Source organism: Staurois parvus, unplaced genomic scaffold (genome assembly GCF_062004578.1).
Source record: "Staurois parvus isolate SC_StPar_1 unplaced genomic scaffold, SC_StPar_1.0 ptg000361l, whole genome shotgun sequence".
Lineage (NCBI taxonomy): Eukaryota > Metazoa > Chordata > Amphibia > Anura > Ranidae > Staurois > Staurois parvus.
In genome coordinates, this window is record NW_028318157.1 from 5,579,080 (window position 1) to 6,155,795 (window position 576,716).

The following is a 576,716-nucleotide window of genomic DNA, read 5'->3' on the forward strand; positions in this document are numbered from 1 at the left end:
TATTATTTTGTATTTTATTCTTTTATTTTCTATTCTATTCAAGTTTATTTTATCTGAACTTCGGAAGACATATTCTTTCTATTTTATTCTATTCTTTTATTTTCTATTCAAATATGAATTTATTCTATACGAATTTCAGAAGCTGATTATATTCTTTCTTTTTAATTTTATTCTGTCTAATTTTTTTCTTTTCTATTCTATTCAAATTTATAAACTTTCTATTTTATTCTTTTCTATTGCTTTTTCTATTCTTTTGATTTTTGTTCTAATCTATTCTTTTTCTTTTTTTCTATTCTATTTTATTTTAATCTTTTATTTTCTATTCTACTGTGATTTTTCTCTATTCCAGGGTTTTTCTGACCAGGGTGCCACGGCACCCAGGGGTACTGTGGCAAAATGACACATAGCCCTTTACAGTGATGTTTTTTTTTTTCAAATTTCAGAAGATGGTTACATTTTTTCTATAGTTTTTTTTTCTACTCTGTTCTATTCTTTTGTATTTTATTCTTTTATTTTCTATTCAAATTTATTTTATTCTAATTTCGGAAGACATATTCTATTTCATTCTATTATATTGTGTTCTCTATTCTATTCAGTTTTTTTCTATTCTATTTGAATTTGACATGGTGGTGGCGGAAATACCGGACTGGTCACTTTATATTCGCCTCATAAGACGCACTGACATTTTCCCCCCTTCTTTGAGGGGAAAAAAGTGCGTCTTATGGAGCGAAAAATATGGTATATATATATAATCATGTATTTCTGTATAATCATGTACTTTCTATAGGTCGGTCGGGCATTAATTTTTATGTACATTTGCACCCACTAAAATGCATGATACCACTGTACCAAACATTTTGGTGGGGTGCGTTTAAAAATCATGCCAGCACCTTTTTTTACATGTTTCTCAAGCATAGAGCAGCCTATTAAAAAAAGCAACATGCGGGAACATGCAAAAAAATCACTCACACTTGGACGCACCTCCTTGTGTGAACAAGCCCTGACACTGATGTGCCCCAGGATTGTACGCAATTCTAAAGGGTGGCTTGACTGAAAAAAGGTTGAAAAGCACTGCTGTATTCTTTTCTATTCTTTTATCTTCAATTTTATTCCTTTATTTTATATTCTATTCTTGTTTTTGAATTGGATTCAAATTTTGGACAAAATTTCATTTCGTTATTTTGGATTTGTTTAAATTCATTACTATTGGAATTCAGAAATTCGGATACATCCAAATAATGAAAAATGTGTCTGAATTTCAATTTGGAAGGAAACAAACCACACAAGTCAAACACAAACAACAGTTTTGACAATCCAATATAAGCTTAGCTGAAAAATGTTTCTTTTTTTTTAATTAAACTTTTATTTGGTTGTCATACAAAAGGGACATCAATTCAGTTATAAAAATATTTCACATATACATCCATTAACCCCAAACATTTACCCCTGTCCCCCCCCCCACATCACTCAACCTGTCCCCCCGTCCACAACCTCCTTCCCGGACTAATTCTTCTCTCATACTTATCTGTCTGTATCAAATTCTTCTCTTGGATTTACCACTGAAACTCTCCTAGTTTCTAAACTTCCCCCTTTAATCAATTCCATATATCTTTCCGAGGTTTTAAATTTCAGCCAACTAAACCATGTAGCTGAAGAATGTTTCTGGTTGTGATTGCTGCTTGTCTATCTCTTTTTTCAACTTCTTGGATTCCCTGCATGCTTTGCAGCTTCTCCTCTGCGGTTTACGTTCCATTTCTATGGACTACATATCCCATGGTACTGTGATTCCTGAACTGACTCCGCCTCCTAAAACTCCTCTTCTCGGTACCTTTGTAATTCAGAAGACAGGCTCTGTGAAATGTTCAACACAGCAGTGCTAGTCACAGAGCTGCTGATCGCGGGTGCAATGCTCTGCAGGATCCATAGCAAAAAAATAATAAATGTACATTTTTTTTACCTGGAAAAAGGTGAACTTATTCTTTGAGATTCTCTTGTTCAGCCCCAAAGGCTGAACGAGAGAAAAACAATCAATTCCCCCATCTACACTAAATGACACAGGAATATCACCTGTCTGCTATTGTATTCAGTAGCCTCCACTCCCATAGTCATCAGAATACCTGAACATTGACTGCTGATTGGCTGTGCTCACTATTTGGCCAACTATTTTTCACCCAGCTCTTTCAGTTTTTAGATCAGTTTGTCAAGGTAAGTGGTGCCTGCAGCTTACACATATATTTGCAAATGTGTGCAAATAAAACCCTGTTTTTAACATGAATTGTTAGGGTCAGTTTGGTTGTTTTGCAGGTTGGCTGGTAAGTGTGCTGGGAAATGTTTGTTTGTGATGTGCGTTGCCCTTCCATGTGCACCTTGCTGCAAAGGCTAGTTATAGATTGGGATGGTTGCCACTTTTTTGTCCATTTGGTTGAATTGGTTATGGGGATGCAATGAATTCAGCTGCCATTGTGCTCAACTTGCTGGGTGTCACATGCATCCCTGTACCTTTAAGGGGGGGTGGGCTCCCTCCAGGCATATCTGCCCTTATCTATCCACTGCTATATGTGCTTCAACTTGGAGAAAATTATAGAAATAGAACCACAGTACACGGAGGAGCCTTGACGTAGGCACTGCAACTTACACATATACTGTATTTGCAAATCAGTGCAAACAAAACTCTTGTTAACGTGAATTGTTAGACAGGGTCAACTTAAGTGTTTTGCAGGCTGGCCGGTAAGTGTGCCGGGAAATCTTTTGTTTCTGGGGTGCCACCAAGACCATCCACAGCTCCAATTTCACCAGATTCTGCAGGAATAAGCCATATTTTGAACCATGTATGGCTAGCCTGAGGCTAAATTCACATCTCCGCAAGTGGCTCCTGACCCACAAAGACATGTGCTGCACTTTAGCTGACTTACAGGGATGCCATTAATTCTAAATGGCACCCCATGCATCAACAGCCGTAGAACAGTTCCATGTGCATTAAACCACATGGTGCCACAGCACCGTGCAATTCGGTGCAGCACAATTTCTAAAAAAAAAAAAAAACAGGATCAGGGACTTCTTTCCACTCATTTCTTGCTGGTAGGACAGTCTATTGACTCAGGAACTTGGGGACATGCAGGTGGCATCTTTGATGGTCACAGGAGGCCAGAAAGTTTCCTTGGAGGAGGGAACTGACTTGGTAGATTCTATATGAGTGAAAGCATTGAGCCCTTTCAGTTCCAAAATGAGGTGAATCCCCACTTTCACTTTGGGAACAGTAAAATGTTTGTGTAGAAACCCTGAAACCTTTCTTTTCCTGGATCAGAAACAAATCACTCCTTGGGGAGAGGAGCTGGGCCAGGTCAGTGTGGAGGTTTGCTAACCATTGTAGAGACATTGGTAGATATCAGAATAAAAAGATGAGGAGGTGGTAGAGTGCGAAATTCTAGCTCATAGCCCTTGTACACCACATCCCTCACCCATGCATCTGATAGTCTTTGGTCCAGGTGATTGCAAAGACTACTTTTGAAAATGGTGGCATCCTCTCATTGTACATAGACGCTTGTGGTGCTCAAAGCTCCTATCATGCCATCCATTGTATACAATTACGTTGTTAGCTGCAACTGGTCAAGGCAGTCACATGATACAGACAGGACCAATCACAGCCCATCTGTATCATGTGGTCAGCTTTGCCAAATCACAGCTAATCACAACAAAAGACTGAAAGAATCAGTTTAATTCAGTAACATTGATTGCAAATATCAATGAAATACAATGGTATTAGCAATTATGTGTTTAAAAAAAAAGTCCTGATCACTTGCCCAGAGTAGTTCAATATTACTATACTATGTAACATTGTATTGCTTTGGTCATAGTGTGCTGAAAAAATAAATAGTAAAAAAAAGAAAATATGTAATAAAAAATATAAGAAATAATAGAAACAATTGAAAAAAAAATACAAACTCAATTATTATTATTATTTTCACCACAAAAATGTAGCAGAATACATTTTGACCTAAACTTATGAAGAAATGTTATTTATTTGCAAAATTTTATAACAGAAACTAAAAAAAAGGTGTGTTTTTTTTTTTCAAAAGTTTCAGGTGTTTTTTGTTTTATTTAGAAAAAAAGTAAGACTCAGTGATGATTAAATACCACCAAAAGAAAGCTCTATTTGTGTGAAAAAAATTATGAAAATTTCATATTGGTAGTGTTGCATGACTGCGCAATTGTCATTCAAAGTGCGACAGCGCTGAAAGCTGGCCTGGTAAGGAAGGGGGTATAAGTGCCCGGTATTGAAGTGGTTAAAAAACAAATCAAAAGCGAGGCAAAAAAGCATATGTGTTTTTACGGTGGATCATTGTGAAAGTGCCCTTAGAGGGATACATGCACTAGGCAGTGTACATGCGCCCAGGCTCTCTAGAAACAAAAAGGTGGAGAAATTCTCCCACTTACAAAAAGACTGGTCTGGAGAGCATCCTATGGCTAACAGACACTTTTCATCCCTCCAGTTGGCATAATCCAAGGCAGTACCCAAGCCGCAGTTTGGAGATCACTGGTCCCATCCCATGTCCTCCTGCAACAGTTGCTTTAGGCCACCACTCTGATGTGTACCTTTTCTTCTCTGCAGCGCCCTCTAATGGAGACCAGGAGCAGTAGTTGCAAGAAGAGAGGACGTATCACAGAGCTTCCAAGTTGGGAGGGGGTTGTGTCTGATGGCTGGGTATCTACAGGTACTCTTTAACACGGGTTTTGGGGACAAGCTAGAATAAACACAAAGTACAGTTGTCCAGTTTTCTGTGCATGTGCCCATTAATGCATGTCATTTATGTGCCTTGTAGTGTGTTGTCATCCCTTCTACATTGCACTCCACACACTTATGTAGTATAAAGCAACATGCCCTCCACCACACTACAATGCACAGATTGCAAGTGCATTATTTGGTGTAAACCTAAGGCTTACGTGCCATAGATGTCTGTGTGTAATGAAATGAATGAGGCCTTAAACTGAACTCTCCTCCCATCCATCAGCATCCTCTTTGCACTGCAACACACCAGATTGGCTCTTTGTGCTCTGCTTCTTGACCCCCCGTAAGCTCTGCTGTATAGTGGACTGCAAGGGGTCATTACTGGATCAAATTTGGGTATTTACACTACTTGTAGCTCAGTAATCAACTGCATTTTATCAATGTGTGCCTTTAATATCTGCCTGATGTTAAAGAGGTTCTTAAGTCTGTTAACAATGAAAAAAAAATCAGCTACAAATACTGGAGCTGCTTTTTAACCATTTCAATACCGTGCAATTTTACACCTTCCTGCCCAGGCCAGTTTTCAGGTTTCAGCGCTCTCACACTTTGAATGACAATTGCGCGGTCATACAACATTGTACCCAAACTAAAATTTTATCATTTTCTTCACACAACTAGAGCTTTCTTTTGGTGGTATTTAATCACTGCCGGGGTTTTTATTTTTTGCTAAATTAACAAAAAAAGACCAAAAATGTTGAAAAAAAAACACGTTTTTCTTTGTTTCTGTTATAAAAGTTTGCAAATAAATAATTGTTCTTCATAAATTTAGGCCGAGATGTATTCTGCTACATGTCTTTGGTGAAAATAACCCAAATTAGGATGTATTTTTTAGTTTGTAGGAAAGTTATAGAGTTCACAAACTATGGTATAGATCTGAAAATTGATCAATCCTGAAGTACTGACAGCCAATCTAATTTCTTGAGGTCCAAGAATGTCAGAACAGTACAGATATCCCCCAAATGACCCCTTTTTGTAAAGTAGACAGTCCGACATACTTCATAAGAGGCATGGCGAGTTTTTGAAGTTGTATTTTTTTTGTCATAATTTTTCGGAAAATTAAAAAATGAAAATATTATTTTCACTATTTTTTTTTTTTAAATAGTGCAGTACAGCGTCATCATATAACTGGCATGGCGGTGAACAGGGACACTGACTGGTGACAGTATGAAAAAAAAAATATATATATTTTTTAATTTTTTTATTATTTTTAATTTTTTATTACATTTTTTTAAAGATTTTTTTTCATATTTTACTATGACCAAAGTAGTACAATGTTACCATAGTAACATTGTACTACTTTGGGGAAGTGATCAGTATTTTCTTTTTTTTTTTTTACACAATTTGCTTATAGCAAAGAATTACTTTGCTATAAGCAAGCATTTACCTGAATGACATCAATTCATTCAGGTTTTTTTTTTTTTTTTGTGCTTAGCTGTGATTTGACCACAGCTAATCACATGACATGTGCATGTGACCTGCTGTGACCATTCACAGCTAGACACTAGTATACAATGGATGGCATGAATGAAGCCATCCATTGTATACAACTGTCATGTGACCTGCTGTGATTGGTCACAGCAGGTCACATGGTACCGACAACGGTACTCAGATCTGTCATCGACCGTGTCCGAGATACACGGCCGGTGACAGATCACGCCGCTGCGCGGCTCTGCAACCGCGCATATGCGGGTGGACGCCAAATGGAGTACACCCTGGAAAGCTAATGCATTTTCGCAGCCGCCAACTGGCTATAGGCTGGGTGGGAAATGGTTAATAAAGGGACCATTTCCTGTCCAGGGATCCAGTCTTCACGGAGGCCGGTTCTTTGCTGGACTTCAGGTCCCTGGAGCCACCATCTTGGATGTGGAAAGCCAGATGTAGCACCCTGTGGCTTCACAGCCAGCTTCCCACTGTGCATGTGTGAGACACCCGGTGCTTTGCGAATGGACCAACAGCCTCCCGGGATCTGTAACCTATCCAAGGAGGTTGCAAAGAGAGGGGAAGCGGAACAGTGTTTTGGTAACCAGTCATGGGCCATAATGAAATGAAATGGTTTTGAATTTAAAATTTATATTTTCAATAGCATAGTGAACATTTTCCTCCTGCAGCCACTGAATGCTGGTGGGAGGAAAAGAAGCTGGATTTCAGCAGTTGCAAGAGGAAAATGGAGAGGATTGGTTCAGGTATATGCCGCCCCTCCTGTCCAAATGTAAAACAAAACCATGACAGGGAGGCCGCACGGGCCCCCTGGAGCATGGGACGGGGTCATCATTGTGACCCGATGCTACAGCAGTGGTTGGAGGGGTTTGATATAAACATGTCTCAACTATGGGATTTTACCCACCCCCAACTGCAAATGTAAACAATCCCTTACTGTCCTGAGCGCCCTATAAAACTGCTTTCACACTGATCGGCTGCGATTTACCTGCGGGTTACTGCACTTTGCCATACACTTCTATTATATCTTGCGAGCATGGTTCACTTTCAGAAAGCGCACCAAACCTGCAGTATGTATTAGAAGTCTATGGCCCTAAGGAGCCTGGAAAGCATTATGCCAATGATCAGTGGATCAGGAGTGCAATGCCAGACTCCTGCAGCTTTCAGCCTGTACCTTCATAGGGCTGACTGATTACAAGTTGCAGGGCTTGTGAATGAACTACAAAGCTGCTCATCAGTGACCCCGCAGTCCATTTACAATCTGCAAACGCTGACGCTAGTTGTAGCTAGGATATTCACAGGAAACTTTGAATGAATGACACGGCTGTGTGGGTACAGCCCCGCACGGCCGAATTTTTTTTCAAATAGTGACAGCGGATGAGGGGAAAAGATCCCCACTCGTTGTCACAGGGAGGGGGGAGAGGCTGCAGCTGCTGCAATATGGTACAAGTTCCACCCATATTTAGTTCCAAAAGGTGAACTTATCCTTTAGGGCTAGTTCACAATAGATGCAGTTCATTAAAAAAAAAATTCTGCATCAAAAATGCAAGCACAGGGTTTTCCATGTATTCCAATGGCCCTTGTTCACACCAGTGCAGTCAGTTTCCGGGGCAGAAAAAAAAAAGTAGAACATGCTGCATTTTTTCTGCACAGAACCATATTGGAACATAGCAAACTGCACAGAAACTGCGTATGGTGCGAACTGTATGCAAAAACAAATCCAGAAAGCATCCCGAGTGCATTTTTGTAGTGTGAACTGGCCCTTAAGCTTTAAACAAGGCTCAGTGATTATGTAAAACTCAAACATCTGTATCTTGTAAAGATGCACAACACAACTTGTTTAGTATATATGGATTTATTTATTTTCCTTTTTTTTAATCACTGTATATATCAAAGGCCATACAGGTTTAGAAAAAAAAAAAAACACATTATAGACAGTTATTAATGACTAGGCAATGCAAATGTTTACAGAAGAAAACTCTGCATATTCAGATGAATATTCCTACACAGAACATTTGCTGTATCAGCATGCCTGTACTGTGAAAAGATTTCATTTTGAATAAAATACACCATTTACCAAGTAAAGACAAATGTATTCACTTGCTCTCTGCATCGGTAGCTGCAGGCTTGGTTTCTAGTAGAGAAACTGCAAAGCTGAATATAATCAGCATTTTATGGCAAACCACATTGTTGATACTGTTGAGATTTGGGATTGACAGGTCCTCTCTGCAGAAATGAACAACCTTGTGGAAAGAATCTGGCTGTAAATCTGTGTAGACACTGGCAAAATATGGATACCGAATATATATCTAGTAGCACCACTAGACTGATCCTACAGCTACCAAGTGACAAAGAAAAACAGCAGTTGTATGCATGCATGGCTTTTAGTTAAAGCTGCACTGCAGGTTTACTTTCCCTTCAGTTTGTTTGAGCCAAGCTGGCCAAAACACATTTCCTTTAGGTCCCAATCACATCTGGCGTTTTGCAATCTTGGGCAGAGTCGCTGCGATTCTGTCCGTGATTCCAAATCGCCCTGGAATAATGACAAAATGCACCAGGCCTGTTCAGGTACCATTTGTTTTCAGTGACATCTATATGTGGAAAGAATCTGGCTGTAAACCGGTCTAGACACTGGCAAAATATGGATATCGAATATATATCTAGTAGCACCACTAGACTGATCCTACAGCTACCAAGTGACAAAGAAAACACAGCAGTTGTATGCATACATGGCTTTTAGTTAAAGTCACACTGCAGGTTTACTTTCCCTTCAGTTTGTTTGAGCCAAGCTGGCCGAAACAAACATTTCCTTTAGGCCCCAATCACATTTGGCGTTTTGCAATCTTGGGCAGAGTCACTGCGATTCTGTCCGTGATCCCAAATCGCCCTGGAATATTGACAAAATGCACCAGGCCTGTTCAGGTGCCATTCATTTTCAGTGGCATCTATACGTGGTATGGGTTTGTGGCAGTTGTTTCGCTGCAAACTGCAGCACACTAAGCTTGTTGTCCAAAAGAAGCTTCTGTTCCTTTCTGGGCAACAAGTTTCATGTGTTGCGGTTTTCCACAAGATTTGTTGCATGGCAAAACCGCACCATGATTAGGTGGCATTGAAAATTAATGGCACCTGAATAGGCATGGTGGGTTTTGTCATTAATCGCAGTGCAATTTGGGATCACGGGCAGAATTGATGTTCTGACGTCACTTACTACATGCTTGTTCCAGGTCAGTGGCATAAAGCATGAAATAACGAGATCACCACGTCAGCCAGGCCTCATGTTCTGTCAGTACAAGTTACTTATAAATGGTTCCCAATATTGAAAGTTTCATCTGCTTGAATTCTGTCTTCCCTGGTTCCGCATTGCCCACACCAACATGCCAATTAAATTTATTTCATTTTCATTACACCCCCTATTTTAGGTCCAGTGATATCATTGGGTCTCTGTTTTTCTATATGCAATGCAGACAGACAATAGGTTGTAAGAGGGGGCTGTATATAGGTTCCTGAAAGTTTCCTGCTGCAGTACTCCCCTTAAGAGCCCTCAGCATTTATCAAAGTGTCTGGTCAGTCTGGAGGAGTGAGTTTTCGCATGCAGACTGTATTTGCATGCACACTGCCCTAGGTACAGGTGAAACTCCAAAAATTTGAATATCGTGCAAAAGTTCATTTATTTCAGTAATGCAACTTAAAAGGTGAAACTAATATATGAGATAGACTCATTACATGCAAAGCAAGATAGTTCAAGCCGTGATTTGTCATAATTGTGATGATTATGGCTTACAGCTCATGAAAACCCCAAATCCACAATCTCAGAAAATTAGAATATTACATGCAATCAATAAAACAAGGATTGTACATAGAACAATATCGGACCTCTGAAAAGTATAAGCATGCATATGTACTCAGTACTGGGTTTGGGCCCCTTTTGCAGCAATTACTGCCTCAATGCGGCGTGGCATGGAAGTTATCAGCCTGTGGCACTGCTGAGGTATTATGGAAGACCAGGATGCTTCAATAGCGGCCTTCAGCTCTTCTGCATTGTTCGGTCTCATATCTTTCTCTTGGTAATGCCCCATAGATTCTCTACGGGGTTCAGGTCAGGCGAGTTTGCTGGCCAATCAAGCACAGTAATCCCACGGTCATTGAACCAGGTTTTGGTGCTTTTGGCAGTGTGGGCAGGTGCCAAGTCCTGCTGGAAAATGAAGTCAGAATCCCCATAAAGCTCGTCTGCGGAAGGAAGCATGAAGTGCTCCAAAATCTCCTGGTAGACAGCTGCGTTGACCCTGGACTTAATGAAGCACAGTGGACCAATACCAGCAGATGACATGGCTCCCCAAATCAACACAGACTGTGGAAACTTCACACTGGATTTCAAGCATCTTGCAGTGTGTGCCTCTCCATTCTTCCTCCATACTCTGGGTCCTTGGTTTCCAAAAAAAATGCAAAAGTTGCTCTCATCAGAAAAGAGGACTTTGGACCACTGAGCAACAGACCAGGTCTGTTTTTCTTTAGCTCAGGTAAGACGCTTCTGACATTGTTTGTTGTTCAGAAGCGGCTTGACAAGAGGAACATGACATTTGAAGCCCATGTCCAGGATCCGTCTGTGTGTGGTGGCTCTTGATGCACTGACTCCAGCCTCAGTCCACTCCTTGTGAAAGTCCCCAACACTTTTGAATGGCCTTTCCCTGACAATCCTCTCCAGGCTGCGGTCATCCCTGCTGCTTGTGCACCTTTTTCTTCCACACTTTTCCCTTCCTCATAACATTCTATTAATGTGCTTTGATACAGCACTTTGGGAACATCCAACTTCTTTTGCAATTACCTTTTGAGGCTTTCCCTCCTTATGGAGGGTGTCAATGATGGTTTTCTGCACAACTGTCAGGTCAGCAGTCTTTCCCATGATTGCGATTCCTACTGAACCAGACTGACACCATTTAAAGGCTCAGGAACCCTTTGCAGGTGTTATGGCTTAATTAGCTGATTGGAGTGGGACACTTTGAGCCAAGAATATTGCACCTTTTCACAATATTCTAATTTTCTGAGATTGTGGATTTGGGGTTTTCATGAGCTGGAAGCCATAATCATTACAATTATGACAAATCATGGCTTGAACTATCTTGCTTTGCATGTAATGAGTCTATCTCATATATTAGTTTCACCTTTTAAGTTGCATTACTGAAATAAATGAACTTTTGCACGATATTCTAATTTTTCGAGTTTCACCTGTAATGTCCACATGTAATGCTGACCCTCTGAGATTAAAGGAACTAAAACCCGATGAAAGGACTAGATGTTGCTTGATACCCTCCAGGGAGGATATGGCTGGCACCAGCTTTTACTGCACACTGTGAGCAGCCTTGCGGTGATAATGGAGTAAACAGTCTCAGTACAGGTGTGGAGCCTGCACAACTGTGCAGGACTAAAGGGAAGGCTGGAGTCCAGCTTTAAAGCCATCTTTATTAGATTATTGCAGTCAGTTAATTAGTAATCAACCTTTAAACTTGCTATGTCACTGCATTTCATTAAAGCATTTTAAAGTGCACCTAAACCCTAGACCAAAATTATTATGTGTTGCAGCTTACTAGTCCTTAGATATGGCTGCATTAGTTTCTCTTTCTGACTTTTCACCTGCTTATCCTGCCTGTAACACACCTGCTATCCTGGGGTGACAACACTCACTGTACTCTCTCCATATAGGAATAGCATTGTCACCTTAGGAAAGGACTACAGAACACTTTACCCTTTCATCTTCTTCATAAAACGATGGGAGGCATTTTAAAGTCCACATATAAAATTGAGGACAAGAGAGCAGCACAGAAAGTTAAAAGCTCACAATATTTCTGTCAGGATCAACAGTTGTGTTTGAAATTCTCAAACAGATACAACAAGACTCTTAAAAGTATGTTTAACAGACCAGAAGTTCATTGTTTAAAAATGGGCGGCTCTGTTTACATAATGGCTACCATTACAGCAGGCTAGCCAGCGCGCACATAGCAGAAACATACGTTTTCTAGTGCATAGCTTATTAAATTTGAAAATAAGCAGTGACAGCACTGAAGTACAGTCTGGAGACCATATGGCCAGTTGTGTCTATGAGTTAAAGATCACCATTTTAGAAAAAATGAAAAATGTGAACAACCTACACCATCCCCTCCACTTACCTCTGTGGATGACGAGCTGTCAGTGTCCACAAAGCCAGTGTAGCGGCCTGAGGATCTGAAATCCCCTTCTTTCTGCAGGGCTTCCAGGACAAATCAGAGTTCTCTGATTGGTCAAAGAATTGCTCTGATCTGTCCTGGAAGTCCTGCAGAAAAAATATGGGAAGAAGAGCAGGGATTTCAAATCCTACATCACCCACAGAGTTAAACTACAGCAGGGATTTAGTTCACCTTTCAATTTTTTTTTTTTTTTGGAAAAGGTAAACGAACCCTTTAATGGATCCCCAATGAAATCATTAGCTGCACACCTATATCTGCAAAATGAAGACAGTTATCTTCAGATGTAAAGAATTTACTATACAGAAGTAGATGAAGGTGATTTATGCAGAATAAGTTTAAATTACCAGATTTGCCTGTTTTAGTTAGAGTGGACAACATGTCATCCAAACAGAAAGGGAAACAATATAATGAATACATATATTAACATGTGCAAATGTCATCTAAATACATACAATTTTGTCAGGTTTAAAAATACAATAAGCTATGCATGATATCCTATTTTGTTACTGCATTTATATCCAGTACTGTATGTACAAAACTTTATTATGATTATCTTTTATACTACCCATTTTTTGTATAGGTATTACATAACTCTCTAAACCTTTACAATAATTTACAACCTAAAAACATAAAAATTCCTGAAACATCCCTTCAAATACTGTAATAAAATGAAGAGTTTACATGGGGAGACATACCTGAAACATCTAATAAAAATGTAGCAAACATACCTATAAATGTCATGGATAGTATGATATTTAGTGCACAGAAACACTGTTAATACAATATGCATCATACCAATTGGCTAACTCAGGGATAGTTGGAAACAGTATGGCTTCCTGGTCAAACTCCTGAAAGCGAAAACGGGCAAAGTAATCAGATCATGCTGACACATACAGCAGGTTGTACACTAGCAAACAAACATAAAGCCATCCCCTCTAACCATTGTATGAGCAAGCAGTACATAGGGCCAAAACCAGAGGGGTGCGACCTGTGTTCCTTAATGGATCCAATGTAAAGTTTTTCAAGGTAATTACAAAAATCCTATTTTCTTTATCGTCCGCTGAGGGACACACAAATTCAGGGATTATGAAACAGTTGGGATGTCACAAATCAGTCTGAGGGGTGCAAAACGGCCACAGAGAGGTCCAACAGATGTGGGGATCATTGCAGGAGAAAACTGTCAATAAGGAAGAAATACTAGAAAACAAAAAGGCAAGTGAAAATAATGGCCTAAGCAGAGCTAAGGCAGCACACTAGAAAAAAGGCATGGCTTTTACAGGGGCTGGTCAAGTTTATGTAAAAAAAAAAAAAAAAAAAAAGTCTTCCTGCTCCACCCCCCTCCTAAGAATCAAAAAATGACATCCATCTGCCCATCCTCTCCTCCATTTATATATCCTTTTTCATACAAGCTATAGTACAGTTTCTATAAATGGATGAGGGGGATGGAAACCTTGGGCATAGTCAGCACTCTTGATGAGAAGGGACACATCACTTATATAGGAATGACCCATGTGCTTATTTCTTTTTTACTAAATTTAGGCTTTCATATATTTTTTTTTTCGTTTGTCAGTGTTCCAAACTCATGTTGGCGACAGTACAACCAACTCTTTCACAATCCTTGGAATACCTTTGTCCCTCAATGGACAGTTTAATAAATATTAAAGATTAGTAGACAGTTTCAACAGGCTTTTGTTTGCATCACAACGGCTTCTGTCTGTATACAAGTCTATGGGAATGCAAAAGCAGGTTAACTCCACTTGGAAGTCAAATGCACTGATCAGTGAATTCTGCATGATCCCAAAAGGGTCTAATGTCAAATGCAAGTGAAGTGCATCTGTAAACATGCTGCATTGTGCATGTCTATGGACACAAGCCTTAATATATACTTCTCCAGCAGATGACTTCTCTGATCTTCACTCTGTTTAGGAGCTACAGCCCCTGAACAATGTTCTGCATCCAGCACACTTCCGGGTGCACTGGGTCCTTGCCCCCAAAGTGCTGTGGTTCAAGTCCACCAGCCTTGAATACAGAGGGAACGAGGCATCCAACACTCTCAAAGGATTCTGCAGTGCCTATAGCTCTGCAACAGAATGAAGATTTCTGCTGAAAAGATGAGCGTTACACTTGCTTTATTGCAGGGCATTTTTTTTAAAGGGTCACTTCAAAAGGTTTTTAGGTGGTTGTAGACCAAATCTGCACAGGAGGGGAAATTGCAGTATCTATGGGCACCTTCACATGTGAGCAGAAATCTACATATGGACATGAGCAGCTAGCTCATCAACCAGGTTGGATTTTCCTGACCAGTCACCACTGTTGTCTAAAATTTAGGCTAACACTATCTTCTCAGTTTATAGACAGACAGCCACTTGCCCTCCAGAGGATTTACCTCCCTTCCTGAGCAGGCCATTTTTTGCGATACAGCACTGCATCACTTCAACTGAGAATTGCGCGGTCATACAACGCTGCACCCAAATTAAGTTTACACCCTTTTTTTTCCCCCAACAAATAGCACTTTCAGTGGTATGTGATCACCTCTACTTTTTATTTTTGTGTTATAAACAAAAAAAGACTGCCAATTTTGAGAAAAAACATTTTTGACTTTTTGCTATTAAACATGTCCAGTAAAAAAAAAAAATTTAAAAATCAAATTTCACTATAAATTTAGGTCAAAATGTATTCTACTACATGAAAATATAATCCCAATACGTGTAAAGTAATTGGTTTACGTGAAAGTTGTAGCGTTTACAAATGGTGGTATAGATAATGGGAATAGTTTCTTTTTTTTTTTTTTTTTTTTACTAGTAATGGCAGCGATCAGCGACTTATAGCGGAACTGCGGCAGGCATTCTGACACTGGGGGGGGGAACTGATTTGGTGTCACTGACACCAATACAGTGATCAGTGCTAATAAAAAGCACTGACACTGTACTAATGGCATTGGGCAGAAAGAGGTTAACATGTGGGGCGATCAAAGGGTTAACTGTGTGCTGTTTTACTACATGGGCGGTGTCTGTTTCACTGTAAGCACATCGCTTTGTATGGCTCTTCTATGCAAAGCAGTGTGCAGGAGCCGACGGGAGAGATTGGTGTTGTTTATACACAGGTCTCTCCCCCGGAGATACTTGGCTGCTGGCAGCGGCGGGTAGGGCACATGTGCACTCCTACCCAGAAATGCAATGCGCACCCCTGCCGCCCTGTAGCAGTATTTCTGCTCTAGGGCGGAGGGGAAGCGGTTAATAGAAGTACAGATTCATGCACTGGGTAAATATTTGTCCATCGGTTACATCTTGCATGCTGTCTAATATCTATGACCAGCTTTAAAACTCAATTTCACACAGTGGAAGTATGTCAGTTTTGGCAGATTCCACATAATGTAGAATAGATACAATGTTAGAGAGTCCAGCTGTATAAGTTACCTACATTAAGGCCTTTCTGAAGGGTTGTGGAGACACCAGTGCAGAATAACCTTGGCCTTGGGTTCCAGAGATATAAGAAGCTGTGGGCAATGAAGCACATCAGGGCCCACAGAAAATAATATATATCTCAGTAGAGATGGTTGTGTGAGACACAAACCACTTTACTATGAATGCTTTTTTTTTGCATACAATACCCAGTTTTTTGGTAAAATATAAAAGATGGTGTTGTGTCGAATAACAAACATGTCAAGCCTTGAAATTATGCCCCAAAAGTGTCCATATTTGACACTTTAAAAGCCTTTACAGGTTATCAGTTAAGGGATAACCATGAATTACTGTACTAGAATTATTGTTCTTACTCACGCGTGGCTCAGTTTATGTTTACATACATGTATGTCCTATGCAGATGTTTGCATTCTGGAGTGTACAGAGGCAATGAGGGTGCTTTTATGTTTTTGTTTAATTTTCCCATGATTATTTTTCATTTAATTGGCATCACAAGGGAGCAAAGACCCCAAATGTATCCCCTGCACCTAATAAAGCACAGATTGTTCTTGATTAGCAGCTTCTCTAGCTACAGTAGCTGGGGAATGACAGCACTGAATTTGGTTTATAAACGTACCATGGTAAAAAAAAAAAAAAATGTTTTTGCCCAATCATACATGCAGTCCGATGCTGCATCTGTCCCCCCACCGGCTCTAAGGGTGAGAACTCAGCGTTCACATGACCATGAGTTCTCACAGCCGCTCTGAGCAGACAGTGGGACTGTCAATCACCACTCTCTGCTCTGCGCCCCCCTGTGCTTACTGAAGCACTGGGCTGTGGAGGGGGAGGGAGTGGCTGGCTCAGGCTCTTAGCAGATCACCAAGAGGCTGAGCCAGGTGCCACTCAAGACTCGAGTGGATCCCGAATTTCAAGAGGTATCTTTCCCCAGCCTGGACCGGCTGAGTGACTTCAGCCGACAGCGGATTTCAGCCCGCTGTCAGCAGAAACCGGGTCAGAGTAGTGCAGAACGAACTGCACTAATGTGATTCACAGATGTAGTACAGCCAAAAATGCTTTGGCTGTGCTTCTGCTTTAACAAATGGCATTGCTGTACATAGGGATATCGTATGTTAGAGTTTCTCATATAATTTTCCATTCTTCTCTAATAGACTGGTGAACAGAGAACCCTGGTATTGGTAGACAGGCTGGGTTGTCCTGCACCAAGGACTAAATATATGTATGCTGGAGGAGAATATTGGATTTCAGCAAGAGTGGTTCCTTACATATAGATACCTGTGTTTACACCATCTTTACCTGGCTCCAGGATGCAATTTTCAGATATACATCATTCCTTTACAGACTATTCCTATACAACTGGGTATTCTTTAGTATACACAATTGTTTTAAAGGAGAAGTATAGCCAAAGCTTATTTTTAGCTATAATTCTCCTATGGATCACAGGAGTGCAGTTAGTTCTGCACTCCTGTGACCTGGTTTCAGCCAACAGTGGGCTGAAGCCCGCTCTTAACTGACATCACAGAGCTGGTCCAGGCTTTGTAAGGATCCTGACCATGGACTGGCACCTGGCTCAGCCTCTCAGTGCTCTGCTAAGGGCCTTAGTCAGCCCCTCCACAGCCCAGTGCTCCAGTGAGTGCTGAAGGGGCAGAGCAGAGCATAGAGTTGGAGACTGATAGTTATGGCTCTGTCCTCAGAGAGAAGGGGAAAACTGAGCAGTCAGTGGTGTTTAATCGCTCAGTTCTCTGTGTAGAGCAAGAGGGGAGAGATGTAGCATCGGATCAAAGCTGCATCCACCTAGGTGAGTATAATTTAGTTTTTTTTATAAAGTCCACACGTCTTTTTTTTAAAGGGACAATGAAGAAAAGTCGTTACTAGTCTTTAGTATGCCTATAAAATGGCTCCTGAAAGGTCACCATCTTGTAATAAATATAACAGACTGTATTTACAAAGCTGTAAATTATAATTCTAAACTGTGGCACTATTTTGACAGAAACAAGTAGTAACTAGGTGGTACTGCTGGAAATAGCAATCTAATTCTCACTTACACATTCTTTAATTCAGGTGCGTTTTCTTTAAGATGATTGATGTAATGCTTTATGACATACTATCACACCACACACCCCAGAATGCTTTATAATGGAAAAAATATTGGACAGGCCATCTTTTAAGAATCACACTGCAAAACAGTGCAAGGATGTGAACAGTGCATATTTATGACATCAGGGCTATGTGTACATTTGTTATACTGCATTGCAGCGTTACATATGAATGGGCCCTTAAACAGTACATCAACAGTCCTGTTTTCTGTTTGTCACCTTCTTAAAGGTGTTGGATTTTTAAAACTGTACAACTACCTAAAGTCTCCCTTTCATTGGGACAAGGAAACATTTTAGAGCCACAATTATTTAGAGTTAGTATAAAAATCTGTTCATAAATATACAGTAGGTGTGGATGTACAAACTAGACTGAATGCAGACAATAGGCTTTCCCGATGTCCTACAGGGAAGAAGAATGGCTTAGTTTAAAATGAACCTTTGTGTAGAGGACATATATTTATAAGGCTCCATGCACACTGGGTGTTTTAATAACACTGGTAACATTAGCTGTGTAAAGTCTTTTTGAGTATTTCAGCATTTTTGTATTTGCGTTTTGCCAAGTTTTTTCATGTTTGTGTTTTTTAGTTTTATTTGACCAAAATAAAAAAAAAATTTTTGGTGAAAAAAAAAAAACACGTCCAAAAACACTGGTTTGCTGCATTTTTCAGCTAAAAAAAACTCCTTGAGAAACCCACTAATCCTAGGGTTTTTTTCCAGCCAAAAAACGTTGATTACAGTCTATGTGTACAAGGACACATAGGATAACATGCTGGGGAGTTTACTGGCTGTAGAAAAAAACTGTCAAAAGCCAAAAACAGCCGCTGTAAAAACGTCCAGTGTGCATGAGGACTAAAAGGCATCAACCACAGAGCAGCTTGACAGCTGGAAAAAGCCAGAAGCCAAAGCAGCATATTTCATCTACACTATGATTTCATGTAAACCATCCAAAATCCTTACTCACACCCAAAGGAACAGACAAGGAAACGATCACAAATGTTCAGTTTTCAGCACAGGTCTAAGGGAATCAAAAGGAGAGGCTTATTTTTTCAGAAGCGGTGTGAACAGCTACTGTATATGTGACATTGAATGTATTGCCAAGTGATGTCTTGTGAAAGTCTTTAAGGGCCAACAATCAGCAATTCCAGATGGCTTACTTGGTACTATAATCCTTATAGGTTAAAAAAAAATAACTCCCTGTCCTCAATGTAAACATTTGCTTTGCAGGACAAATTCATACACCATACTTGGATGCCTACAGAACGAAGACAATTACATTACACACTGATTTTTCTGTGTAAGCTGCAAAGAAAAAGCTACAGTGAGAGTAGTGTACAGATAGAGGTCCTTAGCATGAATAAATGTATTTAATGGAACACTATAACCAAGAAATAAAAATTAGCACAAAGTTTGCCTAATATCATGCTAACATGAAAATTAAAATTCCCAAGATCATGCTAAGGTGCACTTACGGTTTCTTATTTTCAGTGTGTTACAGCAGTACCTGTAACATCTAGGTCTAACATGGGAAATACACTGCCATGTTGTTGCCCTGAGCCTATACAATCCCCTACTGCAGCCATAAATAAAATGCAAACACAGATAAGGGTAGATTTACCAGAACTGGAGCACTCAATCTGGTGCAGCTGTTCATGGTAGCCAATCAGCTTCTAACTTCAGCTTGTTCAGTTAAGCTTTGGCAATAAAACCTGGAAGCTGATTGGTTTCTATGCAGAGCTGCACCATATTTTGCACTCTCCAGTTTTCGTAAATAACTCCTATTGTGTCATTTCCACATTTTGGAGTCATACCTCTGGGCTTAAGGGTGCTCTTTAACATGGGTAAATGCAACAAGCACAATAATTTGAAAACCTTGCACTTCAGATACTAAATTCTTAAATTTAAATATATTTAACCAGCATTCTGAAGTTTGCCTGTGGCAGCAATATGTAGTACACAACATGAAAATGCAAAATTTTCAGGATCTCTAGCACTTAAAATGCTAGATGACTTACATAATAGCTAAGTGTTAAATCTACGGGAGCTACATTTAAAAACTATAAGCCCCCTACTTTTACTTTTTGCACTTCTACCAGTACAAAAAAAAAATATTTGTTTTTCTTAGCTTGTGGGGAGCATTAATACTGAGAGGTACTGCACAGCTTTACAACATAGAGGTTGGCTTGCCCTGTGTGGCCTGCACAAGGAACATGTGACTCTGGTACACACTACAAAGGAAGACGAGGGCTGTTGAAGAGAAAATTCGAAGACAAGTATTTTGGGACTAATGGCAATTGTTCTAAAACAACCTGCAATTTTCTTCTTCAGTTACTAATGTGTATTTCAATACCAACAAACCTGATCTTGTTAACAGCTATCCCAAGTGCTTTCCTACATATTGTATAACAAGCTCTGTATACCAGTGCAACATATAAAAAGAGGACTATTTCAAGATCTTAAAAAAGGCACATTTTTGTTCAACCACGAAGATTCCAACTTCCTTCAAATAAGGCATCATTCAAAATGGCCTTCTGAAAAATAGCACAGCCGGTATCTATACTTCATACAAAGTTTATTTTGTTCAAAATGGAGTTTGCATTATTCGTGACGGTGAAGGCGGAGAGGTGGAGGAATTGTTCATTTTTGGTGAATTGGAGATTTGAAGTTCTTCAAGTTTCCTGACATAATCGTCACGTATTGCCAGCAGCTCCATGTAGCGTTGTTCTACAGGGTTTGGCTGCTGTCGATTGAGAGACAAAAACAGGAAGAAATCAATCAAGCTAAAGGGAAGATAAAATGCCTCATACTATGCATTCAACATTATTAGTATCTAACAAGCTCCCGAGTGCCTGAACCTACCATTTTTTAGCCTTCTTTAGAATTTTGGGAATTCAATCAACCATGTTCCTGTTTGTTGCCCTCTTCCTTTGAGGCCATCCCACATTCAAAAGAAATCTCTTGTGTTGACCGTGCTTATATACTTTTGAGTCAGAGACCTGGAACATGCATATAGATATAGAGGACTATACTTTTGTCTAACGATCTTAAACTGTATACTTGTTTCAGGTCAAAGACATCAAGCACTCAAGCCAGGAAGTCAGAATGACAGGCCCCTCCTCTATGTATACTCCTGGAACCAGTCAAACCCCTCTTTAGTCTGTCTGTACACTATATTATACTGTATACTCTCCTCATTACACTGTACAGTACATTGGAAACTGCTCAGCTATCCACTATATACACTGTACTATAGGATGTGTGTACCCTATGGAGTCCCCGCTGTCAGAATACAATTGCACAGCAGGGAAGATTTCGGCATCCATATCACTTGTGTGGGTGCAGGGATTTGCAAGTTTTTTCTTGTTCAACCTGCTGGTTGAAAAACAAAAAAAACCTATGTGTATAACCAGCTTAGGAATGGCTCCTCACAGGATAAGTCAGAGACCCTCCGCTCAGAGGCGATAGCTTCTAAAGAGCAGAGAGAACAAGATTTAGGTCTCAAGGGGACATAGGAGCATGTACAGGTGGGAGAAATGTGAACTACACCCTGAACACAGTCCTTAACTAAGGAGTGAGAGGTCAAAGGTCTCCAAAACAGAATGGCAAAAGCCAAGATTTGTTCTTTGATGGTACTCCAAGCCAGATGCTGATCCAGACTGAAGAGAAGATAGATACGTACCATAAAGAACTTTCTAGGATGAACTAGCACCAAATGACAGACCTTCCAGGTGCTAAGGTAGACTTTACGAGATGTCGACTTCCCAACCTTCAAGAGCACAAGTATGACAGAATCCCTTAGGTTGGTGGATTCAACAGCTATGTCGTTATAGCCAACAACCAAGAAGCAGGATGGAAACCACCCAAGTCGGAAGGGCCGCTGAACATCTACTAGGATTCAGAGTATGTCTGAGTACTACGTCGTCCTGGGTCAGTTTGGTGCAGTTAGCATTGCCGGAATGTCCTCCATCTCTGCAGAGCAGACAAGACTGATCCTTGTGGGGCAGAAAGCATAGTTCAGGCTGAGCCGATACCATGGTATCACCAAAGCATGCATTGCAAAGGTCTGAAGGCCTGGCAACAAACCTGTCCAGTTTGTTGATGACTCTGGATGCCAGCAGTTCCATGTCTGGTGTCCTCCACATGTAGCAAAAGACTTGAAACACCATTCCCCTGGATCCACACATTGCTGGCTGATGATGTCCGCATCCCAAATCTCCATGTCTGGATGTGGACTGTGGACAGGGCCAGAATGTCAAGTTCTGCCTCAGAGAAGATTAATTCCATATTCTGCTTCCTTGATTGATGCTGGCTGCTGGATTTTGTCTGGCATCTGTGCAATAGAGAAGCTCAACATTGAAAGGCCAATCAAATTGTCCTGAGTTCTATAATGCTGAAAGGAAGGCAAGTTTCCATCAACAAACGACTGCCATACACTGAGAAAGTGTCCAGGACTGCTTCCCAGCCAAACAGGCTGGCATCTGTTATGAAAACCTTTCAAGTCTGTGACGGAAAAGTCTTCCTTAACTCTAGTGCTGGACTGAAAAGCCACCAGGCTAGAAATAGCCTGGCTTCTGGGCCAGAGCATTGGGTAGTCTAAGGACTGAGTCAGTGTCCCATGCTGCCAGAACGTTGAGCTAAAACAGTCTGGAATGAAAGTGGTCTTATGGTACGGTCTTGAAGGAGGCAACCCTTAGACCCAAGTCTTTTATGTTAACAAAAAATAAGTGCCCAGGCATGAGAGCAAAGGGTCAGAAGCTTTTCCCACGGCTGGAATATCTAGAAGTGTTTTTCAGGCCCAAGTACCCCAATCTCAGATAGGTCCCGGGACAACTTACTCAGATTGAGGATCCAACCAAAGCTCTGCAGAGTCTGCACTGTCTGTTAGATGTCTCTAACAGTGGAGATCATCCAGGTACCCCACAACATGGATTCCCCGTGCGAGGAGCAGAGTCAAGATCAGGGAAAGCACCTTGATGAAAACCCAGGGAGGCATGGACAGGCCAAAGAGAAGAGCGAAGAATTGGTAATGTTGGTTATCCACAGCAATGTAAAGATAGCAATGATGAAACCGAAAGATGCGTATGTGCAAAGTAAGCATCCCAGATGTCTATTGAGGCCAGAAAATCCCCAAGAGGGAGGGACCAATCTGGCAATTTCAATGCAGACATTTTGAGCCTGTAAGAACAAGCTGAGCGTCATCAAATCCAAAATGGGCTGATCTCTTTTCTTTTGAGAACTGTACGTTAGAATAAGAACCTTGAAAACGATTTTCTGTTGGTACAGGGGTAGGACCCCTTTTGACTAAAGCTACTGGACTTCAGGAAGCAGATCTAGCAGTTGTGACTGGGTAAGGAGACATATTTGACAACATGAAGTGGGAAGGAGGCGAAGTTTAAAAATCCACTTTTTAGGCCCTGTAAATGACACTGAATTCAAGCGTCTGAGATTTTCTGGGGCCAGAAGAATGACAGTGTCCCCCCAGTTATAAAAGTGTGGGTGGCCCATCACTGAAAAGAAGCCATGGAACCAGTCTTGGCTTGTTCGGAGGGCCATGTTCTCTTACAAAAATATGTTCCAGTCTTAGACTTGGCATTGGAAGTCTGGAAGGGATGAAAGGAACTATTCCTAACCTCGGGAGTAGAATAACTACTAGTAGAAATGCAAGTCTTCTTTTTGTGGGGGAGGAGAGTACTCTTACAACTTTAATCTCCTTGATGTAATTATCCAAGGAGGGACCAAACAGACATTCACCTTCAAAGGGTAATCAGTCAAGTTTCCTAGGAGCTCAGCTGACCAGCATTTAAGCCAAAGTGGCCCAAGCATGGGGCAGGAAAGAAGATTCATCCTGGAGATATAACGTAGTGTACCCACCAAGCATTTACAAAAGCACAAGGTTGTAGGTAAAAGGTGCAACTGACTGTAGCCAGATGCATCCATAGAGATGACACTAGGGTTTAGGGCCATGTGCTTAGTCTAGACAGCACTTTTCTGGCAGACTGCCATAGATGCAAGCAAAGGTTGCATGGCGTGGCCTACCAATATAAGGAGAGCTCTAGAGAGGGCATCTAACTTCTTGTCTATCAGATCTATAAACATGCAGGCTGTTTAAAGGGCTTCTGCCCTGTACTCACCATAGCAGATCTAGTAGGCAGGAGTGACAGGGCATATACTCCATCCTCACCTCGCCCTTCACAATGTGCAAATCTTCACAGAGGTCTTGAGGGACAGGGCTCTGCCACAGGGAGACCACAGTCCGGGAACGGTAAAGTACCCTTCAGCTAACTCCACACATTGCACTGTGTGTCAAGGAGAGTGCCCAAAATAGGGTCTAGTGCATGGGCGCAAAATTACAGGACACTCCCCACATTTTACACCCATTGTGGAGCCTGTGTCCTGTACTATATCTAACCATTACCATTGTCACTTCACATTATAACTTTTCATTGTACCTGTTGTCTTATCCTTGTGTTCCACCTGATGTAGTAATTGACCCAGAGCTCCAGGTGGCGCATACTCGCTACAGGATACAGCACTCGATTCAACTCCTTTGTGTAGAATGGGTTGATGTACTTCGATTTCTCACTGTTTAACCAAGACCACAGAGACTGCGTTTTTTCTCTTAGTTTCTGAAATAAGACATGACATTTTAAAATCAGACAACACGGTGACAAAGATAAGCAATTGGTTAACACGGCTGCTAAAGGTATACTAACAAGTCAGTTTACCTCTTTTTCCCGCAAAGACTCACAGTTATACAAGAAAGATCCAAATCTGCAACTGTATAGATGATCCAGGATTGTAATCAAAAAGTGTTCATTGAACTCAAACGCTGTTGGAAACTGGAGGAAGAAAAAAAGTTTTACAGCTGGGCTTAAAGCAACCCTAAGGCAATACTACATTTTTTTTAAACCAAGCCATAAAATTCTCATTTTCTGCTGCCCATGCTGCTGAACGTCAATGCGATCCTGGGAAATCTTCAAGTGAAGTCTGGTGTAAAACTGTAGACTTCCAGGTCTTAATTTCCTGGGTTGTTCTAACCTCTCACTTGTTCCTCCTACTGACCTCCATGTAAATACCCTTTCTGTGATGGGTGGAGACCAGCAGAAAGAACCAGCAAGAGTGCAGGAGTCCCAGGAGAGTGACAATCTCAAAAGTATAATTTTCCCACTGGACTGGCATGAGGTCTTCAAAAATCGAAGTGGCATTCGGCTGTGTGGGCAACTTTAATGATAAAACTGTCTTTTAAAGGTATAGCGATAGGGTCCTTTTACAGAAAATATGACTTGCAAGAAAAACGTCATTCATTTCTGAGCTCTTTCGGGAAATCATAGTTCCCTGGCTTTCACCCAATACACTTCTCTTCCAAAATCGCCTTACTCAAATGAGCTTCGGCTTGTATAGCGAAGTGTACTTTTGCAAAACTCTTCTAAATCTTTTAGGCAAACTACTAGCATCTTTGCTGCTACCTTTAAAAGAAAGCCTCAGGTCCAATATAAAGTTCTTAAAGGGTGTGCTGACTGTCACTTTGAAGAAGCAGCTAGCATGCTGTCAACAAGCCTCGTGTAGTTTGGATGTTTGCTAGCAGCTTGTTTAAAATGACAGCACTCCTGTTATGCTTTCTACTTAATATAACCAAATTGGAGATAGATTGTGTTAGAACAAAGCATCTTGAGCTCTGCCTTCGTAAATATTTGCTGTACACACTGGCGTTATACAAGCTGAAGTCCGTGTGAACAAAGACAACAGGAGCAGAGATCTAAGCACTAGTACTTGCTGTGTTAGGTTTGCACACACATATACTGGATACTGAGCAGAACTCAAGATCTGTACAGCAAGTTCCCCAGTTTACAACAGTGGCATGAAACAAACATTATAACTGAAAATAATCATACTAAGAGTCTTCAGGAAATGCCTCAGGAGGACAGGCCTCTTGAGGACCATGGACAAAACAGGTTCACAAGACCAGACCAGCTAGCTTACAAACAAAAGGCTCAAGCCTCACAATACCAACCCTTGGAATCAGGGTTGGAATATAACCATTATCTACCTGCCCAATCTTAAACAGAGCATAGGTCTAGGAGACATGTGGCCTGCCTCAAGTGAAGCATCCACAACTGTGCAGTGAAGGGCATGAACCTTAACCGAACAGCCAAAAGCGTTTGCCTGAGAAGGGTCAGAGCGGAGGAAGGGATCAGGAGAAAACTTCAGGAGACTGCAGACCAGCCATGGAAAAGGACTTAAAGGCACTGTAAACATTCCTACTTGCTCCTTGTTTTTCACCCACATGATATGCATGGATCATATATTTTCATGGCGTCATTGGCCATGACGGAAGATGGGGCTTCTAGTCATTTCATTCACAGATCCCTGTGAATGAATGATGTGGTTGTACAGGTGAAGCCCCACACACCTGTGCCGATTTTACATGTGATAGTTCTGGCAGGGGAGCAGTTTTATGGTGGAAGGGGAAGCATTTGACCCATGTTACACCCTAAATACAGTGCAGAAGGTGAAAAAAACACCACAAAGTCATGAAAGGTTGGTAAAAAAAAAAAATGGTTAGACTTGTTTCAGTAGATCAGGAGAAAAGATGTCCAACCTTTAAAGAACATCAGCATAAAACTGAGACATGCTGGGCTGAATAGGGGTTATGTGGGGGCAACCTTATAACTTTTCTGTTTGCGAGTGGCCCCACCTCCTGTAGGCAGCAGTAAAGCCAACGGTTTCTGAATTCCTGTGTCCCTTAATGGTGAATGGAAAAAATATTTTACTTGTTGCCTGGCATCACCTGCACAAGGAAACTCAGGGATGACTACTATAAAGAACTGGTACACATTAGCTGTATATTCAAAGCTTACCTGCTTTGACATCTGCCACACACAGTCAATGAACTGGAGGAAGATGGGAGACCTGTCAGCATCAGCATGGTTCTTATCACCATGTCCAATTCTCTGCAAAGGAACAAGATGACATCAGATTGATCTAACAGGTGGATAAATATTTTAGGAAGAAGCAAGGAAATAAGGAGCTGCCTTTAATTACACATTACATAAAATTATTTTACCAATTTTCAAGCTGCAGAAAAGCATCACCTTATCTCCCCATTTTTTTTTTTAGACTATTTGGTTATAAAGAGTAATGGTAAATCTGCCACAAACCTGGGCAGCACAACCAGACTAACGTTACCTTTAGTGAAAGCCAAATGCATAAATGTTAACATACAGAAATCTGAGGTTTCCTGAATTTTTAAACTTTTACTGAAGATTGGTCATATCTCTTCTCTCCTCTAAAGGGTCCATTAGGGTTCTTTCAAGTGAAGAGTGAATCAATTACTTAAGAATCTGTAAGTTATTTTTCTGAACAATCTTTACCAAATAATGCACCCATGGGGACATGGCTATATTTGCCAAAAGACAAATCTAGTCTGTGCTTAAAGAAGTTGTGTACTAAATGGCAACACCAAAATACATAATATAGGGCTTATACACATCAACCCACATGCCTAAATGCATGAACACTACTGTATGCTGTGAAGAAGCAGTGGTGAAGCGGGTGGTGCAATGTGTTGTTACACTGCATCACACTTAAACTTTTTGCGCACTGCAAAATGACACTTTAATCAAGATTTTGCACTCCAGCGCATTGCGACATGCGATGGTGACGTGCTACACTGTATAAAAATGGAAACATGCTTTTTTTTTTTTTAATGGGAACTACATGGTTTTTGTCTACCCAAAAACAGCACAGAATTACAAATATTATTTTGTTACCATGCAGTCTCACCGTTAAAAATAATTATGTGAAGAAAAAGAGCTTATTGATACACAGTAAGCTAAAAACCAAAATCCATCATGAAAAAAAAAAATAAGTGATCAAAAATCTTTTCTATGCTAGAAAAGTATGTCTAAAACTATCTTAACCAAAAAAAAAAATAAAAAAAAAATTAAAAACAGATCCAACTAGTAAGTAAAATAAAATAGATATAAATGGCCAAAAAATGACTGCCTTGGATTCTTTTATTCATAATAAATTATTAGTAATGAGGACAACGCACATTTTTGTGCAAGTCAAAAGCGTTATGGTGTGAACTAAGCAGTTTTTTTCTTTGTGACCTTGTGTGGATCTACTAGATCAATAGAGCTTGACAAATATGGTGTGAACGAGCTCTTAAGAGTCTTGCCCTGTTTCTAAAGTAAACAGCTGTCAAAAATGCATGTCAAAAAATGCATGCAAGTCTAGGAGGAGGATTTTATACAGATGTTATGGGAAGTTTCAAGGTTCTTTACAGTAACAGGTGACCATCATCTTTTTCTCTTAAAGTTATTTGTGCACAGCCTGCTAGCTATACATATACATCAGACAATATGTTGTCTTCAACACTTAGTGATTCTAACGGTTCAATTTAAAAAAACAAAACCAAAAAAACATTATACTCATCTGCTCTGTGAAATGGCTTTGCACAGAGCAGCTCCAATCCTTTTCCTTTTGGGTCCCCTGCTGGCGGTCCTGGCTCCTCCCCCCTCCTGAGTGGCCCCAATGGCAAGCCTCTTGCTATGGGGACACTCAGGCAGGCTTGCTCCCAAGCCATGCTCCTGTGAATGGACATTGTCTGTTCACACACAGTGTGGCTCGGCCCTGCCACCTGCTCTCTCGCTGGCTGTGATGGACAGCAGCAGGAGCCAATGGCTCCCGCTGCTGCATGAGCCAATGAGGACCGGGAGTCCCAGGACAGCCGACGCTCCCCTGCACATCCGCGGATCGAGATGGAGCTCAGGTAAGTAGTGGGGAGCTGCACCCAGGTTTTTTACCTTCATGCATAGAATGCAAGTAAAAAACATTCTGCCTTTAGAACCACTTTAAAGTATTAAAATTCTTTAACCAGATAACAAAAGGTTGGCAACCTGTAAACACAGCTATGGCAGAGAGACAGCCTGTAAACTGAGTTGACCAAACACCATCCTTCCTTTAAGTTACTTACCGATGAGAACTTGTGTCCAAAGCTAATCCACTCCTTTTGTAGTAACACTTCAAAGCCAACTATAGTCCTGTAGTAGCTGTCCAGCATCAGCATGGACAGAGAAGTGAGCTGGGCTGTCCTGTCCCAGCCATCACTGCAATGCACAACCACAGAGCTCTTTCCAGAAGCCACTTTATCTGCAACCTGAATGGCTCCTGTTAAAACCAACTAAAGAAAGAAAAAATAATAATGTCACAAGAGCCAAAATAAAACAAATTTACAAGCTCATTTTCAAGCAGCAACTGGAAACATTCAAGAATATACCAAGCCACAATTTAGAAAAAAAACAAAAAAAACAAACAAAACATCCACAATTTCACCTTAATATGTTCCAGCCAGTGTGTGGACTCCAAGCTTGACAGCCAGTGAGACTCTTCTACTTGTGGAAACACTATATCTTTCAGTTTCTTCAGAGATTCCCTCATCACATGAATGTTGTGTATGTCCAAGAACACTAGCTCTGCAAAGGGGTAAGCGTCTTCACTCTCATAACCTCCTCCTGTGGCCTACAGAGAATTTAAATGTGGTACAATAAATAGGATGCATTAATGGTGTCCACTCAGGGGAAGTAACAAGATCTTTCGGGGGCTCTTCACCTCTATTATTTTCTTCACATTGCCCCACCACCTAGTTCTCTACAGTTGCAAGAAAAAGTATGTGAACCCCTTGGGATTACGTGGCGTTTTGCATGAATTGGGCATCAAATGTGCTCTGAACGTCATCTAAGTCACAACAATAGAAGAACACAGTCTGCTGAACATAATACTACACAAACATTAGATGTTGCCATGGTTTAATTGCACACAACATGTAAACATTCACAGTGCAGGGAGGAAAAAGTATGTGAACCTTTGGACTTAACTGGTTGACCCTCCTTTGGCAGCAATAACCTCAAACCAAACGTTTCCTGTAGTTGCAGATCAGACCTGCACAACGATCTGGAGTAATTTTGGACCACTCCTCGTCACAAAACTGTTTCAGTGTAGCAATATTCTTGGGATGTCTGGTGTGAATCGCTCTCTTAAGGTCATGCCACAGCATTTCAATCAGGTTGAGGTCAGGACTCTGATTGGGCCACTCCAGAAGGTGTATTCTGTGCTGTTGCAGCCATTGTTTTGTTGAATTACTTGTATGCTTTGGGTCATTGTCCTGTTGCATCACCCGTCCTCTGCGGAGCTTCAGTTGGCGGACAGATGGTCGTACGTTTTCCTGAAAAATGTCTTGATAAACTCAGGAATTCATTTTCCCATCAATGACAACAATCCGTCCAGGCCCTGAGGTAGCAAAGCAGCCCCAAACCATGATGCTCCCTCCGCCATGTTTTACAGTGGGGATGAGGTTTTGATGTTGGTGTGCTGCGCCTTTTTTTCTCCACACATAGTGTTGTGTGTTCTTCCCAAACAACTCAATCTTGGTTTCATCTGTCCACAGTATATTTTGCCAGTAGTGCTGTGGAACACCCAGGTGCTCTTTTGCAAACTTCAAACATGCTGCAATATTCTTTTTGGACAGCAATGGCTTCCTCCGTGGCGTCCTCCCATGTACTCCATTCTTGTTTAATGTTTTCCTTATTGTAGATGTGTAAACAAAAATGTTAGCATGTGCCAGAGATTTCTGTAGGTCTTTAGCTGACACTCTGGGATTCTTCTTTACCTCATGCAGCATTCTGCGCTGTGCTCTTGCAGCCATTTTTACAGGACGACCACGCCAAGGGAGAGTAGCAACAGTGCTAAACTTTCTCCATTTGTAGACAGTCTGTCTTACCGTGGACACATGAACATCAAGGCTTTTGGAGATACTTTTGTAACCCTTTCCAGCTTCATGCAAGTCAACAATTCTTGATCATAGGTCTTCTGAGAGCTCTTTTCTGCGAGGCATGGTTCACATCAGACAGTGCTTACTGAAACCAGTAAACCCAAAACAGGTGTGTGTTTAAGGGCAGGACAGCTGTCAGCAACACATCCAATATCATCACACTGATTGGAGTCAAGGTTGGCTCACTCCTGGCTCCAATTAGCTCTGGGAGAAGACATTAATCTAGGGCCTCACATACTTTTTCCTCCCTGCACTGTGAATGTTTACATGTTATGTGCAATTAAACCATGGCAACATCTAATGTTTGTGTAGTATTATGTTCAGCAGACTGTGTTCTTCTATTGTTGTGACTTAGATGACGTTCAGAGCACATTTGAGGCCCAATTCATGCAAAACTCCACGTAATCCCAAGGGGTTCACATACTTTTTCTTGCAACTGTAGCTTGAGCTCCTGGGAACACGGTTTGCTTTAGTTATGGGGGAATGTTTGATCCTTTCCCCTGTCTGCCACTATGCAGGTACATGCCAGGCCTGAGCAATTTAAAAGGTGTTTGCTGCATATAAAGGTTCTTTTTAAGCACAAAATGCTTATTTCACATAAACAGAAACCATGCAGAAGGACTGGTACTGGATTTTCTTTTTCGGGTGCACTAGCTGCCTGGATTTCTTTAAAACAGATCGTATGTATATTAAAATAATGAAAAAATTGATTCTTTATATAAACTTCACCCATGTAGAATACAAAATAAGCGTTTATGAATGCACTATATATACAAGTTATTTTATGTCAATTTGCATAAAGTATTCGGACCCCCTTCACTTTTTTCAAAGCATTGTCAGCTGTGAGGCCTTTAATAGAGAGGTGTGTGCTTTTCCAAATCATGTCCAATTTAATTTACCACAGATGGACTCTAAACAAGGTGTAGAAACATCTCAGCAATGGTCTAGAGAAATGGGAGGCACCTGAGCCAAGTTTCAAATGTTGTTTCAAAGGGTTTGAATACTTACACCAATGTGATATTTCAGTTTTTCCTTTTTCAAACATTTGCAAACATTTCTAAAATTCTGTTTTCACTTTGTCATTCTGTGATATTGAGTATAGATTAAGGAGGAAAAAAAAATAATTTAAACAACTGTAGTATTAGGCTGCAACATAACAAAATTGTAAAAAGTGAAGGGGGCCTGAATACTTTTTGAATGCACTGTAGTTTATTTCCACTAAAACAAATATAGACTGCAGTATATAGCTTTAAAAACAACTAGTAAGAATACAAGACAAATATAACTTCACATAACATGGGAACATCCTCCTGCATTGTCATAACATATTGAGCAAGCTGCTCAAGAACCTCCTACCTTATTGGCCACTGCATTAACGTTGGGCCTAGCATCATAGATGGTCAATTTGGAAGTTTGGCCGTTGGCTTCTTTAATAATCTCCAGGTATCGCTCATCATCTTTGTTCCGTTTGCCACTCATGCCTACTAGCGGCTGGCTGCATCTCATAATGACAGACTGGTTTTCTGGATGGACCCAGGACAATACCTGTACAAGAAAAAGGATGTTCAAGCTAGATCTAAGTTACCATGCAAGTATGAAAAAAAAAAAAAAAGATATAAAAATGTCTCTTTATTTAATTACATATCTTTTTCTAAAGTAGATTCCAGGAAAAGTGGAAAAATCACCATTAAAAGATAAGTTCACCTTTGATATAAACATAAAAAAAAATAAATAATAATAAACGAACATCTTTTTGCAGACTCCTGTCGACTGTCAGTGTACCTGTCTACCCATGCCTTGTACAGGCAGGCAGTTTCCGAAAGACAGGAAGCATCAATGAACTGCCTAGAGCGCTCATCAGTGCTCTAGTAGTTCATTGAGAGATACAAGCCGCCAGCTACAATGGCTGATGGTAGTTGTAGTTCTCCCATTCACAGTATCCTGTGAATAATGTGGCCGGCTGGGTGGAGCCCCACATGGCTGCATTTTAAAAAAAAAACTGTGACAGCTCCAGCCCGCTGCATTGAAGGGGTGTGGGGGCTGTTGCAACAGTAACATGTTACCCCCTGATAATGGGTATAACGTAACGTGTTTACAAAAGGTGAACTTATCTTTTTTTTGCTTACAAACGATTTTATTGAGTATAAGTAGACAATAAAATAACAGCACATTTTCAAATATTAACAGCAAAAACAAGGCACTGAAGAGTACAATTCAGAAAAATATATCATAATAAGGAAGAGAAGAAACAGAAGAAAAGTAGATTGCAAGTACATGAAATACGTTAATAAGAGAAATTGAATGATACGTCTGCCAACAGCATCTGTCAGTCATTGTTTACTGAAAACATTATCAATCATGCAATAAATGTCTATAATCCCTCCATGACTCCCATTTTTTATCAAATAAGTGCATCTTATCCAGCAGAGTATAATGAATGCGTTCCATCAGCATTACAGCATCAATTCTGTGTAGGATGGAGGCCAAAGGTACAGCATTGGATCTCCAGTGTAAGGCAATAGACCATAAAGTGGCAATACAAATAGTATGTATCAATCTCATAATGGCATCAGGGACCCCTGGGATATGAGCCCCCAATAGACAAGTTTGAATAGATAAGCATACTGGGGTGCCCGCCAATGAGGTAGCCACCTCGGATATCTTGCGCCAAATCAAAGATATGGACGGGCAATCCCAAAATATATGCACCAAAGTGCCTGTAAAACCACAGCCCCGAAAACATAGAGGGGACGTTTGTGGGTACAATCTATGTAGTCTTGATGGGGTATAATACCATCTAGTTAAAACCTTAAGGGCTGTTTCACGAACAGAAAGAGATCGAGAGCTTTTACAGATATTATCCACCATGGAATCCCAATCCTCATCCGAAAAAGTGGTACCACTATCCTCCTCCCACCTCTGTCGGTACAACGGAGGCGTATGAAAGAGACAAAGTAAAGATTGGTGATAAAAATTGGAAATAAGACCCCTACCCCTGGGAGAGTCACGGCTGGTACGTTCAAAAAAGGAAACCGGAGAAGACGGTGTAAGGCCAAATTGTGATTCAAAAAAGTGTCTAATCTGTCGGTAACGATGGTACTCGCGAAGGGGAATATCAAAAAGCGCGCGCAGCATATCAAAGGTAATGTAAGATCCTCCTCTTTGAAAATCAGATAAACTGATAAGAGATTGATCATACCACCAACGAAACAGTTGAGAAGAAAAAGCTGGTGCAAAAGTTGGATCACCAAAAAATGAAAAACCGGGGGGAATAGGAGAGACCAAATTTAATTTAAATTTGAATGTGGACCAAAGTGTCATTGAATGGGTCACTATGGAGTTATAAAAGGTAAGTGAACGTGGAGAGATCCTGGACCACAAAATACTCGGTAAGTAGAAGGGGCGTATAGACTGAGATTCAAACTTGACCCATGGGATCTGAGAGTTAATAGTTGCCCACTGTGATAGCTGCGCAAAACGAGCCGAAAGGTAATATAGCCAAAAATTGGGAAGACCGAGGCCTCCAGTCCGTTGTGAGCGGTATAAAATCGCTGAGGCAAAACGTGCACGCTTATTACCCCAGATAAAATTATTAATGGTCCGCTGAAATTGGTTCAAAAACGTTTTTGAGACTGGAACTAGAAGTGCTCTAAAAAGATAAAGAAGTTTAGGCAAAATATTCATTTTAACAGCCGTGACTCTACCCAAGAAGGAAATAGGATAACCATGCCAAATCCTCAGTAGCGTAGATAGACGTGATATACACGGTGGATAATTAGCAGCAAACATATCTGAATAACTGGGAGTGAGATTAATACCTAAATAGGATATCCGGTCTGTAGACCAGCGGAATGGAAAAGAACTGCGGAGAGATGCACTTAGGGAATCAGGAATATTAACCGGCATAACCACCGATTTGGTAAAATTAACAGTAAGACCTGACGTCATAGCAAAATCATTCAGTATGGCACATAAATTAGGCAATGAAGTCAACGGGTTAGTAAGAAAAAGCATAACATCATCAGCATACATGCTCATTTTAAATTGTGAGACTAAAATGGGTAGCCTGAAATATCCGGGTGTGATCTGATCGCTACTGCCAAAGGTTCCAACACCAGTGCAAATAAAAGGGGTGAAAGGGGACAGCCCTGACGGGTACCTCTACCCAATGTGAAAAAGTCTGAATTGCAGCCAGGGAGCCGAATTCTTGTCTTCGGAGAGTCATATAGGGTGTGTATACCGGCTAAAAATTCGTCATTAAAGCCCATTTTTCGTAGCAAGGAAAACATATAGGGCCAAAGAACACTGTCAAAGGCCTTGTTTATATCCAGACTCATCAGCAGGACCTCTTTAGAATGTAAATTGGCATCTTGAATAACATTGAGCGTGTGGTGAATATTATCAGTGATAAATCTGTCAGGGATAAATCCAGATTGGTCCGGAGAGACCAAAGAGGAGATAATAGGGGCCAACCTGTCCGCCAAAATTCGGCTAAATATTTTCAGATCATTATTCATTACTGAGATAGGTCTATAATTTTGTGGTAAGCTGTGGTCCTTCTGTGCTTTGGGTATTAAAGACATGTTAGCCAACAGCATCTCCTCCGGGAACCTACCCCCCTGCAAAACATCATTAAATAAAGTTATCAGATAGGGAGCCAAAGTAGAGGCAAAATGTTTGTAATAACTAGCAGTGTACCCGTCCGGACCTGGCGCAGTAGAGCTTTTCAGGGCACTAATTGCACGAGTTATCTCCTCCAGAGTGCAGGGGGTATTAAGAGAAGCAACTTGAGAAGGTGTAAGGGCAGGGAGGGGTATAGAATCCAGCCACGAGGCTGCTAGTGAAACAGAGTCCGACCGTGGAGGGGCTAATAGGTTAGAATAAAAGTTTTCAAAAATGCCCAAAACCTCCTGAGGCAGAGATGAGATAGTACCCGAGTTAGTACGCAATTTATAAATATGTGGGGGACGCATGGAGTGATTCAGTTTCCTAGCAAACATAGTGGAAGCCGAGTTGCTATGTAACAAAAACGAGGCTTTTGACCAGCGGAGAGCTTTTTCAGTTTTTTGGGATAGCAGAGTATTCAATTCTAAGCGCTTTTGAGATAATAACTGTTTATTAAGAAGAGATGGGTTGGCAATATGACTTCGGTAATGTGCTTCCAACTCACAGGTAAGAAGCAGAATTTGCTGCCATCGTTTTCTATTTCTGGATGAAGCCATAGAAATAAGGCGGCCTCGTAGGACCGCCTTATGGGCTACCCATAATGTGGCTGGAGAAATATCAGGAGTCGAATTAGATTGAAAATATTCCAAAATAGATGTAGCCACTTCATGGCGGGAGTCTACATCCGTAAGCATAGAATCATTGAGTCTCCATGAGAAGGGAGTGGGTGCAAGTCCCATACATGTGATAGACAAGGCTATAATATTGTGATCCGACCAAGGACTCAAGTGGATGTTAGCTATCCTAGAGTTTGCTAATAAAATAGGGGTGCAATAAATATAGTCTAATCTAGCATAAGAGTCATGTGGGTGAGAATAAAATGAATATTCCCTAGCTCCTACATTACGCGCCCTCCAGGCATCTACTAACTGGAGGGCCTCTAGTCTTTTAGTAAGTGATTTTGGGAAGGCGTGGGAAGAGTGCAAGGGTGAGCTACGGTCTAAAAGAGGATTTGCTACCAGGTTGAAATCACCACCCACCAACAGATGGGGTGACAAAAATCTATCAAGAACATCAAAAAATTTTGAGAAAAAGGTAGCTTGTGCCGAATTCGGTGCGTAAACATTTGCTATTGTAAGTTCTCGGCCTGAAAGGGTGCCCTTAAGAATAATAAACTTACTGTCTGGATCACGGTACACAAGTTGAACCTCAAAGGGGATTGAATTATGTAGAAAAATGGCCACCCCTCTACTCTTGGAGTGTAAAGTATAATACCCTTGTCTATAGGATTTATGGAAATATGTCGGGTGTTTTGCGGCTGCAAAATGTGTTTCCTGCAATAAAATAATTTTAGCCCCTAATCGCCTATATTGGAGAAAGGCTGTTTTGCGTTTGGCGAATTGAAACCCTGGACATTATGCGAGATACATTGAATCACCATAATATGCAAAAATTATTACTATCAGCAAAAAAAATACACATTGACAAGACATATACTCGAATTATTTGGCTAGATGTAAGGACCTTCAAGTCCGTAACAAATAGACTTACGGGTAGCATTACCAGTCTGGGGGACATCCAGACCCCAAAATGGGGGTCGTGATGTCCGCACACCGGCATCAAGCCAACATCATGTACTAAAGTTTTGAGGAAAAAAAAGACAAAAAACAGTAAAAGTGAAGCAATGATAGCTTCTACAATGAAAAGAGTAACTGAGAGACATGGATCAGGCAGGCAATTAGCCATACCTGAAAAAACAAAAAATTTCAACATCAAAGGGCCAATCGGGCCCAAACCCTGTCTCCATAACACATGAAAAACGGAGCCGTCACCCCACAATCGGGCGCTGACTCCTCCGGTCATGTCAGGAGGCAGGGTGGGGTAACGTGTCCAAGAGTCATGAGACCATGAATCAGTGGGCGATATTCAGAGGGCCCGAAGACCCTTGTTAGGCTTAAACACATCCAGTTATCAACGAGAGAGTATACATAGTCTATAGAAACACAGAAACAGCACAATAGCGTCCACAAAAAAACACACATCCCCAAGGTGTAGGGGGATGATGAAAAATAGAAACCCTGTGGGTTGCCTCCTATCCCAATCAAGGGAAACAGCAGACCAGGAACATCGATACAAATAATAATAGGCAGGAAGGCATGGTCCCATCAGCCTAGTTCTTGTCGGGCCCTCCTCCTGTCCCTCCGTGGAGATGGAGTGTGCCAGATAGGAGAGACACGAGGTGTAGAAGGAGGACGCTGAAGCGATGGGGCACCTGCCAAGCCCAACTTGGTCAGGATCTCTCTGCCTTCAGGAAGGGATGTAGCAATATATGTGCTCCCATTATGTGGAACTATCAACTTAAAAGGGAAGCCCCATTTATAACGGATACGAGCTGAAAAGAGAGCCGTTGTAACCTCCTTCATTTTCCTGCGCTTCTCCAACGTAGACGGAGAAACATCTGGAAAAATTTGTAAAATCGAGCCTTCAAAGGAGATCGTTGGAGTATTGCGAGCAGCTCTGAGTATGTCTTCTTTGGTCAGGAAATCCTTTAGACATAGAACAATGTCCCTAGGCGGTTTATCACTAGGGGGTTTAGGGCGCAGGGCTCTATGGATGCGATCACAGGCAAAGGACCCGGGGCTGCGATCCGGAAGGAGAGATTTGAATAGCTTGGTAACGGTATGTGAGAGATCAGATACAGATTCGGAATTCCCCTGACTCGCAGATTATTTCTGCGGTTGCGATTATCAAGGTCCTCAACCTGTGCCTGCAATTGTAAAAAGGCCGTGTGTAGATGATCATGTTCTCTGGAAAGGTCCCCATAGGCTAGGCTAAGTTCATCATGTTTAGTTTCCAAGCGATCGGTTCTAGAGCCCAATGTGGCTATTTCCTGAGAGAGAACATTAGTGCTTTTGTGTAATTCTGATTGGAATTTGGCGGCCAGTTTGGTGTACATGGTTTCCAAGCAAGATTCCAGGTCACCCTTTGTAAGTTGTTGTGCATCTTCACTGACCAGAGTTAACGAAGGAGCTGTGATATCCTGCATGGGTTCGGATGGGGATGCTCGTTCCGCGTCACCTGGAGACATGTTGCAAATCTCGTGTGTCTTAAGTAGATATGTCGTGAGGGACTTTTGAGCTTGTCCCTTCTTTTTCTTGGTGGACGGCATACAGGGAGTCTCCTGGGGGTGATCAACTGAAAAGTGGATAACAAAAGGAGATATTGACCCCAGGGGACCTATAACGCCCGAATCAGGTCTAGGGTTGTAATTACATAAACGCGATCAAGCTTATCCGAAAAAACTTTATATTGTAAATACAGTTAGCAAGCTGTGAGGATGTAGAGTGGACATAGGCCGTGGTGCACCCCATTAATAGCTCCAGGATCTGGGAGGAACGGGGGGGCAAGCACAGATCAGAGGAGCCCTCATGATGGCCCAAGAGTCCTCCAGGGCAAATCCAGTCAGCCCATGCACCCCTCCAGGGCAGTATATAGGCCTCAGTGGGCTTCTGGGCCCAGCAAAGGCTGCAATCACAGATGAAGGGGGTCCCTGGAGTGGTGGGCGGGAGTCCCGTCTCCCGAGTCACCGGAGGGGGACAGGATGGTCAGTATCCACCAGCTTCCTGCACTCACCGTGGCTCGGATGAGGGGGAGGAGGTCCAGACCGGATCCAATAGGCCGCAGCCACAGGGAACGGTAATATGCTGCGCCGCTGCTCCCCCAGGCCCAGGGGATGCAGAGGGTGTCACCGATGTCCCAGGGAGATCCGCCACCGCCCGGATGGCAGCGGATGCAGACACAAACCTCCGGAGTCCCGGACCATGCGGCCGCGCGCATCCGCCGCCACAGATGGCGGAGATATCCTCCAGGGCCTCTCTCCCAGGCACAGGGGAAGCACCTAAAGCTCCAGCCGCTCCGCCGTAGTCCTCAGCAGCACGGATGGCGGCGGATTGTATGGGTCGGCGACGGAGCTCCGGATTATGCGGCCGCTCCGGTCGCCATCTTGGACACGCCCCCGTGAACTTATCTTTTAACCACCTTCAGCTCCGGAAGACGTACCCAGTTCCCGACCAGGCCATTTTTTGCGATAGGGCGCTGCATTGATTTACCTGATAATTACGCGCTCATGTACCCAAATTAAGTTTATGTCCTTTTTTTCCCACAAATAGAGCTTTCTTTTGGTGGTATTTGATCACCTCTGCAGTTTTTACATTATAAATAAAAAGACCGTCAGTTTAAAAAAAAACAAAAAACAAAAAAAAAAAAACGAATAATATTTTTTAGTTTCGACTAAAAAACATCCAATAAAAAAAATTTTAAAATCAAATTTCTTCATAAAATTTAAGCCAAAATGTATTCTGCTACATATTCTTGATTAATAAAAATCACAATAAGTGCACAGTGATTAGTTTGCACAAACGTTATAGCGTCTACAAACTTTTTTTTTTTGTTTTAATTCTAGTAATGGAAGCAATCAGCAACTAATAACGGGACTGCAATATTGTGGCAGATATTTTTACACTAACAGTTTGTGGGAACCAGTGACACGAATACAGTGATCAGTGCTAAAAATATACACTGATTACTGTACCAATGACACTGGTTGGGAACGGAGTAACATCTAGGGTGATCAAAGGGTTAAGTGTGTGCCAGCTATGTGCTTGGTGTAGACTAGATGGCGGTGGTGCAAGGGTAAGTGATGGATCATGTTCCCAGCTCTGCAGGGACACAGGATCCATCACTTTTCCCTGTCACAAGAGAACTGTGCCTTTGTAAACATAGGCACAGCTTTCTTCTTCCTCCCTACCAGGCGATCTGCAGGTGTCGGCAAAGATCTGTTAACCTGGACTTGCATATCGGCTTCACTGTTCACTGCAGAAGCGATCTGCTGGCGTGATTTATACGTGATTTTGCACAGGAGATCCACCCTGTAGCAGTAAAACTGCTATAGGGCGGATCTAAAGTGGTTAAGGACCCTTGTACCACTCCCTATTTTCTCTAGACCCAAAGTTTCAGTTTAAAGACTACACAATCAAATTTCTTTGGTTAAACTTCAGTTTTGCAAGTTCGTTAGCAAACTCTGGAAAGAGCATCCTGCTGAAATTAAAATAGAGCGAGGGCAATCTCAGGAACAACCTTATAATGCCTGGAACATCTTGGAATTCCCTTAAAGGGCAAATGGACCGAAAAGTACAACAGATACACGATTCCCGACTTCACAATAACTATTTTTGTACATTCCTTCTAGCTTCACTGATTATTTATGTAAATGGAACCTCTTATAATACAAAAGCTAACTAAAATTTCCAGTAGGCCCAGAAATAATTCATCTAGGTCATAAAACATTGTAACTCTGACAATTCTGTTTTCCCTTCCCATGATCCAGTTGCCCAAAGGGCCAGTGCTGACTAACTCCATGTCTTTCTGCTGTCCAAATATGCATCAAAGGTGGTTTCTCCATAGAAGTATTTTACAAAGGCCATAACGCTGACACTAAGCAGTAAGACTCAGGGTTCAGTTTATAAAAGGTCAAATGTCACCTTCACCCAAGATTCCCCCACATATTCACATTCATTGATTTATCATTACCGTGAATCAAAAACCATGTATATTGTTCACTACTATAGTAGTTACTGTTCCAAAAAATATCCAGCCTACAATTTTCTGATAAAACTATAGCAGTAATGTGTAAATTAAATGTTTAAAGCTGAAATGTAAAGCTTAAGGTTATTCAAAATATATTATAAAATCAGCACAAGGGACAGTACTTTCAATCAACGCAAGGTGTCCCCTGCAAATGTAGTTGAAAGCTTCAGTCTACTGGTTGACCCTTGCAGCAGTAATCTTCCAGTACAGAGGGTGGGGGGTGTTAAAAGGAGCCAATGGACCCATCATATGTACTCGACAAGAGTGCTGAGTTTGCCTGCTCTTTCTGTCCCTAGCTATATCTATTGTAGCTATACTACAGCTTCCATGGATGAAAAGCACTCTATGAATGTAGCACGGGTGGATGAATGAAAGTTCCCCTCCACCATTCATAGATTGCTTTTCATCTATGGAAACTAAAAGTACAGCTTCTACGAATAGAAGAGGGGGGGGGGGGGGGGGGAGGGGCAAAAAATATGGGCATAGGCAGCACTCATGTAGAAATCTTCTGTGCAGTGAAGACTGAGAAAGCCAATACCTCAGGGTCTTCTTTAAAGCTGCAGCTCCCTCAGTTGAGAAAAGCAGATGCACTGATTGCACTGTATGCATCACAATCTGTGAATATTGGAGAGTCTGGTGAACTACAAAGATTCTCTCCCTCATTCAGAGATCCTGTTATAGGCAACGTAATCAATGAAAGCAAGGGAAGGGAGAAAACAGCTCAGACCCCTGGTGACGTAAAAGGATCAAAGAGCTTTATGAAAACATATTATATGGTCACAAAACAAAGTGAAAGAGCACATATTGTCAACGAGAAAGAGCCCACTCAACACAAAACACAGTCACAAGGAAAGGATGGATGAGCAGCTAGTGTCTGGATCACTTGAAACGCATCCTGTGACTCCACTTTTACAGACCACCGTCCATTGAGTGTGGTCCTTGTAATTCAGCGAGCCGAGCGGGATCACCACACAGTGATCTGGACGCCACGGCTGCTCATCTATCCTTTCCTTGTGACGGCATTGTGTGTTGAGTGGGCGCTTTCTCGTGGACTATATGTGTTGTCTCACATCCTATCTTGGAAGTATAAATATGCGGTTTTAATATAGCCCTTTGATTCTTGTAATACACCAAAGGTCTGAGCCGTTTTCTCCCTTCCCTTGCTTTTGTCTTCACAGGTGGAGTTCCCTCTCTCTGGTTACAGCAGTACTCCTCACAGTGTTTCCAGCCCCTTGAATTTGCTCCCTCTACAGACTTCCAGATTCCTCCAGCTCCCTGGACCAGCTAGCCGCCTCAGCTTTCTTGGCCTCCGAGAACTGCATAGCTGTCCTGACTTTTCCAGTCCTTGGGCAAGGAATCTCCCTCACAAAGGATGTAGTCTCAGGCAGGAACTCCCAGGCGAATTATAACAGCCCGACACTTACACAGACTGCAGGTGTCTCGCAAAGTCTGGACACAGGATTGAAGGTTCCTTCTCACCCAAGACTCTTCAGAACCTTCAAACTCCAGGCCCCAATCTGGGATTAGCAAATCTGGAGAAAACGTAAAAACAGAGCTTTCTCTGCACACATCCGGAATCCGGTTTCATCTCTATACTCATTTATTAAACTCATGCCATGGCAGGGCCTCACACTGTCACACTACTAAGTTAGGTAATTAAAGTTAGAGAAGATATTTCTTTTAGCTAAAGTTCAGCTTTAATACCTCCAATAAACCCCCAATATGCTTCATGTCATTATTTCTGACTCATGACAATTTTCAGATAAAAGAGGAACCAATTTGGTATTGTGCTACTACAAAAAGGAGGAGATTTCGAACAGCTTTTGGGCTTCCCATTCTCCAAGAGCGGCTACTACAGGCTTCACCTCCTAGCAAACACCCCACTACTACACAGTAATATGGTAATTTTTTACCTGCTGTTTACAAGGAAACATTTACATTTTTCAGATAAATCAATGTTCCTGTTGTGACTGGCCAAATTATTATTATACAGGATTTCTATAATGTCAGCATATGCAAAGAGTTGGGGATGGTTTTGTATTTTGTTGTTAGCATTTTGAATTGTAGTATATTAGGCAAGCAGAAGCCAGTGGAGGGACTGGTAGAGTGGGGCAACAGAATGGTTGGCAACCAGTCTGTAAGATGACAGTAGATGGGTCAAGCAGCAACACTGACGATACATTGAAAGGAGGATAGTCTGTAGAGGTAGGCCAACAAGGAATGAGTTTCAATAATCAAGATCACATGGGAGTGAATCAACAATTTGTTGTGTCACTGGTTAAGAAGGTGTGTATTTTAGAAATGTTACAGAGGTGAAGGCAGAAAGATTTGGACAGTGAATGGTTGTGGTGCTGAAAGCAGATTTCATAGTTCCCCCATGCCATGAGGGGACTCCCCTTACACCTGCCATGAGGGGAGAGAAGGATAGGTGTGCTTCTGAACTCAGTAGAAATGTCAGGGGGGGCATCATGAGCTCATTTCTGAAGGATTGAGTTTCTTAGTACAGTGATATCTATACGGATATGTCACTTCCTTGTTTATGGTCGTGTGAGGGACAAGCTGAAAAGTAGAAAGATCGATTTGCAAATCATGTCACTGGCATAGAGATGGTGCTGGAAGCCAAGGTTATTAACTGACCAAAGGGAGGAGGTGTAGATAGAGAATAGAAAGGGTTAGAGCCTTGGAGGACCCCCCCAATGGAATGAGGGAGAGGTGACAAATGTTTTCCTAGACATGCCCAGCTGAGCTGTAGTACAAATGTCCTAAACTTGCCCAACTAAACCTACTTCTATCGTCCCCCACATTTTTGCAAGTAGAGTAAATGACAAGTGATTTTAAAAGGTTTATCTTTAATGTGATTGCATGCATTTTTATGTAGACAGAAAATATGTCATCTATTTGATCTTCCTCTAATGAAGACATTCTATAGAATCATAATTTCATAATTTCTTTCACAGATGCAACAAAAGACTCACAAAATAAGAATTCCCAATTCAAAAAGAGTGAACCATCAGAAAACTACATACCGGAATTCTGTTCCTTGACCTGAAGGTGGCAACCTTTTTGAGGTCATCTTCTGTGGCATTAAATGGGACCATCAAATATCGGGGATAGGTATCACAGAATTCAAACTGCTCATTAATGAAGGTTAATCTCCAGTTATTATTTGGCAAGCCCTTGGTAAAAGAAAGAAACAGGTTTAGCCCTCTTTCTGCATACTGTTATCCTTCCGTGCTGCACTTCGATCAAGCAACCACAAGGTGGTGATCAAATCTTACAATTGCAAGGACATTTATATGAAGGACATGCAAAAGATTGTAAGATAAAGAGAAACAAAAGATGTAAATAGCAGACTCTGTGTTTAACATTATGCTCAGCCTAGCACCTTAGGAGCAACACAAGTCAATCACGTAATGCAGATTTGGTGGTCTACCTCAGTTCTAAGTGGAAATGTACAGACACAAAATGGCTGTAATCTATTTAATGATATAACGATTGGAACTGTAAAGAGGGCGGAGTGGGCATTCAGCTGGCAGCTGTCGTGCTAACAGGCTGACTCAACCTGGGCAGGAAGCCCAGAAGGCCCGCTCATACCACATGGAAGTTTTCATAAAATAATACAAACTACTTAATGCTTTGCACATCAGGCTGACACTGGTGAAACGAAAATCGGGAGCTTTGTAAAGAAATGAAAGTATTAATTTGCAGACTGTAATGATGGCATTAGACTAACCTTGGGCTGAACACACTCCTAAGAAATTGTCCACCAATTTGCTCTTTGCAGCAAATTAACCATGTAGCTCCCTTACCCTACATGTAACCTGTAGCTCTAGACCATTCAATACATAAAATGTCTCAGGCTGTCTGACATATGACAGCTGTCACACTGGGCAGCATGCACTGATTTTTCTGTTGATTCGACAAAAGCTGGTATTTGGCTGCTCTTCAAACTACTGCAAAGCTCAGTAGAAAGACTGCAATATATTTATGTCCGTTTATATAATTGTTCATGTGCTTTCCTGATAAACAGCATAAAAGCAGAGGCGACCTGATGTCTAAAGAGCGGCTCTTACTAGAACTGAGAAGTGAGGACAGAGAAAACAGACAAAATCCCCCAACAGTACTGCTGGACTAAGGATGAGCATAGAAAAGACCAGCCAATTGCATTATAGCTGTGACAGGCATAGCTCAGCTTTGAAGCCAAGCTACTTTTTGTTACTGGCCTATAAACATTATATATTTCAGTATTGCCAAATTCACATGGGGCAGACTCTGCTTATGATCCACTTGCTCAGCAGGGAATCTGTCTGCTGATCCCCATTGAGCAGGTGGATGACAGGTCTGTGTCCACTGCTTATACAGAGTGGACACAGACACAGTCCATTCTCCTCAATGGGCGGTCAGATGTAAACTGACCATTTACGTTTACCGTTTACGCCCGACTGCCATCCGATCCACTTGTCTGAAGAGGGAACAGATCCCATCCCATCTGTTTTTGGTGAATCAGATTAGATTACATGTCAGTTTACACCCGCCGCTCCATAGAGGAGAAGGGAAGTTCCGATCGGGTCCGCCTGAAAAACGGACAGGAGGTTCTGATCAGAATGTTTGTGTGAAATGGGCCTAGGTCTGTGTCCTGTTTATTTAGTTTGAGGGAGGACACCAAACTGCAAAACTCTATAACAAGTAAGATACCAAAGTTTATGCATTTAATGTTTAGATGCATTTTTGCAACCTAAAAAAAAACCCCTAAAGGTCAGAGTGTAATATAAAAGAATTCCAATCTTAATATATAATTTGTGGGTTTTTTTAAATATTTTAAATGGCAGATCTGTGTGGCTACCTAACCATAAAACTGACAATTTGTTTTGAGTATCTGAAGGTGGGATGGCTGTCAGTATTCAAATGAGCCGATACCCTAAACCAGAAACAAGAAATGATGATTTGTACATATTGCTCTAGGGCCAGTCCACACCAAAATCCTTTTCCTGTGTGATTCCTGTACGTTCCCCTGGAGTGCAGTGCTATTTAACAGTCCATTTATTTCAACAAGGTACCATGCAATCTGGGGCCCACAAATGCACTTTTTGCAATCTGCATCTGGGGTTACGTTAATGTACTGGCAACTGCAGTAGATTGAAAAGGCAGTGCGTTTGGAAGTAATGCGGGAATCAAGAATGGATTGTGACTTTCACCACATCGCATTCTAGTGTGAACTGGCCCTTCCTGCTTGAGAAAAATTAACATGTTCCCGTTAGAAGTTTTACAATACATTTCTCAATACATTGGACAATCAGTGTTTTTCATTAACAAGACTCCCATACCTGTCTTTGAAACTCAGCAATAGGATCATACACATTCCAGCCATTGGTTGGAAATCTTTCTTCATTTACAAAGGCAAAAATAGGCTGTGGAAAAAAAAACCCAAGTTTAGGTAATGTCAAATATTAAATTGCAAACAATCACTTGTCTCCAACAAGGGTTTATTCAAAGTCAGATCCCCAGACATGGTATCAAAGTCATCAGACCACGAAGGACCTCATGGCAACCTTAACAATAATTCCTTTGACACCAAACCGGATTCTGGTGTTTGCTAGAATTATCCTACTTGTATACAGTTACCTCCTTTCCATACTTGTGGCTTTCCTATTCTCGTTTCACCTAAAATGAACTACAGATATTCAGATCACAGATTAGCCCACTATAAGGGAAATTGTCTTCAAACGTCAGTGGAACGTGCTGTGTTTTTAAATATAGTGATTCTTATTCATCAATTGCTTAAGCCAGCCATAGATGGTTCCAATCTTGGCCAGTTGAGCATGGACCGGCCTGAGATTTCAAACTTCTATGGGCAGGCTGACTGTACCCAATTCGATTGTTGTACGACTGGGGTACAGCCAATATGTTGGATCTATACATGCGATTATTGCCAGCGGATATAGCCACTAGCAATAATCACTGTGTTCTCCAAGCAGGGATGGCTCCCCACATCCACACCCCTGGAGAACACAATAGCTCAGAGGGAGGAACTCCCCCAACAATACTCGGTTTACGGGGGGTAAAATCGAGCGATTCTCCTTCCTGTAACCCATGGTTGCAGGAAAGAAAATTGCATTGTCTATGGCTTGCCTTACTTAAAAAGGACAGTTTTTCTTTTATAGTCTATTTAATACACCTTACCATATCCTTAGAAAAATCTACAAATTTAATTTTGCGGAGGTCATTCTGCCTTGTTGTATATAAAAACAAAAACACAACATCTATGGAAATATTGTAGCTAAATAATGACATCCTGAATGGGGTTATGGCTTTCATATTACAGGTTTCTCGGCCTATGTTCCAAACGCAAATAAAAACATCAATTTATCTATAACAATGAATGACAGATATAGCACTGCTCATAGTCTCCTGCATGTCATCCCGACAGCCCTCTCTCCATCCAGATGCCGGGCCCTCCATCCACAGTAACAGATTCTGAATATATCAACCAGGTCTCAATTTGAAATCATTGGCTTCAGATGTAGTCCCCACTCATTGATCATGTCCCTGTGACGTGTTTCACCCAGACTGGTCTTATTCATAGCCGAAGCCAGATGAATTGCATCAGAGGGCATGTACAATTGGCAGGGACAGTAGCTGAAGCCAGTGCTTTCACTTGAAACCTGGTTGACATTTTCAGAGTGCGGCCCAGGGCTTTATATTACCAATTTACCTACTCATGAATTCAACTGTTGTGGACCAGTTCACACTTCCAAAACACATTTTTAATGCACGCTACTACAATGCTTGACAAGTGCTTCTTATGTCTCGTGCGTCACACTGCCATTCATTGTGGATAACACACAAATTAAATTGCATAGCACAACAGTGCACCAAAACGCATATACCGTGGGTGGTGGTGCGCTGTGTTTTGATAACAGGGTCCTGTACATTTGTTCATCTGTTTTGGTGTGCTGGCAGCCCATTGTGGATGGGTGGCTTGAAAACACAACACAATAGGATGTGCATTAATGCACGACAGAATGATTACATGTAAATGGGCCCTCAATGCATTTTTAAATGCAGTCAAGTACATTAATGTGCCTTCTGGTAAATTGCTGCCTATACTAGGCGAAAACCAAGCTCTGCTGAAATGCAGATCTGCTGTCAATTGGGAGGAATGTAAGTAAGCAGAAGGATGCCTTTATCAGTATGCTTCAGCTCCTTCAGTGGCCAACCAACAGAATAGGTTGCATTTTCCACCAAGCAGGCATCCTGCTTCAAAGGAGATCAAGAATCTGGCCCTGCTGCCTGGCAGAGGCGCCCAGGAAAGAAAATATAAATTTCAGTTCTCAACCGTGGATTGCCAAGCATTAGTTACCTACTCTGACCTGGAAAATCATACCAATGGCTTAACGACCTTGCTGCCTTTAGTAAATTTGTCTTTAATCTACTTTTCACACAGAGTGAACAAATGAATACGCTAGCTGTCACTCAACTTTACATGTGAAAATTAGGATTTCATTAAAGTATCACTAAACCCACATCATAAAAACTATCAATAAATGCTGTATTACATGTTGTTGATACTCATTCACTATGGAATTTGTTTTCTGTATTCTGCAAAAACCCTGGTTGATTTTGCTGTTCTTTATCTCCCCCTTCAGTCCACGTCCCCAATGCAGTTGGAGATTTTCATTTGCCAGCTTCTGCAAATGCTCAGTTTTTCCAGTGAGTTTCTATGCTGAGAATTTCTTTCCTAGCACATCTGAGCAGCCCATGTGACTACAGAGCAGTGGTCTTCAAACTGCGGTCTGTGGGCCAAATGCAGCCCTTTGCTTGCCTCCATCCGGCCCTCGGGGTACTATTCCTCCCACTGACACCAACAAGGAGGCACCATTTCTTCCACTGGCACAAATTATGGGGCACAATTCCACCAACTAACACCAAGGATGGGGCACTATTCATCCCACTGCCACCAATGATGGGGCACTATTCATCCCACTGACACCAATGATGGGACACAATTGCTCCCCGACACCAAAGATGGGGCACAATTGCTCCCAGACACCAAAGATGGGGCACAATTGCTCCCAGACACCAAAGATGGGGCACAATTGCTCCCTCTAAAACCAATGATGGGGCACAATTGCTCCCACTGACACCAATGATGGGGAACTATCAGTAATACACTGATGGGGCGCTGTTCCTTCAACTAATAATGGGGCACTATTCCTCCTAGTAATACCAATTATGGGGCACTGTTCCTCCAACTATTACCAATGTTGAGGCACTATTCATCCCTCTGACACTAATGATGGGGTACTATTCCTTCCACTAATACCAATGATGGGGCAATATTCCTCCCACTAATACCAATGACTGGACACTATTCCTCCTTCCACAGACTACAATCACTATGTCATTTTCTTTTTACTCCTGACGCTGGGACATTTTCTACTCCCACTGGGTACTCCAGCCCTCCTAAAGTCTAAAAGGACAGTAAACCTGCCCTTTGTTTAGAAAGTTTGGAGACCCCTGCTATAGAGTCACACATGTGGGCGTATACACAGTGGTAAAGGACAGTCTGCTCCCTCCCTTCTCCTCCATGCACACTAACCAGCTAAACACAATGGGCGTGGAATATTACATCTTGATTGATGGAGGCATCACCTCCCAGTTATTCTAAGACACAGGGGCGTGACACAGCCTGTGACTGGCAGAAATCCGCTGACACCATGTTATTGCCAAAAAAAATAATAAAAAATAATAAAAATTTGACTTCAAATATATATTTGCCTGGCAATTTAAAACAGTTTGATAATATTTTTGCTCTGTACCCCAAAGGCTGTTTAACATGTGACCAGCAGCAGAGAACTAGAAATTCCCCCTGCTTATGTTTCCCTGCAAAAAGGCTGGGAAAGAGCTGGGTCAAGTGACAGCTGTATACCGATTAGGAAAAAGGTACTTAGATTTTTTATTTAATAACAAGAATTGTAGTGCCATCATCCACATACAGAAAGAGAATGTAAATTAAACAGTGTGTGTTTAGTATCACTTTAAGGCCTCATGCATACTTAGCATTTCACCCACTGCATGAAATTCTGGCATTTTGATGCGGACAAAAGGCACAGGTGAACGGTCCAGCCCCACTGTTGGCAGCCTGTAAAAGTTTAATGAGGTTTGAAGGCTGTTGCAGTTGAATTTGGCACTAACATTTAGGGCAGTATGTGCCGTGAGATGAATGCCTAGAATGCAAGGTCTGGGCACATCCCGCCCTAAACTTTAGTACCTCTCGGTACACTGTCCAGCCCCGTCTAGCCACAGCAGTTTTAAGCCTCTCTCAGCCTTTTACAGGAAGCTGGCAAATAGGGTTGGATGGTGCATATGTTCCTTCTTCCCATACGAAAATAGCAGAATCTCATGTCGTTTATGAGGCCCAAGGGTCAGTGAATGCAGATTTTGTTTTAATAATTTTTAAAGGCGGAGGAGGAGGGGGGCGGGAGCTGCCAAAGTTTACTATTCCTATTACCAAGCTGGTGATTGGTTGCTCGGACTAGCTTGTTAATGAAAAAAAGTAAACTTTGGTACCTCCTGTTCCCCTGTCCAGTTCTGTGTTCCGCTGCAAGTCTCTCCGCATCTTAAATCAGTCAAACTGGTATTATAGGTTATTCATGGTTTTTTCCCTTTATACTACAGCACTAAACTATTTTCTTAACAAGGCATTAGTAGTGTGTACAGTGCCTATAGTAGCCAATCATAGTTTATCCTCTTTTTTTTTTTAATTACAGTCAGATCAATTAAATATGATTGCCGATTGCTGGTGATGGTTATTTTTTATTTTTCCTTATCCAGTGTAATTATTAAGGAAAAAAAAATAAAAACAACCAATACCAGCAATCGGCAATCATATTTCATTGATCTGACTGTGATAAATAAAATAAGGATAAAATATAATTGGCTACTATACTGTAAGCACAGTGAACATCATTACTGCCTTGTTAAGAAAATATTTTAATGCTTTATTGATGTAAAGCAATTATTTTCCTTGCTTTATGCTTTATGTTAATATTGTTAAAAGTTATTTATTTTTGTAACTTTATTCTGCATAAAACATTTAAACAGTGTAATTTCATGAGGTAATTTACGAGGGAGTGTTTGGTGGCGGGATTATAGGCGCGGCAGGGGTTGGGTGGGGCAACTGGTGGCGAGTAACACTTCAGGCCTGGCTAGTAGCTCAGGACTTGAAATTTTGAGCCCTGGTTATGTATATAACACAGCAAAGTTGTTATCAATCTACTTTAAGGGAGCACCCAGTAACTTTTTGTAAGAATTTCTTACACACGTACAGATAGATGTACAATTCAATGGCCTTCAGAGGAGTAAAGTAAAATAAAAACTAACAGTTCTTTAACCACTTCCCGACCGGCCGTTGCATATAAACGGCCGGACGATAGCACTGCAGGGTCGGGTGGCCGTTTATAAACTGCCTCCCCGCACCCTGCTTGTGCGCGCTCCCTCGGAGCGCGCAGCACCGCGATCCGGTGCCTGCTGTGTCCTCCGGACACAGTGAAACACCGATCGGACGGGACCTCTGTACGAGGTCCCGATCATGTGATCACTGATTGGCCAATCAGTGATCACATGAATAGTAGTAAGCAAGATGTCACTTGTGACATCATTGCTTACTACGTGTGAAATCTGTGAATGATCACAGAGGTCACATGGTACAAGGCTATTCACAAAAGCCTTGTACCATGTGACAAGCTGTGACCAATCACAGCTCACTCAGTACTTCTCAATGAGTGCAAGAATGCACACAGAGAGAAAGAGAAATGATTGCTTTTACATCCTATATGGGTGTAAAAGCAATCAGTGTAAAAAAAAAAAAAAAAAAATCTTCATCACCCCCCCCCCCCACAAGTAGTAGTGTCACCATGGTGACACTGTACTGCTAGGGTGACAGTATGTAAAAAAAAAAAAAAATTAAAATAAAAAATATAAAAAAAATAAAAATGTAAAAAAAAAAATGTTTAAAAATTATAATTTTTGGTTCTAAACTAATTTGGATTTTTTTTTTACTAAAAAGATAACGCAATAAATTTTGGCAAAGATTTATGATGAAATATTATTTATTTGCACAATTTTATTAAAAAAAACACTTTTTAAAAAATTTTTTGGACTTTTTCATTTACATAGCAAAAAAAATAAAATTCCCAGCGGTGAATAAATACCACCAAAATAAAGCTTTATCTGTCTCAAAAAAATGGTAAAAAATTCATTTGGGTACAGTGTTGCATGACCGCGCAATTGTCATAGTGTGACAGCGCTGAAAGCTGAAAATTGCCCTGGTCAGGAAGGGGGTAAAAGTGTCCGGTCTGGAAGTAGTTAAGCATTTCTATTTTTTCCCAAACAGTAGAGTAGGACATCAAAGTGTGATTCTGTGAACATGAAGTTTTCCTGATGCAATGTGTCTAGGCTTATCCATTTAAAATTCTATACCAAACATCGTCTAGCAGGTGTTCAATACTGAATAGCAGTTTTTCTCATAATATACAATGTACTTTAGGTTTTCTTATTTAAAAAAAAAAAAAGGCTTTTATTGAGTGATTTTTGACTTGTCCAGTACAGACTTGAAGCATAACACAAATGTTTCTTTAGCCCTGTCATAGCATGGGCGTGCAGAAACACAAGAAGTGAGAGGATGAAAAACAAAAGGATGCATTGAGCGAACACCTGCAAACAGCTCTGATCCTTGCTTACAAAGGATTTTCTGTTCCTAACCGAATGGCTTCATCTGCTCAGAGCGCTATAAATCACTAACCTTCTATTCAGTGAAATGCCTGCCACTTTCACTGCACAAACACTTAAACAAAACAGTTATCCTTTTCCCCGCAGCCGCCACTTCTTCTGGATCAAGCCAGCACATCGGATAACTGGAGGCTATTCAAAGAATAATTACTTTTTGGTTTCAAGATCATGCTTCCTCAATTATCTTTATGTTGCTAGATAATATTGCAACAAACTCCAATAAGTACACTATGAATAAAAAAGTCACAAGACCCAACCACAAATTGTATTTTAGAACGAAACCCATTTCTGTTTAAAAAAAAAAAAAAAAAATGAAATTGTATACTTCCTCTAACTTTTTTTTTTCTTCTAGTCTGTGGTCACTGCTACGCCTCAGCATTTAAGAATAGGTTAGGTGTCAGAGAAAAGCAAAACTCTGCTGCTGGAGGGAGCTTTTACTTCACTGTATGCAGTGGTGTATTTAGGTTTTGTGAGGCCCTAGGCAACACAAAAATCGCACCCCCCTCCCGCCCGGCGGAGAGAGCCTGACACCAACCAACACCAGCCCCCACCCGAGAGAGCCTTCCACTAACACACACATCCAGTAAAAGAGAGAAAGACACTCACCTTCACAGCTCTGGACATCCCCAGGAGCGACAAACGGGCTCTGCATACACCAAACAGCCCGCAACCTCTCTCAGATCCCACCTGGTCCCTATGTCGCATATATCCCTTCTTCCAGGGGCAGTGCTGCCCCCCTATAAAAAACGCCGCCCTAGGCAAATGCCTTGTTTGCCTTGTGGTAATAACACCCCTGACTGTATGACCTAAGCCAGGGGTGCTCAACCTTTTGAAGAGCAAGGGCCACTTAAGTGATTTGATAACGGTTTGATGGCCACAATGAAATGAAACGGTTCAGAATTTAAAATGGTTTATTATGAATAGCATAATGAGCATTTTCCACCTACAGCTGCTGAATGAAGGCTGGCAGGAGGAAGAGGAGGAGACGCGATTGCAGGAGGAAAATGAAGTGGATCAATTCCTGTATATGCGGCCCCCGCCGCCCCACCTATCCAAGTGCAAAACAGCATATGATAGGGAGGGTGCACGGGCCCCCTGGAGATAGGGGCGGGGTTACTGGGGGGTAAAAACAAGTCTCAACTATGGTATTTTACTGCCCCCCCCCCCCCCAAATTCCAAATGTACATAAGCCTTTACTGTCTTGTGCCCCCTATAATACTGCTTTCCCACGGATGCGCTGCGGTTTGCTGTGCTTTGCCATAGACTTCTATTAAAGCGTTCAGGCGTGGTGCACTTTCTGAAAGCACCAAAATGCCTGCATTCAGGCGTGGTGCACTTTCTGAAAGCACACCAGACCCGCAGGATATAATAGAGGGCTATTGTTCAGTGCAGCTAACCTGCAGGAGCACTGTGCTGCATCCATGGATCAGTGTGAAAGCAGCCTAATAATCCATTATCTTTTAAACTGCTAATCTGCCCATTGCAAAAACCATAAGATGTTTATTAAAATGAACTTTTTCTCTTCCTGCTTCGGCTGGCATCGCAAGGCTGCTAGAATGATCCCAGGCAAAATGCACATTCTGCCTGAGACAGGGGCTGGTGTTACAGAGACTCCTGCTCCCTCTGCTACTGGTGCTGGCTCCATGTGCTCTAATGCTGTGGGACGGCGGTCAGCAACCCACGATCTGGGCTTGCCGACCCACCATCCCAGAGCATGAGGTCGGGATCAGAGGGCTCCGTGGGCCACAGGCAAAGCACCCCTGAGCTGAACTGTCAGCTAGAATGATCTATTAGACACTATGGGCTGCAGAGTTTATAAAGCGGTCAAAGATTTTTCTTTGATGAATAATAAAAAAGTGAATTTGGCAAATTTGGTAGTTTTAAAATCAACCTCCTATAGGAAGAACTGCAGGTTGTCCTACAATACGAGCTGCAAGGCTGATTCTACACATAAGAGTTATTTCCATATATTTCCATTATGTCTGAGGAACATTGGCAGAGCTCCTGTAAGCAGAATAAGCTGAGCCTTGTAATTAAAGTGTGAGGAAAAGAGGATGGTGTATAGAAACCAATCTGAACAATGTGTCTATTGCTGTGCCTTGAATGACACATTTGCTGTGATCAGTATCTTTTCCCTACACAGCAGTTTCTACACAAAGAACTCCTTTCCCTACATATTCACCTAATAATTACTCATTGGTCGCTCACTTAACAAGTTTAAATTAAGGTTAATTATTAAACAGAACAAGGAAACAAGAATAGTTCAATGATCTCTCACACAAGTAGCAAGGCAAGAGTCACAATGTACGTAAAGGCAAATGTTGTATAGAGTGGGTAACAGTTGAACTGCCTGACCATTTTATTTTTATGTTCTCAATGTCTCTTCTTGGGAAATTCTCCCTCTCTATTTGTCCTGATGAGCACCGTCATTGAGACAACAACTGAAGGGAAATACAAGATTTTTAGAATTATAACCAAAACAGAGGGAGAGTTATATTATCCAATGGGGCAAATGTGCAGGTGACAGCTGTCCCCTTCACATTAGGCTAGGTTTATATCTATGTGTGTCAGAAACAAGCACAAAATTGCATGCTTTTCCATCATGCTAAGAAAACATGCTGCCCCTTAGATGCACAACAGTTCTATTAATTGTTAATGACACTTTGGTGCATCTTCAAACGCATGCATCAAACTGAATGGTGCTGCGGCACCATGTGCTCCACTGCTGAACATTTTTGAAAAAAGTCAGGGGCTTATTTTCTGTGTTTCCTGTGTGTAAAGCAGACCACTGAAATTTATGTCATATTTGAAAAAGAATGGTATAGAGCTAAAAACATAAATAGAATACTCCCTACCTCTAACATAAACAAACATTAAAATAATAAATCTCAGTCTGTGCTATTATCATTTGCATTGTTCTTGTTTAGCTGCGGAGAACTAAAGAAGCACGCCCCCCTGTGTTACAGACAATAGGTTAACTGCAGGGTTCTGTGGTCTTATTGCATATCTATTATCCTGAAGGTTGAAAGAGTGTCATCATCCTTGGATGAAGGTTTTTTTTTTAAAATATAACTAAAGGTAAAAAAAAACTTTTTTTTTTTAGTTTTCAACAAAGTGGGAAGTGATTAGAATACCTGACAATTTTTATTGCTGTCTGTGCCCCTGTTAGGGAGATTCAACCTCTTCATTTGTCCTGTTTACGGTTATCAATGCAAGTAAAAGTCCCAAATTTGGGTTGTCCCTAGAAAAGTGGGAAATATTCCAATGGGGACCCAAAGGATTTCATTCATTTGAAGGAATTTCCTCTCACTTCCTGTTTTGGGACAGATGTGAAGGTAAATCTCTCCAATGGGACACAAGTGCAAATGACAAAAAAAACAAAAACGGGCAGGGGTTAGAACCCTCCCTTACTCTATCCAAAATTTTAAAAAACAATCGAAAAAAAAAACCGTTTTGCCTATAGTTCTATGTTACTGGCAGAACCATCAGGCAAAGATGATCTCCAAAACAAAGTACTGATAAGCTGTGATACATTACATTTGTTTTGTTGTTTTATTTAGATAAGCTTTGACAGTGTATAAAGGTATAGTATACCAGTTTTTATGACAATGACCACTTTTGTTACTTTCTGAGGTAAGTAGCATTTACCTCATGTATGGTTCGCAGAAGGTTCAGAGGTCTACTTTATCTGCTAATGATGGCAGCAATTGCAGCAGGACTAAAAACAAGAAAAAGTAGACTAAGTGGTGCCAAAACTCTGATTAAACCACCAATTAAAATAAGAAAATATCTATCTTCAGCTCCCCCATGAAGTCGCAGCCCAATTTGACCTTTGGGAAGTAGCTCTTCAAACATCCACACTGGAGGCTGCTTTGTTGATGAAGGAATACTCCAAGTTGATACAGTGAAGGAAATAAGTATTTGATCCCCTGCTGATTTTGAATGTTTGCCCATTCACAAAGAAATGATCAGTCTAAAAATTGAATGGTAGGTGTATTGTAACACAGAGACAAAATAGCAACAAAAAAAATCTGAAGAAACGCATGTTCAACAAATAATGCACTGATTTGCATGTTCATGAGGGAAATAAGTATTTGATCCCCTTCACAAAACATGACTTAGGACTTGGTGGCAAATCCTTTGTTAGCAATTACAGATGTGAGACATTTCCTATAGTTGGCCACCAGGTTTGCACACATCTCAGGAGGGATTTTGACCCACTACTCTTGGCAGATCCTCTCCAAGTCAATAAGGTTTGGTCGCTGACGTTTGAAAATCTGTGGAGGGAGTTCGAGTTGCCAATCTGATTAAGGTCTGGAGACTGGCTAGGCCACTCCAGGACCTTAATGTGCTTCTTCTAGAGCCACTCCTTTGTTGCCTTAGCATGTGTTTTGGGTCATTGTCATGCTGGAACACCCATCCACAACCCATTTTCAATGCCCTGGCTGAGGAAAGAAGGTTCTCACCCAATATTTGACGGTACATTGCCCCATCCATCATCCCTTTGATGCGGTGCCGTTGTCCTGTCCCCTTAGCAGAAAAACACCCCCAAAGCAGAATGTTTCCACCATGTTTGATAGTTGGGATGGTGTTCTTGTGGTCATAGGCATTCCTCATATTCAAAACACGGCGAGTTGAGTTGATGCCAAAGAGCTCGATTTTGGTCTCATCTGACCACAACACTTTCAACCAGTCCTCCTCTGCATCATTCAGATGTTCAGTGGCAAACTTCAGACGGGACTGGACATGTACTTTCTTGAGCAGAAGGACCCTGCGGGCACTGCAGAATTTCAATCCCTGTCGGCGTAGTGTGTTACCTATTGTTTTCTTGGTGACCGTGGTCCCAGCTGCCTGGAGATCATTGACAAGATCCTCACGTGTAGTTCTGGGATGATTCCTCACTGTGCTCATGATCATTGACACTCCACGAGGTGAGATCTTGCATGGTGCACCAGACCTAGGGAGACTGAAAGTTGTTTTGTGTTTCTTCAATTTGCGAATGATTGCACCAACTGTTGTCACCTTCTCACAAAGCTGCTTGGCGATAATTTGGTAGCCCAGTCCAGCCTTCTGTAGATCTACAATCTTGTCCCTGACATCCTTGGACAGCTCTTTGGTTTTTGCCATGGTGGAGAGTTTGGAATTTGATTGTTTGATTGCTCCTGTGGACAAGTGTCTTTTATACATGTAACAAAATGACATTAGCAGCACTCCCTTTAAGAGACTGCTTCTAATCTCAGCTTGTTACTTGTATGAAAGACACCTGGTAGCCAGAAATCCTGCTGAATGATAGGGGATCAAATACTTATTTCCCTCATGAACATGCAAAAAAAAAGTGCATAATTTGTTAGACATGCATTTTTTTTGAATTTTTTGTTGCAATTCTGTCTCTCAGTGTTACAATACACCTACCATTTGATTTTTAGACTGATCATTTCTTTGTGAGTGGGCAAGCATTCAAAATCAGCAGGGGATCAAATAGGTATTTCCTTCACTGTATCTACATATCAGCTACTGTTACCCCTCCAAACTCCCTGTGCAGACAAATTTAACCTCTTCTCGTCCGTCCATTCTACACAGACAGCGGACAGGAAGCGATACGGGCTGACGTTCCTGATCACGGCCATACACCATACCAGCACCCTGATCACCCCATATGCCATACCAGTGTCCTGATCACCCCCATATCAGCGTTCTGATCACTGGCATACCCCACACCAGCGTTTTGATCACCCCCCTACCCCATAACAGTGCCCTGGCTATCTGCCATACAAGCGTCCTGATCACCACCATATCGGCGTCCTGATCACTGCCATGCCAGCATCTGCCATTTTAGGATCTCAACTGATCAATTTTCAAATATATATCCCACAGTCTGTAGCCTCTATAGCTTTCACAGAGACTAAATAATATAAACTGTTTTTGGTTATTTTTACCCCAAAAATGTAGCAGAATATATTTTGGCCTAAATTTATGAAGAAAAATGATCTATTTGCAAAATTTTATAACAAAAACTAAGCAAAAAATTATTTTTTTTCCAACATTTTCGATATTTTTTCATTTTTATAGCAAAAAACAAAACCCAGTGGTGATCAAATAGCACCAAAAGAAAGCTCTGTCTCAAAAAAAAGGATAAAAATTCATATGGGTAGTGTTGCATGAAAACTGAAAATTGGCCTGGACTGGTGTCCGGACTTGATGTGGTTAAAGCGAAGTGGCCATCTGATCTGCCAAAACTACAGGATGACTCCTGTTATTGCTGCACGGATTCACAGGATCTACTACACCCCACTCCAGTTATATATAATGGGTAGGCTAACATTTTCCAAGTGTCATAGGTGTTCTGTTGCCATTGGGGATTTCTTTCATATGGTATGGGCCTGTCCCGAGGTCGCATCCTTTTGGTCTTCTATTACTAAATTTATGGGGTACAAATTAGCCTTACCTAATATCTGTAATCCTAATAGAGGTTTACTTGGCGACTTTGGGGAGGAGGACCTCCGTGAACCCCAAAAGGTATTGACAAGTTTCCTGTTCTTCTATGACAAAGAAAATGTATTGCACTACACTGGAAAAAACCTGAACCTCCCAGTTTATCAATGTGGATCAGATTGGTTCATGAATCCGTGCCACTATATAAAGTGACCTACATTGCTAAAGGTTGTCCCCGTAAATTTGATAAAATTTGGACTACCAGGACCACCTCGGTATGGGGAGATATTGAGGTTTAGAATGTGATTAATTTCCTGTAGCTCATATTAACAAGCCACTGCTTAGGGGGGAGTCGTATGGGAAAGGAAGGAAAAAGAGAAAATGTCTTCTCCCTTAACCCCCCCAAAAAAAAACCTCTGCACACAGTAGGTAAGTATAACAGGTTTGTTATTTTACAAAAAAAAAAAATTAACCTAAATAAATCGCTTTAACCTGGGTTCTGTAGAATCCTGGGTTTCCCCAAGAGGTTGTCTTTGTGAAATTTCTGACTCTCAGGTAAGTTACCACTGACACCAAAAAGATTTTTAGCCATTTGTAAAGAGGCATTCTTCCTACTGACCACCAATTAAGGGGCATTCTTCCAACTGAGCACTGCGCTATGAGCTCTGGATGTAGTAACTATTGGAAGGAGTTCCTTGAGATCTGAAAGTTATATCGTGGAACCGCCGTGTTAAAAAGGCTGCATTAGAAACTCAACAAAACTCTGTTCTGAAATTATACTTTGTAAGGTTAGATTCATTCACCTCCTCTCACTGCTTGTGCCTCCTGTAACAGTTCAAGAGGTTCCACAGGAATGTTTTTATAAAGCTTGCATAACTCAGTAGTAATGCGTTAATGACTGATTACCCACACACAATGCATAGCTGAAATGTTTTTGTGCCATCATATACTTCAACAGAACATAGTCACCATGACAAGTAAAAGCAGCTTTTAATTGAGTGATAGTGCAGCCTAGTATGGCTACAGCACTTAGTAGGGGTGGAGGAAATGCTGCACAGCTTCCTGTCTCACATAGCAATATATCTGCAAACTGACAGCTCATCGTAAAGATCTGTAGCTTTAGCAAAATGCTGATGAAGCACTAAGATTTTTTTTGATGAATGTGTAAAGCTACTGTGACAACGTTTTCTTACAAATTCAAGTTGTTATATAAAAAAAAAATATTGTTCCTCTTGCTGTTTTAGCATACCTATACTACTGCAGACTCTAGGGGGGCAACCATGTGAAGCTAGAATGGATCAGCACCTTGAGCAGTATGAATTCAGAAGACGTTCCTGCAAAGTTTAGGAGTGCATTCTTATGGGATTTCTAATCCCCAGCTTTCCAGGGACCCCATAAGGAAGCTGAATTATATGACCAGCACCTAGACAAGCTGGCTGGAAGTTTTTTTGTTTTTTCTTTTAGGGCTTGGCATTACACATTGCTGCCCAAATATTAAAATTTTGTGTCAAGCACAGTCACAGATGTGTGACATCTAATTGGTCTTTTTGAGATATGCAACATGTCACAAAGCCAGGCAGGTGATTAGTTAAGAAGAGAAGTAGGGCTTCCCCCCCATTTATACTTACCTAGGTGGATGCAGCATCGTTCCGATGCCGCATCTGTCCCCTACCGGCTCTAGGGGTGAGAACTCAGCGATCACATGATCGCTGATCACCAAGTTCTCACAGCCGCTCTGAGCAGAGAGTGGCGACTCCCCCTGGAGGGGGAGGGAACAGCTGGCTTAGGTTCTCAGTGCTTCCTTGAAGAGGAGCCAGGTGCCGCTCCAGACTCTGGGGTGGATCTTTCCCCATCTGGAACCGGCTGAGTGATGTCAGACGACAGCTGACTTCAGTCCACTGTCAGCTGAAACCAGGTCACAGGAGTGCAGAATGAACTGCACTCCTGTGATCCAAAGGAGAAGTACAGCCAAAAAAAAAACAAAAAAAAAAAAAAAACACAAAAAACTTTGGCTGTACTTCTCCTTTAATAAAGAACAGTACAGTGCAATTTTTGTAGTAAAGAATAGCCAACCAATGAAATCTCAACTTTAATTTATGTAAAGTTTTGAGCTATGTAAACTTAAAGTTTTATATAAGCTGTAATGGTACTGTAAACTCAACTCAATAATCAACTTCATGACTGCAGCTTTCAATAAAATCTGCCAATCCTGTAATGAAGGGCCATGTTCAAACGCTTCCTATTACAAAGTGGCAGCATTCTGTCCCTGTCTCCTAAGTGTGCATTGTCACGTCATACATGCTTCTGATGAAGACTACAAGTGGTTGTTTTCTACACAGATATGCTCTACTGTTGTCACCGACAGGAAACCTGTCATGCAGCCATCACTAGAGTGCATGGAAATAAGCAAAAGTGACTGCAGGAGATCAGCAGCATTGTCATGCAAGAAAGGATTAAAAAATAAATAAAAAAAAAAAGGTGAAAGCAAGTATTTTTAAAAAAAAGTAAATTGTTTGCTACACAATGCTTTGGAAAATTACATTTCATTCCGTTAGAGTTTACACCTACTTTAAAAAAGGAGAAGTATAGGCAAAGCTATTTTGGCTATACTTCTCCTATGGATCACAGGAGTGCAGTTAGTTCTGCACTCATGTGATCTGTTTTCAGCCGAGAGCAGACTGAAGCCCACGGTCGGCTGCGTCACGGAGCCGCTGCAGGCTCTGAAAAGATCCCGACCAAATGGTCGGGATCCACACAGAAGCCTGGATGGGCACTTGGCTCAGCCTCTCAGCAATCTGTGGAAAGCTTGAGCCAGCCGCTCCCTCCACAGCCCAGCACTACAGTGAGCGCTGGAGGGGCAGAGCAGAGGGCCAGTGACTGACAGTCACCAGCTCTCAGACTGCTGATCAGTGGTCTTCAGCTCTCAGTGGTCTTCATTCGCTCAGTTCTCAGAACAGTGCCGGAGAGGACAGATACAACATCGGATCGATGCTGTATCCACCTAGGTTAGTATAAAGGGTTTTTTTTTTTTTTTTTAATTCCATACTTCTCTTTGATCTAAAGTATGCATGCTACAAAACCTGGCCTAAATCCCGCTAATGCTAAATTTAGACATTAAAAATATTCTTTGTTTTTGTAAGAAAATTGGGTCCTATGATTTCTTTAACCGATTAAAAAATGCCCTAGTGAATGAATGAGTGTACTGTAGTCACCATCTGCTCATTAGTGATTCACAAATTACAATTCACAACATGCATTGCATCACTGGTATGTCGAAAGAGGTGAAAGGGTGGTAAAAAGGGTGTTGGTGCAGGTGAGGATTGCCCTTAGCAGACAAATATTTTGTAATTTAAGTGCTTTACCTCATCTGTTTATCTGGTTTTCTGGCTTTTACATTGTAACTCTGTGGCATATATGAACTATATCGGTGCGGCAAAATTATTTACAATATCTTATCTGGGGTATAAGGCAACAATACAGAAGGCGAAAGAGCAATGCAATTTTTTCTGCTGGCCACACAAATTGGAAAAAAAAGAAAAAAGAAAAAAAAGAATAAGTCCGAATGGCCCAGCAAAATGACCAAATGCATCAATGCAATCTACTTCCAACTGTTTCTATCAAAACTGGAAGAGCACAGTGGCAGGTAGCATTCATGTTTGGTAACTTCATGGGATAAGTAAACATAAAAAAACAGAACAATGTACTCTTCAGATTACAATATGATTGTGAAATCTCTTATAGAGCAGTGCAATGTGAGAGACTACCTGCAGGTCATTCAGGCAAAATGTATTTTTGTTAAAATCTGCTGTGGAAAAAAAAAAAAAAAAAAAAAAAGTATGAGGTGTATGCCACCTTATAAGATTGCAGGAATTGTTTTAAATATTCAGGCCTCCCTCACATGGCCAGTTTGTTGAGGTTGCCAGATTCCTGCAGCAAGAAACTGCAGATTCTGGCTGTTGGAATGACCAGGTTATGCGATCAGCAGTGGCTGCTCAGTTCATTTAAACTAATGGTGGGCAGACAGTGGCTGCTGCTTATCGCATGTAACTCCACACAGAGCGGTTAGCTATGATTTGGGACAGATGTCTGAACCTAGGGCCTCATTAGTAGTCTTAAAGCAGTATTACCCCACAACCAAAATGTAATACTTTGCAACTTACCAATCATTAGCTGTGGTGGCTGCATTTAGGAGCATTAGCGTTTTTACAGTAGATGCAGAAAAAAGCTGTTAGAAGCAGTGTAGGAGCATTCAGCACTTTTTTTATGCTGGAAAAACGCTCCAAAAACAATTTTTTTTTCTGCTCCTAGATGCTGAAGCTCAAAAAACGATAACAGCCTAAAGTAGTGTGCATGGACACATAGGATAACTCTATTTAGCTTCTAGAAGCAGAAAAAAAATGCTGACAGCTTCTAGGAGCTTAAAAAAACCACTAGTGTGCCTGGAGCCTTAGGATTTTGCCAAAATACGGTGGGTAGGCAGCGTTCCACATCTGTTTAAGTGTTAGCATGTCCTTTCTGTAGTAAAAATGTTTTGAGTTAGACCTCTGGAGTTGATACTTAATAATTACAGCATTCTTTGGGCCTCATTCCGGTCATCTTTCTCTGCTGGCAATTCCACATAGGCCTCCAGTGCTTTCCTTCTCAGCCCTGACATCACTACCACTGCAATAAAGAACAAAAGAAAGCACACCAACCTTGCGCATTACCTCAGCGATAAAAATGTATTGAAGGATAAACAGATGTATATTCACAAACGTCACAATTCTAAAAATTTTATATCCAAAGCTGGACAATCAGACCAGAGTCGTGTGCAAATCCCAATTAAAGGAAGGCTCTATAGAATGGTTGACGCGTTTCAAAGGGAGATCCCCTCTTCCTCAGAGGGGATCTCCCTTTGAAACGCGTCAACCATTCTATAGAGTGACACATTTCAAAGGGAGATCCCCTCTGAGGAAGAGGGGATCTCCCTTTGAAACGTGTCAGAATTCTATAGAGTCTTCCTTTAATTGGGATTTGCACACGACTTCTGGTCTGATTGTCCAGCATTGGATATTACATGCTTTTATAATGACGTTTGTGAGTATACATCTGTTTATCCTTCAATAAATAATTTTTATCGCTGCGGTAATGCACAAGGTTGGTGCGCTTTCTTTTGTTCTTTATTGCAGTACTGTTATAGGCTCCCCCAGCCTTTCTTAAGAGCTGCACAACTTTTTATCTTTTGGTGGATAAGTTGTCATGGAGGATGGTCAATCCACTAATTCCTGATCTGGGTCTCTGAGCGCAGGAGGTATCATCTTGTATTCTAGAAATCAATACCACTGCATCTGTGACAAGTGGCACTGACAACATTTTTGCTCAAAGCAGAGTAAATAGTTATTATTGTTACTGTTCATATTTATGACTGGAAATGTGGTCGCATGACTTACAAGAAAAAGGTGCTCCTGTTCTATGGGAAACCAAGGGACTGATATTATTACTGTTGCTGAAGCTTAGCCATCCATAATTTATGCCGATGGGCAGCTTCCCTCTGTGTAGCCTCCATTTCAGCCTGATGCTCTGTATCCCGGTCCTCGAAAAACTGCAGGTATGCCATAGGATCTGTAGCAACTGAGCAAATGCTGGAAACAGCCTAGTGCTGGCATCATAGGCTGAGGTTGCATTCGTTTGTACAGGTCCCCTTCCTGTGTCATGACTCAGCTAGGATGTACCAGAACCAATTGTACCTGAGACTGGCAGAGTCCCTTCTGCTGCAGGCTCTCCCAGGATCTGCTGTTCCTGTATATCTGCCTCATGTAAATCACAAATAAGTTTTTAGATTTCCCATATGTTGCAGTCTGCCTTCATCGTATCATCTTTGCTCACTTTGTTGTACTCTACTATAAATGATTGCAAAGATAGTTAATTACTTAGCTCTTGCGTTACAAGCAGAACAATTCCAACAAGCTACCAAGCAGAATGAAACAATTACATTGTTGGACCTCACTGTTGCCACCAGAATGTGATAATTACATTCTCAACCTTACCATGCACAATGATTTTCCAGCTAACAGGACAACAATATAAGTGTTAGTAGAAAGTGATAATTACAGGGACAGGTTAAAGCGGAATTCTAGGAATTCAGCTACTTTGCAAAAACTGCAGGCACGCTATACAATTTAGTCCAAACAGGTGCAGACTTATTTTTACTACTTATTTGTTACAGATTTACTGCAATCCCAGAGGATATACCCCAGCTGTGAGAAGAGAAGCACACAGAGCAGCTATGCTGGCCCCTCCCCTCTGCTGCCCATTCACAGAAGCCTTTGTATTTTGTGAAAGAGTACACCTAATACAAAAGCTTCTGTGAACAGGTAGGAGGGGAACTGTGAGCATAGCAATTCCAGAGACTCTGCTCTTGGAGGAACTGAGACTACAGTGAACAGTCTCTAAGCTCTGGAAGTTAGCTTGTCAAATGTGAATATTAGGGGTGCACTGAAATACAAATTCTGGTGCTGAAACCAAAAACAAAAATTCAGGATGCACTTGGTCGAAAACCAAAAATGGGCACAGACTCTGGCAGCGGGCCGGTGTAGTGATCGATCCACGGGACACAGCCAGTGACAGATCATGCCGGAGGATTTCTGCCCAGCTGTCATTGTACAATAGGCCTGGTGGGAAGAAGTTAAAGGGTGTCAAAGTGAGGTGCGCAGGCTGTGCATGGGATGGGTGTCAAGTGCACAGGTGACACCCATCCCATGCACAGCCTACACACCTGACACCCATGCCATGCACAGCCTACGTCCCGACACCCATCCCATGCATAGCCTGTGCCCCCTGACATACATCCCATGTAGAGTCTGTGCGCCCGACACACATCCCATGTACAGTCTGCACGTCCCAGACACCCATGCCATGCACAGCCTACACACCTGACACCCATGCCATGCACAGCCTACGCCCCTGACACCCATGCCATGCACAGCCTACGCCCCGACACCCATCCCATGCATAGCCTGTGCCCCCTGACATACATCCCATGTAGAGTCTGTGCGCCCCGACACACATCCCATGTACAGTCTGCGCGTCCCAGACACCCATCCCATTCACAGCCTGCGCACCAGACACTGGGCATGGGATGGGTGTTATGACCCCACTGTCACCCATTTTATTCATAGCCTGCGGCCCTTGACACCCATCCCATGCACAGCCTGCGCACCTGACACCCATCCCATGCACAGCCTGCGCACCTGACACCCATCCCATGCACAGCCTGCGCACCTGACACTGGGCATGGGATGGGTGTCACGACCCTCTGGACACCCATTTTATGCATAGCCGGTGGCTCCCGACACCCATTTTATGTATAGCCTCCAGCTCCTGACACCCATTTTATGCACAGCCTGCTCCCCTGAAACCAGTTCCATACATAGCCTTCTCCCCTCACCGTATAGTAAACTTAAAAGCAGCCAGCTCGGTCCATCAAGCAGTGCAGCCACTAACACTGGCCATGCGCCAAGGCATCACTGCATAGCCACACCTTCCTCCTATAGGAGGAGGGATCAGCACAACCCACATTTCTCTCCGGTCAAAATGGAGCAGGGCAGAACCAAGATGCAGCAGCACCTACTCTCTCAATCTCCTCTACTGCACGGGTCAAAGGACATTTTCGGCACCTGTATCAGTTTGTTTTTTTATACTGGCAAAATGCTGATAGGGCTTATTTAAGCTGAAACAATTCGGCAACTGAAATTTCAGTGCATCCCTAGTGAATAATAGAGAGACGTTTATGAGGTAGTAGGCACCTCGTTAGGCTTACCTCATATTAAGCATTTAGTTTTTACAAAGAAGCTGAATTCCTTGAATTCAGATTTAACTGAACAGTTAAACCCTTTATACACACACACACACACAAGCCACTACCCGTTTACAGCTTCTGCTATTGAAATCCTTTCGAAAAAAAAATATCACTCGCTGCCACACCCAAACAGGTATGGACCCATGTTTACATCACAGTAGTTCTTCACTGAGGCAAAACCCCTTCATTTTCGAGATTTTCCTTCTCACAAAGTTTCACAATTCTACAACCAGCATATTATTTAGAATGAAATGACCATTTGTTAGATATGAAATAGAACGTATTAATTTTTCTCTCAGGGGGTCTGTGTCTTATTAGTCTCCTGGACCTTACAGGTTCATAGGCAGGTTCAGAGTCTTATTGATATTGTTGAGGGTTAGGGACTGATGTGAATGTACAATATATATGTAAAGCGCTGTGTAAAATGACGGCGCTATATAAATACCTGAAATAAATAAATATCCCCTTATACATTCTTGTAGCCACAATTTAGAGAGAGAACTCCATTACAACAAGAATTATGGAGATTGTATGAAATTTCTGTGCAATTTAGCTGTACATCAGAATATAAATAAAAACCGTAGCATCACCAGTGCATATTGTTCATTATTTTGTTTAAAACAGAGCTTCATTAGGAGTGTGTCTTCTCAAAGTGGAACTTCACTCTCTCAGTCAAAATTGACTATTTGTAATCCTTATGCTGCTAGCACTAGTAAATAGATAGTAAAGTAGATCATATTTGTTTTATACTTTTTTTTTTTTTTTTACATTCTTTCAGTTACTTCCTGGTTTCCATGCCTAGGCAAATTATATCATACATAAAAGGAGTCTTTAGGAGGGGCTCTTTCAGCTAAGCTCACCCCCCTGCCTGTTTACCTGAAGGGCAGATGGATTACAGGAAGTAAATGCTACATAAATGATCTGCGCTCATTTAAGATGGCCACGGCCAGATATGCTAGAGGCTGTTTTTCAAAGTGATTTATCAGTAAAATAATGCATGGAGACATGGATGGATGGATGGGGGAGTTTGCTTTAAATATTAAAAATGGATTAAATAGGATTTTTGAATTGTAGCGATTAGCTGCAGTGTAGTGATACACAGAGATGAAACAAATCCTACATGAATTGTACCTGTTTTTCTAAAGCAGTCTGTCCCCTACATCCATTCAAAGTGCAGAATTTACACAGGATCTTTCAGTTCTGAAAAGTATGGGGCGGAGAACTGAAGTTACATCAGAAAGCTTTGAAAGCCGATTGGAGGGAAGGGACATACCCTTCTTAACGCAGCTCACAAGAACAGAGCTGATAATCTGCTGGAGGTCCCTCCCCTGTCCCCATTTCTCTCTTGATGTCAGGAAAACTCATCAGAAGTGACCTATGCTGATAGAGGAACGAGGCAGCAGACAGAAATGACACTTAGTGCTCAGGACGGAGACAACCACACACTATATATTTACACACAGAGCTTTCTTTTTGGTGGTATTTGATCACCACTGGGTTTTTTATTATATAAATGAAAAAAGACTGAACATTTCAGGGGGAAAAAAAATCTATTTTCTTCATACATTTAGGCCAAAATGTATTCTGCTACATGTCTTTGGTATTTACAAAATTCAATTAAGTGTATATTAATTGGTTTATGCAAAAGTTGTAGCATCTACAAAAAATGGTATACATACTGGAATATAGGATGCTATACTAGTACTGGCGGTGATCAGTGACGTCTAGTGGGACTGTGATATTGTGGTAGGCAATCTGGCTCCAGCTGACCCTGGCTGGGAGGTACACTGACATCAATAGTGACACTAACACAGTGATCAACACTAATACTATACACTGTCACTGTCCTCATGACAATGGCTGGGAAGGGTTTAACATCTAGGGGCAAGCAGGGGGTTAATTGTGTGCCTAACAATGTGTAATGTGTGTACCGTATTTGCCGGCGTATAAGACGACTGGGCGTATAAGACGACTGGGCGTATAAGACGACTGGGCGTATAAGACGACCCCCTACTTTTCCTGCTAAAATGTAGTGTTTGGGCTATACTCGCCGTATAAGACTACCCCTCTTCCAATGCACACCAGTGGCAGGAATAGTGCCCCATCATTGGTATCAGTGGCAGGAATAGTGCCCCATCATTAGTATCAGTGGGGGGAATAGTGCCCCATCATTGGCATCAGTGGGGGGAATAGTGCCCCATCATTAGTATCAGTGGGGGGAATAGTGCCCCATCATTGGTATCAGTGGGGGGAATAGTGCCCCATCATTGGTATCAGTGGGAGGAATAGTGCCCCATCACTGGTATCAGTAGCAGGAATAGTGCCCCATCATTGGTATCAGTGGCAGGAATAGTGCCCCATCATTGGTATCAGTGGCAGGAATAGTGCCCCATCATTGGTATCAGTGGGGGGAATAGTGCCCCATCATTGGTGTCAGTGGGGGGTGGAATAGTGCCCCATCATTGGTGTTAGTGGGGGGGTGGAATAGTGCCCCATCATTGGTGTCAGTGGGGGTGGAATAATGCCCCATCATTGGTGTCAGTGGGGGTGGAATAATGCCCCATCATTGGTGTCAGTGGGGGTGGAATAATGCCCCATCATTGGTGTCAGTGGGGGTGGAATAATGCCCCATCATTGGTGTCAGTGGGGGTGGAATAATGCCCCATCATTGGTGTCAGTGGGGGTGGAATAATGCCCCATCATTGGTGTCAGTGGGGGTGGAATAATGCCCCATCATTGGTGTCAGTGGGGGGTGGAATAGTGCCCCATCATTGGTGTCAGTGGGGGGGGAGGAATAGTGCCCCATCGTTGGTGTCAGTGGGAGGAATAGTGCTCCATCATTGGTATCAGTGACACAAATGATGGGGCACTATTCCTCCCGCTGACACTTGCTGACCCTGTTCTCGTATGGTGCTGCTGCAGCCAGTATATGTGGTTGCAGCAGCACCTCTACACTGACCACTTACCTGCTGGTCCCGCACTCGATTTTTGCGGGGCCGCTCGGCTCCGCCCCCTCGCCGGTGATTGGTCGCCTGTGTGCCTTTCCTGAGCTACAGTTCTGGCGGCCAATCACCGGTGAGGAGGCGGAGCCGAGCAGCCGCGAGAACATCCAGTGGCCGAACTGAAGGAGCAGCCGCGCTTCCTGGACCGGATCGTCGTGGGACCGGAACCAGGTAAGAAACAGCCCCTGCCCACCCCTGTACTTAGTGTCCCTTCCGTTGGAAGGGGGGGGGGGGCGGCGGCGGCACCGCGCCGCCCCCCTAAAAAGTGTCAGTATGCCGTATACCGGCGTATAAGACGACCCCCAACTTTTGAGAAGATTTTCAAGGGGTAAAAAGTCGTCTTATACGCCGGCAAATACGGTAATATGTACTGCTTTTACCTTGCTGTGTATTCTCCCTTTGTGCAGGGAGAACAAACAGCAAGATCACTGTTTCCTGTACACAGAGTTCTGTGTATTGTAAACACAGAACTCTGTGTGATTGGACACAGCTGATCAGCTTATTTCTGCTAAAATCTCTGGCCGAAATCCAATGCCAAACTCATACAGAATCCAATCACAGTGCGGGTTGGCAGGGGGCAACTGCATGTGTGCTCTAAGCCCGAAAGAAGGCCGATCATATACAAGTACATCATTGTTCCTGAATATGCCGCCCACCTGCAGTAATTGTACTGTGGGCAGATAGGCAACTAGTTAAACACACTGATAACCTGGCTTTTGTGCATTGTCAAGACCTATTTACAATAAGACTAAAGTTTTGTTATGGTTCTAAATTCTATTTTTATTGTATCTGTGTAATATTATTGCTACAGCCCCTTTATGTAGCCTCAGTGCATAACCGTGTGAAACACACTGGTTTCATATCAATGGTAGGTATGACTTTGGTTAGTTGTATTACAATAGCTCCTCTGTCACACTTGCCTAGATTTTAAAGACTAAGGTGAGCGCTAAATATGTGTTAAATAGTGACATATTATAATAATGTAAGCCCTGCAGCTAAAATATGAAGATGCATGTCATAAACCCCTTATAAAACATTCCTAAACAATTTCAAGCACAAACACTGTAAAATACAGTTCTGACAATCTGTTAGCTACCAAGGACAGAACCATTACAGATCAGCCCAGATGACTTGCTTGCAATCTTACTTTAGAACTACACGCAAGAACATTTCCAGAAAGTGAACTGTGAAAACAGCAGTCAGGATATAATGGAATAGCGGGCTGAACTGAAACAGAAAAGCCATTTGTCTTGGTCAACTGAGAAGATGCAGGACAAGGTTATACGCATCAAAATGCAGCACAGTTCATCAGAGCAAACCTGCTGGAAGAGGAAGAAATGTTTATTTAGCTGGACACATTACTGATGTATAGTGACTGCAGCTTCTTGGCACAAAGCAGTAAAGACACCGATGTTATAAATAGTCTACTGGAATGCTGTTATGCAACTCGATTTTTATATGAGGTTCACAGTACAATTGGGAGAAATGAAAAAAAAGAAAGAAAAGAAAGAGTGCAAGAGCAAAAGCATAGAAAGCAATTAAGGCTGGCATGTAAAACCATCAGCATCAAGACAGCAACACAGTAGGTAAAACATTGAAGTTGGGAAAGGGTCTATTTGCTGTGTGAAGAAAACCAGCCTATTAAATAAGCTAGAACTCCCTGATTAAATTGATTGAAAATAGGCAACACATTGATGTAGTTTACTGTGAGTTTCATTCTAACCACATCTGTACAACTTAGAATGTAAACCTCTCATTATGTGAAAGCCTTTGCATGCATTTTTTATATTTTTTATTAATTTTACAAGTACCCTTGGATCCTACATACTCAGAACACTCTGATAAAAAAAAAAAAGCTTGACTTTCTCTGCAAAAGTCAAGGACTGTCCTGCCCCTTGCAACCACCCTGGCTGTTCAAGTCATAGAAGCAAAAAGGTATTCTGGGACGTGGAAAGCCAGTTCTTGGCTATTATAGATTTTTTTTTTTTAAAGTGCTGTCAATTTGGGTCTGAGTCCTAGCAACTTGATGAATGCGTTATAAAAATGTCCGTTTTGTGCTAGCCTGGAGAGATCTTTTATAGTGCGATTCCCAGAGTTGTAGTTAATGAGTCCAACCATGTAGTAGCTGGTCTCCCTCTTCGCCTAGTGCCTTGAATCTTCCCAAACATTATTTCCCTCTCCACGGACCTCTAAAAATGTGACCAAAATAGGACAGTCATAACTTCATCATTTGGGCTTCTAGTGACATTGCCAGTTTGATCTCTTTCAAAATTGATCTAATAGTTCTATGGGTTGTCCATGGCATGCCTAAAAACTTCCAATACCAAAGCTCAAATGAGTCAATCTTCTTTCTGTCCCGTTTTCCTTGTGTCCAGCTTTCACAGCCATAATTGACAATTGGGAAGATGAGTGCATGGATGAGTCCGATCTTGCTTTTGAGTGTAATTTATTTACCTTTGAATACTTTAAGAGTCTTCATTGTGTGGCTACCATGTGCTATTCTGCGGAGTACTCACTACTAGTTGCTTCCTTGTTTATGAGAGAGCACTGGAGACTAAAATGCTTTACAACTTCTATTCTGTCACTGTCAAGATCAAAATCATCATTTACTGTGTCTATGATCTTCGTTTTGATTATATTCAATTCTAATCCCATGTTTCGACTGACTTTTCTCACTAAATACAGCATATATTTTTTTGCTGCTGGTGATGAGCATTGTGTTGTTTGCAAAGCACAGGTAGTTTATGTTTCAGCTGCCAACTTTGACACCAACAGACTCCTCTTACAAATTTGCATTTCTGAAGATGGCTTCACCATATAGGTTGAACAGGTAAGGTGACAAGATTTGTACATAATAACATCCTATCTTACACAAAAGTACAAAAATTGTATGTAGTTAGTACATAGAATGGTAGTATTCAGTACATTACTTTTTTATCTTTTTAATTTAGGATGCCTCTTTGTATTTCCTCAACATTTACATAGAGACCATGCTGAATCGCAAAAGTGACAGTTGGGACAAACTATAGCACCAGATGCTTACAGTGGTCACCATTTATTCATATGTTTATTTTTTGTTGCTTATCTAAAAAGTGGTTGTAAACCTCAGATATGAATGTCCATAAAACACAGATTGCAGTTCAGTCCTGCAGAATACTCCATCCTCACTGGCTGTCATTGTTTTTGAGCACATGAGGAAGGAGAGAGCCGGAAGAACGGCTGCTCTTGTGCACATCGTTGGATCAAGATCGGGCAAAGTATTAGGGAAGCTGAGGGGAAAGCTGCACACTGAAGGTATTTTACCTTTGTGCATAAAATTGTAAACAACCTAAGCATTTGTCAACCTCAATTTTATTTGTTTGGGCTTCGATATGCATTAAAATTCATTTTAAAGTCCATTTACATCTTTGTAGTGTGTTTCGTATACACTTGTTAACATGCATTATACATGTGTTATAACTAACATGAATGGCACTGCAGTGCACTAAAATGCATTACTGCAATACAACAGTATAAATGGATCCTAAACATACATACAGTATCCAGAGAGTAACAGCTCTGCAGTGATTTCATTGCAGAACAAACATCCTCACCCTGCTGAAGAAAGGTAAAAATTAATGGATCTACTGTCTGGATTACTAGGTAAACCATGTTACAGGGTGGTGCAGATAAATAAAAGGTTATTGTGCTATTACTGTGTTATTACTACTGACAGAATTTCATCACGTGTCTTTTTTTTTCCAAACGCAATTATTTTGGAAAAATATACTTGAATGAATTTTAACACAATACCCATTTTTTTTTCAAAATATAATGTTTCGCCTGGTAAACAGACACATAACATATGGCGCTTTAAAACTGCATACTCTCGGAGAATGATGGCAAAGTACGATACTTAAAAATCTCCAAAGGCAACACTTTAAAAGCCTTTACAGGTAATCAGTTTAGAGTTACACAGGAGATCTGGCACTAGAATTATTGCTCTCGCTCTTGATGTTTGCGGCAATACCTCGCGGGTGGTACGAATACCATTTATAAATGCATGCGGGACAAACGTGTGCTGTAAGACAGGGGCGCTTTATATTAAATAAAAAAAAAACATCCCTTGTGATGGCAATAAGCTGTGACAGGTTATGTTTGTGGAGAGATCGAGGGTCTATTAGACCCCAGATCTCGCCTCCGCCCTTATAAGCATCTAATCACACCAAGATTGGTGTGATCAGATGCTTTTCACAAGTCAAAAATGATTCGTCTGTCCTGGATCCCTGTATTTGGTATACTTAAAGCTGGTGGCTAACTGATAGCACGCTGAAGGTAGCAGTGTGGGCGTAGGCGGGTAGGGATTGTCACCCTATTCATTTCCTCCCCCTATTTTCCCTTCCCTCACCCCCTTTTTTCCCCTCTTCTCCTTTACCTTTTTTCCTCATCTTCCCAGTATCTTAGTTACCCACATTCCTCCATTGAGTGCACTCATTGCTCCGAGTGCCCCCACATAAATGTCCTTTTTACTAACAGACCTAAAATCAGAACTCCCTCATAGGCACATTTATCAAGAGGCTTCAGATAGACAAGTCTACAACATGTGGCTTCTTGCTTACGTGCTATATACCAGGACATTTCAGTACAAGTTCAGGTAGACTTTATGCTCTATCAGAACTTGCCTGTTCTACCAACCTGCTGTGCATGTGCTCCCTCTTATTTCTCATGACTACATCATACATATTGTCTGAACATGTTGTCAATTATCCATTCTGTTGGACATTACTGAAGTTGTAAACAAGCTCTACTTTGTTGTATTTTGTTAAAAACTTAAAAGACTTTACAGAAAAAAAAAAAAGACTTGTGTTCATGCCGGGGAAACCGGAAGTGACAAAATACTTGACGCTTCCTATTTCTAAAACCATACAGATGACTAGGGAAGATCTGGTCCCCCGATCACTGCTATGGAAAGCAGACGGAACTGCCTCCTTCAGTCTCTGTCTCCCTGGTAGAACAGAACAGGAGAGCCTGAAGAGGCACTGGAAGGGGGGGGGTTATCTGCCACCTGCAAAAGCAATCCAGCAGCTAATTAGCTGCTGGATTGCTTTTACTTGAAAGAGCATTGCTGGCTCTAAAGAAAAGATACAAGGATGATGCCTGTAACTGCAGTCATCACCTTGGTACAACCACTTAGGTGTACGTGTACGTTACCCGATCTTAAAGTGGTTAATCACATTAGATCTTTACTACATGCAAAAAATAAAACACATTCTTTCATTTGGCACTATATCTTGCAAAATTGTTGTGCAAAGGCTCTAAAAAACACAGGGTTAAAAGAGAAAATCCTTTAAAATGTTTGTGCCTGAGTTCTTGGTTGCACACAAAGGAGGTTCCCTGTGTGATGACCTATGTACATTACAGAAATTGTATAATGATGAAGAAAACAAACTCCACCAAAAGTTTCAATCAGTGAGAGTCTAAAGGAAAGCAGCTTCTAAAAAACAAAGCAAAAAAAAAAAACTTCCATAAATAACACATTAAAAAGGCACAAAACCATAATTGTCTCCTAATAATAATTTAAAGACAAAAAAAGCAATGCTGCAAAGTGTACTAACACTAGTAAAGAGAGATTGTCATTTGTACCCTGAAAAACATTACACTGCTGGAAGCTGACGGATGAGGTGCTGCTGCAGCAGTTGACTGCATATAACTGCACTTTACAACCGATTAATAAATGAAAACAATAATGTCAATGACCTCCGGACAGCTCTGCGAATTTAAGGAGCAGCAAAAGAAAAAAATGCAACCTGTGATCAGAACACCAAGAAATTCAATATCCTTATATCCAGTTTTCAACATGTTTTGTTTATATATACTACTTCTAAATAATGAATTGTGATATTGGAGACAGTCGTATGTATTAGATGGATGTGTCATTATTGTTGAACTATTAATAGCACAGCAGGTCAAAGAAAGGTACTCTACACCTGAACTGGTCTCATTTCACAGACTAAAAGCACAATAGCTTCCTGGAAAGTTTAAAATTGGATCAGAGCAATATAAAATTAGACAGCAAACATCCAGCATGCCTCAGTTCTTTAGCAAAGCAGTACCAAGAGCAGGATGATAAACATAGGGGTGGGACCAGTGTTCCTCAATAGACTCCAAGAAAAGGACTTTACTAAGACTACAAAAATCTTCTTTCCTCCTCAATGAGGAGAAACAATATCTTCAGGATGTCCAGAAGCAGTCCCACCGAGGGGTGGGGGCAAACAAATGCTAGCAGGCCAAAGGAAAGAGAAAACTAGGGGCTACCTGCATCTCGAAAAGCCATTTTAAGGACCTCATGCCTGAAGGTCAAAGTTCCACCTGGTAGTACTAACAGAACATGCAAACAGAAGACCACAGACCACACAGCATTGCAAATATGGAAGGACGTGCAGATGTTTTTCAAATGCAATTATTTTGGAACAATATACTTGAATGAATTTTAACACAATAGAATACCCATTTTTTTGTAAAATATAATGTTGTGCTGAGTCAACAGATGCATAACATATGGCACTTTAAACCTGCGCATGCTCGCATAACAACAACAAACTGCGATACTTAAGTATACCTTACATGTGGTACGAATACCATTTACATATGCATGCGGGACAAACGTGTGCTTTTGCCTTTGTGTGCAAGCAAGGTAAAACAGGGGTGCTTTAAAAAAAAAAAATAACAATAATCCCATGTGATAGCTAAAAAATGTGACAGATTATCTTTATGGAGAGATCTAGGGTCAGATCTCTCCTCTGCCCTTATAAGCAGGAAAACAGTTGCTTCGTTTTGAAAAGCTGAAGAGGCACTCACAGGTCTTATAGTGTGTCCCTTGACAGGAAACTATGAAACCCGATTCTTGAGACCATACACTTGGATGATTGTCTCTCTAAGTCACCAAGGGTAGGCTGAAAGTTTTTTTTTACCTTAATGGATTCTTTACATGAAGGTAAAGGAAAAAAAAAACCTGTATGCTGCTTCCCCCACAGCCCCCCAATACTTACCTGAGCCCGATCTTCATCCACTGCTGTGCACAGGAGCCTCAGCTCTCCTGGGTCTCTCTCTCTTCACTGGCTGAGACACAGCAGCACTGCGGTCAATCACAACCAGTTAGGAGTGTGCTGGTGGTGGGGCTGAGCCACACTTTCACAATCTTATAGACACACAGAGCAGGGCTCAAGAACAGGCCACTTGCTCTGGGGGCATTCAGCATATGGGGGGGGGGGGGGGGGTGGAAGGAGCCAGGAGCTCTGGTGGGGGACCAAAGAAGAGGAGGATTAGGACTGCTATGTGCAAAACCATTGCATAGAGCAAGTACGACATAATTATTCTTAAGTTTTTTTTTGTTTTTTTTTTAAACCAGAGCCTTTAATATCTTTAAAATTCTACACCAACTTAGCAGACAAATGGATGGCAGATCATACAAGCAGTAACTAAGATTTCTCGAACATCCTGTTAATCTCCTACCAGCAGAAATCTGCTTCAACAGCAGAAGGGGTATTTTTTTTTTGTCAGTAAACAACAAAAAAAAAAAAAAAAAGAAAACAAAAAGAAAAAAAGGAAACCTGTACCAAACAATATACTTGCTGCCATGCAGTGTGAGAGACCCAGGTAATGAAACATTTATATATAATGTCATGCTTTAGACAATATGGTTCCGTTACAAGTACACTTTATGCCAGAATAATAAAATAACATTTTGGTAAGCTTAAAAACATAATGAAATTCTTGATCAAAACCCATATGTGTGTTGTGTTTTCAACGTGACTAAAAAGTTGGCTTTCACAGAAACAGTCAGAAAAAGATAATTGTGGTTTCTTAGCAATTAGTGTACATACCAAGCCGTGTGACAGGGGAAAGGCATGTCTTGTTAGATCCTCAAATATCTGTTTTCTGCTATGCGTTTCCTGTTTCAGAGCAAAACGCAGGTTCCTCATGTCCTAGATTGGGGAAAATAAGATGTAGAAGCCTTCTCATAATAGCACAGAAACACATGCAAATACCCTGGCATTTTCATACACATAACATAAAAAGGTAGGGCTGCCAAATAACTCGTACAGCACTTTCTGTGCTGCCCCATTCGATTTTAGCATGAACTGACAACCATTATGCTATACAAAACTATTTTTATTTTTTTTTTTTGCAAAGTTGAAGTGGTTCTAAAGGCTTAAGGTTTCTTGTCTTAATGCATTAAGGTGAAATCTAAAACCCTCACTCTTTTTTGCAGAATTATGCACCTGAATAGCAGCACTATAATGAGAAGTCTAACCTTTTGTGTAGTGGTGCACCAAAATGAAAATTCTGCTGCCGAAACCGATACCGAAAATTCAGAATGCATGTGTGCGAAAACAGAACCGAAACCAAAATGTCTGTACGTGGGGGTGGGGAGGCTCCAATTTTTTTTTTTGTATTTTTTTCTACTTTCATGTATATTTTTATTTATTTTTTTTAACTTATGATTTTATTGCTATCACATAGAGGACCAATAGTCCCCTATGTGATAGCATATAAGTGACAGGTCCTCTTTGTAAGGGGAAGGGGGTGGGGGCACTGTGTGCAAGGAGGGGGCAGGAGAGGAGCAGTGTATACAGAGAGACTCCCTCACTGGCTGTCACTATATGTCAGTGCCGGTTTTTAAATGCAACTGGCGGCTTTTTTCTTCACTATAGCTCACAGAATTAGCGGTCACTTTCCCCTGAGCTAAAGGAAACTTTTTTCTTTTATCTCAGGAAATAAACTTAAAGGAAACTTTGTATCTTTTAGTTGGGGGAAAAGTAACTAATTCTGTGAGCTATAGTGAAAAAAAAACAAACAAAAAAAAAACAAATCAGGTAATTACACTTAAAAGCCGGCACTGACATATAGGGGTTTATTTACTAAAGCTGGAGAGTCCAAAATCAGACTCACTTCTGCATAGAAACCAATCAGCTTCCAGGTTTCATTGCCAAAGCTTCATTGAACAAGCTGAGGTTAGAAGCTGATTGGTTTCTATGCAGAAGGGAGTCCGATTTTGGACTCTCCAGCTTTAGTAAATAAACCCCATAGTGACAGCCAGTCACTGTATACACTGCTCCTCTCCTGCCTCTCTCAGACCCCCCCCCCCCCCTCACGTCTGCAGTACACAGTCTCCTTTATCAGCTAAATTTTTCCTATCATTTTCTACCGATATGTTCCAGTGGCTGAAATTTTGGTGCATCCCTACTTTTGTGTCATTTTCACTTCTAAATTCTTTTTTTTGGATCAGTTTTCTCCATTTCCAGCTGTCTTCAAGGTGGAAAGGTCCCTCCCAGCAAAGTCTGATCACCTCTCTATATAAGTTGCTTCTTAATAAAGAATCTATGGTTGAGAAGCCACACCGGTGTATGAAGAGATGGGAAGATGAACTTCAAGGTCCAATTTCTTTAAAATGTTGACAGGTGATATAGGACTCGGCTGCCAAGTCATCTCGTTGTGTAGTATACAAAGAAAATATATATAAGGTGTTGATGCATTGGTATAGGACTCCCGAAGTACTTCATGCAATTAACCCAAGTTTATTAGATAAATGCTGGAGAGGTGTAGAAGGAGTGGGTACATTGTCACACATCTTTTGGTTCTGCCCGCAGATTAAGGGATATTGGGTTATGGGTCAAAAGATATTGGAACAAGTACTTAAATTTTTTCCTGCCCCTAGATTCGCTACATTATCTCCTGGGTCTACCCTTTAGGGGTATCCCCAAATCATCTAAAGGGTTGGGAGTTCACTATTTGACAGCTGCTAGAAGGGTGATACCACGTTTTTGGAAATCAGCAGATATACCATCGCAAAACCATCTCTTAGGAGAGATCTCTGAAATAAGAGAAATGGAATATCTTACGGCTCTAGTGGGTGAACATTCTGGTATTTTCCACTCTATTTGGGGAGCATGGGATCACTCTCCCTTTGGTAAATGCTTTCCTTCCCCTCCTCTATCATCCCCTTTTATATAGTCTGGACACTATTATAAGTACTATGCCTTTGACTAATAATGCAAACCACTGTAATATGAAGATGTGCAGGTTTATAATAATTCATGTTCTTAAAGAGTACTGAATGTCATGCTGTTCATATATGTTCCTGTTTTTGTTTTTTTTTAACCTTGCTTATTTTTAAGCCAATGATAGATTTCTGTCACTGTAACGTTTATACACAATATGTTCTTGTTGAAATTGTGTACAGTTTTAAAATGTAGGCTCTGGCCCTCAATAAATATTTACAATAATTAATAAACAAAAACCAAAAGGAAAAAAAAAAAAAAGTGTTTGCTAGAGTTCAGCTTTAAATTTGTCAAGTTCTGCGAAATCCCACCAAAAGACAAGGAAAAATGCCTGGTCCCCAATGTGACCAGTTCATACCACCACGCTGCAGTGGAGTGCAGGAAGTGTGTGCTGAAAAAAGTATGACTGACAGTAACTTTTTTCAGCAGAGTGGGAAGCAGTCCACCACCTTGTACCACGCAGCGGCCAACAGAACTTTATGAAATGTAACTGTGTGACATTTAAATAAAGGTTGTTTAAAAAAATAAATAAATATTCAGCATATTGGCACTGCAGTATCTAGCCAGATTGTGCCACACACTAGCCGCCACAACGTTGTAATGCAGTGGCTGGTGTTAACAGATACTTGTAGTAAATAGAAATGGCACCATGGATAAATATATAAAATATTAATCAAAGATGAGCTGCAAACCTAACCTATAATGTATATAGGATATGCAAAATTTCAGAAATAGGCTGCGCTTAGATGTATGCAAATATATATCAAACAAAATGATGATCATCGCTCCCAGAGCAACAAGCGCTATATGCTTGTCTATTATACAATCAGCATATTTCTCTGGTGAGTTTTATTTAACCGATTTTGGTGGTGGATTCACTTGGTGATATATTTTTGGACACAATTGATTATTTGAACACCACAAGCACTTTGGATTTTTTGTTGCTGGACTTTGTTAACAGATACTTACCTTGCCTAACAAATGCAGCCACTGTCAGTGCTGTATAAACTGTATGTAGCATCAGCAACATACAGTATACAGCACTATGTTCCAGCAGCAGGACAGAATTTGCCATCCCATTCCCAGATCAAAACCGAACCTGGCTCAGCATTGCTCAGCCACTCACAGACCAACTCCCATTTTCTCCTGAATGGGATGGAAGGTTTTGTCCAGCAGCCAGAACACAGCTCTGTATACTGTATGTAGCAGATGCTACATACAGTCTGTACCGTGCCAACAGCGGCCGCATCTGTTAGGGAAGACAATCATTTGGACAAACTTGGCCCAAACAAATTATTTTAAAGTGACAGAAAACTGGAGTTAGGCTCTAACATAGAATTTACACCGCAAAATGCACTTACTTTGCAAGTTATATCTAGGCCATAGGCATTTTCTCCTCTGCTTGAGGCACCACCCATCTTTTCAATTCTTGCTATGACACCAAGAGGTACTTCCAATACTATCAATGGCTCCTACATGAAAAGAGACAACATAAATAAAAATCTACAATTCTACAATCAGACTTAATTCTCAATAATTTGGAAAGCATCAGCCCACTTGCCAAAGTAGGAAAGGGTTACATCCCACCAATATCTGAAATATCACAACTGAGATTTTTTATTTACAGCGCTAAAAAACTAGTCAGAACACATGGTTGCAGTTGTAAATCATGCACAGTATATTGCAAAAGTGGTCAGATTTTTCCTAAGGCCACCTTTACATTGTAGACATCTTACTAGTTTTATAAATAAAGTCACAGGGCCCCACTGAGAAAAAAAATAAAGCTATATTAATATATATCCACACACAGCTCAGCATAAAACGAGCACACCCCAACAGATTTGTCAGAAAACCTTTACTTTCCTTTCAGAATCAACATTTGGGACATGGGACACTATAATACAAAGCTTTACTTATCAGTCAGAATACTGTATACAACAAAGATGGACCTGCAACCATCTCACAGAGATGTCCAGGCTGTCCACAGAAGTTAACACCTTAACAGGAGCTTCTTCTGATGAGAAAAGTTGAAGACAATTGCCATGCAAGTTCACTGCAGTTAGCTGAAGAAGAAGAAAGCCAAACTGGGGTGACTGTTTCCTGTGACACAATATGGTGTACACTGCAGAGGAATGGCATGCATGAGTGTCATCCACAAAGGAAGCCTCTCCTAAAGCCCATGCACAAAAAAGGCCACCTAGAATTTGCCAGGAACCATGCTGAAAAAGAAGACAACTACTGGGACTGGAGTGATGAGACCAAGATAAATGTTTTTGGAACCGATGGTGTCGCAAAAGTGAGGAGTACAAAGAAAAATGCATGGTGCCTACAGTGAAACATGGTGGTGGCAGTGTACGTGTGTGGGGCTGCATAAGTGCTGCTGGTGTTGGGGAGCTGCATTTTACTGATGGTATCATGAATTCACAGATGTACTGCTTTATATTGAAAGAGAAGATGCTACCATCACTTTGTGCCCTTGGTCATCGTGCAGTTTTCCAACATGACAATGATGCAAAACACACATCTAAAGCCACTGTTGAATTTCTGAAGAAGAACAGCGTGAAAGTGGCCAAGTATGTCTCCTGATCTGAACTCAACTGCGCCTCCATGGGAAATTCTGAAGAGACAAGTTGAGCACCACTGTTCATCCAGCATCCAGGATCTAAGAGAGGCCATTCTTAACCGCTTTTCTGCTGCCCTATAGTAGAACTACTGCTGCAGGGCTGAGCAAAATCAGGTGTATATACGTGATTTGCATTTCCGGGTAGGGGGTACGCCTGATGTCATTGGCAGCAAGGGATGTCAATCACCAGGTCTCAGCTGGAGATTCCCCACCTACACCTGGCGATCGCCATGCAGAACTGACAGGGGAGAGACTGTGTATAAACAACATAGGTCTCTCTCCTGCCATGTGAAGGACATGCTGCTGTGTATTTCTCTGCACAGCAAAGAAATACACAGCAGCAAGTCTCCCTAGTAAAACACACAGCACAATATGTAAAACAGACACAACACATTGTTAACCTTTTGATTGCCCCAGATGTTAAAACCTTCCTGCCCAGTGTCATTAGTACAGTGTCAGTGCTTTTTATTAGTACTGATTACTGTATTACCGTCATTGGCAGTTAGTCAGTTCCCACCCAGTGTCGGAATGCCCACCACAGTCCTGCTATAAGTCGCTGATTGCTGCCATTACTAGTATATTAAAAAAAAGAATAAAAATTCCAGTATATACACTGCCAATTGTAGACGCTATAACTTTCATGTAAGCCAATTAATTTACATGTATTGGGAATTTTTTTTTAGCAAAGACATGTGGCAGAATACATTTTGGCCTGAATTTATGACACAATTAGATTTTTTAAACATTTTTTACTGGATATGTTTTATAGCAAAAAGTAAAAATGTTTTTTTTCCCCAAAACTGTTGGTCTTTTTTTATTTATAGCGCAAAATATAAAAACCGCACAGAAATACCACAGAAAGAAAGCTCAATTTGTGAGAAAAATGGACATAAATGTAATGTACAGCATTGCATGACTGTCCGTTAAAGTAATGCAGCGCTGTATCGCACAAAATGGCCTGTTCAGGAAGGGGGGGGGGGTAAATCCTCTGGAGGGCAAGTGGTTAAAAAAATGGAAAAAGATGTTGCAGTATGTCGCCAACTTGTTCATTCCATGCCTAGAAGACGTGGTGCTGTCCTTACAAATCATGGAGGTCATACAAACTAATAGATGGAGTAGTTCTTGTTGTGGGGTGTATTTATTTTTGCATCAACTACAGTGGGGCAAAAAAGTATTTAGTCAGCCACCAATTGTGCAAGTTCTCCCACTTAAAAAGATGAGAGAGGCCTGTAATTGGCATCATAGGTAGACCTCAACTATGAGAGACAAAATGAGAAACAAAATCCAGACAATCACATTGGCTGATTTGGAAAGAATTTTTTTTTCTTTCCAAAGACATTAGGCACCTTATATGGCACCTGTTTGAACTTGTTATCAGTATAAAAGACATGGACAGTACTTATTAAACCTCACAAAAAAAAAAAAAAAGAAAAAAAGTTTTTATGAACTAGAATGTCAAGACCATTTTGAAGCAACGCATCACACAGTTCAAAAAATACCTTAGGTATAGTAAACCAAATCTAATAAAGTAAATTATAGAAAAGTATATCTCTAACAATTGTAACAACAAAAGTGAGCTGGGTAAACAAAGTTTTCCATCACATTTCCATGTGCTATACACAGGAAATACAGTCATGGCCAGAAATATTGGCAGCTCTGCATTTCTGTCAGATAATGCACCACTTTGCCCAGAAAATTGTTGCAATTACAAAATGTATAGGCAAGCTCATGTTTTTTTCTTTTGTTTGTATTGGTATGACAGCAAAAAGTGGAGAAAAAGCCAAATCTGACACATTCCACACAAAACCCCAAAAATTCACCCCTACAACCAATGGGAGAGGGCTCTGACAAGTGCGGTTGTTTTGCCTCACCTGCCCTGGCAGTGGAAGACTCGGTTGACTGACAGCTATCCACCAACACCTGTGGAACCCTTCTCCCTTGCCTGAGTCGCTGACCTCAGCTGGGTGACAACCTGTTCTTGCCCTAATGGTCCGATTGACCCACAAGTATAGCCCCTTGATTCCCCCCAATGTCTTTACAACCCTGCGCCTAATTCCCATGTGACAGCTTACTGTGAACACGGGTAACCTGTGTTCAATACCCCTCGTCTGCTCCTTTTATATAGGCGGCATACCCCCCCCCTTTTAATCCCTGTCCTGCCATCCTTCCCTCTTCCCAACCCCCCTACCGTCCCTGGTTTTCCCATCTGCCTTCACATGGACATACCTGACCTACCACCAGGCTACAGAGACTTGAACGTTGGACACTTGGAATTGTACCATGAACCGGTCTTATTTCAGTCGGGGCATCCTACACATCTCCCAACCCTTTTAATTGAATTTTTACCTTTTTGGTTCCCAAAAGGCCCTGCTTACCAGTGTGTATTGCATGGCTAGTAGGTTTCACTCTAATTGAGATGTATTTACTCATGATTGTTTTAACACTCAATTATTGTTCTGTACTGGCGGTTGTATTTTGCTTTGTTTTTTTTTCTTCTATACTGCCCAACTGAGCCTGTGCTTGTCCTCTCTTGCTCAAATGGCCACCCCCCTCCCTTTTTTTACCCTCCCCATCATTTCCCTGCCCTCCCTACCCACCTCCTGGTCCTTTTATTTCCCTGGTATCCTCCCTTGGAGCAATAAAACTCAATAACCAAATCCGGCCCTGAAATCTTACTCTGCCAGAGATTTCTATTTGAAGCTTGGGTCCCTCCAGGACTGTTCCTTGCGTCCTCACTCCGATACTCTCGGCTACCTGCCCTATTTATGTGGGCACTCGACAGTATCACCATTGCCTTTGGAGTGATGCCGGTTTTCCCTCCAAAAGGACTGCAATTGTTGGCACACAGTTTTTTTTCTTAAGGTTATAATTTGTATGTTGTTGTTTACTATGTCTCTTTTTCATTCTCCTGGGTCTCTTCACCTGGTCTCTTTCCCTTGAGGGCTGGTGCAACTTCCATGGTAAGTGTGCTTTTTCACATTCTATCTCTCACAGTTCATTAACATGGCCCCCTTAAACATTCTCTCCGTGAATGTTCAGTGACTTACATCCCCCAAAAATGCACAAAAGCCTTCCATTCTTTTGCAGCTATGGAGCCCCACATACTCTGCCTACAGGAAACACATTTTTTGACTCAAGCTACACCCACATTCTTCAGCTCACTATATCCCCAAGTCTACACCTCCTTAGCCACAACTAAAACGGGGTGTTTTGGTAGCGTTTCATCGCACCACCACATTCATTCTCTCAGACGAAATTAAAGATCCTGACGGGCGCTATATAATCCTCACTGGTCAACTCATGGACACTGCTGTTAAGATTGTGTCATACTATGCCCCCAACAGGCGACCTACATCCTTTCTGTCACATCTCCTCCAGTTGGTAGTCATACTCTATGGAGACTCGAATCAAGTCCTACTGCCATTCCTAGACAAAATCGTCCCCTGCACTAGTCTTGCAAAGCTTCCCTTTAGCCATCTTCTCACTAAATACAACTTGGTGGACTCCTGGTGTGAACTGCACCAGACTAGAAAACACCATACTTACTACTACCATCCACATAAGACCTTCTCGTGAATTGACCATATCTTCGTAACCGTAGGCATGGTTCCTGAAATTCTGGCATCTAAGATATTGCCATTCACATGGTCGAATCAGAATGCGGTGCTATCCACTATAGCTTCCTCTATCCCGACAGCACACAATTCCTCTTGGTGCCTCAATGATTCCATGCTTAAAAATCCATTTCATTGTGCAGATATTGAAATAGCTCTTAAAGAATAATTATTACACAATTTCACCCCTGACACATCCCCACTCACCTTATGGAAGGCATGTAAATCTGTGATTTGCGGGGCGATCATACGTCAAATGGCTTTTCTCACATGTGAACACAAAACTCTATACCAGAAATTGGAATCAGATTTTAACCCTTGCTGTGTGACATTTAAAACTAACCCGTCCAACAACTAAACTCCAACTAGACAAAGCCCACTTAGAATTTGACCTGTTCCTCACTGAACTGGCAGATAAATCCTTGCGGTACTACAGGCATAAATACTATCTCAAAGCCAACAAACTGAACACTCTGCTGGCGCATACACTTAAATCATTGGACAAGCCCTCTAAACCCATCTGACTTAAGGTACCACAGGACGCTTACACAAGTAATCCGGTCAAGATTCTACGCAAGTTGCAGTCGCACTTAGCCTCCCTATATACACCCGATTGTGCTTTAGACACCACGCAGGCGAATGCCTTTTTCTCGCATATTACATTGCCAGAGCTCTCTCAATCTCACTACGCCCAACTTAAGTCCCCTATCACCAAAACCGAGGTGTCCATTGCCATTCGTGATCTGAATAAACTCCCAGGTCCGGATGATTACTCTGCCACCTATTACAAAACTTTTACAGAGCTTGTAACCCCTCTCTTAACTACAGCCTTTAACACCCTGCTCGAAGGACATTTTTCGCCCAGAAATTCTAATGGCAATCATATGCATGCTCCCTAAACCCCATTCTGACAACTCCACCTGAACTAATTACGTCAAATATCTCTATTAAATCTTGTTATCAAGCTTTTAGCCTAAATCCTCTCAACCCGACTTAATAAAGTCATTGGGGGCCTAATTCGCTACAATCAGGTAGGGTTCATTCTAGTTTGCAGCAAAAAAAAAACATTGTATCCCCCTCCTGCTACCTCTCCCTAGACATAAAAAAGGCATTCGATACTGTGTCATGGCCCTACTTACACTATACTTTGCAAAAATGGGGCTCTGATCCTCACTTCTTGCGCTGGGTCTCAGCCCTTTACAACTCGCCAAGAGCGTATGTCGAATATGCCAGCTACAAATCAGATCTATTTCACATTGGAAGGGGCACACGCCAAGGCTACCTGCTTTCCCCTTTATTTTTCTCCCTTTTATCGAATGGTTGGCACAACACATCCGCTCTGACCCCAAAATCACAGGTGTTGAGCTAGGTGGATATCATCACAAAAACATGCTTTTTCGCAGATGACATCCTGCTGTTATCTTCCCCGCATATATCGGCGCCAAATTTGCTGGCCACACCCAATCTGCTCTTCTTTCCGGTTTCTCAGTAAAAGTTCATAAATCTATTTCACTTAATAAATCTATGACTGAGGAAGAGCTGCATCTAGCCCAAGAAACCATTCACATAGGCTCACCATTGCCGTCCTTATCTGGGCATACAGTTAACTGCTGCACATACTGATCTCTTTGCCTCCAACTACCCACCAATGCTTAAACAGGTGACGGGATTAACGTCGCAATGGTCACTCCTGCTTTCTTGGATAGGCACAATTAATGTCCTTAAGGTGTGTATATTGTCCACACTTTTATACCTTTTTAGAGTTTTACCAGCCCCTGTCCTAGCCTACTACTTGAGGATTTTGCAAAGGAGAGCCATGGCATATGTTTGGGGCCCGACTAAACCAAGGATACCCAAGTTGACCTTGTATCTCCTCAAACCCCACAGTGGATTAGGTCTTCCCAACTTTTCCTACTATTACGCAGCCCACCTAGCACACCTGCCCAAATACCATGCGGTTGGCGAAACCCCATTGTGTGTGTCCATAGAATCAGTTGATTGTGACCCTCTGATGGTGGATAATTTAATGTGGCTCCGACCAGTGGATCGAGCTTTCTTACGTAATCCGATTACAAAACATTATCTATCTGGGATAAACTTAAAACGGTGTATGGTTTGCAATCTTTGCATAACCCGCTCCTTCCTTTCTTCACAAAACTAGCCTCCCAGCCTGGGATAGTCATACATCTTTCCATGCACGGAACGCAACAGGCCTTATCCGCTTTTACAAGATGGTCAATGCGGCCTCATTTCTTTCTTTCCCAAATCTGTGAATCTTTTAGTCTCCCCCATTTGGAGCTATTTTTTGTTATCTACATATAAATAGTCTACTCCCCCTACGTTCATAGAATTAGTGTACTGAATCATCTCTCTCAGTTCGAACCAATTTGTTCTAAAGACCCTCATGCCAGAGGCCTTATTTTGACTCTCTACTATGAGATTCTCTTTAGACCTAACCAAGTCACCCTGTCCTACGTTGCAAAGTTGGAGAAAGACTTAGGCCGCTCATTCGATACAGGTGAATGGTCAAAGATTTGGCAAGCTACCAAGTCCTCTTCGCCCAACGTTGTTGCGGTGGAAGCCAACTACAAAGTTTTGGCCAGATGGTATCTAGTGTCCACTAGAACCGCTAAATTTACACCAACTAGCTTGGCACTGTTTCCACGGCTGTTCGGAACTAGGCACGCATTTGCACATTTGTTGGGAGTATCCAGTGGCCCAATCATTCTGGAAAGAAATTCTTGCACTAGCCTGTTTTTTTTAGGTAACCCTCCAATCAGACCCCTCCACCGCTGTTCTCAATCTGAAACCAGCGTCCTTGATGCACAGACAATTCAAAATTTTTATCCAGCTTCTGACGACCGCTGAACAGACCATAGCCAAGGCGTGGAGATCGCCATCTTTAATTTTGTTTTCTGTATTATCGCTACAGCTGAGTCTGAGATTTGGTAGTTGGCTCCGCTGGGCAACTTTACTACCCTGGCCCCCCCTTCTCCTTCATACTTTTTCTTTTCTGTTTTCTCCAGACCATATTCTCAAGCCAGTCTTCATCAGACTAAGCTTTAGAGTACTCTATTGCAGCGTTTTTCAACCACTGTGCCGCGGCACACTAGTGTGCCGTGAGATATTGTCTGGTGTGCCGTGGGAAAAATTCCAATTTCATCTGTAACATGTGGCTTCGGCTCACAAATAGACCAATCATTAGAATCTAATGATTCAGTGGTCGGCAAGCCGCGGCTCGCGAGCCACATGCGGCTCTTTACCCAGTCTAATGCGGCTCTTCTGTGTGCCGGGCGCCTGCTCCCCTCCCTCCTCTCGGTCGGCCGCTCCCCTGCCTCCTCTCGGTTGGCAGCCCCAAAAGTCCGCGCGGACCTTTTAATCCGGCTTGCGGATGTGGCTGTCAGGATGTGTGTAGGCGGGGCAGCGTGCCGAACGTGAGGGGAGGGGAGCTAGGCTCCTCTCACAGTCCGCCCTGAAGACCCGAACGGCGCGGGAAGACAGCGAGAGGAACGCAAAAGGTAAGTGAATTGACACGGGGGACTTGGCTTACTAGAAGGGGGGGGGGGAATAGTACTGTGGGGGATGAAATACTATATGAGGGATGAATTACTTTATGAGGGATGAAATACTATATGGGGGGATGAAATACTATATGGGGGATGAATTACTATATCAGGGATGAATTACTATATGAGGGATGAAATACTATATGGGGGGATGAAATACTATATGGGGGGATGAAATACTATATGGGGGGATGAATTACTATATGAGGGATGAAATACTATATGGGGGGATGAAATACTATATGAGGGATGAATTACTATGGGGGATGAATTACTATGGGGGATGAATTACTATGGGGGATGAATTACACTATGGGGGATGAATTACACTATGGGGGATGAATTACTATATGGGGGATGAATTACTATGGGGGATGAATTACTATATGGGGGATGAATTACTATGGGGGATGAATTACTATATGGGGGATTAATTACTATATGGGGGATTAATTACTATGGGGGATGAATTACTATGGGGGATGAATTACTATATGGGGGATTAATTACTATGGGGGATGAATTACTATGGGGGATGAATTACTATATGGAGGATGAATTACTATGGGGGATGAATTACTATATGGGGGATTAATTACTATGGGGGATGAATTACTATATGGGGGATTAATTACTATGCTTACTATGGGGGAATATTACTATACTTACTATGGATGACACATACACATCATTCATCTACTCTTGGTCCGGCCCCCGGGTCCAATTATAAAATACTTTATTATTTCATAATAAAGTAATTATAAAATAATTTCTTTGTGTTTGATTCCTATTCAAGAGAATTACTTTATATATAGTCAATATAGGCACAGAGGTAAATTTTTTTAACATTTTCTAATGGTGGTGTGCCTCGTGATTTTTTTCATGAAAAAAGTGTGCCTTTGCACAAAAAAGGTTGAAAAACACTGCTCTATTGTCTCCTGCCTAAGCCATCCCTCTGCATTTAAAGCCATAGCCTACCTTACCGGTGCTACCTTGATTTATCTGTGTTTTAGGGTGTATTTTTTCTTCACTCTATTTGTAGTGCCTATCTGGCCCAGTTGCACATACCTACATACTATTTATATATATATATATATATATATATATATATATATATATATATATAGATATAGAGAGAGAGAGAGAGAGAGAGAGAGAGAGACAGAGACAGAGAGAGACAGAGACAGAGAGAGACAGAGAGATACGTACACATACATGTATGTTTTCCTATGCAACCAATAAATTTTAACAAGGGGGGAAAAAAAAAAAACCCTCAATCACAGGGGTAGACTAACCATTCGGGCACTTCCTGAGGGCCCAGGGTCAGTAGGGGACCCCATGAGATGCCCCTAGTACCTTTCATAGGCTTTTTTGGGTGTGGTTTGAGTGTGGGCGAGGACACAGGGGCCCCGTGATCCCCTATTGCCCAGGGGCCCCATGAGATCTCAGTCCACCCCTGCTCCATCAACTTACAGACAAATTTAAGCTGACCTTCAGGCACAGGGTAAAACAGTCGGCTTGCACTATACTGTGCCATCTGAATGAAAAGGGGCGCTATGTTAGGAGACCCAGGAGGATCCCACTGCTAACACAGAAACAAAAAGACAAATTGGTGTCTGCCAAAACTTGCCTGAAGAAGCCAAAATTCTTTTGGAAGAAAGTGCTGTGGACAGAAAAAGTTACAGCTTTTTGGTAAAGCTCATCATTCTGTTTTCAAAAAAAACAAATAAGGACTATAAAAAATAAAATAATAATACAGTCCATACAGTTAACCATGGTGGAGGTTCACTGATGTTTTAGGGTTGCTTTGCTACTTCATGTGCTGGATGTCTTGACCGTGTGCATGGCAGTATGAAATCTGAAGACTACCAAAGATTTCTGGGGTGCAATGTAGGGCCCAGTGTCAGAAAGCTGGGTCTCTGTTTGGAGGTCATGGGTCTTGCAGCAGGACAATGACCCAAAGCACACGTCAAAAAAGCACCCAGAAATTGTTTCAGAACGCGCTGGAGAGTACTGAACTGGCCAGCAATGAGTCCAGATCTCATTCCCATAGAGCACCTTTGGAGAGATCTCAAAAACGGGGAAAAGAAACCCTTCCAATCTGAGAGACATGGAGCAGTTGGCGAAAGAAATGTGGTCCAAAATTCCAGTAGACAGGTGTAAGAAACTCATTGATGGTTACAGGAAGCGACTGATTTCAGTTATTTTTTTTCCAAAGGGTGTGCAACCAAATATTAAAGTTGAGGGTGCCAATACTTTTGTCCAGTCAATTTTTGTGGTTTTGTGTGGAATGTGTCAGATTTGGCTTTTTGTTTCTCCCCTATTTTGTGGTATACAAATACAAAGAAATAAACATAAGAATGTCTAAAACATTTGTAATTGCAACGGTTTTCTGGGTGAAGTTGTGCATTATCGGACAGAAATGCAGGGGTGCTAATATTTTTAGCCATGACTATATGTACCCATCTAATTAACCAAAAGGAAATAAATTTTAGTCCTTCAGTAAAAGCCAAAAAAGTGATTACACAACACATTTGTCCCAAATAAAGAATAGTGTAGTTCATGTATGCTTTGAATGGAATGGTTGCCTGCCAAATCAAAACTCAAAAAAATAAACAAAAAAAATTAAAATAAAAAACACTTGCAAGATGTTGCAGCATGGTTGTATGGTGGTTGGTAACAGTGGTTTTAACTTACCGGCTCCTCACCTTTGAAGTACAGTTTATAGTTTGTGACAAATAGCCTCCCTTTTACTGGCCCATTAAATGGACACATGTAAATGACATCTTTATCTGTTGAAAAAAAAACAAACAGTACATATAACCTGAATTAGAAGATACGTCAGAGGTAATTTTGGGTTTTGTTTAAAGCAATGATGAAGAAGGTACACAACTGACACGCTTCTTGTTCCAGTGACAGCACAATAGGGTACATCAAACAGTACATCAAAGTAATAGCATATGCAAATTAAACCTTATATAAATTCCTGTCTTGTGGACTTCCACAGACCATCGTCAAAAAAACCTCTCAATATATAGAGTACATAGGAAATAGAAATGTAATAATCTCCCTATACGATCCAGAGTTCATATGTGTATGTATATCATCTTTTAGGGATATGATTAGAGGGGGTGTATGTGACTCGGTATTCATCATACTTCATTGGGTTGAGGTTTTATTAATGTATGGGACCCGTGTGAAGGAGCACGCCACAATTGTACATTTTGTTTAATGGATTTACAATTTTGTTGTACGCATACGGTTCATGAGAGACCAACCATTTTTTGGGTGGATAAACATTACAAAGTTTGGGGGCGTAAAGGGTTGCAATTGTCACTACATCAATTTTTTTTATATTCCATTGTTGGCTTTATATGGATGGGTGGGCTCCCCCAGAGAGGATCTTTGTAGATTTGTGGTATGAACAGTGCTCCAATAAGAGGATAATGTATAATTTGTGTACATTTTTATGTAGGTAGGCAATGCCTTAGAGCAGTGTTCTCAAAACTGCGGCCCGGGTGCCGGCTGTGGCCCTTTGCCCACCTTTATCTGGCCCTTGGGGCATTACTTCATCATGATGGAGCACCAATCGTCCTATTAACACCATCAATGGGGCAGTATTCTTCTCATTGATATCAACAATGGGGAGCTTTTCCTCCTGTTAAAACCACTAATGGCACTAATGCCGGGGCATTTTCTACTCCCACTGGCCACAATCCGACCCCCCTAAAGCCTGAAGCACAGTAAACTGGCCCTTTCCTTAGAAAGTTTGGAGACCCCTGCCTTAGAGGTACATTTATATTTACAGTGTCCAGCATAAATGAGTACGCAACTTTTGAAAAGTAAGATTTTAATCAATCTCTCAATGAACACAAGAACAATTTCCTAAATTTTGACAAAAATGAGTTTTATAGAAATTTTGTTTAGCTCATTACATGAAAATAAGGTTAACAATATAACTTAGATTACAAAATCTTCAGTTTTACTCAAATAGGTTGATGCAAAAATGAATACACACCACAACAAAAACTACTACATCTAGTATTTTGTATGACCTCCATGACTTGTAAAGACAGCACCAAGTCTTCTAGGCAAGGAATACACAAGTTGGAAACATAGTGTAACATCTATCTCTTTCCATTCTTCAAGAACAACCTCTTTTAGAGCCTGGATGTTGGATGGAGAGTGATGCTCAACTTCAGAATTCTCCATAAGTGTTCGATAGGGTTCAGATCAGGAGACATACTTGGCCACTGAATCACTTTCACCCTGTTCTTCTTCAGAAATGCAAGAGTGGTCTTTAGATGTGTTTTGGATCATGGTAATCTTGGAAAATTGCACAACGACCAAGGGCACAGAGTGATGGTAGCATCTTCTCTTTCAATATAGAGCAGTATATCTGTGAATTAATGATACTATCAATGAAATGCAGCTCCCCGACACCAGCAGCACTCATGCAGCCCCACAGAAGGAGACTGCCACCACCGTGTTTCACTGTAGGCACCATGCATTTTTCTTTGTACTCCTCACCATTGCAACGCCATCAGGATTTGAAGCCATCAGTTCCCAAAACATTTATGTTGGTCTCATCACTTAAGAGTACAGAGTCCCAGTAGTCTTCTTTTTCAGCATGGCCCTAACAAATTCTAAGTGGGCTTTTTTGTGCATGGGCTTTAGGAGAGGCTTCCTTCGTGGATGACACCCATGCAAGCCATTCCTCTGCAGTGTATGCTGTATTGTGTCATGGGAAACAATCACCCCAGTTTGGCTTTCTAACTCTTTAGCAAACTGTAATGAACTTGCATGGTGATTTTCTTCAACCCTTCTCATCAGAAGATGCTCCTGTCGAGGTGTTAACTTCTGTGGATGGCCTGGAAAACTCTATGATGGTTGCAGTTCCATCTTTGTTATATTTTTGTATCATGTTTGCAACAGTATGCTGACTGATAAGTAAAGCTTTGCTGATATTCTTGTAGCCTTCACCTTTCTTGTGTAAAGAAATTATTTTCTCAGTCCTTGTGACATTTCTCTTCCATGTGGTGCCATTGCTGACAGCATGAAATGGGAAGGGGTTTATTAGGTAACGCCCTTTATTAACTAACTGTCTGCTGGACACCTGCTTAATGAATAATTAGACTCACCTGTATTTGAATTCTTGTTAATTGGGATTTCATTGTCTTTAGCTTTGCTCCTAATGCAGGCCATAGATGGTTCGTTTATCGTCCGATTTTTGGTCCAAAAAATGAAACATTGTTCGTTCTGTAAACCGATGCGGCCAACAATGATTGTGAAAATTGGCCGTTTTTCACAAATTTTCCAGCATGACCGATAAACGAAATGAGGAGGAACCGTGAAAATCGGCCAATGCCATTGCCCCACTAACAGTGCGAAAATAGTCCGTATACTGTTTTGGATGAAAAATCAGCCGATAAACGAACAGTCTATGGCCTGCATAAGACTAATTTGGGTGTATTCATTTTTGCAACATGGTCTTGAATGAATGTTAGGAAAAATACTCTATTGTATGTACAAATTCACAAGTCTTGTTTGAAATCAATGGCCATAATTGTGGGAGTATTTTGTAGTATAGCATCCCACAGAAATATTGATTCTGAAAGGAAAGGTTTCTGAAAAATTTGTTGGGGTCAACTCATTTATGCTGAGCACTGTATGTGATGTGACAAATGGAACTCTAGGCACCCATTATACCTGACCTTTTTTTTTTCCTTAAGGGACCCATGGTATATTTTTATTCTTATGAGTAGAGGTAAAACAATTTTCAAAAAGGCATTGCACTTCATGCCTTTGTGTTTTGAGTACTAGGAGGATTTCCTTTTAGTTTTATACAGTGGATCAACAAAAAGTCTGTCTTGTGGATGGTCAGTAGTAGTCCAAAAGACAAAGAATATTTATAAGGTTTAATGATTCTTACCAGAGACTCTAGAGCACAATAGAGTTTGATATTAAATGCAGGGAATAAGCAAATGTAAACAAAATACTGCTACTTCAGACTATGGAGTGGTGCAGATTTAGACAATTTTGGATGTCACAGTGAAGTGACAACGGACGTTGCATTACACCAAAACTGCTTTTTGTTGTTTTTTTTTTGGGGGGGGGGGGGGGGAGGGGTTAGCAGTCTCAATATTAATACCTAATATATTCTACTTTTACAGCTATATCATAGTTTTATCAAAAGGTACTGTCAAGTTAATTCATCTCTTGATTCGCAGTCCCTGATCTTAAAAGGAAATCTAAAATGTGGAGGCTGGTACAGCTGAGCCTGCAAATGCCAGCTCTCTGGCTGTCAAGCTGGTTTAGTGGCTTCACTACCAAATAATATGTAGTTCTGATTTCAGCCAGACTTCCCTGATACAAATGCTTGTTCCAGGTCAGTACTAAAAGGCAGATAAAACCTAGCAACTACAATTGAGGCCAGCAATGTCAGCGTCTCTATTTTTTTAATAGATGTTTTATTTAAGGAAAAACTATGGTGTATTTAAAGCAGTTACACATTTGAAAATCTAATTTATAACATGAGCATTAAAGAAGAAGCAAATACAATTTTTGTTTCCATTTTGGATAGAGTAAGAACATTATCCACTTCAGTACTGGGCACTTTCACCCCCTTCCTGTCCAGATCAATTTTCATCTTTCAGCGCTCTTGCACTTTGAAAGACAATTGTGCGGTCATGCAACACTGTACCCATAGGAAATTTATACAATTTTTTTTTCACATAATTTTTCTCCTTCACTGATGTGCACTGATGAGACTGCACAACAGGTGTCACTGATGGGTACTGATAGGTGTCACTGATATGCAGAACTGATAAGCATGGATTGAGTTGCCCTGATTATCAGTGCAAAACGTCCCCTCACAATTGCCAGTTATCAGCTCTCCTCATGCTGTTACAGGAGTGCCAATAACAGGCAAGTCTATTTACAATGTGATAAGCTGTGATTGGACACAGCTGATCACATGGCAAAGCGCCACTGTGATTGCCCCGTTACCATAATCTGTGATAAGCTGTTCTGGGAGGAAGTCTACAGATGCCCTCCCAGAACTGGATGACTGTGCTGTAGCTGTCTTTTGGCTATAGAGCGGTCAAAAACTGGTTATACGCCCTATCAGGTTTTTTTGCCATCTGTGTAATATTGGGGGATTCCCTTCACTTTCTATCCCATAGCCACAACACAAAGAAAGGATATCCATCTTCACTCTATCCAAAACCAAGAAAAAAAGATTTGCACTGTAAATACTAAAGCAATTTCAAAAACACACACACACAGAATTTGATGCTTCCAATCAATCTGAGCAGAGTTTTCCTGAATGATGCACAGCTAAACACAATTAAAAACTATTACTTAGCAGTACTAATGAGCATGAAACACATCATTTGTATGTGGAAACAAATGGAAAACAAGACTGAACCTTGTTCTGCAAAATTAACCATAGTGGCTCTATAATACGAAGGTCTGGCGACTGTGCCGCCCGAGGAAGGTGCGAAACTTCGACTGCAACACCGCCAAACTACGATTTGACAACACCAGCTGTATGAAACGAAGCATTATCATCTTGGTGAATGGCGCGGTTTTCAGGAAATGTCTGCGCCATGTGGTGCACATGGTCGGCCAAAATTTGTACAAAACCGCTGTCAGTGACACTACTTTAAAAGGTGATGATGGGGCCTGCAGAATAAAAAAAGATATGGCTGCGCAAACCATTATTGCAGAGCCATCATGCTTTACTGTTGGGACAAGAGAGCAAAGACAGTGTTAGCCACACGTAAACATGTCCGGTGGTTGGGAACAGTGTGAAGCTCAATTCATTGGACCATATTGAAGACTTCCATCGATTGATAATCCACGATTTATGGGTGTTGCACTACTCCCTCCTCTTCTGAGCATTAATATCGGTCACTAGTGGTTCGGTAATTGCAGCTTGCTTGTGAAGGTTTTGCTTATGGAGCTCCTGTAACAGCATATACCCAGAGATGGACGAGGTTCAACCATTTTGGCTTCAACCTCCATCTTGGCAAAGGGATTAACCATTCTGACAAACATATTTCTCCCTCATTCTTCCCCCTTCCCTCTCTGAGAGGCCCAGCGACATTTGGCCAGTATGTGTGTGAGTTAGGAATGTCACAGGAGGGCCATAGGAGCTATAAAGCCCCCCAAGGGAGCTGGGTCTCTCTGTCCAAAGAACCTGCAAATTGTAACACCTTGGAAGAGATAAGGCAAGCTTTCACAGGAGTTGAAAGAGATTCCAACCTAATAAACCTAACTCAGCGTATGTAACAGAATCAGATAACCAATTTTCAAAATCCATTTTTCCCCTATGTCTCATATCTTAAAATATGAGACTTACATAAAAACCGGACATATCGTCAGATTGGCCATGAGAAGGCGAACAGTTTGGTAGGTCACTCGCATTGTCTCGTATACATATGAAAGCCGAAAAATAGATCTCGTGAACCGTTCAGTGTATAATTTCATAATTCATATCTAATCAATCCTCAGACGTGTCTGCCTAATAATCTACCTGCGGGTGGAATGTCACTTGTGCATAGGAAAAGTTATGGGCCAAAATATGAGTTATGGGAGATTTTGGCTCTAGTTGAGGTATCCACCCATACCTACATGCCCTAAACGGGGTATTGGTCCTTGACTTCAGAGACACCCCCTGCTGGGGACTACAAAATAGGCTGTCAGGCCTAAGAGTGTGAGTAGAAGACGTCTCCCGTTTTAACATCAATACCACCTGGGGAGACCTGTGCCCTTTTGCTCTGAAACTTGGATCTGCTAACCCAGGACGTTGGAAAGTACCTTAACCCTTTCACCTCTCTCTGATATCTCTTTGCTGTGCTGTTGGTGTCTCTCTCTCTCTCTATATATATATATATGTTACATCTTTCTCTGTAAATATTTTTATTGCACCCGTTTGACCCTTTTAGTAATACATCTTTCCTTCTGAAATTTGTTGAAATGTTTCTATAGCACTTTATTGCAATTTACAAATTCCTGCCTCTAAAGAGAACACTACTGTGTTTGTTTAATTCTCTGCATAATCGGCCTGCGGTGTCCGTATTATGCAGAAATTATCTCAACCATTATAGTGTTTTAGCTGATTATGCCGAGTTTCCTCTTTCTCTGTACAAAAAGGAGGTGGTGGCAGTGTGAAGGGTTAATTGCGTAATTAACCTGACCCAGTAACAATCGCTCAGGCTGCCGGTACATCGATTGTGGTCCAATTAGCTGGAAAATCGTTGTGCAGGGTGCAGCTGGGTGTGGCATTGTTACGCACGTGACATCGCGGTTTTAGATCAGCTAGTCCTTCGGTCACGAGTTTGGTGAGAAGGTCTGGGGTCTGACGCCGTGATCGTGACAGCTCCCTCTGTACAGTTTTTGTGAACACAGGCTTTGGAAAACTGAGATTGAGCTGTGCAGTCACTTTTGCAGCAATTATTTTCTTACTCTGGGTGACCATCCTGTGCAGTGTCCTTTTGTCTCTTTTGGTCACTCACCTCATGACATGGCAAATTAATTGGCAACTTCAGTCACAGAGGCACCAGCTAAGAGAGCACCAACAAGTTGCCCTCTTTGAAGCTTAGTAAGCTCTGACATGACTCAGTATATACTAGCAGTGCACGTAGTGAATGACAAAAAGTGAGGCTTCCCACCTGTTAGCTAGGTGTCTCATCGCACAGCGGAAGCAAAAGAATGTTACATCACTTCCACTTTCAACACGAAACATGTCGTCACTGTCACACCTGCAAATCATGTAGTGTTTTCATATTTTTGGTCAACCCCTGTATATGTGATCTCTCACCTTATAAAACAACCCCATTCAGTTTAAAATAAAAATGCAAAAAGACATTTAAATGTTTTGAATACTTTTTTTTTTAATGTTTTTAATAAGCGATTACATAACCTCTGTTCTCAGCTGCATAAGAGCTGGGGGTGGAGACACTGATCTTCTCAGTAAAGAGCTGTGCAGGGGGAAGTGTCGGAACACGTCATGGCCATCAGAAACAGGCAGGCTGTGCACCCAGCACAGCCAAAAACCTGACCACGCTGGGATGATTGAGCTCTCATGCCAAGCTTGGTCAGTTTGGAACAGAGAGAATGACAGGATCACCAGAAATTTCACACGAAGGAAGAAAAACAAAAGGAACAGGATATTTTTTTATTTTTGAAACACAAGTGCTGTACATAGCACAACAGGTACATATCAGGAATATGAAGTGCAGGGGTAACATACGACTTAAGAAGGAACGGGCTCCCCCAGGCATACTTGCCCTTCAATGAATCTATTGCTATATATGCTCCAACATGGATACTCAAAGATTAGAAGGGACTTGATGAAACAGCATGGCTGTATCTGTATCATATACAGTATGGGCAAATGTTATGCAATTAAAACCTCTGTTTTAAACACAAATCGTTGGATACTGCAGTTTGTATTTTGCTAGCTAGCTGGTAGGTGTGCTGGGAAATACATTTTGCTTAGTTGACATACACTGTCCATTCTGTAAACGCATTGTAAAGGTAATTTTTTTCTCTTAAATAATAAATATGTCCTGCTTACCTGCTCTGTGCAATGGTTTTGCACAGAGCAGCCCGGATCCTCTGCTGCTCCTGGCTCCTCCCCCCTTCCGATTGCCCCTATAGCAAGACACTTGCTATGGGGGCACTCATGCAGGCTTGATCCTGAGCTGGGCTCTGTGTGTCAACTGGGGGGAGCTGAACACAAAATGTATTAAAGTGTTACTAAACTCACAACAGTCAATCTGTATATGCAGTAAAGCACGCTTGTTAATACTCATTGTGGGACTTGAAGGGTTAAACCTCTGAATTGTGTAAAAAGGATGTTTAAGTCTATCTTCTCCGATCCTACCCTTTTTCTGCTGTCCCCAACTCATCTCCTTATGGAACAGAGCCTTGGGGGCAAGCTGCACATGCTCAGCTTGGTGAGTATTGCTAGAGTTTTTTTTTTTTTCTTGGGAGAATGCATGTGATCAGCACAGGGCCAATCTGCACTGCCCAGACAGAGGGTCAGGGGTCCTGCAGTCTCAAAAGGACAGTAAGAGGAGAATGAAACTCCTCCTACAAGCTTTAACCAGTACTCTGCTGCACACATAGAAGTCACAAGACTGCTCTAACTGCTGATGAGAAAAGGTATTTAGCAGTTTATAGTTACTAAAATAACTGCATTTCCATGCTGTGTACTGTGGGAGACCAGATATAGTGTTACTAAAGTCAGGATCCTGCATTCACTATAAAAGGTAAAAAACCCTCTGCCTTCACATCAACTTTAAGCAATGGCACTTGTTAGGGCCTACTTTCTGTAGAATTGTTGATAATTTATGTAAAGATGCATAAAAGCACACACACCAGTAGCCCATTGTCAGCATTTGGTCTGTCAGAAATTCCATCATCCTCTGTTGGAAAACTTCTACTAGTCAGACACATGACAGAAAAAAGCCTGCCAGGCAAGTTGATCTTTCTAAAAAAATGCTGCATGTCTGACAAGATTAGAGTGTTTCCAATGGATTCAGAACTAGTGAGGACAAAAAAAAAAAAAAAAAAAAAAAAAAAAAAGAAGAAGGACTGTGGTATACACTAAAAGGAAAAGAACAAGCCTGGACTGGCTGAATATGCCCCATTCAATGGTAGACATATTTGGCAATGGAAATTTTGACCAAATTACAGGATTAGTGACAGAGATATGCTACATTAACACCTGACTTCCTAGGCTGCAGCCACTGATAAATGAAAATTTTCTAACATACCCCTTCCACAGAAGTCAACCAAATGATCCACTTCTGTCATGGATAGCTGACACTGATTAAATGATACGTTCACCTTTTAACAAAAAATAATAAATGCACATTTTTTTGCAGGTAAAAAAAAAAAAAAAAAAAAGGTACATTAAAGCTTGGGAAACATGGTTGCAGAGGCTCGGAGGGCAGGACTTGGCTGGCAGTTCAATCTATGTCTGAACAATTAGATTACAACTAACAGAGAACAAGCGCTTCTCCTTACAGCAGAAGCATTTAGAAAAGCATGAAACTACAAGGCATGTGCTGGTAATGTTGGTACGTACCCAACAGGCTTCATCCTATATTCCTGCCATAAAGGATACTGAGGGCTCCCTACACTGCTCTACCTCAGATATCCATCAAGTGTTTCACACTTTTTATATGTGGATATGTATTCAACTAAAGTACAGCCGACTAAGTCAGACATTATTGGCTTCCTCGATCCTTGTTCATTGCGTCACCTGTCAGACTCAGATGTGCAGAAGTTTAATGCTCCGCAGACTGAGGAGAAACCGCTCTTGGCTTTAACACACTCCCCTAGTGGGTAATCTCCTGGGGCTGATGGTCTGCATCAGGCGTTATGCTGAACACCTGAAACCAGTCCTGTTAAATGTTTATAATGCTCTTTGGGCAGGGACTTTACCTACATCCATGAATGAAGCACTTATTATTCTACTACTGAAACCTGGGAAGAATGCTTTATTGCCCGATTCATAACGGCCTATTTCACTCCTAAGTCTGATGTTAAAATTTTAACCAGGGTATTGGTGTCTAGATTAGCAAAGGTTGCGCACAAGTTGATTCATAGGGACCAGTCTGGGTTTATCCCTTCTAGACCTACTGCTCAGAACCTTATACAATGTCTTTTTTTGAACATACCTGATGACCACCCTGGGAATAGGGCAATTTTCTCCTAAGGCCAAGGCCTTTGACAGTGTCGAATTGCCCTATCTTTGGGAGGTCTTGGAACATTTTAGTCTGAGCAGCACATTCAATAAGTGGATCCGTGTACTCTATGCAGCTCTCTCTGCTGGGATCTGGGTGAATGGGGAACTCTCTGAACCTTTTGTCCTACATTAGGGGCACTTGGCAGGGGTGCCCATCGTCACCCCTGCTGTTTGCCTTTGCTTTAGAGGCCCTGACTGCACGTATTCGTGCTTTGGCTGATGTCACTGGGTTCCTTAGAGGTCCTCGGACTGATGTCTTATCGCTGTATGCTGGTGACCCTTACTGTATTTGGGAGATACTCAGGGAACCCTGCAGACAGCGCAGGCTCTAACTGAAGATTTTGGTGTCCTATCTGGCTTCTCCAGTAATTGGAATAAGTCAGTCCTTATGCCACTGGACCCCTTGCTTTCACCCTTGCCCAAATGCGCTAGCTCAGTGCAGAGTTTCCTCCTTCCGCTAAATAGGTATTCAGACCACCACTGACCCCCAATCAATATATAGTGCTAAACTTGCTCCCAATGCTGTGTAAATTTTGAGCAAAATACACAGCTTGGTGCAAACTCTCATTATCAGCGGTCAGGGGGGTTAATCTCATAAAAATGGTGTGGGCCCCACAGTTTTATGTATTTCATAATTTCCCAATTTGGATACCTGTAAGTGGCTCCTTCACATAGGCTCCCAGTTTAGAGACCTAATCTGGCGTTACAAAAAGGGCCAGAATTATCCTGCTTTGCAACTAGGAAAGGTACAGGGGGGTTTAGATGTCCCTCATTCTAGGTCATAATATATTGTCTCACTATTGCAGCAGTTGGGGGCTGAGGACACATTGACCCTTAAGCTTCTGTCCAGGCCCCTCTTCTACCCTGGGACTCTATAGCTATTCTGCCCTTACTCATCTGAAGGCGGGGTTCACCCACTTAGAGACCGCCACCACAACAATTACCTTATTAAAAACATTGAGGATCTATGTTAAACCAGCTCGGCAATTTAGGGCTTCTTACTTTATATCTCAATTAGACATAATTCCAATCATAAGTAGCTGCTCAAATTGGAAGGTTTTCAAGATTGGGAAAAGGCAGGGGTTAGGTATATGACTCAATTATATGATGGCACTGTGCTGAAATCCTTTTCAAATTTACACAAGTTTGACCTTCCCAGGGGTCAGTTTTATAGAGATCTACAGCTGAGACATACACTTCATTCACAATCCCGATTCTCTAGACTCATTCTAACTGACCACCACATTGTAAGAAATGCCTTGATGGAAACAGATAAGAAGGGTATGATTTCACAGATTTACTCAATCCTACTCAAACTCAGAATACGTCTGTGATGTTTTTCAGGTGGGAATGGGAGAAGGATCTAAGTAATATTGATGGGGGCATTTGGGCACTTTGCTTAACCTCTGCATCGTTAGTCTCAGTATTGGCATCTGAAAAATTCTCCCATCGATTTCTGTTGCATAGGATATATAGAACACCAGTCCAGTTATTTTGATGGTGAAGCAGGTCTACCCCTCTGTGTCCAAAATGTGTACGAGACCATGGAGATCTTCTCCATATAATCTGGAGATGCTCCAACCTCTTCCATTATTTGACGGATGTCATAGACACCAGTTCACAAATGTACATGTTCCAGCTTTCAAGAGATCCCATTGTCTGTTTACTGGGTGCGCTGGAAGAAGGAATCTCTTACCCCCACACGCACATGTAGCAGTCATACACTTATTATATATTGCTCTTAAACTAATTGCATGCTTTAGGATTACCCCCCACATACCAACTAAGAAACAATGGGTGGAACAGGTGAATAATGTGCTTATATGTGAAAAATTTACATAGGAAGATAAAAATGTTCCCCGTAAATTTTACTCTATATGGAAACCTTGGCTAGATATCCCCGGCCTAGCACTATATCAGTTGGTAATGGATAGGCTTCTTCAGGGTTGAAGTACCAAAGGGGGATCTGTGCCTTATTGTGGATGATTTAGGTTAGGATGCTCTACTTCTTTGTACATTGGAATATTTTTCTTTTCCTTCTCTTTTGTGTTTAAAGTTTTTCTTCCTTGCAAAACTGAGGGATTTTACTGGTTCTTCCTTTATTGGAGTATTTTGAATGCCAACTGAGACTACTTTTTAGGTTTTTGTCACTTGACACTATATTGCAAATACTGTACTGTATGTGTTTACAATTTTTTGCCTTTATTGGAATCTGTTTAATTGCTGAAATGTAGCTCTTGTTTTTTTCTACAATAAACTCATTTCTGGTAAAAAAAAATAAAATAAAAAGCAAGCTCAGCTAAAAGTGAAATTTGTAAATTACTTTACCTATAAATAAAATTGTTTTTACTACTTATGTTAGTTTAATGCTACTAAACAATTACAAATGTCATGTGAACGTTAACTAAAGATGCTGTCTGCTCTGGCAAAATATATTATTTTCCAACAATCGTACTTGCTAGGATGCTGCCCTTGCTAGACAAAAATGCAGAAAAGACAAGAAGCCTAGTCTGGACTGAATTACAAGCCAGCACACGGACAAGTAAAGAATAGCAATTTAGGCAACTGTAATGGTTACTATATAATAGGCTGCTAAGTTTTCATAGTTCTAGGAGGATACTGTAAAATTTTGCATACATGGCCTTTTTGCACAAACTCACCTGTCACAAGTGTTTCTCCAGGGAGAAGGGGGATTTCATCACTGGGCTCTTGGTTTAAACCATCTCTTGGAGACTGCATAAAACAATAACTTATTTTAAACAGGTGGATGGAATGACAGATGTATGTTAAGGCTTACGACACACTAAAGATCCTGTTGCCAGGATCAATATAGACGTATAATACACACACACCTGTGCAAAAGTTTCTGGCAGGTGTGAAGAAAAGCTTAAGTAAAAATGCTTTCAAACATATTTTCCTTAATTTTTTCAGTTTACAAAATGGAAAATGAAGGAAGATAAGAACAATCTAAATCAAATCAATATTTGGCATTAATACCCTTTGGCTTCAAACCAGCATCAATTCTTCTAGGTACACTTGCACACAGTTTTTGAAGGAACTCAGCAGGTAGGTTGTTCCAAACATCTTGAAGTGCTAACCACAAATCTTCTGTGAATGTAGGTTGCCTCAAATCCTTCTGTCTCAGCTAATCCCAGACAGACTTGATGGTAATTTTCTTTTCACTTTGTCTGCGGTCCTCAACGTAGCCTGATTAATGGTGTCCTCAATGCTGAGAAATACAGGCAGATACTTATAGCTCTACATCGCCTGAAATCGAGCTGACAGAACCCAAAACAAAGCAGTTGGTAAAATAATTCGATAAATCGTATAAAATTATCCACTAGAAAAACAAAAATTACATAAAAACATAAAAGTAAAAATATCAAGAAATGATAGAAAAAGTCCCAGTGTTACTGTGTAATATGATGGGAAGATCTGTCTGTGTCCACGCGTCTTCTAAAAAGCAGAGTGCACCATCACCCTAAAAATTATGTACTCATACCAGAGCGTATGGACTTTTTATTTTTTGCCTAAAGAGTGAAAAAGGCATGTAAAAGCAGATACTTATCCAGCATGCCATACCATTAGGGAGGCGTGCAATTGGCCCCAAATATATTTGCCAGAAGGACAATGACCCCAAACATACAGCCCATGTCATTGAGAACTATCTTCATTGGAAAGAACAACAAGAAGTCCTGGAAGTAATGATTTAGCCCCACCCAGATCCCTGATCTCAACATCATCATGGAGTCTGTATGGGGTTACATGAAGAGACAGAAGGATTTGAGGCAGTCTACATCCACAGATTTCTCTTCTGTTCATTTACTTTCCATTTTGTTAATTGATAAAAATAAACTATTAACACTACTATTTCTGAAAGCATTCTCCTTTGCAGCATTTTTTCACACCCGTCTAAAACCTATGCACAATACTGTATATATAAAACAAAAATTGCACGGAATAATATGGCCAGAGCAACTGATTAATTATTAACTGATCTAAATGCAAAGACCTTCATGTTAAAAAAACCCAAAATGAATGCAACACTTACTGTCCTGTGCTTTGTTTAGGGTAATGTTATTCTCATTCACATCTTTATTAATCACGTCACCGCCAGAGTTCCACCCACGCTTTCCTACAGACAGCAATAACAACCAGCAGAGTAATGATAATGTCTGTGGGAATGTATTGGCGGAACCCTGGTGGTCATGTGATTCTTTAACCCTCTCGCTGCCAGAGCTGTTTTTGCACATGTATTTAACAATCATTTTAGGCCTGAAGGTTACACAAAACCCCCAAAACATTACATATTTTCTGAAAGCAGACACCCTAAAAGAATAAAATAGTGGTAGTTTTGATTTTTTATGTCAAACAATAATACTGTAAAGGTCTAGGAAATGCAACATTTCAGTAAAAGTCACACTAAAGTAACTTTTTGGGCAAACAAATGCAATACATTACCCAACGTTTTGTTAAAATATAGCAGTCAAGGTTGTGCCGAGTAAATAGATACCCAACATGCCAAACCTTAAATTTGTGTACGTCTATGAAATTGCTTCAAACTTCAGTACCCTATATTTCCTATAGGCCACACTTCAAAAGCCCCTATATGTCATCAGTTTAGCATTATGGAGGAGGGCTGGTGCTAGAATTATTGCTTTCACTCCAGCTGCATGGCGATTTGTAATATGTGTATCGCAATCAACATTTTCACGTGTAGGGTCCCAATGTGTGTGTTTGCGTTCGTACATGTGTATATGCAGGAGTGGGGGAGTGGGCCTCAAAATGGGAGTGTTGGACGGGGCTGGGTACTGGAACCGGGGGCTGTGGAAGCGATCTCCTGACCGCTTCCCCCTGACAAGCAGGAGTCTGTTCATTGCACACAATAGTGTTGCCGCTCATTAGGGAACAGGCTAGATCACCAGGTAATTACAACCACACATCACATTTTGGAGAAAAACAGCACACACAGACAGATGGTATAATTTCCCATACTTGGTAACATTAAACCTTATACATAAAATATTATCTAACAGGATGCCAGAAGGTGCTTATTCAATGTCAGGAAAATCCTGACATTGAACAGTTGACATAAGAACACGTCTCCATTGCAAAATATCCCCACTATAATTGTCATGCTGTAAACTCAAAAATATGAATTTACCCACACTTTTTCTGTCACATTTCTGATCAGATCAGTTAGAGTGATCTCTAAAGTCTAGTACACATTATGAGAAAATTGGATGACCAATTGTTCAACTTTCCACAAAAGTGCATATCATGATGTAGTCAGAATGGTACTGACTTGTATGAAAATTGTCAGCCGGCAAAGGCTAAAGCAGCTATGTACTAGCGTAGTAGAAGAGGAAGTGTAGGGTTGTTCTATGCTTCTGAGCATGCACATTTTTTTTTTTAATATTCGATTTGCACATAGTAAACGTAAATCAGAAGTTGTGTGCACTTAAGATAACAATTTTCTAGTTTGCACCTTCAGTTTTTGCTGTCCGAAAAGTCAGAATTGGCTGTCGAAAGCACTATACAAAACGATCAAATAAATCAGCTGATTGTTTGTCGTACAAATTTTTTCATCCGATTTTCTTATGGTTTGTATGGACCTTAAATAGGCACACAGACAGCAATAAAAACCCAACAGTGGTTTTACGCACAAGTCAGAAAACCCCCCACAATGTTTCGCCCTTAATTATACTTTAAGACTGTTCAGATTAAAGCATCTTGAACAAAAATAATGCCATTTCTAGTGCGTGTGGTAGCTCAATGCTACATACAATATGAAGCCTTGGTGTTAAATATTTCAAAAGCTTTGTGTAATCCTGCTACAAACCCCTGCATAGTTCACATCCTGCAAGAGACTGCACTAAAACATTCAGCTGTAAACATTAACTGCGAGGCAAGACTTACCCTTCGGATTGAGGCATTTTCCAAGGAGTTTGAAGTGAACCTTGGAACCGAGGATGAGGCCATGATCAGGAATCTTTATGAGAGAGAGACAGAAAAGATTTATACTTGATGATGGGAAGACACTGTACACCAGACAATTCCTTACAGACGGGTATTTTAAAGAAATGCTGCTGACAGCCAGGTACCACTTGTGAATGAGAAGAAAGTCTGCCAATAAATAGAGCTAGTTAACAACCCTGTCTACAGAGGATTTTATTTCAAATGCTACAGATAACAGTAGTGAGGAGAGTGAAGAATGGAACTTTTACTGTATTACAAGGAAATACTAAAGTAAAATGTCACCAAGCCAAACTAGAGTCAGGGTTGTGGAAATTTTGAAAAAACTACTTGTCCAGAGACTAAATCGGTGACCCAATCTACTTGTCCCTCATGACAATCTACTTGTCAAGATAAAAAAAAACAAAAACATTTTTTAACCAAAACTGTATTTAAAAACAAAAAAGGGGCTTTATGGCAACTTAAATGATTAATATGTTTAACATTGCACTGTTTATCTCCTCCTCCCCTTGCACTACCTTGCAGTGTAATGAGCACAGATTGGCTGCTCCTCAGGAAGGGGGGGGGGGGGGTCAGGGCTTAATCTTTATCCCTTTCACTGCTAGTTATTTTTGCATTTTTTTAATTTTTTGCACAAGTTTAAAAAATCATTTTAGGCCTGAAGATTACATAAAACCCCCTAACATTATAGGTTTTTTAAAAGCAGAGACCCTAGAGGATAAAAGAGTGGTAGTTCCAACTTTTATGTCGCATTATATTACTGCAAAATGTCAGTAAAATATACAAATAAATTAATTTTAGGGCACAAAAAAGTAATAAATTATCCTATTTTTTGTAAAAAAGATTAGGTTGCAAGTAAATAAATATCCAACTTGTCAAACCTAAAATTTGAGCGTGCTCGTGAAATGACAACGAACTTCAGTACCCTATATTTTCTATAGATCAACACTTTTAAAGCTCCTTATAGGTCACCAGTTTAGCGTTACGGAGGTCTGGTGCTAGAATTATTGCTTTCATTCTGGTGTGCGTGGCGATATGTAACATGTGTATCAAAATCAACATTTTCATGCGCAGGCGCCCCAGCGTGTGCTTTTATGTTTGTACATGCATATATGTGGGGGTGGGGGGCATGTGCTTGGGAGAAACTTTCATCTTTTACAATTAAAAAAAATGTATTTTTTTTTACATCACATAGAGGACAAAGTCTAATATGTGATGATTTGTTGGTGACAAGTTTTCTTTAGAGGCATCCAGGGTCTAATAGACCCTGCATGTCTCCCCTGTGGTCCGCTGAATGTAACCGCATTACATTCTTCCTGGCTTCCATGACTGGGAATCTCTCAATGGGACCTGGAAGTGACATCGTAACATAATTTCCGGGTCAGGACAAGAAGGGGAGCCTCCCTCTCCTCTAGCAGACGGTGGTGAGCTGGTCCCACAGATGGGCAAGAGGAGCCCAGGAGACTTCACGGGGAAGTGGAGGCTGGCACGGTGTATAAGGAGTATAAAAGAGGTGGTGAGGGGCCAATACCAATGCCTAAATATGTTTTACCTTAATGCAAGGAATACATTAAAGAAGAACTCCAGGATAGGCAAAAAAAAAAAAAAAAATCACTCATTAGTACACTCCCCTGCACAAAACACTAAATCGTTAATAAAAGTTTGAAGATCCTTACCATTTATGAGAAAAGTCTACTTGAATTTTCATTACCTCATCTCTGTAATTCAAAAGAGAGCAACATCTGCTCTGCCAAGGAGGAGGTGTACAGAAGGGATTACATCATATACTCTCATCTCTCTGCAGAAGGAAACTACAGTTCCCATCAACCATGGGGGAATTGTAGTGAAGGTAGGCGGGTACACTAGGCCTGTACATGTTGAATGTGTCTGAGCGTCTTGGTTCACCCACCCTGTGAGTGGGCCTGAATTACATAACTGCTTCCTGAGAAACTACAGAAGGGATGTGGCAAGACCAGTGGCTGGAGGAATAGGAAGAATAGCAGCCACCGATCTTACAAACAGGAAACCAAAGAGTATTAACTGTTTGATTTTAAAATGATTATGCTATTTCAAAAGCAACTACTGAGTGCACCAAAAGATGAATGACATTCAGTGAAGGTATGAAATCAGCAACAAGGACACGTAAAGACGTTGTTGCCCGGAGTTCTGCTTTAAGGTAAAAACTTTAGAACTGCTTTAAATACGCAGTAAATACTTAAAGATGTTTCTTGGGCATCATGTCCCCACAACTTCCTCCAACTAGTCCCAATCTAAAAGTTTCTCTTATTTCATCTGTTTTCACATGATGCACCTTCTCACTTCCTGCTTAACCAGACGATTTTCAGCCTGTGTATAGCAGGCTTTACACCCCCCAAGAAAAAAAATTCCCCACCCCCATAACCTAAGGTAGAATGCCCCAGGTGCGTACTTCATTGTGATTCCTTGAAGACATGTTTATTTCCTGCATTCTGATATCTCCTGTAATAACTACCTATATATCTACAGTAGAAACAACAGAAGTAGGGCGCGATTCAGGTTTATTGGGTCTTATGCCAACAATGGAGACAAATCAAGGAGACCAAAGTACCTGGGGAGGGGGCTTTAAATTTAAGGTTGGAGGGCTAGGTGTTTTGGGGTTTTTAATGCAATTGTCCCTTCAGCCAAAGTGCTGCAATGGACAAGATGTCTGCTGTTTATTTGGACCTGTGGGAAGTAAGTATTACTACAGGAAAGAGTCCCAGGGAAATGGTGAAGAGGGATTTATATTTTTTAGCATTTTTCTTTAATTATTATAGGATTTGCTAAAGAAAACCGGTACAATCACAAATGCTAAAATAATAGAGTTTCATCCATACACTTTAGAAATAGAGCCAATATTGTTACAAGTATGATGTCAAATACTTACATTTCTGTAAAATTAAAAGAAAAAATGCTGAAGGCCAATTATGAAATATGGTTTATCATTCTAGACAGACTACAAATAGATATAATTTGATTTCTAGACTCTTGCAGAGTAGGGAAAACAAATTTAAGATTGGAGAATCCCCTAGGGCAAACTGACTACAGCAGGGCAATGGAGTAGAACAGGCTAACATAAGCAATAAGTGAAGGATGTTCTCACTGAACAGGCTGTTGCTTGCCCATATGAGCAGGAATAGTTTGCAGGTTTGGTGAACCCAGGAAAAAATTTGGTAAGCCTGTTAATAGAGCAAAAACCCACTGTCCTTTTCCTAAATGGACAGTATGCTATTTTGGGTAAACAATATTTATTGCTCTTTCACAAAAAAAATAAATACAATTTTTTATATCTATATCTATCTATATAAAAAAAAAAAAAAATATATATATATATATATACAGTATATATATATATATATATATATATATATATATATATATCTATATCTATATCTCTATCTATCTATACAGTTCCCCTTTGTAATGTACAGCGCTGAGTGAACTATCGGCGCTTTATAAATACTGTATAATTATATATATATATATATATATATATATATATATATATATATATAAAAATATAAATATAATGTGGGTCCCCCTAAAAGTTCAGATGTTATTTAATCACTAAAGAAAAAAAACAAAAACTATAAAGACACACATACCAACAATCATCAGCCACAACTACTCCCACTGCAAATTAAAAATCCTCAGTGCTGACCATACTTGGTCAATGATGTCACGCAGGATCCACAAACAGAATCCACCAGGAATCATTTAGTAGTTGTAGTGTTACTGGCACCAATTACGAACTTCAGGATACATAAACCAGAGGTTCCACAGGAGGCCAAACTGACCAAACATAGCCAGTATGTTCATTGAACCATAAATAGGCTGGAATGGGGTGGAAGCTTTAGTGTTCTGCCTGAAGCTCATCCTTAGAACTGAATACGTTTTATGTTTGCAAAGTGCCTGCAATTATTAATAAATTGCCTGGAAAAATCACAGCTTACAAACATGCTTGGTAATAAGCAAGCAGGTGCAGGCATCATCCCAGTATAACCACTGCAACCCCAGGACATCATGACATCCTACAGACAAGAAGTGGTTAAAAAAAAAAACCCCTGTGACCTCACTGAAGTCTGTGTGCATATGTGAGGCCGCACACCTGCACAGTCCCAACACTAAGACCAGGCTCTCACCAGAAGACCCGAATCTTATATGAACGATCAGGACCTGGGACTCCCTGTTCCGGGTCACCTGATCGCTGTGGTAGCCTCTGATTGGCTCAGTGATCAGTCACTGTGCAGTCCCACCCCCGTTGTTTCGGGGCCTTATTACGGGCACAAACAAGAAATAATCGTCAAGAGCAGAGGAATTTATTTTGGGTTGTCTTTTGGTGGTAAATTGTGCAAATAGCAAGAAATATACAGCAAAATGTTTTTTTTTTTTATTATTTTACGATTTTTGGGCCAGTTTTAATTTGATAATAAAAATAAATCAGGGGATATCCATTATGATTTTCTACCAACAGAAAGCCCAATTTGTCCTGAAAAAAAAAAAGCAAGGTATAGTTCAGCAGGATACACTAAGTAGTTGTGATGATATATACGAAAAGATTGTGTTCACATTTTACCCTCCATTCCTAAGGGGTTAATACAGAGAATGCATTACGGTAAAAGAAAATAAAAAAACCTTCTACCTTTAAAACCACTTTAATCCTACGCTCACCTATCAAAGAAACACAACATGAACATTAGTGGAACAAATGGAAATGGAAGTACAAATGTTTCAGTACCTCAATAGAACTTCTGCAGTTAAATTTTGGTTTTCGAGTATGATTACCACTGCAAAACCTGGGTGTGCGTCAGACTGAAGAGGGAAAAAAAAAAAAACACAACATGCCATACTCCTGTGCAATCCATGAACAACTCCCCCCAAGCTTAATTCCTTTAAAAACTCTGCAAGTACAGAAAATTGTTGATATGTCAGATATCTTATGTCAGATATCTACTGTGATCTAAACTTGCTGCTGCTTCACTCCCAAGAGCCTGTCCACACACTTTCTGCAAGGGAAAAAGGCTCTTGGGAGATGCAGTTCTGGGGTGCATGCCTACATCTAAACAAACTGGCCTCACAGCAACTGCTCCTGGGAGAATTTTACACGCCTGGTGATGTTGCAGAAAGCAACAGAAGCAATCTCTCACTAGAGGCCGAACGTATTAGGTAACACAGGCAATATCAATTTAAAGAATATGTAAGGGGGGGGGGGGGTTTACAACAGCCACTGCACACTAAAAACTAAAATATTGGTTTTGGTTCAACAGAAGTGAGTTGAAAATAGACTGGGATAATTTATTTTGGCAGAAGGCTAAAAGTGTGTTTTAGCACTAAAGTGTTCCTAAACCCACAACAGTAAAATCAGTCTGTATATGCAGTAAATCATGCTGGTTATACACACTGGAATCTGAGGGGTTAATCCTCTGCATTGTGTAAAAAGGCTGTTCGATCCTGATAGCTCTGTTCCTCCCCTTGTTCGAGTGACCACCCCTTATCTCCTAATAAGACAGACTGAATGTCATGCATTTTGCACATGTTCAGTTTGGTGTTTATCGCTAAAAAGGTTTTTTTTTTCTTGGGAGAGTTCATGTGATCAGCACAGGGCCAATCAGCACTGGTCAGAGGTCAGGGGTTCTACATTGTCCTAGAGCTGAAACACCTCCTCCTCCAAGCTTTAGCTAGTGTTTGGCTGAACACTGATAGAAGCCACAAGACTACTCTAACTTCTGATGAAAAAAAAGGTATTTAGCAGTTTATATTTACTAAAATAATTACATTTCCATGTTCTGTGTACTGTGGGAGACCAGATATAGTGAATGCAGGGTCTGGAGTTTAGTAACACTTTAAAGAAACCTGTCACCAGACTTGAGTTTATATATCTAAGTATAACTAAAGGCAAAATGTTTTTTTTAGTATTGGACATCATGGAGAGGGATTAAAATACTTGTCAGTTTTTATTGCAGTCTGCACCCCCATTAAGGCGACTCATCCACTCTATCTGTCCTGTTTACCATTACGATTGGAAACGAAAGTAAAGAAAATCCAAAATTTTGGGTTGTCCCCAGAAAAGTAATAGAGGCAATATTTTCCAATGGGGACACTAGTTCTGGTGACCTGGGGGTCTCCAAGAGATTCCATTAATTTGCAGGGGTTTCCACTCACTTCCTGTTTGGCTATAGAGCAGGAGGTGAAGGAAAAACTCCAAAAATTGAAGACAGATGGTGAAAACAAATCTGACAGGTGTTGTTATAACCCTCCCTTACTCTATTCAAAATGAAAAAAAAAGAAGTTGTGGCTTTAGTTCTACTTTAACCCATGCTGTAATATACACCTCGATAGATTACCTCTGGTTCTTTAGGCTCCATTCACACTTATACGACTTGTCATGCTACATTGGGGTCCAAAGTCACATGACAATTCGCCCTCCATGTTTCCTAATGCATACCATTCATATCTGTGCGACTTCAAGTCGCAGGGACTTCAAACTAGTTCCTGCACTACTTTGGTCCAACTTTCCTGCAACTTAAGGGCCACAGACGTCATGTAAACCCTCCAAAGTTGCAAGAAAATTGCACCTGAATGTTGTACATGCGACTTGTGTGCGACTTAGTACAGCAGAAACCATTATCCTTGTTCAAAGTCACACCAAACTTGCAGAAAGTCGCACTGTAAAGTCGTAATGAAAATCACAGGGTTTTGAAGTCCCACAAGTGTGAATGGAGTCTTACACTGATGCTTTCCAATCATGGTCATAACTGTCTTTTGGATCCGAGATGGCGACAGATGGCTACCAATTAAAGTGACTGTAAAGGCTCAGCTTTTTGTCTATTAAAATAATAAACGTGGTATAACTTACCTGCGCTGTGCAATAATATTGATTGATAGACAGCAGTAGGAGCCAATGTCTGTGAGGGGGAGAGAGAGAGCAGTGATGCTACTCTTGGGCCCAGCACTAGACTGAAAGAGTATTGGGGGGGGGGGGTACTTACCCACAGTTAAGCCTTACCTGAAAGTACAGCTTAATAAAATGTGTTTACAAGCACTTAATATCCATTTAAAGAATACGTAAGGGGGGGGGGTTACAACAGCAGCTCCTGTATCTAGTAACATAAAAATGTCCTGTCCCTGCATCATCTCATTAAGCAGCATATCTGCCATTTCACCCTAAAAACTAAAGTATCGGTTTTGGTCCAACTGAAATGTACTGAAAACAGACTGGGATCATTTATGCGGGAGAAAGCTAAAATGTGTGTTTTAGCATTAAAGAAATGGTCACCAGACTTGAGTTTATATATTTAAGTACAACACAGTGTGCTCTCCTCCAATATTCAGACTTTTGCTGATACATCCACCTCCCCTTCCTCCCCCCGCACAGCCATTCACTGGAAAGTTCAGTGTTTTGTCATTTTTCCTCCCGAACTCCTTATGCATCTAACAGCAAAGATTATGTGATCAATTCTAAAAAGTAAAAAAGAGGGGGGGAAAGGTATTTATAAATGTTTTTATATGTATGCATAAATATTTTGTCTTTCATTTCTATTTTAAATGGAATGGGTTATTTTGCAGGCTTACATATTATTTAACGAGAGCACCTCTATATAAAACATCCACACTTTGAAAAAAAAAGAAAAAAAAAAAAAAAAAGTTTCTAGTTACACACATACATATTTATAAATTAAGTGAAATAATGGCTATACACTAGACGCAAAATCTGTCATTTGGCCAGTTTGCTCCTTTTTCGGCCAGTTAATGGGCACACATCACAGGAAGAAAAAAAAAACAAAGGAAAAGCTTGGAAAACTTCTACCAAATGGACAATAACTTGAAAGGTTTCTTGCCTGTTAAAAATCTAACTGTTGTACTGCGCATGTGACCCAGAAGCATAAAGCGGATTTGTGTCAATTGAACAATTTATCCTTCAAAACTCATTACATGATGGCATTATTGCTTGCAATCACGACCATGCGTTTGTTTTTTGAAAACTTACTTGAACGATTTTTCGTTCGTAATGCACCAAGACCCAATATATCTCCCATTTCGAATACGTAAAGCCTCAAAACCTTCAACTTCGTAACCTCCCTGCATTCTAGGTGGGGAATACTTGACAAAGACAATCAGTATATGAAACCTTTATCACTGTTCAGTGTTCCAGTATCATCCAAATACAAAATTGATGGTGGTGCTTGAAGAGTTTAAAAACAGAGAGCGGATTCACTCAGGTGAAAACAGTTACAGATTGTTGAAATAGAAATATAGTCTGGTTGCCTGGCAACCCTAACAAACAGTCATTTTCATGAATCAATGAATCTAGTACAAAGATGCAAGGAAGTGGAAAAAGAAGATCATTTTAGGTTTTCTTCACAGAGCATTAGAAAAATCGGGCTACACCTTTACAAGAAAAACTGCATAATAATACAGCAGTTTGTGAGTTCAATAGAAACCACACATGTAGAGCAGTCTGCATATTTTTTCCCCATCGCTGCTTTAGACTCTAACCTTTCAGTGTCAGTCACTGAGATTTTACTTCAACCCTGTTCAACTGAGAAGTTCCATGTTGTACTATCAAATGTGCAATACACACACGAGTGATGGTGTTAATATGGTATACAGATTTCAGCCTGGGTTCACACTGATGCGGTGCGGAATTTGCACCGGTTTCTGTGCGAATTCCACACCGTATCATAATCACACCCAGTTCATTCGAACCGCTGCAGGTGTGTAAGTTAACAACACCCTGAAATCAGTTTAAAAAAATGCGGATGTGCAGAATTGGATCACATGGGTGTAAATACCCATGCAATCAGATTATAGTGCGGACAAAAAAAAAAAAAAAAAAGGGTCCTGCACCTTTTTGATACAGATGCGGTATGATTTGAGCCATACAAAATGTATAGCAGAATTCACATGTGATCTGTACAGGAATGCGGTATGGTTCCTGTGCGAACTACATGTGATGTTCCGCACCGCAAAAGTGTGAACCCAGGTTCCGCACCGCAAAAGTTCAAATTCACACTGACAAAAATCCTGGATTCCTCACCTTCCAAACACATCTGTCACTAATGCTAGCCATACACTGCCGCTCATTTTCTCTCACTCCGCCCACAGGATAAATTATAGAAGATCAGTCGATTTCCCCATACGTGCCAATTGCATAGATGAAGGAATCTTCCCTAACAGCTATTGCATTCTGACAGCTGAGACACTCGTGGCTGCCTCAATACCCAAAATAAAAGTAGCGATGCACCGATATATCAGCCGCCGAAAATAGTGAGAAAAGGTGACTTTAATGACTTCAATGCGAAATTGCATCCCATTGACTTCAATGCAAAAACACCTCTTATTACATTTAATTTTAGATTATATTTCATTTTACTTTCTGTCCAATTTTTATTATTTTCAATAAGTTATTTTATGTTACTGGATTGTATTTTTTAACTTCATATTTATTTAAATTCATGATACCATGAAATGAAAAAGTCAAATATAAAGAGAGCTGGGAAAGCTGATAACATTAAGATTTCAGGAAGCACACTTTAAACACAAATGTAAAAAGTTTGTTTAGACTATTGCCTTCTATTACCGTGCAGCGATCAGTCACTGATGGTTAGGATGCTGGTGGGTGGCAGCTCCCTGACAACCAGCATCTCTGAGCCGGGGCTATCATGTTTTGTTTTTTTTTTTAAAGTAACAATAATGCTGATTAACCACTTGCCTACCGGGCACTTATACCCCCTTCTTTACCAGGCCAATTTTCAGCTTTCAGCGCTGTCGCACTTTGATTGACAATTGCGCGGTCATGCAAGATTGTACCCATATGAAATTTTTATCATTTTTTTCTCACAAATAGAGCTTTCTTTTGGTGGTATTTAATGGGCGCTTTACTTTTTGCACTCTAAACAAAAAGTGTGCAAAAAAATTTGAAAAAAAAAAAAAAGTTTCTTTGTTTCTATTATAAAATTTTTCAAACAGGTAATTTTTCTCCTTCACTGATGTGAGTTGATGAGGCAGCACTGATGGGCACTGATAGGCGGCACTGAGGTAGCACGGATAGGCGGCACTGATGATGGGTACTGATAGACAGCACTGATAGGTGGCACTGATTGGCATCACTGCTGGGCATTGACTGGTGCAACTGCTGGGCACTGACTGGCAGCACTGCTGGGATGCACTGGTGGGCACTGGTGGGTGGCACTGGTGGGCAGAGCTGCTGGGCACTGATCAAAAGGGCACTAATCATCAGTGCCCTGATGATCAGTGCCGATCCCTGCTCTGACAACTGCCGGTTCTCTCTGCAGTACTTTCCTCACGCTCTGACAGCATGAGGAAAGTGCAGCCGAGAACCGGCAATTGCATTTCCCGGAGATCAGCGTGTCACTGGACACGGCTGATCAAGTGGTAAAAGGCTGCTGTGATTGGCTTTTTACCACATATACCACATGTGTCCGTAGGACACAGCGATCACGGAGATCGCCGGGGGCGTGCAGGAGAGCGTGTTCTGGGAGGACGTCATATGACGCCCTCCCAGAACTAGCCAGCCGCCGTGTAGCCGTCATTCAGCTATCTGCGGTTGGCAAGTAGTTAAGGTTTCAACTCTTCTTTTTTTTTTTTTTTTTTTTTTTTACAAAAACACGAACTCCAGGCTAGGCAAAAATCACCCATTAGTACACCCCCTACATAAACCACTAAATCACTAATATAATTTTGAAGATCCTTACCATTTAGGAGAAAAGTCTAATTGAATTTTCATAACCTCACCTTTGTAATTCAAAAGATGACCACATCTGCTCTGCCAAGGAGGAAGTGTAATAGCTGGGATACATCTCTGCAGTAAGAGGAAACTACAGTTCCCATCAACCACAGGGAATTGAAGTGAATGTGAGCGGGTACACTAGGACTGTACATGCTGAATGTGTCAGAGTCTGAGAGTCTTGGTCTGCCCCTCACTACAAGTGGGGATGAATTATATTATCACTGCTTCCTAGAGAAAGAACTACAGAAGGGATGTGCCAAGACCAGTGGCTGGGGGAATAGCAGGCACAGCAGCCATCGGTCTTACAAACAGGAAACGAAAGATAATTAAACGGTTTGATTTGAAAATGAATAGGCCATTTCAGAGCAACTAAGTGAACCAGAAGATGGATAACATTCAGTGAAAGTAGGAAATCAGCAACAAGGACATGTAAAGACGTTTTTGCCCAGAGTTCTGCTTTAAACAGTGAGTGGCTAGACCATAAGATAATTAATGCATTTTTTTTTTTGTGAATAGACCTTTAAGGCTTCATGGACACTGGCTTAAAAAATGCCAGTGCTCTTGGCATGGGGAAAAAAAAAGCCAATTTTTAGCATTTTGTGTACTAGCATTTTATCTGCCAGAAAAAGGGGTGGGTATAAGCTTGATTTTTTCCAATCAAGTTCAAATTTCTACTAAAGAGTTTTCAGGTCCATTCTCAGTTACCATAATATAAATCATTTAGTAAAGAACGAATAACTCTGGCGCACAGGAGTAAAGTAGTGCACGGGTAAAAAGTATAAAAAATAAGTAAAAGATGATAATGGCAATGTTGGCATACAAGTACTTTAAAACAGGGTATGTAAATGCATTGGTGTACAATAAGTCCTTATTAGAGTCTCAGGCAATCTGCCTGGAATCTTTTAGCACAAAAAGACGGCAGCCATCCTCGGAACAAGCCAGCTTCGTATGCAGGGACAGAAGAAAAGAGACAGGAGGCGCCCATCTGAGTGTAGTAATAACACTGTATTTAATAGCAAAAGATTAAGAACACTCACAAAGGAAGTAATAAAACAAGCTCATCTGTGTATATGAGAGATGACCGTTCCTCAAAACGTCCTGCAGGCGCCACCAATGGTTAGTGCAATAGCAGCTGGGCTGATGGAGATGGTGAGAGACACTGTAGTGGTCAATCCTGCAGAGTGATGACGTTTGTGCAGGAAGGAGCCTACTAACCAGCCTGGAACACACTGGCAGGATGTGACATCACAGGAAGAGGTGGAGGGTCAGTGGGGAGGAAGAGCATAGATGTGGGACAGTAAGGCTACGAGCTCAGAGCCTCTAGCCCCTTCTATAGGCAAGTTCTCTGCTCTGCCTGGCATAATTTAGTGCCTCATCTTAAAAACAGTGCCTCGACGTGTCCCCCCATGACCGGAAGTGCAACGCCACACCGCGCCAGAAGTGCCGGTGCCACCATCCTGGTGCACCTTTTCGGCCACTGGAATTCATGCACTGCAGCCATCTTGGAGGGACCCGGGAGAGAAACCACAGAGACCAGACCCAGGAGAGCCTGCTCAGCCTTCTTGCCACAAACCTCCATAGACCCCCACCTCTGGACCATAGGCATGTCTCCAGGGAATGCTAAGGACCAAGAAGGTGTATCCGGAGTCGGTCCCTGAAACGAAAAGGGGTTTCAAATCTTCTCCTGTGCCAAAAAAACTTCCCTGGGACGCTACCCACAAGCAGGATCCCCAGGACAAGAGAAGATAAGCAGGCAACCACAATCACCCATACCAACAATAAAACAACAAACCTAGAGATGTGTTCACCTGGAGGTCGGAAACACAATTACTGAGGACGAGGGGGAGGAAGGGGCTTATTAAATTGTGTCAGTATTGTTTTTTCTTTAAGGGAAGAGCTGGTATCTCACATAGCTGTCCTGGAAGACGCTTTGGGAAAAAGGCTGTAAAACAAATGCTACCTCTCTCTTGAAAAGTCAACCCAAAGGCAAGTATTTAGCTCTTGTTTTCAGGTAACACAGATATTAGTGATTCCTTTCACAACAGGGCTGGTTCACAACATGTCAGCATGTGTTACAAGTGGGCAGCAGCAGACAGAACAGCTCAAAGCTTGGCCATTAGCAGTGCCAAGTTTGTTAACGTCAACATGTAAAACCATAAATTCATTTCCACAAATATATATATTTTAACCTCCTTGGCGGTATTCCCGAGTGTAGCTCGGGGTAACATTTCAGTACCAAAAGCGGTAACCCCGAGCTACACTCGGGAATACCATGCGGCGCTGCTCCGGCATGTGTTCTTCACTTACCTTACCCTGCGCTCCCACGATGTGTCCCCTGCAGCGTACCCGGCCATCTCCTCCGGCCGATGCCGGCATCCGGCTTCTGTGTCCTGTCCCTGTGACGTCGGGACGTACGGGCGCCGCCGGCGGCGGGAAATTTAAAAATTTTAAAAAAATGTCATTTTTTTTTTTTTTCATTTTACACAGTAAAACATTGCTGTTTCAACCTATTTCACATACATATTGTCCCTAGTGCTTTGTCCTGTGCCCTGCCTGCATTTGGTCTGTTCTTTCTGCCTGGAAACTGAGAAATGTCCATGGCGTCCAAAAAGTGTCCCTTTAGGTCAAAAGCGGTTTAGATCAGCTAGAGAACAGCGATAGTAAATCAGAACCACTTACAGAATTGAGTGATAATGATTCGTGGGGGAAATTCGTCATCAGAAACTGAAAACGATTTTGCGACTGAGCTCAGCAATGTGCGAACTTGGCGCTATATTTCACATTTCAGTGTTTTTGGTTTGATTATATTATTGAATTAAATTTTTTATTATTTTTATATTATTTTTATGATTATTTATTAAATTATAATTTATGATTTTGTGTTTCAAATTTTATCATACCCGGGATGTTTACTAGACTCTTGTTTGGACAGATTTCAGTGAGTTTTTCCTAAAAATTACAGCCTACAATAAAAAAAATACATATTTCCATGCAAAAAAATGGTACCGCTTTCAGCACCAAAAATCTGAAATAATCATACCGCCAGGGAGGTTAAGAAACAGACTGTCAGCCCCTTCCTCCTCACACTTAGTTTCACTTTCTTCTTGTGCAGATCTATTCCACTCAAAACAATCAGAAAAATATTGTTTCTATTCTATTCACTAAACTTCTTGAAACTTAGCACTGAAGGGGTTGATTCTGTATTCATAGGTTTGTAGAAGTTAGGATTCAGGTCTTTTTCTTAACTCTGTTCATGTTATAACATTTTTGCTGTGAAGAAGAGGCATGTGATCACCGCTGAGTCAAATTCAGTTTTGAGAACTGCAAAAGTAAACCAAGCATCTGTGATAATATCTTGTAGGCAGAGAAACTGCCCAATAATCTTACAAAAACCTCTGGAAGAGCATGACATTGTGAATGGATTCATGGAATTTATTTACCAAAAAAATTAAACGTATACAGCCTTATTCTACATAATTAAAAAACTAATCTTTATTTCATGATGGAATAACCTTTGGATGGCAATATATTTTCCTCAAAAAGCATTTTATTTAAAAAAAATCCGATTTAAATTAAAAAAAATCCAATTTAAATCCAAAAAATCTGATTTTTTTTATTTTTTTTTAAAAAATCATTAATTTTTATCCACCCTGCTGACAGTTATCATTCATGGCATGCCTACAATGTAATCTTTTTGGGAGACAGTTAAATGAATGGGTTTAGTTCTGCTTAACACAAATGCTTTTGAAGTTTGTAAACTTACTTTGTGAAGACCCCCACACATTTATTTCTTTTATAATTCTGTGACATTTAGTCACTGTGCCATGTGAGTAGCACTGCTGTGTCACACATTTCACACAGCCTGCCTTCGGAAATACAGAGCTGCTGAGAGAAGGAGCTTCAGGAATCACTGCTTGGGGCAGCAAGGTACCATGGGATATGTAATCCTTAGGAATTAAAGTGGGTGTAAATCCAAAAAAAATAAAAAATAAACTGGATAAGTGTAACTCACTGTAAAGCATAAGAAAGCATCTGTCCCTAGTCTCAACTACCAAAGAGCAGCCAGTCATTTTTAAAATCTTGCCCACTTTACTACATAAAAAAAACACTACATTAAAAAAAAAAAAAAAAAAAAAAGTGTCGCCACACACTCTCACCTGTGATCGACTAAGCATTGTCATGAACGAGCAGTGGGCATGTGTCCCACAACTGTGCACTACACATCCACCTAGATCGCTCCCCCTACCTCCTCCAGCCCCCCTATGTTTGGATGGTCCTCACTGCAGCATAGTTTGTCAACATGAAGTCAGGTGTCACCCTCCTGGATATTCTATTGGTCGGGTAGCCAGGTAGCTTTGACATGTGCACTTTGCTTGGGCTGTGTGCCCACAATTTCTGAGCCATGAGTGCTGCTAAGCTATGCTACTGTGCTTGTGGGGAGTGTACAGGTGGGAGGGGAGTCAGTGATGTCATGATTCCGCGTCCTGAGCTCCGACCCATGGACCGGAGACATTCACAGGGCTGCGACGGGAGCAGAGATTACAACAAAGAGGTACAGATAATGTGATTTAGATGGTTAGAAGACAAAAGCATAAAAAGGTGCATGTCTTTTCATATTACTTATTATGGGATTTACGACCACTTGAAAAGTAAACAGCAGATGAGAAGCTGCATGCAGAGAATCGGGAAGTTGTGGAATGAGTTCAGCAGCAGACAAGAAGAATTCACAACATAAAAGAAGAGTTTTCATATAGGCTTGTATTAAATATAACAGTTGTTTGTATTGCTATCACAATGCTGATGTTATAAAATGGAAGTGTACACTGTGACCATAGAACTCCTTTAATCGCAATGTGTCAGCATGTCCTTGCCGGCACTGAAGATGCAAGAGTGACAACGCTGCCCTAGTATCAGAAGGTGGGTTAGTGTTGTCACTCCATTACAAGAAGTTGAAACCTATGCACTGATCCAGCAGGCTCAGTGAGTAGGTTTGTGTGTTCACACTGAAACATCACTTTTAGGAATCGTTTACACTTTCATTACTCTTTGAAGAGCGATCTGCATACAGATTAGACTTCAGAGAGCATTTGACAGGCCGTGAGTAGGTGCTGTATCACCTCCTCATCACCAGTTTTAATCCTTTAAATGTCAGACAACCACATGTATTGTGTGAAGTGGCAGCGTGGCCTCACTTGAATGGGCCATGTTTGGCAGCCAGTAGTACCTGCTAAATGCGACGGGTGTAATTCCTCCTGCAACTGTGACATATGTGCACACACGGCTCCTGCCTTTGCAGCTAAAGTGGGAGTGATTAAATGATAGTAAAATGTGTCTAAACTGCATGATTTTACCGCCCATCAACCCCTAGTGTTGACAAAACCCTTAAAGCAGAATTTTGCACTCAACGTATGAGCAGGAAGAATGTTTACTGTGGAATAGACATGCTATGTCTTCTCTGCAGTAAAGTCCAAGCTGTGCCCCCTCAGCTCTGTGTACAGCAGTGGTGCTCAACCTTCTTGATATATAGAGCCTCAAGTGCAGCCCTCAACATCACCAAAGGTCCACGCAAAGTCAGTGAAAATTCAGTGTCAGATACAGCAGACACACAACAAGAGAAGGTCAGAGACTGCAGAGGAGGAGGCGGCGACCCAGGGAGACGGGCAGGGACTGCGCAGGAAGAGTTGCAAGAGATGATCAGATACCGTGCAGGAGGGGACACAAGAGATTGTCAGACTATGAACATAACACATGAGATGGTCAGACTGGGGACATGCCACAGGACTTGCGGGAGACTGGGGACATGCCACAGGACTTGCGGGAGACTTGGGACATGCCACAGGACTTGCGGGAGACTGGGGACATGCTTCAGAAGGCAATCCTAGACTGTAAACATATGACATGAGATGTCTTGAAATCACAGCTACAATGGGGCAACAGAGGAACACCGGCTAGTGTCTGTAGAGACCCCAAGGACCATACAAAGTTCCAAAGAAGTGAATGCAGCAAGGTTGCACACAAGGGGTGTACAGGATCAGCATGTCCCGGTACCCGGATGAATGAAGTCCTCTGTGCAGGGGCGGGAGTTACTTCCTTCTGGCCAATCAAGGTTACAGACTGAAGCGGGGGGGGGGGGGGAAGGGGCGGGAAGATGCTTACAGGGGGCACAGAGGACATGACTGGAAGGTATTGGGGGGTTAGTTCTGCCCTGATGCTGCAGAACATATAGATCTGGTGGCTGTGATTGGACATTTTGGTGAACATTGGAGCTCTTGAAGATGTTCCTGAGAGCCCCACATCCCATCTAGAATCACAGGGAGGGCGGTGACTGCTCTGCCTGCCCCCAATCACTACAGAGGATAACAATAATGATGATAATTTGGGGGGGGGGGGGGGTGGAGGTGTGACATGTGCTCAGTATACAGAGAGGAGGGACACCTCCAGGGACTCAGCCTGCTGAGCCCCCCCAGTAGAGCAGTCATTCTGAGCCCCACCCCCTCACTTCCACATAAGGACAGGTGCAGGAGGACACAGAAATCCGACCCCTCCCTCCCCCCAACACTGACAGCCGGGTACTCCTCCCAGCCCCGGGTGGCTATCAGTGGGCACCGTGCCTTCCCGGACCAGCCCGCCCTGTCCCAGGCCTGAGCAGGCCCCCTCATCCCCGCTCTATGCTGCATACCTGTACGGACCAGATCCGCCTCCGGGGCCGACGAGCCTGACAGGAAGTTCTGATGCCACAGCTCACCTCTATCCAGAGAGGGGGAGGCCTGGGCCGCCTCACGTGACGCAAACAAGGGCGAGGTTTCGGTCAGGCCGCACTTCGGATTGGATGAGTTGTGGCTCCCCGGGCAGTGCATTGTGGGAGTTGTAGTTCCGGGAGATGCCGGGGGATACAGAGGGGGGAGAGGTCTTTCGAGGCGATGGCTGAGTTATATTTAGACTCGGTGGATATCAGTGAGCATTTGGACGTGTTCTTCCCCCGGCCAGTCTCACACAGGGCAGACAACTACCCATACAACGTGTCCCCAAAGAGGGACAACTTCCCAGTGACACCGGCTTCCTGTGTCATGTCCAGCCTGACTTCACACCTACATCAGGGCTCCTCAGCATTACACAGAAAGTCTTCCTGCCCCAACAGTAAGACTCCATTCATACTTGTGCGACTTACCATGCGACTTTGGACAAGGTTGCATTCAAGTTGATGAGCCCATGGATTTCAATATATGCGGCTTAAGGTCACAGGGACTTTAAAAAGTTTCCCGCACTACTTTGATGCGACTTTCATGCAACTTGAGTGCCATAGATGGCAATTTAGTTGCATGAAAGTCACATCTTAGGCTCCATTCACACTTGTACGACTCTAAAGTTGTGCGACTTTGGATGGGTGCAACTTGGATGTGATTTGCCCCTCTGCAGGCCACTGTTGCATGTAAAACACTCAGGTATGACTTTCATGAAACGTTTGAGGGTTAACACAGAATCTATGGCCCTCAAGTTGAATGAAAGTCAAATCAAAATAGTGCGTAAACTACTATGAAGTTGCTGTAACTAAATCGCACATATATGAATGGTTATCATTGGAATACATGGGGTATGACTTGTCATGCGACTCTGATGTCCAAAGTCACACAAGTGTGAATGGGGTCTTAATGTTATCAATGCGATAGATGTGCCAAAGTCACATCCGAGTCGCACCCATCCAAAGTTGCATTAAAGTCGTAATGGAGTTGCAAAAGTGCGAATGGAGATTAGAAAACAAACTTTATACTCACGCAGAAAGGCTGGACATACATTATACAAATTTCTTGAGAATTTTGCTTTAGAATTACCAAAAACTGTTTAATATGAGGTCAAACCTAAATAACACTTTCAATTGTTTCCAGTTAGACAGGCCCCTGCACTACATAGTTCAAGGTAAATCTAAAGGAAATTGGGCAGAAATCTGTATAGTGTATGGCCAGCCTAAGTCTGGCTTCACCAGGGGCGGACTGACAACTCATGGGGCCCCCGGGCAATAGGGGATCATGGGGTCCCTGTGTCCTTGCCCAAACTCAAAAAAGCCTATGAAAAAGGTACCAGGGATATCTCATGGGCCCCCTACTGACCCCGGGCCCTCAGGCAGTGCCTGAGTTTCCAAATGGTCAGTCCGCCCCTGGGCTTCACATCTATGGGGTGGCAGTACTGTGCAATTTGGCACATGCTAAAACATGCTGTGTGTTTGTGTGTGATACACCTCAATCCACACTGCTCCTGCGCCTGCGCCTGCCATCCTCGCTTCCTCCTGTGGGACCCGCCTAGAGCGCCAGCCACGCAACACCTTGGCATTACAGCCATCCATTTGTGAGGTGCAGCACAGATGACATCCTCCTCCTTATATATTGATGCCGGATATCTACCCACGTCTTGTGAGTTTTTATAATCTTGTGTGCAATAAACTTTTATATTCATACTGCACTTAGTCTGGCGCACTTCTCTTTCTTCTCCATTTACCAGTGTCATCCATTCAGTCACAGAAAAAAGGGATTCAGTTTACTTCAGTTAACATCTGGTTTTGCATCCATCTCCAGTTCAGTTTGCATCAGTGTGCATCCCTTAGCATTTCAGTTCCAGTCTAGAATGGTCCCTTTCACACAAATGTTCTGATCGGGTGGGACCAAAATGGGAAGGCCCAGGAAAAAAATAGAAAAATTAGAAAAAAACTTTTTTTTTCCAAAGCAGTTTTCTGGAAAAAATGAAAAAAAGGAGTGCAGAATATGTTCTTTTACAATTAAATATAATGTATCTATGACATGGTATTCACACTATAAAACATGAAGACCTTAATAAAAAAAATGTCTGAGACTTTATGTAAAGTCATAAATTATTGCAAGTTCTCTCTGCTGAAGATGAGAAAATCCTGGAATACAATTCAAGTAACTCTGTACTTCTCAATGCAGTTCTCAAACAAGAAAAATAAGTGCTTCTGCCATTAGGTGGCACTGCAGAGGAAGGCTCCAGTTTAGTTTGCTTGTAGGCTCCATCTTGTTCCTCCTACAGTTGGGTGATTGTTGGGATACAGTAGATGTTAGTTTCTGTCCTTTCAGGCCTTAACTGACAGGTAAGAGAGTACATTTATCTGACAAATGCATTTATCCTTATAACCTTTAATTGATTAGTATTAATGTTTTCCACCATCACAGCATAATGTCTCCCTATAGTCTCAGTAAATTGGCTTTTTTTTCCTCCTCTCAGTAAAATAGTGAGACCAATATCTAGAGTTTGGAGACATTTCCATAGTGCAGTTTCTGCTGAGAGCAAAGCTGCAATTTGCGAATATTGTGAGAAGAAATATTCTTTTCCAAATGCTACAAGGATGACAAAACACATCCTAGCATTCCAGAGGTGTCCTAAGGACATTGAAAAATACTTTATGAAATGATGAGGACCAGAATGAAAGTGCAAATAACTTTTCTCTCCAGAGTTCTCATTCCAGAAACACGCTTTCTGCTGCTTCTGGATCATCACAAAGTGTTTCTTCACCATCAGCATCTTTAAGTAAAGAAGGGTTACAAACCATGGCCTCCCAAAAATACACAATCGCTTCATTTATAGATAAAATGACACCTGAAGAGGACACCTGACAGGAGAACATTGATCAAGCTCTTCATAGAGCAATATACAGTGAATATAAAAAGTCTACACGCCCCTGTTAAAATGTTAGGTTTCTGGGATGTAAAAATTTGAGACAAAGATAAATAATTTCAGAACTTTTTCCACCTTTAACGTGACCTATAAACTGTACAACTCAGTTTAAAAACAAACTTAAATCTTTTAGGGGGGATGTAGCTGTGTTCAGAATTAAGCAATCATATTCAAAATCATGTTAAAAGGAGTCAGTACACACCTGCCATCATTTAAAGTACCTCTGATTAACCCCAAATAACGTTCAGCTGTAGGTCTTTCCTGACATTTTCTTAGTTGCATCTTACAGCAAAAGCCATGGACTGCAGAGAGCTTCCAAAGCATCAGAGGGATCTTATTGTTAAAAAGTATCAGTCAGGAGAAGGGTACAAAACACTTTCCAAAGCATTAGATATACCATGGAACACAGTGAAGACAGTCATCATCAAGTGGAGAAAATATGGCGCAACTGTAACATTACTATGAACTGGACATCCCTCCAAAATTGATGAAAAGACGAGAGGTCTGTAACTGAGAGGTCTGTAATTGGCATCATAGGTAGACCTCAACTATGAGAGACAAAATGAGAAACAAAATCCAGACAATCACCTTCATTGCCCGGGCAGTATGTTTGGGATCATTGTCATGTTGGAAGACCCAGCCACGTTTCATCTTCAGTGCCCTTGCAGATGGAAGGAGGTTTGCACTCAAAATCTCACGATACATGGCCCCATTCGTTCTGTCCTGTACATGGATCAGTCGTCCTGGTCCCTTTGCGGAGAAACAGCCCCAAAGCATGATGTTGCCACCCCCATGCTTCACAGTAGGTATGGTGTTCTTTGGATGCAACTCAGCATTCTCTCTCCTCCAAACATGACAAGTTGTGTTTCTACCAAACAGTTCTATTTTGGTTTCATCTGACCATATGACATTCTCCCACTCCTCTTCTGGATCATCCAAATGCTCTCTAGCAAGCTTCAGACGGGCCCGGACATGTACTGGCTTAAGCAGGGGGACACGTCTGGCACTGCAGGATCTGAGTCCCTGGCGGCGTAGTGTGTTACTGATGGTAGCCTTTGTTACGTTGGTCCCAGCTCTCTGCAGGTCATTCACTAGGTCCCCCTGTGTGGTCCTGGGATTTTTGCTCACCGTTCTTGTGATCATTTTGACCCCACGGGGTGAGATCTTGCGTGGAGCCCCAGATCAAGGGAGATTATCAGTGGTCTTGTATGTCTTCCATTTTCTAATTATTGCTCCCACAGTTGATTTGTTCACACCAAGCTGCTTGCCTATTGCAGATTCAGTCTTCCCAGCCTGGTGCAGGTCTACAATTTTGTTTCTGGTGTCCTTCGACAGCTCTTTGGTCTTCACCATAGTGGAGTTTGGAGTGTGACTGTTTGAGGTTGTGGGCAGGTGTCTTTTATACTGATAACAAGTTCAAACAGGTGCCATTGATACAGGTAATGAGTGCAGGACAGAGGAGCCTCTTAAAGAAGAAGGTACAGGTCTGTGAGAGCCAGAAATCTTGCTTGTTTGTAGGTGACCAAATACTTATTTTCCACCATAATTTGCAAATAAATTCTTTCCAAATCAGCCAATGTGATTGTCTGGATTTTGTTTCTCATTTTGTCTCTCATAGTTGAGGTCTACCTATGATGCCAATTACAGGCCTCTCTCATCTTTTTAAGTGGGAGAACTTGCACAATTGGTGGCTGACTAAATACGTTTTTGCCCCACTGTAGGCTCTGCAGGAATATCTGGCAAATACTGGCTGTGTGGCACATGTGACAACAATCTCCTGTATTCTTCATATGTCTGGACTATGGAGTAGAGTGGCAAGAAGGAAATCTTTTCTTACAAAGAAAAACATCCAAGCCCAGCTAAATTTTGCAAGAAACATATCTGAAGTCTCCCAAAAGCATGTGGGAAAATGTGTTATGGTCTGATGAAACCAAGGTTGAACATTTTGGCCATAATTCCAAAAGATATGTTTGGCGCAAAAACGACACTGCACAAAACCAAAACAACACTGCACATCACCAAAAGAACACCATACCCACAGTGAAGCATGGTGGTGACAGCATCATGCTTTGGGGCTGTTTTTCTTCAGCTGGAACTGGGGCCTTAGTCAAGGTAGAGGAAATTATGAACAGTTCCAAATACCAGTCAATATTGTCACAAAACCTTCAGGCTTCTGCTAGAAAGCTGAACATGAAGAGGAACTACATCTTTCAGCATGACAACAAGCCAAAGCATACAGCCAAACCAACAAAGGAATGGCTTCACCAGAAGAAGATGAAAGTTTTGGAATGGCCCAGCCAGAGCCCAGACCTGAATCTGATGGAAAATCTGTGGGGTGATCTGAAGAGGGCTGTGCACAGGAGATGCCCTCGCAATCTGACAGATTTGGAGTGTTTTTGCAAGGAAGAGTCGGGCAAATACTGCCAAGTCAAGATGTGCCATGCTGATAGACTCATACCCAAAAAGACTGAGTGCTGGAATCAAATTAAGAGGTGCTTCAACAAAGTATTAGTTTATGGGTGTGCACACTTATGCAACCATATTATTTTACTTTTTATTTTTACTTCCCTCCACCTAAAAGATTTCAGTTTGTTGTTCAACTGGGTTGTACAGTTTATAGGTCACATTAAAGGAGGTAAAAGTTCTGAAATGATTTATCTTTGCCTAATTTTTTTTACATCACAGAAACCAAACATTTTAACGGGTGTGTAGACTTTTTATATCCACTGTATGCTTCTAGTTCAGCATTGGCGATAACTGAAAATGCATTATGGAAGGAAGCTTTTACATTATTATGAGGGAAAGGGGGGTCCTTTTCTCATGTATAGTTGAAACATTCTTAACATATACAGTCATTGTTATTCTATTTGTAATAAAAAAAAATTTAAAAAAACAAAAGTTTAGTTTAATTATTGAATAAACTGTAGTTTTCTTTCAGGGGAAGTTCATACCACATGCAATCCAGTTCATTTTTTTCTGCATCAAAAACGCATTGATAGTAGGTTTTATGTTTTCCAATGGCATAGTTCACACCAGTGCGGTCAGTTCCAGTGAGTTCCAGTTCCAGAAAAATAGAACATGCTGCATTATTTCTGCACTGAACTGTAGTGGAAGGCAGTATAACACACCAAGCATGTACAGGAATGAACATGTGCTTATTTAAGTTGAAGAAAAAGAGATGGGAAAAATTAAATGGAACACATCATAAACGCAACAGGAAACATAAAAAACGTGCATACAGAAACGCAACCGAACTGCATCTCGATGGTGTGAACCTGCCCTCAATCATAATACTTTTATATACTCCTGTGTAGCGCCCTCTTGTTTGCATAGTTCATTGGTGTAGTTAGAGGCTTGCTAGAAGCCCGGATGTAAGTCAGAGGGTTTACTTCATGGCTGGGTGGAGGGCTGTACAGGTTAGTCCTCTGGTACCTCCCCCTGCTCTAGAATCTTAAAGAAGTTGCTAGAAGCCAGTAGGTGGAGGCCAGGAGGAACTGATCTGCATATTCATGGGAGTCTGACCAATCCCAGGCAGGAAGCCTGGCAGTGTGGCAGACTGGCCCATAAATATGAGAGAGCCAGGCCAGCAGGGGAGTCGGGTGGAAGACAGAGTACCGAAGAGTGTTGCTGATAGCCTGGGCGGGGACCCTGGAGGAGGCAGACTCTGTTTCCAAGCTGGAAGTCAGAAGGAAGCTGACAGAGGGAGCTCCACTGCCTTACAGTCCACCAAGTAAGGGCAGTCTGTTAGCCTGGAAGGAAACCAGCCCAGCAAAAGCCTGATAGCAGTTCATCCAAAGCTGCAGGACACAAGGACAGTGTGAGTACCTCTACATCCCCGGGGCCTACAAGAGAGAGGGCTGCTAGGTGCTATACCCAACCAGTTCTCCCTGGGACAGTGCTGCAAGCCTGTTTCAGAATCTCTTGCTTCAGGATACTCTTAAAAAGACATCCAAGTGGATGGGTAGTTTCTAGCTGGGATCTGAAGAGGTTCATTTAGAGGGGACCAAATGCTTCTAGAGACTGTGCTACTGATTTGTGAAGAGACTGTTGCCAATCTGGAGGGAGTAGAAAGTCCAGGATCCTTCATTTTTGTGACGTTTGTCCTCAGAGTTTCTGCTCTATTCAAGTTGGGCATCCCATATACCCCTAGACCCTATCCAAGTTGTTTATTCCCAAAAAAACAACAAAAAACAAGCCCATGGAATGGTTACTGATTCTGCATGAAATCTGAAAAATGCATGTTGCCTGGCTGGGCAGGTAAATAGGGGGACCTAAAACCAATGGCTCTCAAGTGGATAGCACTACATCTGCATTTCACCTTCCCAGTGTAACCAAATTACTTGCAATTTGTAGAACTACTCCACATTCATTTTTTCCCCCAATTTTTCCAAAATGTAAATTTTTTTCCTGGAAAAATAGGGTTTTTTTCCAATGGCTTCAACATTTCTGGAAACTTTACATCTCTTTGCCTGTCCATTCTCCTCTATGGAGTGGCAGGTGTAAAATGATATGTGTCCCTTTACACCAGTCTACTGTACGTCCAGTCTGATCCACCAAAAACAGATAGATGGGGATATGTTCCCCTTCTGTCCAGCGGATCAGATTGGCAGTTGGGTGTAAATGCACAGCTGTTCTGTTTACATCCAACTATGTCTGTGCCTGTTCTGCATAAGGCTAGGTTCACACCTATGCAGTTTGTGTTTGATCAGTTTCTGCAGTGCGTTTTGCATTTTTGGTGCGTTTTTGATGTGTTTTGCATTTTGGTTTTGGTTTTTTCTTGTTGCTAGGCAGATTTAAAATGCAAAATGTATCAAAACCATGGCAAACACACACTACATGCTTTTCTGCAGCGTTTCCATTGAAGTCTATAAAACCAAAAACGCAACTTTTTGCATTAAAACAAGTCCCTGGCTCTTTTCAAAAAACGCACTGGGTGAAAATGCGGAGATGTGAACCTGTCTCTGCATTTTCACCTGGACTGTAAATGGACTATAATGCAAAATGCAAAACGCTGCAGAAAACGCTTAGGTGTGAACCTAGGGTAAGCGGAGCAGACACGGACCATTTCGTCCACTTGCTCAGTGGGGACAGGTGGAGTCTGCATATGTAAAAAGGGACTAACATCTGTTATTAGACTAGGTTCACACATATGCAGTTCATGTTTGATCTGTTTTTGTGGTGCGTTTTGCACATGCGGTTTTTACATGTTTTTGATGCGTTTTTGCATATTTTTTCTTGTTGCTAGGCAGATTTAAAAAGCAAAAAGGCAGCAAAAACACAGCAAAGATGCACTACATGCTTTTCTGCAGCGTTTCTATTGAAGTCTATAGAGCCAAAAACGCAACTTATGGTGTTCAAAAAAATCCCTGACCCTTTCCAAAAAAAGCATCGGGTGAAAATGCGGAGATCCAAACCTGTCCCATAGCAAATCATGCTAAATGGACTGTAGTGCGTTTCTACAAAATGCTGCGTAAAAGGCTTAGGATGAAAGTATATTGAAAAAAAAATTGCTGAAAAATGGATCTTAACCTTTTCCCACTGGCTTTACATGTGTATGCAGTCTTTGAGCTGGTGGGCTTTAACAGCAAGCAGCTGGGCATATGTGGTACTCCCAGCACAGCAATGGACATGTACCAGTAAGCTCTCCATTCATACTTGCAATCAGGATAGCGTATGTACTCTCCAGCGCCTCAGGGTATGCACAGCCAAAAGGGAAGCCAAGGGTACCAGGACAGCGACAACCAAAAGGAAATGTTCCAGGGGTGCAGCCCTCCTCAGACGGGGAAATCAGCCACTGGATAGAGAGAAAACACAGGTGGCGCACACACCTAGTGCATTATCCAAGGTTTATTGCAGGAATTAAATCATAAAAACATACTCACAGACGAAGCATGTATCTAAAAAGCATAGAAAAATGACAATGGCCACAACGGCGGGCAAGGTGTTCTCACAGTCAGTGCGGTCAAATGGTTGACGCGTTTCAAATTGCTGACGCGTTTCGGGGACGAATCCCTTTCCTCAGAGCTGATGACCAACCTGCTCATTAGATTGATGACCCGCCATATTGGAAGCAGCCTCTGAGACACCACTTGATAGGGGAAGTTACCTCTATGTCACTGTGACATAGAGGTAACTTCCCCTATCAAGTGGTGTCTCAGAGGCTGCTTCCAATATGGTGGGTCATCAATCTAATCAGCAGGTTGGTCATCAGCTCTGAGGAAAGGGATTCGTCCCCGAAACGCGTCAGGATTTGACCGCACTGACTGTGAGAACACCTTGCCCGCCGTTGTGGCCATTGTCATTTTTCTATGCTTTTTAGATACATGCTTCGTCTGTGAGTATGTTTTTATGATTTAATTCCTACAATAAACCTTGGATAATGCACTAGGTGTGTGCGCCACCTGTGTTTTCTCTCTATACTTGCAATCAGGAACTTTCCAATCATGTGACTGTTGTGACAGACAATCAAAGCGGTCACATGATCAGTATGCCCACCTCCGCCTCCTGGTATTTATATATTTTTAAATAACCAGGAGGTAGCAGTGAGAAGGAGTTAAAGGAACGGACATCTGTTTACAGATCTTCGTTTAACCCTTTCCTTCCTGGTCTTTAAGAGGTTCTGAATGCCAGGAGGTGATAATATTGTGTGACATAAAAAAATGGAACTACCACTATTTTATTCTCTAGGGCAGTGGTTCTCAACCTTCCTAATGCCGTGACCCTTTAATGGTTCCTCATGTTGTGGTGACCCCCAACCATAAAATTATTTACCCAGTAATTATAATTCATGAGTGTCGTTTTACCTCCAATACTGCTGCTTTCAACACAGTAGCTGCTTTTAACAGAGTAGCTGCTTTCAACACAGCAGCTGCTTTCTACACAGTAGCTGCTCTTTACACATCGGAAATATGTGTTTTCTGATGGTCTTAGGGGACCCCTGTGAAAGGGTCGTTCGACCCCCAAAGGGGTCGCGACCCACAGGTTGAGAACCACTGCTCTAGGGTTTCTGCTTTCAGAAAATATATAATGTTTGGTGGTTTATGTAATCTTCAGGCCTTAAATGATTTTTTGCAAAAAACGCAAAGAAGCGAAAGGGGTAAAGGATAAGCCCGAGACTCCCCTTTCCTGACAAGCACCCAATCGGTGCTCATTACACTGTGAGGTCTCTCCCCTCTCTGCTAGTTGGCGGGTGCAGTGCTGCAGACAGGCAGGGAGGGGAGGAGGAGATAAACAGCGCAATGTTAAAAATATTAAATGTTTAAGTCACCATAAAGCCCCTTTCATTGTTAAAAGCCCAATTACATTACTTAAAGCAGATTTAAATACAGTTTTGGTTAAAAAAAATAAAAAATTGTCAGGACAAGTAGATTGTCACGAGGGACAAGTAGACTGAGATACTGATTTAGTCCCTGGACAAATAGTTTTTACAAAAATTTCCACACCCCTGAGTGTACAGTATTATCATGTCACTATAGTAGTATCACTAGCGATGTCAACGTCAGTCAGTTACTGTCCCTCCCAGACAGTGTCTGTTAGCTCCAGATTGCCCGCTACACTATCACAGTCATACTATAAGTCGCTGATCACTAGTAAAGTGTCTATAGCTGCGTAAATTCCAGTATGTACACAAAAGTAGGTAGATGCTTTAACTTTCACACAAACAAATAAATATACACTTATTGGGATTTTTTTTTTTAACCAAAGAATACATTTTGACCTAAATGTATGAAGAAATTTGATTTTATTAACAGAAAGTAGTAATTATTGGTCTTTTGTTGGGGGGGGGGGGTCTTTTTCCATTTATATATTAAAAAATAAAAAACCCAGTGGTGATCAAATACCACCAAAAGAAATATTTGTGTGAAAAAAAAAATTATATACATTTCTGCAACAGCCTCTTTTCTACTTGCTCCTTGTTTTATACTCAGATTTACATATTATTGTATTCTTCGCGCCTTGCTGTATACTTTTTTGCACATGTGTGTCATCTGTAAGTCTTCTTTGTATAACTCCAATAAAAAATGTTGGTTTAAAAAAAATAAAAACAAATTATATAAATTGAATTAGCATACAATGTTGCATGACTGAGCAATTGCCAGTTAAAGTAGTGCAGCATTGAATAGCAATAAAATGCCCTGGTCATGAAAAAAGTAAACCTTCCGGAGGTCAGGTGGGTAAGATAGTCTGTAGTTGACAGGTTCATGTACCTGCTATAGACAAGTAGATGAATTTGGGCAGACACTGCATGTAAGGCAGACTGATACCAGAGTGTCCATATCAATACTGCACCCTCAGTGTAACTGTGCTTCCACCTGTCAGACAGCACAGTGGTAGGGAGTTTTGTAATGGGGGGGTGGAAGCTGATGAGGGTTTTATAGACTCTGCTTGCCTTGTGATTGACAGCAGGAAGTGGTCAGCTCCTTAGCCAATAGTCTGCCTGCTTTTGGCTATCAGACTCCACCCACTGCAGTGTCACTGGTTGCTTAGAGGCTAGGTGTACTGGCCCCAGGATGATGTCCATTGTGACGAAACACGTAAAACGGAGCTAGCATTGATATCATCATGCCCACTCATGATGACACCTGTCATTTTTTTATTGCTGTCTTTGTCCCCTTTAGGGAGATTTTCCCTCTCTATTTTTTTTTCGTTTTGTTTTTTTTTATCCTTATCATCAAGAGTGAAATAAAACAGGAGGAGAAGGGAAATCTTCCAATGGGAACGTCAGATCTGGTGACCACCAGACATCCTCTCACTTCTTGTTTTGGCTATGGGACTGGAAGTAGAGGGTAATCTCCCCAATGGGGCACAGAGGGAAAAAAACAGGCAGGGGTTATAACCTCACTCCATTCAAAATAAAAAAAAAAGGTTTTGCCTTCAGTTCTGCAAATAGGTTCCTGCAAATTGTTCTAAACTGAGATGGAAGTGAGTTATAGTGTTGCTAGTATAATGAGTAAAGTAACGTAAGACGATCACTTTCACAGGTACGGATAATGACTTCTAATAGCTGGTTATAATGATAGAGGAAATATAAATTTTAAGTAAGTATTAGATGACACAGAAGATTACTTGAGCTACTCCCAGTGTAAGTCACAGCAAAGCCTGACTCCTATCTACAGCGGAAATATTTCAGATTGGAAGCCATTTACTAATAATTTCTCATAAATAGAACTCCTTAACCCTTTTATTGTCACATACTTTTTTTACTCGCACATTATTTATACAAAAATATACTTAAAGCGGAACTCCATGCTAAATAAATATTGTCTATATACAAGGGACACGTGTATTCTTACTTGGATCCAGACGTGCTTTGTATTTCTTCCAGATCTGTGCAGTAATCCAGTGTGAGACTTTGCCTCTGTGCAGGGGCTTCCTGTAATAAAGACCGATCACTGATGTGCCATGTACAAGATGATTGGTCTTGTCTCTGCTCCCTCCTGTAGTTTTCTGCAGTCAACCTGTAGTGGGTGAAGCTACTGTGCCTCTCTCCCCCGTAGGGCAAGTCTCTACAGGTGCCGTCCTGATGTCACTGCTACATTTACAAGGAAATGACTGGGTTTGCAAATGCATCTGGTACAGGTTTTTTTTTTAATTTACTATCTGTGTTCCATTGGGGAGATTTCCCTTTACTTTCTGTCCCCCAGCCAAAATAGGCAGTGAGAGGAAATTCCTCCAAAATTAGGTTATCCCTGGTTGTCACCAGCATCACCCAAACTAGTGTTTCCATTGGAAGAGCTCTCCTCTATTCCTGTTCTAGTGTCAACCCAAAATTTAGATTTTTCTTTCACTTTCATTTGCTGATAACAGCAAAAAGGACAAATGGAGAGGGTGACAGCCCTTCACAACAAACTCTTTTACGAATTTGATAACAAGAGCGGTAGATATCTGGCTTGAGCACCATAACCACGACTATGAGTGCCTATCACATTGCCGATGCCCTAGGCACCAAGCTCATCAACAACCTTGCTATAGCTGACCAAGTTCGCCTCTATTATGAACCACTTTATAACCTCCATAGCTGATATGGTAGCTCTCACACCCCGTCCGAGTGACTTCAAAAGTTGCGATCTCTCCATACTCGTTATGGACTGCCCAAACTAACCAGTGGAACAGCCAAACAATTGGAAAATCTTATCTCTCCAAAAGAGGTACAAGCTATGATCTCCCAACTTAAACCTGGCACGAGCCTGGGACCTGATGGTCTCATACCACAATACTATAGGGATACACTTGCCATCCATGCTCTCTGACCTTTACCCACCTAATTTTGCTAATCTGACTACTGCTCTATACTCCGACTTCCATGCTTGGGACAGGATACACTTTTTATGGTTTGGCTGCGCAACCATAATCAAAATGAAAGTACTGCCATGCACACTGTACTCCTTATTTAAGGAATAGGGGGCACTAGAACAGTTATTCGAGTCCACTCCACTATAAGTATGGCCTTGGCTTAGTAAAATCACCATCCCACACAAGTTGACTCCCATCTATTGCTTAAAGCTACCCTACCGCTCTTGAAGATGCTTTGCTTTAGGCACTCCTTGACAACCAAATATTTCCCACTAACACCAATCTGACACAACCCAGAATTTCCACCTGGGAATGCACCCTCTTTTCTCCAACACTGGTGGACTTCGCCATTACTGCCAGAAAAATAATTCTTTGACTATCAAATGTTTTGCTCTCTCAAAGACTTTCTAGAATTGGATAGCCTAAAACCTTTCCCCAGATGGACCTACTTTCAGATCCGACATTTGTTAAACGCCACACATAGATGTGAATACCCTACCAGAACCTTGACAGATTTGGAATGCCTCTGCAATATATTGAAATTAAATTTAGTGCATAGAGAAACAATACAATCTCCAAATTTTCTGTAAAATAAAAGAGATACCAATAAATAAATACCAAATATTCCATATAAAAACCTTAACAGCTCATCAGCTTATAAATGCGCAGTGATTGATGGCCCTATCATTATTACTGTCACTGACATGTGCAGCTATGTGTTGCACAATTGTCATTTATGTATCTGTGTTGTACACATGCATGTATAGCTATGCTTAGGTGTGGAAATGCTTTAGATTTTTCTTTGTTTTCATTTATTTTTATATATGTTCATATAACTTAAGAGGAGTGCCCTGAAGTCTCATTAATCCCTTTGCGCTGGTGCCTCCTAGCCCTTTAAGGGATTTAAGGTGCTGGGAGGTGGGCCGGTGTTTGTGATCATGTGGCCGCCGTGATTGGCTGTTACAGTGGTCACATGATCAGAAAGCTCCAGATCACAAGTAGAGATAGGGTGCATGGTGCACACTCTTGGCACAGTTCTATTTTTTGGGGCACACATATATGCGGCCTCTCTGTATTAAGGCCCACCCACCAAGAGGCCGCATATATGCGTGTGGCTGGTGAAAGGTGTTAAAGTGGTTGTGAACCTCAGGCAGGAAATATGAACAAAGCATATCCCCCTACAGTATGTACTTGCCTTGATTAAGAGCGATAAGTGTCATTTCTGTCTGCTGCTTCATCAGCAAGAGTCACTTCTGATGAGTTTTCCTGACACCAAAAGAAAAATGGTGACAGGGGAGGGAGTTCACGCAGATTGACATCCTCAGATCTGTTCCCATGAGCTGTGTGGAGGGGCTGTGTGTCTCATCCCTCCAATCAGGGGCGGACTGACAACTCATGGGCCCCCCCAGCAATAGGGGATCATGGGGCCCCTGTGTTCTAGCCTAAACTCAAAAAAGCTTATGAAAAAGGTATCAGGGGCATCTTATGGGGCCCCGTACTGATCCCGGGCCCTCGGGCGGTGCCCGAGTTTCCAAATGGTCAGTCCGCCCCTGCCTCCAATCAGCTTTCAGAGCTCCTCTCACTGAGCTCTGTATAATTTCAGCTCTCTGTCTCCTTTTTTCTGACAGCTTTAAAAATTCATCACTGAACAAATGTAGAGGAGAGAAGACCACAGATAAACAGGTTCAACTTATGTAGGATGATTTGATTCATCTCTGTGTATCACCTGAGGCCAGCCACTTCACTGGGTATATGGAAGGGTGTACAACCACTTTAAAAAGAACCTTTCTCTGTACGGTGAAACAGATAAGAGGCTATTTGTCCCTTATGTGATAGCAATAAAATTAAGTGTAAGTTCACATTTTCACATAAAATAAAAAGGTAAACTAACACCATACACAATCTCTGAAGATTTTGTCAGTGGCCATAGCTCTTCTGCAAACCGAAATGAAGAATTGCTCCCCCTCCTGGGAGGAAAGTGTTCAGATACTTTTTTGTAGGGCGTTTCTTTTAGAATTTTACAGGTTTAATTAAAATCAGGCTGATAGCTAACTGCAGGTCAACCCATCCAAAATGTAACAAATGTGATTTTTTTTTTAATGACTTCAATGCAAAGTATGGGTGGGAACAAACTCTAAAGAAAACAATGTAAATCTTTTAAACTGTGTATGTGTCTGTGCCTATATTAAAAAAAAACCACACATGAATATCAGATAGTAGAACTGACAGAAAAGAAAACTATCAATGTATGTAACAATGAATATAACTTGCAAACTGTAATGTAAATAGGAAGCAGAAAAGATCTTGTTTGCTTCTGTTTTGCCATCTGCTGGCTACCTGCAGTACTGCAGCAGGTGTGTTAATGTATCTAGAGCAGAGGTCTCCAAACTTTTGCAACAAAGGGCCAGTTTACCTTCAGTCTTTACGGGGGCCAGACTGTGGTTAGTGGAAGTAGAATATGCCATGGGCTTGGTTTACTAAATGGGAGTACAAAAAAATACATAATTGTCAGTGTCATTGGGAAAAATAGTGCTCGATCATTGGTGTCAGTGGGAGGAATAGTGCCCCATAAATGGTGTCAGTGGAAGGAATAGTGCCCCATAATTGGTGTCAATGGGAAGAATAGTGCCTCATTGTTGTCATCAGTTGGAAGAATAGTACCCCATGATTGGTGTCAGTGGAAGGAATAGTACCCCATAATTAGTGTCAGTGGGAGGAATAGTGCTCCGTCATTGGTGTCAATGGGGGGAATAGTGCCCCATCCTTGGTGTCAGTGGGAGGAATAGTGCCCCATTGTTGGTGTCAGAGGGAGGAATAGTGCCCTCTCTTTGCTGTTAGTGGAAGGGATAGTGCCTCGTATCAGTGGAGTGCCCCAAGGGCTGGATAAAGGGAACCAAAGGGCCACGTTTGGCCCAGGGGCCACAGTTTGGAGACCCCTGATCTATAGGATACCATGCAACATATCAGAAGAATCAGATGTTTATATACTGTATCACAAATGATTGTGGTTAGCACAGGATTCTTGTGTTGTTCCCCCTGTACATGCAGTCCTAACCAACCGACTGCAACACTTTTGCAAATATCTGGAGCAGATTTATCAGTGTGCTTGAAATCCCTTTTACCCAAAGTGTGTGAACCCCAATAATGAACTTTTCTTGTTTGCTTTTTGGTCTGTTTTGAATGTCTTTGGAAGTAATTTGATATATCTGTTTGATAACTGCAAAATAAACCAGAAACACTGGAATTTGAAATATAGCTCCAAGTTTGCACATCACTGAGCAAAGTCGCAGAATCGTTTTCAGTGTCTGATGACCAATTTCCCCACGAATCATTATCACTCAATTCTGCAAGTGGTTCTGATTTACTATCGCTGTTCTCTAGCTGGTCTAAAATCGCTTTTGACCTAAAGGGACGCTTTTTGGATGCCATGGACGTTTCTCAGTTTCCAGGCAGAAAGAACAGTAAAAATGCAGGCTGGGCACAGGACAAAGCACTCGGGACAAAATGTATGTGAAATGGTTTGATACAGTAATGTTTTACTATGTGATTTTAGTGTATTGAGTGAATGTCACATTTTAACATTTTTTAATTTCCCGCCGGTTCCACCCCCCGTACGTCCCGACACTCACAGGGAATGGAACCCGGAAGACGGATGCCGGCATCGGCCGGAGGACATGGCCGAGGACCCTGCAGGGGGGACATCGCAGAAGCGCAGGACAAGGTAAGCGCCGGAGGGAATCCCTGAGCAACACTGAAGTGTAATCCTGAGTGTAGCTCGGGGTTACCGTTTCTGGTACTGAAAGTTAACCCCGAGCTACACTCGGGAATACCGCCAGGGGGTTAAAGTGCTTCTAAAGGCAGAAGGGTTTTTTTTTACCTTCATGCATTCTATGCATGAAGGTAGAAAACTTTCTGGGTGCAGCTTCCCTCTCAGCCCCCCCCCCCCATACTCACCTGAACCCCATCTTGCTCCACCAACGTGCATTTAGAGCAGTGGTTCTCCCAGGTCTCTTTCTCCTCATTGGCTCACACATCAGCAAAAGCCATGGGCCGGTGAGCCAATGAGGAGAGAAGGGAGGGGCTGAGTAGTACTCTGTGTGTGACTCGAGTGTCCCTATAGCAAGAGGCATGCTATTGGGGGCACTTGGCAGGGATGAGGAACCAGGAGCGCCAGCAGGGGACCTCAAAAGAAGAGGATTGGGGCTGTTCTGTGCAAAACCATTGCACAGAGTAGTTAAGTACAACATGTTTTTTTGTGGAGGGGCTTTTGTATTACAACCTTTAGAATCACTTTAAAACAGAGTTTCAGTCATTTTGAGTTTATTAAAAGTCAGCAGCTAAACAAACTGCTGACTTTTAATAAACACACAAACACACCTGCGCCATCCATTCTCTCCTTCTTCTCTCCCTGGCGCCGGCAGCTCAACTGTGGGCCCCCAGCTGTGACAGCTTGCAGCTTCACAGCCGAGTGCCCTCTCGCATGCTTGAGTAGATCTGCAACTCCTGAAAGGTCCGGCAGTCTTCTGGGACCTGTGAAGGAGAGTGCCGAACTGAGCCGGAAGTGGGAGCGGGTACCTGTCAAAACCAGGTCCTCGCTCCCCCCCAAAATGTGCCGAATGTGGCAGTGGAGGTTAAACTGGTTGTAAATGCTATCTATTAATTGGTACCTACAGGTAAGTCCATAAGGCTTACCTGTAGGTACAGCGAATGACTCATAAACTTGCAGTGTTTAGGAAATATTCCCACTTGAAGCAGCCAGACATCACCGGCGCATGCACACTGCGCTCTGAATTGATAACATACTGAGTGTGCGGTAAGTCCAGAGTGCTAAGCCACGGATGTGACTCCCACGTGCATTGGAGCCTGGCCAATCAAATGACCAGAGCCCACGAACCTGGAAGGAAGACCGGGTTAGGATGAAAGCGTCGACAGTGGTGACAGTGTGCTGCTGGAGGGCTCCGTTTTAAGGTAAGCCTGCCATAATATGCTAATATCCAGTACATACTAACACATTATGGCCTTAACTGCCTGGGGTGCCCACGTATTTTTTTTTTTTTTTTATCCAGCAGTTTACTACCACTTTAAAGTTTTGCTATAATGGCCCGATGATTGAGCACCCAAACCGCAAAGTACAGTTTTGTCCTTCGTAGAAATAAAAGATCTCAGATGTAATCATTTCAAGGTGAACTGCATAATGATTCTCTACATATGAATTGGCACTGGGACCACATGTAACCTGCTGTCTGAGAGCTAGTGCATACCCCCATCTGTCCACGGTTTAGTTCCAACAGTTTAGTAGAAAAAAAACTCACACATTTTAGTTTAATACTTAATGGAGCAACTATCCAGTTCAATGATGAAAGAAGATTAGAATAGCTTAAAGGTATTTCATAGGCTAGCTGCAACTGACTAATGCGGTAGCAAAATGACCACTGTAAACCTTGATTGATAGAGGGAACACTGTACACTGTCTAATCTGTCTTTGACATAACTATGTGTGGCATTGCTTCTAACTTCACAGACAAATCATGAGTGCTATTAATGGGTATTACAATACACTTCCAGGGTGGTTGCATGATACTATAATTATAATCACTTAGCAATTCTGTTTATTAGATGTGTTTAGAATTTATTATGATTAACTCTTTAAATATTCTTTTTTTTTTTTGATCTGTTGATCTATCTAATCTGTTGGAACCTCAGATTCAAGTAATATTACTCTGAATTATAGGATTTGAAGGTCTTAAATTTTTTTTCCTCCTTAATCAAACGTAATTACCAGCTTCCAAATGCGCCATGTTTGAAACACTGTTCTCCAGCTCTGCTGTCCTTAATGATCAGAAGCCATCTGTTAATCGTACCCTTAGACTGTACAAAGGCAATATTTAATCTAAGGCGATTACTTCTCACAGTAATCGTCTTAATTAAAATATGGTGCATTTTGGACAAGTCTGTCCCTCAATCCAATTGCTGTCCTCCTGCTGTACAATTGATGTCACCGCAGGGGCCTGAAATTCTGATGTTTGTACAGAATAGAATTTTATTTTTAATTCCGCTTGCCTCTTTTACATGCATTACAAGCTAGTAAAGCCCCTGGATGAAAGGAGCAAAATTAAGAGAGGAACTGGCTCATTTAAAATTAGATATAATTTGTTAGCTGTTATTTTCAATGGGAGATTTTTTTCATTTGAATATATAAAGAATTTTTTCTTGTTTTAAAATAAATATTTGAATGCACAGCTATTAACTGTGTTTGCATTTTCTCAGCTAAATCATTTTTCAAACAGCATTGTTACACATAGGCATTAACTGAAAAAATAGACAGTCATTTCATGAGACAAAATGCAATAGTCTCAATTCAGTATCTTTCAGGGTTTTGAGTCCATTTTATTTTAATTTGTCTTACAGTTTATATATTTTTAAATTCATAATTAATTTTTTTTCACATTTTTAGGAGTTTTGTTTACCCATAAGAATTTCCCATATATCTAAACCCAATCTCTTAAAGGAGACGTAGGGCCAGCTATCATGGCCCTACTTCTCCTTGGGATCACAGGAGTACACTTCGTTCTGCACTCCTTTGACCCACTTGCCCTCCACAGGATTTACCCCCCTTCCTGGCCAGGCCATTTTTTGCGATACGGCACTGTGTTACTTTAACTGACAATTGCGTGGTCATGCAACGCTGCACCCAAATGAAATTTATGTCCTTTTCTCCCACAAACGGAACTTTCTTTCAGTGGTATTTGATCGCCTCTGTGGTTTTTATTTTTTGCACTATAAACAAAAAAAGACAGACAATTTTTTGAAAAAAAAAACAATATTTTTGACTTTTTGCTATTAAACATGTCCATTAAAAAATCACATTTCGTCATAAATTTAGGCCAAAATGTATTCTGCTACATGTCTTTGCTAAAAAAAATCCCAATATGTGTAAATTAATTGGTTTACGTGAAAGTTATAGCGTCTACAAATGGCGGTACAGATACTGGAATTTTTATATATTTATTTTTTATACCAGTAATGGTGGCGATCAGCGATTTATAGCGGGACTGCGGCGGGCATTCTGACACTGGTGGGAAACTGCTTAACTGTCACTGACATCGCCAGTGACACTAATACAGTGATCAGTGCTAATAAAAAGCTCTGGAACTGTACTAATGACACTGGGCAGGAAGGGGTTAACATCTGGGATGATCAAAGGGTTAACTGTGTGCTGTTTTACTGTGTGCTGTTTTTTACTATGTAAGCACATTGCTTTGTATTGCTCTGCTATGCAGAGCAATACAAAGCAGTGTGCTGGAGCTGACAGAGGGGAGATCTGTATTGTTTACATATGGACCTCTCCCCTGTCAGTGATACTCTGCGATCGCCAGGAGCTGGCAGGGAATCACCGGACCTGGTGATTGACAGCTGAAGCTGCCAATGTTGGTGCAGATAAGAGCTCGCATGAACCCCCTACCTGGAATTCCAAACAAACACACATGTATATATATATATATATATATATATATATATATATATATACTGTATATATATAGATATATACACTGTATATATCTATATATATATAGATATATACTGTATATATGATTTTTCACTGCCCTGCGCCTCTGTAGCAGTATTTCTGCTATAGGGTGGTGGGCAAGCTGTTAATGTTGGCATCAACCCAGATCCCTGGACCAGCAGTTGGTTCAAGCTCTCAGTGAGTCACTAAAAGCCTGATGGAGCTGCTCCCACCACCTCCACAGCCTGGCACCCAAGTGAGCTCCAGAGGGGCATCAGGAATTTTTAAATTTTGCTCACTGAAGACCGAGAACTGAGCAATCAGCAATCTTTGATTGCTCTGTTCTTGGTGTGAGGGGGTGGGGGGACGGGGCACAGTTGCAGTGTTAGGTCCATGCTGCATCTTCCTAGGTGACTATAAATTATGTTATTTTTGTAATCCCAAACTTTTCTTTTAAATCTTTTAACTTGTTCCTGTAATTTCAAATGTAACTTTTATTTATATAATACCTGGAACCTACCATGCCTGTCCTTGTTCAGGTGCTTTCTGCACCAGGGTGACAACACTTTGTTCCTGTCTCCCAGTTGTGCCCATGCCTTGTCACCCTGTCACAAGTGTTTCTGAGAGAGACTGCATGTGGCTCTTTTAACACATTTTACACATATCCAGTTCATTGTTGTGACCAAAAGGAGACCCACCACTCCATGCAGATCTCATTGAAGTGCGTAGATGTATACAGCAAGTAATCCAAAAAGGTTTCAGGAGATCAGCAGGACTGAGATGCATCAGCTGATGAAAAAACAGTGAAACTAAGTATTTGATTTACTAAAAGACCAGTTTGTTTGACACACTGAATGTGTTTTCTTAGGGCTTCTTTCAGACTCTCTGCTCAAAAATTGTTAACAGGACAATTGCACTTACTCATTCACTTATGTACATAAATAGCTTCTTTAGTTCTGTAAATATTAGGCTTTTAAACAAATGGGCTAAAGAGAACCTGTAAAACACATTAAAAGGGTTTAAATGCTCCATCTGCAGGCTGAACTGAGAACTCACATTATCAGTATGCAAATGTTTACCTAACTGCAAAAAGGAACTCAATAAATATTTTATTGGTATATATTATATTATTAATTAATTGTTATGTATTGTTTTATATTTTAAATGTTTTAGTTCTATGAACAGTAAATAAAGAAATATATGTAAAAAAGCGATGTATTCCCTTTAAAGGACATTTTCACTTCACTTTAGTGTAGTTGAAGGACAGGCTGGCTTGTTATATCTTCTGGGAAATTCAGTGGTGACATATGTCCACCAAAAGTTCCTGTTCTGCATTTTTCGAAGCTAAACAATGATGTTGTGCTCTTCTTATGGATTATTCTGGAATGAATTTGGGTTTGCAGGTAGAGATACCTACTGTTTTCCAACAGATATATACTAGTGGACAATTCATTCCAACAGTGTGCGCCCAAACCCTGAAATATCAGTAAAATATGGTTATTCAAAGAAATATAGCATATATCACTACTCCGCACTTTAAATAATAAAAAAATACACTAACCAAATGCTTAGTATCAATACTGATACTAAGCATTTGCACAAGTATCAGTACTCATGCAAATGCTCCAATACTACAGGTATCTTACCGATACTTTCAGCTGTCAGACAGATCCCACTGTTGACAGCTGAAACGGAAACAAAAGAATGCCGGCAATAGTTATCTATCCATCCATCAAAAAGATTACCCCTTCCCAATTATCTAGTGTCCCAGCACTATCTCCCCTTTCTCTTTCACACTCTCCACCAGCATCATTCCCGCTGTAGCCATTCACCCCTCTCCCTCATCTTGTTACCACTGCTCAACCCTGGTTTTGTCCATTCATCATCAATCCACTTCCCCTGCACCACTTTTCATGTCCAACCCTGCCATCCTCCTCTGCAACCACAAGCTGGCTGGCTCCTCACATCTCTTTCCTGACAACTGTCACCTCTGCCTGATGCCGTCCCCACCTCCTCTTCTCTTCCCGCCAGCTGTCACTTCTACACAATGCCTTCCCGCCTCCTCCTCCCCACCCAGCAGCTGTCACTTCTTCCTGGTGCATTCTCAGTCTCCTCCTTCTCTCCACCAGTGGTCACCTCTGCCCCCATGTCTTTTCAGCTCCCTCCTCTACCCCCATCGCTCTTAACCCTACAACAGCCCCCATCCCTCCCAACATTGTCCTCAACTCCCAAAACCTCCTACTGTGTTTCAACTTGGTGTTTCAGCAGCTTAATCTTTACTTTTTAACGCTAAGGGTAGCGCTCGCTTAGCATCCTTTTATTGTACTCCTACTGTTACTGTTCATGTCTTGTGTTCACAGCCACCAATACATAGCCCAGCCCCCCCCCCATGCTCTATCCTCTACCACCCCAAATTAACACTTTAGAGGTCCCTTCTGGCCATCCAGCGATCTCCCAATGACCCTCCCACCCTTCCTTCTTCTCCTCCCCAGTGATCACAACCTTTTCCATCCCAACCACCCCAGCCCTCCCACCCCACAATCCCTATACCACCCCACCCCACCCTCAACTAATCTGCCCTCACTTTCCCTCGTACTCACCCCCCATCCCACCCTGCCCTCACCCCAGCCTCACACCAGCCTCACCCCATCCTCACCAAACCTCCCAAACCACCCCTTCACCTACTCTTCCCAGGCAATAGGTATCGGTAATTGGTATCGGTGACTACTTTAAAAAAGTACCGGTACTCGTACTCAGTGTTAACAAAATTGTATCAGTGCATTACCACAAACCCAAAATTTCAAACCATTACATAAAGCCAAACTAATGCAGCTGAAGTATTACACCACCCAAAATTACACTATATGATGAATACCATTATCAATCACCACTGTGCAGTGCTGCACAGTGGTGATTGATATTGATATTCATCATATAGTGGAAATCTGATTATTATAGGTTTTTGCACATTTTGCCCAAGCAACCATTTTACCTTAATTCTTTCCTCCCTAGCTGCATACTCACTGTTTCTTCACTTCTTTCTGCCCCTTGCAGTTTATGAGAGTGAATAGACAGTAAAGAGCAACAGTCTCAGATGGAGTGAGTCTCATTCTCCTCCATACCTGTAAGTACTGAGTATTTCCTTTGCATCTGGCATCTAAACAGAGAAGCGAGGTGGCAAACAAATGTATAGGCTGCTAGGGAATGTACAAGCTTGCTTTAAATCTCTGCAGGCAATCCCCAATTCTCTGCAGTATTTTCACAAAGGGATGCTAGTGTCCTAATTTAAAATGTTATGCTTTCTGAACTAGGAGGAATAGAGCAAATGTTACCTGCAAGTTAATGCATCTTTAACAAGAACGACTGCTGTTGTAAAATTATCTGAAGATTTTAATAGACACCTAAAATCTCTTCCATGTGTAAGAAGGAAAAAAAACCCAGTTATGACAGTTTCCAGTTTACATAAGGATACCGCATAGCCAATAAATGCTCCAATTAAGTCAAGATTTCCTTTAAACTGCTGTGGATAATTCTTGACAATTTCATTAACACTAGACTCTTATTAGTACCTATACCAACTTCACTTAGCGCCAGCGGCAGACAGAATTACTGCTGAATACAAATTATGCAGACACCTCAGTAACGAAAATGACTTTTCATGCATCTGCAATGAGAATTAAATGCTGACAGCACTTTGCAATTTGAAATGATATTTTTCTAAAGAGCCAAATTATCACATGACTTGTTAATCTGCATGAGAGCTGTAAAGCAGAACTTCAACAGTAAAAATGGATGTGGTAATCGAAACATGAAAAAAAAAAATCTTGTAAAAAAGAAATAAAATCCTCTTCAAAGGCTATGCGTTTTTCACTACTGCTATCACTGTTTTACCAATTTGACTCTTTAAAATTTAAATTTCATACAATTCTTTATGCCATATTATTTTGTTTTATGTTCAAAAACACATTCCTGAAAAGAGCTTCCCTTAGATGAACACCAGGCAAAAAGCTAAATACACAGTGGAAATACATACACTGCTCAAACAAATTAAAGGAACACTTTGAAAACACATCAGATCTCAATGGGGAAAAATATCATGGTGGGTATCTATACTGATATGGACTGGGTAATGTGTTAGGAACGCAAGGATGCCCCATCGTTTGATGCAAATGAAAACGATCAACCTACAGAGGACTGAATTCAAACACCCTGAAAATCAAAGTGAAAAAATGATGCAGTAGGCTAGTCCATTTTGCTGAAATTTAATTGCAGCAACTCAAAATGGTACTCAGTAGTTTGTATAGCCCCCACATACTTGTATGCATACCTGACAATGTCGGGGTATGCTCCTAATGAGATGATGGATGGTGTCCTGGGGTTTTTCCTCCCAGATCTTGACCAGGGCATCACTGAGCTCCTCGACAGCCTGAGGTGCAACCTGGTGGCGTCGGATGGACCGAAACATGATTTCCTAGAGATGTTCTATTGGATTTAGGTCAGGCGAGCGAGGCGGCAATTCAGTGGTATCAATTCCTTCATCCTCCAGGAACTCCTGCATACTCTCGCTACAAGGGCGGACTGACAACTCATGGGGCCCCCGGGCAATAGAGGATCATGGGGCCCCTGTGTCCTTGCCCAAACTCAAAAAAGCCTATAAAAAAAGGTACCAGGGGCATCTCATGGGGCCCCCTACTGACCCCGGGCCCTCGGGCAGTGCCCGAGTTTCCAAATGGTCAGTCCGCCCCTGCTCGCCACATGAGGCTGGGCATTGTCGTGCACCAGAAGGAACCCAGGACCCACTGCACCAGCGTAGGGTCTGACAATGGGTCCAAGGATTTCATCCTGATATCTAATGGCAGTCAGGGTTCCATTGTCTAGCCTGTAGAGGTCTGTGCGTCCCTCCATGGATATGCTTCCCCAGACCATCACTGACCAACCACCAAAACGGTCATGATGAACGATGTTACAGGCAGCATAATGTTCTCCATGGCTTCTCCAGACCCTTTCACGTCTGTCACATGTGCTCAGGGTGAACTTTGCTGTTATCTGTGAAAAGCACAGGGCGCCAGTGGTGAACATGCCAATTCTGGTGTTCAATGGCAAATGCCAGTTGAGCTCTATGGTACCAGGCAGTGAGCACAGGGCCCACTAGAGGACGTCGAGCCCTCAGGCCACCCTCATGAAGTCTGTTTCTGATTGTTTGGTCAGAGACATTCATAACAGTGGCCTGCTGGAGGTCATTTTGTAGGGCTCTGGCAGTGCTCATCCTGTTTCTCCTTGCACAAAGGAGCAGATACCGGTCCTGCTGATGGGTTAAGGACCATCTACGGTCCTGTCCAGCTCTCCTAGAGCAACTGCCTGTTTCTTGGAATCTCCTCCATGCTCTTGAGACTGTGCTGGGAGACACAGCAATCCTTCTGGTAATTGCACGTATCGTGGAGGAGTTGGACTACCTGTGCAACCTCTGTAGGGTCCAGGTATCGCCTCATGCTACCAGTAGTGACACTGACCCTAGCCAATTGCAAAACTAGTGAAAAACAGAAAAGATGAGTAGGGAAAAAAATGTCAGTGGCCTCCACTTGTAAATCCATTCCTGTTTTAAGGGTCATCTCATTGTTGCCCATCTAGTGCACCTGTTGTTAATTTCTTTAACACCAAAGCAGCTGAAACTGTTTAGCAACCCCCTCTAATACATAACTGACCAGATCAATATCCCGGGAGTTTTATTGACTTGATGCTATACTCTGATTAAAAAGTGTTCCTTTAATTTCTTTAAGCAGTGTATATGTAAATATGTATACAAGACTTTGTGTGAGCTGGGTGCAGCGTGGTGTGGCAGCGGCACAGAACACACAGAGCCAGATTGTGGTTAACTGTATATTGTAACATTCCAAGAAAAGGTACAACTAGGTCCAGGGGCAGAGCACAGCTGTATGGAGCCACTTGCAAACTCACAGCAGCGATCCTGCAGTTAGAGTGATGCTGACAGCTTCGCCAACGAGGAGTGAAAGTGCAGCCTGACCGGTCCAACCAAAATAAGAAGCCTCTCTGAAGAGTAGGACGTAGTCCCTGCACTTTTCCTTACTTCACGGGAACCTAAGTGCTGTCCCTAACAAGCAGGGAACTTGTCCCGACCCTAGCCACTTGCAAAATGCTTGCCAAATCAGGGAGCTTAAATAAGCTCTGCCCTCAAACAAGATGACCGCAGAGGTCAGGAGGGGATCAGAAAGCTGCTCCCAGGTGATCATAGGAAATCATAGAGGTATTAAGTTCCCCAAGACTTCTTTCCCCTTCTGTACTGCCACTTTGGTCAAGCGCCACCTACAGTGGGGAGTACAGACTGCACCTTTCTACTCGTGCAACTAGTCTTGTGAACCAGACACCCCTGCTGGACAATAGAGACAAATCCTTGACCTTCATTGCAGCATGAGCACAGCTTGTTCAAGAAGACACCTCCAGCCTGCTAATTGGACAATAATAGAGCTGCAGCACACTGATAATGCCATCTGTCTCTTCTCTCTTTTTGGGTCCATTCACACCAGATGTCTTGGCACATTTGTTTCAATATCTGCCAACGCAGGAACCTGTAAAGAATAAGGTATGTGAATGAGAGCAGTTTACATTGATGTGTTTTTCTGGTATATGGTGGAAAAAAAATGTAGCGCAAGTCCTACTTTGTTTCAGTGCAGCATGATACAATGCATGATACACATCAACACACACAAAAAATGGATGGACTTTGTCTTTGTCCAAAGCAGTTCACTCCTTCAGTCGAGTGACCCTGATGTATTATAAACAACTGAACTGCTTTCTTGGTGCCTGTTCTAGAAGCTTAAATTGTTACTAAACCCACAAAAGTAAAATCAGTCTGTATTTGCAGTAAAGCATGCTTGCTATACTCAATGTGGAACCTAAGGGGTTAATCCTCTAAATTGTGTAAAAACACTATTTGATTCTGTCTTCTCTGATCCTCCCCTTCCAGTGTCCCCTCTTATCTCCTGATAAGACATATCGTTTGGATTCACCCTGCACATGCTCAGTTTGGTGAATTGCTAGAGAGGTTTTTTTTTTTCTTGGGAGAGTGTGTGTGATCAGCACAGGGCCAATCAGCACTGTCCAGACAGAGGTCATGGGTCCTGGATCCTCCTAGAGCAGAATTAAATTCCTCCTACAAGTTTTAACCAGTGCGTGGCTGGACACTGATAGAAGTCATAAGACTACTTTAACTGCTGATGAGAAAAGGTATTTAGCAGTTTATATTTACTAAAATAAATGCATTTCCATGTTCTGTTTACTGTGGGAGACCAGATATAGTGAATGCAGGCTCCTGGGTTTAGTAACACTTTAAGGCTCCATGCACACTAGCAATTTTTTTTTTAAGCTCAAAAGACGCTGGAAAATATGCTGGATAAAAAAAAAACTGGTAATAGCATTTATAAGTAGCGTTTTAGTAGCGTTTAGAAGCGCCTAGGAGCGTTAGTGTTTTGTTAGCATTTTTACAGTACATGTAGAAAAAAAAAAGGCTAGAAAAAAACTGTTAGTTGTGTTTTGGGAGCATTTAGGAGTATTTAGAAGCATTTAGCGTTTTTTTTCTGCTGGAAAAACACTCCAAAAAACTATTTTTCTGCTCCTAGAAGCTGAAGCTCAAAAAACATTAATAACCTAAAATAGTGTGTATGGATACATAGGATAACACTATTTAGCTTCTAGGAGCAGAAAAAAATGCTAATAACAGCTTCTAGGAACTTAGCTAGTGTACATGGAGCCTTAATCTTTCTACCACTGTCTTTAACTGGGTCATGAAAAATCTGGGGGTTACACACTGTCTGGTAACTAATTGAATTGTCTAAATGGGTGACATCTCTACCTCTGAAAAGTAAGACAAACACACCTATTTTGTTTGGACGATTGTGAACTCACTGCTGTATTCAATACAGTTCAAAACTGTCCCACACATTTTGGTGTACATATTCTTGTAAGCTAAAATATACTGTATATACTCGAGTATAAGCCGAGTTTTTCAGCACATTTTTTGTGCTGAAAAACGGCCCCCTCGGCTTATACTCGAGTCAACGTCAAGGGGGGCGCGTACAGGGGTGGGCAGAGGGCTGCTGACTCTTACCTGGCTCCCACGATGATCCATCCAGGAAGCGCTGCTCCTTCCGTCACTCCGGCCACTCCCTCACTCCTGCCACTCGGCTCCGCCTCCTCACCGGTGATTGGCCGCCAGAACTGTAGCTCAGGAAAGGTACACAGGCGGCCAATCACGGGCAAGGAGGTGGAGCCGAGCGGACCCGCGAAAATCGAGTGAGGGAAAAGCCGGTAAGTGTGCAGTGCAGAGGTTCTGCTGCAACCACATATGCTGGCTGCAGCAGCACCATACTGCAACAGGGGTCAGCAAGTGTCATTGGTGTCAGTGGGAGGAATAGTGCCGCATCATTGGTGTCACTGATACTAATGATGGGGCATTATTCCTCCCACTGACACCAACGATGGGGCACTATTCCTCCCACTGACACCAATGATGGGGCATTATTCCTCCCACTGACACCAACGATGGGGCACTATTCCTCCCAGTGATACCAATGATGGGGCACTATTCCTCCCACTGACACCAATGATGGGGCACTATTCCTCCCACTGATACCAATGATGGGGCACTATTCCTCCCACTGACACCAATGATGGGGCACTATTCCTCCCACTGATACCAATGATGGGGCACTATTCCTCCCACTGACACCAATGATGGGGCACTATTCCTCCCACTGATACCAATGATGGGGCACTATTCCTCCCACTGACACCAATGATGGGGCACTATTCCTCCCACTGATACTAATGATGGGGCTTATACTCGAGTCAATAGTTTTTCCCAGTTTTTTGTGGTAAAATTAGGTACCTCGGCTTATATTCGGGTCGGCTTATACTCGAGTATATACGGTATGTGAAACCTCACCTTGTAAACCAACCCATTCATTTTAAAATCGAAATGAAAGACAAAACATTTGCATGTGTATATATATACAGTGCTCAGCATAAATGAGTACACCCCAACAGATTTGTCAGAAAATGTTTACTTTCCTTTCAGAATCAACATTTTCTATGGGACACTATACTACAAAATACTCCCACAAATGCGGGCCATTGATTGCAAACAAGATTTGTAAATTTGCACACACAAAAAAGTATTTTTCCTAACAAATTCATTCAAGACCATGTTGCAAAAATGAATACACCCCAGTTAAATTCTTAAGAGCGTGGCTAAATGTTAGACAACAGAATCTTAATTAACAAGAATTCAACTACAGTTGAGTCTAATTATTCATTAAACAGGTGTCCAGCAGACAGTTGATTATAAAATGGTGTTTATTTAACAAAGAAAACCCCTTCCCATTTCATGCTGTCAGCAAATGAAACCACATGGAAGAGAAATGTCACAAGGTCTAGGAAAGAAAATAATTTCTTTACACAAGAAAGGTGAAGGCTACAAGAAGATCAGCAAAGCTTTACTTATCAGTAAGAATACTGCAGCAAAAGTTATACAAAAATTTAACAAAGATGGAACTGCAACCATCTCACAGACGTGCAGACCATCCATGGCAGTCAACACCTTTACAGGAGTGTCTTCTGACGACAAGGGTTGAAGAAAAGAAAAGATTGGAATCTTTTGACTTTCCTGGGCCATATTGGAAGAAGAGGATTTGTCTCGGGCCACACATTACATACACATAAAATACACTAACAATAGGTATAGCTGATGAGCAGAAAAAGTCAGGCAGATCACAAGTTAACGATCACTGCTGTAGATAATGTACCCATCTAAGTAATAAAACGTCATTTATTTGTAATATTTGTAGTTGTAAAAGAGGGCAAAATAAAACTAGTGCAATATTTGACACAGTTGTTGATTAACTGATGTATCAATATCTGGATCGATAGATGTAGTAGCAATTCTCAATGAATGCTTAAGGTGCTCACAAAATATTTTGGTTCATGTGCTTCATCCTTAAAGCGGAATTCCACTCAAAAGCGGAAGCTCCGCTTATTTACCTCCTCCTCCCCTCCACTGCCATATTTGGCACCTTTTGGGGGGGGATGTCAAATCCAGGTACCCGCTCCCACTTCTGGCTCAGTTTGCCATGGCGAAATGATCCGGAAGTTCGGCCCCCTCCTTGCTCCCGCAGTCTCCTGGGAGCTTTCACAGATTCCAGGAGACTGGCGGACCAATCAGGAGGCACGGTGCGACTTGCGCATGCACAGTGGGCACCAGGCTGTGAAGCCACAAGCTGTCACCGCCTGGTGCCAACAGTAGAGATGCTGGTGCCATGGAGGACAGAAGGAGAGATGAGACTGCGTGGGTGAGTACACCGCTGGACCCCGGGACAGGTAAATGTGTGTTTATTAGAAGTTAGCAGCTACTGTCAGGGCTCCAGGTATGACTAGAGGTGTGTGGACTGACACAGGGAAAAGCAGACTTCAGGTATAGTGTGTAAATAAGATTATTTATTAAGGACAACATAAACAAACGCAGTACAACAACCAAACGCAAAGCTAACACAAATATATACAATAAGGTGAAACGAACCCCAACCTAAACTGATATATAGGAAGCACAATGTAGTCAGGCAGGCCGGGTCAATAACTGTCGGGTCAGTATGGTACTAGGCAGCAGGCAGAAGAGTAGTCAGGTCACTCACTGGGGTCAGGAACAGGATTTCAGATCAAGTAGGGATGTCCAGGAGAGTAGTCAAACAAGCCAGGAATCAAGCAGGAGAAGTCGGCAGAGGTCAGGATCAGGCAGGGTCGGCAACAAGTCAGACAGGAACAGGAACAGAAACAGGAACACAGGATACAAGGTACAGGGGCCCATGGAAAGCACACACCAAGGCCTTGACTGTGAGTCTGGCCATTCCTTAAATACAACCCCTGCAATCAGCTTCAGGTGTTTGGCTGATTGCAGGCGTGAGTCTCTGATTGCTGAGAGCACCCGCTGGCCAGCCCTGGTACTGCAGCCCACAAGGCAGATGAGGCCCACCATTATTGGCAAGTCCAATCCCTGACAGCTACAGTTTTTGTAGCTGCTGACTTTTAATAAACACAAAAACGGCTGTTACTCCACCTTAATAATAGTTACTCACAAATATACTTTAGGTACTGCCAAAAACTGATGACATGAATAAGGCGTGATTGTTAAGAGTGGAAGATTTTTCTTTGGGAAGATAAAACTTATAAATTCCACTTCAGCCGCATGTGTTTGTTAAGTGTAAATGCATTTAAAAAAATATATAATAAAATAAATTAATTAATTTATATATATATATATATATATATATATATATATATATATATATATATAAATTAATTTATTTATCGTAAAATTTATTTATCGTAAATTTATCGTAAACTTAATTCAATATATATATATATATATTTTTTTTTTTTTAATTAAGTTTACGATTTTGTGTTGGGCCACATTTGTAGCTGTCATTGGCTGCGGGTTGGACACCCCTGCATCACATATTTAGGAATATATAAAGGTACTCTTTTTGATTCACAGTTAATAAAGAAGATAAACAACATAGCAGGACATAAAACTGAATGCAAAGTTTTAATAAACCCAAACCACTGAAGGTTTAAAGTTGTGAAGGACCAGTTTATCAGATTCTTCAATTTCCTTTTGTCCACCTCAATATATTACTCTTAAAAACTGTTAACTTTCTCTTAGAAAACACTTAGAGTTTTTTTTAACATTTTATGAATGGAATGTAGGTGTACAATTTTAAATATTCTATAAAATAGAAACATCTTCTTTAACTGTGTTTTCTTCCAATATAAGAGAGAGGCAACAGTAGTTGGCTGGAACCCAGCAATGCTTGTGTTAAAGCTGACAGGTCTTCAGATTGAATAAGCCATGTCCTTGGATAGGCTCAGAGGGAAGCCCTGTGTAATTCCCTAGCTGGCAATGCCCTGCGTTGTTTGTGAAACGTCTTACAAGAGATGTGAAAACAGTTTATCTAAAGTCATGTTCTTGGCAAACCATCTTGTTTTCTTGAAAAGCAGAGGGAAAAAGTCATTAAGATTTTATTGACATCCTACAGGGTAAGACAAGCAAAACCACATTTTCCCATGATCCTTATACACTATGTGTTCCTGGCTGGTGGTGTTTCATATTATGGAATACCAATTATGGTTGTCCTTGCAGAGCTTTTACACACTAAGGCTTTTGATGTCCATGGATCAGTTATTTTAAGGCATTATGAAGATGATTTAGACTTTTCTACTGAAGAACTAATCATATCGATAAAGCTCTTATTTCTGAATAAAGCAAATTTGAAAACAGTATGTTTTTGAGAGTCTGAATACAATGCAGTTGTAAGTGTAACGGCATTCAGTTGAGCTGTGCAAAGTTATATCTTTATTTCTGGATAGGCTTTGAAAGATTAACACCCATACTGGAGTGCCATGATGAAATTTTGGAGATCCATAGTTTCACTGTTAATCTATATAGTGCTCACTAGTCCCAAGTAACCATTGCACAGGATTAATTGCTCATTTTTTTCTAGGGAAGTAGTCTCCAAACTGTGGCCCGCGTTCCAGATCTGGCCTTTTGCTTACCTTATCTAGCCGTTGGGACATTATGCCATCCACCAGAGTTCTAGCTACCAGTGTTCTAGCAACAACAAGACCTGAGCAAGAAGTTGACATTCCTTTAGTGGCAGTATTACCACTACTAGTGAATTACGTTCTGCACAGCCTGAGGTTTGCTGCAGCAGGTGCCAGAACAGGCCATTTAGTTAACCCTTTTGATGAAAAACAAACGGCTAGAGTTTGGGGTTAAACCTGTATTGCTCAAACTCAAACCTCATTCATCCCAGAAGAGAAATGGACAACAATGGCAGAAGAGGAAACAGATGGCAATGCTGAAGCATGGAATGGGTGAGTAGTACTTCATAAACATTTTCGAGAGAGAGAGAGAGAGAGAAAGAAAGAAAGAGAGAATACTTTAACAATTATAGTTGGGCTTTAAGCTTTATTTTTATTTTAATATACATAGTTTCAAGAGGGGAGGGACTGAGGAAGCCTTTAATTAAAACTGTATGAACTGCATGAGTGAATAAGAACAATCCTGAGGGCACAAACATGCATTTATTTATTTATACCATCCAAGGCAGATCTTTTATAGGCTGTGCTAAAATTAACATATTTTCAGAATATAAATGAATGAATTCCTTAGTCTTTTCCCAGGGTTAATTCTTGTGCATTATTATGATAATGTTAGAAAAGTCCAGCAATTAATAAACAGGCAATTACTCAAATACTGGGCCTGAGTTTTCAGAACTGGAAGAAAAATCAGTGTCTGTGTTGCCTGTAGCAATCAGTCAGATTCCATCGCTCATCTTTCTGGGCAGATAAGAAAACAAAAGCCTATAGTACAGTTGTGTATAGCACGTCTGTTTGAGTTAATGTTTCATTGTTATAATTCAGTTTATGTGTTTGCAGCCATTTTGAACAGTTATCTGCAGTGTTCAGACATAATGTCATGCAGCTTTCCTGTATGAACTATATGTGAATTATGCCATTCCTACAATGTCACAGTCTTCTATTCAACAATCTGTTCTTTCCTCGTGCATTCAATTTTTGATTATGAAAGTATACACTACATATAGGGTATACAGTATAAATGTGTGCTCTAGATCTGGGCAAAACGAAGGAAACCTGAACTAAAAGAAATTTGTAGGCTGCTGTTTCTGACTTCTACAAAGCACAGCAGAGACTTCCTAAAACAGAATGTATGCATATATTTCACTTCCATTACAAATCCTGAAAATAAAGGGGTTATTCTTCATTTAAGAATAGTGGGCTGAGCCATGCAAATCATTACTTAATGCCCCTTTGTCCAAATGTGCATCTACAATCTCTGGTTTGTAGCACAGATACAGACTTATATTATACAGCCAATTGTTCCAAAATACAATCCTCTGTTTACGGTTTGTTGGCCATCATCAGTTTATCAGAACTGCTTTACTGACCAACTCTTTAAAGTGTTGAACACCAAAAACCAAGAACGCTATTTAAATAATTTTTAATATTCAAAGTAAACTCCCCCATCCATCCATATCTCCATAGTTTATTTTGCTGAGAAATCACTTTGAAAAACACCCATTAACATATCTGGCTGTGGCCATCTTAAGTGAGCTCAGATGATTCATGTAGCATTTACTTTCTGGAATCCATCTACCATTAGCTCAGGCACACAGGCAGGAGGGTGTGCTTAGCTAAGAAAGCCCATCCCTCCTCCCAAAGACTCCTGGGATATATGACATAATTTTCCTAGGCCTGGAAACCAGGAAGTAACTGGAGAAATGTAAAAATAAAAGTTTAAAACAAGTAAATATAATATTCTTTCCTTTCTATGTATCAATGCTAGTAGCATAAAAATTAAATAAAAGTCAGTGTTGATTGAGAATGTGAAGTTCCGCTTTGTTAACAACTCAAGCTCACATACAGGTAAAACCCCTATGGACAAGAGTAATTTTTACTTTTCTGCTGTGGGACATTGATTTGACTATAACTTTGTCATCATTTATGATACTAAAGTAATACATATATTTTTAGGTAGAGGGGAGAAACAAGGCTTCTTTTTGGCAATATTGTCTTGTAAAAATTATTTTGTTTTGCAGACAATCTAAAGACCAAAATGTGTAAAAAAAAAAAAAAAAAAAAGTGCACGTTTGAGTAACTCTCTCACAAAGTGTACTTTTTTTCTTAAAGGATATCTCACCATCGGAACATGTAACATGTTCCTTTATCTGCAGCCTCCCTGCCCTCCCCCCAATCTCCCCCGCTTTTGACAGCAAGCTGGTGATTTTCTCCCTGCACCCGTAGTCACAATTTGAAAATAACATGGCCGTGCAGGGCTCCGCCAACACAGCTGCGTCATTCATTCATAGTCCTGTGAATGAATGCTTACAAATAATGTCAGCAATTGTGACTGATGGTTTGTAGTTCTCAATGAACTACAAGGAAGCTGGTAAGCCCTGTCGTACTCCATTGATCTCCCAGCTCTCAGGTAACTGCCTGCCGCTTTGAGGTATGCGCAGATAGCTATCCTTAGAGTCTGCAGAAAACTGAGATTGCATTCGCGATCTGCTGATCATAGATGCAATGCTCTGCAGATGCCTTAGAAAAAAAATGCACATTTTTTTTACCTGTTACAAGCTCTAGTATAGGTAATTACAAATTAAATGTTTCTGTTTTAAATTTCTTGAATTTTTAAAAAAATTCTTTATTTAGACCAAAGGCAAAGGTAAAAGTATAGGATTACGTGCAGAAGTCTCTCAGAGGCAGCTGAAAATCAATAAAGCAACTTGACAGACATACCCAAGGCATGAGAAGTGCAAAATGCATTTTTTAATACAGACACATATAAAATGAATGAAAACAGAAAATAGTTTACATATGAATGGTAAAATAAAAATCAGTAGCAAATTTTATCTAAGAAGAGAAGAGTTTGACATAGCTAATTAGGTTTAACTAAGGGGTAGCAATGGTTTATGTAAAAAAATACTTTTTAACATGCAGTGTTCCTAGAAGGAAAAGCACTTGTCAAAATACATTGTAACAATATTGCTACAATGTATTTATATATAAATCCTGCAAACAGTGTTGGCAGATTTCATTTACACAGGAGCAGTTCTCTGTGTTCCTGCATTACAGACTGGAACCTGGCCTCAAAATGACAACTGGTCCTGGGGATTTTAGATGGCTCCACAGCCACACTGGGGGGGAAGGCCATGGTGTGCCACATATGCCTAATCCTGGTCATAGATGTGTAGAATTTTGAACTAAAATTCTTAGGAAAAGAACGTTCTAATAAAGTTAGTTAGATTTTCCAATCATTACTGGATTTATTTTGATGAGAAATTTTGAAGGAGCAGGATGTAAAACTTTTTTTGAACAAATACATTTCTAACCGTGAGTGGGGAGAAACAACCTTGGTGTTGAGGAGGGTGTGGAGGGTTGGGCACGATGTATCACATATGGTGGGAATGTTCAAAAATACAAGTATTCTGGAGAAAGGTTATAAAGCAAATTAGGACTATTACTGGAACTGAGATTGGACTGGACCCCGAAACTTGTCTTTTTCATAATACAAAAATATCAGTGACTAAATATAAAGAACTGGGTATATGGTGCTATTTAAATGCAGCAAAAAGTTTGATACCTAGGTTTTGGCGTAAAGTTGAGGCGCCGGAGGAAGAGGATTGGAGGAATAGAGTGGACCAGATTGCTAGATTGGAGAAACTATACTACATACAGGAAGATAGGATGGAGGCATATAATATGAAATGGGAGAAATGGGAGGAGTTTAAGGTAAAGGTGAAATAAGTTAATGTGTAATTAAGTACTAAAAAGAAAATATATAGTAATTTATCTCTCTTTCTTTTAAATCATTGTATCCAGAGGATGTGAGATAAAAGTTGATCAGATAGATGTCAGGGGTCCATTGAATAGGGCGGGGGGGGGGGGGTCGGGTTAAAGGAAGGGGGTTAAGGGGAGGAAAATGATATGAAATAAGTGGTTTTATGAGAACGTTTTTGTATTTCCATTTTGGATTTTGTATTGTCATAATTGAAAATGAATAAATATTAAAATTTAAAAAAAAAATACATTTCTAACCGTGTATGTGGTTTTTCTTCTGTTAACTTCATTCATTTCAAAATCAAATGTTGAAAGCAAACAAAATCATCTGAACAACATTCAAATGTTCTTAGAATTTTGGTACAACATTTTCTAAGACTTTTCCTAAGAATTTTCATTCAAAATTCTATCCATCTATAGCCAGTTTTATGTCTCTTTAAAGTTTTTTCAGTGCATCTACACAATTTATTATAGTGCATTTTATGATGCCCTTATCTTTCTCCTTGCTTCACTACTTAGTAAGATTGATTCAGTCAATTCAGTTTTGAGGGTGAGTGGTGAAAGGTTAGAAACTGTCAGATTGTTATTGCTCAAAGAAAAGTAGAGATAAGGCATTGGACAATGATCTAACCCATAGAGAAGTCATTAATTGAGTCCAATGGCTTCAGCTTGGTACTTCACAATGAAACTGTGGGCCCTCCAAATAATTGTGGTCACCCAATTTGAGGAGTCCACATATAACTGAGCTAAAAAAGAGCACCAAATCAAAAATCTCCAAAGTCCAAAGACATTGTGTTGTTTCTGCAGGCAGGATCCTTCATTTACTAAAACTGATGAATGCAAAATCTGGTGCAGCTATGCATAGAAACCAATCAGCATCCAGTTTTTTTTTTTGTCAAAGCCTAATTGAACTAGTTGAAGTTAGAAGCTGATTGGCTACCATACACAGCTGCACCAGATTTTTCACTCTCCAGTTTTAGTAAATCAACCCCATTGTTTATTCCCCTATCATAGACTGTTATCCAGGAGTTTTGCTTTGAGCCCGTTACACATTTGATATATTATTTATGCCCTCATAAAGGGGATTTGTGGCCCCTGAAAGGTATTGGTTGCCTTTTTCTTTCTTGTTGCTACTTGTGAAATAATAAAGGACTATTGACTCCCAAAATGTTTGCTTTGGCGCTCTTTTTAGCTCATCTATACAAGGTTTTTATTGCTGTTTATGTCCCAGGTGAGAAGATTCACTTCGCACTATTTGTCCTGGAGTCCATTGTCAAAGGTGATGGAAATCAAAACATTTACAGTTGTAACTGGAACAGGAATAGAGGGGAAACCTATCAAAAGGAGCACAAGTGACAAATGTCTCAGAGATGTTTTCAGCTTACTTTGGAGAAAATTGAATTCACTTACCATTTGTCTCCAGGATAGGGATGAGCTTTCAGCTTGAATTGACCATGTGTTCAATTTGCATTCAACCTGCCATATTTGACCAATTTACCAATCCGAACCTCTGTCCAAATTCTGTATTATAGCAACATTAGCAATACGACTGCTATATAACCTGGCATTGTCCTGGCACTCAGAGACATACTAAAACCTTCAGTGCCCAGTGTAAGAAACCATGAAGGGCCCCCTGACTCCTGGCTCTGAGCCTGGTGGTGGAATACCAGGGCCCGGTCGAAACTGCAACCTTTGTGACCCTGGTATATCTGCCACTGGTGTCAGTGGTTTTTTAATTATTTTTTTTAATTATTTTTTTTTTACCATTTATTTTATTATTATTATTATTTTTTTTACAATTGCATTTTTTATTATTTTTTTTTTCAGTTTTTTAGGAGCCACATTGGGGGCTTTGGTAAGATATTAGGGGTCTAAACAGTCCTGATATTTCACTATTAAGACAAAGAAAGGTGATTGAGAATGTGACAAACGCTGTGTCAGACCCCTGACCTTCTCACCAAACTCGTGACCGAAGGACTAGCCAATCTAAAACCGCGATGTCACGTGTGTAACAATGCCACGCCCAGCTGCACCCTGCACAACGATTTTCCAGCTAATTGGACCACAATCGATGTACCGGCCTCCTGGGAGCGATTGTTACTGGGTCAGGTTAATTATGCAATTAACCCTTCACACGGCCACCACCTCCTTTTTGTCCAGAGAAAGAGGAAACTCGCAATCTCAGCAATAACACTATAATGGTTGAGATAATCGTCTGTTTAACATGGTCACCGCAGGCCGGTTATACAGAGGGTTAAACAAACACAGTAGCGCTCTTTTAGAGGCAGGAAGTCGTAAATTGCAATAAGGAGCTATGGAAACAGTTCAACACTTTCAGAAGGAAAGATTTATTACTAAAAGGTCAAAAGGGTGCAATAAAAATATTTACAGAAAAAAGATGTAACCAATATATATATAAATATACAGAGAACAACAGCACAGCAAGGAGATAACAGAGAGAAGTTAAAGGGTTAAAGTACTTGCCAAAGTCCTGGGTTAGCAGATCAAGTTTCAGAGCGAAAGGGCACGGTTCTCCCAAGGTGGTTCTGATGTTAAAAGGGAGAATTCTTCAACTTCCTTCTCTTAGGCCAGACAGCCCATTTTATAGTTCCCTAGAAGGGGGTGTCTCTGAAGTCAAGGACCAATGGCCCGTTTAGGGAGGGATCGTCTGGGCGTAGACCTAAACTAGAGCCAAAATCTCTTATAGTTCATATTTTGGCTCATAACTTTCCCTATGCACAAGTGACATTCCACCTGCGGGTAGATTATTATGCAGACGCATCTGAGGAATGATTAGATATGAAATTATACACTGAATGGTTCAAGAGATCTACTTTTCTGCTTTCCTATGTATTCCAGTCAGGGAGTGTGACCTATCAAACTGTTTGTCTCCTCGTGGCCAATCTGAAGATATGCCTGGTTTTTATGTAAGTCTCTCATATTCCAAGATATGAGACATAGGGGAAAAATGGATTTTAAAAGTGTTATCTGGTTCGTGCTTCTCTGGAATGTCTTTGAACTCCTGGGAAGGCTTGCGTTATCTTTTACGAGGTGCTAGATTGCACAGCTGTCTTACACAACCAGGCACTTCAGCTCAAAAATGTTTTATAGCTCTGGGCTTCCTGCTGTGCCCAGGCCGGCCTGTGACACTTTTAACACACAGGCCATATGTCAAGGTGTATGAACAGAGAGGAAGGGGGAGAATGATGGGACAAGATGGAGATTTCTTAACAAAATGGAGGGTTGCATCCTTCACTGTGTGTACACTTGTTACAGAGAACACAGAAGGAATGGACAGGAATAGCTCTGTACAGAGCTTCCCATTCATTCACAAGTTGAAACATAGTAAACACAGTTTACTATGTTTCAGTTATGAATGTATAGAGTCAGTGATTGGTACTGATTGTTGACTCTGTTTTTTCAGACAAGATTTCTCTACTCTCCATCCTGACACATCCCCTGCAGCAGCCAGTGGGAGATGGGAGGGGGAAAGCCAACTGAGCTGCAGGGAAATGATGGGAGGCCAGGAGAGCACACGGGGGGAGCAAAAGAGAGCACAGGGGACCCAGGATAAGCAGAAAGAAGTGGAAGCTGGATAGGAGGGGTAGCAGCGGTACATATAGAGGAACCAATTATCTCCATTTTCCTCCTGAAGATGCTGAATGCCTGATTCTCCTCCTCTCCCTCCCACAGGCATTCATCAGCTGCAGAAGGAAAATGGAGGGCATTGGTTTTTCTATATGGGGTCCCCGCCGCCCCTCCTACCCAGGTGTACAGGGGAGCTGCATGGGCCCCTGGAGCATGGGGATGGGTCACAAATGTGACATCTGTGACTCCAGTAGTTATGCACCTGCTGGCACTTGTTGGAATGTAAACAGCTGTGTCCAAGATCCTGGGTGAAGTCAATGATTAAATGGGACTAATAGTGGTAAATCAAAACTTTTTTGGATGAAAAGTACCCTAAAGAATAAGCAAACTTCCAGATATCCAGTGCATCCATCTACATGAGTAAGTACAAAAATAGAGTAAATAGAAACAAACACACTGTAGAAAAAAATCCAGCGCCCCCCCTCAAAAAAAAATAATGTCCCATGATCTAAATCCAGTGTCAATCACGCTGACCAGCAATGTAGAGCCAGCATCAATCACAATTAGTGATGGCCAATGACCCACTACCATGTCTACCCACTGCTAGGACAATCTTTTCTCGCTACTACTTGTGATGCAAATGATGGGTCTTCAACAGCTGCCATATGGGGACCTGAATGATGTCATTGATTTAATTGACCAAATATGGAGTTCATATAGGGTTGATTATGGTTAATCATGGGTTAATAAGAGGTTAAATAAGAGCAAATTACATTTAAAATAAATGTCACCCATTTGATCTGCAGATGAATGGAACAGAGTAAATACAATGTAACAGAAACATGCGTATCCTTCGGAGTAGTACTTCAATTTTGTTTTATTGGGTATACTTAGCAAAGTTCACAACTGGTTAATAAAGGAATAGATAGAGGCTGTTCACTTAGCTTAGTAAATACGATGAGGCAGTATTCTCTTTGAATACCCAATCTCATGCAAGAAAAATTTAATAATAGCCCCAGAGCTTTTAAAAATCAAGTCAGCAATGGCAATGTCCATATTTCTTTCCTGACATGTTTCTTTTAATTAAAAGCCAAGTCAATCAGTAGATTATATATGCAAAAAGAATAGTAACAGGGACTGAGATGCTTATCTGACATTAAGACACAGAGCATAGACTTTAAGAACACTCATTAACAAAACCTGTGTCCCACTGTAAATATATACACTGTGCTAGTTAATTGCAGGACCCTCAACCTTTGAACTGTGACTGTACCCGACCCTAAAAAAGTAACTTAGAAACAGAGCTTTAGATATATTTCCATGAGGTATTGCTTGAAAACGCGTCTTGAAGTTTAAGCAGAACTGACCTTCCGTAAGATCTCTGGAAAATGCCCCAAACCAATTTGGTCTTAGAAGCCAGCACAAAATGCAAATGTTCCCATTAGATATTCCAAATCAGCTTTTCGATGCAAATTAGACAGGAAACACAGTGAGGGAATTCTATTTTTATACAGGCAGTGTGTGCCGTTGTGGAGTGCTGAAAAAGGCATCTGTGACTATGATAGAATAGTTTCAGCCCTGATTGATATTGCTTTTGCATAGAAATGGGGTTCCTGCTATATAACTATCTCATATTTATTATACATGTATGTAAAGTAAGCAATCTTGTTAAAGTCCGCATCCTGATGATGTAATACCCTTGTAAAATAGGTTATGGAAAATGCCCTTAAAAATGAATTAAAGGACTGGTAAATATAAGATGCATTTTATTTTTCTGCAAATAATGTTTCTGTACTGAGAGCCAAATTTAGATATGCACCGTTTAGTCTAGATTTGCTTTTAAATTCTTTCATACAATGACTGTTTTTTTTAGGCTAAAGGAAGCCTACCATGGGCTGGTTGCCATGACCATCACTGAGATCACTGTCAGCTGGTTAGGAAAATTTCCACACTGGAGATCAAGTTTTACTACATATATATTAGGTTCTTACGAGCAAACTGTACTGAGAAAATACTTAGCTTGCCATTTTTAACTCTTTGAAAAATGCTAATTGACTGGCTGTTATGCTGATCAAATGGCTCATACTTTGTTTTGTTGAACTAGAACAAATGCTCTTCATAAGTGACTAAAAGTCTAATGAGGTCAGAGACAACCAGGCAACTAGCTTTTTAATGGATAAGTTCACCTTTTGTAACATGTTACATGTGTATTCAGTATGTAACATGTTACTGTTGCAGCAACCCCCACACCCCCCCCGATCCCCTGTTGTGACATCAAGCCGGGGATCCTCTCCCTGCACCCACTGTCACCCTTGCAAGGCTCTGCCCTCCCAGCCGCGTCATTTATTCAGAGTTCTGTGAATGGGAGGACCACAAGTACAGACAGCCTTTGCAGATGGCGGCTTGTAGTTCTCAATGAACTAACAGGGTGCTGTTGAGCGCTCTAGGTAGTTCATTAATTCTCCCTGTCATTGTGTTACTTTTACTGCCTGCCATTCATGCCTGAGCCAGGGGCGGACTGACCACTTGGAAACTCGGGCACTGCCCGAGAGCCCGGGGTCAGTAGGGGGCCCCATGAGATGCCCCTGGTACCTTTTTCATAGTCTTTTTTGAGTTTGGGCAAGGACACAGGGGCCCCATGATCCCCTATTGCCCAGGGGCCCCATGAGTTGTCAGTCCACCCCTGGCCTGAGCGTAGCGTTTTTGTGCATTTTTTCGTGTGTTTTGTCTCACGTTTTTATGCGCATTAGTAAACATTTGTGCATGATTTGTTTCAGGTGTTTTTGGTCTTTTTGAGTTTTGGTGTTTTTGTATTAGCCAATAAAGAAAAATTTAATCTGTGAATTCAATCGTTGCGATGTTTTGCCATGCCAAAAAAAAACGCTCTTGGTCGCGCAACAAAGCATGCTAAAGCGCATGAAAATGCGCGATATGCGTGGTTCCATGTATTTCTATGGGAATGAAAACACACCAAAAACGCATCAATATGCCCGAATGGAGCTGCAAAAGTAGCTCCAAAACTTTTTTGAGCTTCAGGCGTTCTGCCTTAGGCAGCTTGGACTGGAGATGTGAATCATCTTCATAGAGCAATATTGATTTTTTTCTCCCTGAGCGCTTAGGAGCTTCGAGCTTCACACTACAAAACGCTAAAGTGTGAATGAGGTACAATCAGACAGCTTACACTGACAGTCTGCAGGAGCCTTGCATTGCACCCATGATCAGGCTCCTAGTAAAAAAATTATAAATGCACATTTTTTACTTGCAAAAAGAGGTGCATTTATTATTTTTTCACAAAGGTGAACTTACTTTAAGAAGGAGGTCATCAAAGGCAATCTCCCTAAGGGTTCATGTACACGGGGTGTTTGGAAAACTCTTCTGAACGATGGAAACTGACTGCTGGAAAATGTAGGTAAAAAAACGTCAGTTTAGCCACGTTTGCATACTGCATTTATGCGTGTTTATGTGCGTTTGCATTTAGAAGCGTTTTTAAAAGATAACCTCAGGAGATCTTCCCAAATGCCCAGAATGCACTGGAAAATAGTAAAAAAATTTACTATTTCAGACATTTTGAGAGGAATAGAGAGAGCAGAAGCAGTATGGTTGAGATGACCTGTCTTTTCTGGTTGTATTCACTATGGATCCCATCATGAGCATAATGCAGCACGTTCTACCATTCTTTCCTGCACGTGAAACCTGGAACTGACTGCGCTGGCGTACCGGGTCCATTTGAATACATGGAAAACGCTGTGCATGCATTTCTGATGATGAAAAAAGGCTCTGGACAGAATCTGGACATGGAACAGTTAAAAAACTCTTCTAAACGCAAACGCTTATAAATGCGGTTAACCACGTTTACAAGCATTTACAAGTGTTTGGCGTTTGAAACGCCAGTAAAATCTACTCCTGAATGCAAATTTGGTGCGTTAAAAAACCCCCAAAAAAACTCAACTACCTGTAAACGACTGTAAACGACTATGTGTACATGGACACATAGGAAAACATTAAGGAGAGTTCAGGGGCTGCTGAAAAGAACGCTGACCAGCTCCTGAACGTCAGTTTATCAGCTGCAGTGTACATGAGCCCTAAATCTTTCTCAGCACAGGTGTATTTTAAAGCTGAACTCCGGACTAGCATGAAATACGTATCTAGAGTTATTTAACCTAAGAAAATATTTTCTTTTACGTAGCAATGCCACATTGCACAGTCAGGTGGATGACACCACATTTTTTGTTACCATAAAGAAATGTACTGCTGACACCACCCTCCCTTCAGTCTTCTTATTGGACAGTGAAGGAGCAGTAGCACTCTGATGTGCTCAACCCTCTGCTCATTCTGCCTTCTCTTCCTATTAGCATCTTCCTTTTCAGCATATTGTTCCGGCCTGGCTACTATAATTTAGAGCACTTATGTTACAATCTATCTGTACAATTGCTGCACAACCTTTTAGACTTACAAAAAACTAGGTTGATGAGGGCCTACGCAAATAATTCCTTTCATTTCTTTTCATTCTGTACATAGTTGTTCATAAATCTAAAATAATGGGTCCAATCACAGTGTATTGTGTTTGAACAATTAAAAATATTCCTGTGTGTTGAATTTATGAACAGACTACTCCTCTCTATACTGTATAATGTCTACTCCATGATACATTGTCCTTACCTGTTGCTCATGTGGTTTTGCTCCTCTCAGTCAGTCCTACTAGCAGTCAGATTCTAAGACAAGCCATTCAGGCAGTCAATGAGCATTTTTGTAGTACTGGTAAACACTCCTCCATTCCATGACACTTCTTTGATGGGATGATAAAGTGCTTGTTACTGGAAGAATCAGCTGTTCCTTTAAAAAGCCTGTTCGCAGAACTAAATTGTCAACTGCTTTGACAAGCAGCAGAATTGAAGGAACAATTTAAAAATAATGGTACTGCATCGGTAAGCTTGATGAACTGAAATCTGGTCCTTTCAGTAACAAGCACTTCATTAGCCCATCAGGGAAGGAAGAGATCACCCATCAGTAGAGATGAATGGATTGGTTTGCCTAAACCAATATCTGATACAGTAGATTTGATTTTGGTGCAGAGACAAGTTTGACGTTATTTCTGGTGTTTTCCCTAGCTGTTATGCACTGAGACTACAATAAGTAATTTATTTCATATGATTATTATTATTATACAGTATATAGCGCCAAAAAGTTTGCTCAGCGCTGTACATTGTAGTAGGGGACAATACATGAGACAATACAGTAACAATACAAAACACGAGGGGTTCGAGGGCCCTGCTCTTTGGAGCTTACAATCTAGGAGGGAGGGGGTAGTGGTACAGGAGGAAGTGGCTGTGGGGGATGGAATGGTAGGAGTGGAGGAGATTGGCTGTTAGGTGAGGGCGGGGTAGGCTTCCCTGAAGAGATGGGTTTTTAGGGTGCGACTAAAGGTGAGGAGGGTAGGTGACAGTCTGCTGGATTAGGGTAGTGAGTTCCAGAGGATGGGGGAAGTCCTGGAGAAGTCCTGGAGTCGGGCATGGGAGGAGGAGACTAGGGAGCTAGAGAGTAGGAAGTCTTGTGAGGAGCGAAGAGTACGTGTTGGGTGGTATTTGGATATCAGGTCGGTGAGGTAGTTTGGGGCAGTATTATGAATGGCTTTGTACGTCAATGTTAGTAGTTTGAATTTAATGCGTTGGGCAATCGGGAGCCAGTGGAGGTAATGACAGAGGGGGTGGCGGATACGGAGCGGTTGGTAAGGTGGATGAGTATGGCCGCTGAGTTCAGGATAGACTGAAGCGGGGATAGTCTGTGGTGATGTAAGCCGGTGAGGAGGGAGTTACAATAGTCGAGTCGTGAGATAAGGGAGTGAATGAGTTGTTTAGTAGTGTCTGGGGTTAGGAACAAACGTATTTTGGAGATGTTGCGGAGGTGGAGCCTGCATGAGTTTGCCAGCGATTGGACATGGGGCTGGAAGGACAGATTGAAATCTAAAGTGACACCTAGAACTTTGGCTTGCGGGGTGGGACTGATGGTGGCGTTATTGGTCGTTGTTTGTTATCCAACTAGCTAAGATGTTAGTGAGTGTACAGCAATGTACTACATCTTTGGTATAACAAATTGTCAGCACAATAAGTGTCTCATGAAGGGTAATGAGATGTTCATTTGCAGCAAATTGAACAGTTGAAGGTGGATATATAGCAAGATAAACAAATGTGTTGCTGCAAATGCAAGACATACGGTACCTCTTATTATTTATCCCATGTACTTTATAATTATTTTACACTGTCAAGGTTTATACAAAAAAAATGGCAATGCAGTAGTTAGGCTTGACAGATTACTGTGCATGCATACCACATTTTTGTTCCTTTTAATTTCCCTCCTGTATACTTGTAGATCCTGCCAGTAATGATAGTGTAAGTCTAGTTCCTTCAGAAAGGTGACAACATTGTAGGATGAAATATTAAATAGAAGAAACACTGCTCTCCCGACCAGCCCATGCCACATAGACGTAAGGAGTGGCCTCAGCCTACATGTCTCCACCAGACCATGCCCCCTGATGTGTAATGCCCCACCTACCGGGGGGCATAGGGCTCATGTACACGGGACGTTTGGAAAACACTTCTGAATGATGGAAACTGACTGCTGGAAAACGTAGCTCAAAAACCGTCTGTTTAGCCGCATTTGCATACTGCGTTTATGTGCGTTTACATTCAGAAGCGTTTTTTTAAAGATAACCTCAGGAGACCTTCCAAAATGCCCAGAATGCACTGAAACACAGTAAAAAATTAACTATTTCAGACATTTTGAGAGAAATAGAGAGAGCAAAAGCAGAGAGAGCAGTATGTGTTGAGATGACCTGAATTTTCTGGTTGTAGTCACTATGGATCTCATCATGAGCATAATGCAGCGCGTTCTACCATGGAACTGACTGCGCTGGTGAACTGGGTCCATTTGAACACATGGAAAATGCTTTGCATGCCTTTCTGCTGATGAAAAAAGGCTCTAGACAGCATCTGGATATGGAACAGTAAAAAAACGCTTCTAAACGCAAACACTTATAAATGTGGTTAGCCGCATTTACACGCGTTTACAAGCACTGGCATTTGAAACGCTGATAAAATCTACTCCTGAGGCACTGATATGTGGCATTGATGTAGCACTGATGGGCACTGACATGTGGTACTGATGGGCACTAATAGCTGCCACTGATGGACACTGACAGGTGCCACTGCTGGGGCTATACTGATCATCAGGGCACACTGATCATCAGTGCTCTGATGATCAGTGCACATGTCCCCTCCGAGGAATGCCAATTATCGGCTCTCCTCTCGAGCTGTCAGCGTGACAGCTTGAGAGGAGAGAAATGCCGATAACCGGCATTTCCCTGTTTACATGTGATCAGCTGTGATCAAGCCGACATCTTCGGCTCTTTCCGTGGATCGGTGATCCGCTGTGTCCGAGGGACACAGCGCACCGCTGATCGCCGCGCTGCGCGCTCTGGGAACCGTCATATGACGTCCTCCCAGAACGAGAGAACCACCTTGCGTCAGTTGGTTGGTGGTTAAAGCATATGTAAACCCAACATTTCACATACCTGATATGTGCCTGCTGTACCATGTACTTGTATGAAAAAGTATCCTGTTCCCTTTGTATTCTTTCCTTTGCGTGAAATCCCTTGTGTTTTTGTTAGTCTCTTTGTGTATCTTGTAGAGAGTAAAATCTTTAAAGTGTTACTAAACCCATGACCCTGCATTCATTCTATCTGGTCTCCCACAGTACACAGAACATGGAAATGCAATTATTTTAGTAAATATAAACTGCTAAATACCTTTTCTCATCAGCAGTGTATAGCAGTCTTGTGACTTCTATCAGTGTCCAGTAGAGCACTGCTTAAAGCTTGAAGGAGTTTTCATTCTCCCCTGATTGTCCTATGAGTTTGCATAACCTCTGACCCTCTGTCTGGACAGCTTTGATTGTCCCTCTGATGATCACATGCACTCTACCTAGAAAAAAAGTCTCTTCAGCAATACACACCAATCTGAGCATGTGCAGCTTGCCCCCAAGACTCTGTTCTATCAGCAGATGGATTGGGGACAGTCGAAGAAGGAGAGGATCAGAGAAGATAGGATCAAACATCCTTTTTACACAATACGGAGGATTAACCCCTTAGGTTCCACAGTGAGTATAACAAGCATGCTTTACTGCATATACAGACTGATTTTACTGTTGTGGGTTTAGTAACACTTTAAGTATATGTAAAACCAATTATCTCATATAAACTTTAGCATGTTAAAGTATGTAAATATTTTTTATATCTGCAGCTTTTATTACAATAATACCTGCCATGAATATACTTGTGGAAGTACTTTCTGTCTGTTATAGGGTGACAGCACTCGGTCCCTGTCTCCCAATTGTTCTCCTACATTGCCACCCTGTCACATGCTGTATCAATGGAGGTTACAAGTGGTTTGGCCAATGCACATTGCTTAGGCATGACCCATTGTTGTCCCTTTAAGGAAACCCACCTTGAGAAATGCAATGCAGCAGTGTATGCATGAAGACAGGAAGTGGTTTCAAGGAGGATGCAGTAGATCAGTTTTGCTGAGATCAAAAAGATGATAAAAGATGAAAACAGTATATTATTTTAAAAAGCTATTTTTTATGATACACAGTGCTTTAGCAAACTAAATGTCATTCATTCAGAGTTTACATGTACTTTAAGTTACTCTTATGCAAGTAAAATTCTTGCTTGATAGTAACATCTTTACACAAATGCTTGACAGACTGACAGTATAACATCAAAAATGATCAGCACAGAGGATGTCTGAACTTATAAAATCCATCACAGGCTTTCTACAGGCAGAAAATATTTAGTGGAGTGCCACCCATAATTGCGACCGGGGGGGGGGGGGGGGGAATTTACTAAAATTGGAGCACTCAGAATCTGGTGCAGCTGTGCATGGTAGCCAATCAGCTTCTAACTTCAGCTTGTTCAATTACGCTTTGACAATAAAACCTGGGAGCTGATTGGTTTTCTGTGCAGAGCTGCACCATATTTTGTACCATGCAGGTCTAGTAAAGGACTCCAATAGTGAATTGCCATTGGAGAAGGGGGGGCGGGTATGTCAGCTGAGAATAAATCCTGCAAAGATCAAATCACACTTATGAACAGAACCCTCACCTATGGGTACCTTTCAGGCTATAAGGGTAACTGTTGACAGCCATTCCTGTCAAACACGGTTGTTTCCATTTGAACGCATGCAGTCAAATGGAAAAATCTGCAATTGACAAGAGAAGGCTGCAATTGCTTGCTTTTCAAGAGGTTTAAATGCACCCCAGTAGGATATTATGCACCCAACAAAACACAACCTAAATCAGGTCAAACACAGCCTCTGTTTTATACACAACTGAAAAAAAAATCATCCCTGATATAACAATTATTATTATTAATATTATATTATTATACAGTATTTATTTAGCGCCAAAGGGCTTGCTGAGCGCTGTACAGTAGCAAGGGGGACATAACATGAGACAAGACAGTAACAATACACTACACGAGGGGTTGGAGGGCTCTGCTCTTTCGAGCTTACAATCTAGGAGGGAGAGGAAGGTGGTACAGGAGGAGATTGCTGTGGGGGATGGAGTGGTGGGAGGAGTGGAGGAGGTTAGTTGTTTGGTGAGGTCAGGTGTTAGTGAGGTTGGGGTAGGCTTCCCTGAAGAGGAGGGTTTTCAGTGTGCGCCTGAAGGTGAGGAGGGTAGGTGACAGTCTGATGGATTGGGGTAGGGAGTTCCAGAGGATGGGGGAAGTCCTGGAGAAGTCCTGCAATCGGGCGTGGGAGGAGGAGACCAGGAAGCTAGAGAGCAGGAGGTCCTGTGAGGAGTGGAGGGCACGGGTTGGGTAGTATCTGGGTATCAGGTCAGTTATGTAGTTCATAATAATATAATAATTAAACATATTTTTAACATAATTAAACAATTCACCTCTGTGTAGGTGGCAGCATTTCCCTGAGTTCCACTGTTATGGGGTCAAGCACAGAATATACATAGGGAATAGTGAATTTTGGACATTACAACTGCCACAAAAGCTTCCAGCCCTTCTGACCTATAATGAACAATACCAATTACTCTGCGCTATACATGGTGAAATAGATATGATACTGCAGCAGCCATGACAGTATCGCAGGTGTCAATACATGAACAAAATAAAACATGAATGTGAAGAACTATAAAAACTAATACCCATAAAATGCATAGTAAGAAATCACAAAAACAATTATAATGTCCATATGTGCCAAAAAAACCCTAAAAAATATAAAGTACAAAACAAAGTCCAAACAAAATTATAAAAGATTTTTACTCCAAACGAATTCTTCATGTGAGTCCAAAAAACCATAAGAAATAAAAAAACTTCTTTGCAAATCCACCATCACCAACACCTCAAAATTACTTCCGCTTGTAGCAATTGTGCACACAAAGATGGACACGGTCATCCATCTTGCGAAGGATCCTCCATCTTGTATCTCTCCCCCTGCAATCCCTCCATCCCTCTCTGTTGAGTGACATGTGGTCCCTGTGTGCTGGGTTCAAAAGTGCACAGGCAATCAGTCCCAGCAGGACAGCTTCATGGTTATGAATCCAAGATTAGCTGGTGCCCGAGTGTCTGTTAGCTTCTCAATCTGAGAGAATCGTAAAACCATAAACCAGTCCTTCACTGGGCTTCAAATACATTCCAGATAGCTGTAAAACAGACAACTCATTTAAAACCCACTTTTCCATATAATTTTATATCTGGAGATGGGAAATAATTACATAAAAACCAAGCATATATTCGGATAGCTCAGTTTAATGCAAGTCGTCTGATATCTTACACCCCCTAGTTGAAGTCTACAGGAGAGCATAAAGCCATATAGTTCTAGCTGAAATAGTGAACTATGCCATGTTTGATAGCTAGACGTTCAGCAGATGATTCTGCATATTAATCTACCTGTGGATAGAATGGTATATGTACCTAGGGAAGGTTATTGCCCATGGTATAACTTGCGAGGGATACCCTGCTGAGCTCCTAGAAAAAGGCTGTTATGCTTGGAGCAGTAAGTTGAAGAATTCTCCCTTTTAAGATCGGAACCAACTTTGGGAGAAAAGGCATCCTTTTGCTCAGGACCCTTGAATCTGCTTAACCCAGGACTTTTGGCAAGTACTCTACCTCTCTAAAACTTCTTTCTGTTATCTCTTTTCTGTGTTATTGCTCTCTGTATTTATATATATATATATATATATTGGCTACATCTTTTTCTGTAAATATTGTTATTGCACCCTTTTGACCTTTGTAGTAATAAATCCTATTATCTGAAAAGTGTTGAACTGTTTCTAAAGCTCTTCAAGAATCCCTGTCTCTGAAGAGCGCTACTGTGTGTTTTAAACCTCTATATATCTCTGCCTGTGGTGACAGTGGTATACAGATGATTATTTAAACATCATAGTGTTATTGCTAATATTAGCGAGCTTCCTCCTTCTCTGTACAAAAAGGTGGTGGTGGCAGTGTGAAGGGTTAATTGCGTAATTAACCTGATCCAGTAACAATCGCTCTCAGGCTGCAGGTACATAGATTGTGGTCCATTAGCTGCAAAATCTTTGCGCAGGGTGCAGCTGAGCGTGGCATTGTTACGCACGTGACAGTGCGGTTTTAGATTGGCTAGTCCTTCGGTCACGAGTTGGTGAGAAGGGCTGGGGGTCTGACGCCGCAACCGTCACACAGCTTACCGGACATATATGACCTCACCATTACGATGGTCAAAAACGCATGTGTGGATATGTGGTTTTCCAATTCAAATGGCAAACTCCATTAGTGCTCAATCGAGGTAATGCAATATATTCCATGCTCTGAATGCAATTGGACATCAATAATTTACTTCTACTGGATTTCCCAATCGGAAAAAAGGATGTTCCAAACTTATGGCCAAATTCAAACCTAAAAAAATTAATTTCTTCTGACCTATAACTCAATTGCCAGATGGCCAGTTTGAACCTAAAGAACATGGTATACATTGGCTGCAACATGTAAATGTTTTCATTTATAATCTAATCCTACAACTATTTTAGCGTAGATGGGTTTTAAAGACTTCAGTATTTCATTTTAGTCAAATACCAACGAAAAGCCCTTTGTGTTACATGGAAGACTCTATTACATGCTCTTTTCAACAATGGAGTATTATCAGCAAGATTAAATGGTGCCTCTATATAGCTGCCAAAAGCATAACCCCAGAGGCTAGCAGGTAGAACTTTATTTCAGGTGCAAAAATAGCACTAGGTAATAGATACTTGAAAGGAAGGATATATTTATAGGCATAACATTTAACCACATTACTGCTGGTGTGCTGACCAAATGACTGGAAAATTACAAAGGAACCTATTAAAGATAAAAAAAAATGCAGGTTCTAATTTACAGTAAAATACCAAGTCATGCAATGTATTTTTGATTGTCTTTTGCTGCATACCAGATTACTGAACATTACAATTTACAAATCAGCATTTTCTAATTCTTTGATGGTGGAGTACTTTGTATGTAATAGCTAGTGTGTTGTCTGGAAAACATGGAAGTATCAACTTATCTGAAACAGGTACCTCTGGTGTCAATAAATATACTGCATAGTTTAAGCCATTATTGTTAATGCATGCTTAATATTAGAACCCGATGGCAATAAATTTAGAATGTCAACATGTGTGGAACCTAACTCTCTAAATCAACATTGACTATTTTTAATCCTTATGCTGCTTGCATTAATAAATAGATAGGAAAGTATACCAAATTTAGATATTTACATTTTTTTTTTCAGAATTCTTAAGTTACTTCCTGGTGTCCATGCCTAGGCAAATGATGTCATACATCCCAGGAGTCATCAGGATGTGCTTTCTCACTTGTCCTCACCTAAGCACAACCTCCTGCATTCAAGTCTACAAGGGCAGATGGATTCCAGGAAGTAAATCCTACATGAATCATCTGCCCTTACTCAAGATGGCTGTGGCTAGGAATGCTAAGGGGTGTTTTTCGGAGTGATTTCTCAGCAAAATAAAGCATGGAGACATGGATGGATGAATTAGTTTGCTCTGAATATTAAATATTAACCATTTTCCCTCCAGAGGATTTACCCCCCTTTCTGACCAGGCCATTTTTTGCAATACGGCGCTGCGTTACTTTAACTGACAATTGCGTGGTCATGCAACACTGCACCCAAATTAAATTTATGTCCTTTTTTCCCACAAATAGAGCTTTCTTTCAGTAGTATTTGATTGATTCTGTGTTTTTTATTTTTTGCGCTGTAAAGAAAAAAGACCATAAAAAATAAAAGTAAAAAAAATAAAATTTCATCATAAATTTATGCCAAAATGTATTCTGCTACGTCTTCACTAAAAAAAAATCCCAATACATGTAAATTAATTGGTTTATGTGAAAGTTCTAGCGTTTACAAGTATTTTTTTTACTAGTAATGGTGGCGATCATCGACTTATAGCGGGACAGCTATGGGAATTCTGACACTGCGGGTAACTGAGTTGGTGTCACTGACATCCCCAGTGACACCAATACAGTGATCAGTGCTAATAAAAAGCACTGACACTGTGCTAATGGCCCTGGGCAGGAAGGGGTTAACATCTGGGGCGATCAAAGGGTTAACTGTGTGCTGTTTTACAATGTGCGGTGTGTGTGCTTTACACTGTAAGCACACTGCTTTGTATGGCTCTTCTATGCAGAGCCATACAAAGCTGTGTGCAGGAGCTGACTGGAGAGATCTGTGTTGTTTATACACAGGTCTTTCCCCCGTCGGTAATACTCAGAGATCGCCGGTCGGGAATCATCGGCCAGGACCCGGTGATTGACAGCCGAGGCCGTGAATGGCGGTGCGGGTAGGGTACGTGCACACCCCTTACCCGGAACTGCGAATTCACATATATACGTGATTTTGTGCACCAATGCCGCCCTGTAGCAGTATTTCTGCTATAGGGAAGCACGGAAGCAGTCAATAGAGGTTTTTGGTTTGTGGAGCTCAGATGCAGTGTAGTTCTGCTTTCATTTAAAGCAGATCTAAACTCCAATGGGATTACCCTAATTTTCTAAAGCACCGTGTATCAAACAATTTGATGGTTTATATAATAAAGTACAGTTTTCACTTTTTTTTCTTACTTTTTCAGCCACTTCGGGCCTCGTCCAGCATTGGCTGCACATTCTTTCTCTGGACAACAGTCGACCACGGCTATGTAACATGTCTATATGGCTTTCCCAGACACACATACAGTGCATGCATTACAGGGTGACAATGCAGGAGAACAATTGTGAGATAGTTGTCCCTTCCTAATAGAAGGTCCCTAAACAAAAGCCTTCACAGCTGGGTCACCAAGTAAACTTTTAATAAAAACAGCAGATTTATAGCCACACTCATGGTTGGGCACAATTTCATCCCAAATTCTTGTTTGGCATACATGGCTTTATTCCAGACATTGGGGTTGATTTACTAAAACTGCATTGTGCAAAATCTGGTGCATCTCTGCATAGCTTCCAGTTTTTTTTTTTGTCAAAGCCTAATTGTACAAGCTTAAATTAGAAGCTGATTGGTTACCATGAACAGCTTCACCAGATTTTGCACTATCCAGTTTTAGTAAATCAACCCCATTGTCTCTTCATTCATGTGATATCACAGCCCTCTTCCTCTGGAGGTGGACAGTCCCTAAGTAGCCCATAGATTACTCTATTTTTTTTTCCTTCCACCACAGATGGAAGGAAAGAAAATCGCTCGATTCCACCATCAACACAGCCAGTGTTGATGGGGGGGATGTCTCCCACATTGTGTTCTGCTGGCGGAGGCACAGGCACGGGCAGAACACCTTGGTTACTGCTAGCGGCTATAGCCATTGGCAGTAATTGAATGTCAAAAAATCTGACAGGCTGGTTGTACCCAAGTTGATCAATGGATTGACTTAGGTGCAATCAGCTTGACCATGCATGGATCCAATCTTGGACGGTCCTTGCTGAACCAGTTGAATTTTGATCCATGTGTGGCCAGCTTTACTCCTGCACAAAATGACATGTAAGTGTGGTTTCATGCAGTAGTCAGGAAAGGACAGTGTAATGCGGAACCCCCAGGGGGTGGTTCTATGGCACCCGAAGCTCACACTAAGTAGATTGAATGATTCTGGGTGTCAGCACTGAAGAAAAGGTGAGCTCTAGAGCAAAAGTGGTTTTATTATTTTTATATATTCTAGGCAGTTGATTTGTTTCGTCCTGGAGGTAAGCTTTAAAAAGACTGAAAACAACTTTGGAAATTACATAATATATTAAACCTCATGTGAGATTTTAGTGATTGAGTTTAGAGCCATATTTAATAGAACTGCAGCATGTACAGTATAAGCAGTGCTTTTCCAAAAAAAAGATTACCATCATGCACTTTCCTACAATTTGGTATAGTCAGCAAGGCACCACAACTGTGGCTCTGACTGCCATTTTGGGAAAGAGCTCAACCCAAGTCGATTGCTTTAGCCTCCCAGTAGACACCAAAAAATATGGCAGAGAGATGTTTCAGGTGCTACTGATGGGCACATCATGTACAACAAAATTTTCAGTAAAAATATTTTTATAATCACAATCTTAATTTAAAACAAAGTTCTGCAATAGTGGAGTTTTTGAATATTAGATCATACAGATTAACATTCCTAATTTAAATCTAAATTTCCACAGACACTACCCTCAGATACCCTAAGGTTCAGCACAATATGTCTAAAACAACATCCAGTCTTGACTTTTGTAGCAGTAGTTGATTCAACCAAAGTTCCTCTCCTTTTCCAGTGCGTTAGGAGGATCTATAGCCCTTGCTGCTTTTATTCTCAATTAGCAGGAGTTGGGTTCTGGATGTTCTTTTAAAGGACATGCTTTCAGTTTATGTAGTAGTCTGAGAGGCCTGAGAAACATATTGATGAATCATGCCCCTTTGGTTGAATTCAACTACTTCAGAAGATCAGATTAAATTGCACCCTCGACATAATAATATCATGACAAACTTTAGAGTGTTTGTGGAAATTAGGTCTAAATTACTAATGTTCAACCATGCAGGCTTCACCTCCGCAACATCTCCAAAATACGTACGTTCCTAACCCCAGACACTACTAAACAACTCGTTCACTCCCTCATTATCTCACACCTGGACCACTGCAACTCCCTCCTCACCGGCCTACCTCATCACAGACTCTCCCCGCTTCAGTCTATCCTGAACTCAGTGGCCAGACTCATCCACCTTACCAACCGCTCCGCTTCTCCCACCCCCCTCTGTCATTCCCTCCACTGGCTCCCGATTGCCCAACGCATCAAATTCAAACTACTAACACTGACATACAAAGCCATTCATAATGCTGCCCAAAACTACCTCACCGACCTGATACCCAAATACCACCCAACTCGTAATCTTCGGTCCTCACAAGACCTCCTACTATCTAGCTCCCTGGTCTCCACCTCCCATGCCCGACTGCAGGACTTCTCCTATCCTCTGGAACTCACTACCCCAATCCATAAGACTGTCACCTACCCTCACCTTTAGGCGCACCCTGAAAACCCATCTCTTCAGGGAAACCTACCCCACCCTCACCTAACTGCCGATCTCCTCCACTCCTCCTACCACTCCACCCCCCACAGCCACTTCCTCCTGTGCCACTATCCCCTCCCTCCTAGATTGCTCGAAAGAGCAGGGCCCTTGAACCCCTCATGTATTGTTTTGTTACTGTATTGTCTCCTGTACTGTCCCCCACTATAATGTACAGCGCTGAGCAAACCTTTTGGCGCTATATAAATACTGTATAATAATAATAATATAATGTTATACATCAAAACTCACTTTGCAGTGCTAAAATATATTAAGTGAAGATTGTGATAATACCTACAGAAACATTCCAATATCCTATTTTTTTGGTGTCTATATTGATTATGGAGGATAGGGTGCAAACAAAATATGCCTTGCTGCTCAGTTACTTACTTAAATAAGTCTTCTTTAGTTAACTAAAGTACATTTAAAGCTAAAGTTTCGGGTAGTGTGTGGGGGTTTAGTAACTCACTAAGTACAGAGAAATCTGGCGAGGGTGTTAACCATTTCCAAAACTAAAAAGAGATTTTGATAATAGATGTATCTCAACATTCAGAAAGCCCTACCGAAAAAAACCCTCTGTAGTAACCAAACTGAGAGACATAATTTTTCCCTGGCTCTTTATTATGGTATGAAGAAAAACATCATTGATTCTGTGCTTGATGCAGACATTATATTACAAATGTATTACAGAAATATGGTGCGACTATTAAAATATGATTACACAAAAGTATGAACATTAAAGGTTTACAGTACAGTGGATTTTTTTTATAAACAGACTTTTAAATATACATAGGACAATATTAGCTGACAGAAAACATCATAGACAAAATTGACAAAATTTATGTCTAGGCTTTTTCTTCAAAACCTTATTTTCAGGAAAACATACTTGCAAAAAAAGCCTTAAAACCAGGAACCAGTCACCTTTATACTACAAATATATACAGAGGTGTGCAAACCTACAATGGTTTTGTAATTTAAGTTTAGACAAGCATTTCATTGGGTTGGCTTTTGGTCTTAGGTTTCCACGTGGGCATACAAAATGTAATTTATACCATTAATGCCACCTTTGTTACACTATTCTTTTTAAACTAGGCTGCAATCATTTCAGGGCACACTAGGCCTTTGTCAGTTGGCACCTTTTGGATGTGAGGATCCCTTTCCTTTCTACCCATATATTCTGACAATTTTCTCTAAAACATTGATGTATCTCATATGACAACATACTGGCAGGCTCATAAGTAATTTTTACTGACAGTTTTGGTGCATTGCATCAAATTTTAGTCCAAAAAGCAGGGCATTCGCATTGGCATGCAGGCAACCTGCAGTATCCCAAGACCATTTATTACTATAACATTCAATAAAAGGGTACATACAGAAGTGTAGCTGCTACTACTGAGATAGTAAGGACTTGTTCCAGGAACAAACAACTTGGGCTACTATGTGACTTAGTATCAGTATTATACCGAAAAAATTAAAATGAAGTGCAAAGAAACTTTCTTAGGAACAGAAAACCAAATTTTTTGCTTAAATTCTACGGATCTGCACTGTAAAATGTAAAGGTCACAGAATAACGTGGAATTTTTAACATGAGAGCTTCTTAAGTGATCCTCAAACTAGTTACAACTCAAATATACTGCAATTACTCTTCAGACTCCACATCTTTCTTTTTTACGCTACCTATAGACATTAGATAAATGTCTAAAAACAGACAATTTTGAATTGAACATCATATCCAGGGGCGGACTGACCATTTGGAAACTCGGGCACTGCCCGAGGGCCCGGGGTCAGTAGGGGGCCCCATGAGATGCCCCTGGTACCTTTTTCATAGGCTTTTTTGAGTTTGGGCAAGGACACAGGGGCCACATGATCCCCTATTGCCCGGGGGCCCCATGAGTTGTCAGTCCACCCCTGATCATATCCCACCCAGAATGTTTTTTTTTATGTTTGCTTGCACAACCCTATTAAGCCCACAGTCACAACTGTACGCCTCTTCTGTATTGCAGCATTTATTCCTTGCTGAACACTGTGGGAAGTTCACATTAGCAAGGCACAAAATACTTGTCTACCACTCTTTTGTAACATGTCTGTCGACCTCAATATAAATATATGGTGTGCTTCTGAATGTACAGAGAGCTGTGCAAACAGCCTGGAAAACTGTATTTTCATGACTTGTGTATAAGGCCAAATTTTTAACAAACTGTCAGTAAACTTACTGATGGCTGGCATTATTGCCTACTAGAACCATGGCAGGATGTTACTTGGCATCCAGGTTTTTTTTACTCATAGGCTTTTGTTCCTGGAGCCAGATTACAGAGAGTATATTATGTAATATATCAAGTATTTTAATGGGCAAATGTATGGCATGCATTGTATTCAGTTTGCTTTGACACCTCTACATTTTGTTATGTGAAAAAACATAACAGTTATTTAGACTGTAATACATAGTATTACTGGAACTAATGATAATATTTGCATATTTAAAACAAGGTATTATAAATGAAATTCCTATAATGTAACAAAACATTATGCTATATTTTATGTACAGTCACACACAGAAGTAGAAGTACTTCTATTTATTCTTGAAAAAAAGAAACATAATTTAAAAAATATTTAAATATTTACAGGCATCAGAACAAGTGTTAGCATTAACCCCTTATTTCAAGTCACGTGACTTATGGATATGTTCAATCCACCATGGGCTACACTGGTCCTGGGTTTTGACTGTGTTGTCCCAAAATGTCATCAAGAATTGTCAAGTTGTTTAGCCAGTCTTCATCAGTACTGCTGGTATTACCTCCCTTCATTAGACAGTCGATAAAGTCTGCTTCATTACAATTAGCAGATAAGACAGAGTTACTTTGTGCCGCTACAAAGTCATATTGGTGAAGATCTGCCCCAGAACTTAGTCTGTCAAAAGTTTCAGGTGTTTGGACAGAGGTTGGTCCATATGAAGGTGGACCCAGCTGACCAGGGTTCATTTGGTTAAATGTGGAAACACCTTGTGGCATGGTTTTCATTACATTGATAGAAGCTAGCTGCCCTCTGGATAAACTGTTTCCAAGGTTAGGATTGTTCAAGGACCCTATTCCTGGATTTGTCTGGGGCAGACCAAGTTTTTGCATTTGTCTTACTTGAACCCCAGGAGCAATCTGGTTAGGAGGAACCACTCCCTGATGGGGAAACTGCTGGCTTGCTATATTCGGTCTGACATTTTGTTTGGTGAACAGTGGATTGTTTGGAAATTGCTGCATGCTGGGATCAATTTGGGTTTGACCTGGTATTCTTGTAACTCCAGTCTGAGTCCACATCTGGGTAGAAGGGTTAGCATAGACATTGGGAATTCTTGATATGCTGGACTGTCGCAAGTGTTGCTGAGCTGCAGAATGAGTTATTAGTGAGCTGGAAGTATATCCAGACAATGTCATTCCTGGCCGGACAGTGGATTGGCTGTGTACAGTTTGGCAACCAGAGGTCATGCTCAGTGGATTCTGATTTTGCCTAAGTGGCATATTATAATCTGAAGATCCTGGGAAAATTCCTTGCTGTTTCCCAGTGTTGTGCGGAATCATCACCATTGTCCCACTGTTCTGATTCATTGTTGTTGGCGTCATTCCACTTCCCATATTGGTCTGAATTAGACCTTGTGTTGATGTCATCATTCGGTGACTCTGGGGAGGTGTTGGCATGGGCTGAACACAATCTGTACGAAGGTTTTGTGGAAGGGCTGCAGAAAAAAAGCACATATTAGTATAAATTTACATAGGTATTTATTGTCTTTGCAAAAGTACAGTTGGTCATGCCACAACTATGTTTTTTATTATTCATCACCACCCATTACCTCTGGAAAAATGTAACTATTATAATGTTCTGCATGAAATATACTAGAAAGTGCACCTCTGATTTTGAGGCAGATAGTATACAGCAAATCAGGAGCGTAGAGAAGACTGCTGTTTTTTGTCCTTGCTTTTTCAATTAATAATATTTTAGCATTTTCACTAGGAAAGGTTTTTCAGTTTAGGCTGCATTTACATTATATTGTTTCATTAATTAGCACACATACGGTAGATGTTTTTACATTTTGTCATGCCATTGGCATCGGGCAGCCTTTTCATTTCAGTTGACTCCCTACATGCAACAAATACAGCATAGTTTTGAGTGTTTAGCTGCTTGGGGTGCCATTACCAATGAGCATTAAAAGAAATGTGCGAATGCAGCCTTAGATAGCAATAGATGCTTTGGAAGGCCAAAAGAAAAAGACTCGCACATAATTTAAAGACACAGCTACATTTACACAGATAATCTGTTTGTAATTTGGGGTAACATGCAACTTCCCTACCCTCTGGCTTTGTTGCATTGATTACATTATAGCTACACTGATTTTGATTTTCTATATGCCAGAAGGCTATAAAATTCTTCTCAGCATCTTCCTAGGTATCTGTAGGAATCAATTGTTTAGGCACCGTTTGCATGTGTTCTTAAAGACAAAAAGTGCTGTGAAACTCACAGCATATTATTTGAACAGGAAGAAAATTTTAAATTTCCTGGACCAGGACAAGATGTGATTGTCATAGTGTGATATTTAAATCACAGGACAAAAGAAAGACGAAAGTCTGCTCAAAGAAAGTGGTTGTAGCAAGTACAGGCTGGACAAGGGCATTTTACATCACAAACCATCAAGTTACAGTACATTCCTGTAGGATGTTAGTAAAGAGAACAATCCTCTATATTTTCTGGCCCTCTTCCATTGCCATTATTGCAATCCTTTTTTTTGCTTTTAGCCAAGCTGCAGGACCTACTGACTTATCGATATCGATGAAACCTCACCACCTTGTTCAGCTGAATTCCAGTGCTTAGTACCCACAATGGCAGAAATTATAATAAAAAAAAACGTTTATCAAAATACAGGGGCTAATAGGAAATGTAGTTGTCACTGGGACAGGAAAGTACAGACAGCAATGGAAAAATTTGTAAGAGTTTTCTTACTCTACTACAAATGTGTTTCTGTCTCTGTGTCCCTTTTGAGGAGATTTGTCTTACCTAAATTCAGATGATACCATTCTCTTAGATGGTGCTATGGATGCCAAGACCTCCTGCCATGTTGTCTTGCACACTGCTGTTGCCTGGTAATAAAGGCACAGCAGCGTGTCAATGAGCTGTGTGTATTAAAAAAATCCAGCATCTGCCTAATAGACCTGTGCTGGCTACAGCTGTGGTAAAATATTTTCCTCACAGTTGAAGTCAAGTGGTGATCTTTGGAAGGCAGAAGAATTTTTGGGTGTGAAGAATTTTTGGGTGTGAAAGCAGTGGATATATTACCTTTTTTTGCACCTAATCTGTGTATTACAAGCTCCCAACATATCAAAAGGAGAATTATTTACTCGCAAGGGAGGTTTTGCAATGCCACAGTCTGTACTATGACATCTAGTGGAGGTAATATCTCTGGTATAATTCGGTTGGTAGTAGCACTACATGTCTTCCTCTTAACCATGGAACCTATTTGGAGATAGAGGCAGTTTCCTTATATGTTCTCCTCTTGACCATGGCACCCGTTAAAGATCGTGGATACTATCAGCTCAGTATTATGTTGTTGAGTTCACTGGGAGCCATTAAAGGACTTGGACTTTTTTGTCAGTAATGAAGACTATCAGCTATTCTGGGAGCAAACTTAAACTGTGATTGCTTACAGCACTATTGATATCTCTCAATTATGAATTTGGATGGACGTATAAGGCTATTTATACATTTGTATTTCATGTGCCCCTAATTCCTTCTGATTTTATTGCATACTTTACCTTCCTGCTACATATATAGATAAAAGGATTGAGCTTGGAGTCAGTGTTGGAGGGAGGAATGGGCAGGAGTAGATTTGTGTTGTTTTTATGGAGGATTGTGAATTGTATGTCTTTTGTAATCAAAGTTTTTTGTAAAGTATGTTGGTGAAGTATAGGCATCCAATCATTGAACAATGTTATAAATTATTTGGTGTATTTTTTGTTTTGGTTTTCATTATAATCTATTGAATAGAGACAGGTAGAGTCCAAAACAGTTTTCCTTTTATATTAGATTTGTGTGGATTGGAGTAGGCTGGGTGCAGAAGTAAGTACTGTAGATAGAGCGGTGCTTGGTGCAAAGGTGAAAATTGTGGATCAGGTGGGTTGGGTGCAGAGGTGAGAGCTGTGGATGAAGGGGAAGGTGTGCAGAGGAGAGAGCTGTGGATGGAATGGGGAGGGGGGGGGGTGTAAAGGTAAGAAATGTAGAAGCATGCTGCAGAAGTGTGAACTGTAAGTGTGGAAGGAAGGAGGTAGAGATTAACTCTGGAGTGGGCTGTGGACAGGGTGGGTGCAGAGATGAATAGTGGACAGGGAAGTTTATAGGTAAACTGTGGTCAGGGGGGTGCAGAGAGATGTTCCAGTGTGCAAAAAGGTGAGCTGTGGTGGAAGTGGTGCATAGCTAAGCAGTGGATGGTTACTTTTGGGGGTTTTGCTTGGGGAGAAAGGGTGATTTTTGCTGGGGGTTTTTGCTTGGAGAGCAGAGGGGAAATTTACTGTCAGACAGCAAAGAATATAGAGTTTAGTGGTTATGTAATGTATGGTACAGCATACAGAGTGCAGCAGTCAGGATTTTGTAACATACTTTGTACTTTACATATGCCTGACTGTCATACTCTGTATACTGTGTTATATGTGACATACCTTCTATGTTAGACATATTGTTACATATTAAATGGACACTTGTCCTGAATGTGTCATTTTTGTGATGGGATATTTGCTACATATTCCTGAGCCCTGCACACTATATGCTGTGTTGCACATTACCTTATCCTGGCCATTGCGCTCTGTGCACAAGACTGTATATTACATGCTCCTGACAACTTCACTCGTGCGTGAGGCTATACGTTACATAATCCTTAGAACACTGTATGTTGAGATTTCAGCAGTTAGAAGTTTGTAGTGTACAACACAGATTACACAGTGCAGTGGTCAGTAATATATAATATAATGCCTAGTGTTAAGATAGCAGGGGTCAGGATTATATAATGTTTATCCAAAATGCAGGGGTAGTGACCAGGAGTATGCAATGTACGATACATCACACAGATTTCAGCAGTCAAGATTCTCCTGACCATACTCTATGCTCTGCTGTGTGGTACATATCTTTTATTGTTGCATCCAACATACTTATGACCACCACACTCTGTACTTTGAACTTGACCACTACATGCTGATCAGTGTACTCTATACATTACAAACTCCTGACCCTTGTATACTGTATTGTAATTACATATTCCTGATTAAAATGTTAATTGTATTAAAAGTCAGTAGTTGACTACTTAGCACTTCTTTAGGCTCAGACAAAGCTTTGGCTCTTCTGAATTCTCAGTTTAGAAAAGCATACTTAATGGAAGAGTTTCAGTTTTTAAAAACGGTTGTGTGGATGTTTATAGGTGTCTGTGGGACTTTTGCTTGTGCCAAAATAATTAAACCTTTTTTTGTAGGTATAAAGACTGTATTTGTTATCTATGCATACAGCAAGTAGGCACAGGTTCTATTTAAGTATGTCCCTTTAAACCCATCCTGCTGTCAGCGTAGTGAGGCCACACCCACCATGCATCACAGTGTGCGCTAACCCTTCCTTGCTCTATTCAAAACGAGAAAACATTTGGCTGGCGTTACATTTCATATGTTTTTTACACAGAACAAGCAAGTATCTAAGCCTGTTTGAATTATCAGCCTTCTTTATTTCACTAAAGAGCGGCACTTAGAGCAGACAGTACACTATTGCTTTATACAATGCACAATACCATGTGAACCTGCTTACATAAGGTAGGAAAGATCCAGTCAATATGCTACAACCCTTTTAATTGAGCAGTCACATGCAGGGTGGGTCTGTAGACCATTGTAGTCTGCTGAGAGTCCCATGACCTGGATATGCTACCTGGCAAAACCCATCCATTCCTGAATCTCAAGGATTGATGAACAGAAGTTATTCTATTGACTACTGAGGTAAGTGTGAAATAGAGGAATTTATTCTATTGACTATTGAGGTAAGTATGAAGTAGAGGAATTTATTATATTGACTATTAAGGTAAGTGTAAAGTAGAGGAATTTATTATATTGACTATTGAGATAAGTGAAGTAGAGGAATTTATTCTATTGACTATTGAGGTAAGTCTGAAGAAGAGAAATGTATTCTATTGACTACTGAGGTAAGTGTGAAGTAGAGGAATTTATTCTATGGACTATTGAGGTAAGCGTAAAGTAGAGGAGTTTATTCTATTGACCATTGAGCAAACTGTGAAGTATAGGAGTATATTCTATTGACTATTGAGGTAAGTGTGAAATAGTTGAATTTATTCTATTGACTACTGAGGTAAGTCTGAAGAAGAGGAGTTTATTCTATTGACTATTGAGGTAAGTCTGAAGTAGAGGAGTTTATTCTTTTGACTATTGAGGTAAGTGTGAAGTAGAGGAATTTATTCTATTGACTATTGAGGTAAGTGTGAAGTAGAGGAATTTATTCTATTGACTATTGAGGTAAGTGTAAAGTAGAGGAATTTATTCTAATGAGGTAAGTGTAAAGTAGAGGAATTTATTCCATTGACTACTGAGGTAAGTGTGAAGTAGAGGAATTTATTCTATTGACTATTGAGGTAAGTCTGAAGAAGAAGAGTTTATTCTAGTGACTAAAGAGGTAAGTCTAAAGTAGAGGAGTTTATTCTATTGACTATTGAGGTAAGTGTGAAGTAGAGGAATTTATTTTATTGACTATTGAAGTAAGTCTTAAGAAGAAGAGTTTATTCTATTGGCTATTCAGGTAAATCTAAAGTAGAGTTTATTCTATTGACTATTGAGGTAAGTGTGAAGTGGAGGAGTTTATTCTATTAACTACTGAGGTAAGTGTGAAGTAGAGGAATGTATTTTATTGAATATTGAGGTCAGTCTGAAGTAGAGGTGTTTATTCTATTGACTATTGAATTAAGTCTGAAGAAGAGGAATTTATTCTATTGACTATTGAGGTAAGTGTCATGTAGAAGAATTTATTCTATTGACTATTGAGGTAAATGTGAAGTAGAGGAGTTTATTCTATTGACTATTGAGGTAAATGTGAAGTAGAGGAGTTTATTCTATTGACTATTGAGGTAAATCTAAAGAAGAGGAATTTATTCTATTGACTATTGAGGTAAGTCTGAAGTAGCAGGTTCATTCTGTGAACATGGGGGCTTATTTACTAAAGGTAAATAGGCTGTGCACTGCAAGAGCAGCTGCTTTAGATCCAAGGGGGAAGCTGATAGTCTTCATTACTGACAAAAAAGTCCAAGTCCTTTAATGGCTCCCAGTGAACTCAACAACATAATAGCTCTGAAATGAGGTGAAGCTCTGCTGATCTCTTTCATGCTTTCATTTGCAAGCAAAAATGCTGTGTTTTTATTTTCCTTGCATTTTCCCCTCAGATCTAGAGCAACTGCTCTTTCAGTGCACTTGAAAGTGCACTTGTGGTACACTTACAGTGCACAGCCTATTTACTTTTAATAAATCAACCCCATATTCTAAGTATAATATATGCTTTCCAGGATATATTAAACTGTTTTCCAACTTACATTGAAACTGATTCATTTGCTGTGCCACAAATGCATTTCGCTGTTCAGATGTCATGGTCATCATAGGTGATCTTGGTTTCACCTGAAACACAGAAAAATATATCAGTATTATATATGTATAAATATATTAATTTTGTCATTGCATGTATGTATTCAGGTAAAAGATGATCTAGACATTTTTTTGCATTCTTTTGTTTAAAAAGTATGAAGTATTACAATGCAAAGAAAACATATAACAAGCATTTGCAACTAACAACAAAAATATATAAATTAATATATGAACAGTAAAATAAAAATGTTCAATAGCATGATGATCTAGACCAGGGGGGTCCAACCCATGACCCACGAGAGTTCAGCATGTGGTCCGGGCCAGGGGAGGACTGACCATTTGGAAACTCGGGCACTGCCCGAGGGCCTGGGGTCAGTAGGGGGCCCCATGAGATGCCCTTGGTACCTTTTTCATAGGCTTTTTTGAGTTTGGGCAAGGACACAGGGGCCCCATGATCCCCTATTGCCTGGGGGCCCCATGAGTTGTCAGTCCGCCCCTGGTCCAGGCATGTCTGGAGGAACGCCATTCAAGAATAGAAGCCACAGCTGCCAGCAGGGACAAGCCAGGAATGTATGGAAGGATGCAGAGGATGCCCTATATGCATAGAGACCGTGGCGGCCCGCAAAGAGAATCCAGGACATCTGAAGGGAAGCCCGGGTGGTGTTATTGTTAAAGCACCAGCAACAGCGACTGCAGGGACTACACATGTCTTCAGGCAAGTAAATGCTGCATTGCTGTCTCAGGAGGGTACTGGGGTGGGCTGTGTCCCCTTACATTTCAGTTGCGCTCCTTACCCACAACCTCTCCACACAGCACATACCATCAATAAATGTAAGGGTAGTTTGTAAAATCCATGGCTTATACACTGGTCCATGAATGTCTGTTACGGACATGCAGTGTGCATTTCCGTAACGAATATTAACAGACAGTGTAGTGGATTGTGATAGACAGTCCACGTTCTATTAGATAATCAGTAAAATGACAATTTTATAGTCTTGCTACTCTCTGCTTCATCTTGCACTTTAAATTCCTTACTCTCTTAAGTAAACAATCAGATATAGGTTGACGGAACAATGATAATTAAAATGGCGCCTTCATCCGGAGTCTCACCCTAGGTGACTCATTAGAAGAAAAGTATCTTTTAATGTAAACAACCCCCATAAAAGGGAATGAGTCGTTTTGGTGACAATGATTGGAAGATATCAACATGGATGGAAGAACACGCAGGAAATCTAGGGGACTTTTCATCCAACCATCGTATATGCTTCGCCTGCGTCATGAGACTTATAAATGTTATTGTTATTTTCTCAATAAAGTAGAAATTAGGAAGTTGGCAAACTGCATTCTGTGCCAGTGTCTTACTTCCACGTGCACGTATTCTCACATTAATTAGGCTCACTGGTAGATCACAACAGCTGTGGTTGGTAAGTGATCACATCCAAAACAACAGATGTAAAAATCTTAGAAACTGTTCATGAATTTAGGCTAGGTTCACAATACTGCGAGTGGTTGCGGGTGCAGGAATCACAGCTGTTGCAGCACCTGCAACCACCACGTACTGCAGTTTACCGACACGTGGATCTGCCAGTCATTCTTAATGGCACCCCCACACATCTATAAATGCAGCTTGTTTTCAGATGTGGGATCTGCTGGGAAATCACATTGTGCAAAAACATCATGTGATTTCCCAGCCACTGCAGTTCAAAATTGTGCAGGAACCTTTTTCCTGCATGAAACACAGACAACTTTTCTTCTTCCAATGTTGCCCAGGAAGGTTAAAAAGTTGGACACCCCTGATCTAGACTTTTACCAATGATCAAAACATAATATTTACTTGTTGCCCTGTCTACTGCTGGTGCCATATTGATGGTGTGCTGCCTCACAACTTGCACATAGATGTAATCACCTGATTCTGTTTTATTGCCTGTGATATCCTAAGTGATGACCTATCATGTGAACAGGAGCACAATCCTTGCATCCTCAATGCCATGGGGTGACAGGGGTGTTACACTGGCATTAAAGAGGAGCTCCAGTCCCCCCCCAAAAAAATTAAAAGTCAGCAGCTACAAATACTGAATATGAAATCTTGGGTTTACATATTCTTTAAACCTTACAGTTGAAGGAGAGCAATTCCTTGAATCCCCCATCCACACTAAACAGTGTAGATGGACGAATAACAAATATGCAATGCCAGCAATTGTATTCTGAAAGCTGAAACCCCACAGCTGTCAGAATACTCGAACAGTGTCTGTACCTGATTGGATGCAAGCGCTGTTTGAATTTTATGCCAATTTTCTTTGACTAAAGTGGTGGCAGTCGACAGGGCCAACCACAGAAAGAAGGTTCATTCGATTTCCCTGTATGGTCAGCTTTAGTCTAAACTTTTTTGGTAAAGAGGAAGTGTGTTTTAATTTGATGAAGGAGTGCATTATAAAGATAGCACTATATATGTTTACAGAAAGGGTTCACCTTAAAAATTACTAATGAAATATAAAGATCATTTTAAATTGCAATGCGGTAGCCTCATAACATTTATTATTGTTATTTATCAAATAGCAACATAGTCCATTGTGTCTACACAATGCACAATAAATTTTCCAAAAAAAAGAACCTTCATTTTTTTTACATTTTATGAATTAAGTTAATAACCAATAATATTATTCTCACAAATAAAATGGGTTGTGTAATGCAGGATGTATCTCCTTGGAGAAAACAGTTTCCCTTTAAAAGGATTAAAGGCATATTTGACATAGGCTACCAGGTGGGCAGTAAAAATAGATGGTTTTACCAACACTCAGCTGCCCATGTGAACCATTTAAGATCAATGGGCCACACAGGAACTGTGTGCCAAGTGCTTGACTCGCAGTTTTGGCAGTCCGGCAATACAAAAATTGTAAAGTTGTATGTAAAATTGGCAATTAAACAAAATATCCTGAAAGCTCACATAGAGAGAGATTTTTTGCATTAATCCTGCAAATTTTGTGTATGGATGTCCACCTTTTATTTAAATTTTAATGAACATGAAGTCAGCTAAAAATTATGGAAACCTCCCATTTGTCTATGTAGGGAACAGCAACAGGTTTGCTTTAATGCCCTGGTAGGATATACTCTTCTTTTTTCTCCTTCCCGCAATGCTTGGGACTGATAAAGTTCTGGTACTTCCAGAAATGGATAAGCATGTAATCCACACCACATGACAGTGTCTCTGTTTCATGATTGGCTTAGTAGCGTCACAAGGAGGCAGAGGGGTCTTTAGACCTGTGCAACCTCCAATTGCAGACACTTGGAGCTTACATAAAGCTCTGAGTATACTCGAGCTCAGAAATAGGGCATTCAAGTAAACCATGGAAGACAAAGCAAAAGGTATTTTTAAGTCAGCAGAGTTTCATACAACATGGCATATCAAAGGAAAATATAGTGTTTACTGTCCTGCATACCATTTTCCCATGTTGAGTAATAGTAAAATAAAAAAATAAATAAAAGGCATATTTTTGGTATTCAAGAATACAAATATACATAAAATGTACAATAAACAAAATGTTTTGTGTTTTCTTAATTTAAATAGAGCTCTCAAATGTGTGTTTTGAGACAATCAATTTCATAAGTATACATGATATGTTATAAAATATTTGTGTACATCTCAGAATCCTTCACATGCAGGTATTTATCGAATGTGTTTCTTGCAATAAGGTCCATTTTTTAAAGGATACATACAGTTAGGTCCATATATATTTGGACACAGGCACAACTTTAGTTTTTTTCAGGTATTTACCAAAACATAATCAAGCTATATTATATAATGGATATGGGCTGAAAGTGCACACTCTCAGGTTTAATTTGAGGGTATGTACATCCAAACTGGAGGAAGGGTTTAGGAATTACAGCTCTTTAGAGTAGCCATCCCACTTTTTTTAAGGGTCCAAAAGTAATTGCCAATTGAATATAAACATAAAAAAATTTTCATTTTTAATATTTTGTTGAGAATCCTTTACTGGCAATGACTGCCTGAAGTCTGGAACCCATGGACATCACCCAAGACTGGGTTTCCTCCTTCATGATGCTTTGCCAGGCTCTAAGTGCAGCTGTCTTAGTTTGTTCTTTGTATGTGGGTCTTTCTGCCCACAAACAAATCCATCAATATGATATGAGGCTGTCCATTGGATGGAGTGTTCCCATAGAGGGATCTCTCTAGACACTACTGTTGTTCCCCAAGAGAGAGAGGAGGGCATGCCTACTCCCTCCACTCATCTCCTGCCTAAGACCGTATCTCGCATCCACCTTTGTGATAAAGTCACCAGTGTGGAATGGAACATCGATTGGACATTTCCAGGAGTGTTCAACTGTGGAATGCAAACTAGTTCCTTCTAGCAAAAAATAAAAATCTTAGAAAAAGAACAAAAAACTTTCCCATTTAGTCCAAGATGTATTGTGGCTTTCAATCTGTATATCCATTTATATTAAAAGTTTAGTAAAATGTTTATCAAGATTTCATCCTTTTTTATTCATTTATATATATATATAATCCAGGACCTTAACTTTGGCCTTGGAAGGATCATAACCATGATTCATCAAAAAATTATGGGCTACTGGATCCTTGATATCCTGTATGTGGTCCTAAGCTATCTTTGACAAGACATTGGAGCACCCACCGTGGAACAATTAACAAATTGTTTCGAAAATTATAGTTCTCCATTAGGTAATCTCTATAGATGGGAAAATGTAGCTACATTGATTGCATTTTCCACATTTGAAAGTCAAAGGCACATTTGTTCATTTATTATTATAACACAAGATATGAGGCGAGCGCACATTATATGGTATCCGCTAGCACAAAAGGCAAGGTAACAAACCCACACTAATCAATTCAAATGTAAGTGACAAATGCAATCATAAAGTGCTTATGTGAATAGAAATGTTCATACAATATTCCAGTGAAATAAATCAAATATAAAATCTCAGATCACATAGAATCATAAATTCATAAAAAACGCTAAAATTCTGAATATTAATAGTAGATAGTCCGTGGCACTGCAGGTCACAGAAAGGCCAAGTGATATATGTGTGCTTATTTAGCAATAATTGTGATTATACATAGTCTGTGGCACTACAGGTCACAGCAATGCCCGGTGTTGTGGCATTGTTCCACAAACAACGGACATTGCTGTGACCTGTAGTGCCACGGACTATGTATAATCACAATTATTGCTAAATAAGCACACATATATCACTTGGCACTTCTGTGACCTGCAGTGCCACGAACTATCTACTATTTATATTCAGAATTTTAGAGGTTTTTTTATGATTTTATGATTCTATGTGATCTGAGACGTTTTATTTGATTTATTTCACTGGAATATTGTATGAACACTTCTATTCACATAAGCACTTTATGATTGCATTTGTCACTTATGCTTTAGCGCTGCACTTACATTTGAGTTAATTTATTATTGTCATAATGACTGTAGACTAAAGAAACTTTTAAATATTTTCAGGATATTCTTTTTTTTAAACACTACAGCTAATATCTCTATGTTGTTGATTTTATCAAGTAATTAACCTACTGTAACTGTAGGGTCACTTTTTACTGCTTGATTTCCTTTTTGTCTATAAATATTTTTTTCTCTGGTTTGCCATCTTGCCAATGTAGTATATGTCTTCTTCACAATTTTTACTATACCCTAGCTGTCTGTTATGAAGTGTTTGTCTTTGATGGAATTAAATATTGACCATTTAGAAAGGATCTAATTAAAACTTGAGGTGGGCACTTGAGACAACTGAATACTATTTGTAGACTTTTTTTTCCAAAATAGGGAAGTACCAATTGTATTTTTCTCTTGATTAATATATAGGAATAATAACAGGAATAATAATTCTGTACCTATCCAAATAATAAAAATAGTATCAACATACCTGTGCCATGCCAGGACATGACACAGATACGCCTACAAATTTATGTTGAACAGGGTACACATTATCACCATTGCAATAACATGTCTGAATGTAGTGGGAGCCTTCAAAAGGTAAAAGTATGGTGTTTGTGAATGAATGTCAACAAATGACCATCTATTTCAAACATTTTTAAATCTTACTATAAGAAATGCTAAAGGTTAAGGCCTCCAGATCAAAAGTAACCAACATTGTTTAATCTAAGATATCAAACCTTCTATAATTGACGTATAAGGTATAAGGCATCATATGTTTAAGAGAATAATCTTTCGGCATTGGCTGGACAATTAATGTACTTGCATGTTCAGTATATGAAACAGTTCCTAATATGTTGTCTCCCTAGTGCGTCGGTAATATTTTTATTACTTTTAGAGAATATACTTGTTTTTTTAGATATCTTTTTATACCATTTATCATGTGACACGTGAACAGCTGTGGTGGGTAGAGTGGTCCATATATGGGAACACACCACCCAATAGACAGTCCCATGCCTTATTCATAAATGTTTTTGAAGGAGTGAACTTTGAATTTGGTATTCTGTGGGGGACTTAACATGATCAGGGATTCATTGAATCCATTGCTGTCCTTGTATGCTTTTCCACCATATATCCTTATATCTTTTGTGCAGTTGCTCGTTAATTCTGACACTTTATTACTGGAAAGAAGGTTTACCTATGGGTGTGTTTTTACAACAGGCTGGCTCTTTATAAGATGAGGTCTGTATATGGTATTGTATGAAATAAACTTTGGGCATATTCTTTTATTTGTACATCTGTAACTTATATGGGGTTTTTTTTTTTATTTCTTTACAGGATGTATTTCACCATCTGAACTGCCTATACATCATTGAAAAAAATGGACTTTGTTCTAAGAAATGAGTTGGATGAATATCTGCATGTGCAGGACTCTTTGCAATGTATTCAAATAATGGAATACACATGAACCTGATTGTCAAAAAACACGCATTTGAGAGTTCTATTTTAATGGGGAAAATTCAATAAAACAGGTTATTTTACATTTGTTGTTTATTTGTATTTTTGCATACCATAAATATTAATTTGATTACTTTTTCTTACTATAACATAGTGGGGTTTATTTACTAAAACTGGAGAGTGCAAAATCTGGAGCAGCTCTGCATAGACACCAATCAGCTTCCAGGTTTTATTGCCAAAGAATAATTGAACAAGTTGAAATTAGAAGCTGATTGGCTACCATGTACAGCTGCACCAGATTCTGAGGGCACCAGTTTTAGTAAATCTCCCCTTGTGTCTTCAGAGATAATTGTGCACCAGCAAAAGGTCCCCCCACACAGGAAACAATTGTATTTGTTTTATCTATGTGGTATGTGTGTTAGAAAATCACATGTGGCTTAAAAGTAATTAATGTGCATTAATTAAATTTACTTTAATACAGCATCTGTCTCTGAAACGAATTGACAACAGTCCAAATATTAATGGTGATTGTGACTTTTTGGAAGTTCCTTTTCTATATTATCATTCTAGCACCATTCTAGAAATACATTCTATTTTATTTAGTTTATAAATAGTATGCAGAATCCCAAGCCAACCATTTAAAGCTTTTAGTAGCTTATAGGGTAGAAGTAATTGGGGGAGATTTACTAAAACTGGATTGTACAAAATCTGGTGCAGCTCTGCATACAAACCGATCAGCTTCCAGGTTTTATTGTCAAAGCTTAACTTAACAAGCTGAAGTTAGAAGCTGATTGGCTATCGTGCACAGCTGCACCAGATTCTGTATGCACCCCCATGGAGTCATTTAACTCACCAAAATAAACCAAAAAAAAACCCAGCAACATGAGACATTATCTCACATTAAGTTTTTTATTCTGCTTTTTGTATTTGTACTTTTAGAAAAATTCAACGGTAGTTTACCATTTAGTAGGGGAGAGTGCCAGTTCCATTGCTTCTCCACTAAGTGGGCTTTTAATTACCGTATGCTGTAACACAGCGAATGCTAATCAATTAGACCTGTTCTCCTACCAGGGGCTCTAACCTGCTCCTTGGAGACCTTCTCACATATTTTTTGTGCTTTATCAAGTTCCAGTATCCTTTTACCTATCTTGATTACGTATAGCTGAAGACCGATTGGTCAGTATAGCTTACTGAACACCACAACACGTTGTACTGTATTATAACACAGTAATATATTTTTTGCTTACAGTAATAAAATGATACTCTTTCTATACAGCCCTTGGGTTTCCTTTCGAATTCTGTTACACATTTCATAAACAGGTTTCACCAAGGTAGGGAGAAAAGAAAAGATTTGTACAAACCTGCTGCCTCCTCATTATTTGCTCCTTTAGGATTGCATTGCGTATATAGCCATTAGCTGTGAGAGGAGTAGGCCCGGGGCCTGCACTTGGTATGGAGCCTCCTTCTTGCATTCTGGGAACTATTCCAGCATTTGGATCCTGCCAGCAGAAAAGAGAGAAAAAAAGAAAAATAAATCATATGAGAACGATTACTAAATTGAAATCCCACCATATTTTGCAATGTTCTTATTATTTAATGTTCTTTTCAGTCAATTTTCTTCTCCAGATTTGCCTTTTGTATGAAATATTAATTTTAAGAGTTTTTAAGAAATGTAGTGACTGAGAACATTTGGAAATTGTCCCAGTGTGTGTTACAGAAACATCAACTTTCTTTATACTATCGTAATTAATATGATAGCTATAAAATGAAAAACCTTAAAACGTGAAAGGTCATCACCCTCTGGTCTAGCCGCACATTCTCAGTGGGTCTCAACTCTAATCCTAAAAGCCACATGATAATAGTACATTCAATGATGGCTGAATCAATATCACACAATGATAAAAAAGAAAATGACTATGAAAATATACTGTCAAATTACATTAAAGGGATTATTAGCAGCAGAGCACAAAACACTGCTGTACAATAGTCCAGAGAAACCATATCTTTTTCTTAAAAAATTAGGAAAAACCACATTGGCAATATATCTGTTGGAGCCAAAACATCAGAATTACCATTGAGTATACAGATTTGTGTTATACAATGTACAATATAAAGCAAATTTTGGAAAACTATGGGGAGGTTTACTAAAACTGGTTCACTCAGAATCTGGTACAGCTGTGCATGGCAGCCAATCAGGTTCTAACTTCAGCTTGTTCAATTAAGCTTTGGTAATAAAATATGGAAGCTGATTGGTTTCTATGAAGAGGTACATTTACTTGGCACTCTCCAGTTTTTGTAAGCAACCCCCTATGTTTCAAAGTTGTTTTTGATAGCCAGCTTCCTAGGAGTCTTCATAATTAGGTCAGACCGTAAGAAGTTGTCAGATTTAGGATACTCTTCTAGCCTTTCAAAAGATTAACGTGCCTTGATGCAAATGTGTTTTTTCATTAGGAAGGGAATCAAAAGCACAGTAAAAAGGGGGTGGGGGGGTTGGAGAGAAAGGGAGATATTTCAAAAGGTTTTTAGGAAGGATCAAAGATGGGGGGTAATCTCCTGCAGTTTCGACCACCATGTCCCTAGGCATCTCTGGAAGTCTGTTTGGGTTGGTGTGTAAATCTGGCCACCATACATTAGTAGAATTTTGTTAGAACATTTTCATTTTAAGAATGTTTGTTCGATTTCAATTTTTTTTTGTGTGGTCAAATCCATGTTTGTTTTCAACAGCAATGACCAGGCAAAATTTGAGGGAGCGGGTTGAAAATTTTTTATTGAAAAAACAAATTTCTATGGTATCATGTGGGAAAGTCCACACCAAAAATTGAATGAAAAGCAAACGTTTTTGAAGTACTTTCCAACGACATTTGTCATGTCATTGAACTGGTAGGAATGATCATAAGAATGTATGTTTGAAAATCTACCAGTGAATGGCCAGCTTAACTGGCTGAAGCTTTTTTGAAGGAGAACAAGAGAGCAGTTCTGGGAGTCTATGAGTTAAAACCAGAAGAGCCAAGTCTTCCTGAATGCTTATTTTGGTAAAAATACCATAGATTTTGAAGAGACAGAAACTCGGGGGGGGGGGGGGGGGTTATTTGTTTCCAGAATATGAGGATGAATACACTTGCAGCATTAGGAAGGTGGTTGAGAAGAGGCAGTTTTGTAGTGTTTTTTAGGGAGAGGGCACGAATGGAGTAGGGATGCTACAGGGTGCTTCCAACTGAGGACTTAAAGTGGTTGTCCAAAATTAAAAGTCAGCAGCTACAAATCCTGTAGCTGCTGAATTTTAATAATAGGACACTTACAATACCTGTCCATGGATTCAGTGCTGTCCTCACCCATACTAGTTCTTCACGATCTCTCAGGTTCCCGGCACTTGCATCTCAAGTGTGACCACCTGGCTGTGACAGCTTTTCAACTTCACAGCCGGTAGCCTACTGCACATGTGCGACCCAAGATGTGCTTTGTGAATGGTCGCAGAGCGGAAGTGGGAGTGGGTACCTGTCAAAACTAGGTCCCCTCCCAGAAAAAAATAATTACATGCCAAATTAGGGAGAGGAGGAAGAGCTAAAGTGGAACTTCCCCTTCTGGGTGAAGTTCTGCTTTAACTACTTCCCAAAAGATATTGATAAAGGGGCACTTGAATATGCAGCATAGTGTTGACTGAGTGGTCACATTTACAAAATAGAAAGGAAGATGAAAATGCACTTGTGTCCATATTAGGGACAATACAATGTTTACATATTCTTGACAAGCCATAAAAGAGCTTTAAAACAAGCTATCCTTGACCTCTCTAGCAGCAGGTACTGTGAAGTAATTAATTCACACAGACCCTGAAAGAAACATCTGTGTGTTTACATTTCTGGAGATGTAATTCAGACTGTGATATTGTGTGTGGCAAAGAGCTGGAGCTGGAGTCAGCAGATTTCGCCAAAGAGCATGAGTGAATACCTGCAGACTTTGGCGGACTTTGACTTTGGAGGAAGGAAATGTCTTATTTGCATTGCTCTCCACAGGGTATGGGAGCTGGAGCTTTGGTCTCTGGGTAGAATTTACATATATATGAGCTCTGAGTTTATATCAATTAAATAAATTCCAGGTGTCTTAAAACAAAAGTTATTTAAAGTCTTGTTTGTTTTCTTCAGAAAGCAGCCACAGTCAGAGTAGAAAAGCCTGTCCCCTGCCAGGATGCTGTAAAGAAGGACCTTGTCCACTGTGTGAGAGCAGTGGTATTTCTGCATGGGTCTTATACACCCCCTGCTGAATCAGGGCTTGGACTCTCCAATCAGTGGGGAGCATGAGCTTTGCAGGATGAAGCACCTAATTTCTTGATATACAAACATGAGATGGGTAAACTGTTTCTTTCTGCCTCCTAAATCCCATTCCAGGGGTGTTTTGTGTGACTATATGGTCAGTTCATTTGTCTAAGGATACCCAATCACCTGGCATAGATAGGGGTGGTATAAGTAAGCTGGCTCTGCAATACAAACCCAACCCTGATGCCCACTGAAGGTAACCTTTCATTATGTTTTTTTTCCATGTATTCACAGTTGAAATTGCCCAGATTTGTATTTTAAAGAGGAACTATGTTTTTTATACAAATATAAAAGAAATAACTTCATGCAAAATAACTTTTATAAAACTTAGTTTGGATGAATGGCTTGAAAGTATATTTGATTTTGGGGCAGCTATATTTTCTCGTTATATAGGCAGGCTCTGCATCCTGCTTAGTAATGCTGCCAAGTGACTGTGCATTTCTAATCCTGCTGTCTCGCTGCAGGCCTACCAAGACTGTTGACTGGAAAACAATAGACTCTGCAGTCTCTAATGATATGAAACACCCACACTGCTCCAGTTAGAGACACGTGATCACATAACACAGCCTGGTAAAAAATTGGTAAAGCTGCTTTGTACCCTATTGCTGTGGATCAGGCATACATTTTAATGATAAATCCACTTTAAGATTTTTAAATAACAGCCTTCTTCAATATTGTGTCTTTTTTCCCATCTGCTAAATCTAACAGCCTCAGAGCATGCCTGTCAGAGTTACTCGAAAGCTGTATTTGAAAAATCGCTCTTTTATATGTACCTTAGAAAGGCAGAATTCCCCTGCAGGTACTTGGAACTGCTAAAATCACTTCCTTTATTTACCAATATGTCACTAGGTGAATTCAGTCACCCCTCCTGTGTTGTTTAACATGGCACCTTAAAATATAAGTCGCTTAATGCAAACACTGTACCACAGCAGATATCCAGCTGGCTCGCCGCCTCTGTGTCACATAGTATTTATCATTCTCCAGTCACACTTAGGCTTTGAATAATACGGATCGCCTCTAGGGGAATATTTGAGAAAGGACAGATCCAGTTTGTATACTCTACACATGAAAGAGCCTGCGAAGCTGCAACCACCGAGATCCTCACTGCCTTCTAGTTTTTTCCCCTAGACACGGCTTGTTGCGTGTAGACAGCCTGCTTTTTTATTGAAGGAAACAAGTTTAATGTACTAAAAACCATTTTGATGTTTTGCTTATGGCTATTGCATTACAGGTCACACAATGGACGCCGTGGAAGTCAGCGTGCCCACCGCATTGTAATTCTTGATCTGTGCAGGCAGCTGACCACGCTCATCTACAACTGAATCATTTCAATGTGTATTGGTTAACCTCAAGGTTGTAAATTTCAGTGCATATTTTTTATGCCTGTTACCCTCCATTTTGGAACATCCAAAAATATGATTAGTTTGTGTTTATGAACTATGAAACAGAGAGGAATTGGATTCAAATTGATAGAAAAAACATGCTTGGCACTACTTGCATTTCAAAGAGACATATGGTGGTTGATTTAGTAAACTCGGAGAACTCAGAATCTGGTGTAACTGTGCATGGCAGCCAATCAGTTTCCAACTTCAGCTTATTCAGTTAAGCTTTGATAATAAAACTTGGAAGCTGATTGGTTTCTATGCAGAGCTATACCAGATTTTGCACTCTCCAGTTTTAGTAAATTAACCCCAATGTATTCTGCATTAAAAAATTTGCACCACTTTTTCAGAAAATAATCATGTTTTTAAAGGAAACCTATCACAAAACAAGATACCCATATATTGCTTCAATTAGAAACTACCATTTATTTAGGAATTGATTCCCCCTGATGAAGCCACGTGACCCTGTGGCGAAACGCGTAGGGGAGGGGCTCTGACATCACAACGCTGATGTGGAGAAGCGGCAAGTACAAATAGAGGATCTGGGCACAGTTTAATCGCCTGTAATAGCACTTTAATGTGTGAGTGCGCAATTTCTTCTTTAATAAAAGCACCTTAATTTTAAAAGGATAAGGCACTATTGTTACTTCCTTTTCTATGTTATCCCCCATCACCGGGAGGTGGAAGCAGTATACAGTTTTGCCCCATCTATCCACCGAGGCTTGGTGTTGATAGAAAGGAGTGAGGGAGACCCCTGGTGGGAGAAAGTTGGTAACACAAGCCTATCCATTCGAATGTGGAAATAAACACCCAGCATGGAAAATACCATTTAGTCCTGATGGGACAAAAGCGATATTAGCCACTTAGTTTGGCTAATCGGTAAGGTGAGCGTACACCTATTCTTTAGCACTGGGAGTGTTGCACGGCACAATTATTGGCACTGGCACGATTTGCAGCACAAAGTGGACTTTATAATAATTTATGATTGTACACATATATTTATATATTTTTATATTTATGTCTTGCTGCACAGGATATCACACTGTTTGAAGCACAAGTTTTTTCACGTTTATATTATTTTTGAGTTATATGTTTATGATTGATTTAATATATATTGTGATGCGCGACACATTCAGATATAATTTTGATTTACCATTTATTTAGGGGTCATCCCAGTTACAGAGTAGTGACATTAGCTTCACTATTCTGGAAACATTATGTGGATATAATATTACAGAATGCACCTTGCATTTGAAGAACTCAGAAATAGAAATTTGCTTTATAACTGGTTCTCTTTAAGTTGTCTTAATATTCCTAGCTTAATATATAGAGATATTTCGGCTTTGTTCCTCAGTGTAGGCAAAGCTTCTGCTTTGAATGATACAGTTGACAATACAGCCTTAGGTGAGTTAAGCTGTCAGACAGTATTAAAGTGTATGTTTCAATAACTTTGCAAGTCTGTATGAGTTCGTTATTGGTGTGTCACAATGAACAGAAACAGTATCATTTTTCAAAAAGCACTACTATTTAGCCCAGTCAGTGACTTTGTCTAGGCTGAGATGATGTCATCTGTTTGCTGCAGAGAGGAGACAGTGCAGGAGAAAGCAGAAAGCACCCGCTGCGGGTGCACATGCAGTAGTTGCTGGCCATAGAAGATGGTGACAAGGGGCAGGACCAATTGAAATGTATAAATGCCAGCTGTTTGTCTATGCTGTGCTTGCTTGGTAAAAGGGCAGAGCCCCTGAAATGCATTTCAGCCCCTCCCATCCCCGACATCACAGGTTGGAGTTGACCATAGGAAGCCACTGTAGACACAGACAGTGGGTCCCTGCCTTGCCCCTAGAATTTGATTGACAGCAGTGAGAGCCAATGGTTTACCGCTGCTACCTCTCTGTCCTGTGAATGCAGGGAGGGAGGAGAGAGCTGCTAGAAATGAGCACAGCACTGCATAAAGCAAAGACTCTGGTAACTATAAGTGGGGGTTAGGGGGGATACTAATACTGGGACATGCATTAAAGGCAAACCTTTTTTTTAATTTTTGGACAGAGTGGAGTGGGATTAAACACCTGTCAGTTTTTATTACCGTCTGTGTCCCCGTTAAGAAGATTCATCTTCTCTAGTTGTCCTGTTTACCAATATTATTGAAAGTGAAAGTAAAAGAAAATCCCAAATTTTGGGTTGTCCCCAGAAAAGTAATAGAGGGGAAATCTTCCAATAGAGACACAAGTTCTGGTAACCTGGGGGTCCCCAATGATTTCTCTGAATTTACAGGGTTTTCCTCTCACTTTCTGTTTGGCTATGGTGCAAAAAGTGAAGAGAAATCTCTGCAATAGGAGACAGATGGTAAAAAAAATCTGACAGGGGTTATAACCCACCCTTGCTCTATCCAAAACAATAAAAAAAGTTTTGCCTATAGTTTTGTCTACTTTAAGGTAAAAAAAATGTCCTGGCTTTAGAGCCAATTTGAATAAAGCTCCCCATGCTTGCCACCCTTGATCTGTTTGTGCAAGTATCAACTATTTCCACAAAGTCAATTTGATGCTATAGTATCACAGACACCACAATAACATGTCTGCTTTGTTAAAGGTATCTATATTATCTAAAAGTAAAATCTGCAGCAAGTTAGATTTTACTCACAAGCCAATGTCAGCAGAGAATCTTCCTTATGTAGGTAAAGAGGTCACCTCTGACTCCTAAAGAATAAAGTGCTTTCTGCTCAGCTGGTGATTGAAATTTCTTGCTGGATAATAAATCAGATCCACTACTCACAGTCACTGTAGGCTTGCATAGTTGAATCCAAGATCTGTGTATCTACACACTTTCAGTCTAGCCATAATCCCAGTAGCACATCCACTGTCAGGCTCCCTCTTTGGTCATGGACTAAATGTTCTTCAGCTGGAGCTACCACAGACCCAAGGGTATAGGGAAATGCCCAAGTGAATAAAGGGAATAAAAGTTTCAGCATGCTCACATGCTGATTACAATTAAAAGCATTACATCTATAATTCAACCCAGGTTTTCACCAAAAAAGGCCTATTTACAGGATCCCGCGAGGAAGAGCTTTCCAACAAAAAGGCTCTTGCAGTAAGTTCTAACTGGAAGACTTTAGCTACACTGTTTTTAGATACTGTAGTATTAAAGTGACTGCGGTTGTGGAAAATAGTTGATACTTGGCGCAAAAAGTTGGATCTGAAGCAGAGAGTGTTATGTGTGCTTTATGATCAGGATATACTGCATATGATTGTATCTAAGCCATTAACTTGGTTCAGGAATTGATGCTGACCCTTGTTAGTATCTGAACAAAGATGGCCCCAACCTTCTGGACAGAAAAGAAAATAAAGGCATTGTTGAAGGGAGTACTGTGATCTCTGTGAGCGGTAGTACATGCCTTGCTACCTTTACTTTTATTTAGCATGTAATTCACATGAAAAATATGTGTAATATAGATCTGCTTAAAATGGTAGGCAGGATGGAGAGAGGTAACATTTTTCAAGTGTAACATGCTGAACTGTATACTAACTGATCTTTCATTGGAAGGCAATAGTCAAATTGATAACTGGCTTTATTTAGTGAGTTCAACTGCTTCTCATTTTAAAACCTTATCCTGCTCTTCGGTGATACTGGAGTTCTTCCTATTAGTTCTTGAGGATATCATGATTCAACAATCATAGTTCATGTTCAGCACATGTTTAATTCATTTACAATATACAGAAATTTTTGGCACTGGAATTATCAAGTAAACCAAAGCTGGCATGATGACTTCTCTTGACACTATCGAAGCTGATTACCTAAATTATGACATGCATTAAAGGTGAGTAAAAATGTGCAATTTAGGTGAAATACGCATGATTGCTTCAAAAATCCACACACAGCACCTACATAATAAAGGATGCGCTGTTCCCCAAGTCTTAGCCCTTCTGTGATAACAAATTGCTATAGGGAAGGGATGAGGTGCAAGGGGGGGGGGGGGGCAGAATCGCCAAAGCAAGCTAGAGATACATTCTGCATTTTAGCAGTTGGCTGAGCACGACATGAGCACTTTGCTGCAAAGCATGTGTATTGAGCTGTGTTGAGCACTTTTTAGATATCAGTGATAGGGACTGTATGGCACATGCCAAGCACTCCATTTTAGAGCTCATGGGTATTCTTCCTCTCACTAATGAATGAATTGCAGCTTTTATTCTTGAAAGCATGCTAATTGCTACTAATGGAAAAATATTATCTTGGAAACCTCTGTATATGACTTGATACTTTGCAGTGACTGAGCTCTTAGCTTTTTTTCTATTGCTTCCAAGGTATACTTTCTAAAGATGCAGCATGAATGGGTACAAGTCTCCTTAATGTGTTCTGTAATTCTGAACAAAGGAAAAGCATATGTGCAGAGAGGTCTCTCGCCACTAGTGGGAAGTGCGGTATTTCTTAAAGCTATTACCTAGTCATGCTCGAATATACAATGCTGCTGCCAGAGTGAAGCTGGTGTATTCTGTAACATTATCCTTACATTTTGAAAAAGAATAACATAGTTTGTCACTGCACTGCACTGGTAACTGTAATTAAATTACATCTCTTAAACTATCCATCGAACATACTCCTTTCAGTGTAGGTGAAAAATTATTAGCTAGGCCTCAGTGTTCTAAAACTAGTTTCTTGGATTGTCCATCTACAGACAAATTCACTGCATTTCTATACTTGATACTTAAATACAGTTTTGTATTGTGATCAAGTAAACCTGCTACAGATGTAGACAATCCAGACCTGAATCAAGCTGGTTTATGACAGGTATAATTCAAGTACCATGCAGTGCATAAGAAAAACAGTGGTGTGTAAAAAAGTCATTTGAGCTTATTTTTTAATGATTTCTATTCTAGCTCCCCTAATAGGTCCAATTTAATTCCACTGTCAAAGGAAGAGTAAATGTATTATAAACTACTCTATACTGTATAATACTAATTCCTTATCAGCTAGTTAAGGTGGGTCTGTACGTTATAGCGGGCACAATAAACATCCTATACTTTCCTTTCCTGCACTCCACTGCCTATCAATCTGCTATGAGAGCCCCTAGAAACTATCCTGTATGTTTTATCTTCCTAAAAGTAAAAGCATACAGGGTGCTCTGCATTCCCCTCCTCCCCCAGCCTTACATGACAATGATCTGGCACCAAGCACTATATTCTGTGAGATGGGGTCGCCAAGTTTTCCCATACCTAGAATTCACAGGTTTATTTCGATTGTAGTAATGGATCAGGGTGGCGGGAAAGCATGGGTAAGGAAAGTACGACATGCTTGTTCTGTTGGTCATAAATAAATCCCGTTACTGTGCCTACCAAGGGTGTCCCTAGGGTTGGTGTCACCGAGAACAGTAACACTTGGTGTCACCCCTCCGACGATCTCCGCAGGATCGGATCGGCGTATTGCGGACTCCGATCCATTATGCTCAATCCGCAGATTCGATCCATCCTGTGGGGATCATTGGCGTGCTTTAAAACGTAACTTTTCGTGCAGCTCGTGGAGAGATCAGTTAATCCCGCATAGGTTGCAAGCCGATGATCCCTGCAGAATGGATCGGATCTGCAGATTCGGGAGCATAATGGATTGGACTCCGATATCCATTATGCTCAATCCGCAGATCTGATCCATCCTGCCGGGATCGTCATCTTGCTTTAAAACTTACCTTTTTGTGGAGCGGGTCCGGTGTCACCCCGTGCGATAGGTGTCACCCAGTGTGGCGTGCACCCCCGCATCTGCCTAGGAATGTCACTGGTGCCTACTATGGGCAAAGTATAGATTCACTTTAAATTCATCTAGATTACAATTTGATTTACATAAAAGAGCAGTTGGAATACTGCTATTAAAAATGTAAAAAAATGGATGAAATATCATTTCAGCATACTTAAGTTTCAGTTTCATACAATAAATATATATATGTACTTAAAACAGAGTTCCACCCAAAAGTTGAGGCTCTGCTTTTACCTGGTTTTGACAGGTACCCACTCCCACTTCCTACTCAGTCCGCCGCGGTGAACTGAGCCTGAAGTTTGGACCATTACAGCCCTCTGGTACACTTCCAAGGTTCCAGAGGACTGCAGCCCATTCACAAATTGCAGCGTCCTTCATGCATGCACCGTAGGAAACCGGCAGTGAAGCCGCAAGGCTTCACAGCCAGTTTCTCTTAGTCAAGATGGTGATGCCAGCACCCGACAGCTGATTGAAGAATTGGCTCAGGGTAAGGACACCGCTGGATGCATGGACATGTATTTGTGGCTGCTGACTTTTATTTTTTTTTTGGGGAGGTGGCAGGGGGCCAGAACTTTACTTTAAAACTGAACAGACAGTCATAGCGCCTTTCACACGGGGTGGAATTTACTCCGATTAGTGATCACAAGGGTGTGCAGGCATCGGTGTGCTAGTGTTCGTGCACCCTAAAGCCTTGAACACATGGGCAGAAAATCAAACACAAAGGCACAGTGGGGGAGATTGCCACACGGTTTCCTCTTGTACCAAATTGTATTGTAACTGTAATGTCTACCTTCATTTTGTAAAGCACTGCACAAACTGCTAGTGCTATATAACTCCTGTATAATAAAAAGAATAATAAAAATATTGTGCGGCTGAAAAAAAAAAACAAAAAAAAAAAAACTTGTGTGTACAAGGATTAGGATATTGTTATTATTCTCATTGCACATGTTCCTGGGTCAGGCTTTGGAGTATCGTGTGCTGTAGCAACATCCTGCAGGAAACCTGAACCATCACAGCCCGCATGTTATGGATCATCAAAGTTGTCCAAAGAAGCTTTTTATATTGAAAAATGATCACATCATAAATAGAAAGGTGCAACGTTTTGGAGCTGTGTAGAACCCATTCATCATCACATGCCTGACAAAGGAATCCTGTGCGGGTCCGAAACGTTGTACATTTTTCTTTGTAACAGGATCATTTTCAATAAAAAAAGCTTCTTTGGGCAAATCTGATGATCTGTGGTGTGCTGGCAAATATGTACATTGCTCTAAAGCTCCAAAATGTCCCTCACCAAAACCCAATCACTACCCCACTGCTGTGGACATTACAAAGCTGAATGATGGTGTCACACTGCCCTACCTCTCTTGACAGAAAATCTGCATCATGGTCTCCTTCCTGCTGAGAAACATCAGCTCAGCAATCAAAAGAATTTTATTTTTCAAGTTGCTTGTAACATTTTTGAAAGTCAGTCTTCCTTCCCAATGCTTGCTTGATGGGGAAAGCAATCTACATTCATCTGAATGCTGAACCAATCTAGCACAGCAGGACAGACACACTGATCGCAGCTATACTAAGAAAAGCGCTGTGTTACATTGCCCCTTTGACATGCTGTTATATTCCAGTCACAAGCTCACAATAACATATGCACTCCTTCAAAAGTACATAGAAAGCTATAAAGTGGGCCAGAAGTAAAGTTTCCTACATCTGTGAGAAGAAAAATATGCCAGTGCAAACATAACCTTTTATTTCCAAGCATGGATGGTTTACAACATCACTATAATGTGCTATACATCTGGGACTACAGTTTTCTTGCTCAGAAATAAAAAGACAAAATCCTGCTTTACTTACACACAGTAAGTATATAAAAACAAAAATACAAAATATTAACCTCCACCTCATAGCACATAACTGATGCATCTGAAAAATTTAAGAATACATTTTTCTTGCATTGAATCAATATAAAGTAGATTTTGTAGTTTATATGGAAATTCCCTCTTTCCCCCTTCTTTTTCCTTTCGTGAAGATCTCTATTTTCACCTGTAGTGCTGCACCTGGTGTTTTGGTACCACTTTAAATTTAGGTTTAGCATGTGGTGTGATGTATAAGATGTGTAAGATGTATAAGAACATTACTACCTATAAGGGTTCCATGCACGTTAAGGATTTCTTTTTGAACACTTTATGGTATCAGTTTGCCAAAACCTTATATTTTAGCCTTTGGAAACAAACCACCTGACAATTTCTTATGTCTTTTGGGAATGTCTGATTTGGGTCAACTCACCTGCTGTGGCCACTATGAGGAGCTCCCATAAGGGAGGGACTGGTAACCTTTTGCCTGGAGGCAAACTCAACCAACTAGTTCTCTCATGGTAGACACAGATGTCTGTGGGTGAAATGAAATGTACAGTGCAAAGTATGCCAGAATGCTTCCATCATTGGTGGGCATGGTAAAAGTGGGCATTTTTAAAGTACATTGTTTATTGAGACAGAACGTCACATGTTACAGCATCAGCTTTCTTTGGGGCTATTGGCATTTGGTGTCATGACATCTCAAAGCCACAAAGGAAATTGTGCTGGAATATATCCCTTTACCAGAGGCTATGATCACATGTCTGAACAAGGTAGCTATAAAATGCCCAGCATGAATCACTCACTGTGGGTGCCATTCTAATTATTATCTGATGACTGAAGTGTCAGGGCCACATACTCAACATATATTATTGATAATGGCCTCCCCTGGCTTCCACTCACCCCAATGGAGTTCATATTTTATTTTATTATGATATGTTCAACAGCACCTGCTGGAACAGTTGACAGAAATTGAACAGAATCATGACAGGTATGTCTCACTGTTGGTGTATCCAAAACATTTAAGAAGTCAGAGGCTAACACAGACTAAACAGACTTTACCTATAAATAAAATATCATTTTTTGTTAGACTGTCCCCTTAATATATTCATCTCATATACCCCTAATATACAGTATAAGTCAAAATTCTGGTATCCGCCAGATTTGAAAACTCAGCGAGGATGACAAGCATCAGGTGGATCTCAGCTACCACTGGTAATCAAAATAGTTAGCCCGGCACTACACTTAAAATATCTTTGTCACTAGACAACAAATACTTCATGCAAATAAATGCCCTAATACATACCTGTCCCCCGCCCCACACCACTGTCCTTCGCTCTGTTGATGAATTACCATTACAGAAGCATCTCATGTATCTGACATACTTTTTAGTGTATACAATGCCTGGTCAACTGCTGCAAACTGTGGTTCCTTTTTTCCTTACATCACTATTGTGTTCTATAATAGAGACCAGGCATCTAACAGTCCTGGAAGTGTCAGATGTGAAAGAATCTTCAACCACTGCAGTTCTGCTAAGTATTATGCTTCTTCTGTGCAGGCAGCACTTAAAAAAAAATTCAGTTCACTTCACATGTTCACACATATTTTAAATACAACATAACCTGTACCAAAAAATGTCTGTAGCTTTAAAATTCCCATTTGCTCAATAACATGAAATAGCCTTCTCTGATGCATACAATATGTAAATTCAACTTTCCCAAGTTTTATGTACAGAATTTCATAGATCTAAATCTTGTCTGCTTTAAGCCTGTGGGCTGAAACCAATTTATTTGGGTTTTGTGGTGATTCATCCTGTATTTCCCCCTTCTTTTAATCCTAATATAAGAACTCTGATAAAAGAAGCCATGATGTAGCCTTAGATTTATCCCATCTTTCCTTTTTCCTTGATATAGAGCTACTTGAAAATAGTATCAAGCTCAGGTTTCTGAGTTTATCTTGAGGGCTGTCAGTTATGGGAGGCTTTGTTTGAAGGCTGTAAGTGATCCATGAGTAGACGCTATTGTGAAGAAGTTCTTTTAAGTTTGTCTTTATTCTGTCCTTGTGGCGTTTGGCACATCCAGCCACACACAACAAAGAGGAAAGTCTTTGATGGGAGCCATGAGAAGATTCTCACACCTGGCAGGGAAAGTTCTAACCACTAAACAAAACTGTGCAGTAAGTCAGATATCTACTGCAAAGCCAAGCCAAGAGGAGTGTGGCGTGTGAAATCCCAGTGACCTTGGTTTACTTTTTGCTATTCTAAACACACAATTAACATTTTATAAAAGCTGCTGTCCTCACCAATCACTAAACATAATATTAACTTCATTAAACTATAGACAAGCCGTACCTTATAAAAGACAGCCATGTTTTTATTGCATTGTATACATGTATGTTTAAATTAAACCAAGACCCCAGCCATTAGCTAATGGGCCTTTCTTCTGTCTAAAGTGTGATTATATGCTCATATAGGAGACGTACTGGCAGGGCCGGATCTAGCCTATCTGATCTGGGGGTGCAGTAAAAAAAATCACAACAATTATGTGAGTACGTATGAGCCACTGACAGTCTGTCACACAGGGGGTTATTTACTAAAAATGGCAAGTGCAAAATCTGGTGCAGCTCTGCATAGAAACCAATCAGCTTCCAGGTTATATTGCCAAAGCTTAATTGAACAATCTGAAGTTAGAAGCTGATTGGCTATCATGTACAACTGCACCAGATTCTGAGTGCTCCTGTTTTAGTAAATCTCCCCCACAGTGTCATGACTTGGGAAACACTATGATGTATTAGATTATCATTAGATTACAATGATTAAACAAAACCTGTGCCCCCTTATATCATATGTCCTATCAGAGTCCCCCTTTACATCAGAAGTCCTCATCAGAGTCCCCCTTTACAACAGGTTCCCATCAGAGTGCCCCCTTACATCAGATGTCCCCATAAAAGTGCCCTCTCACATCCATGTCCCCATAAAAGTGCCCCCTTACATCAGGTGTCCAAATCAGCGTGCCCCTTACATCAACGTCCCAATAGAGACTCTCCTTACATAAATTGTCCTAATAAGAGTGTCCCCATACATATGATCAGTTATCCCCATCTGAATGTCCTCTTACATCAGGTGTACTAATCAAAGTATCCCCTTACATGGATTGACACAATCAGAGTGCCCCCTTACATCAATTGTGAATCAATGGATTAGTGGATCTCAGATATCTGGGGGCCCAAATAAAATCTGGGGGGGGCTCAACGCACCCCAGCACCCCCTAGATCCAGCCCTGCATACTGGTCAAGGAAATATTTTGGCCCAAGCTCTGAGGGTGGCTTGGGATCACAGTCTTCATTATGAATTGTGGGAGAAGTTTCTACCTATTAGAATAGTGTTAAAGTTACCTACGTTCTCTCCAAGACCTCCAGCTTCCTTGTCACCTCCTCCCATGCTTGCTTCCAGGTGTTCTCTTAAGCGTCTCCCTTCCTAAAGAACTCCCTACCACCATCTGTCTATCTCCAACTCTATCCACTTTTGGGCGATCCTCAAAAACCCTTCACTTCAGCGAAGACTATCCCGCCTCCATCTAAAAACTGTATTTCCACTTTCTCTATCAGCTCATCCCCCACAGTTATTACCTTTTGTATCACTTGACCCTCCCTTTTACATTTTAAGCTCTTACAAGCAGTGCCCACCGATTCCTCCTGTATTGAATTGTATTGTAACTGTACTGTCTGCCCTCATGTTGTAAAGTGCTGCACAAACTGTTGGCATAATAATAAAGTGTAAAGTACATATATTTCTGAGGAAAGAATCTTTATTTGATGCTTACAAGTTTACAGAAGAGAAAAAAAGTTAAAATTAGATTAAATATTGCATTGTCTACAACCAAGAGCTGTGTCCTATGTGGGATTTCCACAAATATGGGCTTTGCACCCCTGTGTATTGACTTGACTCTAACACATATACAGGTTGATTGCACAAATCCCATAGTTCAACTGTAAAAACACCTTGCAGTCCTCTACAAAAAAGAAAGCTGTACATTTGCAGGCTTGGAAGTAGAAACCGCCGATTCAATCACTTAATTCCATCACTAAATGAAATAAAGGCTTTATAGTGTCTTGTCTGAACATTCCCATCTAGCCTCCATGACCTTGCTAGAACTAGAATCTGTGATGTGAGGCAATATTGCCTCCTCCACAAGTTGATTTAGTGTGTCCTCTGTAAAACATTTTATTCCTCTATTACATCCTGGTAACAATGAAAAGAGTAACTAATATGACGGCTCCTGTGTAGGAAAGGGGTTCAGATTGTCGGGTTAATGGCAAAATGTTTGGTGAATATACAGAAATGACTTTGATAAAACAATATATACATCTAGTATATACAGTATATTCTGTCTCATTCCCTAGACTAATACATATAAAGCAGGGGTATAGTAAAAAGGTTTCAGTGTTTGCAATGCTAGCTGGGCCCCAAGGGAAAAGGGGACCTGAGCTGCAACCCTCTGCTCCAATATTGACTCAGTTGCTCCCTCTTGACTGTCAGCTTGCAGAGCTTAGCACATGAAAATTATGGTGCCACCTAACACTCACATCACTCTCTCTGCACTAAAAGAAAAAGAAAAAAAAACAAAAAAAAAAGACAAACCAAAAAAAAACAGTGTATCACTAAAACAAGGAGTACGCTAGCACAATGCAAGTGGGCAACACGTCAGAAAAAGATTGGGGTCTATATTGTGCTTTCCACACTTCAGTGATGCTACTATGTTTTATTTAGCAAATGGGAGCCCTTAACACCTTGCCCCTGGCCTCCACAACACTTAAACCGTATTCTTCTGCATACTCTTCCTTTTTTTTTTTTTTGCGAGAAGGATGCATGATTTAGTAACAAAATAATGGTAGCAATATGCGAATTTACATAGGACTAATCATAAAACACAAGCAGTTGGTAGTAATCTCTCCCAAAAAGACACATAAAAAGCCAAACAAACTTACATATATCAGGGGCGGACTGACAACTCATGGGGCCCCCAGGCAATTGGGGATCATGGGGCCCGTGTCCTTGCCCAAACTCAAAAAAGCCTATGAAAAAGGTACCAGGGGCATCTCATAGGGCCCCCTACTGACCTCGGGCCCTCAGGCAGTGCCCGAGTATCCAAATGGTCAGTCCGCCCCTGATATCTATATATATCCCATGTGCTATGAGATAAAATAAAGAATCCAATGACATGTCATAATAAATTGAAGTTTACAATTTAAAAAAATAATCAAAGAAAAATCAATGATAATGGTTAATTGAAACAGCAGAAATGACAACAAACCCAAACTTGTTGTCAAATGCTACCAATCAGGTTTAGCTTTCATTTTATAGGAGAATAAAGGATTCTGATTGGTTAATCTAAGCAACTACTCCAGTTTGGAGATCATTCTTTTTTGTCTAGATTTTATAAATCAGCATTGATATGCACCAGTAAATAGATCCTAAATATATTTGCTTTATACTTTAGTACTTTGGTTGCGAATAATAATAATAATAATAAATATATTGTTATTTTTGTTATTAATATTATTATCATTCAAATGTTAGCCAGAGCACACAATATGCGTTTCAAGCTATTTTCCACGGAGTGCTGAACAATACAAAGCAGGTCTGTCCCGCTGGGCATACTGACTTGTTTCTCTGTCGAAATAACCCCAGTAAAATGTTACAGGCAGTCAGTCCCTTGTCCTTGTTGTATTTACAAACTGTATCTGGCCCATTTTTTTCTTTGTGTCATTTCATTATTGCAGAGTTGAGATCACTTGCCATCTGTAGACTCATTTCATCAGCCTCCCTTTTTATCCTTGGAGCAAGGTCATTTGGGACATGCACATAAACTGGAGCTTCTCACAACTGACAATTCTTTATGTCTTCCTGTAAATCTGTTCACTCATTTCAAATCATTTCAAAACCCTTCTTCGGTTTCATTTTTTTGGAAAACACATGTAGAGACACATTAACAAGGAGCACAAGTATTTAGGCAAGGCAGTTGTGGAGCAATTAATGGTGTTTATTTGTAGATAACTGAGGCATTTCAAGTTTTAGCTTAGGAATCTTGTGTAGTTGCATGGGATTGGTTCATTATTAGCTATGGGTCAGGGAACAGGACCCCCTTCTACATTAACATATGCTCTGGAATCCTCTGTATTCCATCAAGCACAACAAAACCTGCAGTCAGTGCACAAAAAATGAGCAGCTGCAAATTATACCGTCACAGAATAAAAGTATGTAAGTACATATGTAACAATATAGAATGCTGGGTGGTCTGACTGGAGAAACTTCCTAATGATAACCACATATGATGAAGTGTTTATGCAATATCATTTTTTTTCTGATCATCTTTTATTTCATTGAATACCTGAAGGTGAACTTCACTATTATTTATTTATTATAGGTGCTTGTATAGCACCATCAATTTACGCAGCACTTTACATATATATATTGCGTATTCACATCAGTCCCTAACCCTCAAGGGGTGTACAATCTAAGGTCCCTAAATTACATTCATACATACACATCCTAGGGGCAATTTATTATCCAATTAACCTTCCAGCATTTCTTTGAAGTGTAGGAGGAAACTGGAGTACCTGGCGGAAACCCACACAGGAGCAGGGAGAACATGCAAATTCCAGGCAGGTGGCGCCGTGGTTGGGATTCAAACCAGCAATCCTAGTACTACCAGGTGGAAGTACTAACCATTTAGCCGCTGTGCTGCCCATTGAATGACCATCATCAATTCATCCAGTTCTGGACAGACCAGTAAGTCCCTGTCTTCAGGTGCTCATTCTTAGGGAAAAGTCATTTGAATGCATCGGATTTTTCTGGCCATGCATAATTTTGACTTAAGATAAAGTCTGGTACACATTTTAGTTTTTTTATTCAATCCAGCACGTTATCATGCTATGTTAGTACAGCGATCTCCCTGCTGTGCTATTGTGTACTGACGGGGACCGCTGCCCCCCTCCCCCTGTGCCAGAACACACCGGTCAAGACTCGCAGCCATTGGCTGCAAGTGCTGATTGGATGCCGATCAGCTGCTGGAATGCTTGTTCAACAGAAGCTGGTCGGGAGATCAGCTTCTCTGGGACAAACAGCTGTACACACAGCCCGAAAGTCAGCCGTTTCTAGTGTAACAGCTGATTTCGGCCGATATTTAGGCCGTGTGTATGGGGCTTAAGGCTGACACTGGGACTGCCAAGTCCGTGAATAACTGGGTGATAAAAACATCCATCAGTGGGGAAAAAAATAATTCGGCAAATCCTTAATGCACAGCTAATAATCATCATCCTATGATTCATCAGTACTTTTATTAGCTAGCTACAGCTAAAACTGTGGATACAGTGGGACAAGTTTAGGACCACTGGTATCCTATTGCTGTATCCATTCCTTGGAAAAGAGTAAAATATAGTAATTAAGATTTCTTTATCCAGCGCTAAAGATTATAACCTTTTTTCCATGATTTAAACCCGTGTACACAATAATACAGTTAAAGAAAATTGTTATTAGATAAATACACGATAATAAGATATTTATTAATTACACAACACAGTTTGTGCAGCACCACCCTTTGAATTTAAAATTAGATATTTACGTAGTTAATGAGGAGAGAGAGGGAGGGCCTTTTGGCCTTTGACAGCTTTGTAATTCAGTTTCCACTTTAAAGCCCAATTCAAGTTACACATTCAGGTAGACATTGGGGGAGATGTACTAAAACCGGTGAACACAGAATCAGGAGCAGCTGTGCATAGTAGCCAAGCATCTTCCAGGTTTTATTGTCAAAGCTGAACTGAACAAGCGCAAGTTAGAACTGATTGGTTACCATGCACAGCTTCACCAGATTCTGAGTGCTCCAGTTTTAGTAAATCTCCCCCTCTGTATTTACATATTCTATGTTTACTGTCCTCTTACATAAGTTGTGCAGGATGTCTCTGTGGAGTCCAACTGGTACTAGTGTTAGGCCTAGTGCACTGTATAATCAGCACTCAGTACCAGAACTGGTCTGACACACTCCTCTCTTCCTCCACAATACAAGTCTGTGCAAGGACACCTGTGCTAAGTGGTAATGGTGTCACTCAGCTATGTCACCATAGTGCATTGAAGTGGAAGGACAGCAAGCAGCTTTTTCACAGACAGAACACATTTCCAAACAAAAATCAGTCACAAATCTTAGCTTGTGAAGATACAGATAATGAGATAAAAAGGTGTGATACATGCATGCAGAACCTAGAGTTGTGTCTCCCTACACTGAACGAGATGCACAGCCCTGTAGCCTAGGATGTTATGGCACTCCCCCGTGACTTTCTTCTCCAAGCTAACAGACTGGTTGGAGACTGCACTGTCCACTGTTAACTATTTCCTTTGAAGACCAGAAGTTCATGGAAACAGCACCAGACGCCAGCAGCATTGAAAGTTGTGAACTACAATTTGCTGAGGTAAGGCTTTTACCAAATCGTTTACTGGGAAATATTTATTTTATTGTGCTCAGTGTGTTAAGCTAAAAAAAAAAAACTCTGAGGGTTTAAAGTGGTTGCAAACTTCAGACATGAACTATGAACAAATCATATCCCTCCATAGTGTGTAGTTGTCTCAATTCAGAGCACTAAGTTCCATTTCTGGCTGCTGCTTTGTTCCTCTGCATGAGTCACCTTTGACAGGTTCTATTGACACCAAAAGAAAAATGGTGACAGGGGAGGGACCTCCAGCTGACTGACAGCCACAGCTCTGTTCCTGTGAGCTGTGTGGAGGGGGGGGGTCTCTTCCCTTCAATCAGCTCTCAGAGCTCTCCTCACTGAACTCTGCAGAATGTAATATCAGCTGTCTGCCCTCTTTTTATGAATTCTCAGAGAAGCTTTATAAGTTCTGAACTTTGAAGGGCTGTGGAGAAGAGAAGACTGCAGAAAGACAGGTACAACATACAGTATATAGAAGGATTTGTTTCATCGCTGTGTATCACCCATGGCCAGTTACTTTAGTGGGTATATATGTGGGTTTACATCCACTTTAATACTACTTTAATCATTTGGTAAACTAATTATCTTAAATCCACGGTTCCAGGATCTTTTATATATCTGGTTATCCAAAATTCACATACATCAAATATTCTGACAAGTCTGTAGCTAGTCCTTAGAGAAAACCAGAAAACCGAGCATCAGAAAAAGTAAGCATGACAAGATAATGAAAAAAAGAATAATTTGACCTTCTACTTAAATAACGGAGCCTTAGACCTGAGTCTGTGTGGTCTTTCTGCAAATTATTATTATACCAAATCTCTTTGTTGTTTTACTCAGGATCAAAATGGCCTCTTAAGCCTAGTACACAAAATCAGAAAATCGTACGAAAAATACAGCTTTCAAAGCGATTGTACGAAAATCCGATTAGTACACAGCTTTCGTCCAAAATCATTTGAAAGGACAAGCATGAACATTTTTCTTGTATGATGCCAGATTGTACAATTTTCGTTTAATCAGTACAGTTTTCGTCTGAAAATACAATACAATACTTTACATCACTTTCAAATTTATGTTCTGTCGTACAAGACTTTCTGTAACTTTAGTAATCTCTGCACTTTAGATATGAAACTAGCATGGGGAAAAAACAAATGGATGATCATCCGTACAATATTCTCATCGTGTGTACGAGGCTTTAGTTTGTGCCAATGTGCTGAATAGCTGCTGCTATGCTTTTTGCACTTACAGACTTCTTGAATGACGGAAGCATTATTAAAGACATCGGGATGAGATAAGTTGTGGACCTTGGGCTAGTATATGAACGTAAGCTGATGTTCTTTGACATCCTGCTCTGTCCTTGACAATTCCATTCCGAACTTGATGTGTGTTTGACCATTTTAAATTCTGTGTCCAAACTTAGAGAGAGAATTGATTAGGAGTAGTGTGGTCAGCCTTTCTATATTGGCCATAATGAGAGCTGATTGGGAGGCCCGAGTACATGCTGGGAGTGGCAGGACATCGCTATACCTGTGTTAAGACTCGTGACTACTTATTGAACTTTTGTATCTGTTAGAAGGTGGCCGGTTTCTACAGACATTCCAGAGATCTGAATACAACAATCTTCATCACTGTAAACTGCAGTCTGTTTAAAGTGAAAATATTGAGGTATTTTGAGGTGTCATTGCCATATTTACCCTAAAGTATATCTTAATATAAAACCATATATTTAATACACTGCATCTTAGCAGTCTTTTGGCTTGGTTCATATCTGTGTGGGTGATGCCGCTGCAGGACCTGCACAAATATCGGCAGCCACAACCACCCACACAGAGAAATGTGGGACCCATGGGTGGGTGCCATTAATCCTAATGGCATGCTGCCCATATTGGAAATAGAAACTGCACTGGGAACCTCGGTTCCCATGCAGACTATGATTTATATAATCGTGCAGGGACTCCTTTCCTGCATGTCCATTCAAATTAATGGGCTCTCGTGCCCACGCAAATAGCGGGCCGCATGGCGCCACAGGTGTGAACCCAGCCTAAATGTTGTGGCTGCACTAGATTTCTTTTTATCATAATTTTTTCCCCTTTATTTCTGCTGGTGATCTGGCCAGTAACATTCTTCCTGGATGACAACACTTACTTCACTGTACTGCATCTATAGAGAAGTCTTGCCATTGTTATGCCTAATACACATGGAGAGGAAATCAGCCGAAAAAAAAAATAAACACATTTGGAGCGATCATCCAATAATCTGATCGTTTGTACACAGCTTTTGAGAGCCAATCACAGCAGTTCATGCATAAATAACCGAAGGGACAAGTACGAAAAAAAAGTCTTGTAAGATAACAGAACAAATAATTTTTCTGTAATTAGTATAGTATTTATATGAAAAATTCAAGTGACCAAGACCATGCATGCTCAGAGAAAGATTATATTACAATACAACTAATTACATCACTTCCAAAGTTGTATTCTGTCTTACAAGAATTTTTGTAACTTTAGTAACCTATTCATTTTTGATATGAAACTAGCATGCAAAAAAAATGCTTAAGCTGCTCGCTCGAGATCTGGACAATAAAACATCTCCATAATAAAGACAAAAGTGTTCTGTACTTCACAAAAGTAAACTGCTCAGAGCGGATAACACTGCCCGAGATTTCAATTGACCACAGGCAGGGTGCACAGGACATTAAATGCTCACTAGATTTTTGGTAGGATGAATGGCTATTTTTTGCAATTATTAGACTGATATAACACTCAATTTTTTTTGTTAAACTTATGAAAAGTGAGAAAATAAGAAAAGTTCATTGTCAAGGTGTATATACAATTTAACGTTTTTCATCTGAAAGATTAGCCACTATGATGCCTAACTGTATAAAAGAAAAAAAAAAAAAACACAGTCACTGCTTACCAAAGACCTTCCCACATGTTTTAAGTACCTCCGGACTCATGTTTGACACGTTTCTGTGTTTAAGGTCCAGCATCCCACCATTTTCTCTTTTAATGTACTGTAACTGCTTGAAGGAACTGTGTCACTTTGTCCACTCAAAGTGATGATTGGTTCTCTTAGTATTAACAACCCCCCATCCACTTAAATCCACCCCTTGTCTATGTACTCACACCGCAACATTCCTCCATTGGACTTGGGAGTCCAAAAAAAGTGTTTTTTCGTTTTTATTTTGTTAAAAAACAAACATGTCATACTCTCTCTGTGCATTGGTTTTGCATACAGCAGCCCCAATCCTCCTCTTCTCGGGTTGGCAGCCAGAGCTCCAGGTTCCTCCCCTCTGCTGCGTGTCCCCAGGGCAAGTTACTTGCTCTGGGGGCATTCATTTGTGCTTGCTCCCGGGCCCTGCTCTGTGTGTCTATAAGACACACAGAGCATGGCTTAGCCTCACCGGCTGTGATTGACAACTGTGGGAGCCAATGGTCCAGCCCCCCATTTCTCTGTCAAACTCTGCAGACACACCAGCCGCTACCTGCTGATCCCTGCATAAATACCAGCCATTGTCTACCAGACTCTACACAGTAAAGCTAGAACACCAGGATTCTGCTTTATTACTGATGTGCCTCTTTTCCTGCTTTTGCGCTGCTTGCCTGCTGACCCCTGCTAGCCGATGTTAACTCCATGGATATGTTCACTTGTCTTCTCAGAATGTGAGTGCATTAATTTTTTACATCTTTGTGCTGCTTGTCATACAGTATACCCTTGGATGGAGGTGCCCTCTTTGTGCTTTTCTGTTTATATGTGTACTAGATTACTCAAGACCTGCTTTAGGGGAGCCGTCACCTGAGTGGATATTATATTGATTTAACACTTCCTATCCTGTTACTTATCGTAGCGCTCTTGTGGGGCTACAGCAGCGTCATAGATTGTTGCACCTTTCTTATGCATAGAATGCATGTAGGAAATAAACCTTCAGACTTTACAACCACTTTAATGACCACCTCCTCCTTCCCAATATCTGGGCCTAGTGACTGGCTGCTCTGGCCTAAGCATTGTATCTTGGGAGGAGGTCATATGTTCTCCCATATCCGGGAACTCTAGGTATGCACCGATGGCTCTAACGGAGGAAAGGAGCAACAGGGGAGCATGAGGAACGTGAATATAAACAGGTGAGGGGTTGTTCTATTAAGAGAACGTGTCACATTTATGACTGGGACAAGTGGAACATTTATTGAGCTAAAAAAGCCACATAGGGAATGCATTATTGTCCTTAAATAAACTGACACATATATTTGCATTGTGGGAACCAATAGTAAAGCACAACCATTGTATAGCTCCTCAAACCAAGGAGCAGAAGCTGAATAAAGAACAAATAAGCATGATTGCCCTAATGCACATCTAATTACAAACACTACCTAGAAATAGGTTTTTTGAAATGTTAACATACATTGGTAGGATAACATAGAGCTGATCTATTTTGCATGTATATCTAAAGGGACTTTGAAAGCACGGAATATTCTCTCTTATGTCTAATGCTCTTCTACACAATTGATTCAGTTCATTAGTATATACAGTAAATGACAGCCTGTCACAATCAGTATAGCAGTGCAGGGAGCTCACCATAGGCCACCAATGTACTCAGGTGCAGTTAGTCACAGAGAGATCTCTCCATGTTGCTGCAATCCGCCAATGCGGTGTTGTTGGTAAACAAAGCATTGGAAATGTTCACTCCTAAAGAAAATCTGTGAAGTGTGTGAAATCTGTGAGATAGCATCACTCGGGTCCCCGCTGCCAAATATTACACTCTTCTTGTCACTTATCCAACTCACTCTAGCAGCCAAATGTTTACTGACTTGACAATGATCAAACAGATTGGTCCAATCTGCACATAGACTGCAGCATGATGGAATGTTATATGGATACTTGCAGTCAAAGTATAGAAATAAAGATTGCAATAAGGCTATTTCCCTTCAATTTTGAACTTTTTGTTTATGCTGGTCACATGTGGCTTGATTTTCTCTTGTTCAGCCCACGGGCTAAATGACAGAATATCAGTTAATTGCCCTTATCCAGGCTAATTAGTGTTGTAGGAGAAATCTCCACTATCAACTATTGTACTCTCACAGCTGTCTGAATAAAGGGACACTGCCAAACAATGACTGCATCTCAAAGGATGTCACTGTTCACCAATAATTTGCCACCCAGCTCAGTTGACATTTGAGTCAACCTTCGTAGAGCCAGTGGTGCTTGCAGGGCCATCCATGGCTTGAATTTCAGCAGATTTAGCAGGAATTGGACACAATTTGATCTGTCTATGGCCAGCCTTAGTGCCCTCACACAGGCCTGTTAGTTTTTCAGGTGGTCCTGATGGGAAGCTACATGCGGGTTTATGGGCAGGCAGGTGTAAATGGACTTGTGTCTGTTTATACTCCCTGCCTCTCAGTCTGTCCAGGTGCATCCTTTTCTGTTTTTCCGAACCTAAACATTACCAATCGTAGGAAGCCTGATGTAAATGCGCACAATCCCATTTACTATATGGTTGTTAAAATATATATATAAAACAGCCAGGTGTCTATTTTACTGTTAGGATTATTTAAAAAAATAGTCCTATGTTGTATTTTGGATTTAAGTAGAGCTGCATTCCATATAATGGGTTGTGTTATGCATTGGGCATATAGATGGTTTTATGTTTTGGACAGACATGCAAATGTATCCAGCTAATCCAACATTTGGACCAATAAAGATTAAAAGAAATGAAAACTAGCTAATCGAACAAAGATCAACAGAAAAAAAAAGGGCTCAGAGAGAAATAATAAAAGCTATGCTTATGTCATACAGAGTCTGTAACTTGGCTTCCTGTCTGATCCATTTTTCTTCTCTGTGAAACATAAAATCCAATTAATCTTTCAGTTTAAAAGGTAGCTGAACTGTGCATTTAAATAGGCTTTCTCTAGGGAAAGGAGAATGAGTAAGCTCAATAGCTGGAGAAAAAAAAATAAATTAGGTCATCAAGCAAGTCTTGAATTTATGTCTTGTCAAACCTCCAACTGTCACTGACTTATCACCTAACAACAAATATGATAGATAACATTATTAACCACATATATGAGAAAATAATTAAATCACAAAACCTTTCTAGATTAAAATGGTTTGGGTAATCCAAATGCACAGAAATACGCCATCATTACCTGACAATCATGATTATGCAAAAAGGATAAGCACTACATTCCTTTCTTTACAATCCAAACCTCCCTCAACAACACACACAGTTGTCAGCCTGCCAAGCCTCATACAACCTAAAGGCCAAAATGTAGACATTAGCGGACAGCTGGACATACAGACACAATTTTTTTTAGACATTACTGCTGATGTTTTTAGACATTACTGCTGATGTCTTAAGGTAAAGAGGGAACAGAAGCAATTGGATAAGATGAGCAATATGTGCCATTGCTTCCCTTCCCCCCAACAATCTTTAGCTGGTGAAAACAGGGGGATGATGGTCATCTGTTTCAAAATGGCTGACCAGGTGGCCATCATGCTAAGATACTTTTCCTCCATCTTTAATCCAACCCCTTGCAATGTAATAAGCAGGCCCGTTAGCATGACTCACTGTATACAGGATACTCATCTTCTGGGTTTCACTTTATCTTTATTTTTTTAATTTAAATCTCCTCATATTTAAACTGACAATTTCTTAAGATTTAATGGAAGGAAATTGGCATAAAGCATTAAGCCCTCCTGTCTCCCAATTAATCACAATGTTTGTTTTAAAAAATGTATGTCCGATGGCAAGCTGAGTTGAGAGTCTTCTATCTTCTAGATTTCAGAGCAGGAGGGTCCTCAGTCCTCACTCAATTGCTCACATCATTGCCTGGGTGAGGTGAACACTTTCTATTGGCTGTTCAGTGATGGGGTCCTCTCAGGATTAAAAAAACTACAAGGCGTGATGACTTCATGACAAAGGGACCAGTGGGTGGTGGGTCCAGACTGCAGTTCTAGATGACTTGTCTCCACTCTTAGAAGAGGCCTTTTGTGTGGGACACATAATGATTATGGGGAGGGGAATTATTTTGCCCAGGAATGGGCTTCAAGGATCAGAGCAGTTTGTCCTTTATTGAGAGAGTCATGCCATTATCTGCCCCATTTCTGGTTATGAACGTTATAATCCCAACTTCCTTGGGAGGCATCATTGCACTGCAGTATCACAGACCATAAAGCGTGCAGAAAGGAGGAAGAAGCAAGTGTGAACACAGAAGGGACAGGCTTCCTGGACCAGAAAGCTACATGAGAGTAAGTTGGCAATATTGAGGGTAGCTACCTACCTATCCAGTGGAAGGGAAATCTGTGTTGCTGTGTGTGATGCCATTGAGGAAAGATTCCCTGGAGATCGGATAGCAAGGAGAGCTTATTCGTGAAGGATCCAGGTGTAATTCAAAAGGCGTATTGGCCCTTTGGGGTTGTTTGCTTGAGGTGAGGGGACATTACAGCCATTGAAGGATAAAAATCGGTGTGGTGTGCACATACACTGCACATTTTGCATGCCCTGGAACAGTGAAGCACCTTATTTGCATTTGTGCACTTTATTGGACATTTATTTATTATTGATTTTTCACAATTGCTTATAATAATTGTGTTATATTATGTGCTTATTGGTTTAGAAGTATAAAGCACTTACCACGTTGTTGTACTATTATCCCGCATTTGGGATTCACTGTGTACACACTTGATATATGTATTTTATCCCGCATTTTGGGATTGGGCTGTTTGTTTGTTGGTTTATTTTATCACAATTATATTTTCACCAAATATTGGGTCCGTGGTTAGGACCTATTTGATTGATTCATATCGTTCACTCTGTATCGCTTAATATTAGATCCTGGGAGGATCCTATCACTGGTTTATTTATATTATTATATTTAGAGCAGCGGTTCTCAACCTGGGGGTCGAACGACCCTTTCACAGGGGTCGCCTAAGACCATCGGAAAACACATATTTCCGATGGTCTTAGGAACCGAGACACCGCTGCTCTATCTGTCTCCAGGTGTGGGCGGGATGACATGCCGCCCCTGTCATCTGGACACACCCTCAGGATCAATCCCCGCCGGTGATTGGCCGCCGGAACTGTAGCTCAGGAGAGGCACACAGGCGGCCAATCACCGGCGAGGAGGTGGAGCTTGGAGAATAGGAGCCGAGCAGCACCGCGAAGATCGAGCGAGTGAAGAGGAGGAGAGCGGCCGGAGAAGGAAGACAGCTGACCGGTAAGTGTCTGTACCATGGGAGAGGGAGGGAGGGAGCGAGCCCAGGCTGGAGCAGGGGTCAGCAAGGTAAGTATCATTGGTGTCAGTGGGAGGAATAGTGCCCCATCATTGGTGTCACTAATACCAATGATGGGGCACTATTCCTCCCACTGACACCAACGATGGGGCACTATTCCTCCCCCCACTGACACCAACGATGAGGCACGATTCCTCCCCCCACTGACACCAACGATGAGGCATGATTCCTCCCCCCACTGACACCGATGGGGCACTATTCCTGCCCCCACTGACACCAACGATGGGGCACTATTCCTGCCCCCACTGACACCAACGATGGGGCACTATTCCTCCCCCCACTGACGCCAACGATGGGGCACTATTCCTCCCCCCACTGACGCCAACGATGGGGCACTATTCCTCCCCCCACTGACGCCAACGATGGGGCACTATTCCTCCCCCCACTGACACCAACGATGGGGCACTATTCCTGCCCCCACTGACACCAATGATGGGGCACTATTCCTCCACCACTGACACCTACGATGGGGCACTATTCCTCTCCCACTGATACCAATGATGGGGCACTATTCCTCCCACTGACACCAACGATGGGGCACTATTCCTCCCCCCACTGACACCAACGATGAGGCACGATTCCTCCCCCCACTGACACCAACGATGGGGCACGATTCCTCCCCCCACTGACACCAACGATGGGGCACTATTCCTCCCCCCACTGACACCAACGATGGGGCACTATTCCTCCCCCCACTGACACCAACGATGGGGCACTATTCCTCCCCCCACTGACACCAACGATGGGGCACTATTCCTCCCCCCACTGACACCAACGATGGGGCACTATTCCTCCCCCCACTGACACCAACGATGGGGCACTATTCCTGCCCCCACTGACACCAACGATGGGGCACTATTCCTCCACCACTGACACCTACGATGGGGCACTATTCCTCTCCCACTGATACCAATGATGGGGCACTATTCCTCTCCCACTGACACCAACGATGGGGCACGATTCCTCCCCCCACTGACACCAACGATGGGGCACTATTCCTCCCCCCACTGACACCAACGATGGGGCACTATTCCTGCCCCCACTGACACCAACGATGGGGCACTATTCCTCCCCCCACTGACACCAACGATGGGGCACTATTCCTCCCCCCACTGACACCAACGATGGGGCACTATTCCTCCCCCCACTGACACCAACGATGGGGCACTATTCCTCCCCCCACTGACACCAACGATGGGGCACTATTCCTGCCCCCACTGACACCAACGATGGGGCACTATTCCTCCACCACTGACACCTACGATGGGGCACTATTCCTCTCCCACTGATACCAATGATGGGGCACTATTCCTCCCCCTGATACCAACGATGGGGAACTATTCCTCCCCCTGACACCAGTGATGGGGGCGCTATTCCTCCCACTGATACCAACGATGGGGCACTATTCCTCTCCCATTGAAACCAACGTTGGGGCACTATTCCTCCCCCTGATACCAACGATGGGGCACTATTCCTCCCACTGACACCAATGTTGGGGCACTTTTCCTCCCACTGACACCAGTGATGGGACACTTTTCCTCCCACTGACACCAGTGATGGGACACTATTCCTCCCACTGACACCAATGATGGGGCACTATTCCCCCCACTGACACCAATGATGGGGCACTATTCCTCCCACTGACACCAATGATGGGGCACTATTCCTCCCACTGACACCAATGATGGGGCACTATTCCTCCCACTGACACCAATGATGGGGCACTATTCCTCCCACTGACACCAATGATGGGGCACTATTCCTCCCACTGACACCAATGATGGGGCACTATTCCTCCCACTGACACCTATGATGGGGCACTATTCCCCCTACTGACACCTATGATGGGGCACTATTCCCCCCACTGACACCTATGATGGGGCACTATTCCTCCCACTGACACCAATGATGGGGCACTATTCCCCCCACTGACACCTATGATGGGGCACTATTCCTCCCACTGACACCAATGACGTGGCACTACTCCTCCCACTGACACCAATGATGGGGCACTAATCCTCCCACTGACACCAATGACGGGGCACTATTCCTCCCACTGACACCAATGACGGGGCACTAATCCTCCCACTGACACCAATGATGGGGCACTATTCCCCACACTGACACCTATGATGGGGCACTATTCCCCCCACTGACACCTATGATGGGGCACTATTCCCCCCACTGACACCTATGATGGGGCACTATTCCTCCCACTGACACCAATGATGGGGCACTATTCCTACCACTGACACCAATGATGGGACACTATTCCTACCACTGATACCAATGATGGGGCACTATTCCTCCCACTGATACCAATGATGGGGCACTATTCCTCCCATTGACATCAGTGATGGGATACTATTCCTCCCACTGACACCAATGACGTGGCACTAGTCCTCCCACTGCAAAATTACAGTTATGAAGTAGCAACGAAAATAATTTTATGGTTGGGGGTCACCACAACATGAGGAACTGTATTAAGGGGTCGCGGCATTAGGAAGGTTGAGAACCACTGATTTAGAGTATATATATAATTTTTTACATTTATGTTTATATGTAGCGCTGCACTGTATAATTGTTTATTTGGTTACACACCTATAGGTATAGGATTGAGGTGCTAGCAGCTTATTTTTAGGTTCATATAAGCACAGGGGGAACACATACCTTGATCAAATAATGTACGGATGTCCAGGTAGGTGACAGAGAGCTGACTAATTTGTATCAGAAGATGCCCCATAACAAGGACTGCAATCAGGATCAGCAGGGCAAGCACTGACGCTCAATAAGCACTAGCTAAATCTTCTTTCTCAAGCACAGTCACAGGGCACTGAACAGAAATATACATGTCACCCAGTACTGACCCATGACTCTGGGGAATACAGGTGGAGCAGTTGCCCTGCTAACATAAACTGTCTAAAGAACTCAAAAATTGTCCTATAAAATAGCAGCAGTTCGCCTGGATTTAAGAACATTAGTCTTGGCAGATGAATGCACAATTAGATGCATAGCTGCACCCAACAGAGCTCATCAAAAAGGTACCCAAAACAACCCTCTCGCTGTTGCATATTATAACATTTTCTACCTATACTGACAATGGCAGTTCCACATTTAAAATCCTTCACTGTTGCCAAAAACCTGAAACAAAACCTGCACCTTTGTACATTCATAACTTAAAAGATTTTTGAACAGGATGCCAGTTAAATCCTATCTTCGTGCCTAAGCCTATGCAAAATACACACAGACAGCATATGTAAAGTAACAACCATTTGCTGCCTGAACCTTGCACTACACAATGTGCTTATAAAACAATGCAATGTAGCTGACAGTAAAACAAGTAACATTTCCCAAGTGCTCAAATGATTAGGTAAGCGATCGTTTGACTGGAAGGTCTGATACACTTGGCATGTGCAACGAGGAATGCTCAGAAGTTGCCAAAAGTTAAATGTTAAGATTTTTTTTTCATTCAGTGGACTTGTAATCTTAATCACACGTTACTAGTTTTTCTGCATGAAATAAAGTTCTTTTGTTTAAATGTCACTTGGCTTAATTTAACTAAACCATCCAACTACTTGTATACCAACCTTTATTTTACAGCAACGAAAGCCAGTGAGAGCTGAAAGTCGCAATCACATGGCTGAAAATAACAATTGTTATGGCAAATTAAACAAGTTATAGCTTCATGAACGAAGCTTAAGTGTCTTTTCACGTTTAAGGAAACCTGTTCCAGGAGACACTTATGGGCTGTCATTGCTGAAGTCTCCTGCTTATAATCCTACTTGCAGGACTCCTTCTGATTCAATTGCTTTAGCACTCCGAGTCCTTTACCTAGACAAGCTTGGTAAGCGAGGATGGAGGAATCTATTATATTTCTCTCATTCATCACATGGGCAAAAGACAGTTGGTCTAGGAGAGCAGGAAGTACAAATCTGGTACTGATCCTATGGTTTCTTTTATATTTTACGCAGACTAAAACCATGTACTTATATGTGGAACTTGAAACCCCTTTGTCTTGAGAAGATTGCTCATTGATGCTTCAGTCAAAAGATCCCTTTAATAACCCCAAAAACAAAACTAGCCCAGATGTGCACACATTTATCAAGATATACATTGGCCACATACACCAACAGGTGCACTTTCTGTATGCCCAGATGGTCCACTACATTCATCTGTTGTCAGAATAGCCTTTTTGGTGACTATGGCTGAGCTTTGATTATTTAATTAAATTTAAAAAATTATTAGTAAATCAGGTTTAAAACAGCTTTAACTGTCACATTTCTTGGCCTACCTAAAGATATGACTACCTCTAGGAAAGCATTTCCATTTCTCCACTTTAAGGCCCTTCTCACACGGGTGGACTCCGGCTGCGATACATTTGATCAGAAGGGGATCTCTCTGCTTATCCCTGATGAGCAGCCTGCTCTCCTCTATGGGCAGTCAGATGTAAACGGACTGCCTGTCCATTTACACCCGACTGCCATCCTTTCTGATCTGCTGGACAGAAAGGAAACAAATCTCCGTTCATCTGTTTTTAGTAGATTGGATCAGATTGGATTTTGGCAAGTGTAAATTTATACATGTCCATTTATGCCCTTCAGCTCCATAGAGAAGAATGGAGGTTTCAATCGGGTCTGCATGAAAAATGGACAGGAGGGCCCAATCAGAACATTTGTGTGAAAGGGGCCTAAGAAACTTACAAGGAGCTTATGCTTTTCAGAACTTTTCAATTCCGTAAAATGTAAATCAGTTACAATCGTACATATGCACAGGGAGAAGTAATTAGTTGGTAAGCTCATATTAGAAAGGGACTGATGTCTTTGAATACCTAGTGAGTGTCAGTATACTGAAGATATCTAAGGAATTTTTTTAATAGTCATATTTATAATTATTTTTAAACCAGTGAAGCGAAATTTAAGCTAAGAAAAATAGTAATTAAAATTGTTTATTATATATAACCAGAACACAGGTCAGTCACTCAGTAATGAACAGAATCTGATACTGATGGAAGACAAATATCCCTTTTCACAAAGTGCACGTGCAATGGCCAGTGATGGTACACATCATACATGCTGCTAACACTTTACAACCAATACAGCTATAGTTTACTGCAGTCGAAAAATAAGAGATGATTTAATTGCTCACTGCACCAATTTATGAATAGACCTCAGCAATCATGAACACAGGGCGAGGACAAGGGGTGGGCAGGAGGGGACGTTGCCCAGGGCACAGAGAAGCAAGGGGGCAAATATTAGATGCAGGGTGGTACACCCATTCTAAGGCATGCATTAACAGTGGGGGAGGGGGTGCAGTTCTGGGTCCTTGCCCTGGGTGGTGGATGACCCTGTCACAGTAGTGCATGGACACCATACCATAATCCTGTTTATTAGAAAAGTGGGATTTAAATTTAAACGCCAGCCAAAACTTTTTCTATTTTGTTTTAGATAGAGTGTCAGTTGGTAAAAACCTCTATTAGGTTTTCATAGCTCTCCTGTGTGTCCATCTTGATAATTTCTCCCCACATCCTCTTCCAGTGACATTGTTGTACATTCTGTTTAACAGTGAACCTAGTCAGAGATGGCATGCTGACCCAATAGTGTCAATACTTTCTGAGCATTTACTCGAACAAGCAAGATCAAGAAATTCAGAGGGAGGTCAGAACTTCTAACCTGTACACTTGCTCTGGGAAAGGACCTTTGAAAAGTGCTGAAACCATTAATTCAGCATGACAACCAGGAATGTAGTATTTGTTTTAAGGAGAGGTCAGTGGCAGACTCCATATTTCCTCAGCACAGGCACAGATGCAGCATAAAGTATAAAGCACTGCCACTTTACATATACTATATATTGTACATTCACATCAGTCCCTGCCCTTAACGAGCTTACAATCTGGGGTCCTCATCTCACATACACATACTAGGGCTAATTTAGGCAAGAGCCAATTAACCTAGCAGCATGTCTTTGGAGTGTGGAAGGAAACCCACACAGGCACAGGGAGAACATTCAAACTTCAGGCAAATAGTGCCGTAGTTGGGAACTGAACCAACGTCCCTAGTGCCGCTAGGCAGAAATGCTAACCACTTAAGCTGGCCATAGGCAGCTCAAATTTCAGCCAGTTCAGCAGGAACCAGACGAGATTCAAACCATGTATGGGTAGGCTGAATGTACCCAAGTTGATTGATCAATCAATTTGGGTACAACCAGGGGCGGACTGACAACTCATGGGGCCCCCAGGCAATTGGGGATCATGGGGCCCGTGTCCTTGCCCAAACTCAAAAAAGCCTATGAAAAAGGTACCAGGGGCATCTCATGGGGCCCCCTACTGACCCCGGGCCCTCGGGCAGTGCCCGAGTTTCCAAATGGTCAGTCCGCCCCTGGGTACAACCAACCTGCCAGATTTTTCCATGTGATTATTGTTAGTGGCTATTATTATTATATCACTGTGTTCTCCCAGTGGAGAAGGCTCCCCCCGCTGGGAAAACACAATATCTCCATGAGAGGGATTCCCCATTCAACACTGACTGAGCTGATGGGGGAATCAAGCAACCTGCGGTTGCAGGAAAAAAAAAATCGCTCTATCTATGGCTAGCTTTAGCCACTGTGCTGCCCACAGGCAAAGCAGAAAAGTTAAATATATGCCAACATCCCCAATTAACATGTAATAAATATCCACAAACATCACATTTGTGTATTCACTGTTGTATTTGTACTTTCTGGCATAAATCATGTGATCAGTTACAGCAAAAAAAGTGACTTGCATTGACTTTGCAAGTTTTTGTAGTTCTTAGCACATGTTTTACAACAGATTTCTACTTTGTACCACTTTTTTAAATATCCCAGTGAAAGTTATATATACAGTATTTAGTCAGCCTTTAGTTTTATAGTAGTCCTATTACATTTCCTAAAATGTTAAAGAATAACTCATTCCAAAGTCATACTGGTCAGATCCCTTCATCAGCAGATGGTACTATTTTGTAAGATCAGTTCATGTATTACACCTTGTGATATTTTGTTTCTATCTAGTCTTGTTTGCTCCCTCCACGGTTGGGAGCTGCCTACCTGAATTGCTCACAGCTACAATTTCAGTATATAACAAATCAATTTTCTTTTAGTTGCCAGTGGCAGAGCTGTGTAGATCTCTACATAAAACCTATTGCAACAATGGCTCAGTCTCTCATGTTGGCCATACACGTTGTGATATAACCCTTAGATAGAATTATTATTTGGAGGAAACGATCGTATCTTCTAAAAATTGATTTCCTGAATTGACAGTTTCAGTCTACAAACATTTTCATTGAAAAAGGTACAGTCCATCCTGGCAGATGATCTAAATACATTTCACTAAATCTATTTCTTCTTTTTATTAATTGACAGTGAAAATGTGGCAGAATCCAGGCCAAGTGATAAATCGCTGAGATTTGCTATCCGTGAGAGGCAAGGTGACTGATGTGTTCCCCATACCACAAAGTGTTGGAATTTTAAACATGGTGGCAGTAGACATGCAGCAGAGGCATTGTTTGTTAAGACACCAAAGGGAATTAGTTGTAACCAACCAGTTTTACTGCATCCAGGCCAAGCCAATAACAAGCCATACCCATGGATGGTAGTCTTTCTTCTAGGATGGGTAGAAGCCCTCTTCTTTAACCACTAGCCTACAGGGCACCTATAGCCCCTTCCTGCCCAGGCCAATTTCCAGCTTTCAGCGCTGTCACATTTTGAATGACAATTGCCCGGTCATGCAACATTGTACCCATATGAAATTTTTATTATTTTTTTGAGACAGATAGAGCTTTATTTTGGTGGTATTTAATCACCTCTGGGATTTTTATTTTTTCTTAAACAAACCAAAAACCACTAAAAATTTTGAAAAAAAAAAGTTTTTTCTTAGTTTTTGTTATACAATTTTGTAAATAAGTGATTTTTCTCCTTCACTGATGTGCGCTAATGAGGCTGCAGTAATGGGCACTGATGGCCACTGATAGGTGGCACTGATGGGCACTGATGAGGAGGCACTGGTAGGTTGCACTGATGGGCATTGACAGGCATCTCTGATGGGCAATGAAAGGCAGCACTGATACATGACACGGATATATGGCAGCACTGACTGGCACCAATAGGCAGCACTGACTGGCACTGATAGGCGGTACTGACTGGCACTGATATGCGGCACTGACTGGCACTGATAGGCGACACTGACTGGCACTGATAGGTGGCACTGATTGGCAGCACTGATAGGTGGCACTGATTGGCATTCATAGGTGGCACTGACTGGCACTGATGGGTGACATTGAAAGGCAGCTCAGATGGGCACTGATATGTGGCATTGATGTGCACTGGTAGGCACTGATATGTGGCACTGATGGGCACTGGCACGTGGCACTAATGGGCACTGGCAGGTGGCACTGATGAGCACTGACAGGTGGCACTTCTGGGGCCACACTGATCATCAGGGCACACTGATCATCAGTGCCCTGATTATCAGTGTACATGTCCCCTCCACGGAAAGCCGATTACCGGCTCTCCTCTACTCTCCTCTGTCAGTGTGACAGCTCGAGAGGAGAGAAATGCCGATAACCGGCATTTCTGTGTTTACATGTGATCAGCTGTGATTGGACACAGCTGATCACATGACCGAGCTGACATCTTCGGCTCTTTCCGTGATCCGAGGGACACAGCGGACCGGTGATCGCCGCGCTGCGCGCTCCCTGAGCCGCGCATGCACAGTGAGAATGGTAGGACGTCATATGACATCCTATCAGAACGAGAGAACCACCTTGCGCCCGTCATTGTACTATAGGGCGGGCAGAAGGTGGTTAACAAGACAAAACACAATATCCACATTTCAGAAACCCCTAGCAACTAAAATAAAACCTTTAATGTGTCAAACTAGCTGATTTAAAGTGGTTGTAACCCACAGACAAGAAATACAATCAAAGCATATCGCTCTATAGTATGAACTTGTCTCAATTAGGAGCACTAAGTGTAATTTCTGTCTGCTGCCCTGTTCCTCTGCTATCAGCATGAATCCGTTATGACAAGTTTTCCTGACACCTAGAGAAAAATGGTGACAAGGGAGGGACCTCCAGCTAATTGACAACCTCAGCTCTGTTCCTGTGAGCTGTGTGGAAGGGTGTGTCTCTTTCATCCAATCAGCTATCAGAGCTCCTCTCACTGAGCTTTGCAGGGTGTAATTTCAGCTCTCCGCCTCCTTTTTTTTAACTTTCAGAGAAACTTTAAAAATTCAGCACTTTGAACAGATGTAGAAAAGAGAAGACTGCAGATAAACAGGTAGAACATATGCAGGAGAATTGTTTCATCTCTGTGTATCATCTGAGGCCAGTCACTTCACAGGGTATATGGAAGGGTTTGCAACCACTTTAAATTAACCGATTCCTGACTGCCCTATAGCAGATATACTGCTACAGGGTGGCACGGGAGTGCAAAATCACGTATATATACGTGATTTTGCATTTCCGGGTAGGGGGCATGTGTGAGACACACGTGCACCCTACCCACACTGCCATTCACAGCCGCGGCTGTCAATCACCAGGTCCCAGCCGGTGATTACTCACCGGCACCCAGTGATTGCCGAGCATCTCCAACGGGGAGGGGAACTGTATGTAAACAATACAGTTCTCCTCCCTGAAGGTCTTTTTTTATAGCACAAAAAATAAAAAACGCACAGGCAATCAAATACCATGGAAAGATAGCTTAATTTGTGGGAAAAAAGGACATAAATTTAATTTGGATGCAGCATTGCATGATCGCGCAATTGTCAGTTAAAGTAACGCAGCGCCGTATTACAAAAAATGGCCTGGTCAGGAAGGGGGGTAAATACTTAGGAGGGCAAGTGGTTAATATGTGATTGCTATGGATTATTAATATTATTTGTAACATGTTCTTAGTACAGGTCCAAGTTTATACAGTATGCCCCAAGAGTCAACTTAGCTGTCGTCAAACCATCTAAGCAGCCGTGGGTCTAGAGAGACAGGAACAGTAATCCTTCACAAAACACTGCCACATTTTTATGGGAAGACGCAGCTATAGACATAGGTTACTACAGAAAGTACAAGTCTCTTCCACAGGGTGGACTTGGAAACTATTTCAGGAATTTGATCCTGCTTATGTCTGGAAATCTTGGAAGAGGATTCCTCTGCCTGTAAACAGTTGCCTCACTATTGGGAACCCATGAAATATGTAATTAACTCATTCAGGTTCATGTAAGCAGAGCAATGTTCATGTTTTCAGCTAGTATTTGAAATTCAGAATTGCATAGACATCATGCAGTCAGTATAGTAATATAAATAGCTGTAATCACCTAGATTGTAAGCTCTAACGATCGGGCCCTGTGTTTCATCTTGTGCCAAATTGTATTGTAATTGTAATGTCTACCTTCATTTTGTAAAGCGCTGCAAAAACTGCTGGCAATATAAATCCTGTATAATAATAATAGTAATAATAATAATAAATAATAATAATAATAATACAAACAATGCAGGAAGGGCTTCATGCTCCTATAGACATTTGTAAAGGTACCCATGACAACAGGTAGATTTTGTTATGCAGTTGGAACGATTCCCATACAGTTTTTGGCATGTAAAGAGCAACAGTGATCATAGTGTATTACAGCCAACAAAAAGAACATCAACTAAGCAGGTTAGTTTTCTCCTAAACTGCTGATGATGCATAGATAGACCAATACAATGAAATATGCATGACATTGTACACTCCTTAAGGGTTAGGGACTGATGTGAATGTACAATGTATGTAAAGCACTGCGTAAATTGACAGCGCTGTATAAGTACCTGTAATAAATAAAATGCATGACATGTACTGTTCACTGGATGTGTATATAACTTGTATATAAAACTTGATTGCCTATACACACCAAACTCATATTGCAGTTCTGGGTATTTGTCTAGGACAGGGTCTTTAAATGTTTCAATAGGAAGACCACGTTATATATTTTATGGGACAAACATTTTATAAATTAACAGGGAAAACAAAAATCAGTGAATGAATATGTTTTACTTGAAATTTTTTGTAATCAGCAGGATAGGATTTGAAGCAGAGAAAAATTTTAGTAAACAAAGCAAAGAAATTTCAAATACGTTTGAGTTCATCAGAGCCCCGCCCTTACATTAGAGCACCCATTACATCAGAGCCCCCTAAGTTCAAAGCCTCCTTACATCAGGACCCCTTTACATCAGAGCCCCCTTAAATGAGTCTCCTTATATCAAAGTTCCCTTAAATAAGAGCCCCCCTTACATCAAAGTTCCTCTTTACATCACAGTTCCCTTATATCAGAGCCCCATTATTAAGAGCCCCCCCTTACACCAGAGCCCCGTTACATCCAAATCCTTCTTCTGCAACAAAGGACAGGTCTGTCAGGGACATAGAAGAAATCTGTCAGTGGTTTAGCCTATGAGAGTCACAAACCTTTCTATGCAGAAAACTCAACTGAAGACTTTATAGACAATATCATAAATATATTATACTGTTCATAATCTAAGTGTTGCCTAAACAGTGCCTCACTTGAACTTGCAGTGTCCTACACTCTCCTGAAGTTTGATGAATATCCAGCCATGTATTCTTAAAGGATTAGAAGCCAGACTGTAAGGCTAGCTTGTTAGCTTGAAAATGGCACCATCCCAGAGTGAATTGAAGCAGCCTTTTGTCTACAAACACCATGGCAAAGCAAGATTATTGCGTATGTGTTTAAGATTTGCTTATGCTTTAAAGCGGTATTAAACCTAAAACCAAAAATGTAATATATTGTAGCTTACCAGTCATATGATGTAGCGCTGCATTCATTTTCTTTTTTTTAGGCTTCTTTCCCACTGTTTTCACCTGGTGATCTGGCCAGTAACACACCTTCTTTATTAAACTGCCTCCACTCTGGATGAAGGAGCACAGAGGGCAGCTTGGGACAGCAGCATTGTTAATTTGGGGGAAGGGGATGGTTCACACCAGTGCAACTTTTGATGCGACTTGAGTCACACAGAATTGCATGACAAGGGAAATCTCATTGTTTTCAATGGGGCTTGTTCTAATCAATGCTACTCAGCATGGTGCCATTTTGGAAGGTTCCAGCACTACTTTGGTGAGATTTACACTGCAGATTGGCCCCAAGGAATATGAAAAGTAGCATCAAAGTATTGAATTGTAGTGTGAACCGAGCCTTAGATGTTCTAGCAGATTTAGATACACTAACAAATTGAATTGAAGCCAAACTCCAGCTAACATTGCAGGTACACAAGCAGTTACAGCAACAGTTTTTTTTTCTTATTGGAATACAGTTTTTACATAAACAAATAAAAGCTGACCATTGTAAACACCAATGTCTGCGGTAAATGGTTTGTCTCAACACTAACTGCTACACTTACAGGAGAGCTTGTTCTGTTGAAAAATAACAGACTTACTGGCTGGATCACCAGATGAAAATAAAAGAAAGTGAAATTTTAAAAAATAGAACTTATTCAACCGTATTTAAGAATTGGCAAACTTCAATACAATATAGGTTTGCTTTTGGGTTTAATACAGCTTTAAATCGGTTCTAATGGCTGAACACTTTTTACCTTAATGCATGGCCTGCAGTAAGGTAAAAAATGTTCTTGCATTTGTAGTGTCATCTAACACTCTGTATACTTACCTGAGCCTGATCTCAATCCAGGGCTGTGCCTGTCTGCAGTGGTTCTCTCCTCTCTTCTCATGATATCATTGACTCCTGCTGCTGTCAATCAAATCCTGTGATCAGAGAGAAGGGGCAGGGCTGAGCCACGCTGTGCATGTTAATGGACACACACAGACAGGCTGAGGAGCAAGCTCACAGGTGTGCCCCCATAAGAGCTGCTTTCTATGGTAATGCACTGAGAAGAGGAGGAGCCCAGAGCACCAGCAGGGTCCCAAGAAGATTATGCTCAGGACTGCTCTGTGCAATACCATACAATCACTTAAAGTATTGCTGCCATTGGAGAGTAAAAAGGGACACTTCCATGGTTATTGGTATACTTCATGCCTAACTTCAACCAATAGACAGAGTTTGGATAAAGTGAAGAAGAGTTAAAATTCCCATCTGGTTTATTTTATGTCTGTTTTTGAGGGGATTTTCTCTCACTTCCTGTCCTTCTGATGACCATACATGGAATAAGGGGTGAGGTTGTCACTGGGGCAGGAAGACATGGATAGCAAAAAAAAAATTGCCAGAAGTTCTAACCTTTTCCCATTCTAGTAAAAATGAAGTTTTTCTTTGTAGTCCATACCTCCACTGGAGAGATTTCTCATCACTTTCCATCCTGCAGGAAGTTGGTTAAAGTAGAACTATAGGCAAAACGTTTTTTCATTTTGGATAAGGAGGTAGGGAGGGTTATAACCCCTGTCAGATTTTTTTTTTAGCCATCTATGTCCCATTGCAGAGATTTCCCTTCACTTCCTCTCCCATAGCCAATCAGGAAGTGAGAGGAAATCTTTGCAAATTATGGGAATTTCTTGGGGACCCCCAGGTTACCAGAACATGTGTCCACATTTGAAGATTTCCCCTCTATTACTTTTCCAAGGATAACACAAAATTTGGGATTTTCTTGTACTATAACTTTCAAGAATAATGGTAAACAGGACAAACAGAGTGAGTCTCCTTAGCGGGGGGGGGGGGGGGGGGGGGCACAAGAAAGCAATAAAAACTGACAGGTGTTCTAATCCTTCTTCACTCTGTCCAAAATAAAAAAGAACATTTTGCGCTTTAGTTATACTTTAAAATCTTCCCACTTGTGAAAAAAACAAAACAAAAAGCCAACAGCGGCTTTAACACTTACCTTCTCTACCTAACATAAAATAAAACACTTTGCATGGAGTTGGGCTTTAATGGCATAGTTTAGTCTTTTTGAATTTTATATAACAACTGCAGCAACTAATATTTAGTTGTGCATGTAAAAAATATTACATGCACTGAGGAAGCCCTCAAATGATGGCATCTACCATTACAACTGGTGAGCAGACAACATTTGGCTTTAATACTGGTAATGGAACCCGTTAGGTAAATCACATTTAAAAATAGACCCAACTATCATACCAATTGGTTTTTATATGATCCTCCTATAGTACCATTAAAATATTTTTGAATGGTGTGAGATCTACGTGACCCATAGAAACCAACCAGGAACCATATTTCATTGATGGGACATCACTAACTTTCAGCTGGTACTTTGTGGCACTAAGCATTTGCATATCGTTGATTTTGGCCTAAGGTTAAAATGCTTATAGTCCTGGATTTCCGCACCCCCACCCCTCCACCCTTGCCCATTTACAAATTATATTTCCTTGGATTCCAGTATGCACCATTACTGGGTTTACTGCACTCTACAGCCTGCCTTCCCAGTACCCTGGGTAGGACTTACCTCTGTTTTTCAGGTCCAGGCTTTTACCATTCATTGTCATTTCCCATGTGTGTCATCTTAATGATTGTCATATTTTTGATCTACACTGGCTATGAACCTGAATGTTAATGTATGTTATACTGGAACCTTTACTTGATACTTTTGTACCTTATGCTTTTTTATTAGACTTTCTATGTTCAACTTCAATAAATACATATTCAGCCTAAAATACTTATAGGACTATTTTTATTTTCAATAGCAATTTCAAAAATGCTACCAGACACTTTTTGTATATTCCCTAAAATTTCGTCCCTATACACGTCAAGGACAGATAAACAATTCCGTTTTTATGTATAAAATATTCATGCTTGTAAAATGTAGACTGCTTACCTGGCGCTTTTGTCCTTAAACACAGTCAAGTTGTTATTAATTTTGCTTTAATTACAGTGTACTCCTTAATGACACCCAAAACTTGTTATTAAAACGCTGAAAAATAGCTTTGAATTTTTCAGTTGGTTAATTAACTTTTCTGTAATCTCTAAATGCATTAATCTACCTACCAATCTATTGACACTTAAAGATATTTCTTTATCAAAACTAGTGTCCTGATGACGTGGGCAAAGTATAAAATGACAAGCAGCGGGGTACTTTACAAACTAAAAATACAGGAAAGACATTGTTCCCATGAGATCTCTGCTCCTTTTATCAGAAGTAGAAGTATGAACATTTGTTCTAAAATGTCTGATCAACGTTTCACTCCAGAATGGTCACACAGTGCTTTGTCTGACCCAACAGACATTCATTTCTTGGTTGATCCTGCCAAAGACTGCCATCTCATGTCTGTGGGGAGTTTAAAGGAAAACTGCAATTTTAATAGACTTATGATAGTTAAATACAGTAGGGTCAGGCTAGCATTTAACAGCCATTTATTGTGGACCTCCTCAATGTGTAAGGCCAGTGATAGATGGTTCAAACGTCTGAAAGTGCTGAAACCATTAAATCAGCCAGGAAACTAGTATTTGTTTTAGGAGAGGTAAGTGCTATCTCCAAATGCAGTACAAGTATACTTGTGTTGATTTACACAGCGCTTTACATATATATTGTACATTCACATCAGCCCCTAACCCTCAAGTAGCTTACAATCTAAAGTCCCTATCTCACATGCACATACTAGGGCCAATTTAGACAAGAGCCAATTACCCTACCAGCATGTCTTTGGAGTGTGGAAGGAAACCCACACAGACACAAGGAAAACATGCAAACTCCATGCAGGTACTGCCATGGTTGGGATTTGAATCAATGACCCTAGTGTTGCAAGACAGAATTGCTAACCACTTATCCTGGCCATAAACGGCTCGACCAGCTGAGATTTGAACCATGCATGGACAGGCTGAATGTACCAAGTTGATCGGTCAATAAATTTGGGTACAATCCACCCGCCGGATTTTACTTGAGATTATCGCTAGAGGCTAGTATAGTCGCTAGCAATAATCACGGTCTTCTACATGTGGTTGCAGGAAAGAAATTTGTTCAGTGTATGGGCAGCTTAAGCAAAATGAGTTGGCACTGCCTGACCTACACTATCAATGCAACTTTTTCTTTGCCCTGTACTCCAATTACTCTGGCAAGGAGTTATCAGGAGACAATTGTGCTTGCCTTTAGAGCTGAACTTCAGATGAACCATACTAGATAACCATTGTCCATCTGGGCCGCCATGTTTGGTTATAACACTACATTTCTCATATGGTACAGCTATTTTTTATTTGGCACTTTTCGGGTTCATGCACACTGCCTTAAAAAAAAGTTTTGCGTTTTTGCCTTTAGAAGCAGCTCACTGTTATCCTACATGTCCATGTACATCAGGACGTTTAGAGGCATATTTTAAGCTCAGTGTTTAGAGGTAGAAAAAAACCCTTCTGGTTGCTTTTTTCAGAACAGTTTTCTGCCAGAAAATACACTGAATGCTCTTAAACGCTCCTAAACAATGCCTAAGCTCACGTAAAAAAATTGCTCTATATGAGCGTTTTAATTTTCTTCCAAGGGAACTGGCTTTTTTTAAGCCCAGGACACATGGACCCTTCAAGTTCTACAATGATCATAGCAACAACAACTTGATACAATTCCTTATGGTTAATAATTGTCTAAAAAAATCTACTACATATTAAAAAACAAATACCAAATAAAATCCTACCAATACCCCACCCATCTGGTGTTTGGGCATGAGCCCCTCTCCTTGGCACTTTTTAAAAAATAAGCTACCATTACTCGTGATTAGGTAGATGAACATGATCTAAGAAATGTGTAGCGTGCTCTCCCTACCCCATCACTGAACCCATTGTTGTATATTAAATTCTTTACTGTGATATACATATTGGTGGGGCATAGAGAGGTATTCTATGTGGTGACTGTTGTCTGCAATGAAAACCTGAAATGTCGGAAATGATAATCAAGTCTATTTCTAATCTTTGGTGTTGATGGTGTTGTAGGCAATTATTTAGAACAAAGAAGGAATTTTGAGTTGTAGTGGGTATGATCATTCTAGCACCCTAACGTCCCAAAAATAAATATATATATTTGCACCCATAAAAGAACTATTTTTATTTAAAAAAAATTTAAATTTTGCACTCCTGTGACCCAGGTTCCTCTGCTCAGCTGGATTGTTGACCTCACATATTTCCGCTGCATTTAAACTATATAACCTCCAGCCTGCTGAATGCAACAGGAAGAAGGAACAGCAATCTAATGAGGTCTCTTTGCTCACTCTCCTCTCACCTTCTTTCACACTTTCAGTACTTTTAATTGTAATGGATTCTAAGTGGATTACACAAAGTACTTATATTTAGTAAATAGGTTTTATTATTATTGTTATGACTAAATAACTGGATTGCACAATGACAAAGGAAAGGAAATGTTACAGGGCACGCTTATTGACATTATCATATAGCTCCCACACTGACTAAACTAGTTTTGGACCACAATACGTACTTATACATCAGTGATTCAAGAGCTTATACCAGGCTGATGACATCATGCCGGTATTGTACGTATTTTATTTAAATCTGCAGGTGATTCACTATTGTAAAAGCAATCTGAATGGCTAATTAGCTGCTGCATCACTTTTACAAGAGGCAGGGGGGGTTGCCCCCCCCCCTGCTGCTGTTTGCACCCTCTCTGGGTTCTCCAGTCCCACAGGGAGCATGGCAGTGAAGCTGGCTGATATGCCAGCTATTCATAGAGCTGATTGGGGACCCTAATTCCCCAATCCTCTCTATGGTATTAGAAACAACAAATATTGTGTCACTTCCGCTTTCCCCAGCATTTTTGACTAGTAAAAAGCATCTGCTTGGTGTGATCAGATGCTTTTAAGGGCAGAAGAGAGATCTGGGGCCTAATATACCCCAGATCTCTCCATAAAGAGGTCCTATCACTGCTTATTGTTATCACAAGGGATGTTTACATTCCCTGTCATAACAATAAAAGTGATTAAAAAAAGTTTTAAAAAAACTAAAAAATATAAAAATCAACTGAAATATAACAAAATTAAAGCACCCCCATCCCACTGTGCTTACACGCAAAGGTGAATACATCGGTACATAAATGGCCATCACACCACACATGTGAGGTATCACCGTGAACGTCAGAGCAAGAGCAATAATTCTAGCACCAGACCTCCTATGTAACTCTATAATGATACCCTGTAAAGACTTTAAAAAGCGTTGCCTATGGAGATTTGTAAGTACTTTTATATTTTACCAATCAATTGAGTATTATATTGTAAAAAATTACAACAAACACCATTTTATTCTCTAAGGCTTCTGACCTATATATTATTTGGGTGTTCCAAGTAATTTTCTAGCACAAAAATACAGATTTTTACATATAATCAAAAAGTGTCAGAAAAAGTCTGGTCTTTTAGTTTAAAAAAAATCCAGCTACATTTGCTACATACAGTCCTTATAATTTATTAATGTGGACAGTGCTGGTCAAGTGGTCACACATCATTGGAGCGTCCTTAACAGAAGCCAGCAGACCAGTGTATTAATGCTTCACAACATGGATAACATCACATTCTAACCTTCCTGAGAGGGGTATTGCAAAACCTAACAGACCACAAACAAGTGCCCACACAGCCCTCAGTATTCTGGTGTTGCACAATGTCTCTTAGCTGTAATAATATAGGATGTGGAGATCTGCACACTGGAAAAGGACAGAACAATAACAACAGCTGCAATCCAATTAGATGCGACTCCTGCTCAGTGTCCAAAGCAGTCAATCTAAATCAACTTGGTGCCGGTCTTCCTTCAGCCGTCTGGTGCCTGTCCAGGACTCAGGAAAAGAACTGTCTGCCCACTTTACTTCAACAGCCAAGCAGGGCCCTTCCCAGCCTCTACTTCCAAGGAAAGGAGGGGGGAGCTTGGCTGGAGATAATGTTTAAAGCTCCACAACTTTGTACGTTTTCACTGGTTAGACTGTTCAGAATAACTTTTTTTTTTCTTGCCTTCTATCGTTCTGCTGCACATTGGGTTAATAGTTTCCTGGAAATGCATGTGTTCCGTGTTCCTGTTCCTGTGATTCAACCTTTACAGAGATTTACACTTTATATCCCAAGTTTTGGAAATGTTTCCTATATGCTACAGTTTTAATTAGGAAAACATTGTTTACTAGAACTCTTCTCAATAAATGAAAAACAGGAATATTTTCACTACTACTCAGGAAGCATAAGGCCAAGTTTACACTTTTGTGGTGCATTAAATGAACACATTACTGCCGGTTACGTCATATGTAAGTTCATTCACCTACCATGCACATGTCCATTCAATTTGCATTGCCTATTCACTTTAGCACACCCCAAAGCACACCTGTAGTGCATTACTGTGTACTGCAGCAAAGGAACATTGCTTTAGAGCGGGGGTCTCCAAACTTTCTAAACAAAGGGTCAGTTTACAATCCTTCAGACTTTAGGGGGGCCGGACTGTAACTAAAGGAAGTAGAAAATGCCCCAACATCACTGGTAGTAAACAATGCCCCAACTTTGATGGGAATTAAGCCCCCTCATTGGTGTTGTTGGGTGGGAAGAAACATGCCCCATCATTGGTGTAATTGGGAGAAATTGTGCCCCATCATTGGTGTCATTGGGAGGGCCTGTGTCCCATCATTTGTTTTACTGAGAGGAATTGTGCCCCTTCGTTGGTTTTAGTGGAGGGAATTATGCCCCATTGTTGGTGTCTGAACATGAAATATTGCCCCAAGGGCCAGATAAAAGCAAGCAAAGGGCCACAGTTTGGAGACCACTGCTTTAGAGAGTAGGGGTGCCATTCAAAATGAATGCAATGCAATAACATGAGTGGCACTGCAGTTGCAGAAATATACACTATCACAATTCAAAAGTATGAACCTAGCCTAAAGTCCTACTCCAGCCAAATTTTTTTTCTCTTTTTTTATCGTTTTAAAGTGTTACTAAACCCACAACAGTAAAATCAGTCTGTATATGCAGTAAAGCATGCTTGTTATGCTCACTATGGAACCTAAGGGGTTAATCCTCTGCACTATGTAAAAAGGCAGTTTGATCCTGTCTTCTCTGCCTCTCCTCTTGTTCAGATATCCACCTGCTAAGACTGACTGAACCCGTAGCCACATGCACATGCTCAGTTTAGTGTGTATTGCTAGAAAGGGTTTTTTTTGGGGGGGAGAGGGCATGTGAGCAGCACAGGGCCAATCAGCACTGTCCAGACAGAGGTCTGGGGTTTTGCATCCTCCTAGAGCAGAAAGAAAACTCCTCCTACAAGCTTTAACCAGTGCTCGGTTGGACTCTGCTAGAAGCCACAATACTGATATATATTGCTGATGAGAAAAGGTATTTAGCAGTTTATATTTACTAAAAGAATTTTATTTCCATGTTCTGTGTACTGTGGGAGACCAGATAGAGTGAATGCAGGGTCCTGGGTTTAGTAACACTTTAAATAGACTTTAGACTGGAGGCTATTGAAACCCTGCCACCTACAGACACGAATGTCACTGATATAGGACAAGAGATGAAATCCTCCCTGGAGGGGAAGAGGGGGGGGTTATTAAAAAAAAAAAACAGGGTTACACACTCAATTTTACTAAAACGGCATTCTATTGATGTTTGTGTTGGAGAAAGTTACTCTTACAGTATGTCCTTTTCTGATGACAGCAGGATAGGAAGTGGGGAGAAATCTACCTAGAGGGGACAAAGACCACATTAAAAGCCTAATAAGTTCTACATTCCACACTCTGAAACTAAAAAAACTATGGCTCAAGTAAAACTCTGTACACATGATGAGAATATTGGACGAATGATCGTCCATTTTTATGCATGCTAGTCTCATATTGAAAGTGAAGAGGTTACTAAGTTCCTAAAATTCTTGTATGACAGAATACAAATTCGCAAGTGATGTAATGTATTTGTATTGTATTTTCGGATGAAAACTGTGCTGATTAAATGAAAATCATACGATCTGGTAAAATGTTCGTGCTTGTCCCTGTGTACTAAGCTTAAGACTACGCAGCAGACTAAACTGAAACCTGTTAAGACAATCTGATTTTGAATATACTGTATATAGAGAAAACTTCAAAACTAATTAATTGTCCCTGGTGATAATTTTGATGATGATGATAATGATAATAATAATATTATCAATGATAAAAATAATATTTGTAATAATAATCATAATAATTTTCCCTTCCACTTAAAAACACCTTTTTGCAAACGGAGTGAGCCCCCTCGTTGATGTTGTTGCCCCTTAACAACCAGAGTAATTTCTTATTTTATCTGGCATTTCTATTTGCACTGACCATTGTAAATCTGACTAGATGTCAGTACTGGTTACTTAGTTTTGGCAGAAACAGCCTTGTTTCCCCTAGTAATACACATACATTATTAATATTATACAGCATTTATATAGCTCCAACAGTTTACGCAGCACTTTACAACATGAGGGCAGACAGTACAGGTACAATTTAATACATAAGAAATCAGAGGGCCCTGCTCATTAGAGATTACAATTTAAGGAGAGTCAAGTGATACAAATGATAATAACTGTGGGGGATGAACTACTGGAGAAAATAAAAGTATAGTTGTTAGGTGGAAGCTAGATAGGCTTCTCTGAAGAGATGGGTTTCCAGGGATCACCTAAAAGTGAACAGAGTAGAAGATAGTTGGACAGATTGGGGAAAGGAGTTCCATAGGATGGGAGAGGCTTGGTAAAAGTCCTAGAGACGAACATGGGAGGGGGTGACAAGGGAGCTAGGGAGCAGGAGGTCTTGGGAGGAATGAAGAGGACAATTTGGTTGATATTTTGAGACTAGGTTAGTGATATAGCTGGGGTCTGAGTTGTGGACGGCTTTTCAAGTTGTTGTTAGCATTCTGAATTTAATTTGTTGGGTGAGCAGAAGAGAGGGGTAGCAGACACTGAACAGTTGGTAAGGTAGAGGAGTCTAGTAGCAAAATTCATGATGGACTGAAGGGGGGATAGCCTATGTAAAGGTACTCCAGTGAGGAGGGAGATATGGTATTCAAGGCGGGAGATGAACAGGGAGTAAATTAGAAGCTTTGTGGGGTCATTGGTTGGGAAGGGGTGTATATTTTGTTAAAATCCTATTTGAGGGCACAAAAGCCCTCTCAAGAATAGCACACCTTAGAGCAGACTCTGAGGAGGGATTCATTAATGACAGCTGTCATGTACACAGACAAGCCCTCTGCTAGGGTCAACATTAGGTGGTGGGAAGAGGGTATTTATCAGGGTGCCCACCTAACATCTCTAATTGGCCTCTGAGGCTCTCCTGCCTGTAAAACAATAGGGTATAACCCAGTGATCTACTTTGCATATAGAACTTCTCTCACTCTGTCTGCTCCCTTTGGCTTTCAAATGACTGCTGCTGGCTTTTCCTTAGAAGCCATTTGAAAGCCAGGGGCAGGCACACAGAAAGTATTCTAACATTTGAGAGAAGGAGTTACAGATGCCGTCTTGATAAAGAAGATGGTTCAGCTGTATGTCTATTCTGCTCAGGTAGATTTGGTGGGAGTAGTTTTAGATGATTGGTAGAGCATACCATTTCCTGGTAAAATGGTAGTCTCTTGCAGCATAACCATAGTAAAGTCTGTGTATAAAAATATGGGGTCCTAGGTCAGAAAAAGTTAACTCTGAACTCTGGGAATTAGACAAAATCTAACTTTGCAGTGGGCCTGGGATCTCCTCCTCCCCTCCTGAGGCTGCCCTCATCCCCACGCAGGTGGAGGGATAAGGTGTATTACTTGCCCTATACCTTGGTGTGGCAGGCCCCAGTGCTGTTATCTCATACCTGAAGCTCCAATCTGTGGGCAGTCCCTTGGCATCATCAAATACATTGCAGGGCTATTAACCCTGCACTGTATATGGAGAAAGCAAGTACGTGACCACAGCTGAGAGCTCCTTAGAGAGGCACCAGAGCTGGACAGAATATATGGATTGAGGGAACCTGCCAGATCCAGGCATAAGGCAGGCGATACACAGAGCAAATTCCCTTTGTGCAACCTCCGGTTGCAGGAACCAGTCGCTAGCTCTAATCATATGTAAAATCCAGAAGGCTGGTTGTACCTAATTTGATCGATCGATCAACTTAGGTACCTGCAGCCTGTGCATACTTGGTTCGAATCTCAGCTGGTTCCTGCTGAACCAGCTGAGATTCGAACCATCTATGGCCGGCTTAAGTATTAAACCTTATCTCTGTGCCCTACACAAATCAAGCATTTACCCATGCAGTTTGGGGGAAAGGCCTTCTGCAAGGATATATTTTGTCAAATTCCTAGAGTTCAGCTGTAATCACTCAGCAAATGTATTTAAAAACAATTATTACATATGGCAGTGTATGGCAATTTAGGCAGCAATTTACATATATACTGTATTGTATACTCACATCAGTCCCTAATCCTCAAGGAGCTTACAATCTAAGGTCCCTAACTCACATTCATACACATACTAGGGCCAATTTAGACAGGAGCCAATTAACCTACCAGCAGAAACCCACAAAGGCACAGGGAGAACATGCAAACTCCATGCAGTTAGTGCCAAGGCTGGGACTTGATCCTACTACCCCATTGTTGTCAGGCAGAAGTGTTAACCACTTATTTATTTATTTCAGGTACTTATATAGCGCGGTCAATTTACGCAGCGCTTTACATATATATTTTACATTCACATCAGTCCCTAACCCTCAAGGGGTGTACAATCTAAGGTCCCTAGCTTACATTCATACACATATTAGGGCCAATTTAGACAGGATCCAATTCACCTACCAGCATGTCTTTGGAGTGTGGGAGGAAACCCACGCAGGCACAGGGAGAACATGCAAACTCCAGGCAGGAGGTGCCATGGCTGGGATTCGAACCAATGACCCTAGTATTGCCAGGCGGAAGTGCTAACCATTTAGCCACTGTGCTGCCCAAGCACTTAACCACTGTGCTGCCCCAGAGCATTTTAAATTGCTGATTGTGTATTTATCTATTTACTATAGGTATTTATACTGCGCCAACAATTTACGTAGTGCTTTACATATATATTGTACATCCACATCAGTCCCTGCCCTCAAGGAGCTTACAATACGTATTTGTTTTCAAAAGAAAATTGTTTCTTCACTGAATAAAAGTATATTCATTTATTATATTCCAGTTCTTCTTAGTATGAGGCCCAAATATTAAATAACAACAACAAAAATCTGATACAATGTATTTTTTCAGGTAGAAATTGGCAGCCCTAATTTTCATTGTGTTTGTTTTCATAAATTCTATGCTTCCCCTGCAGAAATAGCTGCGAGCTGTTAGCGAGTCACTATAGAAAGGCAGGTAAATTAGCAAATATTTGGTGTGTTTGATAACATTGTAATATGTGCGCGCTTTATCTTAAGTACTGGAAAATGTTTCAAGACATATAATGAATACTAATTCAACAGTGGACACATTTCAAGGCATTCATTCATTTGAATAATAATTGAGGTGTCTAAATGTTTTGTTGTGCTTTCTAGGAGTTCCTGTGCAGAAATATATTACTGCTTTATATTCCCTTTTATTCATCTGCAGCATGAAAGCAATTGTATAAAAAGCGTACAATATTTTTTTTTATGCTTAACATTTTTTTGCTGGTAAGTAGACAGATCATAAAACTGGTCATACAGGGGAAGTTCTTTAATACTGAGAAGATACAAGGATTGCCACTGGTGACCTTACCTTCTGAGAGTCCTAGTTGCCTGGCTATCATGCTGATCCAGTGGCTTCAATGCTTTCTGAAGCACAGACCTGTAGCAAGTATGCAGATCAGCGGTTCTAACTCTGACTTCCTAAGTCTTGTTTCAGTTCAAAGACTATATTATATATTTATATGCTCATTTTCAGCCAGCAGGTAGAGTGTTGGGCTCCTTTTAAAATGTTTCCACTTGTTTTTTAAATGCTGCTGAAAACAGCCTGTTTGCAGAGCTCAATAGCTCAGAATGGAAATCAAAGCATTCTTCCACCGCCTCTGCTACTGAGTGCAGGGAAGTGGAAGGATGATGTGGCGGCCTGGAAGACAAGTGTCCTATGGCCATGGGGTGATGTCACACCTCACAGTCTCCATCACTACATTTTCTCCAAACAACTGTGCCCTAAGCCTGGCTGCAGCCAATTGGAGAGCTCAGAAGTTAGCTGAAAGTGCATGGGTCCTAGAGGATTGTAGACCATGCTCAGAGGGGTGAGAGAGGTCAATGGCAGCATTGCTCTCTGATTTTCAACACTGGGGTGGTAGACTCTGTCTGACGAGGGGGATATTAGTGTTGCAGTTTGGGGAAGCACAACCCTTTTCTTGGTAAAGTGTTAGCTGTGGACCAACCAGATGCCAGGACTGAATGGCCACACCCTCTTCAGAGGGCTTACACTTAGTATTGGTCAAAGGCCAGTTCAAAGCCAACATTAGTTGCATGCTGAGAACTTACTGGCTACAACCATGAACCAATCAAAAGCCATCATTAAATCAGTAACCCCCTCCCAAGGGCTTTTGCTGAGCTTTGGGTGCAGCCATGGATCATTTGGAAGCAAGTGTTAAAAAGTTACACGTCCCCGCAGAGAATTCTTGTGGAGCAGCACCATTCTGAGGTCACATAAAGAGGTTTCTTTTCATAGATTATGTGGCTTTAACACAGGCATTTTTGAAAAATTACAAAACTAATTTTATTAAATCTCATCAAAACTCTCATGAATACAGATAACCAAATAATAAGAAAAAATAACCTTCACCACATCTACATTAAAAGTTAAGACAACCTTGTCTTATACACCAAAAGCTGGCAAAACTGCATCACGAGAAACGGTGGCCACATTAACAGTTAAGGGAAAACTTTGGACAACTTAGACCATAGCTTTATGTGACTTCAATTCTTTAGTGGAGCGCTGCCTTTTTCAAAATTATTGTCTGGTTACAGAGGCTACACTTTCCTTGTGACTTGGCATGCAGGCGTTGTTATAGCTCCTTATTTTTCCTGTTCCTCTTATACCAGGGGCCTCTAATCTTTTCACACAAATGTCAGTTTACTGTCCTTCAGACTTTAGGGGAACTGGATTGTGGCCAGTGGGGGTAGAAAATGTCCCAGGCCCAGCATCAGTGAGAGTAAACATGGCCTCAGGGTTGGTGGTCAGTAGGTGGAGTAGTAGTGCCCCATCATTGGAATCAGTGGGAGGAATAGCGCTCAATAGTTGGTGTCAGTGGGAGGAATAGTGCCCCATTACTGATATTAGTTGGAGGAATAGTGCCCCAATATTGATGTCAGTGGCAGGAATTATACCCCATTGTTGGTGTCAATGGGAGGAATAGTGCCTTATATCATTGGGAGGAATAGTTCCCCGAGGGCGAAATAAAGACTAGCAAATTGTCACATCCAGCCTTTGGGTCGCAGTTTGGAGACCACTGTCCTATACACTCCTCACATCCTTCTCCTTCAACTGGAGCTACTGTTCCCCACACTATACTCTGCTCCACTGGACACCTTTTTGCTAGTTATACATTAAAAATTAAACAGCATTTTAAAATTCAACCTTAAAGTAATATTCACCCACAAGTATTACAGTTTTAAATAAAAAAGTAAGCAAGCAATAAAGAAAATGTCTCAAATGCAACGGAAACCTAAATATGTATCTAGAAAAATGCATTACTGATTACAGATATGCTTTAACTATGATGTTTGAAAGATACACAATATTTAGTTATTGTAAAACAATCTGTTCTGTTTATTGCCCTTTTCGAATGTCATTTTGAAAGTGTCCAGATCTATTTCATGTAGACATAAAAGCAGCTCCCTGATAAGAACCATTTGTCCATGCTGGCCAATCTATTTCCTGCCTGGCATCAAGCCTGGTACCTATTGCCCTTTCATCTTCCTTTTCTCCTCCCTGAGTGGAATTAACCTGCAACATACTCACCCTGTGTATCTAGTAGCCTTTGTACAGGATATTGCTGAGAAATGTTGGTGTTTGAATTGTAAGCAACAGGAAAAGCTTTGTAATCTGGACATGTAGTTTTTAAGTAAGCGAGACTCCCAACATCAGGTGCACCTGGTATGTGCATGGGAAACAAAAGAACTGTCTTTAAACAGCTGTACAAAACTTTACACGTTTACAGGCATAGACTTAGATTTGTATTACTAAGGGGTATATTTATAAAACATTCCTTGGCTGCATTCACCCAGGCTGCATTTATTTTACCTGTATTTTCTCTAATACCCCAACTTCCTATGACCGTCAGCTCCATCTAGTGACCAAAATGCAGTATATTATTATTATTAGTATATTTTCTGACTGAGGTTTTTCATGCCTATATCATATCATACCATATATATACTATATCATATCATACCTATACCATATCATTTTGGCAACTTGATGGAGTCATAGGAAGTCATACGTAGTATTAGAGAAAACAAGGGTGAATATGTGTGCAGTCTGGACAAATACTTGTGACATTCGTTCAGTTAATGTTTAATAGACCCTTATGTGTACCTAAAGATTGTGCTGCAGACATTAGATCTTCAACTTCTTCAGAGACAGAGACTGCTGGGAATCATTTGGTGTGTATTGTACAGGGCTATGGAATACAGTATGTTACTGCTCTATAAAGTTGTAAAAGCAAGAGTAGCTTTAATGCTGAACTCCCGGATCCTGTTTACTTTTCACCCCGAGATCCTATTCCCATCCACTAGAAAACTTGTGAACTTTTCATTATTTTATTGTATTTTTTCATGTCTCCTTAAAGTGTTACTAAACCCATGACCTTGCATTCACTATACATGGTCTCAGTACACACAACATGGAAATTGAATTATTTTAGTAACTATAAACTAATAAATAGCTTTTCTCATCAGCAGTTAGAGCAGTCTTGTGACTTCTATCAGTGTCCAGCTGAGCACTGGTTAGTCTTGTAGGAGAGATTCTCCTCTGATTGTCCTTTGAGGCTGCATGACCCTTGGTCTGGACAGTGCTGATTGGCTCTGTGCTGATCACATGTACCCTCCCAAAGTAAAACTAAAAGAAAAAACTCTCTCCCTCCCACACAAGGAAGGTCACCATCCTTCTCTAAACTTCAAGGAGAAGGTAGTACGATTGAGAGATTTTTCTCCATAGGGAGAAAGCAACACTGCCCAGTTGTACAATGCAAGCTACCCCATCCATCCATGTCTGCATGCTTTATTTCACTGAGAGAAATCACTGAGAAAACACCCCCTAGCATTTCTGCTCATGGACATCTTGAGTAAAGGCAGATGATTCAAGCAGCATTTACTTCCTGGAATCCGTCTGCCCTTAGTTCAGGCATGTAGGCAGGAGGGCGTGCTTAGCTGAGAAAAGCCCTCTTCCCCTTCTGAAGACTCCTGGGATGTATGACGTAATTTGCCTAGGCATGGAAACCAGGAAGTAAAACTGAAGGAATGTGAGAAAAAGTTTAAAACAAGTATATATGTCATTTTACAAATAATTAGGGTTGATTGAGCAAGAGAAGTTCTACTTTAAGTGAACCTGTTGCTTTTCCCTGTATAGGGAAGCAGATCCTTGCTTGATTTGGCAATGTTTCTTTCTCCCTATTTCACTGCACTAATGGAAATATCTGAAGCTTTAAACAGTTAGCACACAGTTTAATGTTCCCCATTTTTATATACCGCATTTAGTTTTAGGTTTACAGCTTTTTTATACTGATTATATATTCAAGGGTATTGTAGGTGTTATGACATTAACAACATGACATCATAACTCTCTAATTCTTATTCTGAACTAGGGCCCAGAAGAACTTCGCTACATCTCTGAGTGGTGTGCAGTCCCAAGAGAAGGGGTAAAAAGGTAAGAGGGTAAAATGACCATGGGAGGCATGCACTGTGTTTGTGTTTTAAGCTCTGACATTTGCTTACAGCACAATCGGATTCATTTGTTTAGAAATACCATAACAAGAAACCAAACATCCACTTCTGTGTCCCAACTCCCCAGTCTCAACTGAAGCATCCCAACTCCCCGGTTCCAACTGAAGCATCCCAACTCCCCGGTTCCAACTGAAGCATCCCAACTCCCCGGTTCCAACTGAAGCATCCCAACTCCCCGGTTCCAACTGAAGCATCCCAACTCCCCGGTTCCAACTGAAGCATCCCAACTCCCCGGTTCCAACTGAAGCATCCCAACTCCCCGGTTCCAACTGAAGCATCCCAACTCCCCGGTTCCAACTGAAGTTTCCCAACTCCCCAGTTCCAACTGAAGTATCCCAACTCCTCAGTTCCAACTGAAGTATCCCAACTCCTCAGTTCCAACTGAAGTATCCCAACTCCCCAGTTCCAACTGAAGCATCCCAACTCCCCAGTTCCAACTGAAGCATCCCAACTCTCTGGTTCCAACTAAATCATTCCAACTCCCTGGTTCCAACAGAAGCATCCAAGCTCTCTGGTTCCAACTGAAGAATCCCAACTCCCTGGTTCCAACTGAATCATCCCAACTCTCTAGTTCCAACTAAATCATTCCAATTCCCCGGTTCCAACAGAAGCATCCAAGCTCTCTGGTTCCAACTGAAGAATCCCAACTCCCTGGTTCCAACTGAATCATCCCAACTCTCTAGTTCCAACTAAATCATTCCAATTCCCCGGTTCCAACAGAAGCATCCAAGCTCTCTGGTTCCAACTGAAGAATCCCAACTCCCCAGTTCCAACTGAATCATCCCAACTACCTGGTTCCAACTGAATCATCCCAACTACCCGGTTCCAACTGAATCATTCCAACTCCCCAGTTCCAAATGAAGCATCCCAATTTCCATTCAATACATGAAAAGGGTTATAGCAAACTTCTATGCAATGTCTGACCTGCTGCTTTTTGCATCAGAATTCGGGGATGACATACAATTCATACTTCCAAAATGTTGAGTGGGAGCGTTTTCTTGCTATAGTCATGAAAGTGACATATCACAACAGTGGCTGGGGCCTTGAACTAATGTAAAAGTGTCTTATTTTAGGCCTGGAAGAGAAAAGATTATAACCTTGTCTTTCTGGAAAAAAATTATATCTTAACCTAATATCTATAGCCTCTTCCAGCTTGTAGGTGGGTGCAGCAGATGCGACAGCAGAAAAGACACAGAAATAAACTGCAACTTGCATTGCAGAAAATGCCAACTACAGACAACCCCAGGCAACAAACAACTCCAGCGGGAGAGCACTGTTAAGGGTAACACTTACAGTTCAGTTATTCTTCAAAGGGTGGAATGAGGCCTTGTACGGTCCGGTCCCAAAAGGAAGGCTACAGTATAGGATAGTGATTCCCTAGCCTGTCCCTACATGTCAGGAACCTTTCCCTACCACCCTCACTTTCCCTGACAGGCAGGTGATCTCTCCATACTCGAACCACTTCACAAAATGTGCACCAAAACCTGGGGCAGAGACTTACAAAGACTCTCCTGACCCAAAAATGGCCACTGGAGGTCACCTGGAAGCAGCGCTGCCTCCAGGAACCCAGAAACCATAGAGGACCTGAGTATCTCCTGACTTCTCCAGGCTGTGATGCCGCTTCGGTCGGGAGCACCCCCTACAGCAGAGAAAGCAGACTGCACCTGCCTACAAGCTTCCAGTTCTTGCACATTTACTGTAGTGGGCTGTGTGACTGGAGTGATCAATGCTATCTTAACAATATAGAGGCTGAATTCTTATTGTTTTTTATTGAAAGGTGGATACATGAGCACAGAGAGAAGGAAGGGACAGAATTCCCCTATACTTGGACTGTATGTGAAATCACCAGCCACTTTATCAGGTACACTTTGCTAGTGCCAAGAAAATATCCCCCACACCATTACACCACCACCAATAGCCTGAACTGTTGATACAAGGAAAGATGTATCCACGCTTTCATGTTGTTTATGCCAAATTCTGACCCTACCATCAAAATGTCACAGCAACCAGTCTGCCCATTTTCCTCTGACATTGGCAAGGCATTTTTGTCCACACAGCTGCCTCTCACTGGATATTTTCTCTTTTTCGGATCATTCTCTGTAAACCCTAGAGATGGCTGGGCATGAAAATCCAAGTAGATCAGCAGTTTTTAAGCTAAGCATACCCTTTGGCGCTATATAAATACTGTATAATAATAATAATAATAATAATACTCAAACCACCCCCTCTGGCATCAACAACCATGCCACGTGCAAAGTCACTTAAATCCCCTTTCTTCCCCATTCTGATGCTCAGTTTGAACTTCAGCAAGTCATCTTCACTATGTCTATATGCCTAAGTGCATTGAGTTGCTGCCACATGATTGGCCGATTAGCAATTTGTACTACAAAGTAATTGAACAGGTGTACATTATAAAGTGGCCGGTGAGTGTAAATACTACAGCTAGTATAAAGTGTGAATATCATATTATCATGCTCTCTGTGTCCCCTCTAATTGTGAAAAACTAGGAAAGGAGATGTTTGGTGCCTTGCAGTCAATGCCATTAAGAATCCATATTTGAAGAGAAAATGGTGCAGTGCATATTTGTAATGAACCTATTCCAGTCTCTCTTAAATGAATGTCCGGATTATTGCTTAGAAATGTGCTCCTGATAAATTGAAGAGCGAGTCTTCCTTTAAAACCATACATAAACAAATACTGCTTACGCAAAAGAGCCCTCTGTAAACCCTTTTCTGGGCTCATGCAAATATATGAGGACAGCCTAGTCAGCATGTTGTGAAGTTCTAACTTTCACATCTCTTATACAGCTATTAGATGCAAGAAAAAAAAAAAGAAAAAAGCAGCATGCTAGTACAGCCTGATATCAGATGCGTCACAAAAATAACAGTACCAACAGACTTTCCCTTCTTTCTTTAACACAAACTGCTGACAGTCCTGTTCAGGTCTTTTAAAAAAAACAGGATATCATTTATTACTTTTAATGAATTAACAAACCACAGTTTAAACATCAGCTACGAGGATTATACATGTGTAAATTAGGGATTACATACACAGATTAAAAGCAAATACGCAGGGTGGAAATATATGTATGTTTTTTTACAAGGCTTACAAGTGGCAGATACAGAACAGGTAAGGAAAGAGAATAGATTTGTTTTTTTTGTACTCATCTGGGCTAATTTAAAGTAAATCTTTGTAAAGAGAAATATGGGAGCTGCCATTGCTGACCTCCTTCTGAAAATGTTAGCTGGTTGCTATACAAACACACTGACTCAGTGCAAGTCTAAATATCAGCCTCTATCTACATATTTGTTCTGGGTTAGTGACTCAAGGTATTGCAACAAGGGAATCAGCTTGTTAAAAAGAAAAGTTCACCATCGGGAACATATTAAATGTTTCACTCCTTTTTAGGGTGGAACTTCTAACATGTTCATGCTCCTGCAGCTCTCAGTCCTAAACCCTCCTTCCTGTAACAGATCAGGGATCTTCTCCCTGCAACAGCTGTCACCATTGAAAAAAAACCGCGGTCTTGTGGGGCTCAACCCACCCAATCACATCATTCATTCACAGACTTCTGTGAATGAGAGAACTACAACTACCATCAGCCTTTGTGGCGAACGGCTTGTAGTTCTCAATGACCTACTAGGGCGCTGGTGAGCGATCTAAGTAGTTCACCGATTCCTCCTGTCATAGTGTAACTGCCTGTCTGTATGAGGAACAGGCAGACAACGTACACTAACAGTATGCAGGAGCCCTGCATTGCACTTGTAATCTGCTGATTGCTCACAGATGTCCTGTACATCCCCATGCAGGCAGTTCTGTTTGTTTAAATCAAGATGCAATGGCTGCATGGATGCAGCCACTGCTCCCAATTTGATAGCATTGCGGTGCACGGCCCCGAATGCAGACAGTGTACTATACACCCACACCCACTCAGCTGTCTAATTGGGACAAGTGGCTGTGTCTGTGCAGCCACAGCGTCCTGATTGTCATGAAGGTGACTGCCTGCCCAGGGATGCACGGAACACTTCTGCATCCCCATGTGGGCAAACACGGCCCTCGCACATGTGTATGCTATAGTACTCCTATGTGAACGCAGCCTAAAGGTTTTCTTTAGCCTCACGCACAAGGGCAGATGAAGTCATATAAAGTAAACAGCGGGCATATTTACAATGCCAGGATACAGAGCTGCCGAGTACAGCCAACCAGAGTAATGATTGGATGTACTTGGCAGCAGTGTATCTACCATTAAAGTGTTACTAAACCCACAACAGTAAAATCAGTCTGTATATGCAGTAAATAATGCTTGTTATACTCACTATGAGGCCTAAGGGGTTAATCTTCTCCATTGTGTGAAAAGGATGACTGCTCTGTTCCTCCACTTGTTCAAGTGTCTACCTCTTATCCCCTGATAAGACAGACTGAACCATAGGCATTTTGCACATGCTTAGTTTGGTTTGTATTGATAGAGAGGGTTTTTTTTTTTTTTGGGAGAGTGCATGTGATCAGCACAGGGTAGACAGAGGTTGGGGTTTTGGATCCTCAGAGAGGAGCATGAAAACTCCTACAAGCTTTAACCAATGCTCAGCTGGACACTGATATAAGTCACAAGACTGCTCTAACTTCTGATGAGAAACGGTATTTAGCAGTTTATAGTTGGTAAAATAATTGCATTTCCATGTTCTGTGTACTGTGGGAGATCAAATATAGTGGATGCAGGGTCCTGGGTTTAGTAAAACTTTAAATAATTTGTCTCCATGCAGATTTTTGCCACTATGTGTAAATCCACACATATTCAGCCCTGAAGACATACAACCACATACAGCTATCCATTACTACGATTCTCTGTACATGACAACTGTGTATCCCAGGCACAGAAATATGCCTGCAATTTAAATTACATGGCCTCGCGAACCCATGTGCATGAGAGCCTAACAAGTCAGTGCAAAGTGGTATGTAGCCTAGAGTAACCCAGTTCAAGCTTTTTTAAATTTAGAACAGTCAGAGTGAGAAGCCATTGATTGTTATAGATTACAGTGTTTTTTTACAATGATCTTTACTTTATTAAAGAGTTACCGCTCCGCTGCCAAATACAGTGGAGCAGTGGTTACGTTTGAGCCCTATTACTCCATGGGCTATGTAACATCTGTATCCTCTGAACATATTGTATATACAGCTGAGACATTATGTATACAGAATGCTTAGCTCTACATCTAAAGCCCCTTGCAAAAGAGCCGTCTAGCTGCAGTGCATCCCTCCTGGCATTTTTAGTGCTGCCTGCAACCTGTCAATGTCTATGGCAGGCCTCAGCAAGATGGAGCTGAATGGTGTACCAAGTGGTTGCCACATTTAAGCCCCTCTGCATTCAGGGATGAATGCTGTTCTAAAACATCAGAAGGGACACACTGCAGCTAGATGTCCCTGGGAATTTTAAAAGAGAAGTTCAGAATTGTAAAAAAACAAACGTTCATACTGAAGAAAAAAATAAATAAATAAATAAAACAGCGCAAAAACACGAAAAATAAATAAACATCAATAATATAAGTGTCCACAAAGTAATTGTGTCATAAATTAATATAAATGAATATAAATAAATAAAAAGTCCTTCTGCCCAAAAGTGTATAATAAACACAACAAACAATTCTCCCAAATACTGTAATACTGCCAGTAACACTCACCACGCCACTTGCATGTTAAAGGAAGGTTAAAAGCATTTGTTTAATAGCCTCATCGGCTCACACAGATCCATAAATCCACAGTACAAGCAGGAACCTTACAGCCTTGCGATTTGCAGAGGATAACAGGTATTCTAAGATCAAAGATGGCCACTCACCGGAAGTGACGTAGATCGTATTAAAGGCAGACCGGACGTGCATCTACACATTTTGCCCCACCCACAGGGAGTTCTCAAGACCTTGACCGCACTTCCGGTCTGCCGTCAATACGATCTACGTCACTTCCGGTGAGTGGCCACCTTTGATGTTGGAATACCTGTTATCCTCTGCAAATCGCAAGGCTGTAAGGTTCCTGCTTGTACTGTGAATTTATGGATCTGTGTGAGCCGATGAGGCTATTAAACAAATGCTTTTAACCTTCCTTTAACATGTGAGTGGCCTGGTATTATTATTTTTATGCTGAGTGTTACTGGCAGTATTACACTATGGTATCTCTTTCGCTTGCACTGTTGGGGTGCTCCTGAAGGAGTGAGTTGGAGGAGAGCAACATATCAGTCAAGGTGGATAAAGAGATCTAGAAACTTAGAGGGGGCATAGGATCCCTAAAATCCTAAAAGGCTTAATACTCACCAATATCTGGTGAGTGTGGTTGATGTTGATTTGTCACTGGTGGATGGTGGAAGCACTATTTCTTTGGGAGAAGAATTGTTTGTTGTGTTTATTATACACTTTTGGGAAGAAGGACTTTTTATTTATTTATATTCATTTATGACACAATTACTTTGTGGACACATATTATTGATGTTTTGATCGGGGTCAGTAGGGGGCCCCATGAGATGCCCCTGGTACCTTTTTCATAGGCTTTTTTGAGTTTGGGCAAGGACACAGGGGCCCCATGATTCCCTATTGCCCGAGGGCCCCATGAGTTGTCAGTCTGCCCCTGATTTATGGTGAAGATTTTTTTGTGTTTTTGCGCTGTTTTATGTTTTTTTCTTTATTAATTGGTGTTTTACACTGTTGCTGTCAGGGATTGCCATGGCGCCTAGGTCTGCGCATGCGCAGATTGGCAAAACGCACTAACACACGGGTACTAGGACCGGGGCGCCCACGGCGGCAGTTGCGGCCGCCCATGCGCACTCGCTTGTCACCAATGACAACGCAGGGCGCTCTATTTAAAGCCGGCTCTTGCAATGCTCAAGTGCCGTATGGTCTTATTCCTGTGTTCCTGTTCCTAGTTCTGAGATTGCCTTGTTACCAAATCTGCCTGACCCGGATTATCGTGACCCTCTCCTGCCCTGATCCCTGACTTGTCTGACCATTCTTCTGCCTTCTCCTGTTTACCTTACCTCCTGTTGCTGAACCTGGCCTGTGATCCGTTTATCCTTTTGCCTGCCGATCTGTACCATCTGTTTCCGCTGTTACCGACCTGGCCTGTCTGACAATGCTACTCACTATCTCTTCACATCTGGCTCTCACCTGCTACCTACCACTGGCAAAACCGCCTCTACCACAGCTGGTTGTACTCGGGAGTCGCGACCTGGTCTCAGGCTGCTTCAAGTCCATCCCCACCATCAGGGGCCCTGGTGAAACAGCAGACTGAGGCTTCGACTCCGCGCCCTGAGGAATTCCGGCCTGTGGGTCACTAGAGGCTACTGCCAGTCGGTTCATGACAGTTGCACAGCAGCATATTGTCACCTTTACCATATACAGAATTAATTTCTTTGTGCGCTGGGGTTTGTGATCTACAAACGTTCATACTCACCTAGGTGGATGCAGCATCTGTCCCCTGCTGCTTCTGAAACTGAGCACTGACCATTCGAGGACCACTGATCACTCAGTTCTCAGTCTTCATTGAGCAGAGAGCTGGTGACTGTCAGTCACCAGACCTGTGCTCTGCCCCTCCAGCCTAAAAGAGCTTTGGCCTTGCTTCTCCTTTAAGGCATATTTATCCAGAATTTAAAGAACTATAACTAATTTACTAAATTATATTTCAAATAACAATTTTCCTGCATTTTTCCTTTGGGCTATTCTCAATTCTTATCTCCAGTCACCGATCCATCCAAGGGTGGGATCCCTCATCATCGTGCTGCATCCCGCCAGCCTCTCTCTACAGTCCTCCAGATCCGGAGCCACACTTACAATGCCTAATGGTAAATGCACATGTACAATTTGTGAGAACACAATGCAGAGAGCATTCACGCCTGTGCATTGTGGTGCACTATAGTGCAGGTGTGTGTGCTTATTTACTGTGTATGTGTGTTACTGTGCCATTTAGGATAAATGGCAGTACATCGCAGCGCACCTATACCCATGTGTTTTGGTAATGTGCGTTATAACACATTGCTGTAATCAGGGGTGTACAGTATTTACCACAAGGCAAACAAAGCATTTGCCTAGGGCAGCATTTTCCAGGGGGGCAGCAGTGCTCCTCGGAAGGAGTGGCAGAAGAAGGGACACACACGGCATGGGAACCTGGTGGGTTCCGAGAGAGGTTGCGGGTTTCATGATGGTGTATGCACAGCCCGACTCTCGTTCCCAGGGATTTCCGGAGCTGTGAAGGTGAGTGTCTTTCTCTCACCATGTGGGTTGGTGGCTGGTGAATGGGGGGCAGTGGTAGTGGAAGGCTCTCTCGGGTGGTAGTCAAGGGTGTTGTTGGTCAATGTCAGGCTCTCTCTGCGGAGGGGGTGGGGGTGATTTTTGTGTTGCCTAGGGCAGCACAAAACCTAAATACACCATTGGCTGCAATGTAAAGTCATGAATTCAGTCTCTCACTCACTCTGACTTTCTCATTTACATGCTTGTACTCAACCAGTGGCATGCTTGTAATAAACCCATGCTTCCTACGCAGCCAGGACACCAGAAATATTAAAAGGAAGTGAACAATAGCAGCTGCTGTTTTTCTCCTGGTATAGTTTCCTTTGAAGGGAAAAACATCTGCCTCAAAAATCCCCAAACAGAAGCTGCTGTTCTCGGACTTGCAGGCTGCATATTAGCGCCACGGCAAAAGTCAGTTTACAGGAATATTCATCTTTGCTGTGATAATGTTCCTGGCCTGGAACTAGCTTTGAGATCCTGAGATATTGGAAAGGCAGAGATTGCTGAGAAATATCCTACTAATACATAAAGATTTTATTTTTAAAGACAACTCATTACAGCTCAGTTTTTCCTGACTATCACCATAACACAACTGAACTGCCAGCAAGCCAAGGATGATCACATTTTTGGCAGCAGTCCTTTATAAGTAACACTTTCTGAATGATATTATAACATAGAACTGTTGTGTGTCACAATAACTGGGTAAGTGGCATCACACTTTAGAGAGCTGTGATATATAAAGCATTATTTGGCAAGCTATCACCAAATACGTTTTCAGTTAAAAAAGAATTAAGTATTTATTCATTTTAACCTAAGATTGTAAGCTCCTTAAGGGAAGGGACTGATGTGAATGTACAATATATATATATATATATATATATATATATATATATACACAGTATAGGTAAATCTCTGTGGAAATTGACAGCACTATAAATAAATACATAATAAATACATTTTAGATAGACAAAGTGCATTATAACCAGTCCCATTTTGTTCCCCTTAGTGTTTCATTTTGGGGGATTTCCCTTCACTTCTTCTCCTTTAGCCAAAACAGGAAGCAAAGTGAAAGGAATCCCAGGTTGCCTCAAGATCTAGTGTGCCTAACGTAGGCACAGATAGCAAAAGACCACGAATGTCAAACTGGCGGCCCTCCAGTTGTTGCCAAACTACAAGTCCCATAAGGCATTGCAAGATTGACAGTTACAAGCATAACGCCCAAAGGCAGAGATTGATAGTTTTGCAACAGCTGGAGGGCCACCAGTTTGACACCCCTGCAATAGACAGATGTTCTAATACTTTTCCAGAATGTCCAAAACAAAAAAAAAAAGTTTTGCCTATCATTCTGCTTTACGGTGCCACTGAACCCATGACCCTGCATTCACTATATCTGGTCCCCCACAGCACACACAGCATGCAAATGCACTTATTTTAGTAAATACAAACTACTAAATAACTTTTCTCATCAGCAGTATATAGCAGTCTTGTGACTTCTATCAGTGTTCAGCTGAGCACTGGTTAATCTTGTAGGAGGAGTTTTCATGCTCCTCTGACTGTCCTATAAGGCTGCATGACCCTTGACCCTCTTTCTGGACAGTGCTGATTGGCCGTGTGCTGATCACATGCACCCTCCCAAAGAAAAAAAACAACAACTTTCTAGCCATAATAAAAAACGTTTTGTGATAAACCAGAAATAAATATGAAAATAAAATAAAATAACATTCAACCATAGAGTGTCCAATTCTGATAAAGTCTCAAATGTGTCCAATAAAGTCCAAAATTCCAAACTTTCATCCAATAAGAAGGAACTTTCTAGCCATACACACTAAACTGAGCATAAGCAGAGTGACTCCTAGAGCTCTGTACTATCAGCAGATGGATCGGGGACAGTAGAAGAAGGAGAGGATCAGAGAAGACTGTATCAAACAGCCTTTTTACACATGAAGGATTAACCCCTTAGGTTCCACAGTGAGTATAACAAGCATGCTTTACTGCATATACAGACTGATTTTACTGTTGTGGTTTAGTAACACTTTAAGTTTAGATATGATATAAAAATGGTAACTGACCGATAGGTGCAGAAAAGTTAAACTTGCCTTACAATCATTTATTGTTTTTCACATGCCTTATAGAGAACCATAAGGCCTCAAGCACACAGGACGTTTCTGAAGTTGATCTATGAGAATCAGGCATTTTTTTCCTGCCTCTAAACTTCCTTGCATTTTAGCCTATATGCTCATGCACACATACCTTTAGCAGTATTTAGTGACAGGGGAGATTAGAGGCAGGAAAAAAAACCTCTGCCAGTGCGTCCAGGAGCAGCAGAGTTTGGGCAGAAGAAAATGCTCGATGCTTGTAAATGTGCCTAAACGTGTGTCAATGCTGGGAGCATTTAGTGCTTGAGCATTAACTCATTTTAAAGGCCAGATTAAACTATTTATTCTGGCCAATGAAACAAATTACTGCCCAAGCGCTTGACACCTGTAAGTGCGCCTAAACGTTTGTAAGCGTTTTAGACACTTTTACAGTTGTCAGGCATTTTTTCTTCACAAAAACTGCTGGTTTCTAGGAGAGTAAAAAAAAGTCCTGTGTGCACAAGGCCCTATTTGTCTGCATATTTTCCTAAAGACAATCAATACATTTGTGGACTGCTAGAAAACATTAGAAGGAAGATTATTGTAAAATACAAATCATATTGTTGTTTTTATAGAAAACAAACATGTTTTACAATAAAAACACATTTTTCAACAGTTGAATCATTTAATCCACATGATTTTAAAATATGTTCTGTCAACTCAATTGCACATATCTACCTTTCTTCATACATTCTTACAACAAAACATTTTGGTAAAGTGACCCTGTCAATGTGGGGTCCAAACTAAAGTAAAATGGTGGCCTGTGTCTTAAAAGTTTGGTGCAAAGTCTGTGCAGGTATCTGATACTTAGTTGTGTTGAATACCCGCTTCTCTGTCACGCAGTGTGGTTCTTCCAGCTAGCTTCTACTTTATTTCAGATGGTAGGCAGGTACCTAGTTAATGGTCTACCTAATTTTGCAATGTTCCTTTTTTTGCCATGTGTTTTATGTTTATACTTGTTGCAAAGTACATTGCAATTGTACTGGATAATGGTGCCTCCTGGTCAGGGAAGGGTAAATGTGCTGCCAGCCTACTCCCTGGTGTTCATGATAACGCTTACAAACACCAGGGAAGGCAGGCCTCATGATCAGTTGAATTGTGTCTGGGAAGAGTCAAGCCGTGTGCTGCTATGTGATCGGACTCTGTTATTCTACAGCCCCTTGGCGGAAACCCAGTTGGGGTTCTAGGAATTGGACTTTTGTTCTTGAAATGGACTTTATTGAGATATCCATGGTATGGACAGACCACAGGGCAGGGGCACAAAGGGCAATGTCACTGACCGATATAACCATGGAGATATGTTACCTTGTTTGATGTTCAGAACCTGGTCAATAAAAGTATTTAGAGGAAGCGTACTTTTGCCTGGTCTGGGTTTATTCAAGAGGTGCAAGTGGTATTATGCAGCATCCTTTGTGGAAAGGGATGAGCTTAAAACATCTGGGTTTGAGAAGGAGAAATCTACACATGAAAGTAAGGTGAAGTTAACCCTTGCCGGTGGTGCTACAGCTAAGAACCTTCGTGGGTTGGAGATACAAAAATAATAATAGCCAGCTGACTGAGAATTTAGTGACTGGGCAGGATGATGGAGGTCCCTGGTAGTGAAGGGATCAGTGTGCTTGGATTCCTTCCTTAGTGATCAGTACCCCAAATTTGGTCAGGCTGTTATATGGGGCTTGCTAGGGACCTGGCTTGGGAGTCTCAGAAGAGAGACCTCGATGAAAAGAAACACAGTGCTAAGCTTCCTGGAACAGGAATGTGGAGTTCTGTGAAGATGGGAACAAAAGTATATACAGAGTCACTAGAGAGGGTCAAATGTCATAAGCTGGTTGAGTCTGGAGGATGTTTTGCAGCTTCGGCTCAGAAATGCTACTTATGCTCATGCTGGGTGGAGAACAAGGTGCTCACCCAAGGTGTCAAAAAGAAAAAGAAATGTGTGGAAGATGTCAAGTAGAATGCAGACTTAATGCCACCTCTAGTATTTACATGCAAGCATTCTGCCAGCTTTAAGGGGCAAGAGGACACATCTTTACTCCTCCCTTTACCCTGCTAACAAGACTGTATGAGCCAGTAGGAGGAACCACTTCAGACACCAGAGGAGCAGATATTTGACATAACTGGAAATATCAGTTATCTGCAACAACCAGGGATCTGCCATGTTTTAGGCCTTAATCACACTGCCCAATAGGCCATGGTGTGACAGGTAACTTGAGAAAACCTGCAGCTGGGAGCCCAGGAGTGTGCAAATAGTTGTGGCCACTGGGCCTATGCAAAGCAATGACAGAATTACAGTGGTTGCAGCTGTGTTCAGAAGCAGTTTCACAGGAAGCAATTACCTGTAACTGGAGACAAATGACTGATCTGGTCATGCGGATGAGGCTTTAGGCTTCCAGAAAGGAAGGTATACAACATCTCTGTTGATAGGCTAGGCTTGCTTTGGTTTGGAGTCCATAATGACAGAATCATGATAATCCAGGCTATATGTACTTAAATGGTAAGTTCAGCTTTTCTTAAAAAATGAAAAGGTGAATTAGCTCCAAATATCCTGGACACCCCTCCAGACCCCACTGCACACAGCGGGCATGATTCTCCATTGCCGGTGTAGCAGTCTGTACACAGTAATATACAATCCCCGCAATGAGTATCCATCATAATACTCACAACAAAAAGTGCTGATTGGCTAGTGCAGCCACGTGAACAGTCATATAGTCGTGCTACCCAAGGAGTGCTTGCCATTGCATGAATTATACAGAATGGTCACTCTGGAGCCGTCATGGCTGCTATGTGCAGTGGAATCGGGAAGAGTAGACCAGGATATTTAGTTAGTTCACATTTTAATTTTTCAAGAAATAAGAGGGCTGTGACTGTTTACCTCCTCCTAGGAATGCTAATTGCTTGGCCATCTTTGGCTTCATCACAATACACAACAGCTTATGAGTTTCTTTCAGGTTTTTTTTTATTTTTTCAGGCTTTTCACTCTATTTTCACGTCATAATCCTAATATTGACACATTACCTGTCCTAGGGTGGCTACATTCCCTTTATTGTGTCTATGGAAGAAGACATGGTTGTCACCTAGGCTGCATCCCTGATTTGGACTACAAACATGTCTTCCTCTCTTTGTCTCTGTTCCATGGTGGGGAACTAGTAGTTCACAGAAGACAGCTTGTTAGGAAGATAGCTTATGCTTTTAGATACATTTACAGAAGATGACAAGGATGCTGCATTTTTGGCAAGATTGACAGATATTTTCGGAACTTGCTGAAAATGTCATTATCCCTTTAAAAAAAATAATACATCCACTCCATCCCATGCCTGGTAAGCTGCAATACATGCCATTTATGTTCTTAAATTTAGATCTATTTTAATGGTTCACTTTGAATCATCTGAGATCTTTCACACAGTGTGATATGCAGTTTCATTCGGTCAGAAGTTTACACAACATCACTTCCTGTTTAATCTGAGCCCATTTCCCCACCCACACAATAAAACGTTTCTCCAAAATCCCCAGCGCCCTCATCCCACTCTGCACATTACATGGAATTTTATTTCCCTTGCTGAACTCCCTCACTGACTATAGAAAAAGGAAGTGGCTCTGACTCTCTCTTTATTTTAAAGACAAGCACTCCTGGTTATAAAAACAGGTGAAAGAAGCGCATTTAAAGCAAAAGTGCAGCTTGAGCCCTGGTAAACACTGATGCAGTGTGGAATTTGCAGTGTTTTCTGTGTGAATTCTGCACTGCATCAGAATCGCACTCTGTTTATGCGAACCGCTGCGAGTGTGTATGTTAAGTAAACAACGCCCCGAAAGCGGTCCGCAAAACGCGGTGTGATGTGCAGAATCGGATCGCACAGGAGTGAATACCCACGCGATCCGATTCCAGTACGGACCACAAAAGGGTCCTGCATGGCTCTAATCGCACCACACACAAATTGCATGTGATTTGCACAGTGAAGCGGTGCGGTTCCTGTGTGAATCATATGCGATATACCGCACCACATATATGTAAACCCAGGCTGAAAGTACTGCTTGCATTTTACTGGGAAAGGTAATGGGGACGAACGCACACTCTCATTGCCCAGCTGGATATATAGAAGGACAAGCCTCCCTCCCTAGCTGCCCTCCCTAGCCTCTATCCTTATCCTCTCTCCCTAGCCTCTCTGCCCTCTCTATGTAACTTGCTGATAATGCAGGTTCATACTGAGAAGCAATAATGAGTTTGAAGACCTAATTTAAAGCAGTTGTATGAGTAATACACACGTGGTTGAGCCACACAAAGAGTTCAGAAGCGGAGGTCCTCATTTTCAGGAATTGAAGTAGATTTACTGTATGTCCTTCATGCACTCTGCTACCAAATTCAGCTTCTCCCCCTGCTCAGGGGCTCTGGACTTCAGCAAAATGGCAGCCTCCGGCGAGAAGAGGCAGGAGCTATGCTGGAGGCGATTTACAGCACACAGTAATTTTGGTAGCATAATTATTAATGTGGAATGCATGTTTCTTGCTAAAGAACATTATTTTTTATCAAATTGTTATGGGTAAAGTTTGGTTTAATTATTTTTAACTAAAATATACTGAGAAATTTTTTTTATTATAATTACATGATTAGGTGTCCAAAGTGAACACAAGTCCAATTAACTAAGCGGAAAATGTGTTAAATCAACCCCACATACATATCATACTCACACATACACTCTACAACTCAACACAACATACAGCCCCACATAGACAGGAACAATTAGGATTTAAAAAGAAAATCTGTAAATATATATATATATATATATATATATATATATATATATATATACACACACATATATATATCTTAATGTTTCTGCTGTATAGCTTAAAATCAGTAGCTGTCATTTGTGTAAATATGAGTACAACTGCATGTGGAAAGGTCTGCCACATCTAGCCTACCCTACTATTCACCCAGGCAAGACTCCCAATCACACTGCCAAAGGTTACAAAAAGAGAAAAGATTTAATATAACAGAGAATTGCATATTATGATGACTATTAAAAAGATAAAATCTAAGAACCTTGTTTTTTCATCCAAAATGTGGCGGTGTGCATATACCCTTTACAAACAGAAAGCTTTCATTTGCCTGCTGCTGTAAACTAGTATCTGACAATGGATTACAGAATCCATTGCTTTTTGTGCTATATTAATAAATAAGTCTGTATAATACAAGTTTAATATGTGAGATGTTATTTAGATTCACAGACTGTGTCAATTTCTGTAATATGATAAGATAGTCACAGTATAACATTGTGATAAGTATATGAAATTTACCTTATATCTCTAATCCAGGTCAGATCCATACAAACCATCAGATTTATAATAGCCATCACATGACAACTTTGCTTCCTTACTGTGCTTACTGGAATGCTTATTTTATTATAGACATGCATTATAAAAAGGAGCAGGTTGAGAATAGTGCTTTTCTTTGATTCAGGGTTGTCACAGATGGGCTTATCAATGGAGATTAATTTAAAAGGTTGCAGAACCAAGACACACCAATATATTTTTCCGAACTTGGCCAACAAATAGATTTGCTAAATTTGCGGTGAGTTGTTGTCTTTCTATTATCGCTGTAATGCCACACAGAGGTTTTAGATAATGTCCAGGTTAAAGCAATTTGCTGCCACTCATCGCTTGTTAGTGCCCCCCTCATTCATTGTCTGTGTGTCCTTACTGGTCTATGTACTGTATGTCTTTCCTTAGAAATGTGCATGTAAAAATTCTAGAAAGCCAAAACAGCCTCAACATCCTTTCTTTATAGCTGGCAATAGTAGTTGATGTGAGGATGAAAGCAGCCTTTGGTCCCAGTATGGCATCAAATTAGACAGTAGCAGTAATAGTCTGTACTCTGGAGTGTGTGGAGTCAAGAACCACTGAGCAACAGATGAGTAGCTTGATTAGCTATTTTAATTCACATGTTTGTGAGTATAATTTATGTTGATTTTAAATAAATACTATGGGATGCAGTAGGCTGGTGCATCCTCTTTTGTTCATTTTTTTTATAGTCATCTACTGGATACAACTACAATATGTAATAAATATTGCCATTTGGATGTTGAGTTACAGCTGATGAATGAACATTCAATTGTTAGCCAAAGCCTAATATTGCCAACTTGGTTATAAAAAATATAATGTGTATAGAAACCAGTTGCTTTTTATAAGCAGGGCTGTACTGGGAGTTCAAATTATCTCAGGCTAATAAGGTTTTAGTAAGCTTGGTTGTGCAACAATATGTGTTTTCTTTCCCATACTGGCATAATGGGGTTGATTTAAGAAAGGTAAACAGACAATTTACTTTGCAAGGGGAGTTGCACTTTGCAAGAGAATGTTCCACAGAACTTAGTGAATGGGGTGAAATTTAATTTTGCAAAGAATACCCAACCTTGTTTAAGGAAAATAAAAACAGCTCTGTCAGCATAGATTCACTTAATTCATTAAGCTCTGGGGCAAATTCCCTTGAAAAGTGAACAGCTTATTTGCCTTAAAAATCAATCCCATAATTTATGTTGGGACCTAGTTCAGGAACTTTGTAAGTACTTTGAAATCTTAAAAAATCATTGTTGTTTTTAAATCAACAACCCACAGATCACTCATCTTTGAAAAACCTCCATTCTGAAAATTGGGAAACTACTAATTTGGGCCTGGCCCTAAGAAACCTATTCAGTTGTTTCTTGATTTATGTCGCTATGCACTCCTTAGGAACACAGGCTTGAGGTTTTTTTTAATTTACCGATATAATGTATGGTGCCAGCTTATGCCCTTTTGGCATCAACTTCCTTATGTTTTATATATTTATTGGAAGACTACTGTTAGGAAGGTTCCTGGCATAAAAAACCATAGAACATTGGACCACCTGACATATGAACACAAATATTCAAAAAGGTCACCAGGGAAAGGATCATCTGTAGATCATGCTTCAGCTTTAAGTAGAATGGAACATATGATAATATACATTCCAAAACATAAAAAGCTGCTTTCTTAGGAGAGAGAACTTAAGGTTTGATGTACATGTCATTGAGGACGCTAATTGCTGAGCAGACATTTTAGCTGTTTTTCAGCATGTTGGTGGGTTCTCTAAAGCTACTGTAATCTAGAAAATGATATTCTCTCTTTTATTGAATAGAATGGGTGGCATTTACTAAAGATGGTCATAGATGGATTGAACTTTACCTGGTTCAGCAGGGACCGGATAGTCATTCCTTTTCAAGAGGAGTCAATCTAATGATCATTAGATTGACTCTTGTTGAATGGGACTGTTGGTATATTTTTGTTCAACCAGCACAACGGGCTGGAGGAGTTCCACTGTCCCAATACAATTGTACAATGGGGAGGATTCCTTCATCCAGCAAAGTTACATTTCATAGAAATTGTAAAATGGGTTATTGACAGTTTGTTAAACAACTGGACAGTTTATATATAAGAAACATATACGGAGGCGGAGTCCATACAGTAATCACAGCTTGTAGGTAGTAAGGTACCATGGGATATGTAGTCTTTAGAAGCTGAAAGTAAACCATAGGAATGAGCAGAGGAGAAGCTGCAAAGCATGCAGGGAATCCAGGAAGTTGTGGAAAGAGATGGCCAGCAGACAGGTTTCCTGACAACATGAAAAGAAATTTTTCAAGTAAGTTTATATTGGATTGTCAAAAATAACCATTGCTTGTATTACCATTACAATGCTGATGTTAAAAAATAACAGTGTATGCTGTGACCCCAAACTCGTAATGTGGTTTTTTTTAGTTTTTGAAAATGTTAGGTATTAGTACAGAAATTGGCTTCCAAGCAAACCTTTTCCTGTATGTTTGTGGTAGATTTTAATGTGCATGGCCTAAAGGGGCCACAATAAAAAGAAACAAGATGATGTCTGTCCTTCAAAAACTCCCAGGCTTTTTGGAAGGAGATTTGCAATTACAGAGTTCACTTGCTCTCTGTTTTGTTAATATGAATATGCAAGACAAACCGTATACAATAATTCTCAAAGAGAATCAGCACAGTTCACCAACTGCTCTTCAACCTGTCAAGAAATGTAAGCAGCAGAGGTGGTAAGGAAGTTGGAGACTCCTCCAGTGCAATCAAAGAAAGCATTGTCATTTTTCTTGTGAATCCCCTTTAGCATACGTTGCCTGTATAAGATAGGCCTTATCATCCCTGAAAGGACTGGTACACACAGGTCATATAGTGTCCAGTATTGGCTGGTTTAACAGAAACCGGCTGACATTCGGCCCATGTGTACAGCAGCCTGTCCGACAGATGCCAGTCAAACGACTGGCTTTTTATTGAATGTGCTTGCTGGAAAATCAGCATCCAATCAGTGCTTGCAGCCAATGGCTGTGAACTCTGATCAGTGTTTTATGGTGGGGGAGGGGGCTTCCCCCTGTCAAAACACAATACCTTAGCGGGGGAGATCACTGCACTAACATCACTAAGTTAGTACGGTGGCCTCTCAGGTTTTTTTTGTTCAGCCCACTGGGTTAAAAAAAAAATCCCTGTGTGTACCAGGCTTAAGATGTGCAATGCCCTCTAAAATCATAACATAAGTAAATTGATGATATCCAGTCCGGACACATTCACTCATTGCTTCAGAAATTATGTTTATAAAAAACTGCCACTCAAGCCACAGAATGAATTATTGTGTCCAAAGTTGATGAGCTTAGTGACCATGATTGCATAAGTAATTCAGTGATTTGGGAGCCTTAGTGTAGAGCTGCTGGCTGTTCAAACTCATCTGAAGCAGTTTAGAACTTTCATGGATGCTACCTATGAAGTTCCCATAGGAGCTCCTTAGAACTGGCAGGTCTGAGAGGTAGCAGCCTCTGGGGAATCCCTGAACATCTCTCTGGTGACCCAGGAACACTGTTGAGTCCTCTAAAAAGAAAATGATTTCATTGCCAAGCAAAGAGAGGCAAAGAGATGTTTGCTTGGCACAGTTATAAAAATGTAAGTAGGCATAACAGGGTACCTAGTACACTGGGGATTTTCTGCTTTGACACATTTGCTTTAAGCACTACAGCAGATAGCAGGAAATCTCTGTTTTAGTTGCATGCTGATCAAGTTAAAGAGACTTAGTCTAGGTATGTAATTTTTAAAGGAAGTACACATTAGATACACCTTGTATCTGTTTGTGGGCCCTAGTAATTCAGGCCTTTTCACCAAAGAATTATAAATTAATTTCAGTCATGATCTCATTACAAATACATGTAGCACCCTCCTAGTTTAGCTAGGGAGAGCTAGAGTCTTGATTGTCAGTAGGGAAGGCTGAGTAGCAGCCTGGGTATAATAGCCAGAAGGTCAAATTGTGGTCAGAAGCTGAGAGGCTCTACAGGCCAGCCCCTCTGGAATTTACCCCTGCTTTTGGAGGAAGTCTCTAGAGGCAGTGGGTAGATCTAAGAAGAGTGGCTGGTTGCACTCTTGAGGGGTTCTGGCCAAACCCCAACAGGAGGTTGGCAAGGGGCTGGACACCCTTAAGTGTTGGAGCCTGCTCAAATCATGGTCAGAAGCTGAGAGGCTCTACAGGCCAGCCCCTCTGGAATTTCCCCCTGCTTTTGGAGGAAGTCTCTAGAGGCAGTGGGTGGATCTAAGAAGAGTGGCTGGTTGCACTCTTGAGGGGTCCTGGCCAATCCCCAACAGGAGGTTGGCAAGGGGCTGGACACCCTTAAGTGTTGGAGCCTGCTCAGCTGCATTGAGAGTTCAGGTGGAAGACAGAGAGGAGGATGTGAGGCTGAAGGAAAGAGTCTGCAAGGAGGCCCAGTGGGATGGGGCCTACCCTCAGGCCTGGAGCTGGAAAGGAGGAAAGCTCAGAGCTCACCGGTACCCTGAGAGAGGACCACCTGTAGGACAGGGAAGGAGCAGCTGATAGGCCTGGTGGTGGCCACCAGTCCACAAGCGATACAGAAGAGGATTTGAGGGAGTATACCTACACCCCCTGGGCAGATTGGGGAAGGAGCACTCTGGTAGAAAACCAGATTAGCCACCTGCTAGTGACTGTTCATCTCTTAAAGTGACAAGAACCGGATCCACTGTTCAGGGATATTTCCAGATTTCTGAGTGAAGAGGAGAAGTTCATCTAGGGTCTTGGGTGGCATACTAAGTAGACGCTGGCTATCTCTCCAACAAAGACTGTGCTGCAGAGAAGACATGTAAATAGTCCTGGGAAGTTTTCTTCGGTTTATCAGTGCCCTTGGGCATCCTGTACACCCCTAACCCTATCCCAGTTCAAATCCAATAAATAAAACAACAAAACCAAAGTTCAAGGACTGATTTCTGACTCTGAATGCAAGCTTTTGTGGAGATGTGTATTGCCGTGCAGGACTATAGGAGGACCCAAATCATCTATCGACTCCTAAGCGGGTAGTGCTACATACAGTTTACCATAAAATCTCACCCCATTCTTCTGTATCATGAGGTTTATCACACCTCAGAATCATAGAGAGAATTGTTTTGGTAGGAGACAAAGAATATTTCTCCTGTAATGCCATTGCACCTTCATGTCAACCTCAGAAAACAAAGCAATTAATATTAAGTAGACATCCCACAATAAAATACAATATAAACTCCCTTATTCTTCTTCAGTATGTGTTAACCAGAAATACTACTTTTTGGTTTTCTTAATCATAGACACTAAGCACATATCTCATATATTTTCTCTTCACACAGAACTGAAGATGATATTGCTTCAGCCAGGCAAGCAAACACATTATATGATCCATGCCCTTTAATTGTAACATATTACTTTTGTAGTTGCTTGATGGCAGCATATTTAAGATGAATTGGCATTGATGATTAATAGATTCCCAGACCACAAGAAATAGATTCAAGATTAAAGAGTGAGCTATGAAGGCAGATATTAGCTTACAATTCCAATTCCATCTCCACTTTAGTACAGGAATCCATCAGGGAAACCTCACACTTAAGCCCGAGGGATTCTGGGAGAGCTCTCCTGATTTGACACAGCCCTGCAATGCAGATGTCTTTTCATTGCCCCTTCTAATAGCATCTGGCCCTGGAGGGGAAATATTAAGCTTTGATATTCATATTAAAAAATTGTGTGAGAAAATATAATGGCCATTTGATATCTTGTTTCACATTCCACTTCTACAATATGGGGCCAAATTCCACTCTATACTGATGAGACCCAGAAGGCTAAACCAGCTGCCTGAGATTTTCTGACATATTGGTTCATACACTCAACAAGCATGGGGGACAGCATGATTAAATGTGGCGAATGAAACCGTGATCTGCATAAACACAATTTTCCAAAAGAGGAAACAAATGCTTTTCAAATGTTTAGGCTAAAGAACTTTTGTAAGTGAATAAGAAGTACATGTTCACATATATGGACATTATTGTGTACATAATATATAGTAAAGAATACCAAGCCGAAATCAAAGGAGACATGGTCTATTAGTCTATCTCTTCGGTAAAGGGCATGGTGGCATAGTAAATTTAGTCTCGACTCGTCTTTTAACTTGGAATATGTTCTCATTTGTTAGAGACCACAGGGTCCTACATCTTTAAAGAAAACATGTCAAACAATTAAAACTAAGGAAGCTATAATGGTTTGGTATTTCCAAAAACTCCCAAAGAAGGGCATAGTCATAAAATATGTTGAGCCAAGCTTTCCTGAGTTATGAAATTCCCCAACTCTTTGTATGTACAACTTTGATTTAACACATTTGGCTATGAATATTGGTCTGGTGTTGATCCTTTCCATGGGGTGCAATGTACTATATTTTTGTTATCGCTATTTTCTAGCATTTTATGACTCAAAAACTTTTACATGACAATGGATAAAAATATTAAGTTTTTATGAAGATGTTGTATCTTGGTGCCTAAAAAGTCCATACTTTTCCAATATATGTATGATTATGCTATGATGGTTTGGGGTCAATTATATTACATTTTAAGAAGTTAAGTTGTTCAATTGATTTTTTTATATATATTATTTCTAAATGTACACAATTTTTGTTTAACAAAATGACAATCAATGCACGACAGAGGATTCAGAATCAGTACTGGTTAACTAAAGAGACAGCACAGCACTCCTGTGCCTATAGCCTAATAGCTGTATATCTGCAGTGAGAGATTTAAGACACTGCTGCCTCTGACTGCAAGACTCAGTAGATTTAGAGTGAGTTTTTGTAACGTTACCACTGTGCTGGTCACTGTTCTCCCTGTTAGAGGTTATGAGGAAGCAAATCCTTGCCTCTACCAAGATGGCTGCCTTCGCACAGACACACAGTGCAGAGCATGGCCTGACAACTCAGTAGTGGGGAAAAGATTAGCTGCAGGGAGACCACTAATACTGGTGACTATTTTTTTGCCCCGTGCCTGCTTTCTTTTTTTTTTGGGGGGGCGGGGTGGAGGGCACAGCTTCCCAGGTTAATTTCCTCTTTAACATATAATTCTACTTTTGCTGTGAAAAAAATAATTAATTGGTCAGTTCCATATACAGTAAGGATAGTAGACTCACTGTCTACTTCCTGATTGGGGAAGTTTTTTTGCATGTGATCAATACTAGGGGTTGGTTTACTAAAGGGAAATAGACTATGCACTTTGCAGTTGGACTCATTTTTCCCAGGGCTTAGTGAATATGTGAAATCTCTGCTCATTCCCATCCTCCAACCATGTGCAAGCACAAATTCCAATGTTTTTTTTTTTTTTTTTATTTTCCTTGCATCTGATTAGGCAGTCTTCACAAAGTGAAGCTTCAATGCATTCACTAAATTCTGGAGAAAATGAACACAACTGCAGTTGCAAAGTGCACAGTATATTTGATTTTAATAAATCTACCAGCAAGAGTTGAAACAGAATTACTTGGAGCAGCAATAAGCTGATCGCATGAGCAGAAAAAAAACATTTCTGGGGGATCTGGGCTCCAATATTGCATAGAATGCCCCTATATAGGATGGCCACGTTTGATGCTTTTGGGTTCAGATTGAACTAGAAAGTTGTTTTACCATATGTAAGAAAGCAAACTTAGCAATTATATATGTTATAAAGTCTTTTCTTGACTATTGGTGACAATAGATTTGGCAAGAATGTATTCACAGCTATAACTCTTGGTAGCTGGAAAATAGGTTTTTGCCAAAATTGGAATGAGTGGACATATCTGTTGCATGAAATTTATAATATAAGCTCTTTGTGGGAGAGAACTGATATAAAGAACTCAGTGTTCATAGAAAGCCCAAGAAACAATGGCTAAAATCATATGACATAAACATAATAAAATAGCGCAAACAGTAACAATTACCTTTTTTATAAAACAAAGTAAATGGCAAAACGACAATACATGATACTATTGCATACTGTACTGTATCTGACCTACTAAAAAGTATTTTAGTACCTTAATAGAGAAGACTGGCAAGCTGTAATTCATACTTTCGTCATATATGAAAGGATAAAAGCAACATTCATAGAACGGTAACATTATGCATGGAATTCTTTTGCTTGCAGAGCTATTCTAGGATTCTGCTGGTGACATCTCTTACATCAAGCATTGCTGTTTAATCATCATAATTTCAGTCACGCTCATTCCCATAACAGCTGCTTTTATATTTGACTGAAATTAAATCATTTTGTGCACTTGATTAAAAACATTTGAAAGGGGTAATAAAAAAAATGGCCAAAAGGTAGCTCATTTGCTAGTTTACTTTGTCTGCAAAAAATCAACTTTTTAAATTTCATATTAATAATTTTCTTATTCTATGTATTTAAGTAAGTAGCTTGGTGGCCCAACAAGGCCAACAGGCAGCCAAAGGGCAAATATTCTTTACTAAGCTTTAAATGCAGAGCAGTGATGTTGGTCCTGGGCTATGTAATAGCATGGCTTGATGGTGTCATTGAACAATTCGGAGCTTATTGCCTTGACTTATCAGCTGCGTAGCCTGATTTATTACATGTACTTAAGACTCTAAAGATAGCATATCACTCGTCTAGTGATCACTGGATGTTAACAAGAACATAGGCTTGGTTACAGTTAAAGTGTTACTAAATGCACAACAGTAAAATTAGTCTGTTCATGCAGTAAAGCATGCTTGTTATACTCACTGTGGAAGTTAAGGGGTTAATCCTCTGCATTGTGTAAAAAGGATGTTTGATCCTGTCTTCTCTGATCCTCCCCTTCTTCTACATTCTCCATTTCATCTCCTGATAGAACAGAGCCTCGGGGACACTCTGCACATGCTCTGTTTGGTGTGCATTGATAAAAAGTTTTTTATTTTTCTTGAGAGAGTGCATATGATCAGCACAGGGCCAATCAGCATTGTCCAGACAGAGGACAGATGACTCGCCCATTTTTATCGCTCTCAATACCCTAGCACCGTATTATGATTTTTAACAGGTTTCTGCTTAAAATACCTTTGTTTATAATAGAGATGCTCTTCCAGCATGCCCACTCCAGTGGTCCATGATGGCATAGATTGGAAACTATCACACAAAGCTTCTCAAAAGCCTTCTCAGACAAACTTGTACTCCTAAGCAAAAGAGAGGGTGCATCTGACCAAGTCAGTTATATTATGAAGTGCAGATAGAAGCCTGGTCATACTGTAGTGCCTATTGGGCTTTACAGTCATATTTACACACAATTTACAATAGCTAATTATTTTTTTTTTAATTAAGAGCTACTGAGAAATTAGACTTACAATTGTTTTTATTACACTTACATGAGTAGGTGTTCAAAATAATTCAAGTATGATGTAAATAAATATATATATATATATATATATATATATATATAAATAAACACACACTCATCTGTCACTTTATTAGGTGCACCTATTCAATTGCTTGGTAACACAATTTGCTAATCAGCCAATCACATGGCCATGATTCAATGCATTTAGGCATCTAGATGTGGTGAAGACAACAAGTTTAAACCAAGCATCAGAATGGGGAACAAAGGAGATTTAGGTGACTTTGGTGCCAGATGGGCAGGTTTCAGTATTTAAAAAACTGCTGATCTACTTGGATTTTCATGCACAGCCATCTCTAGGGTTTACAGAGAATGGTCCTAAAAAGACAAAATACCCAGTGAGCGGCAGCTGTGTGGACGAAAATGCCTCATTGATGTCAGAGGTCAGAGGAGAATGGGTAGACTGGTTTGAGATGATAAAAAGGCAACAGTAACTCATGTCAATATGGACCAAAATTTCTAAGGAATGTTTCCAACACTTTGTTGAATCTATGCCACCAAGAATTAAGGCAGTTCTGAAGGCAAAAGGGGGTCCAACCCAGTACTAGCAAAGTGTACCTAAAAGTAGCTGGAGAGTGTACATTTCTGTGGATTCAACTTTAACTTTATATGACTGGTCCTACAACTCTGAGCTGGAAGAACATAAAAAAGTATTGAAAATTAAAGCCAAACTCGAGGAAACCTTAAAACCTCCCCTTCAGTGGGGCTACGCTCCCGCTGCAAGAGAAAGCTGCTTGTTTAGGTCTAAGGAACAGAAAAGCAGTTTACTTACCTGGTCCTCCACTCCCCTGGCAGACTGCACTTTCCTATGCTCCAGCAGTGGACTGTTCTTCAGCATCCTCCCATCCAATGTATGGTATGTATGGTACCTCTAACGGTCTTGATGATGTCAGAGAAAATTAGACCACTGGGGCATAGGGGAGAAGAGGCTGTGGGGTCAAGGCTAGGGAGTCTGCAGGAATGGAGCATAGGGTCAGTAAAAGTGCTTTTCATTGCCCCCTATGCAGAAACAAGCAGTTAAGCCTTGCAGTGTGTGTGCAGCCGCACTGGAATGGGTGTTTTTATTAGGCCTGGAGTTCAGCTTTAACCCTTTCACCGCCAGAGCCGTTTGTGCACACGTTTAAAAAAATCAAAACCCTCAAACATTACATACTGTTTTTTCTGAAAACAGACACCCTAAAGAATAAAACAAGCCTAAGAAACGTAAGAATTTTAGAGCAAACAAAGTGGATAAATTACCTGAATATAAAAGACGAGATTGCATCAAGTAAAAAGATACCAGACATGCCAAACCTTAAATTTGTGTGCGCCCATGAAAAGGCAACAAACTTCAGTACCCTATATTTTCTATTCGCAATGCTTCAAAAGCTCCTGCAGGTCATCAGTTTACGGTTACGGAAGAGGTCTTATGCAAGAATTATTGCTCTCACTCGGCGTACCGTGAAATGTAGCACGGGTATTGCAATCCACGTTTTCATGAGTAGGCACCCCAACGCGTGCGTTTACATTCGTATGTGAATATATGTGGGGGTGGGGGGACCTCAACATTATTTTTGGGTGGAGGGATGTAATGTGCTTTGGTGTAACTTTACTCTTTTGAAAATTTTTTGGACTGCTTCCACTTGACAGGCAGTCTGTCAGTTTTATACACAATCCCGGTGGCTGCAGTCATTGGATTGTCTGTAAACCCCCCCCCCTCCCTGCTGTCAGGTCTGTATAACATACGGACCTGGCAGCGAAAGATTTAAGGAAAGATCCATATTGAGAAAATATGGAGGGTGTCATTGCTCACCACTCCTTCTGGCTATAATGCTGCTCACATGGTTTCAGTGATGTCTGAGTTACCAAACGTGAACAAGTTCTAACTTCATACTGTTTTTCTAATTGGCATGCCCATCCCAGGCCTGAATCCAAAGAAGGGCAACTAGAATTTTTAGAAGGAGGTCAGCAATACCAGACCCCATAGTTTCCTCAGTACAGGTTTTGTTAAAGGATATGTATATTTGTATAAATCATGTCAGTGCACATCACAAACAGAAGCATTTTGCATTATCCATCAAGTATCTGGAGTCTCTAATGTTCCCAGGCATGGGTCACTAAGGAAACATGAATTTGGTAAACCTATTTGACAGCAAGGATCATCAGCAGGTGCATGCTACTAACTTTCAAACAGCGTTGTCTTTGGAAGCCCTGCTCTTAGCCAAGGATTGTTAACCAATCAGTGGTTCATAATGATTGCCATGGGAGATCACATGAAGATCACATGACAATGGGAGATCACATGGTGATCATATGAAAGTTGGTAGGAAACACAATTTATACCAAATGAAGCTTTAAAAAAAAAAAAAAAATCAAATGTTTTCCATTTGTCAGCCTTAAAATTTGGGCAGGACATATAAAAAAGCAATAAACCAAATACAAAAGCTTTAGGCCTCATGAACACAGGACATTTTGAAAACGCTTTTCCTCTGGGCAGCAGCATTTTGGCAGAAAAAATGCCTGACATTTGTAAACATGTCTAACGCTTTTCCAGGTGTTTAGACGTGTTCACAGGCATCAAGAGCTTGGGTGTTATTTAATTTCATTGGCCAGAATAATAATTTACTTTAATTTAATTTCAATAAATAAATGAACGCGCTAAACACAGGTTGTGTGAACGTGTGTTTAGACGCATTTACACATGTCTAGCATTTTTTCTGCAAAAGTGCTGCTGCTCGTGGACACATTGGCAGTGGGTTTATTTCTGCTGCTAAACTGTCCTGCCACAAAATGCTGATAAAAGTCAATGTGTGCATAGCAGGGGTGGGGGGGCATCTGACTGGCATCCAATCAGCATCCAGCAGCCAATGGCTGTGACGGCTGATCAGTGTATTCTGGTGGGGGGCATTTGACTGGCATCACGGCAGTTGATGCCAAATTATCCGAGGGGACAAGCACGTAACTTTTTCTCATCAGATAACACAACTAATGATTTTCATTTAATTAGTACAGTATTTTGTTTAATTAGTATACAGAGTGACCAAAACTGTGCATGCTCAGAAATGAAAGAATACATTATAACACAATACATGCACAGTGGCTAGGTGGTCAGCATTTCAACCTGGAAGCACTGGGGTTGTTGGTTCAAATCCCAACCACCACACTAACTGCATGGAGTTTGCATGTCCTCCCTGTGCCTGCATGGGTGTTCTCCGGGTGCTCCGGTTTCCTCCCACCCTCCAAAGACATGCTGGTAGGTTAATTGGCTCCTGTTTAAATTGGCCCTAGTATGTGTATGTATGATTGTGAGTTATGTACCTTAGACTGTACGCCCCTTGAGGGTTAGGGACTGATGTGAATGTACAATAATTATAAAATTGTCGGCGCTATACAAGTATCTTTAATAAATAAATTCATTACATCATAGTGGGGAGTTGTATTCTGTCTTACGAGAATTTTCGTAATTCTAGTAACGTTTTCACTTTCGATATGAGACTAGCATGCAAAAACAAAAAATCATCATGTGGCTTTAGGGACAGGGAGAGCTCTGTGGCCCTGCCTGTCACCTATTTCTGCAGAAATGTAACGTGCAGATAAACTGCAGTCAGGCAATTAGAACTGAGCACACAGTACTGTAGTGATAACTGTTGCCCATACCTCAGTCCCAATGGTGGTTTTAGGAAATAGGGAAATGGCAGGAAATCCAGCACTGGGTTAGCCTGATCCTCAAGGGCTGCTAAAACTCTAGTCCTCCCACTGGGTAAAAGTCTGTGCAGTTACACAGAAAAATGCAAGTCGGCACATGCCAGCTACTAACAATGTGCATGTCGCCTTGACTGTGTCCATACAAATGATTGTACGTAAAGGTTCTTCAATTCTTCTTTTCCAATATGGTAAAGCAGCGAATAGCCTGTTCTTAGGGGTTTATGTCACAACAGCTGTGTCTTTCCCTCTGCTCTGCTGTTTGCTACAAGTATCAGATTTCATGTCTTTGTGTTCCCACTCCAACTGGCAGCTTTCCACATTCCTTTTCAGTACACAAGCTGCACCTCTTTCCATTATATGGAGAGAAAAAAAAACTGCTTCACTGAGAGTCTTAAACTATCCCAGGCCTCTTACTACTACCTACAGAACATGCAACTATCCAACAATGTGTACAGCAATTAAAACAATCTACGACCAGAACAAAGATTGAACCAGTTTGTGTTGGAGAATAATCCTGATCAGGCTGAGGGTCAGAAATGAAAATTGTATGTAATATTATACACCGGCCACTTTATTAGGTACATCTGTTCAATCGCTTGGTAACACAAATTGCTAATCAGCCAATTACATGGCAGAAACGCAATGCATTTAGGTATCTAGATGTGGTGAAGATGACTTGCTGAAGTTCAAACCGAGCATTAGAATGGGGAAAAAAGGGATTTAAGAGACTTTGAACATGGCATGGTTGTTGGTGCCAGACAGGATGGTCTGAGCATTTCAAAAACTGCTGATCTACTGGGATGTTCATGCACAACCATCTCTAGGGTTTACAGAGAATGGTCCAAAGAAGAGAAAATATCCAGTGAGCAGCAATTGTGTGGAGGAAAAATGCTGTGTTGATGTCAGAGAAGAATGGGCACACTGGTTCGAGAAAATAGAAAGGCAACAGTAATTAAAATAACCCCTTGTCACAGCCAAGCTATGCAGAATACCATCTCTGAATGCACATGTCGAACCTTGAAGCAGATGGGCTACAGCAGCAGGAGACCACACTGGGTAACAAGGTGTACCTAATAAAGTGGTCAGTGAGTGTACTTTACAATAAGAAAAGCAGATTGCTTACAGGGCTTAGCAGAAACAAAAGCTTGAACTTATAAAATGATTTAAGCCATCGGAAAAAAAGTACTTTACAGATTCTCCTCTGGCCTGTGATGCAGCTGGTTAGTACCAGTGAAACCTGATGGTTTTCCTCTTATTATACAGGATTTATATAGTGCCAACAGTTTTCTCAGCACTTTACAATATAAAGGGAGACAATACAGCAACAATACAGTTCAATACAAGAGGGTTAGGAGGACCTGATCCTGGGAGCTTGCAATCTCTTGACCTCATTCTGCCTCTTAGGATATGGGTGTAGCACATCCTTACCATAAAAGGCTGATTTATATGCAGAGATCTGTGTCCAGTACTATGGTGCCCTTTAGATTTATATACTGTATATGGACATCTATCTGTGAGTGGATCTATTATCAGCCTATACAAATTATTTGTTTACATTCAATGGTGTGTTTATTGTTGGCCAAGACTTTTTAATTTTTGCTCATGTTTTATTATGTTACCAATAAAGAGAGTTGTACTTTATGTATTCCTATCCAAGCGTGTCATGCTATTTCATTGGGGGTTGGTAGGCAAAATCAAGGGGTTGGTAGCCAAAGTCAATGGGTTGGTAGTCATAGTCAGTGTATTTTTTTTATTTATAATTCTGGAGGATTACATACCTTACAAAGGCCGCCATCAAAGAACATTTTCTGTTGACTATAAAGCTGGTTACAGGTGCCCTGGCATTTGGTTCTCATGGGTGCCCTGCAGAAAACGTTAGCAATGGTTTGGGCACCAAGGGTGCCCTATTTACATAAGCAGTGGCAATTTTTGTATTCTAAATGTTTTCTTTATTATGATTATGCTTGCATGCTTTCTTATTTTCAACACATTTGTCTGGATCATATTATGTGTGAATTCAAAAGAGATGCACATGAGTGAATTACATTATCAACAAGCTGTTTGAGAAAAATGATCAATTTATGTCAAGTAGTGAAAACACACATCAGTACTGCGATCTCTCATTCATAGATTATTTCTGACTTATTAAATAGTGCTAAACTGGGACTAAAAGCTCTGGTATGTAGTACATAAAAATATATTTATGTAAGCGACCAGACTCTGCTAAACCATAGAAACCTTTACTGCTTTTGTAGTGAATATTTGTGATGAAAGAACCACAACTACCCAACACCAGTGCAGAAATACCCATATATCTCCTTCAAGATGTGCCAGCAAAGGAGACTTGAGCAATGGGTTATCTTGCTCCAAGTGAACTTGGTATTACGAAGAAACAAGTGTGTCTTCGAAGTTTTGGATGTCCAAGAATTTATACAGTGGTGTATTTTGTTTTTGTGCTGCCCTTGGCAATGCTAAAATCGGGAGCCCTCTCCACACACAGTCTAAAAAAGGAAAGAGAAAGAGGAGAGATGTTCCTCCAGCACTCATTTCCAGAATGAAAGCAGGCGGCCATCCCTGGAGACGTGGTCAGGAAAGCCCAGTGTCATCCTTGTGTGGGAACAAGAGTCAGCATCTACCTACACACCAGCAGTCTGCAGCCTCTCTTGGATCCCATGGCAGAGCTCAGGCAGTGCCTCACCTCGTCCCCATCCTCTGCCACCTGCCACGTGTGTCCCTTCTTCCAGGAAGCAGAACCACCCCCCTGAAAAATGCCGCCCAAGGCAAATGCGGTAATTACGCCCCTGGGTTTATATAAGTAAGTTTGGCCAGTATTAATGAGGGGTATACCATATGTTAATCATGTTCTTTGGATAATCAAAATGGTATAAATACTATGGTGTCCGTTTATGAACCAAAATGATCTCTGCTCAGTTCTCCAGAATTCTCGAAGAACACAGTTCTCCTGTGAATGCCTTTTATGAAGTGGTGTAGATCAGCTCTCCGAACAAAGGGAGAACAGTCTACAAATGCTGGAAAATGGCTGCTTTTACTATAATCTTGTGAGATCACAGTAAAAGATCAGTTTACTAAACAGAGGTAAAATTATTGCTGCCTAATTTGCGGTTCCTCCGATCCTCCAGCTCTGGGCTGGAGAATCTGGAGGGAGAACACAGATCTCCAGTGAAGAGCTGAACATGTTCTCCACTGATCTCCTGAGTGTCATAAACTGTGAATGACCAGAGAATAGCTGCAATCCTCTGAATCGCAGCTATTCTCTGTGTCATAAACGGACACCTGTATATCCCTAAAATGTTTCCGATTTGCTGTTAAAGTTCTATGTATACACATTCAATGAACTTGAATCATGTTTACAATGAACAAGACAGTGGTCTTCTACAACAGATGGTTGAGAATGTCAGGTACCTATCATCATTACCTAACATTTTTATTTACTGGACCAAACAGCTGAGCTCTAAAAGATGGGATGATTGCTGGCCCCATAGGTAAACCTTTATTTTTGAATACTCCTTTCCTGCTGGTGAGGATCACATGACAGATTACAGTCTCTTTCGTTCTGTAATAAATCTGTTTGTTTGAAAGTGTCTGTAAATCTGTGTATCCTCCTGCTTGATAGGGCTGATTCCTTTGTGTGTTAATGCTGGATGTGGCTGAACTAATCTAAACTAATGTGGGTTGATTCTTGCCATTGGGAGGCATTATAATAGACTGGGAGAGCTGTTTTTGGGGATTGATAGCAACGCGACAGTATTCTAAGATCCTTGCAATAGGGGACTGAGAAATCTGCAGTTGGTTGCATGAACCTGTGCTATCCTGTTAGTGTAGTTAGGCTAGCAGGCTTGCAGTTGAGAGAGGAATGAAGTGTGCCAAATATGTAGCATGTGAGCTGAGCTCTATCTTGGCAGTCAAAGGGAAGAAATCTCTTTTGAAAGTTAGAGCCCCTGAGAGGTGTCAGCCGATCCCTTTAAATTGCAGTGCAAGAATGGACACCACAGGGAGTAGGCCACTAAATTGTGATCTGTGTAAGTAGCAGATAAATTTGTACCTCTTTATGGGCTGAAATACAGAAAAACATTCAAACTTTATCCAGCTTTGAACAAAAAGTGATTTATAGGATAAGAAAGGTAAGGTTATACATATATATGATAAGCAAAAGGCAGAAAGCACACCTGTGTAGATTGCAGTGTTTTCAGTGCAACAGAAATGAGTCCAACAATTCCCAAATCCATATCAGAAAATGAAAGCAAGCTGCAGCACAAACGTCTTTTTTTTATTAACGGAAACAAATCTGTTATATTGTCAGAAAAAATTTACAACATTTTTGAGCCATCAAAAGCCCTTTGCTTCAATTAACACAAATAAACAAAAAAAATTATATACTGTATATGTGTGTGTTTTTTTTTTTTTCAGAGACTAGGTGCAGGAACTGCCCCTTACCAAGTCACCCCTTTTCTCCACTCCTATCCACCTCTGAGCAACGGTCCTTGGTTACACCCCCCCTAATCACCTCCCAGCACCACCCCTTTTAGCAGTAAAATAGATCCCCTGCAGCCAGCAACAATAGACCCCCCCAGCAACAAAATATCCCCCTCAGAAACAATAGACCTATGGCAGCAGCAACAGATTTCCTCACAGACAGCATCAATAGACCAGACCCTCCCAGTAAAAAGCGACCCAACAGCAACATAGGATCCACCACTATCAACAACAGACCTCCCCAGCAGCAATAGCCACCCCCCTCCCCCAATCCAAAAAAAAGATCCCTCCAGTGACAATAGATCCCCCAGCAGCCAGCAGTCCCTGCTAAAAAAAAATAAAAATTATACATACATACATACATATATATATATATATATATATATATAGTGGAGTGTGAATTATGTGCAGATTCTCAGTCTCACTAAGCTTCACAATCCACTCACTTAACCTCGTTAGTAATGAGTGTACACTGCACTGTGAAAATACTCTCAATATAGTATATATAAGAGTCACTTAAATATTTTGTTGTTGTGAAAATTGAGAAGAAGTAGAGAAAATTGTGAAGATGTTTCATGTTAATGGATGTTTTGGCAAACCATATGGTTTAATAATGTGAAATAATGTTTTGTCTGAATTGCTCAATTCTAACATGGTTAAGTGAACTAACACACCTTTTAATGGATGTCTCAAGAGAAATAGTATACCATGTTAAATTAAAAAGGTACTAAAATAATATAAGCTCATTAAAGATCTTTTGCTATTTTTTCTTAAGTACCACGTTTTCTCGAGTTTTTTTTTTTATCTAACTACTAGTTTCCAGGAGGGAAGCCAAATTGTTTTGCTAATATATCCTTTTTTTTATATGGTTATTTCCTAAGTGGTGCTGAATAGCACGCCAATGTGTTTTGTTTCAATCTCACAAGGCATAAGAAGATTATAGACTCCATGTATGAATGATAAGAGTGTTTTTAAATGGTTTCTTCATCAGAACTTAAAGTGACACTAAATGATATCCCTATTCTCAAAAAAACCCATACACATCCATTACTTGGCTCTGTATTCTTTTTTTCATGAAATTGTTTTATTGTGTTTTTTTACCTCGTCGTAACATTCTCAGTGAGCTCCCGAACATCTCCTTTTCCTCTCACTTCTGTTCTGGAATGAGTAGTGCACATGACTGCAACTAATGTGTTTAATTCCAAACACTTTATGCATACCATAGTTTTTAGCCCCAAATCCATCTTAGAAGCTAGCAAAAGAGGGTGGCTATGTTCTTATATACATAGTCATCCTACAACAGGAAGTCAGATCAAAAAAGCAAAAAAAAAAAAAAAAAGAATTATCAAGAAGCTGAGAGTACTAGAAGATCGTTTTTTTGAGTTAAGAATACATACTTGAGTAAAATTTTCTTTGTTATACACAGAGTTTAGTGTCACTTTAAAAAAGTTTCCATCTATGCTGTATGATCTGTAAATTTGAGGATACTTTTGGTGATACATTTTTGAAATTGCTATATGTTATTCTAGTTTTCTCTTTTTATGCAATGTATGTTTTTTGGGACTCATCTGCTTTTAGAACTTGTTGAGTATTTCCCCCTGCTTTTTTCATTTTATAAACAAAGCAGTCCAAACCTAAATGCTGTGCATAGGAAGAAAAGAAAAGATAAAAGAGATGGAATGGAAAAAAATTAAGTCCTAATAGGAATAATTGCATTTATGTTATTTAATGTTTTCGTTTGGACAAATCAGTTGAGTTAATATAATTCTGAGATTATGGTTTGGTTTTTTATAGAAGTGATACATTGTGAGCAATATTGACAAAAGTACTATAGGGAGAGGGACATTTTCTTCTGTTTGCTGAGTTTGTGTACAATTATCTCAACAAATAGAGTTGAGCTGTCAAAAAAACATATATCTATAAAATAGTGCCAAACATAGTTCAACGTATGTAATCTTAATCAAACAGAAATTAATAAAGTCCAATAAAGATCAAACTCTCAAAGTCCACTGTAAGAGGGTTGGGTGTAGCTTAACATTGACGTCAAACAAGATATAACTGTGCTCAAATCCCAATAGCTAGTACATGCATTTATCCATCAGGTGCTAAAGGGGTGCAATTTCTAGTGTTAACGTTGACGTCATCACGCCCGCCGGTGGGCTGTGTAATTTGCTCTTTATCTTTCATTGTTTGTGAACACTCATTAAGTTTGTTAATAAACATTATTTGTTTGCACTTCACTATGAGATTTCTTTGCCTCTTTCTTGGTATGTGCCTGTGGCATTGAGGTATTTTTATGGGAAGTAATCCAGTTTGGGACATGCCATTTGGGAGAGAGAGAAGCTCAAGGCTTTATCAGTTATGAGAAAGGAAAGGCTGGAGCCAACCATCCATCCAGGCGGGATCATCTTAAAGACACTGTTAGACCTCTTGCAATGTGGGATCTGAACATTTGGTAAGCTGCTATGGTTTATTTGACAGCGCAACACTATTTATCGAGATAATTGTATTCAGATATTTGATGTGTAGTGAGTGCTGCAGTCACAAATATTTTTTTTTAATTTAATCTCAGTATTTATTGTGTTCATTAATTACTTTTTTCTAGCGTGGGTTACACTTATTATTTGAATTTATGTGTAATTGCCAAGTATATAGGCACCCATTCTCCCATAGCCTAATAGGATGCAATGATCTATTGTTTTTCAGTATCTGCTTTCCTTGGTCTCCAATGACCAGCAGAGAAGAAACTCTGCGAGATGAGGAAATGTACCATTTCTTGGAACGCCATGTGTGTGTGGCATTGTGCAGATGGAAGAATAAATCATACATAGTTCTTTTTCTTACCTTCCAACTTTATTGTAAGCGGTTGTCTGTGTCTCAAAAGGGGAGGTAAGAATTTTTTCCTTATTTACCACTTTGCAGTGTAAATGAAGAAATGTATAAATGTGTGCTTGGCATATACAGTATTCTCAAAAAAAAAGTTCTCAAAATGAAAAAAAAATTAGAGTAATCTGTAAAGTATAAACGGAAGCAAGTGCCTATCGGCATCGGGTCCACTACTTGTGTTCGAGACAGACCTGGTGCTGATGTGCTAATGTCTGTTCGAGTTACAGAAAGAAGTTTTTTTTTTACAGTAATTATTGAAAGAGAAGTTAATTTACCTGAAAATGTGAATAATGGTGAATGAGATGTCAGACAGACCAAAGTCACAGAATATTTGACCTGAGGGAGGATAACACTTTATTATAGTTTATATAACGGACAAGAAGAGGCAAGATGGTCATTAAGAGCACTGTATCCTTCCAGAAGTTAATGTTTTACATTCAATGTCTAAAATGTATTCTCTTTGTGTATGTATGTGTTGGTGTGTATGAATGTAGTTGGGATGAGCTAAGGACACGACACACGACTGTAATGGAGATTGGGAAGTGGTCAGTTAACTCCAATCAAGCCTTTGCAGCTTCAGGGTGGGGGAACCTTAGTCAAGTTAAGCTTGAGGGTCAGCCCATCTAATCCATACCTCACTTGAAAAAAAGGTTCCATGCATTCCTTCTCTGACATCAGACGGATTTTGCAACCGGGTTACCAGCCAAGGAGATGTCACTGTTTGGTGAAAAAGCTACTTCCTAAGCATAAAAGAGGAAGTTGTTTGCTGTTGTTTAGTGGTGTCACTTAAGCCCAGTTGGCTATTTCTGTTTTGACTGAAACGGTCTCAAGTGGGCCTTCCATTGGGTGATAAATGGATGTCTTTATTATCTTATTTCTTTCTCCAGCTTCATGGATTGACACTATTTTGGTACCACTATACAGTGCTACTAAAACTCAAACTGCTTGATGTGTGGTCATATTCCTGTTACTGTTATTTTTGGGGACCCGCCTTGATTGGTGTTATTTTCAATGGCTCTGAGTGGACTGATTTATTTTCTTGGGAAAGTTTGAGGAGGACTTTTCCCTGGGAACATCATAAAGTTGGCCTTAAAATAGAACTAAAGCCCAAATTTTTTTTTTCATTTTGGATAGAGTATGGAAGGTTTGTAATGCCTGTGATTTTATTTCATCCGTATCCCATTGGGGAAATTTCTGTTCACTTCTTGTCCCATAGGCATAACAGGAAGTTCTCTTCAAAGTGACAATTAAAAATTCTGGATTTTCTTTCACATTCACTCATGGTGATAATGGTTTCCTAAATTACAATAATGATACTGACAAGAGGAGATTCACTTACTTTGCAATTAATAAAAGATAATTTGACATAAAGGCTAGTAAATGTAATGCTTTGTGAACGCAACTTTCATAATATTTGGTTCCCATTGGTCCAGCATATCTTCTGTCCCCGTTCATTTCCTGTGTGAAATAAGCACCCTTACATAGCTCCCTTTTAATTCCATGGGTAACAGAAAGTTTTAATATCTTCCAAAACTCCCCTGGCCTTCCAGCGAAGAGAAACGGTTTGAAGAGCGTTTGTGTTTTATGCAGAATGGACAGTACGGTAAAGCTATATAATAGATCAGATTTTTTCTTGGCAATTCAGGGTGGAGTCTGCCAACTGGTGTCAGATAGTGAGTGATGCACATTTTATTTTAGATCATGAAGATCTCATAAGGGGACATTTAAAAAAGGTGAGAGAGTTACAACAGGCAGTTAGACACCTAGGTGAGAGTGAGTTGGAATCATTGTCTTCAGCTAGAATAAATGGATTGTGATTGAGTAATATTCTGGGTTCAACTCTTAAATCAAAAGTTGCAATTATAGCTTTGATAATAATTTTATGCAATGCTTCTGCTGGTGCTGTTTAAACAAATATACTTCTGTCAAATAAGTATCTAAGTGACCTGTAAAAGTGGTATTGGTAAAAGTTCTTGTTCCCCTTCAGCATCTCCTATTTTGTAGAGAGTTAATAAATAGGAAAGTGTGAATCCCCTCCCTCCTAGATTGTAGCTCCTAGGAGCAGGGACCTCCTATCCCTCTTGTATTGAACTGTATTGTTGCTGTATTGTCTCCCTTTATATTGTAAAGCGCTGAGCAAACTATTGGCGCTATATAAATCCTGTATAATAATAATAATAAGGGAAAAGTATAGTTTATCATGTGGGAACAAATAAGAGAGGGAGCCTTTTTTTTTATTATACTGATTGAAGTGAGCTTGATAATGGCAATGAGTGTGTGTCTTTGGAATTTCACAAAGTTTTGGATGTCCAGAGGTTATATAAGTAGATTTGGTTGGTATTAATGAAGGATATGTCATATGTTAATCAGCTTATTTACAGAAATGATCAAAATGGTATATCGGATTATACGCAATCTAGTGGGTTCTTCTGCAACAGCTGTCTGTTGACAAGGTCCTGCCAATTTTTTATTACAGTCTATGCCATTTTTGAGATCTGCCCTAAATTCTTGTCAGGACAGTATGTGATGGATAATCTCCCTAAGAGGGACAGAAGCAAAAACAATAAAACATTTTTACTACAGTGAGTAAAGGTCTTGTTTTTGAGTTGCAGGGTCAGGAAGTGAGGGGAAAAATCTCCCCAACAGGGTCCTAAATAAATTCTTGATAAAAATGTTAATTCTTGTCCACTTTACCTAAAACTACTAACAAATTCAGCTAGGGATACGTTTTAACATCAAATTACCTACATAATCAAACTGAGACATGCGGCTCTTATTACAGTTACAGAAATTTTTTTACCTGTATGTTGCTATAATGAAAATTGCAGAGATGATTGACTATCAAATTGTGTTCCACTTGACTTCAAGGCAAAACTAGAACTAGTTTTTTGGTGCTACAGGCATTCCTTTCTTAATAGCATCATGGGCCCTTGGGCAAAGTAAAGCACTGGGGCCCCTACTAGCCTGCATCAGATGTTCCCATAACAGCTCCCCCTTAGATTAGGTTTCCCCATCACGGTGTCCTCTTACATCAAGATTCCCTCATGCATCAGGTGTCAACATCAGTGTCCCCTTACATCAGGTTCCCCCATCATTGTGCATATACATCAGGTGTCGCCAGCCTGCATCAGGTGTTGCTATACATAAGGTGTCCCCATAACAGTATCCCCATACATCAGGTGTCTCCATCACAGTGTCACCACACATCAGATGTCCCCATCACAGTGTCCTCATCGCAGTGCAAGTAAGAAATTAGCTCCTTGTATGGGCTTCTTTACTCCCTGTATTAAGATTTGGCTGATCACCTATTCTATTTAGATTAATGTACTTGGTTCCCCGCCTCCCTATAGCAGAACTACTGCTACAGGGCGGTAGGGCTGTGCAAAATCACATATATATACATGATTTTGCATTTCCGGGTAGGGGGCGCGCATGCGCCGCCCTACCCACGCCGGCTATGGCAGCTACAGCTGTCGATCAATGGGTCCCAGACAGAGATTCCCCACTGGCACCCAGTGATCGCCGAGGATCAGCGACAGAGGAGAGGTCTGTGTGAAAACAACGTAGATCTTCCGCCTGTCAGCACCGACATGCTGCTTTGTATTGCTCTGCACAGCAGACCAATACAAAACAGCACGTTTCCCAAGTAAAACAACACACAGTTAACCCTTTGATCGCCCCAGATGTTAACCCCTTCCTGGCCAGTGTCATTAGTACATTGTCAAAGCTTTTTACTAGCACTGATCACTGTAGTAGTGTCATTGGGATGTCAGTGGCAGTTAGTCAGTTCCCCCCCAGTGTCAGAATGCCCGCCACAGTCCCGCTAAAAGTCGCTGATCACCGCCGTTACTAGTATAATAATTTAAAAAATTTACAGTTTATATACCACCATTTGTAGACGCTATAACTTTAACGTAAACCAATTAATTCACACGTTTTGGGATTTTTTTTAGCAAAGATATGTAGCAGAATACATTTTGGCCTAAACTTATAACGAAATTTGATTTTTTACATTTTTTTTTCAAAATTGTTGGTCTTTTTTTGTTTATAGAGCAAAAAAAAAAATAAAAACCGCAGAGGTGAACAAATACCACCAAAAGAAAGCTCCATTTATGGGAAAAAAAGGACATAAATTTAATTTGGGTGCAGCGTTGCATGACCCTGCAATTGTCAGTTAAAGTAACGAAGCACCGTATCGCAAAAAATGGTTTGGTCAGGAAGGGGGGAAATCCTCTGGAGGGCAAGTGGTTACATTAGGTTGACTTTTTAATGGTGATGGAGCAAGAATATTCAATGTGTAAACTGTCCAGATAGAACAGCATCTGAGACCCATTAGACCTGTGCTTGTCTAAAGCAAGCTTTGGATTTTCCAGGTTAGATCAAATACATCCTGTTCATTCACATTGATATTTAGCACTGAATCGTTACTGGTTTTCGAAGTTTTAAAACATATACTGTACCTATATAGAAATGAAATGACACTTGAATTGTATGGGGTTGATTTACTAAAGTCAAATAGACTGTGCACTTTGCAAAGTGCAGTTGCACTCTGCAAGATCAGTTGCTCCAGACCTTAGTAAATGAGCAGAAGCTCTGCTGACTTCCATTCAATCGTGTGCAAGGAAAAATGCAGTTTTTCTGTTTTTTTTTTCCTTGCACCTGATTGGGTATTCTTTGCAAAGAGAAGCGTTACCTCATTTACTAAGCTCTGGAGCAAGTACATTTGCAGAGTACAACTGCACTTTGCAAAGTGCACATTCTATTTGCCTTTAGTAAGGCAACCCCTACGGGTATTTCTCAATGAATGTAGTTTTGCATCTGCTAGAAAAGTGTTTTATTGCACTGTGTATCGTCTTGTTTCCTTCCAGTGTATGATCGTCCAGTCTCAAAGCTATTCTAGTACCTATCTCTAAATACGTTTCCTTCCTGACCTTTGTTAAATCCAAAATGAGATGGGTACTTGGGAAAAATTGTGATTGCTGTTCATTGTGCAAAGTATCAGTCTTGGTAGATCTACAAGTGTGGTGAAGCCTTTAAGAACTGAACAACCACACAAGAAAAAAAGAGAGCTTTGTTGCATGGATAAGGCTCATGAATATGATTCAAAAGAAGATGCATATACAGTGAATGAATCTCTAAAGTTCCACGTATGACCAGAGTTATCATTAGCCAGTCAAGCAGTGTGCATAGAAATGGCAAAGATTAGACTTTTTCATAATGCTAAATACTTTTGTTTTATCAACAAAGTCAGCTCATAAGCTTTTTATTAAGTTTGCATAACTTGCTGCATTGTTAAAGGAGCAGCAGGATAATATTTTGCTTCAAAGAAGTGTCTAGTATGTGGTGCAGCACCTATAGTGCATTTTTATGACCATTAAAAAAATGTAATACATGCATTTCCTCATGTTTAAGGCTTCATGTACACCAGCAGCTCCTAAACTCGGTTTAGGAGCTTTCGCATTTTTTTTGCCAAAGCTCCTAAACTCAACTCCATAAAAGAAAAGCAAAAAACAGGGCGCACTCTCTTCGTGCATTACTGTGGTGAAACATGAGTTTATTTAAAAGCATAAAGGTGCATACTCACAAACCAAAGGGGATTAAAACGGAGATAAAGAGTCAGTGGTGACAGTCCAAAGTAAGGGGAGACCCTTACTGAGGTAGGCTGACACATTTTGGGAGACATACTCCCTTCTTCTGAGCTAAAATGTAGGCCTGCTACTCATGAAACTGTCAGAAATCATATGCAAATGGACAGAGGGAAAATATAAGGGAAGACGCCATTACGTCAAAACATCTGACGGTTTCACGAGTAGCAAACATACATTTTAGCTCTGAAGAAGGGAGTACGTCTCCTGAAAACGCGTCAACCTACCTCAATAAGGGTCTCCCCTTACTTTGGACCGTCACCACTGACTCTTTATCTCTGTTTTAATCCCCCCTGGTTTGTGAGTATGCACCTTTATTCTTTTAAATAAACTTGTGTTTCACCACGGTAATGCATGAAGACAGTGCGCCCTGTTTTTGCTTTTCTTTAACAGTACCAAGATTTCCCGATCTTCTAAGGGCTGCACCTCAATGAATGACAGTTACAGTACTCCTAGTTGGCATGAAGATTTGAGCGCTGTTTTTTTTTTTTCAACTCCATAAAAACCTATGTGTCCATGTACACAAGTATTTAGCAGAGTTTAGGAGCTGCCACGATTAGGTGAGGTTAAACCTCCCTCTCCTGAATGCGGAAGAATTGCATTCAGGTTAGGAACGTTTTGACCGCCAACTGCGGGAAAAAGGAAAATGCGCCAAACCATAGCAAAACACGGCAACTGTGGTACCGTGTTTTGCCACGATTTGCATATTCCCACGGCCGGTGGTCAGGGTAAGCACGTGTACATGAAGCATTAGACTTCACACATGACTGTCTAGATGAGGCTGCAAACTCCTCCAGTATAAAATCTGCAGTGCTCTCCTGTGCCCAGACAGACTCAGGTGGTGAGTCCAGCTGTCCTTACAAGTGAATGGCTGTATGCAGCTACGCTCATGGAAACGTCGATTGCTTGTACATCAGGATTTACCCGCACAGGCCTGTGCAGTGTTTTTCCCCAAAGAAGCCACCTCATGTTTATGGAAATACACTGAATACACATGTGTAGGTGAACGCAGAAGCACAAGCCATAGGCGTTTATACAAGCACAGGTAAGCTGCTATCCAAGCATGGAAAAGTTCCAGAGGTTTTACAGCCTCTAGAGGTCTGTGTTGATGAGATCTTTTCCCTTTTAAGACCCTGCAAGTACAGAGAAATAGCCTTTGATCTCCCAGAAATGCACCCAGTCCCTACTGTAAGTCCTGTTGTTGGCTGACAACACACAGCATTTTTGTCAACTCTGCCCAGTTGTCTTTTTATTAATTACTCAAACCCGTCCCCTATTCTCAACATTGACACTAGGGCTGCTTTCAGATGGTTTGAACACACTGCAGGAGAAGTGCAGTGTACCTGCTAGGTGTGCTTTCCCATAGATTTCTATTTGGTCCTGCCATTTTGGTGCACTTTCTGAAAGAGCACCAAAGATGCAGCATGCAAGGACATTGAGAAAGAAATGTAATGTGTTGGTCTGCATTGCAAAAAATGCATCATATCTGTACTTATAATACAACACACAAAACATGCTACAATACACAACAATGCACTGCAACGCATTCTTGACTATAGAGATAATAGATGTGTTTCTTGATAACTTTAAATACAGTAAAAAAAAGTGTACCCTAACGCATGCTTGCTGGTGTGTATAGGCTCCAACAGCTTGAAAAGTTGACTTGCTGTAAGCCACAATTATGTAAACCTGGCCCTGTTTATACTACATTATTTTAGTGCAGATTAAGTCAAAGTAATCTTCCTTTGCACACTGTTCATCTTGTTTTTTTTGTCAAACTATTGCATTAATATAATTAGAATGAGTATATAATAAGAGGAATGTGAAAACAGATTAATTACCTGGCGGGGCTGACCAGGCAGTCCACTGGTCTGCATTTGCCTCTGCATTCGGGAAGGTTGCATTAACTGACGTATCTGTTGCTGGAGAAATTGATTGTTGCTGACTTGCTGGGACTGTTGCACTGCTGAGGACTGGTGTTGCTGCTGCTGCTGCTGCTGCTGCTGCTGCTGTTGTTGTTGCTGCTGCTGCTGTTGTTGCTGCTGTTGTTGCTGCTGCTGCTGCTGAAGATAATGGATTAATCCAGGGTTTGATGACAAATTAATTTTTTGTCCAGCAGAATCAGGTGCAAAGTGAGACAGTGGCTTGGTGTTGTTAAAGGAAAACTGATCCACTGTGTTTTCATTGACTATGCCAGTCTGCAAGCCATTTGATGGTTGTTGCATAATCATGTTCATGGTTTTGGGCTGGTTTGTGGGCATCGGTTTGAAGAGAGTGTTCTGTAAGCTTGACTGGCTTCCTGTAGGAGTGAGATTAGACATCAAGGTGTTCTGCGGACTGAATGACTGTTGATGCAAGGCTGGACTTGAAAGCTTCTCCGGTTGATATGGCGGAGAAGGTCCGGTATTGGCAGATGCCATATTTGGCACCATATTGTTTTGGGGGCTTTTAATTGTATTCCCTGGTATGTTGCTTGATGTTATATTCTGCAACATGGAATTCTGTGGACTAAACGGCTGCTGGTTTATTGCTGGACTTGCAATCTTTTCTGACCCATAAGGTGGAGAAGGCCTGCTGGTAGGATTACTGGTAGAAGACATACTTGATAACAGTGCACTCTGTGAACCTTGTATAGCATTTCCCTGCAAACTGCTTGCATTCATGCTGGGTACCATGACATTTTGTGGACTAAAAGGTTGCTGAGGAGAGGATCCAGGCCTGTATGGTGGCGAGAGACCCGTAGGTGAAATTGTTGGCCAGTTACTTGTCGGCACTTGCTGCTTGGTTGAGGGTCCTTGCTTACTGGCAGCCAGCTGTTTAAGCTGTTGGGCGTGCCAATTTCCTCCAGGCATATTAGCCATTGATGAAGGTATTATAGGCTGTGATTGACTTTTATTCTGAGCTGTAGGGACAGGTGAGGGTACAGGCTTGTTGGATGGAGGAATGGGGTAGTTTGTTCCAGTAGATGATGGTCTAATCTGTGGGGAACTGGCACTGGCAGAATTGCATCCACTAGTGAAATCTTTGTTGGAGATATTTTCCAAGTGAGATGATTGTGGAGAAGAAAGATTTGGAGTTGTACTCAAGGCTGGTTGTGAATGACTAATTACAAGTGGCTCATCTGGCTTACCTCCCAAGATCTTTTCAAGGTCCAGATCATTAGGAGATGGGTCAGGCATTTTAGTTAACTCTTCCAACAGATCCTGTAGTTCTTGGTCCACAGACTGTAGATTGTTATTTTTTTCTTCATATGGAGCCTTTTGACCCATATCTACGCTCTGTGATACAGAAAATGGGGAAGCCATTCCTCTTCCGTTCATGTGGTTATTCTCCAGCAGAACTTGATGACCACCCACTCCCATAGATGAAGAGTTCTGGTTGGTGGAGAAAGGTGAATGCTGCAAATCAGGACACGAAACACCCGAGCTGCTGCTTTGTGTTTGGCCCATAGGAAGTGTAACATCATCAAGACACAGTCGCTTGTTGTCATTTGAAAAAATTATATCATTTATACTCGAGGACACAGGAGAACTGTCTTCTTCCAGCTTTCTCTTTATGGATCCTTGTAGCTGAAAGATAAGATTAGACATAATTACATTTACTTGTTAATGTTATTTTCCTATACAATGTAAAAGAAATACTCTAAAATTGATATGTCACCTACAAACAAAGGGGAGTTTGCTGTCTTGTCTACCGAAACTAAAAGATCTAAGATAATAGGGTGCAAAACGACAAGAAAATTGCTGTTGCTACAGAATAACCTTTCAACAATCACCTGATATTGTTCAGACTATTCAGAGATGAAGGAGCTGTGGCACCCTGTGGTGCCCTATGGGCTCTTCAGGGGTGCCTTTGCAAAATGCCTAAAAATTGTCCTAAACTGCCCAAAAATTGTCAACAAGCTGGTGGGTGGATCAAGCTTGCCACAGATCTTGCAGCACTACAACCTTGGGGCCAGCTGCTGGTGTCCTAACAACTGATGACGTTATAGGCTGATGAGGAGGATGTCCTTGTTTGCCCCTCCCCTGCCCCTCTCTGTCAGCACTGGGGTCACATTAGGCGAATGAGGTAGAGAAACAGAGGGAGAAGAGAAAGGCTGTAATACTAGTCAGTACCAATGTGCAAAGGTATATTGCTTTGTAAGAATAAATGACCTCTAATGTTGAGCATCCTACTTGTGTAGATTCTGCTGCATTATGTAAAACTATTCGTTTAGTTTTTTACATTTTGGAATGGGGTTTCTTGAGAGTGTGTATCATTTTAAAGGGTGCCTCGACAGAAAAAAGGTTGAGAAACACACACACGTAACCATTACTTATTGCATACCTTTTCAGATGAGCCTGTTATGACCTGTAATATTTTTATACATTTTGGTAAGGGAATGTGAAACTATGTTAACCACTTTTTGCCAACGCCCTTTAAGAGCTTCTAGATGCCGGGAGGCAGAGACTGACATTTGGGTCATGTGACCACTGTGATTGGCTGCCATGGCGGTCACATGATCGGAAAGCTCTCAATGACAAGTATGCATCCGGAGCTTACCGATCCCTGCCGGCTACTTTACTGGTAGCATACAAGGAGCATGCTCTGAACACAGTAAGCTGTTTTCACAAGGCCACATATATGCGGCTGTTCGGCATTAAGGCCCACCTGCCAAGCGGCCGCATATATGCATACGGCCGGGCCAAAGTAGTTAAGAACAAAAGTCATTGCAGACGTATTTTATTATGCTATTGACAATCTGCTTTTACCTTTGGTACTATAAATGTAATAACATATCATTTACATACAGTATATGTTAGTATTATGGAGCTTACAATTCCTGCTATTCATCGCCTATCCTTATTTCCTATGTATAGCCTCTAACAGACAGTATTTACAATGCTTGGAAAAAAAATATCAGATACCTGTTGTAAAACTGTGGAAAAAGCAGCAGAGCATGCTCTTCTTCACTGAAAGGTATGTAATAGAAATACCAAACTCCCTCCTGATTATATCAGGAGAATAACTATATCCTCCTGAGGAAACTGCATTGTCATCAAATGCCTATTTTACCTATGCCTTGATTTGGTCTAGTTGCAGTGATACTTGTGAGTCTTTTCTATGCACACCTGCCTTCACTCATCATAGATGCATCAAGAAATTTGCAATGCATGGCCTACAGGGGGTAAAATAAGTATTGACCACGTCACCATTTTTCTAGGAAACACTGATCAGCGACAGAGCGCTAATCAGATGCTGGTTTTCCAGCATGACCGCTCAACAGAAATTGGTCGTGAGACCAGCTGCTGTTAGATAGAGAGCTGTACACATGGCCCGAACCGAACCAAATGTTTTCGGACGATTTTTTGACCGCGTGTACCCGACATTACAGGGTCAGCACATAAAGACCCATTAGCTGGTGTAAGGATCACAGAACCTGGACCCCTGTTCAAAGGAAAGTAATATGGTCTTATAAGTCATCTTTCACCCTGTTTCTGTACACTCTGTGGGTTTTATGGTATCTCCAACGCAAACCTATCAAAGTCTGCCAAGCAACATTAAACATGATAGGGATCTACAACTGCATATAGATGAAGTCAAAATGCCACCGTAGCCTCTACCACACTTAAACACAATTAAGGCAGTATTAACCCAAAACCCAAAAAATGCATATATTGCAGCTTACCAATTTTCAAAAACCCAAAAACCTCAAAATGTCCCCGCTGTTTGTATCTGGTGATCTGTCCAGTAACACTTCTTGTTTTGGAGTGCCTCCACTCCACTTGAAGGAGCACAGGGGTACTTTAGGACAGCAGTATTGCCAGTCGAGGGAGGGGGGGGTGTCTGGGTGTGTGTGTGTGTGTGTGTGTGTGTGTAGATGTACTAGCAGATTTAAATACACTAACAAATTGAAGCCAAACTCCAGTTAACACTTTATAAGCAGTTACAGAAAACAGCTATTTTCCTTTTGGGATAGATAAAAACCTGAACATTGTAAGCATCCCTGTTGGTTGTAAATGGTTTTTCTCATCCCTGTAACTGATACATCTGCAAGAGAGCTTGTTCTTTTGAAAAAAAAAAAATTGGCTGGATCACCAGGTGAAAATAGAAAAAAGAAAGCCTAAAACAAAATGAATGCAGCCACCACATGTAAAAATTGGTAAGCTACAATATTATACATGTTTGCTTTTGGGTTTAATACCACTTTAAACATTTATGGAATGTTCTGCAATACAAAGTGCAAAGGAGAATTCTGCTTACTTCATCTATCAAAGAACTTGAAGCTTTTCTTCTTGATGAATTGCAAAAAAATCGAACTACAAGCAGTTTAGTACTTGTATTCCAAGAATTCCAGCTGCTCTCAGGGCTGTGTCTACTTATTTGGTCTTTGATAATACCTTATTGTCCACTTATATGTCTACCCCCTGTATATTCACTTATTAAAGTATGGCTGGTCTATAGTAAAACCCCAAATTAAGCTGCTGACTATATTTTTTTCCTCTCCTATTACACTGTGATTTAACGAACAGGGTAAATTCACCCATGTGTTAGCTCACAATGTAATGAGAAAATTACTAAATTGATTGGAGTGTTAACTGGAGTTTAGCAGCCTAAAAATCATTTATTGAAGCAAGTTTTGACATAAAATGAACCTTCTATTGCCTGCATGCAATGAGATGCAGTATGCCAGTATGCCACTGAGGCTACAAAGGAAACTGTCAGTGACTATTGGGTTTCTTTAATATTATGGCGCAAGTTCAAAGAGCAGAGTACTTAATGCAAAACACCAGAACAGCCAATAAACATTCCTTAAAGCGGTTGTAAACCTCGGACATGATATATGAACAAAGCATGTCCCTCTATAGTGTATAATTTAAGGGCACTAATTGTAATTTCTGTCTGCTGCTTCATACCATTGCTATTGGCATGAATCACTTCTGACAAGTTTTCCTGACACCAAGAGAAAATTGGTAACAAGGGAGGGTCCTCCATCAGACTGATAGCCTCAGCTCTGTTTCTGTGAGCTATGTGGATGGGGGTGTGTCCCTTGTCTCCAATCAGCTCTCAAAATTCTCCTCACTGAGCTCTGCAGAGCTCCAGCTCTCCGTCCCCCTTTTCTATGAACTCTAAAAAAGCTTTGAACAGATATAGGGAATAGAAGACTGCAGATAAACAAGTACAACTTATGTAGGAGGCTTTATTTCATCTCTGTGTATCACCTGAGGCCAGTCACTTCACTGGGTATAAGGAAGGGTTTACAACCACTAAGCCGCGTACACGATGAGAATAGCAGGCAGAAAAAAAAAACTCTGTCAGAGTGATCGTCTAGTGCAATATTATTATACAGGATTTATATAGCGCCAACAGTTTGCTCAGCGCTTTACAATATAAAGGGAGACAATACAGCAACAATACAGTTCAATACAGAAGGGATAGCAAGGGCCTGCTCACGGAGCTTACAACCTACATATTCTGATCCTTACTACATAGCTTTGGAGAGTTGAAAATAACAGCTCATGCAAAAGTATCCGAAGGGAAAAGCATGAAACTTTTTCTCGTATGATAACAGAACAAATGATTTTTGTGTAATTCGTATAGAATTTGTATGAAAAAAATCGAGTGACCAAGACCATGCATGCTCAAAAGCAAAATAATACATTACAATACAATATATTACATCACTTCTGAAGTTGTATTCTGTCTTATGGGAATTTTCATAACTTTAGTAACCTATTCATTTTTGATATGAGTCTAATATGCAAAAAAAACAACACAAAAAACAAAACCAGATGATTTGTTTGATATTCTCATTGTGTGTACTAGGCTTTAGACTAGTGTGAAGTTTGGTTTCCAAGATTCCCCTGCATTCAGCACCCTATGCTTTACCCAAATCTAAGAAAACTGAAGGATAAGGGAAGCGGAGATGCTGTCTGAAGCAACCAATCAGATGTCTGCCTTTATTTTTTTTTTCTTTACCTGTGAAAGATATGTAAATGTAATTTTGTTACTAAAGAAAAAAGACTTTTCTGTAATATAAATCATCATGGAGACTTCTGCAGCTCCCGAAGCCTTCTTTCAAATAAAATACAATTAAAAAGATTCATGTAAAATAATAATTTGTGGTATGTGAATTGTGACAGCATGACAGAAAATTCTATATTGCGTTTTGTTTCATTTGCAGGAATATATACATATATTTCTATTTTTTTTCAAAGCAGAAATGCAACATAACACAATGCAGAATTAGTGTTATTATAGCGTGTGCAGCCACTGGTTTAATAGCTATGACCTAGATGTCAACTTGATTAATCTATCATTAACACCACTGCTTCACATAATGAGGAAAAATCTTTATAGCCCACAAGAAACACAACAAACAAAGAAACCAAATCACTGGGATGTTAACAAGGCTTAAGCAGGACAAAAGCAGCTGAAACAACAAGGTGTACACAATCTGACAGGTAATGCCATTATTCAAAGGGCCTGTGTAAAAAAGAATGCAATCAGGTTTAATGGCAATATACTGTATCTCTTGCATATAGGCCAGACAACAATAAATAAGCAATATTATACTTTAATATTTGCTTTTAACTGGTTTTAACCTGAATTTTAGGTAAAGAAAAAAATCATGTGCTCCTAGCCAATCTCTTTAAAAAAACACCATAAATACTTACCTTAATCTACTGTCACATGACTATCTATGGTGTCTGTTTTGGTAATGTAGACTGGCCAACAGGTCTTATTGCTGCTCCTCGAATCATGAAAACATGGTGCTTCCAGTTTAAAGAGGAGCTCCAGTCTCTTCCCTAAAAAAATAAAAGTCAGCAGCTACTGTACAAATACTGTAGCTGCTGACTTTTAATATAACACCTATCTGTCCAAGAATCCAGCGCTGTCCTCACCCTAGCTGATTCCGGAATCGGTTTTTATTGCATCTTAACTAAGGGAAACCGGCAATGAAGCCGTGCGGCTTCACAGCCGGTTTACCACTGCGCATGCGCGAGCCGTGCTCTGCTTTGAGAATGGTCCCACAGTGTTCTGAGACCTGCGATGTGTCCCAGAAGGCTGCAGGGGAAGGAGGGCGGCAAACTTCTGCTCAGATCACCAAGGTAGTGGGAAGTGGGAGCTGATATCTGTAAAAACCAAGTACCTGCACCCCCCTACCAAAAAGTGCCAATTGCTACAAAGGAGGGGGGAGGATGCAAATAAGCAGAACTTCCCTATTTGCATGAAGTTCTGCTTTAAAAATAGAAGACCCTGTGAGGCCGTGCCCTTGTTTTTAAGACACCAAAGACCAAAAGAAAGAAGAACTAGTCAAATATGTGACTGAGGTTTTCTGGTGAAAAAAAAAATGTCTTGTAAATAAAGACTATTGGTTTGTCAGTGGCAGGTGGAGTGGGAAGCAAAACTGTATTTTGTTTTTTATTACCCAAAGATAGATGTTGCTAATATTGAAAATGAAGAATGCAAACTCATAGGTATTCATAGACTATATTCATCCATAATAACTGTACTGATTTTGGCAGCTCAGGTAATGATGTTTCGCATGTCTGTGGGATCTCAATGGCCTCAAGAAATTCTGTAAGAGGGATCATGTAATTTTGGTCACTGGTACTAAAATATCACCTTCCAGTGACAGATTGCTCTCCTGTAAAGGCTGTGATTCTGAATCACTGGAAAGATGGTCTAAAGGGCTTAGGGACCACCTGTTGTTCACCTCCGGTTTATACAGTATTGAAATCATAATGGAGGAGGGAATAACTTAGAAAATAAAACACAGCAAAGCACAATTTATTCTCTAAGGAACTGCCAGACCTCACATATATCTATGCACTGCTACCAAATAAGTCATGTTATCTTTATATTTCGTTTCCAAGTTGATCACACTACTCCCTGAGGCTCAGTAAATCTCAATAGCTTATTGTAAGTAGTCATGCTGTACAAAATGTACCTTTGTATGCATAAGCCTTGCAGAGCTAGCAATTTCTTGGTAAATATACATGCTATATGCCTACGGCAGAAGATTTTCAGGATAGCCTTGGTGATACCTAAGCCCCTTTTCTATGTCACTGAGCCAGCAATTCTTAGGAGCAATGAAGTACTCATCCATTTTAATAGCCCCCCTGTAGTTATCCTTTGTCTATTCTCAGCAGACGGCTGTTTTTCGTATTACATGGCTTATCACCTCCTGTACAACATGTTTCATATGTTACAATTCAGCATTTGGAGAAAAAAGTTGACATTAATGGGGAGCATTTTGTGATGTGCTCTGTTCTGTACTATATATTTTACCTACATTAAAGTATTGTGTATGACGTACATTACTTATTGCAAGAAAGCAGGATCTGCCAATGACTAAAAATGGTAAATTCTATTTACGATGATAAAAAAAGTGTTCACTTGAAAAGCAATTCCAAATTAATTTCCTTTTGGATTATCTGATATTACTAGACTTGTTCATATGTTTTGTGTAGTAGCTTGATTAATCTATAAATGTTTTTGGAAGCCAAAATTCATGCATATTTAGATCTTGCAGCCTTTTATGGATTATGGGTGTATATATCTCTAATGCGCTAGAATTATAGGAAAGAGAATTTGTCTAACAACCACATTGGATTTTTGTGCAGTGTTAACGTCCGGTGGTTATTTGTTGCCAGGGTAGACACACTGCCTATGTTAAATCTGATATTGTACAGATTCCCTATCGTAAAGCATAGCACATTAGGGTATTCACAACGGGTATGCATAGAGACGCCGTGGTCTGTGCCACACTTTATATTACGTTGGTTCTCCTATAATTGAGAGATTAGAATGTCTAGTTGTTTGTGGTGTACAGCTCATGTTCCTAACTAGTGGTTTACAGTATGTACCCCAAAGAGTACTTTGGGAAGGGGTGGCTTCTATTTCTTATAGTAACTTAAAGCAACAGTGTAGACTCATAGCAATGAATAAATCACATATCAAATAAATGTGAATAAGTGTTTTTAAGACATTTAAAACAAAAGGAAATGTATAGAATACATTCAAAGAGGGGTATTGGTAATAAATGTCTTTCAGGGAGTACATGAAATTAGGTGATTTACAATGTGGTGATTGTTTTATAAAGGGGTATGTACGGTTATGTTTCATATGTTAAAAAATAATGGTGAACAGCAATAGACAGCCTGCACTGAAAACATCACAGCAAGTGATGACCTAAGGATGGCCATGCCATGCCATTAGAAGTGGTGAATGTCTCATCAAAATCAACAAGGGTCGTTGTGGCCTGTCCGTAGAATGGCAACAATCTGTGTTACCACAACTGAGGTACAGCAGTAAAGTAAATGCAATGATTTTAATTCTTGTCTTTCTTCCTTAGAAGTAAAACATGACTGGTGCAAAATTTAAACAATTAGGAAACCATCTGTGTTGGATAACAATTTCAGTAAGCAAAATTGCATCTTATTGTATCTTAGTAAAACCCCTAATGCACTGATAAATGTCCAGCTTTCACAGGTGACACTCAAATATGGCTAGAACTAGTCCATATATGACCGTTCCTTGCCAAAGAAGCATAGCCATGCTATGGCAATGCAGTGAACTGTTACATATCCAGCCTTCCACAGTTCTCAGATATTCCCTATACACTCTAGTGATATTGCAAACAAATAACTCTATAAGCATGACATGTTTGAAAAAAATACAGAAAACACAGCTAATTTCCATTCAAAATACATTTAAAATGCTCCTTGCTCACATTACACTTTTTTACATTTTATCATGTCCTTTTATTTTTTTTGACATTGTTTTAATTGGTATAACTGTATTATAACAACAATAAATGTTTGATAAACATCACAACACCAAATGAAAATGCATAGGGCAAAAAAAATTACACTCTGACTCCATAAACATAGAACAACCAACTTTTTCCATTAGTCATATAAATGATAAGAATGAAAGGCTATTAGCTATCAACTCGTGACTTTACAAATCACTCTGGTGGTGACACTCCAGAGCACATGACAGAAGCTGCACTGCTTCAGGGGGTTTTAAAATACCAATATAGAAAACAAAGCCTAGTTTATTTGCTCTTTACTAAATAAAACCATGAACTCATGCAGTGGCATCTAAAAAAAGGAACAGCCTGAAACAAAACACAACAAGAGGGAATAATTTCATAGGAAACACCCAGGCATCGTTATAACTTATTCATAACAGAGCCTTTGTTTGAGAACATTGTGCGGATAACACACTGCGGCCTTGATAAAAGCATTGTAAAAGAAGGAACAGTGGGGTTTAATATGCAATTAATTAGCAAAAAGAGTCATTCTTAGCAGTGATTAGTATGATTTCTTTTAAACTCCTGAAAATAGCAGGCAAAAAATACATTGGAAAAACAGAAATGCATAAAGACGCTTACTATATTAATATATAATAATAGCTAGCAAACACTTTAATAATATGAAAAAGAAGCACTGAATAGTTTAGTTATTGTATGTGTAATATGTTTTATAACATCACAGTGTGGAATTATGGGATCATGTTGTTTTCTGTACTGGTTTTCAAGGGTTGCAGTTGCATCTCAACTGGATGCTAGATGAAGCCCAAACTTGGACTGTCTATAATTCCCAGGAACTGGTCTCCACCAAAATGGCAGAGGGTTCCAGTATTCAAAGTTCCACTATGGATAGGTACACAATGGGGTTGATTTATTAAAGGCAAAAAAGACTGTGGAATTTGCAAGTGCAGTTCAGGGGTGGACCGACAACTCATGGGGCCCCCAGGCAATAGGGGATCATGGGGCCCCTGTGTCCTTGCCCAAACTCAAAAAAGCCTATGAAAGGTACCAGGGGCATCTCATGGGGCCCCCTACTGACCCCGGGTCCTCGGGCAGTGCCCGAGTTTCCAAATGGTCCATCCGCCCCTAGTGCAGTTGCTCCTGAGTTTAGTAAATGAGACAAAGTTTCACTTTACGATGAATAGCAAATCAGAAGCAAGGACAATTAAAAAAAAACAACATTTTTGCTTGCACATGATTGGATAATGGAAGTCATCAGTGCTTCACTACATTTACTACACTGTGGAGCAATTACACTTGCAGAGTGCACAGTCTATTTGCCTTTAATATATCAACCCACAATAATAAATTAAGTACAAGTGGCAGAAATGAAAGGTCTCTGCAGTATGACTGGTCTCATTCTTTATTAGTGATCCAAGATGTGCTTGGTATACAACAGCCACTCATCTAAACTGAGATGAGTTCAGTTGGAAGTGGCATGGATATCCTTTATCAACAGCTACTGAAATATTCCAAGTGTTTCCTTGGACTAGTGTCCCTTCATTGGTATCAGTGGAGGAATAGTGCCCCATCATCGGTATCAATGGAAGGAATAGTACCCCATTATTGGAGTCAGTGGAGACATTGCTATCAGTGGAGGAATAGTGCCCCATCATTGGTATAAATAGAAGGAATAGTACCACATCATTGGTGTCAGTGGGGGAATAGTGCACCATCATTGATATCAGTGGAGGAAAGGTATGAATATTCTTTATGAGTGGCTTCTGGGACTGGATGTTAAACATGCTATCTATAATTTGGGTATATTTAAATGGGACCAGACAGCCTCACCAGAATCTCATACCACTTTGAAAAAAAAAGTCTTGGAAACATTTGGAATGCCCTATATAAATCTTAAGTCAGTGATCAGGTAATGAAAATTCTGTAATTTGGTCCAACCCTTTTTAGAATAGCATTGCATAAACGTATGCAAAAAAGTATATATTTTTTTCTAGTCAACAAATGTGCTCATTCTATTGCCCCTGTGCTGATGTTCTGGGCTGTCGATAAATGCTACTACTCTAAAGTGTCAACCAATTGAAGATGGAGGACATACAGAATAAAAAATGAAATGGACCCTGTGACCTCATGAACAGCCTCCGAAACTTGCAAGAACTGACATTCGGCCATTAATTTGAGTAATTTTTCTCATGAAAAATCATCCATCCAACTAGTTCTGCTACAGCCTGGATCACACTAGAGAAGTTTATTTATTTATTGCAACATTTGATCTAGCTAGTAGCAGTTAGTCACATTCAATTGGAGTTATTCTGTAATGTTGAAGGTGTTTCACTTTGTATCCAAGCAGCTTCTTCTGTTCTCATTAGAACTTAAAAAGCTGCTTGAATAAGCAGCAAAATGTTTTCAGCACTGCAGAACAAGTCCAGATGAACGAGTTAACTTCTACTAGCTATAGCATGACCTGGATAAATGAGAACATTCATACACATTTGATCCAGTACATTGTATGACAGTACTGAGCTAGCCGGTCTTTTTTAACTGAAATCATTAATAGCTCTATGCAAAGATTTTTTTTTTAACTGCACTTTGTTTTGAAAGATCTCTATTAGATGACAAGATGCAGAGCATTCAACACATTGTGTTTAGTGCATTAATTGCTGCGTGCCTGATGATTTAATGTGCCCTCCTTTGAACCGACTGTTCTTCTAGTGTGTTAAGGAGAGGCGTTTTATTTTCCCTGATTTATTCCAGAAACATGCAGAGTTTCTGACCTTTGTTTGTGGCTAATATCAGCAGAGAGCATTAATCTTGGTAAGCCTTCTTTTCTAACAGCAGGGTATGAAAATATAACAGCTCTGCATATGGCAGAATAAACATATACTGTATCACATTTAAAGGAACTCAAGATCATTTCAAGGTTGGATCCCTACATGGCTCAAATTTACCCTGAAGATCTTTTAGTACTGAGCAATGAAATGAAATGATCGTTTTAATATCAACATATAATCTAAGCGCAAGCATATAACTATCCTATCCAAAATAACATTTTACCCTAAAAATACCAAATGCATTATATATGTCTATGTTTACATTTTTATTTCCCACCTATACTAATGGCATTAACCGACCTGCTTATCTATCTACAGTGGATGTGAAAAGTCTACACACCCCTGTTAAAATGTCAGGTTTCCGTGATGTAAAAAAATGAGACAAAGATAAATCATTTCAGAACTTTTTCCACCTTTAATGTGACCTATAAACTGTACCACTCAATTTAAAAACAAACTGTATTTTTTTTAAGGGGGGGGGGTAGTAAACATAAAAAACTAAAATAATGTGGTTGCATAAGTGTGCACACTCTCTTATAACGGGGGATGTAGCTGTGTTCAGAATTAAGCAATCACATTCAAAATCGTGTTAAATAGGAGTCAGTACACACCTGCCATCATTTAAAGTGTCTCTGATTAACCCCAAATAAAGTTCAGCTGTTCTAGTAGGTCTTTCCTGACATTTTCATAGTCGCATCCTACAGCAAAAGCCATGGTGCACAGACAGTTTCTAAAGCATCAGATGGATCTGATTGTTAAAAGGTAGGAGAAGGGTACAAAAGACTTTCCAGGGCATTAGATATACCATGGAACACAGTGAAGACAGTCATGATCAAGTGGAGAACATATGGGGCAAAAGTGACATTAACAAGAAGTGGAAGTCCCTCCAAAATTGATGAAAAGATGAAAAGAAAACTGGTCTGGGAGGCTGCCAGGAGGCCTACAGCAATATTAAAGGAGCTGCAGGAATATCTGGCAAGTACTGGCTGTGTGGTACATGTGACATCAATCTATGGGGCAGAGTGGCAAGACGGAAGCCTTTTCTTATGAAGAAAAACATCCCAAAACTTTGCAAAAACACATCTGAAGTCTCCCAAAAGCATGTGGGAAAATGTGTTATGGTCTGATGAAACCAAAGTTGAACTTTTTGGCCATAATTTCAAAAGATGTGTGGTGCAAAAACAACACTGCACATCACCAAAAGAACACCATACCCACAGTGAAGCATGGTGGTGACAGCATCATGCTTTGGGGCTGTTTTTCTTCAGCTGGAACTGGGGCCTTAGTCAAGGTAGAGGGAATTATGAACAGTTCCAAATACCAGTCAATATTGGCACAAAACCTTCAGGCTTCTACTAGAAAGCTAAACATGAAAAGGAACTCAATCTTTCAGCATGACAATGACCCAAAGCATACATCCAAATCAACAAAGGAATGACTTCACCAGATGAAGATTCAAGTTTTGGAATGGCCCAGCCAGAGCCCAGACCTGAATCCAATGGAAAATCTGTGGGGTGATCTGAAGAGGGCTGTGCACAGGAGATGCCCTAGCAATCTGACAGATTTGGAGTGTTTTTGCAAGGAAGAGTGGGCAAATATTGCCAAGATGTGCCATGCTGATACACTCATACCCAAAAAGACTGACTGCTGGAATAAATTCAAATGGTGCTTCAACAAAGTATTAGTTTAAGGGTGTGCACACCTATACAACCATATTATTTGATTTTTACTTCCCACCACCTAAAAGATTTCATTTTGTTGTTCATCTGAGTTGTACAGTTTATAGGTCACATTAAAAGGTGGAAAACGTTCTCAAATGATTTATCTTTGTCTCATTTTTGTACATCACAAAAACCTGACATTTTAACAGGGTTGTGTAGTCTTTTTATATCCACTCTATCTATCTATCTATCTATCTATCTATCTATCTATCTATCTATCTATCTATCTCTTTTAAACTTAGATGAAGGAAGAGTATTTGCAGTCTTATTGCATACCGGTGGTCTAGAGCTTTAGATTAGGTGTCAGAAAGTGTAAGTCCTTTTAATGTTAGTCCTTTTTTTTCAAAATATGGTTAAGGAGAAAGTAGCAAGTGGCAAATCTCCCAAAGTCCACATGAGCAGTGACACAGCTTCAGGTAAGCACACGCAGCCCCAAATGTGGTCAACACTTAGTGGTGCCCATCCAGCTCACCCCCAAGATCCAGATGTTAGAGGTGAATTGGCTGCACAATCCGCTGGGAACACTGATACTTTATTTGATATAAAAAATTGGCTAAAAACATCACAAGCATGACAGCAGAAACAGGTAGGAAGGTTGACGCATTTCACGCACAACATCGCTTATTCATAAAGAATATGAATGTTTATGAATAAAATGCCGTTGTGTGTGAAACGCGTCAACATTCCTACTGGTTTGTGATATCGTGCTTGTGAGGTTTTTAGCCTATTTTTTATATTCAATAAAATATCAGTGTTTCCAGCGGAGTGTGCGGCCAATTCACTTCATATATCTGTCAAGATTTCCCAAATAACCATTTCCTACTCAAACAAAAGTTTGGGTTTAGATATTTTTACGTAATATACAAAAATGAAGGAAGAGGGTGCAGGGGAACTGGAAGACAATGTATTTTACTTCTCAGCTTATATGAAAATAAAAAACAGCATATTTTGTATATTCTGCAGTTCAATGAAGTGCAATTTTAGCCATTCATAGCAATGTTTTTTTATTGCCTTGCTTCCTGTCCTTCCTGTCTGGGTGGCAGGTGGTCATCAGGAGAGGAATTGGAAAGAAAATCTCTAACTGGAATACAGGCAGTAATAAAAACCTAACAGAGGTTCTACAGTCAGGTCCATAAATATTGGGACATCGACACAATTCTAACATTTTTGGCTCTATACACCACCACAATGGATTTGAAATGAAACAAACAAGATGTGCTTTAACTGCAGACTGTCAGCTTTAATTTGAGGGTATTTACATCCAAATCAGGTGAACGGTGTAGGACTTACAACAGTTTGCATATGTGCCTCCCACTTGGTAAGGGACCAAAAGTAATGGGACAATTGGCTTCTCAGCTGTTCCATGGCCAGGTGTGTGTTATTCCCTCATTATCCCAATTACAATGAGCAGATATAAGGTCCAGAGTTCATTTCAAGTGTGCTATTTGCATTTGGAATCTGTTGCTGTCAACTCTCAAGATGAGATCCAAAGAGCTGTCACTATCAGTGAAGCAAGCCATTAGGCTGAAAAAACAAAACAAACCCATCAGAGAAATAGAAAAAACATTAGGCGTGGCCAAAACAACTGTTTGGAACATCCTTAAAAAGAAGGAATGCACCGGTGAGCTCAGCAACACCAAACGACACGGAAGACCATGGAAAACAACTGTGGTGGATGACCGAAGAATTCTTTCCCTGGTGAAGAAAACACCCTTCACAACAGTTGGCCAGATCAAGAACACTCTCCAGGAGGTAGGTGTATGTGTGTCAAAGTCAACAATCAAGAGAAGACTTCACCAGAGTGAATACAGAGGGTTCACCACAAGATGTAAACCATTGGTGAGCCTCACAAACAGGAAGGCCAGATTAGAGTTTGCCAAACGACATCTAAAAAAGCCTTCACAGTTCTGGAACAACATCCTATGGACAGATGAGACCAAGATCAACTTGTACCAGAGTGATGGGAAGAGAAGAGTATGGAGAAGGAAAGGAACTGCTCATGATCCTAAGCATACCACCTCATCAGTGAAGCATGGTGGTGGTAGTGTCATGGCGTGGGCATGTATGGCTGCCAATGGAACTGGTTCTCTTGTATTTATTGATGATGTGACTGCTGACAAAAGCAGCAGGATGAATTCTGAAGTGTTTCGGGCAATATTATCAGCTCATATTCAGCCAAATGCTTCAGAACTCATTGGACGCCGCTTCACAGTGCAGATGGACAATGACCCAAAGCAGACTGCAAAAGCAACCAAAGAGTTTTTTAAGGGAAAGAAGTGGAATGTTATGCAATGGCCAAGTCAATCACCTGACCTGAATCCGATTGAGCATGCATTTCACTTGCTGAAGACAAAACTGAAGGGAAAATGCCCCAAGAACAAGCAGGAACTGAAGACAGTTGCAGTAGAGGCCTGGCAGAGCATCACCAGGGATGAAACCCAGCGTCTGGTGATGTCTATGCGTTCCAGACTTCAGGCTGTAATTGACTGCAAAGGATTTGCAACCAAGTATTAAAAAGTGAAAGTTTGATTTAGGATTATTATTCTGTCCCATTACTTTTGGTCCCTTACCAAGTGGGAGGCACATATGCAAACTGTTGTAATTCCTACACCGTTCATCTGATTTGGATGTAAATACCCTCAAATTAAAGCTGACAGTCTGCAGTTAAAGCACATCTTGTTCGTTTCATTTCAAATCCATTGTGGTGGTGTATAGAGCCAAAAGTGTTAGAATTGTGTCCATGTCCCAATATTTATGGACCTGACTGTAACTCTTCCTGACTCTATCAAAAGAAAATCGTTTTGGCAGGACTTGTTTTAAAGTCACTTTAGGCTTGATTGTGTGTAACTAGGGTCTTGCAATTTAAAATTCAAGACAACCATAACCACCATATCAAGTACTGGATTATAAGTTAACAATAATAGCAAATAAATCATACTACTATATTGCAATATTTTTCATATTGTTATTGTAAATATTTCAATTTAATTAGATTGGTTAAGGGTGAGATGAAGTCATTGTACAGTCAATGAAAAGAAACAACGTGCCTACCTCTATTTAAAAAGTGATGTGAACCTTCCAAATGTGGAGACTGATTCTACATTTAAGATAACATAACTTGTTGTTTATTCACAATTGTTACTGGAAATACTATATATTTTTCTATTCTATCAGACTGCATAGCAGTGCTTTGGCACTGGCCAGCCAACCAAATGGCAAGACTAATTTGCATATAAACCCAATCTTCAGCAGGCTATGATCACATACGTAGATTGTTAATATGGAATGCGATTAATTAATAGCAATTCTATTTTGGACACTTATTTACATATTGGAGGGCAGCGAGCTTCTACATTACATGCATTACCCAATGTGCTATGAATGTTAAAGAGTACTGGGAGCTTGTTAATGGATGTGTGACAGTAATGTCCAGAGTGGGATTGTTTCATAAATATTTAACCAATCTGGTTAGATAACTAAAGAAATGTCTATTCATTTTTTTCTGTTTGGATCATTCAGCAATCATTTTGGGGATAAATAATGATACATAAATATGCTATGAAATATTTAAAATAGTTATTCACCTAAACACAGCTACCCAACCCAGGCTCAAAGCTAAAAACCAGGCTCAAATTCCTGATCATACAAACATATTGGCAAATCTGTACAAAGTTTACCCATCACATTTCTTGGATGACAACTGAAGGGTGCATATTAACTGCATACATATGCAGATGCAACTGTTGTACCATGAAGTTTTTATCTTCTACTACACAAAATCCTAATGGATATTGATCAGTCATGGCAGCTCTTGGTATCCCATTTCTTGTTATACGATTAGGGAGATGAGGTCTAAAACATTATAACCAGCTATAACTACAACAGAAATGTTATAAGCATGGTAATATAGTTTAGGTGTCTTCATGTGCTTTATATTATGACCAAGCATTATGACCAATTTAATAATTGCTTGCAATAATCAGGTCTTTTAGGGGTTATCTCCCAAGAGACAATCAGCACTTGCTAGAGTCTGATACACTTATTGATGCAGACACAACTTTTCCATCATTAAAGTACTTCAAGTGGCAAATTATTTAAGTTGTATAAATTATTTACATAAAAATTGAGATGGAATTCTAGGAACGATGAAACTGATTTGTAGATCACTGTGAAGTGGGCTGTTACAGGCAGCTCAGGCACATCTGATATTTTCTAAATGAATAACAAATTGAAGATTCTTTTGAATATGCACATGTTGATTTATGCAATCTCTGTACAGTATATACTCATAAATATAAATTTAAAATAAATAAAAAAACAAGGTAAATGGCAGTGGGGAAGTACCCAGATTGTTGATACAGTGTGGCAATAAGGTTTCTAGGTGCATTTATTATAGAAAATGAAATATCCCTATAATTCTTAGTGGAATAATACTTTATTCAATCCTCACAGAGTTTAAATGCCCCAATTTTATTAAACTGCACACAAAACATTTTCACAAAATCTGAGGGATCTTAGAGCAAACTGTTACCGGTTCTTGGAGAAAACAGTTATGTACCATACCCCGACAAACCTGACTATTAGATCATTCTGTGCATTATTTCTTATCATCATAGAATGTGGCAAACATAATAACTCACAAAAGTTGAGTCTACCTAACTTCAAGAATATAAGCTGTCTTGTTTAAGATTTTGGGGTTTTGCTGGGATAGCCTGATTTTTAGGCCTGCATAAATCCATTTCTTCTAAAAAGAGAAGCACCCCAATTTTTAATCTAATCTTGCTGCTTTATAAAGCTCAAATCCCTAAAAAAATTAGAGCACTCCAGTTTCAAGGAACTATATTCATTCGTAAAGCATTAGACGTGGAGCTCTGGAATAAGCATAGATCAATAAAAGTGTGCTTTTTTGTAAAGATAGAATTCTGGGAATACTCACGGTTTCATGAAAAATTGGCATGCATCTCTATTTTGAAAAAAAGCTGCCCTAACGCACTCAGTTCTGTGTGTAAATTTCAGGTAGAGTTACTGAGTTTGGTGAACAAAGGGCTATTTTCAATAGAAGGCAAAGAGACTAAATAACCATCAAAAAGTGTATAGAGCTTCACCTGCTGGTTAAAATAATAAATAGAAGAAAAATATTTTTGGACTTTTTTTTCTTTTGGTCCTGATTAAAATAGGGAAAGAAAACATATATAAAACCACTAACAATCTCCTTTGCAACCAGGGGCGGACTGATAATTTGGAAACTCGGGCACTGCCCGAGGGCCCAGGGTCAGTAGGGGGCCCCATGAGATGCCCCTGGTACCTTTTTCATAGGCTTTTTGAGTTTGTGCAAGGACACAGGGGCCCCATGATCTCATATTGCCTGGGGGCCCCATGAGTTGTCAGTCCGCCCCTGTTTGCAACAAAAAGGTGAATAAATTTACTAACTATGCAAGGAGAACTGGAAAAAAAAACTTTACTTTTGTAATTCAGTGTAAAATGTACATAACATTTTTTCACAATATAGTTACATAAATATGTCAATAAATAATTTGATAATGTTCCAGGTTTATTTACATTACAGGGATAAAGCAGTGTCATTTTAGAATAGGGATTTGCAGTTTCAGCCCAGTAGTTTTAATCTAGTCACATATATTTAGCTTTAGGTTTTTAGTAATTTTTATTGTGGTGCTCAGTGCTCTTGATACAAACAGAGAAAAAGGAGAGAAGCGCCTCTAAGTGCAATAAGTCTTTTAATTCAAGTCTAAATGTAGAAACACTCACATGTGTGAAGTAATCATAAGCATAAAAACCGTGGTTAACAATAGTTAACGGTGGGGTGGTAACCCGGGTGAAGAGCCGTCATCTTACTGCGATGTGGGGAGGTCAGCTCTCGGCTGGAACAGCGTGGTGGCTGGAGGGGGAACAGTGGTGAGGCCAGCCTTCATGCACGTCCTCCCTCAAAGCCGGATGGAACGCACGCTGGAACGTAGCGGCGGCGTGGCCGTGATGACGTCAGATCCCAGGGTGCACTGCGACGCGTTTCGGAGCATGCACTGGCCGTGGAAGGCGGAAGTGCACTCCTTTTTCAAGCAGGGGGAAGTGGATGAACAGGGGTGAATATATAGGGAACGTGAGTCTAATTGATCAATTAACCAATTAACCAGTGATTGACCATTGCTGTCAGGTGAATAGTGTAAAGTCATGGATGTTAACTGGGGGGTAAAAGGAAACCAAATGGAAAAAAGAGAGGATGTAATAAATAAGAAAACGGAAGACGAAAGAAAAAAAAAAAAAAAAAAAAAAAAAAAAAATTATGTTCTGGGAGATTAGTGGGGTAAAATGTTCACCTTGCAGCACTGGCACATCAATTATGTAACAGTAGTGAGCAGATATTTAGTGGTAATACAGCATGATTGCAAGATGATAAACATATTGGTAATAATACATGCAGATGACATTATAAAAAGTAAATTACATTGTAAAAAATTGTAAAAAATAGAATAAAATATAAATAATGAACAAAAGGTTATAAATAATAAACTAAAAATTGGATAAAAAAAAAAAAAAAAAAAAAAAATAATTCGATAAAAAATTCGATTAAAAAATTCGATTAAAAAATTCGATTAAAAAAAAAAAAAAAAAAAAAAAAAAAAAAAAAAATTATAAAGAAAGGGGGGGGGGGGGGGGGGGAAGTATCATTGTGAGTGTTGAGTGGCTGTGAATGGGAAATTGTAGTGTTTATAGTATAGTGTTAATGTCTAATTCCTCGTTGAGTCCGCCTGGGGACAATGTATCTAATGTAAATATCCAATAAGTTTCTTGTGAACAGAGTTTTTTGAAACGATCAGACTCAGAGAGATTGTTGTGTATGGATTCTAAGACCCATACTTGTAGGCCATCAGTGGATTTTTGGTGATATTCAAGGAAGTGGCGGGGGACGCTATGTTTGTCTTTACCATCTTCAATAAGACGTCTGTGCTCGCCAAACCTGGCGCGGAGGGGTCTGATGGTTCGTCCCACATATAGGAGGCCGCAAGGGCAGGATATACAATAGATCACATGATCAGTGGAGCAGTTGTAAAATTCTTTGAATGAATAGGTTTTTCCTTTTGTGGTGAAGTTTTTTTGTCCGTGTTTAACGAATTGGCAAGTTTTGCATAGCGCTTTGTTGCATCTATACATGCCGACAATGGGTATGAGGCAGATTGTGTTGAGTGTGTTGGTGGGTGGGTTGTATTTGCTGGGGGCAATCTTGTTTTTAAGGTTGATGGCTTTGCGGTAGGTGTATTTTGGTTTTTTATCTAAGATGTCTATTAAATGTGGATCCTGTAGTAGTATCGGCCAATGTCTATTGATGATAGACTCCATTTTGTGAAAGTTGTTGTGGAATTTGGTTATAAATCTGACCTGGTTGGGAGGCTCTGAGTTATTGTGTGTTTGGGGTCTACCCTTGTGGTAGAAGGAGTGGGCCTCATCTACTAGCTTGTGTGGGTAACCTTTGTCTAGGAATTTCTTTATTAGAATGTCACTCTGGAGATTGTAATCTGAATCTGTGGTGCAGTTTTTTCTGAGACGACAGAATTGTCCTTTAGGTATATTTTGGATCCATTTGGGGTGGTGGCAGCTGTTGAAGTGGAGGTATGAGTTGCCAGATACGGGTTTGAAGTGGTTTTTTGTTAATATTTGGAGATTGTCATGGTATAATTCGAGATCTAGGAATACAAGAGTATGTTTGTGGTGAGTGGAGGTGAAGGACAGTCCAAAAGGATTTGAATTGCAATGGGTTACGAACTGGTCTACGTGTGATATTGGTCCATCCCAGATGACGATAATGTCATCTATGTAACGGCCGTAAAAGATGATGTGGGCGGCAAAGGGATTGTTGTGCCATATGTGTTTGTCCTCCCAGAAACTCATAGTCAAGTTGGCATATGAGGGTGCAAAGTTGGCTCCCATGGCTGTACCTTGAGTTTGTAAGTAGAAATCGTGGTTGAATGTGAAGTAATTGTGTTTGAGGCAAAATGAGGTGGCGTCTACTATAAAGGAAGATTGTTTGGGGTTGAGTGATGGATCCAAGGATAGATAATGCTGGATGGCGGTGATGCCTACATCATGGGGTATCGAGGTGTATAGGGAGCAGACATCTAACGAGACCCAACAATAGTCGGGTTCCCAGGAGTATGTTTGGAGTAATTCTAGCAAGTGTCCGCTGTCCCGGATATATGAGTGTTGAGCCTGTGCAAGGGGTTGTAGGAAGTGGTCGATATATTGGGAGAAACCGCTGGTAATGCTCCCTGTGGCCGCTACGATTGGTCTTCCTGGTGGATTATTTGGATTTTTGTGTACTTTGGGGAGAAAGTAAAAATACGGGGTGTTGTAGAAGTCTTTAGATAGAAAAGAGGCTTCCTGCTTGGTGATGACACCATCAAGTAAGGCTGTGTTCGTTAGTAGTAGTGCGTCCTGTTTGAATTCGGGTAGTGGGTCTTTAGTTAATTTGGTATACGTGGATGTGTCTGAGAGGAGTCTGAGGGCTTCGTCTATGTAGTCAGTGGTATTAAGAAGTACAATGCCGCCGCCTTTATCGGCGGGCTTGATAATAATGTCCTTATTGTTTGATAAAGTGGTAATGGATTTTTTTACAGTGTTTGGTAGATTAGAGGCGGAATGGTGCTGGTTGGGATTGCACAATTTGATGAATTCCGAGTAGACTACTCTATAAAAACTTTCCAGGTAGGGGCCCTTAGAATGTGTGGGATTGAATACTGATTTGGGTCTGAGCGTAGTGTGTGCCACAGGTGGGGGGTATAAAAGTTGTGAAGTGAGTGTAAAATCTAAAGGTGGGCCATCATCAGGGTGAGACTCAGCAAATAATTGTTCTAATATGTCTAAGGCGTCTGAGTCAGATGGGGTTGAGGGGTTGATATTGTCTGTGTCAGGTGAAATGGCTGTAGGCTGAGTTTTTTTGGATTGAATGTGAAAGAATCTTTTTAAGGTGAGATTGCGTATAAATTTATTCAGGTCTTTGAATAGTGTGAATAAGTTGGCTGGGGAGGTTGGGGCAAAGTTTAGACCGTGATTGAGCAGAGAGATTTCAGTTTGTGATAGTTGATGGTTGGATAAGTTGAAGATTTTTACAGTTTGCGGTGTTTGTGTTTGGTGTGTGTTGCGGTGTTTATTTCGTCCCCCCCTACAGCCTCTGTGTGTTTTCTTTTTCCGTGGGGGGGATTTTGACCTAAAAAAGACGGTGAGGTGTTGGTGGGGGAGTGGTGAGCAGAAATGAGAGTGGGGTTAAGATGATTGTTCGAAATCGGAAGGCCAAGGGTGATGACAGTATGGGCATCGGTGGATGGGGATATGGGTTGAGGGGTGTTTGTGTGGGTGATGGGAATCTGAGTGCCATTAGGTGTGGTGTCACCAGTTATGGGTATAGGGGTGGTGATGGTCTGAGGTATATTTATAGGGTTTTTTTGTTGTTGGTTTGTGGAAGTGTTATTGGGAGGTGTTTTAGTGTTGGGGCGAGACTTGGGTGTGTCTTTATTGTGCAAGCTTTTGTGGTTGAAGTGATTGGTGTGTTTTTAGTTTATTATTTATAACCTTTTGTTCATTATTTATATTTTATTCTATTTTTTACAATTTTTTACAATGTAATTTACTTTTTATAATGTCATCTGCATGTATTATTACCAATATGTTTATCATCTTGCAATCATGCTGTATTACCACTAAATATCTGCTCACTACTGTTACATAATTGATGTGCCAGTGCTGCAAGGTGAACATTTTACCCCACTAATCTCCCAGAACATAATTTTTTTTTTTTTTTTTTCTTTCGTCTTCCGTTTTCTTATTTATTACATCCTCTCTTTTTTCCATTTGGTTTCCTTTTACCCCCCAGTTAACATCCATGACTTTACACTATTCACCTGACAGCAATGGTCAATCACTGGTTAATTGGTTAATTGATCAATTAGACTCACGTTCCCTATATATTCACCCCTGTTCATCCACTTCCCCCTGCTTGAAAAAGGAGTGCACTTCCGCCTTCCACGGCCAGTGCATGCTCCGAAACGCGTCGCAGTGCACCCTGGGATCTGACGTCATCACGGCCACGCCGCCGCTACGTTCCAGCGTGCGTTCCATCCGGCTTTGAGGGAGGACGTGCATGAAGGCTGGCCTCACCACTGTTCCCCCTCCAGCCACCACGCTGTTCCAGCCGAGAGCTGACCTCCCCACATCGCAGTAAGATGACGGCTCTTCACCCGGGTTACCACCCCACCGTTAACTATTGTTAACCACGGTTTTTATGCTTATGATTACTTCACACATGTGAGTGTTTCTACATTTAGACTTGAATTAAAAGACTTATTGCACTTAGAGGCGCTTCTCTCCTTTTTCTCATCTACAGAAGTTGCTACAGCTTATTTGGAAGCCTTGCCCTCAGTGCCACACGGAATCCTACGCTCTTCATACAGTAGCCACTAATACCACCATCACCCATACTACCATTTCCCAGGACTTTGCAGTGTTTGCGCTGTTACAACCCTTCCTCATTTTCTCTTGATACAAACAGATGGCTTTTTGAACTGTTTTCTTGCACGTTTTGGTTGAGAAACTACCTTCAGCTAAATAAAAAAAGGAGTGGGAACATTTTCAGTAGAGCAAACTTTTGAAAGGGGTTTGGATGAACTTGTTCTGCCAGAAAATAGCTAATAAAGTGAATATTTTACATTAAATGTAGGAAACTTGTTTTTGAGGGTGCATGATCAAGGGTTGTCATCTTCATCCTTGCTACTGAAAATATTTCAATCATTGCTGAAACAGTAGCCATCAAAAGACACTACCAGTTGGGTGAGGCCTTTAATTAGTTCTTCTACACAACAAAATAAACCACAGCAATCAACTAAAAACAAGCTGTTCACTTGCACTAAGATATTCAAAAGAATGCGTAAGAACAAAGTTCAACAAACGCGTGGCTTTTTGACATTTAGCAGAGTCAGGATATGAAAGGCCATATACACCTTTTGCCAGCTGTTTTACCAAAAATCATTGCTCAGTCTCTTGTGGAGTTTATTTTCTATGTTACAGAACAACTAGTAGGCGACAGTCCCGAAAATACTGTATAGGTGTCTGTGTCAGTTAAGACAGTAGCAAGACAAGTTTCAGATGTTCATGAGTTATATTCATAATTCATTTATTTATTACAGGGCCTTATATAGCTCCATCAATTTACTCAGTGCTTTACATATATTATACATGCACATCAGTCCCTAACCCTCAAGGAGCGTACAATAATTTTCAGACAAAAGGGGGAAATGACTATTGTGGTGGAAGTAAAGTAGCTCTGTCATTTTGTAATATTAATTAAATGGCTTTTCGAAGTGGAGTCCAGACACCTCTAGATCTATTTCTGAGAGCCCTAAAACCCAGGACATTTCTACAGTATATAGACAAAAAGGCATGGTCATCTCCCAAGTCCCTGTATTGGTATATGTGGATGTTCCTCCTACTGACCACTAACCCTGAGGCCATGATTACTCTCACTGTTGCTGAGCCTGGGACATTTTTACCCCCACTGGCCACAATCCTGCACCGCAAAAGTCTGAAGGACAGTAAACTGGTCTGAAAAGCTTGGAGACCCCTGGTCTACAGCATACAGGAAAGTATATGTTACTAGTAAATGATATTGTTTGTACAATCCAGCCATGCATTCTGTTTTTCAAATACTAAATGTAAAGATATACTTTAAAGACAGTTTGTGAATTATATCTGCAGAGCAAAGCAACAGTCTCACTTTAATGCCTTCCTGCTCAGCAGCATGTAATACACCCCTCCCCACGGATCACATTATTTATCCACCAGGAGTGAAGAAAATAGGATGTTCTTCCAGATATGGGGGAGCCTGGGATTCACTTGGTGACTGGTCTAATACTGTCACATGGGGGCAGGAAGAGAGTATTCAACCCTGAGTAAGGGCCAACTACAGCTACTTTCTTTGCTCCGATGGCCAAATAGCTGAACGAATGGCAGGGGAGCAAAGGGAAGTTACACCCCCTCTGAGTAGCATTAAAGTGAACCTTTCAACTTTCCCTGTTTGGGCAAAGCACGGCTTTGCGTTATAACCCCTTAAATTATTTTGTGTTGTTTTACTGACAACTATTGTTGCTTGCTTACTTAACATTAGTCAAGACTTACATGAAATACAACTGCATATCTACAATGAAAATTTTACTGTCAGTGACAGGCCTTGAATACAGTGGCTGAAATGGGAGTCCTTGAAACATCTTTATGACCTCTATGCCGACGACACACAAATCTATCTCTCAACCCCCCACCTCACCCCCTTGGTCTCCGCCCGAATCACACACCTACTGAGCGACATATCAGACTGGATGTCACTCCACTTCCTTAAACTGAACCTCTCCAAAACCGAGTTTCTTGTCTTCCCCCCAGCCCAGACACCACCCCATACCCCCATTGACTTCTCCATCACATCCAACAACGCCACCATCAAACCCGCCCTGCAGGCCAGAATACTTGGTGTCATTCTGGACTCCAACCTATCCTTCCAGCCCCAAGTCCAGTCACGCAGACTCCACCTCCGCAACATCGCCAAAATACGCACGTTCCTAACCCCAGAAAACACTAAACAGCTCATCCACTCCCTCATCATATCACGACTCGACTACTGCAACTCCCTCCTCACTGGCCTGCCTCGCCGCTGGCTTTCCCCGCATCAGTCGATCCTGAATACGGCTGCCAGACTCATTCACCTTTCCAACCGCTCCGTTTCCGCTGCCCCCCTCTGCCAATCCCTCCACTGGCTTCCGACTGCGCAACGGATCAAATTCAAAATCCTAACACTGACATACAAAGCCGTTCACCACACTGCCCCGAACTACATCACTGACCTAATATCCAAGTACCGCCCAGCACGCACACTCCGCTCCTCACAAGACCTCCTTCTCTCTAGTTCCTTGGTCTCCTCCTCCCATGCCCACCTCCAGGACTTCTCTAGGGTGTCACCCATCCTCTGGAACTCCCTGTCCCAACCCATCAGATTATCACCTACTCTCCTCTCCTTTAGGTGCACCCTGAAAACCCATCTCTTCAGGGAAGCCTACCCCACCCCCTGCTAACTTGCCGACCTCCTCCACTCTTCCTACCACTCCATCCCCCACAGCTATCTCCTCCTGTACCACTATCCCCTCCCTCCTAGATTGTAAGCTTGAAAGAGCAGGGCCCTCAATCCCCTCATGTTTTGCATTGTATTGTTATTGTTCTGTCACATGTTCTGTCCCCCTTTGCAATGTACAGCGCTGAGCGAACTATTGGCGCTTTATAAATACTGTATAATAATAATAATGATGCCTGATAATTTTTGGTGGTCTATGTAATAAATAAATGTTGATTTGAAAGGTGCCATACACAAATGCAGTTAGCAAAGTATCAGCTTCACTTCACGTATCAAACTTAATGCAAACGTTAACATCTGTGTGATCAAAACAACTTTCTCCTTGTGCTACACCCTAGCTGACAGGCAGCTAGGCACCCCCTCCTACCAGTTGATATTGAGGTTGATACATATCAATTCTGGGATTTATTTAATAGTTCTTGATTCTACGTTTGCATTCAGAATATATAAAAAGCTTTAAGCATCACAGATCTTGCAGTGTGATATCAATTGTTCTGGACACCAGAGGTCCATTTCGATAGTGATTGTAGAATAAAACAGCCTAAAGACATCTCACCAGTAAAAGAAGCTTGTACCTGGAAGACTGTAGAAGAGTTAATAAAACATGTTGTTGAGAACATATTGTGAATGTAATATATAGAGATATAATATATATATATGGATTTATTGATGTTCTATTCATATCCTATCTGGCAATCTTACAATATTAGAAGTGGTATCATTGCTAGAAATATTGAATGATTTGATGTTCTCTGTAGAATAAATAAAGACAGCAAACAAGGGATGATTATAAGAAGGTTGTGACAAAGAAGTCTGCCTTAACACTTGTGGCAAGCCTTCACTCCAGTGACCTAATGTTATTCTCTTGTGCACGCTGCTATGTCTGTACATTTTTTCAGTTTGACATTTCTTAAGTCAGTAGAATGCCAATAACTGATCACAGAAAAAAGTGGATATTAAGCTAGGAAAGATAGAAAGATAGAGGGTCACACTAGGGATGGTAGTAAGATCAGTTACAACACTTTTGGTAGAAAAGCTTAAAAAAAATTACAACTAAGTACTAATGTGCTGTATATGATGGGTATGGTAATGGTAACCCATGAAAACAAACGGTTATAAAGTCCAAATTATTCTGAAGCAATTGCACAACTATTTGCCTGTGTATAAACACAAATGATCACAACAAACTCTATCAGAAAGTCAATCTATTAATATATGTTTTTATTAACGCGCATGTATTGTCTCCGACCCACCATATTTGCCAACCAGGTATATACCTAACATTATGTCTAAAAAAAATCCTCCCATCCTTGGGGGTCTGGGGTCCTTGGAATTGTTGTCTATGTGCTAGCCATACGGAAGACCAACAGATAATTGGCATTGGTAGCTTATTGTTAAATATGAGATGAAGAATATTATCAATCTACTGAGTCAGCTAGAAACAGTACTTGTGAAACACCCTTCAACTTTTTCACAACTGTCATAGTAAAGAACATTTGTGCATTGTGGTAATATTCAGTAACACATTGGTGTCACCTCTTGTTACCGAAACCCACAGTAATGCATGAAAATGACTGTGGTGTATTGCGGTGCCATTAACTTTGAATGGTACTGCAACACAACATTTCAGCACAAAATGACAAGCTAAAGGCTCCCTCCCCACCCACTGATACTCACTGGTCCCCTGCCACTCCATTTACCTCTTAGAGTCCTTGAAAATATCCAGTGTTTCTGGCTATGAGGGAGCATGTGATTTCTCTGCCCTTCCTTTAAGAATGCAGTGTGCAGCTTAACTGGCCAATTGGCACTGTCATATAGAGAAGAGGCGAAGATCACTAACCCCCTGTAGGTTCAGACTTTGACTAACAATGAGCTTGGACATGTGTTTGGTCAATACAGGTCTTGCCACGACCTCCCTCATATTATACAGATTACTGCAATAGCTGGGGGGAATCTAACTGGCATGTTGGGTTTTCCTGGGCATATTCTCCTCTAAGGAACCCAAGTGCAGATGCTCCTATGGTATAATTGTGAATGTTTTTATGTATAAAGTACACAAATGCAAAGCATAGTATGGTCAAAAAAGTTAATTTTTAAACTTTTTTTTAATTCTTATTTTTTTTTTGCTCACTTTATTACTTTTCATACCCATTACATGCTATTTATGGTCATTTCACCAAAATATGTGTATTGGATTCGGTACTCTACAAGCTTTTACTCTTGTTGTAAGTTGTATATAGTACACAAGTACCACCTGACTTTTGATGTCCTTGTACTTTTTAGAAGTTTGTTAATGTATCATACTAGATCGTAATGGGGCCTTCTGGTCGGTATCCTTGTATGATTTGTTTGACTATTTGTTGTGAAAACAACAACTTTTGGAAAAATTTATAAAATTACTTGATTAAAAAAAAATAATGAGCTTACACAGGTTCATATGCCCACAGCTTAAACTGATGAACTGGGAGGAGGGGAGGGTAGTGAGCACCAGTGGGCAGCACGGAAATTGAGTTTTCAAGAGCAAAAGGACAGATCCCTATTAAAACCCACCTTTTTATTATTTCTTGGTCTGTGCTATTATTTTATATTCTTGGGGTGTTCAGAAAAAGTGTTTCCTCTTGTCCTGGCTTACCAGAATCCAATACTTTCATAGGTTCTGCAGAGGTTACAATGTGGTACTATAAACAGTGTTTAGAAACATAACGGAATGCGGTAAAGATCAAAACAGTTATTCTACTTACCGTACAACAAGAAAATCAGCTATATCACAGTAGTATTACAATGTTTAAAATAAATGTTTCTGAAAATCTTTTCATCTACCCAGAGCCCAAGTCAGTTGCTTAAATTTTGGCACTTTTTTCTTGATTTTTTTTTTTAAGTTTCAAAAGAAAATCAATGCTTTTTCTCTCTTGCAGTGGAGAATAAATAAATGCTAGATCAGTCATACAGATTAGCTGAACTCGAGGATAACTTTGTTTCTAGGGCAAATAATCTTTATTTTCTGGTCACAACTCATACAGATTATTTGATGGTAATCAATTTAGTGCAATTTTACAGAGCCCTGACAAAAAGCTTTTAAGGCAAACGTAGAAGATAAAAACCAACATAAGAGGATAATCATGAACAAGTGGGAAAAACAGCTTGACAGCAAAAATGAACTGAGACACTTTTTTTAAGAGGAAAAAAACCCCAATATCCAATATTTTACTAGCTACATTTAGTGAATTTGTGTCACTCACAGGGAAAGATAGATGGCAATAGCGTGATTTACTAAATTATGGGTATGTGGGAGAGAGAGGAGGCTTTAGGCACCCTTTCAGATGGACAGCAGATGTATGGCTTTGACAGTCTTTTATTGCAAGCCGCAATCAAGGTAAGAGAACACAAAGCAGGGAATAGAAACATTTCAGAAGCATAAAAATTATACACAAATATACAATTATTAATTTAAGTAAGTCCATCCTAACCTCTGCTTTTTCTTTCAAAGTCTAACTATTGGAGCTGCCAGAGTAAAGAAACTGGAAACCAAATGTCTTAATTCACACTGCCTGAAGGGGGTGTAGCCTTGATCAAGCTTCTTTAAGTAGCAGGCCTGCTACCCCCTACTGTATTGTTATTGTCTTGGAAAGCACTTCTTTTCTAAGTTCTACCCATGAAGACTGTACAGTACAAGGAAAAATATGGGTTTCTCTCCTAGGACAGCATGACATGATTTCACCTACCACGATACATTCTATACCCATACACCACCGCATTCAGCTCCTCCCCTTGGCAACTTGGGGTTGTGAACATGTAGCATAGACCAGGGCGGTGTGGGGTGGGCACACTGCCTTTTATTTAAATTACTAAAACATACCATTTTTTTATCAAGCTTGGGTGAGAAAGATAGTAAGACACTACCAGGATCCATTCTATACCCCTGCATCGCTGCATTCATCTCCTGCCCTTGGCAACTCGGGGTTGTGAACATGTAGCATAGACCAGGGCGACGTCAGGTAGGGCCTTTTATTTTCTTTTTTTAAAACATGCCTTTTTTATCAAGCTTTGGTGAAAAATATATTAAGACACTAAAGTTTTCTCACTTTTAGCATACACGTTAGATAATGATGTACAAAACTGTGTGGGCACAAAAATTCATAGTCCCAAGGGGCAGCACCCCAAAAGTGATCTAAATGAATATGCCATTGAAATTATGGATGATAATATCAAATGTAGCAAGTGACAGATAATTCGGGTTTTAAAATAAGACTATGGTGAAGTTTATGTATAGTATTTCTGTGCCATTTTAAATACATACAGTATAAAAACAGATGTACCCAAAACCAAGAAAATAATTAACACATTTTTAGGAAGTCCATAGACATCAGTATTTGATTTCCACTGTTGAAAATGTTGAAGGTTGATCCAAAGTTTTATATAATCATTTTCTGCATTGAACAACTTCACAGCAATCCTCCAAGAGATATTCAGGAATTTTTGACTAAAGGAGTTGAATTTACCCTTCTGTACCTAAGCAAAGTGCCTTGGTACACTAATGGTAGATATTAATGAGCTTAAAATGTCAACGCAAATGACAATTTGTAAGCTGATTGCTGCCAACTGACAGTGACCACAGACTTGCAAATGATGTTCCTGGCTCCCAGCCCCTTTATTATGATTGCGGCTGTTACCCAAGGTCTGGGCATGGCAAAGACTGACACAGAGGTCATTGAAATGTAAGAGATACACTTAATGCTAACTGCTTTAAGGCAAAGCACAACAAGCAATCATGTATGTCATTAATCCGGAAGGGTTTAATCAACAATAATGACTATTCATGAGAACAAATAGCAAAGAAAACGAATGCTAGGAATGATTTTGAATAGCTAAAGAATACATGAGTAGAAACTGAAATTGTAAAACATTTTTTTGCTGCAAAACACAAAGCCAAAAATGAATTCAGTAGGTGGATACATCCACATTACTTTTTTTTTGCTTTTTGAGAAGGTAGTGCTTTGCATCATTTTGGGATTGCCACAGATGCAGAAGCCTGCTTAAATCTACATTCTCCAGTTATATATTGGGGTGTGGACAGAAACTAGACACTGCATACAATGCAGTTTAGCGTAACAAAGGACCACACTCAGATCCACATCTGCATTGATCACAAATGGCTACACATTTATGGTGAATTAATTTTTGTATGTACAAAGTACAGGTTTGCTTTCAGCACAGGTACTTCTGCAGCTTCCAAAAACAAAAATTCCAAATATGCATAGCCTAATGTAATCTAAAGGTTTTTGAACTATTTTATCCTTTAATGTATGTGTACTAAAGACGTAGCCACAAAAGAATAAAATTCTCCTAGGGAAGTTACTGTACGTAAAATAAGACCAAACTTATGTACAAAGTACAGGTTTGCTTTCAGCACAGGTACTTCTGCAGCTTCCAAAAACAAAAATTCCAAATATGCATAGCCTAATGTAATCTAAAGGTTTTTGAACTATTTTATCCTTTAATGTATGTGTACTAAAGACGTAGCCACAAAAGAATAAAATTCTCCTAGGGAAGTTACTGTACGTAAAATAAGACCAAACTAAACTAATTCACAATGAGAGGTAAAATAATGTGATATATTACCATGCATTCTCATTAAGCAGTGTTAGTCAGAGCTGTACACTTGACTGACTTCACATGTCATTAACAGATGCTGATCGTGGAGGAACAGAGATCACTGCCTTCCATAGACCAGAGCACCAATATTCCCACAGTCTTAATTGCATTTACACAGAACAGAAAACACAGCAGTTTAAAAAAGGAATAATAATGATTTAAACAGTGTACAGCACAATAATTATTCACTAATATTGCTTAAAGGTACACATTTGCACTAATCTGAAACAGCTAATCTTCATTTGGCACTAAAAGCATATCTTCCATCTCCCATCTGCAGTGTGTACTGCACATTTTACAAATATAAGAAGAGACAGCATGTAACAAATGTCATGCTGATTGTATACTTAGGACTTAAGCTTTTCCTGTGCCACAGGGTACATTGGGCAGCAATACTGAAGCTTCTCTAACAGTTGTCAGTTTTTGCAAAGTTGGGTTGTAGGCTCAACACAGAAGACTCCTTGAGTCCCAGAGACCTGAGATGACACCTAACTGAACATGTATGTTACATTGTGGGTGGAAACCTACATAAGCAAAAAAAAAAAAAACATACATAATTTGTGTAGATCAGGTTCCATATGGGACTAATAAGACTAATAATCAAAATCCCAGCACAGCATGGTAAAAGTGCTAATCACCTAGATACTTTACTGTCTAGCTTGCTTACTACTTATGTAAATTGTTATCCAAAGGTGTAACAGCAACCGGAGTTGATCTTGAGACTATTAATGCAGATTTCTCATAAAATATTGCAGTAAAATTATTTCTCCAGAAAGAACACCCAAAAAATAATAGGCTATACCAAAATTACATAATATGTAGCACTACCCCTTTAGGAGTTGCTGAAGATTTGGGTCCCCCTATAGTCCTGCACAGCCAGGCAACATGCATTTATCACACTTGCATTTCAGAAACAGTAAACAGTCCTTGAGCTTGTTTGTTTGGTTTTATTAGGGGTATTTGAACTTGGATGGGGTAAGGGGTGTATGGGATGCCCAAGGAACAGTAAACTGAAGACAACTTCCTGACAACTATGTACAAGTCTAAGGATAGAACTTCTCTTCTTGGAGAGCTCTCCAGTCTCTCCTAGTGTACCACCCCAGACCCCAGATAAATCCTCTTCTTTACCCAACTGTCTGGAGGAATCCCTAGGCAAGGGGATCCAGTAGGTGCTTCTTGAAAGGTTAACAATCCCGAGTATGAAGCTAGTCAGGTATCCCAACAGAATGCTCTTTCCTCTTATCTAGCCCAAGGGGTGTAGGATTACTCACTCAGTCCTTTTCCTGTGAGCTGGTTGAGTTGGTGGCTGCCTTCAGGCTTTCCACTGGGCTGGCTCCTTCCCTGGCCCCACAGGTGATCCTCCCTCCGGGGAACGATGAGGCTGAGTGATCCTGCTTTCCAGGTCCCATCCTATAGGTAGGCCTCTTCTTACTGGGCCCCCTCTCAGGCTCCTGCATCTCTGCCTCTCTCATATCCTCCATCCAAACTCTCCTGCTGCTGAGCAGGCTCAATCATACTCAAGGGCTGTGCCAACACCATGCCAAGCCTCCTGCCTAAGGATTGGTCAGGATCCCCTAAATATGCAGATAAACTCTTCCTCACCCCCGCCCATTGCTTCTAGAATATTCTCCAAGTTTCTAGAGCAGGGGGAGGTATCAAGGAACTGAGCCTCTCAGCCCTGATCTAACGCTGACCCAGCTGACTTGTGCCCTGGCTGCTACTCAGCCTAACTAACAAAAAAAACCTAGCTAGCTCCCCCTGGCTATCTAGAGTGGTGCTACAAATACAATAACCACGCTTACTATAATACACTACATGGCAGGAATAAGAACATTCTGGGAACTGTCAGGGTCAGAACCATGAGTCAATATGCGGTCAGTTTATCACTGGGATCTTTTTGAAAGCACGAGAGATCATTGTGATGACCACATCAATGTGGGGATGATCCTTTTAGTCAGGTAGCAAGCTGAGGGTAGATCAGTGACTAAGATGTATTGCTTAACTGCAATGTAAGTCAAAGAGCTGGCTATCTGGCAAGGTGCTCAGATCATAAGGCAGGCAGGACAGAACAATGGTTTAGTGGTTAACTTTGAGTACACCAGTTTCCTCCCACACTCAAAAGTTATAATGGTAGGATAAATAACTCTGGTCTAATTTGGCGTAGTATATGTATGCATGTATGTACAGGTGAAACTCAAATAATTAGAATATCGTGCAAAAGTTCATTTATTTCAGTAATGCAACTTAAAAGGTGAAACGAATATATGAGATAGACTCATTACATGCAAAGCAAGATAGTTCAAGCCGTGATTTGTCATAATTGTGATGATTATGGCTTACAGCTCATGAAAACCCCAAATCCACAATCTCAGAAAATTAGAATATTGTGAAAAGGTGCAATATTCTTGGCTCAAAGTGTCCCACTCTGATCAGCTAATTAAGCCATAACACCTGCAAAGGGTTCCTGAGCCTTTAAATGGTCTCAGTCTGGTTCAGTAGGAATCACAATCATGGGAAAGACTGCTGACCTGAGAGTTGTGCAGAAAACCATCATTGACACCCTTCATAAATGAGGGAAAGCCTCAAAAGGTAATTGCAAAAGATGTTGGATGTTCCCAAAGTGCTGTATCAAAGCACATTAATAGAAAGTTATGTGGAAGGGAAAAGTGTGGAAGAAAAAGGTGCACAAGCAGCAGGGATGACTGCAGCCTGGAGAGGATTGTCAGGAAAAGGCCATTCAAAAGTGTTGGGGACTTTCACAAGGAGTGGACTGAGGCTGGAGTCAGTGCATCAAGGGCCACCACACACAGACGGATCCTGGACATGGGCTTCAAATGTTGTATTCCTCTTGCCAAGCCGCTTCTGAACAACAAACAACGTCAGAAGTGTCTTACCTGGGCTAAAGAAAAACAGACCTGGTCTGTTGCTCAGTGGTCCAAAGTCCTCTTTTCTGATGAGAGCAACGTTTGCATCTCATTTGGAAACCAAGGACCCAGAGTATGGAGGAAGAATGGAGAGGCAAACACTGCAAGATGCTTGAAGTCCAGTGTGAAGTCTCCACAGTCTGTGTTGATTTTGGGAACCATGTCATGTGCTGGTGTTGGTCCACTGTGCTTCATTAAGTCCAGGGTCAACGCAGCCGTCTACCAGGAAATTTTGGAGCACTTCATGCTTCCTTCCGCAGATGAGCTTTATGGGGATGCTGACTTCATTTTCCAGCAGGACTTGGCACTTGCCCATACTGCCAAAAGCACCAAAACCTGCTTCAGTGACTGTGGGATTACTGTGCTTGATTGGCCAGCAAACTCGCCTGACCTGAACCCCATAGAGAATCTATGGGGCATTGCCAAGAGAAAGATGAGAGACATGAGACCGAACAATGCAGAAGAGCTGAAGGCCGCTATTGAAGGATCCTGGTCTTCCATAACACCTCAGCAGTGCCACAGGCTGATAGCTTCCATGCCACGCCACATTGAGGCAGTAATTGCTGCAAAAGGGGCTCAAACCAAGTACTGAGTACATATGCATGCTTATACTTTTCAGAGGTCCGATATTGTTCTATGTACAATCCTTGTTTTATTGATTGCATGTAATATTCCAATTTTCTGAGATTGTGGATTTGGGGTTTTCATGACAAATCATGGCTTGAACTATCTTGCTTTGCATGTAATGAGTCTGTCTCATATATTAGTTTCACCTTTTAAGTTGCATTACTGAAATAAATGAACTTTTGCACAATATTCTAATTTTTTGAGTTTCACCTGTATGTATGTATGTACAGTATGTATGTATGTATGTTAAATAGGGACATTAGATGGTAGTGCCTTGAATACAGGGACTGATGTAAATGTACAATATGTAAAGTTCTGCCCAGGGGCAGACTGACAGATGAAAAAGGGACAAACGGAACGCCCGTGAACTGGGCCCTATTCTACAGTATTGGTAAAGGCTTTTTCAATTTACAGAAATTATGTAATGTAACGCTTTGTACACATTATTAGAAAATTGGCCAAAAATAAGAATATTCAGAATGATGGTTTGATCTTGTGTTCATTAGTATGCAATATTTGACAGCCGATGCTGATTGTTAAGATGAAAATTTCCAAAAGGTACACTCTGAAAATTTTTTCTCGTTAGCAAAATGAACAATATTTGTTTAATTAGTACAGTATTCATCCTTTAAAAATCAAATGAGCAAGATCCCACATTGTCGAAGACAAAGGAAAACCCAGAAGAAGATGGCAATGAAAATAATTTTTGAACCACAAAAGAATGATCGCATGCAGGATAATAAAAGATTTTTCTTTAAGAAGCTATAACCTGAAATGTCTGTGATAGTGAAATACAATTGGAATAGTTGAAGTTTGCAGCTTATCTGCAATGTAGTCCATTGTGGAATTTCGATTGTATATACAGAACAAACCAACATATGAACAAAGAACAAAACCTCCTTGGCACTCCAACTATATGTTACGGTAAGGTGCGCATGCTCAGTTTTCCGTGAGTTTCTATACTCAGCATTTCCTCCCTAACACATCTGAGCAGTCCATATGACTACAGAGTCACACATGTGGGTGTATACACAGTGGTAAATGACAGCCCGCTCCTTCCCTTCTCCTCCATGCCCACTAACCAGCTAAACACAATGGGGGAGGGATATTACCTCTTGATTGATGCAGGCTTCACCTCCCTGTAATTTTAAGACACGGGCTGGAGGGGTGTGACACAGCTTTTGGACTGGCAGAAATCTGTCAACACCATGTTATTGCCAAAAAAATAATAAATATTTTATTTCAAATATACATTTGTATGACAATTTAACACTGTTTATTGATATTAATTATATAGTTTTACTCTGTATTCCAAAGGCTTTTTATGTTTTTTTTGTTAATTTTGAATATGTGACCAGCAGCAGAGGCCTAGAAGCTCCTGCTGCTTATGTTTCCCTACAGACAGGCTGGGAAAGAGCTGGGTTATGTGACAGCTGGATATCGATAAGGAAAAAGGTACTTCCATTTTTTTCTATTAAAATAATTACCGTGCCATCATCCACATGCAGAAGGAGAAGGGATAATGTAAACAGCGTGGGTTTAGTATCACTTTAAGGAGCTACCTAATAGTACATTTAATTAAGAGCTAGTCAGGAAAGCACAATTAGATACACGACCTCATTCACACGGTCATTTACAAATCTGCAATTATAGGATATTGCTAAACACATACAATGCATTAAACAATATTTAAATATAAAACTCCTGTGTTTAGATACATTTAATTGGCTGTATTTAGAGAAAATAAAATTCTATGCATCCAAAGGCAAGCACATTGGGTTCATTTGTACTTGGTCGGGGGTTGTACAAATAGGTGGTTGAGTCACAATTTTACTGCCCCTCAGACCACCCACCTTAAAATAACATGGTGGTAAAATTAAGTTGTACACATGCCAAATCATTGCAGGTATGGCAAAAATTCTGCCTCCTGTCACATTTGGCAGCAGAATGGGGCCATATCACAATGGCGAGGCATATACTAGGCTCAGGGTTGTGATGCAGTGTTCTCATTTAAAAATCCCATTCAGCTGTTTATATTTTTCAGATGTTCTGCATTTAAATAACCTAAATGCAGCAGTAGTCCACAGGAAAATGATCAGATAGTAATACAAGTATTTAGATATCGTATGTACTCTCCAACGCCTCAGGATATGCACAGCCAAAAGGGAAGCCAAGGGTACCAGGACAGCGACAACCAAAGGAAATGCTTCAGGGGTGCAGCCCTCCTCAGATGGGGAAATCAGCCACTGGATAGAGAGAAAACAGGTGGCGCACACACCTAGTGCATTATCCAAGGTTTATTGTAGGAATGAGATAATAAAAACATACTCACAGACGAAGCATGTATCTAAAAAGCATAGAAAAATGACAATGGCCACAACGGCAGGCAAGATGTTCTCACTGTCAGTGCGGTCAAATGACCGACGCGTTTCGGGGACGAATCCCTTTCCTCGGAGCTGATGACCAGCCTCTGATGCAGATGTGTAATGAATAGAAAGTGGGAGCCTTGCTGGTAATGCCTCATTAGATACATGCTTCGTCTGTGAGTATGTTTTTATTATTCTTTCACTCCTTACAATAAACCTTGGATAATGCACTAGGTGTGTGCGCCACCTGTTTTCTCTTTAACAAGTATTTAGATATTACAGGTACTTATACAGCACTGTCAATTTACGCAGCACCTAAAGCAACAGGGAGTAAGACACCTAGCCATCCTCTTTCATGTAAGGAGAGTGCTAGGAACTGCCATGCTCTTCTCCTGGATTAGGCCAAACAAATGACTATCCCATTGTCTGTATGGCTTTACTGTACATTTGATCAATGCTCATAAATATTATTTACTGAAAACAAACTACAGTATGTGCTTACCAGTCCATGAACTGTCAACCATGCAAAGCAAACACACTGCAATTTAGTGACCACGATTAAAACACCTGATCTAACTGTTGTTTCAACTTTCCAGAAAAAAAAAAGGACTGCAATTGCTGTTGTTTCTGCAGCCAGGATTGCATTTGATGAATGTGAGAATAAGCATTCTGTGTCGCTTCCTCTCATTTTCAGAAACAGGCAGATTTTCGTACCGCTGTAATTAGCAATCCATTTATTTCCCATGAATACATCTGACCTTGTGCACCTCACTCTTTTGTTCTGTTTGACTTTAAAAGCCCATTAAAAAAATGCAGGAATTTCCTTTCTGTAAATGTTATTAGAAATATTCATTCACTGATGACCAGATTTGTTTTAAGGATCTTGGCACAAGAAGACATTCTTTTTTTTTTCCTGCCTTTATTCTAAAATTTAAATCAATTTTATTTCTGAACCATTATTATCACCTTTAGGGTCATTATACTGAAAACAGTGAATTTTCAGGAGATCTTCCAGTAACAGAGAATGCACCTCCAAACAAAGTCACTGCTTTGTGTGAGAGACACAGTCCGACTCTCCTTTGTGCCAGCTGAACGGGTTATTTTTACCCATGATACAGCACTTTATATGCAGCCTAACCACATTAATGTAATTGATAATGAAGGTCTAATTAGGCTTTAATACCAATGAATGCCAAACTGTTGGTCATCAACCAAACTAGAACACAGATGAATCCAGAGGTCATCTGCCCTTCAGCAGATAGGAGATCAGAATAGATAGGAAAGGACAGGTAACAAGACAAAGTCAGGCAAACATAACATACATGTATAGACAGCAGAAGAGGATAAAAAGAGACAGCTGGAAGAATACAGCTTAAAGTGATTCTAAAGCCTTAAGGTTTTGTACCTTAATGCATCCTATGCATTAAAGTGATATTAAAGCTTTTGTTTTTTTAAATTAAAATAATAAACATAATATACTTTCCTGCTCTGTGCAATGGTTTTGCACAGAACAGCCTCAACTGTCTTCTTGGGTCCCCTGCAAACACGTTTGGCTCCTCTGCCCCTGCCCAATTCCCCCATGGAAAGTGCACTACTAACACAGATGAGGGCTTGGAACCTTCCCCCCGCTCCCTTGTCACTGGATTTGATTGACAGGAGTTGGAGCCAATGGCTTCCTCTGCTATAAATCTGCACAGTGAGGAGGGACAAAACCAGGAGAGCCCCAGCTTTCATGCAGTGCTGGATCATCATCAGGCTCAGGTAAGTATAAGGGGGGAGTCTGTGACCAGGGCTGCTGTTAGAAGCCACGGGGCCCCATATAGCCAACTTGACAGGGCCCCTTTCCAAATCAACACAGTTTACTAGGCTTCAGTTATGAATTAACACAGTGAGTGATTGGTATTGATCATATATTGTGTTCATTCAAGAAAGGAAGGAGCTAGTAAATGTGACATATTTACTGGACCCATTCCCCCACTCTCCATCCTGAAGGATCCTATTGTGTACTTGCAGCTGCCGATGAGAAGGAGCAGAGGGAAGCCAGCAGCATTGCAAGGGTGGGGGCACACAGGGGGATCTGGGCAGCAGGGAGAAACACATAATGAGGAGGGAGGGTGATGGGTGTGGGATGAGGGAGCTATTGCTGGAACCAATCCCCAATATGGCTCTCTGCAGCAGCTGAAAACCAGTGGGAGAGAGAAGAGAAGAAGCCAGCTTTCAGCTGCTATAGAAAGCAATACAGGGGATCGGTTACAGTAATTGCCTCCTCCTGCCATGCCGATCACCTTCCCTACCCACATTCAATTCACCCAGCTGCCTGAGCCCCCTTGTCAGGAGGACTGGTGGTACCCCCTTAACCAAGGCCCTGTCTGTGACACAGAAGGTTTTCTACCTTAATGCATAGAATGCATTAAGGTAAAAAAAAAACCTTGAGGCTTTAGAACCACTTTGAAGTAAAAAAAAAAAACCTCTGTGCCACAGGATTCCCCCCAGCCCCTCTTTATATCTTATCTGAGCCTGATCTCAATCCAGAGCTGTGAGAGTAGTGGCTCTCTTAATTCTCTCCCTTTTCACAGAGCAAACTGATAGCAGCAGCAGTCATTGGCTCCTTCCACTGTCAATCAAATTTTGGGACGAGAGACTGGGGGGCGAGGCAAAGCCCCACTGTCTGCGTCTATAGACACAGGCAGAGTGGCTAAGAATCTATCCCACACAAGTGCCCCCATAGGAAGCAGATTTCTATGGGGGGACTCACCGAAGAGAAGCAGCCGGGAACATTGGCGGGGGACCCTAGAAGAAGAGGATCAGGACTATTGCATCATTGCACAGAATAGGTAAGCAGGACATGTTTATTATATATAGAAAAAAAAACCTTTACAATCACCTTATGATAGAATTGTACATATAAAGATCCAAAGACAGACTTAGAGGGGGAGATTTACTAAAACTCATGCAATCAGAATCTGGTACAGCTCTTCATGGTAGCCAATCAGCTTCTAACTTCAGCTTGCTCAATTAAGCTTTGGCACCAGATTTTGCAAGCTCTAGTTTTAGTAAATAACCCCCATAGACAGAAAGACAGGTAGAAAGTGAAACATGCACAAAGATAATTATAGGTAGATAGATAGATAGCTGTATGATAACAAATGTAAAATACGCTTGAATTTTCTTAATTTTAGCTGCACAGTTCCCATAATTGAATGGTATATGCTAACCTGTATAGCATTACGCTTGATGTGTTCTTGATACTGAGGCCCCAGGACATGTCCATCTGTTACTAGCTACAACGAAATCGCTTCGCCAGCAGCTCTGTTGTCCTTAGGGATTCACCATTGTACCTGTATGACTAATTACCCAGTGACAGGATTCACTGGCAGAACAGTAATAGTGAAATATATATTTGCTAGGTGTACAGAGGCAGAAAGTCCCCATCAAAGCCTTTACTTTCAACATCAATGTAATGAGAACCACTAATATTATCTAAACTATCAACTATTAAAGTATGCAGCCCCAGATTCAAACATCTGTACATTTTTCTTGGGCATAGTGGTTGAAGGGAGAACAATTGTTTTATAGTGTTCTGTATTGGTTTGTGTTTTTAAGTTCCCATTTTAAAGGTAATCTTCACCCAAGATATTTTGGTTTGGGTTAAAATACCCATTTGCGTTTCTTGGTGACTGAAATGCAGATAATTCAATGTAGTTCATGACCCAGCCTACCTCTCACAAGGCCATTATGAAAATGTTACTCTTTATAGAGCGATTCCTTATTCATGTATGTATTCCATGTTATGAAGAATCCATTAGGATTTAAACTAGTGATTTCCAACCTCAGTCCTTAAGTAAAGTGATTTCTAATCTCAGTCCTTAAGTAAACCCAACAGGTCATGTTTTCAAGATTTCCTTCAACTTGCAAAGGTGCCCTAAATCTAAGTCTGTGACTTGCTATTTATGACAGCTACAATATTATATCAAAAGTAACAACAAAATGGCCAGTTGGGAGCACTTGAGGAACATCAATTTAAACTTACATACAGTAGGGTGGACTTATAAAGTACCCCTAAAAGGTCATATTTTTGGGATATCATTCAAACAAAATGGTGGCAGAAAATATCTACTGGGGGGAATTGGAGTACTTGATTTGAGAAACATTGGCCTACAACAACCACTCTGATTTTTTTGATCCTGTAACATAGGCAGTTTTTATTTCATAAAAGTGTTTGATAAATAAATTAGCACACACCTGCTTTCGTTAATGCAGTAGTAAAGTATGCTGTGTGATACATTAAATATATTTGGGTGCCAATACTCCTTTCTCTGCATTTGTTAAATGTTCACCTGTAGCACATTGTCATCTAATCCTTCAGTTCAGGATATAAACTATTGTCACATAGATTTCCTGCCACATCCCACAATGGCGGACAGCAGTCTCCGCTCAGCCCAATGTGACAGCTGAAACTTTACCGACCTTGGTGAATGGGCTTATCCCCATTAAATTATCTTCATAAAGAAAACCTTTCAACATCTGGAATGACCCAGAACTGACATAGTGATTAGAGCCCATGATTATGAAACACAACACTGAGAAAGCAGGCACAATCCATTATTCAGAAGCCTTTTGTGGGGGGTTTCAAATTACAGATAATTAGAAGGGGAGGAAATCATTCAGTTTTGCATAATTTGCATTGCAGGATTTATTTTGCCATTGACTAATGGTTGCTAAAATCCAAGAAGATTTTACATTGTTTTAATTATATTATAGTTACATGATTTAACTATAATATTATTAGTCTCGTATTTGTGTTGTAATGAATTGCAAGGTTGTTTGATGATGTATTTAATTAATTTTAAAAGGGTTGTAGGCAAACAGAAAAACATAGATTAGTGCCAAGGTATAGTCATCACCAGAGATGTATGTTTTGCCCAGAAGTGTCCCCGTTGAATGTATATACTGCCTTGTACACAACACACTACTGGTTTTATATTCTACTTGCTCATCTTCAATTGGAACTAAAGGCAGCTATAACTTACCTTTCCCCCAAAAGTCCCTGGCATCATCTTCCATCTTCTTTGGCTGTTGGCGGGATGACATCATTCCTGGGCATGTTCAGGTATCCACTATTCCAGCACACAGGGATAGGGCTGGTTGCTGTAAGCTGAGCTGTGCATGCGCAGCTCAGTTTACATGGCGGGGGCACTGCAAACAGGAAGGTAAGTGTATTTTATTGTACAAGAGACATTGCATATCTCTTCTGCAATAATATCCTGCCTGCTTTTAGTGAACAGCAGCAGAACTTCACTTCTGCTTTAAAGTGACACTGAATTCTGTTTTTTTTTTTAAAGTTCTATTCAAGTATGTGCTTCTAACTCAAAAAAAGTAGTTTCCATTGCTCTCAGTCTCCTCCAGACCTTCAAATTCTGTGAACCATGGTTTCACTGAATATAGCCATGCTCCCTTGCTCACTTCCGAGATGGACTAGGCACCATGAACTGTGGACTAAACAATTTGTAATGTGCATAGCTCCTGCCCTGTGCGCTGCCTCAAGGTGCACTCTTCTTTCCAAACAAATTATGGAGAAACAAGAGGCTCAGGGGCTCAAGAAGGCCATTACATGGAGGAAGAAAAACACAAGAAACAATCTCATGAAAAACAGATTACAGAGCCACTAAATAGTGGATGTGTATGGATTATTTTTGGAGAATAAGGATATAATTTAGTGTCACTTTTAGGCAGTAATATATTGAATGAATTATATGGAAAGTCAAAATCAGTGTCTGCTCTTTTCTAGATTACAGAAAACTTTGTCTTTTTCCTTTTGTTCAGTGCATTCAGCAAAAAGCAGAGTACTGTCCTGTAGAAAGGACAGAAAATGTTTCTGCTTAGTGTATCGCAGATCAACTGTTTGGGAATGTTCTACAGTAAGTAAACATCCTGAAAAGCATTTTCTTTTCTGCTCCTAGAAGCTAAGTAATGTTATCCTATGTCTCCATGCACACTACTTTAGGCTACTAGCATTTTTTGAGCTTCTGTGTCTAGTAGCAGAAAAAAAATAGTTTTTGTAGATTTTTTTTTTTTAAGTGTTTCTCCAGCAGAAAAATAGCAAAATGCTGCCAAATGCTACTAAAACACTCCTAACAGAATTTTTCTCCTCTACATGTATTGTAAAACAAATGCTAATAAAACACTAACACTTCTAAACACTCTAAAATGCTTCTGAAGGCTACTAAAACACTATTAAAACACTACTAAAACATGTAATTCCAGCAGTTTATTATCCAGCAAAAAAAAAAAAAAAAAAGCTAGTGTGCATGGAGGCTGATCCTGAGGTGTAAGCAGAACATGGCATCAGTGGCTACTGTTCAATTATTGCTATTACATTCAGAAGTGATTGAAACTATGTAACTATTTTGTTTTACAGTTTCAATGTTACAATGTGTTGCTGCAGATCACAGGTTTGTTTTTTGATCTGTTTGTAAACATAGCTTTATCATATTTCTAAAGCAAGAAGAAGAAAAAAAAAATCAATTTTCCTGCTATAGTAAGCCTGGGTTCACACTTGTGTGGTGCTGCATATCGCATGCGATTTGCACAGGAACCGCACCGCATTCACATCACATGCAAATTCTGTGCGGTGCGATTTGAGCCATACATTTTGTATGGCTCAAATCACCCAACATCCGCACCAAAAACGTGCAGGACCCTTTTTTCGGTCAGCACTAGAATTCTGCACATCACACCTAGTTTTGTGGACCAATTTTGGGGTGTTGTTAATTTAACATACACACCTGCAGCGGTTCGCATTAATGGGTGCGATTGTGATGTGGTGTGGAATTCTGCACCGCATCAGTGTGAACCCAGGCTAAAGTGGAGTTCCAGTGAAAATTAACAAAAAAAAAAAAAAAAAAAGTCAGCAGCTACTAACGTTTAAAAAATGGACATTTACCTGTCCCTTGATCCGGCGGTGTCCCCCCTCAGCCCGTTTCACAGACAATCTTGTGTTCCCAGCGCCAGCATCTTTAATGTAGGCACTCAGCTGTGACAGCTTGCAGCTTCACAGCCAGGTGCCCATTGCGCATGCGTGAGTAGCGCTGTGCTTTGTAAATGGTCCTGTAGTCTTCTGGGACCTGTCACATGTCCCAGAGGACTACGGGAGGGAGAAAGGAGGACAACTTCCACTTCCTAGGCGATCGGAGCGGAAGTGGGAGCAGGTACCTGTCAATTCTGGGTACCCATTCCCCAAAGGTGCCAATCCTTTTGGGTGGAGCTCTGCTTTAAGTTTCAAAATCCTTTTAGTAAAAATATATATTTTCTTTGTAAATGGCTTTTAAAGGGCTTTGAACCAGAACAATCATTTAGCATCATAATAAATGGGACACATTGCAGATTTTCACTTTATAGTAACAATTCATTTTAAAACTGCAGTCAAATTGAGGAGATAAATTCTTTTTTTTAGTTCATTATCATCTTGGAAGATAATGCTACCAAAGAAAGGCTTGTTTGCTCCTAACAAAAAAAGTACACACACCCACCCACACACACACACAGATCTGTGATCTGTAATGAATTATTGGCAAGATCAATAGTTCAGAAAAATATTACTTGTACAAGAGATGTGCCTAGGAGATGGGGTGGCATGACTTAGGGCACTTGCACATGGTACTGATCATCAGTATTCCTGGCCAAAATTTCTTGGGTTTATTATATGTGTATATGTATGCATTTGTGCATGAATTTGTAATTCATGCACAAACGCATACATGCATACATGCATAATTTTAACCTCTTCAAAGCAACATTTTACTTATGTACGTGTGTATTTGTGAAAATTCACATGTAAAACTGCTGACCGGCTACTTAGATTTCTGATTTTTTTTCTCATCTATATGCAGTGCCTGTGTATACAGACCTATCAAAAATAATGGGTTGCATTTAGATCAAAATGATGCCTAAAAATGCTGAGTTTTTCAGCAGCAGTGTGCAAGAGGCCTTAAAGTTCCAAAGGCTATGGGGGCTGATTTACTAAAGGCAAATAGGCTGCTCACCTCGCAGGGGAATTTTCCCTTAGTTTACTGAATGTTGTGCAATCCACATTGCAAATAAAGACCAATCATGTGCAAATGAATAGAAGTCAGCAGAGCAAGTGAAAATGCCCTTGCAAAAGTGAACAGCCATTTTGCCTTTGTTAAATCCAATCCTATGTGTTTATAGAGCTCTGGTAATAAAAACTCAGCTCAGTTTGCTATAGTTCTAGAGAAACATTGTTATTTTTTTATTACCCATTATCAATGTTAACAAAACAGAAAAGAATGGTCAGAGATGTGTCAAGCAAAGAAACATATAAAAAAGTAATGTGGTGAAGATTAATCTATTAATCTGTATCACAATTCAGTGGTCCCTCTAGCACTGCAGATGCCGAGGATTTAATAAGGATAGAACAATCTTAACAAGCTCTTAGATTGTAGAGAACACATTTGCCTGATAAAACCTCTGCTACTGCAATCAAAATCCTTTTAGCAATGTAGGTTACAAAATGATAAGAGACAAAGCAGAATACTAAATTTCATGATGGTAGGCCCTTTTCTACAAGATAATATTACCCTAGAAACTGTATATAGAACCATTGCTCACAAATGAAGATGAAAGCACTAATTGCTAGATCGTTTTTCAGCAAAAGCAAGGTGGTCAAAAATTGGAGCATTCATTAGTACATGTCTTCATATATAAAATGAAGATTGAAACAAAAATTCAAAACATTTTGACAGTTTTACAGCTGTTATGATGTAAACCAAAAGTTTTATCTCTCAAACATTTTCATGGTAGTTGCTAACCAGAATTGATAATCAAGTTCTCCATGTCATTCTGCCAATCTGCCCTGCAAGAATGAGAAGTAGAATGATATTGTTGGCTTTAAACCCAGCAAGAATGAGAATCAAAATGGTATTGCTGGCTTTAAATCCTGCAAGAACAAGAGGCAGAATCTTATTGGTTGCCTTTCAGGCCTTGTGAACACTGGACATTAGCTGTAGAACACTGCAATAAAAACGTGAGTTTTTTTTGTGTTTTTGCATGAGCTTTTTTCAGCATTTTATTTTTGCGTTTTTCAGTGTTTGCGGTTTTTAATAAAGTTATTCCTCATGCACACTTGACGTTTTTATAGCTGCTGTTTTTGGCTTTTTCTACAGCCAGTAAACCCCCAGCATGTTATCCTATGTATCCAACAACGGTTTTTGGCTGGGACGTTTTTTGGCTGGAAAAAAACCCCAGAACTAGTGGGTTTCTAGAGGAATTTTTTTTAGCTGTAAAAACACGCAGCAAAATGCGGTAAAATGCTGCAAACTGGCATTTTTTGACTTTTTTTGACCCAAAAAAATTTGGGTCAAAAAAAGCTAAAAACCGCAAACGTGGAAAAATGCGGATAAATGCAGCAAAACGCTGCTAAACACTAATTCAAAAACACTAAAAATAAGCTGAAAAACTCACATTTTTAACGTGACTTTACACAGCTAACATTACCAGCGTTATCAAAGCGTCCAGTGTGCCTGAGGACTTATACTCCCACAAACTCTTTAGGCCCAAAACACTTATAAATGCTGAATAGCCACTTTTTTTTTGAGTTTTTCAGCATTAAAGCATTTTTACAGCTAAAAAACTCCTCTTGAAACCCACCAGTTCTGTTTTTTTTTCCATCCAGAAAACGCTCCTGCCAAAAAACGCTGATTAAAGCCTATGTGTGCATTGACACCTAAGGTAACACGCTGGACAGTTTACTGGCTGTAGAAAAAAAACCAGAAGCCAAAAACAGCAGCTGTATAAACGTCCAGTGTGCATGAGGACATAGTAGCAGATCAGTTCTCACTTCAAGACAGTTTGTTGAATAGAACCCACTAGTGGGGTGTGTGCACACAATGCTGCTACTGGTAACCAAAGGCTATTTTAAAATATCTCATGCTTTGGAACAAATATATGAAATTGGCCCATAGCATGCAAGTACTCAGCAAATTTGTTCTTTATTTGGGTAAAGAATATCCAACAACTGTTAAAGTGGAACCTCACTCTCTCAAACTGACTATTGTATAAAAAAAAAGGAAAAAAAAATGTTTATAATGTTACATATACATGTATACATATACAATGTATACACACACACACACACACACACACACACACACACACACAATGGAAAGTGGGTGAAGGTGCATGAAACAGTGGTATGAAGTCATTCAGTTCTGTAATCCATACAATATGATGAAAGTCTAGTATGGGATATAACATGTATAAGAAAATATCCAGACACTGTGGGCAAGCTGTGTTTGAGAGCAGAAGAAACAGCTACACTTAGAGGCGTTGTTTTATTCTTCTGATATATATATATATATATATATATATATATATATATATATAGATATAGATATATATACACACACACACACACACATACACACACAAATATATATATTTTTTTCTTGAGATATATATATATATATATATATATATATATATATATATATATATATATATCAGGAAAAAATATATATATTTGTGTGTGTGTATATATATATATATATATATATATATATATATATATATATGTATGTATACATACATATATATATATATATATATATGTATACATACATACACACACACACACACACACACACACAAATATATATATTTTTTCCTGATATATATATACACATATACATACATACATACACACACACACACACAAATATTTTTCCTTTCATGTCTTTTCTAAACTGAATGGATTGTTCTAGAAGGTGAGGGTTAACGTATACTTTAACACGTCCTGCTTACTGACAGTAGAGCTTTACACAATACAGATTATATATATATAAATGTACCTGTGATAAATAAAAAAAGTAAATAAAATAAAAATGTTGTACTGCATTATAGGAGCAAGTCCAGCTGTTTGTTTTTCTACCTTGTCCAGACCTGTATTAGTCATGGCCTTGCACAAAAGACAGAATTCAAATAATTGCATGTGTGGTGGACAGAAAGCGGCATATAGACACCACACAATTATAATTATTTCACAGAAAAGGCTATACATAGTCTAACATTTTAATGGGTTATTGGTTATGCTGAATAGCTCTATAAAAACACAAACCACGTGTAGTGGAATTCTTTTTAGAAAAAAAAATAATAATGTAGTGTACTTCACTTTTTATTTCAATACTGTCCGCCTTGGCTGGTTTTTGTGTTCAGGGAGCATAACTGCTCACAGCTGCTGTGTTAGATTCCACCCGGGGAACAGCATACAATGCATAATGTATTAAATGTTGCTCAGCTTACACTTCAGTGTCCCTTACACCTGCTGTGCACGATGCACCTGGCTTACATGTCTCTGTCCATGGTACTAACAGGACCACAAAAACAGTATGAAACAAACTTAGACTAACAGTACAAAACAAATTTAAGCTAGCAGACATCATTTGCATTTAAAAATGACAAGTTAGGCCATATACTGTATTTATTTACTGAACCACAGCTGGTATTCTATTTAAATGGTGCAATGCATGACTGACTATAACCTTTTGTTATTTAGTTTGGCATTACCCTCTGCACACAAGCTGAAGTTTACAGTTAGGCAGACAATAGGAATAATATAATTGAATCCTGAAATGGGAAAGGAGCAGTATAGCAGGAGTTTATGACAGAAAATATCTTCACATTCTCCAAGTTGTACCTACATTTCACATGTACTGATGTCTGTATAGAAATTATAGACAGAGCTAAGAGACATGTCAGAACTCCAAGCTTAAAGTGGTAGTAAATAGTAAACTCTTCTTTTTATTTTACCTACAGGTAAGCTTCTAATAATGCTAACCTGTAGGTAAAAGAATATCTCCTAAACATGTACCATTTAGGGGATATTCTCTCTTCTTTATAGCTGGCACATGCTCTCTGAAGGAATGGCATATCCGTGCTGTTCCTGCCGAGGCCTGGGACGTCATCGCGACCCGGCCGGTCGCCAACCCGGAAGGAAGACCAAGGGAAGATAGAAGCCTCTGTAGCGGTGACAGCGCAACGATGGAGGCCTTCATCTTAAGGCAAGACCTACATAGATTGTACGCCCCTTGAGGGTTAGAGACTGATGTGAATGTACAATATATATGTAAAGTGCTGCGTAAATTGATGGCACTATACAAGTACCTGAAGAAATAATAATAATGTGTCAGTATACAGGGCATACTAGCACATTATGACATTACCTTGCTGGGGACTTTTTTTTTCCTGTGGTTTACTACTGATTTAAACTCTTTAGTGCAGCATTTCCAACCAGTGCTATGTGTGCTCTATGGTGCTTTCCTACAGGATATTTCATGGTGTTGCAGTAAATTCAGAAAATCATTTGAAAGTTAAAGCTAAAATAGCATGATATTGAAATTAATATTTAAAGAATATTTTACCCCAACATTTTATATTCCCGATATCTGCCAGCTTTACCATGTACTTGTGTTAATACATATCCTCTATTCTATTCTCTTTGCATTGCTTCCTTTGTGTGAAATACCTAGTGATCCTGCTAGTCTCCCTGCTCTCTTATTTCAATGTGACCATGCTAGGCATATGCACATCAATCCCAGCCTGGTCAGTTTTCTGGCTGTGCTGGAAGAACAGCCTGCCTGTCCTACAGTGTTTAGAGTTGTGCTGACAGCACCCCCCCCCTCCACACACACACCTGCACAGCCAGTCACTGCAAAGATCGGCGTACTGTTGATTCTCCTATCACTTTAAGCCCCTTATGCAGCTGAGAACAGAGATTATGTGATGACTTATACAAAAAAAAAATATACAAAATGTATTTATATATATTATATACATCCAGCCAAATGTTTTGCCTTTTATTTTTATTTTAAACTGAATGAGTTGTTCGCATATACTTTAAAGCAGAACTTCACACTTTCAATCAGCATTGACTACTTTTAATCCTTATGCTGCTAGCAATAATAAATACCTTCCTCTTAGATTGTAAGCTCCCAGGATCAGGCCTTCCTAACCCTCTTGCATTGAACTGTATTGTTGCTGTATTGTCTCCTGTTATATTGTAAAGTGCTGAGCAAACTGTTGGTGCTGTATAAATCCTGTATAATAATTATAATAATAGATAGGGAAATATATCACATTTACTTGTTTTAAACTTTTTTTTTAATTTCTTCAGTTACATCCTGGTTTCTGGCCTAGGCAAATGATGTCATACATCTTGCCTGCCTGCATGCCTGAGCTAAGGACAGATTGATTCCAGAAAGTAATGCAAGATACATGATGAAGGGTAGATGATACATGAATCATCTGCCCTTACTCAACATGGCCACATCCAATAATGCTAGGGGGTGTTTTTCAAAGTGCTTTCTCTGCAAAATAAAGCAAGGAGACATGGAGCTTGCTTTGAATTTTAAAAATGAATGAAATAGCATTTTTGGTGCTCAGATGCAGCACAGTTCTGCTTTACCAATATGAACAAACTATTATAACCCTGATCTGATCACAATATTCTGGGTTTTAATCTCTAATCTAACAGTATTTAATTCTACCAGCAGTTTTCTTTTCTTACTTAGAACTGTTTTTCATTACATGTAAGTCATTGTAATCCAAAGGGTTCTCCACTTGCATATACTTGGTATCACTTAGGGGCAAAAGGACAAACATTTTTCTTATAATGTTAAAAACTATTTTATAAAAAGAAAATCTGATATATAGGCAAATTGAGTTTTATTTGAAAACTTTGAGCTTGTGCAAAAATGTTTAACAAATCTCATATATTTGCATTTATAAATTAAATAAATATAAATGTGCATTTATCCACTTGAGCTCTGGAAGGTTTTAACCCCTTCACGACCAGGTCATTTTTTTGCTATTTAGCATTGTGCTACTTTAACTGGTAATTGTGCAGTCATGCAATGCTGTGCCCAAATTAAATTTAGATCATTTTTTTTGCACAAATACAGCTTTCTTTTGGTGGTATTTGATTGCTATTGAGTATCTTTATTTTTTATTATATAAATGAAAAATGAAACCATATTTTTGGCTTTCTGCCATAACACATATTCAATCAAAAAAAAAAAAAATCTGATTTCTTCATAAGTTTCGGTTAAAATGTATTCTGCTTTGTAAAAAAAAAATCCCAATAAGTGTATATTGATTGGCTTGTGGGAAAGTTATAGCGTCTACAAGCTATGGTATATATACTAGAATTTTTTTCTTTTTTTTTTACACTAGTAATGGCGGTGATCAGTGACTTATAGTGGAACTGAAATAGTGACACTGGCAATCTGACACTAACTGATGCTGGCTGGGATATACACTAACCTACTGACACTGACATCACCAGTGATGCTAATACAGTGATCAGTGATCTGATGTACAGGTACATGATTGGTCAGCAAATTGATAATCTTTCAATTGTATGTAGTTGTATAATGTATGACTCAATATCATTTAACAGCGCGCTGGTTATTTCATATACAGCATACTACAGTATTAAAACTCTATGAATCTCCATATCAATAATTATGCAATACAGATATACATTTTTTTCTATGGTAATTTTTTTTGTATGGTCTGTAGCAGAAAATGACGCCAATCCCAAGTAATGTGCTGTGAAGGAGAGTACCCATTCCAACCCATCACCCATATCCTGATAACATGAAAGCATTTGATCACTGTTTTTCTGACTGAAGATTACTTTTATATTGCCCAGCATGTCTTGAGGTATAAACCGTTTGTGATAAAGATGAGTGCAGTAACTATGAACTAATGAGCAATGCAGTGTATATGAGAATCTGTGGTTCCTGAATAATCAGTAAGCCACAGGCTACATGTGAAGTCTGCTTGGTGAAAAATAACCTTTTTTAATGAAAAACTTTAGCTTGCTACATGAGCTATTTGTAAGTTAACCATTTAAAATCACCTTGTTTCTATAATAAACATAATCATCAGTAGTAGTCTGTAAAGTGAAATCTTTAGTCCCTTTTGAAAAGCTATGCTGCTTGTATCTGACTTCCTTGAGTGCTGTGTTTCCTCCTGCCGGCCGAAACACCCAGAGCACAGTGAAGACTTTACTCATTGCCCATTGGAAGCTAAAGCTGGGTACATGCTATGAGTTTTTTGTCTGTTCAACCCAGTGGGCTGAATGAAAATAGAGATTGCTGTACTAACACAAGCTATATTAGTGCAGAGATCTCCCTTGCTATAGCCCGGGGATACCCCCCCAGAACACAGTAATCAGCAATCATAGCCATTGGCTGCAAGCACTGATCAGATGCTGATTGGATGCTAATTACCATGTATATAAAAAGAGCACATTCTAGCAACACAGAGGATTGGGTAAGGAAATCTACTTTCCTAAGACCAAGGCAGCCCCACTGCAGGGAAGAATTTAAGATTCCTGGAGTTGGCCTTTAAAGGAAGCCTTTGCAGAGATGTCATGCCATGTTGCACAACCTGCTGGCGGTAGCATCTGATATTTCATATACAAGTAGTATCAAGAGCCATTTTTGAGGTCATATAATAAAAGCGAAAAAGCACCATTAATTCGCTTAATTATTGGATGGGGAAGAAGGTCCTTAAGTGCTTTATTTCTAATTAGAGGTGTCACTGTATATCACGGTTCCTCGTGGACCCCAATGGATTCTGGCCCCTCACTGTTGTATATGATCCTCCCTTACGCACTCCCCATCCGGAGCGTGTGCACTTTTCACACACGTGGTAGCACAAGCATATAGATAAATAAGGAAAGGAAGAGAGGAAGTTCAAGAATTACCAAAATTGGTGTTGGAACACATAGTTGTGGACTTTTGCTTGTTTGGACACTTGTTATGAAATATTGTTTTTTTGTCAAATTTGTGGAAAGCGCCTTACTTTTATTGTAATATTGTCATTAATGTTTATAGAGTTTCAAATAGTTTTGTTTAAATAAATAAGTTAAAGAATGAATAGTATTTTTCTTATGTGACCTCAAAAATGGCTCTTGATAATATTTGTATATGAAATATCAGATGCTACCACCAGCAGGTTGTGCAACATGGCATGACATCTCTGCAAAGGCTTCCTTTAAAGGCCAAATCCAGGAAACTTGAAAATTCTTCTCTGCAGCGGGACTGCCTAGGTCTTAGGAAAGTAGATTTCCTTACCCAATCCTCTGCGTTGCTAGATTGATGCCTGGAATGTCTTCTTCCCCATATGAACCGCATACAAAAACATGGGGAGCAAAACTTCCCCCTTCAGTTCAAAGCACAGATTGGGTACTGACATTCAAGCAAGCTCAACCAGGATAGCTGGAACAGATCAGAAGACAGAAGGTAGAAACCCCACACACTGGAACCCAGCTACTATAGAGAGAGGTAAAGGTATGGCTTCAGCTTGAACTCCTCCTGGCTATGCTCCTCTGACATGTTTAGCCCTGCCTACAAGGCATGAGCGGGTCTAAACATGTCAGAGGAGCATAGCCAGGAGGAATTCAGGTGGCTGGGTTCCGCTGTGAAGCATTTTCACCTTCTGTCTTCCAATCTGTTTTTCCCCATATGCTACAGCAGTTTAATTTTCTGATGCCATTAAGACCAATGCGGGGTCAATACAAGCAATAGGTGGCTGCCTTAGGGCACCCAGGATGGGGGGGGGGGGTGTAAAATCAGAATCTCCAGCCACTTGCTGAGGATTTGCATTTTTTTTGGTAGCTATAGACCCATGGCTACTTTCTGTGTGGCTAAGCAATGTTCAGGGAGAAAGGTGGAGGTGGCAAAATGCACCTTCACCTATGTAGAGAAAAATCCTTGCACTGGCCCTGGGGCCATAGCCCTATAATGGATGCATGCATGCTATAGTCCACCACCAGGGAATGCCGGCAGAGTGCTCTCTGTCAGAGGAATGAAGGAGCAGGTAACAAAAGTGTTTTTTCTGTCCCCTAGATCTAAACAAGCTGTTAACTTCAGAAGCAGCCCACCACAAGGCAGAATTTTCAGATTTTCTGGAGTTGGGCTTTCAAGAGATTCTGACCTATATACTAAGGCAAATGCAAAACCTGAGTCACGGCAACCAATCAGAAGTCATCATTCAGCAATCTTATTATAATAAAACCCGATTTTTGCTCAGGCTTACTGCACTGTGTACATTATCAGCGCTCTTTTCACCGGCTTACTTAAAAAGCCCAGCTATCTCATTCACAGTGTATATTCCTTTGACTCAGCTAGAAATGCTGCATAATGCTGATATCAGTTTCAAAATAAGTCCCTTTTCATTCTAAACTCCTTTATCTGTTCGAGTTCTGAGAGTGTTAAAATTACAAGCTGTGTTCCTGTAATTAGCTGCAAGTTCTTGACTATGTCTAGTGTGCTGGAATCAGAGTGAGACTTGCTGTGAGCTCTTCGAGTCTATGAAAACGAAAGCAATAGATAAAAGGTGCATTTTGAGGAACTGTTTGATGTTCAAGTCAATTTCCCTTTTCTCTTGTCATTAGTCACTACCTGTTAGGTTCTCTAAGCAGGGCTTGCTCAGAAAAAAATCCACATTGCAGTGCTGCATTTTCCTGTAAAGTGCTTATTAGCATACGGGCTCGCAGTAAAGTGAAACCACTGAGCTACTTGGCAATTTTTCTATTAAATTGCTGATGGCTGCAGCTTTAATAAAGGACCAGTTAAGTAAGGAAAAAAGAAAAAAAAAATCCTCCACCGATGGATTTTATTTCTAACAATACAAATGGCATGCGGGCTGATTCAGTGTACAATAGTGGGGTGCAAACGGTAATAAATTATAATGACAAGTAAGATCTTGGTTGCCGTAGTCAGATCAGTTAATGGATGTTATTTGCTTGCAATGGGGTGACCTAATTTGCACACCTTCGCTGTACTTCACACTGACCTTCTGTTTGAAGCCTGAAGCAGGTCTACAAACTATGGCCTGCAGGCCAAATCCAGACCGCTGTATAATTTTACCGAGCTCTCTAATGTAGGATGGGACTGTGATAGGCACCTTGATGTAAGGGGGCTCTGATAGGGACTCTCAAGTTTAGGAGGGAGGGACTCTAATGTAAGGGAAACTACCATGTAAGGGGGGACTCCTATCTATCTAAGGGGGGGTCTGAAGACACACTGATGTAAGGGTGGATTCTGATGAGCTCAAGTTTATTTGGAATTTCTTTTCTTTGCTTCACTGAATTTTTCTATGTTATCATCTATGCAATAATATCAGGCTAAAAAAAAGTCCAAGTAAATGTATTCATTCATTTATCTAATTTTGAGTCATTATGTAATTTTTCAGTAATTTTGAGTCAAAACTGGGATTTTTTGTAAAATATAGGATGTGGCCCTCGTATTGAAAAGGTTGGAGACCCATCGACTAAAGTACCTGATAAAATGAACTTTAAAGTGGTTGTAAAGGTAACAGGTTTTTTATCTTAATGTATTTTCTGCTCCTCCTGCAGTCCCCTCTAAATAATTACCTGAGCTTGATCTCAGTCCAGTGCTGTGCACAGGCTTGGCTGAGGGCAGCGCAAGCCATTGGTTCCTGTTGCTGTCACTCAAAAGCTGTGAGAAAAGAGCGAGTGATGGAGCCCTGCCGTACTGTGTGTTTGAATAGACACAAACAGCATGGCTCCGGAGCAAGCCTGCAGAAGTGCCCACCATAGGAAGCAAGAAGAGGAGAATATACAGTATATAAGTGTAACATGTTTGTATTGTTAATAAAAAGACTGGGAAGCTTTAATATCGCTTTAATTTCCAAATAAAATATTTTAGTTAACTTCACATGCTTAAAGTATATGTAAACCCTCACCTTGTAAAACATCCCATTTAGTTTAAAATAGAAATTAAAGTCAAAACATTTGTGTGTAGACATAAAAAAAACATTATAAACACCTTTTTTGCCTCTTTTTTGAAACTCCATAAAGAGCTCCGAGAGCTGAGGATGGAGAAACAGTAGCACACCGGTCTTTCCAGAGAATGGCTGAGCAAATATCACGCACATATCAGGAAGGAACACAGAGCAATACAAACCTATTTCTTAAGCTTTCTTCACTGTACTATAATGTGCTTTGTGCTGTATTTTCCCATTTTACTGACCTCTCATCACTTCTTGTCCTTCTGACTACCTCTCATTGGTATAAGTTTTTGGAAGCAAAAATTCAGATAGATGAGTTGGTTGGTGACCTCGGTGCAACACAGCATATATGCTACATGCATTTCTCCAAATAAGCCCTTAAAAACCACAAAGTGTGCATTTTCTAAAAACAGGTCAGAAAAGGCCGCAGACTGCATTTTGCTAAACCACAAGCCTTAGAAATACATAGATGGAAAACTGTGCCCTCAGGTACACTGGCACAGACTTTTTCTTGCTGTGTTTGTGCGGTTTGGTTTCCTTTTAAAACACAGGAAACCCAGAACAGTGGAAATGGGCCCCGTACACCTAAAGTACATACAGTGTTCCAATTGTTATTTTCAGCGGTACAGTTTCCACCCATGTGTTACACTGTGCTGTAAATTTCCAAGAAATCCAGCTTGCTTCAGTTTCTCTAATGTGCATGTTATCTATGAATGCATGTAAAATGCATCAAAATGCATAAAAAGCTAAAAAAACCAAAAACATTAAAGTTAGACTATGGGAATCAATAAAACAGCAAGAAAGACAACCCCCAGATTTACAAAGAAAATATAGCAGAATTAAATGCTTAAACTCTGGAAGGTTTTACCCCTTTCATGACCAGGGAATTTTCTTGCTATTCGGCACTGTGCTACTTTAACTGGCAATTGTGTGATCATACAACGCTGTAAACAAATGAAAGTTATATAATTTTATACACACAAATAGAGCTTTTTTATTTTATAAATGAAAAAAAAGATGGGAAATTTTGAAAAAAAAAAAAAAGATTTCTACCTTCTGTTATAAAACATATTCAATAAGAAAAAAAAAAGTCTTAATAAAGTTAGGTCAAAGTATTCTGGTACATGTCTTTGGTAAAAAAAAAAAAAAAATCCCAATAAGTGTATTTTAATTGGTTTGTGCTAAAGTTGTAACGCCTACAAAACTATGGTATATATACTTGAATTTCCACAGCCTTGACTCTATACTGGTAAGGTGGATGATCAGCGATTTGTAGTGGACTGTGATAGTGTGGCAGCCAATCTGACACTAACTGAAGCTGGCTTGGAGAGACACTAACTGACAAGGACTTCAATAGTGACACTTATACAACGATCAGTGCTAATAATGTACACAGTTACTGTACTAATGACACTGGCTGGGAAGGGGTAACATCTAGGGGCAATCAAAGGGTTAACTGTGTGCCTAACAATGTGTAATATGTGCTGCTTTTACTAATCAGTATGGATGTTTTTTTCTCCCTGCTCTGCAGAGAGAAAACACAGCCATATTGCTGCTCTCTGTACAGAGCCCTGTGTTGTTAGTAAAAACAGGAATCTGTACATTGATTCACTAAGCCGATCACCAAGTCCCAGCCATAAATCATAGGCCAGGACCTGCTGACTGACATGTGCTGTACCGAATGACAGCATAGATTGGGCAGAGGACACGTGTGCCCTGTACCCAGAAATTCTGGATCTCGCACTTGTGGGCGGTCATTAAGCAGTTGTCCTCAGCTGCTTGCTCTGGGGGCACTTATGCATGCTCACTCCCGAGCAGACTGTGTGTCTATTAAACAAACAGAGCATGGCTTGGCCCAGCCCCATTTCTCCTCGCTGGCTGTGATTGACAGCAGCGGGAGCCAATGACTCCAGCTGCTTTGTCTGAGCAAATAAGGAGAGAGAGACCCGAGAGAGCTTCTGCTCTTGTTCACAACCCTGGATCGGCTTCTGGCTCAGGTGAGTATGGGGAAGAGAAAGCTCAGGTGGGAGCAGTACACTGAAGGTTTTTTTTACCTTCAAGCACAGAATGCATGAAGGTAAAAAACCTTCAAGCTTTAGAACCACTTTAAAGTGAATGTATAGCCAAACTTTTTTTTGTTTTTCTAGGGAAATTAGGGAATTTACTAGGGAATTAGAATCCATGTAAAGTTTTTCTTATTTTGCATGTCTCTGCTAAGTAGATTAACTCTCTCTACTTGTACTGTTGACAATGGTCAAATGATGGAAAGTGATGGGAAAAATTTAAATTTCACAATTGTTTTCAGAGCAAAAAGCAAGGGTAAATCTTTTATTGGGGATCCCAACCATGGCACCACCTGCCTGGAGTTTGCATGTTTTCCCTATGTCTGCGTGGGTTTCCTCTGGGTACTCCGGTTTCCTCCCACACTCCAAAGACATTCTGGTCAGTTAATTGGCCACGTTTAAATTGGCCTTAGTATGTGTATGTATGAATGTAAGTTAGGGACCTTAGATTGTACACCTCTTGAGGGTTAGGGACTGATGTGAATGCACAATATATATGTAAAGTGCTTTGTAATTTGACGGCGCTATATAAGTTGATGGCGCTACAGAAGTACCTGAAATAAATAAATAAAAAACAATAAATACCTGTTCCAGTCACAACTGAGGGGGGATTTTCCACTTATTTCTTTGAAGTGAAAAGAAATCCCTTCAATGGGACACAAGCCTTTACAGCTCCATGCCTGCAGGTGGGTCCCATTCCACTGGGCCTCCTCATAGCCTCCTTCCTTCAGCCTCACATCTTCCTCTCTATCTTCACCCAAACACTCCCTCCAACTCTCTTCCAACTGAGCAAGCTCCAACACTTTTAAGGGTGTCCAGCCCCTTGCCAATCCTTCTGTTAAGGATTGGCTAGGACCCCTTACACATGCTTCTGGCTTTAGTTATTAGTTCAGCAATATTTTTCTGTCTACTGCAACATACAGATCAGCCAAAATGACACCCTAATCAATGTCCAAGGTCCAAGCAACCCATGTAATAATTCTTATACTGTTGCTGTAATCATTACAGCAATGCACTTGGCATGTATAGAAATGTGCTTCATTTCATCATGAGCTTCAGGAGGAGGAGGTTAGCCATTAGAATCCTGATGTGCCCTGTTCTTACCCAATGCTCTGCCACCAAATTTAAAGCCCCATACACACGGACCAAATATCAGCTGGTATTGTCTGGTTCAACAGAAACCAGCCAACATTTGGCCCAAGTGTACGACAGCCTATCCGACAGAAACCAGCCAAACGTCTGGCTTCTGTTGAAGGGGCATGACCAAAAGAAATCTGCCGATCGGCATCCTATCAGCGCTCTTGACTGTGGCTGCTGACCAGTGTATTCTGGCTAGGGGGGGGTCGCCCTGTCAGAATACAATACCTCAGCGGGGGGATTGTTGTACTAACATCGGATACGTACTACAGCATGCTCCTCTCGTTTTTATTTTTTTGCCGCTGATAATGTGTACCTAGCTTAAGAATGCTGGGATATGCAGTTCAGATGTAGCTGCTAAAGCCATCTATGCCTCGTCTAGACTGTAAGATTTACAGCTTGCTTTGGAAAAATCTTTAACTAATCTGTAACAATTACATTAAGCAGACAAAGATTGGCTGGGCTGCCAGCTACAAATATGTTGCTCAGCTTCAATCTATTATCTTTTCCTTTAGATGTCGAACAAATTCCCCACAGTCTCTAACAAATACACAATGACCTTTAATAAGGTAATGGCCTTTACCACAGTATATCAAATCTTCTGACACATCCTGTGTTACGTGAAGTTGAAAGCATGTACCAGCCTCACGTTTAGAAGATACACTGAAAAGCCAGGGGCAAAGTGAGTTTGCTTCTGTGTTTGCTGGCTTACATCTAGGATTTTGGTAAGAACTGGGATTAAATCAAGATCTACAATCAGCAAGAATTAGCGTATTCAACAACAAACCGCAAACAGCAATGGAGTGCAGTAACCAATGACAATCGGTTTAATACTTTCAATAGATTTTTTTATGATGACTAGAGAACAGGATATGTTGATATGTAAACTGCTGATATATATATATATATATATATACACATACATACATGTCTTGTTTTCTTTAAACAACAAACATGTAAATCTTACCTGCTCTGTGTAGTGGTTTTGCACAGAGCAGACTGGATCCTCCTCTTCTCAGGTCCCCCGCCGTTGCTCCTGGCCCCTCACTTCTGTCCGGTGACCCCACAGCAAGCAGCTTGCTATGGAGCACCCGAGCAGTTGCGCTCTGCGTGTCCATTCACACACAGAGCTGTGGCTCAACCCCGCCCCCTCCCTCTCCTGATTGGCTCACACTGCTGCCTCAGCTGATCAGGAGTGAGAGACCCTGGAGAACCGAGGCTCTCGTGGACATCGCTGAATCGCGATGGGGCTCAGGAAAGTGTTGGGGGGGGGGGGGCTGCTACACACGGAAATTTTTTTACCTTCATGCATAGGATGAGGAGAGGGGTGGGCAGAGAGATGCTATATGAGAAAACAGCATTGCTAGTTTCAGAGTGCCAGGATATAGTGATAGCCAGTGGAATGCACCTCGTTGGACTTAACCCATATTAAGACTGTACATGTAAGAAAGTGTGTTAATTCCTGGAATTCAGCTGTAAGTATAAAATGTAACATTAAAATGTGTTTATATTTTTCTTTTTGATAAAGCTAATTCACAAATGAGCATTTTGTAGCTCGAAGCTAAAAAATACTCAGCATCCAAAATCCCATGTATTTTCCCCTAGTGCTCTCCATTGGCTAAAATAAAGACACCTGATGTTTGAATACACATGTAAAACATTTAAAATGCTTGCATATGCATGCAAAACTGAGTGTAAATGCAAAAAAAAAAAAAAAAAAACCCCTCTGAAAATCACTCTACTCAGGTGTAAACAAAGCCTTAGCATCTACCATGTACATAAATATTTTGCATCATTTCAAACCCTAGCAAAAAAAGATTAAGGTAATTTATAGCAATCACTCAACTGGATCTTTTAATTGTTCAACAAATGCATTGGAATGTTCAGTCTGATTATTTAAAGTCATGATAAATTTAAGGGATGTGTTTAGAAATTGGTTCTAAATAGTTACCCTTTTTTCCCATTTCTGAAAGATGGAAGGTATGGGTGTGTAGAGTGGTTGTAAACCTCATGAAATATGAACAAAGCCTATCCCTCTATACTTGTCTCTAGCCAAAGCACTAAGTGTCATTTCTGTCTGCTGCCTCATTCCTCTGCTATCTGTATGACACAAGACAGGGGAGGGACCTCCAGCAGGTTGACAGCCTAAGCTCTGTTCTAGCATTGAGTATGAAGGGGAGTTGTCTCTTCCCTCCAGTCATTTCTCGGAACTGTCCTCACTGAGCTCTGCAGAGTGTCACTTCAGCTCTCTGCCCCCTTTTTTCTGAACCCCAAGAGAATCTTTAAAAATTCATCACTTTGAATAGATGTAAAGAGAAGACTGCAGATAAACAGGTGCAACTTATGTCAGAGGATTTGTTTAATCTCTGTGTATCATCTGAGGCCAGTCAATTCACTGGGTATACGTAAGGTGTACAGCCACTTGAAGGATGCATTTGGGGGCAGCCTGGAAGTCTCCTTCAGTTCAACCCTTATGTAACATGAATGCACCGGTCCCCGCTCCTCCGCTTTGACAGCTAGCACGGGATGCCCCCACCCGCTCCTCAGCTTTGACAGCTAGCACGGGATCCCCTGACCCGCTCCTCCGCTTTGACAGCTAGCACGGGATCCCCCCCCCCCGCCACATTTTTAAAAAACGTGGCCAAGCAGGGCTCTCACTCTTTGACAGTGTTCTGTGAATGAGAAACTCTCATTCTCATTCACAAGTCCGGACAGCTTTAGCGGCTGTTGGCTCATAGTTCACAAGGAACTACAACAGCCCTCTGGAGCACCGTGATAGTTCATTGAGTCTTCTTGTCACTATATCTGCTTGCTCATACATCCGGTACAGGCAAGCAGATTTACTAAAAGATCTTCAGGAGACCTGCAGGGCACCAGCGATCTGCGGATCTCTGGTGCAATGGTTTACAGACTCCCACAACAAAAAAATTAATAAATGCACTTTTTTTTACTTGCAAAAAAATTTGTATTTTTATTTGTATACAGGTGAACTTAACCTTTAAAAAAACAAGCAATGTCCAAAGTGCGTTTTCCGAGTGCAACCCACTGCTTTCATGTGTTTGCACAGCATTAGACTAATGGAAGGGTAGAACAGGGTTGTTACTGCGCTTCCCACAAATTCGTCATGGGTTGCATCACCTTTTTAAATAATCCTGCCTATACAGTATGTCAATGAATTATTGATGGCTGTGTTTCATAATCAACAAATCCCGAGCAGTGTGAGCACCATTTCCTATGGCAGCACATGCACAAACAAGAAAACTTCACATGAACCTCCTGTGGAATGCAGACAAAATGACTGTTCTCTTGCAGACAAAGAGCTGATTCTCAGCAACACAAAGCTCTCCAATTCACAGATACCACATTCCTGTGGCGAGTCAATGAATAGTCAACGGAGTACAATATCATGTTGGTTTCTAAAAGCATTGCCACTAGGTTTGAAGCTAATCAGAACAATATCGCCAACTTTGACACCGCTCATGCCTCTGAGATCACATGTCTTGCTGGGTTTCTTGTAGGTGATACCGGCGGCTTATAGGCCAACTGCTGCATATTTCCCATGATGCTCGCCTAACCAACAGGTAAATGAACATGACATAACCTCATGGAGGTCACATTGCTACCATAATAAAAGATCATTGGAGCTCAGAATGGGGTGTTTACTGATGGCAGGCAATGCTACTCTATCTTACAGCAACAGGCAGTCAATAGATTGGCAGCTGGTGATGATCTACAGGTCCCAGCCTGCCCTACTAGTTCCATCTCTCACCAAGTACACTTCTCATACCCCTTCACATAGGGAGACAAGCTGGGGGGGGGGGGGGGGGGCTTGTTAAACATTGACTTCTTTGATGATCATTCTTGATTTTTGAACCAAGCATTAAGTGAAGGGATTGGAAAAGGAAGGGGGAGGGGAGCTATTTGTGTTGAGGCGGTGAATTAACCTATTTAACAGCAGTCTTGGTAACACCCCAAAGTCAATCTTGAAAAGGGTTTAACCCCTTCGCGCCTAAGGGTGTAACAAATTTTAATGCCTAAGCACACTTTTGCAACTTTGACATGTGTTAGTAAAGCCGTACATATTATCACAACTACTTTGCGCATCCAGGTGGATTATGTCTTGTTTTTTCCAGGAGAAATTGGGCTTCTATTTTGTGGTAAATGGTAACGGATATCTATTATACTTTTTTTTACTGTTTTTTTTCTTTGTTTCTTGTTACTAGCATAACCTACCACCAGAGAACAACACAAAATAAAATTCTCCTGCTCCTAACGATTGCAGGGATACCACATATGTGTATATTATCTGTTGTTTGTACCCATAGTAAGGCCCAGAAACAATAGTGTGCATTTTGCTTTTTTTATCCTACCTAAAAACACACTGACACTGACACTAACTGACACTGATGTTAATTTAAGCCTCTGTTCACACCGGTACTACTTGTCATGCGATTTTATAGTTCGCACCCCATAACAGCTTGCACAGTATTGTTGTCAATGAACCATTCAAATCAGTACAACTCCGACTTTGATTTTAAAAGTAGTTCCTGCACTACTTTTTGCAATTTCAGGTGTGACTTGCATAGACATCGGTGTATGAAGTCGCACTGACATTCAACTTTGAAATCATGCAACTTCAGTTGAAAATTCTGATCCAGTGTAAACCCAGGTTTAAAAATTGTTTTGTTTTTTTTAAATCCTGCCCAAAATATACTGACCATGATCTTTGATCTTGACCCCTACCCCAATCCTGTCACTGACCTAGATCAAACTTTTTTTCTTTTTTTATATTATTATTTTTCTTTTCTTACACACAGTTGTTTATTTTTCTCTCTCTGCAAAATACAATGTATTTCTCCTCTCCATTCATAGATAGAGAAACAGAGGGGCGGGCTTTACAGTGACTGTTCACTTTAATAGCCAATCAGAGGCTATCACAGCAATCAGGTGACCTGGAACCCGGCGTTCCGGGTCCTGATTGCCAGTATGGGACCCAGGACTCCGGGTCTCTGTGCAGTGTGACCCCAGCACAAAGAAAGGTATGCATACATGCGGCCACACGGGAAAAAAAGCCCAGTACAGTGGGGCTGCATATACTTGTGTTCCCCGGAACGCAAGCTAGGTAGATAGAGCCGTACGCAGGTAGCCAATAGGAGGCAGGTATTTGCTTCACCAAGACGATGATCCGGGGACGGAGAGCTGCTGCGGCTGGGTCTGCCGGGACTTCCGGCTATGGTGGAGGAAGGAGGACGGCGGAGTGGTACTCGGTGGTAGTGTGTACAGGAGCACTTTGCTTGCGGAACCCTGACTTTGGAATCCTACACCTAACTGGGAGGAGGAGGATCTGTTGCTGCATCCATAAAGGAGGGACCCATTTTCCTGCAACCGGACCAGCTTTATTCTCTTCTGGATTGAGGATCCATGAGCCCTGGATGCATACTGCGTTTATGTATCTTCTTTCTGGTGAGTGCGTTTTTCAGCCGCTTCCTCACGGATCTCCAACATTAAATCCCCACTTGTCACTTGACACGTTTTTATGAACTGGACTTACAGTGGACTCATATCTGTTTTATGATCACTACCCTCAGCGCTGCACTATTTTTATGTTAGTAAATTTTTTACTGATTTTCAGTGCATTCTGGGCATTTTGTAAGGTCTCCTGAGGTTAACTTTAAAAAACGCTTTTAAACGCAAACACTCATAAACATGCATAAACGCGGTATGCAAACGCGGCTAAACAGACGTTTTTTAACCTACGATTTCCAGCAGTCAGTTTCCATCATTCAGAAGTGTTTTCCAAACGCCCCGTGTACATGGAGCCTTAGCATAAATGAGAATAGAACATCCCTAGTCATTCCAAAAGTGACATATCTTCCTGAAAATACACACTTTTCCAAATCGCACCATGTTCTACAGATATCAAGAAGGAAAGTAACATTTTGATTACTGCAGTGGTGTAGGATTTATTTTTTGAATATAACATATACAGTACTGTATATTGGACACACAGGTCTCCATGAACTACCACCCTGAGTACCATTGTCATAAACATCACAACACTTTCCTATTAGTCCCACATAGCAACAGATCTTGGAATTTCATCTCCATGAAATCATCCAAATTCCAGAACCTTCTTTGAAATAAGACTGCTAAGGTTTGTCTATTCCCATCGTAATCAGATCATAAACAGAATATCTAATACTTTCTGGCTTAGTCAGTAGTCTTTGGTCACACAAAAGACCTCACTTGAATTCGCACGATTTCAAAGTCGAATGTCAGTCTGACTTCAGGTGTGACTTGGAAGATATCTGTGCGATTTCATGCATAGATGTCTATGCCAGTCGCCCCTGAATTTGCAAAAAGTAGTGCATGAAGCACTTTCAAAATCGGTGCAACTCAAAGGATAATAATTTGCAGCAAAAAGGGAGTCATAGGTGGGGGTCAAGCGAATGCCCAAGTATTCCAGAAAAGAGGAAGCCCACCGGTAAGGGAAGTGGGATTGTAGGCGCGAAACCAAATCTGAAGCCAAAGTAATATTGAGAGCGACGGTTTTATCCAAGTTGATACGTAGACCCGAAATCAAGGAGAAGCGCTCAAGAACTCGTTGCAAGTTAGGAAGCGTCGTCAGAGGATTAGTAAGGGTCAAGAGGGCATCGTCCGCAAAGAGGCTCAGCTTAAACTCCTGTCCCGCGTATGGAACCCCCGATATATTGCAATCGGTCCGGAGCGCTAAAGCCAGTGGCTCGAGCGCCAGGACAAAGAGCGCCGGGGACAGCGGGCAACCCTGCCTCGTCCCTCGCCCAACAGGAAAGGGATCCGAGAAATACCCAGCGTATTTAACAAAGGCCGAAGGAAAGGAATACAAGGCCTGAATCCAAGAGAGAATAGAATCCCCAAAACCCCAACAAGACAGCACAAACCGCAGATATTCCCAAGATAGAGAATCAAAAGCTTTATATATGTCCAAGGACAGTAGGAATCCTGGGATTTTCCGTTGTTGCAGAAAATGTATAAGATGGACCACCTTACGGACGTTATCACCCGCCTGCCTCCCGGGGACGAACCCTACTTGGTCCCGGTGGACCAGGCTACACAAATATTTATTGATGCGAAAACTAAGGATCTTGCCCAATATCTTCAGGTCTTCATTAAGAAGAGAAATGGGCCGGAAGGCTTGCGGTTCCTGGACATCGTCGGTCGTCTTAGGAATCATAGAGCTATGTGCCCTAAGTGCATCCGGAGAGGGCAAAGAGCCCTTTCGTAACTCATTGAAATAGGCCGCTAAAAAGGGCGCCAATAGGGCTGAGAATTTTTTATAATAGAGACCGGAGAAGCCGTCGGGACCTGGGGCCGCGGTGGACCGTAAAGATTTGATCGCTTGGAGCACTTCCAGTACGGTGACACCAGCGTTGAGGGCCGCCTGTGCTGCCTCGGTTAATCCAGGAAGATGGAGGTCTTGAAAGAATGCCTCTGCCTGGGCCACAGGGAAAGGATCTGGGGCAGCATAGAGGCGCGAAAGGAAGTCCGAAAATCGGGAAACAATCTGCTGGGGATTAGAAGTACAGCCACCTGTGGAAAGTCGAAGTCGAATCGGTTTATGGGGTTTCCCCACAGAATTGAGTTTCCTGGCTAGCATGGGACCGGGCTTATTAGCGCAGGAGTAAAATTTATGTCTGGTCCAACGCAGGGCCTGTTCCGCCTCCGAAGAGGCGAGGAGGTCCAATTCTGTCGCCAGAGCGTCCCGAGCGCGTTTATGGGCCACGGATGGAGATGACTTCCAACGCGCATCCGCAGAGGCCAGGAGAGAATGAAGCTCCAAGAGTCGGCGTTCCTGCTCCCGCACCGCAGCCAGCTGTATAACATGACCCCGCATCGTGGCCTTATGCGCTTCCCAAAGGGGCACTGCTGAAGAGACCGATCCTGAATTTTCCGCAAAGTATGTTCGTAAAAAGAATTCTATTTGTTGGCAGGTAGCCTGAGTGGTCAGCAAAGAGTCATTGATGCGCCAATGAAAAGGGCGCCGTTCTGACCCAGAAAGGGCAAGGAGGAGTACCAAGGGATCATGATCTGACCAGGGTGAGGAGGGAATAGTTATCCGCCGGACCGAGGGGAGCTGCTGGACCTGCATGAATATATGATCAATTCTACAAAAACTGTCATGAGGATTGGAATAGAACGTAAAGTTGCGTTCAGTTGGATGAAGTTCCCTCCAGACGTCCGCTAGCCCCGCTGTCCGTAAAAGAGAGCGCATACGTTCCTCTAGCACCAAGTCATGAGAGGGGGTCGCTCCCCGTGTGTAGCGCCTATCCAATGTGGAATCCAAGGTAACATTCGAATCCCCCATAACAAGAAGAAGACCCTTAGAGTGTCGAGAAACAATGGTGCAAAGATGCGAAAAGAATTTATGCTGGAAACGGTTAGGCGCGTAGTAAGAGACAAAGGTAACCTCCTGGTCCCAGAGGGTGCCTTGCAGAAGCAAATACCTGCCCGTGGGGTCCGCTATATGCCTAGAACAGACAAAGGGGAGATTGAGTTTAAAAGCTATCAGAACACCCCGACGCTTCTCAGGAGCCGAGGCCGTGTAAAAGATGGGATAGTGAGGTGAAAGATAACGTGGAGCGGAGGACTGAGAAAACCTGGTCTCCTGTAGACATACCACATCAATTTGTTGCTATTTGAGGTGATGAAAAACTTTAGCCCGTTTCTGAGGCGAATTGAAGCCTTGAACATTTTGTGAATGTATTTTCAAAAGGGGCGAGGCCATGGCGGTATCAACGCAACACGCTCAGCAGAAAAAAGCCCAAAGCAGCCAGCAATCTCCACTCCCAATGGCGATCGGACCATGGCGTCCCGGAACCCTGCAGAAAACAAAAACAAAAAAAAACAGAGAAAAAGAAAAGAACAAAGAATATTCTGGAAATTTTTTAACATGTCCCTGTACAGTATTTATGCCTTTAACCTCCCTAGCGGTATGATTATTTCCAATTTTTGGTGCTGAAAGCGGTACCATTATTCTGCATGGAAATATGTAGTTTTTTTATTGTAGGCTGTAATATTTAGGAATAACTCACTGAAATCTGTCCGAACAAGAGTCTAGTAAACATCCCGGGTATGATAAAATTTGAAACACAAAATCATAAATTATAATTTAATAATCATAAAAAATAATAATATAATAATTAATACATTTAATTCAATAATATAATCAAACCAAAAACACTGAAATTTGAAATATAGCGCCAAGTTCGCACATTGCTGAGCAAAGTCGCAAAATCGTTTTCAGTGTCTGATGATGAATTTCCCGACAAATCATTATCACTCAATTCTGCAAGTGGTTCTAATTTACTATCGCTGTTCTCTAGCTGGTCTAAACCCGCTTTTGACCTAAAGGGACACTTTTTGGACGCCATGGACTTTTCTAAGTTTCCAGGCAGATAGAACATTCAAAATGCAGACAGGGGACAGGACAAAGCAGTAGGGACAAAATGTATGTGAAATGGGTTGAAACAGCAATGTTTTACTATGAAAAATCGTTTTGAAAAAAATGACTTTTTAAATTTTCAAATTTCCCGCCGCCGGCGGCGCCTGTACGTCCCGACGTCACAGGGACCGGAACACAGGAGCCAGATGCCGGCATCTGCCGGAGGAGATGGCCGGGGATGCTGCAGGGGACACATCGCGGGAGCGAAGGACAAGGTAAGTGCTGCAGGGACTCCCTATGCAGCGCTGCATGGTAAGCCCGAGTGTAGCTCGGGGTTACCGCTTTTGGTACAGACATTTTACCCCGAGCTACACTCGGGAATACCGTTAGGGAGGTTAAAGTGCACTTTATAAAGAGTTTTGAACAGATAGACTTTTTTTTTTACTTTTTCTGACCTCCGGAACGGATTAATTGGTTTTCAATGCATTCCTATGAGAAACTGCATTTTGGTCTACAAATTTTTCGCAATACGAAACGTCCCGGAGAACGCATTAAATTCGTAAACCGAGGTATCACTGTAATTGGTATTTTAGCTTTGCACTGGTTTTTGCACTGCATTACTGACAATGACCGATTGAGTAATGTTCATAAATCTACTTTCAGCTGACTCACAGTTTACAACTTCTGAGCGCTGAAATGTCTTTTGAAATATTGTTGAAGTGTTTGTAAACCTCTGAAATTAAAAAGGCGACTCTTTAATAACAACATATAGGTCATCAGTTTAGTGTTACGGAGGAGGTCTGGTGCTAGAAATATTGCTCTCACTCCGGCATGCACAACGATATGTAACATGTGTATCACAATTGAGGTTTTCATGCGTAGGCGCCCCCAATGTGTGTATATGTGGGGGTGGGGGGACCTCAAAAATTTGGTGTAACTTAAATTTTTTGCAATTAAAAAATATTTTTTTTATATTTTTTTTGTAATCACATAGGGAAGAAAGATGTCTAGATATGTCCCCTGTGCTTCAGTGAACGTAATAAATTCTTTCCAGGCCATGAAGGCTGGGGAAACTGAAAGGGGGACCCCAAAGTGACATTTTACACATTGCTTATGGGTCAGCAACAAGAAGGGGGAGAAGAAACAGTAGCACACTGATCTTCCCAGAGAATCAGAGAATGGCTGTGTGGGGGGGGGGGGGAGAGGAGGGAGTGTGATCATTGGAGAAGAGCTGGCTGAGTTCGCACCTAGTGAACTAACCATGCTATGCTCTCCTGACTAGTGTGGTCAGTGTCTGTCCCCCCTCTCTGCCAATCCCTTTGCTGGCTTCGGATTGCCCACCAAATTAAAATCAAAATACTAACAACATACAAAACTATTCACAACTCTGCCCCGAGCTTGTCTCCAAATATCACCCAAACCATCCTCCCCATAGTTATAACCCTTGTACTACTTGCTCCACGCTATTAGATTGTAAGCTCTTATGAGCAAGGCCCTCTTAATCCTCTTGTTTTTTATTGTATTGTAACAGGGCAGAGCTTTCTGTGACCTCACTTTATTCTGGTCGGTGGTCTGACACCACAGGAATTTTAAATGTTTACACTGCCTTTATGCACCTTATCTATGTAAGTGCAATACTTTATTTTTTGCTGGTTTATCGGGTCGCACTATGAAGTTTTCTTCTTCTGTTTTAAACCTTTCCTTGCATGATGTGGAGAGCTGTCTGATGTGATGGATTCGTTCAAGTGAACCTGCAGTTGTCCATTCATCTCCTGTTCATCTCCTTGATACAGCTAACTAGGGTGTCAGTGTGGGATCTGAACACCATCTGCTTGTTTGATCTCTTGATTGAAGATCAAAGTGTCTGGTAATGCAGGCCATACATAGGTCGAATGTCAAACGATTTTTCGTCTGAAAATTCGAAAACGAAGTTCGCTCGGTAATCCGATGGTGCCATCAATGATTTCGAAAATCGTCCGACCAAGTCATAAAGTTCACCCCATATACAGGCAAAACTTCTGTTCCTTCCAGGTCACGGCTCATGTGCATATTCTTTTCAGAAAAGCGATCGTACGATTTGACCATCATTGAGTTGAAAATTGGTCATTTTTCACAAATTTTCCAACATGATCACTGAAAAGGCGACGAAGCATGAAAATCAGCCATTGACCCACTAACAGAGCAGAAATCTTCTGATTATTCTTAGTTCTGATTTTCGGACAAAAAAAAAATCGGTCGAATTTCGACCCATGTATGGCTGGCATAAGAGGCTGATTTTTTCTTTTGTGCCAAGCATTTGTGGACACCTATGCACTTTCCGTTGGAGGATTTCTTTAGCACACAGCACTGTGTTATTGGATTTTGGGACTTTTAATTATTTAATATATGAATGTGGACCTATATAATTTCAGTTAATTTATGCACATTTTTTATGCAGCAGTATTTGATTTATTATTGTTTATGATTTTTTAGTGTACAGCTCACTCATTCTTTATATGTATTGTAACTATTGTCTCCCTTTATATCGTAAAGTGCTGCACAAACTGTTGGTGCTATATAAATCCTGTGTAATAATAAGGATTCTAATAATACATATTTAACATGCATTACAAAACTGAAAATAGAGCTCCATTGGATTCAGCTATAATATACCATATGGGCAGCACAGTGATTAAGTGGTTGGGCAGCACAGTGGCTAAATGGTTAGCACTTCCACCTGGCAGTACTAGGGTCAATGGTTCGGATCCCAGCCACGGCAGCTCCTGCCTGGACTTTGCATGTTCTCCCTGTGCCTGTGTGGGTTTCCTCTGGGTACACTGGTTTCCTCCCACACTCCAAGGACATGCCGATAGGTTAATTGGCTTCTGTCTAAATTGTCCCTAGTATGTGTATGTATGAATGTAAGTTAGGGACCTTAGATTGTACACCCCCTGAGGGTTAGGGAGTGATATGAATGTACATTATATATATATAAAGCGCTGCGTAAATTGATGGTGCTATATAAGTTCCTGTAATAAATAAAGCAAACCCACAGCTATGATAACGTTGAATAGAATTGCAGACATGGACTGACAGTGTGGATTTTGTCTATAGGTCTTCATTATAGAAGACGGGGCAGGATGTATACTTCAGAGCTCCAGTAGAGCTAATTAAGGAAGAGATCACAGAGATATTTCAAATGAGAAACTACCTATAAATCAAAGACTACAGTGGCGAGGAATCACTGATCTTCCATGACCTTGTTAAATAAATAAAGGCGTTAAAAATCCCCCCTGCTTTACATTACCTGTGCAATTCTTCACTGAGTGACCTCAAAATGCCTTTCTGGAGAGAGTAACTGCTGACACAGTCAAGAATCTTACTTGCTAGCCAACTGGAACAACCAACAAATGACCCAATCACCAGGCTATGAGCGGAGACTGCTCTGCTGTCATCCTGGACTGAGGACTTCCTGCTGAATTGAGCTGAAGTGTGCCGGGTGTCAAAGCCTAACATAATTATTGACTTGTACATCACACGTTACCAAATCTCTCTGGTTTTCAAAGCAGTTCCAGGTTTTGACGGACTGTGTATGGGAATTTATGTACTAGATATTGAAAACCGGTCATCATCATAATAAGATGTTAATGTTACAGTCAAATCTTATTATCTAGGGATTTTATGCTTGTTCCTAAATAAAATAAATTGATATTAATATCTCCCATCAACACCACATGGTTCAGCCTTTTACTTTCTTCCTAAGAGGTAAATGGAAAAGTGGATTGAATGCTTACCTCCCCCCTAGGGGAGGACTGACCATTTGGAAACTCGGGCACTGCCTGAGGGTCCGGGGTCAGTAGAGGGCCCCATGAAATGCCCCTGGTACCTTTTTCATAGGCTTTTTTGAGTTTGGGCAAGGACACAGGGGCCCCATGATCCCCTATTGCCCGGGGGCCCCATGAGTTGTCAGTCCGCCCCTGGGTAGGCATGAATGTGGAGAAGAACAGACTGCACAGAAAAATAACTGCAGCCTCTGGGGCCCTATGAGTTGTCAGTCCGCTCCTGCTCCCCCCCCTTTTTTTTTTATCTTTCTGCTCTGTCTTGAGTTCTCTCGTTTCCTTCTCTTCCTGGTGAAGGAGAGACAATCATGTCAAAATATAATAAAATACTGAGCCACTCCATCCTCCCATCCTCTATGCACCAGATACAAGTTACCCCATTGAGGAAATGACTTACCAGTTGTAGGACCATGACAACTCTAAGAAGCCCTAACATATATGATCTTTAGAAATATGGATGTTATTGCTAAAAGCTATGTATACCTCTATGATTTTAGAATTCACCTGCTGGTGAAATCTGGTATTGCAGCCCAACTTCTCAGCTACATCAGTGATCCGTGAGCACTGTTACCTCTCAATGGTTGGACTTCAGCTGTCTATATAAAAAGCTGTTGTTTATGAGGGTCTTTGTGGGGAATTCTCTGTGTCTCTAATGTGCTAGCAATTCAGGCATGTGTGGAAGAATAAAACAAATGAAATGAACTGTGTTTGGTCACTTCTACAAAGCATGTCATAGTTCAACAGCTCAGAGATGGCTCTACTCTCATGAGTAAACATACGGTCAGCGAAGAAAAGACAGTTCTAAGTGTTAATTGGTTAGCTGGTTAGCTTTTAGTTTTCATTGTATTCATATAATTGTTAGATTCAATTCGTTTTTAGTGAAGTTTTGCAAATAACATGGTAGGGACAAGATAACAGGAACGACAATAGGTTCACAAATGTACGTGTATATGTATTCATATAATTTTTAAACCATATAGTTTTTTGGGGTTTTTTTTGCGTGTTTTTTTCCAGTGAACTGTGGCTTTTAAGTGTTTGATACCAATCTTTTTTATTTTTTTTTTGTAAGAAAAAAAAAACCTGCTGTAAGAAAATCTTCAAAGTACCACACGATAGGAAAAAAAAAGTAAAACCATCCGTCATTTCAGTGCAAAATGATCTAACATCCTATGTTACAATCTAGAGATCAGACTACACAGCTGAATATTTAATGGCTTACTGTTATGCTAACCACCACAAATTGCCCAAGTAATGAACAGGGCTTAAAACCAACCAGACATATGCAAGCAACTTGAGCTAAAAAGCACATTTTCTTTCAATCACAGCACTTTGCAGCATAAATTAGTGTAACACCTATCAGCCTCTCAAAATTATTTAATGATATCTGGGCTTAAGAAACAATAAATCATTTTCTGGCACAGACAATTCAATAACCTTTAAGAGCAATTGCTTCTTTCCCTGGCAAAGTGTAATGTAAAACAGCTCTGATTATACTGGTCAAGGAGAATGGAAAACACAATTTGCAAGCATAATTTCCCAAGTCAGATTTCTGCTGCACTTTGCGTTCAGAGGACAATCCCTGCTGACATTTGTGTTCTGTGGAACTTATTTCATCTACAGGTTTGGGAGCAAATACCCCACATTGCTCAGCTAATGTACAGCAAATGTGTTAGCAGGTACACACTGCGTCTACAGTGCGATGACGTGTAACAAGTTTACACAGTGACAGTGATGAATACGTTCACAAAACCAAATTTTTGTAGGCAGGTTCTTGTTAGAAAGCACTTCATGCCTTCAACTGTCTCTAATGTGGAGCGATGGTTCTGATTTTCCTTTTCCCTGAAGGCTGAAGCTGAGCAGAAGTGTTGCTTGCTTACCAGCATTACTCTCGGAAAAGTGATTTGTGGTGGATCGCTTTTTGGCAGGCGTATGGCAAGTGGAGAGAAGGCGTTAGTTATATCACCGCCTCACCGCTCATTTTAACCCCTAAAAGCCTGCACCTCAACTGTGTGCATGTCAAGCAGTTGTGATGTGGCCCCATTCACTTGAATAGGTAACACCTGCCGAACATAATAGAGGGGATCATGTCGGTCATTGGTATACTCCCATATGGCTGCCTTTGCAGCTTAGGGGGTGGGGGTTGGAGATTTGTTGAAAAAGTGACTTAAATTGTTACTAAACCCAGGACACTCTCAGATTTTATGGTGTCAAACTGGCGGCCCTCCAGCTGCTGCAAAACTGCAACTCCGATCATGCCTCTGCCTTTGGGAGTCATGCTTGTAACTGTCAATCTTGCAATGCCTCGTGGGACTTGTAGTTTGGCAAAAGCTGGAGGTCTGCCAGTTTGACACCTGTGTGTACTGTGGGAGACCCACAGTACACACTACATGAAAATGCAATTATTTTAGTAAATATAAACTGCTAAATACCTTTTCTCATCAGCAGTTAGAGCAGTCTTGTGACTTCTATCAGTGTCCAGCAGAGCACTGGTTAAAGCTTGTAGGAAGAGTTTTCAATCTCCTCTCACTGTCCTATGAGACTGGAGGACTTCTAACCCTCTGTCTAGGCAGTGCTGACTGGCTCTGTGCTGACATGCATCCATTTTTATAAAGTTCCATTACCTTGTTATGCAGGACTTTTGACAGTTCTTTTCTGATCCCCATGGCTCAGTATCTAGCCTAGTCAGTGCTTCCATGTAAGTGCTAACAAACTCATTGACTATTTATACACTGACACTAATTGCAATTTAAAAAGCCACAGATGTGGGACATTAACCTCTAATTGGCATTTTAACCCATGTGTGTCACCTTGTGTGTCTGTACCAAGGCCAAACATTCCAGGGGATGTAAACTTCTGATCAGGGCCATTTGGGTGATTTCTGTTATCATGATTTAAAAAGGAGCCAAACAACTATTTGCTAATAAATGGTTTCATATGATCATCATCCTTCATTAAAAGAGCATTTTTTGGCATAATCAGTCATATTTTCAATATCAATGCCAAATGTTCACAATTTCTGCCAGGGTATGCAAACTTTTGAGCACAACTGTATACCATATTTACGTGTTTTAAACTTTTTTTTTTTTTTTTACATTTCTCAAGTTACTTCCTGGTTTTCGGGCCTAGGCAAATTATATCATATATCTAAAGAGTTTTCTGGAGGAGAGGAGGGGTTTTCTAAGCTAAGCACACCCGCCAGCCTGCCTGATCTAAATTCTACAAGAATCATCTGCCCTTACTCAAGATGACCACGGCAAGAAATGCTGGGGAGTGTTTTTCAAAGTGATTTCTCAGCAAAATAAAGCATGGAGACATGGATGGATGGATGGATGGGGGAGTTTGCTTTGAATATTAAAAATGAATTAGTGTTTTTGGTTTGTGCTGCTTAAATGCTGTGTAGTTCTGCTTTAATGCATTTCTAGCCCGATCTCGAGCCAGCGATGTGCACAAGAATAGCAGCTCTCTCTCTCCTCATTGGACAGAGAGGCAGCACTTGGAGCCACTGCTTCTGCTGCTGTCAATCACAGCCAGTAAGGACGGAGTGGGGGGCAATGGACACACAGAGGCGGTTCGGCGGTGAGCACACACAAGTGCCCCTATAGCAAGTGGCTTACTATGGGAGCACTTGGCAGGGAGGAGGGCCCAAGAGCACCAATGGTGGACCTGAGAAGAGGAAGATTGGGGCTGCTCAGTGCAAAACCATTGCACAGAGCAGGTAAGTACAAAATGTTTGTTATTTAAAAAACAAAAAAAACTTTTTGCCTTAAAATCTCTTTAACGCCATGTCCTCACTGATCCCCAACCACGAGTGTAAACTGGGCCTTAGTCAAAATGCGGAGAAGTTGGTAGACAAGTTAAGATATCATTGTTTACTTTTAAAACTGAACTTCAGGTAGACACAAATATTAAACGCATAGTAGAGAGCTGCTTTACCTGTCAAGGTTTTTTTTTTTCTGTCCATCCTCTACTGAGATTTACACACAGCACTCTCTTGCTAACGAGAGACCTGATCTTTCTCTGCTGCAGTTTCACTTTTACTTACAGGTCCCTTTCCACCTATGCCTTGTGACTGGACAATATGGCTCCATACACATTGGCTTCAGGAAACGTTGCTCTTATAGGAGTTTAGCGTTTTGCCTGTACAAGCAACTAATGTTATCGTACGTGCACATGCACATTAGGTAGTCTAGAGGCGGTTTTTAAGCACAGCATTTAGAGGCAGAAAAAAACCCTTCTGTTTTGAATTTTTGAGAGCCTTTTCTGGCAGCAGAAAATCCCTAAACGTTCCTAAACAAAAATGCTCATAATTTGTGTTTTTTTTTCTGGCAAGTGCACTGCCTTTTTTAAGGCATCAATGAGCTCATTTCTTTGTCACTTTACTCTTTCCTCCTATCAGCATGGCAGCACACCTGACCGGCTCCTTCCTACCCCCTTCTGAGCTTTGCTATACTGACTGTATAAGGCTGATACCAAGTCAGATTAAGGTATTTACAATACTTCCATTTGAAAAATTCATTAAATTATGCAGTAATTATTACAGAGCTGCAATACTACTGTATGAGTCTTTTACATCTGCCTGAGTTTAGATTTAAAATGTTGACAGGTGAAGGGAAAATATAATTATTCTGGATAAACCATATCAGAATTTCTCAGCCAGGGTTCCATGCAGGGCTGAATCTAGGGGGGTGCTGGGGTGGACTGTGCTCCCCTAGATTTTAGCCCCCCTACCCCCAGCTCTCTGAAAGTCCATCCACTAATCCATGAGCCAGTCTGCTGCAGACTTTGTAAGGGGGCACTCTGAGGAAGACACTGGATGTAAGGGGGCACTCTGATGAGGATTACTGATTGTATGTATAGGGACACTCTGATGAAGAAAGTTGATGTAAGGGGCACTCTGATGGGGACACCTGATGTAAGGGGCACTCTGATGGGGACACTGTTATAAGGGGGCACTCTGATAGGGACATGTGATGTAAGGGGGCACTCTGATAGGGACACCTGATATAAGAAGGCACTCTGATGGGGACACCTGAAATAAAGGGGCACTCTGATGGGGACACCTGATGTAAAGGGGGACTCTGACGAGTAGTCTTGATGTTAAGGGGGACTTTGATGAGTAGTCCTAATGTTAAGGGGGACTTTGATGAGTAGTCCTGATGTTAAAGGGGGACTGTAATAGGAATATCTAATATAAAGGGGCACAGGTTTTGTTTAATCACCCTAATCTAAAGACAACCTAACACATAATAGTGTTTCCCAGGTCATGAGACTTTGTGACAGACTGTCAGTGACTCACACACATGCTGACTTTTTTACCGCACCTCCAGCTCAGATAGGCTAGATCTGGCCCTAGTTCCATGGAACCCCATGGTTCCTGCAAAGGTTGCTAGGGTTCCTTGAGCAATGGCCAATTTCTGCCCCTTAGATAAGTTCCCATTGACACCATTGATCTTTTTACCTATCTATAAGGGGGTAATTCTTCCCAATGACCACAAGTGTAGGGGGCATTCTTCACACTGACAATTACACTAATGTATCAGGAGTTCTAGACAGTCATTTTTAGCAAGAGTTCCTCTGTGTTGAAAAGGTTGAGAGAAGCTGATCCATATGGTAAAACACATTATAAACCAATGAACCTCACTGTTCTTCATCTGAGGAGTCTATGGAAGAGGCTTTGCGAGGTCTGGCGCTGTATCCTCAACAACATTTTTAACTAAACGTCATGTTTAAGTGCTTTAATGCTTTCTACATTACTCTTGTTGCTTAACAGCCAGTTTGAAACTATTTAACTTGTCAGCAAAGAGTAGTTCAGAGTTTATTTTGTTTCAGTGTGCTGTTGATGAGTTTAAGACGCATTGCGAAATGTATCCCGTCTGCTAGAAGTCAGTCTGAAGTTACTGTACATGCTTATGTCCAACACACTGTGCTTTGGACTTTCAAAGGACATAAACTATTTTCGCATAATCACCGGCAGCGAAGCAATGTTACAGGAAAACATTTTTTTTTTTGTAGAGGTCTTTCTTAATCCATCCTGGTGCAGAGAACGCCAAGAATGTAATACACGAAGGGAAAGATTAGCGTAACAGTTGCTAGGGCTAAAAGTGTCAAAAACTGCTGTTGTTCCAGAATCTCACAGTGGAGCTACTGAGTCACAAACCAGCGCTCTATTCCGGCAATTACTGGGGTCATAGCTGTGACCGGAAGTTTGGTCACATGCTTATTTACAGCTGTGGGGGCAGCTTAAAGAAGCTGGTGCAGGGCCAAAATGGCAAAAGCACTCCCACAAAGCTGGGATTTATAAAAACAGACACTGTCACTTTGCTGCATGGAGATTAGAGCCGAGTGCTGTTATATCACCCACTGTGTTCTCCTTATCAGTAAATTGTGCTAACCAATTGTAGTGGGGGCAAATGTGGCTTAACTCTAAGAGTAGTCAAGGTAATGTTAAAAAGAGACTACAGGAAAAAAAAAAGTTATATTTAATATAGGGACTTATATAGTTCCATCAATGTACACAGTGCTTTACATGTATATTGTACATTTACATTAGTCCCTGAACTCAAGGAGCTTACAATCTAAGGTCCTTAACCCACATAGTAGGGTCAATTTAGAGGAGGTGGGTAAGTACTGCGGTAGGCACAGGGGCGAACTGACCATTAGGAAACTCAGGCACTGCCCGAGGGCCTGGGGTCAGTAGGGGGCCCCATGAGATGCCCCTGGTACCTTTTTCATAGGCTTTTTTGAGTTTGGGCAAGGACACAGGGGCCCCATGATCCCCTATTGCCCAGGGGGCCCATGAGTTGTCAGTCCACCCCTGGGTAGGCATGAATGTGGAGAAGAACAGACTGCACAGAAAAATAACTGCAGTCTCTGAAGAAGATCCCTCTTTTTATAACTCATGGGTGATGCTAATTGAAACAAAGTTGACTATACAAATAATACGCTATGATGCTTATAGACATTGGGAGGTCATCACTCAATCTAGCTGATGCTAAGATCAGGGAATGATTGTATGCCTTTAGTTCCAGCTCTGTCAAAATCTAGTTTCAGAGAAATCAATTATCTAGAAATGATTTTTGGGGGCAAGTGACCAATGTCTGAGATATTGGCTAGTGCAAAGATACTGGTTTATTATTCTACAGACTGATTGTGTGGCATTAAGATCTTTGTAACACTATCTTCTATGTGTACCTTATGTACTACTGAAACATGTGCATTCAGTAGAGTTCCTCTTTAATGCAAAAACATAAAGGGTACTTGATCCTAGTCAAACCAATATAATTAGAAAATCAAATTCAGATCATTATACTGTCAGCTAAATGCCTAACCCCTTACTTTTGCAATATAAACTACATAAGGTACTTATGTCTTAATGCAAGTACTTTGCAAGCTGCGTTTTGTTTAATAATCCAAGTATGGTTGCTTTATGTTAACTACAAATATAGGATGGTTAGCAACATTTTTGGCTACCAGCCTTGTGTTCATCATCATTGGTTTTGTAGAAAGAAGCTGTCTTTGTATGTAACACACAGACAAGCTGAGTGTTGAACAAAAGCCAAGTGTCTATTGGAAAGACCTAAATGAGACACTGGCAGTAAACAGCGACATTAAACAGCTACACTGATAAAACACCAAGCTAATGGGGTGAAGCAAAGCATGTAGTTGTGTTTACTAAAATGCACTGTCTTTAAAAACCACCAAACAATAGACACTTTCACTGTTGTCCCGGTAGTGAGGATGTGTTAAAAAGTAAAATAATCATTCTTACTTCTTCCAGTATTCAAGTGTGTTTCGAGCCATCCTGGCTAAAAAGTTTACATATTATAGTCCTGGTATGAGTTATTAGGTTATATCAAGTATAAAAATCACAGCAAGCCCACCAGATTCTCACCCTTTATGATGCCATGGGGTTTAATGGATCAATGTCTGGATGACAAATAGTAACAGCTTCTTTCCAGAAAATTGAAAATGACAATTATCTACCTTGGATAAGGAATCTGACCTCCCAAACAGCTGTACAGTGGCTGGAGGTTTGCTAATCATGCACACAAGTAAAAATGCTTGTACAAATCCAAGCACCACAATTTACGGAACATGCGCTGTTGCATTTGTAGTCACGATATCCAAGATGCCAAGTTGAGTCAAGTACTTCTAGGGAAGAACTTTAGCATCTGATCTCAGAATCAACTGTTCACAGACTAAGCTGCACTGTGCTTGTTTGACCTTCAAATCTAATCTGCCTTCCAAAACCATGCCTACAACAAGGAACTCTGACCTCATCTTACAAGAATGAACCCTGATATCGGCCTACTCATCAGCAGACACTAACCTTGGCCATTTCAACAACAATGTGACAGATGCTTCTGCCTACACACTCTGCCCTAGAAGAAGCTTTGTAAAAATAACTGCTCACAGTTATTATGAAGGGGATAAAGTCAGAATCTACCCCACTCCACCTAAAAAAAAACAACCCAAACCACCTGAAGTAAATGTCAGTTGATCTCTTGTTGTGCTTCTTCTGGAAGCAGTATCTGGTGATTGAAATCTGTGCTTCTGCTTAGATAATTGGTCTTAATTCTACTCTTTTATTACAGTGTCACACCGGAAAGCTTCAGGACCTACTGTGGAGTCCATGTTGGACCCTTACAATTGCCAATAGGTTGTGTCTACATGAACATGAAGCTATGTGGACACTGCAAACTAGACCTTCTACACTACAGACCCAAAGAAAGAGGACCTGGGACCCAGCCTGATTTGTGACTAGTGTATTAGGTAAGTATTTGGTATTTTGGGTAGATTTTCTTAAAAATAGGAAAAGAAATTGGGTACAAAGGGGTGGAGTGGAAAATGTGATTTTTTTTTCCCCTTGAAGATGAGATTTAAAGTGGTTGTGAAGGCTGAAGGTTTTCTACTTTCATGCATTCTATGCATGAAGGTTAAAAACCTTCTGTGTGCTGCTCCCCTCACAACACTCCCATTACTTACCTGAGCCCAATCTTGATCCAGTGTTGTAAGCAGGAGCCTCGGCTCTCCTGGGTCTCTCTGTCCTCACTGACTGAGACACTGTAGCGAGGGCCATTGGCTCTCATTGCTGTCAAACCCTGCCAGTGAGGAACAAGCAGGGGTGGCGCTGAGCCGTGCTGTGTGTGTCTTATAGACACGCAGGAAGGGGCTCAGAAGAGAGCATGCAAGAAGTGCCCCAGAGCAAGTGGCTTGCTCTGGGGCATTCAGCAGGGGGGAGGGGGGAGGGGCCAGGAGTGCCGGCGGGGGACCTGAGAAGAGGAGGATCAGAGCTGCTCTGTGGAAAACCATTACACAGTGCAGGTACGGCATGTTTGTTATTTTTTTTGTTGTTTAATTACCAAAGTATTTCTGTTGCTTTTAAAATGATATTAAAGGCTTGTGTTAAAAGTGAACCGATACGTTGTAACACTGGGTAAGGCAACATATTTAATTGACTGTACAGAGCATACAGAGGTAATATTTTTATTCTCTTTACTACATTCAGCTGCCAGCCCACCCAGGAAACGTCTTGCTGTTCTAGGTATTGAGAAACATGTGCCACTTCTAACTCACACATTTTGAAGTATCCAGTGTCTTAGGAGCCCATCACCAGGCCTGAGAAACAATGAGTGGGGGTTGAATGGTGTGTACAGCCATGGGCAGCCTGGCTGCAGATTGGAGCCACAGGTAGGTGCTGTGTGGGTAAAGTACAGATTATAATTATATACAGTATGGGTGTATTTATACAGATATATACCACACATAATTTCTAACTGATGAACACTTGTAGAAGAAAGGGGAGACTATGTGATCTGGGTCACAAAAATCACTGTTCCTTCTACTTGCTACCTGGATACTGCCACCACTATTCACAAATCATGAAATTCTATGTTTCTAGTTTTACTATTAATGCATTTCTCAAATAAATTCCCATTACTGTAGCATTACATCTTTATATGATTGTCCTAGGGACTGAGAATTCATTGGCTGGATTTTATTACATGAGTGAGCAATGGAACAAATGCTCTGCTGTTTCAAGCCCTTGCAGTCTAGAATTCGCACCTACACAGCTTGGTGATTCCGCAGCAGATTGCCGTGCACCGTTCCAGGCTCAATGACCCTATTATCCATCACACCACAAAGATAAGCAGATCCCTATTGCATTACATTCAGGTTAATACTTGTTTGGATTGTTTATGCTAAATGGTTCTTCCAGGAGAAAATGATTCCTGGAATCCTTTCAAATCTCTGAAGTGATTCTCTCATTATTTTCAGTGCAAACAACTATCTCATTGTTAGTAATTGTCAGACACCTCAAATGTGTTGTAAATCTGAACACTTACTCCAGCACTAGAATGAGAGGGTTTAAGGCTAGTCTGTGTGTTTTGTGATTTCATTCCTTGTGGCCTGAATTTTTGAACTGGCATATAGGTCCAGGAACAGTGGGATCTTAGTTTTTAACCCTGGCAGCGTGGTAATTTTCAGAAGCAATTGAAAGCAAGTTAAAATCACAAATTCCATAACCTGCTTCTGCCCTAAAACATGGACCTTACACTAAAGCACCTACTAGCCTTTAATCTTTATCCTATCTGAACAATAAATCAAACCCCCCTAAAGTAACAATTTAAAGCTTATCTCTGGCAAAAAAAAAAAAAAAAGTTTTCCCATGCAGTGGGTCTGTGCCTGCACTGCATGGGTTAATTGCTTGTTTTTGTCTAGGGGAGAGGAGAAAGGAGATTTACTTACCTAATCCTCTGATCCTCCCTGCACAAGACCAGTCCAGCACCCCCATGCTCCAGCATTGAGGACTGTTCCTGACATCAAGCCCGGGACAGGCTCCATAGACCAAGAACAGTCCACAGCTGGATCGTGAGGGAGTGCCATGTTCCAGTGGATGGATGATGGGGAGAGCATAAGCCTTCTCCTCACCCCCTAGACAAAACAAGCAGTTGATCGGTGCACAGCCCCACTACATGGGAAAACTTTGATTTACAAAGAGATGGGCTTTAACACTTAATCCTCAACAACATTTAACTCTAATCCTTATTGTAAGACTAAACACCTAAACCTCACCCTACTGCTTAACCTAACCCCCAAATTAAGCATTTAACTCTTACCATTTACCCCTAAGAATTTATGAAAATACAAAATGTAATGCAGCTGTGTATTCTTTTACATACAGCTAGCATACCTGAATCTGTTCATTATCAACCCCCTATCATCCCTGTAATACCCAGTCTGGGACTGGCAGGGGACATCGGAACAGCAATGAAGGGAAAAGAAGCATACTAAGTAAATTCTAAAGCATGATTCACTGACGTCCCATACTAGCAAAAAGGTTACACCAACTTTCCAAGAGCACAGTGGGCCTCTTTTTCAAGTTGACAGAGACCAAGATTGGGATTGGAAAGGTGCTAATATGCTAACAAGGAAAATACTGACAGGAGGAAGAAGTTGAGTAAGCAGTTATTGCTCCTTCAATGTATTTAGCAAGCTGCAGTCTTTGGAAGTTTCACTGCTGTCTTCCTTAACTCTTAACACAGAAAGGGGTGTCATCCTCCTGCCTATGCTGTCTAGAAAAGATGCAAGACTCTGAAAAGTTCTGGATAGAATTACAAATCATTTACCAGGTACAGTCCAAGCATATGTATCTATAGCCAAAGAAAACCCCAGATAAGGTGCCGCTATGGTGTGTGTAACCCTTCTCCTCCAACCTCCCATAGACAGAACAGGAAAGCTTATCTGACCTGAGTATTCTTGTTTATTACTGAAGTCTTGTCAGAAAACTCTCTAATGTCCAGGGCCAGCTTAAAGTGTTTCTGAAGGCTATTCTATGCATGAAGGTAAAAAACCTTCTGTGTGCTGCTCCCCCCCCCCCGATACCTGAGCCCCCTCTTGATCCAATGGTGTGCATGGGAGCCCCAGGACTCCCTCTCCTCATTGGCTGAGACATTGGCTCCCACTGCTGTCAATCACAAGTAGTGAGGAGAGAATGGGGTCACAGCTCTATGTGCCTTATGGATGCATAGAGTGGGGCTTGGAGGTGAGCACACACCAGTGTCCCATAGCAAGAGGCTTGCAATTGGGGGCACTGGTTAAGGGGGAGGAGGCAGGAGCACCAGTGGGGGACCCAAGAAGGAGGAGGATCCTGGCTGCTCTGCTCAAAACCACTAAAAACAAGAGTAGGTAAGTATAACATGTTTGTTAAATAAATAAAAAAAAAAAACATTTAGTATCACTTTAAATAATCACTTTGCCATTCAAAACTTGTGTGTGTGTGTATATATATATATATATATATATTACAGTATTGTGACATCTCTTGGTAAAACTGGGGTTTTGTGTTAAGTTTGTACTAAATCCTAAGTTCAGAGAGCTATAAAAAGCACTTCACTATATAATATATATATATACATGCGCGCGCGCGCGCGCGCGCGCACACACACACACACACACACTATATTACCATTTTAACCTGACAGCTTCAGTTTAGCCCCATTTTCCACTTGTTTTTACAGTTCATGTTGACCATGAAATTGTAAAAAGTACAGCAAAACAAAAATAATTATTTTTCCAACCTTTATAAACTGACCCCTCTAAACACTAGATTTACAGATCTATGCTATTTTAATAAATCCAAAAACGAATTCAATCTGGTTATTTCCTATGTCAAGACTGGCTGGCTACTGCTGATGGCAATTTAACAATGCCTCATAAAACTCACCACAGAGCAACACTGCATCAACTCACTTGACCTAGAAGTTGAAAGTCAAAGCTCATCAAATAGGAACATTACTGTTAATAGATGTCCTTGCAGGCTGCACAGTTCTTCTACTGAATTGCGCAGAGGGAGACTCCTATTGGCTGCCATCTGAGTCGAGAATCAAGATGTAGCACTTGTGCAATTAGGCATGACTCATTGGGCCCTTAAATATTTCAGTAGATAGTATGCAGATGCAGACTTTAACCAAATGAGCTCCAGAACAAGCAACAAATTGAACTTCAAGCAAACAGATGGCATGTGTGACACAAAATAAATATACAGCGCAATAGAATTTGATAGAACAGTTTAATATTACATATTTTCTCTATTAAACAAGATGAACACTTATCTCAGATATGCAGAGTGTGATTGTATATGACAGACATGCCATCGTTAAAATGAAATTTTTCATATGCTGAGAAAGTTTTCAAATGCAAAAAATAACACCACCATATCTTTGGAAGATAGACAAACTTAGGTTAATGTCGGATATGAAACTAAATATACAGTTCATATACTGTATATAGATTTTTTTCTGGTAAAGGATTTGTGGTTCTACACAGTTAACCCTATGAACCCTGTTACACAGCACAGCCAGGTCAATGACCTTTACTGTTATGCCAGTTCAGCCTGGTTAAAGTGTCACTAAACCCAGGACCCTGCATTCACTATATCTGGTCTCCCACAGTACACAGAAATGCAATTATTTTATTAAATGTAAACTGCTAAATACCTTTTCTCATCAGCAGTTAGAGTAGTCTTGTGACTTCTATCAGTGTCCAGCAGCACACCGGTTAAAGCTTGTAGGAGGAGTTTTCATTCTCCCCTGATTGTCCCATGAGGCTGCATAACCCCTGACCCTCTGTCTGAACAGCACTGCTTGGCCCTGTGCTGATCACATGCACTCTATCAAGGGAAAAAAAACGCTCTTCCAAATGACACCAAACTGAACATGTATATCTTGCCCCCAAGGCTCTGTTATATCAGCAGATGGATTGGGGACAGTAGAAGAAGGAAAGGATCAGAGAAGACAGGTCCAAACGTCCTTTTGACACAATGCGGATGATTAACATCTTATGTTCCATTGTGAGTTATAACAAGCATGCTTTACTGCATATACAGACTGATTTTACTGTTGTGGGTTTAGTAACACTTTAAGAAAACATTTCTCTCTGCAGTATACATCATACAGTATTTGCCCAGAAACGAGACTGCATATTGGTCCCCTCATTGCAGCTCAAATGCACCAAGTCAGATGTTAAATGTATTTTTGGCTGCAATATTCCCCCTTCCCAATCGCTATACTTATGATTTATGCCATGCTATGGGGATTACATATTAATATATACTATGCTATGATGAGAAGTTCCATATGTTGGAAGTTACAGTACTTTATGCTGTTGTGTATTGCATATGAACCTTTTTTTTTTTTTACAGTAAAGATGTATTAAAACATTTTCTGCCTGCTGATTGTACAGAATATGCAATGACATAGTAATGAGTAATCTCTAGATTCCGGTCAGTACATGTGCACTGCAGCAGAGTACTACTGGCTACTAGTGCTGGCCTTTGCTCCCCCAGTCTTAGCTGTGTGGGGGATCATTTTATTTATTTCAGGTACTTGTATAGTGCTGTCAATTTATGCAGTGCTGTACATATAAATAAATAAATAAAAAGTAGATTTAAGATGCATGTGCCATTGGTCAAAGCAGAACTGCATAGGATTTGAATTGTTGTGAGTGTAGTTAACAGTACTCTGTCTCAAATTTTGTTGGTTGTCCTATGACAGTGGTTTCTGGGTTTGTTTTATCCCAGGCTCTCTTCCCCAGTCCATACACAAACTGGATTATGACAAAATGTGCCCTTCAACTTGAGTGTATGTATGTTTATGACTGTGCTAGGGACATTAGATTGTAAGCTCCTTTGAAGAAGAAACTGATATGAATGGTTCTGTAAAGCTCTACAGAATATGATGACATGGTATAAATAAATAATGAAAATAAAGTCTGCTCTGCTATTAACTAACCACAAAGTCAACTGCATGTACTATGGTTGTTTATTTGATCCATTCATCATTGGTCCTTAATGCTGATGTATCATGATCATGGCATATACCGTACATTAAAACTGAATGAAAAAGACATGATTATTGTAAATAAGGCCCAAAGTAAACAATCAAATTCCTGCTGTTACTGTACAAAATACTGTTTACCTACTGGAAGAGATTAAAGCTCATTGCCAGCCAAACATATATTTTGAGTTTTCCTTAGAGTTGAGAAGCATTTGAACCCCTGTCAGGTTTTAAATGGTGAACATGTTCCCCTTGGGGAGGTAGCCCCTGTGACCAAAACAGGAAAGGGAAAAAAATCTGTTCAAGAGACACAATCAGCTATTTACAGAAGAACAGTTTGCAATTTCTGTAGGTTTTCATTGGTGTACTGTATGTGTCCCTACTAAGATTTCTCCTTTCCTGGCCCATTGGCACCTTGTGTCACTGGTGACTTTGGCTCTGGAAGTAAGGGGAGAGCTACTTAAAAAGGGACACAGATGGCAATTAAAAACCTCCAGAGGTTCAAGCTTTTCCAACTGTATCCAATACTAAAACAGAGTTTGGATTTTAAAGTGGTTGTAAGCCCTTGTTTATCTGCATTCTTCTCTACATCTGTTCGAAGTGCTGAATTTATAAAGCTTGTCTGAGAATTCAGAAAAAAAGGGGACAGAGAGCTGAAATTACACACTGCAGAGCTCAGCGAGGAAGATCTGAGAGCTGAGTGAAGGGAAGAGACACCCCCCTCCACACTGAGCCTGTAGAGCTGAGCCTGTCAATCTGCTGGAGATCACTCTCCTGTCACCATTTTCCTTTTGGTGTCAGGAATTCTTGTTAGAAGTGATTCATGCTGATAGCAGAGGAACAAAGCAGCAGACAGAAAAGACACCAAGTGTGGTTTCACGCATGTACAGTGCGAATTTTAAGTGCGTTTTCACAGCTAATTACAAATACAAAAGTACTACTTGTTCAGAGGTTCAAGTCAAGTGTAGATTACATTAGGATCAGGAAAGATAACAATGAGAAATCATGTTCACAAACTCATGACGTGTTCCCATAGAAACGGTTCCCATAAACGTCAATGAGCCTGTAACCGGCACCTAAACCAGACTCTACTCAGAAATTGGAGAGGACTCTTTTTCAATCTGCACTGAATCTTCACTGTCAATTCACCAGGACGTATGTGAACAGGCACCATAGGAAGCAATGTTATTTCCCATGTCATGCGGATTGGATGCGGTTTTAAACTGCATCCAATCTGCATATATGTGAACCGGCTCTCAGTACTCTTAAATGAGACAAGTACACACTATAGAGGGATTTGCTTTGTTCATATTTCATGTCTAACCTCTTTAAGCATTTACTTTAGAAGCAATGTCATCATTGGGTATGTGTACTAGGTACAGGTTTCATAGACAGCAGGAGTCATCTGTATGTGCACAACAAAATTGATTAGAAGACTCAAGGATTCCCTGGTGGGTAGGTAGATTTATAATGCCTTCCAAAAGAACCCTAAAGACCTTCTGAGTTGTCATTTCCTTCTGAAACGGAGATGCCAGCTCAAGCCCTCAAAGGCTTTAGGGACTGGGAATGACTATAATCCCTGTACCTTTATATCTTTTCCATTAAAACTAAAATGTCAACAAGCTTGGGCTAAATACACAAACTGAAAAGCACTTGGGAATTTGTAGAACTGGGGAAAAATAATATTCAACATTCTAGCAAGCAGGTGGCACATGTTTACAACGCATTCCCTCTCTATTTCTATATATATATATATAACTGCACCAAAACAGAATATGCACACATATTAATGCAGAAAGAGGCTGATGTCTTTGTAGGCGGACAATGAAAAATATTTCTGTAAGATAATTAAAGAAAGTTCTGATCTATTATATATTTATACATGTGAACGAGCAGGCATGGAGGCATTCCCCTAAGTAAATCATGCATTTAATTTTATACCAAGCAGAGCACAGCAAACTAGCTCAGGGAGTTCGCCTGAGATAACCCAATAAAAGCCAAGGAAAAGAGGCAATGGATTTTGGTATGTTTATTTATATGGTGATAAGTGTTATCTGGGCACTGTTAAAGAAACCTTTTCCTTAGAGATGTATATCTAGACTCTCATTACTAAACACTCCTTCTGAAAATGCTGATCCAATGGCTTCAACAGTTTGAGCCACTGTCCAAGAACAAGCACACTGATCAGGTATCTGTGTATAACTTTCATTGTTCTTCCTGGCCAGTAGGCTGGTCAAGTAACTGCCATTTTCACATAAAGTCAGTAATGGCAGCTGAGTGCCCATATACTCACCATACTAAAATTAAGGTTTCCCATGATATCCTTGGTTCCTGCATACTCTTAAGGAAGATATGTTCCTCTGCTTCCCTCCCTCAGCAGCTCACCTGAGGCATAGGCAGCTGGGTAAGTGATCTGCAGCCAGGAGATCAACCCTCCACTGTCAAAACCAACATGTGGGTAGCCCAGCAACAGTTTAATAGCATTAAGCTTCTTCAAAAGACCCAGCAACTATAGAGAGCCCCTTCCCAATTGCTACCTGAGGCCTTGGATCCCTCCAGCTGTTCACCTGTGTTACCAGAGCTGCTTGGACTTCACTTAGAGAGATGCTGTTTATAAGGATCATTGCAAGTAGCCGTTTGTGTCCTGAACTGTTTTATTGAAGTAGTGATTTTCAGCTAGACTCTCTCTTGCTTTGTTTATGCTAGACAGCCACATGTTACTCTGATTGAGCCACGCAATGGAGGGTTATAACCCCTGTTGGGTTTATTTTTTGCCATCTGTGCACCATTGGGAAGACTAACCTACACTTCCTATGCCATAGCCATAACAGGCCACCAGAACTAGGGTCACTATTGGAAGATGTCCCCTCTATTACTTTTCAGGTGACAACCCAAAATTTTGGGGATTTTCTGTAACTTTCACTTTCAATAATAATGATAAACAGAACAAATAGACAGGAAGAATCTCCCCAACGGGGGGGCATAGACAACAATAAAATTTGATAGGTGTTCTAATTCATCTCCACCCTGTCTAAAACTAAAGAAAACATTTTGCCTTTAGTTATACTGCAATATTCTGGCTACTGAAATTAATAAATGAGCAAGTGTTAGATGCACCTAAACGCACGTAATCGCATTTGAAAAAATGTAGCCTAGGAACGTTTTTGCTGCTGCTTTGCTCCTGCCAGGAGAAAAGCAATTAGAAAAGCCCCAGTGTGCATGAAACCTAAAGGTTTGGGATTCCTATAAAAGTGGGTGATTGGAAAGCTGTGACACACACACACACACACACACACACACACACATATACACACTTGGTATATTAGAATGATGACCAGGGCTTAGGACAATAAAGACAGTCAAACATAGACCACATATTCAGGTATATCTGATCACTGTATGTGCAGCCTCTCTATTTTGCTGGTTTGATATCCAGTTGAATTTGGTCTGATCTGATAACTGGCCCATGTTTAGGTACCTGAAGAAATGATGAAGGCAGCTCAGGAGGGATCATAAAACAGCCTGCCAGGGTTATTGAAAAAGTAAGCCTTCTCTTCCTGGAGGAAACTGAACTGGAAGAAAATATCCATGGGAATTTGGCACGTAGATGACCTTTTTTCCCTTCTAACTTTAAATCCCATATTAAAAAGAAAAAATATTTCTGAGCAGTTTGTGAAACACAACTTTTGAAAGAAGTAATTTTGTATAAAGAAAAGAATATGTTCACAGTTGAACGCCTCTTCTACACATACTGTACATCTACACAGTTTAACCACATGTTATAAAAATTGAAAAGAGCACAGCCTAGAACCCAGCTTGTATTTGACAAATGTATTAGAAACACATTCAAAGCAAATCCGTCAGGGCAGAAATATGGAAGCTGCCATTGTTGACTTGTTGGTGAAGGTGTAAGCTTCAGGACTGACATTCTTGTTTTATGAGTCACTATTTAGTGAGTGAGTGACCCAGGCTTTCATATCAGTTGCCCTGACACCTGCTATACACATGCATGTTGTGGGTCACTGACTTATCACATAAAGGAGGAAGGATCAGGATGAAATATACCCTCCAGGCTTGCGCAGTCTTTCGTATCCAATTTTTCTTGTACAAAAACAGTACACATTAAATGAAAATTGTTAGTTCTGTTCATGTTAGAGAAACATTTTGGAGTTTATCCCTTTGGAAATTTTCATTTGGAAGGTCTGAATTGGCTGTCAAAAGTTGTGTACACTATCAGAAAATTGTACGATCATTCCTCGTATGGAAATGTTTGCTGATTTTCCTATAGTTTGTACCCTACTTAAGGCATGCTAATGTGGCACTTTAAACAATATTATCATAGGTGATGATTTAGCTTGAGGGGCCACTTTATGACACCTAAAAAAGACCATGTCTCCAGACCATTCAATTCAACAAAAATGTTCCTATATGATCGTATGCATGTTATTATCAGTAAAAGCTTCCCTTATTTAGACAGCACAAGCCTTGAGACAGCTGGGCATCATTATCTTAGAAGAGATGTTATTAGCCTCAACAGACTCATAGTTGTCATTCAAATGCCACTCTAGTATTTGCTACATAAAGGGTTATATAGGGAGGAGCTGGGCAAGCACAGAGAGTAATTAGACACTTCCAGAAAAGCAGAGGGCTATAATGTGAAAGGATGGAGGAGGCTGAGCTAATTGAATGGACTCTTCCCGTAGTAGTCAAATTCTCTAGCAAGTGCAAAGGCACATTGCAAATGAATAAAAACAAAATATGGGAAGGAAACATACTGTAAGTAAGTATTTAAAATACTTGATATCTGTGTGCTTTTACCCACAATTTTTAACTTGCTGACAGGTACTCTTTGGGTGCTTTTTTAGATAACAAATTTAGGTTCAAATTCATCAACATATATCTTAAGGATTGTTTTTTTTTTACCTATTGATACTGGTTAAAGTGGAGCTATACTTACCCCTACTCTACAGAGATATGGTGTACAAGAGTTTCCTGTTGGCTGGTCTTCTTTTGGCCAGTCTTCTCCTAAGTTCCGACCTTTGGCCTTTTTGAATGGCCAGGCCAAGATGATGTCAGCCCCATGCAGGAGCGAGAGTTCATTCATCTAGGCAGATCCCAAAATTGTATTCTAAGCTGTATGTGCAATCAGCCAAACAAGAATACTTTAACATAGAAGAGACATTGGGGTTGATTAACTAAAACTGGAGAGCACAAAATCTGGTGAAGCTCTGTATAGCAACCAATCAGATTTCAGGTTTTTTTATTTTCTTGTCAAAGCTTAATTGAATAGGCTGAAGTTAGAAGCTGGTTGGCTACCATGCACAGCTTCACCAGATTTTGCACTCTCCAATTTTGTTAAGTCAACCCCATAGTATATCTGTTTTGTGTTAAAAGGCCCGCCTATTCACTATTTTTTAATTTTTAATTAAAGTTCCATTTTAAATGTTCTCTTTCCTTCTCTTAACACAGCATGGAAGAATAAGAAGGTGGATCTGATTGGTTACTAAAGGCAATAAAAAAATAAATAATTTTCAAGTCACTTCAATTGACTAAGTACCTTAGTCATTCATTTAAACCTTTTCTTTAAAAAATGAGCGTGTAGCTGCCAAATTCTTTAAAAGATTGACTCTCAGCCTAAATATCCCCGCAGAAAAGAGGAGTCAAATAGTGCAAATTCAGAGAGTTAGACAAGCTAGTTACAGCTAATTATGTTCAGTAGACACGCTTGCTTTTGCTCCTGTGCGAGTGTTTATTTCAGCTCCCAGTGCTCTGATAGCTCGTGACAGCTTGCTGGGACACAAGAAAAGAAGTAGGTCAGGGTAAGCTGGAATCAGCAGCGGAGGATCCCATTAGACAGGCTTGTAGGGCAATAGCAAGTCTGTGATGTAGTGACAGTATAAGATACACATAACAAACAGCCCGAGGACAGCCTCCAGCAAAACCAGTATATTTATCCTCTGTGTGTTATAATGATCCTGCATATAGCTTAGCCAGACTGCAATTCATTGTATAAAACTTATCAAGAAAGACATCCTATCAAAAGATGGCTTCGCACGTACTGAAAATATGTAAAGCCACAGGACATGCAAAGCACGCTCTAATCTATCAGTTGCCCTTATACAGCAAAATTCTCTGCTTACTTCAGCAAAACAGTTTGTATTCTATGCTGTGCCAGGTAGGCACCAACAACTGTAAGATATCATTTCGAACCTGTAAAGTATTTTTTAGACATTAAATATCTCTGGCAGATGGGGAGAAGGACTGCAATCATGAGTATCATGACATGTATGACTTTATTTATCAGAAGACAATTGGCCTTGTGCATAAAATGCACAGAGAAAGGAAACAGTGAAGTGCCACCCTTTGCAGTCAATAATGTACCCAATTTTATATTTTTATCTACACTTTCCTTTATTTCAACCAGGTGGAATAAAAGACAAAATGTGACAGGATAGATAAACATTGCAGCTCTTCGTGTCCCCCCCCCCCAAAAAAAATAGAAAAATGCCAAGGACAGCTGTCTGAAGAGCCATTAATTTTGACATGGCAATATAAATGCTCCCACACTATACAAAAGAAAAGTAGACAAAAGGTCTGGATTTGTTTCTGAGTAGGTGATAACACTAAAACCCATCTTCTAGGATTATTAACTCCACACTACCGGTTTCCATTGGATGGTTCAAATCTACAATATTATACCATTTCATATCTATGTGTTCACAAGAAATTGTTAAAGATATGAGCATACCTGTAGCCTGGCTAGCACCTTGGGCCCCTTTCAGAAGTTCACCACATGTATATTATTTTGGCTTTAAATATATATACACCCTCCTGTACAGAGGGGGATATAGGGAGGAATCATTCTGCATCAGAATACACAGCACAAGCAGTACAGTACACTTTACAAGTAAGTTAAAGCATGACAGCTTCTCTTTAGAACAGTGGAGTGCTGCTCTCTCGATATTAGTGCAGTTTTAGTCCATAGCAGCAGTTACTATAGTTATTATCTTTTGTACTGATACTCCAAAGTGGTTGTTCAGTCTAGGAAAAAAAAATTCAAAGTCAGCAGCTACTAATTCTGTAGCTGCTGACTTTTAATAAAAGGACACTTGCCTGTCCAATGATCCAGTGCTGTTTTCACTCAGGCTAGTTCTTCACTAGCCTTCGGGTTCCCAGTGCCATCATCCTAACTGTAGGCAGCCGGCAATGCTGCTTTCAGCTTCACAGCTGGCTGCCCACTGTGCATGCGCAAGCCGTGTTTCTCTTTGTGAATGGTCCTGCAGTCTTCTGGGACCTGTGTCGTGTCCCAGAAAACTGTGTGTGGGGGGGGGGGGGGGGGAGAACTACTGCTAAGATCACGTAGGCAATCTGAGCATAAGTGGGAGCGGGTACCTGTCAAAACTATGTGCCCCTGTGCTCCCCCCAAAATGACTTGCCCAATATGGGAAATGAGGGAGGAGGAGGACTTAAAGAGGAATTTCCCCTTTTGGATGAAGTCAAATATAAGCAACCTGAAAGAAAACCAGTGCTTTGCCCATCCCCAGCAGCACACACTCACCTATCTTTTGCTCCCCGCGCCCTCCATTGCTTTGCTGGGAATATAGAACTTGTCTGGTATATATAACTTGTGACAGCATCAAGCCTTTCAACAAGATCCAGCACTGTCACATACCACAAAGAGTCAATAGCCATGTTTAAGCTATGAGCTAAAGCAAAAATATTAATAAAAACAAAAATCCAAAACAGGTCTATGTAAAAAAAAAAAAAAAAAAAATAAAAGACAGCGTGAATACTTAGCTTTCCTGCTGTCTGCCGTTCTAGAAGGCCAATCCATTTAACAGAAATCTTCTACTACAGCTGGGTTATTCTCCTTGGTCTTTAGCTATGCTCAGTGGATTCCTCCTGCTGACCTCCATGTCACTACTGTGTCCTGTAATGATATGGAATTTGGTGGGAGAAACCACCAAGCATGGCGGGGACCAAGAAGATGAACACTCATGGAAGTGATAGTGCAGGGGTGCTCAACCTTTTGAAGAGCAAACGCCACTTAAGTGATTTGGTAACTGGTGGGTAACTGGGCTGCAATGAAATGAAATGGTTCAGAATTTTGAAATATTTTTGAATAGCGTAATGAACATTTCCGTCCTGCAGCTGCTGAATGCCGGTGGGAGGAAGAGAAGCCGGCTTTCAGCAGTTGCAGGAAGAAAATGGAGAGGATCGATTTCTGTATATGCTGCCCCTGCAACCCCTCTTGTCCAAGTGTAAAACAGAATGTGACAGGAAGGAAACACGATTCCCCTGGAGTATGGGGTGGGGTCACCATTATGAAACCTGAAGCTACATCAGTTGTTGGGGGGTGTTAAAAACACCGTCCCCCAAAATGCAAAGTCTGCTTTAACATTGATGCACTGCAGTTTACCAGCACTGTGGGTGGAGTGCACCTGCAGCTTTCCTGCGGGTATCTGCGTTTTCCAGCTAACTTCTATTATATATTTCCGGTGTGGTGCACTTTCGAAAAACATCAAAACTCCTACATTCAATCTGAGGTTGAGAGTCACATCAGAGGGCTTCAAGGGCCACAGTTTCAGTACTGTATTAGTGTCTGAGCAGAGTATTTCCTATTAATGGGTGTGTTCTGGTGGCATGAACAGAGGGTGAAGACTCTTTTTTTAGACTTGTTTTGGATTTTTGTTTTTAAATTACATGATCCCTTTAAGCCACTTGTTCCTTTTTTTTGTTTGTTTACAAACGTTTTTTTATTAAGGAATAAACAGCAAAAACAGAATGACAGCATAAAGTATAGGAGGATATAACATAAGAAAAGCATATGTAATAATCATCCAAATAAAATACCATCATGTAAAACTTAAAGAGTAGGCACATAAACAAGGTAGGCAGGAAGGTAGGCAGAACAATAAGGCTGCTAACAGAGGAAAGCTATCAAAGCCACTTGTTCCTTGAACCAAAGAAGAAAAAAAAAATCTTCAGCAGAACCTTTGCAAAAGACTTAAATACCTCAATAAAAATAAAAAAAAGGGACAACATCCATCTTTCGTATAGTGGATGTAATATTTAATAAAAATCTATTTTGCACATAATTTGTAATAAGAAATAAATATGCAACATATATATTTCTAAATAATGTATGTCCTTTCACAAGCAGAGCAAAAGAACTACAGTCAATGCATGCATGACATAATATTAGTAATAATAATATTTTAAGCTGCCACTAAACATAGCATTTCGTATAGGTCTTAATTCTTAAAATCTGGCAGGGTTTAAAGCAGAAAAGAAAGCAAAACTTGCAATTTCAAGCATAAAAATACAACTGAAAGGCTAAAAAATAAATTACCATTCACCACTCCAAAGGAAACCTCCTCTTGTAATCTCTGAGGGGCAGGGAACATCTGTCATTATTCAATACGGTAAGGTTTTATTGCTACAACAAAGCATCCTGTACAATTAATCTCTAACAGGTCTTATTCATGGAACCCTTGAACTGTTGGTTCCTACAGAATCACAGCAAGCAATATAGAGTCGTTGGTGCTTTGGGAATAAGCTAGGAATAGTGCACTTCAACAATTTACTGAAAAGAAATAACCAGGGGAAGACAAGTCCCAAAAATACAACCAATAAAGCACATACATATTATACTTATAGGCAATACGAATAGTGTTATAAGAGAAGTTTTTTTTTAATTCTAAAAAATATGTGAATAAAAATTAATTTATTCTTGCATTGCAACAATCACAATACATGGCAATCCACATGTGCATGTGTTGGTGCGCTGTGATGCTAATCATTGTGATTGGCACCTCAGTGCACCCCCAAAAAGTGTGTGCACTGCAATGCATGGATTTCTGTGGGATGTGCTGCAATAATGTGCAGCCTGACCTATTTTCACATATATGCTAATGATCATTTCAGCCCTTTAAAATTTTGAATGACTGTTTAATGCAACGGGTGACAACGCATCTGTTGCAGTGCAGTGTTGGGGTGTGAATAGGCTCTAAATTTTCTTTTCTAAATGAAAAAGTTTGAAGTCACTGAAGCAAGCAATTGCCACTTTTCAACTCAATTTATGAAAACTTGAAAATGATATCTCTGATCACACCTTTCGTACAACATCATGCATCAGGACACACACGTATACAAGAATTTAGACATAGCCAGCTGCTTCCCAAGAGAGGCCTAATACAGTCTTTTTACTGAGAAGAAAACACAATTTGGACAGATAACTGGTTGTGGATTTTGCTAAAATGTCTGATATAGTTGCACACAGATTTAAAATGTAGAAATTACGGTCTGCTGTTTTAGAAAATAAAATACATGGTGGGAAGACAAGAATAAAGACCATGATCAGGGATATGTGATTTGACGTTAATATTCTTAACAGTCTTCTATTGTAAGGGTTAAGTTTGGACTCTTTAACTTATTTATAAACTATACTGATTTCGGAATTAAAAGTACCATTTCTAAATTTGCAGATGATAAAAAGTCATGTAGTGTAATACAATAAATATATGGAAGAGGTTTCTAACATAACAGCTGACCTGGACATATTGGATAATTGAGCAACTACATGACAAGCAAGGTTCAGTGTGGATTAATGTAAGGTTATGCTTTTAGGTGGTGGAAAATGTTGGCAACATATAATCTGCAGGTGGGTGGGAGGTTATATGAATCAATGGAAAAAGGATCTGGATGTGCTTGCATTAGAATATAGACTTAATAACAGTGTAAAGTCACCCTGTAGCATCTAAAGCTAACAATATACCTTTACATTAAAAAATCATAGATTTGAAGGTGAAATACTTCTCACACCACACTCTCATGGGATAACATTGAACTAAGTGATGTCCACGTTGGCTGCAAGATGGACATAACTATCACTACATTACATGTATGTAGGTTGCACCAAAGTTTTTTTAAAAACTGACAGCTGAAAGAAGATGAGCTTTTAAGAGAAAAACTGTAATGTGAACTTGATGTCTATGGTTTATGTACTTTAAGTTATTGTTTTGTACATTACTTTAATACAGTATTTTCTCTATAGAGTCTTTAATGTAAAGTGTTTGTTACTTTGAATTGATTATTTTTTTATCTTTTGTAAACAATTTAAGAAAGCTTAATTGCAAATTTTTTTAAAGATCAAATCAATATTATTTTGATCTGTTGTCACAGGGCCAAAAAACAGAATAGAGCCCATAGGCTAGTGCCTACTCTGCCTATTTGGTAATCCAGCATTGGTTTTGGCCATCCATTCACAAAGAGGATGTTTATTAAAATTATTAAGAAGCATAGAGGACTTAAAACCATCACTGACTTTGAACTAGCAGCTATCACATTTAGCTGGACTTTTGATGTTATCCAAGCAGCAAAGCATCTTTATTATTACAGAAAAAGTCCAGCTGAATGTGACTATCTACCACAAGCTATACCATGACCTGGATAAATATGAATTTTCACAGACACATTGTCACCACAGAAGATGCAATGGCACACCTTGTGGTTGGTATGTTTACCTTTCACAGAAATTGGGTTTGTGTGTTCTAGTAGACTATTTCAAAAGATCAATGATCAGCTCCCATGAGAACTAAAGTGTTACAAATACACAAATAAATTACTAAGATTAGCGCTAAATATTTTGCGGATTAGATTTAGGGATCTGAAAAAAAATATTATGCTGATAAAGCAAACCTGACTAGACTTCACTCAGAAAGTGAAGGTTTGTTATGTTATAGAGAAAATTCTGAACGTCAATAGTACCAAGCACTGTCAGGAATTTCTCCAGAAAAGTAGAGGTGCACTTCCCAGTATGTGAGTGTGCCTAGGCACTCCTGTTTATTTGCAGTGTGAGATCTAAGGAACTGCTACCTCTGACTGCTAGTTTTGGGAGATTTAGAATGAGTTTTGGTTATGTCGCTTCTGTGCTGCTCGTAGTTCTTGTTGGAGGCTCTTATCTGAGGAAGAAAAGCCCTGTCTCTACCAAGATTGCCACCTCCACAGAGAGACACAGTGCAGAACAAATCATAGTAAGTCTGTAATGGGAAAAGATCAACTACAGGAATACCACATGCATTGCTAGCTATTTGCCCTCTGCCTGCCTTTTTTTAAAGATGTTTTTGTCTTCTTCTGGATTACCAAGGTTTTCTTAACTTTTTTGTAAGGTTGAGCTCAATTGAGTTTTTTCAGTCTATGTAATTATAATGCCATGCATAGTAAAGTTCTTTCACTGAAAAAAAAGTTGGAAAGTAAAATTATAGTGGGTTAGTAGTTACTGTATAATAGGTAAAAATTAAAGTTTAGAGATTTTCATCTTTAATAATTGCAAATGTAGCATGGATTTGGTGTAATCAAAATTATTTGGTGATTTTACACCAAGAACAACACACCTTCACACCTGACAGAAATTAGCCTGAAAGGATTATGGATAACACGCTTTTTTATAGTGTGTTGTGTACAGAATAAGAAAGAATCTACCGTCTCTTCAAAATACTTTCATTTTGGATGTATCGGCCAGCATTGCTTGATAGATGTGTTATCACTGCCGACCTATGCATGACTGCATAATTATTGCTATTATATGTCCTTCCAACCTCAAAGTCAAAGAGGCACTTGGCTGACATAAGGAAGTGTCAATGTTCCTTTCAAAATATATGTTATTGTCAAACATATTCTTTCTGAAATAAGTGCTGGTTAGTGTACGTTTCAACACACATGTGCTATTAGAGGGTGCATACAACAATGTAGATATGCAGCTCAGCTGGAAACATCTCACAGCTTCAAAAGAAAGTATTGCATATTCTCAGTGAACACATATTTTGAGTTATTATCGTAGTTGCTGTAAAGGACAACTGTACGTTAATTATACTTTGATTATTCTGCCCACCCCCCTATAATATTCACTGTGCCTGGTGCTGTGGTTCCTATGGTCATTTATATGGGTGAGCCGTACTCCACTGGATGGTTGGAAGGCGCAATCAGTATCAGAGAAGACATTTCTGCTACAAAAGACTGTTGGTGCTGGGAAAAGCCACACAGTGAAGATCCCTGTAGCAGTAAAAAAGTAAATATTTTACTAGGAGAGTGGTGGTTAAATAAAAGGACATCAGTACTAAAGGTAAAGGTGTCCTTTGAGGTAATGTAATATGTTACATTTCTACATCCTTGTTCTTCCATATTGCTGTTGTTCTATGAAATGTAGTCATTTGTAGATTAGCCACAAGAGGTAGAGTATATGGAGCTATGAGAGAAAATATAAACCATACAGGGAGTGCATGGTTTTCACTGGGTTGACCAACTCATAGGGAAAGATCTACTAAAGACAAATAGGCTGTTGCAAGGGAATTTTCCCTTAGCTTAGTGAATGAGGTGAAGCTCTATGTACTTCCATCATCCAATCACATGCAAGGAAAATAATGTTCTTTATGTTCCTTGCATATGATTTGGTGTCCTTTGCAAAGTGAATTTTCATCACCACATTGACTGAGTTATGGGAAAATTCCCTAAGAAAAATGAACAGCCTATTTGCCTTCAGTACATCAACCACATAGACTTCTATTGTGAGAAGGGGCAATAAAACAACCATTGTGTAGTTCTGCAAAATAGAAAGCAGAGGCTATGTATGCAACAAGCATATAAGGCTTCCCTCATTCACACACTGCATATATTTACAAACTATACTCAAAATAAGGTGGTTATTTACTAAGACTGGAGAGTGCAAAATCTGGTGCAGCTCTGCATAGAAAATCAGCTTCCAGGTTTTATTGTCAAAGCTTAATTGAACAAGCTGAGGTTAGAAACTGAATAGCTACCATGCACAGCTGCACCAGATTCTGAGTGCACCAGTTTTAGTAAATCACCCCCAAGGTGTTTAAAACACACATTTACATCAAGTAGGTACTTTTTACATGCATTAAAACAAATTTAGAAAAATACCAGACATTCCCTTTAAATAAAAAAAAAAAACATAATATAAAACAAAACACATACACACACATCGCGAAACCATTTAGCTGACTGTAGCAGATTGTTATCCCTTTAAACAAATAGTGCTGTGTTTGTGTGAAGCAAAGACTATTTCATGTTAATAGGCTATTTAATTGTAGCAAATGTTCAGACTGTTCTCTTTTTTTTGTAAACCCTGGCAGTTTTCATAGCAGCTTCTCACTAGAGAGCATTGTGTACAATAACGCATCAAAAAAGAAAAAAAAAAAAACAAACTCAAGGGGGTATGAAGAACACAGTAAATACCAAAAATTAGGATAATGCTGCATATACACTATGCAATTTCTGATACGACTGATTGCTATAATCAGACATAATACTGGTATTGAATGAACCATAGCACATATTCAGAAGTAACTAAAAGAGGTACTATTGGATTTGAAGTTTGAGTATACAATCAAATTAGTATTTTTTTCATAGGAAAACTATGTTGGAGGTCAAATCTGCAGCTGGAACTTGATGAGCCATGGGTGAATTCGTCTCTCTAGCATTCTTCTCCATAACAGATGAAAGATTTGCCTATATATGGATAGCCTAAAGTAGAACTAAACTTTCGGAAAAGAATATTTAGTTTTGTAGGACACTGTAAATAGAGAAAATGATCCTGTTATTTCTCTTATTTTGTCCCTGAACATCCTGTAGACATGTGCATAGTCCAATGGTTTTGCTGTGGTGACTATGGCAGAAATTTGGGTTTAGATACAATTTAGGAAAGAAAATTCGAATTAGACTCTTGTCACACATATGCACAAAGACTATGATGTAATGTGCAGATCTAAAATCAGGGTTTAATTATCAGCAATTAAAAGTGTATACAAACCCCAAAATAAATGTAATATATTCTTGGATGCATCAGCTGCTTTATTTATTACAGGTACTTGAAAAGCACCACCAATTTACACAGCACTTTACATATATATTGTACGCTCACATCAGTCCATGTCTTCAATGAGCTTACAATCTAAGGTCCCTAACTCACATTCATACTAGGGTCAATCTTTTAGACAGGAGCCAATTAACCTACCAGCATGTCTTTGGAGTGTGGGAGGAAACCCATGCAGGCACAGGGAGAGCATGCAAATACCAGGCAGGTAGTGACATGGTTGGGGTTTGAACCAACAACCCTAGTACTGCTCGGTAGAAGTGCTAACCGCTTAGCCATGGTTCTACATTAGTTTTAACTTTTTAATTTTTTTTCTCTTTATTTTACCTGGTAATGCTGTGAATAACACACATCTGTCCCTTCATGCCTACAATAACTTTTGTCTGCCATTGTTCATCTCCATTACATAGTGAATTGATGGACTAGAAGTTTACAAAAGAGATGAAATGTTGTTTGTGCTTTCTTTTCAGCTCACATCATATGACAAGGACACTGCATTTCTGGCAAGATCAACAGGTACAGTATTTTGTGTATTTGCTAAAAATGTTTGTAGCCTGAAGAATGTAGAACTACCACATCTAAGAACCGGTAAGCTTCAATATAACATAATATACAGTATATACTGCATAATATTAATATACAGTATAAATATTGTGCTTTAGATACACTTTAATTTGTCATGGAATAACAGATTTCTAGTAGGGTTCTACTGATGTTTAATATGACACTGATCATTTGAATATCATGTGTTGATACACAGGGTGTTGTGTTGTTAATATAAAGAAAATCATAAATAATTTGTAAGGGTGTGTGTGAATCCTTTTATTGAGACGCTGTTAGCCATCACCTGAATAGGAAAACATAGTAGCTCTACATTTCCATTGAACAAGAAGTGACTTGTATCTTATCACTTCATGAAAGGAAGATGAATGTATTGTAATAGCATAAGGTGCAAACAGTCTTGTTTTCAGAAATGGTCACAGAGTTACATCAGAGATGCATTAACCCTAAAAGGTCAGTCAGGTTTTTGCGTTCAGTTGTATTTTACTTAATTATTTTGTATTTGAGACTTAAACATTCACACCAAAGAAACATCCTTTCCTTATGTGTAAACTACAAAAAATGGAAAGGCTACAACTATCAGATTTGCACTTACATAATGGCAAAATCGGTAAATGCCTAAGGTGAAAATATTTCAAGGAGCAACACATTTACTTCTTTTGCATGCTATAACAGTGAAAAAAAAAGTTTCACTGTAACGCAATAACAAAAATCATTAGATCATCTCTCAGGCATACAAAATAAATTAATTTGGGGCCTCAAATTGAGTGTGTAGGAGTTTAGTATATGCATACACTTAGACCAGAATTTAAAAAATGCATTTAGAAAAAACATTTTTTTAGTCTGGTAAAAATTAAATGTTGCATTTAAAGTTTTTTTTTATATTAGCTGATTTCCCTAGAGCTGGTTCAAAACAAAGCTCTGGTTTCCTTTTCAGTACAAAGTTTCAATCAAGCTACAAAGCAAGAAGAATGTGCTGTACTGTACTTTTAGCTAACCTGTAGTTCTTTGAGGATCCTTTCTTGCATATATAAGTTTGTCTTCATTCAAATCCTTTATTTCTAGTTTTGGATTGGAACCTCTGTTAGCTTTTTCTGCTATCTGGAGTGTTGTCATCAAAGCAAGAAAAAACAAAAAGGAAAATCTCTACTTTTTTTTTTTAGCATAAGTAAAGGCTAGACCTCCCATTAACGTTTATTGCTGGCACTATAGCAGATTTTCCTTCCCTTTCTGTCTTGTGACAACATTATCATAAAAAAATTAAATATACACTTTAAAACCTACAAACTAAAAAACTTTAAACATAAAAAATAAAACTGACCCAAAACCCATTATTGCTTCCCTTGTGAACCACAATGTAAAGTAATGTTTAAATTTTTTTCTACTGACTTACTTCACACTTGCTTTGAAGGACAATGAGAACCTAATAGAGCAGGGGTGTCAAACTGTGGCCCTCCAGCTGTTGCAGAACTACAAATCCCATGATTCATTGCTGGACTGACACTTGAAAGCATGACTCCCAAAGGCAAAGGCATGATGAGATTTGAAGTTTCTCAGCAGCTGGAGGGCCGTCGTTTGACACCTGTGTACTAGAGTAATCCTGAAATCGACAGTGCTGCATATCTTCATTAGTTCTAGGTACTTCTCAACTACAAAAGCAGACCAGCTGTGCCAAGCACTATGCCAGCAGCAACACACAGCAATGTATAATGTGCATAAGTGTGGAGGGTTCTGATTTCTTTATCAGCTCATGAAGACCACCAAAATAGCAGTGGTAGAATACCCAATAAGGTAAATTGGTGTATGGAAATGAGATCCCAAACAATCTGTGGTTGTAGGGACAACACTAAAAAAAATTAGCCTAACTGGCAAAGTGAAGTCTCAAACCTGTTATGTTACAAAGCTATATTCACCAAAGGCAAGGGTGTTAACTGGAAAAATCGATATGCTGTCAGAATCTCTAAACACATAAGTACATGACTATTTATGCACTACAATTGGGCAGGTGGAAGCCCAGGAGCATCTTGCTGTATTCCCTCAATGTACAAACAAATTATCTTGGAGTCTACCCACATTTGCATCACTAATGCAAAATTGGATTTGGTTCTGCCATTGTTTCTTATAGAGTTATCTCTTGGGTGTTTTTGTTAGTCAGGTTGTCATTTAGTTGCTTTCCAAGGCTGTTTTTGATGTCAGATGTGTTACTGCTTGCTTTGACTTCTGCTATCTTGACTCTTATTCTTGGCTTGGTTTTGTTTCTGCTCACCTGGTTCCTCACTTGGGCTAGTATGCTTGTATCTTGACCTTATTTTTGGATTATACTTCTGCTTTGCTGCTTTTAGGATCTCTTTCCAACCTTATACAGGTAAAATATTCCAACGCAAATTTATAGATTGCTTTGCAGCAGGAAATTTGTTTCTCTGTTGTGCAGGCTTAGTCTGACCACCCTCTAAAAGGGAGGCCTCAGGCGAAAGGAATATTTCTTTATGTGGTGTTTTGGTATTTTAGAGTAATAGGGAGATAGTATACAGATTCCTTTACAGAAAAACCAGTAGTGGAACTTCTGGAACACCTGAAAGATCTTATGTAAAAGTAAAAAAAATGTAGGTACCTAAATCTTACTTTTCAGGGTATCCTCTTCAGCTAACAATGAAGTTTTTGACCTTGGTTCACAACTGGTAAAAAGTCCCAAACCAGGCTAGCAGGTAATAACACTAAAATATGGTGCTTAAAGGTAACATTTCAGTGTCACCTAGGCAGTAATCATATTCCCTAAAGACTGTGACTTCCCTGGCCATAAAGTTCTGATCATCCTAATCTGTCCTCGTGGTTGACTGGCCCATGCTTCCTAATTCCCAACTTTTAAGCTGCAGGTTAACTGGTGACATGCAATTTGAGTGCGTGTGTTTCAGAAGGCAGGGACAAATAATTTCTTCATGTTTTTAAACTAAAGTTTGCAATACAACTAGTAGTAGTTTTAATATTAGTGAGTCAACTTGACTAATGTTGTCGAGTGCAGTGATACTAGATTGTAAGCTCTAACGAGCAAGGCCCTCGGTTTCCTCTTGTACCAAATTGTATTGTAACTGTAATGTCTACCTTCATTTTGTAAAGTGCTGCAAACTGTTGGCGCTATATAAATCTTGAATAATAATAATAATAATAATAATTTTCAAAGGATCAGGATGGTTTTGTTTTCCTCACATTAATGAGCTTATAATAGAGAAAGTAGTTTTTATACAGGAAAGTTAATTTGTTCCAAAATTGAAAGTTAAAAGAAAAACAAAATTTGTCAAGTCATCAAATGTACTGAAAATGTTCATATGATTGAATGTTCTTAAGTACATTCATTACTAAATTTACTAGTGTTTGGTCAAGTTAAGGGACACTGCAAACAACAATGGGAGGGACAAAACCCTTAAAAAACAAAAACAAATTATGTTTTAATATAAATTTCTTTGGAAATGTAATATTGTTCAGGAGCTTTAGCTACATGGAATTTTGCTTCATGCCCCTTGGGCCTGTCTAGACCACACCAAAAATTACTTTGCCTTCTTATGATCTAGACTAATTGTGCAATTATTGAATATTATTAAAACCTTAGTTGTGTGCAAAGGGGTCTTAACATGTTTAAAATCTGATTTAATTTACTGTACTGACCACACAAAGTGCTATCTTTGGCTATAATAACACACACTATTAAAGTGATTCTAAAGGCTTTTTTTTAAGAAAAAAAATAACAAACATGTTTATACTTACCTGCTGTGTGCAGGGTTTTTGCACAGGGCAGCCCAGATCCTCTTCTTCTCGGGTCACCCTGCCGGTGGCTCCTGGCCCCTCCCTCCTGTTGGATGCCCCCACAACAAGCATCTTGCTATGGGGGCACCTGCTTCTGTGAATGGACACACGGAGCCATGTCTCAGCCACGCCCCCTCACGCTTCTCATTGGCTGTGACTGAGAGCAGTGAGAGCCAATGGTTCCAGCTTCAGACAATGAGAAGAGGGGTTCCTGGGATAGCCAAGACTCCAGTGCACATCACTGGATTGAGAGGGGGCTTAGGTGAGTATTAAGGGGATTGGGGGGGAGATGCTGCAAACAGAAGGCTTTTTACCTTCATGTATAGAATGCATGAACGTAAAAAACCTTGAACCTTTACAACCACTTTAAGGGCAGACTCCCATAACATACAATGATATATGAGAAAGTAGAGAAGGATTGTCAAATAGAAAAAAGATATCCAAAAACTACATATACTGTACAACCAACCTTTTTGCACCGTGTGTTTACCTTCCTGTTTATTTCTGTATTTATTATTCTATTGTGTGTTTCTTTTTGCTATTTCAGCATAACAAAAAGAAAATGATGCAACCTAGGTTAAATTACTTTAATCTGTTTCTGAACTGCATATATAATTAAATAAATATGCAAATTTACAGCAGACTTTCACAGCACTGATATATAAAACTGATTTACACTTATTTTGTAATAAAAATCAATACAACTAGCGTTTAACTGAACATTGGAGTGGCCAGTTAATTGCTGTTGGGCTCAGAATGCAAGGATAATGCAGAAATCCTTGTCTGTGTAAAACTATAAAAAAATGATTACTTTTAATAATCTTTTTACACATTGTTTTACTGTAATTAATTAAATTGACATCTTATTTGCTGTTAACATGCTTGAGCAACCTTACTACATTTGCAAAGCTGAACATTTGGGTAACTGTGTGTGTTTTATTCCAAGTTTATTGGCTAATGGAAATGAAATTGGTTTACTTAATATTTTATGTATAGCGGTTTAAATAAATGTTTGGTATTCAAGAATGGATCTGCTTCATCAATTTTTCAATTTTTTAAGTGGGTTCACATTCATTTTATAGCCAATCCTTGAAGGGACTTTGACCAAGCGGAATTTTATTTTTGCTGATTTAAAAGCAATTATTGGAGAGTTATTAAGGTGTGGTACAGAGCATAGCAAAGATAATGACAGAACACATTGAAATAAAGACTGCAAGGAGGACATATGCATTTTTCCAGTATATCAGATTGCACTGACATTCTGGCTATAGGTATTTGAATGAATTACTATGCAGATATTTCATTAAAGCAGAACTCCAAGAAAACTTTTTTTAAGGAAAAAATAGCTAACTCGCATGAGGTGCATGCCACTTTAAGGACCTCTGTCGAATAGTATAACTCTAATGCAGGCCATAGATGGATCGTTAATCGTCCGATTTTTTGGCCGAAAGAAAAATCGGACAATTTTTGTACTGTTAGTGGATTCGTTCGTCGGCCGTTTTTCGTGTATTTTGCACTTTCAGATTATCTGTTATGTTGGGAAATTTGTGGCCGATTTGGATGATCGGCCGATTTTCCCGGCAATGATGGCCAAATCGGACGATCATTTTAACAATAAAAAATCTGCGCATGAGCTGTGACCTGAAAGGGACAGAAGTTGAGGTGAACTTTATGATTTAGTTGGATGATTTTTTTATTCGTTGGTGGTAACGTTGGCCGAACGAACGACCGATTTTTCGTTCCAAAAATTGGCCGATGTTCGACCCGTCTATGGCCTGCATTAGTATTCCTCAGGCCCTTTGAGGTGATAAGAGCCACGTCTCTCTTCAATGGAAGCTGCAGTTATTTATTTATTACAAGTACTTACTTATATATCACCGTCAATTTACGCAGCGCTTTACATATATTATTGTACATACACATAAGTCCATAACCCTCAATGGGTGTACAATCTAAAGGTCCCTATCTCACATTCACACATACACATACTAGGGCCAATTTATTCAGGAGCCAATTAACCTACCAGCATGTCTTTGGAGTGTGGGAGGAAATCGGAGTACCCGGCAGAAACTCACAGAGGTACAGGGAGAGCAGGAAAACTCCAGGCAGATGGTGCTGTGGTCAGAATTTCATTTATCCACTCCCTCCCCCTTTGCCCATTCACAGAACGCCTTGTATTTTGTGACTGGTTCACAGACTGCCAAGTAGGTTATCAGGGATGGCACCTGAGGACCCCTGTATCTATTTCGTGGACAAGCACTGTACCAAAGTACAAAGAGGTTCCTAAATTGTGAGCTATGCAAAACATAGACAGTAATTTGGGGGTGGGGAGGGCAGGGGGTGGGGGCAAAGTGCAGAAACCTGTATGAGCCAAGAAGTAAAATGTTGCCGATTGGTTGCTTGGCCTGTATGCGGTTTCATATTTTGAATAAACTTGTTTCCATTGATTCTGTATAGATTTAAGAAAACATGGATTTTAGAGACATGACGACAATCCAGGGTTAATCAGTACCCGCAGATGTATATAAAACCTTTTTATGTTCACAAGCTGTCGGAAATAAGTCATAATGATGTGTTCACACTTACAATTTTACCCTAGGATCTAGTGCTAGGCAAACCTGTCTACTGTTGTAAATTAGCTTAAGTGCATAGTTCTGCTATCCATTAGGCAGGATACCCCCCTCCCCATCCTCTCTCTTGTAACTGAACACCTCTCAGTTACGATCCTCAGGCTGTCTACCAGGAATAGTAATAGCCAGGTGAAAAAAGTAGGTTTTGCTGCCTCAAATTATAACAAATCCTCCTTCAAAACCAAGAAATGGATCTAGCAGCCCTCAATGGCACAGTTTACACAGGACACAAATACGGCATTGTTATTCAAGCAAGCCAATAGATTGCTGAATAAAAAGTCATCTGCAATCAGCACTTAAGAAGAAGGCTTTTGCACAAAGGAGATATTAACAATTCATGCATTATTCCAAACACAGCTGGACCATGCACACATTTTCCTACAGCCTAGCTGCACAAACTAAAAAAATCAAAAACTAAAAAGGGAAAAGTACTGTGTATATTCAGTATGTACTGTATAGGCAGTTTTCAGGTCTTCCAATCATGCAGATTAAAAAGTTACACACAATTGATTCCATAAAAACACAAATGATCGATATGTATAAAAGAACTGACCTTAAAGACAAATTATATAAAACTCATTATATTTAATACGACCGTATGGTGTAACCTTACAGTACTTTTAAAAAATCCACAATCCTTCTGTAAAAATAACCTAAAACCATAACTATATCTATTCCGAAAAATGGCCCCTCCCTCTCCTTCTACCTAATCTGTATAAAAAAAGATTTGCATACTTACCTACTTTTAATCCTCTTTTGTACGGACACATGATCCTGCAGCTCTGTGTAAGAGAGCTCTCAATAGCAGCTTTGAATTCTGGAAGCCGTGATGTCATCTATGGGCTTCCATAGCCCAGCTCTTTTTGGCACTCCCTCCTCTCCCCTGCAGCAGCAGCCTCTCACTGACACTGGGGAGCCAGGACTGCGGGATAACGAGGCAGGACCAAATCAGATTAGAATTAGGTAAGTATACAGATGTGCTTTATACAGGATAGGTAGAAGGAATAGGGAGGGAACATATTTTAAGAATAGGTATAGTTAGGATTTCCTTCTACTTTAATTTTATGGTGGCCACATGCAACTAACTGTCATTAAAATACATGGAAACACCTGGATATTGTAAGATTCCAATGTAGCTTCACCTTTAGCAGCCCCATTCCCTAATTCAAACAGGCCTAACAGTACTAGGCTGACCACAGAGCTTATAATACAAACTATATACTGTGGCTGTAGAATGTTGCTAATGGACACAAGGTAGAAGAGAGAAGATGTATCAAGCATCGATGGAATAAACAAGATGAATGGCACTCTGGAAGACTGGTTGCTAGCAACAGACTTAATGTGTGAATGTGGCCAAGGTCAGGGTAGGTGGCAAGCAGTAGAGAAATCCAAGAATATAGCAAAGGTCAGGTCATGAAGTGGTCACCAGAGGTACTGTATCTAAGAACGTAGCAGAGGTCAACAACAGGAAAATACTAATTAACAAGTTCACCTCCTCAGAGCCCCTCAGCTCACCACCCTCCCCTAGAGCCACACAGGGACCCTTAGTTCAGTGAACCTCAAAGAGCCACTCACCCCAGCCTGTAATTAGTAATGTAGCATAGGTCAGGACAGGCAGCAGTCAGCAGGACTGCATCTGAGAACGTAGTCAAGGTCAACAACAGGAAAATATGAACTACCAAGTTCCGTCCATCAGATCCCTTCAGCTCACGTCCCTCCCCTAGAGCCACATGGGGCCCCTTAGTTCAGTGCATCTCAATGAGCCACTCACCCCAGCCTCCCAGCTTCGCTCCTTCAGCCTACTGACATGGATGCATGCAAAGGCAGTACTCCTCAGACTGACATCACCGATGCAGCAAAATGTTTTTTGTTTCACTACAGTATATTTTCCTCCCAGTGACACCAACCCAGCAGCATTTTTTCTTCTCACTTACACTAATGCAACAGCATTTTTTCTTTGCTACTGTTAGCCCCATATTTTGTAGCACTTTTAAACTCCTCAATGCGCTAGGTTGTGCCACAACTGTTTGCAATATTTTGGTTTGTGCCACAACGATTCAATGCAATTTGGTTACAGGTGTCGCTATTAGCCCCACCCCTACTCCACCCTCTGTGCCACCCCCACTTTCAGGTCCATCAATTTCAAGAGTTCCCAAGTATTCACATGGAGACATTTAAATATTCATAGGCTTAGTTTTAAACAAGGGAAAAAAAATATCTTTTTATACTCAGGTATACTTTGATGTGTGTAGGGTATTAAGTGTAGGAATTCCTAATCGGCATGACATGATTTGTGGGAGGGTAAACAGACAAACTTTTAAGAATGTCAAGCACTGGATTGCAAACTACCTACGTGATTAAAGTGTTAATTTGTATAAATGTATTTCAGCATCTTCAAGTTTTAAAACATTATTTATTCTTTAATAGAATAAGCTACAGAGGAGCCAGCTGTGACATGGTTGACTGGGCATCATCTCTTATGACTGCATAATCACAAGTGGTACATTTTGATAGGAGCTCTCAGAAACACATTCTCCTGGGATTCTTAGCATTCCCAGAAGGCTACAGAAGGACCAATCCACGCTCACCTCAAAAGCACTGTTATTTTGGGTGTAAAGTGAGAATTTTATTTTTTCGCTCTCAATATTTCCTCTTTTTTTCATCTTTTAGACAAGGGCGGGTGGGAGGTGGACTAAAAAATAGGCAGACTTAGCATTTTCATAAAATGGATGCACTGAACAGTTGTTAAACATGTTCATTTTTTTATATGTAAATTTGCCACTAGACAGAACATATATAGTGTGGACTGGAAGTTTCAGTTAGCAGTCTTGCTGAACAACCACTCTAACAAAACCAATTACAATACGAGAGCGTGCACTGAGTTCTCAAAATGATTTTTATGTATATTTAACATGTGAGCTAAGCATAAGAATCATTGTCAGAAACAATGATTGTGCAGTGTCTTCTATAGGAAGCATAAGAGTTGGTTTACTAAAACTAAAGAGTGCAAAATCTGGTGCAACTCTGCATAGAAACCAGTTTGTTTTTTTTGTCAAAGCTTGATTGAACAAACTGAAGTTTAGCTACCATGTACATCTGCACCAAAGTTTGCATTCTCCAGTTTTAGTAAATCAACCCCATAGAATACTTATGTATTGTGTAAATATGGCTGCCTCCTTACAAGTATAGTTTCTTCTATATATGTAGTGTATGAAGTTAATTTACTAAAACTGGAGAGTGCAAAATCAGGTGCAGCTGTGCAGAGAAACCAATCAGCTTCCAGGATGTTTGTCAAAAGCTTATTTGAACAAGCTGAAGTTAGATGCAGATTGGCTACCATGTACAGCTGCACCTGACATTGCACGCTCCAGTTTTAGTAAATCAGTCCCTATATATAGTACGTGTATGAGTGGGGAAAATAATTATTTGATCCCCTGCAGATTTTGCAAGTTACCCACTTACAAAGAAATTAAGGGTCTATAATTTTTTTTATCATAGGTGTATTTTAAAATGATAGAGACAGAATATCAACCAAAAATCCATTTTAAAAAAAACACGATACAAATGTTATAAATTGGAGTAAAATAAGTATTTGATCCCCTACCAACCAACAATAATTCTGGCTCCCACAGACTGGCTATGTGCTCATGTGGTACACAGATTAGTCCTGTCAATTTAAGAAGGTGCTCCTAACAACTCATTATGTGTATAAAAGACATCTAGCCACAGAATCTCTTCAAACCTCCATTCAAACTTAACCACCATGGATAAGACCAAAGAGCTGTCAAAGAATGTTAGGGACAAGATTGTAGACTTACACAAGGCTGGAATGGGTTACAAGACCATCAGCAAGAAGCTTGGTGAGAAGGAGACAACTGTTGGAGTGATTATTTGCAAATGAAAGAAATACAAAATAACCATCAATCACCTTCGGTCTGAAGCTCCATGCAAGATTTTGCCTCATGGGGTAAGGATGATCATGAGAAAAGTGAGGGATCAGCCTAGAACTACATGGGAGGAGCTTATGAATTATCTCAAGGCAGTTGGGACCACAGTCACCAAATAAACCATTGGTAACACAATGCGCCACCATGGATTAAAATCCTGCAGCGCCCGCAAGGTCCCTCTCCTCAAGAAGGCACATGTACAGGCCCATCTTAAGTTTGCCAATGAACATCTAAATGATTCAGGGAAGGATTGGGAGAAAGTGCTGTGATCAGGTGAGACATAAATTGAGCTCTTTGGCATCAACTCGACTTGCCGTGTTTGGAGGAAGAAAAATGCTGACTATGACCTTAACAACACTATCCCTACAGTCAAGCACGGAGGTGGAAACATTATGCTTTGGAGCAGTTTCTCTGCTAAAAGGTGCAGGCTGACTTTGCTGCATTGAGGGGCCAATGAAAGGGACCATGTATTGTGAAATCTTGGATGAGAACCTTCTTCCCTCAGCCAGAACACTGAAGGTGGGTCATGGATGGGTCTTCCAGCATGACAATGACCCAAAACATACCACCAAGGCAATAAAGGAGTGGCTTAAGAAGAAGCACATTAAGGTCATGGAGTGACTTAGCCATTCTCCATACCTTAATCCTATAAAAAAAATTTATGGAGGGAGCTAAAACTTCGAGTTGCCAAGTGACAGCCAAGAATCCTTAAGGATTTAGAGAAGATCTGTAAAGAAGAGTGGACCAAAATCCCTCCTGAGATGTGTGCAAACCTGGTAACTAACCACAATAAACATCTTACCTCTGTGGTTGCCAGCAAGGGTTTCTCCACCAAGTACTAAGTCATGTTTTGCTTGGGGATCAAATACTTATTTTACTCACTGAACTGCAACTCAGTTTATATTATTTGTATCTTTTTTTGGGGGGATTTTTGGTTGATATTCTGTCTCTATCATTTAAAATTCACCTATGATACAAATTATAGACCCTTCATTTCTTTGTAATTGGGCAAACGTACAAAATATGCAAGGGATCAAATAATTATTTTCCCCCACAGTGTGTGTTAGATTTTTTTTTTTTTAATTAAGTTGACAACATATGTGCATAAAAAAAAAAGTTGTTTCCCTGTAATGTTCACTATCCAGTGTACTATGTACAAAGTGTGTATTTGCTTTAATTTTGCATATTAAATATGTGATGAATAAAAAAAAATGAAAGATTAGGCATGAAGGCAAGCACCTATAAAAAGATTATCTACTCTGGTAACAGCTTTCACTGATTAAATTCATTTATGCAGTAATTTGTCATTTACAATGCATTTAACAAATGAAATTGAGTTGTTCCATTTGAAATTATTTCAGTATTTTAGCAGCTGTTCTAGCTGCCAGATACTCCTTTGCAAATACACAAAAGACAAAATGGAATGGTCCTAAACAGACAGAACTTTAATTTTTAATTTGCTTTTTATTATTTGCCTAATTCTTTCTGAGGCTGGATTCTAGCAGAATTTAACAGCCTCATTTTCAAAGAGGATATTTATAAAACTATTTTAGTGCTACTCAGTAGCAGTTCTTGTGAAGTGGACTATTTGGAGAGCTTTAGGTAATTAGTACATGTTCATCAAGCCAGCTAACTTGTGTTAAAACTGGAGAAGCCCAAACATTATATTACTGGAAGATTCTAGTGGTGTGCAATAAACCTTTTACCTTCTCCCATATGCTGTGCTGTAGACCACTTACCTTCCTATTGTTGATAAGCTCCACCCATGTAGTCAAGCCCCAGCCACCTAACATCGTCCTGTCCAATGTTAGTGTCCTAGTGGTTAATAAAGTTGTTCTTGTTGGACCAGTGGCTGATAGATGCACACAACATAGCCTCATTAAATTGGTTGTATAGGCTGAAGGTTTTTACCTTAATGCATTTACCTGCTGCTGTTAATCAAATCCAATGACAAAGGAGCGAGGGGTGGGGCTGAGCTGCACTGTGCATCTCAGGATCGAGCCTGCATGCGTGCCATCATAGAAAGCAGCTTCCTATGGTAGCACATGAAGAAGAGGATGTGCCAGGAGCACCAGCGGGGGACAAGAAAAAAAACAGGATCAGGGCTGTTCTGTGCAAAACCATTGCACAGAGCAGGTAAGTATGACATGTTTGTTATTAAAAACTGTACAATCACCTAAAGTACTCTTTAGGTCTGAAGCAAATATCAGAGTGAAATCAAAGTGAAACCAGCTTGGAAGAGATGTAAAGAAACAGTTTTTCTGACTAACAAAAGTACTACTTGTGACCTTTATTTCTTAAGTTTAAAATTGTAACAGTTTCCCTTTAAATTTAAAATAAACTGCATTGTTTCATCAACTGCCAGATATGCAAATCTAGAGAAGGAAGATAAAATGGGAATAAGGTGACATATCTAGCAGACTAAAAATGTATACACCAGTATTAGTTAAAGCTGAGCTTGGGGCACAAAAACTTTATTTAAATGTAGCCACAAAGGATATAAATCCACTGTGTGCACCAAATGCCTCTGCAAACCTAGGCATTACATTGTAAAAGTAGCAATGATATCTTCATTGTGCTGCACATAGTCTATGCAGAAGGCAGACCTGTGGGAGAGCTCCACCTACTACAGGCTGCCTGCAGAAAACTACAGGAGGGGGGTGGATATGAGACCAGTCACCCTGTGCAAGGAGAGAGAGAGTAGCAGTGACTGGTCTTTATTACAGGAAACTCTTGCACAGAGGCAACTTGACAGCGCTATATAAGTACCTGAAATAAATAAATTGAACAGGTGTACCTAATAAAGTGGCCTCTGAGTGTATATAGACAATATTTGCTTATTCTTATAGTTCAGCTTTAAGATACATACTTTCTATTATTGTGGTATATATTGAAAAGTAAAATTATAACATCTGTAGTCCCAAATTTTGAAAAATATGCAAAGATTTTTTTTTTCCAGAAAAGAACACCACATAAATATACAGATTTAACAAGTATCACACAGAATAAATGGCATGAAACAGCACTGAATCAAAAGGAATTAATCATTTAATACAGAAAAACAGAAATACAAAGTCATTCAGGGAAAAGAAAATTGTCCTATGATCAGTTTTGACAACTAGTCACCCGGAGTACTTACAATGTCAAGCCTGAGCATTTTTCCAGCTGCTGGAACAGTGCACACTATATAACCATTTCCTTTTAAAATAATCATAACAAACTATTTGCTGCATGCCGTTAAACGATGGACGGTCAATAACCCAGAAATAGATGCCAATGTTCTTTTGGAAGGCACATGCCACAATCATTGTCAGGGAATGTATTTCGAGGTAAAGGTTTCCCATCTGAACGTTTTCAGTGTTTCCCAGAAGTACAGTGTCCCAATGCTGTAATGTCAAGTCTGTGTAAGCACAGTGACACCTGCACTTCACATCTATCAGCTCTGCCCTATGACTGCTGGATTGGTCCTCCATTCCCCTGATGCAGAGATTTATTCTCTTAGTTTAACACTACCGAGTAATCAAATCACTTCACAACAGTTGACAGGCTGTAAGAAGAGCTCTGGGGCCATCACAAGGCATTTCATCTTCTTTTTATATAGTGTCTGTATTGGATTCACCAAGTCTCTCATGTATCCACTCTACGCCAAGACCATCCTGCCAGCCCATTACTGATAAGGACTTATTTCAGGTAATTAATTTCACTAGAAAAAACTTCATGACATTTAGAAGGAATACAAAGGGTATTTTCATATATTTGCTTAACCTTATTCGCTCTCTTTGCAGGAACACACTTATACACCAACGTTTAAAGGTTATGGTGACCATTCATGGGAACATATATTGTTACATAATAAGTCTTTATGCCAAAACAGATCTCCCAACACCTTGCATCTAATACTTATCAATGACCCAAGCAATTTTCCACCTAAATAGAATAGAATTACAGAACAATCCTGACGACAGTTTTATGGCAGTAATTCTAATAGGAACTACCTACGCCTAATTCATGCAAGCACTTATGCCAGTGTAAGTAACATTACTGACAAATGCAGCAAATTCAGGTAGCTCCTACTACCGCCACTTTATGAACCTATCGCTACAGCAGGGAGAAATTTATAATGAATTGTCACCAGTTCTCCTTTTTGAAAAATGGCAGTAAGTCTTAAGACCAACTCTGATTTGGCATTCAGAGGTGTACCAATATCCAGAGCAGGCAGTGCCTGTGCTGGGAAGTTGTCATGTATGTGACAGCTTGTAACATAGCACTGTATTCCATGCCTAATTTAGCGGTCAGCTGGGAATTCTTTATGAGAAAGCTACATGTAAACAAGAGGGCGTGGATACAGCTGATGCCATCACCCAACTTTGAGCAATGCCCATATCTTGGAAATCAGTTTTCACTGGGTTGGTAGAGCCTAAAAAGGAAATGATAAACTAGTTCCCCATCCATTCTGCTTTACTTTTGAGTGGGTGGATTTGACATTTTTTTATTGGACTATAGTGCGTTGAAAAATTATTCATACCCCTTGAATTTTTTCATATTTTGTCATGGTACAACCAAAAACGTAAATGTATTTTATTGAGATTTTATCTGATAGACTAACACAAAGTGGCACATAGTTGTGAAGTGGAAGGAAAATGATAAATGGTTTTCAAAATTTTTTACAAGATAAATATCTGAAAAGTGTGGCTTGCATCTGTATTCAGCCCCCTTCATTCCCCAGCCAGCCCCATAAACTATGTCACTAGTGTGTCCCTTCAAAGCTGCACGTTGCCTTAATTTCTGTAATCTAACAGTTGGGGGAATTCATAAAGGGTGTCATCCGTTGGAATTCCATCAGGGTGCAGCAACAAAAGGGTTGGTGCTTGCACCAAATTCATGTCCCCAGTGTACTCACTCCCACCCTCCTTCAACAGGCACTTTGCCGATCACACTGACAAGTGCATGGTCGAAGTGTTTTATACTAGGGATGAGCAGAGCAGAGAGACTAGTTCTGCCTCAGGCCTGCTCCACTTTTGATTGACAGCACATGGGAATGGGCAGATCCATAGCTGCTATCACTGTAATATTACTGTAAAAGAGGCTATGGATCTACCCACTCCCATGTGCTGTCAATCAAAAGTGGAGTGAGCCTGAGAGGGTACTAATCTCTCTGTCTCTGCCCATCGCTAGTATAAAACTCCTTGGCCATGCACCTGTCAGTGTGATGGGTGCAGTGCCTGGGGAAGGAGTGAGTGCACTGGGGACACTCCTTTCCTAATGTGGACACGGACAAATTCTTGTATGGGTACATGAATTTGGTGCAAGCACCAACCCTTTTGGTGCTGTGCCCTGATGGAATTCCAATGGGTGTCTGACACCCTTAATGAATTTCCCCAACTGTTAGATTACCGAAATTTAGGCAAAGTGCAGTTTGAAGGGACATACTAGTGACATAGTTTAAGAGGCTGGCTGGGCAATGGAGGGGAACCACAGTGGGCAAAGGGGAGATGCAGACATCCGACACACCTAGAAGAGTCAGGTGCTGTGGACCCTTGTGGAGCATGTAACTCTGAAAGGGAGTGAAGATCTCATTCAACTGTGGTGGTAATGGTACATATAGTGCATACATTTCAAAATGATGTGGTTTTTTTTTTTATTGGAAATCTAATGACATCATCTCTTCTCTAAAGTTTGAATTTTGCCCAGTTAGAAGTGATGAATTATTTAAAAACTTTAGTATTTTTATGCACTGCCTTATAAAATGATTACATTTGTCAGACTAGTGGAGCTGTCCTATAAGGTTTTGATAAAAGGAGGGATGATAATTACGTCACATGACTCACACTGAAAGTATTTCTGTAATGGAATGCACAACTCAGAGAAGGAAAACACATCTGGATAGGAGGATAAACTTATATAAGCAAATCTCTTTTGTTTCAGGTTGAAAATTATTTAGAATATAAAATGAATGCCTTCACTAGTACTAAAGAGAGTAAAGAGTATGGCAATGTAATTAGCAAATTTGTCTTCCCCCATTTACATACATAAAACATGAGAAGAGGCAATTTTACCCATGTACTTCACTTGCTGGCCAAGTTAGACTTACCAACTATTGCCTGAGTTACTGATTAAGTGAAAATATACCAACAGAGTGGTTGAACACAAGTCAATCAGTAGATCAACTTCTGTTCAACCACAGTGGCCACATATGGATTGAAATTTGGCCAGTGACTGCAGAACTGGCCAAATTTCAATCTATTTAAGGTCAGCTTTACACTTACTGACTTCTGTCTGGCTTATTTTTTGCCATGTTATTATTAAAGATAGCAATAAGGTGTAATGTGCAGCAATCTGTAACCAACAGTCAGAGGTCATCTCTTTGTTAACTTTGCTGCATTTTTTAGGTCAGTCTAACTTTGCTGCATTCTTGAAAACCAATATCTGCTTGAATACAGTTACTGAATGTAGCAAAATATCAGATTATTAACTGCATTTCCCTCCAGCAAACCTATATTAGAACAAATGATATCACAATCTTGATGTACTCACCCATATAGCCACATTTCAATCTGCACAATGTACCAGTCCATGCCAAATTTTAATGAAGACAGCACTATCCTATTTTAGGGAGGTCCCTCCATAGGAAATATCAAAGCTTTCTAAAATAATATCCATTATCAGACCAACTAATGCTTGTTCACTTATGTTAAAACAATCCTCTGCAATTGCAATCCAGATCTATAATCTTGATTACATGCTGTTTTATATAGTATAAAGCATAACTACCCAATGGGGAGACAACCCAAATGGGCGCACTCACAGAATGTTGCAATAAAGAGTATTAAAAGTAAGTGCCAGTTCACATATACTATATGTGGATTTGATGCAGTTTGAACTGCATGACACGTGAAATAACAATGCTTCCTATGGTGCCTGTTCACATATGTCTGGTGCACTGGCGGTGCGGCTTCAGTGCGGATTAAAAAAAGAGTCATGTCCGACGAGCAGTGCTTTCAGGTTCAGGTACGGATTACAGGCTATTGACTTCTATGGGAACAGTTTCTAAACCTCATGTGTGTGAACAGGATAAAATCCTGACCTAATCCTGTCCTGAACCTGATGTAAACCTGACATTGTAAGGAAATATATCTTTAAATTGGCATCCCTTTTATATTATGCCTCAATCTTGAATATGTAACAGCTTTAGTTTAGTTTCTCAATGGTACTCTCATTTCTCTGTAAACGGATGCACCTTACATATGGTACCCCTCAGCCATTTGAATTTCTGCTTCAAACATAACTATACTGATAAGAGTGTAATGTTTCATTGGTTATCCTGATTAAGCAACGCCTGTTGAGTTTCTGTATATCATCCTTTGCTTTGTATTAAACTTTAGAAATACACTTCTGTGTGGAGAGCTTTATTTCCCCAGAACCGTTGGTGAGAGAAAAGAGGATAGGTTGGGTACAGAAGTTGATCCTATCAGACATGAACCACTGAACAACTACTGTATCAATTAGCTGTGAAACCTGAGCTTCAATCTGCATGTATGAATCAGCTCTAAGTCTTGGGTGCACCAACAGCACCTGTCTCTAGGGCCGAAATGTGGCCTGGCTGGTTCGTAAACAAAAGGGGAGGCTTCCAGGAGGGATGGTTAGTCCCTGCTCCTTCCCTACTCATGTTGAACCTTTCCCTGCCATTAATTACTGCAGGGACCAGTCCCTACATTACCTACATGTGAAGTGCATGCCAAACCTGGAGGCCAGGGTCTTAAATAGACTCTGCTTGACCCAAGATAGTCACCAGGGTCACATGGGGCACCAGCATTCAATCGGATAGTTCCCCTAGTGACCTAGGAAACAATAAAGAAACTAGATTCCTCATGACTTCCTCTCCCTTTGCAATGCCACTGCAGCTGAGTGCCACCTGCAGTGGAGAAAGTAGACTGCACCTGTCTACAAACCCCTTCTGCAATATAGTTCCCTAGCAAAGCATTGAATGCTGAATTTACACAGCCAGCACAGAAAAGCACTGATATGCAGGTTTTAGGCCTCCTATCACACTACAGAGTGTTTTATAAAAGCACCCCATAGCATAACTGTATGGCACATTCACATTACAAACTGGTCAGAAGATTACCCCTTATTTTAAATTCTACTGTGCACTCCAGTGTTTAAAGTGTGTTTTTCTATTAGATAAGATCTGTTTTTACAGAATGATCAAATGGAATATCAAATCCAAAAGGTGATAACTAACAGATAGTAAGAAATATTCTGACTTCAGAAATCTGGTGAATGTCATATAGAGCATCGAGTACGATCATTCTCTTACAAATTTACAACATGCCTTACAATACAAATGCACCGATAATCAGTTTTTTTGCTGGATACAATGATATATATACACAATCGTATTGTAGTATGTGCATTTGTGATTGCATGGGTCCACAAATGCTGCATTTCTGATGAATAAACCTAAACTGAGATAACTTGACAATCTCAATTTTACGATGTGTGATGCTATCACTGCTCAGATGGCAATGTACTATAGACAATCAAAGCTGTCCTAATTGACATTCTTCAGTCTACCATATAAACTCACAGAAAGGGGAGTTAAACAAGCCAGCTTATAAAGCAGCTTACATCATTTTGCTCACGTTATGATGCATGGCATGAACACTTATAAAAAGGGCAGGTCAAATTCCTTTCCAGATAGTCAGACTTTGCAATTAGCCAGGAATTAAAATGCTATGTTCATATTTTCTCTGCCCTGTACACAGTTGCTTTTGTAGCAAGGAAATGATCTGAATAAAATGGCAAAATACATTTTAGTGTGATGAAGAACTGACAAAACAACAAATGACAGGTTTACTGTACATTTGTGATTTCCACTCCTACTCTTATTAATCAGAACAATCTTGAAGTTTGAAAACTTGCTTTTTGAAGAATTTCACACATTTTCCTCCTTGTATGCATTGTGACACCTACTCACAATACCCAGTAAATATACACTGTATGCAGGGGCGGACTGACCATTTGGAAACTCGGGCACTGCCCATGGGCCCGGGGTCAGTAGGGGCCCCCTGAGATGCCCCTGGTACCTTTTTCATAGCCTTTTTTTAGTTTGGGCAAGGACACAGGGGCCCCATGATCCCCTATTGCCCGGGGGCCCCATGAGTTGTCAGTCTGCCCCTGACTGTATGGGGAAAATTTACTAAAGCTGGTTCACTTAGAATCTCATGCACTTCTGCATAGGAACCAATCAGCTTCCAGGTTTTATTGCTAAAGCTTAATTCAATAAGCTGAGGTTAGAAGCTGATTGGCTACTGTGCACAGCTGCCCCAGATTCTGAGTGCACCAGATTTAGTAAATAAAGCCCTATGTGTCACACATTTCACAGAGTCTGCCGTTTGAACTACAGAAGACACACTCCGTGCAGGAAACACTCCAAATCCTCACTGCTTGCAGGCAGCAAGATACCCTGGGATTTGTAGTCCTTGGAAACCAAATGTGAACCAAAGGAATCAGCATACGAGAAGCATGATGGGTATCCAGGAAGTTGAGGAAGGACAGGCAGCTCTCACAACATAAAGGAGATTTTATCCAAGTAAGCTTATATTAATTCATCAAAAATAGCGATTGTTTATATTGTTATTGCAACATTATTGTATGCTGTGACTTTAGATCTTTAAAAAGGAGAAGTATAGCCAAAGCTTTTATAGGTATAGTTCATTCTGCACTACTGTGACTCATTTCAGCCAACAGTGGACTAAAGCCTGCTGTTGGATAATGTCACAGAACTGGTCCAGGCCCCATATGGTCAGGATCCACCCTGGACCGGTACCTGGCTCAGACTCTCGGTGATCTGCTAAGAGCCAGAGCCATCCATTCTAGCCCCTCCCTAGTGAGCACTGGAAGGGCAGAGCAGAGAACCAGAGACTGACAGTCATGGTTCTATGCTCAGAACAGAGGGGGAGAACTAAGCTATCAGTCTTTGATCGCTCAGTTCTCAGTGCAGAGCCAGCAGGGCACATATGCAGCATTGGATTGATGCTGCATCTACCTAGGTGAGTATAAATGTTTTTTTGTTAACCCCATACTCTTAATATCACCAAAAACGCTCAACAGCACCTATTTAGACGTGTATCTACTTTTATTAAAGTGAGTCAATTAGCTAGAAAACATGCCCAAGGTCTGACACAATGGGGTAGATTTACTAAAACTGGAGCAGCTGTGCATGGCAGCTAATCAGCTTCTAACTTCAGCTTGTTCAATTAAGCTTTGACAATAAAACCTGAAAGCTGACTGGCTTTTGTGCAGTTACACCAGATTCTGCACTCTCCGGTTTTAGTAAATAACTCCCAATGTGCCTGTACCAAGCCACTTCAATACAATATGAAAGACAGTACAGCTTATGCAGGTCCAGAACAGGCCAGGCTCCCAATGCAACATAGGAGCCAAGTGTACATTTCCTGATTTACTCAGTAATGCTGTGCAAAGGAGGAATAGTGTGGTAGGTACACATAGGAGACTAAAAAAAAATTTGTACAGTATAGCTGGCAATTGACAACATAATGACACTATCCTTATGATTTTTATTTTTATTGGAAAGGGTATAGCTGTACTGACTTTGAATGATTGTGTTGTGCAGCTATTTAAGACCTAAACAGCCTTTTAAAAATGTATCGTAGAGAGCAAGAAATGGGTATAAAGGGTTCTAATCCATAGAAATCAATTAGAAAATGAATAAATAAGGCAGCTTTTGATACAATGGTATGTGTTATTTCACTTTACGCATTGCCTCTTGCTGTATTCAAACCAGAACGCTAGAGTTCTCCAGCAGCCAGCAGAAAATGACAGCTTATGCAGGATTCAATATTTGTTGAACTTGTTATCAAATCAATATATTCTCATATTTATGTTGTTTCAAATAATGTATAATTTTGATGCTCTTTACAGATAGCAGGGTATTAAAGAAGATAGACATTTCCAAATAGGATTGAACTAGAAGCGGTTTACAGAGAAATAAATTGCTGTAGTCAATGATATTTCTATTTTAGCTTTCCTTCAGGGCTGATGTACAGCCTCAAAACATTTCTAACCAAAAAACAAGCAATTTGAATTTATTAAAGTGATTGTAGCATTTTAATATATTTTTTTAAAATAAACATCCATTACTTATCGGTACTATGCAATAGTTTTGAACAAAGAAGCCCCAATCCTCCTCTTTTGGGATCCCCCGCTGGCGTTCCTGGCTCCTCCTGCCTACTGAGTGCCCCATAGCAAGTTGCTTACTATGGGGGCACTCATGCAGGCTCGACCCCGAACCACACTGTGTGCGTCTATTGAAACACACAGTGTGGCTCAACCCCGCAACCTGAGGTTGTGTACGGTTATCTAAGCTGTGGTCACCAGGTAGTTATCCCCAGCTGTATATTCCCCTGGGTTTGCGTATATATGAGAACTGGTGGATCCATGCTGTGGGTTATTATTAAGCGCTAGGGTAAGAGTGAAACGTGCAAGCCTTTTCTCCCCCACTGTGTCTATTTTTGTGGTTTTATGCTGCTTTATTTTCTTGTTATCAATACAGATGAATCCACCATGGAGAGTGAGAGCCAGTCACATTGCTGGATTGAGGTCAGGCTCAGATAAATATTCAGGGGGCGGGGGGGGGGGGTGCACAAGAGATTGACTCTCCCAGAAGCATTGGATTTTCAGCAGACGTCAGAGAGTGATTTCTCTTCAACAGCGAGGCATTTAGCAGCATGGATATAGGGACAGGTAACTACATGCCTAAAGTAGAACAAAGTATAAAGTAAGAATATTAAGTCCTGCTAGATCACTTCAGGCTGGACCCTTTTGCAGCTATAGCAATTAAAAATAAGTATCTATACAGTGGGGATCCCAGCTAAAAATTTGTATTAATGTGCATAAAGAAGCCAAGGAAAGATGGAAAAATCTCCAAAAAGGCATCAAATTACAGATTAGACATTCTTACAATATGTCAACAAAAGTTAGATTTTATTTCCATCATTTACACTTTCAAAATAACAGAAAACAAAAAAAATGGCGTCTGCAAAAGTTTGGGCACCATGCAGAGTTAATATCTTGTACTGCCCCCTTTGGCAAGTATCACAGCTTGTAAACGCTTTTTGTAGCCAGCCAAGAGTCTTTCAATTCTTGTTTGAGGTATCTTTGCCCATTATTCCTTACAAAACTCTTCCAGTTCTTTGAGATTTCTGGGCTGTCTGTCACGCACTGCTCTTTTAAGGTCTATCCATAGATTTTCAATTATGTTGAGGTCAGGAGATTGTGAAGGCAATGGCAAAACCTTCAGATTACGCCTCTTGATGTAATCCCCCGTGGATTTCGAGGTGTGTTTAGGATCATTATCCATTTGTAGAAGCCTTCCTCTCTTTAACTTCAGCTTTTTCACAGATAGCATCAAGTTACCATCCAAAATTTGCTGAAATTTTATTGAAACCATTTTTCCTTCTACTCGTGAGATGTTCCCTGTGCCACTGGCTGCAACACAACCCCAAAGCATGATTGATCCAACACCATGCTTAACAGTTGGACAGAGGTTCTTTTCATTAAATTCTGTGCCCCTTCTCCATACGTACCTTTGCTCATTCCAGCCAAAAAGTTCAATTTTAACCTCATCGGACCACAGAACTTGTTTCCAAAATGCATCAGGCTTGTTTATATGTTCATTTGCAAAGTTCAAACGATGATTTTTGGGGTGAGGACGTAGAAGAGGTTTTCTTCTGATGATTCTTCCATGAAGACCATATTTGTACAAGTATCTCTTTATAGTGGAATAGTGTACCACAACTCCAGTGTCTGCCAGATCTTTCTGGAGGGATCATGCAGTCAAACGTGGGTTTTGAATTGTTTTTCTCACAATCCTGCGAGCTGTTCTGTCTGATATTTTTCTTGGTCTTCCAGATCTTGCTTTAACTTCCACTGTTCCTGATGACTGCCATTTCTTAATTACATTCCCGAACAGTGGATATTGACATCTGAAAACGCTTTGCTATCTTCTTATAGCCTTCTCCAGCTTTGTGAGCGTCAACTATTTTCAGTGTCAGTTTTCTAGACAACTGCTTAGAAAAACCCATGGTGCTGATTGTTCGGGCAAGGTCAGAGGAGTCTGGGCATTTAAAACCTTTGAGCTTGACATCACCTGGTCTTCCCAGACGATGATTGAGAACAATCCATGACACTGGCAGGTCTCAGCTTTGCAAAGGGGGCAGTGCATGCTATAAATTCTGCAGGGTGCCCAAACTTTTGCAGATGCCATTTTTTTGTTTTCTGTTATTTTGAAAGTGTAAATGATGGAAATAAAATCTAACTTTTGTTGACATATTATAAGAATGTCTAATCTGTAATTTGATGCCTTTTGGAGATTTTTCCATCTTTCCTTGGCTTCTTTATGCACATTAATACAAATTTTTAGCTGGGGTGCCCAAACTTTCGATCCCCACTGTATTGTTTAAAATCCAGTAATACACAGTCTCACCCTGCTCTGCACATGCTCAGTTGCTCTCTATTTTTCGGCACTGATGAAAATGTAGAGGTCAATTTGCTATCAGCCTAGAGATTTAATGCTGCTCAGGGGCTCTGGGCTTAAGCCAAATGGCAGTCTTTAGCAAGAACAAACAGGAACAATGCTGGAGACAATTTACAGCACACACTAATTTTGGTAGCAGAAATATTAATGTGGAATGTGTGTTCCTTGTTAAAAAAACATTATTTTTTATTAAGTTTGTTATGGGTAATGTTCCGCTTTAACAGTAGATACAGCTGTTAAACAGTTTTTCAGTTTAGCAGCACAGGAAAAATAGATGTTTTTATCAAGTATAGGTCTTTTATTGAATCTTCCCGTCTACACACAATGGGATGTGCTGTCAATAATTTAATACGCCAAGCAATTTATACCATCTGACAACTCATGTTTATAGTCAAAATGTAATAACTTACATCAATTACCTTCCACCTCTACATTAATCCAGCCATCAAATGCACTACATACTGACCAGAAAATATAAGCCAGATGTATAAACAGCTGAATATTGCAGATAATGCCGAGCTTTCAGAATGCTCCAATCTTTTCTAATGATGGCACCTAGTAATTCCAAAACAACCTTATCAGATCCTAATGAGTTCTTCAGGTTATCAGTTAAAATTATACAACTGAATTGTCAATAATACCCATGTTTATCATGAGACCAAATAGATAAATCCAAAAGTAGGCTTTCAAATCAGTGTTGCATGCTAATAAAACATATCCTTTTTCTCTTAATGTATTCTCACATTAGTTTAGTATTCCACTATACTTGCTCACCTAAATCTTTAGCTATATATCTACTTTTCATGGTGATAGGGGACTGATTTATGACTACTGGAAAAAAGAAAAATGTGAAGAAAAGCAGAATGGTTGTTGAGACAAATCAATCATATATCATTTTTCCTTTTCTGAAAAAATAAAACCAGAGTTATGATTGACTACTTTTTTCTGCATTCTTGTTCTATACCTATTATCTGAACCTAATATCAGCAGACCCATCAGAACAACATTCCACCAGAACAACATTACTAGTTTTCACTTTCCCAAGAAAAAAAGCTTTACAGAAAGGCTTCTAATTATGATTTACATAAAATATTAGCTCAAAGTTGTCATTTAAAAAAAGAAATCTTAACGTAAAAAGAATAATTGCAGGTATATGCAACTTATGGACCTATGTAACTATGTATATGACATACCTGGCCAATGCCGCTGGAAGCTTCAATGTCTACTTCAGTGATCACCACTTGCCACTTGAGTGGCACAGCATGGGTACATTTAGAGAATGCTTTGCATTAAAAGAATTCTCTGATTTTACAAGATGGGGAGGTTGGGTTGGATATCACGCTGTCCATCTGGCCCAATCAGAAAATGCTTTGCATTAATTCAGAAAATGCAAAGCATTTTCTGAATGGCACCCATGTCGAGCGGCCAACCTCCTGTATTCACAAGGCATCAGGCGTGCTGCTCAGCATGGAACCCGAAAGCAGGTGTTGATCACTAAAGTAGCGGTGTCTACCTCAGTAATTTCCAGATTCCAGCGACATCGGTCAGGTATCAAATACATAGTTACACTGTATAACATGCCGATGCCTGGAATTCATCTTTAAATATATAAACACATTAATCTACGGTATTCCTCTTATATTAAAATAAATACATTTGTTACAGCTAATTTGTGTGCTACTCACCATTTATCAATAGAAGATGTAAGCTCAATATATTAATAATAGTTGACTGTTTAAGGCCTACCTCTGCCTTATCCAACAAAGGTTAAATTGTAAATTCAGGCAGAATTTATGGGTTCATTAAAATATTTAAACTGCATTCTTAATAGTTCATTCTGTGTTTGCCCTAGCCTCCTGCAATTCCCTGTTAATCAACATTCACACAGAGAGCAGAAGGCAAAGCAGTGCTTTGCTGCATTGCAAAATGCTGTCACTCTAACATCTGTCAATGGAGCTTGGTGATTGGAGAATAAAGCATAGAAGTGCCTTTATCAGTGAGCTGCTGCTCTTTCACTATCCTATCAGAGCTGACTAAGCTGTATTGTTTTGACTTCAGTGGAGAAACATAAATGGTCAAGACCTTAAAAAGTATCTGTCAAGAGGAGTTTTTTGGCAGGTGAAACAGTTCACATACAGTATGTTATGTATGTATCTCAATTTTTAGCCATTTCTTTTGCTTTAATTTTTATTTATGCAAATATTTATATTTCACACATTTTTTATTGCACAGTGGAATATTGATGGGCATTATAACACGGTTTCTATCTTTTGACATAACTACTCTCTGCTTTGAAATCAGTTAGTTTAAACAGTGAAACAAACATATCACTACTAGACAGTTTAATCCTATTCTCCGACTAATTAAATGCAAACAGAATGATGGGCTAATGGTACAAACAGCAGAGTAGATCCCCAAAAAGGCTTCTCTGTGGAACACATACATCTTGTATTTGATCCTTTAGGGAGCAGGAATATATAATTGCTGTGGGTGAATATTTTGAATTTTACAAAATTGAAATCTTCCTTTAACATTTGATTGTTTTGTTATAGCATACACATAACTGATCCTTCATAATTGTATTAGCTATTGATTTAAGTTACATTAACCTACTTAGTCTAACAATGTTGTCGTGTTAGTTATACAAGTCTTCTAGATCAATAACTGTTTAAAAAATAAAAAAGATGTACTATTTTTCAGGCTGTCTTTATTGCCTCTACTTTGAGAACAGACACTGATCCCACAATCGTAAAATCCTAGCAACAAAACAGCAGCAGCAGATAAATAGATACACATAAAACACAAATCATCTCATAATACTTTTTTTTTCAACAAATGTCCAGCTTTGTTTGCATTGGCTGCAATCACTAATAGAAGGGGCGTAGCTTGATCCGCTTTATGCAATTGCTTCAAGCAGCAGGCTTTTAAAAAAATGTTTCATACAAACAGCTGTTTTTAAATAGTTGCAACATTTACAGGAGAAAAGATTCCAAATTTGACTTCAACTCACCAAGAAACAATGGGGTTTTTCAGCTTTAGAAAGCGGAGTCTTGGCTGATGAAAACCTGAAACAAACTTGCTGTCATCTGGAAAATATTGATCTAAACTGGGTTTACAGACTTCCATCTGCTAAACATAGATCCATACTTAGAGTGGTGCCTATGTACTATACATCCTACAGGCCCGGCACGCAAAACAAATATTTGTCCCATTAATGGTAAAGGTTGAGTAAAGGCTATGATGAAATAATTGTGGCTGCACATACTTAGACCAGTTAGCTTTATAGTCCATCATCTCTATCTTTGTCACACTAAAAGGCATATGGCAGTTCTGTTCTGGTTAGAGAATGACAAGAAGTTTCAGTAGTGCTCAAGAGAAGTGCTCAGGATCACAGTATGAATTGTCTGTAGCTAAATGGGCTGTTCATAGTCTAATGAATACTGGAAATATCTGAATTGATGATTGCAGCTTCATGCATACTTGAAAATGTCCCTAAAGAAGACACAGTGGGGTTGATTTACTAAAACTGAAGAGTGAAAAATCTGGTGCAACTCTGCACAGAAACCAATCAGCTTTCAGGTTTTATTCCCAAAGCCCAATTGGACAAGCTGAAGTTAGAAGCTGATTGGCTACCATGTACAGCTGCACCAGTTTTAGTAAAACTACCCCAGTAAAGCATCACACATAATCAGCAATAACATATCACCTAAAGCCTAGGGTTAACCAGCACTTTTGTGTTTATAGCAGATTTTCTATTAAAAAAAAAAGTTAACGTTAGATGGGCTGAATCACCCACTGGCCTTAGATCTGTTTGGGACAAAAGCAGTGAGACCTACCTGCCACAGTTTTCAGCCTTTGCTCCCTGACGTCTTTGTCTCAGTCTTTGATGTTGCCCCCCCCCTATCTTAAGGGTTTTTTGCTTTTTCTGGTGTATTCCCTTCAACATCAAATAAGTTATACACTCACCAGCGTCTTTATTAAGTACACCTGTTCAATTGTTTGGTAACACAAACTGCTAATCAGCCAATCACTTGCTGAAGTTCAAAGTGAGCATCAGAATGGGGAAGAAAGGGGATTTAAGTGACTTTGCACGTGGCATGGTTGTTGATGCCAGACGGTCTGGTCTGAGTATTTAAAAAACTGCTTATCTGCTGGGATTTTCATGCACAACCATCTCTAGAGTTTACAGAGAATGGGCAGAAAAAGAGAAAACATCCAATGATAGGCAGTTGTGTGGGCGAAAATGCTTTTTGATGTCTGAGGTCAGAGGAGAGTGGGAAGACTGGTTCAAGATTATAGAATGGCAATAGTAACTCAAATAACCACTTGATAGAACCAAGGTATGCACAATACCATCTCTGAACGCACAACATGTTGAACCTTGAAGCAGATGGCTACAGCAGCATAACACCACAGCAAGTGCCACTCCTGTCAGCATAAAACAGGGAACAGAGGCTAAATTTGCACAGGCTCACCAAAAGTGGACAACAGAAGATTGGAAAAAGGTTGCCTGGTCTGATGAGTCTTGATTTCAGCAGACATGCAGGTGCTACCACTTGCATGTCTGCTGAAATCAGAATTTGGCGTAAACAACATGACATCCTGCATTGTATCAATGGTTTAGGCTGGTGGTGTAAAGGTGTTGGGGATATATTCTTGGTACACTTTGGGCCCCTTAGTACCAACAGAGCATTGTTTAAATGCCACGGCCTACTTGAATATTGTTGCTGACCATGTCCATCCCTTTATGGCTGCAGTGTATCCATCTTCTGATGGCTACTTCCAGCAGGATAATGCACCATGTCACAAAGCTTAAATCATCTCAGCCTCTGGTTTCTTGAACATGTCAATGAGTTCACTGTATTCCAATGGCCTCCAAAGTCATCAGATCTCAATCCAATAGAGCACCCTTGGGATGTGGTGGAACTGGAGATCTGCATCATGGCTGTGCAGCCGACAAATCTGCAGCAACTGTGTAATGGTATCAAGTCAATATGGACGAAAATCTCTAAGGATTGTTTCGAACGCCTTGTTGAATCTATGCCATGAAGAATTAGGGCAGTTCTGAAGGCAAAAGGGGTCCAACCTGATACTAGCAATGTGTACCTAAAAACAGTGGCCGGTGAATGTATATAAGAGGGAGAATGGTAGCCCTCCTTTTTTTAATGGCAGTAGATATGCAGGTCCAGGAAATCAAGTGGCAAAAATCCTTATATATCTGCAATGGATAGACTGACATTTTACAACGTCAGCAGGGTTCAGTGTAATCTTAGATTTTGTGAGGTGACAAGTTGGTTATAAAACAGTAACAAACCAAGCAGGTTGTTTATAAGAGGTATGCTCATATCTAGGTGTGTTATACCTTTCATTAAATGTATTACTCATTATGTTATTGAGCACACTTCTAAAACAACGATGTCATGCCAATAACTCAGGTATGTTTACTATAATGTCATACCAGTAACTCAGGTACTCTTACTACAAACAGAAATATTAGATATAAATCATACATGGGACATGGTGAGCTACAAAAGTAAATACCTCCACACAGTGTGTAGTAGTTAGGAGACTGTGTTTAAATATATGTTCTTAGGTACCATTTTAAAAAAGTGCTGTGAAACATTATTTTTTCTCAGGGGATGCTTTAAAATGGTATTCAAGGATGCTCCCTGATATTACTATGAGACCTGATAATACTGGTGACTGCTAGTGATTGTGCAGAAGGCAATGAACTTGCTTCTAGTCTGGTAAGACAATAAGCAGTTTCTATGCTAATATGACCAATCCTCCTTTCCTAATAAACCTATGGGCTAAACTCAGTGAAAGTCTCCATCTAAAGCCGGCCATAGATGGAGTGATTTTTTTCCTAAAACCATGGGGTGCCATTGTGTTCTCCCGCTGTGGGTATGGTGGTGGGAACTGTCCCCACAGGGAGAACACAGTGATTACAGCTAGTGGATATAATAGCCTCTAGTAGTAATGGCATCTAAAATACGACAGGTTGGTTGCACCCAAGTTGATTTATCAATGACCTTGGGTACACTCAGCCTGCCCAAACATGGTTCGAATCTCGGCTGGTTCCTGCAGAACTGTCTATGGTCAGCTTAAGGTTATGGTTATAGCTAGGCCTCAGGTTACTAACCAGCTTTAAAAAATTTCAGGCGAAGTGAAAAAAAGAAAAAAAAAAAAAAAAGGTTTAGGGCTAGATCAAGGTTGGACTTAGGGATAGAGCTAGGTCTTGGATTACAAGTTCTGTAAAATGGTTCCAAAAAAGGAAAGCTCTTACAAATTTAAATTTTTATCTCAGTTATCTTTTATAGGCATGTGAAATTATATAAAAAGGATTTACATTAAAATTAACTTCGATTTCAAAAATTTTAAAACCGTAACCTGTAAACTTATGCAGTAGTCAAATCATAGAAACTGCGCTTAACGTTAAAAGCAGAACTTCACAGCATCTGAGCACCACAAACCAGAAACACTAAATTCATTTTTAATATTCAAAGCAAACTCCCTCATCCATGTCTCCATGCTTTAATTTTGCTGAGAAATCACTTTGAAAAAAAAACCCTAGCATTTCTGGCTGTGGCCATCTTAAGTTAGGGCAGATGATTCATGTAGCATTTACTTCCTGGAATCCATCTGGTGTGTGTTTAGCTGAGAAAGCCTCTCCTCCCCTCCTGAAGAATCCTGGGAATAATTTGCCTAGGCCTGGAAACCAGGAAGTAACTGAAGAAATGTAAAAACAAAGTTTAAAACAAGTAAATATGATAATTTCTTATCCATTTACTAATGCTAGTAGCAGAAGGATTCAAAATAGTCAATGTTGATTGAGAGAGTGAAGTTCCATTTTACAGAGGAACTTCATCCCCAGTCCTGTGTATTTTTTTTTTTTTTTTTTTAATTCCTTCTTACTTTTTTTACATGGTTACCTTGAATATATTCATTCCCTTTATTTTTGCTCCATGTAAGAAATACTGATGATATTAATAAAAATATATTGGTTAGTTTTATTCCTTTTAAAAGTGTCTTATAAAGACCCTGTTGCTCAACCATTAACTTTACCAGCGATCTTCCAATAAAATCTAATTCTCATACTGGTTAATGCAGTCTCAGGCAGATTTCCTCCTTTACATTAAAGTGGAATCCCTTGTTTGGTCTTGGGTTTTAGTCCTTTTGTACATATGAAAATTTTACTTCTTGCTGTTATTATGTAAAATGCATTAACTTATAGAAAAATGTATAAGCACATAGGATAAGATTACAGCAATCTCTTCTCACATTAATATTTATGCTTAATTACAGTCCATAAAGCGAACCACTATCTAATAAATGAGCTGTAGCTGCCACAAAATGACTAAGGAATTTTAAACATGTACAGTATCTTATATGGCATATTATTTGCTATATAGCCTGTCACTGCTATACTAAAAGGAATAACAGAAAATGGAAAAAAAAAGTGTATAATGCATTTAGACTTTCTGCTGAATTTATCCACAGAATAAAAAGGCATGTTGTCTATGCGTCAGGGTTAAAATTGTGATGTTTTATGAAGATAATTTTAGTGTGCTAATGTACAGAATAAAAAGGCATGTTGTCCATGCGTCAGGGTTAAAATTTTGATGTTTTATGAAGAATAATTTTAGTGTGCTATTAAAATAATTCACCACAAATCACAGATACATTAGAACTCAGAGACCAAAGTAATATTTCAGTTACAGGTAAAGAGAGACTAAGTCATCCATTGGCTTCCTATATTCTTCCAGGGATCCCAGTGGCAAGGATTGCTTGCCATAGTTCCTGGCCCAGTTCCTGTTTAATTTGCTCCACTGGATTTAGATGTGGTTATTATTTAAAAATGGGCAACCTATTACAAAATTAGGTCCAGGTTCTTGGAAATGACCAATGAAAATTGATTGCTCTAAACCAGAGAACAATTCAGATTTTTATAGTGTAGAAGGATGCAATATCTCTACAGTTGTCAGCATTTTAAAAAGATGACCTTTTCAGCATATCTGCAAGCAGTCATTGTTGAGTAAAAAATCTTATCAAAAAACTTTAAAAAACCTTATCAAAAACTTTACCTGAAAATGGAGTACTGAACATATTAATGCATGTACGATCATGTTTGGCTGATTCAAACAGCATTTGCTGTGTGGTATGCAAGACGCATAAGCAAATGTGTATAAGGTGAAGAGCAGGCAACTTGTTCTCCTGAGAAAAGTTCTTTATTCATAAAGAGTACAGTGTGCAAGTTACAGCAGCTTTCACGTTTTGTTAAAAACCTTATTCATAGCCATTTTTACCGAAATGCGTAAGCTGCTGTAACTTGCACACTGTACTCTTTATTAATTAAGTACTTTTATCGGGAGAATGGAAATGAGCTCTTCACCTTATACTCTCATGCTGTTTTAAGTGCCAGGAAGACACCGTGAGCTTTGGAACACCGTTGGGCTATTTCCAGGAGAAAATCAACCTAAGCATACATTTTGTTTGTAGGCATGAGAAAATGCCTTTATTTCTCCTGACAACAGGATAAATGTGAGATTGTAAAGTTTATCCATACTGCAGTAAGTTTAATTGGTCAATAATTATTTTTCCAAGTACATTTTATGGACACCCTTATATTGTGAGCTTTGCATTCAGCCAATGGTCTTTCTGCCAAATGACCAGTTATGGTATGTAGATGCCACATACAGTATTCAATAATGTGTGGCCACAAATGTCATAACAGTGGAATGAGTCTTTTAATTATTGGTTTACCTCAGTAAATTACAATTGCCTTGTTACAATTACAAGCTCGTTGCTACCCTTCAGTACTTTTCTCTAGAGTCTTAATTTACCATAGAAGTGGAAAAAATCATTGAAATATCATTACTAATGAGCTACAGTCTATAAATTGCTATACAGCTCCCAAGCAACACCAATTATACAGTATCTCCACTATGTGTATGTGGATCCTGAAACGTATGGTAATTCCTTGGCTTTTCATTGATCACTGATCTAAAGTTGGGTTGCGCCACACAGAGAACACACTGAAACACCTTGAAAAAATAATGTGATCATTTGTGGACCAAGTGTTTTTTTTAGTGGCTTAGAAGTCCACGTGGCCTCTGTGAAGACTTGGGAGGGAAATTCGAGGGATCAGCACAACATCTTGTCCTGGAATAATTACAAATTGCTTCTGGATGTCCTATGTACTATCAAAATAATTTATTGTGCTAATCACACTGCCTGTTAATGATCTTTTCATAGTTAACATACTTTATGAAAAATGATATATGCAACATACATTTACTGAAGGTGGATCATTGTTAGAAATCCTGAAGACAGAAGCCATATTGGCACTCTCTGGCCAGCTATAGGTAATAGGTGAACAGCAGAGAAAGTGAGAAAGGAATCACTGAATACTAGACCCAAGATAACATTATTATTACTGATATCCATCATTACTACTTATAAAATCCAATCCATCACAAAATTTTCTGTATCAGAGAGATTAAATGATATGGTCTACAAATAATTTATATTGGTCTTTAACTTTATCGTATTCACTTATTTCAGGATGGAAAATTAATTTAGGACATTATGAAGAACAAATTTTCAATGTGTGGCAAGTTTTAACATGTGGTTTCATTACAGAAGAACTTTAATCTGAACAAAAACATTTCTAAAAGGAGAGCTGTTTATATCTCTAAATATAACCCATTAACAATTTTGTCTCAGTTTGTGATGGAGTTTCTGGGGGAACTGCTAATATGCACATCAGTTTACCAGGTAATCTGAATAATTGGCTGTCTGTTCGCTCTTCTTTATGACTTGCTAAGAGTAGTGGGATGATTGATTCTATCACATGTTTCACTGTTCAGTATGAAAACCCCATAAATGTATTACTTTTTGATGTAAATGGTTGTAACTTTTTCAGCTAGATTGGGTTTAGGTTTCAGTTTAAATGGAAATACAATTTTATAGACGCCTTTATACAACAATAAACTGGATACCTGCAACAGTATGGTGTGAAAATGATAAGGAAAGGTATGTGCGGGAATTTCTACCTGTTCATGGAAGAGGGGGACTTAACAGTGCTTGAAACTTCTCAGCACCACTAACACTCACCAACACACAGCATTTGAAAGACCATTTGGTTTGTGATATAATACAAATTGGTTGCCCTTAACTGGCAATTCATGCTTTTTTTTTATCATCTGTTTTGTCATTTGTCAACCCCCATTTTTTGGCTGGGCATATACAGAAAGAGGGGCCTTGAGTCTTTGTTAGGAACTGGATTCTCATAGAACAGAAGTCTCCAAACTATGTCCCTCCAGCTGTTGAAAAAGTCCCATCATGCCTCTGCCTCTGGGAGTCTTGCCTGTGGCTGTCAAGAGTCTTGCAAGGCCTCATGGGACTTGCAGTTCCTCAACACCTGGAGGGTCATAGTTTGTAGGCCCCTGTCATAGAGTTTCATTTTTCTGGGCTTTCTGCTCCATGGAGAAGCATAGACAATGCATGTCCAAAATCAACTTGGTCCACTGCACTGATGCCTGAAAGGAATGATTGAAAGGATCTAGATAACTTCCATTTTGTATTATGTACGCCATTTTAAGTATTAAGTTAGCTTTTTGCAGATATATTAAAAGTTTAATGAAACTGTTTTTGGTTGTTCAAGGATGTATCAACAGAAGCTAACAATGCCCATTTGAAAGAAGCCTCGTGGTAGTATGGTAAAGAGACTAGGAATGGAAAGTGAAGCATAAGCAACCCTGGAGGAAGAAGAGAGTAAAATACAAAAGAGGTCTTCCCTTGGCTGGTACCTCCTTCCTGACAATTCAGAGCCCACTTCCTGGCAAAACAACCTGCCCCTTTATTTCTTATCATAGGAAAGATGTTCTCTGAACAATAGTAACTGAGAACAGTTAGCAAAAAACACAAGAAGTCGCTAGCTTTCTGGCAGGATGCGGTATTTTTTTACGCTTATCAAACAGATATGAGAAAATGATTCTAACTATAAAAGGAAGCTAAGGGATGTCCTTTGTTAGGATTTAATTAATGTTCAATATTTTATGCTAACATAAAAGATCACCATTTATTCAATGTTTTTTTTAGATGCCTTCAAACCGCAGAATTTTAAAATATAGCTAGTATGCCTTTGCGAACATATTGCTTCTTATTGCTCAACAAGACTTGAGATTCTTCTGCATGCAGAGTGCTGTCAGGTTGACACTGGAAACTTGTAGACAGCATGAGCAAAGTAAGCAGTGATGGCCTTGTCCTCATCATGGTTATCCTCTTTCCTCTCCTGCCTCTCTAATAGTCAGTGAGGTCACTCAACACATTAAAGGCCAGTACAGACATTCAGAAGGTGGGAAGAGTAAAGCAAAGCTCAACGTGCACCAGAAAAGTCAAGATTTGCATATCATTCCAGGCTTGAATAACTCTGAATTACTCACTTTGCATTGCCAGGGACAGTGGTATGTTTACTTAAAGAGAACCACTGATGACTGGAGCCAGACACTTGAAAGTCAGAGCTTACCTGAAGTCTGACATTTACAGATCTGTGGTCTGTCTGGCCTCATACACAGTTTGCATAACAGTGTCAATCATACAGCCTTGTATACATTCATCTTAAAGCAAAACTACACTGCATCTGATATCCTCAAACCAAAATGCTATTTATTTCATTTTTAATATTCAAAGTGAACAACTTCAGCCATGTCTCCATGCTTTATTTTGCAGAGAAATCACTTTGAGGAACTCCCTCTAACATTTCTAGCTGTGACCATCTTGAGTAAGGGCAGATGATTTCTAGCATTTAATACCTGGAGTCCATCTGTCCTTTGCTCTGGCAAGCAGGCAGGAAGGTGTTCTTGGCTGAGAAAACCCCTCCTTCCCTCCTGAAGACTCCATGGATGTATGACATAATTTGTCTAAGCCTGGAACATATTGGCATACAAAGTTTGTATTTGGTATTTTGTTTAAAACTTGCCATAGATGGATCGAAATTCAGTGGTTCAGCAGAGACTAATAGAATTTCAATCCACCTATGGATGTTCCCATTTCAGAGCAGTCAGTCATTCTAATGACTGGTTGCTCTCAAACAGATTTTTTTGGAAAATCTTGCTTCAATGATCGCTGTAGCCAATTGGCTGCAGTGCTGATCGGTGTATTCTGAGGGCAGAAGAGTTCCTGCTGTCAGAATACAATGAAACAGCAGGAGGATTTCCCCATCCACCTCGATTCTGTGAATAGGGGAATCCTTTCGGTTTTTTTTTTTTTTTTTTTATCAGCCTACTGACTGATCAAAAAAAAAAAAAACTGATACATGTACAGCCAGCTTAAGGTGGTTGTAAACACAAATACCCAGTGAAGTGACTGGCCTCAGGTTATACATAGAGAAAAAACAAATCCTTCCATATACAGTAAGTTGTACCTTTTTAAATACAACCATCTTTCCCCTAAATCCATTCAAAATGCAGAATTTACAGAGGATCTCTCAGCTCTTAAAAGCAGGGGGTGGAGAGCTGAAGTTACATCAGTGAGGAGAGCTCTGATCGCTGATTGGAGAAAAGGGACACACTCCCCTTCACGCAGCACACAGGAACAGATCTGAGGCTGTCAATCACAGACTGCACCCTCCCGTTACCTTTTTTCCCTTGGTGTCAGGGAAACTTGTCAGAAGTGACTCATGCTTATAGCAGAGGAATGAAACAGTGGTTAGAAATGACACTTAGTGCACTGGATTGAGACAAGTACACATTATAGAGGGATATGTTTTTTTTCATATTTCATGTGGTTTCATATTTCATATTTAAAGAGGTTTACAACCACTTTAAGGTCCCATTAAGACCAGATGCAGTGGGGCTGTGCTGGAATTATCAAAGACAAAGCAAAATGGCTTGCCTCCTATAGTGTCAGTTACTGTGATGTGTTACATAGTTACATAGTTAGTCTGGCTGAAAAAAGACAAACCTCCATCCAATTCAACCATAAAAAAAAAAAATATATAATTCTATACCCACTGTTGTACTGGGCAAATAGTAATGTATGCACTTGTTTTTTCAGCAAAGAGGATTGCAATGCGAACCACCCTATTGCAAAGCCACCATGGTGAATAGAACTGTATTGAAATGGCCTTGTGACAGTCTAATAAATTTCTGAGAATAAAAAGTAAACAATGTGATGTGTCGGGACCAGCACATCTGCACTGTGTCCCATAGCACACACCAGTGGCAATGCAATTGGCGTGCCTCACTGGTGTAAATGGGCCCTAAATATGAGTATTGTTTAGTAGAGCTTACCTTTAAGAAAAACACAGAAAGGTGATGATAGAAACATTCAGCCACCACTGTAATGGCTAAGCCAGCATAAACTGTATGCAAAGTCGGGTGTAATTATATTTTATTTCATATTTGGCTGCTCGTACCTCACATCTTTAGCCATTTACAAAAGCTCCAGATTTATTTTATGCTTCAGTAAACATGCCGCTTCCAATGATTTCTGAACAGTGCCCCTTTTTGCAATGCTGGGCAAAATTTGGTCAGAAGGGGGGCTTCTATTACCAGTCTGATTTCAGAAGATGGCATGGGCATCAGATAAATGGTATGTGCCAAGCTCAGGTGCAAAGTCAATCTAAGTATCTTAAAATGTTAAAACTATTTACTCTTCATATAACTACATTAAACATATTTTAAATTTGAGCTTATTTCATCCACTAAAGATATAAAACGACACTTCTGGTCTATAGATAAAAGGAACATTTGAAAAACTTACAGTTGACTGGCGCTACCTAGGTTACCCCTGAATGACATTAAATCTGGTACATTATTAAGAGTGGTGTATGATGGGAATTGGTTTATTGTGCTGATCCATAGTAACCAACTTCTGTTCGTCCATCATTTATCTCCTGAGCCAGTGACATATGGGTCTGTCTATTCACACTCTCAGCATTCTGTCTGCTCCAACAAACACTCTGCCTTTTTCTGCTTGGATAAGGAGATTTTTTTGTTACATCCATTATGTGTGTATCAACATTTATGGCAGCAAGATAATTGCCCAAGAGCTCAGGGGAATAAAAGCTCCCTCTTTATAACATAAGCCCCCTGAAAAAAAAAAATCAATATTAATATGAATTACTCTGAAAACTCAGCTCTGGTTTAGCTACAGCTACAAAACACAACGGAACAAAGGTAACAGAGGACAATGAATTCCTGATACAGCTTCAAATAATGTAGCTACAATCATATGTAAAAGGATTGACTTACTTAAAGGGCTCAAAGGAATTCCCTTGTTATGATGCTGGTTGGGCATGAATACCAGCTTGCTGGGAGTAATCTTACAATAGGTGCCTTATTGCTGAGTTATTTAGTGGTGTCATAGACACCCAGGGGATGGGAAGACTTGCCGCCGACACCTCTGAGTGAGATGTTGAAGGCATTTGTTATGACCTTGTTGTTCTCACTTACTAAAAAAGTCTAGCCTGTCTCTAGCCTTGATAGGTTCCAGCAAGTCATTTTCTCCAAGCTGGAAGCAAGATCTAATTACACAGAAAAGCACTGAATATACCCTAACCTTTAACCTGGATGCATTAAATATTGTATTACATTTCCAAAGTACTTTGGATTTTTGAGTTAATAATGGCCCCAACCCAAAAAATAAATAAAAAGAGCAATTTATAACATTTAACTACTTTATAAGTACTTTAAAAACATCCAGGTAATGTATGTTTTACACATAAAATCGTTCATCTTTCAATTCATCTTCAATCTTTTTTCCTTTCCTCTATCTTTTGAGAGATGTACCAGGCCCTGCTAGTTCAAAGATCATTCTATTCATCATCTATGGAATTCATCATCTATGCATCTATGGAAGAAGAAGGATCCCTTTAGATGTGTTTTTCTTCAAGACCAGCCCAGACCTGGCTGTTGAAATCAATAGGAAGGCATGCACATCGGAAAGGATAACGGTGATGTTCATTTTATATAACACAGCAAAACGCTGCAGTCTGCGAAAATTTCCTTTTGTAACATTTCCTAACACTTTACAGAAGGTATGTGCTATCATATATATGGCTAGTGTCACTGATGTCATACCAAGCAGGTATGGAAGCATCATAAATTTTTAAACACATATTTATGCCTATGCAGTGCTATTCAAAAAAAAAAAAAAAAAAAAAGTTGGCCTTATTGTAATCCTCCCTCCCACCCTCCACAATGTGAAAAAGACAATCTTTTTTTAGTAATTAACTTTTTTCTTTGATTGCATTCCATTTTGCTCCTGCCTCCATTTTCACCTAGGCAAAACTGATGTGCATCCTTCCTCCTGGATCCTCCTGGTATATCCATATCACAATTCTGGAGAATGTACCTGATGCCTAGTCATCTGGGAGCTGGCTGCAAGATCCAGGAACAGGCAGATGGTGCCTGATGCTATAAGAATAGAAAATGGTAGTGTGGAACTGGGCACGTGACAGTGGAGCAGCAGACTATAGCAGGACAACAATGGATTTTCTGGGTGTGTTAGTATTAGTTAATTGAGGATAATCCAGAGAAAAATGTAAAAGAAGAGATTGAAAAAAAATGATATGGGGGATGAAGATCTCATTTAATGCTTGAGCTGGGTATACATGTACTGAAACTTGGCCTCAGCAGGTACCAGCCGAATTTTGGTATGTGTGTACTGCTGTTTGTTCAATAGAAGCTGGTCAAATGATCGACTTCTGTTGAACGATCATGCTGGAAAATCAACATTCAATTAGTACTTGCAGCCAATGGCTGCAAGAGTTGACCTGTGTATTCTGACAGGGGTAGGGGGTTCCCACTGTCAGAATACATAGAAACAACAGGAGAAATCCCTGTATCAACATTGCTTGTGTTGATGCAGGAATCTGAGTTTTTTTTTCCATTGAACCCGCTGGTTAAACAACAAAAAAAACAAAACAAAAAAAACCTTATTGTACACATCACAATGTGGTCGTAAAACTTATGTACGATCAAGTTTCCTTTTACCAATACTTTGTAATGTGAAGGCCTACTTTACCTACTCAATTAATTTGCATCCAGTCAGGAAAGAACTTGTACTAAATACAATTCTTGTTAGTAGAACTAAAGTAGATTGTACAAAATAGTATCCTTGGCCAATAGCCTTTAAAATTTAACCCCAGGAAAACTAAAACTCCTTCCTTGTGCTGGAGTTGCGCCCACACTGCAAGGTTTACCTGCTTGTTTAGGTAGAGGGGAGTGGGAAAAGCACTTTTTACTTACCTGAGCCTCCACTCCTTTAGGCTCCTCTGAGCTGCTACAATGACCCCTGCAACATCTGCTTCCTTGCACTTTGGTTGTCTAAGGTCCTCTGACATCATCAAGACTGACCCAGGGTCTAGCATTGGATGTGAGGACACCAAGGGGGAGTCCACCACCAGAGGGTAGGGGAGTGCAGTTTGTTGGGGAAGTGGAAAATCAGGTAAGTAAAAATGCCTTTACTGTCCCCTAGACAGAAATTAGCAGTTAACCCTTGCAGTATGGGTGCTTCACCATTCCAAGAGAAGAGTTTAGTTTTACTCTAAAAGTAGAAGTAGGGATAACGCTTTTTTGGCCCCACTTCTCCTATGGTTCATAGCGGTTTCGTTTGTTCTGCACTCCTATGGCCCATCTTCAGCTGACAGCAGGGTAAAGCCCGCTGTTGACTGATGTCACTCAGCTGGTCCAGATTCAGGAAAGATTCCAACTGAGCCAGTTGCTCCCGCTCCCTCCACAGCCCAGCACTCCAGTGAGTGGTGAAGATGCAGAGCAGAGACAGTTGACAGCTTTCTGCTCACTGTAGACCGAGATTCGAGCAATCAGCGGTCTTTGATCGCTCAGTCTTAGAAGTGGGGGGAACAGATGCAGCATCAGATAGATGAAGTATTAGGGTAAGGAACACTATGGTTATTGACTAGAGACAATGATAGCATGCCTCCCAACATTTTGAGATGAAAACAAGGAAAACTTATTAGCAAATGTATGTAGGCAGAGGACACCCCCCCACCACACCCCCTTAAAGGAGAAGTAGACAAAAAAAAAGGTTAGTTAAATCCACAAGTACTTTTATTTTACCACTACTATTCTTTTATACTGGCATTTGAAGTTTACAAATGCAACAATTTAGAAATTTGATGAAAGTGTGAAACACTGTGAATCAGGGACAGTCCCTCGAAATCAGGGACAGTTGGTTGACATGTGATAGTGGATAGCACACAAACAAAACTGAAGTCTCTTACTTTATTTTATACTGCCCAAAAGTACAGAACATTTGACTTCTTACTACACATATGTATGCATACACTCTATAATTAAGTGCTGTGTGTACTGCAAAATGCTACACAACAATATAGCCTGTGCCTGTGTGGGTTTCCTCTGGGTACTCCGGTTTCCTCCCACACTCCAAAGACATGCTGGTAGGTTAATTGGCTCCTGTCTATATTGGCCCTAATATGTGTATGTATGAATGTGAGTTAGCGACCTTAGATTGTACGCCCCTTGAGGGTTAGGGACTGATGTGAATGTACAATAAATATGTAAAGCGCTGAATAAACTGATGGTGCTATATAAGTACCTGAAATAAATAATAAATAATAGCATGGCCAGATTGATCAATATAGACTGACTCATTGCTGCATATACCTGATTAAAACTTTTGGGTGGACTGGCCTTTTAAGTTATGTTCTGAATGGCAGAACAGCATTTTACTAAAAATTCAGAGGAATAAAACAACTTCTGTTCAGTAGTCAGTGCTGGGGAAAAAGCTCCAAGCTGCTGGACGTGTATTTTATGATGCCTTGTTTGTTTTCCACCTCTCAGCAACAGGCCATTTCCTGGTTGAAGTAAAAGTCTGTGACGTCCCGGTCTCAACCCACACAGCACATCTTTGTCACTCTCAACGTCAGCGGCAGGAAAACAGGACTCTGCACCGCCTGTGCCTGGAATATCCTTCTCTCTTACAGAACTGATTCCACTCTGTTCTAACAGCAGATGAAAACACATGCTCCGCAGATAGGCCTACAAGATTCTAGGATACAGCATGACAAACACTTGTATCAGGGAAAACACAGTTTCAGGTACAGTTTTTTCAAGAGGCAGTATGACACCCAATACAAGTTCTATCGTCACTTTGTTTAATCTATTCAGTATATTGTCTCTCATTTTTAGCGGATATAAATCATTTTAAATAAAATTTAAAAAATGGCTCAAATTGTGAAAAGCAACCTTTTTGATTTGTAGAAAAGTGATAGAAGCTAAACATCTTTGCAAATGTTATAAAACCATAAGTAACATTCCCAAAACATGGGAAAAATAGCTTATCACTCTATCCAAGTCAATACGTACATATGAAGTATTATATGATTATTTAAAAACATGCATTTCACAGAGTTAGGCCTTGTTTACACAAGCGTACCTAAAGAGTAACTCTACTTTCGCAGCGAAAAATGAGCAAATAAAATAATAATATAGCATATACAATTGCTATACGGGTCATATTAAAATTGAATGTTATTAAAAATTACCTTTCCTTTTCTATCTGCTCTACTGTAATTTTTTGTAAAATGCAATATAATATGGCAACCTGGAGGTATTCTGTACACAGATGGTACTTGGGAGCAGTGGCTGTGTCCATGCAACTGCTGCAGCCCAACAAACACGAATAGGACTGACTGCACGTGGATTCACAGAACATTTGTGCATCCTGTGCCCTCAAACATAGCCCTTGGCACAGATGTATGCTTAAGTTGATCGAAACCTTAGCGGTGGGATGAGCAGCTTCCAGAATGCCTTTTTGGCTATGATAAATTTGTCATACTTGCTGCAATGAAAGTGCCTCTAGTGGGTAGTTACTGCAATTTATATTTCTGTAGTTTTTGTTCTCTCTTGGGACTCATAGCACTTTAGGAGGTGGAAAAGCCATTTTGGACACACTCTTATAAGCCAGTTAACCTACTGCCATGTCTTATAGAGTGTGGGAAGAAACCAGTTTAATGCAAGCAGGGGCTTGGTCACAGAGACTCTGGACTCTGGGCAGGACAAAATGCATCAGAGGGTGTGGCTGGAGCAGTGGCTAAGGCCAAGCCTTCCATGTGTCTGACTTCTGGGGTCCACCTTCTTCTCCTATCGGCTATACTGGAAATTGCTCTGGGACACCTGCTCCCTTTCCTTGCCAATGGGGTGATTTTTATCTTACTATCCAGCTTGGAGCGGCACCACAAGACACTCTCATAGCTTCCATGGAGATAGGGTCCTGGTCAGGAATCAAACTGAGGATTCTCAGTGTGCTGCCCTACCAAACATTCTACCAACACAGAATCTTCTATATTCTTTTCATTTTTGTATTATTTATTTTACAAAATATAGCTGTAAAACCTCAAATAAAACACAAAAATATAAAAAATAGTGTAAGTAGGATATTATCTTAATCCCTTCAGAGCTAGATATATTTTTGCTTTTTATTGACCCATTTGTTTGACCCACCTTAATAGTTTGATGAGGGGTGTTATCAACATGAATTATAACAATAATTTAGTGAAAATAAAATAGCCCATTTTTTCCCAGCAGTTTGTGATCTGGACAGGACAGTCACATTGAAGATATGTAACGTATTTATTTTTAACATCTGTTAAACACATCTTTAACTAATACAGATAAATGCGTTAAATGGCTATTCTCCACAATAAATTTAAAGATACTTTTGGAGTGGGATGTTGATATTGGAGGTCCTGGCTGGTGTCAATCCTTTGTCTATTCTATATCAATGTCATTCAGAAATCTTTCCCCAATCTTATCCCATGATTATGTCCAGTATCCAAGTCTCTTTGTTCTGCCTATGAGCAGAAAAAGGCGGAATGATGTTTCAGATGACAAGTACTTCCTTCCTAAATTTCATTGAGCTGTCCCAGCAATTAGCAGTGGTCATCACTATAAAGGGGGCATCTCTACACTTGGTGAGACAGGGGTTGTCAAATCATCTAGGCCTATTAGTAGATGTGTGTGTCTGTACTTGCTTTTCAGATAATCAACTCATGATGTACAGTACTTTATCATCCTACTGTCCAGAATGGGTTAAAATGTCAGAAAGAAAAGCTGTCTCAGCAAACAGGAATGGCCCCTTCATGGGAGACTGAAAGGAAGGATGTGTTTCGGTGTAAATCTCCACCTGAGTAAATATAAATTAATAGCAGGGAAACTGCACAATTACCTTCATTTTCCAAAAGAATTACAATGCGAAGGAATATAATATTGACATCTGAGATAACAGTGTAAGGAGATATGACTGACACTTCCAAAGATTATAAATGATTGAAAAGTAAAATGAACAGAACAAACTTTGCTGAACAGAAAAAGCCGGGGAGACTTTGTATTTAAAATGTTAATACTCTGATGGCACAAGTTAGACAAAGGGGGAATACAAAACTCTAACAGGTTTTGCTAGCGACAGAGTAGACTGGGAGATGAGATGACGCTGCTACAATTGTGATTCCACAGGTTACAAATACTACTTTTCTGTATATTATACTCAAAATTATTAAATCTCTAAAATTCTGCCTATCCTTGTGTTCGCTTACAGTGCACCTGACTGTTTAAAATGGCAAAAAGTTTCACCTAAAAGCAGACAAAAAACACTTGCTGTTGCCTTTAGGAACAAGAAACTGTCTAAGTCTGTGTGAGTGCCGGTTCACATGTATGCGGTTTGAACCGAATCAAATTTGCATCACATGTGAAATAACATCACTTCCCATGGTGCCTGTTCACATATGTTCAGTGCACTGGCAGTGGGGATTTAGTGTGGATTGAAAAAGAGTCCTGTCCGATTTCTAAGCAGTGCAATCCGCTTCAAGTGCGAATTACAGGCTATTAACTTCTATGGGAACCGTTTCTAAACCGCATGTGTGAACAGGATAACATCCTGACCTGAACCTGATGTAAATCTGACCTGAACAACTACTGTGTCAATTAGCTGTGAAACGTGAGCTTCAATCTGCACTGCACAGGTGTGAATCAGCTCTAAATTAAAAAACGTCAGCAGCTACAAGTACTGTGTAATGGTATCTTCTTTGAAGACTGCTCTTCATAGGGTTCCAGTTCTTCCCCACCACCGTCTTGGATTCAGGAGCTGGCTGTCACTTACTAATGACACATAGCCAGCCCCATACTGCTCATGCTCGAGACACAGGCAACAATAAGGCTAATCCTGTAGCTTACCGGGATGTGACTGTATTCCTCGAGGCTTTGTGTTGGTTCGGGGGGCCTATGTGACAAATAAGGAAGTAGGAGTAAGTACCAACAAAAAAGGTACTCATTCCCCAACACAAATGAACTAGAAAAGTAATTAAAATTTAACTTTAATGGACGGTATTTACTACTGCAAGGGAAGTAAGCATACACCTTTTCCAATGATATCTAAACAAATCCTCTACTCATATGAACTGTATCTGGTAGTCAATATAATGAGGAATTCTGCAGGGTGCTATGGAGTGAGCAAGGATTCCTGCTTTACTTTATCTTACTGGGGAATCCATGGCTAATATACATGCTTTGCAGATATTGTTGCATATAGATTGTCCTGGTATCCACCATCCTTATATCAGTTTATCACATCTATGCTTGCAGCTGCCTGAGGTATGTTTTACTCTTTGATGTCTAGCCTGCTTCATATGTGATTGGAGATTTTATAGTGTTTGGAGTGCACTTCTTTTTAACACAACTGCCAATTACTGGATTGCAATACTTTCTCCCATATGTGACTGGAATCAGAATATATATTCCCAAAAGTTTGATACATCTACAATATTACCTGCATATAAAAGGGACTTCTGAATGGCTGTGTGTTGGCGCCAAACTGCTCAAGTCCCTGCCCTGCTTCTTCTTAGACAGGACTGTGACCCACTGCAGGCAGATGAAAGCCTTTGCCCTATGCTGCCCAACTCCTGGCCATAGGCCCACAGAGGACATCCATGGCCTTAGGCCTTAATATTAAAGAATAAAGGAATGTCCATACAAGTAATACCTTTTCCACACTTTACTGGTGCTCTTCCAAGATGGCAGTGACATTTAACATCACATTGATGTTTCTATAGCAGTCATTAGGGTGTGAAAAATGTGTAAGCATCACGGTGTCGGGACCAAATTTCCCTGTATGCTAGATCCACAGCATTTCACTTCTGTCACTGAGATGAACAAGGTGCTTCTCTGTAGCATACCAGTCTGTATGTCATTGACTATAGCTCTGCCTAGCCAGGCATGCTCCCAGAAGTCCCTCTTACCCCCAGGTGTACTGGTAACCATGTGAGAGAACACTTAGTCTGGCCAAAAGGCCTTTTGCACCCTGCTTACTGTCCATATCAGACCATAAAAAGAGTCACGGTGACTACAGCTGGTTCTTCTGGGTGTTAAACTACCTCACCCAGAGTTTCGGCTCTGTGAAGGGCCCTTGCAGTAGCAGAATATATCCATGTAACTCCTGGGTGTTTGGCTCCCAAGTCCCATTTTTCTCAAGCTCCTCCCACCCTGGCATTTATATAGGTTGAATTATATGGAAAGAGCAGGGCCCTCAATTCCCTCATGTTTTGCATTTTATTGGTATTGTTTTGTCCCCCTTTGTAATGTACAGCGCTGAGCGAACTATTGGCGCTTTATAAATACTGTATAATAATAATAATAATATGGACATTGCTCATCACCTGCATTTCTCTATTTATAGGTAGAGGCTGGAGCACACATAGGGTATATGATTATGGGTGTACGTAATGCATGTGATCTTTTTTACATATTTCAAATTTAATTACATAAAGCATTTTGTATTTTTAATCTGATAAGCTTTGGTGGTACCTTTTTTTACCATTTCTAGTCTTAACTGTCCCTGAAGTATTAAGCCACCCCGGAAATCTGACAGAGCTGCCCTTGACTAGAGGAACACCTGATGATGTCAGAATTATATCACCAAATGTCCACATAAATTCCAAAAAGTGTAAAGGGAATTTCTGCTTTGAAAACCTGTTTTATTATACAGAACCTAACAAGCAAGTTTTTATATCCTTACACAAAGAGATCTTTAATTTTCTGATGTGCTCAGGATGACAGAAAGGGAAAATCCAAGTGGCTGTTATGAATAACACAGATTGGGGAAATTGCTAAAACTAGGCTAGACAGAATCTGGGGGTAGCTGTGCATAGCAAGCAATCAGCCTATAACTTTATTTTGTTCAGTTAAGCTTGAAAAATGAAAGCTAGCAGCTGATTGGTTGCCAGGCACATCTGCTCCAGATTCTGCCTGCTCCAGTCTTAGTGAATTCCCCCCACAGAGTTTTAAGCCTCTTTGATAAAGCAGAGGAGTGCAAGTCTCTACTATGATATGGGTGGCAATATTTGATTTTCCCTTGTGTTAACTATTTAAGAAATTCACCAGTAGACAGAGTTATGTCACATCCTCCTCCTGTCAGACACAGACAATTCTGTCTTCTGTGGAATAAAGTCAGCAGGTCTGCACAGGAGACAACTCGTTTTTGAAGCAAAAAGCTGATTAGCTGTTCTTGCTGGCAAAAAGCAGCTGGGCAGTCCGACAGGTTCAAGGCCAACACAACTCCCCTTTCATGGAGGCACCATATGTTAAAACTCTCACATCAGCGGCTTTGGTTTGTGATAATCTCACTCCAGAGAAGTAGAGAATGGAAAGATGTAAATGGTACAGAAAGCAGCTCGGGTGCTTGACTATTTTACCTTTGGTCCTGCATAAACATATGCGCTTCGGCTAATCTCTAAAGGGTTGTTTTAAATGCAGTGTTCTCAGCTCCAACACTTTTAGCTTTCATAGCAAGTAAATTGTATAGTGATTCTCTTTTACACAATTAGGCCAGATGGTCACACCATAATTTTTAGTTTTTTTATCAAAGTTCATTGTTTACACTTTACGACCAAAAAAAAAAGAACTCCAACTAAAGATACTTGGAAATGTGATACATATTGTGCACAGGCAAAGTACAATAGCAGTGGAAAGGTTTAGCGTTTAGGTCCGAAAGTCAGACTACTGCAACTAAGCAACAATAAAAAGAGTTTCCCTAAACTGCCGACTGTGCAAACACACTGAACACGTGGTGAACAGTCACTTCTGATTTCCTGCAACAGTAGCAGAAGGGCACACACACATACATCCGTGTAATGTGAGATCTCTATCTTTAATTTTATATATAAATTTCAGTGCCCAAGATCCCAGATCAGGAGAGGCGAGTATGAAAACAAAGATTTAACTTCAAATTAGGAAAGGTTAATGTAATGGTTAGGGCTAGTGTGAAGTTACGGTTACGGGAAGGGTGAGGTTACAGGTAGGGCTATTGGCAGGGTTCGTTTGAGATGTGGGGTTATAGGAAGGGTTTGTGTGAGGGTTGGGGTTACTGGGAGGATTAGTACGAGGGTTGAGGTTAAAGTAAGGGTTAGCTTGAGGGTTGGGGTTACAGAAAGAGTTAATGTGATTGTTGGGATAACAGGAAGAGCTAGTGTGAGTGGTGTGTTTACAGGAAGGTTTAGTGTATAAGTTAGGGTTAAACATAGGGTTAATGTGGAGTTGGGGTTAAAGGAAAGGTTAATATAAAGCTTGGTGGTTATAGGGAGGGTCAGTGTGAAGCTTGATGTTACAAGAATAGTTAGTGTAAATGCTAGGGGTTACAGGGAGGGTTAGTTTGAAGTTTGGAGATACAGGAAGGGTTAAAATAGGGCAAGATTACAGGCAGGATTAGTATAAGCATTGGTGTTACACTAAAGAATAATGTGAGGGATGAGGTTACAGGAAGGGTTAGAATGAGGAATTGGACTATAGGATGGGCTAATGTGAGGGATGGGGTTACAGGAAGAGTTAGCATAGGAGGTGGTAGGGTTACAGCAAGGGTTTGATTTGCAGAAGGGTTAGTGTGAAGGTTGAGGTTACAAGAATGGTTAATGTCAAGGTTACAAGCAGGGTTAGGGTAGAGGGAAGGGTTAGTGTATAGGTTGGGGTGACAGGGAAGATTTGCATGAGAGTTGACATTAATGGTTGAGATTAGTATGAGGGTTGGGGTTAAAGGAAGGTTTAGGTAAAAGGGACTTAAGGCCTGGAATCACTCTCAGTGTTTGCATTTCTGTGCTGAACAGTATAAACCTCTCTAAAAATACATATTTATTATTCGTTGGACAGTAGCTTTCGTTTTTCAAACCATTTCAAGCCCACATTATTTCATTTCAATTAAGGGGCCTGGCAGACATCATATTAAATTGTTAAAGAATTCAATGACATAAGTCATCCTGAGAATATCCAGACAAAGCAGAAGCACAAAACCTCCAACAGATCCTGCTAGCTGCAGTGCAACTTTCAGGTCAGGTTGCCTGGAGCAGTTCTGCTCTGGGGCCACAGGTTACATACTGTATATCTTTTACACACCACATAAGTGTTTACAGTGTATGATAGAATGATAAGGATGTAACCCTTCTAAAATGAATATGAGGTTATGTTATTCTGCCATTTTACATTTGAATAGTGATAAAAGTGTGCTTAGTGGATTTCATCCCTAACATCATTCTACTCTGATAAATTCCATGGCTGTATATCATACTATCCAAGAGAGAGGCAACATAACATGTAATGACATCCTAGATCCTTATACATAACTAACAGTGTTCCAGTTGTAATATCAGTTACTGAATGAGAAACCAATACAAGGGTGGCCAAAGTATTTTTGTACAAGTTACCACTTTGCAACATGTAATTAATCTAGAACCAAACGCTGTGGTAAAAAAAAACAAAAAAAAACACCCTTTTATGCACAACTTCCAAAATTTTTACGTGTACTTTATTACTGCCAGTATAATGATCTGAGGTCTAGTGTTATGTTAGCTCCCTAAAATCACCATGCACATGTAGAAATCAGGTTAAGAGTAGAAGTGCAAGCACTCTGATCCAACCAAGCTTTTTGACATTGTATTATCTGCTTGCAATACATTGCAGGAACAATGTGCTGGAGATGAGGAATTTAGACAATATGGGAAAGCACAGGTATAGAACCCTCCTAGGTAGGTTGCTAGAAAGGTTAGGTAAATTTAGTTCTTTTGGGCTCCCCTGTAAACAGTGGAGGAGTTGTGATTGTTTTGGGCTGTCCTGGGCTTTACTGGCTGCAGGATTGACTATTTCACCAGAGGATTCTAGAATGTAGTGGGCTGGAAAGAGGCAAATCAGCAGCTTGAATGGTTGCCTCGGTCAGTCCCTGGGGAGGGTGCCCAGTAGGCAGCTGGGGAATACATAAATAGTCTGTGGTCTTGGGCAGCCCTGTTCTTGTCCAGGAGGATAAGTTCTACTTGTGCTCATCGAGGTCCCAGCTAGGCTAGAGCTGGGCGGCCTATGTTGCGGAAAATCTCTGGAACTAATTAAGGAATTTCACTGAGGATCTGGTCTGGAGAGTTCACAGGAGAAATGCCTAGCTGATATTGGAAGGAGGTATACAAGTATCTACGGACATCGTTAGTACAGACCTGAGTGTAGGATCCTAGTGACGGTTTTCTGCTACTACCCCTTGTGCATCAGTACCAGTGCTTTCTTGGACTGGTACATTTCTTACAGTGTCTCAGCGTTGTCCATTCCCCTGACTTCTTCCAGAGGGACTGTTCTAAGATGTAGTGACAAAGTGTCCTCCAGTTACTGTACAGTACAGTGTTAACGGAGTATCGCACAGCTCCATGTACCACATCAAAATTTATTCAGCAATAAATCTCAAAAAGACAACCCAGAGACTGTTCATTGAGCCAGAAAGAGTGAATGTTGCTGTGTGCCTGGTTGCTGCTGGGGGAAGAACCTGTGGCAAATCAGCAGGCACTTCAGGGGTGAACACTACACCAGGAGAACTGCAACATTGTGGTAATGCTCATTCATTGCCCACTAAGCAGGGTCAAGGCGAGGAGGTTACAGGAACCTTCACAGCTGCAAGCTCTAAACAGTGTGTTCTATTTCCTGCTATACTGTATTATACAGTATAAATACAGTATATTGTATGAAAAAACACGCAAATTGTTGAATTGTGCTCAATCTGCTGCTTGTGGTCCTTTAGTACCTACTGTGCAGCCCTTTGCCTAGGTGCTCACTCATGGATAGTGAAGGAAAATATTCCTTATACTGGTGTCTGTTAGCTAAATGATTTAAAAGAGAAGTATTGGATGTTTTAAAATCATACTTACCTAGGTGGATGCAGCATCTATCAGTTGCTGCATCTGTCCCCTGCCAGCTCTATGGCTGAGAACTGAGCAATCAAACACCACTGATTGCTCAGTCCTCTCCCTCCACTCTGAACAGAGAGCCAGGACTGTCAGTCTCGCCTCTCTGCTCTGCCACCCCAGGACTCAATGGACTGCTAAACTGTGGAGGGGCAGGAGGGGCTGGCTCAGTCTCTCAGCGGCTCGCTGAGAGGCTAAACCAGATGCTGGTCCAGGGTCCTCCCGACCATATAGCTGCAAACGTTCCCCGCCTGGACCGGCTCTGTGACATCAGCCGACAGTGGGCTAAAGCTGTCTTTTTCTATTTTTTCTCTGACCTTTTATAGTGGATCCTGCTAAGACATATATCAAATGCAGGGTCAGTAATCTTTTTAGGGGGCTGTAGAGAGAACTGACTTGTAAAGGAACTGTAAAGGCAGTGGTCTTTAGCTGTCTCTTGTAACATACCCGCAGTCTCTGAAAATCTACTGCAGGTCTCAAACCATATCTGTAAACAATCTGCAGTGTTTTTCCATCTCTTGTAGCATATGTGTAGTTTCTAACCACATTGTGGTTAATAATGTCAAGGGCCATTGACCACCACTAGTGTTATTTTTTGGATAAAAGTTTTGCTTCAAAGTATATATAATACCAAAAATGTTATTTGGTTAGCATAGAGTAGGGGGAAGGTTGTAATCTCTGGTCCTTTGTTGCTCTGTGAGTCCACTGGGGGTATTGCCTTTAATTTTCTGTCCCAGAGACACACCAAAAATGAAAGTGAGGGAAATCCCTTCTTAGACAGTTGATACTTGAACGTGTGCTACTATTGGTAGATTTCCTCTCACTTGCTGTTTCATTGACAACTGCAACATCTTGAATTCCCCCATCACTTTCTGTCCTGATGACAGTAGTTCCTAGGACAAAACAGCAATAAAAACCTGATAAAGGTTCTATCCTTTACCCATTCCATATAAAACTAAAGTAAAATTTATTGAATGTATTCTCTCTTGAGAAGAGGAGATTAAGGGGGGATATGATCAACATGTATAAATACATCAGTGGTTCATATAGTGAACTCGGTGTAGAGTTATTCACCTTGAGGTCATCACAGAGGACAAGGGGGCACTCTTTACGCCTGGAGGAAAAGAAATTTAATCTGCAAACACGGAAAGGTTTCTTCACAGTGAGAGCTGTGAAAATGTGGAATAGACTCCCTCAAGAGTTTGTTCTGGCCAGCTTAGTGGATTGCTTTAAAAAAGGCCTGGTTTCTTTCTTGGATACATAGAATATAACTGGATACTAACATTTATAGGTATAATTGATCCAGGGAATATCCGATTGCCTCTCTGGGGATCGGGAAGGAATTTTTTCACCCTCAGGAGCAAATTGCATCATGCTTTGCTGGGTTTTTTGCCTTCCTCTGGATCAACTCTGAGTGTAGGATTATAACTTTTTTTTTTATGGTTGAACTGGATGGACTTTTGTCTTTTTTCAGCCAGGCTAACTATGTAAAATGTTTAGCTTTATACAATCTACATACAATTTAAGCTGACGTTAACATTTTGAATCCCTGCAAAATCAGTACTCAGTCATAGTAAAAACTTCTAATGTGCTAGTATGTAGCCAGCCAGGCTGCAATAGTGACTCCCTCTGTTCTCATTACTAGTCTTATGTAACGGATATGGAGATTTGCCATGAAAAGGACACACAAAGGCAGCATGATCACAGCAACAGGAAACTTCTAGGGAAATAAGCCTATTTATGGCAAGGGCCTATCCTATGCGGTTGTCCATGTGTCATCGGCTCAGAGCTTAACCCCTGATCATCTGGAGCATTTTAACAAGCCCACTTCATTTATACTGAAGTGCCTAATGCCTCTTCTGATTACTCAACACATTTTATTCACTGCTAATTCCAGTGCTTGGTACATGGCCTCCTTTAAAATACACCTGTTGTTTATGTAATAAAAGAACTAGACATTCTGAATTCTATTCCAACATAGTTGAGAATGCAGCCTAGTTATAAGGATATTGATGAGGCATGAACCCCAGAAAAATCACTATCTTCTAGCAACAAAACACAGCTGGCCTCTGGGTTAGACAGGTAAATTTCACATTTTACTTTTTCTATGCATTACCTATTATCCATGCACAGTATTTCCTATACTGATCTTTTACAGGATCTTTGCTCTGCTATGCTGCAGTCACGTTGTTGTAAAGGGGATTTGCGCAATGACATCATGATTCACTCACAGGATATCTTTGTCTATATTCACCTCAATGAAGCATGTTGTTTCTGAGATGAGGACCACTGGTCATTTTGGGGGTCATTTATTTAAAGCAAAAAGCAATTTACTTGTTGCTGCAACTCAGTGCAGTAATCATCTCTCATTGTCCTGATTATTTTTAAGTTAAATGCTGGGCAGAGAAAAATAGAACACACGGAATCCTATTACATAAAATCAATTGAAGCTGGATTTAGTGCAATGGTGCGCTGCAGTGCAATTGATTCTGAATGGCATTCTAACGCACCTCACTGACAGCAACGCACTGTTGAGTTGGGCTATGCTGCACTGCCAAAAATGTGACATGCACCTTTTATTTTTTTTTTCATTTGAATGGACAATGCACATTAATGAAATACCTAACGCGCGTTAACGCACGTATGTTAAATGAGCCGTAAAGATGTAAATAGGCTCTGAATGTATTTTTACATAGAACTAGCACAAGTGCTGAATTCTGTCTTGTTATCACCCTTCTCCACTAATCCCCAGCACAGCAGAACTCAAACTTGGAGAGGGAGGGCAACACTCTGAGCCAATCTAGGCCCGCCAGTACTTCACAGTGGCTAAAAGAGCCAAATACTGGGAACTTGTTTACAGGAGAGGAAATGAACTGCTGCTGCTTCTTTGTCCAGTTACAACCTGGGGTGTGTTCTGGAACAGGCTGCATTGGATAACTATAATGCAGTCTCCACAAAAGGTCCATGGCCTGCCTGTGCTTTCTGGTAGGGATTCTTGGTTTGCAAGATTGCCTAAACCGAATATTGAAATGTAACCCTTTAGTTGCAGTCACTTTGTACATCACCATGGCGCCCCTTTTTAATTAAGCCTTAGGCTGATGACACATGGGTGACTTTGCTACTAGCGATTCTACTGCTCACAATTTGTCAAAAGCAACAGCTGCAGGATTGATCAGAGGCTGCCAGTTTTGTCCCTGTGGAATCGCAATCTCTGTAGCTGAGGCAGCACAATTTCATCCCCACAGCTAGCGATGGAGTATCACGGCAGAACGACATTTCACTGTATGGGGCTACAGAGCCAGCGATTCCATTGGGAAACACAAGAAGCCTATGTAGGGATCCTGGAAATGGCATTTGCCACTAGCAGAAGAGTTACCCGTGTGTCATCAGCCTTAATAGGGTGAACATTTTGCTTTTAACGATGAGGGGGGGCCACAGCATATGTGCTTCCACCATTAAGGTATGGAAAATCTTCAATTTCTAGGGGTAAGTAAAATTTGAGAGTACATTAAAAAGGAAAAAAATAATTAGAATGAAAATGATACCCTTAAGTACCAATATCTATAGTGATACTATTTAGGCCCCTTGTAAACAGGGCTGTCCAGCTGCAGTGCATCCCACTTAGTGTTTTAGTGTGTCCGCAAGGGGCAGGTGCAGCCTCTCCACTCAACTGAGAGCAGCCTGTCAACGTCAATGGCAGACTTCAACTGAATGGGAATGCTGAACCAAGCATTAGTGGGGTTTAGGACCCTGTGTGTTCAAGGATGAAGGTCCAGAACACAGAAGATGCTTATCCCTGAACGCATAGGGCCAGAAACACTGGTACCACTTGGTACAACAATCAGCCCTGTCCAGCCACAACCTACAATATACATTTACAGGCTACCTCCAGTGGTACTGGATGTGTGCACCTCTCACTAAAACGCTGGGGAGGTAGGCACGGCAGTTGGATGGTCCTGAGTGCAAATGGCCTTCATACGCAAACTCATATTATATCAGACAAACAGCCTAACGCGTTTTAAAAGCTACACGCTTTTTAAATTGCATTTCATATACTTCCTGTTAGACTTCAGATCAATGAGGCATCACAAAATACAAATAGAATGTGCAAAGTGTAACCAGTAGAAACCAATCTTTCAAAGAGGACCGCCAGTCTGAGTAAACACATTTCCCAGCCTAGAGTACCTAATGGTAAATCCAGCCCTGGCTACAGGACAAACAAAACTTCGGATCCCTCAGAAAAAGCAGCACACAAAACACCAATCTGGTACAATGCAGATGCAGACAAAACATGGCGCCACCTGAAAAGTTATATACTTCATACTGTATATCTCCCAGCAGGACTTCATAAACCCCCAAGCAGTATTTCAAACCCTCAAGCAGGACTTCACCTCCTTCTCCACCCCCAGCAGGACTTCACACATAAACCAGCCCTTAGAACACTTGCCTTAAGCCACAGTTTATATTAGTACTGATTTAGACTCTTTTAAAATGTTTGCCAGAGCCCACAACTGCTGACATTTTCCTGTATGTGTGACAGCTGATGAGCTATGCTGGTGGGACTGCTGTGACCATGCAGTACAGGCTCCAAGTTGCTGGAGGTGCCCCCTTAGAGGCCCATGCTGCCCCCCAAAAGTCAGTTCACTTAAAAACAATCCTTGCACTTTGTATTCCTTTATTAAAGTGTATGTAAACCTGAACAATAAATTTCCATAGCTCCCAACTGTCCCTGATTTTGAGGGACTGTCCCTCATTTGGAACAAAATTCCTATTTCCCTCCTTCCCCATCATTTGTTCCTCTTTTTTGTCTGATCTATATAGTTGTGTACAAAATGCACTATTTATATATTAAAATGTGTTTTACGGTGTCAATCCTTTCATCCAGTTTCTAAATTGCTGCATTTGTAAATTCCCAAAGCCAATATAAAGAAGTAGTGGTGCTCAAAAAAACTACTTGTGGGTTTAGCCAACTATTCTTGTGTCCAATGCCTACGTACGTATGGTAATGATGTCCATCGTTCCCATCTCAGAAAGTTGAGAGGTATGCATTTCTCTTAGTTTCTCCCTTATGGTATGCTAAATGTACCATTGAAAGCATTTTGTTATATCCGTTCAGCAAGTGTAAAAAAAATAATAACTTCATCCAGGCAGAAATCTTCTGAGCTAATGACTTCTTGTTCTCTCTTCCTCCTTGCGTACAGTTGTCAGATAACATTGTTCCCAGCAATCTCTGTTGACTACTATACACCTCCCCCATATGTTATGTCAAGGAGGAGGTGTTATATAGTCCAAACCTTCCTTGGGTTAGGAAGTGTGTTTCTGGAGGGATTACCAGGTTACATAGTTAGTCTGGCTGAAAAAAGACAAAAGTCCATCCAGTTCAACCATTAAAAAAAAAAAAAGTTATAATCCTATACCCACAGTTGATCCAGAGGAAAGCAAAAAAAAACCCAGCAAAACATGATCCAATTTGCTTCCGCAGGGGAAAAAAAATTCCTTCCTGATCCCCCGACAGGCAATTGGATATTCCCTGGATTAATTTACCTATAAATGTTAGTATCCAGTTATATTCTGTGTATCCAAGAAAGAATCCAGGCCTTTTTGAAAGCAATCCACTGAGGTGGCTAGAACCAACTCTTGAGGGAGTCTATTCCACATTTTCACAGCTCTCACTGTGAAGAAACCTTTCCATGTTTGGAGATTAAACTTATTTTCCTCCAGATGTAAAGAATGCCCCCTTGTCCTCTGTAATGACCTCAGGGTGAATAGCTCTACACAGAGTTCACTATATGAACCACTGATGTTTTTATACAGGTTGATCATAACCCCCCCCCCCCCCCTAATCTCCTCTTCCCAAGAAGAAAAGAAAAAAAAAGGTAAAAACGAAAAAAAGTGGATCACCTGATAAAAAGAAAAAAAAGAACAAATTCATCCACTACATTTAAGGAAAGGTAAGCTACAATACATTACATTCCTGGCTTTAGATACGCTTTAACTGTGGATGAAATATGCCCACCCCTGACATTCAAGAGTCTGAAACCTCTTTTTAACAATGGCTCAGAGGACAGCATTCGGTGTGAAACGTTTAATGAGAAAAGCTACCACTGATCTGGTGTTCTTGTAAAGTGCTACGTTTCCGCACTGTGCTTTCTAACGTCTTCGAATGAACCATCATCCACACTTTGCTTTCTGTGAAACCCGCTATTCTCCTGTACTTTGTTCCACTTATTGCATTAGAAAAGAACAAGAGGGAGGGCAGGGAATAACTCACACACTCACATACGCACTCTTGGGATGTCATTCCCTAGACTTGCCCACCCCCATTCTTCCTCGCCTGCACAATTTCTCATGCAAATCCAGATTCTTAGCTGGTGCCTTGACTGATGCAGACACAGGGAGGAGGGCAGAATTATGGGAAGGAATCTCAAAAGACTTCTCTAGTGTCATGGAAACAAAGACATTGCAGCTTACATTTAAACCAGAATATACACAAACATTAGAGACATTATCCAAGAGGGGGGAAATTTAACTTGACTTTCTTTTAGTTTCCACCTCGGAGTAAAAGCTGTAACCTCCTCTGAAGAGGGGTTAATGGCTGAATATCTCCTGCTCAGCAAAATAGTTCCTATTCTAACTCGGGAACTTCAACTAAAGAAACATCATCTTGTTTTGTTTAAAGAGGTTGAGATCTTGACTAACAGGAATCAGGTCTATTATAATCCCTGTAATATCCCAGAACTTAGTAAACAGGAGTATCACTTGACATTTGTTTTATACAGCTCCTCCCTTGTGTGTAGTAAGACTACTTGAGGAGTTTCCGGCATTTCCTTTTTTACTCAATAGCAGAGCATGTAATTTAATAAAGGGCGCCCATACATGTTTCCATAGTAGAAAGTGATGCATTTTTTTAAAACATCATTTGCAGCAATAATTGCGATGTTTTGACCAAGATGCTCAAACAGATCACCCAACATGTTGCAAATCCTCTCTTTTCTATGCAGTAAAAAGGAATACGACTTTCACTTCATATACTCTGCTTCCACATGCCTCCAGAGCTGGGGAGCAGACTGCAGTTATGCCTAGTAAACACAATGAGAACATTGGATGAAAAATACCACTTTCAGAGCGATCGTCCGACAATCTGATCATCAGTACATGGCTTTCTAGAGCCGATCACGAGAGTTCATGCAAAGTTATCCAAAAGGGACAAAAACAGAGCAAACGATTTTCGTTTACATAACTTTCAAAGTTGTATTCTGTCGTACAAGAATTTTCATAACTTTAGCAAACTATTAATTTTCAATATGAGAGTAGCGTGAAAAAAAAAAAAAAAGTGGACGATTATTCATCTGATATTCTCATCTTGTGTACAAGGCTTTAGTCCCAAAGCTAACTTTTTTTTTTATTCTCAATCAGTGAAACCTAAAAAATATATATTTTTCTCTGGCCCTATAAAAATATTATTGGTTGCTAAATATTTCCACACTTTCCAAGTCCTCTCGTCTCTTTCATAGACTTAGAGAAGTATCCCTGTTGTTTCCTAAACACGACAAACTGGCTACATGAGTAAAAGCTGGGTATTGAGGATTACCTATATAGACTCTCAATCATCTTCATGAAGTTCCCTAGGGCTCTCAAAACCTAGGACACTTAATTATGCAAATTCAATCTTCTGTGGTAATCAAGTGATGTTCTGCTTCCAGCACCTTTCTATTTGACCAGTCAGGCTGCCAGTGATGGGCTATAGGACAGCATGGTTTTATCATTTATAACCAGTTTGGTATGTTTCGGTGAATTACAAATTGATTTTCAATTTGTCTTAGCTAATAAACATTATCCTTTAGGGTTTTTTTCAGAGAATAGGTGCAGGCATTCCCCCCTTCCTTCTGTACCACCCCTTGTCTTTGCTATCTACTCACCTCTGAGTGCCATCTCTTCTCTTCCCCCTACTCACTTTCCAGTACCCCTCCCTTTAGAGAATACAGAAACAAGTATCATATTTGGGTGCCAAGTAATTTTGTATGACATTTGTTAATGATTCCAAGAAAGGCAGAATAATAGGTCCTCTGCAACTCTCAACAATAGACCCTCCCCAGCAAGAATAGATCCCCCAGAAACCAAACATCCACTGCAACAACAACAGACCCCCGCCAGCAACACTAGATCCCTCAGCAGCCAGCATCAATAGGCCATCCAACAGCAAGCAACAATAGATCCCCATTTCAACAGTAGATACCCCAGCAACATAAGACTCCTCCCCCCAACAGTAGTTTCCACAAGCAACACTAGATCCCCCCAATGATGATAGAATGTCTAGTAGCCAGTATCAATAGATCCCCCAGCACCCCTTGCCAACACATTTAGTGCTGAAAGTGCCGGAACTACATTCCCCCTCATTTCTGATGAAAAAAAGCCATGTCCTTTACAGAGTACTGTGCTTAGTACAGTACAGTACACATTTTTGTTGCAAGTGCCACTTTGTACCTTTATACAATACAAATAAAATAAAAAACAAATTCTGGTCATGATATTCCTTTATAGGTATATAGTCCACGATTGTAGAAATGAGCAAAATGTGATAATATGCAATTCAAGCCATTATACAATGATTTTAATTAAACTTTACCCACTGGGGCATAATCAATAGTCTGAGGGATCCACAATAGGCTCTATATGTATAGCCCCTATCAAGTGGCCTGATATCCCAATGTAGCTCTTTCTTTTCTCTTAACATCTGCTGCATTATATCTTTCTTACCAGCCTGACACCAAGCAGAGGTAGCCAAATGTACAGCATAATATTGAAACATTTAACATTATTCTTTGAACACTTTGGGTGATAATATACATATATTGTATGTTAATATACATGTATGGCTGACTGCCAACTGTTATACTGTAATACGACTCACAAGAGGACAAAGCTTTATAACATATGTTCTATACCACACCACTGCCACAGACAAAACTACCTTAAATACACATTTAGAACAAGTAAAAAACAATGTAGTGGATAAAAATTGTCAGCAGATCATTTAGATTGGAATAAAGCACAGTGGCTCTGGTAAGGCCATTCTCAACAAAAACAGGGTATCCCAAAAAGCAGGGAGCCCAGATTTGGAGATTCACATTGAGAAAGTCCAATGGCAGCACCAAACAGCAGGTATGGGAGTTCAAAAGCTTGCTGACCCATTGATCTGTGTTACATATAATTTTTTGTATGGTCTTCCAATTCCTCTATCAAACTCAAGCCTTGGAGAAGGGGGAGATCTTTGAGCCTTCAAAACATGTTCGCTGCTCTTTGCTGTCTCCTTTTGACCTTCTGTTTGGTGCTTCACATTTTACATTATTTGACCTAAATATGAACTGCCCTACTATTGCAATTTTTACTTTCTTCAAGTTAGTTCCTTACACAAAATATAGACCTTTCTTAATGACCAGGTACAAAAAAAGTGAACCCTTTTGTTTTCAGATGTGGAATTTAGCTTTAGCTGCACATGGGCTACCAGTGACCTGTCACTTGTCAACCATAAAACATTAGGAAGGGGCAGAATGGCTTGCACCTTAAACTAGTTACGCTGGAGATAGTCCTTTTTTTAACATCCATGTGTGTAGCCGTATTAACTACATTGGGTCATTCAGAGGCCAGGCATTCAATTTATCAGAAGTGTGAATACCTTTGATGGAACACATATTCTTTTGATCCCTTGAACCACTCTTCACCAGGTGCTCCTAGCATTTCTACCACTTACAAGGCTATGGCAGTTGTCATTTCATCATTGATCACTAACATACAGCAACAGCTTGCATGCAGATGTATGTATATTGTATGAATTATAATGAAATCTTTGGATCTCATTATAATTCTGAATCCTCTTCATAATTAAAGTGTCAGTGAATAAAAATATACATATAACCACATGCAGATATATTCAAACCCATATGCAGAAAATCTTTAACAGTCAAACTGTATAGGATAATCACTCCTTAGGTATATGTGATCACAAATTTTCACCAGTACTGTAATTAAAATAAATAGTTTGATTCATTTTTGCATGCTTGATTTTTTAAGTAAACATACTATGTGCTGATTATTTCCTATTTACATTGTACCAATTCATATTGAAAAAATATATAATAATATATATATATATATATATATATATATATATATATATATATATATATATATATATATATATATTTAGTAAATGAACAGAAGAAAAGTCCAAATCAAATCAATAATTGGTGTGACCACCCTTTGCTTTCAAAACAGCATCTATTCTTCTAGTTACACTTGCACACAGTTTTTGAAGGAACTCGGCATGTTCCATACATTTTGCAGAACTAATCACAGATCTTCTGTGGATGTAGGCTGCCTCAAATCCTTTTGTCTCGTCAGACTCCATAATGTTAAAGATCAGGGAACTGTAGGGGCCAAACCATCACTTGCTGGACTCCTTGTTCTTCTTTATGCTGAAGATACTTCTTAATGATATTGGCTGCATGTTTGGGGTCGTTGTTTTGATGCAGGGTAAACTTGGGCCAATCACATGCCTCCCTGATGGTATGGCATAATGGATAAATATCTGCTTATATTTCTCAACATTGAGGACACCATTGATCCTAACCAAATATCCAACTTCATTTGCAGAAATGCAATCCCAAACTTGCAAGGAACCTCCACCATGCTTCACAGTTACCTGCACTCAAAATTGTACCGCTCTCAAGCCCTTCACAAACAAACTGCCTTTTGCTACAGCCAGATATTCGAAATTTTGACTCCAAATCAGTCCAGAGAACCTGTTGCTATTTTTCTGCACCCCAATTTCTATGCTAGTGCATAGTGGAGTCACTTAACCATGTTTCCATGTATGCAAACATAGTAACCGGGGTGCAGAAAAATGTACTGTATTAAATATAATATATATAGGGAGCATACTTAATTTACATAATTTTTCCACACTCACCTAAGCACCTAAGAGTTTTCACACAGTACTATATATCTCCTAGATTGTAAGCTCCAAGGAGCAGGGCCCTCAAACCCCTCGTGTATCGCATTGTATTGTTATTGTACTGTCACATGTTCTGTCTCCCATTGTAATGTACAGCGCTGAGCGAACTGTTGGCGCTTTATAAATACTGTATAATAATAATATATATATACACATACATATATACATACACACACCCTTCAAAAAAGTAGCCACTGAATACATGATAGTATGGATAGAATAGATGTTCTTCTATGAAGGCGTTTTCCAGAAAAAATGGAAAATTGTCATCCTTAGCCTTAAAAATATAAAACCCTCAAGATCTTCTTCATAATTGAGGCAGGAATTGACTTTCATCTAAGCTTCATCAGCAACAGCTGCATGAATGTTCTTGTCACATCTCAGGGACAATATAAATGGTGGCCATGTTTTCCTGCATAGAGGGTGCAGCGCTAATAGGCAAATATTTTATTTGTGGAAAGCCCCTTTATAGTTTCATGTTGGTGGCTTGCGGAAGGCAGGCAGTCTTTGGACTATAGCCTATTTACTAGAAACCAGAAGCAACACATTACTGAAGCATGATGTACAGAAATGAGCGTTCCGTCTTTCCACTAAAGTTACATTACTGGTCATTAGAAGGTAGTGGGACTGCAGCCCAGGCCATAATAACAATGAAAATGGTCACAGATAAAATTGGCTAACCCATATTAACTTCCTTTACTGTGTGCTTTTCAATAATAGCTTATTAAAACAAGAAATGGTTGTGTGATACAGTGTCAGGAGGTTATCTGCAATAAAGGGAGGAAAAAACAATCTATTTTATTTCCATGACGGCCAGCCTATTTTCCATGGGAGTGTAAATAAGAATTGGCTGTGCTTCCCATTTACAGACAAGAAGGATTAACTGCAGGATGCCACTCTAACAAAAGCAGAGCAGGTGATCCAAGGGCCTGGCACCACAGCACATGGATTGGGAGGGGAAAGCGGGTACACGGCAACACATAGAAAACTCATTTGACCCTTCTCAACAAACTCTAGAGGTCATTGTACAAGCACTTTGGCAATTGGCACATTAAAACTATATTATCAGTTCTCTAATCACTAATCTAACATATTTTTCCCTAGATATATCATAATGACTTTGGAAATTTTATTTAAGATATTACACTTGGCCTGGTCTTGGCAAACTACAGTACCCACACTGTCCTCCAAGTAACACCAACATGCCTCTTGAACACCCCAGTATCCAAATATATGCTGGGTAGCGTGGTTCAAGAACAGATGGAAATTTTTTAGCACAGCTGTCTGGCATTGTAGGATTTATCTCACTCTCCTGTCTTTCTGGCTATCGAGCTATATTCAACAAATGTGATGTCATTTAGAGGGAATCTGTGGCCAACAAAATAGTCCTTGGACATACGGAAGTTCATCGACATGTTCCTGCTGAATCCGACAAGGACTAAATTCAGAGTGGGTGAAGCCATGATGAATTATCTTCAGGGTCCATGCACACTGGGCTTAAAAAACGCCAGCTCTTCTGGCAGAAAAGAAACGCTCATATAGAGCATTTTGTACAGGTTTTTTAAAGAGCATTTAGTGGGGTTTTTTTGCTAGAAAACTCCTAACAAACGCAAAGTGAAGGGTCCCTGCACACTGGCTTAAAAAATGCTGCTCCTAGAGCAATTTAGTGGTTTACTTGTAGAAGCAACTAATGTTATCCTATGTGTTCATGCACATTAGGTAGTCTAGAGAGGTTTTTTTTTTAAGTTTAGTGTTTAGAGGAAGAAAAAAAAAACTCTTCTGTTTTGTATTTTTGAGAGTGTTTTTCTGGCAGAAAAAATTTCTAAACACTCCTAAGTGCTGCTAAATATTCCTAAACGCTAGCACAAAAAAACCCCACTCAAATGCTCTGTCGCAGACAGGGTGGTTCGAGAGCAAGACTGCACAAGTGCTCCCATAGAAGTTGGTTTTCCATGGGGGCACTTGCCAAAGAGGAGGGACCAGGAGTGCCGGCGGGGGACCCCAAAAAAGCAGGATTGGGCCTGCTCTGTGCAAAACCATTGCACAGAGCAGGTAAGTTTAACATGTTTGTTATTTTAATAATAAATGAAGGTTTAATATCACTTAAGTAGAACTATAGGCAAAACATGTTTGTTCATGTTGGATAGAGCAAGGGAGAGTTATAACCCCGTCAGATTTTTTTTGCCATCTGTGTTCCACTGGGGAGATTTTCCTTCAATTCCTGTCTCTATGCCAAAATAAGAAGTGAGAGGAAATCCCTGCAAATTAAGGGAGTTTCTTGAGGACCTCCAGTTCACCAGAACCAGGGTCTGGAGACAGGGGGACACTTTCAATGATAATAGTTTCACTTTCAATGATCATGGTTTCAATAAAAACTAGCAGGTGTTCTAATCCAACTCCACTTTATCCAAAACTAAAAAAAGTTTTGCCTTTACTTATACTTTAGGCTGGTGGATTAAACTTTGGCTGGTTATTTAATTGTCGTTTGTCAAAGGGACATGTTGGAAAATTTTCTGATGATCAGCGGCTAAAGACAGTCAGCTTCAGTGACTGATCGGTGCAGTGACAGCAGTGATTGCGGCTGTCATAATACAAAATCCTGGTCAGGGGATTCCTTCATCCAGCTCATTTGTGTGGATGGAGGAATCTCTTCCTACTGGCTGAAACAAAAGTAACTAAAGCTAAATTTAGTCCCCACTCACACTTGTGAATAGGGTTGTTTGTGATTATTTAGGCTTGGCATGGTTGCTCCATTTAAAGCAAAAGGAGGATGGCAGTGCCCTCAGCTATTTGCAGCTGTTCCCATGGAATTAATGCAGTGAATTTCAGCGAAAGATCAGCTCTGGATGCAGACTAGAGGAGACAAGTAGAATTCATTCCTATAGTAAAACCAAAACACTTTTTTAAAAAGATTTGGACAGAGTGGGGAAGTACTGAAATCCCTTTTAGACAAAGTATATTGCTGTTTGCGTTCTAGATCTGCGGATTCACCCTCTCATTTCTCTTGGGGACCATTGTCACAGACAGAAAGAGATGACATTTCCTACGTTTTACAGTTGTCAATGAAACAGGAAAAGAAAGTAAGTTCTAGAGGGGACACCTACTCCCGTGACATTTCTCTTCAATGGAATTCCTCCTCCTCTTGGAGAGATATCCTTCTTCCTGTTGTGTCTCCAGGACAGGAAGTGAAATAAATATTTTCCCAGTGGGACACAAAAAAAATAACAACTGGCCGGGGTTTTGATCTATCCCAACTCTTACCAAAATGTAAAAAACTAGAGACCCTTTAATTAAGCCTGCACAGTTTTAATAACATTAAAATAAACCTTCAGGTTGTTGCCTTTTTGTCTAATTTTCATTACATAAAAATCCCCAAAGTTCTGCCATTCCCAGCAATGGTAATGTGAGTTTATAAAGCAGGGGGTCTCCAAACTTTCTAAACAAAGGGTCAGTTTACTGCCCTTCAGACTTTAGGGGGGGCTGGACTGTGTCCATTAGGAGTAGAAAGGGTCCTGGCATCAGTCAAAAAAAACAATGACTGATCAATTGTGCCCCACCGTCTGTGTCAGTGAGCCCCACCGGCGGTGTCAGTGGGAGGACCTGTGCCCCACCGTCGGTGTCAGTGGAAGGACCTGTGCCCCACCGTCGGTGTCAGTGGGAGGACCTGTGCCCCACCGTCGGTGTCAGTGGGAGGAAGTGTGCCCCACCGTCGGTGTCAGTGGGAAGAACTGCGCCCCATTGTTGGTGTCATTCAGCTTAATTTTTGGTGTCATTCGGAGGAATTGCACTCCATCGTTGGTGTCAATGCGAGGAACTGTGTCCCACCGTCGGTATCAGTGGGAGGACCTGTGCCTTACCGTCAGTGTCAGTGTGAGGAACTGTGCCCCACCATTGGTGTCAGTGGGAGAAACTGTGCCCCACCATTCATGTCTCTGGGAAAAATGGTGTCCCATTATTGGTGTCATTCAGTCTATTTATCGGTGTCATTCGGAGGAATTGCGCCCCATCGTTGGTGTCATTGTACCCAACAGTTGGTGTCATTGGGAGGAATTGTGCTCCATTGTTGGTGTCATTGGGAGAAATTGTGCCCCTTCATTGGGGTCAAAGGGCGGGGTTATGCCCTATTGTTCGTATTAGTGGATGAAATAGTGCCCAAAGGGCTGGATAAATGCAAGCAAAGGGCCGCATTTTGGAGACCACTGTTATAAAGTATAAGTACTATATGTCTTTAGCCTGCTCCATAAAATTGTGATATTGACTATGTTACAGATCTGCCTTAAAATCATGCAAACTGTGAAAGTTCAGCAGAAACACATAGATGATATGGAAAAAACATTGTGGCGCATTGCAAAGTTTGTTATGTGTTTTTGTTAAGCGTTATCTGCGTTATCATCAGCTACAGAGTAAATCTAGATTCTAATTTGTAAAGTAACAATTTGGACTCAGTGGATTACTACCCTGCTCCGTTCCAACAGGTAGGTTCAAAATAATGGACTTATTCCATGTAAAAACAATCAGCTGAGCTCCCAGGAACGATGCCTTTCACTCATTACTGTTTGATGGCGCTAGTTGTTACACTTCAGTGGAGACAGACTGCTTGCTGCAGCATTGAATGAAGATGTTTAATCTCAAACAGAACATATTACTCCATCCTTTGTACAGAGAAAGGCAAACGCTTATTAATACTGCATCACAACCTGCTGTCGTGTGAGGGTATAATGTACACAATAGATTGACATGAACTGCCACTGACTTCTAAAGGACAGTCAACAAGGGAATCACGGATTTAACGCTTCATCTGCTGGAGGCTCGGATCAAGCCTCTGACTTTCAAGAATCGTTCTCCGCTCTGCGTTTCAGCCAATGCAGGGGTTAATCAGCGAGTGGGTGGGGGAAAATAAACCAGTTTTAAAAAACATGAGCCAGCTCCAAGCTCCCACACTGTGTTTGGGAGGCTCAGAGGGTGTTTTCCTTGCAATAAAATCCACTTTGGCTGGCCAGTGCAATGTGGTACAGGAGCACCCGTCTTTAACCTCTTCATTGCTAGGTGCAAGAGTACCACCAGGGATCAACCTGTATGCACTGCTGGACCCAAGAGGACATCACCACGTGTGAGAATTGTCAAGTAAAAGCTTCCATACACAAGTAGGAACAGTCATTTCTTACCCGCTATAATACAAAATGACAATAGAGCATTTTATTGTGGCATGTGCAAAAGATCACAACAGACCACCAGAACTGTAACAAAGCGATTGAATTTGTAATGCCTGGACATACACATAATCTGATTTTACGATCTCCTCTAGATTTACCAAAACTAAAATGTGGATAAACCTAAATGATCCATTCAAATAGTATCTAATCAGCCAGACCCTTGTACTGCCTAGCTGATGGCAGATCTAAGGCTGGCCAGAAACTAGGCAATCTTTGTACAATCACCTTTAATATTGCAAAACTATGAAATATGAGGACAAACCTAAACAATCCATTCAAATTGTATCCAATCAGGCAGGCCTTTGAACTAAATAGTTGATGGTAGATCTAAAGGAAATTGTATAATGTATTGACATCTTTAAAGAGATCATACAACTGCATTGTGTAGTGTATGATCAACCTTAGATCCACAACTAGAGATGAGTTTGGGCATCCTCCCAAGTTCTCTCTACCTGAACTCTGAACTCACTCACTTTTTAGTTCTCCAATGAGCTGTGGGCCCAGCTATTCCCACCCCACCTCTTTGCTTACGTGTGCTGGGGGGGGCGGGAAATACCTGAAGCTCATCAAAAAGGGCCTAAGTTTGGAGTTTGGGTAGAGATGAGTTCAGAGATCAGCTGAGCTCAGTTGATGGTATAGCTAAGGCTGACCATACACAATGCAATCTGATTGTACACTCTCCTCTACATATACCATCAACTATATAGTGCAAAGGCCTGCCTGATTGGACGCAATTTGAATGGATTGTATAGGTTTGTGCTCATATTACATAGTTTTGGTAAATTTAAAGGAGATTGTATAACTGATGTAATATAAATGTTGGTGCAACATGAAGAGAAACCTAAACAAGCCATTCAAATGTATGTGCTTATATGACATAGTTTACGTAAATGTAAAGGCGATTGTATAATTGATGTAATATTGTATCCAATAGGTGTTGATCAAACCAAAAGATTGCATAGTGTAAGGCCATCTTTACAAAGATTGTACAATCAGACTGCACAGTGTATGGTCAGGAATTGTCATCTGTTCATCGTGCAACTAGGTCAATGTATGGAGTGATCGATCAATGTCTGATTGCACTTCGAAATCTACAGGCACAAAGACATTGGAGGAAGGAGCAGCTGACGATAAAACGAGACAAGTGACGCTATCCAGTACATGATTATATTATAAAAAGGAAAGTCATAGGACTGTCTGATCAGCTCTTAATGAATGCCCCCCCCCATCTCCTTTTCATGTATGGTTACCTTAATAGCTCAGCACACAAACACACATTCACCCCCTGCTGGACACAAATCCTGTGAGCAAGAACAGCTCCAGCTTTGCCACTCACTGACAATACAAGACTGCCAGGCAGGTGTCACTTTACCAAAGATGATGGGGGAGAAGGGGGGGCTCCATTTATCAAGTGTTTAGCTTACAAATGATGACAATAAGTTGCTGCGAAGGGGGATTACCTGCTAAATCACCAACTGCCTACAAGCGGTCAAATATTAAAAAAAAAAAAAAAAAAAAAAAAAAAAAAAAAGGAATACACACAGGAAGTACACAGCCTATCACACCAAGAATAAAGAAGTCATGTCCATGTCATCAATAAGAGCAAATAAAGCAGACATCTCTGCACTGCAGTTAAAAGCCTGCTGCTGTATTCATTCCCAGTGACACCCCGGCGACCTCTGACCTGCACAGAACAGCAACAAATGAAGTAATTCTGGTTATTACTGGGTAATGGGAGCGGGGAGATTAATAGGCTGCATGCAACACTCCCAGCCCATTCAAGCTGGGGAAGCGGAATCTGTGTGATGGCAGGGCTCTGAATGACACTCAGGACTCCTCTACAGCATTTTAACCATTTCCATGCTGGAGGGGGTGAAGGGTCTCCTCTAAAGCATGTAACCATTTCCATGCTGGAGGGGGTGAAGGACTCCATTACAACATGTAAACCATTTCCATGCTGGAGGGGATGATAGGACTCCTCTACAGCATTTTAACAATTTCCATGCTGGGAGGGGTGAAAGGACTCCTATACAACATTTTAACAATTTCCATGCTGGGAGGGGTGAAAGGACTCATACAGTATTTTAACCAGTTCCATGCTGGGAGGGGTGAAAGGACTCCTCTAAAGCATGTAACCATTTCCATACTGGAGAGGGTGAAGAACATTTAAACCATTTCCATGCCAGAGAGGGTGAAAGGACTACTCTACAGCATTTTAACCAGTTCCATGCTGGGAGGGGGTGAAATGACTCATATACAGTATTTTAACCAGTTCCATGCTGGGAGGGGGTGAAATGATTCATATACAGTATTTTAACCAGTTCCATGCTGGGAGGTGTTAAAGGACTCCTCTACTGCATTTTAACCAGTTCCATGCTGGAGGGGCTGAAGAACATTTAAACCATTTCCATGCTGGGAGGGGTGAAAGGACTCCTCTACAGCATTTTAACCAGTTCCATGCTGGAGGGGGTGAAAGGACTCATATACAGTATTTAACCAGTTCCATGCTGGAGGGGTGAAGAGACTCCTCTACAGCATTTTAACCATTTCCATACTGGAGGGGGTGAAGGACTCGTATACAGCATTGTAATGATTTCTATGCTGCGGGAGGGGAGGGGGGGCATCCACACATTGCCCATTGCTGAAGCCACTAAACAGCCCCCGATCATTAGGGTGGGAGGCAGCCTGTGTGTACACAGGGATATTCCAGCGTTCAAGGCAGAGTTTATTGGCAGATTTTAATCCCATTAGTCTCTGTGCAGTCAGCATTAATCTAGGAGGAATCACACAGCCTAGAAAAAAGGACACAGCAGCCTCTGCCATCAGCTCTGAACTGTCCACACAGCATCTTTCTCACTTTGCCATCATGGAGCTTTTGGTATTTTTATTTTGACAATGTATCATTTGGGGAAAGACAGGAGAGCCGAGTCCCTGAGCCTGGCAGGAGAGTGTTTACAAGGCAGGGATGATGTTTATCAATAATCACACTTTGTGGATGAAGACATGCAGGGCTGGATGACATTAGAAGTGACACTTCGGGGGGTCCAGCTGGCACTGGGGATCAATAGACAGAAGGAGACTTTAGCGATCCCTAGGTTACTTACTGGTATGTAAGGCTCCATGCGTGGTGCTTCTATGCGCTGGGAAACCAGCAGCATTTTGGACTGGAGATCCACCAGATATTACATCCACTTTGGTGTATTGGTAAAAGCCCCAAGGTAAAAAAAAAAACAAAAACCCGAAGAAGCCTGTGCGGTCAGGAGGAGGCAGACAGTGTGCTGTGTCTAGCAATGTATATCAATGTATTTCCTATTAGACTCCAGACAAAAGCATCCCAGTGTAGCAGTTGGCTAATGATTCACCCAGTGCCTGTCTCAGACTGCTCACTACATTTCCATCAGCCCACTGTTCCTCACTTCAGGGAGGAGTCTCCGGGCTTTAAATTACTGATAGGACATTTACAAGTGCTGTGTCACCGGGAGGGGCGGAGCCACAGCGCAGTTACTTCGTCTTAAAGGGGAAGCGTTCCTTCTATTGCTGCCTCCCGACAATTCCATGGCAGTGTGGGGAGGACTCGGGGATCGCGGGAGTCCTCCTAGGGATAGCGTGTCCTCAGCTGGGTGACGAATGGGATGGAGGCTTCTCCTCCCAGACACCGATCATGGGGCATACATGTGACAACCCCACTCCTCCAATCACACAGATGCAGAGAGGGATCTGCTGTGTCAGGTACAAAGAAAATGTGTTTTTGTATAAATATAGTCATACATAGGATGTACCAGGGGCGGACTGACAACTCATGGGGCCCCCAGGCAATAGGGTATCATGGGGCCCCTGTGTCCTTGCCCAAACTCAAAAAAGCCTATGAAAAAGGTACCAGGGGCATCTCATGGAGCGCCCTACTGACCCCGGGCCCTCGGGCAGTGCCCAAGTTTCCAAATGGTCAGTCCGCCCCTGGGATGTACCATTTCACTCTTCCCGAACAGCGGCTGTTTTTGGCTTTTGGTGTTTTTTCTACAGCCAGTAAACTCCCCAGAATGTTATCCTATGTGTCCATGCACACAAGCTGTAATCAGCGTTTTTTTTGGCTGGATAAAACCCCCAGAACTAGTGGGTTTCTAGAGGCATTTTTTTAGTTGTAGCAATGCTCTAACGCTGAAAAATGCACCAAAACGCAGTAAATCACGGCAGGCCGCTGTTTTTGGACTGTTTTTTAACCCCATAACTAGTGGGTTTCTAGAGGAGTTTTGAAAAATGCGCCAAAACGCGGTAAATCGTGGCAGACCGCCATTTTTGGACTTTTTTTTTAACTCCAGAATTAGTGGGTTTCTAGAGGAGTTTTTTAGCTGTAAAAACGCTCTAACGCTGAAAAATGTGCCAACAGACGGTAAGTCGCAGCAAACTGCCGTTTTTGGACTTTTTTTAACTAAAAAATGCAAAAGTGAAAAAACGCAGCAAAATGCTGCTAAACGCTGATGCCAAAACACTAAAAAACAGTGAAAAACTCAAGTTTTTAGTGTGACTTTACACAGCTAACGTTACCAGCCTTAATAAAGTCTAAGGCTCCATGCACTTTTAATAACGCTGGTAATGTTAGCTGTGTAAAGTCATGCTAAAAATGTGAGTTTTCTAGCTTTTTTTTAACATTTTTTTTAACATTTTTGCATTAGCGTTTAGCGGCGTTTGGCTGCGTTTTTTCATGTTTGCATTTTTAGTGGTTTTTAGCGTTTTTTAAAAAAAATGTTTTATGAAAAAATGTCCAAAAACACTGGTTTGCTGCGTTTTACCATGTTTTGTTGCGTTTGTCAGTGTTAAAGTGTTTTTACAGCCAAAAAACCCTTCTAAAAACCCACTAGTTTTGGGTTTTTTTCCAGCCATAAAACGCCCCTGCCAAAAAACGTTGATTACAGTCTGTGTGCATGGACACATAGGAGAACATGATGGGGGGGGTTTACTGGCTGTACAAAAAAAAAGTCAAAAGCCAAAAACAGCCGCTATAAAAACATCCAGTGTGCATGACGACTAATGCTGAAAAGTGCGGCAAAACGTGGCAAACCAGAATTTTTGGACTTTTTTTCAGCAAATTTTTTTTGTGTAATAAGCAAAAAAAATGCTAAAAATGCAAATGTGGCAAAATACGGCTAAACGCTAATGCAAAAACACTAAAAACGCTGAAAAACTTGCATTTTTAACAACTAACACTAACAGCATTATTAAAACACCCAATGTGCATGGAGCTAAAGTGACATTAAACTCTGCTTTAAAAAAAAAAAAAAAATAGTATTCAGGCATGTATTCTGCACTGCACCCAAGCACCCCCAGCCAGAAATGCTTTCAGCTATCAGCGCTGTTGCACTTTGAATGACAATTGTGCGGTCATGCGACACTCTACCCATATGAAATGTTGTAGTATTTTTTTTTTCACACAAACAGAGCTTTCTTTGGTGGTATTTAATCACCACTGGGTGTTTACTTTTTGTTTGTTTATAGAGCAAAAAATAAAACATTGTGAAAAAAAATGTTTTTCTTAGTTATGGTTCTAACATTTTTGCAAACAGGTAATTTTTCTCCTTCACTGATGTGCATTGATGAGGCTGCACTGATAGACAAGCGTTGATAGGCAGCACTGATGGACACTGATAGGCAGCACTGATAGGCTGCATTGATGCGGCATCACTGATGAGATGGCACTGATCAGGCAGAACTGGTGGGCATTGATGAGAAGGCACTGATGATGGTGCACTGATAGGCGGCACTGATGGACACAATCATTTTGTAAAGCGATACACAAACTGTTGGCGCTATATAAATCCTGTATAATAATAATAATCGGTAGACTGAAGGGCACTAACTGATGGCACTGAATGGTGGCACTGACGGGCACAGATTGGCAGCACTGCTGGACAGCACTGTTGGGCACTGCTGGGAAACACTTCTGGGGAGCACTGATGGGCAGCACTGCTGGGTACTGACACTTTTGGGGCTGCACTGATAATCAATGCAGATGTCTCTTTTGACAGTTGTCGGTTATCGGCAGTACTTTCCTCACACTGTGACAGAGTGAGGAAAGTACTGCTGATAACCGGCAAGTGTATTTACATGGTGATCAGTTGTGATTGGACACAGCAAGGACACACACAGCAATAAAAACCTGGCAGGGATACTAATCCATAATACAAAACAAACAAAAATGATTTGGCTCTACAAATACTTTGGGGTAGATTTACTAAAAGTAGAGCACTCAGAATCTGGTGCAGCTGTGCTTCTAACTTCAGCTTTTTTTAGTTAAGTGTTGACAATAAAACCTGGAAGCCGATTGTTTTCTGTGTAGAGCTGCACCAGATTTTGCACTCTCCACTTTTAGGTGCCAGAACACTTTTTCGTTTCACAGATGTTTCAGTTGCATAGCTTACAAGTTTAAAAGTGAAGTCAGCAAAAAAGATTTTTGGATATTTGCTATGTACCAATAATGAGGTACGGATGACTGCTGTGTTACATAAGACTGTTCATTTAATTAAGCCCTGATAACAGAGCAAGCCTCGATAATACAATAACAAACTTCCAGTGCTGACACTTACAATTCCGGCTCTCATATAACGCATACGGTGAAGGCTATGTGGGTTGCTTGCACTCCATCTCCTCCATTCATAAATTGTCGTTTTTTTCTTTTTACTGAACAGGTGTTCTGTGATTGGATGAGAGGTGATCATGACATTGCCCAGTAAACTATTTGGATAAATTCTTATCCCAGCAATTACAGTTTACAATGTTCAATGCTGTTGGCTCCTGTGCTCTCAGTGCTGCTTTCCTGGACTTCACAGGAAAGGGTTAACAGTGGGCAGTACAGTCTAGTGTCAGTTTGTTAACTTGGAGAAGACTGGAGGGAGAAGGAAGAAGAGGGTGCCTTGACATTCTAGGCTACAAGGCTGTTGGTTTCTATTGATATGCACAGTGTAGGCAGACACAACTTAGTCCCTGCATGTAATGGTTGCTCTATAGCATGCTGAAAGAGAAACACAGAGCTCACTGTACTGTATCTATAGAGGAGTACTTTTGTCACCCTAGTACAGAAAGTGTTTTAGAACCGTCTTCCTGTCCTGATGGGACAACATTCACTCGCTGCACCGTTATCTATAGATGATCACCATTGTCAGCCTAGGACAGGAAGTGTTTTAGAACTGCAGTTCACAGAGGCATCTGGTAACAATGGTAACTGATAACAGTCAGCAGAGACTAAGAGTACAGAATTATCAGCTCACTGCTTTTCTGGAAGATAAAATCGATGCACTTATTGAACAGTTAAAACACAATGCTTTCAATTATATATTTAGCAGACCCAAAAAGAACACATAAGAGAAGTTAAAGTGGTATTAAACCTCAAAACAAAAATGTAATACATTGCAGCTTACCAGTTCTTAGATGTGATGGCTGCATTAGTTTTCCCTTTTAGGCTTTTTTCCTTTATTTTCACCTGGGGATCTGGCCAGTAACACACTTTCTTTCTTACAGTGTCTCCAGCACTCTGGATAAAGGAGCTATGGAGACACCTTTGAACAGCAGCATTATTTGACCTTTGGAGAGGGTAGTGTTAGATGCGCTAGAGAATTTAAATGCACTTGACTATCAAACTAAAGCTGATCTCCAGCTAATACCTTTTAAGTATTTTCAGCAGTGGTCTCAGAACTGCATGCCTTTATCAGGCCCTTGGGGCACTATTCCACTGACTGATACAGGGCACTATTCCATCTAATGACACCAACAATGGGGTATAATTACTTTTAATGATGCCAACAATAGGACACTATTCCTACAGCCGACACCAATGATGGGACACTATTCCTACAATTGACAACAAAAGCGCTGAGCAAACTGTTGGCGCTATAAAAATCCTGTATAATAATAATAATTCCTACAACTGACTCCAATGATGGGACACTATTCTTACAGCTGGCATTAATGATGGGACACTATTCCTTCAACTGACACCAATGATGGGGCACTATTCCTACAACTGACACCAATTTTATAGAACTATTCCTACAACTGACACCAATTTTATAGAACTATTCTTCCCACTGACACCAATGATGGGGCACTATTCCTACCACTGACACCAATGTAATTGAACTATTCCTCTCACTGACACCAATGGTATGGAGCTATTCTTCCCACTGACACCAATGATGGGGCATTATTCCTTTCCCTGATACCAACAATGGAGCACTGTTCCTTTCCCTGATCCCAATGACGGGGCACTATTTTTTCCCCTACTACCAACAATGGATCACTATTCCTCTCACTAATATCAGCGATGAGGCATTGTTTATTCCCATTGACGCCAGGGCATTTTCTACTCACACTGGCCATAGTCCAGCCCCCTCAAAGTCTGAAGGACATTAAACCGTTTGTTCAGAAAGTTTGGAGACCTCTGATTTACAACAGTTTTTATTTTTCCCTTTGGGATAAAGGCTTTAGGTAAATTAATAAAAGCTGCCAGTTGTAAGCCCCTGTCACGGCGTGCCTGCTCCAAGGACCCCCCACCCCCCCTCCTGGTGCCTGTGTCCCCTCACCCCCCCCCTTCTCATCCTGTAGCAGCCCTTTGAAGTTGGACTGCAGGGGATGAGAAGTGTCCCTTCTCCCCCCTGCTGCTTGTCACTTCCTCCCATCCAGTGCAGCCAGATGGGAGGAAGGTGACCCCCTGCGGCGAGATTCATGCCTCTCCTGGCCATACAGCCCAGAGAGGGGTGACCTCCTGCAGGGAGGTTCCGGGACAGGGCCACTGGCTTGACGCCGCGCGCCCCTCGGCAAGTGCGGCACGGGCACGAGATTTCCCGTGCCTGCACTTGCTGGAGACAAAGGCCACGCTCTTGAGAGCGTGGCCCATGTCAAGGGGGCGTACCTCGTTGCCCAGGCAACGAGGCATGCCGCCCGACGTTGCCAGGACAACCAGGAGTATCCTGCAAAAGCCTTAAGAAGGCTGATGCAGGGCTCTCCTGAGTGTTCTGTCTGCTCTCAGCTGCTGGGAGGTCTACGCTGAGGCGAGACCCCCACAGCCACTCTGCAATACTCCTGGGAATAGAGACTTATTACCTGCTGAGTACTCTGCAATCCACCAGGGAATTGGGGATTATTACCCGCTGAATACTCTGCAATACCCCAGGGACTAGTGCCTGGTGTGTGGACCCTCTGCTGTGTGCTGAGAAGGGTCGCCCCCCTGCTGTCGTCCGCTGTGAGCCGGGACATCCCTGCCGGAACCGTGGGTGTCTGCACCCCTGTTTTATCCCTCTATGGACTGTCCATGAACTCTCCCTCCTTACTCTACCTGCTGTGGGTCCTACGATACTCTGTCTAATACTCTGGGGCCAGGATTACCCGTTGCTGCTGTGAACTACCTGCTGTGGGCCCCACGATACTCTGTCTAATACTCTGGGGCCAGGATTACCCGTTGCTGCTGTGAACTACCTGCTGTGGGCCCCACGATACTTTGTCTAATACTCTGGAGCCAGGATTTCCCGTTGCTGCTGTGAACTACCTGCTGTGTGAATTACCTGCCTTGTACTGAGGGTTGTCGTTGCCTCCTGCCGACCGCTGGGAGCCAGAAGGGACCCCTGTCAGATACTGTGAGTTGGTATACCCCTGCTGCCCCTGCCTGGACTGTCTGTGGCTTTCCCCCTTACTTTCCCCTGCCTGGACTGTCCGTGAGCCCCTCCATTGCCCTGCCTGGATTACAATTGTTTTGGGCTCCACCCCCCCTCTACTTCCCTTGTTTGGGTACCTGGATGCTACCTTGCTACCCTGATTGAGTGTCTCCCTTATGTCAGTAAAGCTTTGTGTGTTTATCATCCTCCGTGTGTGTTCTGTTCTGCCTACACCCCCCCCCCGTCACAGCCACCTTGCCAGTGTCAAATGGTTTGTCTAATCCCTCTAACTGCCTGTTTTGCTGGACAGCTTAGTCTGTTAAAGGTTGAAAAATTTCTGACTCATTGACGGGATCACCAGGTTAACTTAAAGGGAAAAAAAGCCTAAAAAAGCTGCAATAAATGACATTTTTGTGTTTATTATTGCTTTAATTGTTATAGTTTATGTACACAAACAGCATATTCGCAGAAAGATGTAGGGAAAGAAAAATAGGGTAGGGTAGAAGGCACAGAGGAACACTATTAAAAAATATAAAAAATTAGAAACAGAGTGTCGAAGAGAGGGAGGGGAAAGAAGAGAGAGGGAGGGAGAGGGTGACATGTTAAGCATTTGTATTCTTAGGTCATGAAACATTCTGTAAGTGATTGATTTATTTCAGATGATACAGAACTTTGCCTTAGGCTGCTCAGTATGTGAACCTTTTGTTGACTCTCTAACAACCTGTACTATTTAAACAGGAAGGAATAACAGATAATCAATTAAGAGAATCATACTCCAATTCTGCTTGGTAATTAGGTAGGTGGAACATATATTATGAATTAGCCGCATTTGAACTACACAACTCCATAGAAGGCTATTTAGCAGCATAACTGCTTTGCTCAGTTGTAATTACCAGCAGCCAATTAGCAAGTCTAGTGTCTAGGTGCCTATAGATAATAGATTATTCTCATCATATACTAAAGACAATAAACATATTTAATTGGGCAGTGAATGTGATATAAATTCAGCAGATAACCGCAGGGCATCAGAGTCATTAAGCCCTGAAAGCACTGGGTACTTGGGTGCTTATCTGTGGCTCCAAAGGAGCAACAGTGCAGTGGAGAAATATGGAGAAGATCAGTGTGAAGTAGAACTAATGGCAAAACTTGTCTTTTTCATTTTGGATAGAATAAAACTGGCCATACATGGATCAAAATGCAGCTGGTTCAGTGGGGCCAGGCCGAATCTCATCTATATATGCAGGGCCGCTATTAGACAACACCGGGCCCCGTACAGCCTTCCTGACTGCGCACCCCCCAATTGAATATTAGCAAACATAACGTACCAAAACGTACAAAATTCCTGCTAAATCTAAAAGCTAAAATTGTATGGGAATGCAGCAGCTGTACGAACAGAACACAGGCCACATATCCTACTTTCACAGATGTGTGGATGCAGGTGTTTGGCCCCTGAACACTGACCGTGTGCATTTGGGGCCAATTACCCACACCTGCACATCTATTAAATGAGGAGTCTTGTTCATGCAGCTGCTGCATCCTCAGAGGAGCAGGTGGCCGCAGCTGCACAAACAAACCACTCATTCATACTCTATGGACCCGAGAACCCGTGTGAATGGGTCTTTAATTTTTTAAATTATTAATTTTTTTAATTTCTATGATTTTTAAAATTTTTTGAAAATTACCTTTTTACAATTTGTTATTTTTTACATTTTTAAAATTATTTTTTTTACATTTTTTTAAATGCTGTTGGTGGGGGTCAAAACAGAGCCCTGACATTTCACCTTTTAGACAGGGAAAGGAATTGAGGACACAGATTCTTCAAATCTTTTCTTTGCAGCCTTAGCTGCACTGCAAATGAATGAACAGGAGACAGAGGCTCTTGTTCATTCATAAACTGAAGCATAGTAAACACAGTTTACTATGCTTCAGTTATGAATGAACACAGTGAGACCTCACTCACTTTGCTTATTCACTAAAGGAAGGGGCCGGTAAATGACATTTAAGGGCTCCATCCCCTGTTCTCCATCCTGAAATATCCCCCTGGGAGAGTAAAGCCGGCAGAACTATGGGGGAGGAGGGGGGGCACACGGGGGGGGGGGGGGACAAAACAGGGAGAATCAGATGTGGGCAGGACAGGGAGGGGTATCAGGGTTGGACAATTACAGCAACGATCCCATGTGTATCTCTCCCTGCAGCAGCTGAGACATTGGAGGAGAAAGAGGGAAAGAAACAGGCTTTTGGGTGTTGCAGAGAGCCGCACAGGGCATCATTCCTGTATTTATTCCCCCACTGCCACTACACTGGCCACAGCAGTTGAACAGATGTTGACCTATCAATCGACTTCTGTTCAGCCACCCTGTCAGATTTTAGCCGCTCGAGCAGCACATGCAGCCAATGGCTTAAAATACACTTGCTCAGTGGGGAAGAATCCTTAATCCACCTCGAATGTGTGGATGGGGGAATCAGGTCAGTGTTTTCATTCAACCAGCTAATTGAAGGAAAAGAAATGATTCATGTATGGGCTGCCTTAGGGCCCATGCAGTGTTTTTGTAGGCAAGGCAAGTTTTCCGAGGCTTGGATTTTTGGTGGGTGCTGCAGTCTTTGCAGTCATGGGAATCACATAAAACCTCTTGGTGCTACTCATGGTATAAAGATGGCTCATCAGTGGCAGACACAGGATGCCTTGGGCACCTATAAGGAAAAACATGATACAAAGAGAAAATGTCAAGATGTCAAGTCCATTTATACCTGGCTAATGTAGTATAGTGCATGTGGGGCTGGGGGCAGAACACAACTACATATCAATATGTTCCTAGAGCTCAACCTTCACAGATAGCAAAATAAATCTAAGTAAAATGTTTTTTGAACATTTAAGAAAAACAAGGGTTTTAATTATATATAGAGGTGGCCTGGATTGCCATATGGCTTCCATATACAGTATATGAAAATATTTTGTTTAAAAGTTATATCCCAGGACACCATTATTCAATGAACGGGCTTGATTATGGACCTTTTTTGTAACCCATTAGATAAGTAAGATAAGTAAAATGTTTTTTGAAAATTTAAGAAAAATAAGGGTTTTAATTTTATATAGAGCTGGCCTGGATTGGCATATGGCCTCCATATACAGTATATGAATAAATGTTGTTTATAAGTTATATCCCAGGACACCATTATTCAATGAACGGGCTTGATTATGGACCTTTGTTGTAACCCATTAGATAAGTAAGAGATGTAAAATGTTTTAAACAATTAAGAAAAACAAAGGTTTTAATTATAAATAGAGGTGGCCTGGATTGGCATATGGCTTCCATATACAGTATATGAAAAAAATTTGTTTAAAAGTTATAACCCAGGACACCATTATTCAATGAACTGGCTTGATTATGGACCTTTTTCCTAACCCATTAGATAAGTAAGATAAGTTAAATGTTTTTGAACATTTAAGAAAAACAAGGGTTTTAATTATATATAGAGGTGGCTTGGATTGACATACAGTATGGCTTCCATATACAGTATATGAAAAAATGTTGTTTAAAAGTTATACCCCAGGACACCATTATTCAATGAACTGGCTTGATTATGGACCTTTTTCCTAACCCATTAGATACATTATCCTCTATAAACAAGTGTCTTCCAAAAGAAGCCATTAGTTGAAGTATTAGCTTCTTTACAGTCTTACAACCCAAGGTCTATTATTTGTGAGTTTTTGGTAGTGCCCCTGGCCTTGGTGTTCCTTAGGAAAAAGACCCCCTTTTGCCTCCTTGCGAAAATGGCTCTGGAATGCTCTTCCGTAATTCTCTACATTAACATAACATTCCATTGACACAAGTTTACAATGATATCAGCATTTTCATTAATTAGTGGCAAAATTGGAGAATGCCTACTCAGAGAATTCCTACTAAGTACAACTGATACTGCAAGAGAAGTACAAGGGAGCAAGGTAATTTAAAAGACGCCTGTGCAGATGGAGTCTGCTAGTTAGTTCTTTCAGAAGGAGGACAACAATGACAGCCTCCATATGTCCAATGGCACAGGGTTCCCTTAATTAATAGTATTAACAATATTGATTTAACAGCAGACCCTGCAAAATCTAATTTGCCTTGAAAGTGGAGGTGAGCTTTAAGTGATACATCTAAATAATAATAATAATTATCAATATTTTGAACTTTTTTTTCTGGGAGTTGGTACCTATTTCTGATGGGTACCCACTTCCACTTTTCTTGAGCTTGGCCTCTCACTACTTGCCTGCAAACTCTTTGGACATGTTACAGTCCCAGGAGGCTGCCGGACCAGCCTGCAAGTGCAATGTGTCTCAGAAGCCAGTTATGAAACAGCAGGAAGCCACAACTGGTTTTCCACAGCCAAGGCTGCTGTACCAGGGACCCGAAGACTGGTGAAGAATTGGACTCCTGGACAGGTAAATGTCTGTTTATTCAAAGTCAGCAGCTACAGGATTTGTAGCTTCTGACTCTTATTTCTTTTTAAATGATTGAAGTTCCTCTTTATTTCCCTTAGCGGTGATAAATCCTTAGATTTAAAAAAAAATGTTTGCACAATGAGATAACACTTTTAAATTGTAGTAGCTGCACACATGAAATATGAGGATTGTATTCCTGACTGACATATAGTAAACACTGATGTTTGTTTAATGTATTTATTCAGTGCCTTTCTTTAGATGTTCTTGCCACACTTTTCAGTGCATGAAAGCAGCAGACAAGACCCACAAACATGAGTGCAGTTAAACATCATACAACATTTCATAATCACATGGGAAGGTTAACACATGCACTCCCACAACTGGCTGTACTTTAGTACAATCTTCTGTTCCAGCTAGCATATCTCTTAGTGCCTTTTTTGTGCTTTGAGTGATTTGACAAGCTCAGTATAGATTTCTACAGCAATTTCAAGGCTATGCAGTGTGTGACAGACACAACAAAATGGAACTGAAATAGGGAAAGTGTCAGTGATTACTGAAGACAGATGGTAGAAAGAAGTTTGTGCAAAGAAGCATATAAAATGTATAATGCTATTAAATAGTGTGATTTAGTAGATGTAGAACTTAAAGGGCATCAAACAGGACATATTCCACATAATTATACTTGTAGAGCGTGCAAAAACACATTAACACCAGTCAGATGTAAAATACACAAATAAAGCCCAATTTCAGTTTGCCCCAACAAAAAATATTGGATCTCCCAGTGCAGACTTAAAAAAGCTGCTAAACTCACTTAATTCTGGTTGAAAGAGGACGCCCATTGTCATTAATTCTCACTTCCTGAGAGCCCGTAACCCATTGAACTATTCAACCCTCATGAAGAAGGCTCACTTTTGAACCCTGAAACACATTGGCTCATGTCCTGTACACATAATAATGCAGATATATTCTTAAAAGTTACTTAATTTTTAACACTCTGAACACTACTCTTGAAAGCTATTCCGGAATATCCAGCTTATTCAGGCCTCTTCAGATCAAGAGCTGCTTCCCAAAAACACCCACCCAATCTTGGACTTTGGATTCTCTTGGGATGTTAAACTGAGAGCATTGTCCACTGAGGCCCCTTTCACACGAGCGGCCCGATTAGGTCCGCCTTTCTGTTTTTTAGGCAGAACCAATCGGACTCTCCATTATCCTCTATGTAGCATGGATGTAAATTGACTTGTGACCTGTTTACACCCGCCTACCTCCAATCTGATCCAATCCACCAAAAAAAAAATGGAAGGGGATCTGTCCCTCTTTGTCTGGATGCATGGGATAGGAGGGCAGTCGAGTGTAAATGAACAGCCCTTCTGTTTATATCTGACCACTCACAGAACAGAGTGAGCTGTGTCTATGTCAGAGTGGACACGGACTTGTCATCCGCCTGCTGTGCTCCACTCAGCAGGGAAGCAGTGGACAGATCCCCTGCTGAGCAAAACAAATCTACCACATATGAAAGGGGTCTAACGCAACATTTTGGGTTGGAGACCCTTTAAAGGGTTAGTTCACCTTTTACAGAAAAAATGTAAAATTGAACAAATGCTGACATCTCAGAAACCCCGGAGGTAAGTACAAAGGGCACCAGGGGGGAGGGGGGTTGGGATGTGCCCGGTGTTAGTTCAACTTTACATTTTTCTGTGCAGGCCCATTGTATTGAAGGTTTAGGTCATAAAACAGATTCAATTGGTTTAAAGTGTAAGTTCACCTTTTTAGAAAAAAATGGAAAGATGAACACCTTACACCCTCCCCACTCCTCCGGTCCCATCGTTACTTACCTCCTTGTGTGAGGAGCTGTCAGTGCCCATGTAGCTGGTGCAGTGGTTTTTTTGCAATTCCTGCTCTTCTCCCTCTTTGTGCAGTGCTTTTGGATCAGAGAGATGCTCTGCACTGGCACTGACCAATTAGATTCACTCTGATCCATCCCAAGAAATGCTGTGCAAAGAAGAGGGAGCAGTACAGGATTTCAGATCCCTAGACCGCTGCACTGACTGTGTGGGCACTGACTCATCACTGACAGAGGTTAGTACAGAGGGGACTGGGAAGGTGTTATTTTACCTTTTAATTTTCTCTGAAAAGATAAACTAACCCTTATTTTTTAATCCAACATGTGTCCACAGTTCAAATTGGATGATATCACCATAAAGGAGTGATTAACTTATAACTTATATGATACAGGGGGACTAGTGAGGCCCTTGATGTGCTCAGAGACTGCAGGTATGCTACAAGAGATGGTATAAAAATGAAGATCTATTACACGTGAAGATTGTGAAGGTAGGTCCTTAAGCCTGGGTTCACACTGATGCGGTGTGAAATTTGCACTGGTTTCTGTGCGATTTCCACACCGTATCATAATCACACCCCATTCACACGAACCATTGCGGGTGTGTATTTTAAGCTAACGACACCCCAAAATCAGTTTGAAAAATGCGGTACGATGTGCAGAATCGGATCAAATGGGTGTGAACACCCATGCGATCCGATTCTAGTGGGGACCAAAAAAGGGTCTTGCACCTTTTTGGTGCAACTGTGGTGGACAAAATGTATGGCTCAAATCGCACTGCCCAGAATTTGCATGTGATTTGAACAGGAATTTGGTGTGGTTCCTGTGTGAATCACATGCGGTATGTTGCACCGCACAAGTGTGATCCCAGGTTGAAACAGATGGTTAAAGTACAATGATCACTCTGTTAGTGTATGACAAACATAGACTACGCATTTCAGGGATTGAGGCTCCACCTTCTATAGGGCTAACATTGAAGAAGGATCAGATTAAAAACATGTGAGTGAATGCAACTACAATAGTGTTTCAAATTCAGAATTCAGAACAGAATTTCATAATCAAAATCAACTGACCAGTAAAGCTATTCAGTTTATAAAACAGAACTAATAGATCTAACTAATTTATAAGAATAATTTATAAGAATATCTATAAATGCTCCATATACTGTGTGTATTAAAAATAATAATAATAAAAAAAATAAATAAAATAAAAATATATTCTCAAACAGCCCCATCCCATCTTCAAGGCCCCATAGCAGTCGCATGGGCTACTGTGACTATAGTTCCTCTACTGCTGACAACATTATATACTAAGTTTGCTCCCATGGCCGCAAATTATTCAGCTAATAGTCTGACCCCCTCTAGCCACACCTCCTCTGAGCCATGTTAACCGCTCACACTCCTGCTAATGTCAGGACATTTAAAATAATATTTTCTAGTTTTGTCTTTAGCTGATCCACAACTTCAGTTAGGCTCTGAAGCTGAATTATTTAAAGGCAGTGCAGGGATCAATGATGACAATCAGAGTTATACCACACGAACAAATGATAAATGACCTACTTTGAACACTCATAGAAGTTTATAGCTCATTGATAACATTGCACTTCATCTGCCCTATCCACCTAAAATGGTGTCATTATACTTATAATAAAACAAAAATGACTATCTAAGGAGAAAAAAAGGTATCTCTCAAAATACCTTTTTAGCATTGCATCTTGAGCCATAACAATGGAACAGGGGCAGACTGACAACTCGTGGGGCCCCCGGGCAATAGGGGATCATGGGGCCCCTGTGCCCTTGCCCACACTCAAACCACACCCAAAAAAGCCTATGAAAGCTACCAGGGGCATCTCATGGGGCCCCTTACTGACCCCGGGCCCTCGGGCAGTGCCCGAGCTTTCGAATGGTCAGTCCGCCCCTGCAATGGAACCTTTTCTATGTGTAATTTCTAACACAGCCCTCTACACACAATCCAGAACCTACCAGTTGATTTGACACTAGGGGGTTGATTTACTAAAGGCAAAAAGGCTATTTACTTTGGAAAGGAAGTTGCGCTTTGCATGGGATTTTTTACCCATAGCTTAGTGAATGAGATGAAGCTAAAAGAAGTTGGATGTTTCCAAAGTGCTGTATCAAAGCACATTAATAGAAAGTTATGTGGAAGGGAAAAGTGTGGAAGAAAAAGGTGCACAAGCAGCAGGGATGACCGCAGACTGGAGAGGATTGTCAGGAAAAGGCCATTCAAAAGTGTTGGGGACTTTCACAAGGAGTGGACTGAGGCTGGAGTCAGTGCATCAAGAGCCACCACACACAGACAGATCCTGGACATGGGCTTCAAATGTCGTATTCCTCTTGTCAAGCCGCTCCTGAACAACAAACATCAGAAGCGTCTTACCTGGGCTAAAGAAAAACAGACCTGGTCTGTTGCTCAGTGGTCCGAAGTCCTCTTTTCTGATGAGAGCAACTTTTGCATCTCATTTGGAAACCAAGGACCCAGAGTATGGAGGAAGAATGGAGAGGCACACACTGCAAGATGCTTGAAGTTCAGTGTGAAGTTTCCACAGTCTGTGTTGATTTGGGGAGCCATGTCATCTGCTGGTTTTGGTCCACTGTGGTTCATTAAGTCCAGGGTCAACGCAGCCGTCTACCAGGAGATTTTGGAGCACCTCATGCTTCCTTGCGCAGGCGAGCTTCATGGGGATGCTGACTTCATTTTCCAGCAGAACTTGGCACCTGCCCACACTGCAAAAGCACCAAAACCTGGTTCAATGACCGTGGGATTACTGTGCTTGATTGGCCAGCAAACTCGCCTGACCTGAACCCCATAGAGAATCTATGGGGCATTGCCACGAGAAAGATGAGAGACATGAGACCGAACAATGCAGAAGAGCTGAAGGCTGCTATTGAAGCATCCTGGTCTTCCATAACACCTCAGCAGTGCCACAGGCTGATAGCTTCCATACCACGCCGCATTGAGGCAGTAATTGCTGCAAAAGGGGCCCAGACCAAGTACTGAGTACATATGCATGCTTATACTTTTCAGAGGTCTGATATTGTTCTATGTACAATCCTTGTTTTATTGATTGCATGTAATATTCTAATTTTCTGAGATTGTGGATTTGAGGTTTTCATAAGCTGTAAGCCATAATCATCACAATTATGACAAATCACGGCTTGAACTATCTTGCTTTGCATGTAATGAGTCTATCTCATATATTAGTTTCACCTTTTAAGTTGCATTACTGAAATAAATGAACTTTTGCACAATATTCAAATTTTTCGAGTTTCACCTGTATATCAAGGCATACAGTATTTAGTTAGGTTTAAGTGCATTAAGAGATATTTAAGAAGTAATATGTAATTTTTTTCTGTTCTTTCACTTTTTAATGATTCACATCCATTAAAGATTTTTTGCTGTTAGTATACAACAAAGCATTATCTGTATTTGCATCAAATATTCTATCATTGGCTTGGAGTCAGTGAGAAATATTTAGTAATGTATCTGCAGCAGAAGTCTCCTGATGCCTTATAAATATTTTCAACTACATTACATGCCGGCCTACATTCGTATAACATATAACTTGCTGTAATGGTTTGTAAAGATCAGTGGAGCAAATGTACATATATTTAATCAAGTTACACAAAGCCGATTTAAAGCTTATTAGACTTTCACCACAGTGTGGAAGTACAAAGTTGTGGTCTGTTGATTTTTCTGATTAACTGTAAGTGTACTTGATGAAAATGTGCTTACATCTGAATGTTTGATGCTGTTGCTCTCTAAAATTTTACATATTCTTCAACTACTGCCCACTTTGACTAGTAGGAAATGTGATACTTCTTGTGTAACAAAAACTTTAAGAGTATTAAATCAATCATCAAAGAGCAAACAGGAAGCACAAAAATGCATTCTAGAAATATAGTACAATCGTTAATTCTGGAAATATTTTTTTTATGGAATAGAATTTCTGAAGGAAATTACACATTGATTGGAGGTACAATTCTTAAAGGGAAAGTATAATCTATTTTCTGAAAGCACGTGTTATGTTATAGTTTAGTTTTTAATGTACAGTAATTGACTTTCAAATTTTGTATGCTTGCTCTTTGATAGTTTTGTTATTGAATAAAATGTAGAGATTTATTGCTTAACCACTAGAGTCAGGGCCAGTTCACACCACATGCAGTGCAGTGCTTTTTTTCTGCATCAAAAATGCATGGAAAGTATGTTACATGGGTTCCAATGGCATAGTTCACTCTGGCGCAGTCAGTTCCAGCACAATTCAGTTCCAGAAAAAATGTACAACATGCTGCTTTTTTCCTGCACAGAACCATACGGGAGTCAGGGGCGGACTGACAACTCATGGGGCCCCCGGGCAATAGGGGATCATGGGGCCCCTGTGTCCTTGCCCAAACTCAAAAAAGCCTATGAAAAAGGTTCCAGGGGCATCTCATGGGGCCCCCTACTGACCCAAGTTTCCAAATGGTCAGTCTGCCCCTGACGGGAGGACAGTGACAGGAAAAAGAAGAGAAATGCAATTTATCCTAGTGTTCAAGGTTGAAGGTTAGAATATTTAAAAGATGATCAAAACTATTAAAATAAGGTAAAGTACACATTATTGCATATAGGTTCATTAATATATATTGACTTTATGGAGATATATATATACACTATGTTGTCAAAAGTATTGGGACACCTGCCTTTGCACGCACATGAAATTTAATGGCATCCCGGTCTTAGTCTGTAGGTTTCAATACTGAGTTGGCCCACCCTATGCAGCTATAACAGCTTCCACTCTACTGGGAATGCTGTCCACAAGGGTTAGGAGGGTGTCTATGAGAATGTTTGACCATTCTTTCAGAAGCACATTTGTGAGGTCAGGCATGGATGTTGGACAAGAAGTCCTGACTCGCTGTCTATTCTAGGTATTCTATTGGGTTGAGGTCAGGACTCTGTGCAAGTTCCTCCACCCCAAATTTGGTCATCCATGTCTTTATGAACCTTGCTTCCTGCATTGGTGTGCAGTCATGTTGGAACAGGAAGGGGCAATCCCCAAACTGTTCCAATAAAGTTGGGAGCATGAAATTAGGCAAAATGTCTTGGTATGATGACGCCTTAAGAGTTTCCTTCACTGGAACTAAGGGGCCAAGCCCAACCCCTGATAAATAACCCCACACCATAATCCCCTCTTCACCAAACTTTACACTTGGCATACTGCAGTCAGAAAAGTACCGTTCTCCTGGCAACCGCCAATTTCAGACACATCCATTGGATTACCAGACAGAGAAGCGTGATTCATCACTCCAGAGAACACATCTCCACTGCTCTAGAGTCCAGTGGTGGTGTGCTTTACACCACTGCATCTGAAGCTTTGCATTGCACTTAAGGCTTGGATTCATGGAAACCCATTCCATGAAGTTCTCTACGCACTGTTGTGCTAATCTGAAGGCCACATGAAGTTTCGAGGTCTTTAGCTATTGACTCTGCAGACAGTTGGCGACTACTGCGCTCTGTGCGCTTCAGCATGCGCTGACCCTCTGTCATTTTACGTGGCCTACCACTCTGTGGCTGCATTGCTGTTATTCCCAGTTGCCTCCACTTTGTTATAATACCACTAACAGTTGACAGTGGAATATTTAGTAGCAAGGAAATTTCACGGATGGACTTATTGCACAGGTGGCAACCTATCACGGTACCACGCTTGAATTCACTGAGCTCCTGAGAGTGGCCCATTCTTTCACAAATGTTTGTAGAAGCAGTCTGCATGCCTAGGTGCTTGATAGTAGCAGTTCTGGGTACTCTCACAGTGAGAATCAAGGTTATACCCCAGGATTCTCAACCATACAGGATGAGGGGCTCCAGAGAATTTACTTAATGCAGAGGAAACTGGCTTTTCAGTTTCCTCATTTTTCTGTAAAGTCTGTTTTGGGATCTGGATCCTGGAGATTTCAAAGTGATCTGGGAGGGATGAAATCTCCAATCCTGGGTCCATGTTTTATGAACCCCCAGCACACTAATTGTACAGGTGTGTACAGGGCTTTAAATAATAACCTGACTAGGGTTCTGGGCTCCACCCCCGGCAGACAGGAGGTCATTGCCTTAGAGTCAGGAGAGCTCCACCTAGGAGAGGTGGGAGCTAGAGCAGCAAATGGCTGCTAGCTGTGTGCAAGTGGCTGCTAGCTGTGCGCTAAAAGCGATTTTTGTAAGGAGTCTGTAGGAGACAGCTGTGAGCCTAAAGTGGAAGGCCAGAGCAGCAGAGAACTGTGTACAAGCCAGGAGGCTGATTATTTGTTTCATTTGTTTGATGGTGGATACCCCTGCATGGGAAGCATGTTGTGGAACTTTCTTTTAAATAACATTGGGCTTTAAAATAGAATAAAGCAAGTGGCTGTGTGCTGGAAAAAACATTTGATGTGAGTTCCCACAATATATAGACAGTGGGGATCGAAAGTTTGGGCACCCCAGCTAAAAATTTGTATTAATGTGCATAAAGAAGCCAAGGAAAGATGGAAAAATCTCCAAAAGGCATCAAATTACAGATTAGACATTCTTATAATATGTCAACAAAAGTTAGATTTTATTTCCATCATTTACACTTTCAAAATAACAGAAAACAAAAAAATGGCGTCTGCAAAAGTTTGGGCACCCTGCAGAATTTATAGCATGCACTGCCCCCTTTGCAAAGCTGAGACCTGCCAGTGTCATGGATTGTTCTCAATTGTTCTCAAGAAGGCTATAAGAAGATAGCAAAGCGTTTTCAGATGTCAATATCCTCTGTTCGGAATGTAATTAAGAAATGGCAGTCATCAGGAACACTGGAAGTTATAGCAAGATCTGGAAGACCAAGAAAAATATCAGACAGAACAGCTCGCAGGATTGTGAGAAAAAAAATTCAAAACCCACGTTTGACTGCACGATCCCTCCAGAAAGATCTCGCACACACTGGAGTTGTGGTACACTATTCCACTATAAAGAGATACTTGTACAAATATGGTCTTCATGGAAGAGTCATCAGAAGAAAACCTCTTCTACGTCCTCACCACAAAAATCATCGTTTGAACTTTGCAAATGAACATAAAGACAAGCCTGATGCATTTTGGAAACAAGTTCTGTGGACCGATGAGGTTAAAATTGAACTTTTTGGCTGGAATGAGCAAAGGTACGTTTGGAGAAGAAGGGGCACAGAATTTAACCATTAGCCGCCCGGCCAATGGCCGTTTGGCGGCTTCAGATGTGCCTCTTCATTCCGGGTGCACGCCATTTGGCGTGCTCCCGCACATGCGCCGTTTGCGGTAATGCAGAGAGGCGCAGCAGCGGGATCTGTCACGGGCCGTGCACCTCGGACATGGCCGATGACAGATCCGAGTACCGGCTCCCGTTGCTGGTACCATGTGACCTGCTGTGACCAATCACAGCAGGTCACATGACAGTTGTATACAATGGATGGCTTCATTCATGATGCCTTCCATTGTATACTAGTGCCTAGCTGTGAATGGTCACAGCGATCACATGCACATGTCATGTGATTAGCTGTGACCAAATCACAGCTAAGCACAAAAAAAAAAAAAAAAAAAAAGCTGAATGAATCGATTTGATTCAGGTAAATGCTTGCTTATAGCACAGTAATTCTTTGCTATAAGCAAATTGTGTAAAAAAAAAAAAAAAAAAAATACTGATCACTTCCCCAAAGTAGTACAGTGTTACTATGGTAACATTGTACTACTTTGGTCATAGTAAAATATGAAAAAAAAATCTTAAAAAAAAAAAAAAAATGTAATAAAAAATTAAATATAATAAAAAAAATATATATATATATATATATTTTTTCATACTGTCACCAGTCAGTGTCCCTGTTAACCGCCATGCCAGTTATATGATGACGCTGTACTGCACTGGTGACAGTATGTAAAAAAAAAAATAGTGAAAATAATTTTTTTAATTTTTTCATTTTCCGAAAAATTATGACATAAAAATACAACTTCAAAAAACTCGCCATGCCTCTTATGAAGTACGTTGGACTGTCTACTCTGCAAAAAGGGGTCATTTATGGGATATCTGTACTGTTCTGACATTCTTGGACCTCAAGAAATTAGATTGGCCGTCAGTACTTCAGGATTGATCAATTTTCAGATCTATACCATAGTTTGTGAACTCTATAACTTTCCTACAAACTAAATAATACATCCTAATTTGGGTTATTTTCACCAAAGACATGTAGCAGAATACATCTCGGCCTAAATTTATGAAGAACAATTATTTATTTGTAAACTTTTATAACAGAAACAAAGAAAAATGTGTTTTTTTTTCAAAATTTTTGGTCTTTTTTTGTTAATTTAGCAAAAAATAAAAACTCCAGCGGTGATTAAATACCACAAAAAGAAAGCTCTAGTTGTGTGGAGAAAATGATAAAATTTTAGTTTGGGTACAGTGTTGTATGACCGCGCAATTGTCATTCAAAGTGTGAGAGCCCTGAAACCTGAAAAATGGCCTGGGCAGGAAGGTGTAAAATTGCACGGTATTGAAATGGTTAATGAAAAGAACCTCTGTCCAACTGTTAAGCATGGGGTTGGATCAATCATGCTTTGGGGTTGTGTTGCAGCCAGTGGCACAGGGAACATCTCACAAGTAGAAGGAAAAATGGATTCAATAAAATTTCAGCAAATTTTGGATGGTAACTTGATGCCATCTGTGAAAAAGCTGAAGTTAAAGAGAGGATGGCTTCTACAAATGGATAATGATCCTAAACACACCTCGAACTCCACGGGGGATTACATCAAGAGGCGTAAACTGAAGGTTTTGCCATGGCCTTCACAATCTCCTGACCTCAACATAATTGAAAATCTATGGATAGACCTTAAAAGAGCAGTGCGTGACAGACAGCCCAGAAATCTCAAAGAACTGGAAGAGTTTTGTAAGGAAGAATGGGCAAAGATACCTCAAACAAGAATTGAAAGACTCTTGGCTGGCTACAAAAAGCGTTTACAAGCTGTGATACTTGCCAAAGAGAGCAGTACAAGATATTAACTCTGCAGGGTGCCCAAACTTTTGCAGACGCCATTTTTTTGTTTTCTGTTATTTTGAAAGTGTAAATGATGGAAATAAAATCTAACTTTTGTTGACATATTATAAGAATGTCTAATCTGTAATTTGATGCCTTTTTGGAGATTTTTCCATCTTGCCTTGGCTTCTTTATGCACATTAATACAAATGTTTAGCTGGGGTGCCCAAACTTTCGATCCCCACTGTATGTATATATATATATATATATATATATATACAGTATCTCACAGAAGTGAGTACACCTCTCACATTTTTGTAAATATTTTATTATATCTTTTCATGTGACAACACTGAAGAGATGACACTTTGTTACAATGTAAAGTAGTGAGTGTACAGCTTGTATAACAGTGTAAGTTTGCTGTCCCCTCAAAATAACTCAACACACAGCCATTAATGTCTAAATTGCTGGCAACAAAAGAGTACACCCCTAAGTGAAAATGTCCAAATTGGGCCCAAAGTGTCAATATTTTGTGTGGTCACCATTATTTTCCAGCACTGCTTTACCCCTCTTGGGCATGAAGTTCACCAGAGATTCACAGGTTGCCAGTGGAGTCCTCTTCCACTCCTCCATGATGACATCACAGAGCTGGTGGATGTTAGAGACCTTGCACTCCTCTACCTTCCATTTGAGGATGCCCCACAGATGCTCAATAGGGTTTAGGTCTGGACACATGATTGGTCAGTCCATCACCTTTACCCTCAACTTCTTTAGCAAGGCAGTGGTCATCTTGGAGGTGTGATTGGGGTCGTTATGTTGGAATACTGCCCTGCGGCCCAGTCTCCGAAGGGAGGGGATCATGCTGTGCTATGTCACAGTACATGTTGGCATTCATGGTTCCCTCAATGTACTGTATCTCCCCAGTGCCGGCAGCACTCATGCAGCCCCAGACCATGACACTCGCACAACCATGCTTGACTGTAGGCAAGACACACTTGTCTTTGTACTCCTCACCTGGTTGCCGCCACACACACTTGACACCATCTGAACCAAATAAGTTTATATTGGTCTCATCAGACCACACTACAATGTTCCAGTAATCCATGTCCTTAGTCTGCTTGTCTTCAGCAAACTGTTTGCGGACTTTCTGGTGTATCATCTTTAGAAGAGGCTTCCTTCTGGGATGACAGCCATGCAGACCAATTGATGCAGTGTGCGGCGTATGGTCTGAGTACTGACATGCTGACCCCCCACCCCTTCAACCTCTACAGCAATATGTCTATTTCCCAAAGACAACCTCTGAATATGACGTTAGCACGTGCACTCAGCTTCTTTGGTCGACCATGGTGAGACCTGTTCTGAGTGGAATCTGTCCTGTTAAACTGCTGTATGGTCTTGGCCACTGTGCTGCAGCTCAGTTTCAGGGTCTTCTTATAGCCTAGGCCATCTTTATGTAGAGCAACAATTCTTTTTTTCAGATTCTCAGAGTTCTTTGCCATAAGGTGCCATGTTGAAATTCCAGTGACCAGTATGAGAGAGTGAGAGTGATAACAACAAATTTAACACACCTGCTCCCCATTCACACCTGAGACCTTGTAACATTAACGAGTCACATGACACCAGGGAGGGAAAATAGCTAATTGTGCTCAGTAAGCTAATCAAAGTAACAGGGAACAGATGAACTACTGCAACCAGCATGTAACATTAACCCTAAGCACATAGGTGCATACCAGTATAGAAATAATACAAGATTTATATAAGAAGAGATTAATACAAGTGCATACATCTAATAGACAAACAGGTAAATATAATAGGAGTCCTAGTGGAATTTTGCACATACTGTATACTTGGGTAAATATAGTTATGAAGAGAGATACCTAAAGATGAATGTTGAAGCAAAGTCCAGTTGCAGGACCCCTGAGGATGATATGGGGACAGCCTTTGTGTCAATGGGCTGAAGATAAGGTCAGTGGTAGTGGGGAGGGGGGGTTGGATGGGTCGAAATACTCCAACTGTTGTCAAATGAGCCTGGAACTTGGGGTGGTTGCCATCTTTTTGTATAGCTTGTTTGCTGATTTGGTGTTGGACCTTAGAAAGGCTGCTCTACATTATATACAACATAGTCCCATATAATCATTTTGCAAAAAAAGTATTTTAAGATGTAGACTTTTTCCATCTTTATCACATTTTTATTTTCAAAATCACAAACAACACTGTAACTATATTATCAATTCTTGCTAAGTATAAGCAACCAGTTGTTTCACCTTAAAAACAGCACCAGTCTTTGTGCCTCTCTAGCTATTTATATACAAGTATTGGATAAAGAGACTCTGAGGTCTCCTTAGGCTTAACTTCAATCCAGGGCAATGAGCTACCAGCCCCTGCGACTCTAAATGGTTAACCACATGACTGCTCTCCAGTTTAAAGATCACAGTAGCAGCTCTAAGCCACTAATCCTTTGGCAGTATTAAAATAAACACGTTTAAAGGAATAACACTCCAGTGCAAAGGAACCCCAGTTCCACTGTTTGCTTCATCCCTTTAAAAAACAGTACCTGAAGTTTAAAGAAAACTTTAGAAACAACCCCCAAAAAAAAAAACATTGGGGATGCAGCCACCTAATTAGTCAAAGTTACATGTTTTTGCAGTTTGTTAGTAATTCACACTGCAATGTATGCAAAATTTATTCTAAGCACATCCATATTGAACAACTGTCTGAAGTGTCCAGACACAGAGCAATGTCAAGAACTCATGATTTCATGCTGGTTTCCACAAAAGAGTCATAGATTTAAGCAAAACATTATAAATTTGTTGGTAGAATTCATATTCTAAGCCAATCCAGCAAAAAATATCAGTGCTTTAAATAGTATTCATTATACGTTTTGTTCTGCTATGCTGGAAATTTCCAATGTGCCTAATTAAGAATGTTCAAATTTGTTTGTTACCATGTGAGAACAGTAGAAATAATGTAATCATGTCTGTGAATGCTCCATAGTTAAGGGGACACTCTGTTCAAAAGTGTTATTTCAGTTTTTAGTCAACAGAGTTAAATTACCTAACAGTTCATAATATATCTCAGGGACTCTGGTCATGCAATCCAAGATATGCACACCTTCTAAACCATGGGCAAGGGATCCTTCTTCTTTCCCTGTTGATTTTTTATTTTACATATAAGAAAGAGTTCAACACGAGGAGTGGTAGCACCCAAAGGTGGCGAGGATACCCAAAAATCTACTGAAGCTAAGAATAGGGCCAGGAATTACGGCACAGTGATCTCATTGATAAAGACCATTGGAAGTCAGTATGGTTTGTTTATTATCATCCTGCCCAGATTTACAGCATCAAATGTGTTGCAGCGTTAGCGCTATAGTAGTCTCGAAATCAAGATGCTAAAATTACTAATTTTCCATAATTGATTGTTGCCAACAGTGATAATCCAGAAAGTACAATAATTTGTAGATTGTCTGAACACTTTCACCCAAGTAAAAAAAACATATAACTTTATAGATTACATTTCCCAGTGGCTCCTGCCCCATTGGCAGTCAGTATGGTTTGTTTATTATCAGTCTGCCCAGCTTTACAGCATCAAATGTGTTGCAACGTTACGTTATAGTAGTCTTGTAATTAAGATGCTAAAATTACTAATTTTCCACAATTGATTGTTGCCAACAGTGATAATGCAGAAAGTACAATAATTTGTAGATCGTCTGAACACTTTCACCCAAGTAATAAAAACATATAACTTTATGGATTACATTCCCCTGTGGCTCCTGCCCCATATGTGTAAACACACACACATATTTAAATACAGTATACTGTATTTACAGTTTAGTTTGGCTTTCAATGGTTTGTCTTAAACCTTTTCTTGGCCATTTTTGCTAGACAGCTTGGTCTGTTAAAAGAAATTGAACAAAAACAGACTTACTGGCCAAATTACCAAGTGAAAAAAGGGAAGAATAAGGAATGCAGGTACAGCATTCATGGATTGGAAAGCTTCAATGTATTAAATTTTTGCTTTTGAACTTAGATACGCTTTACTATTCATTGGATGTATTGTGCTCCCAGCAATATTTATTGATGTTATGCCATGCCCCTTCCTATTTCTAAACCACAGTCATTCAACTGTCAAATGCTAGAACCTCTAGAACCTACTAAAGTCAAGTCAGATACATTTCAGTGTGATAGAGATTATAATAAGAGCTACTCCTAAGGTGTGCTCATATATTAAAAAGAAATAAAAGGTTAAAAACACTCAAAATAAATAGTATTTTTTATATGATGCCACTGATAAATCGGAATGCCCTATACAGTGATCTGCACTTTATCCATGTGGGCCTAGAGCCTTTTTCTTTTTATTCACTGTCCTACTAAGTGATATGTAGTTACATGATTAGTCTGTCTGAAAAAAGACAAAAGTCCATTCAATTCAACCATTTAAAAAAAAAAGTTATAATCCTACACCCACAGTTGATCCAGAGGAAGTAAAAAACCCCAGCAAAACATGATCCAATTTGCTCCTGCAGGAGAAAAAATTCCTTCCTGATCCCCCGAGAGGCAATCGGATATTCCCTGGATCAACTTTACCTATAAATAGTAACCAGTTATATTCTGTGTATCCAAGAAAGAATCCAGGCCTTTTTTAAAGCAGTCCACTGAGTTGACCAGAACCAACTCTTGAGGGAGTCTATTCCACATTTTCACAGCTCATACTGTGTAGAAACCTTTCTGTGCTTGGAGACTTCTTTTCCTCCAGACGTAAAGAGTCCCCCTTGTCCTCTGTGATTACACACTTTACGTCTGGAGGAAAAGAAAGTTAATCTCCAAACACAGAAAGGTTTCTTCAGTGAGAGCTGTGAAAATGTGGAATAGACTCCCTCAAGAGTTGGTTCTGGCCAGCTCAGTGGATTGCTTTAAAAAAGGCCTGGATTGTATCTTAGATACACAGAATATAACTGGATACTAACATTTATAGGTAAAGTTGATCCAGGGAATCCGATTGCCTCTCGGGGGATCAGGAAGGAAATTTTTTTTTCCCAGCATGAGCAAATTGGATCATGCTTTGCTGGGTTTTTTTGCCTTCCTCTGGATCAGCTGTGTGTATGGGAGTGTAACTTTTTTTTTTTTCTGTGGTTGAACTGGATGGACTTTTGTCTTTTTTCAGCCAGACTAACTATGTAACTATGACCTCAGGGTGAATAGCTCTACACTGAGTTCACTATATGAACCACTGATGTATTTATACATGTTGGTCATATCCCCCCTTAATCTCCTCTTCTCAAGAGAGAATAAATTCAGTTCCTCTAATCTTTCCTCATAGCTGAGCTGCTCCATGCTTCTTGTCAGTTTGTTTGCCCTTCTCTGTACTTTCTCCAGTTCCCCAATGTTCTGTTTGTGAATTGGTGCCCAAAATTGTACTGCATATTCCATATTCCATACTAATGATTTGTATAGGAGTAAAATGATATCTCTCTCTGGAGTCTATACCTCTTTTAATACAAGAGAGGATTGTGCTTGTTTTAGAAACCGCAGATTGGCATTGCATGCCATTATTAAGCTTGTGATCTGCCAGAACTCCCAGATCCTTCTCCACCATTGATTCTCCCAGTTGTACTCCCCCTAGCATGTATGATGAATGCATATTCTTAGCCCCCAAGTGCATAACCTTACATTTATCAACATTAAACCTCATTTGCCACATAGTTTCCAAATTAAACAGTGCACTGAGGTCGGCTTGTAAATTGGAGACATCCTGTAAGGACGTTATTCCACTGCACGGCTTGGTGTCATCTGCAAACGCTGAAATGTTATTTATAGTCCCGGACCCTATATCCTTTATAAATATATTAAAAAGTAAGGTTCCCAACACTGAACCTTGGGGTACACCACTGACAACCCTAGACCATTCAGAGTATAAACCATTAACCACTACTCTCCATTTACTTACGGATTTTTCCAAGGCTGTAGACTTTACCTTACACATTAGCCATGTGTGGGGAACTGTGTCAAATGCTTTTTCAAAATCCAAGTATATAAGTCCACCATCACCCCTCTGTCCAAGGTTTTGCTCACCTCCTCATGAAAAGAAATCAGATTTGTTTGACAACTTCTGTCTTTCATGAATCCATGCTGTTTGTTGCTTATAATATTTTTCCAGCAAGAACTCATCCGTGTGGTCTTTTATTAAACTCTCCAGTATTTTCCCAATTATAGAAGTTAAACTAACAGGTCTATAATTACTTGGTAAAGATTTTGACACCTTTTTAAATATTGGCACCACATTGGCCTTACGCCAATCCAGTGGTACTATGCCATTCATTAAAGAGTCCCTAAAAATTAGAAACAATGGCTTTGAAATGGCAGAGCTCAATTCTTTAAGGACCCGTGGGTGTATGCCATCCAGTCCAGGGTCTTTATTCACATTTATTCTGTCTAAATATTTTTGGATCCTATCAATTGTGAGCCAATGTGGATCATCTGGAGATGTTTCAATATCATGCCCATTATAGACAAGAGCTCCCCCATGCTCCTTTATATACACAGAGCTGAAGAAGGTATTAAATAAATGTGCCTTCTCTTTGTCCCCAGTCACCCACTCTAGATTATTTTGTAAAGGGACTACATGCTTGGACCGGACCTTTTTACTATTAATTAATTCATTTTTTGGGGTTGGTCCTACTATCTTTTGCAGTCTGTCATTCGTTTTCAATTTTTGCGGCCTTTATTTCCTTTTTGCATATTCTGTTATATTCTTTGGAACTCTTAAACGATGATACCATTCCTTCATTTTTATATTTAATAAAAGCTCTTTTCTTATTATCTATGGCTTTTTTAACTTAGGCTGTAAGCCACATAGGTTTGATTTTTCACCTTTTTAAACTTGTTGCCCATGGGATTATATTTTGCAGTGTGTTCACATACAGTCTTTTTGAAGAACTCCCATTTCTGTGTTGTGTTCATTGATGCCAATATTCCCTCCCAGTCAAAGTCTTGAAGAGCAGCTCTCAGCCTTTGAAAATTAGCTCTCTTAAAATTGAGCGTTTTTATTTTTCATGTATGTGCTTGCTGTTTACAGCTAACAATAAATGAAATCATGTTATGGTCACTGCTACCCAGCTGTTCTTTTATATGGACATTCATAATAAGCTCTGCATGGTTTGAGATTACCATATCCAGCAGAGCATCGTTCCTAGTTGAGTCCTTTATGAACTGTACCATAAAATAGGTTTAAAAAATGTTTCCCTTTAACTGTTTCTGCAGTACCATTACTCCAGTCAATTTCAAGTCAAGTCAATTGTTTTGATCTATATTCCAAAATTATTTGACTTTTCTACTAACTCTACTAACTCAATAACATACATAAAATTGTTCTGTATTAGGTTTAAAAATATTTGCCCTTTAACTGATCCTGCAGTACCATTACTCCAGTCAATTTCCAGGTAGTTAAAATCCCCCATTATCACTGTCCCAGCCCTTGCAGCCCTTTTGATCTGTGCAAGGAGCTGAGTCTCCACCTCCTCATTAACACTGGGAGGCCTATAACAAACTCCAATAATTACCTTTGTAGTACACACCCCCATGTGTAGTTCCACCCATAATGCTTCAGCCTCATCACACTCTCCATCAACTAGGTCCTCTTTCACACTCGCACTGAGATCACTTCTCACATAGGAAAGGTGGTGGTATCTGTCTCTATTTACCCTGTGTCTCTGAAAGAGAACATAGCCAGGAATATTAATGGCCCAGTCATGCAAAGAATGAAGCCAAGATTCAGCAATACCAATTAAATCATAGTTCTGTTCATGCACGAAAGCTTCCAACTCACCTATTTTGCTTGGCAGACTTCTGGCATTGGTGAACAAACACTTTAATTCATTGACACCCTGTGCACACATATTTTGCATATTTTTTATTTTCATACAAATGGTACCAATTCCACTGGTTGTTTGTAATATGGGAACCTTCTTATCATCTGCCATAGCCCTCCCCCCATCCTTCCCCATTCCACCCACCAATAAGTACTGACCCCTGTCTGATCTGTCTACCCCGTTATAATCTAATTCCCCCCTCTCCCCTCGAGTTTAAATACTCCTCCAGCCTCCCATAAACCTCTCCCCCAGCATAGCAGACCCCGTTCCATTTAGGTGCAAATGACCTCCAGCATATAGGTTGCACCTCAATAAAAAGTCAGCCCAGTGCTCTAGAAACCCAAATCCTTCCCTCTTACACCAGGTCTTTAGCCATGCATTCAGTTCTGTAATTTCCTCCTGTCTTTCCTGAGTTGTGCATGGTACAGGTAATATTTCAGAGAATATCACTTTTGGAGGTCCTTCCATTCAACTTGCAGCCTAGTTCTTTAAATTCATTATTAAGGAGCCTCCACCTTCCATGTATTCTGTCATTGGTTGAAACAGGGACAAAGACAGCTGGTTGATGCCCCTCAATGGTATTTTGGTACCATTCTTGTAATGGTGACACACATCCTAAGGGGGGGAATTGAAATGACACCAGCTAATGACAAAGCAAAAAGCAAATCCCTGTCTGTCTGTTTAGCAGTTTTTAAATGAAGCATTTTTGTAGTGTGAAACTCAAGGAGAATAGGTTTTATTTTTAATCAGCAAAACATGTAGATAAGTGTAAAATAATTTATTTTTAAATGTAACTGCCAAAGCTCAATAGGATGCATTTTGCCATTAGATAAGTTAAACAATTGCACTGGAATGCTAAACTATTGGCACATCTGTTTTGTCCAACCTAAAGAAAATAAATATGGAGGTTGCCTCCTACTGAAAACGCTAGCTTTGACTGACCTAGAAAATGCCATTGAAGTCAGAACTCCTGATCCTCATACTTGTTAGTGATCATTTACTCAGAGAGCTTCAAAGTGATAGGGTTCACACAACAGCCAGCCAATCCATAGACATCTTCAGGGGACCAGTGACAGCTCTTTGAATTTTCTCTTGATAAATGGAGGATATAACGCCCTCCCCCATGGTCATAAAAACATAGAAAAAAGAGGGCAGAAAAACCAAGTGGTCCACTGAGTCCATTCAATTTGTTTTTGGATATTTTTTATTTAAGTAAAGAATTCAGGTTTTACAATCAATTACATATATGGCGTCAATGTACCCAGTATCAGTAAATGGAATACGTATCCTAATAATGAATAATAAAGTTTAAATGTCTCAATAAAAAAAAATTAAGTAGCATCTAAAATCAGTAACAAGTTAGGGGAAATAGAAAGTAAAAACCAAATTAACTTCCAGGAAAAGCAAAAGGGAGAAGAGGGACATGGGGTAGGGAATAGAGGGTGAGGGAAAATAAATTAGTGAGTAACCAGAATGTCACAAATTAACTGCTAGTGACAAGTTATGTTTTTCCCTCATCCAATTACCTGAAAGCGCTCTATAGGAACCATGCATTGTTGTAATTTTTATGTAGGTTTGTGAGGAGAGGACAAGGTTTTCTGTCACAAATTTTTTTTATGCATGTTTTGTATTATTTTTTCTTTAATATCTTTGTGACGGAGGGTAAGCGGGTCAGAACACACAAGGCAGACAGCAAACACTTAAAGCTTTATTAAAACAGACAACAGTCACTCAATGGGGAGTAGTGCAGGGAGAGAGAGTCCACAATACCTGTAGTCCAGCCCCAATTTAAAGTTAAAGTCTCTACAGCAGTTTATAATCCAAACAGGGGGGCGGTGTGAGTCTCTGTAGTAGTTGTAATCCAACAGGGAGGTGGAGTGGGAGTACAAGAACAGTTCAGGGAAAACAGGAGAGAATAAACTCACGGGTCCGACAGGGATGTCCTGGTTCACAGCGGACGGCAACAGGGGCGACCCTGCTCAGCACACAGCAACAGCGGGTGTGCTAGGACTAGCACACAGCCGAGGGCAGTTGAGGCAAAGAGAGCTCGGGCACAGCAGAGGGCAATTCAGGCAGGCAAGGTAATCAGGGCCCACAGCAGAAGGTAGCTCTGGCAGGAAGGAGGTCCGGGCACTCAGCAGAGGGCAGTTCACAGGGTAGCGATCCAGTGACTCACCAGCCAGCAGTGTACAAAGCAAAGTACAGTTCCAAGCATCTCCTAGTTAAGGCTCAGGCAGGAGTAGCCCTCTCCATCATGACTCCAGCTCTCCCAACAAAGAGTTCACATGGGCCTGCAATTGTCCCCACCCCCAACTTCCTGCTAAGAAGTGGCCTGGACTGGTTTTCCCCAGCCACACAGAGCCATGCTGCCTTTGTTATGTATGGAGATACATCCTATTTCCCCTCCCCCCTGTGAGGCCCAGGAACTTCAGACAACACACAAAAAAAGAATATTTCTGTTGTCCGTCACAATCTTTAATACAGATCTGTGTTTGTCTCAGGCATGTTTGAAACCACTTACTGTTGACTGACTCACTTCCTCTGCTGGAAGTCTATTCCAAGCATACTTTCTAAGATTGGTATTGAACTTCCCTCCAGTTGGTTTGAGGTCATATCCCTGTGCTCCTGATCTTGGTTTCATATTTTTATATTGAAAACACTGCCCTCTTGAACCTTATTCACCCCCGTTATGTATTTAAAGGTTTCAATCATGTATCCCCTTTCCCTTCTTTCCTCCAGACTGGTCCCAGCTGTACTTACCTCCATGGGTAATGGGCTGCCAGTGCCCACACATCTGGTATAGTTGTCCGGGGATTTGAAATCCCTGATTTCTTCCTCTTTTTCTGCAGGGATTTCAGAATTATTATTATTATACAGGATTTATATAGCGGCAACAGTTTACTCAGCACTTTACAGCATAAGGGCAGACAGTACAATTACAATACAAATTAATACAGAAGGGATCAGAGGGCTCTGCTTGTTAGAGCTTACAATCTAAGAGGGAGGTTCAATTGATACAAAAGGTATTAATGGTGGGGATGGGCTGGAGAAAATATATGTACAGTCGCTAGGTGGGGCAGGATAGGCCTTTCTGAAGAGATGAGTTTTTAGGGATCGTCTAAAAGTGGACAGAGTAGAAGAGAGTCTGACATATTGGGAAAGGGAGTTCCAGAGGATGGGAGTGGCTCTGGAGAAGTCCTGGTGGTGAGCATGGGAGGAGGTGACAAGGGAGCTAGAAAGCAGTAGGTCTTGGTATGAATAAAGGCAACAATTTGGTTGGTATTTTGAGACCAGTTTAGTAATGTAGCTGGGGGGTAAGGTGTAGATGGCTTTATAAGTTGTTGTAAGTACCTTGAATTTAATTTGTTGGATAGATCAGAATGCTTCTAATTTGGTCAGCACAGGCAAAGAGAATCGTTTTCATACTAACCCTTTATACTTTGGGTGGATGTGACCAGTTGAATGTGCTCCAAGCTTCTTTTACAGTATCTTTTAGAGATTCCAATGACAATTTTCATTTTCACCCCATCTATAAACCCACAATGATGGCTTTACTCTTTCACAGCTGGATTTGTTGTTTTTTTTTTCCAAATTAATATAGTCAGGAGAAATGGCATCAACTTTGCCTTCTAATTTCTGTAGCATCTGGATCAAACAGCATGTTCAGTTAAACATATCTAGCTACTCTAATCACCGAGGGATAGAGAGCCTACATCTTATTCAACTTGCCATAAACCATGCATGAGTGAGATCCGTTTTTTTTCTTCATGGCCTTTAAGCATCTCTATCACTATACTAATGAAAATAAACTACTGTCAGGTATAAAGTGCAAACATGTCCCCACTGTTATGTCAAAATGCAGAGCTTGTCTTACAGGTAAAGTTTTGGAACTTTCAGCTAATGCTGAACTTGTGCTCTTCCTCTCAGCCTTAACCAATATCTCATAGGGCTTCAAGTAATAAGGCAGCTTCATTTAAAGGAAACGTTTAGCCTGGTAAAAGAGAACAGCATAACACAACAAGCTTATGTTAATGTTTAAAACCCATGTAGCTGTAATCATGTAGAATGTATTTCATATCACCAGTGACCAGCAATATTTCCTCATTATATATGCAGGCTCTGCTTCCTTTTTTGCAGCATTACATAATCTATGTGTCTTACTGCCCCATTTCATAATGCAAGCTGACCAACGCATTCAAAACAACATATTTCCTATGTGACTGATATCTTAACTATTTATTTTATTTATTTCAGGTACTTATATAGCGCTGTCAATTTACGCAGCGCTTTACATATATATTGTACATTCACATCAGTCTAGGAGATACATTGATTTCACTTAGCCACTGAGAACTCTGTTTAGTGGCTAAACTACAAATCTGTCATTATACAACAAAAATATGGATGTGCAAGCTTGAATTAATGTAAATGTTACATTAAATTTACCTTCAGTGAATGTTTCTCTTTAACAAATAGCTTACATTGCTATGTCTTATTGAATTTTCAGTCTAGATAATCAAGTCCCAGATAAAAATATAGGCTAACCTCTAGAATAATGCAATCTTGTATTATAGGTAATAGAATCCCATTAGTAAACCATGCCTCATTCAAAAGAGATGTAAGAGGGCCTTAGAAATAAAGATGCATATAATCAGAAAAGGGCTACAAAAATATTTTGTAAAAGCCTTGGTATTCCCGGTAATCTATAGTAAATTGAATTGTCTACAAACAAAGGAAGAACTGTTGCTTCTCTCTCTTGTAGTATGCTGTGCACCTACGTGTGCAACTTCAAAGGACTTGCATCAAATTATTGCACTTGCCAAAGACTTTATTCACATTTCCACCATAAGAAAACAAACAGTAATGGTGCTTATAGATGAACATTGTGAAGGAAACCGTTGCTTTTCTGAATCAGCTGTATGTCTCCACTGTAAGTTTAAGGGGAAAACACAATGCATAAAACCATTACAACCTCATTACTGTCATTGAAGTGTCATTATTTGGAACTACATTAGCTGCCCGAGGGCCTGGGTAGCTTATAATCATATGGAAGGCAACACATCAAGAAATTCTACAGGAAATGCCATGGTATTAGTCCATCACCTAACATGTAACAGAGGTTGTATTGTTCATCCAAAATACAGGAGTAATTTGAGCAAAAATTAAGCAGAAAAATATTTGAATTTGGAATGGCTGTCTCAGAATCCTCAGATCAACTGAGATTCAGTAGTATGAACTAAAGAAATTTGTTAACACAAAGAATTCCAAAACTTCAGACTGGACTATGGCTTTTTAAACGAAGTGTTCAACAAAGACATGAAAGGTTACAATTGTTAGTTGGTTAGTAGTTAAGCAGATTATGTTTTCTTTTTTGGTGCATTTGTGCAGAAATCTTGATTCAAATACTTTTTTCTTACATGTGTAGATGACCGATATTTTGTGTATTGATGTATAACATTTTGAAGCAGTATCTATAGTGGTGCTTGAGCCTAATTCTGAGTTTTCACCTAATTTCTTCTTCACGCTCATGCATTATAAGGCTCAGTTCACACTAGCATTTAAACAGGTGTTTGAGGGGTGTTTTTAACACTCCTCAAAATGCCTATGGAAATGATACTATGGGCAGTAGACAGTGCTTTTTACATTAGCAAAACATGAAGCATTAGTGTCGCGTCAGAATTGAAGCCTCATGTCCAGTCAAGAGGAGTTGAAGCCTTTCATGCCTCCCATTCAAGTCTATGGTGACGCTCCTCAAACGCCTGGCAGGCATTTGCGGGGCGTTAATACCATTAGAGTTTATTATAGGCATTTGTAGTGTGTTTTTAATGCTTGTAAAACGCCTATAAAACACCTCAAAACCATGCATAGGGCATTTGTTGAGTGTTTTTAACGCTTATAGAACTCCCATACGAAAGCTCATTAAATGCCTGTCTAACGCTATAGGGGTGTTTTGGATGAGTAAGAAATTTAGTCAAGTGTGAACAAGCCCTAAGAGTACAGTAATAGCACAAGATCATGATGCTTCAGTTGAAAAAAAGTAGCAATAGTAATTCAAATAACAGGGAAAATTGTATTTTACGTCTCTAGCATTAACACCTGCTAGGGCTGCTGATTTGTATTCCAGGTCCTTTTCTCACTAGTGTAGCGGCACCTAGGAAAACAACACCATTCACTCCTTTGGTTCAGTAAACAGTCTAGGGGTTGTCTTTTTGAAGCAGAACTTCACACTTATTGTGAAGTTCCCTCCTTTCAACCCCTTCTCCCCACTTTTTTCTTAAAATGTTCTGTCACGCCCCCTAATGCCCATCATTTGCCTAGGTGAATGATGGGCGGCATTATCCTGCTATGGCTCCTGGGATATGTACATCACATATCCTAGGAGGTATAGTGCTTCATAGAGAAAGGAAGTGGGGGGGGGGGGGTTAGCAGGGCTTATTCTGAAGTCCGGTGGCTAAACCTGGAAGAGCCTGTGGACCTCAGGATAACATAACACAAAAATATGGCGGCACAGGACCGTGCAGGGGCAGACAGGATTCTGAAGGACACTACTGGATCACTAGGCAGGTGAGTATCTGAAATATTCAGGATTTACAACAAGGTATGCAGGGATTTAAAAAAAATTGGGAAGGGGGAGGCTAGAGAACTGCATTAGGGCCAGTTCACACTACATGCGTTTCAGTCCAAAATGCACAGAAAGTAGGTTATATGGTTGTCAATGTCATAGTTCACATCACTGCTTGCAGTTCTAGTGTGTTCTGGATACAGAAAAAAAAGTAAGACAGGCTGCATTTTTCTGCACAGAACTGCACTGGAACGTGGTAAAATGCATAAAAAATGCACCAGAATGCACTGGAGTGCTCCAAAAACGCACTGAAATGCACATATCCATATTTAAAGTGAAGAAAATGATAGGGGAAAATGAACTGGAATGCATCAAAAACTCATCAAAAATGCATCGGAATGCGCCAAGAACACATAAAAAAGTACATGCAGAAACGCATCTGAAACGCATCTGGACTGTGTTTCTATAATGTGAACCGGCCCTTAAAGTTTATTGCAGATTAACTTGGACGGGGTTTAGGGAAGCTGTGAGAAACTCCAGAGTGCTGAAAAAGAATGTGAGGATACTATTCCTTTAGCAGCTACTGTTCAAAACAGTCCTCTCAGTAGTAAGACTTAAAGTGGACAGCACTGGGACACCAGCAGCAATTTTCCAGGCCAGGCAAGTCTTAATACTCAAATGTAATATAAAATATAGCGCTTTAAAAATAAATAGCTTAACAAATAAAGTAAACAATAAATGAGAATTAATATATAACAGTCCCAAAAAGTCCATAAAAAATATCTGTGCCACCTCATAAAGTGCTCAAAAACACAGAGTTGGTAATATCCATTGACAATAAGCACACAGAGTTTCTTACCAAAGGATTCTGATTCTCTAACTAAAGAGTGGCCTACCAGCACTTGAATAGATATCCACAGGTTCCAAAACCTTCACCGGATTTGAAAAGGCAAAAAAACAGCCTCATGATGCAGAATAAAAGACTTTACACATGTATTAAAAACTGCATGCACTTACATAGCATAAAAACACATGCACATATAAAATACTCCCATGACCATATCACCAGCAAGATGGCCACGATCCTAAGCGTGATGATGTCACATGTCCCTCAACTCCGCCTTCTAGTACCTGATTCATGAATATTCTGTTTATTACTGCAAATGCCAGGAGATGCAGAGATCAGCATGAGAAAGTGTTGGAGATCACGCACAGATACAGGCCAGGAGAAAACAGAGGCTGAAGCTACCAGCACTGAGCAATCCTTCTCAGTATACTGGAGTCTTAATATTAATGCACCAGGGTTATCAGCAGCAACAATCACTAGGATCCTTCTCTCAGGTCTGTATTCACAGTCTCCCTGGGACTTAGATGTCTCTCTCCAGACTCAGGAAGACAGTCTCCTCAGTGAAACCTCAATGAAACCCCTCATTTAACGCCCAAAGAAATTGCAGCAGAATAGGCCCCCCAGCTAGCACAGCTGGGACCTTGATGAGCAAATGAAAAAGCACAGCTGGACTGCCCAGAAGGGCAGCAGCCCTTCAGGCTGGGATCTTCTCCCCCTGGACATGAACAGACATCTCCAGGCTTCAGACTATTTATGCTCAATTCCAGCCACCATCTGGGCACCCTCCCCCAGGGATTGGCTGAAAAATCATAAATATTCAGCTGCTGATTTGCTTCATCCAGCCCACTACTTTCCAGAATTATCCAGAAGTCAGGGGGAAGCAGTCAAACCCACATCCAGTGCAACTCAGAGCAGACCAGAGCAATCACTAGCAGCTCCACTCACTACTGGAGAGCTAAAGGACTAAATTTACCTAACCTAGCACCTAATTAGGAGGGTGCTACATTTCTATGGTTTCTGACAGACTGACATAATGGAATGGTAACTCATTGTATACCAGTTCCTGCTCTTTTCCAGCTGTAGGTTTTGTCTTTATTAAATGACTATCTATGGTTGATATGGGAAAGCACCCATATCTGTCTAAAGGTATTTTGAATAAAATTTCATTTTTGGGTTACAATAGAACTGATCCCTGGGTCAGTAATGTTCTTACAACCCCCCCCCCCATCCCAAAACACCTTTTTGGATGCATGGGTGGTATGAAAGGACTTATTGTCTGTTAGCATCCTCCTGATGCTAGAGAGCATAAAGGCTTAGAAGATTCAAATATTTGAATCAAATTTGAATCAAACCAGAACCCAACGGCCTAGCTTGCATTGCTGGTACTATTTGGATGAGGGGGCTATGCATATATTTTAGTAAACTAACAAATGGTTTAAAAAAAAAAAGTAGAGGCATACAGATAAACCAGCATATCGACAAATTTAGACCCAGAAAAGCAGATTGCAGGATTATTAGTGGAGGACACTTTAAAGATTTTTGCGCCTCTATAAATATGAATATTAGGAACTCTACAAAAGTTGTATGCCTAAACGTGCGTATTAAGGTGCACGGCACAACAGATGTGAGGCATGCCCCAGCTGCAACACAAGATTGCATTACAACACTGGCTACAATAGCTATTAACAGCATATACTTGTATATATGTCATTTTGCTATGCCTCTGGTGCATTGGCAGTCAGGGTAAAGTCACCAATGAAAAACAAGTCATGTTTCTTCCAATTTGCACTCTTCAAACTAAGTTGATGTGTTCATGTTATTTGATGGCTGAGTGACTACTTTCAAGTCAGAGCAGAGGTTTAGCTGGTGTGGCATTTGCTACATAAAGTTTGCTTCAAGCAAATTATTTGAGAAAGTTCAGGCAATAGGATTCTCTCATGGGAATAAGCTAGAGCTTGATAACCTCTGGTGTGGTGGGAAATGTAATAATCCCTCCAACGCGTTGTGTCAGTAAAGTAATCATCATAAAAAATGTTATTTCAACAACTATGGTTTTGGTCCAACTTAAATATTTGCTTGTTTTAGGATCAAGCCTTCTCATTTGGTTTTATATAGTTTACAGACACCGCCATATGTTCCACGGGTCCCAGTTCTTTTATTGTTTCCCTGAAGTCCCAGGAGGACTTCAGAAATACTGACTTTGATTTCAGACAAGATATTCTTAGAAACTGTGTCTAAACATTGTTGAAATACTGGTACCTTGTCACAAATGTTATATTCAACTGCTATGCTTCTTTCATTATCCAACATTTCCCCTGTAGTCACTTGCAGGATTACATCCAGAATATTGTTTTGAAGTTTTAGAGAGGATTTAGAAACGGGCAACTAAATGAAACTAAAAAAATGTTTCACATTTTACTTACAGTGACAGATTAGAAAAATTAGATTTGTTCAATTTGAAAAAAAGCAGTTAGAATTGACTTAATTAATAGTTCAATCATATCCAATATCAATATAAAGATTTGGCAATTGCATGTTTACCCCAATACACATGGAAAACACAAGGGAACATCACTAGCACCTATTATAGGATTTTGCCATTAGTTTGAAAAGGATTCTATTCAGTAAGAGTCATTCATGGACAGGAGTATTTTTTTTTTTTTTTACTTTTTTAACAAAGTAACTAAGTGGGATTAACTGGCTGCTTACCTATGGAAATAAGTAACATTGTCCTAATGTCAAGCTGCTAGTCATAAAAAAGCAATCTAGAAGCTGAAAAAGATTATGGCAATAAAATTAATTTCAATACATTTTTATTGAGGGTTTAAAGACATAATAGATGATGTTATACAGTTCAACAGGAAATGTCGTAATACAGTATAGACAAGAGTATTTTCTCCCTCCGAATATTGGGGGATGTAGTAAGGGTCTATGAGACAACATCATCAGAGGTATTTTAGTCAGTATGTTGAACTTGGCGAAGTGTATGAGGTATTGGGGGAAGTATAGAACAGGAAAGGATAGGGGGGGGAGGAAGGGGGAGGGGTATGTACCAGTCTAGGTTTGGTTATTATTTTTGGTTTTAAATTTGCGATTTATTAATCAAAGTTGTATGGTGCATTTTGGGTTGTGTAACCATTGAGCCCATTGAAGGGTGAATTTATGTTGAGAGGAATTGTTTGACGCTGATCTCTTTTCCATGTCACATTGGAAGTTAAGATCTTGGATCAGGAGTGTGAGAAAAGGGGCGTTAGTGGTGTTCCATAATCTAGTGATGTTGATTTTAGCTGCGAAAAGTGTGTGGACAATGATGGTGCGGGAGTTAGGTGGAAATTCTTCAATTCCGATATGTAGAAGTGCTAAAGAAGGACTTGGGGTGGTCAGGTTTCCAGATATTTCTGAGATTAAATTGAAAGCGCTATTCCAGTAGGATCTAATTGTTTTGCAAGACCAGAGGATGTGCAGTGTTGAACTGATGTCACCACATTGTCTCCAGCAAGAAGAGGGGTGTTTTGGATAGTAGGTAGAGAGCTTAACGGGAGTTAGGTACCATTGGCAAAGGATTTTTAGGTATGACTCCCAATGGGAGGTAAACCGGGTGGATTTGTGTGTAATAATGAACGCTTTTTCCCATGATTGAGTTGTAATTTGTTTTGAAAGTACTTTTTCCCAGTTTTTTTAGGGAGGTAGTTTGTATGGCGAATTGTAGGTTAGTGAGGAGCGTATAAAAGGTTGAAATGCCCTTACCGGGATATCGTTTTTTGGTAAGGAATTGGTATGCAGTAATAGGGATCTTTGTAGAGTAGGGTATTTTCATTGTTTGTAAGCAATGTATAATTCTTAAGTAGGTGAAGTATTCGGTAGAAGGAAGTGTATATTTGATTTGTAGATTCTGGAACGAGTGTGGGATTTGGTCATCATAGAGGTCAGTAATGTGTAATATGCCCTGTTTTGTCCATTGGGTTAACTTTAAGGAGGGTGTAAGGACATGTAGTAAATTGAGTGGAGTAGGGAGGTGTTTAATGTCGGTGAATTTGGTGATAAGAAGATCTTGCCAAGCTTGCAGGGTGGCTTTGATACAGGGGTGTTTCCACTGATTTTCGAGTTGGGCTGTATGCGGTGTTATGAGTAGATTTTTGGGATCAAGAGGGTAAAATGGGAGAGTTTCCATGGTGGACCATATTTCTTTTGAAGGGTTCCACCAGAAGTATATGTGGTCAAGTAGAGTGGCATTGTAATAGGATTTCAAGTGGGGGGAGGCCTGCTCCTCTTCTGGTTGTGGTGCGTATGAGAAGGTTAGTAGTGCATCTGGGTTTTTTGGAGTTCCATAGGAATTTTGTGAATATTATTTGCAGTCTGGAAAAAAAAACATTAGGGACTTGTATTGGAAGCGTGCGGAATATGTACAGTATTTTGGGTAGTATGTACATTTTCAGAGTCGCTACTTGACCTAGTTTGGAGAGTTCTGAAGTGCGGAGAGTAGTAATTTCGTGGGGGATAGTTTCAAGTAATTTCTTGTGATTTGAAAGGTATAGTTGATCTGTTGTTGCCGTTAGTCTGATTCCTAGATAGGGGATACTGTGGGTTTCCCAGGAAAATGGAAATTGTGTAGTGAATAATTTTTGGTCTTGGGGTGATATATAAAGATTTAGTATTGAAGATTTAGGTTCATTGAGTTTATAGTAGGAGACTGTCGAGTAGGTATGGAGATGGTTACGAATTGTTGTGAGGGATTTGTTGGGATTGGTCACCATCAAAATGATGTCATCTGCAAACAGACTGATTTTATGTTCTGTGTTGAGATGTTTGATGCCGGTAAATGACGGGTCATCTCTGAGTTTGGAAGCTAAGGGTTCGATGAGAAGTGCGAATATTATCAGGGAAAGAGGGCAGCCTTTTCTAGTGCCGTTTGTGACGTCAAAAGGATCAGATAGTGTTCCATCTGTTAGTACTCTAGTCAAGGGATGTGAGTATAGAGATAGTAAGGCTGTCAACATCCAACCTGTAATTCCAAATTTCTGCAGTGTGAGTTGCATAAATTTCCAGTGTATGCGGTCAAATGCCTTTTCTGCGTCTAGGGATAGTAGTAAAGAGGGGCATTTAGTAAGTTGTAGATTGTGGAGGAGTGATCTTATTCTTCTCGTAGCATCTGGTGCTTGGCGGCCTGGAATGAAACCTTAGTGGTGTGAACCTCCTGCGCTCTCAAGTGTTTTAAACTAATAAAAAATATAAATAAATATGTGTATAAATCCCAAGGGAAGCTGCTAACATTAAATCATATACCAGTGATTATAATAGATAAAAGTAATAAAGAATGCAGCGCTACACTCAAATCATAAAAATATGTGAATGTGGGATCCCAAAATATCATATAAATTAAATAAATGTGACAGTGTTAACAATAAATATTAATTAGTGCTCATCAATAATACCATCAACACAAATATAATAAATAGCTCAAAACATGTGAAAGAACATATGAAAAAAACATATCCATATATATATGCATAAACCAAAACTACACATATATATGATATAATCACACGTGCCTATTGTGAAGTGAAATAACCATAATAATGGTACAAACGAAAGTGTATCTCAAAGTCCAAAAAATATTAATGGTGACAAAACAGTAAACGGTGCTTCCAAATAATACTGTTAGTGACCATAGGTGAAACTCGTGCAGATTTCTGAGTGTGTACAAATCTGAGAATCCAACCACCATCTGGATAAGCCTCTCACCTCATCCCTTCGACCCTTGCGGATCAAAGAGCAGTAGTGGATCCCCCTCACGGATCCTCCAAGCACAAAATCACTCCAAAGGCAGTTTTCTCAGAATTTAGTATTCCCACTCTGGCTCTTCTCCAGGAAAATGTTGTAGTATCAATCTCTCCTCTGCTGCCACTTCCAGCAAGGACTACTCTGTACTTCCTCCCACATGGAACTTCCTGTCTGTACCTGACATCACTTCTGAGTTTCACCTATGGTCACTAACAGTATTATTTGGAAGCACCGTTTACTGTTTTGTCACCATTAATATTTTTTGGACTTTGAGATACACTTTCGTTTGTACCATTATTATGGTTATTTCACTTCACAACAGGCACGTGTGATTATATCATATATATAATCACAAGGCATTTTCAATATCAGTGGATTACCCCTTACAGAAGAAGAAACACATGCGCTTAGCAAGGGTCTTAAGTATGCCCCACAAAAGGGATTAAATAAATTTGATACATATGTAAGCATTCAGAAATTGATCAGGAAACTCAATCTTAAAAAGTATTATGCCAACAACCCCATTACACACAACACAGGAGCAACAGAAAATACTATGCATAGCCAACTTAAAAACAAATCAGTGTTTAATCCCCAGATTGGAGATAATAAATATATAGACACATTTAAACAAATGGTATTACAAGATTTAGAATCTCTCAAAATTAAAAAACCTAAAATAGAGGTGAATTTAAAGAGAGGTTTAGATTCATTGAAAAAGAGGGATGACATAATAATACGCCCAGCAGACAAAGGAGGGGGTATAGTGATACAATCAAGGATTTATTATGAATCAGTAATGGCAGATATGCTTAATGACAGAGACACATATGAAGTGCTTATCAGTAATCCTATTAAGGAATATAAGAAACAGCTTATCAAACTAGTCACAAAAGGGAAAAAGAAAGGAGTTATTAATGAGAAAGAACATCAATATCTTATACCATCAGTATGTAGGCTACCTATCATGTATTCAGTTCCGAAAATTCACAAAGACAACACCAACCCGCCAGGTAGGCCCATCATTAATGGAATAGATTCACTCACAGCGAGGTTAGGTGAATATGTAGATTATCATCTACAACCATTGGTCACTAAAACTACAGCATATCTAAGGGATACAAAACATGTGATACAAGAAATGAAGGATACACTGACAGATAAAAACACGCTTTTAAGTACAGCAGATGTAGCAGCACTGTATACTAACATAGACCATCAGGGGGCTATAGAAGCAGCTATATGGGCACTTAATAAATATGGAAATAACACCACCAGACACAACAGATTCATCATAAGGTGTATAAAGTTCTGCCTTACTCATAATTATTTTTGGTATGGTAATACATACTATTCACAAAGGAAAGGAGTTGCTATGGGCGCTAAATTCGCCCCTAGCATCGCTAATCTTTATATGGCAAAATGGGAAGATGAATCAGTGTTCAAAAATAAGAACCCAGGAATAAAAATATACAAAAGGTATATTGATGACCTCTTGGTGATATGGAGTGGAGAAAAGGTAGAACTTGAGAAATTTTATAACGATTTAAATATGAATGAAGCCAATATAAAACTGAGCTATGACATACATGAAACTTCTATTAATTTTTTAGACATTCAAATCTACAAAGAGGGATTACAATTGTATACCAAGAATCATTTCAAATCTGTTGATAGAAACTCATATATCCCCATAGATAGCTGCCATCATAAAGCGTGGCTAAGCAATATCCCTAGAGGCCAATTTATTAGATTAAAAAGGAACTGTACAAACATGAAAGACTATGTAGAACAAAGTGGAATAATATCAGAAAGATTTATTGATAAAGGATATAAGAAAGAAATAATACAAAAAGAAAGGGAGCAAATAGGCCTTATGGACCGTAATGTATTAATAGCAGACAAACATAAAGAGAATACTGAAAAGGAGGAATTGGCGGTAGTGTTGAGTTATAATACCCAGTATAAATCAATACAAAACATAATAAAGAAACATTGGAAGATCTTAGCATTAGATAAGCACCTGAAAAATAATATTCCCACAATACCTAGGTTTATATATACAAAAGCTCCAAATATTAGGGACAAAGTGGTGAAGAGTATAATAGCACCACCTGTTAAACATCAACAAATTAGTTTTTTTCAAGGAAAAGGGTTTTATACCTGTGGTAGATGCTATAGTTGCATCAGACTGAAAAATAACCCCAGGAGAAGATTTACATTTCAGAACCCCCTAAATGAAAAGGAATACACCATCCAGCAATTTATATCATGTGATACAAGAGGGGTTATCTATGCCCTCAAATGCCCATGTAATCTCATCTACATTGGACGCACGAAAAGGATGTTAAGGGAAAGAATAAAAGAACATGTATATAATATAAACAGAGGATACAAGTATCACCACTTATCGCAGCATTTCAAAAAATACCACAATAAAGATGCAAGAAAATTAGAGTTCTGGGGTGTAGAAAAACATGTACAACACTGGAGGGGAGATAACCTGATAAGGGAAATTAGCAAGAAAGAATCGAAGTGGATCTATGAAATGGGCTGTCTGGCTCCCAATGGGTTAAATAAGGAGTTTGACCTTACATGCTTTATTAGTAACAAATAAGTATAGAAATAGTTCCCAATCTAACTTTGAGGCGTTGAATATATATAGATTGGGGATTGAAGTAATGTATCTGACATGAATTTAGGAATATGTGGAGTGAGTTTAGGGTAGAATTAGAGAATTTATGACTAGCACAAAACGCATGTAAGTTATATCAAGTATCATATCCTCAAGTAATACCTTCTTAAATACAAAACCAAAACCCAGATGTAAAGAAAGATGTAAGTTAAATAATATCTCAAAATTGAAGGAATTAGATAATTAATGACAAATAGGTTACTTGAGAAGTAACATACATGCGTTTTCTATTTATTTTTTTATTATCTTTTATTATTTGATTTTTAAAAAAAATATTTTTTTTATTTTATTTTATTGGTTAAATGTATAATTTTGAATTTTATATTTTTAATATTGTATTATTAATAAAACATGGTTTTAATTTAGCCTAATAGGTATACTTTCAGCAATATAATGTATAGCCAACAGCCACTGTTTAGAAACTGCAGAGCAAGAGACAGATCACAGCTGACCCAGTTAGCAATGTCTGGCAGACAGATATCACATTATAATTTGAGTAGACACACAGGTGTAAACACTCACCATACATAGAGTTTAAGAAAATCACTGGGAAAATGGCCGCGCCCATTGGGCTCCAGTAAAAAGGCGGCCGAGAGATATAAATAGGAGTATTAGCATAGTCGTGGCATCTAATCATTCCCCCTGATGAAGTCACGTGACCCTGTGACGATACGCGTAGGGGAGGGGCTCTGACGTCACGACATTGCACTGGAGAGGCTCGGTGATCTGAATACAGACACAGGTAGACAGCACTGCAGGAACAGAGGCAGAGCACATTTATGCTGGACTACAATTGTATACTACTGTGCAACTGGCAGCAATAAACCCCCTTTTTGCACAAGGATAAGACACTATGGTCTGTTTGTCTTCCTTTCTCAATTGAACAACACCCTTTGAGCTGATATAAGGAGGACTGGAAAAGGAAACAGCCCCAGGAGGGGAATTGGGAGATCCTCAGAGAGATGGTCAGTATACCCACTCATGAGCAGCTACAGGAGAACAAATATAAATCCACATCCACCTTCTGAGATAATTCAAGAGCATCATTCCATCCCATCTATCCTGGAAGGATAAAAAGTGTATTTGCCTGGATTTATTCAGGCAAATATAGAGGTGAGCACATAGGGAGACCATTAAGCACTCGGCGAGAGGGAACCAAGAATCCACCTGCACATTTATTTTGAAAGACTTTTTTTTTTTTTTTTTTTTTTTTTTTTTTTTATTGAATATATCATAAGCACGTGCACATAATATATATGTGTTTGCACAATATAAATATAAGGATCACAGTAGAATAGAGGAGTATTTCTGATTTGTATATCACTGTACTTTAATAGGCACTATCACCTTAGGATTATCAGTTATTAATGTCACTTGCATGAAGATTAATATTCACAATGATGTTTTGAGTCACTAGTAATAATTGTTTGATACATGCAGTATCTTGAAAGCTATTCATTAGCACTTTGAAAGTATAAGATATACATATTGGTACATGGGAGCGCGGCACTATCTATTTTGAAAATATTACATACACACTAGCATATGAGTCAGTGCAAGTGCCAGCGAACCTCACGTGAGAAATAAGGACATCTAAAGTCACATATTGAACACCTCATTTCATAATAGCTCACAAGCATTCACCATTTATATATATGTGTAGTTTTGGTTTATGCATATATATATGGATATGTTTTTTTCATATGTTCTTTCACATGTTTTGAGCTATTTATTATATTTGTGTTGATGGTATTATTGATGAGCACTAATTAATATTTATTGTTAACACTGTCACATTTATTTAATTTATATGATATTTTGGGATCCCACATTCACATATTTTTATGATTTGAGTGTAGCGCTGCATTCTTTATTACTTTTATCTGGAATGAAACCTACTTGGTTCGGATGGATTAGGGTAGGAAGATAAGAGAGAAGTCAGCGTGAAATAATTTTTGCGTAGAGTTTTATATCGGTATTAAGTAACGATATCGGCCTATAGTTTTGGACAAGTTGTGGGTCTTTTCCGGGTTTTGGTATAGTTGTGATAATTGATTGTAGCATGTCTGTAGGGAATGTGCCAGTTTCGGCTGCGTTATTAAAGAGTCTGGTTAGGTATGGTGATAGTTCTGGGGCAAATAGTTTGTAGTATTCGTTTGTATATCCATCATTTCCCGGAGATTTGTGTAGTGGTAGTGTTTTGATAGTTGCTTCTATCTCTTTGGAAGAAACTGGGATTGAGGTGTCAGTAAGTTGGGACGGCGAGAGTTGGGGGGAGGTTTGTTGTGTGTAAGAATGTTTGTATGGATGTGGATGTAGGTTGCATGGTGTTGGGGTCATTTTTAAGGTTGTATAAATTCTGATAATAATTTGCGAAAGCGTTAGCTATATCCTGTGGGTTGGTATATAAGGTATGGGTGGTTGAGTGTTTGATGTAATTTTAGATTTTAGTTGTTTTTGTTTGATGAGTTTGGATAGTACTGAATTAGCTTTGTTACTTAGTGAGTAATAGTTTAGCTTCATCTTTTGGAGATTAAGATCATATTTATATAATAAAAGGGATCGTAGTTTGTTTCTGTCTGTATTAAGAGAGGAAGAAATTAATGGATCCGGGGATGATTTGTTGATTTGTTCTTTTGATTTGATGGAGGAGAGGAGTTTATCTATTTGTTGGTTTCTTTGTTTCGTGACGTGGGAATTAAGTTGTATGAGAATACCTCTCATGTATGCCTTGTAAGTAGCCCACAATGTGGAAATAGATATGTCAGATGTGTCATTGAGTTAAAAAAATGTGCGATGTGCATTCACTATGCCTTTCTTGAGGTCTGGGTTTTTCAGTAGGGATGAGTTCAGTCGCCATAGCCGCGGGATCTGTGAGTATTGGTTGTGGTCAAGAGAGATAGTAATCGGGGCATGGTCTGACCATGTGATGGTGCCAATCTTGGAGGAAGTGACATGTTGGAGAGTCCATTTGTCAGTAATGAAGAAGTCTATGCGGAATAGGATAGATGAGATGGAGAATAGTAGGTGTAGTCTCTTTCCGTGCTGTGTTGGCATCGCCAGGCATCATATAAATTGTTGGAGTGTAGAAAGGGGTTAAAGGTCTGTTTGGAGGTGCGTCTATTGGAGGAGGAGTCTAGGAGCGGGTTACCGATGATGTTGAAATCCCCGCCAATGATTAGTCTGCCTTTTCTGTGTTGAGAGATGATCGCGTTGAGTTTGCTGAAAAATTGAAGATGATTAGCATTTGGGCCGTAGATGTTGACTAGTGTATACAGAATGTCCGTGATTTTACAGATCAATATATGGTAGCGGCCTTGTGGGTCCACTGTTTCGGAAATGAATCGGTATTGGAGGGAGTCTTTAATGGCCATGATGATTCCATTTTTTTTCTTGGGGTTTTTTTGACATATAAGTTGAGGTGTAGTGGTGGATATTGAACTTGGGGATTTTAGTAGAAGCGAAGTGGGTCTCCTGTAGGAATAGTACGTCCGCTGTAAAGATCGAGCTTCTCTCGAAAGTAAGGATCTTTTATAAGGCGAGTTGAGGCCTCTGACATTTAGCAAAGATACTAATCATCTTTTCTTATGTTGATGGTTTGTTTGAGGTATTGGTGTTTCCAAAAGAGTGGAGAAAGATAGGGTCTTTCATAGCGTGGGTGGTGATCATCCAGTGAGGATCTGTTATGGGCTTGTGTCGATCGTTTTTGTGGAAGGAGGTTTTCATCTTGTATTGGAGAACTGTGGGGAGGGTAGATTCATTCAAGTTGACTGGTACTGTGGGGGAGGGGGAGGAATAAAAAAGACTTGCAAAAAATACAAGTGACATGGGTAGCATCATATGCTACTTTGTAAAATGGAGGCTTGAGCAAGCATGGTTCGCTATAGGAAGTATGAGGAAGTCCATACTGGGCCGTTTGCCAGTTGTAGTTGTTTATGAAGCAATGCCCATTTTGTGGCGAGTTGAAGAGTGCAGGCTGGTTTGCAGTTATGACCATTCTGTGTCCATTTGCTGCGGACGGTTGGAGGCGGGTTGATGAGTGTCCTCCGGAATGATGTTCCACGTTTTCAGGAGTTCTATGCCTGTTTCTAAGGATTTGATCGTGTAGATCCTACCTTGGTGTTTAACAGTTAGTTTCGTGGGGAAACCCCATTGGTATCCTATTCCGTGGTACCGTAGTGCTTTCGTTATAGTGACGAGTTTCTTACGGTTGAGAAGTGTTGTTTTGGATAAGTCGGCAAATAATTTGATATTTGCATGTGTTGGTGGTATTGAATTGGGGTTTCTGGTGGCTATCATTATCTTCTCTTTCACATGATAGAAGTGTATACGCGCCAATGTATCCCTGGGGATTGCGTCCGGAAGCATTGATGGTTTGGGAATGCGATGTGCTCGGTCTATGGCTAGTTCCACATCTGTGAGTGTAGGGATGATGTGCTTCATGAGCTGTTGGATGAATGGGACTATGGCGTCCGCTGTAATGGACTCGGGAATACCACGAAATTTTATGTTGTTTCTCCTGGAGCGATCCCCTAGGTCTGCTAGTTTGAGGTTTATTTGGTCAATCTTAGCTGCATGGTCTGCATGTGCATCTATGAGGTCATTATGTGCGGCGCACGTTTCTCCTAATTTGTCTTCAATATGGCGAATGCGTTTTTCTTGTTTTTGTACTGTAAGGGAGATTTGGGATAATGTTGCCGTCAAGTCGTTATGCATCGTTTGTCGCAGAGATAAGAGCATGTTTTTCATAGTGATTTCTGTGATAGGTTGGTCAGATGCAGGATAGGAATCAATCAAAGATGGAGAGTTGTCAGGATTTGAAAGTGAAATGGAAGGCTGTCTGTCATGGGGGAAATCAGTGTCCAATCCCAGTCTAGATTTGGCTGGGCTGCTAGTAGTAGGAGACAGGAGGGGAGAGGACTCACCTGGGTCTCCTGGGTATAATGGTGCCTTCAGCCTGGGGTGCAGGTGATATGCTGTGTCTCCCTGTGTGTCTCCTTCATGAGGGGAGAGACTGCCTGTCACGCAGCTGGCACCATCTTGTTCACAGGGACCGAGGGATGGGAAGAAGTTGGTAAGTTACCTCGGTTGCCCCGGTGTTTTCTGACATCGGGTTATGCTGACCGAGGGTTCTGTGACCCTTAGCTGTGTGCCTGCTATGTTTGCTGGGTTTGGGCTCGATATATGCCGCGATGTCACTGGCGGACGGAGCTCTGCTCCGTGAGCTGTCATCCGCTGGCCGGTCGCGCATGCGTTTTCCTGGCAATAAAATTAAAAGAACAAGCCTAAGAAACATTTTCTGGTTTCCAAAATGTCCATTTCCAGACTTCATAGCTACTGGACTGGTTTAGAGATATTGTACATTAGATCACAAAAGATTGGATCAGTCAAGACCAAGTAATTAACCACTTGCCCTCTGGAAGATTTACCCCCCTTCATGACCAGGCCATTTTTTGCTATATGGTGCTGCGCTACTTTAACTGACAATTGCAATGCTTGCTGTACCCAAATTTCAGTTTTTCACACAAATAATTTCTTTTGGTATTTGATTATCACTGGGTTTTTAACTTTTTTGCTTCATAATTGAAAAAACCCAAACATTTTGAAAAACACCAAATATGTTTTTACTTTTTGGTATAAAACACATCCCATAAAAAGTTTTAAAATGTCCAATTTATTCAAAGAAATTTAGGCCAAAATGTATACATGCTACATGTCTTTGGTATAAAAAAAATACTAATAAGTGTATATTGATTGGTTTCTTTAAAGATTATAGCATCTACAAATGATAGTATAGATACTGGAATTTCTTTTTTTTTAATACTAGTAATGGTGGCGATCAGCGACTTATAGCGGGACTGTGATAGTATGGCGAGTATTCTGACACTGACTAACTAACACTGACATCACCAGTGACACTAATACAGTGACCAGTGCTAATAAAATGCACTGTCACTGTACTGAAGACACTGGGCAGGAAGGGGTTAACATCTGGGGCAATCAAAGGGTCAAGTGTGCACCTAACTATGTGTAATGTGTGTGCGTGTGCTGTTTACTAGGGGATATGACTGCTTCTAGGCATGGAATGAACACGTTGGTGACATATTGTAACCTCTATCTTTTTCCATTCTTTTAGAGCCTGGATGTTGGATGGAAAGTGATGCTCAACTTGTCTCTTCAGAATTCCCCATAGGTGTTCAATTGGTTTCAGATCAGGAGACATCCCACTTTCACCCTGTTCTTCTTCAGAAATGCAACAGTGGCCTTAGATGTGTGTTTCGGATCATTGTCGTGTTGGAAAAGTGTACGATGACCAAGGGCACAGAGTGGTGGTAGCATCTTCTCTTTCAATATAGAGCAGTACATCTATGAATTCATGATACCATCAATGAAATGCAGCTCCCCGATAAAAGCAGCACTCATGCAGCCCCACAGAAGGAGACTGTCACAACTATGTTTCACTGTAGGCACCATGCATTTTTCTTTGTACTCCTCACCTTTGTGACACCATACAGTTTTGAAGCCATCAGTTCCAAAAATATTTATCTTGGTATCATCACTCCAGAGTACAGAATTACAGTAGTCTTCTTCTTTTTCAGCATGGGCCCTGGCAAATTCTAGGCGGGCTTTTTTGTGCATGGGCTTTAGGAGAGGCTTCCTTTATGGACGACACCCATGCAAGCCATTCCTCTGCAGTGTACTCCGTATTGTGTCATGGAAAACAGTCACCCCAGTTTGGCTTTCTGATTCTTTAGCTAACTGCAGTGAAGTTGCATGGCAATTTTCTTCAACCCTTCTCATCAGAAGACACTCCTGTTGATGTGTTAACTTCCATGGATGGCCTGGACATCTCTGTGAGATGGTTGCAGATTAATATTTTTAAAATTTTTGTATCACTTTTACTACAGTAGTCTGACTGATAAGTAAAGCTTTGCTGATCTTCTTGTAGCCTTCACCTTTTTATTGTAAATAAATTATTTTCTTGCCCAGGCCTTGTGACATTTCTCTTCCATGGGGTGCCATTGCTGACAGCATGAAATGGGAAAGGGTTTTCTTTGTTAATTAACACAGTTTTGTAATCAACTCTCTGCTGGACACCTGTTTAATGAATAACTAGACTCACCTCTAGTTGAATTCTTGTTAATTAGGATTTTGTTGTTTAAAATTTAGCTATGCTCCTAGGACTTTCATTGGGGTGTATTCATTTTTGCAACATGGTCTTAAATAAATTTGTTAGAAAAATACTTTTTTGTGAGTGCAAATTAGGAAATCTTGTTTGCAATCAATGGCCCACATTTGTGGGAGTATTTTGTAGTATAGTGTCCAATAGAAAATATTGACTCTGAAAGGAAAGCAAATGTTTTCTGACAAATATGTTGGGGTGTACTCATTTATGCTGAGCACTGTACATGATTTTGCACAGTCGGCCCGCACTGTAGCAGTAAAGCTACAGTGTGCGATTGGCAAGCAGTTATAAAAGGCATTACCTCTGTGCCAACTGTTTGTTGTTGTCCCCCAGATGGAGCTTGAATTTAAAGGGCATATATTCAACCTATTTGAGTACTAGGATCAGGACTAGATTTCTGCATAGCCATCATAGGCTGTGATCTTGGGTATTGAGGCTGCCAGGGGCAATACACATCCACCCACACATTATAGTGCTGGCAGTCAGTAAATGTCCTGTGTATAATTAGGGTAGGAGAGTGGCAGCATAAAACAATAGGCTTAGGAAAGCATGAAGTAAAAATAAGGTATGATTAAGGTATAATGATGCTAACCAACTATTAAAATATTAAGTCCTACTATTTATAATGTACCTGTAGCCATTTTTATTTATTCTTTTCTTTGTTTTGAATAGCGTGGGGAAGAATTGGAACTCTCATTATACTGCTGTTGGAGGCTCCATTTGAGAGATTCCTTAATTTTCCCTAAAGGTAAAAAGTTTGTCCGTAGGACAGGAAGTGAGGGGAAATCTCCCTATTCATTTGATTGGGCTGAAATCCCACTGGATTGCCCCAAAAGTAGCGCATGCACTACTTTTTGAAAATGTACTGCATCGGATCAATACCATGGGATCCAGTGCAGGAAAACGTACTTCATTTGGGGTGTCATAAGGAATCTATTGACAGTGGCAGTAGATTGCACACTGCATTTGGAACTCAGTGCCAGGAACACAGGTTTCATGTGCCGTGCTCCCATGTAAATGAGCCCTGAGTAAGGATTAATTACTGGTCACCTTAAGATGATAGAAACTTTCTTTTAGTTCCTCAGCAGCTAAAGGACTACAGGTTGCCTTTAATTAAGTCAGGGTTCCATAACATCTGGTTTATAATGTACTAATAATACCACCAACAACAAAATACTGCCAACACTGCTGTATTAAAAGAATTAAGTTGGTTTTAATGCCTACCATTTTCTTTAATACTACAACACCACTTTAACTTTAATATCTGTTACTACCTGGCCTCATGAAGAAACTCATTCAAATGTCATAGTTCTTCCCATCTTTCTGATATGTATCCTCTCTATCCCAACATTCTTTTAGGATGAATTTTTTAAAAATAGCAATAAAAACAGAAGCAAATATTTTCTTGTAAGTCACAATAGCATGCGTCTCCTGGCCATGTCTTAGTAACCTGTTAGCATTTTGTTTCCTTCCAGACAATTTTATACACAAATCATGCACCTTTCTGTGTTACTAGTGCCACATTCTTGGAAACAATAGTTTTGATTAATAGCTTTTTGTGCTGATACAGCCTTTAAAATGTTTTTATAATATCTTGGGGTTTATGCAATCCAGCCTGTTCGTAGCTGAAATATAAGAGCGCTATTCCCAGCCAGCAGTGTAAAGGGGAATTTTCATGCATTTTTCTAGTAGAAATAAAAGGGTCAGTGCACTAAATAGTAATATGTCTTGGATACCTTATTAGTGAGATTGACCATATTTCCCAAACCTGTTAATGTCCATTTGGGTGTTTTGGCTTTGTGTTTTTGCATTCCCTAAAATGTTTAATACAAATACATTAAAATCCAAAATGCAGCATAGAACACCTTCATAATAGCCAGTGCAAACATGCAGAACTGGGAATTCAAGCACAGATCTTTCACCAAGAGCGTGTGCAAGAAACACTGGAATTTCTGATGTGGTTAAATTGACAGTTTGTACCATAAACTAAAAAAAATATTGTCATTTTTACATTAATGTAATGTAGCACTCCGCTCCTTCAGTTGGTGCTGAATTACCCCATTAGTTGTGTGGCATGCTAACATTTCCATGTGAGAGTCTAATTCTTGGTGTATTGTGGGGTGAAAAATAAGGTGGGCACCAGTCACCTTAATCTTTTTACTTATTATTGCTGTACTCAATTCCAGAAAAGAAGGTTTATGGGTGCAAGATACCCAAAAGAGCACAAAGATAGGACATGTATTCTAGAGTATCAGTAGGCCCTTTAGTGGCAGTGCCTAGGTAAGTGGTGGACCTGTGAGAGCAGCCAAACATAAACAGATGGTAGACAAAAGAGTGAAAACACTACATGATTTGCAGGTGTGAAAGTGATGACGTTTCGCATTGAAAGTGGAAATGATGTAACATTCTTTTGCTTCTGCTGTGTGATGAGACACCTAGCTAACAGGTGGGAAGCCTCACTTTTGTCATTCACTGCATGTGCTGCTAGTAATGTAGAGTCATGTCTGAGCTTACTGAGCTTCAAAGAGGGCAAATTGTTGGTGCCTGCTTAGCTGGTGCCTCTGTGACTGAAGATTCCAATTTATTTGCTGTGTCACAAGGTACAGTATCAAAGGTTATGATGGCATATACAGTTTCTGGGAAAACGTCGTCTGATAAGCATAAGTGTGGTCAACATGGTGGACCCACTCACCCAGGCCCAACGGTCGTAAAGGTGGTGGGGTTGGTCTGCTCCTGTCACCGCAGAGCACCTTCCGAGTCCTCCCAAACCCCCCCTCCCTATCCTTCTCCTCCTTCGAGGCCCACTGCGTCTGACTATTCTCCCCAACCCCCCTGAAGATTGCTGTGATATACCAGCCTCCTGGATCCATACCCCGCTTCCTGGATGACTTCTCCTCCTGGCTACCCTTCTTCCTCTCCTCTGAGCTAGCCACCATCATCCTTGGGGATTTCAAAATCCCTGTCAACCTCGACAACCTGGACACAGCCCGTCTCCTCCACTTGACCTCCTCCTTTGCACTTGCACAGTGCATACAATCCACCACCCACTCCGACAGTAATATCCTTGATCTCGTCTTCTCCAACCGCTGCGCTCCCCACAACCTCACTAACACTCCCTTCCCTCTCTCTGACCACAACCTGATCACCTTCTCTATCTCCTCGTCCTCCAACGCCTACCCCTCCAAATGTCACACTACTACCAGCCGTAACCTCCGCAACCTTAACCCTGCCTCCCTCCACTCTGCAGCTGATCAACTCCATGACCTCATCCTCCCCCTGTCCTGCCCTGACTTGGCTATGACTGCCTACAACAACGCGCTCTCAACAGCCCTTGACTCACTAGCGCCTTTAACCACACGCAACATCAGACCCCGACCGCTCCAGCCCTGGCAGACTGATCACACCAAAACCCTCAAATGACACAGTTGTGCCCTGGAGCGACTATGGCGCAAAACCAAATCCCAACAAGCCTTCACCCGCTACAAATCTGCCTTCCACACCTACACCTCCTCCCTCCATGCTGCCAAACAGGCCTACTTCTTGACCCTCATCAAGGCCCTCTCCTCCAATCCTTGCCGACTCTTCTCCGCCTTCAACTGTCTACTCTCTCCACCCCCACCTCCACCCAGCACCTCACTCACTGCCCTTGAGATTGCCAATCACTTCAAAAACAAGATTGACACAATTCGCAAGGACATTGCCGCAACTCACACACCCTCTCAACCCGTCCCCTCTCACACAGCTACCCCCTTTTCCCCCCTCCCCCTTGACATAACCCGCAGGGACTTCATCGCTGCTCAAACTCTCTCCAACCCCGTTCCCCCTCACTCAGCTACCCCCTCATCCCCCCTCTCCCACGGCCCCACCACTGCTCTAACCTCCTCTTCCACCCCACCATACATTCCTCATACTGAAGCTCCCCCAACACTCCACACCTTTGACCTTACTACCATCGAGGAAGTCTCCAAGATCCTCTCTGATGCCCGCCTCACCACCTGCCCCCTTGACCCTGTCCCCTCACAACTCCTACGACCTCCTTCCCCCTCCATCCTACGCTCCCTCACCCACATCTTCAATCTCTCCCTCTCCTCCGGCACTTTCCCCTCCCCTCTGAAACATGCACACATCACCCCCATACTTAAAAAGCCCTCCCTGGACCCCAATGACCCGAACAACCTCAGACCCATCTCCCTGCTCCCATTTACATCTAAACTTCTTGAGCGCCTAGTCTACACCCGCCTATGCTCTCACCTCAACGACAACAACCTCCTTGATCTCCTACAGTCCGGCTTCCGTCCCCTACACTCCACCGAAACTGCCTTACTCAAACTCTCCAATGACCTGCTAACCGCCAAAGCTAATGGCCACTATTCAGTGCTCCTACTCCTTGACCTCTCTGCGGCCTTCGACACAGTCGACCACCCCCTCCTCCTCAAAAAACTACACTCCCTCGGCCTCAGAGATTCTGCTCTCTCCTGGCTGTCATCTTACCTGTCACAACGCTCCTTCAGCGTTACCTATAATGCTACCACCTCCCCCTCACTCCCCCTCTCTGTTGGGGTCCCTCAAGGCTCTGTCCTCGGGCACCTTCTCTTCTCCATCTATACCTCCTCCCTTGGCCAACTCATACACTCTCACGGCTTCAACTACCACCTCTATGCCGACGACACACAAATCTATCTCTCAACCCCCCACCTCACCCCCTTGGTCTCAGCCCGAATCACACACCTACTGAGCGACATATCAGACTGGATGTCACTCCACTTCCTTAAATTGAACCTCTCCAAAACCGAGTTTCTTGTCTTCCCCCCAGCCTGGACACCACCCCCCATTGACTTCTCCGTCACATCCAAGAACGCTACCATCAAACCCGCCCTGCAGGCCAGAGTACTTGGTGTAATTCTGAACTCCAACCTATCCTTTCCACCCCAAGTCCAATCTTTAACAAACTCGTGCAGACTCCACCTCCGCAACATCGCCAAAATACGCATGTTCCTAACCCCAGAAACCACTAAACAGCTCATCCACTCCCTCATCATATCATGACTCGACTACTGCAACTCCCTCCTCACTGGCCTGCCTCGCCGCTGGCTATCCCCGCTTCAGTCCATCCTGAATACGGCTGCCAGACTCATTCACCTTTCCAACCGCTCTGTCTCCGCCACCCCCCTCTGCCAATCCCTCCACTGGCTTCCGATTGCGCAACGGATCAAATTCAAAATCCTAACGCTGACGTACAAAGCTGTCCACCACACTGCCCCGAACTACATCACTGACCTAATATCCAAGTACCGCCCAACACGCACACTCCGCTCCTCACAAGACCTCCTTCTCTCTAGTTCCCTGGTCTCCTCCTCCCATGCCCGCCTCCAGGACTTCTCCAGGGTGTCACCCATCCTCTGGAACTCCCTGCCCCAACCCATCAGATTATCACATACTCTCCTCTCCTTTAGGCGCACCCTGAAAACCCATCTCTTCAGGGAAGCCTACCCCACCCCCTGCTAACTTGCCAACCTCCTCCACTCTTCCTACCACTCCATCCCCCACAGCTATCTCCTCCTGTGCCACCATCCCCTCCCTCCTAGATTGTAAGCTTGAAAGAGCAGGGCCCTCGATCCCCTCATGTTTTGCATTGTATTGTTATTGTTCTGTCACATGTTCTGTCCCCCTTTGTAATGTACAGCGCTGAGCGAACTATTGGCGCTTTATAAATACTGTATAATAATAATAATAATAATACTGACCGAAAGAGACAAAAGGACATTGTGCAGGATTTTGACCTGGAATAAGAAAACAACTGATGTAAAGGTGACTGCAGAGCTCAATCTCAGTCTTCACGGGACTGTTAGCTAGGTGTCTCATCACACAGCAGATGCAAAACAATATTACATCACTTCCGGTTTCAACGTGTAACGTCATCACTTTCACACCTGCAAACCATATCTTTGTCCAGCCTCCTGTATATGATCCTGTAATAGTAGTCACAGTCTTCCTTATGTTGTAATGTATTTCTCTCTAATTAATCTGACTCATAACCCTCTGAAAGAAGTTAACAAAATCTTGATTGGTGGGCAATAAATCCTTGTTTCAATTTCCAGTAGTGTTGTCTACCAAGCTCTCCTTTGACACTCCTGAAAATTCCTTACAGATGCTCTTGCCATGTAGCCATCTTCTTGCTTAACTCCTTCTGGATAGCACCATTGAACAGTGCAGATAAAGTCCTAGGCCTCAAGCACATAACCCAGCTTAAGGAAAGGCTCAGGTAGAGAGACTTTCCAAAAAGGCATTCTGTCCAGGAAAAAGCCCAAGTGGTAGAGAACACTCTGGAAAGGTGATCCAAATATTTATCATTTCCCAAACCATGCCTTTGAACAAGGATCCCCTGGGTTTGGTTGAGTTAAATACAAATTCATAACTCAGTGGTTGTCCTTCCCATTCTGATTACTGGAACCTCCTTCACAGTATCAGGCCACAGCAATAATTCACTGAGCTTAGGGGAGACCTGCAGAGGCTTAAAAAAGGTGAACGAATGCTTGGGTTGGTTACAGACAAGCAACAACCAAACTACTGTAAATATAATTACAGACATACAGCATAGGGCAGGATCTCTACAGTAAAATAGTGCATTTTGGCAGTATTAAAAATGTGTAATGACTCCCTCCTACTTGACTCTACTCAATTAATAACCGGATAGTGGATAGTAACCAATCAGTTTCTAACTTCAGCTTGCTCAGTTAACATTTGACAATAAAACCTAGTTGCTGATTGGTTACTATGCACAGCTGCACCAGATTCTGTGAGTTCCAGTTTTAGAAAATCTCCCCATCATAAACTAATGAGAATTAAAAGTGGTACTGAAAGCATCAAAAGTGACATACAGTATATGATGCAGTCTGTCACTAGCATTAACAACCTACTGGTAGTTTTTTTTATTCTGTTTAGCTTGCTGTTATTTTTCAAATTCCAGACCAAACTGTGCTGCAAAGGTGTCTGTTGGAGGGTTGAGACAAACAATTTAACTGCTTAACCTCCACCCTATAGCATATTTACGGTTACAGGGCAGACTTTCTGTTCAATATCACATACTGTATATACTGTAACTGTGATTTTGCACTTCTGCTGTAGGGCCTGCTAACTGAGCGCCACTTCTGCTGTGAATGGATACAGCAGAAGCCAATTAACAGGTACCAGCTGATGGATGAGTGCCAGAACTTGTTGATTGCTGAGAGAACACAGCTCTGCCTAGGTAAACAAGGCAGTGGTGTGTTCTGTCAGCAGTGATCTGCTAGATTTTCTTTCCCTGCAAAGCAGGGAATAAAATCTAGCAGCTTGCATAGTAAAAACACCTAACACAGTACACAAAAACACTGGTTAGGCACACAGTTAACCCTTTGATCGCCCTAGATGCCTAACCCCTTCCTAGCCAGAGTCATTAATACAGTGACAGTGTATACTTTTAGCACTGATCACTGTATTAGTGTCGCTGGTTCCCACAAAGTGTCAATTAGTGTCAGACTGTCCTCCACAATATCGCAGTCCCGTTATAAGCCACTGATCATTGCCATTAACAAAAAAATTCCAGTATATATACCATAGTTTGTAGACGTTATAACTATTGAGCAAACCAATCAATATATGCTTATTGGGATTTTTTTACCAAAAATATGTAGCAGAATACATTCTGGACTAAATTTATGAAGAAATTTAATTTTTTTTAAATTATATATGTTTATTGGATATGTTTTATAGCAAAATGTACAAAATGTTGTTTTTTTAATTTATAGCACAAAAAATTAAAAACCCAGGGGTGATCAAATACCACCATAAAAAAGCTCTGTTTGTAAGAAAAAAATTATATAAATTGAATTTATGTACAGCATTACATGACCACACAATTGTCAGTTAAAATAACGCAGCACCATATCACAAAATGGCCTGGTCATGAAGGGGGGTAAATCTTCCAGAGGTCAAGTGGTTAACACAGGACTGTTTACAATGGTCAGCTTTATCTTTTCTTTTTAATTTTTTTAAATTCTATATTCTATTTGAATTCTGACAAAGAAATGTGTGTATTTTTTAAAATCTATACCTAACGAATGATGTTCATAAAGGTAATACTAAGATGAACTTTCAGCAGGGACACATAAGTGCTTCTTTCGTGAAAATATTACATTTATCTTCAAACAATTTTTATGCAGTAGCATAATATACTGGTTTCACAGTCATAATATTATCATGGGGGAACAGAGATAATAACACCAGTCTACATAACAGCTGATTTATTGGATATCGGTTCTCACAAGCCCACAGATGGTTTTAAATAAGTCATAAGTCTATCCAGTCTTGAAACTACTTGGTATTATTCTGTAAGCAAGAGAACTAAACATAGCACTCAAATAGTAAACACATAAAAGGTATACACTCATGCATGCATATACAGAATCATTTTTTTCATTGCTTTTTTCCAGTAATCACCAATGTACTCAACTGCACTATTGGCTTAGTGATTTGGGGTGTCTTTAAAAAACAATGAATAATGTAACTTTATTTGAGTCTGTATATTGGGGCCAGGTAGGGCTGCTTGATGCTCAAAACGTACGATACTGTGTAATGATCTACTGAAACTTGCATTGGTTAGCTCCCAAGTCAGGCAATGTACTTCAGTCTTCCCTGGATGCAGGACATCTGTTTCATGGCATGTGTTACAAACACTAACTTGTGAGGTTGTTTCCTGCTGCTTTCAAATTGTCTTGGAAAGGCAGCATACAAGTAAGGCCAACATGTTGCTTGGTCATTAGGTTGGATTTGCTCCCCATGTCAGAATCTCTCAGTCCTCCATAAACCAAGCCCTACCTCTCTTTTTAAAAAGCTAATAAACATAAATAACAAGCTCATTGTAAAATTCATTTTGACTCTATTCATGGATACTTTCTGAAAAGGTCAAGCACCCATTAGAAAGTAAGTTCGTATTAGAAGAAATAATATTTGTGGTGTTGACATCAGTCTGACATTTCTGTTTATTGACACAGGGGAGGGTAAATTGACTTGAGTTTGCATGATTTCTAAAAACATTGTCATTGTTGGTCCAAAAGATGACCGGTCTTGTGTTAATCCCGCACATGAGGTCACTCCAGAAGACTTCAGGACCTTGTGAGGACTATGTAATGGACTTTTCTGGCAGCCAATCAGTAGTGTCCACCTCTCTAGGAAGAAGCAAGTTGGCATCACAAAGTTGACCTTTAGATATTACTGGCCAAGAGAAGGGAAACCTGGGAATCAGGCTGTAATGTAACCAGAGTTTTAGGTATTTGTGGTAGGCTTTTTTAAATACAAAATATAGATTTGGTATGGGCAATGCCAGATTTGAAAGGGAGCAAAAGGGGCAACTTCCCAAGGCCCTCTTGACAGAAGTTACCCCCATATAAAAAATGGGGTTTATTAAAGTAAATAGACTGTGCACTTTGCAAAACGCAGTTGCACTCTGCAAGTGCAGTTGCTCTAGAGTGGGTGTCGGCAACCCGCGGCTCCAGAGCCGCATGCGGCTCTTTTTCGCCTTTGCTGCGGCTCCGGAGCACACTGCCCACCAGGTGACAGGCAATAGGGTTGCCGTAGCTCAGTGGTCGGCAAGCTGCGGCTATTTACACTCTTTAATGCGGCTCTTCTGTGTGCCGGGCGCCCGCTCCCCTCCCTCCTCTCGGGCGGTCGCCCCAAAAGTCAGGACTCTGCAGAGCGGAGCGTGGCAAACATTGGCTGTCAGGATGTAGGCGGGGCAACGTGACGAACTCCTCTCCTCTCACAGTCCGCCCTGAAGACCGGAACGGCGCGGGAACACGGCGAGAGGAACGCGCGGAGCAAAGGTAAGTGAATTGACACAATACGGGGAATGAATTACTATAGGGGGGATGAATTACTATGGGGGATGAAATACTATATGGGGGATGAATTACTATGGGGGATGAATTACTATGGGGGATGAATTACTATATGGGGGATTAATTACTATATGGGGGATGAATTACTATGGGGGATGAATTATTATGGGGGATTAATTACTATATGGGGGATGAATTACTATATGGGGGATGAATTACTATAGGGGGGATGAATTACTATAGAGGGGATGAATTACTATATGGGGGATGAATTACTATGGGGGATGAATTACTATATGGGGGATGAATTACTATGGGGGATGAATTACTATATGGGGGATGAATTACTATAGGGGGGATGAATTACTATATGGGGGATGAATTACTATAGGGGGGATGAATTACTATATGGGGATGAATTACTATATGGGGGATGAATTACTATATGGGGGATGAATTACTATGGGGGATGAATTACTATGGGGGATGAATTACTATATGGGGGATGTATTTTCAGTTTTAAAAATGTGGCTCTCAAAATAAATTTCAATCGTGGTTTTGGCGAGATTTGGCTCAGTTGAAAAAAAAGGTTGCCCACCACTGACCTAAGGCTATGATTGTGATTATGACGATACACTGTGGCCCTGATTAACCCTTTGCTTACTGGGCCCTTAAACCCCTTTCATGACCAGAGCGCTTTTTGCAATATATGCAGTGTCGGATTTGTTTTAAATGTTGCAATGGTTTTGCGGCTCCCAGTCTTTTTTTCCCTCTCGGAATCAGGTCCAAGTGGCTCTTTATGTCTTAAAGGTTGCAGACCCCTGCTCTAGAGCTTAGTATCCTATCATACGCAAGCAAAAAATTATTTTTTTTAATTTTCCTTGGATTTGATTGGGTATTCTTTGCAAAGTGAAGCTCAACCTAATTTACTAAGCTCTGAGGCAACTGCACTTTGCAAAGTACACAGTCTATTTGCCGTTAGTAAATCAACCTCTATGTGTCCTTGCACACATAATACATCCTGAGCAGCAGAGTTTTAGCAGAAAAAACACACATGCACGTAAACGCTTCTAAATGCATGTTAATGCTAGGCGCATTTAGCACTAAGCGTTAATTAATTTCAGTTGTCAGATTAAATTATTCTGGCCAGTGAAATGAATTAACGCCCAGACACTTGACACTGCTAAACGTGCCTAATAAATTATTCTGGCCAGTTAAATGAATTAACGCCCAAACACTTGACACTGTTTAACGCTCTTAAATGCGTTACACGGTTTTACAAGTGTTAGGCTTTTTTGCCAAAATGCTGCTGCCATGAGAAAAGACTTTTAGGTGAGTTAAAAAAAAAATGTCCATTGTGCATGAGGCCAGACTCTTGTGCAGCCAGATAAAGCTGGATGTAGTAGTTCAACAAAAACTAAGCAGATGCAGCTGGTTTAGACATCATTTTGAGTCAGGCCAGAAATATTGATACAATTTGCAGTTTGTTTCTTTAAAAAATAAACAGGAGTCATCAATATCTCTACATTCTTAATGTCTGATGACTGAAAACTGTTAGACATGCCATTCTACTTAATGCTCTTTGAAAGTTGCTTGGCAAATAATAGCAAACAGTGTAAATTGAGATACCGGATTTCTTTTTAATTACCTCATCTTCTGTCTTCAGATGTCAGATTCTGTTAGATAAAAGTAATGGTGGATATGCCGAAAACAGAATTGTTTATAAAAATACTGGTAGCACTGAAAAAAAAGATAGTGTACATAATGTATGCACACAGATCATTTTATTTACCGTATATTATCTCTGTTTGACTCTTCCTGTATATTTTTGAAAACATGGTGCACCTCCTACGGGACCTGAAACCAAAACCCACAATAGGATTAATTTACTAAAGGCAAATAGACTGTGTACTCTGCAAGAGCAGTTTCTCCAGAGCTTAGTAAATAGGGGGAAGCTCTGCTGACTTCCTCATTCAATTATGTAAAGGCAAAAATGCAGTTTTTTTTATATTCCTTGCATATGATTTGGGTGTTTTTTGCAAAGTGAAGCTTCGCCTTATTTACTAAGCTCTGGAGCAATTGCTTTTGCAGAGTGCAAATGCAAAGTGCACTGTATTTTTGCCTTTAGTAAATCAACCCCAGTGAGTCCTTGCTTGGGTGCACAGCGGACCTTCAACCTAATAAAAAAGAACTGAAATGTAAAATGCAGCGCAGAATGCAGAAAAAATAGATGTGACAAAAGTGACTAAAAACAGGAGTGAAGCTCATATGATAGAGTGCTAAACAGATCCCTTTGACAATGTGCATGCGCACGAAACGCGTCAGTAAGGAGCCTTGCCGTATTGACATCACACCGCTGAGTCCACACGGAAGGCCGGCAGCCATTTTTGTGAGTGTTGAGCTGCCAGTTCTATGTTTATATCCACGTAGATGCTTTGCTTTTATTCATAATAAAAATACTACACTATCAGTATTCCTGTTGTGGCTTGTTTATGCGAGCCATTTCCCTTAAGGTGGAACACATCAATTTTAACATTGTTTTATCTATGGTGGAGAGGGACCAATGGAGCTATCCCTGTATGCTGTAAGAGGCCAGTGTTTGGTGTCTGAAGTCTTCCCTGTATGCTGCCAGTAAGCCAGTGGAGTTCCTTTCCTGTGTCCACACTTACATCGCGCAGGATTTGGATATGATTTTATGTGCATTTTTTATGCACTTCTGGTGAGTGCATTCATACAGCAATCCCTTACTACAGGGTCACTTGTACGGATATTTCACGGAATATATTGGACTTGGATTTTTCTTGCATTATATTACATTCATGCTGGACTATTCACTATTGTCACTTTTATATATTTATATATGTCACTACCATCCTTGCTGTTGCTTGGCGAGACACTTCATTGCATAGTGGTCACTTTAGCGCTCTATCAAATGCACTTCACTCCTGTTTTTAGTCACTTTTATCACTTCTATTTTTTCATTTATTTATTATGTCATATAGCGCTGCATTTTACATTTCAGTCATATTTGAGGATATAGGGGTTCATCCCTTCATGCTAGCTGCTTTATTGCATCATGTGCTCGCTTGTTACCTTTTTGTATGATAATAAAAAAGAACACTTTAATAAATGGTTGACATTGTCATTTCAAAGAACTTCCCCTTCCTAAACTAATTATTTCTGAACAATGCTCCATTGAAAGCACTGTTTAAATGAAAACCGGTTAGATGATGTAACCCCATATTCAATTTCAGAAAAGCAAAAGCTGTTTCTGGGGAGAAAAGACACTTAAAATTGAAGGGGTTCCCATAGTTTTAACATCCTACAACTTGTGGAAGAATTTAAACCTGAACTCCAACCTTTCCTTTAGTCTTGCAAAGTTGTATAGGCTCCTCTCCTGTGCTTACCCACTTGACCTTCAAAAGATTTTAACCCTCTTCATGACCAGGGCATTTTTGTTTGCTGTTCAGCACTGCGCTACTTTGACTGGCAATTGCTCAGTCATGCAACACTGTACCCAAATTACATTTTAATTTTTTTCACACTAATAGAACTTGCCTTTGGTGTTATGTAATCATCAATGTATTTTTTATTTTTTGTTATATAAATGAAAAAATCTTGAAAAAACAAATTTTTCTAGGTTTCTGTTATAAAATTTTGCAAATAAATAATCATTCTTCATATATTTTGGCCAAAATTTATTTCTGCCACATGTCTTTGGTAAAAAAAAAATCACCATTTATTATTTAATCTACAAACTATGGTATATACAGTATATTTGATTGATCAATCCTGATGTACTGACGACCTATCTCATTGCTTGAGGCCCTAAACTGTCAGGGTAGTACATAATGAATCCTTTTTGGAAAGTAGACAGTCCAAGGTATTTAGTAGGAGGCATGGCAAGTTTTTTGAAGTTATTATATTCTGTCACAATTTTTTTAAAACTTAAGAAATGAAATAAAATGTGTTTTTTTCACAATCTTTTACATACTGTCACCAGTGCTGTACAGCATTATCATATTATGGTGTGGTGGTGATCGGAGATCCTGACTGGTGACAGTATGTTAAAACAAATAATTTTTTTTTACTATTTGTTAAAAATACTTTTATCAGAGTAGTTCACTGTCGCCATAATGACACTGTACTACTCTGGGCAGGTGATCAGGGATTTTTTTTTACACTGTGATTTCTGTTACAGTGATTATCACTGAGACAGTAATCGTTTGAACTGTCACAAATGTATTTCATTCATAACAGCTGTGTTTATTGTTTACATGCTGTGATTGGCTACAGCTAATCACATGATACAGGGTGCTGTGATTGGCCCAGGTACCATGCGATAGCTGTGGGCCAATACTAGCATCACTATAGAAATCACAGCTGTTATGAATATAATTCATGCATAATAGCTTTGTTGACATTGTAATCATGCGATCACATAGTGTTCACATTATCTCCTGACCGTTTAATGCAGCTGGGTACTGGAAATTGTAATCTGCTGTGTCCTGTGGACACCCCAGTTATGGGAGCAGCATACTGCGTGCCAGGCAACTTATATTTATGTGTCTGAGCGTGGCTGTGCTGCCCGTCCACAGTAAAAGTATTGTTGGTGAGCCACAAATGGTTAATCTGATATCACTGCACACTGTGAACATCTCACAGTGTGTTAGAAATTGCAGAAAGACAGAACCCACCTTATTTCCTGTTTTAGAGAACGTCCCACATTTTCTGGCTCTTTCCTACCAAGGCTGACTGTCCCTGGCCTATCCCTTTTAATCCATTGGATTTCCGTTTTTGGAGCTTCAGCATCAAATGTGGGGAATACCTAGAGTGGTCTGCATGTAAATGCAGTCTTCCTAGGAACATCCACTGCTCCAGACCAACATCCACCCATCGAGATATTTTGATATTTCCATATTTCCTCTCATAGGCCGGCTCACTGTTTGTATCAGGGTTGAGGGCTCTGGAGAGGAGTACTGAGTCAGGGTGTTCTGATGTTTTTAGGAAACTATGTATAGTACTCTGATGGTCCCTCCAACCAGCCATGATCTGTTTGCTTTGAATAAAGAAGCACAGAAAGCCAGTGCTGCCATTACTGGATAGAAAATAAGGTACATATTGAAAATGGAAAGATTTTAAATAAAACCTTTCTGATTTCATTACATACCTTATTTTAGACCCATAGTTGCCTTCCCTGGTTCATCCTTTACACATTTTTTAAACTCATTAGCATGGTAATCAGAGGGGAAGAGTGATCCACAGAAGAAAATATAAGCAGATTAAAACTCAGCTTTAAAAAATATTGAAACGGTGTGGGACTCTAAAGCAGATTGGAACTGTTTCCTATCATGTTCTGGTTCTCCCAAATTACTGGAATTTTAACAATCACCTAACCAGGTGCACATGCCCATCACAAATCAAGGAATTAAATAAGAACTCTAAAACTGAATAACTTGACAGGTTATGCTGAGGTGGGGCAACCAAGAAGTCCACCACAAACCAGTGTGAAGCACAGTAGATCCTTTTTAAAGCCTACTTCCATGTTTCCTTTCGCTTTAGCATCTTTTTCAAACCACACTGGCTCAAACAAACTATTTTTATAACTAAGAAATTGAGGTGGAGTAGCTGCCACCATGGCAGCCAATCACAATGATCACATGATCAGGAAGGCCAGGAAAAGTGAAAGGCCCTCTTTCAAAAATTGCAAGCAGGTAGCCTCTTTATTACAGAAGAGACTTGCAGTGTCTCATTTTGCAATAAAAGAACACTATCTGCGTCCTTGAAATTTTCTTGGGAATGTACACTGAGCTGGGCCACAGCATGCAGCTACTCCAAAAGATCCAAGTGCTGTAAGGAGCACCTCATTGACTACTACCATTGTGCTCTGGTTTCAGTGAGGTGGCCTTTGTCCTTGGATCCCTGCAGCTGTTCAGCTGTGTTACCAGAGTTACCCTGGACTTCATTGTGAGGAATGCTGTCTATAAGAGTAATCACAAGTATGTGTTCTGTACTGTTTTACTGAAGTTGCAATTCTCAACTAGATTCTCTGTTGTTGCAGACACTTATAGATACAGTCACAGAGCCATTGATATGAAGAGTCCATGTTTATGCAGCTTTCATTGTTTGACAGTGTATGCATGTAGGCAGGTGCAGCCTGTCTTCTTCTGCAGGTGATGCTGGACTGCAGTGGCAATACAGAGGGGAGAGGAAGTGGTGGGAAACTGTGTTTCTCTATGACTTCCTCGGTCACACTGGACAGTGATCTGGTTGGATGCTGTGGTCCCATATAACCCTGGTGGCGATCTTAGGTCAAGCAGAGTCTATTTAGGACTCTGGTCCCAAGTTTTTGGCACACTTTATGCTAGTGGCTAAAGTAGGGACAATGCTAGTGATAGGGAAAGTTTCTGGAGGAGTAGGGAAAAAGCACGGACTATATCTACCTTCTCAGGAAGCTTCCCTTTTGGATTGGACCAGCAAGGCCACACTAGGCTCCTCATGGCAGATGCTGTCAGCATCACTGAGCCTATATACCGATGTTGCTACACTGCTGTTCTGTGAGTGTTCCTGGTCAGGTGAGCCTCCCCACCTGGTCTGTTTGCACTGTTGAATTGCTTTTACAATACATTGTGGTTTATTTATTAAAAACGGAAAGTGCACAATCTGGTGCAGCTGTGTATGGTAGCCACTTAGCATCTAACTTCAGCTCGTTCAATTAACCACTTGCCTACTGGGCACTTATACCCCCTTCTTTACCAGTCCAAATTTCAGCTTTCAGCGCTGTCGCACTTTGAATGACAATCGCGTGGTCATGCAACATTGTACCCATATGAAGTTTTTATCATTTTTTCTCACAAATAGAGCTTTCTTTTGGTGGTATTTAATCGCCTTTACTTTTTGCGCTGTAAACAAAAAAAGTGCAAAAAATTTGCAAAAAAAAAGTTTCTTTGTTTCTATTATAAAATTTTTCAAACAGGTAATTTTTCTCCACTGATGTGCGTTGATGAGGCAGCACTGATGGGCACTAATAGGCGGCACTGATGGACACTGATAGGCAGCACTGATGGGCACAGATAGGCAGCACTGATAGGCGGCACTGATAGGCAGCACTAATGAGGTGGCATGGATAGGCGGCACTGATAGGCAGCACTAATGAGGTGGCATGGATAGGCGGCACTGATAGGTGGCACTGATAGAAAGCATTGATAGGTGGCGCTGACTGGCATCACTGCTGGGCACTGACTGGCGCAACTGCTGGGCACTGACTGGCACAACCGCTGGGCACTGACTGGCAGCACTGCTGGGCTGCTCTGATGGGCACTGGTGGGTGGCACTGGTGGGCACAGGTGGGTGGGCACAGGTGGGTGGCACTGCTGGGCACAGGTAGGTGGCACTTCTGGGCACAGGTGTGTGGCACTGCTGGGTGGCACAGGCGGGTGCACTGCTGGGCACAGGTGGGCGCACAGCTGGGCACAGGTGGGCAGAGCTGGTGGGTGGCACTGCTGGGCACCGATCATCAGGGCACTGATCATCAGTGCCCTGATGATCGGTGCCGATCCCTGCTCTGACAACTGCGTTCTCGGCAGTACTTTCCTCACGCTCTGACAGCGTGAGGAAAGTGCAGCCGAGAACCGGCAATTGCATTTCCCCGTGATCAGCTTGTCACTGGACACGGCTGATCACGTAGTAAAAGGCCGCTGTGATTTGCCTTTTACCACATCACGTGATCAGCTGTGTCCGTAGGACACAGCAATCACGTAGATCGCCGGGTGCGTGCCCCCAGGGGCGCACAGGAGAGCGCATTCTGGGAGGACGTCATATGATGCCCTCCCAGAACTGGCCGGCCGCGGTGTAGCCATCATTCGGCTATCTGCAGTCGGCAGGTGGTTAACTTTGCAAAAAAAAAAAAAATTCTAAGCTGATTGGTTTCTCTGCAGAGCTGCACCCAATTTTGCACTCTCCAGTTTTAGTAAAAACTCCATTGTCTTTTATAAATCAGGACTCTGTGTGCTTACTGCCGGCCACGCCATGCTGCACCTATCCAACGTGCATGTTTTCTTGCCATCCTAAAACTGTGTTGCATTATTGCTTCTAACTTGTTTAATAAATTGCAAGGTAACGTTACTCTCTGTCTGATCATTTGGCCAATTACTTCTCCTGTTAAAATACTAAGCATGTCTATCATTATTATTTAGCAACAATGGTGCTTAGCAACAAAGGGTGGTGCCTAGGAATGCAGTTATTTTCAAGAATTTAAATAGTGCTGGCAAACATTTATGAGGATCAAATGATTATTATCAGCTCTCAAAGTTTGTGCTTCAATGTCATTCACATAAATTCATATTATGCTCAGTTTTATGAGGGATTTTTTCACTGAAATTGTGAACTATGTTAGCGCAATAATGACTTCAGAAACTTGTTAATGGAGGAATCTTTTTTTTTTTTTTTTTTACCCTTTATTTACCAGAAGCAGGTGCTTCATACACCAGCTTGCCAAAAAAGAAAAAAAAAACACCAAATTGTGAATATTTTAAAAGCTGTTGAACCCTAAAGCAGATTAAAGAAACAGATGTCCATGATGAATTCCATGAAACAAGATGGCACAGTAAGTACAGAAGCATAATTTTATGCTCCCTGCCTTAACAATGATTACTTGATCCAATTGATAAGTTGGGTTCAGTATTGTAAAGCACTTAAAAGTTCACATGACATGGTGGATCATGGTCTATTCAGTAGACTCTTTGTGCTGCATAAATGGCCAATGTATCATGTGATTGAGGCGTTACCATGGCGAGCATACGCAGTGTCAATGAATAGTAAGGAATGTCCAGGCCCAAGTTACGGTTTTACAATATTATTCAACTTGCCAGTTGCCTTCAAAGTTTTTATTGTTCTACCACTGTGTTTCTAATTTCAGTGTTAAGCACAATATATTAGTTTTTGGAAAAATTTTTTACACATCCTTTTTTTTATATGTGAAAAGGTATATACATAAAGAATGCATATATATACCGGTATATATATATATATTATTATACAGTATTTATAAAGCACCAATGGTTCGCTCAGCACTGTACATTACAAAGGGGGACAGAACATGTGACAGAACAATACCAATACAATGCAAAACATGAGGGGATCGAGGGCCCTGCTCTTTCGAGCTTACAATCTAGGAGATATAGTGTGTGTATGTATATATATATATATATATAGTGTGTGTATATATATATATATATATGTGTGTATGTGTGTATATATATATATATATATATATATATAGTGTGTGTGTATGTATATATATATATATACACACAAACTTTTTGTTTTCTCAAATCTTAAAAACGTTTGGTCTGGGTCTTGGATCCCAGACGCTTTGTAGAGTTTTGTGCGGATAAAGCCTCAAGTTCTAGTCCATGTTTTACCTCTTGGTCAGACCCCACTAATTAATCAGCTATGCACATGACTTTTTATATGTGAGCTGACTCTGGCTCAGTGACTTGCTCTCTCTGTCTCCGCCATGTGTAACCTGGTACTGGATTAAATGCTGACTTTTGACCGAATGCTAAAAAGGTACATGTGCTGTTTGTTTTGATGAACCCATTTATGGGGACCTTGTTAGTTAGTACCTGAGGTCAATGGCTCAAATGAGCAGATGTTTTGTTTGTAATATGCTTCAGACTTGTACAAAGCCCTCCTGCGTTGAATTGTGTGTATGTGAACTATGTGTTTACTGCAGTGGTGAATATAAAGTGCAGGACAAACCTGCGTAGACTGTTCTGGGGTAACCTGCTTAGGCTTTTCCTGGGTACCTTTGTTTTGCATGGTTACCACTGCTATTACCAGCTGACCATGAGTTGCTTACATCTTGGTGCTGGTTGTAAACAGCACCTTAACGAGCCATATATCTTTTATTGAACAAAATGGAGGAATATGTAAGCCAGCTTTTTTTGCCAATCTCAAACCAACACCAGCGCAATGGTATCCAACCGCAGGCTAATCAGCTACCACAAAGGGTGAACCACCTAAATGCCCTATTACAGATACAACAGTAGACTAAAACCCACCAGGCCTCCTTAACCACTTCCAGTCCGGATACTTTTACCCCCTTCCTGACCAGGGCAATTTTCAGCTTTCAGCGCTGTCACACTTTGAATGACAATTGCGTGGTCATGTAACACTGTACCCATATGAACTTTTTACCATTTTTGTGAGACAGATAAAACTTTATTTTGGTGGTATTTATTGACCGCTGGGATTTTTATTTTTTTTGCCATGTAAATGAAAATGTCCAAAAATTTTGAAAAAAAGTGTTTTTCTTATACAATTTTGCAAATAAAAGATATTTCATCATAAATCTTGGCCAAAATGTATTCCGTTATCTTTTTAGTAAAAAAAAAATAAACCAAATTAGTTTATAACCAAAAATTATAATTTTTAAACATTTTTTTTTTACATTTTTATTTTTTTTTATATTATTATTTATTTTAGTATTTTTTTTTTTTTTACATACTGTCACCCTAGCAGTACAGTGTCACCATGGTGACACTGTACTACTTTTGGGGGGTGATGAAGATTTTTTTTTTTTACACTGATTGCTTTTACACCCATATAGGATGTAAAAACAATCATTTCTCTTTCTCTCTGTCTGCATTCTTGCAGCCATTGGGAACTACTGAGTGAGCTGTGATTGGTCACAGCTTGTCACATGGTACAAGGCTGTTGTGAATAGCCTTGTACCATGTGATCTCTGTGATCATTCACAGATTTCACACGTAGTAAGCAATGATGTCACAAGTGACATCTTGCTTACTACTTTGCATGTGATCACTGATTGGCCAATCAGTGATCACATGATCGGGACCTCGTACAGAGGTCCCGTCCGATAATCGGTGTTTCACTGTGTACGGAGGACACAGCGGGCACCGGACTGCGGTGCTGCGCGCTCCCGGGGAGAGCGTACAAGCAGGGTGCGGGGGAGGCCGTTTATAAATGGCCACCCAACCCTGCAGTGCCACCGTCCGGCCATTTACATACAACGGCCGGTCAGGAAGTGGTTAAAGAGAAAATAGCAAGTAAACTGGTCTTTACAGCAGCAGCTATAAGCCAGTCACAGAGGAAGATGGTGGCACAAAGGCTAACTTCAACACCTCTACAGACTGTACAGAGCACTTGGTTTTGTAGGATGATTGAGGTTTTGTAGGATGATTTTGAAGCCTGCCTCAACATTTTTGAGAGTCACAGAATGTGAGAGGCTAAGTAAGGAGCAGCAGTCAAATGTGATAGCACCATTTTTAATAGGAATGCCTATAAACGTCTCCTTTGACTTACAGTCTCAAGATGCCAAGGAGTATCCTAAACCTTAAAGAGAAATCCCAGCCAACTCAGGGTTACCATTGCTTTCCAATTACAGCGTATGTTTACATTGGAATATGACCCTGAGAAGCCCCCATAGTCACAGATGTATGATTTGTTCCTCCTTATGAATAAGTGGTTGCAACTGGTGGTATTCAAGCCTGGTCAGATGAAGGAGCTGGGACCAAAGTGTTGCCTGTTGAGATACTGCAGCACATACCGTATTTGCCAGCGTATAAGACGACTGGGCGTATAAGACGACCCCCTACTTTACCTGCTAAAATGTAGTGTTTGGGCTATACTCACCGTATAAGACTACCCCTCTTCCAATGCACACCAGTGGGAGGAATAGTGCCCCATCATCGGTGTCAGTGGGAGGAATAGTGCCCCATCATTGGCATTAGTGGCAGGAATAGTGCCCCATCATTGGCATTAGTGGCAGGAATAGTGCCCCATCATTAGTATCAGTGGGGGGAATAGGTGCCCCATCATTGGTATCAGTGGCAGGAATAGTGCCCCATCATTAGTATCAGTAGGGGGAATAGGTGCCCCATCATTGGTATCAGTGGCAGGACTAGTGCCCCATCATTGGTATCAGTGGCAGGAATAGTGCCCCATCATTGGTATCAGTGGCAGGAATAGTGCCCCATCATTGGTGTCAGTGGCAGGAATAGTGGCCCATCATTGGTGTCAGTGGGAGGAATAGTGGCCCATCATTGGTGTCAGTGGGAGGAATAGTGCCCCATCATTGGTGTCAGTGGGGGGTGGAATAGTGCCCCATCGTTGGTGTCAGTGGGGGGGAGGAATAGTGCCCCATCGTTGGTGTCAGTGGGGGGGAGGAATAGTGCCCCATCGTTGGTGTCAGTGGGGGGGAGGAATAGTGCCCCATCGTTGGTGTCAGTGGGAGGAATAGTGCCCCATCATTGGTGTCAGTGAAACCAATGATGGGGCACTATTCCTCCCACTGACACCAATTACACTTGCTGACCCTGTTCTAGTATGGTGCTGCTGCAGCCAGCATATGTGGTTGCAGCAGCACCTCTACACTGAACATTTACCTGCTGCTCCTGCACTCGATTTTTGTGGGGCCGCTCGGCTCCGCCCCCTCGCCGGTGATTGGCCACCTGTGTGCCTTTCCTGAGCTACAGTTCTGGCGGCCAATCAGCGGTGAGGAGGCGGAGCCGAGCAGCCGCGCGAACATCCAGTGGCTGAACTGAAGGAGCAGCCGTGCTTCCTGGACCGGATCATCGTGGGACCGGAGCCAGGTAAGAAACAGCCCCTGCCCACCCCTGTACTTGGTGTCCCTTCCATTGGAAGGGGGGGGCAGCGGCGGCACCGCGCCGCCCCCCCTAAAAAGTGTCAGTATGCCGTATACCGGCGTATAAGACGACCCCTGACTTTTGAAAAGATTTTCAAGGGGTAAAAAGCCGTCTTATACGCCGGCAAATATGGTAGTTAATTTTGCTCTCCAGTGTAGATAGGTTTTTTTGTTTTATAGTTAGAGGTTTGCTAGCAGCCTGGGTGTGAGTCAGCAAAGTTAGTTTAGGTTAGAGCTGGATGGCTCTACATATCAGTCCTTTGGCTCCTTCCCCTGCTCTAGAGACAGGAGGCCTGGTAGTGTTGCTGGATCAGCCCATAAGTATGAGACAGCCTGGCCAGCAGAGGAGTCGGGTGAAATACAGTGAAGAAGTGGAGTGAAGAAGTGCAGCTGATGTGAAGCCTGGGAGGAGACCCCAAAGGAGGGGGGTCTAACTACAGGCTGGGGTCTGGAAAGAGAGACCTCCACTGATCTAAATTACACAGGAAGGGACAGACTGTCAGCAGGGGAAGAAGCCATCCCAGCATAAAGCCTGAAAGCAGCTTCACCTTTCAAAGCTCCAGGATCAGCACAGTGTGAAAATGAAAGTAAAAGAAAATCCCACATTTGGTGCTGACATCAGAAAAGTAATAAAGGAGAAAACCTTGAATGGGGATACTGGTTCTAGTGACCCTGGTGACACACTGTGATTCCCTGACTTTTGAGGGATTTCCCCTCACTTCCTGTTTTGGCTACGGGACAGGAAGTGAATAGAAAATCTCTCCAATGGGACACAGATGGCAATAAAATAACTGACAAGGGTTATAACCCTCCCTTACTCTATCCAAAATAAAAAGAACAACTGTTTTGCCTTTAGTTGAAACTGAAAATATGTTCTATTACCCTGGAAGAACGCATGGTGGGGACATTGCTAGACTCCAGAAGCCTTGTCACCTTGATTCATGGTCATGGCTAATTTGATGGACCCTGCCAAATTTCTCTCAGACTGTAAAGAATTATTCTGTATACTGTACATGGCAAAATACTATCTAACTGTGGTGCTCACATTAAAGATGCCTAGTGGGACTGTAAAGTATGTCATGGAAGTAGATACACAGAGTTATATTGGGACTGATTTTCAGCTGTTTTGAGGAATAAGGGGAAAAACAGGTAGCCAGTTATGAAAGTGTGTCTGGTGATATTTGTGTTTTGCTTGAACTTCAGAGGGATATTGGTAACCCTACTTCAGAGGTAACTGATCATTTTCCACTAGCTGTCATTGTTGGGGAGTCAGAAGAAACAACCTCAGTGTCAGATATGCCGGTGGCCAGGGAAGATTTTAGGACTTTAAAGTTGTAGTATGCCAATTTGACAAATGCATGGAAGGATGTAAAGGTGGTAGATTGAGTTCCCCAAGAATAAGAAGTTATACCCCCACCATTTTGCAGTATCCTATGTTTTACAGTATTTTGTAAAAAAGAATAGGTTCACCAGTCTCTCATGAGCATGATGTTATATATCACCCATTCTCCTGGGTTGGGTGATCATTTAGGAGTAGAAAAAAACAAAAGAGCGGTACTGATCTATATAAAAATGACTAGTGTCTAGTTTTGGTTGAAAAATGTACAAGGCCCTCATTTTACCTATTTACAGATTAATTAGGCCCAGGTCTTTTATATGTGAGCTGTCTGAGGCTGAATGGCTCTTTATCTCTCACTTTTTCTGCTATGTACTACGGTGCTGCTGGGTGAATGGCTGACTACTGTAAGAACACTAAGAAGGTGCGTCTGCTGTTTGTCTTTGGGAACCCATTGGGCATACCCTATTGGTCAGGAACTGACATAAGTTTGGTGAATGGGTCAGACAAGCAGATGTTTTGTTTGTTTCATGCTACAAACTTACTATACAAAGCCCTCTTTAATTGAACAGTGTTTGTCTACTGCCTTGCTGAATAAAAAAACGCAGGGGAAACCTGCTAAGACTGTTCCTGGCCCTGTCACTTACATGGTTACTGTTACCACTACCAGTTGAGCCTGTCCCTCTTACTAAATAGAAACCCTGATCTTGTATGATCAATCCTCTACACCAAGATTGGCTGAACAGGGTTGTTTGCTGGGGTCACAGAGTTCCATTAGCCAGAGTGACCATCATCTATTATCTAATTAAGGCTTAAAAGCTGTTGCGTTCTTCTTGAATAAGTTTTTAATGATTTGATTTAGATTTGAATTAATTTGATTGTAATTATACCTGATTTTTTCAAATGTTTTAATATACAGTTTAAAAGGTCAGTTTGGTTGTATTGGCACAGGCGGCACAGCAGGAAGTTAGCAGTTTGTGGCAGTAGTAATACTCCTACTAAATGAATGCTTTGTGTGGGCAAACAAGATAAAAGCTGGCCATTTGGTGTAGTCAAGAATAGGCAGAGTTTGGTGCAAACCCCACATTTTTGTGAATGCCGCGAACACCTCATTTGTAAAAAAAACCTGGAATACACAAAAATATGAGGATTCTTCAGCTGTGTTTTGCTAATTGTCAGGTGTTTTATTTACGTAAATTGGTATATATTCAGCTTGACATACATATCATGACTCTTTTCGCACCCTCAGTGTTTAAACTTAAGGAGGGTCTTATGTATGAGTGGAGTCAAGAGTGCACATATAGAACGGATGGCTAGATCTCCCTAGTAGCAGCAGCAGAGGTTCATTTATGTTAACAATAAAAACTTGACAGGGCTAATAACCTTTTCCCACACTATCCAAAACAAAAAAGATACACTAAGGTGTCATCTCAATCCCCCCCCCCCCCCCCCATCCTGATGCTGGCAGTAGCAGACTCAATTCTCAATTTAGGCTCCAGTTTATGTCAAATTTATGTAAAAATCCCACATACATCTGTGTTGTCTTTCCTACATTCCCAATGCTGAATACAGCCAGTTCAATAGTACAGAAAATCATATACAGAATACATTTATTTTCATTAAAAAACTCAGCTAGAAAGAAATATGTCATGCCTGTTAACATCACTTGAAATAAATACTGCATTCAAAACCCAGAACAATTTTTTAGCCAATCGAATAAATTAGATTAATGCCTTAAGTTATTCTGACTTAGCCGTCAACTTGTATATTTACAGAGAGAGCCTGTGAATGCACTTGTGCTGTGTTTGGCTCCAAATCGCAGAAAAAGAATGTAAATGAAGGCACTGAATACATTTGATTGTTACATATCTGACTGACTTGCAGCATATATTATGCACAAGAATTCATAGCCGCAACAGTGTAGATACAATTTGCAAGTTTTGGAAAAGGCCTTTTTCGATGTGGGCCTAAATAACAAAAACCACAAAGCAAGACCAAAACAAGTTAAAAGAGATGTATGGGTTTAAAAAAAAAACACCTAGGTGGAGGCAGCATCTGTCCCTCACTGCTTCTTAGACTGAGATCTGAGTGATCACAGGCCGCTGATTGCTCTGTTCTTAGTCTTCGCTGAGTACAGAGCGGTGACTGTCAGTCTCTGGCTCTTTGCTCTGCCGCTCCAGTGCTCACTGGAGCACCGGGCTATGCAAGGGGTGGGAGTGGCTGGCTCAGGCTCTCAGCGGGTTACTGGGAAACAAGCACTGAACTCACCTTTAATGTTCTGGTGCGAACTATATGTATAACTATATGTATAGCTCTGGACAATGTATTATGGCAACCAGCCTGAATTATGTTGATAATTAAAGTGGTTCTAAAGGCTTAATGCATTTTATATTTTAAGGTAAAAAACTTTCTGTGCACAAGATCCCAAGCCCCCCCCCCCAAGCCCACCCCTGTATTTTCCTGAGCCCGATCTCAATCCAGCGCTGTGTCCGAGTACAGCAGCTCTATCCGCCATTGGCTCCTGTTGCTGTCAATCAAATCCAGTAATGAAGGAACAAAGCCAACAATTGATGAAGGCAGTGTGGCTCAGAATTGAGCCTGCCCAATTGGCCGCGTAGCAGCAGATTCCTATGGAGGCATTTGCTGAAGAGGTGGAGCCAGAAGCACTGGTGGCACTGGTTGCTCTGTGGAAAACCATGACACAGTAAACATGTGCGTTTTAATTACAATTTGTTATTCAGTCATTTTTAGAGATATGGATGCATACAAATCTCTGAATGGACATAGAAACAAATGTCAGAAAATCTGAAAAAATGTAAAATGAAATTTCTGAATGCGTTAGTTTTATTTGTTTCATTTGGGTGATATCGCATGATGCAATAGAAGTTCGGGCCCATGGGAAAATTAACTGAATTTTTTAATTTGTTTAATAATTCAAATTTGGATAACAAATGGATTTGAATTTCATTCCATTCATTATTTTGTGTGCACATGACTCCAGTCGATATTGTGCAATCAGCTCATGACATTTCTCTTGGTGGGTTAGACTAGCATCTGAATATGTTGAATCCTTCTCATTTGAATACATCCAATTTGATAATATGTATATCAAATATATAGCAATCTTCTGGAAAGAACTGAAAAACTTTTCAAATTCACTTGGACCAACAAATATACAAAATTAATGCAGAAGATACAAAACAAATTACGAAAATGAATCAGTTCAACATAATGAATATGAGAAAAAGAAATTCTTCAATGAACAAATGCATCTAAAACTAAATGAAACAAAAATGTCCAGCATGCACATGTCTATTACACAGATCAGGTAAGTATGACATGTTAATTTTTATTTTTCATTTAAAAGTAGGTTTACAATCACTCTCAAAATTTGTGTGCAGGGCAGAATATATCATCAGACATAGTAAAAGCACTTTCCTCTGTAATATTATCAGTGGTACATTTTTTTCCATAATCAATATAAATATACGCATGGCATGCGCTTCTATGTACATTGTCACAATATTCTATGACAAGTTAGGACCAGCAAAACTCTGAGGAGAGACAGAAGGGTAGATTTACTAAAGCTGGTGTACTCAGAATGTGGTGCAGCTGTGCATGGTAGCCAAACAGCTTCTAGCTTCAGCTTGTTCAATTTAGCTTTGGAAATAAAACCTGGAAGTTGATCGGTTTCTATGCAGGGTTGCACCAGATTTTGCACTCTCCAGTTTTAGTAAATAACCCCCAATGCTAGCAGAGAGGTTTTACTATGGGTGCCAAAGTTTTGTATCAGTGGGCACAATTTACTAAAGTTTATCACATGAGTTAAGTCAGTCACATGACCACATATCGCATGCGATAGTGAACATTTCAATTCACTATTGCTAGTATGCAGTATTTACTGAAAATAGCAAAAACGCTTGTTAAATACTGCATAAAAAGACCTTAAAGTGAATTCACAAAAGGAAAAAAAATAATTAAATGCTAGCGGTAATTAAGTAGTGGTCTAGGCATGCGGTATGTACTGGTAGCTCTGTCATGGGTTGTTAAGGAGTGGATGGCTGCCCCGTCCTTAACAACCTATTAGTCATCAGCTGTCAGCGGGGTTTCCAACTGACAGTTGAATGTAAAAAAAAAATAAAAAATTGCCGGAATTAAATAAAAAAAAAAAAAATGGTGTGGGGTGCCCCCCAAAATCCATGGCAGACCCTTATCCGAGCATGCAGCCCAGCAGGTCAGAAGAGGGGAGGGATGAGCCAGTGCCTCCCCCTCCTGAACCATAACAGGCCACATGCCCTCAACATGGGAGGGTGCTTTGGGGCAGGGCGGCTCCCCCCAAAGCACCTTGTCCCCATGTTGATGGGGTCAAGGGCCTCTTCCCCACAATCCTGGTCGGTGATTGTGGGGGTCTGTGGGTGCGGGGCTTATCGGAATCTGGAAGCCCCCTTTAACAAGGGGGAACCCAGATTCCGCCCCCCCCCATGTGTATGAGTATGAGGTATGAGGTACATGGTAACGCACCCCATTAAAAAGAAAAACTGTAGTATTAAAAAAGACAGGAGACAGTCTTTGACGAGTCCTTTATTAAAAGAAGAAAAATAAAAATGTTCTCTGAAGTAGATCCAATGCCAATCACGATGCCAGCTGCAACCACCGACCCCGAAAATAAAATGCTCCACTCACAACGCAGTTCTTAAGTATCTATGGGGCAGGCCCACCTGATGACATCACCCGTGTGACCCCGCCCCTGTGATATAATCAACTAGGACATGCTGGGTAGATGATGTCACAATTTTGAGAGCATGTGGCCTGGTATGGTTCTTTATTGCTCGCTCCTCCCCCCTTTTCCTGACCTGGCTGTATGCTCAAATAAGGGTCTGGTATGAATTTTCGAGGGAACCCACATCATTTTATTTTTAAATTTAGGTGTGGGGGTTCCCCTCAAAACCCATACCAAACCCGAAGGATGGAGGGGGGGACCCAGCAACGTTTAAAAAGAAAAATATTTTTTTGACGGCAATACTTTTTTTTTACATTCAGCTGTCAGTGAGGAACCCCGCTAACAGCTGAAACATTATCGAATGGTTTTCACTACTAAAATACTGCATGACTTAATAACATAACTCATGCGGTACTTTAGTAGTGTTTTTTAGTGAATTCAAATGTTTTTTTTTTTTTTAAATGATGTGCGGTATCTTACTTCATACTCGGATGCGGTAAGATGATGCTTAGTGAATTGTGCCCTATACGAATTAATGGAATAACGAGGCCATGCTGGGGTTATTATTTAAGAAATAATACTCACTTCTTACCATGCTTGGGGATCTTACAATAAGTGGATGGTTGCTCCCTTTCTTTGCAAGCACCCTAATGTAGGTATTATAAACCTTCCCACTTTCACCTTGTGTTCTTCACCTGCATAAGATTGCATTTATAATGTACAGTACTTCCAGAATGTCATCTGTTGCATAGTATGTACAGCTTATAGTGCAGCAAATCTTCACATGTATTATGTAGCCCAGTCTGCAGTCCTGCCAGGGCTGCAGCTGCCCAGACCAGGTTGTGACAGCCCTCACTGTAAGAAAGAGCCCACTCACGGAGAGGTGAAAGACTGCTAGGAGCCTCTTGGAATTTTGGGAAATATAGGCTCCAGGAGACAGCTTCTATTAAATGGAGAACTGTATGGGACTATAGTCTCTTTCACATGACTGTTCCGATCAGGTTTGCCTGTCCGTTTTTTAGATGGACCTGATCGGAGCCTCCATTCTCCTCTATGGAGCGGTGGGTGTCAACGGACATATGTACATTTACACCCTCCTACATTCAATCTGCTAGACTAAAAATTGAAAGATGAAGATCCGTTCCCCTTCTATCCAGTGGATCGCAATGGTTGGCAGTTGGGTGTAAATGAACAGGCTTTCCCCCCATAGAGGAAAGTGGGCTATGTCTGTGTCTGCTCTACATACGTGAAGCAGACACAGACCTGCAATCCGCCTGCTCAGCAGGGGATCAACAGACAGATCCCCTGCTGAGCAAGTGGATCACAGGTGGAGTCCACCCCTTGTGAAAGGGGCCTTCAAGTCCCAGGATGATGGTGTGCTGCAGAGAGGAGGAAAGGGAAGAAGAAGCCTGGGCTTGGGGCAGTCTCAGATGGAGAGTGAGAGGTGACTGTTGGAGGGCACCCCAGAGATGCTGCTGTTGTGAGAGGTTGCCAACTGTGCCGTACGGAGGCTTCAGCGGTTGGAGAGATTAAGTGGGCTTAAGGAAAGAGGTGGTTTTATGAGAGATCACCACTACAGAGTCTTGGAATGCTGCCAACGCCACAGGCTCCAGTCATCATAGAGTGGGAGGATGATTCATAACAGATTGCTTAGTGGTGACAGGCCACATGCCAAAACTCTAGTACCCATCTCTTAGAAGGACAGCGCCACCCTATTTCAGAACTGGGGACTAACACCCTTTATTGTGGGACTCAAATATACCTGAGTGCTCCAAGGCAGGACCCTAAACCCAATGATTATTACCATGCTGGCCAGTGAGAGGGGTTTTGGAGAGATTCAAGGACCCTTTAGCATCTAGTAGCACCTTAGTTAGGACCCCCTCAGAATCTAGGGTTCAAGTATATAAATACTTGGTCCTCTCATTGTTTGTTCCATTGTATTGTATTTGTTTATTTTGCTATTGTTTATTGCTGTTCCCTTTTTGTCATTCTTGTGTAGCGCTACCCCCATGAGGGTTGCTGTGTTTATTGGTACCCCTAAGCTCTGCACAGCCAGGTAACATGGACTTTCCACACTTTCATCCACAGTCAGTGAACAGTCCATGAGTTGGTGTTTGTTATTTTATTAGGGGAATATAACCTTGGTATGGTAATAGGGATTATGCCCAACTTAATTTAATCAATGCACAGGGACAACTTCCTTCCTATTTACAGAAACAGACCCTCAACTTAGCTATTTGTGAACTACATGCAGAGATGTCTCCTCTCCCTTGTAGAACTGCTCCCAGTTCCACAGCCTGCAGAATTTACCAGCCCTCCTGGCTGCTCTGAAGATATCCCAGGACAAGGGTAAAGGATTAAGCAGACTTGTGCATGTCAGCATGTGACACTCTGCCCTTGTTAATTTCCAGGGTGTGCTGTTGTACTCACTTTCTCCTCCTTGCTCACACTGCTCCCAGGCCTTGATTCTGTTCATGCTGTACTGCTGAATGGATCCTCCTGAGCCAGCCCAAGCCCAGCCTAGAGGCTAGCCCCCCAGCCCTAGGGGACCCCTCTCAGGCCACCGACAATCTCCTCACCTTCCTCATCTTCCACCCGACTCTCGAGTCTGCCTGACTATCCCATATTTATGGGCTGGTCCACCACTCTACCAGGGCCTCCAAACCTGGGATTGGTTAGACTCCCACAAACATGCAGATTAGGTCTACACCTCTTCTGCCTACTGGTTTCTGGAAGGTCCCCATGGTCCTCCAGAACCATGTGAAGATGATAGAGTCACCTGTTAGGTCACCTGGCTTGACCTGCAGTAACCCGACCTCCATCACAGACTTACACAGTTACAAGGAATCATACACAATAGATTTTCCTACACTATTCTAGTAGCACACTAGAAGGTGTACACTTGTATTGTTGACAGCGGAGGAAATTAAGTCTCTTCCTAGGAAGGCCCTGGAGAGGAGGGTTGTTGAATCTGCCTTTAGCGAGCCATTGGCTTTGACTAATTGACCAGGCCCTGTTATGAGGGAGGGTCTGCATTTGATGAATCTGGAGAGTTTTGGGATTTGGCCTGGCTCTCGTTCCCTGGCAGACTCTATGTGAAGGGCAACCTGAAGCATCGCTCTGTGGAGAACCGTGGTTGTCCAAGAGTGGAGTGTGGTGAGGTGGAGGGGACAATTGACCATTGCTTGCTTCAGTGCCCATTCAATATAGAAGTTTACAAGCGGATGGGTGGGGCTCTGGGTATCCCTTTCCTTTCCCACTTGAGTTATGCAGAATGGTTTTATGGAGCCTTTCAAACTCACCGGGATTTTGATTTCGAGACACTTTTTCTAGTTAGCTTAGTAGTCCGTTACTACATGTGGAATGCATGCTGTCAGGTTTCCATTCGCAAAAAAAAGTCCTTCCTGTTGAGGTCGTGGTGCACAACATTCTGGGTGAAGTTGGGAAGATTCTGTGTCTTAAAAAGGACAGGTGGTGGCCGGTAGCCTGGACAAAGGTGTGGAGGAATGTCAGGTCCCCGTAACTGCTGTCTGTCAGTCTCTAGGTATGTAGCTTCTCTTTCTGTCCTTTTACGTCCCCTAGATTTTTGTAAGGTCAGATTTTGAAAAAAGGCTAGATGCATGGGATAAATGTTTAATCATTTCTTAGCCTGAGGGTGTGTTTAGGTGAAGGTAGGGTTTCTTGAGATACAATATAAAGATGATAATAATATTAAAATATGATTAGTTCTGTTTATGTTTTTTCCTGGCAAAAAAGCAGTTTCCGGCTTTCTATGCTGAAGTAAGCTATTTTTGTTTAATTTTATTTATATATATATATATATATATATATATATATATATTATTCTGCATATATGTAAATATGTTTTTGTTATGTTGTTTGTAAGATTTTTAATAAGCAATAATTTACTCTTGCATTGTTGGGTGTGTAGCCCAAATAAACCATCCTGAATACGCCATAGGCCCCTTTCACATGGAGAAAATTCCAATTTGATCAGCAGGGGATCTGTCTGCTGATCTCATGCTGATCAGAGCAGAGCGGGTAGATGACCAAACCATGTCTACTCAGTTCATGCAGAGCAGACATGGACAGAGCCTGCTCTGTTCTATAAGTGGCCAGGTGTAAATGGACTCTGCTGTCCAATTACACCCATTGCCCTCTGATCCAATCCACCTAGAATCTAGATGAAGGGGCATGTGGTTTTTTTTTTTTTTTTTTTTTTTTTTTAGTGGACTGGATTGAATTGAAGGTAAGCAGGTGTAAACGAACATAAGTACATTTACACCCACCAGTCCATGGGGGGAATGGAGGGTCTGATCAGGTCTGCCTGAAAAATTTCATGTAAAAGGGGCCTTGGTGAGTCAGAATGTGTGGCATTGCTGAAAAAGTGGTTGTCATCTGAAATCAGGGGACCCATACATCAGCGGCTCCTTCGGGGATAAGCGCTACAGTGGATGACTTAGCATGTATTGCATATTGTGTGATCCAGAATAGGAAATTGACTGATCTCTTTGGCAAGTAGGTACAAGTGATGTAAATTAATATATCCAGGGTGTCACCCATCCTCTGGAACTCCCTGCCCCAACCCATCAGATTATCACCTACTCTCCTCTCCTTTAGGCGCACCCTGAAAACCCATCTCTTCAGGGAAGCCTACCCCACCCCCTGCTAACTTACCGACCTCCTCCACTCTTCCTACCACTCCATCCCCCACAGCTATCTCCTCCCGTGCCACTATCCCCTCCCTCCTAGATTGTAAGCTCCAAAGAGCAGGGCCCTCAATCCCCTCATGTTTTGCATTGTATTGGTATTGTTCTGTCACATGTTCTGTCCCCCTCTGTAATGTACAGCGCTGAGCAAACTATTGGCGCTTTATAAATACTGTATAATAATAATAATAATATGCATAAAGGGAAATCAAACAGCCATGACAGTACAAACTTCAGCCACATCTGAGCCCACCATATTACAAGGTAAGGCAAACAAACAGGGTGGGAAATATAACAACACTTATACTTAGTTGAAACAACAAAACATTTTGATAGTGTTCAATATCTTTGAGAAAAAGATTCATGTGTAAATACAAAACCGTTCTATTGTGTAGAATTTTGGCTTCCTCAAACATTTGCTCATTTCTAACAAGTCAATGTGTAAGGGTTGATGTTGTAAACCTAAAGACAGAGGGAAGTTGTTAAAAATTTGTTTTTGAAGAGTATCTCTATAAAATGTGCAGGGGGAGGTAGGAAAATATATTTATCTAAGAAAAAGTCAGTGTGCAGGAGACATGAGATAATGAGATGGGTGTAAGCCGCAGCTTTGTGTACCATTGCTTCATTTTGTGTATAACTAACCACAATTATTCCAGTACTCATCGCTATCTCATGAGAAGTGTAAAAGATTATTAAAACACAGCTCGTAGGAAATGAAAGCCAGTCCAATCCCCATAAGATGAGACCTAAACAGTGACTAATTGTGGCTCCAAGAGAGAGTCTACAGGGTCACTAAGGATCACACACTTTGACCCTCACAATTCATATTTCTGCTCTGTAAAAGATACTGAAGACACACTGTGGCACAGATATACTGGAGTGTACAAAGGGACTCTATGTAATTAAATCTTTCTCTACAACACTGGTTGACTTAACTTGAAATTAAAAAATATAGCTCATATAGGAGTTATGTACAATTTACCAATATAGCATACAAAGAAAAATGCTTTTGTATCCAGTCATGCCGTAACGCTGTTAAACTGAACATCATGTGATGTACTGGATATCCAAATATTAAATAGGAAGTTAAAACAGCAAATAATAACAATTTTATTCTGGAAAGATTGTGTCAGCCAGCTTTATTGGCTCAAAAGATTTTTTGTTTTTTGCTGCTTTGCAACACACCAAAATACAATCCCTAAAATACAATCTTTAAAACAGTTGAAGGATTTGGAAAAACTTAATTATTCACATTCACACAATGCCTTCTTTTGTAAAAGGGGCCTGTAGAATTTCTACTAGCACATTTCGTAATATGGTAATTCAATGCATCAATTAAGTGAAGTACTTTTTCAAATAAAGTTCCTAATACTACCACAAAATTAACATACTTTATGCAAACAGGATGATAGTGCACATAATTAAAAAAAAAAACATATGTTCCAAAAGAATTTCATATAAAAAACAATTAAGCAAAGATTTTCATATGAAGTCTCATGTCCAAAGGAAAATTTCCCAGTGTAAAATATATTTATTTATAACAGGTACTTACACTCATTGGCCACTTTATTAGGTACATCTTGCTAGTATTGGGTTGGGCCTCCTTTTGCCTTCAGAACTGCCTTAATTCTTCGTGGCATAGATTCAGCAAAGTGTTGGAAACATTCCTCAGAAAATTTGGTCCATATTGACATGAGTTACTGTTGCCTTTCTATCATGTCGAACCAGTCTGCCCATTCTTCTCTGACCTTGGACATCAACAAGACATTTTAGTCCACACAACTGCCGCTCACTGGATATTTTCTCTTTTTTGGACCATTCTTTGTAAACTCTAGAGATGGTTGTGCATGAAAATCCCAGGTAGATCAGCAGTTTATGAAATACTCAGACCAGCCCATCTGGCAAAAACAACCATACCATGTTCAAAGTCACTTAAATCCCCTTTCTTCCCCATTCATATGCTCATTTTGAACTTCAGCAAGTTGTCTTTGCCATGTCTAGATGCCTAAATGCATTGTGTTGCTGCCATGTGATTGTCTGATTAGCAATTTGTGTTACCAAGCAATTGAACAGGTGTACCTAATAAAATGGCTGGTCAGTGTATATAGTGCCATCCATTTACACATCGCTTTAGATATATTGTACAAAAAGTTCATACATTTCCTCCAGATCTTCACCACTGTGCATCTTTTCCATTTTCCTGTGATCAATAAATCTTGCCCACAGCATCCTCCACACTCTCCATGCATCAAATGTTATTTAGGTGTGCCCTCATCGCCTTAGGTGGACATTTAAGTGTGTGTGTGAGGTTTATGAAGTCTTTACAGATTTCTGCACGTCTTGGATTCTTCCTCTCAAGCACTCGATATTCTCTGCCACTTCCCCACAGAAATATTTGCTCATGAAAGATATAAATGCAAATGCCCTAATTGTATAAAATGTCAACATTTATTGGCAGCAGACGGTTACACCCACTTGACATAAAGCATATATAGGCTTATCCGCAAAAGATACAACAGCGGTTTCTCACATCACCTTCTCCTGTCTCTCACAAGCTCACCTTGGAGAACTGCCCACAGTGGTGACGTCACAGTCCCACCTCCTTACACATTACATCTAATCAGGATTTCTTCAAAGCATCTAAGGGTAAATATGGGACTAAAGGAATTTAATTTCCTAGAATAAGTGAAAATGCTTCTGATGAGAAAAGGTAAAGCTAGGTAATCCTGTACAGGGTGGCATTTATATGTGTACCCCTGTTTTTTTTTTTGTTTTTTTTTTTCAAAATAAGGTCTCTAAAACCAGTTCCTTGGTGCAGGATAGGTAGTATGTGAAGAGCTAAGTTTACTTGGTAGGATTAGTGTTTGGTTAACAGGGAGAGTTAGTGTTAAGGGGTACAGGGAGAATTAGTTTTACTATTGGGGTTAGTATTAGGGTTACTGGTAGGTCTACAGTAGTATTAGGGTTACTGGTAGGGTTAGTGTTAGGGTTACTGGTAGGGTTAGTATTAGAGTTACTGGTAGGGTTAGTGTTAGGGTTACTGGTAGGGTTATTATTAGAGTTACTGGTAGGGTTAGTGTTAGGGTTACTGGTATGGTTAGTATTAGAGTTACTGGTAGGGTTAGTGTTAGGGTTACTGGTAGGGTTAGTATTAGAGTTACTGGTAGGGTTAGTGTTAGGGTTACTGGTAGGTCTACAGTAGTATTAGGGTTACTGGTAGGGTTAGTGTTAGGGTTACTGGTAGGGTTATTATTAGATTTACTGGTAGGGTTAGTGTTAGGGTTACTGGTAGGGTTAGTAATAGAGTTCCTGGTTGGATTAGTGTTAGGGTTACTGGTGGGGTTAGTATTAGAGTTACTGGTAGGCTTAGTGTCATAAGCTTAGGTAGGGTTAGTAGTAGGGCTAGTGTAGGGGGTTACTGCTAAGGTTAGTGTTAGGGTTACTGGTAGGGTTACTATTAGAGTTACTGGTAGGGTTAGTGTTAGGGTTACTGGTAGGGTTAGTATTGGAGTTACTGGTAGGGTTAGTGTTAGGGTTACTGGTAGGGTTAGTATTAGAGTTCCTGGTAGGGTTAGTGTTAGGGTTACTGGTAGGGTTAGTATTAGAGTTACTGGCAGGGTTAGTGTTAGGGCTACTGATAGGGATATTATTAGATTTACTGGTATGGTTAGTATTAGGGTTACTGGTAGGGTTAGTATTAGAGTTACTGCTAAGGTTAGTGTTAGGGTTACTGGTAGGGTTAGTATTAGAGTTAATGTTAGGATTAGTGTTAGGGCTACTGGTAGGGTTAGTTTTAGGATTTGCCATAAGCTTGGTGTTTAGATAACTGAGAGAATTAGTATTCATACTACAAAGAGAATTATTGTGTGGGATTTCTTAGGGTAAAGCATCTCTACTGGAATAGTTAGTTTTAGAGTTACAGTGAGAATTAGTGTTAAGGGTTACACAGAGGGTTAGATTAAGGGGAGTCTTAGTGGAAAGCATTTTTCTCTACACCAATCATTATCAACAATCTCCCATCACTGAAACAGGGCAAAGTATCTAATATTACTTTTATGAGGCTGTCAAGAATAGAACTTGACATTCTATTTGTTGTTACGGCACTGGTAGGTCTACAGTAGTATTAGGATTACTGGTAGGGTTAGTGTTAGGGTTACTGGCAGGGTTAGTATTAGAGTTACTGGTAGGATTAGTGTTAGGGTTATTGGTAGGGTTAGGGTCAGGGTTACTGGTAGGGTTAGGGTCAGGGTTACTGGTAGGGTTAGTGTCAGGGTTACTGGTAGGGTTAGTATTAGGGTTACTGGTAGGTGTACAGTAGTATTTGAGTTATTGGTAGGGTTAGTGTAGGGGGTTACTGCTCGGGTTAGTGTTACTGGTAGGGTTAGTGTAGGGGGTTACTGCTCGGGTTAGTGTTATTGGTAGGGTTATTATTAGATTTACTGGCAGGGTTAGTATTAGAGTTACTGGTAGGTTTAGTGATAGTGTTACTGGTAGGGATATTATTAGAGTTACTGCTGGGTTAGTGTTAGGGTTACTGGTAGGGTTAGGGTCAGGGTTACTGGTAGGGTTAGTGTTAGGGTTACTGGTAGGGTTAGTGTCAGGGTTACTGGTAGGGTTAGTGTTAGGGTTACTGGTAGGGTTAGTGTCAGGGTTACTGGTAGGGTTAGTATTAGAGTTACTGGTAGGTCTACAGTAGTATTCGAGTTACTGGTAGGGTTAGTGTAGGGGGTTACTGCTCGGGTTAGTGTTACTGGTAGGTTTAGTGTAGGGGGTTACTGCTCGGGTTAGTGTTACTGGTAGGGTTATTATTAGATTTACTGGTAGGGTTAATGGTAGGGTTAATATTAGATTTACTGCTAGGGTTAGTGTTAGGGTTACTGGTAGGGTTATTATTAGATTTACTGGTAGGGTTAGTGTTAATGGTAGGGTTATTATTAGATTTACTGGTAGAGTTAGTGTTAGGGTTACTGGTAGGGTTAGTATTAGGGTTACTGGTAGGTCTACAGCAGTATTAGAGTTACTGGTAGGGTTAGTGTAGGGGGTTACTGCTAGGGCTAGTGTTACTGTTAGGGTTAGTGTAGGGGGTTACTGCTCGGGTTAGTGTTATTGGTAGGGTTATTATTAGATTTACTGGTAGGGTTAGTGTTAGGGTTACTGGTTGGGGTAGTATTAGAGTTACTGGTAGGTTTAGTGTTTGTGTTACTGGTAGGGTTATTATTAGATTTACTGCTGGGTTAGTGTTAGGGTTACTGGTAGGGTTAGGGTCAGGGTTACTGGTAGGGTTAGTGTTAGGGTTACTGGTAGGGTTAGTATCAGGGATACTGGTAGGGTTAGTATTAGGGTTACTGGTAGGTCTACAGTAGTATTAGAGTTACTGGTAGGGTTAGTGTAGGGGGTTACTGCTCGGGTTAGTGTTACTGGTAGGGTTATTATTAGATTTACTGGTAGGGTTAGTGTTAGGGTTAATGGTAGGGTTATTATTAGATTTACTGCTAGGGTTACTGGTAGGGTTAGTAATAGAGTTACTGGTAGGGTTATTTATTAGATTTACTGGTAGGGTTAGTGTTAATGGTAGGGTTATTATTAGATTTACTGGTAGAGTTAGTGTTAGGGTTACTGGTAGGGTTAGTAATAGAGTTACTGGTAGGTCTACAGCAGTATTAGAGTTACTGGTAGGGTTAGTGTAGAGGGTTACTGCTAGGGTTAGTGTTAGGGTTACTGATAGGGTTATTATTAGATTTATAGGTAGAGTCAGTGTTAGGGTTACTGGTAGGGTTAGTATTACAGTTAATGTTAGGATTAGTGTTAGGGCTACTGGTAGGGTTAGTTTTAGGATTTGCCATAAGCTTGGTGTTTAGACTACTGAGAGAATTCGTATTCGGACTACAAGGAGAATTATTGTGTGGGATTTCTTAGGGTAAAGCATGTCTACTAGATTAGTTAGTTTTAGAGTTACAGTGAGAATTAGTGTTAAGGGTTACACAGAGGATTAGATTAAGGGGAGTCTTAGTGGAAAGCATTTCTCTCTACACCAATCATTATCAACAATCTCCCATCACTGAAACAGGGCAAAGTATCTAATATTACTTTTATGAGGCTGTCAAGAATAGAACTTGACATTCTATTCGTTGTTACGGTACTTGATTTGAAAAATGCCTGGCATGTGGCCAAATATGTTTCATATAACAACTTGCAGTTTTAAGAGCACTTGGCATAATGTCAAGGTAAGTATAATTTTCATAAATTTTACTCGATTGCAGTTTTATCACCCTGAAAGAAATTGCTTGTTATTAAATACATAAACAATCACTCCTTTTTGTTAAGGTGTCAGCAATGCGCTAGGTTTCAACTGCCAATTTGCACCTGGTAGCTGCATCATTTAAAGCTGTAAAAGGTTGTATAGCAGACAAAATCATAAACAGGGCCAGTATGACGTCTTAAAGCAGTAATAAACCCAAAAGCAAACATGTATTATATAGCAGCTTACCAATTCTTAGATGTGATGGGTGCATTAGTTTTATTTTTTAGTTTTTCTTTCTTCTGTTTCCATCTAGTGATCCAGCCAGCAAATCTGTTGTTTTTCAAAAGTACAAGGCCTCTTGCAGAGATAGGGATGAGACAAACCATTTACCACTGACAGGGGTGATTACACTGATCATCTTTATTTGTTTATGTAAAACCTTTATTCCAAAAGGGAAAAAACTGTTCGCTGTAACTTGTGATTCCCTTAGAAGAAGTTGTAAAGATGAAACGTTAGGGACATGGCTAAACGGCATGAAGGAAGTAATGTCAGTCCGTGGATCAACAGGGTGGTGAGATACCACAAGCATTACTGTGATGGCGGAGGTTTGACGTCGAACACATTGGGATTGTGATAAGAGACCATTCTTTTTTTGTTTGTGAGTGAGTTTTTAATGGGAATGAACAAGAAATACATTTGTTAAATGGGATTACGCTGTGTGTGTTGCTTTGTTCCCTCATCTTGAGCTTTTAGAGTTTTAAAGTACTGCTGTGGGGAAGGAAGATTTTGGCTGGATCCACCTAAATGGAGGATCGAATAAAAGTGCTATTTGCCTTTCAGTATTATGACAGGCATTTGCTTGCTGTGAGTGTTGGGATATGGTTCACTGAGCACAAAGGGTGATTGATCTGCTACTCTGATTAAAGGTGGAGGAGTGAAGCTGTGAGCTATTTGACACAGAGGAAAACATCTCACTGACTGTTTGGGATTTGTTGCACTTTTCATCACCAATTTGTGGAAGACTATGAACTTTTAAACATGCGGAGCACTGCTGTGATTAATGTTCTATTGATTGCTATTCATAACAACTGCTTATAAAGTGTGAGCTGGAAGTTTGCTTCAATTTGTTAGTGTATTTAAATCTGCTAGTGCATCTAACACTTCCCTCCCCCGATACTGACAATGTTGCTGTCCAAATCTTCCCCCTGTGCCCCTGAATCCAGAATGGGGGCAATCCAATACTGGAGGTGTGTTATTGGCTAGATACCCAGGTGAAAACAGAGAAATAGGCCTAATAAAGAAAACTAAAGCAGCCACCATCTCAAATGAATGGTGAGCTGCAATATATTACATTTCTGGTTTTGGATTTAATACTGCTTTAATGTGACCATAGAGATATGAGGATGGTGGGATTTGGCAGGATTTGTTCCAAGCACCCCCAGGTACATGCTGTGCATTGTGCTGTGTAGGCAATCATGAATATAATTATTTATTCTGGTGATAGGATAATACTGGTCAGGACCTTTCTGATCAAATGTTCCTCCAAGACCAGCCAGCCAGTAGTCCTCTCTCTACCTCCATAGACATGAAATCAGGCTAAAGCAGGTCTAAACAAAAACTAAATAAAGGAAACTCTTCACTAACAACTAGCATGTACAACTGTAGCACAAAAAAAAGTTTCAAGAAATACAATAAATTCTTTAATTCACATTCGTTTCTTACCACCATAGCTATCATGTATCATGTCAGGTCTGGGCTGCTATGTGATACAGTAACTTAATATCCAGATATTCTCCCCCTTCTACCCATGCCATAACCATTTTGCATAGTTTCCAACATTTAAACCAAGTTCCAGGGACAATTTGTTTGGTTTGTGTCCAGCAAGTCTTTGTAGGAGAATGTACTTTAGTTAGGGGTGGGACATTCATCTAAAATGGGTGTTGATTTACAGAAGAAAAATTGTTAACTATAACAATATATAGAAAATACTATATATGTGTATATATATAAATTCTAATGTATATACAGGAAGATTTACCATAAGAACAGAAATACAGCCAAGGATGTATTGTTAATTAGTTAAAATGGTAGTAAAGCTTAAAGGTTTTTCACCTTCATGCATTCAATATGCAGCTTCCCCCTCATCCCCCCATACTTACCTGAGCCCCATCTTGATTCAGCAATGTGCATTAGAGCCTCCAGGGACTGCTGAGACAGACAATCACAGCCAATGAGGAGAGAGAGGGGGTGGGGCCAAGCCTTGGCTCTTTGTGTGAATATACAAACAGAGCAGCGTCTTGGGAGTGAGCCTGCTTCGGTGCCCCCATAGCAAGGTGCTTCTTCTGGGGGCACTTGGCAGGAGGGAAGGGCCAGGAGTGCCCGTGGTGGAACCGAGAAGAGTAGGATTGCAGCTGCTCTGTGCAAAACCACTGCACAGAGCAGGTAAGTATAACATGTTGGCTATTTTTTTTTAATTAAAAGTTGCCTTTAATATCACCATTTATGTTTTTGTTTAGTTAGCTTTTTTAGTTAGTTTTATTCTATAGTCTATTTAAAGTGCAGCAACCCAAGAGCTCTTCCAGGGAATACAGTAATAAACACCAATAACATTGCAAACAAATTTGGCATGAAATATTTAGAAGACATATTTTTGTCCATGCTGTGACACCTGTCATGGCTGCTGAAAGGTTGATGGTTTTTGTAGGTGGCAAAAATTCTGTACATTACAAAGATTTATAAAGCTTTTGTTAAAAGCAGAAAACCCCTATAAATTACAGTATATCTAAAATCAATCACTAAACTGTTTAATAAGCTTTAACCACTTGTCCTCCATGAGACTTGCCCCCCTTCATGACTAGGCCATTTCTTGCTATATGGCGCTGGGCTACTTTAACTGACTATTGTGCAGTCATGCAGTGCTGTACCCAAATGACATTTTTACCATTTTTTTCACGCTAATAGAGCTTTCCTTTGGTACTGGATCTCCACTGGGGTGTTAATTTGTTGCTCTTTAATTGAAAAAAGACCGAAAATTTTGAAAAAAAAACATACAATATTTTTTACTTTTTCCTAAAACACATATCCCATATAAAATAAAAAAAATCGAATTTATTCATAAATGTAGGCCAAAATGTATTCTGTATGTTTGACATGTAAAAACAAAATCCCGATAAGTGTATATTGATTGGTTTGTATGAAAATGATAGTGTCTACAAATGCCGGTATAGATATTGTAATTTATTTATTTTAATTAACAATTTTTATTAATTTTCAAAAGAAGCATATTGTACAACATACAACAAAAAAGGGATAATGGCCGCATGCAGTCAGGTAAAAATTATAATTTATAAAAATGATAACAGTGTCTGATGGACAATAGTCATATCAATAGCATATGAGAAGGCTTAGCTCAGAAGAGGCAACCCTGGGTCAGAGATGTTACAGTTAATCAGATAGATCTTTTCTACAGGTTATCAGTAACATAGACAATATGACCGTCCACCTCGAAGACTAAGTACTAGATGCGCATCTTGTAAACAATATTGAACAAAAAGAAGAAGAAAAAGATAGAAAGAGATATCCATTCTCATCCATTTCCATTCTCTGGAAGTTACTCATGTCCACCAGCTAGAATTTTTTTTCTTAATACTAGTAATGGTGGCGATCAGCAACTAATAGCGGGACTGTGATAGTATGGCGGGCATTCTGACACTGGCTAACTAACACTGACATAAGTGACACTAATACAGTGATCAGTGCTAATAAAATGCACTGACACTGTACTAATGACACTGGGCAGGAAGGGGGCAATCAAAGTGTTAACTGTGTACTTAACTATGTGTAATATGTGTGTTGTGTGCTGTTTTACTAGGGGATGTGATTGCTTTGCAGGGAGACAAGTCAGGAGGAAGATTTGTGTTTACCAACACGGATCTCTCTCCTCTGAATCATTGGCCAAGGCCGCTGATCAACATCTAAGGGAGCCAATGACAGCACCTCCCCACCCAGAGAAGCAACATCACATATACAGTGGGGATCGAAAGTTTGGGCACCCCAGCTAAAAATTTGTATTAATGTGCATAAAGAAGCCAAGGAAAGATGGAAAAATCTCAAAAAGGCATCAAATTACAGATTAGACATTCTTATAATATGTCAACAAAAGTTAGATTTTATTTCCAAGAATGTCTAATCTGTAATTTGATGCCTTTTGGAGGTTTTTCCATCTTTCCTTGGCTTCTTTATGCACATTAATACAAATTTTTAGCTGGGGTGCCCAAACTTTCGATCCCCACTGTATATACTGTGTGTGTGTGTGTGTGTATATGTATATATATATATATATATATATATATATATATATATATATATATATATATATATATATATATATATATGTGTGTATATATATAATTTTGCACAGCCAGTCCGCACTGTAGCAGTAAAGCTACAGTGCGCGGTTAGCAAGCGGTTAACAAGTTAAAGTAAATTCAAAAGTAGCTTTTAACAACTTGCCCTCTAGAGGATTTACCCCACTTCTCGAGCAGGTCATTTTTTGCAATATGGCACTGCTTTACTTTAACTGACAATTGTACAGTCATGCAACGCTGTACATAAATTAAATTTATGTCCTTTTTTTCCCACAAATAGAGCTTTGTTTTGGTGGTATTTGATCCCCTCTGTTTTTTTGTTTTTTTGCACCATAAACAAAAAAAGACCTACAATTTTGAAAGTAAAATATTTTTGACTTTTTGCTATAAAACATATCTAATAAAAATTTTTTAAAAATCTAATTTCTTCATAAATTTAGGCCAAAATGTATTCTGCTACATGTCTTTGCAAAAAAAAATCCCAATATGCGTAAATTATTTGGTTTACGTGAAAGTTATAGCGTCTACAAATAGCGGTATATATACTGGTGTTTAGTAATGGCAGCGATCAGCAATTTATAGCGGGACTGCGAGACTGCGATGGGTATTCTGACATTAGGTGGAAACTGACTGTAACTGACATCTCCAGTGACACTAATACAATGATAAGTGCTCATATTAAACACTGACACTGTACTAATGACGCTGGGCAGGAAGGGGTTAACTTCTGGAGTGATCAAAGGGTTAACTGTGTGCGATGTGTGTTTTACTGTTTGCTGTGTTTCACTAGGGAGGCATGCTGTTTTGTATCTCATTGCTGTGCAGAGAGATACAACACAGCATGTCCAATCTAACAGGGGAGAGACCTGTGTTGTGTACACACAGGTCTCTCCCCTGTCAGCTTTACACAAGTGCCAGCCAGGAATTGACCTGGTGATTGACATCCCTAGCCACCCACAAGCGGCTCGGGTAGGGAGGCACGCATGCGCGCCCCCTACCTGGAAATGCATATCACGTATATATACGTGATTTTGTGCAGCCCTGTAGCAGTACTTCTACTATAGGACAGCAAGAAAGTGGTTAATATTCTTTAAAATCAGCAGCTTTCATCTAATACCTTGTGAAGGTGACTTTCTTATCACCATCAGGAAATCCACCCAAAGAAATGAAGAAAGGAAGGGGCTATAAAGAGGCTACAGGAGATCAGCAGCACCAGTATACAACAAAGGATGTAAAAATATGAAAACAATCATGAATTTTGGTTTTCGATCTACTTTAGGGAGCTCCCTCTTTCCCACTTTGATAAGTGAGAGCACACAGTTGACACAATTATTGAGCCGTTGGACTGTGCTTAGACATCTTACTGTCAGCTTCTTGTACATGGCTAGCTTTGTGTTCAGTCTTCTACATACTTTCACCCATCACCCAGCACAACTATCTCCACAGGAAGGTTACATAAACTGTGAACTTTCCAACCCTTTAACTGGCACTGTGTGATACCATCAGCCTGGACACTGGTCTTGTGCACAGGAAATTACTTCGCATATTGATAATGATGGAACTCAATCCACAGGCCTTAGAAATCTGTGTATGGCCCTCCCTGCACAGGCCATGTCTATTAGGTGTCAAAACAAACATTTGTAAATGAAAATGTTTCAATAGGGAGGATGAAAAGAGCAACCTCTCCATTTAACAACACTGAGTAGGATAAATAGATGGGTGAGCAAGTAATAAACACACTCAGATGCAATTAACAGGAACCAAGCCTCCGTTAATGGGAGTCATTTTCTTTCCCTAGTATTTAACTTACTAAGCCTTGTCAGTGTTTGTTTGGGGAAACATATGAAATTGGCAGCATATTGATTTTCATTTCTTTGGAATCACAAAGCAGAAAAAGTACAGTCTGGTAAAGGCCTTTCTAAGTGTGTAGTTAATTAAAGGGCTTTCCAACAGCATACATTGATTTGTTCATCTGAAACAAAGAGCATTGTTAATGTATGTCATCTCTGCCTACAGGAAATCACATTTTAACTCTTGCTGCTAAAAGTTTTATCAAGGTTAACATGCAAATATTCCTGTATCAGTGATAACATAATCATTATTAACCACTTGCCCTCCAGAGGATTTACCCCCCTTCCTGACCAGACCATTTTTTGCGATATGGCGCTGCGT

At 40.6% G+C, this 576,716-nt stretch overlaps 2 protein-coding genes across 3 annotated transcripts; both read right to left on the reverse strand.

Annotated features, from left to right (window-relative positions):
* Positions 1-12,712: 12,712 nt before the first annotated feature.
* On the reverse strand, positions 12,713-126,292 carry MTM1 (myotubularin 1). Of its 2 annotated transcripts, none has more exons than XM_089684946.1 (15): positions 126,190-126,292; positions 108,686-108,758; positions 105,427-105,499; positions 92,698-92,792; positions 81,559-81,669; positions 78,020-78,121; positions 46,421-46,504; positions 44,123-44,272; positions 32,142-32,330; positions 29,291-29,476; positions 28,932-29,138; positions 26,812-26,904; positions 24,679-24,792; positions 24,403-24,579; positions 12,713-20,690 (listed from the first exon to the last, which is right to left on the reverse strand). In XM_089684946.1, the coding sequence occupies exons 2-15, from the start codon at positions 108,746-108,748 to the stop codon at positions 20,535-20,537; spliced, it is 1,800 nt and encodes a 599-aa protein (XP_089541072.1). In that variant the 5' UTR covers positions 108,749-108,758; positions 126,190-126,292; the 3' UTR covers positions 12,713-20,534. The 2 variants fall into 2 exon arrangements, with proteins under 2 accessions (XP_089541072.1, XP_089541071.1); XM_089684945.1 differs by having other exon boundaries at positions 12,713-20,693.
* A 57,907-nt stretch (positions 126,293-184,199) lies between these two features.
* Positions 184,200-478,211, reverse strand: MAMLD1 (mastermind like domain containing 1). Its single transcript, XM_089684947.1, has 5 exons — positions 477,909-478,211; positions 302,616-304,343; positions 201,483-201,620; positions 193,195-193,276; positions 184,200-187,320 (listed from the first exon to the last, which is right to left on the reverse strand). The coding sequence occupies exons 1-5, from the start codon at positions 477,960-477,962 to the stop codon at positions 186,296-186,298; spliced, it is 3,027 nt and encodes a 1,008-aa protein (XP_089541073.1). The 5' UTR covers positions 477,963-478,211; the 3' UTR covers positions 184,200-186,295.
* Between the last annotated feature and the right edge of the window lie 98,505 nt (positions 478,212-576,716).

Bases quoted from the DNA above. Each gene is read 5' to 3' on its own strand.
- MAMLD1 (XM_089684947.1), bottom strand. From the start codon at position 477,962: ATGCTGCTGGTTTCCCAGCGCATAGAAGCACCACGCATGGAGCCTTAC. The intron at 304,344-477,908 runs GTAAGTAACCTA...CTTATCTTTCAG, and splicing joins GCATGGAGCCTTACATACCA to CTACAAGGATCCATAAAGAG. The intron at 193,277-201,482 runs GTTTGTACAAAT...TCTGTGTTTCAG, and splicing joins AAATAATGAGGAGGCAGCAG to GTGAAACCAAGATCACCTAT.
- MTM1 (XM_089684945.1), bottom strand. From the start codon at position 108,748: ATGGCCTCATCCTCGGTTCCAAGGTTCACTTCAAACTCCTTGGAAAAT. The intron at 32,331-44,122 runs GTATGTAGTTTT...TTTCTTGTACAG, and splicing joins GGTCAAGGAACAGAATTCCG to GTATTGTCCTGGGTCCATCC. The intron at 24,580-24,678 runs GTAAACTGACTT...GTCTTATTTCAG, and splicing joins AGTCTTTGCGGGAAAAAGAG to AAACTAAGAGAAAAAACGCA.